The 573,383-nt window shown below is 33.2% G+C and overlaps 3 protein-coding genes, 4 long non-coding RNA genes, 17 other non-coding genes and 1 pseudogene across 34 annotated transcripts; 3 read left to right on the top strand and 22 right to left on the bottom strand.

The window, feature by feature from the left end:
- Nucleotides 1-36,926: 36,926 nt before the first annotated feature.
- LOC143254395 (serine/threonine-protein kinase Pak-like) lies at nucleotides 36,927-40,521 on the bottom strand. Its single transcript, XM_076509539.1, has 2 exons — nucleotides 39,483-40,521; nucleotides 36,927-37,653 (listed from the first exon to the last, which is right to left on the bottom strand). Exons 1-2 carry the CDS (start codon nucleotides 39,551-39,553, stop codon nucleotides 37,518-37,520), a joined length of 207 nt encoding a protein of 68 aa, XP_076365654.1. The 5' UTR covers nucleotides 39,554-40,521; the 3' UTR covers nucleotides 36,927-37,517.
- Nucleotides 40,522-62,274: 21,753 nt separating this feature from the next.
- Nucleotides 62,275-90,336, top strand: LOC143222726 (T-box transcription factor TBX3-like). 4 transcript variants are annotated; one of them, XR_013012442.1, is made up of 8 exons: nucleotides 62,275-62,876; nucleotides 75,295-75,562; nucleotides 78,481-78,627; nucleotides 82,776-82,852; nucleotides 84,491-84,657; nucleotides 85,686-85,742; nucleotides 86,238-88,167; nucleotides 90,073-90,336. XR_013012442.1 is itself a non-coding variant. In XM_076449632.1 (7 exons), the coding sequence occupies exons 1-7, from the start codon at nucleotides 62,551-62,553 to the stop codon at nucleotides 86,882-86,884; spliced, it is 1,689 nt and encodes a 562-aa protein (XP_076305747.1). In that variant the 5' UTR covers nucleotides 62,275-62,550; the 3' UTR covers nucleotides 86,885-90,336. The 4 variants fall into 4 exon arrangements, 2 of the variants coding, with proteins under 2 accessions (XP_076305747.1, XP_076305767.1); XR_013012441.1 differs by having other exon boundaries at nucleotides 86,238-89,265; XM_076449632.1 differs by having other exon boundaries at nucleotides 86,238-90,336.
- A 53,139-nt stretch (nucleotides 90,337-143,475) lies between these two features.
- Nucleotides 143,476-231,314, bottom strand: LOC143222720 (uncharacterized). 2 transcript variants are annotated; one of them, XR_013012436.1, is made up of 4 exons: nucleotides 230,775-231,314; nucleotides 155,365-155,461; nucleotides 151,401-151,491; nucleotides 143,476-144,336 (listed from the first exon to the last, which is right to left on the bottom strand). It is a non-coding gene; the product is annotated as an uncharacterized LOC143222720 (long non-coding RNA). The 2 variants fall into 2 exon arrangements; XR_013012438.1 differs by having other exon boundaries at nucleotides 230,848-231,314.
- Nucleotides 222,667-291,999, top strand: LOC143222711 (T-box transcription factor TBX3-like). 2 transcript variants are annotated; one of them, XM_076449602.1, is made up of 6 exons: nucleotides 222,667-224,158; nucleotides 251,686-251,953; nucleotides 274,797-274,943; nucleotides 283,308-283,384; nucleotides 287,741-287,964; nucleotides 288,843-291,999. In XM_076449602.1, the coding sequence occupies exons 1-6, from the start codon at nucleotides 223,791-223,793 to the stop codon at nucleotides 289,589-289,591; spliced, it is 1,833 nt and encodes a 610-aa protein (XP_076305717.1). In that variant the 5' UTR covers nucleotides 222,667-223,790; the 3' UTR covers nucleotides 289,592-291,999. The 2 variants fall into 2 exon arrangements, with proteins under 2 accessions (XP_076305717.1, XP_076305726.1); XM_076449611.1 differs by having other exon boundaries at nucleotides 222,668-224,158; nucleotides 287,765-287,964.
- Nucleotides 292,000-305,072: 13,073 nt separating this feature from the next.
- LOC143222705 (uncharacterized) lies at nucleotides 305,073-348,780 on the bottom strand. Of its 2 annotated transcripts, none has more exons than XR_013012426.1 (5): nucleotides 348,536-348,780; nucleotides 346,978-347,101; nucleotides 322,272-322,477; nucleotides 307,158-309,813; nucleotides 305,073-306,681 (listed from the first exon to the last, which is right to left on the bottom strand). It is a non-coding gene; the product is annotated as an uncharacterized LOC143222705 (long non-coding RNA). The 2 variants fall into 2 exon arrangements; XR_013012425.1 differs by having other exon boundaries at nucleotides 322,272-322,444.
- A 19-nt stretch (nucleotides 348,781-348,799) lies between these two features.
- LOC143222708 (uncharacterized) lies at nucleotides 348,800-441,912 on the top strand. 2 transcript variants are annotated; one of them, XR_013012427.1, is made up of 3 exons: nucleotides 348,800-349,073; nucleotides 372,275-372,556; nucleotides 437,447-441,912. It is a non-coding gene; the product is annotated as an uncharacterized LOC143222708 (long non-coding RNA). The 2 variants fall into 2 exon arrangements; XR_013012428.1 differs by lacking the exon at nucleotides 437,447-441,912 and adding an exon at nucleotides 376,380-376,517.
- An 11,461-nt stretch (nucleotides 441,913-453,373) lies between these two features.
- LOC143222697 (uncharacterized) lies at nucleotides 453,374-475,367 on the bottom strand. Of its 3 annotated transcripts, none has more exons than XR_013012424.1 (5): nucleotides 474,650-475,367; nucleotides 469,320-469,429; nucleotides 466,483-466,550; nucleotides 463,902-463,980; nucleotides 453,374-455,095 (listed from the first exon to the last, which is right to left on the bottom strand). It is a non-coding gene; the product is annotated as an uncharacterized LOC143222697 (long non-coding RNA). The 3 variants fall into 3 exon arrangements; XR_013012422.1 differs by lacking the exon at nucleotides 453,374-455,095 and adding an exon at nucleotides 455,109-462,776; XR_013012421.1 differs by lacking the exon at nucleotides 453,374-455,095 and having other exon boundaries at nucleotides 463,791-463,980; nucleotides 474,650-475,356.
- A 4,661-nt stretch (nucleotides 475,368-480,028) lies between these two features.
- Nucleotides 480,029-483,144, bottom strand: LOC143222694 (2,3-bisphosphoglycerate-independent phosphoglycerate mutase pseudogene; annotated as a pseudogene). Its single transcript, XR_013012420.1, has one exon. The product of XR_013012420.1 is annotated as a 2,3-bisphosphoglycerate-independent phosphoglycerate mutase pseudogene (transcript).
- Nucleotides 483,145-526,264: 43,120 nt separating this feature from the next.
- Nucleotides 526,265-526,347, bottom strand: TRNAL-UAA (transfer RNA leucine (anticodon UAA)). The gene has a single exon. It is a non-coding gene; the product is annotated as a tRNA-Leu (tRNA).
- A 1,994-nt stretch (nucleotides 526,348-528,341) lies between these two features.
- Nucleotides 528,342-528,424, bottom strand: TRNAL-UAA (transfer RNA leucine (anticodon UAA)). Its single transcript has one exon. It is a non-coding gene; the product is annotated as a tRNA-Leu (tRNA).
- A 1,993-nt stretch (nucleotides 528,425-530,417) lies between these two features.
- TRNAL-UAA (transfer RNA leucine (anticodon UAA)) lies at nucleotides 530,418-530,500 on the bottom strand. The gene has a single exon. It is a non-coding gene; the product is annotated as a tRNA-Leu (tRNA).
- A 1,995-nt stretch (nucleotides 530,501-532,495) lies between these two features.
- TRNAL-UAA (transfer RNA leucine (anticodon UAA)) lies at nucleotides 532,496-532,578 on the bottom strand. The gene has a single exon. It is a non-coding gene; the product is annotated as a tRNA-Leu (tRNA).
- Nucleotides 532,579-534,575: 1,997 nt separating this feature from the next.
- On the bottom strand, nucleotides 534,576-534,658 carry TRNAL-UAA (transfer RNA leucine (anticodon UAA)). The gene has a single exon. It is a non-coding gene; the product is annotated as a tRNA-Leu (tRNA).
- A 1,993-nt stretch (nucleotides 534,659-536,651) lies between these two features.
- TRNAL-UAA (transfer RNA leucine (anticodon UAA)) lies at nucleotides 536,652-536,734 on the bottom strand. The gene has a single exon. It is a non-coding gene; the product is annotated as a tRNA-Leu (tRNA).
- A 1,993-nt stretch (nucleotides 536,735-538,727) lies between these two features.
- TRNAL-UAA (transfer RNA leucine (anticodon UAA)) lies at nucleotides 538,728-538,810 on the bottom strand. The gene has a single exon. It is a non-coding gene; the product is annotated as a tRNA-Leu (tRNA).
- Nucleotides 538,811-540,800: 1,990 nt separating this feature from the next.
- Nucleotides 540,801-540,883, bottom strand: TRNAL-UAA (transfer RNA leucine (anticodon UAA)). Its single transcript has one exon. It is a non-coding gene; the product is annotated as a tRNA-Leu (tRNA).
- Nucleotides 540,884-542,879: 1,996 nt separating this feature from the next.
- Nucleotides 542,880-542,962, bottom strand: TRNAL-UAA (transfer RNA leucine (anticodon UAA)). Its single transcript has one exon. It is a non-coding gene; the product is annotated as a tRNA-Leu (tRNA).
- A 1,995-nt stretch (nucleotides 542,963-544,957) lies between these two features.
- Nucleotides 544,958-545,040, bottom strand: TRNAL-UAA (transfer RNA leucine (anticodon UAA)). Its single transcript has one exon. It is a non-coding gene; the product is annotated as a tRNA-Leu (tRNA).
- Nucleotides 545,041-547,031: 1,991 nt separating this feature from the next.
- Nucleotides 547,032-547,114, bottom strand: TRNAL-UAA (transfer RNA leucine (anticodon UAA)). Its single transcript has one exon. It is a non-coding gene; the product is annotated as a tRNA-Leu (tRNA).
- A 1,995-nt stretch (nucleotides 547,115-549,109) lies between these two features.
- Nucleotides 549,110-549,192, bottom strand: TRNAL-UAA (transfer RNA leucine (anticodon UAA)). The gene has a single exon. It is a non-coding gene; the product is annotated as a tRNA-Leu (tRNA).
- A 1,999-nt stretch (nucleotides 549,193-551,191) lies between these two features.
- TRNAL-UAA (transfer RNA leucine (anticodon UAA)) lies at nucleotides 551,192-551,274 on the bottom strand. The gene has a single exon. It is a non-coding gene; the product is annotated as a tRNA-Leu (tRNA).
- Nucleotides 551,275-553,268: 1,994 nt separating this feature from the next.
- TRNAL-UAA (transfer RNA leucine (anticodon UAA)) lies at nucleotides 553,269-553,351 on the bottom strand. The gene has a single exon. It is a non-coding gene; the product is annotated as a tRNA-Leu (tRNA).
- Nucleotides 553,352-555,347: 1,996 nt separating this feature from the next.
- Nucleotides 555,348-555,430, bottom strand: TRNAL-UAA (transfer RNA leucine (anticodon UAA)). Its single transcript has one exon. It is a non-coding gene; the product is annotated as a tRNA-Leu (tRNA).
- A 1,998-nt stretch (nucleotides 555,431-557,428) lies between these two features.
- Nucleotides 557,429-557,511, bottom strand: TRNAL-UAA (transfer RNA leucine (anticodon UAA)). The gene has a single exon. It is a non-coding gene; the product is annotated as a tRNA-Leu (tRNA).
- A 1,988-nt stretch (nucleotides 557,512-559,499) lies between these two features.
- Nucleotides 559,500-559,582, bottom strand: TRNAL-UAA (transfer RNA leucine (anticodon UAA)). The gene has a single exon. It is a non-coding gene; the product is annotated as a tRNA-Leu (tRNA).
- Between the last annotated feature and the right edge of the window lie 13,801 nt (nucleotides 559,583-573,383).

Raw genomic sequence — 573,383 nt, 5'->3', positions numbered from 1 at the left:
AAACAGTACAGTCATTTATTAGGAGTTCCTGTCTGATTCGAAAACTGGTAAGGATTCGGAAGCTCGAAAAACATTGGTGTTTCTTGCATCAGAAGTTTACCCATTCTTTACGTATAAAATGTTTGGTTTATCAATCTATATTTGTAGCGTACAACAAGCATATATCTTCTAATAGAAAATAGAATAAATTTCCAAAAATAAACTTCAACACGAAAAAACTGAAAAAAAAAATCAAACATTATCTGTATTTTACGGTTTATAGTACTACTGAAAATTTAAGATATAGGCAAAGTTACAGTATATTTACCTAAATACATAATTTTAATTCTAAATAAATCTGCTTAATTTTACAGTGACCGGGAAGTATAATATACAGTTACGACAGAAAGTGTTCGTACCCCTGTGTCGTGAGTAGTTTTTCCTCATAACTTAAAAAGTATCACGATTAGGATAATGAAAGTACAGTATATTATAAATATTATGCTAACACACATCTACATAAATTTTTTATGCAAATTGAACGACAAATAAACTGTTTATAAACAAATAACCAAACATAGGAGGGGCAGAAAGTGTTCGTGCGTCTACTTTAATGGTCAGTTGTGTAGCCTTTCAGGTGAATTACTCGGTGCAATCTCTCCTCATAGCCCTACATGATCGTTTGACAGTACTTGACTGGTATTTTCTTCCATTCTTCTTTACAGAAGGCCTCCAACTCTTGCAAGGTTTTCGGATGACGCTGATGAACCTTGGTCTTCAACTCATGCCAAACGTTTTCAACTGGGTGACTGCGATAGCCACTCCAGAACGCTTATACATTTCCTCTGCAACACTGGATTGCACATAAATCGATGTGTGCTAAGGGTCATTGTCGTGCTGGAAGATCCAACGACGCTCAAGTCGCAAGTTCCGAGCACCATTCTTGATATAAGTGCCTAATATATCAACGAAATCTTCTTTTTTCGTGATTTCGTTGACGCGGTGAAGGCTGCCTACACCATAAGAGCTGAAGGAACCCTATAGCATGATCGAGTCAGCTATGTGTTTAACTGTAGGGACGGTGTTCCTTGGAAGATTTCGTTCCCCCTTCTTACGGAAAATATTGCGAGCATCACTGTGGCCGAAAAGCTCGATTTTAGTCTCGTCTGACCAAAGAATACTCTTCCAATGGGTAAAGGGTTTATCTACATACTTTCTTGCATACCTCAATCGTGCTTCTAAATGAACAGGCTTTACATATGGAGTTCTACGAGGACGGCATGCATTGAACCCAGAAGAGAGTAACATGTACATAACTGCAGAGGTGCTTACTTCAACCCTGGTTTCCCTTACCAGTTTTTGTATGTCATTACGTGTTAAACGAGGATTTCTACTAACTTCTCTGAGAACCTTCCTCTTGGTTCTCTCTGGAATTTTGGTGGGGCGTCCGGAACAAGGGAGGTTAGCAGTTGATCCTGTGAGCTTAAACTTGGCAATTATGCTTTGAACAGTAGATTTCGGCACATTAAGTTGTGTAGCAATACCGGAAAGAGATACACGAGACATATATTTTACAATTCGGTTTTTTAACTCATTGGACAGTTGTTTCCTGTTCGCCATGATGACAAAGCAGATAATGACGGAGACGGGCGCTAAATTGCCGGAAGTACATTTTTTGCTGGCTAAATTCCAATAATTATGAACCAAGTGTCTAGTTCTGGAATGGTATAATGTAGTTTATTCGCCAAACTAAACACAATTTTTATGGGAATATCAGTTTTTTCACACGTTCTGAAATGTATGAACACTTTCTGCTCCTCCTATTTTTGGTTATTTGTTTATAAACAGTTTATTTTTCGTTTAATTTACATAAAAATTAGGTAGATGTGTGTTAGTATAGTATTTATAATATACTATACTTCTATTAGCCTACTCGTGATACTTTTTAAGTTATGAGCAAAAAAACCACTCGGGACGCAGGGGTACAAACACTTTCTGTCGTAACAGTATGTATAGATACCACTGACATATTAATAATATCCTTTAAAAAGTCTGACAAAGAAATACGGCCCGCCATGGCCAGGTGGTTAAGGCACTAGACTCGTAATCCAAGGGGCGTTATAATGTTATGGTCAATCCCACTATTCATTGGTAAAAGAGTAGCCTAAGAGTTAGCGGTGGGTGATGATGACTAGCTGTCTTCCCTCTAGTTTTACACTGATAAGTTAAGGATGGCTACAGCAAGTAGTTCTCGTGTAGCTTTGCGCGAAATTCAAAACAAACCAAACCAAAGTAGCACAATTTATCCAAACAAAAACCATCTCTTTTGGAGCGGCCTTAATGTTGATTCTTGTTACAATTTAATTTTACACAAAGCAGGATTTTCTACATTCCAAAAGTACGATCTTAAGTGTGTAATTATAGAACATTGTTGTATTTATACAGTTTAGTATATTAAAAGTGGTCTAAATGAGCACTAACTTTCTAATTATTCATAATGAGTAATACAGCAACACATTTTGTCTTTGTAACATATATACCACAACCCACGTGAAAGTTTACGTTTTTCACTACTCCAGCTAAATATTGCATTATGACTGTTAAAAACTTTATTTAGCTAAAAACATTCATTTAAATTTGTTGACCTTTTATAAGGCACATATTATTCGAAATATGGAATTCATAACAATATGAATGTCTTATTTCTTTTTTATTCTAAACCTGATTGTCCGTACTCAGAACCTTATGCTATTGTATGGCCTTTGATATAAACTAAAACAAACAGCTTTATTGAAGCGTATTTCATTGTATAATTTTCATATTTGTCTCTTTTGTAATGTATGTGATAATGAGGTCTCCTATGGGGAATTCTTCAATAAACAACACCAAAAAAGGTGACTAGTTATGAAATAACAGATTTGTCATTGTAATTATGTTTTAGAAATTTAAAAATAATCTCTTCCAAGTATGATTTTCTCGATCTTGACACTTTAAAGAAGACAAGTACTGGAGCTTGTTGTAACACTCGCTATTCTAATCGATGTGATATGTGATAATGTTAAGTACCACATTATCTTAATATAAATATATCCACTGTATATCTCGATATATTCGATAAGTTTGTCCATTTAACATAAGCAGTAGTTGAGCCACGAGAAGATTGTTTGTTTTGAATTTCGCGCAAAGCTACACGACGGCTATCTTCGCTAGCCGTCCCTAATTTAGCAGACTAGAGGGAAGGCAAATAGTCATCGCCTACTCTTGGGTTACTCTATTTAACAACGAATAGTGAGGTTAACCGTCACGTTATAATTTCCTACGGTTGAAAAGGAGAGCATATTTGATGTAATGGGGATTCGAACCCGCGACCCTCAGGTTACGAAAATAAACACAAAAATATCACTAACAATCGTTTAAACAAAGGCTATTTATACAGAACTTTTAGAAGTATGTGTGGCTATGTTATTTCAGTGGTTTATATCCTATTTAAAATAAATAAAAACAAAATATAATTTTTATTTTTCGATTAACTAAAAATTATTTTCGATTCCTCTCGGTGGACTCAGCAGATAGGCCTGATGTGGCTGTGCTATAAGAAACCACACGCACACACACACTAAAAGCCCCCCAGTGGCTAGCGGTATGTCTGCGGACTTGCAACGCTAAAAGTAGGGTTTCGATAGCCGTGGTGAGCAGAGCACACATAACTCATTGTGTAGCTTTGCCCTTAATTCAAAACAACAACACACAGTAAAAATTCTACAGCATTATTTTACCCAAATTATTTTATTCTTACGTTTTGTTTCGCTAACATCTATTATCATACCTTTACCCTTTCGGTGAAAACAATGACGTTTTCATTTTAACGTAAACAGACGTCTCATCAAATTTCTAAAATGTTTGATTTATACATCAAATAGACAAGTTTAGTACTGGTTTAAGATGATACAACACTAATTATTCGTAACTAGTACATTGATACTATGTCAAAATAACTGTTTGAGCTTATACACTGGGGACTTAGACTAAAGAAAATTGTTTGTTTTTTAATTTCGCACAAAGCTTCACAATAGCTATCTGCGATAGTCGTTCCTAATATAGTAGTGTAAGACTGGAAGTAAGACAGCTGGCCATCGTCATCTCATGGGCTACTCTTTTATCAATGAATAGGGAGATTAACCGTCATGGGTATGTTTGGGATTCGGACCCGCGACCATCACATTAGGAGTCGAGTGCCTTGACCACCTGGCCATGTCGGGCCACCCCGAAGAAAATAATCAAAAGAGTGCATTTTTATGTAAGAATGATATGTGATACTGAATTTCAAAATGAAATTTGACAGAAATACTTACCAATCTCAATTTCCCCTCTCTGTTTGCGTTTGTTATAGGATTTTACTGTTTCGCATTATTTAAGTAACTCAGCTACTTAAATCATTTCAGTCTGTTTGAATTAATATTTGATCTGTTATAAAAAGCTTTTGTTACGGAATTACCTAATTGATATTGCTGTTTTGAATTAAGCACTAAGCTACTCAATGGGCTGTCTGTGCTCTGCCCACCACAGGTATCGAAACCCGGTTTTTAGCGTTGTAAGTCCGCAGACATACCGCTGCGCCTCTGGGGGGCTACCTAATTGAACCAATACTAATTGCTGAAAAACATCGCTTTGGAACTGACATCGTAAAACCTAAAATGACTGATTTGTTTATATACTACCCATGGCACCTAGTGTAAAGAACTGATACTCTGGTGAATTTACTTATTATCCATATAAAATACACAGGAAATCACACTTGCCATTTGTGAAATTCATTGTAATATTATTCAATTTTTTTGTGTGATTCATAATTTATTATTGACTATAACAAAGAATGCTATGGAGATTCAAAATATCGGCTGCCTAAATAATTTAGGGTAATATTTTTAAAAAGCGGATTGATCTCAACTCTATCGACACTTCTAAGGTTAATATACAATGTACAACTTTTTTATGTTTTCTTATTATCTTTACTTTATATAGCTTATTCAGAGTTGTTTTTGTTACCGCTGTTTAGTCAAAATGTGTTTTTAAATAGTTTCCTTCGCCTTATTTCTTCAAATATTACTGAAAAACAGTACCAGAATCGTGGAAAAAAAAATGAAAGTGTTTGTAATTACATGCGAAGTTCTTGCGTGATTTATCCTCATCAATTTTTCCGTTTGTTTTGTAGTGCTAAAAGTGTTCATAGAACACGCTTAGTTATTATTGTTTAACCTCGTTGTCAACATTCGTTTCATACAAGAATAGGTGACGACGTACGAAACCGTGATTAATCAAGCACATTGATCTTTCTATATGCTCGTGATTGAGCATACAGTGAATGTTGTTGGGAGAGTCTCGTACATCAAACGTTTCATGCTGTAGTTATTACACCATATTCAGCCTTAGAGATGTGTCTGCGTTTACGGGTAATTGAGTGGCATTATTTCACTCAGGATTGTTGTTGTGTTAGTTTTTTATGATAAAAGTAAGTGTTAACCGATTGAGGAAACCTGCTTCGCTAAGCATACTAATAATCATGCAATTCATGACTTTTTCACGTATCCCAGTAGGACTGCGGAACTTTCCTCTAAAACAAATAAACATAAGTTTTCTATAGAGCAAGATTCATGCATGACGTTCACACAAGACTCGAAACAATTTATTTTCGAGATTATTTCTTTTATAGCAACGCAATGTATGTTTAAACTTTAATAAAATAGTGCCCATAGTTCTTTTGATAATTCTTCAATTACGTATTCTAGGATTTTAGAAAAAAAAGTGCGCAATAAGCTACCTGCACTGTGTCCACTGCGGGGATCGAATCCCAAGTTTTAGCGATATCTGTTAAAAACGAGTTCATGTCATATAGACGTTTTTGCTTATATTTAAGATTTCATACTTGAGGAATGTTACATGGATGGCAGGTTCTTAGACACAAAGTTTGCTCAAGTTCGACTATAACACACATTGCATGGTATGTTCTTTTTGTAAAATCTAAAAGCTGTACAATGGACCATCTACGCTGGTTAAGAACTGAGCCACGAAATTTATTACTGTAAAGCATTAAGTCTGCCGCTTAGTCGCTGGGGTGTATTGTTGGAAAGCATCCTCTTTATACTTGATGGTGAAATTCTATAAGTTTTTCAATGGGATAATCGTTATCAAACTCGTGATGCCACTAGTTATTAACTCTTTCCATGAAAGTGATTTTTTTTTCTGGATTTTAATTGTTTGTAGCTTAAACTCTTCCTCTAATTTTCCTTGAGGAATACCTGTTTCTGTAATATGTCATCATATCAGAACCTTCCACCAGTTTCTTTATCATTTAACTTTGATGATAAAGTGAATAATTTCCATGGCAACTCTGAGTGCCAAGTGAATGATTTCCATGGTAACATTAACAACGTAACCATGACGTCCTTATAATCTAATGGTGCAAACCGAATCCCCTCTCCAGACAACAGACGCGAACAGGATTGGACACCACCAAGTACAACGCCCACTGACGGACTATTCCCAAGAGGTATCAACAACTGATGATACTGCAAGCGACACTTCAGACAATTCAAATACAAGTGAGAATAGTAATAGTAACACGTTGAACACTAATCCCCTTTCTTCTAGAGAAAACCAGATACATAACATGTAACAAACAAGAACGTAATGAAAGCCCAGGTAAAATAAACAATTGTGAATAAATCAAAAGTGATTAAAAAACAACCTATGCTTATAGTTTAAAAACTAACCACTTGTTTTTTTTGTTATACCAAAGACACGTTGGGCTATTTCCTTTGTCCACTGTGAGAAATCGCACCCCAGAATTTAGTCCGTAGGTTTTACTGCTGCTCCACCGGTAGAATTATTTATACTTCCCAAGAGATGACGTACCCTTGATGACATTCGAAAGTGTTCATAGGGTAGGTAGCAAATACATAAAATACAAAATATTATTAAAGTACCTATAAACGCATCAGTCAGATTGAGGAATGTTGTGTGTGTGGGGAAGAACCTCGAGAATAGAATGTTCAGGAGCATCTGTGTTATTCAACAACGTTTCCTTCAAACATAAATTCTTCTTGTCGCGTCATCTAGCGATAATTTTAAGCATACTGTGATTTACGACAGTTAAACATTTGCCAAGCGCGTGATCACGTATATATTCCTTTATTATTATTATACACTGAATTTGCTATTTGTGTGTATTTTTAATCATGATAGTCGAACCAATACACCAAGAATTATTTCTAAGACATTTGTTCCACTTAGGCACAAAATTCTATCTTTATATTCGGAAGAAGAAGAAAAAAAAAAGAATATTATATTCTTAGGTTTACAAACTACCAGTAAATTAACTTAATGATCTTTTGTTCCAAATAGCTAGTGCGATTGCTTTTTTGTTATTGTTGTTTCACTTCTGACGATTCCGAAAAGCTGTTCGTTTTAGAACATAAGTTTTACTTATTTCATACTATTAACAATATGCAAATAATTAAGTATAATATTTTCAGCGATTCTATTTGGGAAAACTTTTGTTTTTTTTTAGGAACACTAAATCTTATCCCTCATTAAAATACGTATCATTATTATATTTCATCACGATAAATCGAGCTAGATTTGCTTTAAACGACATCTTGTGTTAAATTTCGTTACGTACCATGTGTCAAGGAAGGAAGTTGATGTTCCTATGATATTCATTACACTCACACGTATTGTTCAACTCTTGATTTTGCAACAAGATTATTATTAATAATATAAGGATTATTATTACATTTGTTGTTTTTTCTGATTATGTTATAAGATATACAGTATCTCAAATATTTAAAACTGCCTGATGATAAACTGTCGTAGTCCGAAAGTTTGCATATGTATATATATATTTATTATATTAATATATGAATTACAGCGATCATTTGAATAGCTCATTTCAAACAGTACATGTATTTACTATATACACACTAACCGTAATATGCAACTTCCTTTATACAATGTAGGCTAACTTATTTTATAAGCTTTATATTTCGGAGGAGATTGCTTTAACTGTGGTGTTTAACTGCTGAACTTCAACTATCCTAAAATATTTGACTATTTCAAGTCCTTTTAGATTCTATTATATTATAAGGTTTATTTTTCACACTAATTAGTCCTCATGTGACATCCAGGCATATCATATGTTTTCTATTTTCTTTAGTTACATAGATTTTTTTTTTATTTTTACATTTACTTACTTGTATGTAGTTTTAGCACATCCTCGTCATCCAAAAAGTTACTGAGGTTGACCTGCTCTAGTTGCTTTGTTTCCTTGTTCTCTGTAATAGATAGTGTCTAATTTGCCCAAGAGATTATTACAGAACATATAGCATTCAGATTGAAAGGATTATTAGCACTGATATCCTTTGCTAGCCAAATTGATGATGTCTGAATGTCAAAGCCAACCAAACTAATGCTTTAAGAGAAAAAAATATCATGAAGTGATGCTCTCAACTGGAGGAAAAAAGTGAGTTTACCTGTTGAATTCAAGCTTAGTTCAGTTCTACTTGGTTCTCACTGAAGCTATTTCAGCAAAGATTCATATTGAAGGATGGAAAACTGTTGAGTTATTCACTGATATGGTAAAAACAATCGTCAACTCACCTGTGCAGGTGCACATACCAATTTTATTTGTCTAAATAAAGACTGTTTATATAGTCCTTCAAACTTGTTTAGTCTGTTTCTTTTCTTACTCAACATTAATCTTAATCATTATCAAACACAGATAACTCTCCTTATTTCGTGATCAAATATGCAGTTATAACCAGGTCTAACTATCTGATTTTTGTAGGAAAATCAGATCACCTGAAAATACCACACTCTTAAACCATTGAAATAGACCATTAGTCAAGTAAAATGTTTCGATCATGTCAGATCGAAACTGAGTCAGAAAACTGATTACATATGTAAGAAACCTAAAGAAAGGCTTAATGTACACTCATATAAATTAGGTAAAAACAAACTTCTGTGATTTTCTCATTTTATATGTATAAATATTAACAGGCCTCAAACCAATTACTTACAGAGACAAACATTGACAAATAAATAAAAACAATAACCTCAGCATATTAACAATTTATATATGTATATTAAAGTTGTTTTAGTATATTTCCTATCAATCAATGTGATATACAAGTACTATGACAAATTTATGTTATTAGATTTCTTTATATTGTTTACTAACTTATGTGCCATGAAGAGGTAGTGCTAGAGAAATATGTTAAAATGTTGAATCAAATGACAATAAATGTGTAGATAAAGCTGACTATTAAAGGAAAATGAATGTGTTTAGAATTTCATTTTTCTTCATTACAAACATCACAATTTTTTAAAAACACAAAAAACATACTAGAATTATGTCAAATTATTATTCATTTTCCAAGCTACTAAAGCAAAAGTACTAATTGTTTTAAGACTTTAAAATGATGTGTATCAATTTCAAGGTTTCAAAAATATTTTATGTCACATATGAGATGTGGTAACCAATGTTCAGAATCTTTTGATATATAAAAAACAGTTAAATTATTTTTGAATATTAATGTCCAATATACTAAGCCTTATATAGGCACAAAACACATAAAAATAAGACAAAAATTAAATTAAAATTCTGGTCTACTTGGCAAGATAGTATGTCTTCTTATGATAAATAACATCTAATACATAAACAAATTTTGCACTCTTTAATCTTCTGCCCAAAACTTAAAATAACCTAGGGATTTCTTGCCCAATAAGTGCAATTATTTTATGTAGAAAAAACTTTAGATTTAAAACATTAATAATTTTCTCCTCATTAATAAGAGGATTATGCAAAGTTTGTATATATATATTTTTTGTGAAACACAGTTTAACAGTTTCTTAGTTAAACTTTGTGCATAGCTATTCGAGGGCTATCTTTCTTAGGTGTCTCTAATTTTAAAATAATGGATTAGAGGGTATGTAGCTAGTAAGAACAAAAAGTAGGATTTCATCATCACTCTTATAATGCACACATAGCCCCAAAGTATGGTGCCATTTTTTGGGAGTTGTAAGAGGGTACAAACCACAAAACCTTGGGTCAGATTAAGAGAAGTTAATTGGTACATAAGAAAGTTAAATCGTGATACTGAGTTTAGAAGTTCCCATTCAATAGCTGTTGTTCAGAATCTAGTAAATGTTTATTTTACATCACAGATTGTGGCTACATTGATAATAGATACTATTTAAGAAGCTTGACTCAAAATGGCATAGCTATATTCTTTTTCAAAACAAATCTATTCCTTATCAGATCAGAATCAGCCTACTTCAACTATAATAATAAACAGTACAGCATGTGTATTTGTCATGACAAGTGTTGGGTGGTTGTAGCCCAACAAACCACCCAGAGAGAAGAAGTTTTCCTGAGTAAAGGAAATGACCTCTATAAGTTGAATGATTTATGTTGACTTACTTGCTGTTATTACCATAAAATTCTCTAGGTCAAAGACGTGAACTTTGTTTAACAAAGTTACTGTGAACCTAACAAGTGTAGTGAAAAAAATTCCAACTTTATTAAGTGTTTAAAAATAAATTTGTTTCAATGTAAGCAAAATATACATTTTAAATCTACAACTATACCATTTGATGTTGTTGCACTTTTTTAAAATGAATTATTTAACAATAACATTCAAAACGCCTACTTAGATATTCACTTGATTTTTAATAGCTGTTGTGATGTAGTGTTAGTTTCAGGAGAAATTGTTGTGTTGCTGAAACCATAAGCTCTTCACAGTATTTCACTGTGAAGCAAATTATTAACAATAGACACTCAAATTGAATATCAGTACTGTAACATAGCAACATTCAAAAGAAAACTAAAATACACAACACATTTAAAAGAGTGAACTTAAGATAACGGATAAACTGTTGAGTAATATACCTTCAAACAGACATTTTTATAAGTGTTCACATTTTTATATAATTTCTAACTCCATACTATTCAAATATGATTGTTTCACATTCATGCAAATAATTTTTAAAAATACCAGTTTATTGAGAGTTAAAACATTCATGTTTTTACAGTAAGAAATACAAAATAAATATGCACTGTAAACCAGAAGATATGCCATAAATTTTCCAAAGAGTTGAAATGCTTTTCTTTTATTTTTTGGTATGTGATAACACTGTTATTCTAGACAATTAGAGAATCAACAGCTTCTTCCAGTATTGTGGGTTGAGGTTTTGTTTCATGTACACTACATTTAAGATGTAGCTGCTGAAAAGGCCACACACAGATTCGACGTTTACGGAGTTATAAAGCGATGAATAGCGTCAGAAACAGTTCTGTATTATGAGTCTTTCAAGTATCTATTGAGTATTCAAGCGAAAATCTGTCATTTGTAGCCAGAAATTGAAAAAAACTTGAAAGATTTTCTCGAAGCGGTGCTATTTCTTTACAAACACGCGGGGTGGAGGTATGACGTCATGAAACGTCACACGCGGATCTAATGTATTGGTGCCATGAGCAGTCGGCTAGTGTTTCTAATTTCGTATTTTGGTAAGTTGGTAAAATTGTATGTCTACTATATTACACAACAATTAGAATGTTATACATAATTAAATGTTTGTTATTGTATAAATGCTACGCTAAAATATTGATGAAAAATAAATGGTAGGTTATATTCAATCAAGTAAACATCACAATTTCAACTTACATGAGTAAGCAGCGCTCCTTCTAATTACATTAATAACCATATGGAAGTGTGTTCTGCTGTTATGTTCAAGATGTATCCATAATATGATGTTAGTTTTGAAACTTTGATATTATAGTTCAGTTTAGCCTATATGCATGAAGGTATGCATTTAAGTATAAGAATGTTAATGACATTATAGATTATTTCACTGTGTAAATGTTGTAATCTTGTATGTGATCAAAAGTACTTGAAAGTTCCCATGGCAGTGATGTTTTTCTACATTGTAATTTTAATCTTCATAATTTGCCAATTCTTCCCTTTAAATCAAAATGTCCAGTTATTTACTTTCACAGTTATAACACTTTCTGAACTATGCAGCTATTTTTGTTAGGAATATAATAGTTATTTTTGAATGCAAAGTTTTGTTAGTGTAAAGTGAACAAGCTGTATTTGGATGAGATGAATCAGACTGCACACTTGGAACTGTAATTTTTTTCTTGATAGGTCAGAAAAGAACAAGATGTTTTTAATGTTGAACATTTGTATATTTTCAGGTTTAAATCATATTAACAATACTTGAAGAATGTGATTCTACATACTAGTTAACCAGCTTATACCTTTCTCCTGTGCGTCACATATAGTATGATAACACTATAAAAGAAGTCTTTACAATAAATGAAGATATGCGTAAGTTTCCAGTCTGTAAAACTTAATTCAGTTTGGGCTAGTACATTTTTCCAATGTACTAACATGTTTACAAACCTGGTAATTTTTTTATTCTGCAGAAAAGGAAGTGAAATGTTGTCAAAGTTGGAAGTATTGCGAAGAAAGAGTCAAAACATCCTGCTTCGTATCTGAGTAGCAGTTATATAACGTTTAATTAGCCCTTTCTTTAAATTTCAGCAGAATAATGATCCAAAGCTTAGTGTCCTGTGGTATAAATGTATTTAAAGAATAAAAAAGCATAACATAAAATATTCATTCACTATAACAAAAATTCAAATGTCATTACATAGTATTAAAAATTAAGTGGTCGATTGATTACATTTTTAGCTCTAGTAAAATAATACCAGCAAATTAACTATTAATTAATTTTATGTTCCAAAAATGAAATATTTTAAGACTGAGTACAAATTTAATTTTAAATCCCATTGCTATTCTTTTGCAATCTTTTAGAAAATTTAAAGTGTTTATACTTTGGTCTCAGACATCTGATCAATTCATATGCAGAACCTCAAACCTTTCAAGTACTCAAAGAGAAGGTTTGTAAAACCGGGTACTGAATATAGAGAAAAACATTTTTTCTGTTTTTCTCATTAATATCTATAAGATAAATCTATAAAAAATATATAAACAGAATATATATGTAAAAACAGCTGGTTTGGGTTGAGAAAGGTTTTTATTTAGAAGAGCGAACAACGTTTCGACCTTCTTCGATCATCGTCAGGTTTACAAAGAAAGAAAGAAGTAACTGACCGATAGCTGACCACACATTTGAATGGGTTGTGTAACTGAGTGTAGGAATGTAGAGGGCGTGCTTAGATGTTGGATTATATTTATTAATATAGGTATAAAGGTGTTCCTTTGTATTTAGGGGATCAGGGCGTCATTTGAATAATGAATATGTACAATAATTTTTTTAAAGATTACACTAGTTGTTTTCATTTCATTGATTTTTTTCCTCCATTTTTGGACGAATCAGTTTTTACCTTTTTTTTTTGTTCTAGGTCTTTATTGTAAATAAGTACAAAGATTCTGGGAAAAAGACATTCAAGTGATCATCACAATGTCAAATGCTTAGAATGTGAAAAAGTCATGGACAATGACTATAGAAACAGACATATTCAAAACTGCTACAGTGATATGTTGAAGACTGGTAGAAATCCAAAGTTTTTCAAAATCGTATCAGAACCACAAAAGGGGATATCAAAGTTTTTGTTCTACTCCATCTACATCATCAATCACGATAGAAATCAAAATTAATGAATAATCAGTAGAAGTAGAGACTGATTCAAACTTTCAAGAAATCAGTTTGACTGACCCAGTTTCGACAAAAGTTGAAAGCACTATTTCAAAAGAGGCACACGATTTTCGAGAATAAACTCTTTTTCCTGGAAGGGATGGAACCTTTCATAGTAAAATACGGTTCGTCCAGAGACGATTCAGAAGATGATCAAAATGAAACTATTAGGAATTAGCAGTCGGCAGAAAAAGTTAATGGTTTTGAATTTGCTGGTCCACAACAACCACAACTTTCCGAATTTCTATCTCGGAGTACGTACGCGGATTCGCCCATCATTTCAAGCTAAGTGGTATAATAAATCCCTTTGGGTATCTTATGATCAAGATTCTAATTCTGCAACTTGTTACCCTTGAGAAAAGTTTGCTCCAAAATCTTATAAGACATTCACCTTTGTTAAGTGGTCAAAACCAGAAAGATTGGAAAAACACGCTGAAAGTGTAAGCCATCAAAATTCATTGATAGCATGGATTCGTTCAAAAGCAACAGAAATTCTTCAGAGCTCTGCACTAGTTTGAGAAAAAAACGCAAAAAACAAAGGGAAAATAAAGTACAACTGAACAGACTTTGTTTTTCAAAAATGATAGAAATACTTGTTTTTCTTGCTTAGTAAAGCATTGCTATTTGGGGTGACCATGAAAACTGTCTTAATGTATGTGATACTTCTGATGTAAATCGAGTGAATTTTCTTGAACTTTTGCACCTGCGGAGTAAGGATCTTCCATGGTTTAAGGAAAAGCTCACAGAAGTTCTTAGCCGACATAAACAATGGTCGATTTAGATATTAAAAATAAAATTTTGAATCTGGTTGCGATGAACGTGAGAAAATTAATAATCGATGAATTAATGTCTAGTAATTTTTATTTCGTTGTCACATGGATGTCAGTCGCAATGAGCAACTTTCTCTCTGCCTTCGCTACGTTTCAGAAGGTGTCATTAAAGAAAAGTTTTTAGATTTCTTCTTGGCGGAATCAATGAAATCCCAAAACATTTTTCAATTTATTACAGAAATTTTAGTGCAACAGAGTCTCAATCTTTTTTTGATAGTTGGCCAAGGATACGACGGCGCCAGTACCATGAAACGTTAACATACTGGGCTTCAAAGTCTAATCCAAAATGTGGTTTCAAAATTAACTTATGTTCACTGTTTTAGCCACTTGGTTAATCTTGCCATTTAAACCCCCCTAAAGAAAGCTCAATCACTAAGAAACACTCTAGGAACAATACAATCAATTTATTCTTTTGTTGGTGGAAGTTCCAAACGTCACCAAATTTCAGGAAATTCAAAAAAGTCGGCGAAAGAAAGTTGTTGCACTTTAGTCTCAGAGTGAGACCCGCTGGGCCTTATGACATGCCGCAGCAGCGGCCTTGAAGAAACGCATTGAAGCTACAATTCTTGCCCTACTTAAAATTGTTTCAAACGATCCCAGCACTTCGACCACGGGTAAAAGCCTTTCAGTTTCAATTTGTGATTTAGAATTCCCCTTCACTCTCCTAGTCTTAGAAAAAACTATAAGTGAAACTTCATCTTTGTCAACCCTCCTTCAATCAGAAAAAATGGATGTCTTTTTGACGAGAAAATCTGTTGATGCGACAATCTACAACCTGAAATCACTAGAGACAAGAGAAAAAATTGTGAAGCTATGGGACGAAACCACAAATTTGATGAAAGATATAAAAGAAATAATTAAGAAAACCAAAATATCATTTTAAAAAACTGGCCCTTCCTTGCCCAAAGGATACCAACAGAATGTACCTTAAAAGCTGGATTTGCATCTGCTACTGCAGAATTTGATAGTCCAGCCTCTTATGCAAGAGACGCTATCTTCTTTACCACTGTTTAATCTTTTAAATAACAAGTTCAATCTCGTTTCGATGAAAATGATCAGAATATTATTTGCGGTCTCTCTTCTTTCATAATGCAACCAGAAAAAGAAGATGCTACAGTTGATGTCTTATTACTTTGTGACTTTTATGGACTAAATGAAAATTAATTATCTTCAGAAAGAAAGATTGTTGTTGGTCTTCTCGATCAAGAAAATCACAATCCGCATTTGTCTACGGTATATAAACTATCAAAATGGATTTATGAGAATAGCATCTTTCAACTTCTTCCAACTTATTCTCAGTTGGTGTAAATATTCAGCACTGTTCCAGCCACATCCTGTTCTGCTGAAATATCATTTTCTGCTTTACGTCGAATCAAAACTTACTTACATTCTACCATTGGACGAGAAAGACTGTCTCATGTCACAATTTTTAATATTGAACACGAAATAACAACTTTCTGTTTCTGCTCATCAAACGAATCGTGAAAACCTATTGCTTATTTGAATTTTATTTGGTCTTACGATATATGCGTTAGAAAAGTAAAAACACTAGCTGCAATGAAAAATTTATGTTTATGGTTTTTGATTTTTAAAAGCAAATATATGCTGTTACTTTTTCGGAGAAATCAGGGTACTGACCCTCCAGTTGGGAAATCTCCCCTGCGGGCCTGTTTTAAATTATACCATTAAAGCTATAAACAAAGTTAAATCTCCAATTTAGAGAAAAAAATCAGTCTCTCGAATTTTTATTATAAATAACACTTACGTACTGTATCGTTCTCTGCTGTTGATCTGTTGGTACAGCATTATCAGATATTAAAAACTGTTTAATATAGGTAATATAAATTAATTTATTTTGAGTTAATATTTTATTATTGTTTAGTTTTTTCACAATACGGGAAATAAAAGCAGACGATAGTTGTAAGTTACGTTTGTAAGTTACTGATGTAGAGGATATGCAGGTTTTTAGAACGCCTCATTGAGAAGTATGAAAACGCGACGACAATGTAGAGAGCTTAGTATAGAAGTTCGGTAATGGGAAGGCGAGAAAGTTAATCTTTAAAGGTTGAGATGTTAAAGTGAGATTAACAGTTTTCTGACATATTAGGAGAATAATTTGTCTTGACAAAGGGTGTTCTAAAGCAATTGAACCTACTGGCATGAATTGGCAAAAGCAGACGTTTATTGGAAGTAGGCCCAAATACGTAAATGCAGACGAGTATCGATGTATAGGATACAGCTGCGGTAACTCAACGACAGTGTGAGTGAATTATACACAAATACTGTTGTGATAAAAGATAAAAGAGGCGAGAAGCAAAAGGAATAAGTGCATTATACACTGATACTGTTTAAGATAAGTTTAGAGCTAGGTCGTTCGGCTTGTTAACTGAATTATTAAACAGTTAAATTGGCCTAAGTGGGCATTCTTAAAAAGAACTAGTTCATAGTATATTAAGATACAATTATGCTATATATAGTGTAAATAACTTTTGTACATACGTTTAACTTGTTTTAAAATTTAAGTATATATTACTTTAAAATAAGCGGTGTGTGCTGTTTCTTTATCACCAACAAGTCAAAAGCACCTATTGTAGAAGAATTAGCTCAACACCCAAATATATAGTAAATATATTTCTAGACAAAAAGAAAATTGCCTAACAAGCAAAATTTCATTTAATCTATTAAAAATCAGATTTTACAAAAGTAATCCTGACATTTATTTAGTTCCCTAATCACCAATAAATAATTCAACATATCACGTAATTGTGCTCAAATGAATTTTTTTTTGTTTTGTTTGCAAAGGATTTACCGTTGTAAATTTTGGATCCTACGCTTGTTTATGTATAGTTCTCCCTTTTTGCACGTGACATGTATTGTTGACTGTATTACGCAAGTCCTGTTTGTACCCAAAATTTGTGAGTAAGAATCAACAATATACTAAATTTGCATGTAATACTTGTGGTTGACAGTATTGTCGCGACTTTTGATAAAAAGTTCTAGAGTCTCGCGTGATTTGTATAAAATGCAGCCATCCGAGAGAAAGAATTAGAATATTATTGTACAGCTACAGTTAGTGTGATAAAGGCCTAGAAAGCTATGATTGTGATTAACATTTATTAATCGGAAAACCACAGAATTTGACCAGGAACCTTATAGATTTCGAACGACCCGTTCAACTTCAGTGACTTACTTCGGACATTACTTTTCTACGAGGGCATTAGATATTTTCGGTAAGAAATGCGCTTCTAACCGTTGTGAGGCTAATAAAAAAACACACCAAAAAAACGTTATTAGCTTAAGTGAGGTGCAACAGTTATTAACTGGGAATTAAATTTGCTCATTAAGTGTTGTCTGTAAGTTTATAAAACTGTCATATATAAACCATCATTTATAATAACTATATTAGTATTGACCGTTATTGTAAATTGTATTGTTTTGTTTGTATATTAAAATATATTTATGTTGAAATGGGAAATTGTGTGTATCAATCTTCTTGGTAAATAACATAAAGTTAATACATACATATTGACATTTAATTAATTACTAAGCTCAAATTTCTGGTCATTTTAAATAGTAGTATGTAACGTACGTAGCATAATAAATAGGAAACTCGTCCTAAATAAATTACAGTAAGTAACATGATAAATTTGGGGCTAGTGTCCGAGATCTGAATGAAAGACAAAATTCGAAATAAATCATAATACGATTTATTTATCAGTGCCAATAATGCTGGATCATGTCTATTTATCAAGGTGTTATTGAATTACTCCCACCTCGAACAACTAAAAAAATATAACAAAAGTGAATTGCTTGAAGTTGTCTAAATTTTAGAATTAGAGGTTAAAAGGTCAATGAGAAAAACTGAGCTAAAAAGCGAATTGTTGAAATGTTAGTCGATGATGATCTGTTGTCTGAGTAAACATAAAGGGAATACTCTAGTGTCTCCACTAGCTAGTCAGAGTTGAGTGGTAAACACAAGTTAGAAATCCAGTTAAGACTCAGACAAATTGAACTTGAAGCCTGCATCGAAACGGAGAGAGAAGGTAAACACCTCGAAGCCGAACAAGCCCATATTGATGCTCAGAAAGAACAAGTCTGCATCGAGGCCAAGAAAGAGGAAATCCATATCGAAGCTGAAAGCGAGAGTAAAAGTATCGAGGCCGAACCAGATCGTATTGAATTCGAGAAATTAGGCTGAAAGAAATGGAAATTAGACTCAACTCCGATCGACCAAGGCAAAATGAGAATTTTTAACTCAATAGATGCATTAAGGTACCGTCATTTAACAAAAATAAAGTTGATAAATATTTCCGTCTTTTTGAGAAAGTTGTCCAGACCATGGAATGACCCATAGAACAGTGGTCATTATCATTAGAGTATTTTGGCTGGTAAAGCCCAAGAAGTTTATGCTGCTCTGTCTCTAGAAGATTGTACAGGTTATGAAAAGCTAAAGCAACTATCCTCAAAGCATAGGAATTAGTGCCGGAGGCTTATCGCTTAAAGATTCAAAATAACCAAACTTATATGGAATTCGCCCACGAAAAAGAGGTTTATTTAGATCAGTGGTGTAATTCTATGTAAATTGGCAACATTTGCGACACATTAAAACAATTATGTCTAATTGAAAAAATCAAATGCTGTACAAGTGATGACCTCAAAACATAGTTGGATGAAAAGAAAGTTAAAACACTACAGAAAGCAGCTTCTCCTTCTGATGACTACACTTTAACATAAAATCATTTTTCATAAGAAGTTCTTGCCGTCCTAGCAAAAACAAATATCTATCCAATCCATTCCAGTTGAGGATTCTTCTAAAAAAATCATCTCCTATGGTTCAAAATCTTCAGACGGTCCTAATAAGCAATTATTAAAGGCTGTCTGTTATTTTCTTGTAAAAATCATGGTCATGTTATGTTCGATTGTTGGAGTTTCAAAAAGAAAAGGAGGCAACACCCAGTGCGTTCGTGTTCACATACGGACATAGTTTCACCAGATCACCCAATGTTGTTGATTTGGCCACAGATAAAAAGGCTGATGTAGTAATGGAAAAATTTTGTTGGTTCTGTGTTTTGGAAAAATGACACTGCTAAGCTCATACCCATACATATTTTACGTGATACGGAAGCAACTTAACCCTTGTTGTTAGAAGGTATATTGGCTTTAATTTCGAGTTCTACCACCGGTGAGTCTGGTGTTGAGGGTGATTTTATTAATGTTCCTCTACATAACATTTGTTTAACATCAGACCTAGTTTCGGGACCAGTTTTGATTGGAGTAAGACCTAGTCTGCCAGTTCAAGGTGTATCATTATTGTTGGCAAAAGATTTGGCTGGGAGAAAGTTGTTTCATTTAAGGATGATGATATTGAGGAGAATCCAGAAGTGTTTCTCTCATGTGCTGTGACTCGAGCTCAGACTAAGAAATGAAGCCGAAAAGAAATAGTAAAGACATGTTCAGAGGACGAAATTATAAATTTGTCATATACATTTTTTTGGGTCCGACATGGATCTTGCGAATGATTGCCCTTCTGATAAGTCTTTGATAAATGACAATGATGGATGTGAGGGATCTGAGGCACCTGGTGAAGTTCTGTTTTCTGAAAGCAAACTGATCCATAAGTAAGAAAATGATCTATACATTTCTCCACCATTTAAATACGCACTCTCGAAAGATGAACTGGAGAAAGTTCCAAATGGTTACTTCTTCAAAGATGGTATGTTCATGACTAAATGGAGACCTCCAAAGGTGCAAGCTTCAGATTACGGAACTGTAATTTATCAAATTGTTGTATCAGAAGCATATCAATTGGAAATATTGAAAGTTATCCATGAACTTCCCATAAAGGGTGTTTTGTGTTTTTCTTATAGCAAAGCCACAAAGAGTTATCTGCGCAGCCCACCGAGGGGAATCGAACCCCTGATTTTAGCGTTGTAAATCCGGAGACATACCGCTGTACTAGCGGGAGCTCCCATAGAAGGTCACATAGGTGTCAACAAGACATGTAACAAAATTATGAGACATTTCTTTTTGGCCAAAAATTAGACAAGATGTGTGTCACTTTTGTAAAGCTTGTATTACATGTCAGTTGGCTAGAAAGATTAATAAGAAAATTTGTTACTCCTTTAAAACATATTCCACCTTTAGAAGAATACCTAAGTATTGTAATCAAAATTACAGGTAAAAAAATTACGTGTCAGGTCAAAAAAGAATAGCATTTGTTTAAGCACTTTTAAGCGCTGTGTAATTTTATTATTATAAGATTATTTGTATAGTGTTACATGTCATTAGTTTTGAATTGTACAATCCTTTGACACCGAATTGCATTTTTATCATTGTATATACGTGTACATAATATCTTAGTTTAAAATTGTCTAACGCCAATTTTTCTTTTGTTTTGTTTGTTTGTTTTTGGAATTTCGCACAAAGCTACTCGAGGGCTATCTGTGCTAGCCGTCCCTAATTTTGCAGTGTAAGACTAGAGGGAAGGCAGCTAGTCATCACCACCCACCGCCAACTCTTGGGCTACTCTTTTACCAACGAATAGTGGGATTGACCGTAACATTATACACCCCCACGGCTGGGAGGGCGAGCACGTTTAGCGCGACGCGGGCGCGAACCCGCGACCCTCGGATTACGAGTCGCACGCCTTACGCGCTTGGCCATGCCGGGCCTACCAATTTTTTTTTTAATTTTTTTTCTCTAAGAAAGGAGGTGTAACGGATTTACGGCTTTAAATTTTAATGTCTACGCTTGCTTCTGTATAGTTTTCTTTTACGGATGTGATGTATTATGTTGACTGTGTGTTGCAAAAATCCAGCTTGTTCTCGAAATTTGTGGATTACAATCAACAATGTACTAGATTTGTCGCGAACTTTGATAAATAGTTGTAGTCTTGCGTGATTTGTACAAAATGCAGCCAGCCGAGAAAAAGGAGAATATTATTGTACAGCTACTGTTAATGTGCTATAGGTGTAGGAAACTATAATTGTGATTAACGTCTGTTAATCGGAAAATTACAGAATTTGACCAGGAACGTTATAGATTTCAACCGTTACAAACTGTTCATCATCAGCGAAATACTTCGGACATTGTTTATACGAGGATATTAAACGTTATTCGGTAAGAACTGCACTTTTAACCGGTGTAAAGCCAGTCAAAAAAGAAGTTATTCCCTTAAGCGAGGTGCAACAATATCAACTCAGAATTAATTTGCTCGTGGTGGACCTGAAGCGTCGATAAAATATTCAGCTCTAGACCGGATATAAAACTCAGTATTGTTTGTAAAACTGTTATATATAAACTATCATTTGTAATAAGTATTGGTATTGACCGTCATTATAAATTGTATTTTTATGTTCGTATATTGAAATATATTTGTGTCACAAAAAGGAAATTGTGTGTAACAATCTTGTTGTTATTTAAAATGAAGTTAATACATATTAAAATAAAAAAACTACTAAGCTAAAATTTAAATTTCCGATTATTTTAAATAGCAGTACGTAACATAATAAATCGGAGACTCTTCCGAAATAAATTTATAAAGTAATATGTTTAATTCTCAGAAAGAAGACTACATCAGATGATTTGAGTTAAAATCTCGTATCTAATCACTGATGTAGTAAATCCAAGACGTACGAATATTATAAATTCCCCATAATAGATAATAAAATTTCTTAGGTTGTGTAAATTATCTGGAGTACCCGTACCCTTGACAGAAGTTATGTACTGAAAGGTTATCTTACGACATTAAAAGTTGTTTCTTTTATATATAAATTTTTAAAAAACCAAAAAGCCGATAAAATCGGCAAAATACAAAATGTGAAACCGTAAATCTGCATGTATCTCCTCATGGCCCCAATAAACCTTTACACCAAATGTGGTGAAGATTTGGGATTCGAACTCGCAAGCCTCAGGTTACGAGTCGAGCGCTTTAATCACCTGACCATGCTGTATCGTATCATATAGAATCCTGAGAATGGAGTAAAATAATTCACTGTGACGAGAAACGGAGGCAAAACGGAAAAAAACCGTGACCCGCTGTTGTAAATTTACATGCACACAGGATAAAAATTTCGCGAAGTTGGGGTTACACATAGTGTAATAAAACGTTTTCCCAGTGTCATATAAGCAACAGTTCCGTTATAATATGATACGTATCTCCTACTGAGCAACCATGATAATTGACAACAGAAAGCAGAGTCAAAGGTTTTAAGTAGTCAAATTTATAATTTTTTTGTAACAAGGTGATTTAATTATTATTCTTGTATACCTGCTGATAACAGAATCCGTAGGACTAACAACTGCAATTAAATCAGTATAAGTATACAGTAATTGTGAAAATTAACAGATCTGTTTAATTAATTATTGATTCCACAAGATGTTTAAGGATATAGCTAAATAATGACGGATTCAGTCCAATAAAGACAGTATCATGTTTGTTGCTTTAATTTCACGTTTTTCGCAAATACTGTTAACATGAGCTAATCAAGCTAATTTTGTTTTATTTAGAAAAATATAAAAAGAAGCTTCATCAAATCTCGTGACTTGCCCATACATGAGTGAGGTGAGAATTTTTTCAATTTCCAACTGTTTTTTTTTGTAGGTTATTTTTCGTACGTAAGTCAAACACAGTATTTTAAACATAATTGTAGTGATAATAAGTGCGATTATTGCAGACTGAAGAAAAATTGGGCACTTCGTGGCCCTTGGCAAATGTTTTAAGCAGTTAGATTTATTTTACTTTTGGATATATTGAAACAAACAAGTTTGATAGGCCACAAACACAAAGTATTGATTTTATTACAATTTACAGATTTTACAGTGAGATTAGTTTAGTTTTTAGAACAGGTACTAAGTTTAGTTCACTGGTACGATCATTAACAAGTATAAAAGTTTTTATAATAAAGAACATTTGAGTATTTAAATCAATATTACACAGTATAACAATGTATTTAAATTATAGAATTGATTGTAGTTACTTATTCATATACTTATCAGTCCGCGTGAATTTCACATTTATGTGTGGCTAAATGATAAACAGTACAAATATGAATAACTGTAAAATAAAAAAATAAAAACTCTGGAACATTTAATACAAAATATATGTATAATCTTAGGAATGTGTGGGGAATTAACGATAAATAATATACAGAAATATGCCTGGGCGTTTGATAATTGTAGGATTGTTTGGCTTTAGTAATAAAACTCTAATTTTTCCTTTGTGTCAGGCTCATGTTTTAGTACAGTGATGTTATGTCAAGATAATGTTTGTTTCTACTCATATGCTCATGGTCTTAGGAAGGGATTTTATGTGTGTTCTTTTAAGTTGAACCTGGTCTTCAAATTATGTCCTGTTTTTCTTATGTAAAAGGCTGGACAACCGTTACAATGTATTTTATAAATGTTTTCTTGTGAGGTTGTTCATTATATAATTTTCTTAACGTGTTTAATTTTTATTCTAGGGTTGAAAATGAATCTAGGTGTTATATTAAGGTTATATATGTGTTAGTCTCTTCAAACTTGTTGAGAGAATTACGCTAATATTTTCTATATATGGAATGGTGCAAGTAATTAGGTGTGTTTCCTTTTCGAGGAGTAACGATTTTTCCATCTACTGAGGATAAAAGAAAATTATACCGATAATGTTTCAAATGTTATAACAACTATCTTTATGACTGCAGTAATCATAGCTTTTTATTAATATAAGGTGGCATTAGGCATTTGAAAAGCGAAACCATTTTTTTTCCAAAAGATTATTTTATAATCTGTTTAATACTGGTTTTGTAGTTAAGACCGATTAAGGTTATTTGTTCTAGTTTCTAAGGTTTAACCCTTAGTAACGTGGCGTGGCTACAATATCAGAAAGATAATTGTTTTATTTTTCTATTTTAATGGTGGTGTAATTGTGCACCAAACTTATGAAAGTATAGTCGAAAACAGGAAAGAAAGTCTTAAAGGTTGAAAAACGTATGTAAAAAAACATTCATTCAATAAACTTACTAAATAGAGTAATAGCTAACCTCTGATTCCTTACGCTATCACACTAACATTTTTAATAAACAGAACCTGTCGAAAACTAACATGCTGTCTCGATATGCCTGCTAGTTTTCATAACTTATTTTATAAACAATGATTTTACTAAAGTCTTACAGTGAAGAAATTTCTTAAGATTAAGAAATCGTTCTATGAAAGAATAGGAAGTAAATCCTGGAAAGTGCAGACATTTTAGTTTGGATTTTATTATTCCTGACAATTAATAGAATTACATAAAATAATGAAATTGAATTTTAATCAACGTGACTTTGGGAAGATATTACCATGCTTCACAAACTTGCTATCGCTCTTAATGTTTTGAATTTTTACGTAACTTAAATCTCGGAAGCGATTGTTTTATTTTAACTAGCATAAAATACCCATGCGGGATTTTAAAGTCCCCTCGTGATTTACAGAAGTCTCAATGTGCTAGTTAAGTGTCTCCTTAAGTGTCATCAGTTATTTGATTTCTGTTGTCGTTTCCTGAATTTAATTCAGTTCAACTTTTTTTTAAGCAAATAGTTGTAATTTGGTTTCTTTGATTCTTTTTTTTTTCTACGTTTTTACTTGAATTCTTTTCACTCTTCTAATTGTCATATATTGTGTTGTTTTCCAAATTTTGTTCAACTCTTTTAATTCCCCAGCAGGGTTGCCAGATGATTTTCTTGGATTTAACCAAATTTTCTAAAATTTACTGAAAATTCTTAATTTTACCAAGTTAAATAAAAAGACAATCTTATTTTATTAAAAATTTGGTGTTTTTTCTTCATTGGTATACAATTTAGTTTCCTTCATTTTTTTTGCACAATATTTCAGACGGTTGCTATTCTTTAAATGTTGTGTTTTCTAAAAGATTTTTGCCATATAATAAGGCATTTAGTGTTTCCGTACTTAGCCGGGAACGATATTTTACCTTTTATATTGCTTACCAAAGAGAACAACCTATCTGCTGCAGCTGAAGAATGAGGCAGTGATAGAAAGTTTATCATTAATTTGGAGATAATTGGGAAACTAAATACATCTCCACATTTTTCTTGAGAAATATAATACCAGTATTTCTCTGGTTCTGAAATTTCATGTTCTTTCAAAGTTAACTCTTGCCATTTTCTGTTGATATCTTCATACTCATTTTTTTCCTCAATAATATTAGGAAATTTCATGGCCAATGGGATAATTTAATGTGGCTGTCTTTGAGACACATTTTCTGAATCTAAAGCTTCAAATAGCTGTAAATACATGAGCATACCAGATGATACAAACCATTTGTGCATTTCTTTACTTAGTTTGACATAAAATTTCAATGTCTTAAGCTGAAATTCTTCGAGCTGTTTGGTTTGGATTTTGTAAGAATATTCTCTAAAGATACTTTCATTTCTTGCTCCATGATATATTTCACTTAAGGGAAGGTAAACTGAAGGATCATTGATGTTAACCTTCAATATATCTGCATCTTGTAATACTTCTCTTTTAATAAAATTACCAAGGATACCTTTCATACTACTGTTGGAGGCACGTAGCCTATGAATTCTGAATCTCTTAGCTTGAAACTAAATTTATTTTATTTAAGTATGGCAGAATAAAAGTTAGAAATGCAAAGTACATTTTTATAATTGGATTTTGTAAATCTGGTATTGTAGATGCTAAAGTCATCCAATCTTCTAATGCTGCTGAAGTAAAAAAAAAAGAAAAAAGACAAGGGCTGGCTATTGATTCAGTAGTCTTTCTACCACTTGCTGAAGTGATAACTATCGAGTACAACTATGATGTAAAATCTTTTTAGGGTCAGTCTGGGAAAATTCTTGAAATTCTGCATATTCAGATAATCTCTTTGGGCTGTTTGGCAAATATGAATAAATATTTCTAGTCAGTTCCTCTAAGGAAGTTGGAAATTCAGAACATGCATAGGATGCACATAAATGCATTGAATGACATACACAATATTGTACAAAGAAATATGGCACTTTCTGCTTTAGAAGACTTTGAACACTGCTTTTTGACCCCATCATTACATTTGCATAGCCTATCAGGTTTTTAAATGGGATTCCATGTTTTTCAGAAAATTTACTATAGATTTGTAAATGCCTTGGGTAGTATAGCAGTTGATTTCCAAAAGAACTAAACTTTTCAACTTTTTTTTAATATGGCTATCATAAAATTTAGCTATTAGAAGTTGCTTTTTGTAGATACATCTGTATTTTCATTAGTAATTAATGAAAATTTAATATTCTTTAATTGTGCTATAATAATTTCCAAGTATTCCTTACCAATGACTTTACAAAAAATTGCTGTTCCTTTTGTTCTTGCACATTTAATTCCCTTAAGAATTTTATAATCGGGGCATACATTAAATAGAAAGCCTGGAAGATGATCTAGTGTTGAAGTGGAGAGACTGTTCTGCCACAAACCACGTTTTTACTTCAGTGGAAGCCAAATGAGACGTGGTATATGAAGAAGTAGGCCATAAGAAATCGGTTACTTTAGAAGTCTGGGCACTTGTTTCAATATTTTTTAAATGTTTTTCACTGTCAAGATGTTTCTCAAGTATGGTAACACTCCCAAAAATGTCACAAGTGCATGTTTTACAAAATGATTTAAGTTTTTCAAACTTCAACTATAACAACTAAACTTAAGATTAGTAAGCCATTTTTGTGGCAACTGACATTTCTGTTTGTAACTAGGCTATGCAGGCTTACTTTCTTGCATGGTCTTTCTACTAAATCACTATCCTTATCACTCCTTTTTTTAGTCATTATGATCTGTAGGTTAGGTTAAATGTAAATTGAATAAAATTATAAAAATCAAGCAAAACAAGTTTAAAATTAAACAATGTATTACACTGTAAACGCATACTGACACTTGTGAGTCACAACTCACGAAATCATAACAATAGCTACAGTATATGAAAACGAGATTAAAAGAGCAACTGGTGGATCATCATTGTCTGAAATTATCTTGTGCCTGAGCAGTGAGCCCTTATAAAGCATATTCAAACATATAGACATAAAACTTGCACTTATAAAGAGAACCTGACCCTCCAGGGTACGAACATATCATACCCAAACACCAAGAGGGAGGGAGAGAGAACTTATAAAGCATTATCATAAGGTAAAATTTCACGTAAAGGAGACAATAAATTTGAAAATCTTTTGTTGGCCATGCGAGAGGTAAATAATTTAATAAATTTGGTAAAAAAAATTAGCAAATTCGGCAACTGGGGAATCCCTAGTTTGTGTAAAAAAGTATTTGGTAGAAAATATCTACATTATTGTTCATTTACTAAGTAAGAATTAGGAAAAAGTGATACTTTTCTATAGACCTTGCGGAAGCAGAATAATTAGGCTTAAGGGTTATAGGGCAAGCAATTGGTCATTCTTTAAAGCCAAATCTAAAATAATACTGAAGTGCACCCCTATAGAAACTTCTCACTATGCGTGAAACGTTTCAAGCCTCTAAGTTCTTTTCACTTAGTTCTATGATGGTCATACATATACAAATGGGCTATTTTATTATTATTATTTAAAAAATCTAAATGGTACCCAGATGCTCACCCTCACAATCTCTTTAGTTTCAGATCTTCAGGTTTTTTCCTCTTGATGATCCCTTTCTATCTCTTACACACACAAACAGGCTGGTCTATTATTATAGATACAGTTATTCCTGATCTGAAAATCACTTTTGATCTTAGTTACAAAGTTATACTCTAACCAAATGCTAAGTTCTTAAAGTGAAAATAAAAATATATTTGTCTTGACTTTTTCCACAAAGTGATTGAAGTCATTCTATATTAATTGGATTTGTAGCTTTTTTGTATGTATACATCTTTGTCCAGCTTGCTTCTCCCACAGTTTTAAAACTAGCATCACCAAACTTTGGCAGGTGGACTTTGGACGACTTAGAGGGGTGTCTGTCCAGTGGCATTTCCAGGCACTGGCACATCTCCAGTTATATTTGACAACACCCAAATACCCAGTGAGTGTTTTATAAAATTATAAGAGTAGTAGAATAGATATATGAAAACACTGAAAATTCCTGCATCTGTGGCCTTGAACCCAGAATCTTTCAATTATCTAGCAGTGCCATTGTCTTTATCTATATGGCATAGCTCCCCTTTCAAGGAAGAGTGAAATGTGAACCTGGAAGTTCTCCCAGGCCAGATAGGGGTCTGAGAGAAAAACTTTCAGTGACAAAGAATCTAATTTTGGCATTGAAATTTATGATCCTGGCCTGTCTTAGTGTGCCATGTTTGAAACTGTGTTAATACCCCATCTCTCAAGTTAATGGGACTAAATGTGTTTAAGTGATTGAGGGATTAAAATAAATTAATAATGCCAATGTTCCTTTTTCACAGTTCATGTTTCAAAATAACTTGATACCTTATAAGCTACAATATATTGTGATCAGATTCCTCAGATACAGATAAATAATGCTTTTTTAGGTCAATACCTGAACTGCATCCAGACAAACTCCTAACTCAAATATTTCATTAAAAATGTACTCAATATACAAAGAGATTATAAAATATACTCACTCACAGTTGATTAAAATTAGATCAAAATCATTTCAAGTTAAATATATATATATATATATATATATACATAAAATATATGCTTATTATCAGAAAAAATCCACATATAACAATTGGAACTTCAAAACTGAAATATATGAAAATATTGGAAAATATTCATGCCAAGATCTCCATGACTAGAAAGTAATGAGATCGCAGTGTGCTTGTTATTGTGTCAGTTTCTTTTTATATGACACTAGGATAGTTTAGAGTGGAATAAATAATAAAGTTCATGAAGGATTCTATACCATAAATTTTCAATGGGAAGTGCTGATATGCATGTTCTTCCGTAAACTGTTCTTTAAATAAATAGCAAACATATAGTGACCAAAAAATGCCTTGTCAAACAAAGCAGATTTTATAAAGAGGCATAGTTAACATTAATGTTGCATATCTTCAGTGAAAATTAAGGTGCCTGGCTTATAACTGATTCATATGACTTTTCCATTTTGCCATCACCACTAGATTATATAGTGTCCTTATGGTGAACTTATACTGTAAATAATAATAGTATAGTCTGTTGCACTGCTTAATATCTATCCTTCTGTACTTATTTACTTTAAGTATATAAGACAGCATAAATTGAGTATCTCCCTAAACTTTGTTCTTCAAGTAAAGCCTACAATATTCTCCTTTTACCCACAAAATATACATGCATCAGCATTATTTCTTTTTTTTTAAATTGGTGTAAAAGCCTCAGCTATTCAATTAGTTTTCAAGTGTCACTTTCAACCACTAAGTAAAGCCTCACACTATTCAATAATTTATTTTGAAGTTGGCAGCTACTGAATAACATTAAATTCTGCAAAGGTTATACACATTATACTGAAAAACAAACTGCTTCTACAATAAAACAAGCTTCTTCTCAAATAGTCACTGGATTTGTGTATAAAACCATGCCATTTTGATATACTGATGGTTTTTGTTTTGATATAACTGACATGTGTCAGTGCTTGTAAAATTGACTACAGACACAATTTTGCATTTACAATAATAAAATGAAATTTCTAACAATTACCAGCAAGAGCAAGTAATCGAGCCAAGTGTATATGTTACTGTCCAAACATTAATAGTGTTAAAATGAAAAACTCAATTTTTAAAAGGCTACAAGTATACATTTATTTAATGAGACTTACCCAATAAACTTCATATTATAATAAAATAGTATACCTAACAATGCTGCTTTAAGTCTACATTTTACGCCTTAGCTACCTTCTATTGTTCCTTTTTTTATTAAGTTCCATCAAAAAAGAAATTTCTCATGAACATGTTAAATAAAGTACTATGGTAATATTATACTTTAGGTTTATTATATAATCTTTAACTTTGTTGTCGTTTTCCACAATGCATTCAAGCAAAATCATGGTAATAAGAACAAAAGCTTAAAACAGAGTTAAATTACTTAATACTCCTAGTTCTTATGGCAGTATAAAGCACCACAACCTACATGTTTTAGTGATAATCAGTGTATAACATGTTTAACATCAACACATGTAAAATGTGAGCACTTATGCTACAAAATATTTTTCTTGGTTGTAAATTATTACCACACTGTTGAAGTTTGTTCATGGTACACCTTTATAAGCAAAATAGAAAAAAAAACTGTTTGTAACCTTGCACTTCACAGATGTTACCAATCTTTAGTAAGATAGAAAATATTTGTTAATGCAGCTTCACTTTGCTTGTGGTATAAGTATTTAACAAAGCATTAAATATTTATTTCCCTTTGTTGATTTATTGTGTACAACATAGTACTTGCTCTTGGAGAAATATGGCAAACACACTCTTCTGATATTTGTTTCCTAGAGTGATGCTTACTTTCCTAAACTGCTTATGTATATTAGAATATCTGATTTTTTGAGCTCTTAATGATTTTGGACTGCATCTTTGCCTATCACTGAAAGAGGCTATAAGTTTTCATAGGTCTTCTGGCTTGAGGAAAGGATGCTGTGTGAAAAATAAACATTTTTTTAATGAAGGTACTTATTCTACATCATACTCATTTTGTTAAATTAGTCTCTGTATATTACAAATGTAATATTTTCTATGGTGTACAGTATTCTAATAACATGCTGATAAATGATGAATAAATAATTCTATATGTTAAACTACAAATGGTATAGTAAGTGTACTGATACAGGACTAAACCATTCGAATAAATAATAATCTAAGATGTCTGAAAAACTATTTTACAAGCCTTTAAATCCAACAAGCATTGTAAAAGAATCTATAACAATTCATATTCAACCATTCCATAAACAAATGTCTTCAAGTAGTGCTATAATGTTATATGTTTGCTTTATCATAAGTATCAGAAAAAGTTACACAAAATTAAACTCACTACACAGTAGGAGTTCTATAATTTCTTGAACAATTCCGAGTTGTATAGTAATATAATATATGATAAAATTTTCCTTACTTTGAATGGAGCTTAAAGAACTTAAAGCAGATATCAAAATCACATAAAAGAAAAACAAATGACAAGGTGCTTCTAATATTTTCTAAAACCATCAATGAGATGAAATTCTCCATGAATTTTTAGGAGACACTTAAAATAAATATTTGTTTTCCATTGTAAGTTAACAATGTTGATAAGGAGATGACCTACATTGTTAATGTACGTTTTCATTTAATAGATTTGTTTACTTCTCTCTCTCATGAATCTAAGAAAGAATCAGTCAGTAGATAGAATAATGTTATTCTTTAGCATATGGAAATTTGTCACAATTTGAATTAATTGTCCAACTACAAGCCTTGGCCATGTGCTTGGTTTTTCTCATTTAATAGCTTCTTCAGGATTAGTTTTCTTAAGTCATTTTGATGGATTATATACAAAGAAAGAAAATAATAATCATGTAATAACTGTATGTAATCATAAATGGTCTTTTTATGATGAATTACATAAATGAATATTGAAGTCATCATATGAAGTGACAGACTAATTGGTAAGGCTCTAGTATAACTTCCTTCTCAAGACACTTTTGATAGATTTCATAACATGGATTGACAAGTGGTTTTTGATATGCAAGTCATTACAATTTATTTATTCTATAAATATGAAATATTTGAGATTATAATGCAATGAACTGCTACAATGGTAAAAACTTGAAACATTTGCTAGTGCAAAAATTTATGTAATACGATAAGTAAGTAATTTTACTAAAAAAAACAAATTGTACTTCAATATATAAGTTACTATTATTCTATTTGCATGGTGTATTTTTTTTCTATACATTGTTTACATGTGTACTTCATGTGTGTGTATATGAATGATGTCAAGTAAAAATGTGAACATTGAACAACTTTTCGTTATGAAAAATATAAACAGAAACTACCTCTTAGGTGAACAATGTAAAATATAGAACAAAATCAAGTTATTTTGTCAATGGTAAATGCATGAAAATTTAAAGTATCTGAAAATGATCTCCAATAAATTAACATTTTATAATCTGAGCAATTTTATCAAAGGAACATTGCTTTCAAGTTTAAAAACTTTTCCCAGTTATATTAACTGAAGCAAATAGGAAGGGATATATTTAAATATAACTGAAAAGGTTTTACAAATTAAAAATAAACAGTCAAGCACACCAATGAACTCTTACATGTAATATTGCTTTTTGGTGTGTATCAGAATAGCCTATTAAAATATTAGTAAACCATACCTTTTAAAAATTCACAGGCTGTGTAGTGTTTGTCTACATCTACTTCTAAACACTTGTCTGGAGAAGACTGGAGACAGATTATTTTTTTCTTTAATGTCTGTCTTATCATTTGCTGCTATTAGATACAACACCTGAGAAAAGAATGTAACTAAATCAATAACCTTAACTTTACCACACAAAATAATTATGATAATAATAAAAATATATATAATATATAAATATTAAACACTTCACCTAATGCTATTAACAGCACTAGCATTGCAGAGATAATAGAATATACTTTATGTACACAGTTTTTGCTGTCCTGGCTTATTTGGCAAAAGTGAATAACAACATGGTGAGGATTAGTTTTCAGCCAAATGTTACTCTCCTGTCACTTATCAGCTCAGGTTTAAGGAATTAAAGAGCAAACAACTGTAAACTCTAATTAAATTTGAAACATACAAGCTTAATAAGATACAAGAAATACCACTAAGAATTACAGAATTGACAAAAATGATAAATACAACAGTGCAATAGAAATTAATGTACTAAATAAGGATCTGTTAAATAGATTGTTTTCACTGTAATAAAAACTTAATAACAGGTAAAAACTGACGATGGTGGTCATATTACATTTACTGATTTTTACATTAAAATTGAAGGTGTAAATATGATAGATTTGAAAAGGTCATAAAAATAATTAATCCCATAACTTAAAGCAAGAAGACTGTTGAAGTTACAGCAAATTTGAACAAACAGTTTTCAAAATGTGTTGGGAGAAACCTAATTTCTTAGAAAAATGACACTTTACAAGCTTTGTCCACAAAATCTTGTAATGATGCTCAAATTCAAATTTATCTAATAAGCTGAATATAGTAAACATTGTAATATAGCTTATTTCTAAATGGAAATTTTATCACTTAATTAAGTGTTCTATTGAAGAATATGAGCTTGAACATTTGAGCATTGATTATTTCATGTATGTAAAATAATGTGCTTTATTAAGACTATTTTATTTTAGTGTGTCCTAGTGGATAAATCTGATCTGTTGCATCAAGAAAGCTTTCACAATTTTACAGAAAAATATCTTCAGTATAAGCAACAAATTCATATGACAGGAGTCATATTTAATGATGAATAGTAGAATAATGGCAGTAACAGAAAACATTTGACATTCATGTGCACAGTAAAGAAATATTTGTTTCCTTTGTACCTTATGTATTGTTCAGTAGAGTATGCTGGAGATGGAATATGTATATTCCAAAAAGTTCAAGAATTAAATGTTTGTTGCTGTATGCACACTTGTGAAACATTTGTTGTTGCTACCATTGTTCTACTGTTCATCATTATCTTCAGCATATCTATATGTATGCATAATATGCCAAGCCTTGTTTTGTTTTTATTTGGAACAAATTCTAGCCAAGTGTTTGTGTGTTTTTCTTATAGCAAAGCCACATCGGGCTATCTACTCAGCCCACCGAGGGGAATCCAACCCCTGATTTTAGCGTTGCAAATCCGGAGACATACCACTGTACTAGCGGGGGGCCAAATTCTAGCCAAAGCTTATAAGTATGTTTTCAAGTAAAAAATATTTCGCTTTTAAGAGTTTGGGTATTGTAATAATAATGATAGTGTTTATAAGTAACATTATTATAGACACATTTGTGTTTACTACAGCAAGGCATTAGTGCACCAAAATTTTAAAAGGTCTTGAAATTACTGGAGAAAGACTTTAATTTTATCCACAGGAAAACTCCTTTAGGTCTATGAAATCGATTTTGCACTATTGTTGCATCAAAATCTCTCTAAATTAATGGATTTATAACCTAAAAGTTTACAAAAAAGAAAATGGGAAGACATCCAAATAAGGAAAAAATTGAAATTCAATCTGCTCTTATTCCTTGGCTGTTAGTACTGGTTGGCAACACTTACCATGGTAAGGGCTTTCATTAAAATAAGGAGGTTTAAAGTCAATCATCTCAAAGACTGTAATCTCAAGTAACCAGATATCCATTTTGGGTTCATATTGTTTCCATGTTACTACTCTTGGACCCATCCAGTAAGGAGTGCAAACTTATAAAACAGTATTTATGTGTGTAATATAATACTTTAAATGTTGTAAGCCACTGAAATATTGTATAAGCTAAACATTATTATAAAACAAGTTAACTGCAACGTTTTTTTCTTTTCCATTTTTCTTTTAATTTATCCTTTGTAGCTCAAAATCAAAGACATGTAAGAGACAGACATGAAGTTTTTTTATTTACCTATGATTTTCTTTCTCAATGGAGGAATGTGGAAAAGAGAGAACATCTGCAGTTAATCTGTTTTTTTAATAACCAAAACTGGAAAAATTAAACTCCAAATAGATTTTGAGCTCAATATTTACATTTGTTTTGAATTTGCTACTTGTATATTACTGGCTTATACTTTGAAACAAGTGTTGCTTTTCATTAATATATATATATATATATAATGCAACCACTAATGCAACCTTGTTTTAATAAAACTACAAGACTAATGTGTAGTCACTCCCTTGGGGTCAATTTAGTATGGTTGTGCAAAATTTCAGGTTTTAAGGTTCTTTTCTCTTGAAACTATGGCACGTAACATATCCAGGCAAACATGTACACCCTTTTATCATAGGCAAACAACATTATTAGTATAATATTGCTTGCAAAACATATACAGAAGATTTTCATATTTCCACTTAATCCTGATAGACTAGCCCATCACCTGCAGTAGTTTCTAAATGTGTGTTATTCATAACTTTGACTACTTTTGTGATTTTGGGTAAAATCAATTCTAAAATTGTAAAATATTGAAGTATTTTCAGGCGTAACCACTTGTTAAAAGTTTCTGTTACGTATTTCATTTGAAATATCAGTCCTTTCTTAATGTAATTCCATTTACAAACATATGATGGAAATTTAAAAATATGCTGTACATTCAACACCAATGGTGTAAGTTTTAACATGGTTCATACTAATATATAGTAGAGTTAAATGGGCCTATTATAAATTAATAAGCGTTTTTGTACACTTGTTGAAGATGTGTCTCCATACAATGCGCACTGGAGGTGAATATACTTTTATTTGTAGAAATAACTACACATAGTTTACATGATGATAACCTGATGAATTTTAGACTGAACTTCATTATTACTTGCTGAAATGTTATTTAACATTTTTGTTATCATAATAGAAATGAAAGTTCATGGAATTTATGTATGTCTTTGCTACTAATTGATAGAGTTTTGACAAGAAACTGAAATAATCATTGAAGAACCAATCTAACATACTTATCTACAAACTAGTGACATATCACTATCATCCATACAGATTTTGGAGACTGCATCAAAGACCTAGCTACTAAATATTCTATTACTACCTGGACAAACAAAGCTTAAAATTTCAATTACATTTTGTTCTTTAGTAAAATTATACCTACTAATGAAACAGAATAACTGTTTTCTTCCTAATTTATTATTCTCTCAGTTAGCATATAACTAATAAAAAAAAAACTCCTAAAGTTCTTCAGACAGTTTCTCTCTGAGGTAGGAACTAAAGTAAAAACAGTTCTCTAGCATACTATAAGAGTTATATTTTTATCATCTGGAAATATGTGTGGTTCATAAGAAAAAAAATTACAAATTCAATTTCCATGGTGATAAGGAAGAACTAATTAGCAAAGAAGACTTATAAATCTTAGTTACTTCGTTAACTTATAACTTTCATTTTTCTACCTCAAAAGATTTTTTTGAAGTACACTTTTCTATACTTGGTTACTAAAGCTGTAATCTTGTTCCAATATTTATAAAAAAATTAAGTTGGATTGTATTTTGTATAAGAAATTGAATTTAATACTTATTGTATTACACACAAATCAAAGTTTACAATTTTTCAAAAAATTCTGCATTTAAGCATATCATATAAGCTGCTAATAATGTAACAAACTCAATTTTTCACGTGTAAAATAAAGTTAACAACTATATATATATATATATATATATATATATAAAAATCTATATGAGCCGCACATACAAGGAAGATGAAAAAATCAATGATATATCTTGTACTGATAAAAAAATTGTGTACCAGCTGGAGAAAATATACTGCTAGTAGGACAGTATGTAAGTATAAGGTCACATATATGAAATGTATTAAAAATTACTGTATCAGGAGCAAATATAGCTGTAATTCACAGTCTCTTAAACTAAAACTTTTATAATTTATCATTACAATTAAAAAATAGGTCTGTGAGAATAATAAAATTATTCTTAAACTTGTAATGTTGCTTGAAATTAATCTACTTAGTTAAATTAAGACAGTTTGTTTGTTTGTTTGTTTTGAATTTTCGCACAAGGCTACTCGAGGGCTATCTGTGCTAGCCGTCCCTAATTTTGCAGTGTAAGACTAGAGGGAAGGCAGCTAGTCATCACCACCCAGCGCCAACTCTTGGGCTACTCTTTTACCAACGAAAAGTGGGATTGACCGTCACATTATAACGCCCCCACAGCTGGGAGGGCGAGCATGTTTAGCTCAACTCGGATGCGAACCCGCGACCCTCAGATTACGAGCGCATGCCTTAACGCGCTCGGCCATGCCGGGCCCTAAATTAAGACAGAATGTTAATATATGCTCCATAACAGGTAAAATGAAATATAAAATAGAATAAATTATTATGAAACACTTTGAATGCTTGATTAGGGTTTGTGATCTACAAGCTATTTAATTAATTTGCTTTGTTTTAATGTTTGTTTTTCCACAGTCCTGAAATTTCAATGATGAGTTCCTCTTCAGGTTGCTTGGTTAGATTCATCTGCTTAATAGCAACTTTCAATGCATTCCCTGTTTCTATAGTTTTATACACATTTCCTGAAACACTGAAACAATAAAAGAAAATGTCATTAGAATCTGTGATGTGCTGGTTACATGATATGAAAACCTTACAACATTCTGGCAATATTATTATTGTGCCTTTTAAAAAATATTGGGTTACCATATGTTTCTAATCTTATGTATTTGCAAGGTAGTAAAATTGTATGTTTACTATAAATCATTTAAAAAAAAACATAATTAAATGTTTGTTATTATATGAATGCTACTCTAAAATATTGAAGAAAAATAAATGGTAGATTATATTCACACAAGTTAGCAGCACAACTTCAACTTACATGAGGTAAGCACCATTCCATTTTAGAAGTGTGTTCTGCTGTTACATTCAAGATGTATCCCTAACATGATGTTAGTTTCAAAACTTTAATGTTATAGTTCAACTAAACCTACATGCATGAACTAATTAATTGTAGTGAATGTATGCTTTCAAGCATAACAACATTAATGACACTAAGTTATTTGAATTTATAAATCTTGTAACCCTGTGTGTAATCAAATTTTAAATATTCTGATGGCAATATTGTATTTCTATATTGCAAGTTTTTTTTTATAATTTGCCAGTTCATTCCTTTAAATCAAAATTACAATTATTTAGTTTCATTGTTCTAACACTTTATTAACTATTCATTTATATTTGCTGTGAGCAGAAAAGTTATTTTTATACCTAAATCTCTGTATTTGGGTAAGGTGAATCAGAATGCCCACTTGTAACTGCATTTTTTTCTTTACGTCTAAAAATAGCAAAATGTTTCTAATATTGGGCCTTTGCACATTTTCCAATTTAAATAAATTTTAGTACATTAGAAATATCATTTTACAGACTGTTTAACCAGCCCATACATTTTTCCTCTGCATCACATATACTATAATAATGCTGTGAAAGAAATTATTGCAATGAATGAAGATGTGTATACATTTGCAGTTTATAATAACTAAGTCATTATACCAATAAAACTGAAACTAGTCGCTTTCAGTTTGGGGTAGTACATTTCTCATGCATATTAACGTTTACAAATGTGATATTTTTTTCTTTTGCAGAAGAAAGAAATGTGGTATTGATATAGTCAGAAGATTCTTGCTTTGTATTTGAGTAGCAGTTATATAACATTTAATTAACCCTTGCTTTGTATTTCAGCAGAATAATGATCTGAAACTTAGTGCCCTGTATTTAAAGGATTAGATAAGAAATTGTGATGTAAAATTTACAAAATAATCAGCTTAATGTGTCATAATCATTCACTTCAAATGTTTTAGAAAAAAAACCAGGGACCTGTAACAAAAATTAAACAAAATATCAATCTATAGCCAGAAGAAAATGGATAACTGATTGCTGAGATGATACAACTAATATAATAATGTAAAGTATTATAAAACAACAATTATTATACCACCCAATTCTAAATATGGGTTTGTTAACAAAGATATGTTATAACTGAACTATAAAATGTTTTAAATTACACTATTAAAGTTATGAACAAATTTAAATCTTCTATTTAGAGATGGAATAAATTCCATATTTTTGTTATAAATAACACTTGTATGGTTCTCTGTTGTTGGTCTCTTGACACAGTTGTCAGATATAAGAGACAATTTGACAAAGGTAGTATAAATAATTTTTTCATGCATAGAATACCAGTAACAAAAAACAAACCCATACTTTAGGAATGATCCCTTACTGAGAATGTTGAGTTTAATTATGCCTTTTCATTTAATAGTTATGGATAATTTAGGTCCATTGCTTACATCCTATGCAAAAACAAATATGTGTTGGTAGTTGCAGGCTAACTTTCTAAGTTACTAGAGACAATATGCTTACCTCATCAGAAAGCAGAAGTGATCACCAAAGCCTTTATGAATAACATAGTAGCTAGATAGAGTATACCCCATTATTTATTAACAGGTAAAGGCAGAAAATTCACCTCTTAAGTTAATGAAGGAAGTTTGTAAGTTACTATATGTTAAGAAAATTGAAACTACTGCTTATCACCCAACTGCTATTAGTCTTGTGGAAATATTCAGTAGAATTTTGTTAGACGTGATCTCTCAATTCTTTGAGAAAGATCAGAAGATTTGGGATGAGCAAGCTCGTTTACTATTGTTAGCATATTTAAGTACTGAAAATGTGTCTACTTAAAGAAGTTCATTCTTACTACTACATGGTAGAGATGTTATATTGCCTATGCAGGAGATTATTAGCTCCTAGAAAAGTGAATTAAGCAGTAGATTATGATTATAAAGCAGAGTTGTTACAATGGATGTTGAGTTAGCTAATGAACATTTAACTCAAACTGCTGAACACATAGAAAAGCAAGCAAATAAAAAGGCACAAACTAGCAAGATAAGCTTAAGGGGCAATGCATTGTTATACATCTCCAGTTAATCTGAGATTCAAGAGATATATGGAAAGGGTAAATAGTTAACATTTGTTAATAGATCATACAAAGTAAAAAGTTATAAGCCTTATCAGTATGAAGGTTTGACTGATGATCAAAAGGAGAACCTAGCAGTAGAAACAGATAACTAAATTGAGCTTGACTTATCTTTTGATGAGAAAGAAATCATGGAGACTGAGATAGAAACTCCAGAGTTAGAGGATTATAATGTTGTATTAGATGGTGAGTGTAGGATGACAGAGGATGTTTCAGTTAGTAGTATTGATAGCAAAGGTACTCTCCTAATAACTGAAAATTAAATATCAAGTACTCCAGTAATGACACAACCTGATATAGTGACCAATTACTATAACCTAAAATCACGCAATCCTATATTGATTAAACTGAGAGGTGGCCCTTACAACTAGGAGACAAGTGAAACTCGATCCTCAAGTATTTGTGCACAAACCTAAGAATGATGTGAACATAGTTAATTCTAATTAAGGGATAGTGTATTAGAACCCTTCAATAACATGATAAAATATTCATGAAGTTATAATTAGGCTAAGTAAGTTAAGTAGAATAAATCGCATGTCAATACAGTGTTGTACGTTATATATGTTTTATTAGGTATTTTTTATGCATACTAGTAGTAGATATGTCTAAAAGTTCACCAGGATCCCTGTACTACTGATTGTCAGAATTGTAGCTGAAGAGAATGTAAGTATTGTTCTGGTAGAGAATAAGATGGATATGGTATTTGTTGAGGAAGGAAATTTCATATTATCTGGAAGTGGATAAATATTGAAGACATCACGTTTCCACAGTAAGTTTGGTTGTTAATCCATTTACCAAAAGAGCTAATAACATTGTAGGATTTATTTGATGTTGACACCCTTTTTAGTTTTGATTTCGGAGGTTTAGAAAATATAGCGTTACATCACTTGACAAATCAGGAAACAATTATCTTAGAGTTAATAAAAAATGCTAGCTACATGATATCATTATGAGATAGGTAAATTTTGTTAGAATTAAAATACATTAAATATAGTGTATCAATATCAGACCGAAATCGACAAAAACGTAGTTTGATAAAAGTAAGTGGAAGTGTTTTGAAATTTATGTTCGGAACTGCGATCACCATCTATTTACGAACATTAAATAAGAAGGTAGAGAAACAAAGACAGGTATCTAGAAAATGATTCATTTTATAGGTAAATGGGCAACTAAGGTAAGAACTGAACTTATCAGTGGTATGTTCTTGATCAAATATGCATCAATTCCACTATCAGACTAGAGTAGTTACACTAAGAGGCGCGCGTGTGAGTGTGTGTGTATGTGTTTTATAACAAAGCCACGTTGGGCTATCTGCTGAACCCACCGAGGGGAATCGAACGCCTGATTTTAGCGTTGTAAACCCGTAAACTTACCGCTGTACTAGCGGGGGCACTCTAAGAGGCAGTGGATACTTTAAACTTCAAAATTGTTCCACAATATAGTTAAGAAATAACGTTACCATCAAGCTTTAGAAGTAAAATTAAATATACAAGAACCCAGTTAAATATAAAAACCATTAATAAAGAATTAATCACAGTTAATTCAAGGTATAAATGTACATTCAGACGTTAAGTAGCAGACAAGTAAACAGAGGAAACTTGAAACTTGCCTGCAAAGAGGTCAGGATTAAGTATTAAGGAATTTCAACAAGTAAACCGCTTGAGATCGAAAGCAGGGAGAAATATTATGTCAGGTAAGTGGAAGCTGACTAATTCAGTGATGATAACATTATGCTTAGTAGTGATGCTAAGTATAGAATTACATAATGCAAGTGAGAAGTTGGCTTTTATAAAATTGTTGAAATTAGATGAGCTGTGAAAATTCAAAAAGAAACCCAGAACTGGGCTAAGCAACAATAAGAAATATTGTCTTATTGACCGTTAAAGTGGTTGAACTAAAGGACGGTGACCCATATAAATAAGACGTAGACCGATTGTATAGATTGATGACAAAATTAAGTTAGTATGATGGATTGATGAGGTAGGTTTATTATAAAGTGAATTCTATAAATCAGAATTAGTAGGTAAAATTAATAGGTTTAGAAAAAAAAATGCGACAATCCAAACACTACCAGAACGAGATTTAGTTAATCGATGAAGAAAAAAAAAAAGGTTCGAGAATCAAACACAGACGTTTAGTTTAATCAATGACGAAAGAGGACGGAAAATTAACGTTACGAGAGCGAAAGAAATGGTATTCAAAGAGAATAAAATTAAAAACGTGTGTTTGAGATGCAAATTAACGTGTACGAGCTGAAGTAGTGTCAATCTAGATTTTAGAGCATGAAAAATGAATGAATGTACCAGAAAAACCGGAACGACTCAGTCTCGACCCTGAGCGTATCGCAACAGTGAAGAAAAATATGGCGTGACCAAAATCGTGTCGCAAAGTGATGTTGATGATGCCTTGACCTGTGCTAATCAGATGCATTGTTATTACAGCCAAAGGAAATAGAAAGATTCCCGGTGGATGTTGTGTATATTGTGAAAGAAATGGTGGTAAAGGGTTGTTTTAACAATTTGGAGGACGATTATAATTTTAGGCTCCAATTTCATAAGTATATGCTGAGCGAAGAAGACCTTCAACATGGTGAGTGGTGCACCACTTACCTACCACCTTACAATGAAGGCGAGTATGACTTCTGTAACTTGATATATTACTGCATAGAACTCAGGCGGCATTATACCAATGGATTTGAAAAGACTCAACCTATCACCAGGATGGCTGTATTGCATTGTGAAGATTTAGAAAGTTTCGACTGTCCAGTGTGCACCGATCGATGACTCATACTGACCATATTATTTGTGACTATTTCGTGACACCGTTTGAAAATCTCACCAAATGAAAAGATTGTATGTTACATAAATGGATCACTAATATTTCAGTTTTGACAATTTCCATGGAGAGTTCTAACGAAAAGGGTGTCCAGATCCATAAGAAGACAATCATGAAGTTAAGAGAAGAAATAAGACATCAGTTGATTGTATACTCGATGGCCTGTAATTTGCTGTTTTGTTTATATCGGGGATTTCCAACAGGCGGGCCGCATGCCGCCCACGGCATGGTTTTGTGTGGCCCGAGAAGGCCTTTTGAAAAATAACCTACTTTTGTAATATTGTTTTCGTAGTGAAGAAATGAAAAATTCTGACTTGCGAGGTAAAAATGCATGAAAGCTCTAACTGGCATTCACTAATGAAATTTTAATATTTATTTTGTGAGAACCTGTATGTTTATTATTTATGCCTCTATAATTTTACAGTAATAACTTGATAGTAATAGCTTTTAAATTGTATCACATACATCTCTTGGCCAAGCGTGTTAAGGCGTGCGACTCGTCATCTGAGGGCCGCGGGTTCGTGGGGGCGTTATAATATGACGGTCAATCCCACTATTCGTTGGTAAAAGAGTAGCCCAAGAATTGGCCGTGGGTGGTGATGACTAGCTGTCTTCCCTCTAGTCTTACACTGCAAAATTAGGGACGGCTAGCACAGATAGCCTCGAGTAGCTTTGTGCAAAATTCAAAAACAAACAAACAAAACAAACACATACACCTCGGCGTATTATACCATTTCCCCTGCTAGACAAAGTGGACTCGCTCAGCTATATTTTCCCTACCCTCTGCTAGACAAAGTGAACTCGCCCGGCTGGTGGCTGTTGCCAGTCTGTCAGTTTGCTGTTGTGGAGGTTTACTTGTTGTAAATTATCACTGTTCAGTTCCATGGTAAATATAAACATGAGCAAAGTTTTTAAGAAACGTCACACAGTGAAAATTGTGTGTGAGGAACGTTGGTAACTTGATTATTAAATTACTAATAATAACGGCAAGCGGCAGTGTTTAGTTTGTATGCAAATTATATCAGTGCCCAAAAAATGTTAATGTGAAAAGGCATTATTCAGCGATACATGAAGAAAAGTATATAAAATATGAAGGAGAAACTCGAAAAGTTCAGATTGCAGATTTCAGCAAGAAATTAGAACAAACGAGTATGTTTAGCAAGTTGTCAGAAAGCCAGACTTAATGCTTCATACATCGTTTCTCTTGAACTTGCAAGAGCAAAGAAACCTTTTATTTGTGGCAGTTTAGTAAAGAAATGTGCTTTTGAAATGGCAAAGACGTTTGAGGATGATTCATGAAGATTTTTCAACCAAAGAGGAATTATTGAATGTATGTGCTCTTCATGGGGCCACAAAGGAAATGATATCTTCGAAGCAGTGAAAAATTCAGTTGACAAAACCGGGGGTTTCAATAAGTGTTCAGCAGTAGTGACAAATGACGCACCTGCGATGATTGGAAAAAAAAATTAGGCTTTGTTGTTTTCTTACGAAAAGTGAAGTAACTTTTCCAACATTTCATTGTATTATTCATCAAGGAGCTTAGTGTGGGAAATCAGTGAAACAAAACGAAGATTTTGAACTTGTTTTTATAGTTATTAACATAATAATAAGAGGAAACAAAGCTCTCTTACACTGGCAGCTGAAGCAGTTTCTGGAGGATATGGAGGCAGAATATGGGGATTTTGCTCTTTACAACCAAGTAAGTTGGCTCAGTGCCGGAAAGTGCTTTGAACGATTCTTTGGAATAAGGAAAGAAATCCCTGCATTCTTCGATCAGTTCATTTCATCGGATACAACACAATTGGAAGAAGAGCTCAAAAGTAAGAATTTTCTAAAAAAACTGGCTTTTCTCACAAACATCACCACTCACCTTAACAATCTCAACCTGAAGCATCAGGGGCGGAACCAGATGGTATCAGATTTAATGGAAACACAAATGGGTTTCGAAATAAATTAAGAATTTTCAAGGTTTGTTTAGAAAACAACGACTTAGCCCACTTTCCGAGTTGTCAGCAATTAACAGAACATTTCAAAGATGATGAGCCACTTAATATTTTAGAATTTTATGTAAATATTGAAGATATCATGGATGAGTTTGACGCAAGGTTCGAAGAATTTGAAATGCTGAAAAGCATGATAGAGCTGTTCAATTATCCTCTTTGTGTTGACATAGAAAATCAACAAGCTGACGTTCAACTTGAATTATGTGATTTGCAAGCTGATCCATTTCTGCAAACCAGACAAGAAAAAGGACCAGATTTCTTTAAACTACTTTCAAAAAATCGATTTCCAAATCTGCGTGCTTTTGGACAGAAAATGACGACAGTGTTTGGTAGAACATACATATGTAAAAATGTATTCTCCATGATGAAATTCATTAAGAATCATAACAGAAGTCGCTTCACGGATTCTTCTATGCTTCACTCTCCTGAGACTAGCACCGACAGAACTCCATGTTGACGTACCCGCTTTGCTCAGTGCTGCTGAGCGACCTCAAAGTTCACTTTGAAAATTTTGTGTACTTACTACGTTAAATATCATAGATACGTTTGCTATTTTAGTTTCTTTAATATGCAGCATTTTGCACTAAATTTATTCATTACGTAATTGATCATGTTTAAATTACATTTTTCATTTATTTTCACTATGAAATACATCTTTTTTTCACAAATATGCCCGTCTAAATGTCATGTAACGTAAAGTCACATTCAGATTAACTCCTTCCCCAATCGTAACTCATTTTACCAAGTCGAAAGGGCATAAATTAACCCTACCATGGATCTATTTACTTTTTATTTTGCATTACGTAATAACCAATAAGCCCTAATGTAACAAAAATATAATGCCGCCCGCCACTAGACTCATTAATATAGTTGTGGCCCTCGGGCACTCTTAAGTTGGAAATTCCTGGTTTATATTGATAACCTTTTTTATGATAGTAATCAATCTAATCAACTTGTGCTTATAGCTTATTTGGTACTTACATGTAATCATAATTTTTTGAAGTGTAATCTATATCAGATATATACTTATTCAGTGTTGGTATTACCAGTTGAGATCTATAATTTTGAAATAAGTTTAATACCTAACGTGTAAGGTTATTACAATAAGTATTAAAAGAATTTGGAGATATGAGTTATATTGAAAAAGGAATTGTAAATGTTTTTCGATCTAGTGAGAGAGAGCAGGAACATGAAATTCTAGTGATGAAAATTTTACCCTCCTAATAAAAAAAATTCTTGAAAGGAAATGAGAATGAAGCATTGTGAAATTTAAGGCATTTCTTCTTGTTTACAAAGTTTCAAGAAGAAACATATGACAGGAATAGATGTGTAGTCTCAGTATGATGAAATATTATGCAAGAACGAGCCAATATATTGATAATGCTTGACCAATTAGAAAGTAGATCGAGGTTAAACCAAGGCTGTTTCAAAGTCGACAATAAGAAATAGGAGTTTATATTATTTTCAGACTGACGCTAGCATAACGGAAAAGAAGTCATAAGATTGTGTATGCAAACTTCATTAGAGACTGGACAAGAGAATCGTATGGACAGACTGTCGCTGATATAGTACAGAAAAACTACGAGAAATGTTTACATTTACGTGGAAAAACTTCCACATAAGGCGTTAATTAGAACTTTTGGTGTAGGATGGATTGCCAGAAGGAAAGGACAGATACCTGTAAACAGGCACGTGAGTTAATGGTTTTGGTTCCGAGAATTATGATGAGTTACAAAAAGTCAACCAATTAAGTGATAGGTGTACTTACGGGTGGATATGTAAACTAACTGAGAAGTTGCAAGAATACTAAAGATAATTGGTATATGAATCCCTGTTTTTGGCCAGAAAGTGAATTGAAGAGTGATTAGAGTATTTTATGGAGTGGTCAGAGTCAGAAGCCACATGTTTAGCTGTAAAAGTTGCACCAGCCTCTTGAAGGAAGTTGCCAACCTTAGTTTTGATGTATGAGACGGCTGTGTCATCGTCTTCCCAGCGATGTCTTGATAATATGTATCACTCGAGCTTTATGTAAGTAATCAGTGCTGCCTTTTGAATCGAAGAACGTAACTAAAAGTTCTTTTGAAACATATAGTAACTCAAAAGTATTGTTCTTTGAGATCAGAGTAGTAACATTTGAATAGTTTCTGAAGTGAGTAAGAAATTGGAAAGTGTTGTAAGCTTATTCAGAAGTTGTTATATTAAACATTGGAATGTATTTTAAATCTCAATCTAAGAATCAAATTATTTATTCTAACTGTAAACTTCCTTGAGTTAGTGATTTGTGTGTTCATGTGCTCAACTGCATAACTCAGTTTAATATAAATCAGTAGTAACTGGCAGTAAAGTCGAAGCTCCAGTGACTCGCCCGCATGACTCGCCTGTTACATTATTATAACACAAATTAATAATAAATTGTTCACTTATAAATTAAACTAATCAATAATATATAAACTAAACAGTTTTTTTATATTATGACATAAACCACTTTTAAAGAGGAATATTTAAAATGTTTTTATTCTGTTCAAAAACTGTTCTTACTTCATCACAAAGTCGTTTCATATCTCTAATGTTCGCAGTTCATTTGTTTACCTAGCATGTAACTCCAATAGGGTTTCTCCTGAACAGGATCCCTCATCTTTATCTTGACCTTGTGCTGCCTGATGTTTATATTTTCCAATCCATCTGTATGCTGACACAGTAAATTTTGTTTCTCTTCCCTCTTCCTGTCAGTCAGTTTGACACTTATCCTTGTATATACCATCTCTACTGAGTTCCCTTAGGCTTAGCAGGTTCCTATCTTCTATAATGAAGTCACTGCCTTAGAATTCTGTATCTCTGATAGCCACACCTGCCTTGTCCAGTTTTACATCAATAACTGCATCTTCTTGTTCGTCTTCCCTCTTGAAGTCCTTATTCAACAGGTTGATATGGTAGATCTTGTTCATCTCATTTACTTTCACCTTACAATGCATCCTTTTGACCACTTTGTATATTTTAAAAGTTATCCACTGAACTAAAAGTTAGCAGAACTAAAACATTTTGTTCAACACTGAAATGTCGACTCTTAACCTTGTTTTTCTGACTGTCGTTTGGTTTGGCTTTCCCAATAAAACAGTTTTGATATGTATGGTTTAATACTCCTTTCTGGTTCTTTGTTTTGTAATTTTTTTTTCCATTTTTGTATTGTGCTTGAATTTCTCTCGAGAACTATCCGAAAGTTTCTGCAGTGAAGTATATTTCTTTTGAATTTTCTTCTGCTTCCAGGAAACTACATTTGAGTTATTACTCTTAAAGCTTTTAAGAGATTTGATATATTGCTTGATTCTTTTCCTTTGAGTACTTCTGTTGATAGCAGATGCTTCATCAATCTTCTTTTTTCTCTCTCTCTAGTTCCTCCAAATTCTCACTACCTAGTATGCTTCATGTCACCAAGTGGTATAGTGATTTCTCGATACGCATGACCTCAAGGTCTCTTACATAAGATGGAAAACCTTCTCACTCAGTAAGAACACACACATGTACTTTGTCTATGATCTGATCATCAGATACTTGACTGGTTCTCACTACTGCACCTCTTAGCATTTCTTTGTCGTATGCTTCCATCAGTAGTGGCACTGTTGATTTATTTGCTAACTTGATTAGTCGTGCAGTGATCAATTGTGCTTTTTTCATATATTGAATCTGAAAAGTTGTCTTGATTCTCTTTCTTTTCTGGTAGCAGCATCCATAGTGCTAGTAACCATTTTTTTGTTTCTTATCAGCGCTAACTATATAAATATCTTATATATAAATAGCCGCTTTATGTTGAGATTTCAGCTGTTTGCTGGCAACGGGCATGCAATCCTTTGCAATGTAACCCATTTTATAGCAAACGTAGCATCTTCTCTCACTTCTGTCTAGTAACTTCCTGTCACCTTCGGTAGACTCTTTAACTATTGGTTTCAAATTTAACTGGAGTTTTTTAGATTTACCTATTATATTACCTCCGTGAACTTCCATATACTATTCTGCTATACACGTATCTATGTATCGATCTTTAATTCCATCATTCTCGCCATCATTAAAATCAATATAAACAAAATAGCTTGCCTCGTCTTTTATCTACATGGACGATGTCGAATGATTTCTCTTAGCTTCACCATTATAACTTAATAAGGTTTCTATGTTGGTGTTATATGCATAAAGGTTGTGAGATGGAGAAAGGAGTTTTGTCATTAAGGAGAATATCTACTTGAGAAAACAGAATGAAGTAACAAGTTTACAGGTGCTGAATTATCTTCATCCTTTTTTTATATGTGTACCATCAGGCCTGACTGTCTTCGCCTTTACATGAAGATATGATTGGACTGGATCTAAATATTCATCTTCTGATCTTGATATAGATCCTCTGTCTGTCACTGAAAGATAGAGGATAATATTCAGTTCACTGACTCTCCATAATCACTGTTTGTATCGAAGGGAGAGAGAATAAGTGTACCTCAAATTTTGTATACTGACAGGACTTTTCATGTAGTAGGAGAGTCATGATTATTGTTAAAAGCGTCTGGAATCGATATTATACATAACATTTTACGAAGGCAGACGATTCATACTTGTTTGAGGAATCCGGCTATTAAACTTATTAGAATATCCTTTCCATTTTACAAAGTATTTTGTTTTTGCCCTTTTCTCGTTCACCCAATATTTCTTCAACAGCATAGACATCATCAGGAGACTTTATGCCTCTTTGTAGTTCAGAATCATAAAATGTTCCACTTAATTTTTCTCATAAATAGTCTTAGAGTTTATGAACTGGTGGATTTCTTTTTCTATTGTATGGTAAATCATATTTATTTCATCTGCCCACCTAGGAATATAACCTTTCTTTAACTGACGCTTCAATTTACTAATACGTAATTGATTACCTACTTTGAAATGAATTTTTACTTTTGAAGGGTGGTTTTTAAAGCGTTTTCCACACCGCAGATTAATTCGTGTGATTAATATCTATTGGTCTCACTTTACTGCTATAATGATATGACTGATTATAGACACTGACCAGATGTTTCAATACAGTGTTATATACTCGTATTTATAAGTTCCACGATGAGTAAAGCGACACCACATTTTAGTTTTAAGAGTGCGATTAAATCTTTCTACTATAGATGCTTTTGTTTCGTTATGTTTAGTGAAGAAGTGAATGTCATCTCTCTTGAGATATTCTTGAAAAAAAACTATTAGTAAACTCTGGCTTTGCATCAGTTTTACGTTTAAAGGTTTCCAACCCTATTTTAAAATTTGTTTGAAAGATTTTACAAGTATTGCACTTTTCTTGCCCTTGAGTGTAGTCCTCCGCTGATACGGCGGTAAGTCTACGGATTTATAACGCTAAAATCAGGAGTTCGATTCCCCTCTGTAGACTCAGCATATGGCCCAATGTTGCTTTGCTATAAGAAACAAACACTCCTTGAGTGTAAAAACCCATGTATATTTAGAAAACACGTCGATACACGTGAGTAAATACTTGAAATGGGTATTATATTGATTAATCAGCCTGCTATTGTTCATCGATCCCTGAATCAATAACTTATTTCTTGAAAATTTATTTTACTGGTTTGTGTAAAATGTATGTTTTTTGTCGACTTAACCAGTCTTTAACCTGATTTAGACTTGTGGGCATATCTAGCGCCTTTACAGATCTAAATAATGATGGCTGTACACCACCAAAACTATCAGGATGAAAGGGTTATAATAGGTAGATTGTAGAATTTTATTATACATTATTTTCTACGCTGTCTGCTTTTATTTAAATATTTACCATCAAATTTGTCTTCAACAGTAGTAGTAATTAGACCTGTGCAACATTGATGTTAATTCGTAGACGACTCAGGATATGACAAAGCTTAAAAGGCTGACAACCATCAAGACACAACTGAATGAATAATACAGTACTACTTTATTGAAAATGATCCCATTTATGTACAGTACATTTAGGTCATTTATCATGTTTCATATACTTTAATCTGTCTACATTTCCAACAACCAGTGGCGGCACCAAGGGGGGCTTGAACCCCCAAAAAAAAAATGAGCCCCCACCAGTCCCCTCCAATATTGTTACCTACATATATTCATAAAATATGAAAAACACAATCGTCGTTGTTGCTTAACAATTAACATCAAAGAGACATAGATCTATAGAACTCAACGTTTCTGCTATGTAAACTATGTCTTTGTTATATATTTTTTTTATTTGTAGCTTTACTCTTAATGGTATATTAAATGTTCAATCTGAGCTAATATTGATTTTCTTTATTATTATGTATTACCTTTGGTGGAATTTAGATGAGCTTCCTCATTTACATATTTGCATATTTTCATAAACAGATTATTTCTAATTTGTAATAATGAATTATTAATCAGAGTATGAGTTTCCAATGCAAACTGCATTGAAAACGCAGTTCAAAATAGCACACCTTTCTGAAATGTACCTTATTATTTACATTATTATAATTTACCATCTATACTTCATATTGATGGCATTTTGGGAAGCCCCTCCACAGTTTACCTCAGCCCCAACGAAAATATCCTGGCGCCGCCACTACCAACAACTTCTTGAAAAATATTCATGTTTGATAATCGTTCAACAAATGCTTTCCAGCCTGTAGTTATCTTCCTTAGTTTTCTTAGAACATCGTTGATTCGGCCAGTCATGTTACTGTTTGGAATGTATCTTCCACTAATCGCTAATTTTTCACGATCATTCCACGTTGGATTATTACTGGAACAAAGAAGTTTAGTAGAATTTCAGCTTTCTTGTTCAGCATCTCAGCCTTCTTTCTTCCCTTTGTATAAACGATTTAACGTTCTCTATTAACAGTTTAGTCAAATTCAATATTACAAGATTTCCATGGGATGTTATCTTCTTGCCGCATCTTCCAATTACACTACCGACGATCAGCATCTGAAAGATGTTTACTTGAAAACTGTTGTTTAAACAAAAATACGTTTATACATCCAGTAACTAGACATTTGAATGCAAGTATTTTACTTACGTATGGCTTATTCTTCAGATAAGTCCCTTCTACTGTAGTTGCTATTACTAAATGAGTATTTATTCCGTTAAACAATATTTTAAATTTTGGTATGCACAGAAAAAAGTCCAGTCCTCGGACGGATCCATTCAGGTGTTTGAGGTATCAGATCAATGAGTAAGTAATCATATGGTTTTCTCTTTGCATCTTGATAAGCTTCTTCAAAATATTTGGTACGTGATGGAAACGTTAGATTGTCTTTGACATTTTTTTAACAAAATAATATATTGAGAATTTAAACTAATATTACACTTTTCTCTACCCTGATGAAATAGATTCTGTACAATATAATATATAGATAAATTCAAATGGTAACTTCCACGTGTAAAAAGTTGAAACAATCGTTTATTTTCTCCACTTTCACTCATAAGATATTTAAGAAAAAGAGCTTGGTTTATCAGAATGTAAATAATCATGAAAAATTTCAGGTAATACTTCGACACACTGAATGCTGGGAACGTTTTGCATTATTTTTGTTTACAATGGTTGAAAGTCACTGTAAAACTATACAATGTTTTCAGGTACAAGATAAATTACTTCACAATAATAATTTACAAGTTTGCTTACGAACTATGATTTACCTATTTTTTCTGTTGAACCAGACACTAAACATATAAAAGAATATGATAGCTGATTATCCATCTCAAACTTTAATCAGAAAAATTGTAATATGGCTCATCTTGTATAAATGATGTTTGAGTGTACTTGGGAACCAATCCTAAGGCTCTGCATATGCTCTCTTTTTGGTCCACAACGTCCATGGGATGCAAAAAAATTCAGTATTTATACGGAAGGGCGTTAAAGCCTGGAAGGATGTGTCGTTTTGTGTAAACTGGTCGATAATTTTTCTTTGTTGTAAATGGTCTGCATCTTTAAATTTTTGCAAATCTTCTTATGATTAGTCACTGTTATAAGAGGCCAAAATGGACTGAATATATTGGTTATCATACATACACTTTATTGATATAAAGTTTATTTTTTCACTGTTGATAAAATTAAGGGTAAACCCTCTGATTTTACAACATGACTTTCCATCATTACATAAAATAACCGTGGTTTGTTTTTTTACTGTGTTATATAGTGTCCGTCTGTCTAGCCTGTTTGTAAAGTCTAAGATAATCTCCTAGAGTTGGATTGTTAAATCCGTCTGAAATGTAAACAAGTACTGTCTGTATTACTTGTCGTAATACCAAACAGATTAACCTAACTTCTCTAATGTATCATATAATTTCATACGAGCATGTGCTGTTGTGAACCATGCCAGAAAGATTTTGGTTTGATCTTTCTTGGGCAGGTATTAATGTTTCCCGTGAGGAGCTATAACTTCTTTAAGTAAAGTAACATCTGTTATAACTTTGGTGTTGTCGTTCATTAACGAATGATATTCTTTAACATAAGTAACATAGACTAATTATGATTTGTCCTCAGACATACCCCAATGACCACTGAAAGAGTTAAGACAAAGTTTTGTAACTGATTTTCTGCCTGGATTTAATTATATATCTTCAGGGGACAGTTTCACTCCTTCATTTTCAGCATACCGTTCAATATATTCCTATTTTGCCTCTATTGTAATACAATAAGAGGGCCAGCCTGAACCTTCATGTTTTATTTTTTTTTAAATGTGTCTCTATAATTGTTAAATAATTGTATAGGTCTTTCATGCAAGTAGTAAATTTCATAAATCTATTTTATAGTTACACTCGACTGTTTTTTCACCTCTTCTGTAATCCATGTGCCAATAAAACTCATCATTCGAGTGATTACACGGTGGTGATATTCTTAAATCGACACTCGTTTTACACAGAAGGAAAGTAAATTTCTGTTACTTCTAAAGAGACAACACTGAATGATAAAGTTTCCGCGTGAATAAAACTTTCATTTAATGAATCGAAAATAGTTATTTAAAGTCAAAAATTTTGTCGTCGTAATCGTTGGGTATCCAACAGGGTATTCACAATATTTATTAGCCCACGGATACAAAGATGTGAAATCTACATTTTTTATTTTTTCTCCTTTTACGTTGTACAAAAGTTTTGTAGCATTAATTCTCCCTCCATAAAAGGGCCTTGCATTTGGTTACTTATGTTAAGTCCTCTGGTACTGGTTTGAGTTATTAAACAATAATACGTTTCGTATTTTCATAATTTTCTCAACTCATAACAACACCAATAGCCGAATATTAAATGTTAAACTACAAGTACTTTCCTGTAAAAAGGGGAATCTGTCGTATTTAACACTATATTAATATTATTAAGAAAATGCATGTTTACCAGTGTATTTATATCAGCTAGTTTTTGGTTTTGATTTGAAATATTGTGACACTGGTGAAATCAAATAGAACTGTTGTGTGTTGTATTGTAGCGTCTTGTAGTAGATTAAAACCTCAACAGATGTCGCAACATCTATGCAAAGCTTTGGTACTGTACTGAAAGTGTGATATACACAGTTTTATTCTTTCACATATTATTTTGTTGTTTATTTATTTTTACTTCAGAAAAGAAAGAATAATGATAAAATTCTTTTTCGTTCTTTGAAATTGTAAACATAATATAATATGTTTTAAACTTAAATTCATTCTTTCTAATGTGCGTTCGTGAAAATTCCCTCCAAAAGTGCTTATATATTTTACGATTTAAAATAAATTCAATTTTATAAGCGTTTTAAACGTAAGTTCATTTCATAATAGCAAAGACTTTAGTTACGATTTCGCATTTACTCTACCTTTAAATATTAATTGGGGATTTTTGTAACGTAAGCTGTCAATTTTACAAAACATTCTTTAAATGACAACTCTTCAAATTTTTGTATTTGTGAAACAGTGCCTGCTTTTGAATTACTGACCAGAGAAAAAGAAACCAGTCAGTAGGGCCATCCACGCCAAGGGATTGACTGTCATTATTATAGCGCACTTATAACTTGAAGTACAGCTAATATTTGATAGTATAGAAAAAAATCGATCTTGACTCACCAGATCCAAAATTTTGAGCTTTACCACAGAGGCCATCCGATTCATAGTAATGTTTACCATATATCGTACATCAATCTTCATAGTAGAGATATCATATGAGAGGCGACTGGGGTGCTCTCTCTCTCAAGATCGGAAAAGTCTCCAAATGGTAGTTTCTAATAAATATTTCTGTTACTCATATTATACAAACGATTTAAAAACTTATTATAAGAATAGATAGCTGAATATGATTCCATAAAATCTGTAATGTATTTCATATTTAAATTTTTCTTTATTCATTTACTACTTCAGAGTCTGGAGTTCATTTGGTTAAATGTAAATCGAGTTTTAATAGTTTTGTTGTTGTTGCAACTAGCCTTAACCTAATATTTGATCTTACTAATTGTTGACTACAAGTACATAAATGCATTCTGTTGAATATCTCATGTTTCGAGAATATACCATTTTAGCTATACTGAGAAACAGGTTAACAAGATTGGGTGCTGGTTCTTTACAAAATAGTTAATGTGCTTTATAGCACTAAACAATTGGGCTTGATACCCGTAGCGAGCACAGCGCATATAGCCCACTGTGTAGCTTTGCGGTTAAAAACGAACAAGCAAACAAACACAGCCACTAGTGGCCCTCTTCCGATTTAGATTTAGCAGGTTGTTTGCTATTCAATTATAAATCAGTCGATTGTTACCCCCTGAAAAGTTGGCTAGTGAACTCTGGTAGTAAAGGCTCTCAACCTGCAATACTTCAGCTATTAGGCCTTATTGAAAGTCTAGTGGGTCAACTGTTTTTCAAATCTTGACAGGAAATGATTAATAGTAAGGTAATTACACCTTTATATACTATTAAGTATGTCACATGAAACACATCTCCATCGCAACTTATTTAGTAACAACAGCCCACTTAAATCGCGGATAACATAGCTATTATGATCACGTGTTTCTTTTCTTTTTCTATACCCATGTATATGCTTACAATGTAAGATCTTATTTATGCTGGTTAAACGATCAACAGCTTTAAATGCTGCAAATTTGTAGTTATCTCTTCAATATTTACATTTTAATTGTAGTATCTTAACACACGAACTATAACCACCGTTCTATTTCATCTTTTCCACTCAGTGTCCAATACTTTCAATTTTTAACTTTTTCTTTGTCACGTTTGGTTTGAATTTCGCCCCAAAATACAGATAGCTAGTATCTAAGAACGGCTGGCATGGGTATTAACACTTTTATTGATAAAATACATTCTGAGATACATTTTTATTTCAAGTGAGTTTCTCGTCATCAAGATAACCCTCGTGTAGCTTTGCGCGAAATTAAAAACAAACCAAACCATTCTTATTCCATTGTTTTTTCCCTGAAAAAATGGGAAGTGTTGTTTTTTCTAGCACACAGCTACGCAGTTGGTTATTTACATTCTATCCACCGTGGGAGATCGAAACCCAGATTTTAGCATTCCAAATATGTATACTTACCTCTGACTTACCATGGAAATTTAAGAAGAAAAATATTATTTCTTGAAACATTTTTATTGGTATTTATGGAACTAGTGTAAAAACTAAACATATATTTTTAAATGAATATTGTCTCAATATTTTTAAAGTTATATGGGTTATATTGTGTCCTATGAATATCATCATGCTTTATTAACTGTTTCAAACTTTATTCGTTAATATAATATATTCAGTTAAGGAGATAATTTCTTGTTCAGAGGCCCGGACATGCACAACGTAAGTAAATGACCGCTGTCTGTTGATCCTGTTACGCCAAAATCGTAAAGTATCTGTTCTGAGACTGAATAAGCTGTCCGTAGCCGTAGCAGAATTCTAACTCTCAAGGCTTGTCTGTACGCCAAGCATCCAATTGGATACATTTCGCTCACGACAACGCAAGAAATAACTCGCCATCTAGATTACTCTGGTGATCAGTGACACGCTGAACAATGTTCTTTGTACACTCTGTATCCAAATAATAGTAGTAGTAAACTCATTTAAAGAAAACGTGTTAATATCCCATTTTGTAGAGATTATGTCGTTCGACTCTTTGTACTGCGATGTATTAAAGAAATTGTTCGACTTCGGTCCAACGTTTAATAACGCCTGCTCTTACTATGCTAAGTTAGTTGGGCCTTTTTCTTAAATTAGTTGGTAATTGGTCCGTATGCTCACTGAACTTCAGTTTCATCAAACTCGTGTAGAATGCTCTTAGGAGTGGCGCCGCATCACATTAAGTGACTTGAAACATTTAAAGTGCCTCGAAAACAGCTCTTTTAGACAGGTAATCGAAAGTGGCCAGTGAACTTAACTGGTTTTAAACATCAATTCCAGATTGCTCATATTGAGATATATCAATTGTAAAGATGTAAAAGGACTACTTTGCTAAGTGTTCATTGACGAGCGTGTGATGAACCCCCATTCATTTGCTTTTCTGACCTGGCCCGGCATAGTGAACGACTCGCAATCTGAGGGTCGCGGGTTCGAGTCCCCGTCACACCAAACATTCTCTCCCTCCAAGCTGTGGAGGCGTTATAAAGTATCGGTCAACCCCACTATTTGTTGGTAAAAGAGTAGCCCAATAGTGATGACTAGCTGGATTCCCTCTAGTCTTACACTGCTAATTTAGGGACGGCTAGGGCAGATGGCGCACATAAAACTGCGTGAAATTAAAAATACAAACAAACAATTAGGGTTTCCTATTACATAACGGATCTTTAGATGATTAACTTGTATACAAGTGAATGGGGAGGTGCACATTATTTCACATCAACGGATTGCTTTGTTAAAGCTGAAATATTACAATGACAACTGCTCATATATTTTGTTGTGGATAATAAATTAATTATATTAATATATCATTCTTTTAGATAAATCAAATTTTGAAATAAAAACGTTTGTGTGAATCTGGTTTCTTCACTGTAAATTCGATTTTTCTTGAGGTCACCACACTTACGCACATAAGTAACACAAATTCTGCAGTTAAATATTTCATAATATTTGTCTTTCCTTTTTCTTGTCAGTACTCTACGTTGTTAGTATTGTCGAATAACACAGGCATTGTTATGATTTAAAAAATATGTTTTGTTGACACAGGTAATCTTGTTTGCAGGAGTAATTTGTGCTGCAAATGGATTTTGCAAAGATTAAGTAACATATCTAAATATGTCCAAGAGATGGCGCTAGTATCTTAATATTTTTATTCTGCTTGGTATATATTAAATAGAGCTGACAACACAGTTAAAATATTAAAGCCAATTATAATGAAAATTATGTTTTGCTGTGAAGTAAATGATTTAAGTTTACTAATGATTCAGGTTTCACAAATGGTAATCTAAATTTTACAAAATTATTAAAATCCTCTACTAAAGTGGAAGGGAGGAGCTAAAATGCATCCTGGAAAACATCACGAATGGTGTAGGTTTAGGAACAGATTGTGAGGGTCACTGAAACAGAATCTGTCATCGGATTTTATGTTTCTTAACCCGTCGAGATAACGAGAGCGCTACGTTTGAAACGTAGCATACGTGTTCTGATATCACGGGCGGGTATCCCAACAAGGTAGGACTGTTTTCGTGAACAGACCCTCCCGTCAGGTAGCTATAGAAATAATTAAAAGTAATTGGAGGAGATTGATCCTTGCACTGGAGTATTTGTGTGAATGGTAAGGAGACCTATAATTTCTCTCACAACAGAGAAACAATAAAACATTTTATAAGATTTCAGTTTAAACAGTTTGTGTACAGTTCTGAAGATGGCAGCACAGTTTCAAATCATAGTATGGTGTTCGGGTTGTCAGTATCTATTTTTCGGAATAGTTCATAGTTCATTTAAAATTCTTAACTCCCCCACCACTTTCGCCAGAAAAATAAAGTAACTAAATAAAAACAAATTAGCAGTTAAATCCGAATTTTAGTGACTTATTTGTAAAATAACTGAATGTACTAAGGCGAACACGATAACCAAAAATATTTTAGTCCTTTGTTATATATATATATATATATGTACGAACACACATAAAATGAAATAGCAAAGAAATATTTTTGTTAACATAAAGACTTAAATACATTTTCAACAGATATATACATAACAAAGTGCACAGCGGCCAACCGAAAAAAAAAAAATTTAAAACAAGCATTTCTGAGCGTATAAAAAAAGAACTGGTTAAGTAATTAGTTCGTGACCTATGCGTAATGTTATAATTGTTATTCAAAATAACCGTAACTTTGAAATGAATAATACACTTTATCTATAGATTGAAAAAAAAATTAATTAATTGCAATGTCCATCCTATCTTCTTAGATATAGCTAACACTTAGCAATCAATCATAGTATATTTAAGACAATTTAACTAACACTAATGACTTGTGATAAATATCATATCTTTACCATATAGATAAGAAAAAAGATGGCTTTCATCGTTTTTTGTTTTTGTTTCCTTGACGTTTAAACTACACGTAGAATATTCTTGGATCGTACCAAAGATACGTTTTTTTGTATCATTTCACTGATAGAATTGATAAACTAATAAAGACAGGCTGCCCTGGTTTCTCAGAGAGACTTCATAGTCTCGTTAAAATGCACGCCCATACTCCTTCACTAGAAGCGTCTCCAACCCTCCCAGTTTGAAGGAAGACACGTAGGCTTTAAGAGTATGTAATAAATCATGGTTTCATTGACGAGTGGTTGTCTAACAGCCGTTAACTGGATATCGTCTTGCGGCTCCGACATACCATCAACCGTCGTACTGCACGATAAAGAAAAGAGGTTACCTTAATAATTGCGATGCTTTTAGTTGTAATGCCATGTAAGAGTGACCGGATGTTAGTGACCTGTTATCAACAAAGCTAATAGATACGTGTCTGCGCACGTAGCGACACAAAGTTTAATACGCGTTTGTACGTGTGCGTCTATATCGTATCTGTATATTCCACCAGCCATTTGAACAACCTATCCACAGACCGGCACGATAGTTTTAATGAGTTTAAAATATCAGTTTATGTACATCGACAGCACATATTTGATTAATACATCTCTTTTTCATTCATAACCTACAATGAACATAAAAAAGTCGAAACATTAATTTAAAATCTCATAAAACATGAGAATACATCTATTTTCGATGTGTTTTTAATCACGTGCATTGGTACTGAATTGGCTTTATTTGTTTACGAAATATTATAATATTGCTTTAAACTCAGGGGCATTATGTAAACAAAATTGAAAGTTTTGCTATCAAAGCTGATAAGAATTAATAAGGCTAGAAATCGTTCTTCCTAGCTTATCATAAGTTTTGTATCCTTGCTTTTTTTAAAGGTTTATTGTTAGAATAACGAATTCATAAAAGCAACTTTAAAGAATTATTTGTGAACCCTCAGAATAAAATTAAAGTAAAATTATCGGGTTATAGATCTTCGTGATAACATGTTTTCTTCAGACCACGATTCGGACATTTCTTCAGATCTGTGAACGTATGTTACATAAAAGAGAGAAAAATCCTAATTGTGCATCCCCCTCTGTGGACTCGAAAGCTAATAATGCTAGATTTGCTGGGTTTGACCTCCGCGACTGGACCACTGCAGATAGCCCAGTGTGTAACTAGTTACACGCTTGTTTCGAACGTGTGTAGATGTGTTTTTTCAGTAAAAAGATTCGATTTAAGATAAGGTGAGAATGCATAGACGAAAGTCGTTAAACAAATATTTTCATTTCCATTCTAAAATATCACAACTCCGAGACAAGATATTTTCAAACTATAAGTTTGTTTGTTTTGGAATTTCGCACAAAGCTACTCAAGGGCTATCTGTGCTAGCCGTCCCTAATTTAGCAGTGTAAGACTAGAGGGAAGGCAGCTAGTCATCACCACCCACCGCCAACTCTCGGGCTACTCTTTTACCAACGAATAGTGGGATTGACCGTAACATTATAACGCCCCCACGGCTGGGAGGGCGAGCATGTTTAGCGCGACGAGGGCGCGAACCCGCGACCCTCGGATTACGAGTCGCACGCCTTACGCGCTAGGCCATGCTGGGCCATTTTCAAACTAACCAATGGAATTCCAAATTAAAGTTTTCCATTCACGCCTATAGAGAAATAAATATATATTTATTCGTATTTTATTCTTTTCTCTCCGTTAATACAATTTTGAGGTGTTATTCAAAAAAGCAATGCAATACTCAATTTTATTTTCATAACAAAACGTTTTTCGGTTACTGAAATACTTAACAAATTAATCTTTAAGAGATAATAATGCAAGGATAAAACATGACAATATGTTTAACAATTAGTAGGTTAACTTAGATATACTTTCACTTTTAACTGCAAATATTGTTTTCCAGGAGGACGAAATTTAATTAAAATAAAATGGAAAATATTGTTTTAAATAACATATTCAATTCAGATTGTACTACCGAATCTGATATTAATAACCTCCAATTAATATCCAGGGATATGATTGTATTTGTACCCGACATTTGCTATTAATAACGCTTTTAGTTAATGTAAGGTCTTTCATTGAATCGACGGCAAGTCTTAAGGAGGGAGTCACAATGTTAAAATCCAGTTCGATTCCTCACGGTGGATAGGGCGCGGATATGACATTGTCTGACTTTGCACTGAAACAAACACACAAAAAGTTAGTGTAAAATTAATAACATAAACATTTCTTGGCGCACTTACAATTGGATTAAAAATACCAACAATAAAAAATAGTACATTTATAACTTAACGAAGATGCATGTATAAAAAACATATTAAGTTATTTATTGCTGAAGAGTTAAAGTAAGCTAAGGTTAATGTCCCACCATGAGTATCGAAACTCACATTTTATCGTTAAAAAAGAAAAAAAAGAGTAAGAGGGACTTACCGCTGAGTCATTGGGGATCACGTTAAAAAATGGAATTTCACCAAGGAGTTTATTTTTTATTTTGTTTAAAAGTACTGTTTGAGACCTTATTATGCTCTATTTATTTAACTTGTATCGTCTTGAAATGCAGTACGTTTGTGATTTAAGCACAAATTATGTTAGGCATACTCTGTGTAATCAATCTTTTTCCTTCATTCTTTTTTTCGTACTCTAGTTGACGAATCGATTGCAGCTCTTACAACGAATACTATATTTTAAACACTCCTTGCACCAGACAGGTCGTTTATCTGGAGAAGAGGCGTAAGCCTTATGCACATCTTATTATGCCTTTTCCGGGGCCAGCTTGGTGTCACATTGTTGTGAGAGAAGTAAGTGGCGTTATGTTCTCAAGTTTGGTAACGCCCTTGGCGCCAGGGCGGATATCTCTCGCCCCGAGAGTTCAGCCATACACCTACAAACGTGCACAAGGATTCACAACTCGCTGTCATAAAACCACTTGCAGTGTATCTGAGCTGCTGTACAGGTCTTAAGCTGAGCTACGGCGAATAAAGCTGACAGGTACCGCCCCCTGGAGGAGAATACGGAATAAACTGAAGTCTTATTTTCACGGGGAATTAAGGGGACAAAAACAAACAAATGGAATAGTCTATATTTGAACGTATTTTTCATTCATTACGATTTCATTAAATTTGGACCTACGACCTGAAAAACAACAAGAAAGGATGGCCTTCAACCCGTTTCTTCTGCCCTCTTTCCGACGACCTGACTTTGGCGTGTGCTCATTTTTACCTCAACCATTCCACTTCTCTCTACCATTATCAGAATCACACCCGTCACACTTTTTCAAACTGCCGTCGCCGTTGTCGATGCCACCGTATTTTGCCGATAAAAGCAGCTTGGAACACGAACGACAGTTTGAGCTTTTAGGATCGTTCAACGATCACAACAATGGCGTACAGGACGACCCGAAAGTTACGTTAGAATCTAAGGAACTGTGGGAACAATTCCACTCACTTAACACTGAAATGGTGATTACGAAGCTCGGCCGGTAGGAATTACAAGGATCTTTACTATTAAGGTTTATATTATTACTTGTGTATGAGAAGAGTAGCAAATACCTTCATTCCAGAGAAACGCTTTGTGCTTTATAGCTGTTTTAATTTGTTAATTATTGTTCAATTACTAACATTATTATGTAGAGCTCTAACGAAAACATTTGGTGTAGATATGATGGTTTGGTACTGATGAATAAGCGGGAATAATAAAATCTAGCTAAATGTGCGTTATTAATACCTCTAATACGTAAATGACTGGATGTTTCATCGTTTCGATCTTAAGTGCACGTCGTCGGTTGAGGGGTAAAATGCTAAAATTAAAAACGTAAGATAGTTTTACCACAGAGTCTTATGATGAAAATAAAATTTTAAATCGAAACAACAAGTGTTTTCTATTGATAACAAACTCTAAATAAATAAATCGAACAGATATAAATGTTGCGATACAGTATGAGAAAAACTAGTACAAATAGCGTTTATGTATGCATTTGGAACATGAAAATGATATACTTAAAGAATATTGATGCCTGTTATATGCTAACCAGTAGCTATTTTCAACCGAACTATAACTTGAAGAGGTTATTACACTGTCTACGAATACTCCTGTGTATTTAAATATTTTTAAGTTAACGTCAAAAGGTAATTCTGTGTGTTCTTGCAATAAAAACGTAATTCTTGCACAGTGAATCTAACCGGTTCAACAATATCATTACGTACTTGTAGGCGACAATATGTTAATATGTACAATAGCAAGAAGTAAAGGTAATACTTGAATGTTGCTCCTGTTCGAAACTGGTAAATGTATATAGTTACAATCCGTTACATCGTTACTTTTGGTACTTTATGATAGTGAAATATTGAGAAAATTCTAGTTATTCCACACCTTGATTAAGCCGAGTTATTTTCATTTATTTAATTATTTATGTTTTGTAAATGAACATAATATTTGAACTTATGTATGGAAATCCTAAATTGTTCAAATCAGAATGTAAAACATGAATATATGATACTTTGTTCTGTTGTACCGATATTCTGGTGATTTTTGTACAATCAGGACTACGTGTGAATTAAACCTTGCTATCTGATCTGGATCTTCCTCCGTGTGTGTGCTTTTTGTTTTGTGGTAAATATAATAACTGTTTTTTAAAGTTACCATCTCTGCATACCTTGCTGTATTTTTCAGTAACTTCTATGATCATTTCATTTTCACTTTTTGATTGCCGTTTTTAACGGCACCTTTTTTAAATTTCATGTATTTTGTTGTTCCTACAGAAGTTAATATCAAATAACAGTAAGTTACATGACAACGTTAGTGGTGTTCCAAGAAATTTCTGGTTTAGCTCATTAGAAGCCGTCGGTAACATAATAAAAGGGTTATAAACGTTTATGAATGGATTGAAACGAACTCAATCTGCTAGATTTATTTAGTTTCATGTAACTATTTCTGTCTTGCATGCTTTTAGGTAATTTTGTAAACGGCCTTGTCATTACTGGCGAGGTAAGGAGCATTGCTATTTATGTATATCTGCAATAATAATTTTACGTCTCTGATATCTATGGAGTAGTTATAACTTTCCTAACACGTGTCTTGTGTAAGAATTAATCGAGAATTGTCTGGTTAAACACGAACTTTGACAGCAGAGGTTTTAGAAGAACCTTAAGCTCTCTGTAATTTCACACATATTATGCAAATATTTTGCCCACAGGTTTTCCTGGCTACTATGATTTCTTGGCTGAGTCATCGGACTAGAAAGTTTCACAGTCTAACCATGTAACCAACGTTTTAGACAATCAGAAGTATTGTGATTTCTTGACTAAGTTGTAATTCTAGAATTTTCTCTGATTAATCAAGTGAACGATATTTTAGACAATGTGTAGTATAATGAGTTCTTGGTTGAGTTATAATTTTAGAATGTTTAACAGTCTAACCATTTGACCAGTGTTACAACCAGCAATAATTCAGTTTGATAGAATATTTAGTAGTGAGTAAGACGTAATTCTAACATATTCTCTGTCTTCACATGTTTAGGTTAAGGCACCTTCCGGCTTCTTAAACAGATGCTTCTGTGATACAGACACTTGTGTATATTTGCATACTTGAAATATCAAAGTAGTTTAGTTTCGGCAGGATAACTCCGTAATTTCTTACTATGTTTCTTCTCTTCAAGTTGTTTACCCGAGATAAAGTTTTTGTTTGTTTTCTTTTACCCAGGATAACGCTGTATTTTTATCTGACATACTTTTCATTAATTATTTAATCAATATGTACACTGTTAGATATATAATAGTGTTCATTTTAAGTGATATTATTTGATAATAATTTAGTTTTAACAAGAGGAGTGTTCAAAGTTAATTATTTTAACCTATTAAGTGCCGTAGACGAGATAACTCGTCCAAGCCGATTGGTAACACAGAGCCACGGACGAGTTAATTCGTTCTCAATACTGTGTTCTCGATGTGTTTTTAAAAACATGCATTTGATCTACTTACAAATTGTTTCACTTTCGATCCAAAATGGCGTCACGAAAAAAGTTACAAAATGAAGAAGCATTAGAGTTGTAATTTGAACTTGGTTCGGAGTTGCTGTAGCAGCTGAAATACTTGGCAGTCAACAGATTAAAAGCGGTAGTTACGACAAACTTTGTTAACGTAATTTTATACAAATCGTACTTTTGTAATATTGTTGCTGTCATGTTACTCGAACCTCCTGAGTTTTTCTCGTTATGTTTCATATTGTTGTAACTAGAAGGCTAGATATTTTTAGATTTTTCTGTTGCGTGTTATAGATACGTTCAAATGCAAAGATCAGATAAGTTACGTTAGTGAAAGTATATGTGAAGTTCGACCGCATATCATTTTAGCCATGATGGGCGATTTCTAAAGTGAGTTTCACAGCAACTATTGTAATAACAAAGATATGGGAAAGAATTTATATTGTCAATGGTTGTTTTAAGACAATTGACTCCTCCTATGTAGAATTTGACGAAAAATAGACAAGTATTTAAAACTTTGGATACAACTGTGATTATCAATAGTGTAATGAAGTTTTCTACATACGTTTGGCTTCTTTTGAATATATTATTTTAAAACAAGTACGTCTTGTGTTGTCCGTTTATTGTAAATAATCTGTCCCAATAAAAAAAATAAAAACTTACACACACTAATTTTAATTATCTCTTGATATCTTACCCTTGATGTCAACACAATTCTTAACGAAGAAATAATTCTAATTATTTACCCTACATAAATTCCGCGACTGTTATGTTTACATATTACAATGTTTTATTTATCTTCAAGTTATTTTCATAAGTGCTTCTTTAGTATATGTCGTACTTGCTCTGTTGTTTTTTGCAGTAATATAATTTTGTACATGCTTGGAAATCAACTGCTCATAGCTGCAAACCAGTTTCTAGACCGTGCTAATTCTTTCAGTTCGTGTTACCATCATGTTTTTTCTTCAGCTGAAATTTAGTATTATGAAAAGATTTGTAGCAGTGTACAGGGTGGCCCGTATGTCCCTACCTATCCATATATCTTATGTATCCAGTGTATCTGTGTGCTGTACCTCATTCTCGCTGCATAATATTATGCGACGCCATGTTCTGTGAGACATTTTCCTCAACATGGGCTGACATCGGCCATATTTCTCTGAAAAAAAGAAAAATTTATAATACATGCGTAATTGAATATAACATAATAACATATGGATGGGTAGGGACTTACAGGCCACCCTGTATATAAACGCATGTTAATAAAGCCTAATAATATTTATTCAAGACATACAGAAATGTTTCCTAGCACTGTTCCACACACGGCTTTCAAAACTTTCTCATTGTTCAGGTGCGTATTAAGCCTAAAGCTAGCTGTCTCGGTGAATAACTTGATCCTTATTTACAATACAGTAGTGAACAGACGCAAAATATATCCAATTTCTGTAGTGCATATTGGTGTATTAAAGATATTTTACTATTAGTAATAAACGATCTTATAATACCAAACGTATTATTTTTATTTAATTGGAAACTCAACGTTTCACTTTACAGCTTCTTCAGGAGCTTTCCACCAAGTACACTGACAGATAATTTAAATAAACTTTTTCATATAACAACTACAACAACAGAAGAATAGGAACAAACGATAGCACCTATAGTTATAATTACTTTATTTTTCATCTTAATTTATGTCATTTAAAAACTTAACTTAGACAGAACTAATAGTTGCTACAGGTAACCGTTAATTTTTTCAATAATACAGTTCTTTGAACAATATATTTTACTACCCGCTATTCAAACAGACGCTGTAGAAATGCGCGAATCGAATTTATTATTTGCAATAAATGAAGTTTTTTTACTATCAGTTACGGTTTTTGTTACAGTGGACCGCTCCTGTTTGCTTGTTTTGAATTTCGCGCAAAGCTACACAATGACTATCTGCGCTAGCCGTCCCTAATTTGGCAGTGTAAGACTAGAGGCAAAGGAGTTAGTAATCACCACCCACCGCCAACTCTTGGGCTACTCTTTTACCAATGAATAGTGGAATTGACCATTTAACGCCACATGGCTGAAAGGGCGAGCAAGTTTGGTGTGACGGAGATTCGAACCTGCGACCCTCAAATTACGAGCCGACCGCTATAACCGCGTTGGCGGTGGGTAGTGATGACTAGCTATCTTCCTTTTAGCCTTATACTGCTAAATTACGGACAGCTAACGCAGATAGCTCTCGAGTAGTTTTGCACGAAATTCAAAACAAACCAAACCCATCACGAGTATCTTACACCGGCTTTTTAGGACTATAAATCTTCATATTTACTGCTGAACTCCTGGAAGGTCATTAAGCGGCGCTCATTTAATTTTAGGAACTACAACGAAATTTATTAAATTTAATTCTTAATGTATTGAGAAGACCCATTGTGGAAAAAAATCAAATTTTAGGATTCGCTGTGAGCAGTAAAAAAACAAAACACTTATTATTAATGTTTAAATTTGCTTAACAAATCAATGTACGAGTCAAATAGTCAGTGACCTACTTGTTACATCTCATTTAAGAAAAAGAAACTGATATAATCCTATTTGACAAGTGAACCTGTTTTCAACAGGAAATCCCTTACAGTGGCTCAGTGTTAAGTCTAAAGGCTCATAACGCTATAAAACGGATTTCGATACCTGCAGTAAGCAAAGCACTGATTCCCCGTTTTGTAGATTGCTAAGCAACAAACAAATTAGTTAGGAAAGGCTTGTTTAATACAGCTTTACTGAATTTTTTCTTTCATATAATAAGAGTCTAACGCGACCCAAACTCCTAAAATTATGGTTTCAGTAACCGCAGTGGACAGAGCACAGATACCCTATTATATGGTTTTTTGCTCAGTAACAAACTAACTAACGTGACCATAACATCTTGTAAAATAAACTAGAAAAAGACAAAAAAAAGCGTAAATGTAAGTTTAAAACTGGTTGATCAGATCGTATTTTTTCCATCGTATTTTGTTTTAAATCAAGTACAGTTTAAGTACTTTCTTAATTAATATTTGAGACATACATGACGATCCAAGGTATATACTTTTTGAAAACATATATACCCAACCACATTCTTTCGTGTAAGAGAGGATGCACCATTCTTTTATTATTTAGCAGTAATTTAGTCGACAGTGTTAATTGGCGCCACAATGATCCTCATTGCGAAACAACGCACGAACGAAAATATTATGCGTTAATGAAGAAATATATTATGTAGAACAAACAACAAATGTGGCAGTTATAGAAGCATAAAGGAAATGGATAATTTATTATGCAGTAAGTGAGATAAGTGGAATAGACTTCTAAAATTGTTTCAGCAGTGTTTTACAATCCAAATAGATGAAATTCGTTATAATACAATTTGCCGGATAAGATCAAATTAATAAGATTTGAATAAATCCAAGACGATTATGAGCTCAGTAGTCAAGTATAGTGACGACGTTTGTAGATTGTTTTACAGCAGTCAAGTATAGTGAAGACGTTTGTAGATTGTTTTACAGCAGTCAGGTATAGTGACGACGTTTGTAGATTGTTTTACAGCAGTCAAGTATAGTGACGACGTTTGTAGATTGTTTTACAGCAGTCAAGTATAGTGACGACGTTTGTAGATTGTTTTACAGCAGTCAAGTATAGTAACGACGTTTGTAGATTGTTTTACAGCAGTCAAGTATAGTAACGACGTTTGTAGATTGTTTTACATCAGTCAAGTATAGTGACGACGTTTGTAGATTGTTTTACAGCAAGCAAGTATAGTGACGACGTTTGTAGATTGTTTTACAGCAAGCAAGTATAGTGACGACGTTTGTAGATTGTTTTACAGCAGTCAAGTATAGTGACGACGTTTGTAGATTGTTTTACAGCAGTCAAGTATAGTGACGACGTTTGTAGATTGTTTTACAGCAGTCAAGTATAGTGACGACGTTTGTAGATTGTTTTACAGCAGTCAAGTATAGTGACGACGTTTGTAGATTGTTTCACAGCAGTCAAGTATAGTGACGACGTTTGTAGATTGTTTTACAGCAGTCATGTATAGTGACGACGTTTGTAGATTGTTTTACAGCAGTCAAGTATAGTGACGACGTTTGTAGATTGTTTTACAGCAAGCAAGTATAGTGACGACGTTTGTAGATTGTTTTACAGCAGTCATGTATAGTGACGACGTTTGTAGATTGTTTTACAGCAGTCAAGTATAGTGACGACGTTTGTAGATTGTTTTACAGCAGTCAAGTATAGTAACGACGTTTGTAGATTGTTTTACAGCAGTCAAGTATAGTAACGACGTTTGTAGATTGTTTTACATCAGTCAAGTATAGTGACGACGTTTGTAGATTGTTTTACAGCAGTCAAGTATAGTGACGACGTTTGTAGATTGTTTTACAGCAGTCAAGTATAGTGACGACGTTTGTAGATTGTTTTACAGCAGTCAAGTATAGTGACGACGTTTGTAGATTGTTTTACAGCAGTCAAGTATAGTGACGACGTTTGTAGATTGTTTCACAGCAGTCAAGTATAGTGACGACGTTTGTAGATTGTTTCACAGCAGTCAAGTATAGTGACGACGTTTGTAGATTGTTTTACAGCAGTCATGTATAGTGACGACGTTTGTAGATTGTTTTACAGCAAGCAAGTATAGTGACGACGTTTGTAGATTGTTTTACAGCAGTCATGTATAGTGACGACGTTTGTAGATTGTTTTACAGCAGTCAAGTATAGTGACGACGTTTGTAGATTTTAAGCTTTGTGTTTTAAAGGGATAAGGTGTATTTCATAGTTCGTCATTAAATCAAGTATGCATGCTAAATGGACAATAAAATCTGGTAGTGTATCAGGTAATGGCTTAGCCACTGCTATGTCATTATGAGCTGTTGTTTTTAAATCACGTTGTGAATGTTAAATTTGTGAAGTGCTGAATACCATTGTGAAGTAATCGGATTACGTACAAATGAAAAGATAGAGGAAACTATTAAGATTATGTTATTGTTCTTTGTTGAATTTCGCGCAAAGCTACACGTGGGCTGTCTGCGCTAGCTTTCTTTCATTTAGCAGTGTAAGACCCACCGCCAACTCTTGGACTACTCTTTTACTAACGAGTAATGAGATTGATCGTTACTTATAATGCCCCTCACAGCTGAAAGGGGTGAGCATGTTTGGTGTGACGGGGATTCAAACCCACCACCCTCGGATTACAAGTCGAGCGCCCTAACCGCCTGGCCTCATTCTAGTGTTAATTATACTTACTCAATGTGAAAAATTCTTTATAAACGAGAGTTTTGACTTATTAAAGTAAGTTTGTTCTTTTCGCAAAAGTAGTATGAAAATAAATGCACTTTAAGAAAGTCAAGCCGAGGAAATGGGCATCACTTACGATGATAATAAATCAATTTAGTATCTATTATAAAATTATAGTATACGAGTACGATGAACATTGAAGATAAATGTTGAACAATGTCCTTGAAATATAGTATACATGATAGTTTGTTTGTTTTTTGAATTTCGCGCAAAGCTACTCGAGGGCTATCTACGCTAGCCGTCCCTAATTTAGCAGTGTAAGACTAGAGGGAAGGCAGCTAGTCATTACCACTCACCACCAACTCTTGGGCTACTCTTTTACCGACGACTAGTGGGATTGACTGTCACAATGTAACGCCCCCACGGCTGAAAGGGCGAACATGTTTGGTGCGACCGGGATTCGAACCCGCGACCCTCCGATTACGAGTCGAACGCCTTAACATGCTTGGCCATGCCGGGCCATACATGATAGAAAACGTTATTTGTAAAACTACTTTAGAGAAAGAAGCCTAGTAAATATTCAGGATTTTGAGTACAATAATGATCAAAGAATAAAACCAGAGCCATTTATATTATTATCTGAAGAATAAAGCTTTTTTCTTCCGTGAGATTGTGATGGACCAACTTTCAATGCCCAATAAGGGGACTTTGGGAAAGTAATAAATAATATGACTTTAAAGTTAAGCGTGTTACAATACATTTCAAGCATAAAAAATATATGATTTATTTCAAATGGAACAAATCCTGGAGAAAATAGTGAACATTATCATAGGGTCCATTAAGAAAACTTTTTTTATTAAAACGGAGTTTTCTCTGCTTAATCTTGGGTGGAATCGCCTTATTTTGATTTTGTTCAAGTGCCACTCCACCCATCCACCCACTAATAGTAGAACCTGTGCACATGAACTGACCTTCTCAGTTCCGTAACTGATGACTTAGAACTAATCTGGTAGTCCTTGCAAATTATTCCCAAGCCAACCAAAACAGCGTTGTTTTATGATTCATAACCAGTGTATTGGAAGAACAGTAAACGTTTGCTTCGTTTGTATATAGCTTTCATGATACATATTTATATGCAAATTTATGTATGTGATTACAGCGCGATGCTAGATAAGGACAATATAATAGAATACGAAGTTTCATAATGACTACGAAGTAATATAAGAATTTATTTACTTGAATAGACACAGATGTAGGTAACTATCAACTACTGTAAGTTCTGTTATACGTTAAATCAATCATCTTGGCGTTCACATTTGTTCTTTTACCGGAAAGTATAATTAACATTCCCCGCAAAAAAACAACAAAAAAAAACTTTAAGTTACTTTCTCTAGTAAAAAAAATTACCTTAAAATTACCTTCAATTGCTTAAATCACAAATAATAGATAGTGTTTATCAAGAAATCGACCTTTATATGTATATATGTATATAAACGCATTAAGAATATAGACTAAGTAATTAATAACAGTCATCTGTTGAGATAAAGTGTGCTCCCGTCCCCTCTAACGACTTAACGGCGAGGTTGGAGTTTATAACGCTAAAATTCAAGCTGGAATCATACTGTGGATTTCCGCTTTAAACAAACAACATATAATGGAATAGTCCTAGCTTCTTTACTATACCACACTACATAGCAAGATGTTAGCCACGTGAATAAAACATATTTATTTTTTAGAATATTCCTGTTAACCTGAATTTATGAAAATCTCTCTTACTTGTTGGACCATCATAGCTTGGGAGCATGAAAGTGATTCTATGTGTAACCCGTTATTCAGAAGTTCCACTCTGTAGGGTTACATACCCCTGAGAATACATTTCAACATTCGTATACATTCATGGGCTTTGTCTCCCAGTGGTACTTGTTCTATAAAAGCTTATTTTGCTCAGGGATTCTAGTTCTTCACGAAATATAATATGGAAAGAAAAACAGTTTATAAGTAAAAGCATAATCTTCTTATAGGGGAGTAAGATCAGAGAGTTTATCGGCTGAGAATGTAAGACCTATAGAAAAGAAAATATCTCAAATGAAAGCTTGCCTGTTTAGGGTCTGTTTCCGAGAAAGTAAAGTCCACTTATGTGCTTCAGGAAGTAGAGTATACTCTGAAAACGTTAATAAGTACTTGCCATTAAAGAAGTACATCGCTCCAAAAACAATATGTTTGGTCTAATAAGAATTGTTCAGTTAGTGTCTTTCCAACTAGTCTGAGCGTTTCTTTTCTGAAGCGATAACTTCCTCAGTGACTGCAACTTTAAGGAAATGTAACTGCTCAGAAGTTGTAACTTTATAAAATGTAACTCGCTCAGGATCTCTTCGTATCCTGTAGCTAGAATTTCGCACTCGGGGACTCTAGGTATTTAAAAAAACAGACATTATGCACTTGGAAATTATAGTTGTCCTAAACATAGAAATCACATACTTAGAGACTCTAGCTATCCTGTATACTCATGAACTCTAGATCTCATGAAGATAGACACCACGCTCTCAGGCAAAGTCTCTTTAATACTACAGACGAAGCTAATTTTTACGCTGTTAAAAAGAACTTTCTGTCACGAAAGTTGGAAATCTTCAGTGTCTACCTGTGTTGATACTTCTATACATTTAAACTATAACTCATTTTGAGACTATATCTCTATCGAAATGATTGTATATGAAGAATATGTGTAAACTTTACTGAAATTTCGTATATAGGAGAGGCTGTATATTATTTAAAAACTAGCAGAGACCAACAAAACATTTGCGACCAAATTATTATCGTTACTATAAATGCAGGATTTCTAGAATAATACAAAAGAATTCTAATCGCAGACACCGAAATCTTCAAGTCCACTTGTCTTACGCCTAACATTAATTAAGCCTTTATTACGTATGGCTTATATTTAGATAAAATAATACATTAACACTCTAACTTATGCACTTTTTTTTTGCTTTACTTTAGTTAGAGCTAAATTTGACCATACTGAATATTATGAATAAATAAACTATCAATGTTATTTTATGAACCAACGTTAGATCTTTTTAAAAACCTTTATAAGCTTTCAATACGTTAATGAATAAAATGTACCTTTAAGTACATTAACTTCTCCCTTTTGTTTACATTTGTTGATAAATGCATGTGCATTTAAAAAGTAGGGTGCATGCGCATTTTCATGAGAGTAAAGTTGAGTGTTATAATAAATCGTAAGAAGTACACTTAATTGAAACATTTATCTGGATCAGTAACAGTATTATTTTGAAAGTGCAATCTCCTCAGAGTTTGACCTTTGCTAAAAAGTACGAACCGCTCAAAGACTTCTCTCTGAGCTGAAAATTATAAGTCAGTTCAGAGTGTTACACCTTTATTAAAGTAAGAGCCATTACAAGCTAACGTAAGTACAAGCTGAGAGTATAATGAAACTATATAACATCTTTACCTTGAACATACACTAAAAATAGAAAGAAAGATAGAGTTAGCGTTACGATTCGTTTTTCTTCTTTAAAAGTGATTTATTTTGTAAAATTCAAGGACGAGCGTAACTTATGGCTAAAGTACATGTACAGTCAATCCAAAGATTCATAGTTTATGCTGTGAAAAAGTGCTCTGATTTTTATGGTCGTGGGTGAACTGAACGAAGTGGGGGGGAGTAAAATTTCACTTTTCGGACAGACAAAAAAATCCAGGATTGATGGTAGGTGGCGTTGATTAGCCTGCTTTTCTTTATCCTATCAGTTCAAAAATAGGGACTTACATGCGCAGGTAACCTTTCTATAGACTCTTAAAAATTATATAATCTTCAGAACTGCTGTAATACTTTACTTGTAAAACATACTCTAGAAGCGAATTTCCATGTCTTACGTAAAGGATGTTTACCTGCTATGTAATTTTCAAGAGATGTATCTTTAATAGGCGGACGAAGTAAACAACGTTTGGATTCAAATTTAATGGTTTACAAGCTATTCTTCTATAATCTTATTATACTGAGAGGAGAGATTTCATTGTTTTCATCTACGTATAAATAGAAGTGGTAGGTTAGAACACTAATTTTCACAGCACAGAATGTTTTAAATTGTGTTAAGTTTCTGAAATACAAGTAAAAACATTTTGTGAATATAATTTCAGGATACCTTGTATACATAAAATAAAAAGTCACTTTAATTCGCTTTGTAACATTTTATATGATTTAACTTATACGCTTCTGGTTAAAGAAATACACCCTTCAGGAAACGTCGATTATTTATATAACATTTTGTATTTACTTATGATTTTTCTTTTTATTATCAGTGTAACAAAATCTCAAGTAAAATGAATGACTTTTGGACAAACTCTATCTACTCGGTGGCTCAGCGACAAATATGATGATTTACGATGCTAAAATTCGAGTTTCGATACCCGTGGTGATAAGTTCACATATATACGTGTAACTTTGTGCTTTACAACAAATAAGTTATAGCGTAGGGTAGTATGTCGATAAAAGTCGAGTTGAAAAGAGCAGTTGTAATAAATTGATCAACAGATTCTACGATAACACTTTCTTGCATGCTCGAACGACGTAAACTAGTTATTATTCCAAGTGTTGTATCGTGTTTGTACATCATTAAACAACTGAACACATTCTTATTGTTGCTAGGAGGATGTTCCCCGCCTTCAAAGTCCGAGTGTCCGGTCTGGACAAGAAGGCAAAGTACATTATGTTGATGGACATTGTAGCAGTGGACGACTGCAGGTACAAGTTCCACAATAGCCGTTGGATGGTGGCCGGTAAAGCTGACCCAGAAATACCCAAGCGAATGTACATCCACCCAGACTCACCTAGCACAGGGGAACAGTGGATGCAGAAGGTGGTATCATTCCACAAGCTGAAACTCACCAACAACGTATGTGGACAACACGGATCGGTAAGCAGAGATGAAGAGGCAAAACTTATTTTCCTAAATTCTAATTAATTAAACTTACTATTCCTAAATACAAATCTGACACTTGTTAAAAACTTGTTTACATTCCTAAATGATATAGTTTGAAATATACTGACAGCCCTTTAGTTGAATCAGAATGAATGTTATAGTGGCCATAGCGCTAGGCCATCAGACGTTGCCGTACCATACAAAAATTGCTTTGTATAAAGAATCAGTCTGCTTTGGTTAACGTAATATCATGAGATATGATAATTTTATTTACTGGGTGGTTAATTATGATGAAAAACAAACATTCAAATTCACGAAAACATGACATGACACATTAGTACGCGTAGGACACAAATCTTTCTAAATTTCCCAAAACTATATCCACCAAGGTTTCGCGCAACTGAGAACTGAAACATGAAAGATACTTCTCCGTCAGTCATTTAATCTCGAAACTAAAAAATTAACTTTAAAATACTGAATTTTTTCATACACTTTTGCATTTTTTCACATTCATGTACATATATTGTTCTAATTAACATTTTTCGTATGATTTAACAATACAATCTAAAGAATAATTGATTGATTCCAGATTGGGATAATAAAAGCGTCCTCAGCTGTACGAAATATATTACTCACGGATCACAAGACTATTTTCACTTTTATTTAGTTATATGACAAAAAGTATCTAGAATAGAGAATTGTTTATGTTACGTTTGTTAATTTAGAAGTTACAAGTTCTTTTAATGTTATCCCTTAGTTCAAAGCTTAAGTGTCAATAAATAATTGTATTCTTTCTGACTCGATTACGCACTTAAAATCACTTGGGATTCCTTTCTTTAAAAAAAAAACACAACAAATTCAAACTCAATCACTATTTATCAATTTCAACTTCAAAATCCAGTGTTTAATAAAAAAATGTATGTTTTTCTTTTAAGCATCCTCAACTTATGATGAAATTTTAATCATCTCCTCGAGTTATAAAATAAGGTGTTGCAGATACGTCGCTAAGCACTGGCACGGAGGCCCGTGCCCCGATTTTATATGACAGATCTCTGAATCTCCAATTGGTGTCTTGAAAAACAAGAACAGAAAATCGTGATCGGTATCATATTGGAACGCCAAAAATTTCCACGTTCGAACCTCGAATCTTTTAAACACCTAGCGACGTCTCTAAAGTGTTGATAAAATTAACTGATAGGATTTTCTTATAGAAATAGTGTAAGTATAGTTCCTAACCGAGAACTGAAAAAATCATGAATACAAAGTTTGTGCGTGAAAAGTGAGTCTCAGACCCTCGATCACTGTGATCTATAACCTTTGGAGCACTTGTAAAAAATCGAGTTCTGTTGAGCTAATCTGGAAACAATAATTTTATTGACATTCTTTAATGCTTATTTTTTGATATGCGAATAGCACGTGATATTTATTTATAATGGTAAAAGTACTATCATTAATTATATATTCTATCAAAGTATCGTTCTTAAAACAGCGACAAACAGCTTAGAATTAATATATCCAGTTGTTGATACATTTTTGTTGCAAACTTTCGGGTTAAAGTTTTTCTAATTTGGGTGACTGCTAAACTTCGCCCTGTTTTTGTATTTCGTTCATAAGGGACGAGCGGCTATTCCCCTTAGTTGAAAGAGCAACGTCTGTAATGTTCAGTCTTTACGGATGCCACAAAATACACCCATCTGTTTGCTATAGTACTGGTAATAAAACAGGGCGAAGTTGTCTTTTAGTACCTTGTTGGTCTGTATAATATTCTAAGAGACTTAGTTTATTCAGATGTATGAATTCCTTGTGAGAGTTTGAAGATAAAATAAAAGTACAAGTTAAACTTTACAGAAACAGGATATATTACCATAACAAAACTATCACATAGATATTTTAGAAGACTGACAATACACCATGGAAAAAGTTCTACAACTTTTTCTCTAATTTTTTACGTAGTTTTATGTTTGACTTCACCCAATTATTGCACTTTTTTAATTTACTGTTATTCGAAGCTTCTCTGTATGAATGTTTCTATTCGAAAACATTATAGTTAACTCCTACAAAGAATTTTTGCAAAATGTTTCGTCAAACGTTGTATTTATGTAGAATACGCGATAAAATTTCAAATACGTGATATTTGGTTTGTTTGTTTTTTGAATTTCGCGCAGAGTTACAGGACTGCTATCTGCGCTAGCAGTCCCTCATTTAGCAGCGAAAGACTAGAGAAAAAGCAGCTAGTCATCAGCACCCACCGCCAACTATTGGGCTCCTCTTTTACCAACAAATATTGAGATTAACCGTAACATTCTAACGCCCCCACGACTCAAAGGGCGAGCATGTCTGATGTGACGGGGATTCGAACCCGTGACTCTTAGATTAGGAGTCGAGCGACCTAACTACTTGGCCATTCCAACCCTTATTCGCTTTGAAAAATAATATCCTGAAGAAATAAACTAACAATAATCACTATACAATATATATACATATATCACTATAAAATTTTTATAAATATATCACTTATATATCACTATAAAATATGTATTAGTATATCACGTATGTGACTATAAATATATATATATATTACCTGTATATCACATATATCACTATAAAATTTATCACATATACCACTATAAAATATATATATACATATATCACCTAAGAGCAGATTAATTTAAATGCTCTCTGGTTTCTTTTTCGAGTTTTGGTTTTGATTTGTTTTACGTATAGTTCATCTACAGCTCATTTCTTTTCAATTATTTCTTCATTTTCTCAATTTCCTTGCCTACTAAATCTGCAAACTTATATAACTTATATCCAGAAAATATGTTTTGCTAACTTTCTAAATGCTAGAAACGTTGATCTGGTAGTAGAATGTTAATCTCCATTATAGATATTTTGTAACGTTTTTCTCGTAGACGATCTTGAACTCTATGCACAAATACCAGCCAAGATTTCATCTGGTACAGACCAACGACATTCTGAAACTCCCCTATAGTACGTTTCGTACGTACGCCTTCAAGGAAACGGAGTTCATTGCTGTCACTGCCTATCAGAATAAAGAGGTAGAGTAATTATTGGTATTTATAATTCACAAAATACATGAAGTGTTGATTTTTGATAATCGAAATGTGATATTACACAAAACTTACTGGGCCAGTTTGTAATAATGCAGTGTAAAAGTTAGGGACTTTAGCTAAGTGATCACCTATGAAAGTTTTATAGAATACAATGTTTCATTTCCAGATCAGTGTCATAAGTGTAGTCGCCTGAGTAGTTTTTTTAAAAAAAGTGCCTTATTAACAACCGCTAGGGAGTTAGCTAGGCCTTTAATCAGTTGATATAGAGCTCTCGTCTGATGTATGCAAAATATTGCGCTCATATTTAATATACTTATATTTGATTGAGGAAAAACATACATAAAAGTACCGTTGAGCGAAACATTTGAATTAATAATTACTTAAGTTTTTTTTATTTTTCTTAATTTCGCGCAAAGCTACACGAGGGTTATCTGCGCTAGCTGTCCCTAATTTAACAGTGTAAGACAAGAGGGAAGGCAGCTAATCTTATCTAGTTATCTGCGCTAGCTGTCCCTAATTTAACAGTGTAAGACAAGAGGGAAGGCAGCTACTCTTTTACCAACGAATAGTGGAATTGACCGTTACATTGTAACGGTTCTACTGCTGAAAAGGCGAGCATGTTTGGTGTGACGAGGATTCGAACCCGCGACCTCAGATTACGAGAACCCTAACCACCTGTCCATGCTGGGCCGGTTACTTATTTCATTTGAAAAAAATGTGTCCTAATAATGCTGAAGCTCAAACGAATTTATATTTTTTTATGTGTTCCCTTTTGTTGATTACAAATTTCACGTTAATGGTAGTAAAATACTGTTTATTTGTTTTTCAGTTTTACTTCCTTAATAATGTAAAAAAAATTGTGTTGTAATACTAAATGTACGTATAGGTGGGACCAACAAAACTGAGTATAAAATATGTGATGTAGTTCAGCAAAAATGTATTAAAAACTGAATATATTATTTGTATAACTATCTTTGAAACAATCTTTTTTCAATAACTATTTTAACCATAAAGCTACATCTAGAGCCCATGGAAACATTATTGTTTTTCAAACACGTTTTTCTAAACTTCTTAAGTGCCAAATATTTTATGGATATGTGACTGTTGGTTATATGTGTCTTAATAGCAAGTACGTGAAATAAAAATAACATCAGTATTGGAACTAATTCCATTAATTGCTATGGGGGATTTCATTCAATTTTTTGTACCATTTCTTTCTACTGAGAGTTGTAATAGGCAAAAAAAAAATGTATATATATTACACACTCTGATGTAATATATGGATTCTCACCAGTAGTAAATGGTAAAAGCACGTAAAAATGTGAGCGTTAAAGTAAAATTCGGACATATTATCTTGTCTATGCTCATGCGCAAAAACTCTCAGAAATGAAAGGGAGAAGCCATGTCGAACTTGACATCTTCAGACGTTGTTTACAGGTTGTTGAATGGTATACCATACATAGCAGTTGATACCGAACATCCGGTTTATATATAGTTCAGGATATTAGGGAGAAACGTTGTTTAACCTACAATACTAATTTCAAATCTTATGGAAAGTTTGGCTCTTTTATCTAAGAACAGTTTTGGGGAAAGGGAAAATATTCTTGTATTCATTTGCTTATGACAATTTTTGTTATTCAATTAGAAAAAAAAGGGAGGACAAACAATTTCTTGTTTAACCTAACAATAATTCGGGGTACTTGTGACAAGAGTTGTTTAGTCTATAGTGCTAATTTCAGGACTTGTGCATTTTAGTTGATTTATTGCAAATTCAGTTGTTCGCGTTTTTTTTCTTCTTCTAAGTGTACTATAGATTAAGCCTACTATCTATCCGATTTCCAGATCTGTTTACCTGTATGTATTAAAGAAGTTTCTAACTAGTCCATTATTCAAGCTTGATATAGTATTATAGTCAGGTACTGAGAATAACTAAATATTTGGGTATCGTCTGTGGAGTAATGCTAGTAGAGACCGCCCCTTTACTTTCTTTTTTGAATGCCATAAATCACCAACTTGCAATCCCCAAATAATGTCTGTAGCAGCTGTAGGTGTTCCCATAAGCTTCTGTTACAGTTTAGTAAGCATTACTGTACGCTAGCGAATCCGATCGAAGACAATCCTTTGTATATTTTAACGTGTTTCAGGGCGGACCTTAGCACCACATTATCTCGAAAATGTATGTATGTATGTCTTTCAAGTAGAGTTTGTATATGACCGATTATAACTTAGATGTTTGCCGTAACCCCTGTTTATTGACAAATGCAGATAGTGAATGCGCCATAATTCAGTATTGATGCTTTCAGCTGATCGGAAACCTCGTTATTTGATACTGTTTTTTGTGATCACGTACAATTTGGTTGTTGAAAATGTGATTTTAAAGTATTCGTTTTCAATGGGGATCAATATCAAACGTACATTATTCAGTTATTATTAACTGTACCCTGTGAGGTTACAATAATAAATAATATCGGGATTTCTAATGTATTTTGTAGCTGACGGATTACATTGTGCAATAATACCGGGATTTTTATGTATTTCGTAGCTAATGAATTACATTTAGGCTTTTAAAAACCCAAAACTAATTTACGTGATTTTATTATAACAACAGTGATTCAAAAATCATTTTTAAATATTATAGCGAACCCTAATATATTAACGAAAATAACATAAATAGGACTATTTCTAGGCCATCTCACATATGAAGGTCACCCAAAGGTCATAATGGACTTATCTTCGACGATTGTGTCTAACGTATCCATTGTTTCTCATTTCATACAGCTTGGCGTTGCTAGGTGAAAATTTATTTGGTTTAGTTAAGAAAGCCACCGCTTATTTTTAGTATTTCTAGCTGGTACTGAAGAGAAAATTCAGGAGCTTTTCTAGTCAATATAATTTGTTGAGATCAAGGTGGAAAATGGTCGACTTTAAAACTTATGGGACTCCAATGACCCAAATGAAATAAACACATTCAAACAGAGATTTTTTTAAGTATACCTTTTAATGGAAGTTAAAGACTAATGCTCAAATGGATATTGCACATAGTGTGGACTTTTCTTTAAATTGAAAAACATAGTATTTACATACTGACAGGTGACATGATAGAGGTAGTTCTGCTAAGCATTGTGCAGGGATGTTTCCTGACGTATGAAATGATCGAAATTGAGTTAATACGTCCAAGTAGATATCCCATTTAAAAGTTAGGTAAACACAAGGCACGTACAAAAAAAGAAAACGTATTATAAATTGTTAGAACAAAACCGAAAAGTTTGTTTACAATACGTGCAGTACATATATATAGACACCTGTAATAGTAATGATACATATTCTAGTAATGAAGGTTTAATAATGCTGTGCTAATGGGAATTTATACTTAATCCTGTAGTAATAGAAGTTTGTTAATGTTTTACTTGTAGAGATTTACCATTTACACTAAAATAATGAACGTTTTTTAACGTTAAGATAATGGGGGTTTAAAGTAAATTTATAGGGTTGACAATATTCTGTTAATAGAGATATAGCGTTAATCTCGTCGTAATACTGTGTTAATGGTGGATTAAATACTGTAATTGTGTTTGTTTGTTTGTTTGGAATTTCGCACAAAGCTACTCGAGGGCTATCTGTGCTAGCCGTCCCTAATTTTGCAGTGTAAGACTAGAGGGAAGGCAGCTAGTCATCACCACCCACCGCCAACTCTTGGGCTACTCTTTTACCAACGAATAGTGGGATTGACCGTCACATTATACGCCCCCACGGCTGGGAGGGCGAGCATGTTTAGCGCGACGCGGGCGCGAACACGCGACCCTCAGATTACGAGTCGTACGCCTTACGCGCTTGGCCATGCCAGGCCCTCTGTAATTGTGAATATTACACAAGTGTCTGTTTGTTTGTTTTAGATCTATGTCCACAGTGAGGAATCGAATCCCTGATTTTAGTAATATAAGCCCTTAGACTTACCGCTGTCCCACCGGGGGAAACAAAAGTGTCATACCATTTTACTTTACTTGACAAGCAGTTTAATTTTTATTTATGATAGTGTTTCACAATAACTTTTAAGTTTTTATTTACAGTTTATTACTTTGAAAAATTTGGCTTCGAAGGTTTTTAAGTTATTTCCCGTTATGAATTCCCCACAGATAACCAAACTGAAGATTGATAATAATCCGTTTGCCAAAGGATTTCGAGAAGTCCGTAATGCAAAACAAGACATGAAGTATGTATAATCTAACGTTACCTTTGGTATGTACTGAACATTAGGAACACTGAACAAAGATACTAACAAATCACTTTAAAACAATAGTTATCTCATAATAACAATGTTAAATTTAATGAGCTAAACCAGTTCTGGCTTTACAACATAACAACCTTCGTTAATTAGCTCTCTAAACTCACACATAGTTATTATTTAGTTTTTATTCTTGACTGTCATTAAATCGTTCAGTTACTCGAGAAAATCCAGCAGAAAAGAAGTTAAAAAAAATTAGAATTTCAGCTGAACAATTGATAAAGAAATTTACTCTAAACAGGCTTATGACCTATTTTTTTACTTTCTCATTCAAAAACGCCACAATTGTACATATTTAAAGAAACAATTCCCGTAACTTTAACTTTTAACACCACTCCATGAATATTAAATATTACAATACGCACTAGAATGTTTGCTTTTGTATGTCTTCAGTATTACTTAGTTTCGTAAATGAAAACTTAACAGGTAAAATAACGTGTCAAAATCCATGAGGAATATCTCTTTCTCAACTCCGATTTTAGTAATTAAACCTAAAAAGTACATATAATTGTAATAATATATTATTTTATGGTGTATCATGTTTACGTTTGGTTCGTTTAATGAGAATGGCCAAGCAACACTTTGGCTAAACGGCCAAGTTAGGGTCTCGTAAGGGTCAAATGTAATTTTAGAAATATTTTCCAATCGAAGGCCATACATACGACAGAAGCTCACTTATTCATCTATTCTAAATCGAAAAGCATGATTAACTGTCACTGCTATAACGGCTTTATAGATGAAAATATAGAGCGTGTTCAGTGGTAAACCACAGCCCTTTTAGGGTTCCAATGACATTGGTCCTTCTGAATCACTACCCAGCCATATTGTTTTCGCAAAAAATTTGGTTTCGTTTCACAACAACAATGCATGCATATCTACTTCATTTTTGATGTACATCACTAAGCCTTTTTATTATCAACTTTCTAACAGTGTTTGCAGAAACCTAGATTGTTTGTTTTTCATCTCTAAATAATCGCAGTTTCAACAGCTTCTGAGTTCGTACAAAATAAACTTTAATTCAATTCAGTTTTAATGGAGATATTTATTTATTTATCACTATAGGTTTTCTAAAAGAATTACGTTTCATTTCTGAATCCCTTTTCAGTGGAGCTTTAAAAAAATCAAAATCCGCATGTACCTCACAAAAATCATGGCTATGTGTGTGTTACTTTAGACGTACTGAACAATAAAGATTTCATATTGTGATTGATGTAATGATAGGGGAAGGGGTCACTCTCTCTCGCTCTTTCTTTTTCTTTATATATCAAATGAAAAACTAATGAATTTAAAAAGAAAAATTAATTATAGAAAAGATCCAGTAATTATCATTATTTTACATATACATTCCTTTTTTATAGTCATTCCAGAGATTGTAAGAACCCAAATTAATACGTGTCATAAAAGTAACTCGTTTAATACTCAATCAATCTGCCACAAACACATATTATTTTCTAATATTAGCTTCATTAGCTCACTATTAATCATATGTTTGTTATACTAAATATGCATTAGATATTTTACTCATTGTTCGTGATCTCATACAGCTCTCAATCAAATTTTTATTAGGTCAGAAGTCGCCTTTTTGTCAATTAAAGATTCTCCAACAGATCACCAGATGACACTTAAATCAAGCGCCAATATCCCTTATGGTGCCGGAGAAGGAAAAGACTATAACAACTGTGATAAAATCAACACGAATGAAACTAACCTGAAAAAGTTTCCTTCAGTTTCGCGTAAGTAAAAAATTATTATGAACCTTATAGAGTTATTGACTGGATCCAAAATAGTCCTCAACAGCTTTTCAGGGATTTATTTTTACTAGTTATATATGCAACATGTTACCTGTGGATCCACAGTTGTTTTTTGGGGAAGAGGGGTTAAGGCCTTTAGTAACAAATGCTTCACACACACACACACACAAATTATACGTAAATAACACCAACATTACAATTAACCCCATCGGTACAACAACAAGTTGATATTTTTAGGGGTCAAACCTTTAAAGTAAACAAAAAGTACAACAACAAAAATGTTTAGGCTCACATTTTGGATAGATCTCATCAATTTGCTTGTAATATTATGTATAGTGTATTTAATAGTACATTTGTATTCATGAATATTTATGATATGCATAAATAATGAGCACATACATTAATGAACGACTATTACAAAAAACCATCAATGTTTCGAATATACATTTCCCGCTAATACTATCAATAGGTGAAACATAATTGGGGATAGATGTGGCTAGATACACTATTTCTCTGTTAATTGTTTCACAATCAGTAAATTATTAAGTGCATGTATATGTATATATATTTCCGTAGTTCATATATTATTTCGTATGTCTTCATTCTGTATCTGGTATTTTAAAACTTGTGTTACGACTTTTTCTGGTTCATACTACTTTTCTCAGATTATGTTTTCCGTCATTATGGTCATCATTATTCATAAATTCACAATCTGGATTACACTATACTCTTATGCCTTTACTAAAACCCGTAATTATAAAGGCGACCGCCGTATTTTGCTAGAGCGTTCTTACCAAATCGTTTAATGGCCCCGCTGGCGCAGCGATAAACTTTGTAAGGTTCAGAGCTTCTCTGTTCCTGCAGTGAACAAAGTACAGAGAGCTCATTGTGTAGTTTTCTGATTAACAAATTTTTGGTTCAATTTGAAATTTCTCAATATTTCTTAAGTTTTATCTGTCTGAATTTATCTAATTATAATTTTGTCAGATCAATATTTCTTTTACTTAAAGGCGAACCACATGGCCATGTTTCAACGAAGAAGTCTGGGTGTGTAAGGTCTATATCAGGTATTTCAGTATTTTTGTACTATGTCTTATTTACTTGTCCTTCTGTGTTTCTTTTGGTTGTTGTTGCTGCTATTTTGTTTTTGTTTTTCTTCCTTGGTTGGTGAGCAGTAAATTTACTAACTTATAAAGCTATGTATATGTGGTTTGATGCCTCGCGGTTGACACAGTTCAGATTTCCTGTAGTATAGCTTGGCATTAAATTTCTTCCTTTTTATTTAGTTTTAGAGGAAAAATGTTCATATGACGTTTTATTTTGTATCCAAAGACAAAACTGGAAAAATTGTATATTCTTTTTTTTTTTCTATCATCGTTCAGATACGTTTCGTTTTCATCCTTAACATTTCTTATTAGACAAGTCGTGTTCAAAAATAAAACCGTATAATTACCTACACAGTATAAAGTGCTATATCTAGTGACAAAAATTGTTTGGATTAATCTACAAAATCTTCAATTTCCAATGTTTGTATTGTTCTCTCTCTCTTTTTTTTTCTGCAGATCTGCCGCCCAAGGACTTCAGTAAATTAAAAACTGAGAAAGCATCGACTAAGGAACTGAAAGACATGTTCTCTGAACCTATAAATCTGGAAAGACCTAAAAACAAAAGTCCGAAAAATTATCATGATAACTTTTCATCAACAGAATCTCGCGGTCAGTCCGAGTTGGGGAATTCTCCTGTTCTCTGTCAATCGCTATTCAGTTCACACGTTAGTAATTACAATATTTTACCGTGTATGGATCCAAAAATGCTGTGGTCGAGAGTATATTTTCCTTCTTTTCCTCCCCAGTCTGCAACTCTTGATCATCGGTTTTTGTTCCCCACACCGACGGAAAGGGTGGGGTATGACGGCCATAACCTGAGTAAAGAATTCCGCTATTCTCCCTACGTGGTTCCTCACGCAACCATAGGATTGTCAGATACGGCACTGCCTTGTCACTCAGGTAGCACTCGTGTCATTTCACCAGTTTTCAAGTTTACACCAACGCCATCAGCAATTTCCACTAGCCTCTCTTCGTTATCCTCCGCCACATGTAGTTGTTCTTCAAGTAACTGTCCAATCCAGTTTTCCTCACCACCGGCCAAAGAATCTTTAACGTCTAGAAGGCTGACAACGTCTTCTTTTTCAAAACAACTAGATATTTGAGTTTAAATGCTGAACAACCCCAAGGCAAATCAGGATAACCCACGTTTCTCTATCATAGCTGTGATTTCCTGTATCATAATGAACTAACAGCCAGATAGTCTGTTCTTATTGCAAACTAACTCCAATATCTCCTTCGAGAATATGTATTGTTCTGAGTAAATAAATAATTAAAAAGGAGTTGTTGCGGTATCAACAATGTTCCTTTCAATAGAAAGACCAGGCAGTGGAGCTCTACAACTCGTGTTGTTTGTTTTTGTACGAAACATTAGTGTATTAAAGTACAGGCAAAATGACTAGATCTACGTGAACATAAATTTATGTTCTGGAATATTCCTTCGAGATTGTTTGGTTAGATAACCACAAATTGAGAAGTGTAATGCTATTGGATATGTGAGATATGTGAACAATCGTCACTTTTTCTGTTTTAGATCTATGAATTTTCTAATAATCTGTAGAATTGTATGCAACAAACAATCGCACGTTTTGCGTCAAAAAGTTTGAACGAAATAGAGCAATTATTGGAATTTGTCTAAAATGTGTATGATTACCTTCACGTAACATAATAATGGTTATGTAAATTTTTCTATGTTCGTATTATTTTCTCATTAACATAAACAAATTACTGCAGTTGACAGATATTTGTATTTTACTGCCTAACTGTTCATTAGTAAATAGTTTTACACACACACACACACACACACATATATATATATAACAAGTTTTCTCCTTTATTTCGAGCGCTTGTCTGTACAGAAATCCTGAGAAGGACTGTTTCTGTGTTGGCGAAGTCAGGATTCGATTCTGACCTCCTTGATGGAAATCTGGTGCGTTATCCACTCGTTTATAATTTTAATGAACAATAACTGTTTGATCGTGTAGACTATTAGGAGTGATTTCCAGTCGTATCAACCTTGCCATAAGTACCTACGTCCTGCATATCCACAGGAGTTTGGACTTTCAATAATCTCAGAAAAAAAACAACTATTACCTTTTTCTCCAGTAAAACTGCGCATGCGTAATGAAATGTGGTAACTGATTTGAAATACTCTGTTTCTTTCGTATACCTTCACAGTACTTTCTGAAATAACAAATATATGTGTGTAATATTACTATTCAAGCCAAGACAGGAGACTGCAGGACTTTTAACGAAGACGCTTTTTCAAGAGAGTATATCATAAGTGATATACTCTTCTCAAGAAATTACGCTATTAGCTTTTTAAAAGAAAACACCTGTGTTATAAACGATTCATTGGATTTAATGACGGTTATGAGTTACGACGTTCGTAAGTATTATACTCCACTAACTCCTTATTTCATAATACTCTATATACTTATATCAAATAGATGCTTCATGAAATACCCTTATAGCATGAAAAGGTAAATTTCGCAGGGAATCATTGTGAATTGGAAAATAAAACGAATAAAAATATTCGAAACAAACACATAATTAGATATGTATAGAATTTGTAATTGATGGAACCGAAAATGCTTATATTCTATTATTATAAATAACTTCAAGATCAGTCACTGTATGTAATTGATGGAACCGAAAGTGCTTATATTCTTTATTATAAATAACTTCAAGATCAGTCACTGTATGTAACTGATGGAACCGAAAGTGCTTATATTTTATTATTATAAAGATCAGTCACTGTTTTCATGTATGCTCACCTACTTGATTCTAGTCATTTCATTTAATTTGTTGAGAAAGGAATTGTTATACAAATTAAATAAGAATTCGTTATTCAAGTTTTATTTTGCGAAGGTTTTGTCTGTTTGTAGTTGAGCACAAAGCTACACAGTAGACTACCTGTGCACTGACCACCACGAGTATCGAAACCCAGTGTCTAGCGTAAGTCCCCTAGCTGTGCCACTGTGCAGCATATAAGAAACTTAAAAAAAGTGTTATAAATGTACATTTTTTACTCTTTAATTTTTTAGATCAGGAATTTAAAAAAAAACACTTTTGAATAGGCTTTTAACAAAATCAGTCGTGTTTGATTTGTTTAAAATGTAAGAAAGGCTTAAACCACAATTTACAAGAAAGTGTAAAACAAAATTATATATAACAGATTTTATGTATTAGAAGATATTTGCTGGATTGATATTTTCAGCCTGAGTTACGCTTTATGCGCTTACGTGTTAAACTACTAGACAAGATATCCCCCCAACTCCTTCTTAATTCAGGTATAACTGTCCACTGACGATAGGGACAGATAACCTATGAGCAACAGCTGCCACCACGAAGGCTTTTTACAGATTTGCACCGAATAGTGAAATCAATTATATCATTTTTATAACGAATGGACCTACAGCTGAAAGTGCTAGACGTGTTCCGAAGGAACCCTGCACAATCACTGAACCCTCCGATACACAGCCCGGTACGTTAACCTATCACTTTCATGATTCATCCTTTACTATCTAATCATTTATAAAGTAATTATCAGTATTTTTGTAATAATTAAAAATATGTACGACAGTGCAATTGATTAAAAATGATTAAAGATGCTATCCCGAAAAAGCTCATTTAGATGCGTTATGTTTTTAATTAGACTCGCTATTTTTGAGCTACAAAATGTCTTTCTTTTAAATGCCTTTGTGTTGAGAAAAAAAACGATAATACAAAAATGTTGAATAAATTAAACTTAAAAGGATAGATTTCATTACGACATTTAATTTAAGTTTGTTTTAGGTTTAAAATTTTCGTTTGTTTTATTTACTGGGTTTTGCGCAAATGTACACGAGGGTTGACTGTACCTGATTTGTGAACTGATAGAGTATGGGGGAAAACAATGAGTGAATATTATTCAATGCCACTTTTGGGATGGATTTGGCAGACCGAACAGTTGGATTTGACTGTCACTCTTGACCTCTTTCATACGGCCCCAAAACGCCAAGTATAATTTTTGTTTTTGGCGTTAATGAGTCGTGTTCGTCCCTAATTTACAATGAACTCTCAAAAATTTTCTGTATTAATTAACCTACATCAAATTCTAATATAACTGACCGTTTTGAAAGCATTTTAATTAGAAAACTGAATACAATAGGTTTTATGAATACCGATGAGATATATATCATTTTTTTCATAACAAAGAAGGTTAAATGTCTCTTGCTGTAGTAGGAAAGGGTTATTTTGTTATGCAAACTGTTAATGGGTTGTCTTTTTAACAGTTTCTTTGTTTTTAAAGCAAAGCCACACTGGACTATCTGCGGCGTCCATCACGTGGAACCGAACACCAGATTTTAGCATTGTAAGTTTGTGAACTTATCGCTGTTCCGCCACGGGACTTTTTTAAGAGTTAGATGTTTAAAAGCTGTTACAGTACGTACTTCAATAGCACTGTTATATAATTAAATATAGATGAAGTCAGTCATTGAAAGAAAAGTTTCGAATCCTCACTTTTGTCATTGTTGTGTTACTTTGATAAAATAAAACGTTGTGATGTTTGTTACTCTCGCCTGAAGTATCAGTTTCTTGGTCTAAAAAATTAAACGTAACCGTTTTGTTAGACGTTACGTTAATACGACAGAAGTAAATTTCCTTACTGAATATAACACAAAGAATGCTAAAGTTGTATTTCATTATAGAACAGTACAACTTTCACTTACAAATCATTTTATGACTTAAAGAAAAAATATTCTAATCAATTACGTTTTATTTGCTTTAAAACAAATACGTTTTCTTAAAATACACAAATGTTTTGTTGGTTTGTTACGTTTCTATAAATGATTATGATTTGTATTTTCAAAGTCTTTCTTTTTTAAATATATATATTATTAACCCATGGATATTTCTCACTTTGTCTGGTAATCATACTTTAGATGAATGTTGGGCTGTCTTGGACCACTGGTTACAATGTCAGGCTTTGCATCTGAAGTACCAGAGAAAACAATAATATCGAGCTCTTATTTGGGCCCACCGCTAGTACAGCGGTATGTTTCCGGATTTACAACGCTAAAATCAGGGGTTTTATTCCCCTCGGTGGACTGAGCAGATAGCCCTACGTGGCTTTACTATAAGAAACACACACTCTTATTTAGAGCCAAGAGTACTTTAAGTGTCGTAGGTGCCTTATGAGAGTAACTGTAAAAGCCCAATAATAGATCTTACTAAACTTGGCCATTGTTAGATCTTTACTTTTAATTTACCGTTTCCGAACTAAGGATGATTAGTTTAGATATCTTTCGTGTGGCGTGAAATCCAACGAACAAATAAGTAAAATGTCATGGAAGAATGAATAAATAACCAATACTATGTCTGTTGTATCCCAGTCGGTCTCAAAAGCTTGATATTGTGCAATAGACCTCGGCTCATTGGATACAACAGATATAGGGCAATTGACATATAATTATACTGCACGGATATAACAGAAATAAGGCAGTTGACATATTATTATACAGTATATATAGGGCAGTTAACATATTATTATACAGCAGAAGTAAAACAGCTGACATATTATTATACAATATGAATACAACAAAAATAAGGCAGTTGACATATTATTATACAGTATATATAGGGCAGTTGACATATTATTATACAATATTAATACAACAAAAATAAGGCAGTTGATATATTATACAGTATGAATACAACAGATATACAAAGGTAGTTGACATATAATTTACGGTATGAATATAACAGATATATAAGGCAGTTGATATACTATTATACAGTATGAATACAATAGATATAAGGCAGTTGACATAATATTATAAATTATTTTTCACATTCATCGGGAATTATTGTTAATAACCGCAAATATAGTCTAATCGCTATAACGCTGTGGTCGTTTGATCCGCCCCGGGATATTGAAGGTTAGCTTACTGGTTCGCCGGTTTTTGTGAATAATAAATAGGTTAATTAAAAAAAAGGATAATTAATAATATATTATGTTCTAATAAATTAACAAATAAATAACACGGTGTTATATTACTAACACTTATGAAAAATTATACCTCACCAACGTAATCTAACTCATACCGTAACAAATGTCAGTCAGTTTGTTAATACAGATAGCAAGCGTCTCAGTTACTACTGTTTTCTGTTATATCTCAGCCGGACACCAGTTTAATGGTTTGAAGTGAAGTCTTCGTCGGCACTGGGTATAGGAGATGTAGCGTAGTTTACATATTATTATTATTATCCGCTTTTGGATTTCTTAATTTCTCTCACAAGTTCTACGTGATAATAAACATGCAAACTTGAAGTTAGATAGTTCTTACTATAGTACAATGATATTTTCCTAACTGACACGCAGATTTAAAACATAATTGCAGTTAAGCTATTCAGCTTTCATGTTTCATCCTGCATATATCAGGATTTAGTTTATACCTTATGAGAATAAAACTGCTATTCACGTATAAAATCTTACGACTTCATTACAATACTAGATGGACACTTTGTAAAGGGCATATTTGCGCCATACAGCTTTGATCATATATGACTCTGAAACAAATGCGAAGAATGTTTCCGTATATCCGTATATTTTAACGATCATGAACCATTTTTGGCAAGACAATGAGGAATAATATTTTTCATGTTTCCTCCCAAAACATTTTTATCAAAATCCAATTATTTCTGACTGAGATACAGAGCAAACACAGTGTGAAAATTCGGTTCCCATGTTGACAAATTGAATTATTTTTTTGAGTTCTCTTCATCATGACCTTTGATCGTGATCTTCCAAAACTAATTACTTCTAATTTGAGTAATATTTCAAATTATATCATCTTTCGTCCAAATCCATTCAATCGTTTTCGAGACATTTTGCTGACAAACACACACACACACAGGCGAAAACGTAACTTACATGCTCGTCCTATTGGCAACTCTGATCTAATCACAAATTAGATTTACACAAATCAGAACTAAAAAAATTATCTATAAAATTTAATGTTCTCTCGGTTTGGTGCTCTACTGAAGTACTTCTCCATCGTTGACCACATTCAATCTCACAGCTTCGAACGTTATACAAACTGATTACTGAAAAGTGCTAAAGTACATATGTTAATGCAGTATAAACAGTTTGTATTATACCGAGTTGCTGTGAAGAGTTCTGAAGTTAAATGAATTTGCCAAATAGTAATATAAGAGACTTTGAAACCTTATAGGTTAGTACCATTTAAGTCGATTTGTAACGGTTTCTCAAAGTCACAGAAGTTCACGAATTTGTTATCGGGTGACCTCACAGACACGTCGGAAAAGAGAATAGTACAAACAACGATTTTATCCTCAATGTCTCTCAGTCAACATTAAGGACGAAAATACTGCATTTAAAAATGAAACAAAAACCTGAACACCGAGAAAAGATACGAATAGCTCGAAGACTAATTTGAATACAGAATTAGAATTTAGAGTTCGTGCGTAAAATTTGAAGAACCTTCGAGGAAAAACTAACATTGGAAAGCGAAATGAGTTTGATAGAATGTCGGCAGTTAATGATTAGGAAATATGTACATCAGGTAAATTGAGAAATAAAAGAACATAGACGTAAATATCCATATATTTCTTAGATTAGTTCATAGTATGATAAATAGACAAATAACAATATGTGTCATTACTAGGTTAATCGTTAGGATAGGTCAAATTAGAATCTTGAAATAAAGAGAATATTTTTTATGTAAATTTTTGTAAACATTATAGCAAAAAACATTTTAATGAATCTTATACGATGCTTATCAGACAGCGATATGTTGGCTTTCAGTTGGCATTTGGTATTTTCACCCTGAACGACGACCTATTGGACGTATAGGACCCAAGAATCAGATTAGCCTCCCCTGCTGAAAACCACAATGATTTTTTTCTCTTTTTGCTAGTATAATATCCATTATGTTTATGTTTATTGTTGAGCACAAAGGTATTAAAACTCGGTTTCTAGCGTTATAAGTCTTCTGACCTACTGCTAAGCTAATAGGAAACTATCTTTTATGCAAGAGATATATAACAAGTGAAAGAAAATGAAAGAATTAAACATGTAATCACATAAAATTATATGGCCCAAAAGTTTCCAATGCAAAAATGTTTTGTTCATGCAAATTTGATGACGACATATCCACGAATGTTATGCTTTGGCATATCCCATGTACTTATCAAATGTAAAAAAATGAAACTTTGGGGCAAAATATTACTCTTCTCTTACAGCCACCTTAGTAATTCTCAGATTTTAATTCTTTTTGTAAAAAGGTAGTTGTTAATAAAAGATAAATTTATCCGCTTAAAGACAATAATTGAAAAATGTGTGAAGTGAGCAACTATTTTTAAATGTGGGAAAACTAAATAATTAGAAACATGCGCAAAACTACACAACAGACAAACATGAACTGTCCACCTATGTTTTAGAACATCAAGTTTTTAAACGTATCGCTGCCCTACCGGATGACAGAATTATAAAAATTGTTTACAGATATTATGATTTCCCCGCAATATAAATAGGTATATCTGACAGTGTGGGAAGTAAAACATTATTCAATATATAGAAATAAAAAATATATGTTTTGATGGTTTTAAGATAGCCTTTTATTTATTGGCTAAAGGATTTTTGGCTCTATCACCAACATATATTTTTAAACTATTTTATTGAAAATGTAAGGAAATAGGTAATTTAATAAATTCGTAAGTGTAATAAGCTTAGAAACATTTGTTTCTAAAACCGCATTTGTTTTGAATGTGGTTTACAAAATACAATATTCTTATTAAAGTGAAAAATAATAGAAAATTATTATTCTATTCAGCCCCTGGAATGAAAGGCGGGTTTATCTGTTTGATGGTTATATTAGCTACAGCCCTCTTAAAACGATGCCCTAACATTAACCTGGGTCAGAGAATTCGTTACAATTTGTTCACATTTTATACTTTGGGTAGTGACCATTGGAAAATTTGGGTTTTGTATTTATGACAAAACTAGTAAGACAATATATAGTCTCTCTGGCGTCTTTAATTCTGAACTAGTGACCAAAAAGATTGTCTGACTATTTGAATTTCGTGCAGAGCTATTAGAGAGATGTGTGTGCTAACCGTCCCTACTTTTGAGTTTACAGACTACAAGGAAAATAGCAACAACACCCAACACCAGCTCTTGGGCTACTCTAATCGAATAGTTGGAGTTGACTCTTACACTTATAACACACCCACGGCTACAATGTACCGATCACTATCTTTTATGTCATTATACTTTTTTTTCTTTTGGTAATGAGGCGAGAACCACAGAATCTCAAAGCTACAATCTATTACACTAACCAGAGTAAAGGCAACCAGTCAGTGCACTCTGCACTCTAATACTTATTATCCACGCTAAAAGATCGACTGCTGCCGTTATAACGTACTCACCGTTTAATGTGTGGGAAATAAATATCTTGTGGCATTGCACGGATTCGAGTTCGGCTTGCTAGCTCTGACGTCCGAAGCTGCCAACCACTGAAAAAACAAATTTCGTATTAAAATGCGTAAGTGGCTCAACTGAATGCTTGGAGGTTTGCAAGGATAAAATCAGGCTTTGATACCCGTGGTGGGAATAACACAGATAGCCCATTTTGTTGCTTGATGCTTAACAAAAACCATACCAAACTGTGCGAAATAAGAGTTTAGAATATGATATTGTGTTAGTGCTTAAGGGTGCCAATTCTCTTCTGCACTGGTTCTGTCGAACTTATAAAAGTCACAATCAACCAAAATGTAAATGATATAAGTCGATATAAATAAAAATATTTATTCACAAGGTAACCCATAATGATCTCCATAATTAAGAAAACTAGGCTACAGATATCTTAAGAAATCGTTCACTCATGATGTTTGATTAACACCTAGGTGGAAAAATTCAGTTAAATCAGATACAATACCCTATAACCCGAGCGCTTTCATAAGACAGAACTTTTTTATCAGAAAAAATTAAGCAGTTTGTTCCTAATGGAAAAACGTCCACCTTTCGAAAGCATTTGGGTTATAGGGCCCTGCACTACTTGTCTTCACGATAAACTTTTCTTCGTGACTTGTATGGTCACTAATATCCAAATTGGATGGCTTAGTTTCGTACACTAAACATGTTAACATCCCCACATGAAAATGTTGTATGAAATTGTACAGAATTAATATTTTTTGATGTGGCCCGTGGTGAGTAAATGTATATTAGACTGGTGTACAGGGAAATATGATAATTCTATGCGTATAATTAAGACACAACCCTATTTCTGTTTACAATGTTTTACAACAGATTCCTGTACAAAGTAACCGTGTGGCAAAATCTGACGTGGAAACATGAACTGTGTCACAGTTTCACCGCACGAGGAGGGAAGAAATCATGCATAAAAGGATATGTTCGTTTCTTGATTCAATACAAGTGTACATTTTTAACGATAAAGTTAAAACAGAGGATCCCGCTCAATATTGTCTCAAGAGTTAAGAACTTACTCCCACTCATTCGAGCGTTAAATATATAAACATATATTTTTAAAGCAACAGATATAGCTAGAAATATCCTTGGATGTATATAGCTGTGCTCTGCACGTTTATTTGTATGTAGTTAAGCTTTGATTTGCGGTTATTACCTTGATGCATAAAGGCAAAACCGTGTGAAACATCTAACTGAAGTGCAGCGGAACGACATCCAAACACTTGTCGCATGACGAATGTGAATACTGCCACCTTGATACTGACACACTCATATAACCAGACAATAGTATAAAACGATTGGGCCAGACTTCCTTTTTCCTCTGTTATTACCTTATCAGGTCTGAGTGTTTCACGCTTCTCTGTAATCGAAACGAGGCGTGAAAGGTGTGGAACGACACTCACACGAACAATGGACGTTCGTATTACTCCTGCTGTAGAAACTGACTTCAAACACTGGGAAAACATACACGTTATCTTTGAAGTCGCCAATTATTTGGCGGAAATGAATTAAAAATTAAGTTGTATATTTCACGAAGGCGTTTAAAATGGGAACCAATAATGTCATTTGTCGTTCCGGTTAGTTTATATTCAATATTTTCGTGCATATAATAAGGTCTGATCTTGAGAGGATTTTGAATTATAGAGGGCGCTGACGCAATAAAATAAGCATACGGAAAAGGTGTGTGGTGCGGTTCATGCGTATAATTTATTGGGAATAAAAACGAAGTCAAACCCACTTCTACGTTGCCAGACACGTAAAAGTTCAGTCATGTAACAATTTATATCTATTGTGAGTTTTCTTATTCCTTCAAATATTTGGATTTTAAAAAAGAACGATATTAAAAAAAAACTAATATTGAAAACGAAAGCTTCTAACTCGTTGCCCAATAGAAGAGAGTGTTATACTGATATAAATATCACTGCTAGTTAGATGTATTTTAAATAAAGCTGACTGGGACCCACTTCAGGCCTGGCCCCAATTTACTGTTGCTTGACGTATAGTATTGGTATGAACAGAACCTAACGGATTCCTTCTTTTTCTTTAGCTGACAAGATATTTAGGTTCAAATTCTACCTTGCTGCACCAACTGTGTCATGTGTTTTTCTTTCAGCACATAACTAAACAATGGGCTTCTGTTTGCTTTTGTGTACATCTAAGAGAATCCAACCACGTATTTTCACATTGTAATACAAATAAGAAATTGAAGAAGTAACATGACTAGAAAGAAGTGCAATCAAAGCAGTATCTATTTAGTTGCTGAAAAAAGAAACAAAGAAATATCTACGCAATTTTTTAACTATTGATGTCTTTACAATAATTTCAATAGTGTAAAAAATTCTTGGAAGTATATGATATAATTTATAAATAAAAAGTTACTTCAGTATATCTTCTTACAGTTTCTTATGTGTCTGTGGATTTAGACAGAACTGAAAATAAAATTTATATATGACAGTTATATTAATCTTTGAATACCATGTTATTAGTGAAAGTTAGTTATGTTATATCTATTTTAATTGAAAATATAATCGTTTGTTTATTTTGTTTAAGCGTAAGGCTTCACAATGATATCTATACTTCGTACCTACACCAGTGATCAAACTCAGAGTTTAGGCGTTATACGTCCTCGAACTTGTCGCTCATCCACCAAAGAGCGATTTCTACAACTACGACAAAATTCTCTTTCGGACACATTTTTGGATTGCGATGGAAGCTCAAACTTACTTATAGGTTGTTAAAACATTAACAAAAAAGGCTATTTTAAGTCCCGGTTTTTCTTCTTCTGCTAGGTTGGTCTTGGCCAGGTGGTTAAGGCACTCGTAATATGAGGGTCGTAGGTTCGAATCCTCACTGCGCGAAACATGCTCGCTCTTTCAGCCATAGGGGCGTTATAATGTGATGGTGAATCCGTCTATTCGTTGATGAAAGAGTAGCCCAAGAGTTGGCCCTCTAGTCTTACGCTGCGTCGCTAATTTGGCCAAAGTCTTTGAAAGTGAAAATACTGTTTTATACAGATTTGACTATTTCATCAATGTATAAGTGAAACATTGCAGAGTATAAGCGTCATTATTTTTCGATGAAAGCTTTCACACATTTTAAGAAAATTAGGACCCATTGGCACAGCGTATTATATGGCGGGCAGAGCACTGATAGCCCATTGTGTAACATTATGGTTCAACTACACAAAGATGCAATCAATAAAATGGGGCAAATTAAGAATCCTTTCTTGGACCAAATAATGTTAAGACATATTTTAAAATATCAGTTTAAAAATAATGAACTAGAGTTATGTTTAAACCACCATGTGACAAAAAATGGCCTCTTGTCTGAACTGTGAATTCATTAAAATGAACTCCGCCAGCTTTTGCGTAGTTCTACAAAATAAGTCTAAACAAGAAACAACAGAATAAAATTTATTTAGCATTTTTCAATTTTTGTTACTACTGTGCTAATGCAATTCAACGTCGTATTGTATTTTCCTTTATTTATAGCATGGTTCTTATAAGTGTCTTGAATTTGTTCATAAAATCTTAAATATTAACCTATTATTTGACATTAGTTATTTCAGCACTTGCAATAAACAACTACAATTTCATTTTATTTAAAATTTGAGAATTAAAACTTGTTTTCTGTGGATCTAAATGTTGGACAACGGTTATTATCTTTTAACCATTAAGTCCATTAAAAAGAAGAAGAAGAAAAACACCGATCCCTAAGAGCAGAGAATAAGTAGAAATTAGTAAACTGTTTTTTCTTTATCGTTTATGTATATAAATATATATACGTGTGGGGGGGTAGGTAAAATAGATTATATGAAAAGGTCTGTTTAACCTCATCAGATTTATTAACACGTTGTGTTTTGGTATTTTGTTGAATAAACAAAGAAATTTAGTTTAACAACACACAATTTATATGTAGAATTAAATTCGTAAAAAATAAGCAGTTTTTAAAGTACCTTCTAGGTCAGTTGACTAGCATTGTTTCCTTTTTATTAGACCTGTAAATCTAATGCACGTGATACAAGTTTTGTGTCACAATACATTTATCCTGAGTTCGTTTTTTTTCTTAGCAGTTAAATCTACAACAATAACAAAAATAAAAGTTGAATTTGTAATTATCTTAACCTTCAGATCCAGTTCTGTTAGATTTGGATCTCTAAAAGGTTTTCTGTGGCTTGAGAATTTGTTTTACGTGAAAAATAAAATGCCAACTGTCCAAACTACTAATTGATAAAGATTTGATTTCATTGCATAAAATAACATTTTGTTTCCATCTTTTAAACAATTTTACCGACTTGAACGCAATAAGTAAACGTAGTAATTGTTTTGTTTTGTAAATTCTTATAATCTTTTCTGATGCGGAAGAAAAACATATAAAACGAGATTTACTGAAAAAGTACCAAGTACACTTCGTGTTTGATTGTTTTTGTTGTTGTTTTTTGGTACATTCTGTCAGTAAAGCATCGAAGAATGTATTTTAAAATGTTAAAAACAGAATAATATTTTGCTGTTTAAAATAAACCCACGGATGTAAGAAAGTACATAAAAGTTCTCTTTTATTTAAAAAAATGAATATTATGTGTCTAATTTCCTTCAAACGAGTATTTATGTTGTCTATGTGTTTAAATAAAATAATTATCATTATAAAGTCATGATTAAAACACCCCTCTCTCTGGTGGCTCGTCATTAAAATTGATGACTGGAAAAGCTAAACTTATAATCCGATACTCTCGACTACATTCTATAAATTGTACTCTGGAGAACAAACACACTTATTGAATGTAAGATACACGTACGTGTTATACAAATGAATAATTAAAATGACATCGGTCTTGTTTTCACTGTGTTCCGTTAGAAACTCGCACCTATCAAGTTATCTATTACACCAAGCTTCGAACAGAGAGTTCTACCCAAAGTTACTGTTAACACAGGAGCTGTCGACTTGTGTATTTGTCATCACGTTTGGGTTCATGTATTAACTAGTTTCATGTTGTTTGATTTCTGTTTAAACATCTGTCGTAAAAAACGAAGCAAAAAAACTGTGTGAAATCAGTCACGTTTCTAAACAAAACTCATTGAATATCACATTAGTAATTACAAGGAGCAAGTACAATATTTTCTAAAAAAGCACATAGAGCAGTAAAACAGTAATTACTGGGGTTAACTACGATATTCAAGGTATTTTGCGTTGACCCATATGTCATATGGTTCAGACCAATAATATCATGAATCCAACAAGTGGGCTCGAATCTCTATCACACCAAACATCCTCGCCCTTTCAGCTGTGAGGGCGTTATAATGTGACGGTCAATCCCACTATTCGTTGTTAAAAGAGTAGCCCAAGAGTTGGCGGTGGGTAGTGATGACTAGCTGCCTTCCCTCTAGTCTTACACTGCTAAATTAGGGACAGCTAGCCCAGATAATCCTTTTGTAGCTTTGTGCAAAATTCATAACAAACTAAACCAAACCCAATAAGCGATTTCCTGGATAAACTGTTTAGTAAATGCGTATGAAAAACAGTTGGATTTAAATAAAACTATTTTTTTCTTTTCAGTGTACTTACTGACATAGTATATTTTATTAGAATTTACAGATTTTACAGTAAGTAAGATTAGTTTTTAGAACAGGTACGACGTTTAGTTCACTGGTACGATCATTACTTACAAGTTATCAAAGAAATAAAGAATAAAAGATATATTTCTAGCTAAACAACATAAATATTCAGCACTCAACATAAACACAATAGTTGGCTTAAGAACAATCATGTGATAATTTTGTTGCTAAGCGACGACGTATATTGTTGAGCATGACGAAAAAAATAGGGTGAAATTGTTCTCGACAGAGAAACAAAGGGAATTAGCCTTGTATAGTTGGTGATAGTTCATTTAGTTTAATTTTGTATTGAGGAGATGGCAACGTGGTTAAAATGTAAGTACCGTGTGAATACTGGGTAGATTCAGAATAAATAACAAGGAATGTGTTATCAAAAATTACATGTATGTGTATAGTTTTTTTATGAACATTTTTGTCACAGATTCATTTATTGCATTATCAGTGATTTGAGAACACATGTAAAATAATATTTGAAATTTACTTTGTCTGTTTAGATTCATAAATTTTGAAGTTGATTGTCTTTGAATTAGACAAGGATAAATTAATATGTTTGTTTAATATCGCTCAAAGCTACTAGAAGGCTATCTGCGCTATCCATTCATGGTTTTTGGGTAATAGACTACTTTAGGAAAGGCAGATACTCAACACTCCCATCGTCAATTGTTTTTACTATTCTTTACCAACGAACAATAGAATTGATCGTCACATTCCAAAAATAATTTTTAATTCCTTTTTTCTCCAAAGTTATTATACCATACCTTGAAATCAACAATGAATAAACAGACTCACATTATTCGGAAAGTTAATTATTCATACCAACCATTTTGCACAAAAACACCAATTCATCGTCGTAATGACAGTTTATTTATAGAGATTAACAGACAGTTTACAACATTCGAGCTGCTATAGTATTAAGGTTCCAGTATTTATGATTGTTAAAAAAAAAACATTCATTCGTATTTGTGTTCAATAGTTTACGTACATAAATATGTGGTTCACAATCTTTGAAAATAACAAAAATTTTCATTTCTTTCCGTTTTTTTTCCACCCTCTTTGGTTTTGTACAAACTTACGATTTAATAACAGTTATTTTAGGAAGAACGTTTCCTTCCTAGTCATTCATTCATCATGTTAGGGGAGGTTTTTCCAGGCTTTGAGGTTGTTATTTATATGCGATTAACAGTCATTTGTTACTGTAAATCTCATGTTCTGCTGTGTTCGTGTGGGAAATTGTGGTTTACTGCTTATTTAGAGAATTGTAATTACAAAAAAAAAGAAAGAAATAGAAAATACTAGTTACATGTACGCTGTTGCAGAGACGTATCATTTTTAGACACGTTCATGAGTGTCGCATTCACGATCGCGTTCAAGCTGCACGTGAAATGTATAAAACTCTCGTGGAGTATTTGCATTATTGCATATTGTAATTTTACTCATAGGTATCCATCCCTCTAGTTTAATTTTGTCCAATATTTTCTTTCAGTGAGTTTTTAACATTTTGTATTTTATTTTAAACAGGGCATCCGAAAATTCCTTTTATTTATTTATTTATCGTTTGACGCTAAGCTACACAATGGAATATCTTTGTCCTGTTTTTGACACTGTAAACCCAAAAACTTGCCACTGACTGATCGGGGAACCCGAACTTTAAGACAAGAAATCGGTGAAGATTTAATCCTGAAGTTGTTGAAACTTCTATCAGACTAGAATTGTGTTGTCGAGGCCTGCTATTGTTGATTCAGTATATTGTATGATGAATTTTTAGCGGCTAATGTAGCAACGGTTCGAGGCTCGTTTTATTAATTTTTTTTGAAACACAAATAAAATCCTTTTTAAACACAATTCTCTTAAACCATGCATAATTGATTATTCTACGTGGCATGAAAAATATGTTGTTTGAAATAGTTTAAATTTGAGAATTATGTGAATTACTTACAGCTATAGAAACCGATTAAGGCAATTTTATTTGAAGCTAAGAATGCATCGGTGTCTATTTAGCTATTCTATCTATAAGAAATGATAAATTGTTTAGCTTCCACAAACTTGGGTGGAAATACAACTAGAGATTTCAAAACCCTTCTGTTTTAAATCCCCAGAAATACCAATACTTACCACTAAATTTCGCTTTTCATTTGTTGAGGTAAAAATTTTATGTTTTTTGAGTAACTTTGTTTGTTTATTTGTTGAATTTCGCTTAAAATTATTCGAAGAGTATCTACGTTAGCTGTCCCTAATTTTATATTATATATTATAGAGAAGGTAGCTAGTAAACACCACCCCCTGCAAAATCTCGGCTATTCTTTACCAACGAACAGTGGAATAAACTGTTATCATCATAATGTCCCCACCGCTGAAAGGGCTAGCATATTTGATCACTAGGTACAAACACAAAAATCGCGATTCGAGTACACTAACCACTAGGCCATGCTGGGTCATTCGGACAAATATATGACCATTAAATGTTTGTTGTTCTGTTTTTTTTAACACAGTTATGAGTGAAGAATGTGTAAAGTTTTCGGTATTCCAGTGTATTACATATGTCCTGGAATCAACATTTGCAATACTCTAAGCTGAAGACCTCAGTTTTGTTTTCATAATTTTGCTAAAAGTTGAATATAAGTAGCCTGCCATGAAATGCCAACCTGACTTGACTCTCATCTTGTAGGCCACGGAATTGAAACCCGTCACTGAACATGCTCGCTATTCCATTCATGGGGTCTTTAAAATGTAATAGTTAATCCAAATATTCTTTGGTAAAAAGTAGTTTAAGAACTGGCGGTGGGTTGTATTGGTTAGCTTCCTTCACTACATTCTATTAATTGAAAATTAGAAACGTTTGATTATTTGAAGTTAAGCACAAAGATATACAACAGGATATCTGTGTTCTGTCCACCACGGCTATAATAAATAGCTTTTGAGTAACTTTGCGTGAAATTCAACAAATAAACAATGCTTTTGAACAGAGCATATAAGATGTCATCAGTTACCAACATCCACTGTCATCTCTTAGGCTACTCTTGTGTGATCAGATAGTAGGATTTGACCATCACTTTCTACAATGGACCTACGGCTATAAAGAACAGATTGAGATTTTGGTACTGGACTGCGAACCATGAACCATATGATTTACATATTTGGGAATCCACACAGAAGAAAAGTTGGCATACTACACATTGTAGCCAACACTAGTCACCTGATGAAATGATTTTATTTCCAACGCTTTGCTGCTTTTGGATTATGGAGAGAGATTTAAAATGGTTAATGGTTACCTTTCGTTTTGGAGTTAACTCTCATAATGATACAAGTAATCAGTTGATGGTTTACCGAATAATGGACACAAAATAACTTCGTCTCATGATAGGTTACACTAATAGTTACTTTCATTAATCGGAAGAGATTTTGTGTTTCAACAAGGTTTTGTAAAACACATACAAATGGTAGAAGCAAGAGAAGAAGTTACTGGTAAATGTCACTGAAGCACTGTTGTTGTTGTTGTTGTTTTGTTTACATTTGAAAAATAAAATCAATGTTGATAATGTGCCACAAACCTTCCTTGAAAACAATTAGCGGCCTGTGATTTCTACAGTTATGAAATTACAGCTTAGCTCCAAGAATTACAAATACACGAAGTTTATTGGGGTTTTAAGTCTTTTTCAATCACTAAATATAACCTAATATAATTTAGGTATTTAAGTAATGTTAGAATTCGTACCTAAATCATTATTTCACATAACTTTTCGGACCAAGTATTTAATGACATATTTTAAAGTCATATATAGCTAACAGATTTCCTTTAAATTTTGCCTTTGGCAAAATTGAAATGACAATCTGTGACACAGTTGCTTAATGTTTTCTTTGATTGGCTATACCCTCTGCTGTGAAAGGCCGTTTTGCCTATTGAAAACTCATCAGCACAGACAGCTTGGGCTAACAAATCAAAGAAATACAGTAAGGCCTCTTATAATGGTGGTTTGTACCCAACGTTAATGGAGTTTTTAAGTCTTTTTCTGTCACAAATAAAGTAACGTAGAATAGTTTAGTTATTTGAATGATGTTAAAGCTCGTGCATAAACCATTACTTCACATTATATATCGGACCAACTATTTTACCTTTGATGAAACGGAAAGGAGACCTGTATCATATATATGTATTTATTGTGTTCTTAGTTCTCGTGGGGGTCTGGCATGGCCGGATGGTTAAGGCACTCAGCTGGTAATCCGAGGGTCGTGGGTTCGAATCTCCGTCACATCAAACATGTTCGCCCTTTCAGTCGTGGGGGCGTTATAATGTTACGATCAATTCCACTATTTGTTGGTAAAAGAGTAGCCCAGGAGTTGGCGGTGAGTGGTGATGACTAGCTGCCTTTCCTCTAGTCTTACACTGCTAAAGTAGGGACTGCTAGCACAGATAACCCTTGTGTAGCTTTGAGCAATATTCAAAAGAAACCAAACCAGTTCTTGTGGGATTATAATAAAAACGGAATATGATGATAGCGATATTAATAAAAGTAAAATAAGCGTCTCCAGCACCTTATAACCAGTTAAGCAAAAATACAAAAGCAAAGAAAGAGGTGTTTGTTTTGAAGAAGGAGTGTGAACATCTGGTCCGATTGATTTACTCCTTTATAATTGTTAAGCATCAGATGGTTGTTACATACTTTTACGTCTATGCAAAACATCCAAGTTTAGAGACTGAGATGAAATACGTTTTAAAATGTTAAAGTTAAATAATATCAGATGAACTTGCCATTAAACTGAAGCGATTTCTCTGACTTACGGAGCTTATAAAATCGCGAAAATTATTTTGGAAGAAATGTTTCGACATTCGATAATTCTGTTAGCAATGAAGAGACGTAACGTAGCGTGAACTCAACACGTTTCTGGTTGTGACATAAGTTTCTGATATCCCACACAGCAAGCCATTTGCCATTTAACTCCTGAACGAGTGAGGGTAAAAGGCGGAAAATTGGACGTCGTGTTGAAAAAGGCGACACGTGTTGTCTCATGGCGAATACTTTCGCGCGATTAAGTGAGAAACGGCAAATTTTGTTCACCCATCTTGTCAAGAGTTTTGTTTCACATCTGCATGTGACGAGCAAAGCATGGGTAATTTGTTTTCCCATAACAATAATCAATAATCATCTTATTACAAGTTACATCTTTTACAGTAAGGAAAAAATATTTTAAAAACAGGTAGTGTAATTCAATCGCTGAAGCGATCATTCTCAAGTACGCACGTTTTAACGGTAATGAATATATTGATAATTAAATTATAAGCTAAAAACTTGTGCTCTTTATAAAGTGATCAAGCCAGTGATTTTAAAGCTGTACCTGTTTTATAAATACTCTTCCTTACTGTAAAAGCTGTAAGTTGTAACAAAAAATACTTAAATCAGAAAACAAATCCAAAAGGAAATTAATAACCAATAATGTATAATTTAGCGAAATAGACTTGCTTTTTATGATATGTAGTTATATGAAATAAACTTATTGTTAGGTTAAGTTCACCAAAAAAATAATAATATTTTCACTTCAAGTTCACTTACTAATTAATTATATTTTATTACAAGTTATATTTTATTACAAGTTATAGCTTTCACAGTAGGTAAAATTTGTATTTAGAACAGGTTCGACGTTTCAGTCTGGTACTTGAGAATGTTCACACTGGTGATCGTAACTATGTTTTTTGTTAAATTATCCTAAAAATTTCGAATGTGAATTAGAAGCCTCATTTTTTTTTCTTCATATCATATATCAAGCTATTGCTTAATGCCTTCATAATAAATAATTCAACTATTGATGTGGTATTCTGGATAAGAACACCTAAGTCGACCCACTAAATTAAGTATTTGATGGGTGAAAGATTTAAGGAACTGACATCGCCTGAAGAATAAAAGAAACAAGACAAAATATTTAATTGCTAACAACATAAACCTTTTTAAACTACACTAAAATTAAGCTGACCTGTTTATAATTGAAAAAATCTAAATTCAAATAGAATAGGTCTCTGATGTGACTTAAAAATTAAATAAGAGTGGAATTTAAGTTGCAGGTGAAATATGAATAAAAATGCAACACTAGTTGGCTCTTTGGATACAAAAGGAAAGCTTAACAAAGGACGAGCACAATAAGCTATTAACAATTTCTTAATTTCACCGAACAACCAAAGTAAACTTTACAGGCAGTATGACTAGTGATGACTTATTCTATCATAATCAGTATGATCTGGTCCAAGAGGTCTTCAACTGACATGATTGTTGGTCAGATAGTCTCAAACCGATATTGGCCATCAATGTCCAACAGCCGATGATATGTGTGAGAGGTCCAGATTGGTACCTGCTGTACAGGCTAGACAGCTAGCACCAGGTTTTTTTTATGTAATATCCAACTGAATTCTGTTTTTTTAACTAGATCATAGAATATATATATATATTTAAACGTATTTCTGTCTCAGAATTAATATATATTTTACGTATGTTTTTTATACTTATGTTTCACATAGGCTTTATTTTTTACCCATACCAATCTGGAGTCCAAGAAAAATAAGCACTTTGTGAAACATTTGCCTGTACTGCTTATTTGGAATAGAATTTTCATTTTACGTTTATAACAAGTTTCAATGACAACTACATTAAATCAGTCATTTTTAAGATATATAATTGGGGAAATTTGACGAGTTAACTGCTTTCTCTAACTAACGTGAAAGCTTTACCATATTCAAAATATTGCATTTAAAACCAAAAGGATGTTGTTATATTTCTTTAAAATATATAGTTATGTAAATGAAGGGTCTAACGTTCCATTGTGAAAGGAAAACGTGTATCCTTTCATTAAAACAGCTGCAATACATTGTTTTGGTTTAATTATTTCGCGTGTGTGAGCGTGTGTTAAAATTCATAAAGTTAGGCCTTGTTAGCCTCCAGTTACAAAAAATACTTGTTTCGAATATAAATAAAATCGCCTTAGAACTCCTGAAATAATTTTATTAATACCAGATATTTTTCCCTAACAGCTTTGTCAAGGGCTCAGTTTCTCTATATCTACAACTGAGAACAGAACAGTTTGGGGTAGAAAGGTGTCTCTAATGCTTAACATATCCATCCTCAGAAAGACCAGACATTTATGTAATACATGAATCTGTGTTAATTTAATACATGCGCAGCAATGAAAGAAACTCGAATTGTTAAAATTAAAAGGTAGAAAATGATAAACAGCACTGTGTATGCACATTATTACTTATGATTTTGAAAAATGCTTTTTTCGTATCATAGGACTTCTTCAGAAATGTTAAATCTGCAATACTATTTACATGTTAATATGTAAACAGTGCTTGGTATATTACATAGGAAGAGCATTAAGACATTTATTTACAGAGAGATGAGTATAAGTTATATTAACATGTTTTTGAAGATGTAATAAAAATTCACTGACATTAGTATCAGAACTATATTTTGACATTGGCTTAGCATTGATAGTGCTATATCACCGAAAAAGTATCGATTTTGGGAACATACTTAATAGTGCCTTCTGACTCAAAATATTTATATACTCAGATCATAACAACGCGCTCAGATCGGGGATTTGTTTATCAAAATAAGATTTTCCAGTCATACTTCCCGTTTTACTGTTTCATATCTCAACCATCTAGGTAATGAGGCAGTTATCCATGCTATTCCACACGACGTCACGCAAGAAATTAAGTGTTCACAGTGCTATATAATTATAGCCAAATGTTAGTAAATATAATTAGAACAAAACTAGAAAATAAAAAAGGAAAACTCAAACTCACTGATAGAGACTGTTTCTCTGGGGTCGGGTTGTTTGAAAGTGCAACCTTAAAGGGAAGTAGGTTAAGGATTGGATATGTGAGCCATTTGCTTGTCAGTCTTTTGTTACTTTTTGAAGATATTACAACTTATTCGAATATAGTCTATCTGGATTTTTAGGAAACATTTAACAAAATGCCATATAAAAGACCTATTATATAAAGGCCTATAGGTGTGAAAGATAAGTTGTCTCATTGGACCAAATATGGTTGAACGGAGGAAAGCAGGAGGTTTTTATAAATGGAGTTCAGACATAGTGGATTAACGTCAAAAGTGGGACACCTTGTGGCTTAGCGTTAGGACATTTACTCTTTCTGATTCACGTCAATGACAGACATGAAGGAATGTTCAATAAATGTCTTAAATGTACTGATATTAATTAATGATATTAATGTCTTGGAAATTTTTGGCTGTGAGAATGCCGTTAGGTCGCAAATGGATTTATATTATTTGATGAGTTGAGCGAACAAATGTCAGTCGGCCTTTAATTCTAATGAATGCAGACAATATATATAAGTTATTATAATTTGTATAATAAGTATAATTGAGATGGGAATAACTTAACAGTAATATGGAAGAAAAAGATATTGATGTTTTGGTTGTGCAGTCTCTTAAGCCATTTTAGGTTTATCTACAGAAATATTTAATACAATTTTAAATAAGCTATAATATCGTTATATAGGCCACTGGTTAGGTGTTATATAGAGTAACACGTTCAATCTTTAGCTTCTTACCTTAGGAATAATATTGAATTCTTGGAAAGGGTTTAAAGGCGAGTTACTGGGATGAATCAATGGATGAAAACATTTGTTGTACAAGGACAGATTAAAATATTCAAACTGGTTTTCTTGGAAAAAGGGCAGTTATAGGGGATCTGGTTGAGTTAAGATTGTTCAATAAATTGATAGTGTCGATTGTTTTTGTATTTAATGATGAGAATGACAGGACCAGGTTGCACATTTATGAATTCTATCAAACTAGACACCACCTTCAGCTGAGGCAGTTTTATTTTCTAATAGGGTGGTTGGCCTTTAGTATGGATTGGCTCCAGATGTGGTGGAAACAGTAACTTTAAGAGTTTGATATAAGACTTGATAAATATTTAAATTATAAAGCCAGGCTCTTAGGTCTTAATTTTATTGTTTAGTGGATGGAACAGTCTCGCTGGGTCAACAGGTCGCTTACTATTCTTAAATATCATAACATAATAGAAAAGGAAACAATCATTGGAGTCAAAAACTAAAAACATTACAATATTGGCAAGAGAAAAAATGACCTTTTTAATAGAAACAAAATGCATAAAAATCAAAACAGTATTTTCTCTTAAATTTTCTATTATCGTGTGATGACGTATTTTTTAACCAAATTTCTTATTTTATTTTTAGTAGTAATTATCTAATTCTTCACTATTATTATTCGTTACATCGTGAATTTAATTAGTAGCTAGTTACTTATTTACAGTTGTTTTATTTTTCCTTTGTTTTTGTTCGGTTTACATCTTTCAAAAAAATTTTAAATTGTTGTGAAACTAAGCCAGTTCATTTGATTCAAAGCCTCTAAAGAAGCTAAAGATGGACAGTGAGTGATTTCACAAAACAAGATAATTATACAGTTACGTCCAAGCTTTTAAGTGTTACGATTCCGAATCCATATCACCCTAAAACAGGATTAATTATAACAAGAAGTTCTAATCAGGTTAACCTCTCAGCGGCACAACAGAATGCGGATTCACACTGCTAAAAGCAACTTTGGATAGCCGTGGTTAGCAGAGAACGGGTAACCCACTGTGTAGCGTTTTGCTTAATTACAAATTATTTGTTTTTGTATTAAGCACAAAGCTACACAATGGGCTATCTGTGCTCTGCCCACCACGGGTATCGAAACCCGGTTTTTAGCATTGTAAGTCCGCAGACATACCGCTGAGCCACTGGGGGGCAATTATAAATTAATAATCAATCAATCAACAATCAGGGTAACTAAAAAACAAATTCGATACATGTATTGTGCATGTTTTTTATGAGACGCAGAACAAAATATTAAAAAAACTTAATACCCAGCTATAACAACACATTCTGTAGTTAATCGATAAAACCTAAAAATTATATCAGGTGTTACACGAACTTCAACTTTAAATTTCTTCGAATCTTTCTTCTTTTTTTTTGAAAACAGATAAAGATTTTATGACGTGAGATTCAATTTTTCTTAAGCACAAAGCTACGCAATGGGCTATCTGTGCTCTCGCCATCATGAGTATCGCAATCCGAATTTTAGCGAAGTAAACCTGTAGACTTACCCGTTAAATCATTGACATGATCAGGTGATTAAGGTTCAACTCGTAATCCGAGAGTCGCGGGTTCGAATCCCCGTCACAACAAACATCCTTGTCCTTTCAGCCGTGGGGACGTTATGATGTGACGGTCAATCCACTATTCGTTGGTAAAAGAGTACCCGAAGAGTTAGCGGTGGGTGGCGATGATTAGCTGCCTTTCCTCTAGTCTTACATTGCTAAATTAGAGATGGCTAGCGCAGGTAGCCCTGGTGTAGCTTTGCGCGAACTCAAAAACAAACAAGCTTATTAGGTGAGAGATATGTAAAACAAGGAAACGAGACAATTGGTTATAAGCTACTGAATGCTTTCCACATTATTCGAAAACCAAAATTAATTCCATTAACTGTGTATACGTTTTATTGTATGATACTGAAAATTAACTATAATCAGTGATGACGAGAAACCCACTTGTTGAGAAATTTATATGCAAAAACGGCTCGTTTGGGCTGAGAAAACACTTTACATAGAAGAGCGAACAACGTTTCGACCTTCTTCGGTCATCGTCAGGTTCACAAAGAAAGAGGTAACTGACCGGAAGCTGACCACATGTTTGAAAGGGGGTTGTGTAACTGTGTGTCGAAATGTAGAGGGCGGTATTAGATGTTTGAATATATAATTTTATTTATTATATTAATATAGGTATAAAGGCGTTCCTTTATATTGGTTTATTTTGGGTTTAAGTTGTTGTATAAGTAAGGCTTCTTTAATTTTACGTTTGTTTATGTTTGTTTCTTTATTTAGTATTTGAGTGTTTTCTATGGTTATGTTGTGTTTATTTGACTTGCAGTGTTCGAAAACGTGTGAAGGTGACTTTTATGTTCTTTGAATCTGGTTTCCATTTTCTACTTGTTTCTCAATATAGAAGTCGTGGCAGTTATCACATTGTATTTTATAAATAATGTTGGTGTGGTGTTTGTCAGTGTAGTTTTACATAGTATAGACCTCAGTTTTGTGCCGGGTTTTTGAATAAATTTGGTATTAATTGGAATGTCATATTTTGTGACTAATTTTTGCCAAATGTTGGTTATTTGTTTGCTGATGTCGGGAATATATGGTATACAGCAGTATATGGTTTCGTGGTTTTTGATTCGTGAGCTGTATTTACTTTAGTTGGTTGATTTTGCTTTCTGTCTAGGTGTGTGCGTATAATGTTTTCTACGGTTTGTGGAGGAAACTTATTGATGTTGGTGAAGTATTGTTTTATTTTGTCTAATTCATCGTTAATTTTATCTGGTGAGCATAGTTTTATGGCTGTGTTTATTTGGTTTCTTAGTATGTTGAGTTTTTGTTTTGTTTCATGTGCTGAGTCCCAAGGAATGTATAGTCCAGTATGGGTGATTTTCGGTGGATTTCTGTTTGAAATTGTGTATCAGTTCTTGTAATTTTGAGGTTAAGAAATGATATTTGATTGTTTTCTTCCTGTTCACATGTGAAGTTGATGTTGGGATGTATAGAGTTAATGTGATTGAAAAAATTAGGTATGTGTTCTGTAGATTTGAATCCCGCTACCGTGTCATCTACATATCTATACCAGTATAGTGGTGGATGTAATGCTGTGTTAATTGCTTGTGTTTCAACTTGTGTCATAAAATATTGGCTAGAACTGGTGATACTGGGTTGCCCATGCTTAGGCCGTTTGTTTGTATATAGTTTTGGTCGTTGAACATGAAGTTTGTCTTTATCATGGTGAATTCTATGAGGGTTGCTAACTGGTTACTGGGAATTTCTATAGTTGGGTTAGGGTCTCGGATATAGAGTTCTAAGGCTATCTTGCAGGCTTCAGTGGTTGGAACTTCTGTAAAGAGGGATATAACATCGAAACTGGCCATTAAGGCTTTATGATTAAGTTGATTTAGATTAGACTTGAAATTAAAAGAGTCTTTGATAAATGAGCTGGCTGATGTTACATATTTGGAGAATGCCCATGCTATGTATTTACCAAGGTTGTAATTAAACGATTCATATGTGGACATTATTGGTCGTAATGGACAATCTGGTTTATGAGGTTTGGGGATGCCGTATATTTGCGGTGTGCGTGAGTCGGTTTTACGTAGGTAGGAATAAAGTGTTTGTGAAATTGTGTTGGCTTTTTCATTTGTAGTAGTAATTTGTTCAGTTGCGTCTCGTGTGTCTTTGTTGGATTTGTGTGTATTGGTTTAAATTTGTTCGTGTCTGATAGGATGTTATTCATTTTTTGATGTATTCATTCGTGTTCATTATGACTATAGCGTTACCTTTATCTGCTTTTAGAATTTTTATGTTTTGTGTCTTGTTTTAGGTTTTTTATGCAATTAATGTCTCTTTTGTAAGGTTGTTTTCAGTTTTCTGTTTTGTGAAATTATGTTGATGGTTTTGTGAGAAAATTCTTTGAAAAAATCGTTTAAGATGTTGTTTTAGGTGTTTCTGGAAAATATAAATTTGTAATTTTACCTGGGAAGGTTGGCTGTTGGATGTCAATAAAATTATCTAAGTTGTCTTCTTTCTGTTGGTTGTTTTGGTTGTTTCCTTGTTTTTGTTCTCTGTAGAAAGTATCACAAGTCTCCTGGCTAGGTCTTCTAAACATGTTTTGATTTCTATGGTTGGAATGTACCTAGGTGCTATAGCGAAGTTGAGTCCTTTGTTAAGTAGATGTATCTCGTCTGTGTTTAATTGACGGTCGGATCTGTTAATTATGAGGTTAGTCAACGGTTTGTCGTTTTGGTGTCTTTTCTGTTGTTTGCATCTTAGTTTTTCTAGTTTTTTTGTTGTGGCAGATCTTTTTTGTCTCTGTCGTTTTAGTATTGATTTGGTTTATGTTTCGTTGTATAAGTCCGTAAATCTCTGGTTTAATGCAGCATGCCAGTTGATGGTCTAGATTCATTTTTTTTTTTGTAAGTCATGTAGTTCTTTGTATTTTGTGTTCAACATGGCTTTCAGTAGTTTTTCTGTAAATTTTGGATAATGTTTGTGTATGTATTAAAATTTTTTGAAAGTTTTACCTTTACAAAATTAGGGGTTAGTTGTTCTTTTCTACATTGTTGAATAAAATAAATGTCATTTCTTCTATTAATAATTCGTTGGTTTAAATTCCTTAGTTTCTTAACGATCGTGTGAGCGTGTACTGTTAATAGTGGTGTACGGTATGCTAGTTCAGACATAATGGTAACAGGTAACAGGTAAGTACAAATACACTGAGAAAAACACAAAAACTTACACTTCTCGTACAGTCGCCGTGATGAAATAATAATCAGTGATGACGAGAAACCCACTTGTTGAGAAATTTATATGCAAAAACGGCTCGTTTGGGCTGAGAAAACACTTTACATAGAAGAGCGAACAACGTTTCGACCTTCTTCGGTCATCGTCAGGTTCACAAAGAAAGAGGTAACTGACCGGAAGCTGACCACATGTTTGAAAGGGGTTGTGTAACTGTGTGTCGAAATGTAGAGGGCGGTATTAGATGTTTGAATATATAATTTTATTTATTATATTAATATAGGTATAAAGGCGTTCCTTTATATTGGTTTATTTTGGGTTTAAGTTGGAGAAACAAGTAGAAAAATGGAAACCAGATTCAAAGAACATAAAAAGTCACCTTCACACGTTTTCGAACACTGCAAGTCAAATAAACACAACATAACCATAGAAAACACTCAAATACTAAATAAAGAAACAAACATAAACAAACGTAAAATTAAAGAAGCCTTACTTATACAACAACTTAAACCCAAAATAAACCAATATAAAGGAACGCCTTTATACCTATATTAATATAATAAATAAAATTATATATTCAAACATCTAATACCGCCCTCTACATTTCGACACACAGTTACACAACCCCTTTCAAACATGTGGTCAGCTTCCGGTCAGTTACCTCTTTCTTTGTGAACCTGACGATGACCGAAGAAGGTCGAAACGTTGTTCGCTCTTCTATGTAAAGTGTTTTCTCAGCCCAAACGAGCCGTTTTTGCATATAAATTTCTCAACAAGTGGGTTTCTCGTCATCACTGATTATTATTTCATCACGGCGACTGTACGAGAAGTGTAAGTTTTTGTGTTTTTCTCAGTGTATTTGTACTTACCTGTTACCTGTTACCATTATGTCTGAACTAGCATACCGTACACCACTATTAACAGTACACGCTCACACGATCGTTAAGAAACTAAGGAATTTAAACCAACGAATTATTAATAGAAGAAATGACATTTATTTTATTCAACAATGTAGAAAAGAACAACTAACCCCTAATTTTGTAAAGGTAAAACTTTCAAAAATTTTAATACATACACAAACATTATCCAAAATTTACAGAAAAACTACTGAAAGCCATGTTGAACACAAAATACAAAGAACTACATGACTTACAAAAACATCAACTGGCATGCTGCATTAAACCAGAGATTTACGGACTTATACAACGAAACATAAACCAAATCAATACTAAAACGACAGAGACAAAAGATCTGCCACAACAAAAAAACTAGAAAACTAAGATGCAAACAACAGAAAAGACACCAAAACGACAAACCGTTGACTAACCTCATAATTAACAGATCCGACCGTCAATTAAACACAGACGAGATACATCTACTTAACAAAGGACTCAACTTCGCTATAGCACCTAGGTACATTCCAACCATAGAAATCAAAACATGTTTAGAAGACCTAGCCAGGAGACTTGTGATACTTTCTACAGAGAACAAAAACAAGGAAACAACCAAAAACAACCAACAGAAAGAAGACAACTTAGATAATTTTATTGACATCCAACAGCCAACCTTCCCAGGTAAAATTACAAATTTATATTTTCCAGAAACACCTAAAAACAACATCTTAAACGATTTTTTCAAAGAATTTTCTCACAAAACCATCAACATAATTTCACAAAACAGAAAACTGAAAAACAACCTTACAAAAAGAGACATTAATTGCATAAAAACCTAAAACAAGACAAAAACATAAAAATTCTAAAAGCAGATAAAGGTAACGCTATAGTCATAATGAACACAAATGAATACATCCAAAAAATGAATAACATCCTATCAGACACGAACAAATTTAAACCAATACACACAAATCCAACAAAGACACACGAGACGCAACTGAACAAATTACTACTACAAATGAAAAAAGCCAACACAATTTCACAAACACTTTATTCCTACCTACGTAAAACCGACTCACGCACACCGCAAATATACGGCATCCCCAAACCTCATAAACCAGATTGTCCATTACGACCAATAATGTCCACATATGAATCGTTTAATTACAACCTTGGTAAATACATAGCATGGGCATTCTCCAAATATGTAACATCAGCCAGCTCATTTATCAAAGACTCTTTTAATTTCAAGTCTAATCTAAATCAACTTAATCATAAAGCCTTAATGGCCAGTTTCGATGTTATATCCCTCTTTACAGAAGTTCCAACCACTGAAGCCTGCAAGATAGCCTTAGAACTCTATATCCGAGACCCTAACCCAACTATAGAAATTCCCAGTAACCAGTTAGCAACCCTCATAGAATTCACCACGATAAGACAAACTTCATGTTCAACGACCAAAACTATATACAAACAAACGGCCTAAGCATGGGCAACCCAGTATCACCAGTTCTAGCCAATATTTTTATGACACAAGTTGAAACACAAGCAATTAACACAGCATTACAACCACCACTATACTGGTATAGATATGTAGATGACACGGTGGCGGATTCAAATCTACAGAACACATACCTAATTTTTTCAATCACATTAACTCTATACATCCCAACATCAACTTCACATGTGAACAGGAAGAAAACAATCAAATATCATTTCTTAACCTCAAAATTACAAGAACTGATACACAATTTCAAACAGAAATCCACCGAAAAATCACCCATACTGGACTATACATTCCTTGGGACTCAGCACATGAAACAAAACAAAACTCAACATACTAAGAAACCAAATAAACACAGCCATAAAACTATGCTCACCAGATAAAATTAACGATGAATTAGACAAAATAAAACAATACTTCACCAACATCAATAAGTTTCCTCCACAAACCGTAGAAAACATTATACGCACACACCTAGACAGAAAGCAAAATCAACCAACTAAAGTAAATACAGCTCACGAATCAAAAAACCACGAAACCATATACTGCTGTATACCATATATTCCCGACATCAGCAAACAAATAACCAACATTTGGCAAAATTAGTCACAAAATATGACATTCCAATTAATACCAAATTTATTCAAAAACCCGGCACAAAACTGAGGTCTATACTATGTAAAAACTACACTGACAAACACCACACCAACATTATTTATAAAATACAATGTGATAACTGCCACGACTTCTATATTGGAGAAACAAGTAGAAAAATGGAAACCAGATTCAAAGAACATAAAAAGTCACCTTCACACGTTTTCGAACACTGCAAGTCAAATAAACACAACATAACCATAGAAAACACTCAAATACTAAATAAAGAAACAAACATAAACAAACGTAAAATTAAAGAAGCCTTACTTATACAACAACTTAAACCCAAAATAAACCAATATAAAGGAACGCCTTTATACCTATATTAATATAATAAATAAAATTATATATTCAAACATCTAATACCGCCCTCTACATTTCGACACACAGTTACACAACCCCTTTCAAACATGTGGTCAGCTTCCGGTCAGTTACCTCTTTCTTTGTGAACCTGACGATGACCGAAGAAGGTCGAAACGTTGTTCGCTCTTCTATGTAAAGTGTTTTCTCAGCCCAAACGAGCCGTTTTTGCATATAAATTTGAAAATTAACTAGTTTTAAGAAAGAAAGTGAATTTTAATAAATTATATCAATCTATACAGTGAAACGTGGTATAATTCACCCCTTTACCCTCTACTGGTAGTCTGGACCACACTGAAGTCCCAACCAGTCTGTTGATAAATGAATTTTTAAAAATAATATATGTATCATTGTATAAAATAATTTCAAATACTTAAATATATTAATGGGACTGAGAATGACCAATAGTACTGGACTGTTGCTTTAAGTACTTGTTACTGCCATAAAATAAGCAAATAAAATCACGCTCCGCCCTTGAAGGCCGTTTGTGTTGTAAGAATGATGTTCAAATCCCACAACTCAATTAGAGTAGCCCATGAGTTGGTTGGAATGTGTTATTAACTAATTGCCTTCTCCCTAGTAGATTTGGGATAAAATTGCCATTGCTATATTGTTATTACTTGTATTTAGAAATACAAATTTGCAATAAATGTTTTATTACAATTTTAATTTTATACACTTACATATTCCTTTGTGTAATATTCATGTATTTTAGGCCTTGTATTTGCTTGACTTTAAAAGTACTAATTTTTATTTTATTTCCATGTGCTTTCACTTTATTAGTAGCTCAGTTCAACTGTATGTTGATTTTAGTTTTTGGCATGTTTTTTCTTCCATTAAAAATTATTATAATATACATATATTTTTTCCTTTCGAAGAGGTTGTGTTGTTTGCTATTTCGCACAACGCTACTTAAGGGGTATCTACGCTAGCTGTCCCTAATTTACCGTAATATTATGACACTCCCACGGTTGAAAGGGAGACCATGTTTTGTGTGACGGGGATTCGAACGCACGACCTTCAGGGTGCGACTCAATCGCCCTAACCACCAAGCCGTACCGTGCTAAAAGGATTGTTCAGCTGTTAATTAAATCAGTAACACAACTAAGGTGATGTACTGATTGAAAAGACAATTTTGGTATAACAATTTTTTTAAAATACTGCTTTCCGAACATGCTGTTGTTTTTATAAAATAATATTTTCTGTTTAGATGGAACTTGGGTTGAACAGAAGTGATTTAACGTTGTTCTGTTTTGATTAATGAACCTTCATAAGATCTCTTTATAAGAATTTAATGTCATCCAGGTGATTATTTAAATATATTCTTATACACACACACTCTAACTTCTAAATACTTAAAAACTGTATTATGAAACCTCACAATAAATAAACAAATAAAGTAAATGAAGAATAAAAAATTGAAATTATTTTCGATAAATAATTGTGAATAACTTTTATTCAAACCCACATCGGCGAATTGTAAAATCGTCTTATTAAACCTAATTTTTTTTGCATTTTGACTGCATGGTAAGGAGTAAACTGCTCTTAGAAACATATAATACCCATAGAATTTTTTCGCACCTTTTCATAATACTAGCATGATGATAGCACGTAATGTTATGAAGACTTGGTTGGTTTTAATTAATCACAAGTAAACACTGTAGGCATCTGTTCTGTGCTCATTACGAGTCTCTAAATTCAGTTTCTTGCGTTATAAGTCCACAGAAGGAATATGAAAGACAGAGAATCGGTGACAGTACACAAAAACAGTAACTAGTTTTCATATTATTTATAAGTAAATTACATTGTACTCTTTCGTTAATGTTGATTTTATTAACAGATAGAGGGGTAAAAATAGGACTTACAACTCCAAAAATTAAGCTTAGACACCCAATACGGGCAGAATATAGATAACTCTTTGTGTAGTTCTGTGCTTAGCCACAACAATGTAAATGTTTAATTAATTTATTTATTTTATTGTTTTGTTTTATTTATATTTTGATTGTGTATTATTATGTTTACTTTTCATTGTTAACTTATTCTATGGATATAGTACCAACCTAAATCTCCTTTTATTTGAACGTCGTGAAATATTATTAGAATTATGACCGAAATATCGCTAACAGTAACTAAATTACGATTAGTGTAAGTTTTGCATACACCTTGTTACAATTTTAGAATGAATTATCTTTTTAAAGTAATGGATACCTTTTCTCCTTTTGATCTATATAGGTATCTTGCTTTGATCGGAAGTTGATGATAATGAACTGCAATCTTACTGATATTTGATTATTTAAACTCTTGCATTTTAGTTAGTTTTCTGTATCTTTGGTTTATACATTTGGAAAATATGCGTATTTAATTTAGTTACTTCTAGATGGAAAATAGTATTTGAATATTCCCCCGCTAGTACAGCGGTATATTTCCGGATTTACAACGCTAAAATCAGGGGTTTGATTCCCCTCGGTGGACTGAGCAGATAGCCCTATGTGGCTTTGCTATAAGATAAAACACAAGTATTTAAATACGTTTGTTGTAGATTTTCTACAATTATATATTGAAATCACAAAACCGATTGAAGAAGCCAATAAATAAAAGAAAAAGTACAATAATCTGATATTTACAGTATTTACGTGCATAAACTATTTTGACACTCATGTAACACATTGTTTTAAATGTTAAAATATGTAGGGTGCTTCTAGTGGTTTGATCTCAATAAAAATGTTTCAATTTGTATAAAGTAATACGTTTCCTACATTATTTATTCGTTTTAAAGACTTTGTAAGGGTCCTCAAAATGTCTGAATGTGATGAATGTGAAGTATAATAATACATTTTCGTAATAGAGACTTCACTCGTGCAGTCCCACTATGCTCAACTAGAAAGTAAATTACAAATATTAGTTCATTATGTATATGGAGATTGCAAATGATTTTTGTAATATAAACATATAACAGATGCATTGAATTTAGTAGAAATAGAATAGGAGAAAAACAAACTGTCTGATCTAAAAAAGCTACCCAACGCCATCTGAGCTAACAACGAACTCTAAGGAAAGAATTAATCTATAGCAATTTGCATATGAGTATATTAAGTGGGTTGCAATGCAAGTTAAATTTCTTTATCAGTTCAAATCCAAATACTTGACTGTCATGCAAGCTTCGGTTGTTGCGTGTTGAAACAGGTTTCGTTAATGTCAGAAATATAATTTACCAGCTGCAATAAGTCCGAGAAGAGCTATGATTCGATTTTTTTTAATCCTATATTTACATGCGAGTTGAAAAACGAGTTTGTTCCAAATCGCCCAGGCGTGTGTACTTTTAGAGCGTATCACCAAAACGTACGAGGGTATTCTGGGGTAGTGTAAAGTTGTCTAGCAAACGTTTTGAGAAATAAAAAAGGTGCAACTTCATTGGAACGGAAGGAACTATTAACACTAATATAACATAAAGGGGTGAAGACTCATCATACTTTCAAATAATCAAAGAATCAAATAGCGTGCGTAAAAGAAAGATCACATTATTAGGAAATATATTTATAACTATTTAGAAATTTAATCATAAAATCTCGTCTAAAGAAACGACAATAGCGTTATCCCTTAGGGAGCTAGGAACAAAAAAAAACGACGCTGTTTGTTAATATGTATCTGTTGCCTTAAAAAAAACATTAAAGTGGTGTCGTACTCTTTTGTGATGTTAGATTATGTTGTTTTTATAAAATATACGTTACATGAAATATGATCTAGTATCTTTATGAAATTGAGCCGTTGTTGTTATAAACAGTAAATGGTTCTCTTTATGACGCTAAAACGACGTTGTTTAATGAACTAGATCTGCTATTGTGGCTTGTTTACATGTACACGTTTATGCAATAATATACATATCTTTAATGCCACTTTGTACCACTATAAACTTTGTTGTTAATGACACTTTACATCGATGGAAACTTATTTTATGTTTAATGACACTTTGCATTGATAGAAAAGTTAAGGCTATTTGCTCTTTCCACTGACGGAAACTCACCTTTTAGTTAATGACATTTCATATCAATAGAAACTTATTTTATAGCTAATGGCATTTTACACTGGCAGAAACTTTTTTATGGTTATTGTCATTTTGATACAACAGAACCTCACTTTATGGTTATGACACTTTTCACTGATATAAATTCACTTCATTATTAATGGCATTTTGCACCGAAGGAAACTTACTTCAGAGTTAATGGCACTTTCTACTAATAGCAACTGGATTTACGGCTAATGGCACTTTGCATCGATAGAAAGTAGTTTTATGAATTTTAACCCGAAAGAAACTCTGTTCATAGTTAATGACACTTTTCATTGATGTAAATTCACTTCTTGGTTAAGGACACTTTTTACTGATAGAAATTCGTTTTATAGCTACCGTATTTTACGCCTTGTAAGACGCACCTTTTCTCTAAATACCTTGAAAAATCCACATGCATCTTCCAAGAGAAAAGTGATGGGTTAAGGCAAGAAGTTAGCTTAGGATGTACTCAAAACAGCCTCTCATACAGATTAATCTCATAATTTACCATTTACATTCAATTTAACTAATATTCTCGATATTATGTGAAGAATATGATGTAGGTTGAAAAACGTCAAGGCTGCATGAAGGTGTTGGTTGCTGAGTCAAAATATTTTTTTCTTAGAATTGCCTTACCAAAATTAGTGTGCGTCTTCTACGATGTAGCGTCTTACAAGGCGTAAAAACAGAGTAATTGCAGTTTATGTTAATAGAGGGTGAATAATCGTTAAAGACACTACACTAATAGAACCTCGTTTCTTGGCTAATAACACTTTGTACCAGTAAAAACATACTTTATGGCTAATGAATAACACTTTGAGCAAATACAAACGTTCTTTACGACTAATGGCATTTTGTACCAATGAAAAGTCCTTTTACTGATAGTGACATTTTTCACTAATTGAAACTCATGATTACAGGCACTAGGCACTAATAGAAGCTCATTTATATGCAAAAACGGCTCGTTTGGGTTGAGAAAATATTTTACATAGAAGGTCGAAACATTGTTCGCTCTTCTATGTAAAATATTTTCTCAACCCAAACGAGCCGTTTTTGCATATAAATTTTCTCAACAAGTGGGTTTCTCGACATCACTAATAGAAGCTCACTTTAAGGTTAATGGCACCTTGCCGCGATGTAAATTCATTTTATGGCTAATGGCACTTTACTATGATAACTCAGTTTATAACTAGAGGCATTTTGTTACAGTAGAAACTCACTTTATGGTTGAATGTTCCATATCAGCTATTAAAATTTTAAAAATATATCATATATTGAAACTTTACGAAAATAATCAAAGCCTACTTCTAATAAAACTCTGAAAGTAATTAGTTTCAGTTAAATTAAATTAGATAATTAATTTACGTAACAGCGAATACTCAATATAAATTGGTACCTCACTGCGTGTCAAAGGTCCTGTAGATTAAACATATTTAAAAAAGTATTCATAGAATACTGCCAAGACTGTGTGCTCAAGTATGTGTTTTCTTTTCTATTCGGCCGGCATAGCCAGGTGGTTAAGGCGCTTAACTCGCAGTACGAGGGTCGCGGGTTTGAATTCCCGTCACACCATACATGCTCACCCTTTGAGCCGTAGAGTTTCATAACGTGGCGCTCAATCCCTCTATTCGTTGGCGAGTGGTGATTTCTAGTTGTCTTCCCTTTATTAATATACCGTTAACTTAGGGATGGGTAACGCAGATAGTCCTCGTGTAGTTTTGCGCGAAATTAAAAACAACAGCACATCTCTTCTATCCTTTTTCGTAGGGACGCATTCTCAGGCTTTAAAACATTAGTTATCACTTGTTATCGTTTAGAACCGTTATGGTAGTTTTAAGTTGTTAAAAAATTCTTTACTACAAACCATTTGTAGATTAACTCTTTAGTCCTGTTGGTTGTTCATTCACGTGTTCATATCCCACTCGTGGAAGTTTCTAAAACCGAAATTACCACACCATTATCTACTTGGATCGGGATTTGTTATCTTAGTAACACCAAATGTTGGCAAACAAGACTAAAAACAATGCTAAACCCAACAATATAAACACATAAATTATGAGAGACCGCCAAGTGACGTCATGCCAGATTCACACAGCTAAGAAATAACTGTCAAACAGAGTTTAAAACGTAGCCCTATTTACATTTATAGAAAGTCATTGTATGGTTATTGGCACTTTACTACGCTAGAAATTCAGTAATACAATGCTAGTTATCAATATACGCGTAAAGTCATACAATTATCGTGGTTTAAGTAAACACTCCAATTTACGTGTGAAAAATAATTCTTTGTTAAAAATTCTGAAATCGCCACCTTGTGATTGGTTTCATATATGTAGTTTCAGCCATTTACTTTCACTTATAGAAGGCCTTTTAAAAGTATGACCACTAATTACTGAGAAGTTAGACAGGTATATATATATATATTCATTTGTTGTATAGTACTCTTGTTACTGTACTTTATATACTTATTTTATTTACTTCTAATACATCAAGCTACCAACACATATCAGAAGTAAAACGTAGCTCAGTGAATATTTTCATCAACCAGTTTTACTAATATGCACTCTTATATAACAGAAACGTTATAAGTCTAGAATGTACTGATTCATCATTTGAGTGCTCTAGCTTTTATCGATATTTTCGGCCATAATGCCAATATTATCTTTCGAGAATCGGCTGGCTTTAGAAATCTATGGTATTCTTATACTAAGCTAACAATAACAGATAGTCCTAATGGTAAAAAAGTAGAACGAATAAATAATATTGGAATATATATTTAACATGTTATTCAACAATTTTAATGACACTAAAATTAATGAAAAAGATATGTTATTTTAGAATTTAGATACAAAACAAAATTGCGTCATTTATGAACTATCACTGACTCCTCATCGTTTGAAATGGAATTTAAAATATACATTTTTGAGTATTTTGTTTTCATAAATATTATATGTTCAGTTATATGAAAGTAATGTTGATCAGTTTTATATTCTAAATATAAATTATTTCGATAATGAAATATTCTTGAAATGATCTATGGAAATAATCTTATATATACACGAGTTCAAGCATAAAGAGTGGAAACAATTCTGTAAGGAAAAACAAACTCTATACTTTTAAGCTAATTATAGCGAATATTAACAAACCATCAATTATCCGTTTCCTTTGTTTGTATAATAACATTATTCTTCCATCTACATCAACCTGTCATAACAGGATGAGTCACAGACATCATGGGTTTCATCATCGTCATGTCAACACGCCATAAGATAACGACATTAAGACAACATTACGCAGACAGTTAGGTTGCGTCACATTATACGTATGGCATGTGGCGTTATTAATGCTCCATAAGGGTTAGACACATAAGCTAAAGCTGTAATAACTCATTTTGCTCGTAAGCTTTTGCTCTATATTACAGGGTTTTGTTTGGAAGTATATGCCAGAAAATGACACCTGTTGTTTGTCACTTGAGCCATGCGTCCTGGATTCTTGGTTACCATGCATTGTGATTAAAGAGTTGAAATATGCGTTATTAATAATATCACTTGATATAATAGTATGATACCGACATCTGGTGTATTTCGTTGTAGGTCATCAACTAAAACATTGTAAACATTTTTGTCTTTTCTTTTGAAGTGTTGTACCTGCTTTAATTATGGTGAAAAAAACTGTTATTTGATATTTTCATTAGCAGATAATGTTTGTGTAATTAGCAATTTATTATAATAAAAATATATACATTATTTACAACAAGGAGCTACACGTTTGTTGGGAAATAGATGAAACATGAAACGACAATGTTAAACTGGCCATTGTTTAAACTCTTCTACACATATTTATATGTTAAAAACATGGAAAGTTGTTCAACCCCAACTGCTCACAGTTCTTATTAGTTTAAACAAATAAATATGGTTTTTGAATTACTTCGTGAACAAATAAACGCTGTTTTCTAAATAATTAAACAATTGGAAGAAATAATGGAAGATTATCACATAAAAAAGGCATGGCCAAGTGGTTAAGGTGCAAATGAATATATATATATATTCATTTGTTGTATAGTACCCTTGTTACTGTATTTTATATACAATATATATAAATACTGTATATTTATATTAGATGGTTGCAGGTTCGAATCCCGGTCACACCAAACATGTTCGCACTTTCAGCCGTGAGAGCGTTATAATGTGACGGTCAATCCCACTATTCATTAGTAAAAGAGTAGCCCAACAGTTGGCGGTGGGTGGTGATGACAAGCTGCCTTCTCTCTGATCTTACACTGCTAAATTACGGACGGCTAGCGCAGATAGCTGTCGAGAAGCTTTGCGCGAAATTAAAAAAAGTTTATAATTTTGTTTCACAGAACAATTTTCAGTGGTTTCTGTGTTGAGCTGTTTTCTAACGTATTTACACTATGTATCTGTAACCTTCCGCACAGCTTGCAATAATGTTCGAATACAGAAAATAATTATAACTGCCTTTAGATACTTATTTCTTACTTATGTATTATTTCCTTTAATGAGTTAAACAAGCACGTGTTGAACTATATTTTTATCGATTATTTTATTATTTTTGATATAACGTTTAATGCCATCAACTTACAATTATTTAATTCCCCCCTCCAATGTATAGATTATATTTCAGTTGGTCGTTTTTGTGTATATTTTTACCTTCGGCTATTCTCTCTATTCATAAGTAAGACTCAATCAATTCTTAAATCTGCACTGCTTATTCTCTATTACAAAACCATAGCCACATATTCCAAAGTTAATAGCTTATTAATAATTCATAGGTTGTGATCGTATTTTTAATTAAATAAAATAAACATTTCTTATAGCATCAAAATAATCTTCAGCTTGCAGAGTAATAATCAATTTTAATATTTTGTTTATAGAAATATAGTTTTTAAAACTAGGTTTCTAATAAATATATGTGCATCGTTTTTCTCAATACAACTTAGTAACCAATAAAAGATTAATTTATTCGGGAATTTAAGTTTTAGATACAAACAACAACCAAAGGTAAAGAAACAAACCTGAATTAGTCTAACTTTAAAAAATGTCATATGTGCAATTGAACTAAAATCCATCAACAATTGTTATATAACAGAATTAATATCTTAAGTATCTTTCGTTAAGGCCAATCATTATTTGCAATTTAAAACTCCATTCTGTTAGAGAATAAGAAATGTGCAATTAAGAGACTTCTAAACAAATATAAGGTGCTTTACCTTGATATATCAGATTCTTTAAAAAATATTTCAGGCATGGCTTAGTAGTTATCGTTCAAGGCTATAGGCCTAAGTATCAATCGTTCGAGTTATTTTTCTGTAAAAATGGCCTCCAGATGTTTAACAGTGGTGATTAACTTTTCTATTAAAGTAGCCTCAAAATTAGTGGTGAGCCGTGTTTACCAACTGCCATTTTTATTAGTTTATATCAATTCATAATTAGGAAGAACAAGCGTAAATAGGATTTGGGTAGTTTTGCGCGAATATCCTAAAAAAACAAACAAAAATCAGGGTTTATTACGCGTAAGATATCTGGCTAGCCGTCCCTAATTAAGCAGTTAAACACCAGAGACGAGGCAGGCAACACAACTCTTGGACTACTGTTTTACTAACGAATAGTGGGGTAAACCGTCGCATTATAACACTCCCACGGCTGAAAGTGCTTGCTTGGTGGGATGGAACTCAAAGTTGCGACGCTCAATTTGGAATCAAGCGCCCTAATTACTAGGCCATCCCAGACTAATTTATAAATGCTTTATGGTAGCATTGAAAACTTGTGATTTATTAGACAGTATGCTTTATTATCGATAAAAACTCAAGTAAACACGTTTGTGTGTGTGTGTATTTGAGTGCTTTCGAACCTAAAAGTGGAACGGGTGTTTGTACAAATTAGTATGAGCCTCGAGCTAATTAATATCTGCTTTCATAAGTGTAATGAGAGTGATCATTAATATTTTTACCCTGTGATTGTGGAACACTGCACTAAAACTTTGGTGTAACTTGAAAGTGCAGTATAGACAATTTTGTAGTATCGTATTCTGTGAAGACTTATTCTTTCCGAGTGTCAGAAACCAGAGTTAGCTTTGGTCAAAGAATACCAATCGCCTGGTATCATACAAAAGATCTCAGAACGTCGAGACACTTCAAGTACATGAGGCATAAAGATTCTTGTTCTTTATCTTACACTTGTGTTTGAGTCTCTATTTTGCTGTTCCTGTTTAATTTAGCCTCAGTTACAGATTGTTACAAACCTGCGGTATTATTGACTTGATACTTGTCTTTTAGTTCCAGTTTTACTAAGAATATGAAGTTCACTTCTAGGAAAGATGAATATTATTATTTCCATTATTAATTTGCAAGTTTTAGGTCATCGTCGGGATGACCGAGTAGCTGAAGCGTCGGCCTTAAAATCTGGTCTTCGTAAGAAAACATGGGCTCAATACCCACTCCTGGAAAGAAAATACTAGTTTTTCCCTTGGTGGGACAGAGGTAAGTCTTCAGATTTATAACGTTAAAATCAGGGGTTCAGTCTCCCTTGATGGACACAGCAGATAGCCTGATGTGCTTTTGTTATTAGAAAAACACAAAGCTGACAAGTCAGAAAAGGCCACTTAAAACTATATAATTTACACCACAGTTCTTTCACTTGGCAATTTGTATTTCTTTCTTCCCAACTATCTCACCGAACTTTCAGTTGAAAGTTAAGTTTCAACATTGCAGTAACACTACAGTACTCTCATATTAATGGTTATAGGATTAAGCAAACATATTACACACGGTAAATATAACCAGATTGTTGGTAGCATATGTTATAAGTATGATAGGTGACCTGTCATACACAGCAAAAAATCCATATCAAGCCATTATATTCTGCAAATAAACCACCTATATTCTTGTCAGAAACTCAACGTCTACTTACTGAATTGCGATATACATTATAAAATATACGACTGGTGACAAGCGTGGTAACCTTATTAGCATTGACAAGTTTTTTACCTATGAACTTTGATTTACATAAGAAGTAAAACAGTAAACAAGCTCATATGAAATATTTTAAAAGACAGATTTCATACAGCTCTAAATACACTTAAAAGCTGTTTGTTATTAAGCCAAAGCTATACAAAGGGTTATCTGTGCTCTGCCCACCACGGGTATCGAAACCCGGTTTTTAGCAGTATAAGTCCGCGTACACCATCGTACCACTGTGAGGTTCTGTTAGAACAACCAAAGCACGAGGTTGGGATGTAGTGCCTTATATATTTGTTGTTTTGTTGTCATAATTTTGACTAATTGTTAGAAAGTACAATATATATAAAATTAAATGGTCAAAACTGATAGACGATGTATCTCCACCGCAATGTGGATCCTACTTCTTCAGCCGCCTCCCAACTCTAGAGCACATTTTATATCTCACATTCTATATAGCGTGTACCCTGGGATTCCTTTTAATTTATGCAGCATTTTTGGTTTTTGTTTAGGCATGTGTTTGTTTATTAAAACTAAACAAATATACTTAAGTTAATTAGTTTTATGATTTATCACTCAGTGTGACATGTTTGTATGGTTATATTTACAAACCGAGAAAAAAACAATAGACAACATAAACATTAAAAGATACAAATCCTTCAGGATTTTTTATGCACTTGCGTTGCGTGATTCTTTTTTACACATTGTAAGAACAAACACAGCGACATGTGCATACTTTCGAATGTTATTCAAAACCCAGATGTCGTTTGCATTGAATAAAGTAATCCAATGCGTAGTTCAGAAACTTATGGATACTGTATGTTGTGAATACGCGTGTTGTGACGTTGCTGATTTGTAATTTTTGATCACAACGGAAAGTGTATACAGTCCTGTGTTTGCCTGTCTTCTGTCTCTTCATCTGCTTACCTCATTTCATCAGCCAAGGCCTAACGGTCAGTACGTATAGAGTATAGACTATAGATCCTAGGATTTATGGTTTAAAACTGTAAAAATACACTGCAATTCTGATGGTGTGAGTGTATTATAATATTGAAGGTTAAGCTCCACTACTCCATCAGAAAGAGCAGCTTTAAACATGGCGGTGAGTGCTTCTGTCTAGCTGCCTTCCCTATAGTATGTCAGTTTGAAATCAAGGACGATGATAATCAAATAGCTGCTGTGTATTTTTTACGACAAAATTCTGAAAGAGAAAAAATCACCTGTCTCTCTAGCCCTCAAAATCAATTGTTTCATTTAATTGGAAAACACAAATATCCAAATTCTGACGGCGAAAAAATGGATACATTATTAAATCATTATTCGAAACATTATTAAATTATTTTAAATAAACTATATCATCTACAGGCTGTTTGAGAAGAACTTATATCACGTGCACTGAAAACACTGGATTATCCAGTGATGGATGCAAGTGCATGAATTTCCATCACATAATTAGAAATTGGGTTATCTTTAAAGCTTACGTACAGAATACAAAATATGTCTATTCCCCCCCAAAAAAATCACCATTTGTTTGTTTATTTTGAATTTCGCGCAAAGCTATACAAGGGCTATCTTCGCTAGCCGTCTCCAATTTGACAGTGTAAGACTAGAGTGAAGGCAACTAATCATCACCACCCACCGCCAAATCTTGAGCTACTCTTTCACTAACGAATAATGGGATTGACTATAACATTATAACACCCCACGGCTGAAAGAGCGAGCATGTTTTGTGTGACTGGGATTCGAACCCGCGACCTTCAGATTACGAGTCGAGCGTCTTAACCACCTGGCCATGCAGGGCTTGATGTGGATTTAAGCGAAGACATTTTATTTTAATGAGCTGCAGACTCTGGTAATAAATTTCTGGAGAGTGTTTTTCTGAAAGATAAGCGTGTCATAGCGTGGTGGTTAGGGCACCCGAAACCTAATATGAAGATCGCGGCTTCGAATCCCTGTTATTGCACTTGCTCGTCCTATCATCCGTTGGGGTTTTATAAGGTGACGGTCAATCCAGCTATTCGGTAATAAAATAGAAGCTCAAGAATTGGTGGTAGATGGTGTTGACTAGCTGCCTTCCAGTTGTTGGTGGTAGATGGTGTTGACTAGCTGCTTTCCAATTCTTTCCAAGTTGGATGTCGTCATGTTTTCGGAAATTGCACATATGTGTTTAAGTTTTATTTTTATTTATAGCTGCAATAACATTCATAATATAAAGCATTTCTAAATTTGCTTGCCGATGTCTGATGCAAAAAAAACAAACTAATGTTTCGCATTTCTTTTCGAGCACGCGACATAATAGAAAGGTTCACAAACACAGCCTTGTGTAATGACAGGTAAAATGGGGGAGCTTCAGTTCGCCAATTTTTGGTACTCTTCTATACGCATCTCTGCGTATTGGTATGTACTTAATGTGTCGCCATCAAGAAAGTTTGGAAAGCACTGCCATCTAGTCTATCACCACTAAATTACGGACAGATAATCTTCTTGTTGCTTTTCTCGAAATTCAAAGCGTCCAAAATACTTTAAATGTTGCAGAAATTGCTTTTTTTCTTTCTTAAGTAGTGCGATTTGTATTTTTTATTGTAAATTTTGTTGGTTTATATGCATGCCGTATACGAAATCGTGATTTTGTTCTTAAACTTATGTATTTCATTAGCGAGGAAGTGACATTCCTTGCTCTTCTCTATCACATGAACGACAGAGAAAATTAGATTTAGCTGAAGTTCGGCCATGACACTTGTAACCCCAGATCGTTTGTGCTTTGTTGAAAATAGGAACCATGCGAACTGGCATTGTTAAAAGCCTCACGGGTCCGATATAACAGGCTACCAAACACTGGCGGTCATCGCTCCTCGACGCCTGGCCAGTGTTTAATTTTTGCTAACACTGCTGAGAAGCCTCTGTACTAATCATTTTAGTTTGCCAGATATTTTATGGGTAGCCTGGTTAATCATTCCGCCAAACATTCAAGGAGGTCACCCATAAAGTAGACCCAGAAGACTGATGAGAGCCATCTCACGGATGATTACAGAAAGCGTTTGTGTTTATTACAGCATAAAAAATTCAAACAAGAATCACACAATATTTAACCAATCCCTTTTCTTTTTCCTGATTTTATGCAATGATCCCTGATTTGCTGTCGTAGTTTATAATTACTGTTTTTTGTTTTTTTTAATTTCCTAAACATCAAAAAAGTCCACGAATAGACAGACAGTAACATTAAAAATAGCCTCATGGTAAATGTATACACGAAAACGCTGAGAAGAAAAACTTGACTTTTGACGTAGAGTTAAGAAATATACATCTTTACATGTAAGTGTGTTTACACACACAAAAAAAAGAAATACAGTCACTTTAAGTGAATATATTAATAACAGATTAATAGCCGTGAAGGTATACGAGAATTAATTAATCAGAAGAGGAATACTTTCCTGTCATATTATACTTGGTGAATATTTTGCAGAGGAAAAAAAGTGTTTTATATTGTAGATGTTCTGCAGCGAAATGATTAATGTACGTTATGTAACAAATGGTTTGATATCGATTACTGAATGTCCTTTAAGGTTAATAACTTATAAACGTCAAAATGTCAAGCTGTTATGTAATATTAACACTGAATAAGTTTAAATTTGCAAGTTCCATGTTAGTCAAAAACGTAATAAGTTAGAAACGTTAATGATTAGGTTCAGATTGAGAAACATGAATTTATATTGGTAGCCTTTAGTATTTATTTATTATTACTTTCTACAAAATCCTTTTGAATTTTTCAAGTATTTAGCTTACCTTAAAAATTTCTTGCCTTGAGCAAGTTACAAGAACCCAAGTCAAAAAGCAAAATTTAATACGTCAGTTACACTACTCATCTGTTGACAAGGTTTCACGATCAATATCAGGGCTCGTGAGGGCCAAATAAACTGTAGTGTTAGATTCATGTGTCCACTGTTTAAAAGCTGCAACAAAGGATTCATCCAGCCTAGTTAAATGGAATATTAAAACACGAATATGCTATATCCTGGTTGAAAAAGTGCTTTAAAACTGTTCGATCCCAGAGTGCTCTACTGGAAATGACTGAGAATCTTACGTGTTCTGTTCTGTTAAAGTGGTTACATGTCTTTTCGAGCAAACGATATATTTTCTCTTATTCTTGGAACGGAGTAATTTTTCTTGAAACTCAATTTGAGACGATAAGAATGCACAATGCTTGTTGTTCACATTAGTTTGAGGTTAAAAAAGTCTAGGTAACTAATATATGCCGTTGTTTATCGTTGTAATTATTAGTTATTCTTGTTGTTCTACGTAAAGTTACGCAATGGGCTATCTGCGTTTTATCTACCACAGGGAATCGAGTATGGAATTTTAGCCATCTGAGTCTGTAAACTAACTGCTGACCTTTTTTATTTGTAATATATATAATGGGGAAAGTTACAGCACGAATAATTTGATATAAGGAAGAGAACAATTCCACGTGATATCTGAAAAATGGGGAATAACAGAAAATTGCGGAGTCCTGTGAGATGTAGACTTATAGATGTAAAGAAAAAGTATTAGTTTTTGCGGTTTTCTCTTTTATCAAACCTGTTTTAATGTGTATATATTTCTTGCCCTCCATTATAAACGAGCCGTCCTGACATTGTTATTGAATCTCCACAATATACTGCCTATATAGCTAGCTAGAGAAAAATCTTTAATCTAACTCTCTTCCTTTTAAAAGACCACCCATATCAAGCGAATATCTTCATATCAACCACAAATTACATAGGTTAATCCCCTCTCCCCTTCCACCCTCCTTGTTGTCATCCCTGAACACGGTTGATACACAGTACTGAACATGGTTGATACACAGTAATTACTATCATCAATTTCCGGACCTCGTCCCCCCCCCTCCTTTCCAATTTTCAGCGTTCCAAAGCAAAAAGTCATCGACTCTAGTAGCACGTGCATTCATGGCGCTTCTTCTCCCTATAACTCATTCGCTGTGTACGATTTGTTATTGTTCGGTGCAAAGAAAGGGAAACATTCATAACGAGAATGAATGAAATTGTAAGAAAATATGTCGCAGCTTGTTATTAAGTTATATTCTGCACAGACACGAGGCAAGGTATATAGTAATTAAAGCTAATGTCTTATGCACCACTGAAGATAATTTAGCAAATAAAAATAAATTCACAAGTAGGATTCGTGATATATACATATGTATATGGTCGTGAAGCGTTTGTTTACGCTCCCTATACAATACCGACCTGCAAGTACGTTATAACTCTAAATGCTGCTTAATAAGTTAATATAAAATTTGTTTCTTGAAACATAAACAACCCTACTTTATTTTCTTGGTTTTACTCTACAGTTTTCTTTATATATTCTTGTTACCAGGTCCTAGTATAGCCAGGTAGTTAAGGCGCTCGACTAGCAATCTGAGGTTACCAAGATCGAATTACTGTCGCAACAAACATGCTCGCCCTTTCAGCCGTGTGGGCATTATAATATAACGGTCAAGCCCACTATTCCTTTGTAAAAGAGTAACTTAAGAGTTGCTGCGGGAACTCTATAACGTTACAGTCAATCACACTATTCGTTGTTAAAAGAGTAGCCTAAGAGTTGGTGGCGTTGACTAGCTGCTTTCTCTCTAGTCTATTGTACTAAATTAAGGACGGCTGGGGCTCAGATAGCCCTCAAATAGATTTCTGCAAATTTCAAAATAAATAAAGAAACCGTAATTTTGAAGTGATGGCGGGACAGCAACACCAAACATTTCCCATTACCAACTCTTAGGTTATTTTTGTCTACTGAATAGTCGAATTTAACCGTCATTCGTATTACGGGTGGCGGTATTAATTTAAAAAGTCTTGAGATATATTTGGTCTGCATCCTATCACAAACATATAGTTGGTTGTTCCAGTGATGATAATATAAAAGATTGTGATCATAAGTAGGGATTAAGTCCCATTTACATCCCCCTGAAAATTGCTATTTTTGAGCGGTTGTGTGTCATTTTAGACAATATTGTCATGTTCTTGACCATATTTTATCTTTAAAACAACTTTTATTTCTGTGAATGTTCATAAAACTGATTATTAAATACATTTCATTGTAATTTACTTTATATAATGTATAAAATATATATTATTATTTTTGTAAGATACCATACTACAGAACCTGGAGGCCAGTTACAGTTAGCGACAGCTAATTTTTCTGATGTAATTGTGTTCTAGGTAGTTGTATTTAAGTCCCCCGCTTGTACAGTGTTAAATCTACGGACTTACAACACTAAAATCGTGGGTTAGATTTTTCTCGGTGGACTCAGCAGATAACCCGATATGTCTTTGGTATAAGAAAAACATACATACACACACAGTTATATTTTATGAAAATATAAACCTTTTCTCAAAATAGTATATACAAAAGCTATAGAAATATAAGCTTTTGGAAATATCTAATTGCGTAACTTTAGCTTGTGAGTATGTTATAAATAGTTTTAGTCTTATCTTCATAAAATTACGCGATATTAGTGCAGCACATAAATATTGGCAGTGTTAAATATCTTTTTATATTTACATGTTATGAACAAGTATTTAATATGGTTCAAATATTAGATAAACCACAGTTTGTGACACGATCAAGATCCAAAAATACATTATTGTCAACTGACGAAGTTGATGAGACAGTTTCCACATGGCAGGCTTCCAGCATTGTTCTAAATTAACTCTACCTTCTTAGGTCAAAACGAGTAGGCCAGGCACAACGTTCTAAAGAAGTTACAGCTTTACTTTCACCTGAGATTTTATAACAGTACTAGTTATTTTGCAACAATGAAAACCAAGTATGTGAAAAAACACCTTTGAACTTTACAAAGAGTTTAAGAGTTTAGTGCAGACAAGTAAGCAAAGGCATATTGACAGTTATAGGAAACAAAATTGGTGACTTAAGTACAAGTGTATGTACTCTATTCGATTATAGTGATGACTATGAATAGAAACTTGAACAATCACACGAAATAATATAACAAAGATATAATGGAGGTTTTGAGAAGACCAGAAAGCTGCGAGAAGAATGTATGATGAAGATTTCGTTGATCGAAAGTGGATGAATTTTATGGAACAGAAAAATGGGTCTTCATTCTCTTGAAAACAAGAATATGAGGCAAGGAGAAAAAATTCTCTACACGAGATAGTTTAAGAAATAATGGACTCTGAAGGACAAGTGACAGCAACCTACTTTGATGATGGTTCTAAGAAAAAAGGTTTTAAAACTTTCTCTGTTCAAGAAATTAACATTATGCCAGTCAGTTTAAGATCCCATAAACACCTGGCAGAACCTAAATGTTGCTGTATTCAGTATCTTGCGTTCTATTTGAGCAGCTCTTCAAAAATTAATTGAATTTTTAATGACAGATCAATCTGCATATAATGTAGGCGTGGATGATATTGTTGTTGAGCAACTTGAAACTGACCAGATCACTTGTTTTGCAATGCGAACACTTCAACATAATCATCACAAAACAATGGAGTGAATAGAAAACAGCTCGGTAGAGAGACGATTTACTCAATTGTTTAGTCTTCATCACAACCAATGCATGAAATTTAACTTAAGCAGTGGATGGTATGACCGTCCTAATAAATCATGTCTTTGGCCACGAGCCATGGCACAAAGCGATTGAGTGTGACACCTCCGCATTAACTACACTCAGCTTTTATTTGCATTTCAACAGCTGTACTACGATTTGACAATATTAAATCTTGAGAAACTACTGACGTCACAGACCCAGCTTTTAATTCGGGGTCAAATGAAATCTTCAGTTACACAAGGTATGATGACGTTAACTGCTGAGTTACATCTAAATTTGTCGCTTTTAAAACCATAAATTGTAAACTTACTACGTACTCTTCTCCCAGCACTTTCCTGTGGATTCCAGAAACAGGAGATGTAATCCGCTTCGGATGCTATGATGATGTGGATTCCAGAAACAGAAGGGGGATGTAATCCGCTTCGGGTGCTATGATGATATGGATTCCAGAAAAAGAAGAGGGATGTAATCCGCTTCGGGTGCTATAATTATGTGAATTCCAGAAACAGAAGGGGGATGTAATCCGCTTCGGATGCTATGATGATGTGGATTCCAGAAATATAAGGGGGTGTAATCAGCTTCGGGTACTATGATGATGTGGACTACAGAAACAGAAGGGGGATGTAATCCGCTTCGGGTACTATGATGATATGGATTACAGAAACAGAAGGGGGATGTAATCCGCTTCGGGTACTATGATGATGTGAATTCCAGAAACAGAAGGGGGATGTAATCCGCTTCGGGTGCTATAATGATGTGGATTCCAGAAACAGAGGGGGGATGTAATCCGCTTCGGGTACTATGATGATGTGGATTCCAGAAACAGAAGAGGGATGTAATCCGCTTCGGGTGCTATAATGATGTGAATTCCAAAAACAGAAGGGGGATGTAATCCGCTTCGGGTGCTATGATGATATGGATTCCAGAAAAAGAAGGAGGATGTAATCAGCTTCGGATACTATGACAAAGATTAATCTCACTCTCTCTCCACAAGTGTAGCAAGTGGTAGGTTAGGTAACGCTCCAGTAGATGATAGAAGAGTTGGCTTCATATATTATGAAGTGTCAAGAAGAGGTTCTTCACAGTTAGCTGTTGCTTCATCGTCACACGTGAAGTCTAAGTCTCTCGACCTTATAGAAAAGAGGCATTACGGGTTTTAAGAGCCTATAATAGTGGAGAAAGGTGGCAGAATTTACAGAGATCATGATTTCATTAGATGCCAACCATAAACAGCTGAAACTACATGGTTTACAGGACAAGGAGATTGTCAGTCATGCCGTTAACAAGAGACAAAACAAAGATCTGGTCACTTTGAAAAGTAGGAGAGGACCTTTTTCCTCTTCAGAAGAAGTTGATGAGTTTATGAAAAACAATGTGGACGACAAGACAAAGAAGAAAAGACTGTATTTGAAAGCTCATTATACGCCCTTCTTTGTACCTAAAGTTAGTGAGTGACATCTTCAGGCTGATAAAGGATGCCAAAAAGCTTCCGGACGTCATATACGCTGTAAATATTAAAACCTATCTTTCAAATATCTCCTCAGAGGCAGCCTTCGAGGACGTCAATAATGCCATTGATGTTATGTTCTTTTAAGTAACTGACACGACACTACGTGTAAAACTTAATTTGATTTTATTACACGTTTCAATAGCCTTTATTTTCTGTTGTTGTGTAGGTCACATTCTGAACATTGTAATTCGTGAACAAATAGTCTTTGAGTTTTTTTAGAAAATCATGTTGATAAGGTATTTTGAACTTAGCATGTATTTATGCTTTCATTTTATGAAAAAAAAACCTGAATATAGGGGATACCCAACTGCAAGAGGTACGTACAGGGTGTGTGTGTGTGTATATGTTTGCTTATAGCAAAGTCACCTTGGGCAATCTGCTGTGTCCACCTAGGGGAATCGAACCCCTGATTTCAGCATTGTAAGCCCGAAAACTTATAGCTGTCCCACCGGCGGGCATGCACAGGGGAAGTTGCACGTAATATATCATCATTTCTTTTTTTTATATTTTCTTAATCAAATATACCAAATACACCTTCTTAGTGAGGCCCCTAAGATTCTAAATTTAACACCACTCCCTACATAGCACACCAATGGTCCGAACCTGGTGAGCATTATCTCTATTTTTGTTTTTGAAGGTAATGGGACGTGAACCATGGAACTTCCGTTCCACAGTCCAAATGATAGCCTTCAAACCATTTAACCTAGATAAATGTTAATACTACATTTTGGTATTTTAATTTGGTTCTTCTGTATAACAAGGAAAAGTCAACATGTTTCTTGTGTTTCAACTAAATAAATGAATAATATTTATTGTAAGTTGATTGCGGATAGAAACAAGTCAAAAGTGATAAAACAAAAATGTTCCCAGTTTCCTTTGTGCGTCCCATTAAGTCCTTTTATCTTGACAAAACACACAAACCAAAAAAAAAAAAAAACACCCATGCAACTTCACTGAAACAGATAACGTGTCACTGCTACACTACAAATCCGTCTATTTCAATTCAACTGAATCAATAAATTATTTTTAAATATTCAGCTCTAGTTCTCTTATAGATTTAGAAGCATGTCATACAATAATGTGTTTGCTTTGTTATATGACATCAAATCATTAAAAAGAGATGATGAGGAAATCACGAAATTAAAATGTAGTTTCGATTCAGTGTCGAACAGACTCGCATAGCTTTAACTTCATTTCGAAATTGAAAAGGTTGAGAAAGCCTCATGATTGTTTACATATAATCTTTTGCAGATATATCTATTCTGTACTGTGTACAGAAATTGCTTGACTAAGCACTTACCTGGTATTGATAGTGACCTAAGTCGCTTCAAAAGTAGTAAACGTAACAGCAATCTTTTAGTACACTTCACAACTGATTAAGTATATACAGTAAACAAGCCTGAAATGTAATGAAATGAACATATAATGGCTTCAAGCAACGTCTATAATACTGTCTAACGATTAAAGCATCGCAATAGTTTGGTTTTCGTTAGCTATACATTTCCTATTATTTCGAATTCTGCTTCGATAAAAGTAACATATCTTGTTCACTCTCTCTCTGCTTTACTTGTTGTTTTCGTTATTAAATCTGAAAATTGGAGACTTATGACAGTATTAGCACACATATCTATTTTACATATTTCCTTAAGCCTGCGGAGTTTTGACCCTCATCTAAGCCTAGCTAATCAAAATTAAATTACAAATTTGCCAAACACTGTTTTCTATTCGATTTCATTTTTTTACTAAAAATAACATGTTTTATCATTTTTCTCAGACATATATGTTCTGAGTGTGTTGCCACTAAATATTTTATGTCTATAAAATACTAACCTTTGTTTTTGCACACGATTGCTTTAATTCAGTTGTTGTGCGTCGGCAATAGCAGAAATTTGTTACTCTACATACACATTCATGTCAACATTCTGGAATATTTTCATTGGAGGGCTCACACTGGATTCACTAAAAGTGACCATCTTTTCTAAACATTAACAACAAACTGTTGTCCTTCATGTCGTAGCAACATAGGGTCGATAATCGTTCCAATCAGTTCACATGCTGGGTTAACAGACTCTATTTAACAATTTGTTCCACTCGCCTAGCCAAACTTTCCTAGTACTTAGGACCACTCAATGAACAACAAGGTGCTACGATTCACTCCTTGAATAGTTCTTGTATGTCTACAGGTGCAGGGTGCACTGCTCATCTAACCTATTAGTCGTGAGTTGTAACGAAGATCTAGGTCTTTGAACCCCATTAGTAAAATAATTAATTGTGACTAGTTTTATTCAATACCTTTATTTGCTTCAAGAATAGGTCTGACAACATCCATGGATATCATTTGCAATGAAGAGCCGACGACTCTGTCACAGTTTATGTGTTGTTGTTGTTTTTCTGGAACAACACACGGTAAAGTATTTACAACATGTTTTCCACAACCTAGTGAGAATGCAGCATGTAAATCTACATCAGAAGTTTGTTCATAAGGTATGAGTTTTTCAGCAACTCTTCCCAGGAATCTTTAGCCTCAGAAATTACCGATTATTTGTACCTATAAGTCGTAAAGTCTTTCCACATCTGAGCCCTGGTCACTAAATGTGCCCCCGCAAATATGTTTTGTAATATGCATAAGGTGAACTTGAAGCTTTCTGGTGTTCACGAACTTTACACAGCAAATTATTTCGGGAAATTACCCAAGCATTCTCTCGTGGCACCTTTGAATGATAATGAATTAATATTTTTCATGTCACTGTAAGGTCTGGCATGATCTGATGGTTAAGGCGCTTAGCTCGTAATCTGAGAGTTGATAGTTCGAATCCCCTTTGCCAAACATGTTCGCCTTCTCAGCTGTAGGAGCTTTATAATATTATAATCATTCTCACTATTTGTTGGTAGAAAAGTAGTCCAAAAATGTGGTAATGACTAGCTTCCTTCCCTTTCCCTCCAGTTTATCATTGCTAAATTAGAAACGGCGAAGATAGCCATCGTGTAGATTTGCACGAAATTCATAGCAAACCAAACTATTTCAATATTCAGGCCTAGCTCAATGTGAGCATTAACCTAGAATTAGCTCTCAGAAAGGCAACACTAACTGAGGTGAAATACAAACAAGTAAGAGCGTTGGGCCATCACTTGCCATTTCAACGTTCGTGTGATTGCGAGCAAAATTCACGTGTTGAAACATCTAAGTAATTACTATATCATTATAGCTGGGTACATAACATTCTGATAGGCCCAAAAATTTCACCTTGTGGCTACTCCTTAGAAGAAAAATTACCACCTGATACAAGCTTACCTATGCCTACGATCACATTTCTCATCTAATATTTCACCTACCAGTGCATCCACCCACTGCATCTCCTCTACTAGCGTAACAAATACCTTAACATAGTGAAAGTGAATAGGTTTGCTGTAAGTTATTAGATAACACATCATAGAGCCTCAGTACAGCCGTCTTGATTTCTTCCTTGCGAAAACTTGAATAAGCTGACTTATCTTACCAGCAACATTACTGGTCACCACAGATCGCAGTTGATACACTTACCTATAGAAACTGGGGAGTAAAGTAGCTGACCTTATCAAAGGCACAACTAAAAATATTAGTTTTATTATTAAACTAATAAAAGTTTAATTATAGAGAGCTAATTAAGTAAAAAAAACAAGAAAACTATCAAAACATCACTGATTAATATGGGACTTAGTCTAGTCCTAGTTTGTGTCCTCTTATTTGGAGTTAAGAAACACAGTTTCTCTTTGCTTGCAATGAAGTAAGAAAGTATGATAAAAAACAACAGTAGTTTCAAATACACGAGTATGAAATGAGTTTGAGATTGTTTATATTACTATTGTACAAATTCTATATTGTACAGCTTCTATATGCGTGAATAAAAAGTTTTTAACGTCTTAGGAAATAATGGCTAAGTAAAACAGAAACATAAAAAACTCATAGAAACAAAGTAATTAATTTAATTTTGTATGATTTCATGACAAATGGATCCTACTAAATAAGTTGGATTCAGGAGCCTTAATTACTAAATAATTGATTAAACAAATAATTTCGTTCCCAATCAACGAAAACTTGCATTGTTTAATGATGAATAAATGTATTTAAATCTGTTTTAACTTCTACTTAATAATATAAAAACAATCAACCACTTTTGAAGCATTAACGTGTGATTTAAGTTGATGTAAATACGAAGGTCTGAAGTCTTATTACTTTTCATTTAGATTTATGTCTAGTTACAAGTACGTGTATAATATGGTTGAAAGAATTGTATACATATATATATATGTTTATTTGACATTATTTTCTAACCTCAGGAACACTTGCTCTTAAGGGAATTAAAATCTTGGGAGAATCAGATTAAGTCTGTTTACCATGTCATTTATAAATGTTTATATTAATCTTCCAGAAACAAAAAAAAATCTAATCTAAGATTAATCATCAATGATTCTAATAATCTTTAGAAAAACAGCTCCTATTCGTTTCACGTATTGTACGTCCACGTTCAAGCAGATTTACAGTTCTTTTTGGTTTACACTTCGATGTTAGAAAACAATAAAATAGATAAAGAACATGACTTGTAGATTTATAAAATTATATTTTTGTCACATAAAACACATCAAATCTGTATAAATAAACGTCGGTATATGTTTATGTGCATCTTTTTCCTATACATTTCAACATATCTTGATCAATCAGTACTACACTTGACACAGTGATACAAGATGACATGAGTAAGGTAATGGCGGTTGAACCACAATTTATATAAATAAACGTCAATATGTATGTTTTTCTGTCTGTTTCCTATACGTTTGTACATTTCTTGATTACTCAGCACCAAACTTGACTTATTGATAAAGGATGACACTAGGTCAAAAGAGGGTTAGACTAACATTTATTTTCATATCTAATTAAGTAAAAAAAACAAGAAAACTATCAAAGCATCACTGATTAATATTGATAGAATTCTTGAAAACGGTATGCATTTCTTTTCAGTATTGGTACCTTTATGTATTTTATTACAATTTTAGTCTCTATTATGTTAAGAAAGAAGTAGAGGCACAACCTCCTATCCTTTGTTACAAACAAGGTGTTATTTCACCTGTCTAATGAAAGGGCACTCCGGCTACCGTAAAATAAATGTAGAAATAATGGATTATATATTTTAAAATGAACGATTGCAGCATCTTGAAAGTTAATTTGATATAATATTTTGTGCTTCTAACGAATGGTAATAAAATAATGGTGTTCAATTTTACAGAATTGTTAATTTTGAGTTTAAAGTACTAAGTACTGCACAGAGATAGATCACGACTTCTTACATGATATTATATACATACCCAATATGGTTGCCATTTTCAAAATAAACGCCAATGATTTTGAATAATTAAGACATTTCACAACTAATATGTATACGTTCTCTAACTTTCTGAATAATATCAATTATTTTTTCACAGAGATTAGCTCTTTAAAGTATCATTTTAAGCCATATTATACGATTTCAAAATGTCTGCTTATATAATTACGCATTTTGATGTTTACAAACGTAGTCGACGGAAGTTTATACAACTAGTTTCTTTTTGAAAAAAAAATGATGTGCCAATTTCTACGTATCGGAAAGAAATACAATTTAATTATTATTTTAGAACTCGTGTTTTGAAATTCAACTTTTTCACACTTTACTTCTTTAACTAATCTGTTTTACGGATACTACGCTAATACAAGTAGATAGCATTTAAAATCTTTATCAGGAAAGCCTATATAAGCTACAGGATAAAAAGAACATCTTATTGCAGTTTCTTTTCATGTTTTGTTAACGCTTCTAATTACCTTCACAGTATCTTCGAAATTTGCACAGTAAAGCTCACAGTGTTTCCATTCCCACACATCTGCATCATCCTTTATATTACACTATGTAACACAAATTTCGTTCCTGGATAGTACGTGTTATTTTTTAATTGTTTATGTTGTAAAAGTACAGAAAATGGCTATTATTCCCTTCAAACTTTGCTTTTGTGACCTGGATAATGAAATTCAGAAATTAACCTATTTTCTATGTAAAAACAGGCAAATTTGCACATTTTTATTTACGTAAGGTCTGAATAAAACAACATATGAATCACGATTTCCATGTATTTATACTAAAGTTATACAAAAATGTTTAGAAGTGAGTAGTTTTTTGAGATTTTCGACTGTAATGTAAATCACTTTCACGTATCACCTCCAAGTATAGTCTTGGCATTCGACTTTGTTAGACCAAGATCTCTGATCAAGTTATTGAGGTCTCTTTGATTGGGGTAGTATGGGTTTCTCTCACCAGATACACCTCTGAAATTGTAATTTGGATCTTTAACATCTACTTCCTCTTCTGATTTGCTGCTCTCTTCTGAGGATGGCTGCTTTCTCTCTGGCAGAGTGGGTACAGGGAGCTCAGGGTAGTGTGACACTGGGGCGGATACATGATAGCAGATGCATTCTTGCCAGCCCGATGTTTGAAAGAGTCAACCATGCAGAAGTAGGAATTGCTTGAGTGGTCAGTGGGTTCACGCAAATTTTTGGAATAGCGAACTTCATGGCTCTCTTTCCCCCTCTGTACCATCCTGCAAAAGATCAAAATAAAATTGTTATTATGAAGAATAAATTTATTTCATCCACAACTAATGTGTAAGAGGTTCATGTAAAATGCTTTCTATGCGAGATTTTTCTATAATATTAAAAATTAAAAAGAAAATATATTTAAATTTTAAAAGTTCTAAAATTTGTATAACATAAAATCTTGCTATTCAAGCAAGCAAAAATTGTCCGTCTTGCCTTCTAGAGTTTTTTTGTTGCAGTGCTCACAGGTAAAATGAGGTGCCCAAGGTTTGTCTTGATCCCCGACAGGCATGCTGAAATATGCCTTGTAGGTTTCACACATTTTAGCAGATGCTGTTATAGAGTACTTTTTCGCTCTTGTCCAGAATGCGTCTGGAGAATGCTTTCAGCTTCTTGATGCCATCTGTAATAAAATCAGATAGGTCTATGTATTCACTTAGGCAGCGAGAACTAAACTTAAGTAGTGAGTGGTAGCCCCTGTATATATATATATGTATTACTATGGAAAGTTCCAGAAACCTCTAAAGGGTTCTTGAAAATTATCGTAAATTCTACAACATTCTTGAAAATTCTTGTATGTTCGAGAACATTCTCTATCAGCTACTCAACGCTGAATCTACTTGGAATGTTCTGGAAAACGGGTAACTTTAAAAATTTGATTACCCAGGTCACAAAACCAAAATTTGAAAGTAAAATAGAAGACTTATTTTACTTTAGGCATAAGCAATTGGGAAATAACACTTTCTGCCCAGGAACAATAAAAAGTAAAAATGTTGTTACATAGTGTTACTTAATCACTCTGCATCTTGTTCTAAGAAGCTCTTGACAATTCTCTGAAATTTGTGGTAATGCACTCCAAAATAATTACCAATTTATGTTGCACACCTTACTCAACCCTGTATAACCATCAACAAAAGATAGCTAAGGTTGGTACTATAGACTGTCCTCAATAACCCCCAGCCTGTAATGCTACTATCGTAGCGTGTTGAAGTAGAAGTCCAGCCTTCCTTTTGTGTGTGTGTGTGTGTGAATTTGATTGTAAAAGGCATCAAGTTGTTTTGTGAATTTAAACATAGCTCAGAACTTCAAAAAGTGACATTACCTTATCAAATGCTTCCTTGTTTCTCGTTTACAGCTTGAAATGCAATTAATAGCTCATCAAGGTTCATCTACTATATTATTTCCACTTCTAATACAATTACATTTGTGTAAGTTGCACATGTTACCATTTTGGTGTTGTTTTGCTTTGCAACATTTGTCTTATACAACAGAATCCTGAATCAGATTCTTCTTTTAGATGTAGAAATTTACGAAAGTTATTACTCTTGGTTCCCTGAACTGACACGCTAATGATTATATGTTCACGTTGCTGGTTACGTTCAATAGTGATAGATTGCTCTTCTAAGTAAATAAAGACTGTAGACTTATTTTTTATGCACTCAAAGGAATGATTTCAAGTTTCATAACCCACCCATGGAATAGAGGTATATCTGAGGACTTATGACGCTAGAAACACGGTTTCAATATTCACTGTGGGCAGAGCAAAGATAACCCATTGAGCAACTTTGTGCTAAGCTACAAATAAATAGTTTGGTTGTACACGCCTATTAACAGTAGTTCCTTATTAATTCTTAATTATTGCTATGAAACTCTTACGTACTATATTCATTGCAGATAATAATCTACTTGGTAACATTTTTAACCTTTTACCTATTGACAAAAGACTTGATGAAAACAACCTGCAAATGTCTCCTTAAAGAATCATACGCGTTAATATGTAGTAGTACCATCTAGAAGCACAATGACAACAACTGGAGTTTTCTCTTATATAGAGGCGTGTGTGTTTTATTATAGCAAAACCACATTGAGCAATAGCTGAGTCTCATATAGAGGTAGTGGTTCTTAACAGACAACAAGACACCAAAAGTGTAGCTTTCCAAATTGAAAAAGTAAGGATGGAAAACTTTGATTTTTTTGTAATGAAAGAATTACTGTTAATATTCATCACGCACATGGCAGGACACATACAGTAGCAAAAGAAAAAAAGTCTCAGCTACTTACCCTTAAGTACTGTTCGAGACAGTGAACACCTAGTTAGGTTATTCCTACTATCAAACTGCCAGTATATGGTAATACGTGTGGCCTGATAGTCTGTATACAGACTGCCAACAGCTACAGAATATAAGCACTTACCCATGGCAGTGGAAACACTGTTAAAAAACATATTATGGTAAGTCAAATTGGGCTCTTCAGCATTTGTCGGTTAAAAGTGGAGCCCTGAAAGGCAGGCATGTGAAAGATTTTCTCTGTTCTAGTAACTCCTATAGCTAAGCTGGCTTAAACGTACTGATAATTGTTTTTCCTTTGGAATAAACCAGTTTTGTTTGTTTTTTGGAATTTCGCACAAAGGTACTCGAGGGCTATCTGTGCTAGCCGTTCCTAATTTAGTAGTGTAAGACTAGAGGGAAGGCAGCTAGTCATCACCACCCACCGCCAACTCTTGGGCTACTCTTTTACCAACGAATAGTGGGATTGACCGTAACATTATAACGCCCCCACGGCTGGGAGGGCGAGCATGTTTGGCGCGAGTCGGGTGCGAACCCGCGACCCTCAGATTACGAAGTGCACGCCTTAACGCGCTAGGCCATGCCGGGCCCAAATGAAAGGTTATTGGTACAGTCCATTTAAAGGGAGTAACTCAGCAGCATGTTTTCGGACACTTAATATAAGGTTGATGGACACAGCACGGATATCCCACTCTGTAGCTTTGTGTTTAACTACAAATCAACAATTTATTATTTTTTTTTTTTTAGAATTTCGCACAAAGCTACTCGAGGGCTATGTGCGCACGCCTTAACGCGCTAGGTCATGCTGGGCCCGAATAAACAAGTAAAGCGAAGCGAAGAACATTGACACATGGGCAACACTGTGTCTCAATATTTACTGTCCAAGCTATTGCAGTTAACAAATGGAGAGGACATGACACGAAAATTAGTAGTCCTATTATAAGCTCATACTCAGGTACTATAAAGGAGATTTACACAGGCTACCATCAACAGTCGAAGAGAAACCTTGTATTCCATTACCTGGAAAACCCCCTTCCAATAAGGTGATGGCTCATCATAGTTTTTCTGCCTCTTTAGATGAGGGAGGCTGGGCCAAAAAGCAAAATCCAGGTAGGAGTGAGTTGCCAGGCGAAACGAAGAGAAACTATATAATCCTTTAGCTGAATGTCAGGATTTTGTGTTCATGCATGACAAACGATGACAAACAGACAACAGACAGTAAATGGAAGTCATCCTCGATAGACAAAGAACTGCAGAAACATAGCATCAATATTACAACTGTACATGTAACAAGGTTGTCAGGTACTGGCTCCATCAACTACACCTTTTATTGGAAAGGCAAAGGTCTTGAAGAAAACTGACTCTATCATGTTGGCTTTGCAATGAGCAACAAACTAGTGAAACAAGTTAGAGCATCCATTGGAACATCTGAAGACATCATCTCACTGTGGTTACAGTCAACACGTGAACCTGTTACCTACATTGCAACAAGAACAAATTTAATGATTTATTGCTTTAGGTAACTCGATGAATAGCATTAAGTGAAACATTATTCCTCCTTAAAGACTTTAATTCTCTACTAGAATAGGGAAAGACTATAGCTTTTGTGAAGCTTTCCTAGGACACCAGGATTGGCAAAGTCAACGAAAATGAACTACAACACCTTGAATTGTGAGTCCCAAATCCCCTCTACATTACTAACTCATAGTTTTCTGCCCCGAACAAAGCATCACAAGGTATCATGGAAATATCTGCGATAATACCATTAGTATCATAATGGAGCTTGCAATAATCATAAGAAAAGATATAATCAACGTGGATAATACCCATACATATCATAGCATAAATTGTGATGGAGATAATTTGTTGGCAATCAGTAAAGTGAAACTTATTACTGAGAAAACACATGGATCTAAGTTAAAGGGTATTTCAAAAGTTAGTATGATGAACACAAAGAACCAGGGTAAGAATAAGAACTTCAAAAGGATGTTTGAATTTGCAAGGCTTACAAAATAAACGTCAAGAAATGCAGAGGAAACTGAAAATGCATTACTAATACTAATTCGCAAAATGACAATAGACACGTTTGGAAGGAAACAATAATCTAATAAAAGATAGTTTAAAAATTACAAAGAGCTCCTACGTGTAAAACAAGTAAAGACAAAACTTCCTTTAATCAGAAAGGGAACCCATCATAAAGCATTAGCAATACTCAAGAATGTAAAGAAGATGGTACAAAAACTATCTTTATTGACTTATCTTTGCCAAGAGATACAAGCAGCCTCAGACACATGAAGTCATGTACTATAGACTAAAGAAAGTCCTAGGTCTTCCTGTCAACAGAATAGCACTCCTAAAATTACAAAATGGCGAAGTCTTATCTTAAAAAAAAACAAGCAGATGCCACACTGGGTCAAACACTACTTGAAACTGTATTCCCAAGAAACTGATATTTTAGAAGAAATATTGGGTGGAACAGTTTATAATTTGTCAAGTACTGACTGAGTTAGAAGTCAATCCCAATGAAGAAGGAAGACTTCCAAATCGTTAATGATAGGTAAAACATTAGAAAAATATAACATCTCAAAATAGATTCTCAAGTTTAGAAATACGTATCTTCTATCACATTTTCATTAACTTCTACCAATTATTTAAGAAATAAAAAGTTTCAACATTCAAGCTCGATGCAAGAATTATCATGCTCTACTGGAACAAAGGAGACAAGTATGACTGCAATAGCTATAGAGGAATCTTGCAACTAAGAAATACAAGAAAATCATTGACAGTGTCATTCTGACACTACTACAACAACTTCCCAGTTGTGTATGTGTATTCAGAGCTAGAAGGCCAACAGTGGGTGTGGTATTTTCATTATGCTGGCTACAAGAAAAGTATATGAAGCAGAACAAATCGCTCGCTGTATATACCTTTTGCCAATGTGACCAAGGCATTTGGCAATATCAACAAGGTAGGCTTTTTCAAAGTTCAAGAGAATTTTGGATACCCCAGCACTGATTAGCTTAATATGCTTACCACAAAAAGCAGGATGCTGGTATATGAATTTTGCGTACCAAGCATCCTCATGTTAAGATATGGAACATGGACAATTTATTCGCATCAAGAGAAAAAGCTAAACAGTTTCTGTCTATGCTGCCTATATCGTATTCTGAATATCAGGTGGCAAAATAAAGTCACAAACACAGAGGTCTTTCACAGAGCAGGACTACCAAGCATCACGCCATTCCTCAAACAAGGATATTTATGCTGTATGCAGAACTATGAGATGGAAGAAAACCCACTGGTTGCCTAAATCTCCACTTCCAAGACACATGCAAAAAACCCATCATGAACGCCTTTGAAACTGATCAGTAGGAAAACTTGGTGAGTGACCAAATGAAGTAGCACACTCTTCTCTATTGTAGTGTCAAGGAACATGAAAAGGAGTGACTTTCTCAGCTAGGGAAAAAGAGAGGCAGAATTAAATATACTGACTTAGAACCACATTGCAAGTCCTCTTCGGCCACATAAGAAATTGCATCAATGCAACATAAGTGAACTACACTTTACACTCTTTCGCAACTGAACGGATGCCAACAACACCAGTGGGCAGTATGAAGGGTGGAGCTGCTTACTTATTAAGGAATCATACAAAGACTTGTTCCTCTTGTCAAGATATTCAACCAAAACGTTTGTATACTGTGGCTGACCAACCTTATCTTTATTACAGAACTGAAGAAAAACAAAGATAATTGTACATTTTGCAAACATTTCATTTATTAACGCTAGCAGAGACATCATCAGATACTCTCTATATTTCAAGTAATTTCAGAAGCCACCTGAGAGTCTATTATGTCTCATGTATCCAACACCCAGCGATTCTCGCTCTGTTCTATAGAAGAATTGCTTATTTATTGCAGGGTTTCAGGGAGGGTTACTTCTTACCTCTTGACATTTTTTCGTATTATTTCGCATGTTCGTGATGAAAATGGACTTGACTCAATTTGATGAGTTATATGTAATCCTCAAACTCACTAACATAGTCAACCCTAACATTATTTATCATAGCACTGTGATGTGGTTTTAGTGAGGCCTGTTGCCTCTCCATCTTCCTTTTCCCGCCTGTTTTCCTTATTTTTTCTTCATACGGGTATCTTACAAAAATAAGGTTGGTCAACTGGAATTCAATTATGTTTGGTTGACAAGAGCTGGAACTGATGATTATTTACTGCCTTTTGCTTTTATCAGATTTCAAATGCAAGTCTATCTGTATTTTTTAAAGCCTTCTCAACAGTCTTTATATGTCCTTTTTTATAACAATGTGAAGAGAACTGGCAATCACCTGGTTGGCGACCTGGATCGTGACGTAATTTATGCCTTAAGGAACAATTCTGCCGTACTTACTAATGTTATCCTGGATTGTATGAGATCACAGGTCTATTCATTGATGATCAGTGATGTCGAGAAACCCACTTGTGAACCTGACGATGACCGAAGAAGGTCGAAACGTTGTTCGCTCTTCTATGTAAAATATTTTCTCAACCCAAAAGCCGTTTTTGCATATAAAAAAGGTCTATTCATTGTTTTCTAACCAGTCTTCAATAGTTTTCAAAGCTGCCATCACGATCTGTAAGTTTTCAAATATTACAAATTGGGTTTGCCTTCATGGGTAGTTGGGCAATTGTATCAAGATAGTGGTGGCAGATTATAACAAAAAGTTGCCCAGGATGTTTAAAGATTCCATATCATGTCTCTCCATAGCCATTAAATACCTTATCATGTTTGTGGACTTGATTTGTTCAATGAACGGTGGAATCGTGAGCTGTGTCGATTCTCGTCGTGTTTTCCTGACCTACGTGAAAACATTGCCCATAAAGTACACATGTGTTGTGAAGCATATAAGTAAACTTGAGTTTCACGTGGTCAAACCAGCTGAAAAAAGGCAACAATTGTTTGTTTTATGTTAAACACAAAGTTATAAAATGAATTATTTATGCTTTACTTACCACAAGTATCGAAACACAGTTTTTAGCTGCGCAAGTGCCACCCATGGTACACAGTAAACAAACTCATATTTCTATTGGCTGGAGTATCCATCTGTAAAACGAAAGAAACAAAAACTTGTTTCTAACTAAGGATGGAAAATTGTAATTCTATATTTTTAATACAATAAACATTAAAAGTTTAATAAAAATGCATAAATGCACAATTAATGAAAAAAAGACATGAAAGACAATATGAAATTCTATTTCACATTATTACTGTACTTGTTTTATATTAATATAATAATTATAGAGATAATACAATCACCAATATGAAAACTACATGCAAAATGCTGTGTATAACTTACTATTAAAAGCCCTTGGTAGCCATAATGAAACCATTTGAAATTAACACGTATCATATATCCTTAAGTAGTTCAATTTCTATATCAGTGCAAATACTGTTGGTTTTTCCCTAAACTTCAGAAATTTTTCACCATTCTGCTGACCTAGAGTATTGTCCAATAGTATTATAACAAAGTCCAACATTAAATTTCAGATTGCTTAACAAATAACAATGGAGGGCGAATCACAGGTGAAACATTAACATGTTATTAACCTTCGTATTTAGTACAACAGAAGTACCTTTTGATTTGTCAAGTTTTTGATCTTTCAAATCCAAGATCTGCTCAAATGAGTTGAGATCAAGGCTCTGTGGGGCCATTGCCTCATTATAATAATACCAACAACTTCTTTCTTAGCTAAGTAGTTTCTGCATCGATTGGATAAGTGTTTGGGGTAATTATTTTCTTGATAGTAGAATCCTGTACCAATAATACACAAACCACTGGGTATACCATGATGGATCAGTATCCGATGGTATTTGAGCTGTTCCATTATTCCTATCTACTTTGCAAACATCTCCTATCGCCTCAGCAGTGAAAACAGTTCATCACTCTGCTTCCCCTATTTTTCATGGTAAGTGAAATGCGTTGAAGTAAGTATATCCTTTCTTTAACCGAACGTACAACCTACCCATTGAACCAAATATTTCAAACTTGGACTTATCCGTCCATAACAATCATCAACAGTCCAGTTTTGTACTTTTAGCAGATTTCAGTCTCTTGACAATATTTGAAGATTAAAGTAAAGGTTTGTTTGACTGTTACACAACCAAATATTTCATTCTCTTTGAGTCTTCTTGATACTGTAGATCTGCACACTTTTCTGTCATTTGGTACATGGTTGTTTATATCTCGTTCAGTATCAGCGGCAGTCTTCATTCTGTCGCAAAGGCTGCATAAACTGAAATACTTAACATCAATATCATTGCGTTTAGGTGTTCTGTCTCTTCCATTAGTATATGCAAACGTACCTGCGACAGTGTTTAGGGAGCATGTCAAGTTTACAGCAATTTGTTAGAGTTCAACCAGCATTACGTAAAACTTTTATGCGAACTCTCAGCTCTTCTGTCATTTCTCTAACTTTTTGGGCAGTGGCGTGACAATAAAACTTAATAAATAGTGTTAAATACTGTTTACATCAAGTTTTACTTGTGGAGTGCTTATTAAACTGATTTATTCTAGCATATACCGGTGTCATATGCTATCTCCTTGCTAGGGCCCGGCATGGCAAAGTATGTTAAGGCGTTCGACTCGTAATCCGAGGGTCGCGGGTTCGAATCCCGGTCGCATCAAACATGCTCACCCTTTCAGCCGTGGGGGCGTTATAATGTGACGGTAAACCCCACTATTCGTTGGTAAAAGAATAGCCCAAGAGTTGGCGGTGTGTGGTGATGACTAGCTGTCTTCCCTCTAGTTTTACACTGCCAAATTAGGGACGGCTAGCGTAGATAGCCCTCGAGTAGCTTTGCGCGAAATTCAAAACAAACAATCTCCTTGCTAACTGTTAACAAAGAGAAATACCGAAAAGAACATTATTTGTTTTCTGGTGACGAGCTATTACAGACAATGTTGTGCTGAACCGGTGTCGTTTCACTTGTGGTTGTACCGGTTCCATCAAATTGCGATTCAGTCTATTTAAAATAACCATTTCAGGCAATGTGAGGCAAACTTGCTTTCTCGTGCGTACTTACAAATACATAATCAGTAAAATTCATATTAACAATTCAAAGTTGTCTCAAAATTCAACTCCATATGATCATTTTTTTCATTTCAAAAGTCACATAAAACTTCATGTAAAATACAACCTTTTAAGAGCAAAATGTGCATATTATGTAACCTTTTATATATGTGTTTCGGTATCCAAAACACTTTTGGAAAATACAAACAATTGAAATGCTAATCTAAATAACAAACTAAAATTTAATCTTCGCAGCTAACGATGGTATTAATCGATTAGTAATATAACCACGGAGCTAATAGTTTACTGACCAATTAAAATGCTCTGTTATTGAATATTTAATTATTGTTTAGTAAAATAGAAATATTCGCTAGCCTTACTGGTTTAATTGCGTTTTTGAAATCTAACGTGTGATATTATCCATTTATAATTTTAAAATCGAAATATTACTTTATTTCGGAAATAATTATTAATTTTGAATTGAGGTTTGAAAAAAATTAAACTATTGTTTTTTTCCCCTTAATTATAAAACACTTTTTTCACCCAGAATTTAGTTGTTCAACGAAAAATGTTTTAAACAGCAAATTCTTCATGATTATATAAATTGGACTATTCATTGTAAAACTTTAGTTAAAGAGATGCAAATGGTATTTCTTCCTTGCATTCAGTGCAAAGGTAGCACAATGACGTAACTGTGCACAATATTACGTTGGAATATGCTTTAGAATTGAAAAATAAATAAAAATTTGAGCATCGACAAGTGTCGTGTAATGAGGGTTGCTATAATAATTAATCAATTATCGACTACTGTATTTAATATCCAACAGATGTTGCCACGTCTAATAAAGTATTTTAAACTCATTATTACAAATAAATAAAATAAAATAATCTGTAATAAACAAAGAGGAAAAAATGTCTTTCTTTGGAGAGAATATTGATTATGAGTTATATTTCAACACTGAAAGGGTATTGAGAGGACACTACTTGGAACCCATTTACATAGAAGATATGATGATGTTGACTACTTATTTTGCCGCTTGGCTATCATTTCAGAATTATGGATGAATATATGTAAATAATTCTTGTGTAATTTCGCGAGAAATTCTGAAAGAAATAACTTATTATCAATATTTAAATACACTTCTTAAAAATTTTCAATATACTGACAGAAGAAATGGTGTTAATCAATCAAGCTTTAACGACAAAGATGTTGTTGTGTTTTTTCTGAAATATAAATTAGTAAATTTACAAATTGCTATAATGGGTCAAAATAGGCTTAGTATTACCTGATGGTTCAAACGTTTGGTTTGGGTTTCGAATTCCATCACCAAACATGATTCCTCTGTAAGCTGTGGAGGTTTTATAATGTGACGGTTAATCCCACTTTTCCTTGATAAAATAGTAGTTCTCAAGAATTCCCCTTATAGTTTATTACTTCACAATTAGGGACGTTTAGAGCAGATAACCATTGAGTAGTTGTGCGCGAAATTCGACGAAACAAACAAATGTCAAAATATTGAAGAAATCATCAGTAAACAATATTGCATGAGTAAGAAACAAAGTATACATTATCGCGATTAAATAATAACGTTTTTACAAGTAATATAGTATTATGAAATGCCAATTACTTTCAGAAGCTCAACTAAGAAATCATGCTTCGAATGCTCAATATTATAGGATGTTTAAAATGTTCCTTTTTTTAATGATATAAAATTTATTTTCCCAAATTTCTCTGTACATACTTTTTACACATATTATGAAGGCGTGTTAAGAGACGTCATAGTAGAGCTGTTGGAAAGGTTGTTTTTTTTCTTTTTAACAGTTTTTTTTTATACTTATATAGTGTTCCACACATAATAAGAAGGACTTAACAAGATAAAATTATAGTTTTGAAAGTTATACTTACTATTCTAAGGGCTGTAGAGTGAAGGTAAGGACCATACGTTAGTCACTTTTTATCTACTACAACCAGTGGAAACAAGGTTTTTCGGCCAATGGATTAACTGAGATATAACAGAGGTAGCACTTGAAGAAACACTATTCACATTATCAAAGTGTGTGAAAAACAACCATTATTGTTTAAAATGGATTAAACTGTATAAATATAAATTTTATCACTTTTTATATTTAATTCATTGATAAATCAGAATTATTACTTATTTGTTTATTTTAACACCAATTATTTATCATTATTTATTTTTACTTCAATTAATCGTATCAATCATTAAGAGGAACTGGATAACCATAAAGTTAGGCACGTAAAAAACGAATCACTTTAATTCCTTACCGAAAACAAATACAAAAAGCTAAGACAGTAATACAACTAGATTTTCCTTTGATTTAGAAATTATAATATAATTAATTTGATTAAATAAAGAGTTAAGTTTTAGGAATTTATTCTCAAATACTGCAACTATAAATGCACAATAATAACAGTTCTTAACGAAATTGAATATTTAATATTCTAGCTACAAAAGGGATATTTATCTGAGCCATCAATCAAGTATGATACACTGCTGGCCAAAATCTTAAGGCCAATGAATATAAAGAAAAAATATGCATTTTGCGTTTTAGACTCAATCACTTATTTGAGTAGAACTTCGAAAGATGAAAATAAGAAAAAGAAAAAAAAAAACTTTTTTAGCATTTAATAGGGAAAATGTGAACACTATGAAATTAGCCTAAATACTAGCTGGTCAAAAGTTTAAGACCATACTGAAACGAAGTGTTAATCGGTAAACACGTAACGAAATTTAGTCATTTGTGTTCAAGCATTAGCGTTGTCAACATCTCCCACTGACATTTCCTATGTTACATTGGATGAAAACATGGCAAAGGCTAAAAAGTTGACAGAGTTTGAACGTGACATTTTATTTCGATTTGTCACATTGGACTATCTACTGTGTCCATCGCAGGAAATAAAGCCCCACATTTTAACATTGAAAGTCTGTAAGTTTACCGCTGTTCCATCGAGGGACATAAATTTCAATCAAATAGGCCCAGCATGGTCAGGTGGTTAAGGCTCTCAACTCGTAATCTGAGGGTCGCGGATTCGAATTCCCGTCACACCAAACATGCTTTCCCTTTCAGCCGTGGGGGGCATTATAATTTTGCGGTCAATCTCACTATTTGTTGGTAAAAGACGAGCCCAAGAGTTGGCGGTGGGCACTGATGACTAGCTACTTTCCTTCTAGTCTTTTACTGCTAAATGAGGGACTGCTAGCGCAAATAGCCCTCATGTAGCTTTGCGCGAAATTAAAAAAAACAAACGAACAATCAACTATGATGAGTAGTCAAAGCTGTTAAATAATTGTACGTTCGTTAAATAGATGTTGTGCGAAGCTACATGAGGAACATCTACACCAGGCGTAATTAATTAAAGAGAAGGTCGATATCCCTCGCCGCCAACTCTTGGGCTACTGTAATCAGACCAAAGTACAAATCTGGATATTATTATTATTATTATAATTTCTATTATATATTTATTATTATTCATTATTATATTTATTTTGTGTGTGTGTGGTAATTGGACAAGAGAAGAATCAGTAAACTGTTTAGAGATGATTTAGAAAAGTTAGTAACTAAACGCAAAATTATTTCAGAAATCCAATGAAGAAAGTAAAATGTTGATATTTATAATTACAAGACACTAGAATGGAGAGTTGGATCCTTTGCGATGACTAAGCGGTAAATTTGAAGGCTTTAATGCAAAAATCCGAATTTCTATCATCACAGTGGGTACAGCTCGGGTTGCCAATTTTCTAGGTTTTTCTTAATAACTAAGGATAGTAACTAAGATAATACAGTAATCTATTTTCTGGTATCTAAAATTGTTATTTAACTGTGCACCAGAATTCCCACGAATAATCTCCTAACATTGTCTGGATGAGAGTGCTTTGAAGCTACTGATATTAGAAAACCAATTATACCATAATGGTTGGTGTTGGGAGGGGATAAGAGCTGTGGATCGAACATTGTGGGATTAGGAACGTGATGCCACTAAACACGGGTCACTCTTTCCGCTGTGGATACGTTATAAAAGTAACAGTCTGTATCGTTCAGACTAAAATTTCATTTTCTACTTGATGTTAGAAAATACCATAAAAAAAGTACAAAAAAAAAGCATAAAGGTTTTTAGTTACTAATAAGACGATAGATGAGAGTTAAAACCAATGGACTGGGATGAACTAACTTCAGATAAATTTCTATATAAGAAAGGTTTGATTGTAATCAATTGATCAGGAAAAAAATTGAAAAAAATAAAATTTAATGTCACAAGTAGAACGATTTATTAAAGTTCGCAAAATAATCTATAGGAGCATTTCCTTGGGGTGGTACTTAATTTTCTGTTTCCGAAATAACTGTAACTTTCAGGTAATGATGGACATTCTCTCATCGCAAAGTTTGCCAGAGTTAAATTAATACATCATAATTAAACAATTAGAAGATATAAGCTTTAACCGAGAAACAGTCTTTGTCTGTAATAAAACTTAAATCTACACTAACTCTACAACATCACATTTATATAGACATAGGCCCGGCATGGCCATGTGGTTAGAGTGCTTGACTTGTAAACTGAGTGTCACAGTTTCAAGTCTTCAGTGCACCACAACATGCTCCTCTTTTCAGTTGTGGGGACACTGTAATGTTACGATCAATCCCACTACTCATTAGTAAAAGAGTAGCCTAAGGGTTCTAGTCATACACTGCTAACTTAGAGACGGCTTGCGCAGTTACCCATCGTATGGATTTGTGCGAAATTTAATAAACAAATAATTATACGTCCATCAGTTTCGACATATAAAATTACTTCGCGCAGTATTGTGCATTTACCTATTATTGGTCTACATTTGTTTTTATAGAATATTAAGCAAAGCTATCCGTGATAGACTAGAGGAAAAACAACTAGAAGAGAGCCCGTCAACTCTTGGGCTACACTTAACAATAAATGGTCGGATTGGCCATAACATTATAACATTCCCACAGCTGAAAGGGCGAGCATGTTCGGCGAAAGGTTTTGCGAGTCGAGCGCCCTGACAATAGAGCAAAATAATTTCAGATAAGGTTAAAAACACATGAATAAAAAGTATTATAGACTGAATGTTCTAAATGTTTACATTCATTTTCCAAACATTTGTTGTCAGTTGTTACATTCAATACGAACAACGGGAAACATTCAATGACTAATCACATAAAAGAGAAATAATCTTTATTCTAATAACTATTGCGTTTCGAAACTGTGATCTAGAACTAAGTTTACTGGTTATTATAAAGACAAATATATATTATATGTATAGAATAAGCAATGTATTGATTAATTATAAAGGAAAATAAATAATGTGAGTTTTGAAAAACTGTAAAATTATCAACCCTAAAGGAAAGTTGTCTTTAGGTGCATCTTAGAAAAGCTGTGCAATGATTGATTATAAGGAAAAAGCACATCAGGTGCATTTTAGAAAAATCTACGTCTTAGTGAATTATGGAGAAAAATAGATTGTGTGCCTCTGAAAACGATAATAATCTTATTCACAATAATTGAAAGTGGGATTAGGTGCATATTTAAAAATGATTAATAGTAACTATGACATATGTTCTAGGAGACTAAAATTAAAACCTGAAGATAAAAGACAAACATCTTGAAATCGATGCCAGATAGAAGACCAGTTAGTACTGATTAAAAAAAAACCGGCAAGTCACCAATAGTTTTTAATAAAAATTAAGATTAGGTTTATTTTAGAAAAGGCTATGAAATTAATGATTATAAAAGAAAGTAGGGTTAAGTGCACTTTATAAAAAGCTATTCGTCGAATAATTATAAAGAAAAGTAATGTTAAACAGACTTTATAAACTGTACTAATTAAGCACAATGCAAGTTTGGGTTAAGCAAGTAACAAAAGTGAATTAATAGTAAATGTGATTTTTGAGGAAAAGGAGGCCTTGAAATCAATGATATAATGGTGGAAGTCTATACAAGTTGTAAGACCAGCTGATAATAATTTGAAAACTAGATGTTTACATAAGTATGGAATAAATGTGTATTTTCTTATACAGTTATAAAGGAAAGTGTGTATCAAGAAAAGCTACGAAATGATTAATTATAAATGGATGTTCGATTACGTGCGTTTTAAAAATTCTATGCACTCATAAATTATAAAGGAAACTAGGTTCAAGTTTATATTATAAGTGAATTAACATTAACTGTAATTTAAGTTCAAGGAAAAAGAGTGTATATTTCAGATAGAGAGATATTGTAGCTATTCGTAAGCTATGTTTAAGCGTTTCTTAGACTTAAATTAATACTCAAACATAAAACCATTCGACTTTAATGGTAATATCGAAACATGTGATTTTTCTTTCTTCCTCATAAGTGTAATGATAAAGAATTTCTTTGTTTTCGTAGTTTTATTTTCTGTATAATACAGATGTTGTTTATAAACGGTTATTCATAGAAAAATCGAAACATTTTTAATCGTGCCTTTTAATATATTTACTTTAAAGGGCGTTTAGCCTGTTTTTCAGTAAGGAATTAACCGAGCTTTTATTTTATCAGGTAAGCAGACGTGAAGCAGTAACCTAACTACAAGGTGCTTTCTTAATATATAGTTGATTTGATTTTATTCTTCTAAGAAACACGACGATTAATATTAACATTGCCTTATTCAGACAAGATATAAAATAAAAAAAGATTAATATGCACTTAACTCTGTCTTATTCAGAAAATGATTAATATGTACTTGATTTTACCTTATTCAGCCAAGATAGAAAATTACTAGTGTATATTTGATTTTGCCTTATTCATCCAACATAGAAAATTATTAATATATACCTGATTTTGCCTTATTCAGCCAAGATATAAAATTATAATATATACTTGATTTTTCCATATTCAGCCAAGATAAAAAATTATTAATATAGACTTGATTTTTGTCATATTAAGATAAGATAGAAAATTATTAATATAGACTTGATTTTGCTTTATTCAGTCAAGGTGAAAAATTAATAATATACACTGAACCTTGTCTTATTCAGCCAAGAAGGAAAGGATTAATGTAAATTTAACTTTCGTGATGTCGATACTTTATTTTAGTAAAAGTTTTAATACTCATACCAGATGTCTTAAGATATATAAATTTAACTTTGCTTTATCCAACCAATATAAAAAAATATTAACATACATTTGGCCTTGCCTCATTTAGACAAGGTTCACACTGATATTTTATGTTGTTTTATTATTATTGTTTTCGTTTCGTCATCATAAGCTCTTTTTTTTCTTCATCATAAACGGTAGGCTTTTTAGCCTTTTTTTCATTTTCCCAACATTATCTTGTATTGGTTAGAGAAAAATAAACGTTATGGTTAACGTTGTTTTCAAGACAACTTCTTTTCTCAAGTTAAACAGTTTCTAATGGAATGCTTGATAGAGGTTAACCAGCTGGTGTTCAGAAGTCAGAGGGGAATAGATGGATCGAGAGCAGGTGGCTCTAATCGTCCAACAAAGAGAGAAGTGATATGAAGAAGTAAATTAACCTTCAAAAGGTAATTATTTTAGTAACTCCCGAAGGCGGTTGGCGCCAGCGGATGGGGCGGTACATGGTTTGGTAAGGTAAACTGCATGATAGCTCAAGATGGGTTTTCAAGTTAGGCAATTTGGAAAAACCTCCTGGTGGGGTATCGTCCGCCCCTGTAATGCTATATAGCGTTATTATTAGGAAGTTATGGACAGTAGGAAAAGCATTTATCATCAGTCTTGTTTGTCCTGTCCTAATCAAATTGGTGTCAACACACTTAATAAAACAAACTCAGGGCTAATGATGTCCGCGAAAACCAGCTTTATTCAGTACGTTGCAAACAAAAACTGAAAGCTTCATACAATAGCCAATCTATTACTGTATTTCTGATGTTTCAACAGAGAAAGTTGATTGTTAGATAGATATCGGGGTGATTCATGGCCTCTGCCGCTGCCATTTTTAGATTTAAATTAAATTGCTAAAGAGAAGTATTTCAACTTTAAAAATTCATCATATTTGCAGTTCTTAAATGTTCAGGTTAAGGTTAAGGCGTTCGACTCGTAATCTGAGGGTCGCGGGTTCAAATCCCCGTCGCACCAAACATGTTCGCGGTTTCAGCCGTGGGGGTGTTATAACGTTACGATCAGTCCCACTATTCGTTGGTAAAAAAGTAGCCTAAGAGTTGGCGGTGGGTGGTGATGACTAGCTGCCTTCCCTCTAGTCTTACACTGCTAAATTAGGAACGGCTAGCACAGATAGCCCTCGAGTAGCTTTGAGCAAAATTCAAAAGAAACAAACAAAACAATCTTAAATGCTCACCCAGCCAGCCCTGTATGGTTTTACAGAACTCAGACAACCAAAATAATCTGACGAAAGACACCAGCGTATAATAGATCAAACAGAGTAACATAGAATTTTGTATGTGACCTACAGTCTGGAAATCCTTCAAAACAAATCATAAAAAGATTAAGCAAGGTCCGTTATAATGGAGTTACTTGTTTCTGGGACAGGGGGCGTTATCACTGGATGATAAGTGGTATAATAATAATAAAATACAAAATAAAACATCCTGTTGAATACAAATCTGAGCTCTAGAGCAAACACAAGTTTTCAGTTAAGGTACAGGAACTTATATTGCTAAAGTAAGTAATTTTTTTCATTCAGAAAATACAAAATTAACTCGTTGCCAACCGGTGCATTTCGAAAAATTCCAGTACGATATAAGAGCGGGTGTGGCCTAAAAGTTAGTTTGCCGGGCTGCGGATCTTAAGATCCAAGGTTCTATTCGAGATACTGCGCTGAACATGCACTAAATTTTACATCCCAAAAGGCGTAATACCAATGACAGTCGCTACTTCTGTTGCTTGTTAATTCCTGCTGTTCAAGTTAAAAATACCAGTTTTTCTTCCTACCTTTCAATAACAAATATTGGCCACTAATGTGAGCTTATAAAATGACGCACTTTTTTAAAGATATTTGTTTAAAACAATGTGTTCGGAATTTGGGATGAGACTGGATGTGCATTAGTTAAAACAATAAATCCCAAACTACAGCAAATATTCTATTTTCATGGTATCTATTGATTAGCTTGTTTTCTAATGTCCCTTACTTTCCTCAGTTTGCAATTTTTGAATGTTACTTTAGTCTTTATTATCTATATCAACCATTTCTCACATGGTAACCAATACTTCAACCTATGTCTACCCCCAACAGTGTCTGTGGTTCACTGCTCCATCGGCCATGATCGACAAGCTGGTGGGGTTAAATACATAAGAATTTACCGGCACGATGCTCGGCCCGCCCCGCTGTTAAGTGGCTCCACGCAGACGGCAGTTGGTCGTCTATCGTGAATGTTTCACTTGGTGATCGTGAGAAGAACGTGAGTAACGCGAAAAAGATTTCGGAAGGAGAACAACTAAAGTCTAGCGTTGCGTATAAGCCCAGGAGATCCATGGACGTTAGAAATATCATGACGGCTGCCGAGGAAGAGTGTATTGTAGAAGTATTACCTCGGACTTGTTGCTTCACTTTAACACTTCAAGTAACAATACATTTTCGTGCGGAAGCACAATTACAAAAAATAAATATATGAGGTATGGAGAGTCGTTTTATCCACACACTGTAGCTTATCGACAAGCATCTACAAGCGTCTTTACATGTGCGTACAATATCGTACAGGATGGCACCTAAAGTACAATTTTTATTACGAGGTTCTTTGTAAATCCAGGCTTTCTTACATAGATACTGCGAATAGTTCTTCCTCTCTAAACTTCTAATTTTTGCTTTGCTAAAACTGCATTTGAAACGTTTAAAAATCATTTCTAAATCCATGAAACTATAGCTAATTTTCTGAGTATTTTTATATTTAAAACAAATACTCTTTTTCATGAGAAAAAAATAACATAGAGAACACAAGTGAAGTTTAGTTTGAAAGTTACCACACGTGTATAGATTAAAATACTCTAAGTAATTAGATCATACGGGTAAAATATAATCAGATCAGTCACTCTGATTAAATGTAATTATTTAATTAAAGAAAAAGCCCGCCATGGCCAGGTGGTTAAGGCACTCGACTCGTAATCCGAGAGTCGCGGGTTCGAAGCCCTGTGATACTAAACATGCTCGCTCTTTCAGCTGTGGGGGTATTATAATGTGACGGTCAATCCCACTATTCGGTGGTTAAAATAATAGCCGAAGAGTTGGCGATGGGTGGTGATGACTAACTGCCTTCCCTCTAGTCTTACACTGCTAAATTAGGGACGGCTAGCACAGATAGTCCTCGAGTAGCTTTGTGTGAAATTCAAAACAAACAAACAAATATATCAAACAAATAATCATATCATCGAATAAAAAAAATCTCAAATGCATTAAAGCAAATGACCTACCAATTTCTGTGTTGTTAACTTAAACTTTGAAATTTGTTTATTTTCTTTTTGTATTTTCTTCTGACTTGTGTAGCTTTGCGCGAAATTCAAAACAAACATGTATCTAACTTTGAGAATTATCTAATTAAAGAACAATTTCAGTGACGAATACTTAACATGTTAATATACAGAGCCTAACATACATTTATTTCCTGAAAAATAAAACGCGGGATCAGAAATATATAACAAAATAGGAAATGTATTATTAAAAAAGTAATTAAAGTATTCCTTACAAAATATGTTTTTCAAGGCCTACTGAAAGTACACTTTCCAAGTTCACACTATAAGAATGAATTATTTCTTTCTTTTAGCACAAAGCTACACAAGTGGTTATGTGTCGTTTTAATCGCTGGATTGCATCTCTTATTCTATTGCCATATGTATCAAAGTTGATTACTGATTTACGGTGGGACGCAGAAGACCCAGAGAGAGGTTTTATTGGGCTGTTTCTTGTTAAGAGTAATGCTACATATATTAAAAAAAAATATTAATCTGGTACTTCTTTAATTGGTTAAAAATTTCGTGCAACGTTTTTTGCTCATAAATTGGTGATAATCAATATAAGGTGGATGATATTTACCACTTAGATACAAGAAATAGCAGTTTGTACTCATCTTATCATTTATCCTATTAAGGTGTAAGTTAATACAACTAATTTCCACACCAGCAAATAAATACAGTTCTAATTAATATTGTAATCTAATGGTATTAAAAGCTGTTTTGTTTCTTTGTTTCAGAATTTCCTCGTAAAGCTATGCAAAGGGTTTACTGTCTGCAAGTACATGACCGTCTATAATTTTAGGTCCGGCATGGCCAGGTGATTAAGACACTCCACTCGTAATCTGATGGTGACAGGATCGAATCCCCGTTACACCAAACATACTCGCCTTTACAAACGTGGGGGCGTTATAATGTGACGGTCAATCCCACTATTAGTTGATAAAAGAGTAGCCTAATAGTTGGCAGTGGGTTGTGATGACTAGCTGCCTTCCATCTATCTTACACTGCTAAATTAGGGACGGTTAGCGCAGGTATCCCTCCTGTAGCTTTGCGCGAAATTAAAAAAAAACCAACAAAAACACATAATTTTGAGTTAATACGTGAAAGAAGGCAGCTAGTAAGCAACGTCTACCGTCAGTCAACTCTTTGTTTACTCTTGTCCTACTGAATAATCAAATTTGTTTGTTTGTTCAGTTTCGCGCAAAACTACTAATAGAACCATTCTTAATTTTGAAGTGAAAGTCTAAATGAAAAATAGTTAGTCAACATCGCCCATTGCCAGCTTCTGAACTTCTTTTTTACGAATGAAAACTGGAACTTAGTGTCACATTATAACGCACCAGCAACTCAAATAGCGAACATGTTCAGTGACGGGTTTTGATCCCGTAGGTTGCGAGCACTTTAACCACCACGCCTCTTGGCCCGTTACTCTTATAATGAACTAATGATCCCACAGTGCGGAGCTGGGTTTTGTGGCAGTGGGTCGCGAACCAATAACCCTAGGTTCACATTTTATACATGATAATCTCTAGTTCATACCCATTAAGCATCAAAAGGGGTTATAGAAATAAAATTAGTTTTATATCGAATATGTACCTTCAACAGAAGCAGTGGTTTGACAGTGAACTACCAAATCTGTTTCGAATCTTCGTCACACCAAACATGCCAGCCCTTTCAGCCGTGGGGGCGTTATAAATATTCAGTCAATCCCACTATTCGTTGGTAAAAGAGTGACCCAAGAGTTGGCGGTGGGTGTTGATGACTAGCTGTCGTGCGCATTCCTCTATTCTTTCACTGCTATATTAGATATGGTTAGTGCAGATAGCCCTTTTGTAGCTTTGCCTGAAATTCAAACCAAACATGTATCTAACTTTGAGAATTATCTTCGGATTCATTTAACGTTGCATTTATAACATCGTGAATGAAAAGTGCCATAAACAGCGTTCTTTTACCACAATTATTTACATCGAAGTAATCTGTTTTATCGAGTGAATGTTTTAATAGCTTATGCAATTTGCTTAAAGTCATTTTATGAAAGTTTGGAGATCGTAACATTCCCCGCCTCCTTTCCTGTCATCAACGAATCACAAACTGTGAAATTATATCAGCCATTATCTCATCTCTAGAGCAACGAGTTTACAGCAAGAATTCACTGCCGTTTAAGGATGGAAAATACAGATTTTCAGTACTATACATAACTAAAACAGAGAGAGAACATCATAATATCATTACATTCAAAAATCATTGCTACATTGGTTTTAGAAAATAAAGATAGATGATAGAAAACTATTTAACTAAAAGGAAATTCCATCAACTCATAATTAATTTTAATTTATTATTTGCAGTGCTACATGTATTCTGGTGTTAAAATATAGCTTATCAACAAACTTGAAATGTGAGAATGTTCGACAGCTCTTTGTAGATGATTGACTAATGTTTTTAAATAGTTTCCAAACACATCAATTTGCTTATTTTTTAATATCTTACACTGATACTACTTTGCCCAAAATTTTTGAAACTCTTATTTGTAACGCAATATAAAACGTAAAGTGAGAAATGGCTTTAAAAAACACTATATTTTATATTTTTTCCTTTAAAAGTTTACTTCAACGGAACATAGAAAATAAAAATAAAAGTATTACAACTAGAAATAAACGATTTATAGTTTAATTAAAAAGCAATGGAATGAAAGTAATCATATGTATGAAAAGCGCCCCCATCTCAGTTAATCAGCGGCAACTTTACGGAACTACAAAGCTAAAATCCAGAGTTTGATTTTACCATGGCGAACGGAGCTCAGATAACCTTATTGTGTAGTTTGCGCTAAAAAACAAACAAACAAGCATAAAAAATATCAAGCAGTGGCGCCACCTGTGATATGTTTATTCTTAATAACCACACAATTAATCAATATTAAAGGATCCAGAATACAGCGCATGTCACGATATCCTCCAAAGTCTCCCTCTTTGTGTATCATCATGATTGATAGATAGGCGGTGTTACCTACCACTCCCATCTCATCGGTCGATAATAGTCACTGTCCGAAGAAGCCCAAGTAAACTCATTAACGTTGCTCGTTCTTCTTCAGGGAAGGTCGTTAGATGTGGTTGAGTTCTTTGTCACGTGAGGGCGCTATGTCAAACCAATTGGATTTGCTAAACCTTTTGAATTTGTCACATAAATGTCGCAGTTATCGTATAAGGTGTACATAAAATGGAAAACTCTAATAAATATTATTTGATAGTGTAGTGAATGCTCACATCTCCCATTTTTTTTATAGATTTTACTCAAGAATATACTCTATAATTTTCTGATTATAGCTATATGTAATTTTTAACCTAAACGTAAAATTCTTGCTCTGATCGGAAATTAGTATTAATTATTATTTTTTAGCGCTGTCTAGAAGACAAATTTGCTGTTCGTGCAGAAGCCATAGCTTCTGAGTCAGTAATCGAAATAAGCGATTTGCTGTCACAGGAAGTTAAAACTAATTTACTTATTATTTATTGCTTGAAGATTTGCTGCTGACTTCCTGTGATGTATCTTAATCATTTGAAAAGTTGCACATACCCGGATTGGTCAAGCATGGCCTGGTAGTCACCATGACTGTACTGTCAATTATAGGGTTTATGGTTTGCGTCCCGTTGCATAAAACACACTTTACATTTTTTGGTTTTGTGCGCTATAAAGTTACTGTCAAATCCCGCTATTTGGTCAAACAAATTATCCCAAGAGAAGGAGCTGTTAAGATAGTTTTATTCCCTCTAAAAATATCTCCAAAATTAGAGTTGAAGCGGGTATGTGATATCATAAACTAGTTACACTTTTTAATGTGTCAATGTAGTTACAAATTAGGGAGAGCTGTAGATAGTTTCGGTAGCTTTGTCATAAAAGTACAAATACAAACAATCAAATTGAGGAGAGTTATGTACATATATCACTTGCATATCATCAGACCATTTTTTTTTTGTAATATAATGCGAAATATACATATAAATGTGTAAATAATTTTACAATCGTGAAATATGTTTAAACAGTTTCATTGAATTTATTAATATTACGCCCTGAACCTTAATTTTTCTATCCCCACTCCCCTAGCGGCACAGCGGAACGATTGGGGACTTAAATCGCTGGAAACTGGGTTTCAATACCCAGGATGGGCGGGGCATACATATCCCATTTTGTAACTTTGTGCTTAACTACAAGTAATTTTTTTATTCTTTTAATATTGTTATTCCCGCATTGAGCCCAACACTAAATGAGTTAACAATATCTTCATGTTAAACACTGTTATTATTATTGTCACTGTCTTCAACCTAACACTAAAACGTCTAAAAATATACTTCAAAATTGAACATTATGTGAATCAATACTTTTACTAATAAAACTCTATTAATAAAAGTGTTAATGCTCATACCAGCCATTCTGAGATACATTTTTATTTCAAGTTGGTTTATCGTCATCAAGGACATTGTGCGAATCATCAGAATCCTGAACAAAACTATTTGGTCAACTCAATTACACTTGATGTAAGACATTCGTATTTTTAACATTACGTTTTTCATTCCTTCCTAAGGGGCTTTCAAGAAGTAGAATATACAAAAGTATTTAAGTCACACTATGTCTACCACGTCCACTGCCGATTACGCGTTTCGCTCAATTCAAAGTTCATCCTTTGACAGTGTCATTTTTAAAAACAGATTTGATATTAAACTTGCTAGATGTAAAAGCCGTCCACTGTCAGGATCCACATTTACGATACATCCTTCAGTTACTTTACTTTGCAATTATCGATATGCCCTGGTAAACAAAACTTTAATAAACCTAATACTTTTCCTTCTTCAATTTTCGGCCAATGATTGACAATTTTCAAGAAAACTGTGGTTACATTTTTTTAAAAAATAAGAACAACTATTTAACCACGATCTCAAAATAATTAAAATAAAATAATAAAATCAATTTTTGTTTGTTGTTGAGCGCAAACCTAAACAATAACCTATGTAGGTTGTACCCACCATGAGTGTCGAAACCTGTTTTTGGCTGTGTGAGTATACAGGCTGCTTACCATTGAACTACTAGGGGTAGTAGAATCGAAGATTCTGTTTCTTTAAACGCATTTGTTTGTCTGTTTTATAAATAAGCACAAAAACTAACACAACTAGCTAGCTGTGGTCTGCCCACCACGGGTATCGAAACACGGTTTCTAGGAGTGTGAGTCCGCAGACATACCGTTGTGCCATTGGAGGGGTAATGCGTTCATAAATACCCAATATAAAACTGTACAAACACTATAAAGTATTTGTTTTTGTGTGTGAGCGTAAGAGTATAAATAGTTGCAAACATAAACTACCATTTTGAACACAACCGAATGTCAATTAAAGATAAATCAACAGATAATATTATTATAAACTCCAATTAAACTCCTAAAGTCCAAACCATTATTTTACAAAGCTTCTATTCAAAATTCTTAGGCATGTCACATTTTATATCTTCTCTTATTTTAATAATATAATAGTGTTGTACGTTAAGAAATGCATGTTACACTGCGAATTTCTTTCTAATTAATGTACACTATGATATGATAGTTTTCATGAATTGCAAAGCTTAAGTAAGCAGCTCATTTACACAAATCGCCTGATAACAAAATCTGAGAAGTTGCATTGTAATTAGCTTAAACTTCTTTAAGTTAGAGAAACAAACAAGCATAGAATAGATGTTTGAAAATAATTATAGCATGTCAATTGGAAAAGTTGACATTAGTTTAAACTGTCTCGTAGACCCATCTAAACGACAAAAAAACATAGAATAGATACTTGAAAATAATTATAGCATGTCAGTTTGAACGATGGACATTAACGTAAACTGTCTCTTAGACTCGTCTAGAACAAACAGCAAAAATAACTTCGGGGCAAGATTTCTGAGTCCAGTACAATCGATGAGCTATTTTCGAGTTTCCAAATTCTGATGTCTGTCATGAAAGATACTTTACATCATTTCTCTCTTCAATCATTATTTCAAATACACCAAGTCACAACTACGTTTATAATATCATAAGGTTAAATAACTATGTTTTTAACGTCATCGATTTATAACTACGTTTTCAAAGTCATCAAGCAACAACTACGTTTTTAAGGTTATAAAGTAACAACTACGTGTTTAACACCATCAAGTTATACAACTATGTTTTAACATCATCAAATTACAACTATTCTTTCAACGCCAATGTCTGGGTTAACATTGGCAATAACTAAAAGTAACAGGAAACCTTCATTCAGTACAAATTATCCATTTGTAACTTAAAATTTAAACTAAAATTGAAAGGTACAAAGTGGAACCTGTCTAAAGTTGATTTTTGAATCAAAATCTAATGATTGTTCTTTTTTAATTTCTTTTTTTTGTAGTTAAGCAGCAAGTTACACAATGGGCTATCTCTGCTCTGCCCACCATGGTATCGAAACCCGGTTTCTAGCCTTGTAAATCCGCAGACATTCTGCTGTGCCACTGGGGACATTTTAAACGTTTCAAGAACTTGTTACGATAACGCAAAAATTCCATGGAGAAGAATAGATTCCATCAGTATAAACTAAGCCCTTAAAGTTCCTCCAGAGTAGGATAAGTTTACAGCGCCTAAGAATATAATCATAAATTGATAAAATATGTCTAGACTAGATAAACATAAACTTATCTTAGTTTATGAGAAACCCGTATAAAAATATTTAAACAAATACCTCCAGTGTGCATAAAACTAATTCAAACTATAATATTTTTGGGAGTCTAGGAAGAATTATCTCTTTTTTTTATAAGTTCAGTGATTGAATATATTATATTAAAATGTGTCGTTACAACATATGTTTTCATGTCAAGTCATGTTCTTTCGTGAAAATGGTCTTGTAACATATTTTCCATTGCGACAAGCTCTATCGCAAGTCTGTAATGTTCAAAACACTGTCTCCGTGTTTTCTTTCACTAATCCACCTAGTAGATTCCCATCTAGTGGTTTCCTAGCACCAGCTTCCACTGTCTGATGTCGCAGAAACCGTAAGCGATGCGTCTGGCAATGTGACTGGTATAATATTCGTATCTCTGTGTGTGTTTTTTCTTATAGCAAAGCCACATCGGGCGATCTGCTGACCCCATCGAAGGGAATCGAACCCCCTGATTTTAGCGTTGTAATTCCGTAGACTTAACGCTGTACTAGCGGGGGGGGGGGCAATTTTCGTATGTGAAAATATCCATTTCATTCTCTAGCTGTTTGAGGCATGCGACAGTTGAACAAATAAGTTTGTTTATTTTGTTTGTTTGTTTTTTGAATTTCGCACAAAGCTACTCGAGGGCTATCTGTGCTAGCCGTCCCTTATTTAGCAGTGTAAGACTAGTCATCACCACCCACAGTCAACTCTTGCGCTACTCTTTTACCAATGAATAGGGGGATTGACCGTCACATTACAACACCCTTATGGCTGAAAGGGTGAGCATGTTTGGTGTGACCGGGATTCGAACTCGCGACCTTCAGATTACGAGTCGAACGCTTTAACCCATCTGCCATGCCGGGCCGAACAAATAAGTCATAAAAGCAGCATGTGTACACTTGACTTTTGTCACTTATCCAGATAGAAATCTTCTTGATTATAGTGCTTATTGTAGCATGCTATACGTGGACAGTCTTTCTCCTTATCTTTATTTCTTGGATATTCTTGCATTGCAAGATACTGCACTTTGCTTACCACGGCTGAACTTGTAGCAAGTCTCTTTATGGATGGTGTTGAGTCCCCAAGATTATCAATATTCCTTATTTTCTGATGAAATAAAAGTGAAATGAATATCCTCATTTTTGGGAGCTCTAAATTTCCGATATAAATTCATCTTTATAATCTGAATGTACGAATATTTCCATTAACAATGACTATCATACCTGTATCCCTATGGTATAACTGTAAGTCTACGGATTTACAACGCTAAAATCAGGGGTTCGATTCCCAACAATGCCAAAATGTAGTTATACTTTACGTTCTACCACGGTTTTATATTGACTGTGGTTGTCGAGTGATTTGCTGATTTGCATGTTGAAGGTCATTTAAACATAACGTGCTCAACCCTCTTTACACACATGCATAAAGTTCGTCCATATCACTAGAAACTACTAACACACATACATAAAAAGGGGTCTAAGGTTAAGTTACACCAGATTTCATCTTCGTATAATTATAAGTGTTCTAGATCGCTTCATATTTTTTGCTAGTAATTCGTTATAAATTGGATGTAGATTGAAAACTAAAACAATAGAAATTAACATCATAATAATAATCATGTCTAGGTGTATATATTCAACAAATATAATAAGATATAACTAGCTGATCTTGCCTATGTATACAGTGACTTATAGCCCATAAAATATAATAAAGTGTGACTAACCAGGTGATCATGCTGCCTGTGCATGTAGTGACCTATAGTCCAATAAAATATAATAAAGTATAAGTAACCACGTGATCATGCCTGTGCATATAGTGACTTATAGTCCATAACATATAATAAAGTATAAGTAACCAGGTGATCATGCCTGTGCATGTAGTGACTTATAGTCCAATAAAATATAATAAAGTATAAGTAACCAAGTGATCGTGCCTGTGCATGTTGTGACTTATCTTTGATCTTATTCAAATTTGCCATGTTTCATTAAATAGCTATTTATTTCGCTTTGTGCTTCCACCCCTAAAAAAACGAACTGGCTTCCTCCTTGATCAGTGCAACAAGACACAATATCGTTAAACGTTCAGTACAGAGATGCATGTGAAAATGAAGTTTCTAATTAACTTAGTTAAAGCATATCTTTTATACCTAAAATATATATAAGTATAAACTCAATGATGAGTAGTGCCTTGATTTGACAGTGACTTTAAATTAAAGTTCACGAATTAATTTATTTCAATTAATTTCTTTAGCACGTTGTACGGATACCCTGAGATAACTTACATCAAAGTAATTAGTATTTTACTAATTTTCAGTATTATTTTCCTTGATTTCTAGTGTATCTGTTACTCTAGTCATCAAAGGGAAATTATTAATATAGCTTAATATTACGTTATATTATTGGTTAAACATTACCATTAAATACGTATAGTCATAGGTTAAATACTTAAATACATGTAGCCATACAATAACACTATTTACTGTTTAGTAAACACGTGCTTAGTAATTAACAAATAATTTCTGAAGTACATTAGAACTTCCTTTATTCTATGGTAAATTTTCGTGAATACTAATAATATCTTTGGTTACATAAATGTATTGTAACTTAATATGAATGTATTTCATTATATCAATTCGGTTTTAAAGAAAACTTTTTCCTCTATATGTGAAAAGCTTGATTTTTTGTATTTATTTTATATTTTGCTATTCGTAGGAATTTCTTTTCATAATACTTAAGGGCCCATGATGTAGTGGTTAAAATCTCAAGCTTCGGGGTCAAAGGATCCAAGGTTCGAATTGTGATTAAGTTAAACACGCTTTACATCTTCAACTGTAAGCGTGATATAAAAGTGACAGTCAGTACCGTTATTCGGTTCAAAAATCTGCACAAAGCCATTGTGGCGGAGGCTACTGTATACAGGCTTCAAACTCTTTACTCAGTTACTTAAATTGTGGACGGCTGTACATAAATTATAGGTGTATCTGAGCTGGTCATTCACATAACATTCTTTTGCAATTTAAATTTCTAATTATATTATAATTAAATATGTCTTAATTAATCTATCAGGTCATCCTATAAGTAATGTCCGAAAATTTAATATAGAAAGTGCATCATCATTTCTGTCTTTGTAGAAGGCTTTAATGACTAAAATATACAGTAGGACATGCATAAAAATGTTCAGACAAATAAAAGAAACTAACGCAACTTCATTTTTCAGATCATTAATCAAATAAATCCTTAAGAAGATGGATGTGTCCGAGGAACACATTAGGCATATAATGCTTTATGAGTTTGAAAAAGGCAATAGTGCAGTAGAAACTACACGAAACATTCAAGGTGTTTATGATGCGGAGTCTCTCAATGAAAGAAGATGTTGAAAGTGGTTTCAGAAGTTCAGATCAGGTGACTACAGCTTAAGTGACGCGCCAAATTCAGGTCGTTCTGTTGAGTTTAACGATGACTTGCTGTTGGCTGCACTTGATGAAGATTGTGTTGTAACAGTTGAAGAACTAGCACAGAAGCTTAATTCAACCCATTCAACAGTTCACCACCATCTGCCACAGATTGAAATAGTGTCAAAGCTTAGAAAATGGGCTCTCCATGATTTGACAGAAGCGAACCTTATAGCAAGAGTGGACATTTGCACTTCCCTGCACTCTCATGAACGTAACTCACCTTTTATGTACAGGTTAGTGACTGGAGATGAAAAATGGATATATTATAAGAATCTTAAGCGCCGCAGACAATGGCTCAGTGCAGGTAAACTGGCTAAAGCACAGCCCACAATGAACCTCCAACCTAGGAAAATTTTGTTAAGCATTTGGTGGGATGTTGTTAGTGTGATCCATTTTGAGTTGCTATCACTCAATGTAACAGTTAATCAGACTTCTACTGTCAACAGTGAGAGCACTTGAATGTTGCACTGAAAGAAAAAAAGGCCTGCTTTAATCAATCGTAAAGGTGTTGTGTTACACAAGGACAATACACGGCCCTATACAGCAAGGATCACATCTGCAAAGATTGAAGAGCTAGACTGGGAAAAACTTTCATACCCACTTTATTTTCCAGACCTTGCCCCATATGATTATCATCTATTCCGAAACTTGCAGAACTATCATGATGGAAAAGAGCTTGGAACAGATGAAGATATCAAAACTACCTCTCTACATTCTTTTCCTCCAAACCCCAAGAATTTTATAGAAGTGACATTCAAAAGCTTGTGATTTGTTGGCAGGAAGCAATTAATAATAATGGAACATTCATTATTGATTCAATAACATTAAAAGCGTTTGAAATCCTTTTTTTTATTTTTCTGAATCTAAAGGCGGACATTACTTAAAGGATGACCTGATACATGAATTTACTTTTGTTTTGACTTTGTTTTGTTTAAGCGCAAAACTGCACCATTTGTACTGTGCCAGCATAAGGACTGTGTTTGTTTGTGTTTTCTTACAGTAAAGCCATTTTATAGAAGTGACATTCAAAAGCTTGTGATTTGTTGGCAGGAAGCAATTAATAATAATGGAACATTCATTATTGATTCAATAACATTAAAAGCGTTTGAAATCCTTTTTTTTTTTTTCTGAACCTAAAGGCGGACATTACTTAAAGGATGACCTGATACATGAATTTACTCTTGTTTTGACTTTGTTTTGTTTAAGCGCAAAACTGCACCATTTGTACTGTGCCAGCATAAGGACTGTGTTTGTTTGTGTTTTCCTACAGTAAAGTCATATCGGGCTATCTGCTGAGCCCACCGAGGGGAATCAAACCCCTGATTTTAGCGTTATAAATCCATAGACTTACCGCTGTACTAGAAGGGGGCCATAGGGACTGACTTTCAACTTTACGCACTATGGAATGTTTCTTCTAGGAAGTTATTTGTTTTGTTTTAAATTTTGCGCAAAGCTACTTCAGGGCCATCTGCGCTAGGATGTTATTTAATTTAATGTCTGTAATAACTAACAAGTAATATAATTAATATAATCAGATATTTCATTTTATAACCTTAAATACAAAATTAATAAAGGAAATTAAACAGTTAAAACCAGTTATAAGTTTATTGAATTATATTGTGTCATGAAACGTTAAAAACGACGAAATAAGTAGAAATAGTAGTTAATGGTCTTATTAATTTGTGCTACAGAAGAAACTTAAGGATCCAGTTTACAAAATTATCGATTAAAGTTAGGAATACTTTGCTCATCTTTTGTATAATACTTCGATATCTAATATGTCTTACATAGAAATGTATACTATAGAATATATATATATATATATATATATATATTGCCGGAAATTGGATGGGTTTTGGGTGGGATTTAACGCACGATCGTTTCAACGTCGTTTTGTCGGCAGTTTTCTGTCCAGTTCACTATAAGGGCTATCTTACTTCTTTAAACAAAACGTTCCTTCTCAACAAACATCCGCTGATGGTCTATTGATGTTAGGCCACGGATCAGTAAAAATCATTCATTGCTTTTGTATTGTATCTATACAACTAGTATCTATAGGCTACTCCTACTTCATATTTTCTTCTTTTTAATCTTTTATATCTGTGTCTATGTATGTGTGTGTGTGAGAGAAACATTATTATAGGAGTATTTAGATTTACTTCTCTAAGTATCCATGAAATGAATTGACAAACTTTTCAAACCACAATGTTGTAACGATTTAATCACATCTTGTCATGGAGTTCTAAGAAAAATCGTTGATTTGCGTGACCATCCTAAGACATAATATTAACATATTACACAATCCACAGCGCAATAGCTGGTTATTTTATAACTTCAATATCAATGTACCTCAAACGTTCGGCTTAATTTAAACCAGATTGTTATAATAATCAACTGATTTGACGGTCTTTCAAAAATATACTTTTTTATTCCAATCAGTACTTCTTTTCTCTCTAATCAGTTTTGCCTTCATTGGTTATTATTCACTTTGTAATGAGTGGTGTTTAAAACCGTATTTTACCTTTTATCTTTCGTACGTGCTGTTCATCTCCTTGAAAGAAATAATGTGGTTAAAATGATGGCATTTACCAGCAATAAAACAATCACGTGAGTTTGACGTAAATGAAAGTGAATATATCTTTAACATTAATATCTGTCGTAGCTTCCAGTGGAAGCTGTACTAAGATGGTAAACTGGTCTATATCCATCTACACACATTTATCTAAGCTGCCAGGATTTATATTATTGCTTTGGTTTCATAACACACAAAGTTTGGAGTGGCATATAAATTTTGTGTGGGTGTGTTTATTCGTCATACATAGTGTCAATATCTTGTCAACAGTGTATAAAAGACAAACGTGTTTCTAATAGTTGATAAACTTAGTTTTGCTGTATAATCCAAACTTCTTACTGGTAATCACGACAATAAGATAAAATGATGGCTGAGTGAATTCGAAAGACGTATAAATGGATTTGAAAAATAAACAAATAGACATATGCGTGAATTCTTACTAGATAGATAGGTGGACAGATAGAATTAAAGAACGTTATGGATTAAAATCCATGATTTTATTGTGGGGTAAAAAAGAGTTTGACTTAGACAAATAGAAGTGATCAAAGGTATTGAACAACGTTTAATAGACACAAAGACTCACCATATAATATATATATATATCCAATCGGGCAATAAAGCCCCATTTATGTCTGCTTCTTCTCAAATGACCACTGAAGGAGACTGGAAATTGACCATGAAGCTCACTGTTGTTGTCTATTCAGTGGTTAAAGCTTGGCCGTCAGGGTGGCGTCACTGTATATCTGTACATGTGTACAATTTGCAGCAGCGTCCAAACTGCATGGGATCAAATAGCCAATTTCCAAACCAGACATTACGGGTGTGTCCGGCTCCGGACCGACTAACCGAATTAACTCAGAGCACAATTTAACCGACGGTCCAGTTTAATATCTTGATCCTCAGTTGCCCAACTCTCCTGATCTTGAAGATGAATCTAATATCTGAAGCAATGTGTATTGTTGTTGCTGTGCTCAAGTTTACATGAGCCAGGGGGAATCCTGGAATACATATTTCTAGTTATATTTGCACACGTGTACGGTAAAGTGTGAGTGGTATGGTATGTATGAATATATATGGTTAGTTGTTTTACACACTAATCATGTATACTGCCGATTCACTGCTTCATGGCATAAATCACAAAATAAAACAATATTTCAAAAGAGAATCTTAACGTGAAACATTATAAGAAAACTTAATGGAAATAAACTGACCAGATTAATGTTAAAATTGATGTTTTAACGAAGTTTATGTAGCATTAAAATATATGTAAAAGTTTTAACAATCTACGAATGAGCAAGAAAAAAAAAGTCTTAAAATATGACGCAAAGAGAATTTATTATATTTCTCCGTTTTTGTTTTGTTTTGTTTTTTTATTGCGAAATCGCCCTGGGCTATTTGCTGTGTCCGCCCTGAAAAATCTGACTCCAAAGTTTAGCATTCTTAGTCCGTTAACTTACTGCTGTCTTACCAAGAGACTATCACTCTATGTAAAGTGTTTACCTGTAGCATTGTGTAAAAAAGCAAGTAACTATAATTTAAGCGTATATTAGTAGGGTAAGGAAAACTATCACATTTACCATATTTGACATGCATGCATTTTCAGGAATTGTTTAGCTGTACACGCTTTTATGAAATAGAGTGGTCAACAAGAAACAATAGAAGAAATATTTCGGGATTATGAGATTGTTTTGTTGGTGGTAGGTGGGCTAGTCAGCATCTTTGAGGGATTAAATGTTTATTTCATAATATCATGATACATGGATCAGTGGTCGAATATAATTTAAAACAAAAACAGTACTTTGGTTAAATTGATAAATATATTAATTTCAATTTGATTCCTTCAGGGTTGAATTTTACACTTTGAAGTTACAGCAATCAGTTAATTAAATAAAATGGTTAAAGAAATAATAACAGATTTGGTTTGTTTTAAATTTTGCACAAAGTTACACGAGGGATATGTATGTTAACCATTTCTAATTTAAAGTGAGCAAAAGACTAGAGGGAAGGCAGCTAGTAATCACCACCCGCCGCCAACTTTTGATTTACTCTTTTACCAACGAACAGTCGAATTGACAGTAACATTATAACGTCTTTACGGCTGAAAGGACGAGCGTGTTTGGTGTGACAGGGATTCGAACCCGTGACCCTCATATAACGAGTCGAGTGCCCTAATCACCGAGCTATACCGTGCTGGTCGAATATAATAAATAAGAGGCTTGAATGGCTAATGGTAATGCTGACGAGAGATTAAAAGTCATATAAACACTAATGTTTTATACATCTTAAATCTGTGCCAAAAACATCAATTTTGCAGTTGATTTTGAGCTGAGTCAAAGTACCCGTGGTTACAATATGCATAAATAAAATAAAAGTTTTACACAGTCATTACACAAACACAACATAGACAAAAAGTATATAACTCTACCTAAATGCACCAGTTTTAGTTAGTTTTATAACTATAGGAAAGTCATTGCAACAGCTTGAGAAAATCAGTCTTCATGTTGCAGTGGGACCAATGAAAATAGAGATAATTTAAAATACAACAAACTACGCATGCGTGAAATCCCTAAGGTACTGGTCACTGGCGATTAGTTAAAAATGGATTTTTATGGAAAAGCAAAGTCTAGTTATGAGAGTTTGAAAATACAGAATGTAAGTTGTAGACGGATAAATTTATAAATTTACATCATCCGACATCTATTCTTAGCAAGCCGAATTTTGAACAGAATTGTAGACTGTTTGTTTTTGAATTTCGTGCAAAGCTACTCGAGGGATATCTGCGCTAGCTGTCTCTAATTTAATAGTGTAAGATTAAAGGGAAGGCAGCTAGTCATCACCACCCACCGCCAATTCTTGGGCTACTCTTTTTACCAACGAATAGTGGGATTGACCTTAACATTATAACGCCCTCACGGCTGAAAGGGCGAGCATGTTTGGTGCGACTGGGAATCGAACCCGTGACCCTCGGATTACTAGTTGAACGCCTTAAAACGCTTGGCCAATTGTTGACTGGCACAACTTCAAAAATGTTCAAAATGTAGAAAATTGGAAAATCCCAAAGACTAATGACAATTTCTTTTTGGTGTATCTTTAACACATATCAGGCTGTTGTCCTGTAGACTAGACACCAGAACAAGGTCATGGATGGTTAACTGTGATACGTAAAGACCGCTTTATGCACAAATAATGCGCTAGTATATTGCCCTTTAAACGCAGTATGTACTTTAGGACCGCTGAACCCAGAATGCGCAAATGCCATCTACTTTACAAAAAGAAGTCGATAACGTAAATCACTTGATTGCTATTTATATGTAGCTTTATTAGAAATAATACGAATTAATATATACGTATATATTTTCTGAAAGAAACATATACCCAACTTCAGCAATTAATTTATTACCTTTATCACAGTAAGTACTTTTCGTTATGTCTGCGGATCTACAGCGCTAAAAACTGGATTTCGATATTCATGATGGACTGAGCACAGATTGCTCATTGTGTATATTTTGCTAAATTTCAAATCAATTGGGGTCAAACAAAATTAGCCTTTTTTCGTATTTCGTATACCGCTAATCTCCTTTTCCTTTTAACATGTTTCAAAAATCTTCTTTAACAAGCTAAAATGGCAAGCAAACAAATTATTTCATAGTTTTAAATCTTTTCTTCCACAGTTAGTCACAACAATTAATGTTTATCTGAACTAGTCCTTTCCGCATAGAAAATGTCCTTCTTGAATTTCCGGCCAACCTCTTTAACACTGCAAGAGAAGACAGATGACCATGGCCAGGTGGGTTAAGACATTCGACTCGTAATCAGAGGGTCGCGGGTTCGAATCCCCGTCGCATCAAACATGCTCTCCCTTTCAGGTGTGGGGGCGTTACAATGTTACGGTCAATACCACTATTCGTTGGTAAAAGAGTAGCCCAAGAGTTGGTGGTTGGTGATGATGACTAGCTGCTTTTCCTTTAGTCTTAAACTGCTAAATTAGGGACAGCTAACGCAGATAGCCCTTGTGTAGCTTTGCGCAAAATTAAAAAAAAAACAACGAAAAAAAAGAGAGGTGACATCAGTCCACGAGTTGAGAAGACTCAGTTCTGCAGTTTACCGCACAATTCATTTGTATTTTCGTCGAGGTCACTAACATCAAGAGTGACAACATTGAGCTGCCTGAAATCTTCACAGATGGCCTGAGGTGTCACACCTCTGTATATAAGAAAAGAAAAACGGAAAATACCACCTTAATACAACATAGCACACCAAAAATATATATAATTTTACCCAGTTGTACCAGGGGACTAATTTAGAGTTGCTAACTAACCCCTTTGCGTCTCCGTGGCAATGTTGTTCTAATAACTAAGGTCAAACTGAGATGAACATACTTTGCTCAGTTCACCAACATTAATACGACAGCTTGGGTTGTAGTTCAGCTATGGAAGTATCGATATAAAGGGACGAACATATCCTACTGTACATGTAAGAAGTTGAGTTCCTGCTCAGACTTGTGTTACATAGTACTGAAACTATATGCTCAACGCTGTATGAACGTTGTATTGAAACTAGATACTCAATCTTGCATTAACGTGATACTTAAACTAAAAACTTAACCTTATATTAACGTGGTATTAAACTAGATGTTCAACCTTGTATGAATGTGATATCGAATCTAGATGCTCAGCCTTATATTAATGTGGTATTGAAACCAGATATTCAACCTTGTATGAACGTGGTATTGAACCTAGATACTCAACCATGTATTAATATAGTATTGAAACTCGATATTCAACCGTTCCCTAGTGTCACTGGGCTAGTTAGTGTATTTAGTGTCATTCATGATAACTCCTTGTGTCGTATGCCAGGATCGCGTTGGATGATATTGAAGAAGAAACAATATAGGCTATGAAGTAACCAGCAAGGTGCTCGATCAGTCAGAATCAGAAGCACACGTCAGCGCTTTAACCCACTACATGCTCTTAGAAACTTGATATTATAGTGACCGAGGACTGGGTCAGAATTCCTTCATAACATCATCTGCTCGTTGATCACAAGTATGCTCAGAAAATGCGAAAAATATGTCATTTCTTAAAGAACTTATGCTAATTTCTGGGTTTCTCATTTTATAAACGCGACAATCTCTGGTGACCTATTCCAAATAGGCTCTAATTCTGACCATCTGAAATTGGAGGGAACTTACGTTCTATGAGTTGTAACCAGCAATATATTGTCAACGTAACTGATCACTCATGGTAAATGATACTTTTAAAATATACTTTAATTTCTTAACTATAAAATTCCCCCTTTGATTTGTTCTTAATTAAGCACAAAGTTATCTGTACTCTGACCATCATAAGTAATAAAACCTGGATTCTAGCGTTGTAAGTCCGCAGACGTACCGCTGTGTCACTTGGGGCTTCCCCTTCGAATTGTTTCAAGAAGTTAATTTGAAGAAGGTGTTTGTTGAAAACAAACGCAATTTCACATTTTACCCAACTCATTTAAATAACCTTTGACGTAACTAAAGTTATTACCTTTCTGTGGAAATACCCTAAAAAACCATAAATCTGTAATTTACTTGGACGTAATTTATAAAATAAGATTATTTAGATAGATTCTGCAAAACATGACACTATCCTGTTATAAAAGGAGTTATTTTTCATTCTTGAAATATATTTTTCTTAGTTAAATAAGGTTAATATGGATCTTTTTGTTTCCATATAGTCCCAAAATTAAACACTCAAAAGCAGCTATTCAAAACAAGGTTACAATAAAGTAGCTTCTTGGAACGGTATGTAACTTGTCAGTCGATTTATGATCATGTTCGTTTGAAGTTGAAGTATATTGCAGCCTAAGGATGCAAGCCTTGAACATCAGTAGCAGCAAATATAACGTATATTTATACTGTATATCCTTACTTGGCTTTAACGATCTTCATATTCCCCACTATATCATTTGGATCTAGTTATGTAATCGATCTCCTTCCATCGGCATTGTTTCTAGCATCGATCAGATGTGGAGCTCAACCACGCATGGTTAGATCCACGGGAATCGTTTTCTCTGTATTTCCTCTTAGCTGCTATGACCTCTGTGTAAACGGTTATTCGATGATAAGCCTGCACAGAGCACGCACGTGGTTTTGAAAACCCATTAAGCTTTGGCTGAATCATACATATATACAATACGGTTGTAAGGAAGCAAGATTGATATGTGTTATTATACATCCAAGGCCAATAGTAGTTATTTAAAGAAAATGTGTATAAGAATTCAGAACGTTCAAATATAAATCGTCTTCGATTGTCGCTTACTTTCGCTTGAAATACCTGAAATGAGTTCACTTGCAAAATTTGCCTCAATTCATTTTGGAAGTTTTGGGATAAAGATATACTAAAATTTTCCCAAACAAAAATAAAACTCCAATGATAATATAATGTCTTGAGATTGTTTTATGTGTGCCTCAGCATACCAAAACAAATATAAAAAAAATAAGCTTATATTGGATTGGGCTTTCCACAAATACGATTGAGACATTTTATCCATATAAAGTTACAGCAATAAATGGGATAAAAACTGAATTCCTATAAAGAAAAAAAATAGTTGTGTTGCAACCAGAATGTATTTTCTACATAGTTTTAAAGTTGTAGACATTCTAAAGTACGTTCACATTGACTACCGAGCACTTGGTATCTGTATATCTATACGTATCTATTAATTCTGGATGCAGGAGCTTCTAGCTGAGCAGCAGAACAAACAGACCAGTTCATCATCCAGTTGTTAGCTCTCGGATATATGCGTCTTTGTGCGGTCTGTTTCGGTATTCAGATAAATGATTTTATATGTAGATTTACGTTTGCTCGTTTAGTTGGATGAAATACTGAAACTTGATTTAATATATATCTTTAGTAGATAGGCAGTTGTAGCTAAGAGAATTCCTATTAAACTAGCAAATGTGAGCTTACGTTTCAGAACGGTTCATTATGTCTAAGCCTAGTGGGAGGTCAGCATATACGGACAACATGCTGCCGAATTTCTTTAATTTTGGAAAAACCGTAACTTGGTTAGGCTTCTCGACCCTCGTGGTTGACTGACTTGTCACTATGATATCTAGTGAGTTCTAAAGACAAGCTATCATTAGCCTAGCCAAGCATACATCTACCAGAGCCCGCTTTATCCACACAACAGAACTGCCGCCACCAGCCTCGCCCTAATGTTTGTAACTACGTAACCAGAAAGACGAAATTGTGTTCTATTAATCCACCAATTCTGGCAAAATAATGGGACACTGGGAACACGGTTCATTTGAGTAGGAAAATTACAATATTGTTTGAGGAATAAATGTGAATGCACATTCTTCAAAAGGCTCTAAAATAAGTTCAGAATTACACGGCGTGTTATATATACACAGCTATAACTTCTTGTATATCATAACAGCATGTGAACAGAACGATTACAGCTCGAAAACAACCTTGCACTTGTATTACGCCTGATTGTTTTGCCTTAATAATTATTTCATTACATATTGTTTCTTATTATCATATTTCGTTGCTACAGCTTAGTGTAAACAATCAACTTAGGTCTGGATTTATGCAGTCGGACACTCAAAATATTGTCTTAAACTTTTATTAGAGCACGTGGTTAGCTCCAAAATCAATCTTCAAATTCGTTGTTGGAGCTTGTTGTGAATACTCAAAATATGGTCTTAAACTAAGTTTTCAAATAACATATATATTGATAGTAAGAATTGTTTTCAAACAATTGTTTCTAATTTTTTTATTTTCCAATTATAACTAGTAATCACATATTAAATATTATTAATAGAATGGACATTACAAAGACACCTGGTATAGGTAAAATATCTCTGAGACACATTAACTATTATAATAATTCTTCTTCTGGCAAAATGGTTAAATCGTAATGTAAAATTTATAAATTGGTAATTATACTTTATCAATTAAAATATCCGTAATAAGACTTATCTATAAAACTGGTTAAAAATTATCGAAATCGTCAGTGAAAGAGAAAATTGTGGAAATAAAATCCAAGACTTTTCACTTCATAATATCTCATTGTTTTGAGCATCTTTATTAAATTTACAACTTGTATTATTGTATTTCAAATTTCATCCTATGACAGTCTTGCCAAACATAATCATAGACCTAACACATGTTAAGGTAACTTAAGCACAGTAAGTTATGTAATAAATTCTGCTACAATCGCCATTGATTTGTTTTGGTATAAAAATTTAAATTTTCCAATGTACTGCTATTTCAATAGCTCTAAATACATCTTTGTATGAGCGTTTGTTTCGGCGACTGTTTTGTTTCTTTTTTGCAACGCATCATGGTTGGTGGTAAGCAAGGCCACTCAATTATTTGCACTGATTCAGTTGTTTATGTAAGTTTATTACCAAGAGTTATTTTTTATGTTAGCTGGACGAGTAACTGGCACTCCTGCGGGGCCATCTAATGATTCTTGTCAGTCTTATGTATACCCAAATAAATACGTGAATTCGAGGAATTACAAAGTTTCATAAGATCGACGTAAGCATGAGTGATTGCACAAGTTGAAAAAAATATGAAAGATATTGTAATAATAATACCGCGTTAAGGCAGTAATTATTCCATGATTTCTGCAACAACGACAAATAGTTCTTTGTATATAGAATTGTGGAAATACAGAATTTCTTTCTACCTCCAATGACTTCTCCCTCTTTCTTTAGAACGATTTGTTTGTTTGTTTTGAATTTCGCGCAAAGCTACTCGAGCGCTATCTGCGCTAGCCGTCCCTAATTTAGCAGTGTAAGACTAGAGGGAAGGCAGCTAGTCATCACCACCCACCGCCAACTTTTGGGCTACTCTTTTACTAACGAATAGTGGGATTGACCGTCACATTATAACGCCCCCACGGCTGAACGGGCGAGCATGTTTGGTGCGACCGGGATTCGAACCCGCGACCCTCGGATTACGAGTCGAACGCCTTAACACGCTGGCTATGCCGGGCCCTTTAAAACGACTCAGATATCTGAACATTTGTAAAATCTATATGAATGGCATCAGTCTCATTGAGTAAAAATACATCATTTATCCAATGTTGATTTAAAAAAACAAAAAACAAGTCGAGCTTGTTCACTTACAAATTATGTGCTTGCTGCTTCACCTGAAACATTTGATTGCAACGCATGATAAGAAAGACCCAAAGTTGCGACGTCGCATTTTGGCATTCCTTAGCTGTTTTCGCCCTCAGAGTCATTATAGATCGTGTTGTCTTTGCATTATACATTGCCTATCAATGTTCTTAAGGACGAATTTATCTTCTATCCTGAGGAATGCGTCAAGGAATTCTACGGTTGAGGCTGAAGGGGAGTTCTTTGTCGGAAGTCTTAAGCGTAACCTAAGGCTCAGTGTTTGTTTGTAGGATATCAAGTGTCCTTCAAAAAAGATCGTTGTCTGTCTGCTTGTCCTTCAGAATTAGAGTTTATGCTGCTGGTAAATAGCGCCTAGAAATCTTCTTAAGCAAGCCCTCTGGCGGCTTCTTTATTTTACGGTATTCTAATCAATCAGGTTAATTTCGTCTGTTAAGAACAAAGGAAAAACTTGTTTAACGGGGGAAAAAATCGGTATCTATAACATCTTAAAGCGCTTTAGAAACGGGCCCTGTTAACATAAACAGTGGAAAATGTTTCTGTGAAAAGTCAAGCTACCTACATACACTCTGCTCTTAAGTCAATCAAACCGTAGATACAGCATTTGTCCTAAGTGCACACAAATAAATTATATAAAAAAACAACAAAATTACGACAGTTATACCAGTGCCGACTTTTTCAGTGCAAGCCACATATAATAGAGTTCTTTTTTGTTTGTTTGTTGTTAAGTGCAAAGTTTCACAATAGGTTTTTGTGTCGCACTCATTTCAGGTATCAAAACCTGATTTTCAGCTTTATACACTCAGAGACCTATCGATGAGTAATGTAATTGCTTAATGGACTTTCCCCCCACCTACTGGTACAAAATTTTGGACTTATAACACTAACTATCGGGTTTCGATACTTATGGTTGGTACAGCACAGTTAGTCCATTTAGTTGCTTTGCGTTTAACTACAAACAAACACACAAGCGCAATGAACTTATTTTTCCAGGTGAATTATTCCTCCACTCCAAAGAATGACATGAGATAGTTGCCAAGATAAAAAACCCAACAAAAACAGATAGTACAATACAGTTTATTGACAACCCCAGGCTTTTGAGTATTTGGATGATAAGTAATGTAATTTAAACATACTTTTGATACAATATTAAGAACGTCACCATCAATCAATACAACACAGATTTTTTTCACAAAAGCACACGCTGCAATTATAAGTGTCAAACTATGATCGCTGTTTGGCTACCATCTCGGAAGGATATTTATTTTAAGCCGCGACAGTGGCTCATAAAACGGCTCTCTTATAGTTTTGACCTCAGAAGGTCAAATTCCTTCGACTGATATACAATCATGTGAAAAGTTAGAACACCCTTTGAAAGCCTATGTATTTTTGTAACATTTTTGGACATATAAATATTTAATCTCAATTATAATAATACTGAGAGATTATAGGAATATAACTAAACAATTAAAACTGAAGAAAAGACTTTTCAAGATCTTCTGTAAATGTAATTCTACAAAAATGCATATTCTAACTGAGGAAAAAAGTTAGGACACCCCCACATTTGTGTCCACTTAAAATGGCTTAACTCACACACAGGTGTATCACACCAGGTGCACATGATTAGAAGAAGATCGTTACTCAGCATTTTGAATGAGGCTAGCCCTAGTTAAACCTCAGACATTTAGTTTGGTGTGCTCCTGACTGTTGAAGTGAGAGTGAGCACCATGGTGAGAGCAAAAAAACTGTCTGAGGCCTTCAGAAAGAAAATTGTAGCAGCTTATGAGTCTGGTAAGGGATATAAAAATATCCCAAAAGATTTTGAAATCAGCCATTCCACTGTCCGGAAAATAGTCAACAAGTGGAGGGCTTTCAAAACAACTGCCAACATGCCCAGGTCTGGTCGTCGAAGCAAGTTCACCTCGAGAGCAGACCGCAAGATGCTAAAAGAGGTCTCCAAACACCCTAACATGTCATCACGGGACCTACAGCAGGCACTGGCTACTGTTGATGTGAGAGTGCATACCTCTACAATCATAAAGAGATTGCACAAATTTAACTTGCATGGGAGGTGTGCAAGGAGGAAACTTTTTGCTCTTTAAGAGAAACATCAAGGCCAGACTGAAGTTTGCCAGAGAGAATGTTGACAAAGACTAGGACTACTGGGATAATGTTCTTTGGACAGATGAGTCCAAAATTGAATTATTTGGACACGAAAACAGAGGGCATGTTTGGCGTAAACCAAATACAGCATTTCAGGAAAAGAGCCTCATACCAACTGTGAAGCATGGAGGTAAAAGTGTCATGGTTTGGGGCTGCTTTGCTGCAGCAGGACCTGGACAGCTCACAATCACAGAATCCAGCATGAATCTTACTGTGTATCAGAGGGTGCTTGAGGATCATGTGAAACCATCTGTATGAAAATTAAACCTGAAGCGGAACTGGACCCTGCAACACGACAATGACCCAAAACATACTAGTAAATCCACCAAGGACTGGCTGAAAACTAAGAAATGGAGAGTCCTGGAATGGCCGAGTCAAAGCCCAGATCTTAATCCCATTGAGATGCTGTGGGGTGACTTGAAACGGGCTGTACATGCAAGAAACCCGTCAAACATCTCACAGCTGAAAGAATTCTGAATTGAGTAGTGGGGCAAACTTTCTTCAGACCGATGTCAGAGACTGGTAGATGGCTACAAGAAGCGTCTCATTGCAGTTATTTCAACCAAAGGGGGTAACACTAGCTATTAGGAGGTAGGGTGTCCTAACTTTTCCTCAGTTAGAATATGCAATTTTGTAGAATTACATTCACAGAAGATCTTGAAAAGTCTTTTCTTCAGTTTTAATTGTTTAGTTATATTCCTATAATCTCTCAGTATTGTTGAAATTGAGATTAAATATCTATATATCCAAAAATGTTACAAAAATACATAGGCTTTCAAAGGGTGTCCTAACGTTTTCACATGACTGTATATTTGATCACGCTGGTCGAGATTCTAAATTGTCCTTCCAGCCGTGGGGGAGTTATTATGTGATGGTCAATCCCGCTATTCGTTGTTAAAAGAATAGCCCAAGAGTTGGCAATGGGTGGTGATGACTAGCTGCCTTCCCTCTAGTCTACACTGCTAAATTAGGGACGGCTAGGGCAGATAGCCCCCGAGTAGCTTTGTGCGAAATTAAAACAAACTTCATAGATTAATTTATTCTAACCTTGCCTAAAAATTCAAGTATCACATATTGATGATTATCTCTTGTTTTCTACTTATCAAAGGTTGTTCAAAAACAGCCGTTATCTCCAGGAATAGAATGGTATGACGTATTACCAAACTTATGTTTAGTTTTGATTTGTTTGTTTTTGTTTTAACGCAAAGTTTCACGAGGGACTATGTTTGCGCTATTACTCCTGTGAGGATTCAAAGCTTGGATCGTAGCGTTGTAAGTCTATAAACTTACTGATGACTCACCGAGGGGACCATATGTTTAGTTAGGTCTGCTTAATCATATTTGTTTACATTTTTCCACTCTACAAAACATGAACAAAATATTTCTAATTATTTAAAAGCAAATTTTAGATGTATAAAAACACACAGTAGACATACATTAACTATTAATTTCACGGAATAAAATATAAGAAACGCTATTAAGTCAACATTAATTTTCCACACATAAAGGCTTCGATATTATTCATATCGAGGGTATACTGACAGTTAAGCAGTATTACTTCACGAATAGATAATTTAAATTACAATATCCTGTTCATCTGTGTTAATATTAATGCTCAACTAAGAGGATTATGGATGATGTTATTGTCTAAATATTCTGGTTAACTTGCAGGTTTACAGAACTTGTCATGATAATCTCGTCCTTCAGGAATGATCTTCAGTTAAAAAATGTACATATGCTGACCAATTGTAACCCAACACGACCTGAACTCTAGTGAACGCAAATGCTTAAGCTATTAACTTGACGAATAAATCTTCCCCTTGTCGTAAAAATGCGTTTCGATCTTTGAGACCGTGGGTGTATTATTAAATTGACGGTCAATGGTCAGACAAGAATTAGCAACGGGTTTTACTGGCTGTCTGCCATCACCTTAGGGATGGCTATATATGCAAATAAGTGTTAGTTTAGAATTAGTGGAAGGAGCAACCAATGGAATAAATCTGTTTGGCAACTGTGTAGTTACGTGATTTTTTTCCCAATATATGATAAATCTGTTGCATTCTCGCAGGGATTATGAAATACTTGGTTGGTTTGTTTTTAGAGCAAAGCCAAAATAAACTAGATGCTATGTCTACCGCGGAGAATCGAACCCCGGAAAATACGTTGAAAATACGTAAACTTACCGTTGTTCCATCGATAGAAAAGCACCTGGTTTAGCAGTGTTCTTGTGCTGTTACTGAAAAAAGAAACGTAAGGCTCTCTGTATGGTTAGATATGGTTTATGGTTAACACAGCGTACTTGAAAGTCAGTTACGTGATTTGTAACATGAATGCTATAATAAAAAAAAAAAAAAATACGCAGGCTATTCCTCAAAATTTGCTTCATATAACTGCTATGTGGAAATTTGTTTCCCACTTTCAAACTTAGTACATTTGAACCTATAATTTTATTTACTGTATAGAAACTACATCGTAGGATCGCTATAAAGTGGATTTAACATGTTATGGAGACATAAATCACTAACTATAAAAGGCTTATTCCCTTTGTCGTTTTGTAGAGAACGCTTTCACTGGTAACATTCAATCACATACTTCGTCGCTTAGCAACAAAGCTATCACCTGATTGTTCTTAGACTACCTTTAGTGTTCATGTTGAATGCTCAATATCCATGTAGATTTGTTACAAAAATGTGTATTTTTATTTTTTACAACTTCGGTGATATAACAGCAAAATAGTTTAATTCAGACGTTCCACGACACTGAACTGCAGCCAAAAGAAAAAAGATATTTACCAAGTAGTGTTTCAGCTAAGGCTTACGTTACGTTTATGTATTAAATTAAAGTACAAATTGACCTACTATTATTAACGTTATACAATCAGTGTTTTAAAAGCTTTAAATGATGAATAAATGTTAATTGATAAATATTCTTTGGTATATTTACACATATATTATCTACGTGGCCTCAGAACATAAAGAAAAATAAACGTTTATTACTACCAAATATTTTTTATTCTTTATACAGCCGAAAAAGTTGAAAATTTGTGTCAGAATGTCCGCACTACATTTTCTACTTCCTGATCAAGAATACAGTGAAAATCTCACACGTGCTCTACAAGTATCTTTCATGCTGCGCAAGTACTTTTGTTCACTATAACATATTATTTTTCTGCGTAGTTTTTACTAAATATTTGGTTATTTAAGAATTACTTCGAGACTGACAAAATAAGTAGAAAGTACAGATACATTTTGGAGGTACAAGTAAATTCATTTTTGTTAAATTCTATAATTTTAATTAATCATTAAATAAGTTTGACGGACGTTTATACTAGTAATATACTAATATTTCATGTATTAACAAATTGAAGCATTACAAAATAGTGTAGAACTTTTTTATGATATTTCTTCGCATTCTTTCGTTAAAAGAAGAGAAAAAAAGATAATTTATAGTAATTTTTTCGATTTCTAAAACATGTTTTACATTAATTAATTGAAGTGTTTTATTTAATTTCTTGAATGTTTGGAAATGTTTTCCAGTTGATTGTCTCAGTTGTACTCCTTTAGATCACTTAGTGGAACACTCGCTTAGTGTATGTAGTTTCTTGCGTTCAAATCAAATGCGAGAAAATATGTATATATATTACTTTGCTGGTGGTTAGAACACTCGACTCGCAACTTGAGGAGTGCCAGTCACTCCTTTCAGCCACGGGAGCGTTGTTCGTTGGTAAAAGAGTATTTGTTTATTTTGAATTTCGCGCAAAGGTACTCGAGGGCTATCTGTGCTAGCCGTCCCTAATTTAGCAGTGTAAGACTAGAAGGAAGGCAGCTAGTCATCACCACCCACCGCCAACTTCTGGGCTACTATTTTACCAACGAATAGTGAGATTGACTGTCACATTTTAATGCCCCCACGACTGAAAGGGCGAGCATGTTTGGTGCGACCGGGATTCGAACCCGCAACCCTCGGATTACGTGTCGAACGCCTTAACACGCTTGGCCATGCCGGGCCCAGGTAAAAGATTAGCCCAAACGTTGACGGTGGGTGGTTTTGACCAGCTGCTTTTCCTCTAGTTTATCACTCCTAAATTAAGGACATCCTGCGCAGATTCAGCCCTGGTGTAATTTTGCGCGAAATTCAAAACAAACTGTAAGATGCTAAAGCTTTACGCTAGTATAACTTTCTAACGTGATCCCCATCATTCTATTTTGAGACAAAAACAGAATAATGATATTAAATGTTTATTGTTCACGTCCATTATAAATGTTGTATTAGCAACATTTAAATTTTGGTTTTACAGTGTTTGGGTGAATTTAGTATTTTTAATTCACTTTTGGTGGGTAACAATAACAAAACAGAAATTTGAAATTAACATAGTCCTTCAAATAAAAAAAATTGGAAAGTATTTTGTTTGTTTGCAGTTAAGCAACAAACTGCACAATGGGCTATCTGCGCTCTTCCCGCAACTGGTATCGAAACTCGGTTTCTATCGTTTTAAGTCCGCAGATATACCACTGTGCCATTGGGGGTCAGGAAAGAAATATACATATAAATCAATCTACCAAACTCATCAAAATACATTAAATCATTACGAGGGGAGTAACTACTTACAAGCAACTAATGAGCTAATATGTATGTAATAACTTATGGAACGATATGTTCGGAATATTGGAAACATTAATTACCAAACCATTGACTTTATGCAATTGTTTTCTTATATGTACTGATAGCAGGTGTTATCTATATTAATCACTGCTCTGACACATGTTTTCAAAGAAATTTTAAGTGCGTGTTTCAGAAACCTCAGGTTGTTTGTAATCTGTCGAAAATGAATTACATGGCTGAGAGAATGATATTCGAATGCTTCCCCCCATATGACTCTCTCCGATGGGGGAGTGTTAAGGATGCATGACAAGTTTCTCTTAAATGTTAAGACAAAATCTAGATGCAAACAGTGGACCTATAGACAACATTGTATATTCCCCTTGCAGTTCTATTAACATTTACGAAACTTCAATGGTAGCTACAGAGCTCCCCAGGGGTGACATATTCCGGTCAATGTTCGGATCTGATTTCCCATTATCACTCCATGCAGTCCGTGCGCTGAACCGGTACGTCAGTTGTAACATTCAATATTTAAAACAATATATTATTGTTGCCCTTACTACATAGTAGATAATTAAATGAATTTAACAGAGTCATTGATAACAAGAAAAATTTATAAAAATTTGTTAGTGTCACGAAAAATTATGTTGGGGAGACATTTTCATATGAACAGAAGAAATGTGTTTTATCATATTATATTAAAAAGTATTCTAGAAATAAGGAACAAAAGGGTAAATTTGGATCTGAAGTTTAGTTACTTTGATGTTAAAAAATGTCAACATCTGATCTTCGGCTTCTTTGTAGTAGAATGTACAGTTAAACTTTTGACTTTTCTGATCTGGGATCAGCTTTTCTATCTATTTTGTTGTTCGAACCACTCTTTACGCGATTAAAAGTTGTAAATGTTTTATTTATCCCAAAATTCTCCTTGTGTTGTGGGTATCGAAACCCTCAGTCTAACTATTGAGCCATCTCGACCTAAACATTGTTATCAGCATAGTTGGGGAGCTGTCTGAGTGATCCAGAGTTCTCAAATGTTAAGGTAAGGCTGTATCTTGTTCCTTTTCAATTTGCAGACAAAATGCATCATTAAGGAGACTGTTGGTAATTTTAAATTGAGTGTATCCTTTGAAGACAAGTGAAATACGGTGAATTTGCCGTTTGTTCATGATATTAGGTGTATTGTTGGCTAACTCTGAAGTAAATCTCAAATAACGAATGGATGAAGTAGAACGAACCAATGAGAGCTTGGACTTCTTCCAAAATAGTAGAAAGAATAAGATTATGATGGTTGCAAATAACCTTATTCTTGACATAATTATGATAAAATTTAAAATCTAACCATACCATTGTCATAATTATGATAAAAGTAAAAATCTAACCATAGCATTGTCATAATTATGATAAAAGTAAAAAACTAATCATATCATTGGCATAATTATGATAAAAGTAAACATCTAACCGCATCTTTGACAAAATTATGATAAAAAAATCTTTAACATTTTTATGTACCTAGAGTCCAGTTTTGTAACATAGTGTAGCTGCAGCTAACAACCTAGAAGCAGAATAATTTGCTAGCAGATGACTCAACACTTCAAGCCAGCCAATCAATCCAACAGGAGTCATATAAGCAATGGCTATTTGTTTTTCGCAGATTCTAGTCCAGCGTCCTTCCACTTTACAAAAGGCAAGACCAAAAATATAAAAGGGCTTGTCATATTTTAAAACAAAAATAGAACAACAGGAAATATAATCGTGGGTGTTTGGTCCCTAGGAAATAGAAAACCCAGTAGAAATAATTTACTATGGTTATGGCTACCAAAAAGGACTAAAGGTTAAGATAATCGGTCTTGTACTTTTCATGTTCCCCCACCCACACGTCCACCCCTCCTCCCACCCATAAGTTTACATCTTTTATAGTTCCTTGTTATTTTAAAGTTCCCTCCTACCACCCTTGTTATTTTAAAGCCCTCCTACCACCCGCACATCTATCCTTGTTATTTTAATGTAATACCATTCAAACCCCACCCACGCCTACAGCTTTATAAAGATTTATCTAATACTCTGATGAGAGCTATCTTTCTCGAAGCTGCTTTTCTTGGACGTGAACTATATTCACATTACAGTATATGTGGTTCATAATCTTCAATGAATAATTTCTTGATTTTGAAGTGAATTAAATCTTTTAGATTTAAGGCAAATTTTTCTCGACATATCATCACAACGTGATTACTGTTGATTTTTGTCACTCAAAAATAAAAACTTATCGCCAAGAGTAACATCTTTCTCACATTAGCCACAAGAAACTATCAACTATCGAGGTTTAATACTCAGTGTAAAGCCATATAAAATCCACAAGAAGCAAATCTAATAAGGAAATCAGTATACTTTATTTAATAAGTAAATATTGCATTTAACACTTTTAATCACAAGTTTAGCACACCGTGTTTTGCAAGTCCCAAATACTCTTTAGTGTTGGCATAACAAAATAAAACTATTTCTTGATAAAAATTATAAATTATACTAAATATTGCAACCTAGGAGAAGAACGTAAACGAAAGAACAACAGACAATAAATGTTGATGGAATATTTCTTTAGGTTATAAAGAGTTTTCCAGACTAACTTGTAAAGAATATATTTTATCAATATAACGTATATAATTCTGCAGACTTATAACGCTAAAAACCGGGTTTACGTGCACGTGGTGAGCAGAGTACATACAGCCAATTGTGTAGCTTTGTGCTCAATTACGGACAAGTATAACGTGTATAACAAAAATATTCGAAGTAACAAATTTCAGCTTTAAATTCAAGCACTGACTAGTCATACACATAAACTTCCACTTGTTAAGATATTTTAATTTTCTCTCTCTTAATACATACGTAGATACATATGTACTTCAAACGTTTTGGCTTTAGTAATGTTTAAACCCTCAGGCTTGTTACATATTTCAGTACGTTAACGCTACTCAACGCATGTTAAAAACACTTAACAAAATTACAAACCATTTCAATAAAAAAATGAGATAAACAGAGCATATACGTTAATATATTTTGAAATGTGGGGAAATTATTTAGCTGTAAATAAATCAGCCTATAATTTTGATTTCCTTATGCATACCCCAATCCCGCAAGTATATATGATGAATTGCTCCCTAACGTTTCCTATATTAACTGGTGTCTGGTTCTTTGCTTATTCCATTAATATGAAATTATGCAAGCGTAACAGGTATGTCAGATAACATTAATGAGTTGAACTGTTGTCATTAATTAATTATATACTAGTGTCCAATATGGCTTACTCTTTCCTGCTTTTTGTTTCCTTTCTTCCAGCATACATGCAGAATCTTTGGCAGCATTTAGGCTAAAATAAATTAGATTTAACCGGCTTAAACAAAGCACATAATGTTGCCATTTCACGGCAATCTTTAGTAGCGATCTCTCCCATTAGTTTGTACTGGAAGAAGAGGATGACAGTTCTATGTCTTCTACACTGCCAAGACATAGTCAACCCGATACTTATCTCTATATAAGCTTGTCACTGTTTGTGAGAAAATGCCGCTAGCTTGGCATATACAGGCTCAGTTGGATAGTTAGTTAGTGAGGTTCACATTAAACAAAATATCTGCCTTAAAGTCGTTTTGTTTGTATGTGTGTTTCAGATCAAATATTTCTTTGTTACCCTTGATATTATTTTTCTTTCATCTTGGCGTTGAACTTTTTCATTCTATTCAGCAAAAGTTTAGTTCTTAAGAGGTATTTTGATGTCTTTGTCTAGTGGGTATTTTAACATGCACGGCCGATTCATTACCCAAATGAAATTTTGACTCAGTCTTCTATTTAATTTTCATTGTTTTGAATAGCTCTTTCTACCTTTTCAAATAATAATCATTTTATTTTTCCATATGTTGATTGAAATAATAATTTGTAGGCAACGTTAAAGTCTTTTAACGTCTCTTACAGTTTGATTTTATAGACTTTTCAAAAAGTTCTGGATTGATCTATAACGTTTCTTTTTAGTTTAGAGTCTCGAACTTGCACAAGTTATAGATTATTTTAACCGTCCTTCTCACAGACAGCTGTCTATAACTTTAATCTATATTGTTACTGTACATCAGATATCATATATCTGATATTATCGTGCTTTTATGTTTAATTTTCTTTAAGACAATTCTTGTCTCACGGTTGTTGTACTCAGCAATACGAATCACAGAAGTTAGACTACCGTAGTAAACTTGTAGCTTTCCATCAATGTTAAGATACTCTGTTCAGTCAAATTATATTATACGAAGATTTTCAGTTAACTTGCAGGTTCAGTATGGTTAGGGCGCTTGACTCGCAATCTTAGGGTTTCGAGTTCGAATCTTCGTCCCACCATATATGCTCGCCCTTTCAGCCACGAGGGCGTTATAACGTTACAAACAATCCCAAGATTCGTTGGTAAAAAAATAGTCCATATTTTGGCCGTGGGTGATAATGACTATCTGCCTTACCTACAGGCTTAAACTGCTAAAATTAGGGACGGATAGTGCAGAAAGCCCTCGTGTAGATTTTCGTGAATATTCAAAAGAAATTGTTAACTTATCTGCTTTGAAAGACGAATCCTACTAAATATGGAGTTCATTGCGTTCCAAACTTCTTAAAATTCCCGAATGTCGAGAAGCTGTCACTTTCTAGTTCTTTGTTCTTTTATTAATTCATCATTAGTGTCATTATCTTACTTGTACATATATGTTTTTATCTTTTTTATATTAACTGTTATATTTTATTTTATTTTTTGTATGAACAGCGATAAGTTTACGGACATCTAGTGCTACAATCCAGAGTTCGATTCTTCACGGTGGATACAACAGGTCGTCTAATGTGGCTTTGCTCTAAACCAAACAAACAATTATTTGTATGGTTATTTCACTTCGGCTTTTAAGGTCTTGTCAGACAAAATGTCTTCAATAAAATTACTTCTCGTAAATAACCATATTAAGAAAGTTGGAAACAGATAACGGCTCATCCAATAAAAATGTGAGTTAATGTCTCTTTAAATAACTTAGTAGGGTGCAGAATAGTTCTGTGTTGGAGCTCTAGACTTTGCAGCTGGCAAACGTGGCTCGAATCTGTGCGATACCATAAAATATTCCCATACTTTAAGCTCTGGGTGTGTTATAAAAAAGTCTTAATGTGGACAGTGAGTACTAGTGTACTGCTCAGTGACTGTCTTCCCTTTCGTCGATAGTTCAAAATTACATACGTTGGCAAATGTTTCTTGTAGGTTTCGCTAGAAATACAAAATCGTATTGAAATACAACATAATATCTTTGATATGATATTCCAGATGCATAACTACCTAATTCCTGTAGCTCTTTAAAATATAATTTTGAAAACAATGCTAGTATTTAAATAACAATTACCTAGTTAAATAAAAGGCCGGGCGTTGTCTAGTGGCTAGCATGCTCAGAATGCCAATGTTCGTGGCGCACAGCTGTAAAAATACTTTCAGCACATAGGGGTTGTTTATGCAATATAAAAGTGATGATCATATCCCATTATTTGATTAGAGAAGAGTAGTCTAACAGATGGTGGTGGGTGCTACTGACCTATCTGACATCATTTATTCTAATGTTCAGAAGGCCATGAGCAGATAGCTCTTATGTAATTGTGCACAAAATTTTGAAACAAACAAACAAATAAAGTGAAGGAAGATTATAATTGTAAACTGTTCAGACAAAAAACAGTATTAACGAAGATTCAGGATCTTTAAAATGTGCGTTAAAGATAGTCACAAAAATAAAAATCAGGTGAAACAAAGAATATGAGAGTAAAAACATGACTAATTTTATGTCGTGTGTTTTTCAAACTGCAAATTGTTTCCAAGTAACTAGTAATATTATTAAAACGCTTTTTTGTTTTCAAAGCATTTTAGACCAAATTTACTGATAAAAATCACTTTGCCTGGGATCTCCAAAAGTGATGATTTTTCATTATGCAAAGTTGGTGAATCTCTGAGCCCAACTGGCACAGCGATACAACCCCCTAAACATATATAGGGGCTCATGCATGAAATAAGCTTTTCATTATGCTAGATAGAAGTGTGAACACTTCAAGGAATAAACGTTGATAAATCTGTTCACATAGTTTTCGGACACCGTACATTAGGCAGAGAGTTAGAAAAGTGTTCCGTAAAATATGACATAGCAAAGAAGATTTTGTAATTCTATAACAGATCATTTGGTCATATTGTTAGAGATCATTACGGACTACAGTTAAATATATGCGTTGTGTGTAGGAATACCACATAATTACGTGTGTTAAGCATTGAATTAATAGATTCTTAACAGGATGCGATTTATAATATATACGCACAAGGGTTAGATAATTATATCCCTAAGAAATATCAGACTAGTGTTCTATTGCACGAATAGTCGAATATACTCAAGATCTGATTGGTTCGTGACAGTTCAGCGTGTGTGAGGTTTAAAAGACTGCGTTTAGAAATGTAATTAAAATTAAAACAAAATCCTTGAACTCTCCAAATTATCGATCTTCAAGTTAGAAAACATTGTAACTTTACATATATTTACATTAAACAATGTTTATTTTAACGCGGCTAGAGTAATGAGCTTCGTTTACCAGATGAAGGAAGAAGTTCCATGCTGATAAAAATCATACCATTAATAATGGTTTTGGAGGTAAAAACTGTGTCAGTAATAACGGTACTGATGGAAAATTAAATAACACCGAAATAAAATTATGCCCCCTATATCCATTTTTTTACGTATAACTTTCAATAGTCGTCTCATATGAACTGAATATTTCAGAAACATTCACGTACCCCTCAGTAAACGTTCTGCACACTTACAACCAATTGCAGGAAAGAATAAAGGTGGTTAACCATCAACTAGCTTTTTTTTCAGTTTGGGCACAGGTCAGGTAGTCTTTTCACAGGAGTGAAAGTAGGTTTCTCTGGGACCTCCCGTTCTCCCCACCTTCAGCTCCTTCACAATAAATTCTACGGCACTTGGATTTAATTACCCCAGCCATGGCATTGGATTTAAGTATCCATGCCACACTGTTGTCCTAAATAAGGGAAGTTTCTTGAAATATGTTTTGTCGAAAATATATCGCCTTGCTCTTCTTTGTACCGCGGAGACTTCCGGACATTTCTTCTTCATCTCACGGCGTTAAAATCGTTTTAAGATAATACCTGTTTGCTCTCTGTACAAAATGTTAAATCGATTACATTTCTAAGTAATAAATTTCCACGAGATACCAACCCAGTGGTCCAGCGGTATGTCTGCGAACTTGCAACGCTAAAGTCCGGGTTTTGATAACAGTGATGGGCAGAGAAGAGAGAGCCCATTGTGTAGCTTTCTGCTTAATTCAAAACAACATCAACCCATAACGGAGATGAAGAGGGACGCTAACACACTTGTATAGGAAAGTTTTTTCCTTTAAAGAATAAATCTGTCACAGTTTTTTTGTTTGTTTAAATAGTTATCTTAAACAATGGCGCGTGTTAAGTATTAACGAGAAATATACGAGCTTTCCAGAGAATTTACGTATTAAACTGCACATTATAGATATTGGTATTCTTAATTGAACGAACTGGATGTAAGTTTTATTTTTTATTTAGTTTACTTATTAAACTTAAAAAAAAGTCACAGAACGATTCTGTTTCATTAAACACTAATGACTTTAATATTTCATATTTTTCCCCAAATTTTTGGGTGCAGTTGTAATTAATGTATGTGAACTTACAACATTCCAATATAAATAAATATCTTTGAACTTGGAATTCAATCGCAGAAACTGTCAGAATTAAACTTATAACTCAGTTTTTTATCAAAGGTAACGTTGGCTAAAAAAAAAAGAAAGACGAGAGTTGTTTCTATCAGCTAATGCATTACATCATTATTCAGAAATATATACACTGCTGGCCAATGAACATAAAGAAAAATATGCATTTTGCGTTGTTAGACTCAACCACTTATTTGAGTAGAGCTTCGAAAGATGACAATAAGAAAAGGGAAAATAAAAAAAACATTTTTAGCATTTAATAGGGAAAATGTGAACATTATGAAATTAGCTTAAATACTAGCTGGTCAAAAGTTTAAGACCATACTAAAAAGAAGTCTTAAACAGGGAGGTAAATGCCCAAAAAGAGGTCTTAATAGTTAGTTGCACGGCCGTCATTGCGAATAACTTCAAACATTTGCTTAGCATGGTCGATATAAGCGTTTTCAGAAGGCTAACTGAAATGTAATTCCAAGTGGTGAAGATGGCTTCACGAAGATCATGCACTGTTTGAAATTGACGTCCATTTCTATAGACTTCCCTTGCCATCCACCCCAAAAAATTTTCATTGGGGTTCAGTTTGGATAGTCCAAAAGAATCACGTTATTCGCCATGAAAAAGTCCTTTGTCCTGCGGGCATTATGCATTGCAACGTTGTCCTGCTGAAAAATCCAGTCATTTCCACACAAGCGAGGGCCTTCAGTCAATAAGAATGCTCTCTCCAACATGCCAATATAGCCAGCTGCTGTTTGATGCCCCTGTATAATCTGAAGCCCTGTTGTTCCATGGAAGGAAAAAACACCCCAAACCATGATGGAACCTCCTCCACTGTGTCGTGTAGAAAATGTCTCCGGTGGGATATCCTTATCGTGCCAAAAACATTGGAAGTCATTTGGATCATCCAGCTTAAATGTTTTCTCATCAGAGAACAAAATTTTCTTCCTCTTTTCTACGTCCCATGTTTGGTGCTTCTCAGTAAAGTTTACCAGAGCTGTTTCGTGGTGTGGAAGGAGGCGTGGCCTTTGAAGACGTTTACGATTTTTAAAGCCTTTCTCTCGTAGATGCCATTTTATTGTTCTTGAGCTGCATTCTGCGTCCATGAAGGCCTTAATCTGGTTCGACGATCGGCTGGTGTTTTGCCGGACAACCCGTCGCATCCTCCTGCCTAACGCCAGCGAAATTTTCTTGGGCCAACCACTTGAAATTCTCGTTCCGTATCCCTCGGGGTCTTTTAAGAAATTTGCAAGAGCAGTTTTACTTTATTATTCAGAAATGTTTATATCAGCTTATTTCATTATTCAGAAATGTTTATATCAACTTATTTCATTATTCAGAAATGTTTATATCAGCTTGCTTCATTACTCAGACATGCTTATATCAGCTTGCTTCATTACTCTGAAAAGTTTATATCAGCTTGCTTCATTATTCAGAAATGTTTATATCAGCTTACTTTATTATTCAGGAAATGTTTATATTAGCTTATTTCATTATTTAGAAATGTTTATATCAACTTATTTCATTACTCAGGAAATGTTTATATTAGCTTATTTCATTATTCAGACATGTTTATATCAGCTTGCTTCATTACTCAGACATGCTTATATCAGCTTGCTTTATTATTCAGAAATGTTTATATCAGCTGATGCATGTTGGATACAAGTGATTGCATAGTGTGAGAATTATTACCTAATTTATTTTGTGACTTAATATTCAAAGTTTGTTTACATTTTTATAACAAGAGATTTAAAAGCAATTATTATAAGGGCGATAGCTATGACAAGTTTGGTTGTGCAACTTGGTAAGAGATGAACGTCTTGTGTGTGTGGTTAAATTGTTGTAGAATTATTGACGCCAAGTTTGTTTGTTTGTTTGTTGAATTTCGCACAAAGCTAATCGAGGGCTATCTGTGCTAGCTGTCCCTACTTTAGCAGTGTAAGACAAGAGGGAAGGCAGCTAGTCATCACCACCCACCGCTAACTCTTGGGCTACTCTTTTACCAACGAATAGTGGGATTGACCATCACATTATAACGCCCCCACGGCTGAAAGGACGAGCATGTTTGGCGCGACGGGGATGCGAACCCGCGACCCTCAGATTACGAGTCGCACGTCTTAACACGCTTGGCCATGCCGGGCCTTGACGCCAAGTTGTTCGAATAATCGGCATTTTTCCCGTTATTTTAAGTGAGTATTGTTACATTATACGTTTCTTGCGTAGTGTATAGAAAGTTCGAGGCCCCAGTAAATAAAATATGTATATACATGTAGGTGATTAGAGAACGCAAGTTAAGTGGGAGAAAAAGTATAATAAAAGTTCAGTCAGTAAAAAAAGTAGAAAGCGTGATGTTAGCCATAACCGGAGATATTTTAAAGTGAGTGTTATAGTTTAACTCAGATACAAAATAAATTGTTTTCTCAACAGGTGTTCTAAGGTAATTGTATCCATTTGACCAAAAGGAGACAGTTATTTAAAGCCCAAGATATGTGTGGTAACTTACAGAGTATTGTAAGTGAATTTATCGCAGATTTTACAGTAAGAAATAGATAAGATAAAAAATAATTCGTCTTGTCAGTTGGATTATAAAGTAATTGAATCAGTCTGTGTGGACTTTTGACAAGAACGAGAGCTATTAAGAGTTTTAGATACAACTGTGATATCTTACAGTGCAAAATATATTTGTACATACATTTGACGTATTTTGAATATTTTGTTTTAAAACAGGTGTATTGTGTGTTGTCCGTTTATTGTTCGAATTATCACCAACAAGTCACAGACATTTACTGTATAAGAATCCCAGCCCAAACATATTTAAAACCCAAACAATGAATTACTTCATTATTTAAAAATATTCATATGAACTAATGCATTATTTCATTTTTTAGAGATGTTTATATCAGGTTATACATTATTACATTTTTCAGACTGTGAAAGTAATAAAGTCACTAATAACATATCTGATCTTTGTAGTTGACCTTAGAAACGTTTGTATACCGTGAACTTTATTAAAGTAGGTGAAGTAATTTGCAATTCTCAGTGTCTGTCTTTTTCTCTGCTTGTTATGTATGGCCCACACTATAAGTACTTGTTTGAAAATAGTATTCATACAATATATTTAGTTAAGTAGGTCAAGTTTGACGGTGTATCTCAAGACGGCTGGTATAGGTATTAAAACTTTTATTAAAATAAAGTAAAAAATAACGTTAAGATTGACCCGAAGATTATCTAAGAAGGTCGAACCGTCGTTCTCTACTTTATTTTGATAAAAGTTTTAATATCCATACCAACCTTTTTGAGATGCATTTTTATTTCAAATGTTTTTTTGTCATCACAAATTCAACGGTACTGTTGAAGGTCAGCCAACTAAAAATCAAACAATCAGATTTTGGGGAGATACAAGCATAAAGAACCTAAAGAGAAAACGTCATAATAATAACTTGTTGCTTAGTCTAAAGCACAATCGTAACATAACACTCAAGGATAACAAAGAACTCCCTTAACTGCATTTATCGCATCTGAAGACAACCCCTTCCAAAAGCCAACCACCCTCTTATAAAATAAAGCTGTCATAACTGAATGTGAGCCCTTCGCTACCAAAATTTGTACTTGTGTCCCCTAGTCTTACCATTCTCACCATTAAATACGAAAAAAATATGATGCAAAAACATTATCAATTTCCTCTAGCTCTTCTTTTCTCAACAGAAAACAAGTTCAAAGATCTTAACCTATATTCATATGACAACTTTCCATCCCCTTTAAAATCCTATTAGCCCTCTTACGAGTCCCCTGCTCGTACAGCGGTAAGTCTTCGGATTTACAACGCTAAAATCAGGGGTTTGATTCCCCTCGGTGGGCTCAGCAGGTAGCCTGATGTGGCTTTGCTGTAAGAAAACATACACACACAAGCCCTCTTATGATCCTTTTCTAACAATTTAACATTCTTTCTAAGGAAAGAAGCAATAACCTTCAAGAAAGAAAAATATACTAGATGCTAAATATACTGGATATGTTCTGTTTTAAGGGTAAATAAAACCAAAATTTAAAGTAACAAGTCTCTTTATTTCATTCTTGTTTTTCTCGTGATTCATTGTGTGCGCACGTTTTATGACTTCACGATAGTACAAAATGCAAATTTAAACGTTCTTTTTGTGATGTCATTTTAGTGTCAACTGACTGACTGACAAACAGACAACACATAACTGTATATTGGTGAGAGTGGTTAAAATAGGTAACCCCTCCAGACTGTCTTCGGAGTCCGTTTGGGGAAAGAAATGATAAACGCCTTTTTGTTATAGCATGAAAATGTGCATAAACTTTATTTCTGGTGGGAACCTTTAAATCATTTTCAAAGGTACAATTTGACTGTTTAACCAAAAATGACGTATAATGGCGCCCACTTTTGGTGCTGAATATTTAAATGTGTTAAAATTCATCTGCATAAGTTCCAATTTTTCGTAGAAAACATTATAGTACAATATGAAAGCACAGTGGTTTCTATTATAACCAAGCAACCCACATCAAGTTAATACGGAGAGATAGAGCTTTGGAATTCGAATATTGAGAGATGAGATCGAATTCGTGCGATATCGCGAAGTGTTCTCTATCGTTCTAACTGTGGATGCAGTATAACAGAGACATTGAATCGCTTAGCATGAATGTCAGGTGGTATGGTGCCGCTGATTGACTGCCTTTCTTTATGTAGTTGTGTAGTTTAAATTTATGGACGGCAACAGATAGTCTTAGTAACTCTTCCAAAGATATATTTATAGAATATCGTTGTAGCTGTTATACTCTTTCGTAGCCCATATCAATACTTACCAAAAGTCGTACTAAGAAACTGCACTTGTTTTTGTTTGTTTGTTTTTATTTTGAATTTCGCGCAATGCTACACGAGAACCATCTGCGTTAGCCGTCCCTAATTTATCAGTGTAGGATTAGTCAACGAATAGTGGAACTGACTGTAACATTATAATGCCTCACGGCTGAAAGGGTGACCTTCAGATTACTAGTCGAGCAACTTAACCACCTGGTCATACAGGGCTTTTTTTTTTTTCTATTAATAAAAGCGAAATCTGGTATTTCTTGATATACGTGCGTTATTGTTCCCCAGTGGTAAATAGGTGCGTTTGTGAACTTACAACGATAGAAACCAGGTTTAGTTACCCGTAATAGGCAGAGTACAGTCTACTCCAACTGCAGCTTTATTCCAAACAAGACAAACATTTATCATCTATGTTGATCTTCTCTTTATAGTTGCTTGTATAGCTATTGGCTGGTATTTGCAAAAGTCAAAGCAAAAAATACAAAAGCTTTATTTTAATGTGTTACAAATGTATAGGCTAACAATATCCACACAAACACAATGCTGCAACATTTAATTATCTTCACATGGTCTTAACTGATAATACTTCTACTAGTAATGAAAATGAGCTGGACACAGAAGAAAATAATCAAAACAAATTGATTTAATTATTTACACATTATTGAACTTTTGTTGCTAAGCCAAACATAAAATTTTCAGTTTTAAAATAATATCAAACAGTTTTATTCTTTAAGCTACGTTTAAATAATATTCATAAAATGAGATTTCTCTCTGACTTTCTGGGAAAGATCACTATTATTATTTTGAACATGAAATTATGTTGAGTGTTTGTGAATTCTTTTGTCAGTGAACTCCTTCTACAGTTTTGAAGCTAACAGGACCAGACTTGTTAGATAGACTCAAGGTGGGTCAGGTGAGTGTGCTTATGTATTTCGCGTATCTCCTATCATATTTAATTGAGTTTATCAAATGGGATCAAATCCCAGGAGGTCATTCAAGCATACCGGGGTCTAGGAGTTAATTTGAAGGGTCGCTGATTTCGAATCCAGCGTCGGATTTTGTGTTATTGGGTTTTCCTTGGGATGCTGTGGGCACTATTTCTGAGAATTTATTCATAGTCTAATTTTGAGGAAAGATGAACCAACCTCAGTCCATGAGCTCAGTTACTACGGACAAGTGTCTTAACAGGAATCTATGTTCGAGTACGCACACACTTGTCCCTCGTTGGGACAGCGGTAAGTCAACGGATTTACAATGCTAAAATCAGGGGTTCGATTCCCATCGGTGGACACAGCAGATAGCCATTGTAGCTTTGCTGTAAGAAAAAAAAACACACACACACTTGAGGAAGCTCTTATGGTACCAAGGGGAGTAAGGTTAAAATGCTCCTATCATTAACCTCTGAAGAGCTGCTGAACGTGAATCTGGTATCAGATTCTCTGGTGATTTCATGGACGCTATTTTGAAACTATGTTTATAATGCCTCTCATCAGATAGCGAAACTAAATTTGTCACGTGTTTCAAGGTATCTAGGACGGGCCTCACAAACCGTTTTTTTAAGGTTTGTGCATGTGTGTGGTTGAGAGGGTAACACTAACTTCGTAGAGCTATAGAAGAAATTCAATATAGAGCTTGATCGATAAATCAGGGTCACTTTGAATCATATCAGCCTTTCAATCTCGCAATGTGTTAGTAACATTTAAAAAAATCGAACTTTTAGTATCCTTCTCAAGAACGATAGTACCGCCCTCTCTCTCATTAGTTAGTACACCAAGGCAACAGCAAAAACAAATTATTAATCAAACTAAAATTTTACCCTTTCCATTTTATCACTGGGTCGATTAACTGAATTATTTCTAGAGTCATGCGATCGTTGTTATATATACATATCTTGAAATATAATTTAATTATAACAGAATGTCTGAGGGAAACCAATCAGCACTGTAAGATCTCACTAAAGAAAAATACCAGGAAAACTCGATATTTTTTACCTTCGTTGTTGTTGGTTTAGCAACAACTGGTTTGATACTTCTGTTTAATTTAAATTGTAATACACATTATGTACAAGTAGCAGTAATAAAATATTTTGATTTTGACGTTTGTGTCTTTCGGTAACCCGAGCCAGAAATCTTAGCATTAAATGCCCTCAAACAAATACCTACCTCTAAATGGGTGGAGTGGGGGTGGAGGTTATGTCTTTGTAATAATAGTGATATAACTGTGAGTATGACAAAAAATTAAATGTTTTTATACACACATGAATACAAGCGATTTATCCTCACTCGCATTGACCACGGATTGAGAGAAATATCGTTCTTTAAGTGGATAATGAGTAAATTTAAAAGCCACCTAGTGAGATAAATTCCACAAAACTGATAGGTTTCTTTTATTTGAATATAGTTTATGTAGTTAATATTTAAATGCTGAACCAAACTGAGATTAATTCTACAAGACTAACAGTTTGCTTTCGCTTGAATGTAGTTTATGCAGTTAATATTGAAATGCTGAATCAAACTGAGATTAATTCTACAAAACTAACAGTTTACTTTTGCTTGAATGTAGTTTATGCAGTTAATATTGAAATACTGAAACAAACTGAGATTGATTCTACGAAACTAATAGGTTTCTCTTACTTGAATGTACTTTATGTAAGTAACATTTAAATGATTAACCAACGTCATTTAACGATATTTATAGTGATTTATATTTTCATATCAGCATTAAGAACATAAGAAACTTTTAGAAACACCTTATATTTTTCAATGAATTTATTAACAACATTTTGGAATGATAAAAAGTGACTGTTACTTAAAATAAGAAGTATTTCTAATTATTAGATTTTAATTAATTGCCTTAACTGACAAAGTCACATTAAGAAAGAAGAAGCAACTGAGTAGAAGCGAATGACTGAATGAAAAACATTCACTGTTTATTTAGTTATGCTAGTAACACAATGAGTATTTAATCAAAATAACATTAACATCAATCCTTAATTAAGGATGTCCAGGTTTTAGTGTTTTGTCAAAACAAACATATGAATTATAAACTGGGAAAAATTTGGAGAAAAAGGAAACATAGAGCTCAGTCAATCTACGTCACTGTAAGGGGGTTACCCTGTCCTTCAGTAAGCCTGAACTTTGTCTTATTTGACATTAATATCCTTTTATAAAGAATGTTTTTACTGATTTTCCTATGTATATTATTTCGCTGAACGGCAACAATCGTTATGTTAACACGAGAAAGCTTTTAGTGAAGGGAAGAGAAATTTTACGGACACATGTTATGTATGTTAATTCTCAACTTATTGTACTTTAAATATTTCTTATTTAATTTCCTTGCAACGAAAAGAACTGAGATAAAATAATTGATACAAAGAAGCTGAAAATTATGAAACTGATTCAAACTCAAACTCCACTGTCCCACTAGTGCATAATGAATAGTAAGGAACTGAATAAAAACAGAAATTATATCACTTGTCTTTGATATTTCAACCTTTGGCTAATATAAGCTCATACACGCGTGTAAAACTTAATAGGACTCCACTTAGACTGCTGTTAAAGAAGTCTTTATTTCAGAGAACAATATCGATAAATGCGAAAAATTATCGCTTATAACTAATAAGGATTAAGGTAATATCGAGCTAAATCAAAATAATATTGAAGATGATTATTTTAAATAAATCTGAAAGCTTTAACTCTCACTTCATATATGTTTTGGGGGTTACTATCTTATGCTATTGGTTGGTGACAGAACGCTTATTTTATTTCTGTAACGGGCCCGGCATGGCCAAACGTGTTAAGGCGTGCGACTCGTAATCTGAGGGTCGCGGGTTCGCATCCTCGTCGCGCCAAACATGCTCGCCCCTTTCAGCTGTGGGGGCGTTATAATGTGACGGTAAATCCCACTATTCGTTGGTAAAAGAGTAGCCCAAGAGTTGGCGGTGGGTGGTGATGACTAGCTGCCTTCCCTCTAGTCTTACACTGCTAAATTAGGGACGGCTAGCACAGATAGCCCTCGAGTAGCTTTGTGCGAAATTCAAAAACAAACAAACAAACAAAATTTCTGTAACGTAAAACGCAATCATACTACCAGCTAGTAGTCCACGATTTAACGCGTAATCATAAAAACTGCGATGAAACGCGGTATGTATTTTCTCGGAATTACTATTAATGTTACGGCGAACTCTGAAAGAAATACGATAAATTACCGTAATTATAGGAATATATCTTAACCGTAAAAAAATAGTAATTATTATTTTTATTATAAAACCTGCTGGCATTAAAAATTGTCCTGAAATATGTAAGTTCTTCTTTTCATTGTCATAAAATTTCCTGCATTATCGTTCTAATGAGTGGAGCTCAATAACCAATAAAAACGTCTCAGAGCTAGGATAAATGAATTTTTGTTCGCACGTAGAATATTGAACAGCGTCATCGACAGTAGGAACGACGTTTGTGCTTTATCTTGTCTTTGAATCTTTCTCAGAACCTATGTCAATAAGACACCTAAAACAAACAGAAAACAGGTTTTTAGTACAGTAGTCAAATCATTCATAAGTTAATTCAATTAATTCAGGTTATCAAAATAAACTTTGACGTATAAGTTCTGTCGTTGCAAACCCAGGGATGATTGTTGAAAAACGACCGTTAGTGTATTAACGTAACCTTCACAAACAGCTCATTTTCCATAAGTAATTGTCACCTCCAAACTTTCGGTGATCAAAGGCATACTCGAGGCCTTATAACGCTAAAATTCAAGGTTCTGTTTCTGCAAGTAGCCCATCGTAAATCTTAGTGTTTAAGCAATAAAAAATACATAATTTCCATCGCAGGAGAAACTAAATTCAATTTATATTAGATAATAAAAATAGCCTAAATTTTCTTTAAGGCATATCCGACACGCCAATGACCAGGTGGTTAAGGCACTCGACTCCTCATCCGAGGGCTGCGGGTTCGAACCCCCGCCACACCAAACGTGCTCGTCCTTTCAGGCCTGGAGGCGTTATAATGTGATGGTCAATCGTATATTCGTTGGTAAAAAGTAGCCAAGGGGTTGGTGAAGGGTAATAATGACTAGTCTTACACTGCTAAGTTGGGGACGGCTGACGCAGATTACCCTCGTGTAGCCGTGCGCGAATTTCCAAATAGACCAATTTATTTAAAGCATATCCCTCATAAACTGTTAGGTATATATGATTTTATATCTTCACGCAAACTTATATCTATCTGTATTTAACTATTAATAATTCAAACTAATATTGCTCTAGTTGCTTCTTAAAACTTTAGGATTTTATACAGCTAAGCTAAGTTTATTTTTCTAATAGTTGTTATTTTCTGTAAGTAATGCTACAAAATGAGCTATCTGCAGTCTGTTCCCCACGAGGAGCTGAACCTCCAGTTTTAGCACTGTACGTTCGTAAAGTTACACTAACTTACTGGGAGAAAAGTTATTTTGTTCGAGAATTTCTAGAGATATAGCTATATCACAGTTTATAGATATTTATTCCAAAAGGCTGAAAAATATACGTTAAAACGAATATAAATTATTTTCAGATTACCAGATTCTTACGTTCATATTTAAAAAAAATGTATAATTTTAAATTACAAACATAATTGCATATTGATTTGCATTTTAATTTTTTACAACTAACATACAAAGTATTTATGAACATCTTTTAAATTCCTTGGCAGACAGGTGGCACTGTGTTTTACGGTTGATCAACACAGGTTTACTTTATAATATACAGAGCTAAAATCTAAGCTATTTGGATAAATACTACCTGTGTTTTGCGTTTGATAAAAAGTCAAGCTTTAGTATTTAAAGAACACTACATATTTCATTTTTACATTTACAGAAAGAAAGAAAGAAAAATTAACTGGGACAAAGTCTAATGATTGAAACCTTTTCTGTAACCACAGGGATAGAAATATTTAATTTATTTGTATAACTGTAAGTATAAAACCAAATACGAATATTTTTATGCTCCGAATGGAGCTAATTTAACTTAAGCCACATTTACTGAAAACCCTTGCACAGTGTTATATATCTCTGTGTTAAATAAGCAACCTTTTCACTTTTTAAACGCATGTTTCCAAGTAAGTTTATTTAAAATTGAAAGTATTAGAAAAAAATAGAAATAACGATTTGACGGAAAAGAAAGAAAAAATAATACAATGATTATAGATGGAACAACCAACAAGAATAATGCCCTACTTTTTGTAAAATTATATGAAAATTGTGAAAGCATTCTATAAAAGCAACATTTAAATCCTTGCTTATTACTTAAAGTTTTGTATTATCTACTTGCAACAATCTTATTAGACTGTAGATAACCTAGTAAAAAGTAGCTGTACCTTAAGCTATTGAGTTGGCCTTTTCTTCACCGGAAATTCTATGAATACGACTTATCAATAAATAACATGGTTAAAGTAAAATCTGATAGATGATTTTCTTCAAGTCATGTAACAGAAGACAAGTAGGATATGATAAACTTCCATACGTATGATTATAGCTCATTTTCTGAATATTTGCTTACAAAAACTTAGTTCTACTATCGATATTTTCTTTGCCTTTTAAATTACTAATAGTAATTATAGTTTCTGTTACTATTGCAAAATAAAATAAAATGCAAAGAAAAATCTATAAAATTACGGGAAAAAATGCACCAATAGCACATTTTGAGGAACTTTTTAGAGGTTTCGGTATTTAACGGAAAGCAGAACTTCCTTTAAAAAGCGAAATATTTTCCTTAATATTATGGCCATTATTTAAATATTGTACTTTCAACTGAAATACTCGAAACGCTTCCGGTTAAAATATCACTCCTTGCAGAAAGTTTCTGAAAGATGGGCTGTCGATACTTACTCTGCGGTTTTACGTGTTATTTTAGTTTTTACTGTATACTAAAAGAAAAAGTATTTTAAAGACCAAGAAACCTTTAACTCCAGTTGCTTAGAAACAATCATAGGTAACTCTTGATTCCTTTTTCAAAATTACTTTTTCTGTTTTACCGACGCAACCAAAGGAAATAATGCTTTTCGCGTATTATAAACTACTGAATAAAATTGCACAATTAAAATAACAGTAACTGTTAAAGCTCTTTATCTAACGGTATGAAAAATAGTCTTCCTATAATTCACGCGATAAATAAATTATAAAATACATCGACTCTGAAACCAATTAACGTCAATTAAAAATACTTTAAACGTAACGAGTATTGTTTTTATAAATATATACACAAGATATAATGAATATTATATAACTTTCAGTTCAATATTTGTAGTTAAAATGAGTTTAATAGCAATAATTAAACCTCTAATTCGTTTATCCTACTATTGGATAAATTCTCAGCATGTTACATTTATAAGTAGTTTTCAAACAAAGCTACCAGTAGAAACCTGGTATAAGTAATCGGAGAAACGTATCTCAGAAGAGTTGGTACGGGTATTAACACTTTTACTAATAAAGCAGAAAACAACGTTTCGACCTTCTTAGATAACGTGAAAAGTAATGTAGGGATTTAGATCTCCATATAAAGTCGAGAAAGCCTTGTCTGCTATGTGATCATTAACCGGATCAAGTGATGTGTCCACTTCCATCTCTATGTTGTTGTTGTTTTTCTATAAAGTTAAGTAGTTTCTTTTTTATTTAGCTTTTTTCAATGGGATATACTGGCGATTTCTAACTCACCTTTAAAATTCTCACAGTAGCTATACGTGAGCTTCACAAAACACAGGTGTACAGAGAAATATGCTTTCGTTGTACATCTATACATTATTATTTACAATAATGCGATTGTTGGTAAAGGACTAAATCTGCTTGTAATGGTTTACGTTTTAAAACACAGTAATGAATTAAGTGTTTAAACACATACACAGCTTAATAAACACGCATAAAAGTCTGTATTATCGTATAGAAGATTCAGGAAACTGTGACATTTCTGTTTTATTTCGTCAAGCATAAGCTTTGAACTGTAATAGGTAATGAATAGGTATATATACCCTTAGTTACAAGGTATACAAGCCTCCAAAAACAAGAAATGGAGGCCACATGGAAAACATAGTAAACCTTCCCGACCGCTAAAGTGTGTGGGTTCCACAAAGAATTCTGGCACGCAAACGTTGTTAGAGGTCGCTGGCATCATCATAAAGGAGGTTAGAAGGCGCCACTCTGTGGCATTCTCCACACCTGCTTGGTTATACAGAGGGTTGTTACCTAGACTTAAGACAATTACCTACCTCTTTACTGTATTTGATTATTTATGCGTGTATGTCACATTGCCTCCACACGCCAGCTCTTGTATCCAGGAAGTTGAAAGAGACGTATTGTCATGTAAGAGTATGTTCATAACACCGGTGTTGACGTAAGAAAAATAAAACAATTTTCAGTCCTATATAGATCGCTTTTGAGAAGTTTCGAAAGTAAATAACAACATGAGAACTAGCGTGAATTTTGTATATATTCCCTACACAAAGTAAACATTACACACTTTTCAAATAATTGTAGCCTTTAAAAGCGGATAAAGTAACAATATAAGTGTATACTCAGATCGACAGCTCGCACGCTCCTTAAAAGGTTATAAATCTTTAGCAAAAGAGATCGTTATGTGTGGAGAAATGAAATAGTCATATGGAATTCAGTAGAACTCTTATTATTTCGTATAATATATTAAAGTGTAAAAGAGTTTCTCCTTTTTTCACTGAAAAAGGAAAACTAGTCCTGAACAAACGGCAAAGTTCGAAGTCAAGATTATAGCAGTCTTAATGGATCATGTCTGTAAGACTTGCGAACTCATTCTGATGCAGAATAAAATAACTGAATAAAATGGTTTAAACAAATAATATATTTTTATTTTATTAAACAGAAAATTAAATATATCCAATGTCCGAAACTACATTTTTATTATATTTTAAGCACGTTATTGCTAATAACGGCAGTAACTTTGTAATAAATAAATAAATACGTTTTTACTCTGCTTGAAAGGACAAACAAAAACCTAACTACTTTCGAAAAATTTTAATTTTCATACACACATACCAACAGTCGTCTCCAAATTCTTACGTTAAATTATAATTATCGATAAAAATACTTCAATCGGTAAAAGGCAAAGGTTCTGTTATACGAACATTTAATGTTTACAAAGAATGTCGAAAAGATGATCATTTATTACACTTTTCAATTATATAATATTTGAGTATTCCACTTAGATGTCTTCTCAATGAAATGCGCTGGTTTTCTTATATATTAATGACATGTAAAGGGTCACCTTATTACTTGCATTTTCATATTCGAAATTATAATATTTAAAAAGCGTATAACTTGGACAATTTGCCTTTTCTTTTTAAGTCCTTTTATTAACTAATAATGATACAGCTATTTCTATGAAAGCTTTACAGCCTTGAGAGAATTAATTTAATCTGTTAATTTACGCCTCTGTTTCTAACAGACCAACAGAAAATTAATACAACTATTTACTTAATATCAATTCAGAAGTCGCATTAATACAAAGAATAAAGAGTAAAAAAAAAAGGTTACAAGTGACGTTAATAGCAAGAACAAACTGTCAAGAAAGATTACAAGTCACCTTAATAGCAAGAATAAACTGTCAAGAAAGGTTACAAGTCACGTTAATACCAAGAATAAACTGTCAAGAAAGGTTACAAGTAACGTTAATACCAAGAATAAACTGTCAAGAAAGGTTACAAGTAACGTTAATACCAAGAATCAACTGTCAAGAAAGGTTACAAGTAACGTTAATGCAAGAATAAACTGTCAAGAAAGGTTACAAGTCACGTTAATACCAAGAATAAACTGTCAAGAAAGGTTACAAGTCATGTTAATACCAAGAATAAAATGTCAAGAAAGGTTACAAGTCACGTTAATACCAAGAATAAAATGTCAAGAAAGGTTACAAGTCACGTTAATACCAAGAATAAACTGTCAAGAAAGGTTACAAGTCACGTTAATACCAAGAATAAACTGTCAAGAAAGGTTACAAGGCACGTTAATACCAAGAATAAAATGTCAAGAAAGGTTACAAGTCACGTTAATACTAAGAATAAAATGTCAAGAAAGGTTACAAGTAACGTTAATAGCAAGAATAAACTGTCAAGAAAGGTTAGAAGTCACGTTAATACCAAGAATAAACTGTCAAGAAAGGTTACAAGTCATGTTAATACCAAGAATAAAATGTCAAGAAAGGTTACAAGTCACGTTAATACCAAGAATAAAATGTCAAGAAAGGTTACATGTTACGTTAATACCAAGAGTAAACTGTCAAGAAAGGTTACAAGTCACGTTAATACCAAGAATAAACTGTCAAGAAAGGTTACAAGTCACGTTAATACCAAGAATAAACTGCCAAAAAAGTAATCTTCGGATGTTTCAGTTGAGCTATTTCACATATTTTGTATCAGGACTCATATTTCACATACACAAAATAATTTTCATCCTCTCATTATTGAAAACAAAGTAACAGCCACCTCATGTACCGACAATGATGCATGTGATGTAAGTTGAAATGTTTTTTTCATTAACACAAATATTTTGAAATTGAGAATAACACAAATTAACATACCTTTCTGTGATATGCACTCACAAAATAATATTTTTATTAAATACTTGGATGAAATGTGTATTTAAATCAAGCATATCTGTCAAATTATACATATAATATAACAAAGAAGTGACTAGAAATTTCTTATTTTCTTGGTCATTTGTACACACGTCTCAGCTTTCAGACAGTTACGTAATTTTCGACTTACTATAAAAAAAACTAAAGGTACTGGTATCTATAGGAACTAAAATTACCTTAATACATGCCATTTTGACAACGGGTTTTTTTTAGCAACTCGTTTAGTCCCCTTCGTCACGGTTGAATTTCGAGAAATATTTTTGGGTAATTATTTTAAAATTGGTTGGAAGAAGTTAAAACACAAAAAGTATGTTAGATTATACATAGGTTCACTTAAACTTCGCCATGTTAAAATTTGTTTATTTTCAAATTCGAATTTCACCAAAATGCCTTTTTATTATATCTAGTTGTCGAGAAAGTTAATGTTAGAAGTCAGATATATATTTTTTAAAATAAGTTAATTAAAACACACACACATTTAACTTAACCTAATTTTTATCAATAACCATCCAAGACATATGATAAGAGAGAAACATGTCCTTTAGTTTAACCCAAATAATTATTCCTTTTTTTTCAGTAAATGTTATCCAGATGGCGGTATCAACCACAATTCATTTTCATGTCTCATAACGCAGTCTCTAACAGACCAAGCAAGATATATTATTTGTCGTTACCGTGTGTTGTGGAAACACTCATTATCTTGTTGAAACTTATATGGAATTCACACCCACTACAGATCAGAAACTGAAAGAAACCTTCAGAGAAGTTAAAGATTTTAATACTTTTCAACAATTTATAAAATTTAAAGAGACAGTCATGTTTTGCTTATAGTAATGAACATCTGAAAAAAAACAACAACTGGAGTTAGCAAATAAATAAGTTTTAAAAAGTTCCAGCTATGTAGTTACAACAATCTGCTAGAAACTAAAGTTATTTATTGTACTTTTTACTTCACTGTCAAAGTAAAACACAGGAATATTAGGTCGTCTATTGTACCTTATTTTCTACAATCATCCTGCTTCAAGCAACATAAACAAACTTCTTTTCTTACATCCAACCCTAACTTCTAAAATCTCGTCCAGTTCTCAAGTTTCTTCTGTCCTGCAACATATACCGCATATTAAGGTAGACTATTCCATAAGACGATTAACTGTAAGGTTATTAGTTTTTGTGGTTGAGAATAAAGTCGTTTACATTGACATTCAATTAATTTGTATTAAACTATTAACTTGTGAAACAAGTTATAACCACTAAAATAAGAAGAACCTGGCGAGTCCTGATGTAGTGGACAGCAGAATCGTAAAATATTCAATGTTGTTGCTGAATTCGCTCCGAACTTTCAGCTGTTGTTGTTTTGAACTAAACACAAAGCTACACAATGGGCTATCTGTGCTCTGCCCACCACGGATATCGAAATCCAGTTTCTAGCATTGTAAGTCCGCAGAGATGGTGGATGTGTTATAAAAGTAACAGTCATTAATTTCAAAGCCAAACAAAACATTAGCAGGCGAACAGACGTGAAGGTTTGACGTTTCTGATGTAACCGTTAACTCTATGTACTTGTTGAGGTTGAAACTGCTCACGCTCCGAAATATTATTTTTGTGTATATGTTGTATTTCATATTTACAAAAGTAACCACGAGTAATACAACAATATCTAAAAATATTTAGATTTGTCTTACTGCTTTGGTATCAGTTAATAATCTCCTGAGGCTTTTATGTTACAAGTTAATGATTCTATGCGTAGATTTCGTATTTTGGACAAAATATTTACTAATGATATAACATCTTTGCATTTATTCTTTCAATTTGATTTTCACAAAAACGCGGAGTGTATATTTAACGCTAAAACCACGCACTCATAGTTTTAATTAAAAAGTAATTACTTTAAATTCATAATTGCTATGTCTAGTAAGAAACTTTGTATCTTTTATATTTGAAGAATGTGTTTCCTTTTGTTAATGTTTCACAGGATTGTCCGCTTTTTTATTTACAGTCCCAAGTTGAGAAAAATAGCTGAATAATGTTCTATGAAGTTAAAGTAGAAGAGCTCAGATGAACCACCAAAAGATCGAGTTTATGGATAAGCAATCGGAATATCAGTTGGAATTTAGCAATCGTTTAACCCTTACTGCTCGAAACTCACGCCAAACCTAGATGAAGTTATAATAACCCACGCATGCTAAACATTCTCATTCAGCGAACCTTTATGCCGTCCCCTTAAGGCCAACAGAATAAATGCAGCGAAAAACGCGGGAATAGTTATTTGGTAATATACAATAATTTATTAAGCATAATTTAAATGGTTTGAAATAAAACGTCATATAGATGACACTACTACACTTGACTGCAGAGTAATTGATATTAATTCCATTGTCAATTTAGAAATCTTGCTAACTCAAAGCTACACCACGTTCAAAACGTACACCAAATTGTATCGTTTCGTCTGTGAAACAATATGCTCTTTAAAGAACAAAGAATGTTAATAAGATCAGCAAAATGTTTATGTATCAATGATTAAAAACAGGAATTTTTCATTAACGTGCACAGAAAAACAACAATACAAATAGTTTGAATTTTTACCCCCCCCCCCAAATAAAAAACCAAAAAACATTCAACAACACTATCAGGTACCAAGTGATTTAGCATTGTAGAATTACGGTATTTAGCCGTAGTTTTAATGGGTTCAGTCATTTGATACATTGAATAAAACTCACTGAAGTCGGGAGAAAATGAACTAAATATCGTTCAAAATATGGCTTTCCCGCATAACATTGATGTGTGACAAATAAACTACTTTTACCGGAGAAAGGCATTTTTTTCTATTCCTTTAATTCTCTTACAGAACATACGAAACTAGCACTCATCTTAGTGGATGTAATATGTATCTGTCTCTTCTTCAGTAGTATGATAAAATTAAACAAAGTATTAGGTGCAATTAAAACTGGAAGCTTTAGATACTCACAAATTGTTATAGTTTTGTACAGTGTATAAGAACAATCAGCGATAAGTGTTACGTAGTATTAGGTGCGATTAAAACTGGAAGCTTTAGATACTCACAAATTGTTGTAGTTTTGTATAATGTATAAGAACAATCAGCGATAAGTGTTACGTAGTATTAAATGCGATTAAAACTGGAAGCTTTAGATACTCACAAATTGTTGTAGTTTTGTATAATGTATAAGAACAATCAGCGATAAGTGTTACGTAGTATTAGGTGCGATTAAAACTGGAAGCTTTAGATACTCACAAATTGTTGTAGTTTTGTATAATGTATAAGAACAATCAGCGATAAGTGTTACGTAGTATTAAATGCGATTAAAACTGGAAGCTTTAGATACTCACAAATTGTTATAGTTTTGTACAGTGTATAAGAACAATCAGCGATAAGTGTTACGTAGTATAATGATACAATTTAAAATAAGTATATTTTTATTATTATTTTCTAAATTGTTTCGCCAGGTTGCGCGACAAGCGTCAGAAACAAAGATTACTCAGCTCATTTACTCTGGTAGACGCCAATAAGCTTTCCAATTTTTACTTCTACCTGCAACAACATCTATGTAAAAATACTCATCGAAAAGAAATTTTAAAAAGTTCACATCTCAAATTATTAGTATTTATGTAATTTTAGGCACGGTTTGAGAGGGCAATAGCTCCAGTAATATCACCCGAACGAAGGGGAACGTGGAAATTGCAGGTAAACATTTAGTATACGAACAACAGAAAATGGATTACAGGAACTTTAGGATTATATCTGTATCTTTTGTGCTGTCTTCAAAAGTCACTTTTTTTTTCCTTGTTAAAGGGATAACTTGGTTTATACATTCTTCAATTATTTATGGTGTTGATTATTATCATTTGTAGATCTGTTAAATCCAATTGACTTTCTACTCTGTTCGTTGCAAGGAATCGAGCCCCGAATTCTAGCGTTGTAAGCTCTTAAACCTACCGCTTTTTCACGAAGATACAATGAATAATGAATAAAGCATCAGACCTTTATAGCTATACATATATAATATAATAATGTGATATACAGTTTAATTACCAGCTTCTGAAAAAACAGGAAATACCAACAGTAGTCCCGATGATCGGCCACGAAACGTTGTTAAGGGCAAAATATCAAATATCACTCGAGTGAAACTACCAGTAGATGTGGTGCATTAATTAATAATATGGATTAACCAAACCAGGTAAAAAGAAGCTGGTATAATGCGAAAAAAATGAAATTTGAGCTAAAGCCTTTTCAGTTGCGCATTAAAATCTATTTGGAGGTGGAGTGGCTCGTTAGACTCGCTGTGACACCATGCAGCTATTAATCAACGTGACTTTAATAGCATCAACATTAAAACGTGAAGTCAGAGCAATCTGAACTTTATATGAAATGGATTATTATAATCAGTTAGTAAACAGATTCTATGTTTTATTGCTATTTTATAAAATAAAATTGAAATTGGTCATGATAACTTTGAGTACTAAAGGAATGCTGGAGTGATAAAGCATTAGATTCTAGGTATTAAGAAGTGGCTGAAGTGAAAATTTGGAACTATGCAACCTAATGCCTACGTCACGAGATTCCTCCTCTCAAGAAGCTTTCAAAAATATACTTGTTTCAAGTATGTGCGGTATATAAGAAAACATAAAGATACCAAATTGGGATCAAATTTAGATTTTTTCACTGAGACATGCCCAGGCATATCAGGAATATATATGGTTTGTTTGGAAATTCGTGCAAAGCTATGCGAGGGTTAACCGCGCTAGATGTCCCTAATTTAGCAGTAATTTAGAGATAAGGAAGCTAGTCATCACCAGCAACTCTTGGGCTACTCTTTTATCAACAGAAAAGGCAAGTATGTTTGGGATTTGATTCCACGACTAGCAGATTAGGAGTCAAATGCCTTAATCACTATGCAGGTGATTAAGGCATTCAACGAAAACTAGTGATAGTGTTTTTCTTCCTGCACATTTCAGATATTTGTAGTTGCAACACCTTTGTCCAAGACTTCAAACATATGGCAAAGGCTTCTCGTACTCTAGAAATAGCCCATTTTTGGAAAAGAAATTATCCAAATTACTACAATTCTGTATTCTCCATGCTTATAGCTCCCGGATTCGCTATCCGATTTTTGGTCGCAATTTCAATCTTGCCAACTAAAATAAATTTTCACATATGATCGTCTGCTCCTCCTTGTAGTTCATCTGCAAACTTTCAATAATCCTAAGACATTTTGCAACTACTCTTAACTTTATCGCAATTTTCGAAGCTAGAGAGGGGAGTGGTTCTCCAGACCATTCTTCACTTTAACCTTTAATCGCAGGAATTAAATGAGTCCAGATCATTTTCTAATAAAATTATTTATATATGTATATATACATTCACAAACAATTCGCACACGTATCCATGTTAATGACCCCTATTTACTTGACTGATGTTTTACCCCATACTGATAGTAATCGCATCATGATTCTGGCCCGGCATGGCCAAGAGTGTTAAGGCGTGCGACTAATAATCCAAGGATCGTGGGTTCGCATCCCCGTCGCGCCAAACATGCTCGCCCTTTCAGCTGTGGGGGCGTTATAATGTGACGATCAATCCCACTCTTCGTTGGTAAATGAGTAGCCCACGAGTTGGCGGTGGGTGGTGATGACTAACTGCATTCCCTTTAGTCTTACTCTGCTAAATTAGGAACGGCTAGCGCAAATTGCCCGCGAGTAGCTTTGCGCGAAATTAAAAACAACAACAACTCAAAACCAAACTCATCATGATTTGACATTTATCGCTATTGTACGCTTTGTTGTTCAATCCCCAAGACTCAAGGTATTTAATAGCAGCTTAAAAACATCAGCAACGTGAAGAATAAATACATAAAATAGGTCATAAAATAGAGCCTCGAGAAACCAAAGTATTCTATGAAGCGCTATTTTTATACACATTACAATGATTTAAATGTTACAGATTATACGCCGAAAGTTAGCGCAATATTAGAAATGCAATAAACGCAAAATTTGTTATGAAAATCCAATTAAATAAAGTTGTTGTTTTAACAAGAGTAGAATTAATAGTTTAAAAAGTATTCGCTAGATGGTACTACTATAGAATCAACGAATCTTCGCAGTGCTACGAATGTAAAAGCTAGTGTGTGATTTAAATACAAAACGGTATGTCATTTTATTTCTAGGACATTAAAATATACAAAAGAACGCCCTTCTTAGTGCTAGCTGTAGTTTTAAATAATTATGTATAGATAATGTGAAATTAAACAACCAATCAGATCTATTTGAGTGTATCAGTATATTTTTTACGAGCTACAAAGACTAAACTCTTACCTCCCACATATGACAATCAAATTTCTGTCTTATTTGGCTATTTTTAGAAAGCTAGCCACTGTGGCCCCTTTCTTGCCCCACGCCTGTGCACATGTTAAAATCTATTGATTATGAGAACGCCTGACAAGTTTGTTCGTGTTCACGTAGTACCACTAGGTGGAACAGCCATGCTATTGCCTTCGATATGACGGGTCGTTCGTCAGAAAGAAAATTACATATATTTGCTGAAAGCAAAGCGAACAATCTAAGGCTTAATGATAGGTCTGGTATCGCTGAGACCATTTTCACATCAAGCCCTCAAACAAGGGTTAAGATATATTGCTGGGCGTCAATATCCAGTTGAACAAGGCGGCGCTGCTGTTACGTCCAGTTATTACGTCAGTAATACGTGCGAGACGACTTCCGGTTGGGCGCGAACTCGGCAGTGGAGGTGCTAGCTCACGTCACCCACTGAGGCGGGACTTGCTAATCCCACCCATCCGGTGACAGCACTGGCAGCTAATGTGTTGGCTTTCATACGTTTCTTAAAGGCTACCAAATTATTTTTTCTTGAGAAATTAAGTAAAGAAATTGTGTAAATCTATTCAGAAACTTTAAGTTATGATTTTGAGAGGTCTATCTAAACCAGGTGTTGCTATTTCACATATAAATAGGTGGTGACAAAACGCCGATGAAACTGTTAACGAGTCCTCAAGGTGACGATTGGCAGCAAGCCTTGCATTTTATTATACCGTTTTCAGGGCGAACGTGCGATTTATTGAATGAAAGCTGCAAGGGGACACTGTGCCATTGTGCAACGTCACACCGCTGGCGCCAACAGAAGAACCCCTCTCAACGGGTAGGATGAGACGTGAGACTAGGTAATCATTTCCAAAGTTCCAGTCATTTTCTAACGCTGTTTCTGACAGCTTCAGTAGTGAACTAAACAGGTAGACCCACAAGATAAGTAACAGTTATTTAGCTCAAACTACGTAACCAAGTGCTTGAACGCTGTTCCCTGTGGATATGTTAATTCGTATGTAACTCCGATATCTTAACAGATGACAGGAAACTTGGTGTGTTAATTTGAAAACAAAACAAAACATGTTGTTAGTCATAAATAGCAATGTTACAATTTAGTGGTATATTTCAAATAAAGAAAAATAAATACTAGATAATCTGGTGACGATCTTGGACAAGACCTTTGTCTAATAAAACACCACAAAAATCCGGTGTCACGCTTGATCGATTCATTCATCCTGTATCGAGATTAATAAATCCGTCTTGAAGAACTAACTAAACGATTCATTAAAATCCGTAACGGATTTGTGTCAGTAAAGCATTAATGTCTTGAAATGGTATAGCAACAATAAAGTGTCGTTATCGAGCAACTGACTGTTTCGTCATCCGCACCTATAATCGCAGTGGGGGTTCCTCTTAGCAACCTGTAAACGACACCCAGAGACACTAGTGTGATTGGTTCCGGCCAAACAAATAACCAATCATCACGGCACAACCAATACTGTACCGTAGGAGTGTTGGACTACACAGCATAGCTGCTCGCATTTCACACTGTTTTTAGCCGATTCCCTCAGCCTGAGTCGCCCTGGTTTATTCGCTATTGTGTGCAATATCTCGCCAAGGGTGTTCGTGTTGTCAGCGAGGCTCAGGGCTGCATGCGTGTTCGTCTCTTGCTACCCCGACGCCTCACTCCTGGCCCAAGCTGAGCACATCGTACTCCATGAGATTCGAACCCTCGAACCTGGGACCTGGACAAGGAATGGCTTACCACCCGTTCCTTCTGCCCCCTACCCGTCAACCTGACTTCAGCGTAAACTCTCTGTTAACTCAACCCCACTATTTCCCGCTACCCTTTCATCAGGCTTATCCGCCGTCGCCTTTTCCCAAACTCCCCACGCCACTGTCGGGTCCACCGCATCTTACCGCCGAAGACGTCTTAACACATGGTGGACAACTACGGGCCATGCGGACTTTAGAAACTGACGATGACGGTGTACAAGATGATCCTAAAGTGACATTAGAGTTCAAAGATTTGTGGCAACAGTTCCACTCTCTGGGCACGGAGATGGTGATAACAAAGTCCGGCAGGTAAGAAAAAGAACTATTATTAAACCATTGCTTTATCGAGATAGTCAGGCGCAACGTACTCAACGTAGTCAGATACGACAGACCTTAAGTTGCAAATACAATATATGTTTCATTAAAATATTCGCTGAATTTCTTGTGTACATTTAAGTAACTATTGTGAGATTAATATTATCTTTAAAATCCAAATGGAAAACTGCGTCCAAACAGAAATAAAGGTAAAAATGTTTGTACAACTTTCAAGTCATACATATGACAACAACGTAAAAGCGATTTCTGTTGCAGCTTTTAAGTTTAGTATTTAAAACAAGTGTATTCATTCAGTCTGCTTGTATAATTTCCGTATATGTCGTTCCTTACTAATAAAATTACCACATACGTACATGTACAATTTCGGACTGAATCTTAAACGAATGTTCTAAAAAATTAAATTTACTTTCAAAAATTGTATTGCATTCTTATAAGCATTAAGTTACAACAAACAAAAACATTCATTTTGTATTATTTATAGATTACACAGACATTGAGTCTCAAATCGAATAAAATATTATAATAAATTATTATGAGTGTTTTTTCATCACTAGATATATGTAATAACTATATTTACATAAATATGTGAAATACATGATGTTCTGTTCTAAGACTCATCTTGAATTTTGTCATAACATGATATGCCAAGTAATGAGCGTGTGAATGAGCTTTTGTGAATAACATAAACATCCAAAATTTATATAATATTTTAAAACAAATTGTACAATTAGATCTATCTATGATAATCAATCAGTCCATGATTCATTGTAGCAGGTTAGATTATACGTACAAATATGTATATGTAAAAACATTATCCCAATATTTAAGACAATATTGGTATCTAAAGAAAGTACTGCTTTAAAAATAGCAAGCTCAAACCAATCTGTGATGACAAACATTTTAATTATGAGAACAGCTCTTAAAAAAAACGTTGAATAAATTTAAAAAGATATCACAAGAGGGCATTTTATATTCCCAAATTACAGCCTGTTCTCTGGTGATATTGTTAAGTTATGCAGCGTTTCTGTTCTTTGTTAAGGCCTGTTTTGATAATTAAAAGATATGTAGGTGCGTTAAGTACATTTTCTACTGAGTTTTTCCAGTTTTTGAAATACTCGTGCAATGAATTCGGTGCATGTTACTAAGATTTTCCTGATGCTGTATTTGTTCTATGTATAACTAAATGGGCTCATACCTTACAAACTTTTAAGCTGTTCTAAAATTGTTTGTTATTCATATATATGCGCAACAAACATCGTTAGATGTTCACCCCATGCTGCTATAAAATATACAAAGCATGACAAAACGCTACACTGTTTACTTCTAATAATGTCCCAAACTTGTTTATCTTTGTGTAATGATTAATCATTTACTTTTCTTTCTTGGGTTTAATTGGGACATGAATATTTCATTGTACCCAAACATTATAGGTTTAAAGCAGTGTTTTCGTAGAGTAAAAAACGGATTTCGTTAAACAGTATATGCTTATCACGACATATTGATTTTAGGCTATTATGATAGATATGACGTCACACGCACATACACATATATACATATATATATTGAGTAAATATAAAGTAATGTATAGATTTTCAAGAGTCAGAGACACTGTATTTTGTTCTGTTGTGACTGATCCTGCCTGATCAGTAAAAAATAAGTCACTCTGTAATAGTAAGTTATATAATCAAACACATATAAGTAATACTGTAAAGATATTGGGATTACTCGCTGTGATTATGACATAACCATTTTGTCGCGATATGGACTAAAGCATAAGGTTTCTCACAAGTATTGCGCATATATGTTACGTATCGTTTATAGTTACACATTATAATTCAGGTTTAAGTCATTAAAACATTGCACCGAATGTAAATACTCCAGTACGCTGATGACGGTAAATTTACATACGTAAACATCTTGTTAAACTCTGAAAGACGAAAAAAGAACATTTAATCCAGTTGTTTGACAAATAGCTATACCAATTTAATTATTATAAAAATGAAAAGAGAAATATTCGTCTATTTTAAAGAAAGACTTTTATTGAATTCAAAGCTAAAGGCAATTGATGTTAATTAATCTTAAGTCTTTCTAATAACAATATATATATATATATATTGACATAACGTTTCCACAGACGTTTCTCATAATCGAAGCCTTAATAAGCAAATCATTTAAACACATAAAACTCGTGTATTTACACTAAAAGGCTTGGAAAAATAAAATTTAAAAATCCCACTGTTCATTACTGTACAACTTAAATATCATATAAAGTTTTTATTTTGTGAATTTTTATTCAGCTGAGCGTTTGGGTGAAAAACAAAACAAAAAGTTGAGACTTGAATGTGTTATCTATGTGTAACATTTATGGGTAATATTTCTGTTTTTATTTTTAAATTTAGACATTCCGGTATTCTATAAAAAAAAGACATTAACATTTTGGAAGTACTATATAACAATCATTTTCTTACTGTTCTATTTAAGTTTTTTACTTTTTTACATGCTTAAACGTCTGTTTGTTGTCTTTGTAGCAAGTAATAGGTATTCACTTAATTGTTCTAATAATTTCTAAAAAGCCCAGGAAATCACTGTTACTGATTTTGTGAGTTATATATCTTCCGTATATATGACATGCCGTACTTCTTGGTATTAGACGATATACAACACTTAAATAACTTCTTACAACATTGGAGGGGGGAAGCGAAATAGTTTTTTAAACATTTTTATTTATCACTCTTTAGTTTAGAATAAATGTTGGTAACATGTGTAAACACGTGCGTAAATAAATTACGTTGTGCTATCAGAACCTAATTTTAAAATTAAAAACAGCAAAGAAACAGATTTCTCTCGTAATCATCTATGAAATGCTGAAAACAACATGCATATACATAGATTATATATCTCAAAGCTATGGAAAAACCAGAAAGTACTTGTGCAGAAGGAAAACAGTGTAGAGAAACTGATAAAATCCAGTTCGAGGAACGTAACTTATTCTGTCTCGTCACTGATATTACACAGACACATACATACATAATACCCAGTTCGAGGAACGTAGCTTATTCTGTCTCGTCACTGATATTACACAGACACATACATACATAATACCCAGTTCGAGGAACGTAGCTTATTCTGTCTCGTCACTGATATTACACAGACACGTACATACATAATACCCAGTTCGAGGAACGTAGCTTATTCTGTCTCGTCACTGATATTACACATACATACATAATACCCAGTTCGAGGAACGAGGCTTATTCTGTCTCGTCACTGATATTACACATACATACATAATACCCAGTTCGAGGAACGTAGCTTATTCTGTCTCGTCACTGATATTACACAGACACATACATACATAATACCCAGTTCGAGGAACGAGGCTTATTCTGTCTCGTCACTGATATTACACAGACACAGACATACATAATACATTTGTTGACTTTATGTGTTTAACACACACATATATGTATCTATATTTGTATATACATACGTTTGCATAACGTCTGTTTGATTGTGTATTTAACATACGTATATATACATTCATAAGTATCTGTACGACGTTTAATGTACTTTATGTGTGTATATATATACACAATATACATATATATATATGTAAGTATATTTATATATACGTACATACATTCGCACAACGTTCAGTTCATTTTATGTGTTTATCATATCACCCCTGAAATGAACAATTTTCATATAATAATATCTCTTATTACACTAATTTATTACTCATATATACGTGTTTAGACGAGGGGAGTAACACCGCATCACTTGAAAAGTCGTTACTCATACATACAGTTTTAACCGAATTATGTCTACCAGCACATATACGTATTAATCTCATTTAAACATACGGTAATTTGTTAATCGCAAGTGAACTTTGTTGTGACGAGTCATTTTAAAACATCAAACTGTCGACCATGTAATTAGTGTTAGATACGTGTTAATTAAGCTCTAATCAGAGCTTAAGCAGCTTGCTGTGTATGTTATTGCAAAGTCTGTGTACATCATTTCCCAATAATATTCAGAATTTTCAGAGTGATCGCGTGTAAATCAATATTCATGGACGAAAACCGAACGAAATTTAACCTGGGCAGACGATTTCTTGTAATTCTTTCATTATATTTTAAAATGCTTTCCACAGGAACATAAATTCCACTCTGGCAAGAGGCGGAATAGGTAGATTGAGGAATATCAAACTAGGGGAAAAACTTAACTTAAACAATGAGTTCAAGTACGCATGTTCGAAATAGACTACTAACTGGTCTTCTGGGAATACATGCAAATATAACAGACGCAGATAACGTTTTGCCACGGCCTGAATATCATGCTATATACAACTGCATTTTGAAACCGATTAGCTGGGGCCATTTTGATTTGATGTATAGGAAACGTGGGTCATTCGGGAGTCGGGAGTAGAGTACCATTCTGTCCTCATTACACACATTTATTGTCTTAGATATAGAACAGAACCAAAGTACCGATTTCTTCTCAGAGTTACACTTCACCATATTATCACAGTTTTCAATTAATTTCTCTTCAGACCTGTACTTTATCGTAGTAGCAAAGTTTTCAATAAATTTCTCCTCAAAGCTGTATCTTATCATACTATCAGAGTTTTCAGTTATTAAAGCTGTCAGTTATTTCCGAAAATATTTTTGTTTATAGTATTTTTCAAACATGTGTATGTATGTGTATATATAAATATGGAGAGAGAGACTGACGAATTCAAAAGCACATAGTCGTTTATGAAACTAATTTTACGTTTACAAATGTACAAAGTTTTAGCTGAATAAAAGCAAAAAACTAAACAGGACACCAACTTATGTACGAGCGTGAATTTGATGCATTTCTGTAAAGTTCATGTTTTTGTTTTGTTATTGCGAAATCTATTTAACTGGCGTTTCGACAATAATTTTAAACTACTTTGAACAGCTTTAAAAATGACTATTTTTCAATAGCTTGATTGTAGGCGTTACTCTGTGGTGCACAAACACATTGTTATGCAGGTTATCAACTTTTTCTTACTAAAACACACACACACACTTTACTCCAGGGCACAAGTGTTAAATGAACTGTCACATGTTATCCTTGCTAGAACATGCTACTCTGTGTTATTACCTTCTTCTTCTTGTTTTTACATGACAACATAAGTTTTTGTGTTATCACCTAATATCATGTATAAAACATGAGCTTATGGCATGTTATCTTCGATCTAACATGATTTTACTAAGATGGTGCACGTGAAATGCATGAAATTCTATTTAATTTGATAATAATATACGAGTATCATGTAGCTGTTACAACTAAAGCCATCATAATTCGGGTTTCTCTTGCATTAAACTAGTGTATTAAACTTACGCTGACTGGACCTCGCAAAGCGTTACTGGGGTTACGGCCAAAAACGTTGACAGAGAAGATATAACTTACTGACGAAGTAGAAACAACTGCGTTTACTGAACGTTGTTCTTTGCACACACACACACACACATATATATTTTAGCACGTGCATGAAATATATGTATAGAGTAAAGTGTAACAGGTGTTTAAAGATTTTATAGTTTAAATCGTTCTGTTCACTTATTCATGCCATGAATCTTCCGTATAATTTCGATACCACACACACGTGTATAACTCGTCATAAACATATTTACCTTTAATATTCTAATATGAGACTCTAATGGTAACAACTTATATGGTTATGGTCTTGATATTAAAGATAAATATGCACTGTTAAATGTTACTATTAGCAATATGCATAGCACTGTACTGCTACATTATTATTTATATCTTGATATATATGACATTTTGCTGTCACGCTTTACCTCTGCAATTATGAGTACTTCACGGTATCATATTTAGCCTTCACGAGATGCATGAATCTGGGCTATAATATTTATCTCCTTGATAATGCACGCCAACCTAATCTATAACATTTCATCATTCATAACAAACTACACTGTGAGTTGCTCAATACCCTCGGTAATATAGATAATTCTGTGTTTTCACACTTTATCCAATACATAGCACATATTATTTGACAAGAAAACCTTTCTGTACCTTAAACTTTATCCTATGTATAACAAGTTAGCTTTACGTTGCTATACACATATCATTCACAAGATAAACTTATATATGCCTTTGTACTTCATCCCATACACAAATTAGCTTTATGTTACGAGGCACATATATCTTTGACAAAAATAAACTTCAAACTTTATCTTTTACGCAGTAAATTAGCTTTATGTTACTAGACACATACGTTTAACAACATATACGTTTCTGTGTCTTTAAACTTTATTACGTGTATAAGAAATTAGCTTTGCGTTGCTAGAAAAAATACTCATTTACACTTTACCTAATACATGTATATATATATATATACATAAATATATGTAACAAGTAGCTTGTTTTCTTGCTTTGCTAGACAAGTACCCTTTACAATGTAAACCATTCTTTTCTGTTACACGTTAACTTACATAACAGTTTTGTTTGATTAAACACGCATAACCGTTAATAGCACAAACAGTTCAGTAATGACACAATTTACTCCTGATGACATACGTAAATCTGTTTTTACCTTCGTTAAGACCAGTTACTCTGCGTCATTACTCTTCATTTCTGATTATATTTCTATTCATTTTGATGCTTACAATTCTCACTTGAAATGTTTGGTTTTTTCTCTCAAACTCTAATCTCTGATGGCGTACTATACTCTCAGGATAATGGACATAATCTCTTCACGTTACACAGAAGTCAGTATCATTTTGACATTAGTTAAATTACAGAAACGTTCAAAAGTAAATATACGTACAAGATATTCGCGTCTGGTTTGATAGAACTATTAAATGTACACAAGTAAATGGATGGCAGGTCAGAAAATTGGTCGGTATTCACACTGCTCTTGGAAACATAGTTACTTATCCACTCCTGCTGCTGTTGCCATCTTAATTGAAAGTGGTCGAGAACGGATATGTTCATTGCAAACGCTGCGTGGTCACAGTCACGAGCGACGCACGTTCTTCATGCATGTGGGAATGTTGCTGGCCCGGCCAGTGTGATCTAGAACAGTCTACAAGCTGCGTCAGAATTCTTTTTGAGGTTGATTATTTTTATTGAGTCATTCACTCCGTTATTTTTTAGTTTCATGAGCAGTTTGATATTTTTCTCTCTTGTGCTTCTGTAATTATATCTATCTAATACACACAAGGTAGTTACAGTGTGTATTTATACATATATGTATGTGTTTATAGTCCTTAGCTGTTTTATTAAATTGCGAAGGATAAAAATTTTAATGAAATCCTTAATATTACTGTTGTTCCTTTGAGCCAACTAATACTTATAATAAATATATATATTTATGGGGACTGGCTACCTCTATGAGGTGTGCTGAGTCAAATGTTCTCTTATTGACTATATGGCCAGATGGTTAAAGCACTCGACTAGTAATCTGAGGGTCGCGGGTTCGAATCCCGTCGCATCAAATATGCTTGCCCTTTCAGCCGTGGGGGCGTTATAATGTGACGATCAATCTCACTACTCGTTGGTAAAAGAGTAGCGCAACAGTTGGCAATGGGTGGTGATGACTAGCTGCTTTCCCTTTAGCCTTACACTAGGGACGACTAGCGCAGATAGCCCTCGTGTTTCTTTGCGCGAAATTCAAAACAAAACATAAACAAACAAAACCTATTGACTGATTGGTAGGAAAATAAGAAGTTTCTTATTACATGAGTACTTTGTCCTTGTACCTTTATTAGCATATTATGACAAAGCTCAGCACAGAAATCGTTACTATGTACGTATAATTCTATATAACCAATGCATGTTCTCTGGACACTCGTTTCGTTTTTGTGTTTTGTTTGCAGAATATTCCAACGTTATGCGCCTACTGTGTAATTCATGCAGGAACTAAGAATGAACATTGATATTAATAGAGTGACGACATCTCTACCATTTATGTGATAAATTGGAAGACATTTTCTAAATATATTGTTACACACTTTAAAGAATCAATAACTTACGTCACCTCTAGAATTTAAACAGTTTCGCTTATATGTTTAATTGAAAGATCGACAAAGATGGGTACGTGATACGGTGACATGGAAATTGTGCAAGCTTGTCAAGCGGCACTACCAGCTGAATTTGTTACAAAGAGAGGTAAGAAACCCTTTTGTTTGTTGTAAGCTGTGGTAATTTAACTCTGAATTCAAGCGTTATCAGCCGTCATGTTTATCGCGGAGCCAGGTAGAGGTGAAACTACATTTTACAAAGGAATGCGTGTTATGTTTTCCAATACTTATCCATAAATCCATAACTTTGAAAAAAACTTAAGAAATACAAGGTTTACTCTCGAATATTCAGTTCTAAAAATAACGAATGGTTTATCAACATTTCGGTTTACCCTAATTACTCTTCCAATTACTTGGTAATTATAGCGATGGATAGAAAAACTAAAACTAAAAATAAAACAAAATATACGATGAAATGTTTTCTTAGAAGCCATATCACGTTATGCTATATTTATTGTCTTTACAACAAAATACTTAAATAGAACCTTAGAAATTATAAACATTATTGGCTTTCGAATCACAACTACATTAAAGATTGAAATTCTTGTATATGTCTTTATATATATAATAGGTAAACATCTAAACAATTTGTATAGGGTTAAGTACGTTGTATTTAAATACAAAACAGCAACTTACATGTAAAAAAACAGCTAGTGAAACGGTGTGCATCAGAAACACATTTTGACATTGTTTAGTGTTTCGTAGGTATATAATGTGATACCATCAAGAACTGATCGTTTTTACGATGACAAAATATTCATACGCTCATATCATTAAATTATGTTGAGACAAATAATTTAGAATTTTCAAAACATGGATAACTTAATGGAATTGGAAAGCAAAGGAATGTGTATCGTATTGAGATACCGGGACTACCGAAAGAGACACTTGCAACAAGTTGTACCCTGGTCACAGCAATCAATGCGCGGCATCTTGTAACACGTGAGAATCCACGAACACAAAGATTAGTGGCCAAAGCTATTCACATACCAAAGGTGACAGACAATACGCAACGTAATGAAAATGTATCTTCCTTCGAACAATAGGCTAACCGAAGAAATATGGCAGCACTGGTCATTTTCAACGAACTAATGTACTTGTACCTTGATAGCTATAACTAGTCGTAGTTTTTACCGGTCAGTGGGTAGTAAAATTGTATAACCGATACACGGTTTGTTGCAAAACGTTTTTCTTTTAAATAGATTCATTATCACTACTGAATACTGCACCAGGAACAAGTTAAGGGTCAGAAGAGTAGACACGAAGGTCAAGGTGAATTATATTTACAATTAGATCAATATTCTGGAATCTTTGTATCATCTTTATATGGGAAAAGTATCAACAAGTATAGGATAACCAATATAAAGCTTCCAGTCATACCACTTATTTAACTTTCTCATACCTCAAGCATCTGGAGAATGAAATGTGCAATCATGCTATTCCATATGAAGACTTTTAGGTAATGTCGCTGTATATAATGCTTATAGATTTTTGTGTAACTGGTATGTTAAAATAAGCACTGGGTAACCATCATCCTTGTACACTAGGTGGATTATGGAAAGCAAGCAGGAAAAGTGGGCTTGCTTTGCACGTGATAGTCTTATGAGATAGTATTATGCAATAAAAATTATATCGTTGGATTGTTGTCAAGATGCATTTTAATGGAACAGAGCGTAACTGAATATGGAAGTGTGAACTGCAATGGCGTAGTGAAACTTCAAAATCGGTTTAGTATAATGTACCAACCCTCTCTACGTTATGGGAGTAAAAAGTATTATTTCTATCTCTATCATGGGCTTACGCATTTAGTAAGCCTTTACTAATAACATATTATCATCATTGTGCTTGTTTTACATATTGGATTTTTATTGGACGATTGACCTTGAAATCACTCGTTAGATGTAATATTAAATTTGGGTCTCAATGCAATATTGCAGAATGACAGGCTTTTGAAGGAAGTATATACGTATAAGCATCCTAGGATGCCGTATACAACTTAATGACAGAATAAAGAACATCACTTTAGAATGTCTTACTCACCTGGAAAACCTTGTGATGCAAAACAATGAAAGTTTTTTGAAGAAATGAATTTTATTTACATTTGTGATCATATGTGTCCTAAAAGTATATCATTCTGTTTCACAAGCATCAGATACATCTGTTTATTATTTTAATTTTGAAGAACTGCTAGTCCTGTGTATTAGTTAAATTCATGTGTTAATAAAGTTCACTTTATTTAATATGGAAATAGGATGAAGTGTTGCAACAGATGTAGACATTGGGAACATCGATAACATGCTTGGTGCTTGTGTATTTGATTCACAGAGAATTTCTGAACATTCAATAGTGTAACTTCACTACAGATAGACTTATATATATCAGTATATGAATGTTTTTCTTGATAAGAAATATTAAAAACAATGATAATATTATCCAATACAGATCCAAAGGACAGAACATTAAGAATAATGGGTCCTTACTATTCTCTTTGGAAATGGAATAACTCGTAGAACAGAGCTTTGAGGATACTAACAGTCTTCAAAATTACATCGACTCAAAACGGAACATTTCCCTCATCTTAATGTGAAGGCTCTGGTTACAAGAGCTTTTAGTAATGAAGCTAGGCATGTATTCTGTATTATTTACAAAATAATAAATAAGGAGTTAAAATTGATGAAAAACTCGAACACCAAAATTAAAAGCTTCCAGCCACACCTTGAAATAAACTGTTGTTTTCATGAGAAAGATAATAAAAGAAATGTGAATTACAATAGTAACATATGACCATATAGTTGTCAAGTGCCTTGATGCAGCTCGAATGGACATGTGTGTGTTCTGAGATTAGTCTGTTTAAGTAAAAGCAAGTTCCACATGGGTGTATGGAAAAAGGTGTAAAGATGTGTGGTTTCATTTTAACTTCCTTTTTCTTCATAGCATAGAAACTTGTTACAATAGAAATCATATTGTTGGGTATATAGCACATAATAATGGCTTACAGACTGATCATACTTGGAAATAGAAGAATTAGGTCCAATAATGTACTGGGACATGGAAGATCGTTCTTATAAAATAGATGTCCTCTACTGGCTGCTTTCGTTGACATTATTTTGGATTATGGTTGTGTTTTCACTAAAGTGTTTGGCTTTTTCAGTTTAGTGTACTGACATTCATAATAATAAACAATCTATAAATACATTCTGATTGGTGCCGCTTGCTTTATTTCCATCACTAATTGAAGTAGATCACCTTTCTGAGGAATGGCCAAGAAGGGTTCTAACCAGTTCTTTAAGTATTTTTGGTAGCTGGTATTCTAGTATAATAGTCCGAAAAGTGGAAACCAGTATAAATGTTCAGCTGAGGACCTGGTTGAAGTACCTGTCTGCATCAGAGACAACTTAATTTATGGGAGAACTAAATATAATTTACTGGACTTATGTTCAGTCTATGAAGTAAATCTAGTTCATCATGTTCCAAAGAAACAGCCAGAGACAGGTTTTTCTCTCTTGCCCTACCACCCCCAGGTACCTAGTCTAAAACACAGATAGTATTGTGTCTGATTGAACTATAAAAGATTATATCACTGAAGACCGTCTTATCCATATCCAGCATATTCGTAAAGCTGCCTATTTTTTAACTTGCATAAATCCAAACCAGAATCGACAATAAGAAAACTAAAAGCATACAATAGTTACTGTTTCCACCGTATATATAGGGTGTAAAGGTCCTATTTGATATTGGAGCCCTCAAAAATTTACTGAATATTACTGCATATCAGCTAACTAAAGACTAAACGATGAAGCTGAGAAAAGAACAAATAAAGGGCTTGGATAGTGTTGTGCGGGAGAGAACAAGCTCAAACCACTATACATGGTTGATGAACAAAGTAGATATATTCATGATTTCTGACATTTGTATGACTGTGTTACATGTGTGTAGCATTCCCTATGTCGTGTAACAGGAAACTTCTTTAACTTTGGCAACTACATTCATTTTAACTGACATCAAGCAATGTTATACAACATCGCCACCTACTTTCCTTCCCCTATTAGTTTAATTATGCATTAAAGTAGTTTTTGTTTTTGTTGTTCTTGCTTAAACTACAGGATGCAGTCCAGTAGAAAAGTAAAAATAAATTTAGTGGACCATCTAACATATTACCTTGGTCCTTGCGAGGCCACCTGCAGTGACAAGCTGATATCATTTGTTTGAGATTATCAGAACTGATTGTTTTTTTCCAAACAGTCTCAAGCTTACATCTTAGGTGATACCATAGCTCAAACAGGTATAGCAGTTGATTGCATAATTACAAACTACTTAAATAAAAAGATAAGATTAAGTTTGGCCAAATAGTTATGCTTCCTCTGATATCAGGTATAAACCACCACCAAAGGCAGGGGTTTCCTGATGATTATGGGGAAATGTAATGGTCAGCCATAGGTGACGGATATAAGTTGTTGTTTTTTATAACCAATAGGAAAAGGCTTTACTAAAACAAAATAAGAAGAATGATAACAGCAGAAAGTTCAACTGTGTAGATCAGAAGTAGTTATAGCACTTGCATGCTACATGTCATCTGGGTAGAAAAACTCTATTTAATTTTTAGGCCCTTAACCCTGCTCAGCGGCGAGCTTTATGGCCACATGATGAGTTGATGTACGTCAAACACATTTTAAGCTTAAATTATACATTCTAGACAGCCTTCTAACTTTTTGGCAGTAACTGAAAATTACAGTGAACGAAGGTGGGGTATTGGATGAGAACTAAAAGGTTACTCCAGTTAACTCAAGCCAGCTTTGGGATCTGCAATGAGCAAGATAAGATGTAAAAATGTGTAAATTAACCCAACTGTAGACAGCTGTCAGTTTCCCATCACATAAAATATAAATTAAGAATAACGTTAGATTAGAATAGCAGTAACATATAGAAGACAGAGGCGAGAGAGTACAACCCTTATTATACGAGCTATGATGACGAAATTAACTGTCCCACATTTATGAATATATGGAACCTAGTAATCAAGATGTTGCCGGCAGAAGTATTATATGTGAAAATACAAGTATTTTCTTCTGTGCGTATATATATAATTTCTTTCAAAGGCATGTGATCTTTTTGTAATATCAGTTATTCAAGCTTTGAAACCATTCTTTATCATTTTATATTTGTAGGTTGACATATACTAGTTATTTTGTAATTCTATTAAGTGGAAAAACTTTATTAAGTAGGCTAAGAATTTTGGCTTCAGTGCAGTAGTGATGCTTCCATCACCTGCAGCTACGTTATCAAACCAGATTTTGTCGCATACAAACACAGTGGGGAACAATTTGATGAAGTACTAAGTAATCATGGACAAACTAGTCCATTGTAAGTTTTTGTTTACCGAACGGAAATAATTTTCACGCCTACAAATGGGTTCCTGACACAAATAGGTTGGTAATGACCAAAAGAATGAGAATGTATGTAAATACTCTACTTCTGAGCTGTCAACAACCATATAAATTGTGATAACCTTAGCCAAATCTTCAAATTCCCCCCATTAATTCTAATGAGAACAACGATTCAGCAGCCTTGCATAGGTAAGTTCCATGAAAGAGGGTAATGCATAAGTATTTTCTAACCACTATGCCATGTCAACTCTAGTCTACAAAATCTAGTGCCATAAACTCCAAGAATGAAGCTGAATTCCACCACAAACATAGTGATAACCCAGTGGGTGTTGTTGGCTAGTTGGCTTTCCTCTAATGTATCATTTCAAATTTAATTACTGCAATGCGCAGGTAGCTTTTGTGTAACTTTGCGCGAAATTCTGAAACAAACACTAGCTTGCCAGTACATTATATGTCAATTATGTTCTCGAATATCCTGCGTAGGTAATTCATTTATGTGTGCCACAGTGCCAGTTTGTTTACAGTTCGAGTGTTACCATTAATAAATTCTTCCCATTACATAAGCTACTGTAAAAGTATCTTACTTTTTAAATATAGTAAAGGTGGCAATGCTAATGTTACAACCTAAAAGCATTTTATTTTGACAAATGTCATTGTACAAATAACTTACAGTATGATAATCTTCATTTGAGAGCATATCCTTTGATATAACTTTATGTATTGTTTAACTCTTTGAAATAACGTAAACATTTTCGAATTTAATAGCATATTTCCTTAAGATTTATTTTGAAAAAGAACTTCATAATCCACTATGTCTTGTTACAAGATGGTAATTTACAGAACATCCGTTTAGACTTGATTCCTTGCAGTGACTCAGCCATATATCTTATGCTTACAACGCTAAAATTCGGGTTTCGATACCCGTCGCATGCAGAGCACAAATAACTAATTGTGTAACTTTGTGCTAAACGACAACCAGACCAAATTCATTATATAAAACAATGTAAAAATGCTATACATTTATGTCAGGTAAGGACAAAAAGCCAAGAAATATTTATTACTGTGTTGTTAAATAAGTAATAAAGGATATACTTGATATTTTTATAAGCAGAATGAGAAAATTATACAAAGCCTTCCCCCACAGTGGCACAGCAGAATGCCTGTGGACTTACAATTCTAGAATTCGGGTTTCGATACCCGTGGTGGGCGAATCACAGATAACCCATTATGCTGTTTTGGGTTTAACTTCTGGCCCGGCACGGCCAGGTGGTTAGGGCACTCGACTCGTAATTTGAGGTTTGAATCCCCGTCACACCAAATATGCTTCCCCTTTCAGCCATGGGGGCGTTATAAGTGACGGTTAGTCCCACTATTCGTCGGTGAAAGAATAATCCAAGAGTTGGAAGTAGGTGGTAATGACTAGCTGCCTTCCCTCTAGTCTTACACTGCTAAACTAAGGACGGCTAGCGCATATAGTCCTCGTGTAGCTTTGCACGAAATTTAAAACTAACAAACAAGTTTATATAAAATTTGGATTTCTGATTTTAGCGTTTTAAATTGGTAAACTTACCGCTGTACTAGCGGGAAGCAAATTTGAACAGTATAAGCTTGAAATTGTTTGATGAGAAAATTATTACTAGCTGCTACTTTCTGAAAGACGAGCTAGAGCACATCGGTTAAATAATTTAATTAGAAGTACTTTAAAGTCAAAATAGGGATGTGCTTTTCTATTTGTTCAAAGAAAGTCAGAGAAAAATGTTTTAACTTTAAAAAGACATGTGCAAGTCGTCTTAATGACAGTCAGACAGTATAACCACCACATACAGTCCAGCTGCAAGAAAATTGATTTAGAAAGAAGAGTTACAGTATGCTGGAAAAATGAAATATGTTAAACTTACGATAGACTTAAAGAAAGCGTTTCGAAGGAATTTAAAGAGAACATAACTCTTTTATCTGCATAGTTACTGTGGGCGGTTCAATAGAGCGTGAGCTTGATAAACAACTAATCAGCTATATTCTACATGTGAAGTAAGTAGGTGTACAGACATACATGTAGTTCCCATATTATTAAATTCTTATTTTTCTCAGTTTTTTTCCCGAATGCGCAGCTAATCTCTCTTGAAACAACACTTTTGTGAAGATAAAAATAATTGATGTATTTAAAACAATGCTAATTTAACTAATTTTTCATTTGTTTGTTTAGAATTAAGCACAAAGCTTCACAATGGGCTATCTTTTCTCTGCCTATCAAGAGTATCGAAACCCAGTTTTTAGTGATGTGAGTCCGTAGACATATCGCTGTGCCCCTGGGAAGCTCCGTGTAATTACTGCCATTTTTAATCGCGACACAGCAGCTGATAGAGCGACTGTGACCTGTTTTTGCTTTTCTTTAAGTATAAGTATTAGCTAATAGCTCAATTATCTCTTGACCAATTCGAGAGGCACATATTCAGTCGGGGGCGTTATAAGGTTACGATCAATCCCACTATTCGTTGGTAAAAAAAGTAGCCCAAGAGTTGGCGGTGGGTGGTAATGACTAGCTGTCTTCTATCTAGTCTTACACTACTAAATTAAGGACGGCTAGCTCAGATAGCCTCCTGCAGCTTTGGCGAAATTCAAAACAAACCAAAACAAAACGACCAATTTGAGATATAATTATAGTTCTGGACTGAATAGGTCAAATTCTTTCGTTTTATGTATTTGACCACGCCTTATATTTCATAAATTAATTTGGTTTAATCTTGTGTGAAAGGATTTCAATTTGGTGGTAGGCTATTAGACATCCTGACGAGTAATAAAACTGAATCGGATATACGTAAATCCCACGCTTGGTATTGCTGGCGCATAACAATATAAATAATATAAGGGGAAAAAATTAATTTATTGTCATCCAGAAAAAAAGAATTTCAAGTGCGGCGGCTATTTAGGATTCCCTCTTGTTCACGTTTGATATGTGTTAATTCCATGGGTTATTTTCCCAAAATGGGGTCAAAGACAACCCTACAGGGGGTTACCTGTTTTAGACACAGAAATGATATCACATAAGTGACGATTCACGTTGCAATTTGTAATGTCGTGACGTCAGTAAAGCATGTGTATGCCATGAATTACAAGAAGAACTGTGAATTTCATAGGCTACAACACAACACAGCACATGGATTTGAAAAGCAGTGAATAAAAATATTTGTTATTCTTAATTTTGGTTTTAGTTATTCTTGAAAGAGAAACTTTCAGGGACCCTGCAAATGAACATCTAGTATATATATATATATATAAAATGTTTTTTGTGCATCATAATTAAATTATATTGGTCACAGGCTTAGACAATGTAAATAGAAATTAAGATATTTTTAGGCGCGAAGTAAATTAAGTCATCGTTTTAGAAACGCCTATGCAACAGAAGATACCTATAAGAAGAAACATTGCCACCGAGTACGGCTGCAAAGCGTATTGCATGAACAAATTCTTCAATATTGAGATACGACACAATCAACAACCACCTATATCTGAAATCTAACTTGTGTTACGTATCCTCTGTGGCGATAAAAACAGTTTTACCTCCATTGTTTAAAATATATCTAAAGATTAAAAATACTTTGGAGACTAGATTTCACTGTTTAAAAACAGCTTCGAAGGGCAACAATTTAATGAAAAACTCCTAAACAAATGTTTGTTGTTTGAAACATTTTCAAACTAAACTAAACAAATCTTTGAAATATAACCTGCTTTAACAAAAGTTTAAAAGTATACCTGCATTTATTGTGGAAAAAACTACAAAAATGAAACAAGCTTTTATAGAATTGGACTGGAAACAAAACTTTGTGGTTGAAATCAAAGTGCATTACTACATGAAAAAAGACTTTTAAAAGATAAACTGTGGTTTGGATAAATAAGCAAAGCCAGAGATGAGAACTCTGAAGATGACATTAGTTTCAAACTCATATGTTTATTAAAATATCAACCATTTATTTAGCACGATTGATGTCACTCCTTCTTATATATATTATATATATATTATATATATATATGTTCTTCTTTAAGTTGTTACTTATTATCATCTGTAATTTCTCTATCAAAAAACGACATATGTTGTTCTCAGTTCTCCAGTAATGCCTTAAAAATTATCACAGATTATTAGAACGTATAATTGTGTTTCCTTCATATGTGTAATAGTGTTAATTTGCTCCAAATATGGGGTTAATTATAGCTTTACCACCACAGTTAGTATTTTGGTAGCAAGTACAATTCATACTTTCACAAGACCCGCATGTATAAGAAAGAAGAGTGAGTAATTAATCTGAGGTTGTTTTGTATCTATATACATACACTTGTACAGTCAACACGTTATTAAAGTTATCACAGATATTAAAATTACTAAATTACTTTTGAATTAGAACGAAACTAATGACAAATATTTCTTTTTAACCCGCTGAATATAAGTTTTTAGGTACAACGAAACAAAACGTTTCTTACAAATTACTAAAGGAATCATAAAATAGGGATCTCTGGAGTATTCCTGAAATATAACCGATCCTTTTCCTCAATCCAAACAGGCAGTTTCATTGTGTTTGTCTTTAACATGCCATATATAAAATATTTTACGAATTATGGAACTATGAATGATATCATTTTTTTTCCAGCGTCCATTTTTAGAATAGGAACATGAAAACTGGCTGGCGAACGTTTGTTTACACTGACAATAATGTTTGTGAATATATCGTGTTTAATATGTAGTTGTGGATCGTCACATATTTACTCACTGTATTTTTTTTTCCTTTCACCTTAAAGATTACAAACCCTAAGTAACTAGAATTTCAATTTAGTTCAATAACGTAATTTCAAAGATATTTCATTAAAGATTGGCATCTCATTAAACAGAACGCGAAGTTCATACATGGTAAAGTTTCAAACAGTTCATAAGTTTATGTGATCTGTAAGCCGATATATATATATACAGGGTGTTCGGAAAGTCACTGTCCAGTTTATAAATATATAAGTGCACAGTGACTTTCCGAACACCCTGTATTAGTTGAATTGAATATTTTCGTTTATTAATAAAACTGTGCGTGTCTTTGACGTTAGTTCAATCAACGATTGAACTCTTTTTCAGATGTTTCTATACTGGGATTCGCGGGAAAGTTTCAGGAGGGCTTGGCAAATTGCTTGTATGTTTTGAATTTTGCACAAAGCTACACGAGGACTATCTGCACTAACCGTCCCTAACTTAGCAGTGAAAGATTAGAGGAAGACAGCTAGTCATCACCGCCAACTCTTGAGCTACTCTTTCACCAACGAATAGTGGAATTGACCGTAACATTATAACGCCCCTACGCCTGAAAGGGCGAGCATGTTTGGTGTGACAGGGATCGAAACCGCGATCTTCAGAATACGAGAAGAATAACCTAACCGCCTGACCATGCCGAGTCATAGAATGTTTTTATTTTTAAAGAAATGAGGGATTTCTGTAGAAAAGCTAACAACGAAAAGTAATTACATCGTTTCCAATAAAAATATGATTTTTAAAATATTATCACAGAATAATAATAAATTAGGCAGTCAACGATCGTGAAAACTGTTTTACTCTATCGAATCATGATAAAATTATAGTTAGTGCTAGCAATAGGTAGGCACAAAGTCTGTCGAAGAAAGATGATAATGAACGAAAATGAGAAATCTCGGTTTAGGCTATTCGCCTGTTTTTGACTTTGGGACACTCTGGATAACTGAAGAGCGATCTACAGATAGAGCGATAGATTGCTCTTCATATCTAGTTTCTGATGAACTGTGGTGAAAAAATTCATATAAATTTTATATTGTTTTAATACGGGCGTCCGTGCCATCCCTACATAGAGAGGGCTAGTGCACTCTCAGATTACTTATACCAGATTTCTTTACTTAATATAGCTAGCTACTGGTAATTCTGTTTAAAAACTACTTATATTTTTTTTAATTTATAGCATAGCTGGACAATGGCCATATGCGCTAACCGTCCCTTATTTAGCAGTGTAAGACTAGAGGGAAGACAGGTAGTCTTCACTGCTCACAACCAACTCTTAGGCCACTCTTGTACCAACTAATAGTGGGATTGACCGTCATATTATAATGCTCCCACAGATGAAAGGGCGAGCATGTTTGGTGTGACGAGGATTCGAACCCGCGACTCTCAGATTACTAGTCGATTGCTTTAACCACCTGGCCATGCTGGGCCTGTATAAATGTGGTATGTTGAGATTTTATCCAACAGTAGAAGAAGCGAATTAGAGGTTTAATTATTGCTATTAATCTCATTAACCTACGTTCTTGGATATGCATATGTAGTATAACTAACCTCTGAACGAAATGTTTTGTACTCTATTTGTATAACTAAGCTAGAATAAGAAATAATTTTCTGTAAGATTATATGATAAAATCATAGTATTTATCCCAAAGAGATGTATTAACATAAAACTATAACCTTCGTCAGCTGTGATTTTGAACTTAATCCAACAATTGTTGACAGTTGGATTTACTTTTTAAAATTTCATTTTGAAAGTCTTAGCTATTTAAGTTTAAATTCGAGACAAATGTAATAGAGAAACCTTTCATGTATAGAAGGCAAATTCATATGCAAAGCTCGTTTTGAGTGTGTAGGTACTTCACTGACATGGTGAGTTTACGCATGCTCTAAGCTTCAAAAGATGTTATTAAAATACACAACTTGCTAGGGCCACTCCGTATTAGGTTTTACTTGCCTTTAACATCGAAATAATGACATTTGGGTTTAGGGCTTCTTCGAAGGATGAAGAGTTTGCTTGTGAGTTACATATTGCGTTAAGGTACAGAAACATCGATGAGTAGATGGAGTACGTGTGTATTAATCAGTCTAATAGCCTAGGAACTTGTGAAAGTATTGAACATATTTTTTTTAACAATATAGACTTATTTCAACAAACAACGCGCCTCAAAAAACTGGGATGTTGAGAACTATCGTAAAATAAAGCGTGTTTCACGTGAAACAACAGGAGAAATGGTCAACATTTTGCAAGGACACAAAACTCTGTTTTATTTTTCTGATGCATTGTGAAAGCACACTAACATATTATTTTTACACTTCGCAGAGTATACACTGAATACACGTTCCGAATACTTTTCATGTTGTTTAATTTCACTCGTTTCTGGTGGAAATAATTGTGGACAACGAAAAAAAAGCAAATTATAAATATCAGACAGACCGATATGTTAATTCAGTACCATAGCCGTACCTTAGCCTTTGCTTCGTGCCCTCTATCCTGGTGGGCCTGGTCTGGTTATAGCGCTCGATTGAGAGTTGCGGGTCGTGGGTTTGAATCTCCGTCCCACTAAATATGCTCACCCTTTTAGTTATGGGGTTTCATGATGTAGTAACCAATTCCGCTAGTCGATTAGAGTAGTGGGTAGTGTTGACTAACTGTCTTCCCTTTATTCTATCACTTCAAAATTAGGAAAGCATAGCGCAAGTAGCCCGGGATTAGTTTTGCGCGATATTCAACAAGCAAACAGACTATCCGGGTGTCACGGTATGCGTCGTTGTTAAAACTTTTAAAATGTTAGCTTGAACAACAACTTATTCGTTTAGTTTGGTGTGTTCGGTCTGTAGCCTGCAAGGTTAGTTACATTTCTTATGATAGTATTAAAAGTATATGAATATAATGAAAAAATCAAACAGTTTGTAAAGTTCAAAAGGTATTCTGTTATTGTAGGATAGTTTATGAAATTTATAATACAGTTCGTTGTTGTGTTAAAATCTTTGATAATCAAACATTTTAAGAATTATAAAAAGGCACAGACGTATTAATGTCACTTCTGTAACAAAGTGCATCTTTGTTAGAAAGAGTCCGTGAAAGTTTTTTGTTCGTGTTAAGCCTAGAATATACGCATATATATAGGAACTATAAAGACTGAACAGTAAGCGCAAACGAAAATGTATTACGAAAACAGTACCCTCATAATGATAGTAGATGATATAGATACGCCACTATATATGTAAACATTTTGCTTTGAGAGAGTATAGGTGTGAAACATAAAAAAACATTTAGTTTTTCTTCAATATATTATGAGAAATTCTTCTTTTCAATTTTATGAAATTTGTATTTCTTGTTGGCACCATCGCCCGGTAACATAAAAGTGGTCTAGAATATCTCTCCCAGTGAAGATAGTTGCCATTAGCATGAAGTATATTTATGGTTAATTAAAGTTTCAAGCTTTATTATAAATTAAAAAAAAAACTCATTATATGCATACTGAATAAAAAGGGGAAAACAGAAGACTGATTTATAGATAACATTTCATTTATCAGGATGGAAATCTTAAGATATTGAAAATGTATACATTGGTAAAATCGGTTTATATAAGTATATGTTATTAAGTTTTAATAATATATTTATGAAGTGATTAGCCCTGTTTGTTTTTGTTTTTTTATATATATCCACAACGAGGATATATATTTTATATATGAGTCTTTATTGAGTAATTAATATTGTCATGTGCAAGAAGCATCACATTTACTGATGTATTTATCCATACACAGAATTTTATTTACTGATTCAGAGAGAATACTATGAAATAAGTCGTTTTAGATTAAGCTCTTTTAAAACAGGAAATTATCTACAAAAGTTAAAATAGTCAGGGCTTTGAAACTAATTGGAAGTTGTTGAAGCTTTGGAATATTTCAGTGTATCATCATAATAACCTTGCTTCGCTTTTATTTGGTCAACATTTGTCTATTTCATCTTTTATAGTTGTATCGATAAGTTTCAGAATTGTTCAAGTTTTCAACAGAATCTGTGAGTTTTTTTTATTAACTTTAAGAACACTGAATGTAAGCTTTAGCTTTTTAAACGTTTCAGAAGTGCACCTAGTATTAAAGTGTAATTGCATAACTATCCAATAAAGCTCATTTCATGGCTTGATGTTATTCTATCATTACATTTCACAGAACCATGCCTTTTTTTCTGTAGGTGTAAATAATTTTGAAACTTCCTGGACAGTTCGATGGAAACATTAGTAAAAAGGTCTTTAAGTTTTTTATATCACTTCCGTGTATTTTGGCTTGTATTCGAGTATTGTACTATCTTTCACGTACAGATTAAAATTCACCAATTAGCTCAAAAAGAACTTACATGTGCTTTAGAGTGACACATACATTGCATAAGTTGATAGTATAACACCGGTTATTATCGCAGCTAATATTAAAAACAGAAGTAGATCTATATCTATGTTTTTCTGATCATGTCTGATATGACGGTGATTCGAACCCGTGACCCGCAAATTACTAGTCAAGCGCTCTCACCACCTGGTTATTTAGGGCCCAGCTGTTAAAGAGTTAGAGTGCCACACGAGAGATCTCCTACCTAGACTGTAACTTGTGAGAGACAAAATACATATTTAAAATATTATTTTTAAGTACATTATGAGTTAACATCTGCAGTGGATAAATCAAGAAGTGTTTGAAAAACTAACAACAAAAAAATTTGCAATTTAACCGTGATTTTTATAACAAGCAAATTATTCAAAGTCAGTACAGATGATATTACATAATAGTGTTTTAAAGAAACTATTATGGTTTTCATAAACTCTTGACTCTTTTTAATTGTCCAAACTAAAAAATAACACACTTTAAAACGTTTAAGCTATTACAGTTAGTACGGTTTGTAGCTCTTTGTAATATCTAAGCCATACCCCGATGTGTTGGCAGTAAATTTCCAGACTTATGTTGTAAAATTCGGGGCTTTGATTTTCCCCAGTGGACGGAGTACAGTTAGCCCACTGTGTGGTCTTACACTGGAAAAAATAACAAGAAACAAAAGCTAATATTGTTTAATGTTACCGCCCCCCAGTGACTCAGCGGTATGTCTGCGGACTTACAAGGCTAAAAACCGGGTTTTAATACCCGTGGTAGGCAGAGCACAGATAGCCCCTTGTGTAGCTTTGTGCTTAATTCACAACAACATTTAATGTTACTTTTTCACGTTTACATTGAAAATAATGTTATTTTAATAAATATACAACTTATGCATATAAATATCCTGTACTATTATAAAACGATTTAATAAATTCACATTTGAATAAATATAAAAGCATTTAAACTGAAGTGATTGCGTGATAATTGAGTCCTCTGAAATGGTAATCATATACCGAGTTCGTTTTGTACAAGAACTGCGGCAGGTTTATTTTTACCAGTCTGATGTGAATGTCTACGAACTGCACGTGTAAAGCATAAAAAACATGTAGCCGTGCATCAGTGTTGATGCATGTTAGCGGTGTAATTTGTACTAAATTTCGTTCCGAACTATGGGAATCTCACACCCACCTGCTAGTAATAAAAATTTATTTATTTTTTGTAACATCCTCCATTAGATATCGTTTCCTACTCTGTAAATGGTGTTCTGGCAATTTTTTGAAATTATATTGTGTCTGTGTGCGCCGTTAAACGTGAAGAAAGTATCTTAACGGTGGTATAGTTTGCATACTGTGTATCAACTTGACGCCTTCATTATTTGGAGCAAAAATAATCCAACGGATGCGCAATCGCGCATTTGCAAACGATTGCATTTTATAACCGATTTCGTTACGTGTTGATGTGTTTAACCTACTGTAGGTCGTCTTATTGCTTTTAGTCACAAGAGACAATTTATGCACTTTTTCATTTTTATTTATTTATTAATTTTTTTACTGTTCTACCAGTTATCTGGAATAAACTGCTATCGCTTATGATTTAGAACTACAACGACTGTGTGACTGATTATCTGGAATAAACTGTTATCGATTATGATTTAGAACTACAATGACTGTGTGACTGCTTATCTGGAATAAACTGCTATCGCTTTTGATTTAGAACTGCAACGACTGTGTGACTGATTATGAAAAGAACGTTGTTTGCATGTATAGATCATTGTTCACTTGAGGTTAACTGGAGGGCAAGATGTAATCAATATGGTATCAAAGTCTGTAATTATATGTTCATGATTCTTTATGTAAGTTTTCGTAAAAGCTAATAAACTAATACATATTATTACACGGTTACACAAAATGTGCTTTAGGTTTAGATTAAAAATGTGAATTTGTTGTATAACGGTTGCAGAAAACCAAGAAGTTTAACAAGTATTCGTAGATTTGTCTTTCGCATTTTGATTACGCGTATTTTTTCATCCATTATCATCATCCAGTTAATGCGAATGATAGATGATATTAAGCAAGACGATTAGAAAAAGACTTTAAAGTAATGGAGCAATCGAACTGTTCAAAGTCCAAGTTGCTTCTGAAAAAGACGTTAAGAGTTCTCCAATACACTCGTTTGTTCCGCCGGTAATCTTAAAGAGAGCGTAAACAGATGTCAACAGTCAAGTGGTAACGTTTACTTTTCATTTAACACTCTGGTCACTGTAGTGACATTTCAGACGATCTTAGCTTCGCTCTTTGCAAAGTTTCTGACCAACACTGCTCAACACGGAGGGGGGAAGGAGAGCAAAGAAGGAGAAGCGCCCTCTACAAGAGATCAAACAATGACCCATTTCCTCCTTAATAAGTGATGGTGATTGTTAGTAGGCACAAAGCTACATAAAGAGCTATCTGTGCTGCGTCCGCCACGAGTATTGAAACCCAGTTTCTAGCGGTATAAGCTCGCAGACGTACCACTGAGGAACTTTTAATAAGTGATAAAGCCAACAGGTGGATCTAGGAGTTCTTCGAGTCTAAAAATAAATTTTATTTTAGAGCTTTGTATACTTAGTAAAACTAAACAGTTCTTTAAAGTTCGCAAGGCGAATTCGCTTTTTATATAGAAAATTAGTGAATATTTAAAGTAATGTGTGTTCTCTGTAAAGGTTTACTCTTACTTGTATAAGTATTTAAATTTTGCAGAGTAAACAGGAATTGTTTTGTTTTTTTATAATGTTACATGCTTGTTTACGTTTAATACGAATAAACCAAAATATTGAACTAGTTAAATCTAGGCAATTCCACATCGATGTCATTAGATCGCTTACCTGATTGTAGGTTAGATTACTGTGTAAAGCAGTAACTTTAATACATTCAGTTTAATTATTCACAATTACCTACGTCTGTCTCTAAATGGCTTAGCTTGAGTAAATCGCGAAAATTTTTCCAAGGTGTTTAATACAGTTTTAAGTATTGAAGTTGTACCCAAAAAGCAATTACTAAAAAAAGTATGGTTTAATTTATACCAAAAGTGTGAAGCGCTTCATTTTTTCTTCTTTTACTGAAATTCAAGGGGAGTTTCTGTGAAACCACCAGATAATTATTTACTCCTGTTTTAATGCTTGCGGTTAAGAACTACGTGGTAATCTCTAACGGAGAGATAGCTGTTTGTATTTTTTTCCACGTGTTGTTTAAAGACTCATTATGTTCCAAAGTACTATTTTCTGGATACTCTTACATCATCTATTTTATTTTTAAACATGCTTGCATCGCACAATTTTTAGTCCTAGGCTTATAAAACTAAGCATACATATTTTAATGTAAAATACGTAAATAATCCAACACAAGAAAGAACGCATTCCCTTCTGTGGAATTATAATTTCTTAATAACCATGAATGTGATCAGAATGATACTTGTGGCCTTCCTATTTATTCCTTTGAAAGTGTGAGGGGGTTCAGTGATATAAGAGGAAGCCTTGTACCAGGACGGAGCTCTGATAAGACAAGCAGTTGAAGTCACGTGAACGAGCTCGTGCACAATTGTGAGTTCGACGAAATGGAGCACAAGAAGAAGGATGTGGGTTTTAAAGCTGGACATTTTCTCATAGATTTGAATGTACTGTGGGTTATTTGCATCATTGTGCAAGTGTACATACAACTGTACACCATTTTCCTTGGTTAGTTAGGGAGGATCACAGCCATCTAGGACTGCTGAGTAACAAGTCATAAGCGTGAGAAATCTTCGGAGTGTGTTATTTGTTACGCCTTATTTTAAGGCAGATAGACAATAAAATATATTTTCATTCTGAAGATGCATACCGTCCATTTATGCGCCAAGTATTGTAAATGTGGAATTTCTGTGAAGATCAGATATTCTCTGTTGGACCGTAATGAACAGAGTTAATGTTTTGATTAAAAGACACAGTAAAATATTAAAATCGTGCTATATTTATTGTTTTGAGATGTATATTATTAACAAACGAGATTTGTTTGGTATAGTTGACCTAACAGAAAGGGTAGTCTATTTGAAGAGCCGATAAACAGGGTGGCGTTAGACTCGAAATAAGTACGTTACCCTTAACGTTCTCGCGCTACGCACACATAAGCGTCCGTCTTTTTAAGTAGATGCTTTTCTAAAGTAAAACATATTTTTTTGTGTTGTTTGACATTTTACTTACCCACAGAACCTCATTTCTCTAATATGGCATTACTGTTTGTATGTATATACATTACAGATAGTTTTTTTAATTCGAGATTAGAACCACTTTAATTGACATTTGAGAATTTACGCTCAGAACTATAAAAAGGCTTTGTGCTAGATGGTAGATATCTCACATTTTAAAAAGCGACTAGTCAACAGTACCCATCAACAGTTCTTGGGGTATACTTATCTGACCGAATAGCGGGATTTGACTGTCACTCTTATAGCACACCCATAGCCACAAAGTGTGAAGCGCGTACTTTCTGGAACTAACCGGTAAGTGTAAATCCGAGAACTTACAGTTCGAGCACTTTAACCATTAGGCTATGACCGGCTCGAAGAAATAAAAAATATACAATACGTAATATTCAGAGTTTCTCCACTCTACTTTGACAAACATTTACTATAACTGTTATTTTTTCCTTGTGTTAATTATGTTTTTTAAAGTTTGTTTGTGCGATTGAGCTATGCGAATATGACCCGTAGTTTAACAAATATGGATTTTTTTTATAACATATACAAATTACAAATGAGTAACCTTTTTATCAGAGATCTAAACACCGAAAAATAGCGCAAAACTTACTCAAGTATTTAACGACTGATGTATGAACTGTAAAATTATAAGTTTCTCTCTCACACTCTCTTTTTTTTTTATGTGTCCAGGAGGATGTTCCCTGCCTTCAAAGTCCGAGTGTCCGGTCTTGACAAGAAGGCAAAGTACATTATGTTGATGGACATTGTAGTGGATGACGACTGCAGGTACAAGTTCCACAACAGCCGTTGGATGGTGGCCGGTAAAGCTGACCCGGAAATGCCCAAGCGAATGTACATCCACCCAGACTCACCCAGCACAGGGGAACAGTGGATGCAGAAGGTGGTGTCCTTCCACAAGCTGAAACTCACCAACAACATCTCGGACAAACACGGCTTTGTAAGTACATCTACGCATCTCTCACTTCTTTGTTTAAGATCTAACTCGGTGTTCGTTAAGTAGCCTAACTAGCCTATTGACACGCCAAATTGTACTCGGCTCGTTTTGTTTGCTGATTGTGGCTTTGAAGCCGCGCATTAAATATATCCCTCTCTGAGAAGCTGAAGTGGTTTTGGCGGGCTTTAGGAGCTTACCTTTCTGTTAGCGCCGGACTAACTCTACGTGTATGTACGTGTTTGTACGCTTTTGGCTAGAACAACATTTGTTAACACTTTTCTAGGGCTGCGCATGCGTCGGTAGCATCGTGGCGAGTCTGGCGGCAACAGTCTTGACGATCGCCGTGTATGATTCACTCGTAAGCCCCTAAGTGCTTGAGGGGTCGTTAGTATTTGTTTTTGTCAATTTCAGAGGCGACTGCGGCAGCTTTTCGGGTGTCTAGCACCGGTCTTGGATGAGTTCGTATGTTATTTGCCGGTTGCAATCCTAACGTGTCCGACAACGAGGCTTGTCAGCCCCCGAACATTTAGCCTCCAGCTATGCTTAAGTGTACCTATATATTTATCTCTATCTTTCCCCTCATTGCAGTGAATATACCAAGGCCATTACCAAAAACAATGACCCAGCTAAGTACCTCCCAGTGTTCGGTAGGCATAATCTCGTACTTGCCATTGTGCTGCTCTAATAGGCTCTTTTCAGGTATATCATTTTACGTTGGGTACGGTCGGCAAGCTGTTTACTGCTGCTAGAAAGAACGGAAGCCACCGACCGGGGTAAGCGGGTGTGCTGCGGGCGCACTGTTTGCTTGTATTGAGGTTCTGAGAAGACAGTTGACATGGGAGAAGAAAAACCTGTCTGGATACAACTTTTATTCGTGGTATACTTCGGTAATGTAAATCTCGTGGAAGAGACATTCTTTTATTAGATTTACGTTGTATGTGGGTTATTAAACACATCAGAACCATTAAAGTATTCAAATTTATCTTTCTTAACAAGACCTTAGTAAATTTTGTTCTGGTGTGTCTGTGTGTTTTGTTATTTTTTTAAATAGGAGTTTGTAAACATTCTGTGGTTATAAAAGTCAGTGCCTTAAGCGTTGATAGTAAATTAATATTTGTATCGGATAAAGCTAGTAAATCTGGGATAACAATAAAGTAACAAAATACTGATAAATTACAGTTTCTATAAGCTAAAATCATGCGATGAAACACGAAACTGAGAGCTAATTGTGGTTGGAGCAGTGAAATGTGTAAAATATCAAATTTGTAATGAGAAAATAAAAGCTTGTATTAAATGAAAAAGTTAAACCAAGTACAAGTTTCCCTGCTATATGAAAATATATATTCATGAAAAAAGTTTTGGTATACGGCCATCCATTTCGTAGTTTGAACTAAAATAATAACTTAGTTTTAGGTTAGCTTGAATAGAGTTAGAATAGCGTGTTTTTTAGTTTATCATTATTGAAGATTTACAGCGGTTGTTTCACAGATCTCATACAAAGAGTTATATAGTGGAAATTACGTGATGCACTGTTCAATTTATAGTCAAGAAAAATATGATTAAAAAAGGCGTTGCTCAGAATAAATAAAAAATAGAATTGATAATACATGAAAATAAAGATTAGCAAAAATTACTGATTTCAAGGCTAACTGCATCACCATACTCTTACTATTTTACAGAAAAACCCAAATACAAAAAAACTGTAATTGAAGTCATGTAATGCATTGTTTAATTTACGGTAAATAAAGATATAAAAAATGTTGCTTTGAATAAAGAAAAAATGGAATTTATAATGCATAAAAATAAAGATTAGAAAAAATGACTGATTTCAAGGCTAACTACATCAACCCTTCACCACTTTATAAAAATAACCAAATGAGAAAAAAGAGTATAGTTGAAATTTTGTGACGCTTTGTTTAATTTACTGTCAATAAAGATGTAATTTAAAAAAGTGTTTGCTTAGAATAAAGAAAAATGGAACTTATTTTTTCTAATTTTTTATTTTCATGTATTATACTAATTTTAAGGCTATCTGCTTTACTTTAGAGAAATAACTAAATAAAAAAATAAACACACACAAAAGTGTTTCCGAATAATTTTATTTTGTTTTCTTATTACACTGCGGATAATCGTGATTGATACTAAAATGGAGTGGTTAAAATGCTACAAGCAGTATTAACCCTTAAACAGCAGGAATATTGTAGGTAGCAGCATCATTTGCTAATGGCCGCCGTCTAAGGGTTAAGAGGTCTTACAAGCGCCATTTGTGATTTGTCAGGTTGAGTCATTACGTTGAGTTTTGCAAGGAACTTATTTTATTTCTTAAAACCATCTGTATTTCATAAATAAAACCTTTTTCATAAAACAAAATGTACATAGTGTTCATGTTTCAATGTGTAATTCTTGTCTTTACTAATATTCCCTGACACGGAATATCTGGATTTAATGTTTGATCGGATAAACAGGAACCAGAAATGATTTTTTTTGTTTCCCTTACGCGTCATAATTAAGCAAATGTTTATTAGCTTTCTGAAGGCTTATAATGCCAAAAATCGTTTTTCGACACTTGCAGTGGGCAGAGCACGGTCAATCCGTTGGGTAGCTTTATGTTTAATAACAAACATTATTATTGCTTACCGTCATCATACCGTCAAGGGCCTCTAGCGGCAAATGAAAGAAAAGCAGGTACTATATAACAAAAAAATAAAAATAAACAGTAGTACAGAAAATGTTTCATAACTTCAAGAAAGTTTTGATTCTTTCTGTCCTAATTTCTTAAAGTATTTCCCTTATAACTGGCAAACTTTCTTGACGCTCTCCTGGTGATCATTTAATGAATTAAGATGGAAATATTTTACATCTACATGTGCATTGTACTGATGTAAAAAAAAAAGTTAACTAAATCTTTTTAGCTACTTACTGGAGAAATACACACACATATACAGGGTGTTCGGAAAGTCACTGTGCAGTTCTGTAATCATATTGTATTCAGTCTATTTCAAGCCAGCAACTTATAGCGGTGATTAGAAACCAAATAAGAAGGATCCAGGCCTATATTAATGCCAACGGGGGCCATTTTCAACATTGTTTATAATTGTCATTCATATTTACCTCCTGTATTCTATACTGAAACATGTCTGTTAATAAATATATAAGTGCACAGTGACTTTCCGAACACCCTGTATATATATATATTTGAAATTCATGTTTTACAGCGCGTCCTGAGGAACATATTTAATTCTGCATGCCACATTTCTGTTTCATTTTAATGCAACCTAAGAACTTATTTTGTTTTTGTGGGCCAACTGAAATGACTGAATAAATAAAACTTTAACACAAGCATAATTTCCATTTCCACATTTTTTTACTTATGTAACATATTTCACTTAACTCTTAATTCATGTGTTTAAGAGACAGACACAATATTCCGCTATTGCAAACAATTTGGTTTCTGTTTCCCCCTCGTGGCAATAACTCATTACGAGAGAACCATATTTTACTTTTTCCGTGTTATATTTGTAAACATAGTCTCCAAAAAGTTTGATGAGACATTGAAACAAAATTATTCACCCGTAATTCCGTATTTCCATTCATATTTAAAGAATATAACAGCTTGTAGGAAACTTGATCTATATTTGGCATGGGAAAAAAAGAAGGATACATAAAAATACGTATTACACTTACACAGATACAGTCATATGAAAAAGTTAGGACACCCTATGAAAGTCTGTGTATTTATGTAACATTTTTGGATATATAGATACTTAATCTCAATTTCAACAATACTGAGAGATTATAGGAATATAACTAAACAATTAAAACTGAAGAAAAGACTTTTCAAGATTTCTGTAAATGTAATTCTACAAAAATGCATATTCTAACTGAGGAAAAAGTTAGGGCACCCTACCCCCTAATAGCTAGTGTTACCCCCTTTGGCTGAAATAACTGCAGTGAGACGCTTCTTGTAGCCATCTACCAGTCTCTGACATCGATCTGAAGAAAGTTTGCCCCACTCCTCAATGCAGAATTCCTTTAGCTGTGAGATGTTTGAGGGCTTTCTTGCATGTACAGCCCGTTTCAAGTTACCCCACAGCATCTCATCTATATATCCAAAAATGTTACACAAATACACAGGCTTTCATAGGGTGTCTTAACTTTTTCACATGACTGTATGTACGTATATTATAGTATATATGATGATGTTTGATTGCGTAGTAAAATTTCATTATACGTTTGCGCTTTCCTGAAAAAAGAGTTAACAAATAGATACAATATAGTCCGTGTCGTTTTACACATTTATTGGGTGTTCATGTTTTTATGTTTGTTAAATACCAAAGTATACTGTGAACAATAATATTCAAGTTTATCACGATCAGTAGTTCGGTGCACATTTATTTCAGATAAAAGAAATATATATATTTATAACAAACAAACGTATTAATAAAAGTTCTTCGTTCATTTGGTTCGCCATTAAACACAAGAATTGATAACATTCACAGAGTCACCTTCCTGGAAGCTACATCGCAGGTGTCGCTAACGTCGTCTAATAATCGAACTTGCATATCCGAACAGAAACATACCGTTCAGTGGCCATAAACGTTAAATGGTCAAAAATGTTTTCAGTTTTCAATGTGTCTAAATGGATATGTTTAGGTAGCTCAATAACATCCAGTGGCTGATTAACTAACTTCTATATTAAGATTTAATAAATTAGAGAAGAAATGTAATGGCCAAAATTAATACCTTAATATAAATAACGTAAACTAGTTTGTACAATAGTATGAAAAGAAAATTGAATAATACAACATTCGATGTGAATATGGCCCACTGTCATATTTTTTACGTAATAAAGTTGACATTGTCCAATATTTATGATTAAATATGGAAATTTAAAAGTATTCTCAACATTCGAGGTAAATGTGGCCCATTTTCATATTTATCATGTAATAATGTTGACATTTTCCAGTATTTATTATTAAATTTGAAACCTAAAGGTATTCTTACGCACAATCAGTGATGTCGAGAAAACCCACTTGTAGAGAGAAGTATATATGTAAAAACGGCTCGTTTAGGTTGAGAAAATATTTTACGTAGAGGAGCGACGATGATTGAAGAAGGTCGAAACGTTGTTCAATTCTCTACGTAAAAAATTTTCTCAACCCAAACGAGCCGTTTTTACATATATATTCTTACACACAATTTATTGATGGTCTATTTTCGTTCCGAGATTTTTTGGGTGAAGTAGTGTTGTTAAAATGAATTTTTCTTCCATGTAATAGTTTGGGTTCCTAAATGTTAGTAGAAAAGTGTAGTTAGCGAATACCGACTGATACATCCAACGATGTGCATCAGAGACGGAACAGTCTTGTCACATGAGTGTTCTTAAACGGAACAATGTTACTATATTAGTATTATTAAATAGAATAATGTTATTATATTAGTATTCTTAAATGGAATAATGTTATTATATTAGCATTTTTAAGTGGAATAATGTTACTATCTTGGTATTATTAAATGGAATAATGTTATTATATTAGTATTCTGAAATGGAATAATGTTCTTATGTGAGTATTCTAAAATTAATATGTGAGCATTCTTGAATGAAACATATAGTGATGTTAGTTGAACTGAAATAGTAATGTTATGTGAATTACCTGAGAACGTTTATTTTGGAATATTCCCTCAAAGATGTCGGATGGTTATCTGTATTTGTCGTCCCTAATTTTGAACTGACAACTAGAAGGAAGGCAGTTACTCAACAGCACCCGCCGTCAATCCTTGGGCTACTCTTATTGAATAGTGAGATTTTACCCGTTACTTTTAAAGCGAACACACTACTTTAAAATGCGGAACGCGATTTTGTGCCAATGGGACGCGAACCCTTGGATCAAGGGTCAGACATGTTAAGCAGTAGGCTCCACCAGGTCTATCTGTAGAAGGAATGATGCTATCACTGAATACCATGGGAAAATTAAGAGGTCTTGTTTTTTTCTACTTAATACTGTTATATTCTTAACACCCAGAAAATGGCGCAGTTCATCATATAATCTGAGAGAAAACAATATGATGTACTAAATACTATAATTAAAATAATGTAGAGAAGCCATTATTTGTAGATAGAACATAACAGTGTAAGTCAATGTATCTTTATTAGTAGCAATCATATAATATGACTTATTCAGTATTCCTATATATGCCAGTATAGTTTAATGTGTATTATTAAATAAAACAGTGCAAACCGAATGATTACGGGCCCGGCAGGGCCATGTAGGTAGTGTGTTCGTTGGGGCATTATTATGCAAAGTGCCATTCCACTATTCGTTGCACCCCGTTAGTACAGCGGTAAGTCTACGGATTTACAACGCTAAAATCAGTGGTTCGAGTCCCCTCGGTGGGCTCAGCAGATAGCCCAATGTGGCTTTGCTATAAGAAAACACACATACACACTCACTGCTAAATTAGGGAGGGCTAGCGCAGATAGCCTTCGTGCAGCTTTGCGTATAAGTCAAAAACCAAACTGAATGATTTTATGAAAAAAGGCAAATAAAGTTACGGAGTTTGGTGATGAACAAGCTTCCGATACATATGTATGTCTTTAATACTTGCTTCTCACTATGTCAGGTGCACTGTTGTCGTCACACCAGGAAGACCTAATACTTTGAAGATATTTTAACACGATATAAAGTAGTTCGAGAAATTTATAACAAATGGTACAAGCTGTACATACATTTAAAAATATCAACAGAAAAATAAAGCAACTGAACCTATTGTGAAAAAAACAACAACTATTGAATATATTATTGTTTTGTTTGAAATTCGGGCAAAGTTGCTCGAGGGATTTCTGTGTTAACCGTTCCTAATTTAACACTGAAGGCAGCTAGTCATAGTTCCCCAGTCACGTCTTCTATCTATGAACAGTGGAATTAACCGTCACATTTTAACGCACCCACGCCTGAAAAAGCAAATATGCTTGGTTGAAAGGGGATTTGAACCTGGACCATCCGATTGCAAATGAAGCGCCCTGTCGGACCCTTGTTGTTTTGTAAATGAACAGAAGAAGAATTTAATTTAAAGAAACGAGTGGATAAAACTCTACATAATGCACTAACAAATAAAATAATGTACTCGTGTAGATTAACTGTTTATGTGGTGTGATAACATTAATTATTATACGATTATTTCTGGAAATATGAACCTCTTAAATACATCGCATCCTCCCCGTTAGGAAAGAGACAAGTCTACGGATTTACAACGCTAAAATCGGGGGCTGGATTCTCCGAGATGGACACAGAAGATAGTCTAATGTGGTTTTGCTATAAGAAAAAATACGCATACACACATTTAAATACCAGGATAAACATAAACCTATATATAGTACCATCGACATTTAAAAAACGTAAATTTGCATAAGGTGTTATAAATATATCGATAAACGTTCCAACTACGTGAAACAATTAAGACTGATATTTAGACTTCAAGCACGATGGTATACAAAGGCGTAGGAATGATTATTTTATAGACATGATAAGATATATTTTTAGACAGCCTACATCAGTTAAGTCTAAATATGATGAGAATGAATATGGACGTCTTGCGAATACAAATGAAAAAAAAAACTACTATTGTTTAATACGCGTGTTTCCCATGGGTACAAATGGGCAGCCAATTCACCCAACGCAGACCTGCGGGGTAAATGTTGTCACACTAAACGATGCAGTGTTGAGGCAGCTCTAAGAGAACGTAATAAAATGAGTGCACAATACTTATAGAGGATCTACAGTTCCCTGGTTGTATTTATGATAAGCACGGGCAGGCAGACACCTACTGAAGCTGTCATCGTCGTCCGTAGTGCCATAGCAGAACAAGCTGGCACACGGGTGCACCATTTCGAGAAGCACGTTGTGTTGTTCAATATCTGGATTTGCCAGTTTCTGCTGTCGGTGATTCTGTCTCGGTTAAATTTGCAGATGTTTCCTTATGGGCACTGAAGGAGACAGGCTTAACCCTATGTGGTTACTTTGCGTTGCAGTTCTTGGGAAGGCAAAAAATCGAATCGACTGATGGCCTACTGATATCTTAAAAACTAATAAAGCATACTTCTCATTTTATGGAAGTTTCGACACGCGCAACAGCATTATCTGATCTGAAACTAATCCGCATGTAACATTTCCTACATACCCACATGAAAGTAAGGTAATATTGTGGTCTCACAGATAACTTTGCTGTTGGGCCGCAATTTTCTGAAGAACCACCAGCAAATGGACTGCAAAACATATGCAGTCACTTTTGCAATATGGTCCTCGTGCTACAACGACAACAACTACAATGTCCAGACATGATGATGCCCTTTCCAAATTTTGGTAATCAAGTGAAATCGTTTTGTGGGAGAATTTTCGGAACATAATAATTTCGCGCTACTTTTCTGGTTAATAACCACTTAACATCATCCGATTTCTTGTTGGGAGAGAGGGGTTTCCTGAAATCACGCGTGTACCGTGGGAAACGTTGCGCCAATTCCAGACTTCCAGTTATTCGGGAAGTGGCCAGCGTACACAATAAGATGCGTGTTGTTTTTATAATATCCACTGTCACAATGATGCAGTTAATTCATTGTGAAGGCTGGAGGATTACATTTTGTACAGATGTTATGACTGATCTAACATCAGATCGCAGTGGCACTCCTGGTGGCAACATGTAACAATTAAGCCATTGACATCTAAATGATACACTTACCATCCCTTTGCAATTTCACTCTCCTGAGCGATACCATTTGGGAAATGTGACGCGATGAACTGCGAAACGTTCTTTACGGTCACGTCGTAGATGCAAGCATCTGCTTAAAGTGCATCGATCTCCTACTGCCAGTACAAGAAAGGTTAATGTATCAGAGTCAGATTCACTGATATTGTTAAAAACATGATATTTGAAATGATTTTTGTCATGGGTTTTGAATACCTTAGAACAGTTTACCTATAGGCGAGAACTATACCTGTAAATATTCTATTATTTCACAGGCATTCAAAATTAACGATTGTTTGATACCTGCAATATTTACTTTGTGTACTGCAATATTAGGTCAGAAGTAAAAAATTACCAGGATACGCAAATAAAAAAATATTCACGATGAGTGACAGTATGCATATATTTTAGCGAAGAATTAAAACTGCTCAAACAATATCGAATATTAAAATAATAAGATATTAAGTGAAACAAATTGGCTTTCTGACCAAAATTTAAAAAAAAGAACTGTAAACGATGAAAACATTGCGACTTAGATGAACAAGTAAAGAGAGCTGTAAGCGTATAGGTATTTCACATTAAGAAATCTAAATAAGATAAAGATAAAACAGAAGATATTAGAACTTGTATATCACTGATTTTATTTCTGCATACAATACGTAATCAAATTTAGTATAATAAAAAACAGATTATTTACAATATAAACCTTTGGGTATAAAAGTTATAAACATAAGAACACCATTTTAGCAAACGTTTTGTTTGTTGTCGAGCACAAAGCTGGATAGTGGGATGTCTGTGGTGTACTTAATGCATGTTTCAAACAGCGAATTTTAGGATTATCAGCCATCAAGTCTATTGCTGAGCTATAAAGAATAATATAAATAAGGTGTATGTTTAATCCTGAGACCCATACAAATTTAAAATACATTTTACCAAAAATAACAAAAAATATGGTGAACATCATAGTTCTGTCTAATGCTACTAGAATAAAGATGTCCAAATGATAGAACGAACGGTGACAAACATGACACTGTCATAAATAAAAACATGCTCAGCTATTGTGCTGTTAGAATTGTGGACTAAAAAATAATAAAAACAAGGAAGAATAATTTCTGATATTAAAACGCATGATACTAAAACACCAATATAATTTATAGTTCATTTAAGATGTAAGAAGAAACAATACATTCCTAATAATTTTATTAACATCTGGATGGGATAAACAAAGATTACTGTCTTTTTATTTTAATTCACGCATGAAAGGCCCGGCATGGCCAAGCGTGTTAAGGCGTGCGACTCGTAATCTGAGGGTCGCGGGTTCGCAGCCCCGTTGCGCCAAACATGCTCGTCCTTTCAGCCGTGGGGGGCGTTATAATGTTACAGTCAATCCTACTATTCGTTGGTAAAAGAGTAACCTAAGAGTTGGCGGTGGTTGGTGATGACTAGCTGCTTTCCCTCTAGTCTTACACTACTAAATTAGGGACGGCTAGCACAGATAGCTTTCGAATAGCTTTGTGCGAAATTAAAAAAAAAAACAAAAACACACACACACACATGAAAAAGAGAGAACATGAGAGTAATATTTGAAAAGGCGAACTGAAGCTAATCAGATGAACGTTTAAAATAATATTCAGATCTTGTAAATGTGAGAAGACGATCTGAATAAGGGTTAAAATAGCTTAGTAACATTTACATAATAAAGTTTAGTATAACATGAATTCTAAAAATAGAAGCTTTTTGATTAAAACAAATGTACACGAAGTAGTTTACGAAATCATAATAGGTCAAACTTGGATAGCTTTTTCTTTAATACTTTGAGATATGATTCAACAGTCATATGCAAAGAAATGGATTAAATAATATGATAAAATGTGTAGGTTTTGGTAGAAAGTCCTTTGGTAATCGTTAACAAAGTAATATAACCCATATAATAAGGGTTATATAATATTAATATTAGGAAAAGAACAAATAAATTACTAAGGAAGAAACGAGGAATTTTACTTAGGGGATTATTTAATAAATATTTAACGAAAAAGAAAGTTTTTAATGCTTCTGGCAACAAAACATATTAACCGGTATAGTGTGGTATCTTTTGTTTGTGATTTTAAAAAATAGTAAGGTTTATTGTAGAGTTCGTTGCATGTTGTTTGTGCATTCCATCAAAAACGAAACAATATAAGCTTGGAAAATAGGTCTCAGTTTAAATAACAACACTAAAAGGATGGTCGTTTGAGACATTTTGTGATTACCTATAGTTAACTCTTCTCTTACGTTCTTCGAATACTGAAAAGTATATGAAATACTTCACTATCAACTTCAAACTTGTGTGACTCTAGACATTCAGAAGTATTTGAAAATTTTGTATTAAGGTAACGAAATGCTAGACGACATAAAATTAAAGTGACGAAATCTCTGTTGTAGCTAATGAAACAGACTGTTGAAGGACGTCTTATCTGATAGCCATTTTATGAAGTAGAATACTTGAAATTCATAAAACAATCAGGTAACTTATTAATAATAAATAAAATTCAACTGTAATTTGTTTCGAAAAATAAAGAACAAGAATTAAACCAATCTTTTCTTATAACATGCTTATTACTGGAAATTGTAAACAAAACTAGTTTTTTTTTAATAACATACTTATCATTGCAAATTGTAAACAAAACCATCGTTTCTAATAACATACTTATTATTATAAATTATAACTAAAACCAATCTTTGCTACTAACTTACTTATTACTGGAAATTGTAACCCAAACCAGTCTTTTCTACTACATTACTTACTGCAAAATTGTAATCAGCAAGTGGTTAGATAACTTTAGGGTCCGATGCTGATAGTCCCAGCATGGCCAAGTGTGTTATAGCGTTCGACTCGTAATCCGAGGGTGGCGGGTTCGAATCCCGGTCGAACCAAACATGCTGGCCCTTTCAGCCGTGGAGGCGTTATAACGTTGTAGTCAATCCCACTATCCGTTGGTAAAATAGTAGCCTAAGAGTTGACGGTGGTGGTGATGACTAGCTGCCTTCCCTCTACTCTTACACTGCTAAATTAGGGATGGCTATCGCAGATAGCTCCCGTGTAGCTTTGCGCGAAATTTAAAATAACTAACTAACTAAACGGTACTGATGATCCTGAATCTCCTTTTTCTATTATAATTTTTATAAAACTGGCGTAGAGCCCGTTAAAAATTGACAGGGCAAGTACTACCATCCCCATCTCATGGCTAATGGAAATAAATACATTTTGCAAAATTGAGTTTAATCGGAAAAGAGGTAGAAAAGTGCAGTCGAGGCAGTCAGATATCGGTAAAGTTCTTTGTGAGCCAATTGAAATTAAAATCATTCATGAAATGAATTCGTGACATATTCATTGAATAATTATTAGTAAAAGTAAGATAGAGTAAAAACTTGTATTATATTGAAAAGCCAGAGAGTTTTTTTTTGGTAACGCTGTGTACGTTCCAACAACGACTTTTATTTCATGTTGCTCAGCAACAAAGTATTGTCTAGTATATTTTAGTTTATGTAATGAAAGTATAAAACAAAATGTATAGAAAATAAAAGTGGAACAATATTTGTTGATTTCTTAATTTAAAGTCTTCATTGATTAAATAGGTTTGTTTTGATTAAGAAATGTTAGTGATATAGCAGAAAATCGGTAAATTCAGAGCGATGTAAGTTTAACATTGAATCAATATGTTTACTTTCATGATAAATTTTATGAACTTGGCTCTAGGCAAGGTGATCCTACACTACGTTTTTACTTTACGCTTATTATACCAACATTCACTACACTAATTAGGTTTCACGATACACACACCCTCACGGCTCACTTGCACCTCTGTCTCTAAAATGGGCAGACAGTAATCGAACTATTCTATCTGAATAAATGCATTTTGGCTTTCATGACTCTTTTTATTTCGAGAATCAGGTTTGATGCTTGTTATGAGGTCTAAAACTGATGGCCAGTGAATTTATAGCATTAGAATCCAGTTTAGTTTTTCCTAGAAAAACTAAATATATTAATATATTTTGTCATTCAGTTAGTGTTCTTTTAGATAACTCATTTTTAGGTCAAGTACTATTTTAAACAATGGGTTTAATACTCTTGTCAAGTGAGGTCGTTTGTTTGAATTTCTCTCAAAGACAAACGAGGACAGTCTACGCTAGCCGTCCTTAATTTAGAACTGAAAGACAAGTCAACACTACCAACTGCTAATGTATTGTAGGATTGACCATCACATTATAACGCTCTCACAGATGAAAGGCTTGTTTGGTGTAACGGGGATTCTAACCCGTGGCCCTCATCTTGCCAGTCCAGCGCCCTAACCACCGGGCCAATAATAACTACTACGTGCAATAAAATATCAAATACAAATGGACATGTTGATTTTCAGAGAGAGAAATGAGTTAATGAATATGCATTGAATGGATCGTAATTACGTATTTCAACACAAGTTTTTCTAATCACTAAGTGTTAGTTTCAAGACCAAGTCATTTTAGCAATAACGTCATACTTTTAAGTACACTTGAAAACAGTCACCAAGTAGCAGCGTTATTAATTTATTTGGTCCTACAGATTTTAGCCCAGTAGTAAGGAATTACAACCTTTAGTCACCAATGGAAATGACTGTTGAGTATATGTATATATATATGTGTATATACTTATATGTCTATATTTGAATCTAATGATTACGTACACTGAAAAGTATCATGAACCGATACAAACGGCGAATTAAAGATAATACAGAAGAAATTATATATATATATTTAGATACCGGATTTCTCTGTTATCTTTTAATGCTTCCAGAGCTAACTGAGGTATAAAATATCATATATGACATTACCAAGAAGTCGCCATTCTTATTTCTGTTCTCAGCTTGACAATTTGTTCGGAAACTTACATTATGAAGTTGCACACGAACTCGTTACACTGTACTTGTAACGAAACAAACTATACTTATGATAAGTTCACTGGAAAACAACTCAGCCTTGAAATTGTTATACTTCGTGCTATGTTATATAATAATAATAATATTAATTCAAACACACAAAATTGGGGGAATCATACAAAAAAAAGCATTATAGATACGAATGAAACGACGTTTGTCTTTAGAATACAATCGCAAAGAAGCAGCAGTTGGTTGAGCATATAATAAAAATACGTTTTTATGTAAAGTTCAGCCGTTATTCCGATAATTTGACATTTGTTTTCGTCAGCTTATTGCATACAGTTTTCAAGAGCGGCTGTGCTTCGTCATATTTAAAGTTGGTTTTGCTCAGTGATCCGGTTTGTGTACTTGGGTTAATTATGAATATTGTTCCAGGAGGGAGTAACAAATGACATTATGTTCCAAGATACACCAATACATTTAATTTGATTTAAATAACGAATTTTTGTCTCTAAACGTACAAAACTAGAGCTAAATAGGGATTGTATATTCTTAAATATAACATATGTTTTCGGTAGAGTGATTTGATTACTAACTTATACAGACAAAACATATATAACCACTGTAAACTCGTTGCAGGCTCATCATAGGAAATCTACTTCAGTAATTGAATTATTAATTTATATAGACGAAACATGTAACCACTTGAAATTCATTATAAGTTTCTGCATAGAAAATATTGTTTAGTGGGTCAGTTATTAACTTATATAAACAAAACATGGCCATAGCAAACTCATTACAATTTTCTGTATAAGACATATAGTCCAGTGAATCAGTTATTAATTTTTTGAACAAAACATGTATCTTACGAATATGCTTGTCTTTTATTTCAAGTCAAAACCAAATAATTTTATTGTCGTATAATGCACAACTTAAATAAATTTGTTATAATGCCTCCACTAAATTTAACTTAGGATACGAATCCTATTCATTATTTGAGGAAAGACAAACAAACAATAAATAATTGCTGATTCTATCTCATGTGAGACTTCTATTAATTTTCAAAACTCCATTAGATTTCGACGTTTCAACCGCAACGTTAAAGTAAATGCTAGTTTATATAGAAATATATTTAGTCATAGTGAACCAATCACTAGTTTACGTAAAACAAATATAATCCAGTGAAATTGTAACTTGTTTATTTATAATATTAATACAGTCAAATGAAACAGTTACCAGTTTATACGAAAAAAAAATGGTCACATTAAGCAAATCACTCTTTTATGCACAATATATATATAATCCAGTGAAACAATTACTTGTTGTACAATATAAGTATAGTGCTGTAAAACAGTTACTGGTTTATGTATGATATAAATACAATCCAATGAATGAATTGCTATTTTATCTACAGTACAGATATATGGAAGTACTTATTCTGACTGAATGCTAATCTACCTGTCTAAGAATAGTCTTTCAGTTATGTTTATGTTTTCCTTAAATTCAATAGTTTTTAAACTGCTGTGGGGTAGATACACAGGTAATTTTCCTTTGCTAAATTTTTCATGTCAGCGTACGATGATGATAAGCATCTTAGAAAAATAGAATACAAAATCGCCTCAAAAGATTAACTTAAAATATTACTTGCACTAGGCCTGATGAAGATACAATAGTGAAACGTTGGCACAATTTTTTTATAATTGGTTTTTGGAGAGTAAAAATAGTTTTTCCAACTTTATGGCCAAAATGTCTAAAATCCCTCCAATATCCACTACAGATTTTGAAAAACAAAATATCGACTTGTAATCGTTATCAAAAAACACACTCGCTTTTATTTAGTTACAAAAATCAGGTAACGAGATCCCAGTCCTGTTGTCAGGAAACGGGACACTTGTAGAACGAAACGAATTATTCTCCTCTAATGAACTTCTTATTTATTGAAATGGAAATAAGGATGTATATGGATACACGAGACATCTGGACATTTGAGATTATGTCACAATAATGCGGTTAGGTGTTCCAGGTGGCACAAAAGGAGACTTCTGCTTTCCGTTGCCTCTCGGGCCGGATGTTTCAGCGCGATAAGGCGGTTATTACATGCAATGCAACCCCTTGTTGGACAAACATGATGGAATGCCGTTTCCTTTGTTTCTACGACGGCTTACTTTCAAAAGTTATAGGTTAGAACAGAGAACTGGCTCGGTCCTTCACGATGTTCGTTAATATTGTTTTTCTTTAGAGACTTGTTTTCCTGGATTATTGCTTGCTGGGTTCAGATGTAAGCTAACTTCATGACATGAGGAGCGACATTTTATGATCGTCGTGCCGACAGGTTTAGGCTGTAAGTCAATGCTAATAGTATTGTAGTATATCTGCAGGCCGAAAGTGTGATAAGTTGTCCGTTATAGAACACACCAAAAACAACGGATTTGAATGTTTTATTAGACTGTGGAGCTGCTGCGCTTCATAATTCATGTGATTGTTAGAGACTTCAGTTTGAATAATCTCGTAAACATTTGAATGTTAAGAACACGAAACTTATGGTAAACCTTAAGTAATGTGTGATTGTGATGCATATATATAATAAGACCTGTAAAATGTGCGTGTATGGAGCGGAGCGTTCATAGCGGAAGCTCCAGGAATAAGTGCCTTATCGAAGTAAAAAAAAAGTATTCTAAATCTATATACGGTAAAGTTTATGACTTATTTAACTCTCGAAAGACTTATATGTGGCGTAATGCATATAGAACTTCTTGAAACTGAAGTATTTATAATACATGTGCTTATTTTATTTCTGTAAGAAGTCACGATAAAGTTGAAATAACCTTTGATAAGTGATAGCTCAATTCAGTTTACAAACATTCAATATAATACATTTAGCTAGATGCTGGAATCGTTATTCTTGTTGACTCTGACTTTCGTTAAACATTTGTTCAACGGAAGGTTTGTTTTTCTTTGTTTGTTGTAGCACTAAGCTGCTTAAAAAGCTGTGCATACCACGAGTATCGCAACTTGGTTTTCAAAGGTATAAGTCCTCAGACTTAATGCTGAGCCACCAGGGGTCACGTTTGTGTATTTATTTTTTGTTAAGCACAAAGCTACTCAATGGACTACCTGTGTTTTGCTCTCTGCAAATATCGAAACCAGATTTTTAGAGTTACAAACTTTCAGACTTTCTGCTGAGCCACTTGGGGGTCTCAAATGAAGGAATGTGTTTAATGCAACTGGTATTTATACTTTTTATAACATACATCTTATACTAATAACTGGTATTTATAATGCTCATAACATATATAGATATGTAGGATAAACATAATTAACAATAAATATTTATTCCACGTTATTCAGTGGATGTACAATAAAAGGAATGGTACCCTTTTTAAATTCATCACCCATACTATCTAGCTTTGATAGTTTCAAATTCTTAGTATACGAGGAGTCGTGCGTTTGAAGCAGATTATCTGTATTTCAACCCCAAATAGCCAAAGGTACGCCCTCACCATTAAGCATTCACTTTCAGTATAGTGTTTAAGAGATTCAAAGTTATTGGTGAAAATCTTACTCAGGCCTTGCAGCAATCACTCCACCGTATTAAACAAGCTTTTTTATCTAGGTAGGCCTGTGATAACATATAACAATATGTAATTTCTGAGTTGCAGGAAAGTCAGTAATAAAACTGTGGCACATAAGTTCCAGGTGACGCAAGTCATGTGACTTTTTAGACCGATTAGATGGATACATGGTAGATCTAAGAATAATTTATTATTTTTTCAAGAATATAGTAAGCCCTCCACTGCAATTCACAGCGATAAAGCAGTGTCCTATATATATATATATATTGTATTATGCCTCGAAACAATGATAAATGTATAAATGCTTGTTGGAAAGTCCGCCCCCAAAAAAAAAAAAGGACACAGAAAGTAACTTTTCAAAAATAGCAGTCGTACTGTAAGATTTTGATATTTAAAGCTAGTAGTTATTAAAAACGTGTGTGTTTTCTTATTGGAAAAACCACGTCGAGCATCTGTTGTGTCTACCGCGGGTAATCGAGACCCTGATTTTAGACTTGTAAATTCATAGACTTTCCGCTGTCTCAGCAGGGGACGTTATTAAACTTAGATCGTTCTATGTTGAATGTATGATATAGTTAGGGTTAGCAATCGGTGTTATAATAAATTTAGACTTATTTGAATTTGTGATAGAATTAAGTTAGATATTTTACTAACAGAAAATAATACTGAAGTAAAACAGTACGTTAATTTGAGGTGTGTTTCATTTATAATAAAATTAGGATAACGTAAGTTCTGTAATAAATAAAGTACTGAAACTATACAAAGATATCCTGGCAGCATATAAACTATTTATATTATGAATATAACTTAGGCTTCGCAAATAGTGTAATAACAGTACCAGTTCCACCGAACGAACACGTCTACTTCGTTCTTTATACGTATCAATTTTTTTTTTATTCAATTTAATGCAAGGTCACTCAAAAACTGTCTACGCTAGTTTTGAATTTTTGAAACAACTAGTCAACACCACTCACCGTTAACGTCACTCGAGAACTGTTTATGCTAGTTTCGTAGCAACAAGTCAACACCACTCACCGCTAATGTTTAGGATAAGCTTTTACCAACGAATAATGAGATTAATCTTTACATCATGAACACCCCAGGGCTGAAAGAGCGAGCATGTTCGATGATGGAATTCGAACCCACTATCGTAGATTGTGTGTTGAGCACCTCTAAACCTAGGTCATCAAATTTTTTTATCGTTTCTAACAAAGTATATATTTATTTTGTATTAGGTACACAAACTGAAATAACTTGTAAACCATATTTTATTCGCTGTCAAATTACCACTTTTATCCTTTCAAACTAGTGTACTAAATAATATTCTACTTAAAATGTCGCAAAAACGAAACAAACTAGTTTTGGTAATACAAATTTTTTGGTTTTTCGTTTTTTCAAAGAAGTCAGTTCCACACAACAGTCTTATCTTCGTAGTTACGGAAATATTTTTGCGATACGTATTCAGTAGATTGGAATCAAAATTTATTGAAATATTTGATACCATAGCCATGAACCATTTGATTAACTGTTGCTAATGGTAGTTGAAAGATGCGCTTTACCCTCAAGTGGATTTCGGTATTACTGCTAATTACACCCTCAAGTGGATTTCGGTATTACTGCTAATTACACCCTCAAGTGGATTTCGGTATTACTGCTAATTACACCCTCAGGTGGATTTCGATATTACTGCTAATTAATGGCACTTTCAAATGGTCTTTGCCTTCAAGGACGGAGAGGAAATTTCAGTATATTACATACTTTTGAATGGAGGCTAAGATAATGTGAAATTTTGTCATCATACGATAATAGATAGTCTTTGAAGTTTAAAAGCTTTTAAGAATATAATAGTTAAAATTTATATTATTTAGTAATTAAATACAGAAAAAAAAAGTTACAAAGCTACATTTCTCGGTATGAGGAACCATGAATAGCTATGTAACTAGTTTTTGAACTATGGTGGCCTTGTTTATATCTATTTTTATGTTTCACTCGTCTCTTGAGCCTTCAGATTCCGAACGAGATTTTAAGGATAAACGATTTGCTTATAGTTAAGGACAAAGCTACACAATGAGCTACTGTGCTAAGCATACCACAAGTATCAAAACTCAGTTTCTAACGTTGTAAGTTCGCAGACTTACCGTTGTGCAATAAGATAAATAAAAACTCATATACTTAAAAATATTACGAAGATAATCTTTCTTTAGTAAAAAGAACCACCAGTTTTGAATTATTTAAAAAAGTTATAAATAAAACGTAGTTCTTTCTGTTGTTCAATTCTATTATCATAATACATTGTTTGTTTACTTTTTTAATTTAAGCCGTAGTAATCTTTGTGGAATAAAAATGTATTTTCAACCAGGTTTAGTAGTTGAAAAGACTGGAAAGAGCCTAGAAAAGCTTACACATAATTATATCAAAATAATGTTTTCCAAACTTGGGGGGCGGGGAAAGCGGACGGAAGAACCGGAAACGACAACAAAACTATCACTTTGCTATCAAAGTTTCTTTTTCTCTCGGATTTACTCACTCGTTAGAAGCATTTTTTCGTTTAAAAATGATTATAAACAGCTAAAAACAAAGTAATGATGTTGCTGTTATCACTTGCGAAAATTATTTTCATGTGAAGAGGGAACGCAACGGAACTTTCCTGAGTTAGGGGAGCTGCTGTTTTAAACTTGGAAAACACTGTGTTTATGTATTTAACAATACAGACCCTAGCTGCCCAAGCCTAATGAGAAAATTAGTCATTTTTTGAAATTACCAAAAGTTCATAAATGTTCTGATTTAAAACGAAGAAGAAACTTGAGAATATACAGAGAACTCCTCCTGAAAGATCGACCCGACCGATAATTTAACATAACATTATCGGAAGGTAAAGGGTCACACTCTACTTACTGAAACCTTTATCCACAGCTTAATCATCGAAGTGGAAATATATGTTTTAGAGAAAATTATAATCATACAATTTGTACAAAACTCAGCTATACGGCTAACCCTTTTGAAGTCTTCATTGTGTGTGATATGTATACATCGAGAAACTAATAACTGTTGGAGAAAACTGTTTCTGTTGAATATTTTATTAAAACCCTTTACGCTATTAGTAGACACTAATGTAAAATGTGATTGTGGTGGTTTTAATAATTATCAATAAATTTACAGAAAAGAGTGGACGTTTATACATTTCTGAGTTTCCCTTGATAGAATATCACTCTTTCAAAATTATTGATCGTGGTTTTAATACTAGTGCTTTTTTCTTGTCTAGAAATTTTAACCTTTTACTCTCCTTGTTTGGCAAGGACTTACTTCTGGAAGGTTTAAATTGAGTCTTAAAATAGTTATTTTGATTTTTCATAATTATATTTTCCCTCGGTTTTGAGTGCTGATATCAGAGCTAAAACTGTACTCACGTATGCCTGCTTAATTATGAACTATTTTAAAAGTCAAATGTTTGATTTAGCTCTCTCTATTTTGAAAATTATAATATATAAATAAATAATTTAAAATTTCTCGTGGAAAGTTTTAGATGACGATTTCGTAATTTGGGATTCTCGTTTTGATAATAAAATTTTTTCGAGTATTAACCAACCGATTTTTAAATTTATATACGAATCCAATAAAAAATGTATGTTTTAAGTGTTTTGACTTTAAGTAAAGAAAACTGAGATTTGAAAACTTGATTATGTTTTAGAAACCATCATTTCTCATAGTTAGTTTTACTCTTTTTAGTAACCATCAGTAAGCTGTAAAATGAAACATTCCATTCACTTTAAATAAAATATTCCACTTTCCAGTATGATACTGAAAAAAGTCAGTGTTTATTACAGCTTAAACATTTTTGTATTGAGGTGTCACTATATAATTAAAGTATAGAAAGAGTTTTTGATGTTGTGAATGTTCGGCGCCCATACATTTTTTAGGTGTCAGTGAAATGGTATTCTGCTATTTGATAATCACTGTTTGGGATTTCGTTTTGATATCAGTAACATTGAAAATTAAACTGATCACATTACTAACAACACAATAAAAATGTTTCGTTTAACTGTAAAAAAAGTATTTCAAGAAGGTAACCAATAAAACATTTATTTAGACTAGTTTCTGGTTGTCTCGGTAAAGCCTGATAACCATTAGTGTTTAGTTTGCCACTGTGTGTATATACAATTAGATAAACGGATGTTATATATCTTTGATCTTGTATTGAATGTATTGAACTTTGTATTAGTGAAACTGATTACTTTAATTTAAGGGTAAATCTGAAGATAGAAATCTCGATTTGAGCCTGATTCCCTTAAGCTCTCATTTTTACAATTATTTAATGACTACTTTGTCTTATATAAACAACAATAAGAGACTGTTTTTGAAAAAAAAAAGACTTGCAGAAAACTCTAAAACTTCTATTATTTACTAGAATTCTATGAATACATACGGATATCAGATTTCAGTTATTTATTTCTGTTTTTTTTTGTCATACATTTTCAATGGAGGAATGCAATGGAATGTTAAAACATGTATGGTGTGTTTATTATAATTTTGTATATTTTTATATATTGATAGGTTTATTTGTATAGATGTAATTATTAAGTACTGGGATTTTTAAATATTGATTTTAAAGTTTTTACTTTTTGCTCCTTCCCCCTCTGTGGCTCAGCGGCAAGTCTACGGGTATGTATAATATTAAAAATCAGGGCTCGATACCCATGGTGTGCAAATCACATATACCCCATTGTGAATCTTTTTGCTCAACCAGAACAAATATTTTAAAAATTTATTTTGCTGGATTTTCTTTCACCAATTTCTATTTTATAAATATTCAGAAAGTTGAAACACAACTCACTAGTCATGATATTGGTCTGAACAGATTGTAATGAATTCTTTATCTAAGGATAACAAAGATGTTTTTTATATAGATGTGTATCTATACAAGATAACTGTAATAAAAACAAACTCTACATTTAAGATTATTACGTTTTAGGTAATGTTTAATAGAAAAATCACCAAAACCACAAAGTGGTTCACGAGCTTTGTTCATGAAAATTTGAATGTAGTAAAAGTTATTTTCAATATCATATTCTGCTTCAAACCTAAACGGCTTTTCTCGCAAATTAGCATTGCTTCTAAATTACTTCTCCTTCCCCCATTTTAAATTCAACAATACGAGTGTGTGTATGTAGAAAACATAACGAGGATCAGTTATTATTGTCTAGAATAGCTAATGCTTGCTGCAGCTTCATATAGAAATAGGATTCATATACTTCATATAGAAATAGGTTTTATATATTTGTTGAAAATGATGGAAATCACACTCAACATCATTTGTGGCAACATTTGAAAATGGATTATGTTCGAGCTTTTGCGTGTAAGCACTTGTGATTTTTAATTGTTATTTTGGTAGACTTTAGCTCTCCTAGGAGAAGTGATTTGTAATATATTACACTATGAAACAAAATTTTTACTTTTTCATGTTCCTGGGCAGAAAGTGTTATTTCCCAATTGCGTATGCTTAAAGTAAATGGAAAAAGACCTATTTTTCCCTTCAAACTTTGCTATCTTTTTGTCATCTTTTAAATGGTGGCTGTGTATAGCAACGTACCTGTTTATCTATACGTTGTTCTAAACCGCTTACATCTGACTTTCTTTACTTCATAGACCATTCTTAACTCCATGCACAAGTACCAACCCAGATTTCATCTAGTACGAGCCAACGACATTCTCAAGCTTCCGTACAGTACGTTTCGTACTTACGTATTTAAGGAGACTGAGTTTATTGCTGTCACTGCTTATCAGAATGAAAAGGTAAGTCGAATTTAGACCTACGCTCACGAGATATTGAATTAGCGTTTAAACACATACATATGAAATATTAGACTCTATTGTTTAAACATAGACTCCTGTGATATAAATATCTACTATTCAGATATAGATCTTTGTGCTATCAGAATCTATTATTGAAACATAGATGTGATGTTATAATCTGATATTTACGTATAAACTTCTGGGATATTAGCGTATAACATTTCAATATAGACATCTGTGATATTATAATATGCTATTTAAATATAAACCTCTGTGATAATAGAATCTACTATTTAGATAGAACGTCTATGATACTCTACGATTTAAACAGATCTAGTTTTAATTGTTTAGTTATATTCCTATAATCTCTCAGTATTGTTAAAATTGAGATTAAATATCTTTATATCCAAAAATGTTACAAAAATGCACAGGATTTCATAGGGTGTCCTAACTTTTTCACATGACTGTATTTGTAGGTTCATTTCCTCCAACTAAATCTCCTTAATATAACACAAAGTTGGTTCTGCAGTACTAGAAATAAGTATTTGATTTTACTTGTAGGAAAACACTGAAAAGATTTTAGTATTTATAAACGGCCAATGATCAAATTATGTCAAATGTTCTAAAAAAGCGCCTAAAAACATTTTATTATGAGTCTACGTTCATCTTCTATTTAAATGAGTTTTATAGTATTTTATATTTGTTCGCAGTTTCTCAAAACCATAATTTCCCTGGTGTGAATTACAAAACGAATCAATGTAATTTATTGTCTTTATTTATAACATAATAACATGAAAGCGGAAACTTATTTTTAATTTATTGGATGTTAATATCCTTTATTTAATAAACAATATTTTTAAGCCATCTTAAAATAAAAGGTTTATGATGTGTCTAAGATGTCCAATGTTACTTGATATGAACCTTGATGAAGATCATTCGCAGTCTGTTGAATGAATAAGCAAAAATGAAATATGAAACGAATATGTTACTGGAAAGGTTTGAACTCAATCATTGTAAACACCATAAACATATTGTTGCTGAAGCTTAATAAAAAATTATGCTCAGTTGAATTTTGTTTCAAGTAAATCCAGAAACAGGAAGTGTCGTGTTTGAAAAAAAAAAACACCGGCAATAGAACTTTATAATCAGTTTCTTATAACAGGAGTGAAATGAGTTGGTTTTTCAAAATGTATTTTCAATTCAACACAGAAATATCCACATGTTCGCAAAAAAAAAAAATTATTAAAAACGTTTATATTATAATTATCCAATAACTGTATAATCGCTAATTATTTATATTGCTGTTTTGCAGTTGTTGTTTTGAATTAAGCAAAAAGCTACACAATGGGCTATCTGTGCTATGCCCACACGGGTATCGAAACCCGGTTTTTAGCGAGGTAAGTCTACAGACATACCGCTGAGCCACTGGCGGGGGCAATTATTTATATTGGCACGGTATAGCTGCAATAAACATGGCTGTAAAGCAAGAATCTTTAATGTTATATAACTTTTAGGATAATTAATCATGTTGTAATTTATCTGAACATTTTATCATTTGTGTGTATTTTGATGAATTCATTTTTTTTATGTACACAAACAGACCACTTCTACCGAATTGATTGGATACCTATATGTTTCAATATTAACTTGTTTTTTCACAGATTATAAGGCTTAATTCGAACAAAGAAAGTAAGACTAAATGTACACTAGATATACGTTAGTCATCGAGCACTTCTTGGGTTATACATGATCTATCGAAGTTTTAATTTTTTTATATATTATTCATGCAAGTTCTTGATTACGACTGTTGAACGATATGGAGACATTATGTCTTCTTGAAACCTAATCCATATCATGTATAACCAAGTTTTAAACGTTGCACGAATTATAGCCTTTTTTCTTTCTGATATATCTCTATTGTATATTTGATTCCTTTTCCGGAGTTGAACAGTGTTTATTTTTTATCCAAAAAATGTTAAATACAATTTAATATAATTCGTATTTACACATACATATGCAGAGTTAAAAATAGTGCTGGTGGATTAGGTTCTTACTTCTAAAGTTAACTGTTTTATAAGTATCGTTATATAAACAACAGCATAGAAGCAGCTCACATAATCCCCCTTTTTATTGATGGGGATATAGGAGTCACTGTGATAACGCATGACTCCTAGAACATATCGATTATCACTAAAGGAACATTAAACGTAATCACAGTCCAGTGTCAAAGAGAATCTTTTTACTTGTTGTCTCGAGAGGTAGAAAACATATTCAAGTGGTTATTTTTTTACAGTCGTGGACAAGTGTTTCTCATCTTTTCTAACAAGGATTTAATGCTTATATCCTGTTGTTGTTGTTGTCTGGGTAATTTCTTCGGCGTCATACGCACATTTCAATATAACAAAATTATATCGAAAGAACACTGTTAACACTGCGTTAAGTTTTCCATTGGCCCCAAGGTTGCACAGTTTTGTATATAATTTCCCATAATGCACTGAGGTCTGGAGCTAGAGTTGGATCGTTTGTAGAGCTCTGGATTTCGGAGCTGACAAGTCTGGTTATACCGCAAAATGTTTCCCCACTTTAAGTTATGGGTATGTTATAAGAGTGAAAGTCAATCCCATAGCGTGACTGGTGGGTCGCAGGATTTTGCTGGATGTCTTCCCACTGGCCAATAGTTCAAAATTAAGGAAGGCTGTAGATGTCCTCAGTAGTTTTACTATGAATACACACATTAGCGTCTATTTATATACCTAGCACATACAAGAAGAAGAAATCTTAATTGATGCCGTGAGTTGTTACTATAGCACGTATCATTGATAAATAAAGCTTAAATTTAGGGCTTCGCTCATTGTATAACTATGTGCTAAAAACAAAACAAATGAATCTTGGTCAAGATATTTTACCATATGTTTTCAGTTGTAATAGGAACTGTGATAGAATTACTTATCTAGATAGAAGGTGTTTCCTATGTTAAAACATATCTTTCCAAGAGACCCTTAAGATATTTAAATCTATAAACACGAGGTTGTTGCACAAAACATTGGTTAGTATACACGTAGACGATATTCAGTTCCTCAGTGTAATAATAATTTCGTAAAGAAACAAATATAATTATAGCTACCCCCCTCCCAATAACTATATATATATATATATATATGAGGAAGATCGGTAAAACGTAGCTTGAGTTTTTCAATTTGGAAAGTATCACAAAATATAAGTACGAGAAATAAAGAAAATTATTTAATTGCTTTCTAAAGACTTGCAATGGTGTATTTGTAGATAACGTCATGATGTCATAATTTATCATTGTTATTATATAATAGATTGATTTATGAACATTGCAACGGTAAAATTTACAATTATACATTTTAGCTTGGCCCGGCATGGCCAGGTGGGTTAAGACGTTCGACTCGTAATCCGAGGGTCGCGGGTTCGAATCCCAATCGCACCAAACCCTTTCAGCTGTGGGGGCGTTATAAAGTTACGAACAGTCCCACTATTCGCTGGTGATGACTAGCTGCCTTCCTTCTAGTCTTACACTGCAAAATTAGGGGCGGCTAGCTTTGCGCGAAATTCAAAACAAACAAACAATACACTTTAGCTATTTGTAATCTGTCATATGCAGTTTTCTACATCGGTGGCAAAGATTTACTTCTATGAAATGTACTCGAATTTAACGGCCTGAATCGGTATATTTGGAGGCTCATAACGTTAAGAACCGGATTTGTGATATCCATGATAAGCATAGTAGAGATAGTCTATTGTGTAGTTTTATGTTTAACTAGAAACAAAAAAACACACTAAATTACAGTTGAGTTTATATACAACCAATGTAAGTCTATTATGTTTAATACGATTATATAAAAATTCACGAAGAATAGTTAGTGATACTATGAAGGCTTCAAAGTATATGCATATGTAATCATATATTCACATTTTCATTATATATATTTTTTCATTTAAGTGTTCTACATTTTGAAGCATTTTCAGTGGCTTCTAAATATGTGTTGTGATTTGACAAACTTATGCTCAAAATACTACAGTGAATGTATGCGTCTTTCGAGTTATATGTGTGGCTTTTGAATCAGCATCTTTACAGATAATAATGCTTTCTTCTTACGCTTCATATATGTATGCGTGTGTATTTATCAGTTGCAAGACCTGCTGTATCAGATTAGACATGGTGAAGCTATAAGAAACGTTTGAAGCTTGAGTGTTCTATTTTTGAATGTGTTTGAAATACTAAACCCAATTTTGGTTTGAAAGAGCTCTTACACGGGAATTCCCAAAGTGCAAACCCTGAAATATAATGTTATCTAGATAATTTTTCAATCAATCTAAAGACACACGTGACTTTGAATCAAACAAATTATCCATGAGTTATTTACCATCAGAATATGTCAGCTTCTAAGGATTTATTTTGTGTCGGATCCTGTATCCAGTTACATGAGTAACTGATTTTACTTGAGGACGATCGGCTTTAAAAGGTGCCTATAGACACGTACTCTGACACGCTTTTGCTATATTTACCATATTAAATTATCATTGTTTACCATATTGAATAATTATTGCATCCATGAGCACTGATCTATAGGGCAATTATTGTAATACATATGAGTTAAACGTAATAAAATAACGATGAACCTTTTCGTTATGGTTTGCCAGTTACTGCCAAGAATGTGTTGGGTGTTGATATAATATAAAGAGAAAAAAATGTTTTTAAAACAATCACCTAGTTGAGTGTGTGTGTGTTTTCTTATAGCAAAATCACAGGGGGCTATCTGCTAAGCCCACCGAGGAGAATCGAACCCCGGATTGTAGCGTTGTAAATTCGTAGACTTACCGTTGCACTAGCTGGAGGCTCACCTAGTTTAAGGTTTGTCTTCTTGCTCCATATAAATAGTAGTTAGAATTCTAAAACAGTTGCTGAACCACCTCATTTTATCAAAGTAATGTTATTACGTCCATTAATTAGAGAGTCTATTTGCCAGACATTCAAAACGTATTCAAAGTACTCATCCTTGTTCTAAGCCTACGTAATTGCGTTTTTGTATTGTTTATGTCAACGTCCATCAGTTAGAAACTGTATTTGTCAGAAATTCGAAGCATATTTAAAGTATTTATCGGTGCTCTAAACCGACGTAATGTCTTTTTGTATTGCTGACTAACCTCGGGACTCCTAAAAATGTAAGATCTTACACATTTCATACTTGTAGAAAACAACGGAGAGACAACCAACTGTTGCACTGGAAGTCCCTATTTTAAAGTTTATCAAACATGAGTTATTGTATGTATTATTAGTCTGGGAACAAAATGTATGGTTGGAGGGATATTCTAACGTTAATTTCTTGTTGGTAAAGTGAAGAGAACTGATGATGGAAAAGACGTATGAACTGAGGTGAACGTGCTTCGCGTTAGATGTATTACCACTTTATGCAACCTCAAAGTGTCACTTCTTTACGCAGAATTTTACGTGAAGTATCTTAATGTATTGTGTTCTTAATTTCTCGCAAATTACAACTCAGGCAAAAGTAAAGAAACTGTAGGTTTGGTTGTAAGTGACTAAGCAGTTTACGAAATATATTTAAACTTGTGAATAAGTATCTAAATCCTTCAAAGATAGCTGAAAATGATCTGAAAGCCTTTCGAAGTCTGATATAGTTAATTTCTGCCAAATTTGGTGATCCTTATATATTATTTCTACGTTCATTACAGATTACTTTAATGGCATTTCATCTCATATTTTCCTGTTTTAGTTTCTCTCTTTTTATTTCTTTAGAGCTTTACGACCTACATTACATCGTTTGCTCTTCTTTCTCTATACTTTTATTTTATTCAAAAATTTGCTTCATTCTTGTATTTGTGTAAAACATTCCTTCTTCATATACGTTTTCTCTTATACTCAATACACTTTCATTTTTTCCGGCATCGTTATTTTCCTTCTCTTTATTTCCACGACATGTTTTATTTTCATGCCACATGTTTTCTTAGTTCTTGGTCTTTCCTTTCTCTACACTTCTTATATCTAACTCAAAAAATCTACAAGAGGGAACAGCACGCTCATATGCTCACGTTAGCAAACAAAAGAGCGAATTTTACATAGACAACTAATTAGCCTTTCTACTGATGTGCTACAAACATTCGTTTGACTAACCCCTGGAGGATCAGGTTAGGAATGCGTAATTCCTTTCTTTCCACGCTTATAGAACAACAGTCATCACTAGATAAACGCCACATGTAGATAGTGTCCCATCTTGTCTCTGTACTTCGCGGCTCGTTAACAACGCAGGAAAGAATAACCGAATTATTCTGTCGCGCCAACTTGTCCAGTGGCTTCAGTAAAGGTTTTTTAGGGAAAGAAATACACCAGAAAATGTGAAGAGAGTTCATGATCATCATCGAATTACACTTCCTCATATTTCTTGTTTTTGCATACAATGTGAGCACAATTTCCTCACACTACTTAGTTTATTCGATATAAGGTTTCAGTACAGCAGTTCCTTTCATGATGTTTGATATACATTAATAATTTTTTGATGCTCGTATACCATTGTCTACTCTCATTTTGGGTTTACTTTTACTGACTACTTACTGCTCAGTAGAAGAGGTCCATAAGGCAGACATTTAGTGAGAGTTAACTATTACCAAACTAAGTTTCCGAGCATATAACGTAGATCTAAGAGCAAGAGGTCTTTCTTCACTAAAACTAGCCAACTATTATTTTTCTACATCAGAGTAGTAGCGTCTATAAGACTTTACAAATGAAACGAAAAGGAAAGCTTTTGCCGTTATCTTTGGTGTGGCTACTAGGCGTGCTGGCGGACACGGGTGGTCGCCGCTCCACACATCTCAGCAGCCCGACGCCAATGTTTCTCACACTTGGGTGCTCCCAAAAGTTCCGACGAGGGTGTCCCACTCTCCGCATCAGAGCTCGCGCCAAAGAAATCCTTGTGGAATTTTATTCCGATTATGTGCTAGAAAGAGAAGCCCCCCCTCCCCTCTCTGTCCAAACTCGGGTAACGAGATACATTTTACGGATAATGCTGCTCTTTGTTAGAAGTGTGTACATCAAGAAGTGTGTACATCAGTGAAAACTTCTCATTTTTCCTATCTTTTCAGTTCGCTTGCTTCTTTCTCTATTTTTCGCTGCTAAATATCGCGCATTAACTACTTCGTATTATTTTATAATATTTTCCGTTATTATTTTCCATGGTTTTTCAGTTGGCTTCTTTACTTTGTTGCTATGTTTCTCTTGCTTACTGATCCATTGCTTATATCTCTCAGACACTTCTATTGATTACTAACGTTTCGTATTATTGGAAAGAAAAACGTACACACATAAAGTATTCCTTTCATATTGACTTTTACTATTATTACTTACATATATTTAAGTACTTGCTGCTTTTATCCATCTGCGTTTTATAAATCGCCTTATTCACCTCAATATCTATTACCTTGAATATGCTGTAATTTTTTTTATCTATTCCTACTATCGAAAGGGCATTTCAATTTCGTCTGCCTTTAATATGAGCTCTTTTTATGCGGTATTTTTCCAAAGCATATGTCATTGTTTGTTTATTTTTTTACTGTTCCCAATGAGACATATTCCAGATATGTTGACGTAATGGGTCCTATTATATTTAAATGCTGTATTTCATTCCACGTGAAAATATTCTCTCTTCTTGTGATATTAAGTCTGAATGAAGCTTTGCATGTCTAACGATATCATTTTTCTAACTCAGATTTTCTTGTCATACAAACTTTTCTTAGCTATAATAAAGAGTGCCTGTGCAGTTAGAAACGTCAGTAAAGGTTAAAATGCTTTTAAACTCAAATTCTGAAGGAAAATGTAAATACAAGAAAAAGAACCAAACACGTAGTCAGTCCTACCTAACGCAGTTCTCTATCCAATCTCAAAGTAAAACTGAGTCCTACTTCTTTCTTCGAGAGAATGTTCACATTTTTATCTTTTAAGAAATGAGACAACTGTGAAGAAATATGGAGAAAGTATATATTTATATATTAGCGTTAGTGCTTTACGTTAGGGTAAGATACTACATTGTATGTTGCTGACAAGGTATCTAACCCTAACTTTGGTGTAAATCGGTTCAACCAGTATCAACTTTATATCATAACAGACAGACAGATAGACACATATACACACCCACGATCGCTAAAACAAATAAAAGAAATAGATATTTGTAGCCTCGTTTCCGGCTTCAGCCAGTTCACTTAGAAACGAAATAAGCTGAAAGTTATATTTTATATTTTTGATTATGCGTGATTTGTATGCATGTTTATAAACATTTTAAACCACTTAAACCATACTGTTTTCTGATTTTTTTTCTTATCATTGTACAGATAACTCAACTGAAGATTGACAACAACCCTTTTGCTAAGGGATTTCGTGATACTGGAGCGGGAAAACGAGAAAAAAAGTAAGAAAACATTTTGTATACGTAAGAAAAGTCATGAATCTATCTACACAAACTGATATTTGTTGTAATGAAGGTTCAAATGGTCTCATATTCCAGCAAAAACTTGTTTTACATTATTAGTAATGTTGTTTTAGGTACAAAATTGTTATAAATTACCCCACAGTGGCACCGCTGTTTGTCTAAGGTCTCATACTGCAAAAAACCGGGTTTCGATACCAGTGGTGGGCAGAACACAGATAGTCCATTGTGCAGCTTTTTGAGTAATTCCAATCACTTACTTACTCAAATACAGTCCTTAGGCCCCTCCCAGTGGTACAGCGATATGTCTTCGGACTTACAACGCTACAAACCAAGTTTCGATACCCCTGGTCGGCCGAGCACAGGTAGCCCCTTGTGTAACTTTGTGCTTAATTACAAGCAAACAAATTTATAAATTAGAACTTTTTAATAAAAGAAATTATAAAGTTGGTGTATCATATTTTTATATTTATTTTTTATTTAAGGGACTTACAAGATACTCTCCAGTAATTGTGTGTATATATGCATTTATATGTCTATGTTAGTGTGTATGTCTAATGTGGGCTGTAATACTGAGAAAAAAACAACTTCTATTGCTATTATAGACGGTACCAGTCGAATACAGTTTACATTCCTCTAAAATTATCCCTAAATATAAACAATAACAAAGACGTTCTTTAGATATTACGTGGAACATCCTCATGGTGATTACACGTAGTCCTGTTGTAATAAATGAAATAATTTTTTTCACTTGATATTCAAAAAGGAGGGAAGAAATAGGCCTACAGGACAGCGCATGTCTTTTAACAGCAAACTGTTTGTTCGTTTGTTTTTGAATTTCGCTCAAAGCTACTCGAGGGCTATCTGTGCTAGCCGTCCCTAATTTAGCAGTGTAAGACCAGAGGGAAGGCAGCTAGTCATCACCACCCGCCGCCAACTCTTGGGCTACTCTTTTACCAACGAATAGTGGGATTGACCGTAACATTATAACGCCCCCACGGCTAAAAGGGGCGAGCATGTTTGGCGCGACCGGGATACAAACCCGCGACCCTCAGATTACGAGTTGCACGCCTTAACACGCTTGACCATGCCGGGCCGAAAAACAAGCTGAACAGCAAAGACGTTAACGTGTTAAACTGAATAATATTTGTGACGAAAAAAATATAATTTAATTGAAGATCTTTCCTATATTTTGTTTCCTAATTTATTAAATATTATAATCTAATGTACATACTGTATACTTGTCTTTAAGAATTGTTTTCATGTCAATAACATTAAATACAGTAAATAATAAGAATATAATTTAATTGAAGATCTTTCCTGTATTTTGTTTCCTAATTTATGAAATATTATAATCTAATGTACATACTGTATACTTGTCTTTAAGAATTGTTTTCATGTCAATAACATTAAATACAGTAAATAATAAGAATACATTTAATGGCATATTCATTTAAAATTAAGATTTTTTTTTAGTTGTTCAATGAATGATTTATTTTCAATAGGTTTTCACGACGCAGCCCTTTAAAATTAAGTTCTTTTAATTGTTCAGTGAATTAATGTATTTTTAATCGTTTGTCACGATACATCCATTTAAAATCAAGTTCTTTTAACTGTTCAATGAAGAATTTATAATCAATAATTTGGCCACAACATTAGCTGTTACTTCTGTTTGTTTACCACACAACGAAAGAAGCTTTAAATCTACTATAAAATGTAAAATTTGTTCTGTGTAATTTAATTCACTATAAAAATTACTTCTATATCGAGCATATATTGTACAACAGGTTGTGGTGGGTCTTTTTCTCTGATCATCGTTTTATAGTAATTACCAAATTAAAAATAGTAACAATAATAATATACTATGACTTTGTCCGTTACTTTAGTCTAGAAAAGTCACTTGTAACGAGAGTTTTGAAGCAAAATTTCTTTATAATTTACAAGTGTAAACTAGTTTACAAATGAAGAGTTACATTAAAAGTTACTTAAAGTAACAAAAAGGTTCACATAATAAGTATTTAATTTTAAAATACATATGTTTATTATAGCACTTTTTTTTTACAATGGAAGGTTGGTTTTTAGTTACTAGGTTTTGTTTCCTAGTTATGATAGGATCACTTTCAACTACTATTCAAATGTATTACTTAAATTGAATAGTGTGTACATTTTAAGTTGTCATATCCAAATCTATCAATATGTTCGAAGAGACAGTTACTTCACATAGCTTTTTACATATCCTAATATATTTATTATTTTGTAACATATAATTGAAATTCTGTTTTACTTACCTCATACTTAAGAGGACTAAACTGTCATTTATAATCGTCTATATTCGTTTAATTATAACTTTGAAATAAATATTTTGTATTATAATGAATAACTGGGCAGAATGTATTTTAACTAGTTCAGTGCAGCAAAGAACCGTTTCGTTTAAAGTGTAAAGAATGAACAAAACTGTTTAAAGTTTTTAAAACATTAGAACCGAAAACAGACTGATGTGTAGATAGATACTTTACTCTTAATTCTTTTCTGCAGTCACGTTACACTCGCGATCTCACGTGTACTTGTGTCGCGTGACTTGAGTATTAAGGTTTGATTATCAGGATATACTTCAGTTACCGAAATTCATCAACTTTGCAACCAATCCACTAATTCTGCCTTTACGGTTCACACGATATCAGCTTTATTTTGTAATGGTGAAATACATATTAATTCATCAAATCAACAATTCGACCACTACTTGTGACTTCATAGTTCGTATAGTTTCAGTTCTGTTTTAAAACGATGAAATTCACCTTATTCATATATCCTAACTATATGGTGCACACAGTGTTAAGTCTCTTTTATAAAGGTGATTTTCCTTTACCTTTTTACCAGTTATTCGGGACAGGGAATCGGTTTAATAAAGTTTTCTATAATTTAGACCTCTGTACATTTTTTATCATAACGTTTAGTGTAAACCATTTTCGGGCACGAAACCTGCTTTAAACTATTAAATTATTACATGATTACAACACGTTGTGAAAAACTGGAAATATTTGTTTACTTTTTTAATTAACAATTTCACAATTACAAATTTCTTTTTTCTCTGAAATATAAACTTTTTTTCGTCCAAACAAATTGCCTGACTGTTCGCGTACCCCAACTGCTGGCTCAGCGGCAAATGTGTAGGCTTATAACGTTAAAAATCGGGTATACATACCCTTAACGGGCAGAGCATAGATTGTGTACTTGTGCGCTTAACAAAGAAATGCTCGCATTATAATGTTCGAGTCAGTCGTCACAGAATAGGCAATGAAGCAGAAGCACTGACTTAGTCCATCAACAATACCATCTGCAATAAAGGTCAGAGACCTTTATTATAACATTTACACTCTCACTAAAGGTTGAATAAATAGCCTCAAGACTGTCTACATTTAATGTTTCTGTCAAAATAGGTTTTAAAATTGCTTCGCTTTTTTTTTTTTATTACATTTTGCAAGAGGCCTGATGGTTATAGCACTTTGCTCGGAATTTGTCATTCGTAGGATCGTGACACAGCGTTATAATGGTACGATCGATTCCACTATTTATTGGTAAATAAGGTGCAAGTGAACGCAGGCAGTCGACTGATTGCTCCCCCTCTACTGGGCAGCTCAAAATTAGTGACAGCGCCAGATAGCCTTACTAGTTTTACCTTAAATAAACAAACCTTTTTGAAGGTTTTTAAAAGATTTTTTACACTGTATTACTGCAGATAAATTAGGCTTAACGATTACCTTTGTGACAAACATAAATTTACTTTAAAAATTTATGATTATTCAAATTAGATGTTAGGTTCAAGGTTTGTACTTTATTTATCACATTTTTATGTGAAGTATTTAGAATTTTACGTAGTACTTATAAGTCTGAGAACATATAACTCTAAAATTCTCATTTCGAAATCCCCCATTGCATAATTTTGTATTTAACAATAAAAAAACAAAAATCACTTATAAATGTATATTTCTCGAAAGTATAAACCCCTTTATCATTTGTCATTTTTCATTATTTATTTTTTTCGTGTTTTGCTAACGCATCGTGAAAGAATTTGAATAATTAACCAGCGTATTTATTTATTCATTATAAATAGCTTTGAATTATCCAGTCATATTAACTGGTTGTATTAACAGGTAATTTAATTTATTTAGTGGTTTATTCTCATATCGTATTATATATATATCTGCATACATACTTATAGCATAACATTTTCCCCAGTGCAGCTTAAACTTTCAAATTTATCTATTATTTCAACAATTGTACCTTATGGGGCGAGAATTATCTATAAACAGACGATATGGAAGCATTTATTTATTTCAGTCCCAACTCCTCTCCCCTCTACAGACGTCAAGTGATGTTGATGAACCAACAACAACCTCAGCTGCCCACAGTAGAAAATACTGTCCAGAACAAGGAGAGTCCTGAACCCATTGATGACACAAGTGATGAAGAGGAGCGTCTGGACGTAGGGGGCGCTGCAGATTTGAAGCCACAGTTGCCGAGTTTTTCTTCACCCACTATAAGCACCGAAGGCAACAAAGAGGGTTAGTTTGATTTTTTTTTATTGTGTAGCTCCTGAGTGCTGTTCAAAACCATGTACGAGACGAAAAAGAAATCTAGCCGTGATACGTTAGCAGGCTTTTGACTTCATTGTTTATTTCTTTATATAAATAAAGAATTTTGTATTTTATAAAGCTACAGAAATCTTTTGAACAATACTTTGAGGAAATGAGGAATTTCAAGCTCAGAATTAATACTAGTTGTTGTTGTTTTTTTGTAGTTTATACTTCTTTGGATTTTACTGCTACTAACAACAAGATTTTATTGTTTAATTTGTATTAATTTTTGCGAGAACTAACTTTGATATTTTGTCAGTTTTTGTCATCCAATTGTTTTAGCTGCTTCCAAATTTTCTAATTAAATTTTGGTTTTTACTGTCAATGGTGGAAAAAATAATATATCTATGTAAATGCATTATCAACAAAGAAATAACTTTATCTGATTTAATAGAACGGTACCGAATAATGTAAAAAAATAATAAAACTTTGCGAGCATTTCTGAAAGTGTACGTAAATAGTATGAAAAATTTAATAAGCAATTCTATGTAAATAAAATAGCGAAAAACAGAATAAACGAGGTTATGTACAATACATTGGTAAAATAAATGGTTGTAAAATATGTTTGTAAACAACGTCGGTCTTCGTCTTTTGACATTTTAGTACGAGAAAATAGAACTATTAATTATGTATTTATCTTACTCTTTACCGAACAACTTCATCAATTATGGATAATAATTTTAGACTTAACGGCAGAACTCCGGTAGTATAAATGAGTCAGATATATGACAGGTCATAAGTATTTGACTGACCCCTGAAATCTTTGTATTTGGAATTGACCAGCAAATATTGGTGTTTCGGAACAGAATGCTGCCCAGAAATTGATGTTAACAAGGAAGATCATGCCAGTTCTGCTGTTGAAACCAGGCGACCATCATCTACTCCTAAGCCTGAAGACCATCGACATAGCGACAGTAGATATCCTAGCATATCCTCATCACCAGCCAAGTCCATGGGCCTTGTTCATCATTTACAGCCCAAGTCCAGCGAAGAAACTAACTCCCTCCTTCATAGCCCTCAAATTGTTACTCAAACAGGACCAAACATGACTATGGGTCCGGGCTTGCCCCACCCACACCTTTTACCCTACTTATACTCACCTACTCTCTATCCCCAGCTATTCTTTCCGCCCAACTCTACTGCAGCTGCCCAGCTCTATCCACTGCTAGTCAACAGTTATCAAGGACTAGCCGAACTCAATTCCCGCATTCGACAGCAACATCGATTCTCCCCCTATCCCATTTCCTTTTCCACCCACACCAGCACATCACCTCTCGGTGTCCCTTCTTTGAGAGAAACTAGCCCTCCCCATCACAGGTCACTCTTGCATCTAAAATCGAAGACTACTACGACCACGACCCCTTCCTCACCTACATCGCAAAGTTCACCAACCTTGCTACATGATACGTCTACTCATTCCAACTCTGATGGAAGCGGCACTGCTGCTGTGTCGTGCGAACTGAAAAACATTGAGAACATGGTTAACGGCTTAGAGCGTCGACAAGATCAACTGGCAGTGGAAACTTTGACAAAGCTGCCGGATAAACGGCACTAATCATATAACAAATACTGGCTTTAAAGGTTATTGCCCAACGGGTAGACCTGGTTAGTGTACCATTCTCTAGTATACGATTGTAATTCAGACCAACCCTGATTCGGATTTTGTATGATCGTTTTCCTTAAAAATTGTCCACCTCTTCACAGATTAGGCTAGATGTCAAGATATTTAAATGTTTGTTGTGCTCGTCTACGTGTAATTCAAACAGTGGATCTGCGAAGAAATGTATTACTCTCAATCGATGCTCGCTTGGGATCTAAATTTCAAATGTGGTGTAGCGAAGATGTTACAGTTCTATAGCTAGCTCAAACCAAAGATTACAGAAAAGAAAAAGAAAAAATTAATGTATATCAGAAAATGACAATTAATCAGCTGTCTAGTGTGATGCTTATGAGTGAACAGGGCGTTTTCTTTATGGGGAAAACCCAGCTATTACGTGGTAGTTATATAATCAGTTGCCACTCTTCCCAAAATGAATGAACACAGTGGAAACAACAGAAGCAGTCTGTTAGCCAACATAGCCATCCTGCAGTCTGTTAACCAACATAGCCATCCTGCTTTCTACTTCCATACAACCTCCTCTTTCTTTATCCCTTTCGTATTGCAATACCACTGCTTGCTCACTTGCTATATTTCACCCTTTTTATATACTCCTTTAATTTTAGCTCACCTAATGAATTTATAGTGATGTACTTGATTGTCATTTCAAGGTGCAAAGTGTGTATCAGTCGTTATGCCTTTTTTGGTTCTGCATTTGAATTACAAAGGCCTTACGTGAATTCTTCATTTGGTTCACATTGAGAATGTATATATTGTTACATGCTAAACTGCTCAGCTGTGCTGTATCTGAAAGGCTAACAATATCTTCCTCAGTAAAATGGTTTGAAATATTTACCAACGTAGGCGGAAGTGAGATCAGTCGCCTCAATGTGCATATAACTTTATCAAAAACTTCAAATGCCTTTTTGTTCAAAGCGATTTTGTAAAATTAATATAAATATTTTGTTTTCTTTTCTTTAAAAAAACATTATTCAAAAGTGAAGCTAGAAAATTATGGAAAATAAAATTTAAAATCACTAAAATTCGTAAGACAGTGAGGTAAAAATATGAATTCCAGATTTAACAGCCATAGTCTTTTTGAATTGTAACAAAGAGTGTCTTTATATAAGTGTTTGCAATCTAGTGAAGCTTCTTATATCTACAGAACTGTGACAGATAATATATACTGTTCTCGTCACTGCTATTATGACCCATTCTTAAAAGTAAAAACATCGGGAGGTGTCGTTGTGATCATTTTGTTATCTTGGTGCTCTAGAGGAAAAATTAAGAAATAGCCATACGGTATGATAAATATTGACTTTCCGTAAAGTGATCGCGGACGTGAAAATCAAGGACAAGAAATACTTTGTATCCTTTGTACGCCGTCATCAAGCTGCTGTAACAGAGAATAAAAGTGTGTGTATTTCGAGTGGAACATTACTTCTGGCAGATAAGAACACAACTTCCATCTGCTGGTGATGGGGAAAAAGAGCGGTTGGCACGCGCACGTGCTTAATGGTCGCTTCTCTAGCAAATCTACTATCTCTCCCAAGCTCACCTTTTCGATGTAAGAATTTAATGCTGAAAGGTGAGGAACGTTTTAGTGGGAGGGTGGGTGATAGGAGGGGCAGAATGTCAACACGAATTTAGTCGTCTTATCTCCTGCTCTGAGAAACACATTAACGGTGTGATGACAAGAGAACAAGGCATGCATGTCAATAAGGGTCCCAGTATTTTTTAGTCCATTAGCTAACAACCTGTAGAAAGAAAATCGTGGGTTTACCGACATCTTGTCGTGGATTTACGCCAGAGTAAGATCACAATGTGTGTAATCTGAACACAACCTTTACTGAAACACGTCTACACACTCACTTAGTGTTGACTGGTCTTTCCACATTTAAAACAAAGATTAATGTAAAATGGTCGAATCGTCAGTCTGGGAAAACTTCTAATGTTCAAATTGATTTACAAAGCTCTAGTTCGATATGAAATTCTTTTTACGAAGTGTGTATGTGTGTGTTTTTTTTTTTGTTGAGGTTTTTTTTTTTCCAACAAATGTTGTCATTTTTCTAAGGCTTCTGTGACTTGTTCTGAAAAGAAGGAACGATACGTCAGCGGATTGCGAATGCGTTGCGGTTGGAGACAGTTCTTTAAGTTTTATCCTCTGTAACTGACAGACAGCGCTGCTATGTGTCACTGCTATTAACGATAACTACTTTATAATCCCGCAACCCTTTGTCTTAAGCAACAGTGTCACTGTCGAAACTGAGTGGAACTGAAGAAAGTATTATTAATGTGTTATAATTATTTGTTATGACAAGTAAAGCAAAAATATTCGAAACTCTAACCACGCTCCGAAATACGACTGTAGTGGATTATTCAAACAAAAGCAAAAATTGTGTTTCGACAATGAATTTTAAGTGACTGGAAATAGATCACCTTGATTCCACAGTCCATTAAAGCGTAAAAATATCAACATTTTGTTTTAAAAATTGCAAGGGGTGTATCTAAATGAGGGTGATTTTCTAAATGTAAGCGTGCATGCACCGACTGGAAGACATGAAGCCAGCACCATTCTCTATTTTACACCCCCATTTAGGTCAGCCATAAAATGTGACGTCTTGGGCGTTAACATTAAACTATAAAGGGGTCTGATAAGTAGAATTCCATTTTCAACTGTATATCTTGTTTTAACTATCCCACCCCCACAAATTATGTGACCCTAAAAAATACTGTTTATCCGTTAGCAGAGTTGGGTGGAAAGAAAAGGTGGTAAAAACGGCAAAACTCTTTACTAGGCCGGTCCCAGAAACCAACGAATTGACGTGAACTTTGAAGGTTTACAACACCAATGTAGAAAGATGTTCGCGTTCAGGCAGTATAGACTTTATTCTGTCTTTTTGTTCTAGGAATAAATGTGTTGTACAGATAAACCCCATTAGCTATTTATTGAGAACATGTAAGTTGTTTAATGTATGATAGTTGTTTGTGTCGTGTGTTTTTGTTTCTTGTGCTTCATTAAACAATTGGAATATTCTCAACAACAACTGTCTCTTTGTACTTGAATTCATTAAAAATATAACCATAAGAAGAGGTATTATTAAAAAGAAATCCATTTCAGGGCATATAATTAAGTCCATAAAAAATGTTGTCTAGTTTGCTAATGTTCTGATTATAATATCAATGTGACGTTATGCTATCAAACTAACCCCATTTTATTGAATACCTGGTCTAGAATTATTAATTTTTCCAAAAAAAATGTCAGACATTTAGTTTACAGCCACGACCATTAAAGTACCTTGATTTATCTTAAAGCTATCAAAAATGCAAAATGTATATGTAATATAAAGTGTAAGTAGAGCATTAGAGGCTGGACTATATAGATTCTTCTTTCTGAAAAGAAAATTAAATTAGGATAATATTTTACACAAATATTATGGTACTATCAACCTCACAAAATAAAGGTTTTTCAAGTAGACTTGATAGATTATTTGAGTAGTTTAAAATGTTAGTTACAGTACGGAAGGTCTGAACTTCTTTATATACAATTATTAATAATGCCATTTTTTTCTGTTGGTTTTCTTAGCCTTAATAGTTTTCAGGGGGTTTATTTATTAATACAACTTAATTAAACAGAGTTGCTTATTTTATTAAGTTGTTTATGAAAAGAGAAGCCGTTGTTGATCTAAGGAGAAAATGAACCCAATTTTTTTACAATAAGTAAAGTACCAACCGAAGCGCCAACATTGCTACATAAAGGAAGAAAATAATGGTCATCATTTCAAATTAATCTTTTGTTAAATTATTCTGCTCATTTGTCATATACATTAAACTATACGAGTCAGATATTAATAAGGAATGAGCTCATATAATGACCACGCATTAATTACAACAAGTCCAATTAGATTAGATACGACTCAATTCTTTTTAATAAACGTCACCAGCACGCCTACATTTGAAACAGTACATTGTACGTATTAATTGATTAACAATACTGTTTTGGAAGCGTTGTAATAAGCGTGGGTCGAAAGTAGTAACATTGTAGTGAAGAAAACATTTTCAAATTACTTCTGATTCTGATACACGTGGGCTACACGTCGACAAAAACAAATAAAAAGGTGTGTTTAATGGTTTTTATTTGATAATATTACGTATACAATTATAAGCTGAGCATAATTTATCATTTCAATTATGAAATTTACTTCTTTTGAAGCTGTCAAGTTAAAAAACGTACTCAACATTCTTATTTAACTTTTTATTGTATGCAATGAATTATTAAAATAACATTGTCATACACAATACATTAACCGATACATACAATCGAAAGTAATATAAACATTGAAAAACCAACAGTTGACAACTTGGATTTCAAAACTTTCAAGTATTTATACGAAAATAATAATAATTCTTCTATTATTTTTTATTTTCACTTGTTTATTTTTTGACACAGTAGAAGTCATTTTCCTGAAAGTTTAACTTGAGAAAGTGCGCCTAATTTAATTCTAACATTGTCAACAAACTCAATTCGATTATTTCCCTGCTTTTACGAGGGGTCGTTTGTCCTCAAATGACGTCATTTCCCAACGGAAATGACGTATATCCAAGTACTTTCATGGCAGCTACCAGTGGTGGTAAATGACATGTGGAATCTCTGGGGGTAACTGAATGCCCTTTTGTAGCCTAATATTTCTTTATTAGGACAAGGTTTGCCAACGAGTGACGTCATGAAAGAGAGTGATAATGGAGTTAACGCACCATATTCAAGACACGAGACAAACCGATGAGAATTCCATTAGCCAATGAGGGACCTGTTTACTTTAGTGCTTATATGGTGAACGATCACGGAATGTAATTTTCTGCTTTAATAATAGAACAATCTAAATTCTTATCTTAGCACATCGTAAAATGCATGTAGAGAGAAAGACAGCTGAAGCAGAATAACAAAAGAAATTATCACAATTGAAACAGACGTGTTAGACTTGTAAGATGAAGAGCTATGCTTTGCAAAATTCCCATCCTTCTAATTTGTCATGTAAGATATATTTTAGAATGACAAAATCTCGGTTGAAATATTAGCTTGACTCAAATAGCTAGTATATTGGAGTATATTAACCCTTAAAAAGCGGGAATTTTGTAGGTAGGAGCATTAATTGATCATGGTCGCCGTTCAAGGGTTTAGTGGTATAAAATATTTAATTTTAAAAGTCATGCTGTTATAAGTCCAAACTGTTGGCATTTTCGTATGATACATACAACTTAAGGATTGTGAAACCTACCCCCTAAAAGCGACAACAACGATAAACAAACAAGTTTCATAACCATTTCCTTCTAAACGCGTGAGGTTGTGCATAGGATTACAACCTGCACTGCCATCAAATAATGCAAAACAATTGTCTTTAGGATTATTCTATCAATAGCTTTTAAAAACGAATACTAATTAAAATTTGTTGTTTCTAGGTCGGTATAAAATAAGCTTTATATTCTAAATTATGTGTGACATAGAGAATACATTCATTGTATTCGAAAAATTAAATTTGAATACATAAAGAAACTGTTAAAATAACTGAAGTACGTGGTCGACGATTTGGCTAAACGAGATTTAGTTGAAATGGCGCTTACAATTTTTTCTTACCGTTTCGGAAATTCTAATCGTTTTACTAAGAAAAATTTGATTGATTATAAATTATATTATCTAGTGATTATACATCAAGGTCATAAACATTTAAAGTTAATTTGAGGCAACAAAAAATATTAGGACACTGAAAGCATATGAAAAGAGACATATTAATTATGCTTGCGTAAAGAGCGAAATACAACTGAATGTTTAAATCCCTAAAGAAAAATAAGAGTAAATCTGCAACAATTCTAATGCAATAATGTTTTAGTGAATAGCGCCTCGGCGGCTCAACTGTAAGTCTGAGAACTTCTAATGCTAAAAATCAGGTTTCGATACCTGTGGTTGACAAGGGCATGAAATTAAATGTATACTGAATAGTTTAGATTTTTAGCTTAATTTTGTCGCTTACCCCTAGATTTCTACTATTAACCAATTAAGAATGTCTAAAGTTTTTAAGAATCTTTTAAACTGTATTTTTCTTATCGTTGATTAAGCAAATAATTTTCAATTATCTTTCATGAGTCGTCATTTCTGACCATTAAATAATATCCAAGATAAGTTTTAAACATAAATATGTTTAAGTCGATTATGTTATTGTATTTAATTTTTAAAGAAAATTAATGTTTGAATTTCGACTTTTATAAAATGTGAACCCGGTATTTTTTGTGGGTCGAAACTAATGAAACTGCTTCGTTAAGCAACAAATCGAATTTTATAAAATTCGTCATGACACTTGACTTTCCATTGCAACGAGCACTTGTTCGGATGCATCATGTTATGTGGGCCTATACTTACTGTTAATGTGAATAATATATGAGTTTACTGAAGCTTGAATAGCATTCAGTTTGATAGATGAATATAAAAAAATTCAATAATAGAATAAGGATATGAATAATGTTCATCTACTGGTGATAATAGCTTACCACTAAATTCTTTGCACTATTTAAATCCTCATGTTGGATGTTTTATACAATAATCGTGAAAAATATATAAGAAAGTTAGAAACTCTATTGATTTTCTTTATGTGTTAATTTGCTAACCTTTTTCTTTAAGCAATATGTTTTATATCTTTATTATTGTACACATCTCTCGTGGATCTTAATAATACTCTCTAGTGGTTCAGCGGAAATCTACTCGCTTACGACACTAAAAATGGTTTCGAAACCCGGGGTGGGAAATGGATAGATAGTCAATCCATTGTATAACTTCGTTCTGAACAAAAACAATAAATCTTAAAAATTGAAATTTCTTGAAACGGTAACTGAAACATTAGTTATCACGTAACCATTTGCGGTCGCTGTAATTCACTTCGTGTTCAGCGTATTAACCACATTATTATTATTGAAAATCCACACTTCAGACAATTATTCAGATTTGTTCAATAAACTTTCAGATCTGACTGGCAGTAAACTATGAACAAAGAAAACAATTTTACTATTCCTCACGTCTTAAAACATGAAAACTGCATTTAACATTGTAGACATGAGTTCGCTTTATAGAATAACTATACTTTACATATTTGCTTTATTTTTAAATAGTTAGTTGTGTTTCTAGAAAACAATGGGTTTAAACACAAATGTTAATGTATCTGTATTGAACAAAATTAAAAACTATTTACGTAGAAGTAAAACATTAATTAAGTCCAGTCTTATCGCTCGCTTTAAAATGCGCTAGCATCAAAAACTCCAAATTAACTTCTCCAAACGTCAAAGCCAGTAAGTTCGAAATTTCACACTAAAAATAGGAAACTACACAGAAATAAAGTTGCCATTTGTATCTAAATACCCAATCACTAAGATTGTAACCAGTTTATCATTCTACCTCCGATGGCTCAGCAGTAAGTTAACAGACGTACAACACCAAAATATGTAGTTTGATTCCCAGTGGCGGATAGATAGCTCATTGTGTAGCTTTGCAATAAAAACAAGATTAACCCAACATAGTATCCGTACAGTGGATTTTTCTACTGAAAAAGCCGTACCACATGATAGGCACAAACAACATTTACCGTACTGTCAACACTATCTTTCTGAAAATCTCAAACCTAAACTTGATTCATGTACACATACTACATACATAGTGGTAGGACTTATGGCATATTTATCTAACAAGTGAGTTGGCCTCTAAAACGGAAAATTCAAAGGATGTGATGTATGGATCTGACCGTAGTAAACTGGAAAAGGAAGACGCACACAGATTACAATAAAATTAACGCATAAATCATTATTCCACTTTAGAAAAACAGGAGACAAAATAGAATGCAAAATAAATCGCTAAGAAAGGAACACATTGAATAAAAGTCAATTGAAACAATAAAAATAAAAGGAACTTGAAATAGTAACACGATTTTGTCACTTCAGAGATCAAAGAGAAATTTTACATCAAAAAAGGAAGATATCATATCAGAAAGATGATTAACGACATTGAAACAAACATCCACCCACTGAAACATATATATATATATATATCCACCGAAACATATATATATATATATATATATATATATATATATAGCCACCGAAACATATATATATATATATAGCCACCGAAACATATATATATATATATAGCCACCGAAACATATATATATATATATAGCCATCGAAACATATATATATATATATATGCCGAAACATATATATCCACCCACTCTGTTTGGGTTTGATTTTAATTTCGCGCAAAGCTACTTCAGGGCTATCTGCGCTAGCCGTTCTTAATTTAACAGTGTAAGACTAGAGGAAAGGCAGCTAGTCATCATCACCCACCGCCAAATCTTGGGCTACTCTTTTACCAACGAATAGTGGGATTGACTATCACATTATATCACCTCAACGGCTGAAAGGGCAAGCATGTTTGTTGTTACTGAAGATTCAAACCCGCGACAGTCGGATTACGAGTCAAGCGCCTTAACCACCTGGCCATGCCGGGCCCCCACTCTGTTGCAAATCGGTAATCTCACACTTGTACCTCAACCGGCTTTTGATATTTACAGACCAATGAAAAATTACATTTCTTAGACTAGAGTCACTTTAGAGGCGACACACTCAAAAGTTATGTATTCAAATAAGTTGATGGTCCAAACAACCAAAACATTTAGATTCTAAATTATAATTATCTGTAATTATACTATTAATATATTACCATTGTTCTTTTCTTTAGCTTTCATTCAAGATAAATTAGCATAAAAACTTACATATCAGGATACATTATGGATGTTTTTAATTAAAACGTTGTTCATGGCTTATACGTTCTCTAAAAGTAGAACAGTTAAGTTGCTTCCGTTATCATTGATATATTTTCTCTTCTCAGTCAGAGTCTGTTTAAATCTTAATAGGGTCATTCTATATATCAAATGGTCAATATTTTAGGACCACAACCTATCACTGTGTTGTAGTGGTACTTGCATCAGTAATAACTTGATTAAGTGGTAATAAACTCCGAAGTACGCAGAATGTAGTTTTGTCCATTTGTTGCTTTTCTAGCAAGGAGTGTAGACTGCAATTGCTTCACACTTGTTTTATACCAATGATTCGCAGCCATAATGTTTCCTTGTGGCCCACGTATTCCTTTCGAACTGCCGTTGTAGGTATATTTTGACGACAGATGTCTCTAAATAGCTAGTTAAATGATATTCTTCCTAGACAGACGCCAACTATATGACCCCTTTTAAAATCTTAAATATCTTTACTCTTACCATTTGCCTTACTAACGAACAATGAAATAACTACATCTCATTCATAAGGCTAAAAAAATCTCCAACATATTATCAATATAGCTTTAGCGTGCAGTTAATATACAAAACATTACAAAATTACTACATAAGTAGCCAAATCTTACAAATAATAACTTTTATCTACAACTAAGTGTTCAATTATTTTCAGTTGCAGGAATTCAGTTTTGAATAAAAACATCTAAACTGAAAAGTGCTATACAGTGATTAATAACCATAAGCTTATAAGACTGACTCAACACTTATTGGCTACTTGTACAGGGATTTTTGTACTTTGTTTTTTGTAAATTTTGACGTTGCCATCTCTACATCTTACTAATTTTTGCAAAAAAAAAATACTTATACACAACTTGCTTTCACGACATGTGGTCAAATGTTGCATTCTTGAACCAGTTGGAGAATGAAACAGGTATTCAAGATATTTCGTTGGAAGACATACCAATCAAAGAGCTGATGGATTTCTGTGCAATTTAAGTTTGTAACGATAGCTGGGAAACCATCGTCCTCATATCCTATATAGATTATGGAAAGCATGCAGGAAGTAGTGAAGCGTTCTTTACGATGAAGTATTTCAACATTCAAACTGTTCTGCAGAACTTTACTCGAGATGGAATATGACTGGACATGACAATATGGATGGTAAGGATTTGGTGAGGACCCAAAACCTCTTTAATATAATATACTCAATCTTTGTACAAATCATTAACTGCAGTGTTATAATATGGTTTATGCAAAATATTGTCTATTTATTCAAAAACTACAAAGAAGGATTACAACAGTTAATAAGTGAGACTAAATTGTATTACATATGTGTGTTTGTGTGTCTGTCTGTTCCTTATACATGCTGATGATATTTCTTGATCAATCAGCACCTAACTTGATACACGATAACATGAGGAAAGCCGTGAGGAAGGGGTTTGAGCCCCCCTCATCTAAACTCGGAAAAAAACAACTACCAAATTAGCACAACTTGACAAGAGATAACGAATGACACAAGGAGGGTCATGATGAAGGGGCTGAACCCCATCTAAATTAATACTGATATAATTCTTGAAAACAGTAAGTTTTTATTTTCAGTATTGGTACATTTATCTATATATGTGTGTTATACTTTTAATGTTTATAATGTTAAGGAAAAAACAGAGGCACAATTTCCTATCCTTTTTTACAGACCAATTTTTATTTCCCGAGTCCAACGGACAGGTGCTCTAGCTAATACCTCAATAAAACACTAAGAACAGCGTACTTATGCGAGATATTACAAGAAAATTGTCATTTAAATGGACTAGAAGGCTAGGCCAATAATAGGACAGTTGAAATCGGCACTACTATCGAAATGTACAAAATGTTTAAAATATGACTTTTTGGACTCATTTACAGGCACTTTATTTCGAACGATATTTCAGCTAATGTTGTAGCTGTTTCAGTTACGTCAAAACGACTTTATGAAGATAAAAAAATGCATATATTTGTCAGTATGTTTGCACTACTCTTTATACATTATTAAAATTCTCTTGACCATGTTTTCACTTTACGTTATTTGCAGTCAGACTATGTTTTGACTTCCTATGATGAAACTATGTACTTACAAAGCTATTTAAGGAAATGACCAAATCAAAAGTATATTAAAGATGGTGTAATGGGCATAGAACGTAGAGTATGTGTGTTTTATAGTTAGTTTACACATGTATTTACAGTGCTGTGATTCACACTTACATATGCTTACCACTATAAAGGAACTGAAGGATCTGAGTACATGAAATGCAAATACATTTCGTTGAACCCACTGGATAAATATAGCAGTTTTAAGCGTTTGCATTTCTGCTGATCCGATAACATTGTAATGGAACGTTAGGCATCAGTGTCTTACTCTCTAAAGTCTCGGCATGTCCAGATGGTTAGGGCACCGGAGTTGCGGTCTGAGAATTGAAGGTTCGAATCTCCGACCCACCAAACATGTTCGCCCTTTCAGCCGTGTGGTGTTATAAAGTTACGATCAATCCTACTATTAATTGGTAAAATAGTAACTCAAGAATTAGCAGTAAGTGATGAAGACTAGTTACCTTCCCTCTAGTCTTTCACTGTTAATTAGTGACAGCTTGCGCAGATAATCCTTATGTAGCTTTGCTCGAACTTCAAAACAAAGCAAATCAAACATATTCCCTAAAAGGGCCAACCCTGCGTATCATCAGTTAGGGTATTCTGCTATTCAAATTAGTTTACTTGACCACGCATGTGCATATGCACTATGGTGAACTTAATATAAATGATATAAATATGACATTAACTTTTGCTTGTAACAATTCTGATTTAAGGTAAACACTTTGAAGTTTTATGGCTGGCTACTAAGTAACTATTTCAAAAAACTTCGCTTTGTTGATTTCAAACAATTTGAAATTGTACATAGTTGAATATGCTGTAATAGAAACACAGTTCAGGCTCAATGATTTTTGAAATGTGTGATTGCATTACGTTCAGTAGTTGGGGGTAACATATCCCCTCACTGCGCCATATTATCCCATCCTAGTATTCACGTTCCTTTTTACCATTTGGCTGAATAACGTGCAACTTATAAAGAGCACACAGCCACCCCGATCTCTGCCTGGAGCATTTAAATAACCAGTTAAGTGATTTAAATGCAACTGTTGAATAGAATACTGAATTTAAATTGTAGTTATAAATTATATCGGTATAATTTCTCCCCATCTTAGGGGGTCTATTTGATTTAACGTTATAAATAAAACCACTTCCAACCACACAAAGCGGATTTTATCAATTAATGTGTGTTTTTATTATAGCGCTGTGACACCAGGCTATCTGCTGTATTCAGAGAGAGTAATCAAACCCCCAATTTCATTGTTGCAAATCCGTAGATTTTACGCTGTCCCAACGTGGGAACTATTACTTAATATAGAAAGCTACACATAGTCTTTGTTTTATATATAAATGACCTTTTTTTAAAAAAACAAAAACCCATTATAGTCTGGAAGCTGAGACACTCGACTAGCAAGTTGTGGGTTCGAATTCCTTCACCGAAGAAGCTCGCCCTTTCAACCATGAAAGCGTTATAATTTGACGATCCATCTCATTCAATCGGTTTTCATGTGCTTAATAGATTAGGGGCGCAAGTACATATATCTCTCAAAGGACTTTGCCCAAAAGTTAATGTGCAAACAAACAATAAACAATGGTTCATTGTAAAAGAAATATTTTCCCACTTACATTTTAATTGGTGAAAATCACATTCAAACCCAAGATAGCTGTTTAATCTAATTTCCCATATTTGTATCAACTGGGCTCCGTGAAATGGCCCGACATGGCCAAGCGCATTAAGGCGTGCGACTCGTAATCTGAGGGTCGCGGGTTCGCATCCCCGTCGCGCTAAACATGCTCACCCTTTAAGCCGTGGGGACGTTATAATGTGACGGTCAATCTCACTATTCGTTGGCAAAAAAGTAGCCCAAGAGTTGGCGGTGGGCGGTGATGACAAGCTGCCTTCCTTCTAGTCTTACACTGCTAAATTAGGGATGGCTAGCACAGATAGCCCTCGAGTAGCTTTGTGCGAAATTCAAAAAACAAACAAACAAACAAGCTTCGTGAAATTTCTTCTTTCCTGAAATATAAAATGAATTTGGGTTAATTGCTTTAAGAAAAACTTCAATAAATACGGTATCCCTTTATAAATGTTTGGTATAACTGACTGACAACACCTCTTATGGAGTTGAATAATGGCGTTTGTCTAAGTTTATGTTTTGAGATGTTATTGATAATGCAGACTATATTTTGAAGTTGAGTTTGGGCTCAGTCGAAAATCCTTTACGACGTCGAACATACTACCACAAACAGACTATTGAAAATAACTTGTGTAAATACGTTTAATTAACATTTTCATAAATAATTTTAAACGAATTAATGTGAGAACCTTATGTGGAAATAAGTGACATTTAATTGAAGCTAAACACTTAAATTTTTTATGCCTACCATAAATATCAAAACCTTATTCTTACATCGTAAGCTTTCTGACTTATCGTTGAGAAATTGAGGTGGGGTTTTAAGTAATAGCCTAATTAAAAAAAAATTAAATTGTATAACGTGAGTTACTAGAGAAGCTAGTAAGCTTCAGGGTTTATAGTGCTAGAATTGAGAATTCGGTTCCCTCTAAAGACAAATAGTCTAATGTGCGTGCAACTTTGCACCGAAACAGAAACAATAGTTCTGTAATGAACTATTACAGTTTTTGTCTGTCTTGAAAACGCGCATGCACTTTGTTTCAATGGATGTAAATAAAAGGAAGAAGTAAATGTACAGTACTGTGCAAAAGCATTAGGACTATAGAATATTTTTTCATTCTTTCCATTTTAAGGGGCTAATTCTTCCATGCTATTATAGAATGTAAATTTCAACTCTGATACCTATTGACAAATTTTATTAGAATCCTAATATATTTGTATCAAGGGCATGTCATAAGAATTCTGCTTGAATAAAGATAGAACATATTGATGAAATTAGGGTCCGAAATAACTGTCATGTAGTGTCTTAATTATGTAGTGTCATGTAGTGTCTAGAAAGAAGCTAGCAAGGAGCTAGCATATAGCATCGGTATATGCTAGAAGAAATCAATTTAATAACATTCCACGAATAAAACTTGATAAAATCAGTGTTTAACACTAGGTATTAAGTTCGGTTGTCAATCTACGTCCCAAAAAAGCGTATAGAATTGTCAGTAAAGCAGAGAGTTTGCGTAAAAGATTTACGTGATGCTAGTTGGACTCTCCGAGAAATTATTGTGAACGTGAAATACTCCTCAAACGCTGTAAAGTACACCGTAAATCATGAGAACAAGACATGCAAATTTGAAAATCGGAAAGGAAGAGGCAGAACACCTAAACACAGTGATACTGGTGTTAGATATTTTCGTTTATGGAGCTTTAGGGACAGAAGAAAAACTGTCACTGATCTCAAGCATTAGATAAACAATCATGTACCAAATGACAGAAGAGTGTCTAGATCAACAGTATCAAGAAGACTCAACGAGAAGTATTTGGTAACATAGCTGTTAAACATATCTTTACTTTGATCTCCAAATGTACCCAAGAGACTGAAATTTGCTAAAAGGTACGAAAACTGGACTGTTGATGATTGGAAAAGGGTGTTATGGACAGATGAGTCCAAGTTTGAAATATTTTGTTCAAAGCGTATGTTGTACGTCCGGCGCAAGAAAAATTCTTATCTCAATGCATAGCACCTACCATGAAGCATGGGGGAAGCGGTGTGATGGTTTGAGGGTGTTTTCCTGCTGAGGTGACAGGAAATATTGGCAAAATAGATGGAACAATGGACTAGGACAAGTACTGTCAGACAGTCATCAGTCATGGTATATCCAGCTGTATTATTAGTAAAGGATTCTCCTACCAAGAAGAAGATAACTCCAAACACTCATCCAAACTATCTAAATCCTATAGTTTGTGGTATGCATTCCGTTGCTGTAAAAGTGGGACCCCCGCATGGACAGGTAGGTAGTTAGGGCACTTGACTCGCAGTCTAAGGAAAGCTGGTTTAAATCCCCATCTCACCAAATACGTCCGCTCTTTTTGTGGAAGCGTTTTAATGTTACAGATAATTGCACTATTTGTTGGTAAAATAGTTGGTGGTGGATGGTTAATGACTAGCTGCCTTTCATCTAGTATTTTACTGCTAAATTAGAAAAGACTAGCGCAGATAGTTCAAATAAAAAAACACCAAGCGACAAAATTAAGCTCAGAACTTTTTTTCGGGGAGGGGGTGCACTATAAGAATAACGGCTATATTCCATTATTTTCTAGCTGCTTTGCCTCTAGTCTGCACCCCAGTAGCAGAGCGGTATGTCTACGGACTCACACTCCTATAAACCTGGTTTCCATACCCGTGATGGGCAGAGCACTGATATCCCATTGCGTAGCTTTAATTCTAAATGATGAATCAATCAAACAAACAAACCTCTTGTCTATGAGTTCTACAATAAAGGATGGTTAGCGTGAAGATCTCTTGTGTAATTTTGCACGAATATTAAAAAACGAAGACGAATGAAAAGAAAACAATGCAAAATATTTAATTAAATATTTTTATATGAGGTCAGTTCTTCGTTACAACACAACTTGCAATCTTTGAATCTTCGAACTTACGTAACTAACAAGAAAATTCGTTTCTTTTAATAGTTTGAGATACATCAGCTGTGAACTTGAGACCAACACGTGTTTAATAAAAAACAAGATTTAAGTTGAAAGGAATCTCTTTATTGACAACGAATAAATTTATTTGTCAAAAGGAATTTGAATTGTTTTATTATTTTGGGAGACGTTTAATAATGTTTAATAGCGAATAAGATACTAGTATTAAATATTACTACACTCGAACTGTCACGTAAATACCAATAACCTTTTGCGACGACAGCCAAATAATTGATTGTTTACATTTTGAAAATGAATTTAATTTTAAAAGGAATTGTTATCAGTTACCTAAAATTATATAGAAAGTTAAGTGTTTTAAAAATAACCTTCATTTCATTTACATGTTTATTGGTTCAGCAGTGAGTCAGCGAGTTTAAGACGCTAAATTTCGTGTTTTGATACCAGTGGTGGGTAGAGCCTTGTATAGTTTTGCGCTTGGTAAAATCTTTACTGCTTACAAGTAGTGTTATATTTAATTACAAAACAATTAGTTTGTTTTAATGGTGTTTTAATTGGTGAGAGCGTGAAAGATAACTTTAACGACGTACTTTAGTCACAAAAAAAACACTTTTTTAATTTTTCGCAAATGTTTAAGCAATTTATGTTCTGAAAATCAAAATTCTCAGGAAAGGCTAACTTTCAACAAAGTTAAATATAGTTCTCCATAGCAGTATAGTGGACCAATAAACCCAGTTGATGTCATAATTATGTATGTATACATATATATCATGCGGATGTTTAATTGACATCATTTAAAATATCGTAACAACAATATTATAGATCTTATAAACCCACATTATTAAGATAGTGTGTTATCTCTACCTTACACAGGAATATTCTTGGTCAGTTTTCTCTATCACATTTCCTTTGTTAACACTCTGACAGTAGGAAAGGAATTATAGCTTTTTACACTAAGTTTTCCTTATTAAAAATATGATACTACAAATGGTAGTTCTGAAATTCGTCAGTTAGCTATTATTTTAATAAATATACAAATACAGGAATTATATCTCCAAGGATCACATCCTCTTTTAAGGATAGGGATTTTGTGTCCACAAATGATTCTCGTCAGGGAGAGATCTGGTGATTGAAGTAGGCTTTAACTGGCATCCTTTGCCGCAACTCGTAAAAAGTTATATTTTCTAGGCTCACTCCATTGCCACAGGGTGGGAGTAATGGAAGTAGGAGAGTAGGGGAAGAAGAAAATAGGGAGGCAGACTAATTAATTCCCCTTGTTTCCCTTTGTGCGTTCCGTTTCTTGATGGTGCTAATTCCAAACTGCAGAGAAAATTGAACTTTCAGCCAAGTTTGCACGTAGTTTCTTTTTCCGTAAAAGCTGGCTCTGATTTAGACCTCGTTGTTTCGCGAAGAACGTGACGAAAATGACGGCCTCGAGGCCGCATGTAAAAATTGGCGTAATCAGTGTCACACGATCCTTTCACCATGCTTTTGTGACCATGTCGTTCTGATAAGGTAACCCGGCTACTCCAGCACGCTGCGAGATTAGAAAATTTCAGAAAAAAAAAGGTGCCGCCGTTTCCGCTTCATAAGCTAAGCCTAATTATAATGAAGTATCTGAAACTTTCTCGTTTACGAAAACGTTATAAGTAAAACAAAATTTCACCTGCCGGTAAATGATAACAAACATGGAAAACCTAAACTTAAGGGAACCAAACTATAGAAGTTTTATTATTTTGGGAAAAGACAGAATCAACAAGAATAGCGTCAGACTTCAATCCTTTTCTGTTCAATTTTGATGAAACAGCCGACAGAACATATGGGATTAAATAGCCCAGTTTTAAAATAAAAAAAACATATAGTGAGCAAAGTACCATAGTTTCTTGATCATTACTAATCATCGTTCATATCCTCTTGTTTTTCATCATTACTACTTTCTAACTTAATTTGTAATTTGCAATAATAACTAAGTTGCTTTAAGTGTTTGCAAAACTTAACACCTAAGATACTTACTAGATCGCTGTGTCCTTGGGAAAACAGTGGCTCCCTCTAACAATGGGTAGTTGTGGTTTAATGCATTTTTATTATGGAACCTGTTTAACTAGAGAACCAATTTCTTAAATACTCTGAATTAATTATCTTGTTAATTAAACGTATTCGAGTATTCTTATAATTATACTCTTTAAATTGTTATATCGAACTGAGTGCTGTAAATGGATGAACGAGTTTACAGTGTTACAGATTACAATTTTAGACGAATTATACTGAAAAAGATTACGTATTCATAGATATAATACTAGTTCATCGAAACTTCTCTGGCAAATATTGCTACCTAAAGACGGATTCCCGACAAAAGTAATTAAACTAAGCTTAAAATAAAATATTTAACACATTATCGAATTGAAAATAATTTTTATATTTTATACTTTTCAAAATAGCTTGCATTCTGATGGTTTGAAGGTTTACGAGATTTTTTAAAGATTGTGCGAGGCAAGGAGTCATTAGTGAATACTAAAGACCACTATGGTCTGGCATGGCCGAGCGCGTAAGGCGTGCGACTCGTAATCCGAGGGTCGCGGGTTCGCGCCCGCATCGCGCCAAACATGCTCGCCCTCCCAGCCGTGGAGGCGTTATAATGTGACGGTCAATCTCACTATTCGTTGGTACAAGAGTAGCCCAAGAGTTGGCGGTGAGTGGTGATGACTAGCTCCCTTCCCTCTAGTCTTATACTACTAAATTAGGGACGGCTCGGTGCAGTGGGCTGACAACCCACTCACTTAAATACCTGTTGAAGAATCCGCAAGCGATTGCGGCCCTATGTTCCTTGATTGAATCTAATGGTGATAACTAAAACTACTAAAGACCAGTATGAATGAGCCATAGGGTTTGGTTAATAACTGTTGGTGATATGTAACGTTTTGCTCCAAATTATTGAAAGTCAAACCAACGATAAATTTTGATAAGTCAAAGCTAGTGATCGACAAATAATTATTAATAACAACCTCAGAATAAAATGATAGGAGACTGTACGATAACAATATATTAGTCATACTGTATCTATCATATATTCATAAATAAAACGTACACTCGACGAATATCACATGAATTATGAAGTTCCACTCGATAAAATTTGTCAGCAAAACTGACATTATTTTTTTAATGTTGTGTGATATTTTATTTTATTCGTTTTAATTTCATTCAAATATACTAGTGTGTTTAACCGTTTCACTATAATGCCCACACAGATGGAATGGAAAGAATGTTTAATAAGAGGATTCGAAACTGGCTCTCAAAAATCGCTATTTAAGGAAAGACCTCCAAGAAAAGTGCTTTAAATAAGCTTACAATCAAGTCTTTTATGAAAGTCCTCCCTCCGCTGGGACAGGTGTAAATCTTCGAATTTACAATGCTAAAATCAGAGATTCGATTCTCCTCTTGTGAACGCAGCAGATAGCACGTTGTGGCTTTGTTATGAGGAAATACATGACACTATGTAAATGAAGATAGTTCGTATTTATCATACTTTCAAGCAATACCAGGACTTTTATTATTATTATCGTCATAAACTTTTATAATTAAATTTCACTATGTGAGATCACATGGGGAGTAAGGAACATGTAAACATAGTCCTTAAGTCACAAATATGAAAACTATCAAACATAGGTCATGATGACTGTAACAGTTTTACGAAGTTAAGGACACATTGACAGCTCACAGCAGAACATAAGGTGACTTTTAACTATCTGATGAGTTCTTATGCAGAATTACCGACGAAAAATAATATAAATAATGAGATAAGTTTTGGTATAGGAAGAGTGACATCGAAATTAAACATTACCTTTGATATCATAAGAAAATGCATTCTCCGAATATAAGCTATGTGACAACACAATCGGGTTAGTTCACTCAGCAATATAAAACATCTGTAACCTGAAGCACCACCGACCAATTAAGATGAAATATAACAATCTTCAAAAGTTTCGTTATCATTTCATCTTAACTGGTCGTTATTTTCAAAAATAAATTATCTGGTCGAACAATTTTACTTTCTTATAGGAAGACAGAGCAGCATGCACTGACTCAATTAATATTACGTGTGTAGCTACGATAAACATTTAAACAGTCGCCTATAAAATTGAATAACAGCGGAAGCTTTTGATACGAAATAAGCAACATAATAAGCATTTTAATTACAACTTGAGTTCATTTCTTTATTTATAAAACGTTTAAAAATATTTTAGGATTCCTGATTTTGTAAGTCACCTTGTCAAAAATTGTTGTTGTTGTTGAATCGTCAACGTGAATGTACAAAAGTATTAGAATATTTGAACTAACTTGTAGCATATCATTTCCGTTGAGTGTCAGCAACCATATAGTTCAGTCATGGTGTCAGTTTCATGATAGACCGTGCACTATGCATCAAACTGTTGTGACGAACCGAAAGCCACTTTGAGGAAAGGCGACTACACCACAGACACATTGATGGCGGCCGTGGGATAGGCTTATTCGACGAAACCAGAACAAAGTAGCTTTCAATGTGATAGACTGAACGGTGACACCAGAGCTCCGAGACAGAACTCTTGCTGTCGCTTCTTGGCACAGATCCTTCTAGAGATAAAAAGCTCCCAGTTAAGTCGGTTTGGGTAATAACGTTCAGCGGCAGGAGTGTCTGAGGCAAAAAAAGAAAACAAAAACAGGGCGTGAGAAATATCTGGTACATATATATATATATATATTAAATGACTAGTGCATCATGATTCCATATCGATGCATCACCAAATATCGTCACTTAATAAGTTAATAATAATTTATAAGTTGAAAAAACCGGCGATCTTTAAACACGATTCTTCCCAGCATTAGGTTAATGAAAGAAACTGTTATTACTAATACCTTCAAGCATCTTTGATAACAAAGTAAAACAGTTGTATATAATATTTTTGCAAACTACTATCTTTCTCAGGGCTTTTTACAGTCAACGTGTGCACGAAGTTAATTAATACACACACACATATATATACATATATAAATTACATCATCAGACGTGATATACATTATTTCGCGAGAAAAGCGCACATCAAGATGTCATGTTTCGTCACTGAACTTAATTCCAACCATAGTCTAACAAACCTTTGATGGAAAAGAAATCGAACTTCCAGAATGTTGTGGAACGAGTTAGTTGAATTCAGGTTAAAACTCTGGGATGGCCTGAGGCCATGGCTGGAAGATATTTGTTGTTGTTTTTTTCTTAGATAATTCTCTTAAGGCATGCATTGATCTTTTCCAAAAACATCAAGATATGATAAAACACTGATTTTTCTCTTAAGTGCTGCTAATGTTCCAAACCACATTAGTCAAAACAAGGCTAACCATGATACAACGTTAACTACTTTCCACCCCTGAAATGACACAGTTGTATAGAAAGTTTTCTCTGTGTTACCATTAAACCTGAATCCATCCATCCAAAGCACCTAATAGATGTCATGATTTATCATATACTGTTTCTCACTATGATGAAGACACGATTGTTACGATGGTCTGCAATACATCCATTAACTTCAGTAGCACTTTCTTCCTTCCAAACGATAAATATGAGGACCTGCATTTCTGTACTTCTACTGAAACCTAAAATGACGGATTTAATGCCAATAAGCTATTTTTAACGTGTTGTAAGATTAGTATGAACCAAGATGTAAATAATTTTGTACAGCAAAAATGTCACATTAAATATCTGTTGTTCTTCCAGTTCTTCATTTAGATGTGAATAGTTGGGCTAAAGTATACAGAACACTGTGTTTAAAATAATAATTCCTTGACCAAATTACAAAATATTCCTTCTTAAAGCATTTTAACTGCAACATTCTTAACTGTGGCAGCTGGTGACCTTTATAAGCCCTGTGCAGCCTGAAACACATGGAATTTATGTGTAAGCTCAGCGAGAACAGGCTCACTGCTAGCTGAGATTGTGTTGTTCCAATACTTCTCGTAATGTGATATATATATGTACAGACACAAACTATATATTAACTGTTTGAACTGATTTGAACTTTAAAATTCATTTATTGCTTACACGTAATTTATCTCTCAACTCTCTTACTTCTGTATTCCAACAGTCTGAACGAGTCTGTCAGATAATCCTGAACTATGACTGCTAAAACTATGTTGTTGTTTTTTACTGATATTTAATTTGGTTAAAACAATTTCCTTTATAAAAAACATACCTTTTTTAGCTTACAGACTAAAGCATGACGAAATACGCACATTTAACTTATATTCAAGATGTGTTTAATCAGTTCCAGAAAAAACATACAATGAAAATTTCCGTTTAGTGAAACACACACAGCCTCACCTGCCGGTAGTGAGAGCAGGTGATAAATATCCAATTTTAACATCTGAGTTTTACGAGATTGTTTTATCGATACTAAGTCACATGTGCTAAAGTCGTTTGTCATAAAAATCGTAGTTTTCAGTGCCTATATAACTTATATGGAAAATTGCAAAACATAACAACTCAAAAACAACGTTCGCGTTTGTTTTTCTCTCCACGAAACAATGTGAAATAACCTTCAGAAGCGATAGTTCGCTATGATTTTCAACCTATACAAATCCATAGAAAGGTACTACATTCTACCATACCTAAAAAAAGAAACTGAATATCAAAATTCGATTAAATATCTTGTAGCTATACAGTTGTTAATAATGTCACGTGCTAGGAAAATAATAACCAATTAACATAAACGAAATCTGGAAGACCTTTCTCTGAGAGTTTTCACCATTATTATTTCTTTTTTTTTTTGTATAAAGTGATTTGATTTGTTTTCACTAAAATATAAGGTGTTTCTATTCTTTGCTTGAATGTTATATTTATAACAATATTTCAGACCGGATAGATTTCGTTGCTATCGAAATTGTTCCGTAAACTTAAATAAAAACTGCATTAATATTTGCTGCTTATTGGACGTAATAGCGTATATATGTAAAAAAAAAAGTTCAGTACTATTTACTAAATCTAATTTGAATATGCAATTTTGAGTGCGTTTGAGTGTTTTTTTTTATAGCAAAGACACTTCGGGTTATCTGCTGAGTCCACCCACGGGAATTGAGTCGCTGATTTTAGCGTTGTAAATCCGTAACTTACCGCTTTACTACCGGGGGACTTGCAATTTTGTAAGACATGTAACAAACACAGACAATACAAATTCGCAGTGAAACGGAATGTACTAAAGTACGTTTTGGCATTGTTTGATTTTGCAGAGGTAGATTGATCTCTTTTGGAAAGAGTATTTACCAGCCATTTCCAATACAAAATATCCATACACTTAGATCATAAACGATGTGTCCATATCGGGGATTTAGAAATTCTAAAATAACCAATGATGTTTCTTGTATTTAGTGGCATTCAGAAACAGAAAAATATGGATCAACTTGGGGTTTCAGAACTATCCAAAGAGAGACCTGCAACAAGTCGCATCCAGTTGTGGTAAACATACTATGGAACATTTTAATGCAAAATACATCTTTTGAAAAAATCGTCTACGTGTCTTATATAACAGTACGCAACACAATCAATGAAGAATTTCATCTGGATAAGGGACACAAATCACGTGCAGGAAAGTTGTTTGTATGACTTATCTATTCAACTGTTGCATACCTCAATTAACTGGAGGATGAAATTGGTATTCAAGCTATTCTATACGAAATCATACCATGGATTTTTGTACAATTGGACTATTGAAAGGAAGCCGGAAATATCGTCCTCGTACACTAGATGGATTGTGTAGTAAAGCCCACATAGAGAATGACATGGTGTGGACATTACAACCTCACGAAGATACAAGATTGTCAGACAAATTACAAGCAAACGTGGCGACATGGACTGTATTAATGTAGTGAGGCCCCAAAATAGTTTTAATATAACGTATTCGCCTTTATATTTTCTCTTTCTTTCTATATATATGTAATATATCTTACTATTTTCAAATTAAAATGAGAAACTACTGTACTATCTCTATGTGATTCGTATTAGCAACCCTTATTATTAAGTCATAAGCATAGTATTGATATGCTACATAGTACTTGAGTTAAATATTATTTCTTTTCTGTGACTTAGCCATATTTATAATAAATATAAAGTCAACTTTAATATCAGATAAGCCTAATACCGAATGTCTTATAATTTAACAAGTTTTACTTTCTCACTGATTCTACTTTAACAGATGCTGTTCAACTGTTAAGATTCTCTTCAATTTATTACTATTAAGAAGTAAAGGGGAACAATTCTATAAAACTTGGATTAAACACAGCTAGCTACCCTTAATGGAAGTTTTCATGTATGTAACTAACTCAGTTCCATCAGATTCATACAGATTACTGTGATGAAACCTTAATAGGCGACTAAGCACTTGTGTATTTTAATTTGTCAGTAATTGTCTTTTCATGTATGTACTGTGAAACATGTGTTTGTGCTTCCTAACTTTAAAAAAACGTATGGATAATCATATATTGAATTGCATGCATTGCAAGTAAAAATCGTTTTAAGTTTATTTGACTCAAACCTACATAATGAAATATCAGTGCGGGGAATCAAATCACGGATTTTAAGTGGCGTAAGTTCGTAAACTTATTGATGACTCCTTAGAAAATGTACGTTTAAGATTAATTTCTGCGCAAAAATAAGGTTTATCTGCTACCACAAACGAAGAACCGCATCAGGGTTTAGAAAAGAGTGGAAATCATTTTATAGGGTTTTATATACCCACATTAAATGCCTTTAAAACAGTATTTGTTTGCACTGCCGTTTTTGAGTGAAGAGAATGAGCAAATTTGAGAAATCCAAACAATTAGTTAGTAAATACAAACAAGTTCTGATATATTTTGAAGTTGGGCCTCGCAAAAGTAGCTTACAGAATTTTGGATTCATAGAAATAAATTTATTAGATTCTTTGAAACTTCAGAACGTTAAGACCTGCACATTTAAATAAGTGTGCTGCTTTAATTCCTTTTTTAGTTGCATTATAAGTGTTAGTAAAGTAATTTTATGATAATTTGCAATTAAATATTAAAATAACATTAGAAATTTTTGAGAAAATAGCTTCTTGTTAAAAGCTTTTATAATATTTACATGTATTTGGCCTTATATCGTTAGTCTGTATTTTAAATACATGCAATGCTACTCGAGGCCTACTTGGGACACAATAATGTGTTCCCTTTGGTCTCACGTTGTAAGAAAATATTGCTACACGCGATACTGTGCTATTTTATTACTCGAAGGCTATCTACGCTAATTGTTCTTAATTTAGAAGTGACAAACTAAAAGGAAGGTAACTTGTTATGATCACCCACCACCAACTTTTAGGATGTTCTAACCAAGCAGTGAGATTCATCATAATTTAATGGTAGCACGGATAAAAAAATGTTGAGCATGTTCGGTGTTGGGATTCGAACCCGTGACCAAAAATTAATTATCAAACGCCTTTTCAACTAAACTCTGTAAGTTCTGAATTATTAAATTATACAAGCAAAATATAATGGAACAAATAAGTTAGGATTGGACGAGATAGTACTATAAGATTTAGTTATTTTTAAACAGTTCAATCTCAGATTACGTATAGCCATCGTTCCGCCCATTTCTATTTCGTGTGATTCTTCTAACTTTGTTATTGTTCAAACTAAATTTTCTGTTGTAAATTTCATTTCAGCAGCCAAGTACAGATATATGTATGTAATCAGATTATGAGATCCTAACGAAATGCATGACATCACGATGGAGAGTTTGATGTCGTAAGTCAAAAGTAAACGTAATTAGTCATACGTTGCTGATAGGAGGCATTGTAGCTATCCGACTGCTAAGAGGTGGGCCAAAAGAATAATATCAAAACCGTTACATTTTGAAAAATGTAAATTTATTGGGTATTTAGAAAGGATTAGCAAATAATAAAACACAATTTAAGTCTATTAGTGGACCAAAATTCAAAATAAAAAGGTAACAATGGGTGGAACGATGGCCACACTTACTATGAGGTAGCACCATGTCAAAAACCACATTGTATTGTAATGTTTCTCGTCCATTCCTATCTTGTTTCCTTGCGTTTGGTGCTCTCATTCCCACTTGTTATTTTTTCCTTTAAAACTATTTTACACTTGTCTGATAGCGTATTTTTGGCACTAAGTCTTGAGATTGATTGAGCTCTAGGCTCATCCTTCTCATAGTTTTTCTTAGAGTTAACTCTCGACATTTCCTGCCTCTTGCTTATTGTTAGATGTGCACGACTGTTTTAATTTAAGTATCGCGCGAGTGTTAAATTTAGTTAGTTTTACAAATGACAGTTTGTCACATGTTTGCGCAAAACATACATGTATAGTTTAATTCTGCGCATTGGCACTTGTTGTATTACTGAGTCGTGTTACTAGAACCTTCTAAGTTCTTCTCGGATATGATTACATTAAATATTTCTTACTGCATGGAAAATTCTGAACCTCAGTTGAGCTGTTTATAAATTTGCATCCAAAGTGTATTTCAAGCAAGTTAAGTTAGATAAAGTTAATATATATATCTAGCCTGAATTATTGTAAGTTTAGCCATAAAGAGCGTATAGTGGTGAGTTTAAGTGAAATTATCATTGAGTGTATTGTAATAACAAAGCAGAGAAGAATAATTCGTCTTACCAAATTGTGTTCTAAAGTAAATAAGTCATCCTGCACGGACTTTGATCAAAGAATTTCAATTATATAAAACTCTGGATACAACTGTGATAACCAACATTTTGAAGCATTTAAGTATATATCTATATATATATTATTATAAAACAAGTGAGTTGTGTTCTTTTGTTTATTTTTGAAATTTATCAACAACAAGTAAGATTTACTGTGAAAAATCCTGCCAATTCGTATATAAAAGCTCACATTTATATCGTTTCTATAGTTTTTCTTTAGTTTAGCCTGGGTGGCAACCTTTTCGTTGGCTTTATTAATGGCTAAGGTTTGTTTCGCGTATTTACCATTACTGTTTATAGTCTTATCTCGGTTTTTGCAGTATTGTTTTCTTCCTGGGATAAGGTTATCAGCATGAGATTTTCTCCTTTTGTCCAGTTTTCTTTCCTTGACAGTTGTATTTTAAAAATCGCATTGTTTCAAGTGCGGCCTTAAATTTCAGTAGGTGACACTTAGTTTGAAAACAATGCAACGGTAAATTACATAACTTACCATTCTTACTATAAGTCTAAAGTGATTGAGCAAAGTCGTGTTAGACTTTGATAAGGATAGCTAGCGTTTGTCCTCACGTATGAGACTCACGTCTTTGGCGCTGACTTATTTCATAGATTTGCTTTGTTCAACACAGAACTCTTGAGTCAGATGTATAGAACTGAAAATTTCGCTTTCAGAGGTTGAATTATACTTCGAACCTAGAGCTTGTAAACAGAGTGTACTTATTACCATAGAATACGACTACTAGTGTATTGTTAGCTCGTTAATAGTATTGTAAAGTTAAGAAAAAACCCGTCATGGCCAAGCGTGTTAAGGCGTTCGACTCATAATCCGAGGGTCACGGGTTCGAATCCCGGTCACACCAAACATGCTCGTCCTACCAGCCGTGTTGGCGCTATAATGTGACAGTCAATCCCACTATTCGTTGGGAGAAGAGTAGCCCAAGAGTTGGTAGTGATGACTAGCTATCTTCCCTCCAGTCTTAAACTACTAAATTAGGGACGGCTAGTGCAGATAGCCCTCGAGTAGCTTTGCGTGTAAAAAAGAAACAACAAAAGTTAAGAAAAATGTTTTTAGCCAAGGTAGCGTAATTTAGTCATGTGCATTTATGTTTGCATAAGGTTAAAGAAAGAGAGAGCTGTGCCTTTCCAAAAACGTTACTCAGTCCATTATTTATTCAAATAACCAGATTAACAAGTTTGCGGTTTTATGAATTTTCTTTTTATTTTGGTGGCTTGTTACTCTGTTACTTTGTTGGTTTGTTTACAGCGTGTGTTATGTGCTCATGAAGTTTTGTTTGCATGCAGTTTGCAGTGTGTTTGAGATTTTAATATTCCTACTATATGTACTACTGTACTCATGATCAACAAGTACAGAAAGGAAAGAGCATTCTGCTGATTTAAGTGTAAATAATACACTTTTATTTTATATTTTAGCTGCTCTTATTAGTATTTATAGTATTAATATATACATAATTTCATCCTTCTAAATTACAAAGAGTCATTGTACCACATAGATAAAATCGGCACACAGTTACTGATGTGTAAACGTTGAAAGATATAAGTGAACTAGTGTCTAAATGTTTAACAATATAATAAAAGAGGGTAAACATCTATTTATGTAGGTGTATATATATACATAATTGTACTTCAAGTACTTCTTGTTTCTAGAGATTGTTGCGTTGCATAAAAGTATGTAATATATAAAAGGTTTGCTACAAAATGTATAGCTAAGATAACATTGTTTCTCCTTGTTGAGTTGTTTCATAGTTGTAGCTGAAATTCCTTATAGAAAGACTAAAATTACGCATCTAAAATCATGTGAACATGATAAAAGCACGTATTTCCATAAAAATAAAGGTGCACATTTAGAGAGATACTGAAATACATAACATCCAAATAAAAAGATATATAGTTCAACTTCAGGGAGTAGTTAGAATTGTTCGGACAAAATAAAAGGTTAAGATATTAATCACCGATTAAAGAACAAGATGTGGCAAGATTTTCATTCAGAAAACTAGTGTTAACTTGAAAATTAACTCACTTTTACTGTTCGTTTACGAAGGCAACAGCATTAGTACGTATTTTTCTACCTGTTTCTGCTTCAAACTATATGTATTCACCCAACTGCCACACCAACTAACGAATGGTAATTGTGAATATCGAACGTCAGCATAATAGATTGTTTTATATGGTACAATACAGGACATAGACTTAACTTTTATTTTTCTCAGTATGAATAGTTTTATCTCTGTAAAGGGTGAAGATTTCTTCCATCCAATGTTAGCAATGAAAATATCAAAAACATTTTACTTCGTTATACTTTTCTCGTTTTAATTCAGCTAAGAAGAAACTGGGTATTTATTAATGTACTTGGTTCTTGCTACTATGACAGAATTAGTGTAACTTGCGTTCTTTAATTATCATACCTCAACAACCATAGCGATTAACGTGCCGGATTACGTAACGGAAGATGCAAGCTCGCGTCGCTCCACAACATCACCTCTGAATGCGTTATAAGAGTTATAACCAATTATTTTATTTTATTTTACACCGGAGAATGATCATGTGACGGTAGATGCTGCTAGATAGTTGCCTCTATTCTTGTCAATGAAGATACCACTACCAATCAAGTGCTAAACCTACGCCTAGGATTTTTAACATATTTTTATAATAACGCTGAGCGGGTCTTTTGTTGTTGTTTTTCTGATGCAACCAACTGTTCATCCTAAGACATTTTTATATGAAATCATCTATCTTCCGTTTAGCAAGCAGATTCAACGTTTGGTGTTCCTTGCAGCAAACCTTATTACAAACGACAGCCACCACAATAATACATAAATTCCATTTATCAAATACTTTGATATCTACACATAAGAATACCATCATTTCAAGCCATTTTCATGAAGCGTGGACAGTTTCATAGATAGTTCGACCCAATGTGTCACGTCCATGGACTTTCGGAAAGGACAGATTAACAATATAGCATGAATAATATTAATTCAATGAAAGTAATATGATGAAGAAGTGGAAACTGACGAGGCCTCTTGAAATGAAATATTTAAGGAGTTACCCAAAATTAATAGTTAATCATTTAACAAGGGTTCTTTAATGAAGGCTATTAGGATTACTATGAGTAGAGAGCACCGTATTGTTGTTTTTTTATTTCACGGAAGAACTGTAACTTAAAGGCCTTCCATCACATCATAAATGAGATATTGTCTTTCCACAGTATTTTAAACATGTCTACGTATTTCTGACTTCGAAAAGATTAGTTTGGGGATGACGGTAGCCTGGAGAATGGTTTGAATATGATTGTGTCGCCTCATCCTTCAAGAATAGTAATATATATATATATATACTATGTTAAAAGTTAGTTCAAACTGATTTAGACTTAGTAAACTAGAAATAACTAATTTAACCGTGAATGTTTAATGGCATTATGACATACACAAAAATATCACACTGTCTATATTGATGGAAGTTCCTGGAGAAGAACCATATCTATTTCAATACGATATTATATGTCATACGATATAACCAAGTCATACATTTGTTTGAAACAAATAACATTTAAAAATTGCCTGGTTATCTGAAAACTCCGAATAAATCCCAGTAAATCACTTTAGAACGTTTGAAAATAATATATATATATATATTATATACACTGGCTGACCAAAATCTTAAGGCCAATAAACATAAAGAAAAAATATGCATTTTGCGTTGTTAGACTCAACCACTTATTTGAGTAGAGCTTCGAAAGATGAAAACAAGAAAAGCGAAAATAAAAGTAAAAACCTTTTTCGCATTTAATAGGAAAAATGTGAACACTATGTAATTAGTCTTAATACTAGCTGGACAAAAAATGTTTTCATGGCGAATAACATCTCCTGTGTTACATTCGGTAAAAAGATGGCAAAGGCTAAAAAGTTGACAGAGTTTGAACGTGGCAGAATTGTCGAGCTGCAAAAGCAAGGTCTCTCTCAACGTGCCATCGCTGGTGAGATTGGGGGTAGTAAAACCCAAAACGAAAATTTCAAGTGGTTGGCCCAAGAAAATTTCGCCGGCGTTGAGCAGGAGGATTCCATGGGTTATCCGGCAAGACACCAGCCGATCGTAGAACCAGATTAAGGTCCTTACGGACGCAGAATGCAGCTCAAGAACCATAAGGAGGCATCTACGAGAAAAAGGCTTTAAAAACCGTAAACGTCTTCAAAGGCGACGCTTCCTTCCACGCCACGAAACAGCTCGATTAAACTTTGCTGATAAGCATCAAACACGGAACGTAGAAAAGTGGAAGAAGGTTTTGTTCACTGATGAGAAAAAATTTAACCTGGATGGTCCAGATGGCTTCCAATGTTACTGGCACGATAAGGATATCTCACCGAAGACATTTTCTACACGACACAGTGGAGAAGTTTCCATCTTGATCGGAGTGCTTTCTCCTTCCATGGAATAATGGAACTTTAAGTTGTATAGGGGCGTCAAACAGCAGCTTGCTACATTGACATGTTTGAGAGAGCATCCTTATTGACTGAAGGCCCTCGCTTGTGTGAAAATTACTGGATCTTTTAGAACGACAACGCTGCAATCCACAATGCCCGCAGGACAAAAAATGTTTTCATGGCGAATAACATGATTCTTTTGGACCATCCAGCGTGTTCGCCCGAACTGAACCCCATTGAAAATGTTTGGGGGTGGATGGCAAGGGAAGTCTATAGAAATGGACATCAATTTCAAACAGTGCATGATCTTCGTGAAGCCATCTTCACCACTTGGAATAACATTCCAGCCAGTCTTCTGCAAATGCTTATATCGACCATGCTAAGCGAATGTTTCAAGTTATTCGCAATGACGACCGTGCAACTCACTACAGAGACCTCTTGTTGGGCATTTCCTATCCTGTTTAGGACTTCTTTCTGGTATGATCTTACACTTTTGACCAGCTATTATTTAGGCTAATTTCATAGTGTTCACATTTTCATTATTAAATGCTAAAAAAGTTTTTATTTTTATTTTCCCTTTTCTTATTTTCATCTTTCGAAGCTCCACTCAAATAATGGTTGAGTCTAACAACGTAAAATGCATATTTTTTTCTTTATGTTCATTGGCCTCGAGATTTTGGCCAACAGTGTATATATATGAAAAAAACATTCCAAAAAATAACTACATTTAGAGTTACTTTGCATGAGGAGTGGCGGTGTATTCCACCAGAAATGTACACGTAATTGACAATCAATGTTTGTAACAGAGAACAGACTGTTATTAACAAGAAAATTAGGCTTGTGTTTATTACGATGGAGCGTCAGTCGCAAAACACGGTCTTCCTCCTTTTCAACATGTGCAAAAGTGCCATAAGCTGTTATTGTAATTCAAAAATTAGTAACATAGGGAGTTGATTTCAAACACACTTTTGGAATATAATTATACATTATGACGCTGTACTTCACTCATGAAAAATTAAAATTTCAAACTTCTTTACTTTATTTTACATTCTGTATACGACGGTTTTTTTGGGTGCTACTAAATAATTGTCGCCATCCTCATGAACAGCTCTCGATTAAAGATGGCTGAGTGGATTTTATGGTCTTTGACCTGATATTTCAGTCCATGAAATTTCGTCCAGGTTAAAATTATTAATTGATGCTAAAGAATACGTTCTAGTGACCCAACTGAATAACTGTTACGTAATACGGATGAATGATTCTGTTTTATCTAAGATTATCTTTCTTTGTGGCACTAGTTTCAAATAAACTATGTCACGTGTTTTTCAGTTTTTCTAATTAACTCACATTGACAATGATGTTCAGAGTCGATACGTTTTTTTCAGTATTATATATCAGCAATACTCGAAAGCAAGTTTGTAGAAAAGACTTTAATTGTTGTCTGTCTGTCTATTTTTTCGTCATCTAAAACGTTACACAAAACTTACTCGTGATGTTTCTTCTGTAAGATCTAAAGACAAATTAAAAAAAAACAACAGACATTACTTAACAGATCTGAAACGGACTAACCATACTGATCTAGTGTCATCTAGCTAGTTTTATCATGCTTTACAATGGCAGCTTGCATGAAAAAGAAAACGTAAACCTATAAAAATCACGTGAAATAAGATAAAGAGGCCTCCCAGCGGCATAGTGGTATGTCTGCGGATTTACAAAGCTAGAATCCATGTTTCAATACCTGTGGTGGGCAGAACACAGGTAGCCAGCCTATTGTGTAGCTTTGTGCTTAATAACAAACAAACAAAATATAAAGAAAATAAATGCTAGCTCATAAGTGTACTTAGAATTATAAAATAATAAGCATACCACTAAAAAGTGTTATCTTTATAAGTGAATTATTTCAAATATCACAATGAATATATTTACAAACTTATATGTTGTGAAGGCATATAATACTCGCTCTGAAGGCATATAATACTTACATGTGATTAAATATATATATTCTTCTCTTGGTACAGAATAATCTTCTTTATCGTATTTTGTTACTATGTAGTTTTCTCTGTTGTACTTTATCACCTGTGGTCTTCTCTATTGTGTTTTATTACTCTGAATCCGAATGGAATTCCTTTATGCCTCCGAGTTTTGGTTTTGTAAACTGCCGACAAAGAGTGAATTTATTGTTTTCATTCTGAAAATAATAACAATTTCAAAACACACTGGAGAAGAGTTAAAAATAATTTCTAAAGTCGCGATATTTTACACACTGTATTTATGCGTATTATCCGTTGTCTAATCTTCTAAATTATCACCAAGAAAAACTAAGTCCTTCAGAATTTCCAATAATTTTAAATAACTCTTTTTTTTTTTTTCTTCTTAGTTTCTCTGTCAGCTGAATGTGGAAACAAACACTAGTTACTTTACTTGAAACTACTATTAGCGACAGGATGTAAAATTAATTTGTCCAAACACAAGTCTAATATCAAATAAAAAAGAAACTTTAAAATATTTACAAATTACAAATACAAAAAACTACACACTCAGTACATATATATATATCAAACAATTGTAAATGCATGAAAAAGAAATAAGAATAATTAACTTCTTTCCCTCCACCTTTTTTTTTAGGTAACAAAGATGGTTATGGCAATGATATCAGCTCATATTTTACTTGCCGCAGTCTATTCTAATTTCTTGGAAAGTTTAAAGCCATGTAAAACCAAACACGCTTAATAATGTAGAAATTAGCAATACTTTAAGCATAATTTTGAACGAAGTTCTACAATCTAAAACCTAGTTACGCTGCTTAGCCAGCCATTAAGAGTTGACGTACATCTAATGCAAGAAAAAGAATATCATGGCCAACCGCTGCAAGCTTAATTAAAGTGCTCAAAGGGTTGCCGGCCTTATGGTTACCGACTGCTGGTGATTTATGGTTATTCATAAACTTTTATTATCATATTAGTACTGATATCCTCTGGTAGACGCATAGATGGTTATTAGTTATTAGATTTCCTGTTTTGAAAATTTAAGAGCGGCCTCACACTAAAGATCTTTTAAAGTTATTCCGTATACAGTGTTTCTGTTTTTACCTGTACATGTCTAACATATGAATAAGAAAGAAAAAGTGTTGGATTCTCAATTAATTTTGTTCATAAATATCTAGAACTAGTTTTATATAGTCATAAGAAGCTATGAGTGAATGTAAAGGAGAATGTATAACAATATGTTAACCACAATCCATATCCACAGTTGGTTATTACACTACGTGTAGAAATAAGACACAATATTCGGGAGAACAAGTAGTTTGTTAGTATTGATTTTGTGCAAGCAACATGATAATAAGATGTTTTTCTTATCCGAACGTAAACAACCTTTGATCTTAAAAGTACAAATCCAAACCATATTACTTCTTCTAAAGTGGAAGGATTTCATGGTAGTTCTGTATCTTAACTACATAAATGAATACTGTTCGCACAACCAGATTCTAAGTTGGAAATTTATCTGAAATAAAAGCAAGCTTGTGCGTAACAAATACAACATATTTTACTGACGCATTACGATAATGAATAGCTAAAAATAAAAAGAAGTTAAAGTGCTAGATTAATCATGAAGATGAAGTAGATGAAAGGTAGTTAAAGACAGTAATAAGGAAATCACTTATTGAATATGAAGACAACTGAAGAAACGCTACAGAAAATAAATAATGAAAGCAATACACACCAACTGTTCATGTAATGAGTTATGTTCGACAAAACTTGGTCATTACAATCCATAACATCTCACTATGTGTATTAACTTGTATGGTACCTTACTCACAGTACACAAAGTTCACAGTACCCAGATCAACATTCTTAACATTTACACATAAACACACAAATATGGAAGCACTAACTGATAGACTGTTGCATAGTTCACTAAATTCTTTCGCGAAACGTTGACAAAAGAATGATTTACTATGTGAACTCGACCTTTTCTGCATATATGATGAAAATAGTCTTAAAATCCTCTCCGCTATTAATATTTATGTTAGAAATAAAAATTAATTAAGTCTACCTGAAACTAGACACAGATATCAATAATTTTAATTTATTGTGAAAGCAATTCAAAGTGTTTTGTGTGTAAGTACTCCTGCCGAAATTTAAAATTATTGAAAAATGTGAAAAATATAACTGAAACTGTTCGTGTAGTGTGGACTTTAACACAGTCGAATAAAGTGAAAGTGTATTTAACACAGCAATATTAATTAATATAACTGCATAAGTGGACATGATCCTGAAAAGGGTCGGAGTAAAATCGTGGACTAGCTAAACTCTGACCTTCGTGTAGTAATTAAACAGATATTGATCAGATATTATTCAAGTGCTGGAAGGAGGAAAAACTCTTTTGAACGTGATCTTCTCCCCCAGATCTACAAGACATAAATACCGATACCTGGAACAACAACGCTAAGCTTCACCAAACGTTATGTTTTCTTGCTCTTAATACCCACGTGTATGAGGAAAAATCACATTCTCAAAGGTACTCACAACATTATAGAAAACAATAAACATGTTTGAACTAATTTAACAAAGCTGTTTGATCACTGTAACGTAGACAAATGAACATAGTAAATGAAAATAAAAACATAGATAACTAAATTTATAGAAATATATTCATCACGTGAAAACATAATTCGATACAAGATTAATAAAGCAAATTATTATTATTTTTATTATACACACTTGACTGAATGAGTCAAGAGGGCTTAAAAGCAAAGTTTTACCAATTTTATATTAAAAGTTAAACATAAATATGTTATTGATTATTAAGTATAAAACCCCTGAAAATAAAATAAATAGACGGAGCTTTTAGTAATTCACAGAGTAAATAAACCATTTGTTGTTTCAAATTACAGTACAATAAATCTTTCAAAACGATATTATCCACTTTTTGAAACAAAATTAATTCTTTAGTGTACAAAATCTATCCATGTTAGTCATGTAAATTATTATCACAAAAATAAAACTCTAGGCATTAAAACTTTATGTTACCAAGGGCTAGCCTGAGAGAAAACATAAAATTGGAATGATGATCAAATATTTCCATAGTTGCACATATAATACAATACTAATCTCTAGTGCGGGTCTTCTGACGTTCTTGTATCCATAGCAGTGGATGGTGCTGATATTGGTGGTTAACAGGAAGGAGCTGCAGCTGCCGTTGGCAGTGCCCCCTCCTCCAATCCACCGAAGGAGAATTGCGATAGTTGGTCATTTCCTCTTTACATAGGTACTGATACCGAGTTACTGGGAACTTGTGCAATTGTATATCAAGGCTGATGTGGTATGCCACCTTTCAATTATACAAACAAACAAACCTCTCTTCATTTTTCTATATTTTCGACTTATTTTTTCAAGCAACACGAAAATATCTATCTCATGAAAATATTGCAAAGAAACAAGTATTTGTATAAAAGCTTTTATCTTCCTGCTAAATCAACGTAGATGCATTTTTGACTGGGGTAGGCTCGAAGCTTAGTAAGATGAAGTATTCTTACATCACATAGTTGTAGACTGATAACTGGTTAACCCTGGGGCAATTATATTGCATTCCAGAAATCAAAACATAAATTAATAAGTTTGAGTCACTCTTCAGTGCATCAGTAAAGAATGTTTTGAACTAGTAACAAGTTTGGGGCTGAGGTACTCATTTGCAAACAGTATGGTTCCGACCAGATGGAAATGAGCTACATATCATTCTAAGTTGTCCAGCTGGCAGGTGTTCTTCAATTCAACCTTCTTAAAGATTCATCCGTGCTGTGTTCACTTATTACGTGAACCTTTCATAAAACAGCTACAATATAGCTGAGTATATCAGTTTCTAACTTATTTTTTGATAGGTTGTTTAGGCAGATTATTCATGATGAAACTTTGTAGAATGGATGGCAACTGCCTGTTGTGGAGACACAAGTATAGAGGACGACGTTTCGAAAGTCTTTCGCCTTTTGTCTTCAGGCAGAAGACTTTCGAAACGTCGTCCTCCACACCTGAGGCTCCACAACAGGCAGTTGTCGTCCATTCTACAAAATTTCATCAGTTTCTAGATTGTTGGAGACAAAATATCATGAACAATAGCCATCAACATCCTCTAGTTATAGCTTTGATTAATGTAATAAATTTTTCTGCTTACAGTTTGTTTGTTTTTGTTTGAAGTTAAGCTATCTGTGTTCTGTTTACCATGAGTATCAAAACCAGGTTTCTAGCAGTATAAGTTGTTTAGGCAGATTATTCATGATGAAACTTTGTAGAATGGATGGCAACTGCCTGTTGTGGAGACACAAGTATAGAGGACGACGTTTCGAAAGTCTTTCGCCTTTTGTCTTCAGGCAGAAGACTTTCGAAACGTCGTCCTCCACACCTGAGGCTCCACAACAGGCAGTTGTCGTCCATTCTACAAAATTTCATCAGTTTCTAGATTGTTGGAGACAAAATATCATGAACAATAGCCATCAACATCCTCTAGTTATAGCTTTGATTAATGTAATAAATTTTTCTGCTTACAGTTTGTTTGTTTTTGTTTGAAGTTAAGCTATCTGTGTTCTGTTTACCATGAGTATCAAAACCAGGTTTCTAGCAGTATAAGTCCACAGACATACCGTTGTGCTACTGGGATGGAGTGGCTGCTTACAGCAATTAACGACTATTTACCAGCACAGTAAAGATGTTTTGAAATTTCGAATAAGCGCTATACCACATATTCTACCTTTACTCTTATATTATTTTAGGCTTACCTACCAAAAGTAAAACAAAAATCAAAGATTATTTAATTTCACTAGTGCACATAGAGGAATTATTAATACTAGAAATAAAAGACCTTATAACATCAAAATATTTTTATTTAACTAAATACTCAACGTTCCGTTTTACAGCTTCGTCGGGAGCTAAAACCCAATTCGAAACAGGCAATACAAAGCTTGAAAAATTTTAAACAATAAATTATATTCAAATTTGTAACCTGCATTTATATAAGAGTGCTTTTAACTCATTAAGTAGTAAAGATTATTGCTGAAAGAAAACTATTGTAGAAATAATAAGCTGCTAACTGTAGTGAGCAAAACTTATAATGTGTTTTGATTAATTTTGCCTAAAGCTACACAAGGACTATCTGTCCCTAATCTACTATATATCCCTAATCTAGCAGTGTAAGACTGGAGGAAAGACAGCTAGTCATTACCGCCCACCGCAAATGCTTGGGCTAATCTTTTTCCACCAGATTGTAGGATAAACCATTACACTATAACGTCGGCACGGTTAAAAGGGCGAGAATGTTTGGTGTGACAGGAATTCGAACCCGCGACTCTCAGATTACCACTCGAACGCTCTATCCACCTGGTCATGTCGAGTCGTAGAATGTGTTTTTATTTTTACACAAAAAATGTGCAAACAATTGGCATTAACAGGATATTTCATATCAGCGCAGTGTTTGTTTTTTTGTTTTATACAAGGCGTGAATTAAAGCTAAAGCTACTTTAAAAAATTAAATATTTTGACTGAAACTAAATCTGTAACAATGTATACAATATATAACTGAAAAGGTATTTGGTTACAATGTGCTACACTTTCTTTCTCTCTTTCTAGTGTCCTTTTGCACACATACGGTGTAATTTGATAAACAATATTCTCTCCATGCGCTTAGAACTTTACCATTCTTTTGTTTTAATTACAGTTATTGACGATGAGCAGGCGGCTTCTAATACTCGTAGTTACTTAATCCTGCTTTTGGGAACTGATCTATTGGGGTGGTGCGAAACACTAAAACGTTTTCCACCAACCCAATAGATCAGAACTGCTTCATTTCTGGATTTTTTTATGATACATTTTCATTTTTGTTCTCACTAAGTCATCTCTTTACCAGGTCTTTTCAACTGATTTCCATCAAGATGTTAACACCACCTCCCACTCGCTTCTAACCAGTTGCAGTTCTATACAACAGCGCAGGAGTTTACTAAACAATATGTATGATATACTGCAAGTTCAAGCAGAACTCTGGTAAATCTTTTACTCAGCAAGAGCTTCGCCTTGCTTCACCAAATCTTAAGGGGAACTTATCAATCTGTATTTAAGCCAGTGTATGCTTAATGGACCATCACCCTTTATACTGTCTCCCAGATTCATAGACACAGCTACACTGGAACCAGTTAGTTATTAGTGTTTTAGCAGTTTAAACAGTTTTTATCTAACCCTCTTGTTGTTAAAATATATCCAAGAAAAGTGTCTGTCGTCAATTCGCACATCTGAGCAGCGAGAATCATTGGACAGTCTTGTGTCTAGTGCCAGTGTTGTTTGCATTGATAATAACATCAAAATAACTTATGATTATAGTTGGATTCAATGTCCAGCCACATCTTTGTCCCAGGTTGTGCATAATAATGACTAAATATTTATTTTTGGTGTATTAGCTATCTTGATTAACTTGAAACTTCTTACCGTACATGTAGCTAAATTAGCTAAAGTCTTCTTACATTTTCTGAAATGCAAACTTCTCTTAAGATCATATTGGTTGCAGAGCTACAGCTAGTTTTGATGTCTGTTATTCCTTTTAATAGGTCAAGTTATTACTTTGAATCTTAAATATGCAGACACTGCTTTTGTTAGACGGAGAATATCTCTTAACCTCAAGCGATACTGCAAAAGTTCTTTTGGTAGACATGCATCACCCAAGCCTACAAAAATATTCTCATGATCTAACGAACTCGTGCCAAGATAATATTTTTCGTTAAGTCAGTACAGCTCATCAAAATTGGTAATATCGTTTTAATTTGTCCAACATTGGATGATACAATCGCAGATCTTCAACTAGTCCTCACTGACATGTTCTACAGCAATGAAAGGTGGACTATTTATGGTTAGCAATACATACTTCATCTTATTTTGTGACAAAGTACTCTAAACGGATATCTAGTGGAACGTTTAGTCATATTTGCCCCATTCCCTTTTACTGCAATTTTAAAACTTAAACGTTTTTCTCACGACACCCTTAACGAAAACAAGGACTTCTACCAAATTACATCAACCTTTCGTAAATCTGAAACTTATTTGTAAATATTTAGTAGTGCAATGGGAGAAAATGCTTGCTGATACAATTATAAAAACAAAGAAACAAATTATTTATTTTATGTCACGCCATTTGTACAGGCTGGCTGGCTTCTGAGCTTCTTTTACGTTTTTACATAGATTTCTGCACAAATAGTTCGTTGGTTAATATATTCCTAAACATACGTCAGTTTATACACTGACTATGGAAAAATATAATCAGAAAGATTTTGACTACTATATCTAGAACAATCAGGGTAGCGAGTGAGTACATACACATAGGAATACAGCTCTTTATCTTACCTATGAATGTGAAGTCTGTGTTAAGGCTTTGACATGCTGTACACTGCATGAAATATCTATTACATTTTAGACCCTAATCATCTTGAGATTGTTTGTAATTTTGAGAATCCTTGTTCCCTAAGTGTTTGTTCTCTAATTGGAAATAAGCCAGATGATTCTTGTTCATCCTCCTCCACACTTCCTCCCAACCTGCTAGTAAAAGGAGATTATTTGGTAATTACACTGGCGGGCAAAACATCGTTTAGCCGTAGCTCAGCCATGTCAATTTATTGGTGGGGATAATATAAACAAGATGCTAAATCTTCTCTGTGAAATATTAGCTTGCCTTGACCTTGTATGTGTAGGTGTGTGTAAGTGAAGTCCCATCACTGTATTTTCCAGCTTGATGAATACATCGGAGACTAGGGACAATATCTATGGTTGTGTTTTGGTGTTTTTGGTCAGCGGATAAATAGAAAACCTAAAGAGTTGCTGAAAGAGCGTTAGAGAAAGCGAGGTAGAAACTCTAGTGAGGATGATTTGCCTTCTTTAAACACAGCATCAAATAACTGTGTGTTGACTCTACCTCGCTAGATGTTTTCAGGAGAGACAGAAACATAGTTCATTATACTTTACAACAGGATAGAAAAATAAATTAAAATGAATTAGAGAAGTTTATACGATCTCCTACTTTAATGAACAGAGTTGTTATTATAGCGTTAACGATGTCGTCCGTCTGTGGTTGTGATATTTACACGTAATATTTAAAAAAATTAAATGTATGTGTGACATCCAAGAAATCGAAAATTCAAGGATTCTGATGGAATGTCAGATTACTTTTTCTGAGTAATGAAGAACATTCCGGGTAAAAAAAAGCAAATATGATTTACTAACACGCTACAACAGTAAATAATTTAAAATGATACTGAACTAAGCTGGTAGAAATAATAACTGATAAGTACTTGAAGTTAGCAATGAGTTAAACTAATCATAGTTTTTTCTATGATATAAGCATTGAGTAAGTTATGTGAAAATGATTTACAATATGCAAATCAGCCGATATAAAGTCGTGATGAAACGGCGCGTATCAGAACTACATTTTTACAGTGTTTGGTGTTTCGTAAGTTGTGTGCTGCCACTTGAAATTGATCACTTTTTGGAAGGATTTCTACTTTTAGGTTACCCTAACACAGAATATTCATACGCTCAAAAAAAAAGATGTATTTAAATCTAGAAATAAGAATTTTTAAGTAGGAAATATATTCTTACTTAACGACATTGGTAGTGGGTGGTGATGACTAGGTGCCTTCTCTCCATTCTTACATTGTTAAATTAGTGACGGCTAGCACAGATAACCCTCATGTAGCTTTGTGCGAAATTCGAAAACAAAACAAACTTAACGGCATTAAGAAAAAACGAATATGAGTCAACTTGGGGTACCAAGACCAATCGGAAAAAATACCTAGTCGTATCTTAATTGAGGTAAGCAAAGTGTGGTGTCTTTTAAAAGGTGAGAACCCATAACACAAAGGGCAATGATAAAAGCTGTTAACGAGTTTCGTGCAATAGCAACAATACACGACATAATCAAGATGGATTTCTGTATGGAAAAACTAGAAAAGCGAGACAATTCAAATGTAAACAAGTTGTTTTCAATTCACACCTGAAACAGCTGGTAAAAAAATGGATATTATCGCTATTTTATGCAAAGACATACAAGTCAAGTAATAACACAGTGTCTATGAATTTCTTAACTGTTGAAGTGGTCGCTAGAAAACCGTCATTTTAAACACTAGTTAGATTACAGAAAGGAATCTAGGCGGAAGGGAGGGGGAAGGATATGTTTCTAACATGACAGCCTTACTACAAAACGTTTTGCAATAAAAAACTACTTTTTAGAGTTATTGCCAAGATACACTATTGTAAAACAGAGAATGACCAAACATGACAAAATAGAGTATAAAAACAATTTAATATAAAGCTTTCAGCCTCTGCAGTTTGGTATTTATAGTATCGTATATTTTCCTGCTATGGCTTAAATTATTTGGAATAAATCTTTAATTCTTTTATACTTCGATATCCAAAAGTGTACAATGTTTGCACTGTGAAGATAAGTTTTTGAGAATTAACTCTCGGATTAAGATCAGCAAACTTTTCTCTACCGTGTGATAAACTGGTTAATAAACAGTAGTTTCCCTTATATAATGGTTGGTATAGAATATACTTTTTGACAAGAACTGCTGAGAAATAACGACTGAATTACCCTGACATTTATAATGTATATAATCAATTCTGTGACAGAAACAGTTAAATATCGTTGATTGAACTAGCTTGGCATAGCTGAGTACATACGATTCACCCTATGACAGTAAATACTATGGACTATTGAATTAAATTTCCTTGGCATAGTTGAGTATATACGATTCACCCTATGACAGTAACTACTAAGTACTATTGAATTAAATTACCCATACATAGGAGATGTACTTCAGTTATGATAAAATATTTGAGAACAAATAAGCAAGTTACACTGGGCTTACAGTCGAATGTAATCATCACACTATCATATAAGTATCCGCAGTACCTCAAAAGTATCATAATCAAATAATGTACATAAATGTATTTTGATCCAAACGTTAGTCGTTCATTGGCTTTCAACACGCGTAACACAAATCACTGCTAAGTAATTGTCAACATGTCTGTTGCTATAAGCTTACGTCTTGTTTTAGTTTATTTCAGAGATGAAAACACACAACATAAACCCAATTTGCAACAAATTTAAATTTTAAAAAACTGAACAAATTCTTCTGACATATTTTTATTAACAAGTATTGCTTTTTAATTAGTTTGGATTAATATTGTATTTTCCTTTTGGTTTGTTTTTGAATTTCGCGCAAATCTACTCGAGAACTAATTTAGCAGTGTAAGACTAGAGGGAAGGCAGCTAGTCATCACCACCCACCACCAACTCTTGGGCTACTCTTTTACCAACGAATAGTGGGATTGACTATCACATTATATGACCTCAACGGCTGAAAGGACGAGCATGTTTGGTGCGACGGGGATTCGAATCCGCGACCCTCGGATTATCGATACAAGATTGTTATCTGTTTGTTTGTTGTTAAGCACAAAACTACACAATGGGCTATTTGTGACCTCCCCATTACGTGCATTCTCACCTAAGATTGTTAAATTACAGATTATTGTTCAGAGTTTAAAACGTATAAGTACACTGAACAATTTTAACACAGGACTGTTATCTAGGTGTAACGCCCACACGATATGCCAACAGTAATATATATGTAAATGATAAAATTACTCATAATAAACACTAACTATTTTTCTTCCTTCTTCCTTTTTGATGATGTCTGATGTCAGAGCGGGACAAGACTATTTATATTTTTATGGTAATAAAAATGTATAAAAAGCTATAAAAATATGCTCCAAAGAAGTCCTCATATAGCTTTTTCTAAACGTATTCTATGACTCCTTTTGTTTGTTTTCCCGGTTACCTTGAATGTATGGTTTTAAACTATCATTTTATGTTGTTTTTCTCCTTACTTACGTAAGTACTGTAAGTATAAAGAGCGTTTATATGACACTATATGATATAAAAATATGACCTTAACTTATTTAAAAAAAAACACTTTATATCCCATTTCCATTTATATGAAGAGAGATAAGAAAAACTGATGATGAGCAATCCACTTTGGAAAAGTAAAGTTTGGAGAGAACTTAAAAGGATGATAAAAGAAACTTTATTAGTGAAATGTTTTACTTTGTTTGACAGAAATATAAACTGTAATTGTAGACATATCAGAGGAATTTCTTTTTTTAAGACGTTTGTTTTGGAATTTCGCACAAAGCTACTCGAGGGCTATCTGTGCTAGCCGTCCCCAATTTAGCAGTGTAAGATTAGAGGGAAGGCAGCTAGTCATCACCACCCACCGCCAACTCTTGGGCTACTCTTTTACCAATGAATAGTGGGATTGACCGTCACATTATACGCCCCCACGGCTGGGAGGGCGAGCATGTTTTAGCGCGACGCGGGCGCGAACCCGCGAACGTCGGATTATGAGTCGCACGCCTTACGCGCTTGGCCATGCCAAGCCATTTTTTTAAGACGTAAATTTACTATCTGGAGCATTTGCACATATTATATCAGGGAAATGTATCAAATATAGTTGGCCTTTCATTCGTAGCTCTAGTTCTCGTTTTATACTCTCTCACATGATGACAAGTTAAGTGAATTTTGTTATGTTTCTTGGTGATCTCGGTGAATTCGAGAAGATGAGAATCGGTTGAATACCTGAAATCGTGGGTGAATCTTTAAAGTGACTTGAAAAGAGAAACAACTGTTTGAACTCTTTCCATCACGTAAAAACAATAAGAGTCCTCTTTTTCTGAAATAAACATTTCAAATCAGTGTCAAATCGTCATGATTTTGATGACACGATTGACAAACTAATCCCTCTATACATGCGGACCACAAAGTACATGACCCGTTTGGCTGCACGCGATCTAAACATTCAGTAGACGTGTTGTGGTTGAACACGCGGCTCGTGCCATCTGATACGATTTATTTCGAACGTAACCCCTGTCCTTTCTTCAGAGCATTAGACTTATGTAAACCCTGAGTTTTATTGTCCACGTTCACGGTGTAATTGCTTGACACGCCCCTTTGCGTTTCTTTCCTTACTGCGGATCTAAATCTTCTTCAGTTGGGTACAAAAGAGCTTCAAACTTATGTCCCTTTCAGCTAGTTTCTATAAACTGTCTTGGTTGAACACAATAAGCTTTAAATTTTCGTAGAAGTGGTCGACATTTAGTACTTACTCAACAAGACTAGTTGTCATCAAAAGGTACCCTTTTTGTTTTTCCAACGATATCAAATCATTCGTAGAAAAGACAAAAACTTATAAAATTTTTATGATCATTATTTCTTCCAAAGATTAAGATATATCAAAATATCATATGATTATAATTTCTTTCAAACATCGTGATATACGACACTGTCATATGATTCCTACTTCATAAAGTAAAGAAATAGTAAGGATATAAATAGGAAGGGTTTACCTAAACTACAAGTCAGTGGAGAGTTGACCCGAATTACAAGTTAGTGCAGAGTTAACCCGAAATACATGTTATTGCAGAGTTTAAACGAGCTACCAGTAAAATTGCCTAAGTTATTTAACAATTGCAACAACAACAACAACAAAAAGAGATACATGAGTTACGTAAAACCTTTTTAAACAGTCTCAAAAATAATGTTGAAACGAATTATTTTCAAATCGGTGCAGTAATAATGGATTACACGTCTTTAAAATGTAACAAAATAAAACCATTTAAAAAGTAAGAATCTAGAGAGACAGTGATGGATGGATATACAGGTTTGTAAGAGCGTGCAAGGACCGCAAATTACACGTGTCACCGGGTTGTTTTTTAACGTTTATTCCCAAAGGGAAAGGAAACCTTAATTTTATAGAAGATTGAAATTAAGCAGCGCAGAGCCTGTCAATTTTCTGATATTTCCCGTTTCATGATTACAACAAGAAGTTTAAATTAAACACGAGTATGTGATTTTATTTTTGCTATATGGAATTATTCAGCTGTTTTTGTTGTTTCTTTTGGTTCGAATTAAAATCTTGTAAGTAATGTTTTCGGAGGCCTGAGGATTTTTTAATTTTTTATTCACAACTCAATATCTATATTATATTTATATACACTCACAAATATATATATATAACACGATTTTAAACTATTATCTATTTATTTATTATTTGAGTTTTTTTAAAACCAAACATATTTGTTGGCTCCTTGGACTGCTTATTTTTTAAATATAGCTTAGCAACGATTTAAACATTCTGTTTTAAGATTATACTTTAAATAACGTTTCGTGAAGTTCATAACCGTAAATATGTTACTCTGTCTTTTAGATATTTCATTGTCACTAACCTGTCTCATCCATATTCTTTCAAAAATGAAACGTTGCTTTACAAATGCGTGGTAAATAATTATTTTCGAAGCTTATTGGTCTTCACAAATCATGGAGTTGAAGCCTTACTGTATAATTATTACTAGTATTGCGTCGACTGATAAATGTACACGACGTCTGAATCTTATTACATGTGTGTAACATATTTGATTAATGACTAAACTGTAAGGTTTGGCAGCGTGTACATGTTTAACACAGAAGATCGACATTAAAGTCAATCTGGTCAATTTCTGTCTGGTCGTCTATCCATCTGCCTGTTTGTCTTTGAACTTAGAACGTTCACAGAATTTTGATACATAAACACACACTGATGACATTATGGCTCCTCAGGGTATGTCACCAGAAGTCACGTTCTTTTATGCACCGCCTGGTCTCACGACAAGGTCCGTGGTTTCGCATGGACACTGGCGCGGACTATCCGGCATCAAAGGCGGGAAACTTAACGAGCATATAATGCTCATCAGCCTGTACGCCACATCCGGGCGGCGATACAGAAATCTAAAGGAATCTTTCTATACCAATTAAACATCCATGGCCCGTTAACAACTTCATTAACTAGTCGCTTGGGATAAACACAAAACTGTTTAGTTAAAATATGGTTTTCGTTTCAGTTTTTAGGCCTAATCTTTTCTAACAGCGTTGTGTCCAGATTTTATTAGAGTTCAACAGCACTCTAAGTAAAACTTCATTGTCTTCTAGTTCGGGTTAATAAAACTAAAGACTTCAAAATGAATTCCTTAAACTTGGGTGTAATGTAAAATTAGAATATCTGAGCTTAATAAGCGTAAAAAGATGAAAAATAATTTGAGATTGCTTGTTTGGTTTGTTATTATGCACTATACAAAGTACTATCAGTGTTCTACAACCACGGGTATCGAAACCCGTTTTCTAGAAGTAAAAGTCCGCAGACATACCACTGTGCCACTGAAGGGCATAATTTGAAATAATGACTTCTAACGCAATACTTTCTGTCTACGCCACGGACCTGTACATTTTCAGTAAAACTACGCAAAATATCTGCGCATTACAGTCCCTAGTTTAGAAATGGAAGACTACACAGATGATAACCAGTCGAAACACCCCTAATCATCCGTTGGGTTACTGTTCTTTAATCTAATAAGAAGATTCGACTGTCAAATTTACAAAGCACCACGTTACCAAATTAATGAGCGATTTTTGCTATAACGAGACACGAACTGGAATCTTTGGAGTAGGAGTCGAAGTACCTTAACCACTAAACAACGCCTAACCCGTCATAAACCGATTTTTTTGGTAAAAGCCAAATATTTTTTTATTTTTTCAAAACAAGGAACCAGAAACTGATAAGTTATTTGAGTATATGTGTGTATGTTTTTTTAAAACCAACTGATTTTGTTGGAAACATAGATTATAAAGAATTTGGTCTTTCATTTTTTTGCCTATTTTCATTTTATTATATTCCAATTTCATGAAAAATCTATAAACATCATTGTGCTGGAACCAGAAAAAAACATATAGGTTGTTTAAATCTTATTATAAACAATTGAATTAGATGAACAAGTTTTTTTATGACAAAACAGTAGGGTGAAACAATACTTATAATTTTCTTTCACATGAAAGACCCTCAATAGCACAACGATATGTTTGCGAGCTTATAACTCTATAAACCGGTTTCGATACCTGTGGTGTAGCTTTGTGCTTAATTTCAAACAAACATCCACATAAAAACAATAAACCAACTACCAGCAAACTTTGAATATTCTACTGGAATGGCACAATATGTGCACGTGGACCAAATAGTTAGGTCAGTGACCCCTTGGATCCAGCCCAATATAACCGTCCCTAATATTGAAGGGATTAACGAGGGATAAAACAGCCAGCCGCCAGTAGTACCCGCTGCTACGAAAGTTTTGTGCAGCTCCTTAAACTGAGATTGACTGTCACATTTATAACGCACTCACAACTGTAAGTGTGGAATGTATTCAGTGGCATTGTGTCTTTAAGCTTGAATACTTCGAACATCATTAGGACACGTCTTGGCTGGAGAAACTGAGAAAGTAAAAGTGTCCATTTTTTCTTCCAAATGATTCTATTGTTTGTAACATTGTAAATAGAAAGATTCATAAAAATTGGTCATATATGAAATTTACTGTGAAACAGCAGTAACTCATTGACCATTCATAATATTTTAAATCACCCCTGAAAACCAATAAACACGTGTGTTATGTTAGTAAAAAGTAGCTACTAATGAAAAAAAAAACAACTAAACAAAACGAAAACACCTACTATTTTCAAAGAGTTCCAGAAGTGCATGCAATATATTTTGATTTCGGATGAACCATAACCGAATACAAAAGAGTCAGCTAAAAACAGTAAAACGTGGATTGATATGATGCTTGGCATATTTCACAATGAGGTTTGATTACAAAAGCTCTTAATGCGTATATTCATAAATATATATATACATACCGTTTTCAAGACACTTCCTCTTTCTTTCCTTCACCCTGAGCACGTAATTTAGCCATTTAGATAATGTGGCATTTATCTTTATCAGAATGAGCAAACCACACAAAAAATAACTACATTTTGCTGGTATGGCCAGAATAAAACTACTATTAAATGAAAGAGTGTTGCTTTCTTATCGTTCTGAGGCTTGTATAAAGATTCATAACACAAACTAAGCGGCAACTGATTGAACTAGGCTCGTTGGGATTTTTTATGTTATAATCAGTATAAGATTTCAATCACTACGTTTTCTTTTATACCAAAATCGCTATTATTATATTCTTATTCTTAATGCTTCGTTTAAGGCAAATTCTCAGAACGAGGTAAGTTCAACTTTCACTGGAACTATAGAACTATGTTCATGCTTTTTTAATAATAATTAAGAAAAGTGATTCCATCCACAAAACGTTTATATCAACGATCTTTGTCTGAACAGATTATATTTTGTTGTGACAGCACCTGTTAAGGAAAATAAATTGATTACTTTCCAAGAACTATTTAATTAAAATCAACATTTTAGTTTCTAAAAGTTTGTTATTAAGCACACAACTACAATAAGGTATTTGTGCTGTACCTACCATGAGTATCGAAACTCAAATTTTAGCATTTCTGAGAAATTTACTGTTGCGCCACTGCAGGCGTTTTTAAAAGAATACAGACTTAAGAAGTAGAATGAAAATAAAAACATTTTAACATATGTTTAAAAATCACTTTAAAGAGGAAATAAGGCAAAATCGTAAGGCAAAATCCGGTGACAACAAATAAATTATTTGTCCATGTAACAAGATCGTTTGTTTATTTGTTTTTTTCAATTTCGCACATAGCTAAACGAGGGCTATCTGTGCTAGCCGTCCCTAACTTAGCTGTGTAAGATTAGAGGGAAAGCAGCTAGTCATCACCACCCCCCCACCAACTCTTGGTATACTATTTTACCAACAAAGCTAAAAAGGCAAGCATGTTTAGTATGGCGGGAATTCGAACCTGCGACCCTCAGATTACGAGTCGAGTTCCTTAACCACCTGACCATGCTGGGCCTCATATGACAAGATGATGAATTAAAAAGTAAGCATATTGAACCATTGCCATATGATTTGTTTCTTAAGTTATCGTGTGTGTGTTTTCTTGTAGCAAAGCCATATCGGGCTGTTTGCTGTATCCGCGGAAGGGAATCGAACCCTTGATTTTAGCATCGTAAATTCAACGGTGGACCGCAATTTATTGTACTAAATTTTTGTTTCTTATGCCCTTTTCGAAAAAAAAATATCGGATTTGAAAACTACAGGGAATTCTTAACATATATTTACAGAATTCAAATATTATTAGAACTGAAACTATGCATAAAATTAAACACTTGTAATAAAGGACTCACTATGCCACAATCTATGATGCAAGGTATTTTATTTACACCCCACACCCAGTGGCATAGCGGTATATCAACGGACTGACACCGCTAGAAACCGGGTTTCGATACCTGTGGTGGGCAGAGCACAGATAATCCATTAATCTACGAACTAACTAACTAATTTATGTATTTTAAATATTTATCAAATTCAAATAATATATATGTAAAAACGGCTGGTATAGATAGAAAAAAGTTCTATGTAGAGGAGCGAGCAATGTTTCGACCTTCTTCGGTCATCGTCAGGTTCACAAAGAAAGAAAGAGGAATACCTATATTAATAAATATAATCCAACATCTAAGCATGCCCTCTACATTCCTAAACTCAATTACACAACCGCCTTTAAACATCGGTCAGTTTACCTCTTTCTTTTTTTGTGAACCTGACGATAACCGAAGAAGGTCGAAACGTTGTTTGCTCCTCTACATAGTGCTTTCTCTATCCATACCAACCGTTTTTACACATATATTTTTCTCTACAAGTGGGTTTCTCGTCATCACGGATTATAAAATCAAACAAATAAGTTTTGTGGTTCAGGACAAGTTCCTTATTTTTTTAGTAGAAATATGTATTCATTAGGTGACGTACTGATTCAGTGCATGGACAAAATATACGGGTTCCATGGGCTTACAGAGAGAGGTGAAACCCAAACTATGAATCCCGAATATCACTCTCAGGGGAGCTTAAGGGTATATGGCAGGTTTGGTAGCAACCGGTTCTGCAGTTGCTAGTTATAAGCGGAAACAGTTCACGGGAAAACATAGGTGATGTTAGATTCGAACACTAGCCATCCCTTTTTATCTCACTCCGCACGTGATCTTAAGAGTATAAACCAGTTTTAGTGACAATCGGTCCAGGTACTCGCTAGTTATGAGCAGACAGAAAAAAACAACAACCAAACAAACAATGATTTAGATTATGTTGAAACTAATTTGCAAGTTTCAAGTGCTTATTAAAATTGAAGACCAGTATAGTTCTTAAATAGGTTTTGTGTAATAAAGAGTACTTAACATTAGATAGGAGTATTTTAGGCTGTTTAAAAATCAACGTATTTTTCCTTAAAATAAAGCTAGGTGTAATTCACTTTCAAGATAAATACTTGTGACATAACCGGTCCAACATTTATATCACAACTAAAATGTTTTTTGAACAACTAAATGGAAGTGATTGAAACGTGTAAAACTGGACGGCAAAATGAATTGTGGAATCATAACAAAGTTCGTCTATGTTTGAAGAAACCATTATCTAGTTGTGTTATTCTTTTATTTATTTTTTTTGTAAATCAAGATTTCAAGTCTAATTATTTTAACCACATATCTCTACCACAGCATCATACCTTTAAAATTTTATCACGTTTCGGTTTGCACTGTGTAATGTATTCCTTTGTGCGAGCTGTGTTTGTGCTTGAATAAGTATGTGCAAAACTATTGTATCGAATAGTAATACTGATACACCTTACCCCTGATTGAACTGCTATTCATTATACTTATCTGACTGCAGTCTTTTTAAAAATACATCTACACCTGTAGGTTTTGGTGACTTTCACCTGCTGAGCCGTTTGAGTTGAAAAATATGAAACTATATATATGTGTGTGTGCCGGGCTTCATTTAGAACTGTTTATGACTGTCATTTTGAAAACCACTGTAAATAAATGCTGTCACAAGGCGGATTTACATGGATGTGTTTGATTGAATGTATTTTATCACGCTAAGCACATAGAAAACGAAAAAAAAACCGTCGGTAAAATACCCACGTCGCTTGTTTTTTATCTAGGTCCACAATACTTTTTAAGTTTCAGCCGCCATGACGCTATCTTCAGTCAGTTATCCTCTAATTAGCTGACATTTGATTATTGTCAAACTCCCCTGACATTTGATTCACATTATGATCCCTCTGGTGAAAAAATGTCGTTTAATATCTGGTGAATGGACGAAAGAAACCTGGTTATTTGATGCTAAAAGTTTTTAGTTTTCTTTGGCCATATTCTGTTGGTTGTGGAAAGATTAAGTTTCTTACTTTTATCCCAAGCGTGGAAAAACACACACCTTTCATGTGGTTCATGTGGTGTCGTTTACCTATTATAACATATTATTCATGCAGCTAATGAAAACGTATTTTACTAGAATTGGACAAAAAATAAAAATGTTTTAAAATAAATTTATTTTAACATTTCAACCAGAATAAGTATTGGAATATAAACAACAACATATAATTGTTCTGCAGCATATCATAATCTGTTCGTCTTAGAATATTAAATAAATATATATGTTAAGTTTTCCACACGTCTACGAAGTTTTAAGTGTTAATAACTAAGAAGTGGCTTACTAGCAGTTATGGAAATAATCACATGTAGATTAGAATACAGGAAGTATCTTTATCCAATATATTAATATCCCAACTGAATTTGACTAAAATGTATTAATGATGATATTGTCAAATTCATATCAGTTGATAGAACGTTGTTCTGAACAATACAACTGGGTGTATAATATAAAACTAAAGTGTCACGTTTCACATTTATTTCTTATGCATTACTCGTAAGTGTTGTTGTCCCCCGTTGGTACAACCGTAAATCTTCGAATTTACAACGCTATAATCAGGGGTTCGGTGGACTCAGCAGATAGCCCGATGTGGCTTTGCTATAAGCAAACACACACACAACACTAAAGTCAGGGGTTCGATTCCCCTCAGTGGATTCAGCGGATAGCCCAATGTGGCTTTGCTATAAGAAAACACACACTCGTAAGTGTTGACATTGAATATATGGTTCCATTTCGCTTGAAATATATTCTTAGACAAGATATACCACACATTTTTCATTTCATGTCAAAATATGATGAAATACAGTATTACCTCATCGTGGTCTTGGAAAGGAAAGACTTAGTTTTAAAAGCATAGTAACGTAGTAAGCATAACAGTAGTAGTACTATGTAGGGATGTGGAAAAGAAACATTGGAGCTTGATAATTAAAACCTAAATAGACTTATGCATATACGGCCTAAGTGTCTAGATTAGAGGTCTTTACGTGATTCAGGTCAATGATTCTCGACTACTGGCAGTAGGAAGTGCAAAAATCAGAAGTACCCAAATTATCTGACTCCTAACCGACTAACGGGACTGACTGTTACTTTTATAACGAGGCCAAAGATGAGTGGCCAATATCATTATATCTAAATCCTTGGAACTTTTGGTCCGCATCCTGAGACATATCTATTATATTACTCCTGGACTAAGATTACGGTTTAATATTATTTTCTTGGCATTTTGAACCATTTCATCATAGCATGTATTCTTTTCAGCCGCAAGCAGTTTCTAATAAATCAAGAAAACACTGGTGTATTAAGTATGTAATTTATGTACTTTTATATACATCTCTTGTTTATAAATAGCACATGGTTTATCCATTGTATTTTAGTATTCGGAGATGAATATTTATATATATATATATATATATAGGACCTATTAACATCTTTAAAGTGGAGTTGGGAGATTTAATTTTTAGTTATTTGTAAAGTAATATCTAAGGAACTGTTGTATCCATTAAATGATAAACGTATTATTCATAAATAATTTGAAGTAGCTGTTAAGTAGAACATAGCATAATGAGGAAGAAATTCCATCGAAAGGTTTTTTTCTTATCTGTTTCTTTATTATTAATTTTCTGAATTTCGCGCAAAGCTTCACGAGAGCTATCTGCGCTAGCCATCCCTAATTTAGCAGTATAAGACTAGAAGGAAGGCAGCTAGTTACCTCCACCCACCGCAAACTCTTGGGCTAAACGTTTACCAATGAATAGTGGGATTGACCGTAACATTATAACGCTCCCACGACTGAAAGAGCGAGATGTTTAGTATGACTGGGATTCGAATTCTCGACCCTCAGATTACGTGTTGAGTGTCCTAACTACCTGGCAGTTGTATATAAATATATTTTTTTTGTTTTTATATACGTTGTTTCTGCATTCGAGGTTTAAAACTTTTTTTGAAGAATTGGTTAGCCAATGAATAAATTGAACCCAAGTGCTAATTCTTGACTTCTTGGTTTGATACCCATTTCAGAAGAGACTTTTAACATACACAGAGTTAATCACACTATATAAAGCTACTTGCTTCTGCTAATGTAGTGGTCTCTAGCTCTACGTTTGCAGAAAATTCCTAATCATTGGACAGTATAATTCTGCTGTGGGTAGACCTTCTAACTGGAGGTTTTTGTCAAGGCAAAGTGACATAAGACTATCTGCTGGGTCCAACAAGGGAAATCAAACCTAGGATTTTAGCGTTGTAAGTCTGCAAACTTACCGCTGTCCACAATTTCCGGGACACAGTATTTTAAATAGGGCTATCTATCTATATAATATAGTGAATAATACTTCCAAGCTTTGTGTGACGACGTAAAATAGCCCACATCACATCCCACCGCATAGGAAACCACCGTTAGCGCCATGTGACGATGTGAAATTGTCCATATAACAACCCAACTCATACAGCACTACCGTTATTTTCCAAACTTCATAAAGTGAGCTAAAGAAGTATGTTGTTATGTTGGGCGAGACCTTGTTATATTTAAGTGACTGCGATAAGACATGAGCAATTCGTTACTTGTCGTGAGATAATAAGAACGTTTCAACATGGTGCAGAGAATGTAAAGAATACTTTGTATAATTCTTGAAATCTTCCCATATAATGAAAAATTTAAACTTTGTAAAATGTTCAATAAACTAATGATAAACTGTTGTTACATTAAGTCCTTATGGTATGGATGGCATATTATAACACACTTTTTTTCTTGCTTTCATTTAAGAATCCTTACAATTTTAGAAGAAGTACTAACATCAATAATCAGAGAGAAAATTTACTGTGCTATAGGACAATGATACCAAGAAATTATATGGTTACATTATAAAAAAGTGGCACACTGAAATTTACATTAGTGTTTCTATGACTCGTGGAGAATGATACCAATGTTATATCTTATTCTGACATAACTACGAAGTAAAATAACTTCTCACCCACAGACCTCCGGGTATTTACTTTAATCAAAATTTGTTTTAAAAGCCGACGTTCACGAGCAGTGGAAGGTCCGTTCTTGGAACATTTGCCGAAGTGTGAGGTCTAAGATTAGTGTGGTCATCTTTTCAAGACTTTGATAGAATGTAAACTGTGGTATTGGGCAATAATACCAATTGCGATCATAGGACTGTGCAACATTAACAATTCGGGGAATGGTTTCAGGAGACGTACTTTTGTTACTAACCCTAGTTTGTTATATTGTCTTATATATTTCTTCTTTGTATGAATTTCATTGCACATTTTAATATACTGTCACGTACCATGATGAATCTTGGACGAGTCTCCGATTTATTATGTTACGTACGTCACGTATTACAATTTCAGATAAACGAAACCTGCAATTTAAGTTTAGAAGTTAACTGAAAGTCAGTATATATCAAATTTATGATATTTGCCAACAAGATTGATACACAGAATTTTTTTTCTTAACACAAATATATTTTAACCTACAAACAACAATACAATTTATAATAAAGTTTTACAAATTTACAAACAATACTGAGTATTCTATATGTTCTGGAACTGAATATTTTATCGACGGTCCACGGAGAGAGAATTAATTATAATTTATATGCAAAATTTTACAAACTTAGAAACAATCTTAAGTTCTCTACCTAGTCTGCAACTGAATACTTTGTCGATAGTTCACGAGGCATAAATCACTTTCATGTTGATACAGAGATACACTTCACTTGTTGGGAATGCTAACTAGCTCTATTCTTCGCACATGAGTTTCTACCGACGAAAATATCTAATATCGTCATAGAAATACTAACGAACGAAGTTAATTCAGTGAATTTGTAATATTCGAAATATATAAACGTTTGTGGCCAAATATCTGTAATTTTCCCATTAATAAGTGTTCGTCACAATTATATTTTCCGAGACTTCGAGTACACTGACTATAGCAACCCAACAATATTAAACTGCCTCTTCACGCGTGTATTTATAAACTTTTAAGGTAAGGTTCTCGAAAGTTCAGTTGGCAACAATATTAGAAGATACTTTAGTGCCTTCGTAAAACATATATTGTTGATTCTTACACTCGAGAACCTCCTACAAATCTAGAGAAGAGGAGAGACTTGCGCAATACACAATAACGATATAAGTTACATACATTTGTAAATGCGTATTAAACTGAAACAAACATAGGTATCAAAATAATATTAAATCTATTACAATACCAGCTAAGAAAAAATAAGATATTTCGTACTTAAATTTCGCGCTCCGCGCTAGTACAGCGGTAAGTCTCCGAATTTACAATGCTAAAATCAGGGATTCAATTCCCCTTAGTGAGCTCAGAAGATAGCCCGATGTGGTTTTGCTATAAGAAAAAAATGCACATACATTTTGCGTTAGCAATGTCATCTGGTATTTTATAGGTAATTGCAAAATTCGGAGACGAAAATTCAACACATGATTTAGTTTATCTTAGATCTGTTCTTATAACATTTAACTTTTAGATTAACACGTTTGTTATTCTGACGACATTTACTAATGAGGAATTTAATAATTATTTTCTTAGAGTAATATTTATAAATTATAAGTTATAAATTAAACTATGTAAATGGTGCATGCGTTTTCTCAAGAAAATACCTTGTCTTGGATATTTACGAAAAACTAGGGAAGGAATATATACATTAGCCATTCCTAATTTTGATTAGGCTAAAGGAAAGGGGTCACCTAGGTAACAACATCCATCGCTAACTCTTGTGCTACTGTGATCAAATAATGGGATTTTACCTTCACTCTTATAACGCCCCCAAAAGTAAGGACTATAATTTTGCGACAACAGAACACAAATTTTAAATCCGACACACTAATCACTACACCATGGTCAATAGAGGGCGAAATTTCACTGTACTCTTGACCCTTATTTCTCTTTCTGTTTTATAGCAATACGGAAGTTGTATGAAAAATAATCTATTAAATGACAGTTTTATCTGATTAAGGCACTCGACTCGTAATCTGAGGGTCGCGGTTTCGAATCCCGTCACACCAAACATGCTCGCCCTTTCATCCGTGGGAGCGTTATAATGTGACGGTCAATCCCACTATTCGTTGGTAAAAGAGTAGCCCAAGAGTTAGCGGGGTTGGTGATGACTAGCTGCCTCCCCTCTAGTCTTACACTGCTAAATTAGGGAGGGCTAGCGCAGATAGCCCTCGTGTTACTTTGTGCGAAATTCAAAACAAACAAAAACCCTTCATATAACAGAATAATTTTGTAGTTATTTCGGAGATTACCCGAATTTTGACTTAACATGCTATGACAGTGTTCGTTAAATAACTTTTACCAAAACTGAACAACACTTATTGGTAAAACACAATCCAACTTAAAAACTAATTTCGTCGCTATACGGTACAGAATGTATCGAAATTCGGTTACTGTGGGTGAAGGTCTATATACGTTCTCAGAACCTGCTAAAATGTCCATCCATAAAACTGATTCACTACTGAGGAGAACATCCACTCCAGGTCTCGTGAATATTCAGTGCCATCAGCATAGACATCTGTAAAGGAACATGAACAATTGTGTTAATTTTGTTAGTGTTATAATGATGACCAACTTTTGCGGAAAATGTATAGTTTGTATAAAACTTTATTTACACAAACAGTCCAGCTTACTTAAAGATATATTATTTTTCAAACATATAAAAAATAATTTTATTTCCCCTTCTCTTACAATAATTGAGTAACATACCGGACAGTTAAAAAGTTTCAAATTTTACTGGAACTCCCTCACTGGCAATTTTTATTTTATTTAAATTATTCCAAGTCTATGTTGTATTTCTCATTTGTGTGCATTATTCGGCTGAAAAAAAAAATGTATGTAGATAAATCCCTAGACATCATATGACATGTTCCCACACAGATTTAAAACGCTAGAAACCAGTTTCGATATCCGTCTTCCTGTATTTTTGTGCTTAACTACAAAGAAGACAAATTCATAGATCATCAGTTTCCTTCTTGAAGAAGTCTTTATTTCTTATTGTATTTACGTCATACATGTTTTTAGCTAACATTTTATAACGTCAGCATTCTTTGTACTCAGTGAACAAAATTAAAGAAATATTTTCTACCACCATTATCGTAAGTATGTGGTCACTTTGTTATTACGTAATTTCGTTCGTTCACTCTATGGTTTTGAGCACTATCGAAATGTCAGTCCAACAGTTACAGGATAGAGATATGACATTTATGTTCCCAGCGTGCGCGCACCAGAACTATATGGTGAATGGGACGCGTTCGAAACGACACCGACATAGACGGACCGGACCCAATTCCCTTGTACATGTTGTCACGCCGCCAGTTTTCATACTTTATTGCATGGTTGCGATTGTTATCACATCCAATACTAAATGTCGGCATAAATGTCGTACCCTTGGGAAGACCAGAGAAGCGGAGGTTGGGGTGGGGGATGGAAACCAAGGAATTAATGTGTTCTGCACAGAGTACACGTAACAAAATAACCATGTTTGTGTACTATACACACCGGGGAGGTATAGGCAGTAAATGGCGGGAAACGCCACGAGGTATTCCACGAATGTATGAAGAACAAGATATTTGATTATGGCGCGAGCTGCTTTCTGCGTGACTCTCTCGTGACAAAGCCAAAGCCACAGAGAGAGAGAAAGAGAGACAATGGTCATAAATATAGATGACGTCACGAGTCATTCCAGGCTAGGCCAACGGCAAAGCAGTTTCGGCTTATGCCAAAGAAAAGGACAGTCAGGTACAACCAACAAAATTATTTACAACCCCCTATTTTTCAATTATGTACATCCCAAACCAGGCATGCACTTAGTGCACATAAAGAATGAATTGTTATAGTTCATACGTCGCTATATGTAACCCACCATCTCTTACAAACCTTACTTAGTAAAGCTCTGCTTGATACAGCGAGATTTCTCATACTGACACCAAGCATTTTGTTAAATACTCACACTTGAATCCTGTACCACGTAGAAGTATAGATATGTATAATCGGCATATCAAACATCAAAAGCCTAGTCTTTCATCTTCATGTACTTTCTTGGGAGTTAGTAAAAACTTTCACCTCCCATCTTCGTAAGGAACGTACCGCGTCTGTGCTTTCGTGAAGACCAGCCAATCATGTACAAGTATACAATTCTCGAGTTTAACAAGGAGACGATCCAAAAAAGAAGAAGAAGAAATAAAATCCAGCTTAAATATACGTCACGAGAGGACTCTGAAAATTGATTTGGAATTCGGCTGAACAAATTCACAAGGATGGAATGGTAATCTGTACGAAACGAAAAATAACCGCCATATACGCACACATGCGAACGTGATTCAGCGAGCTCTTTGGTTAAGGGCTCAGACAAAGCTTATGCTCCAACACGTCTGATACAATTTATAGTATTATATGAAGGGCATTGTGTTAATTGGTTCGTCTTCACTGAGATTCTGGTATACATATATACTTAGGCGTAAAATGAATAAGATTTCAATAAATTCAAGGTAAGTTTTGTTTTGATGATAACAAAAAGTGCTATTCAAAGTCCTAAAACTCGAAACTAATATAAAGTAATATCTTAAACTTTCTCTCATGTGGTTTTAAATTTAATTTTCTCAGAAAAATCTTGACAAAGTAATGAATACTGTACCATTGAAGTTTAAATTGTAACGCTTTCAGCTTGTTTGAACTTAAAAATCTAATTCCAATCTCTACTTTTCTTATTTTCATAATTGTTTTTTCTTTCTCTAATAGAATCACAATGCACGATTTTTCACTCTTTTTATAATTAATTAATTTTGTTCACTACCTTTTCGTTAAAAACAACGTTAGCGTTGAAATAAAACCCTGTGACTGAGAACTTAGGTCGAGTATAGTCCTTTGATCAAAGTGGATGACTGTAGGTTTGCTGGTCTAATGTTTGCGTTCCTTTACCACAAAACAATCTCGCTCCGCACTGTGAGGACGGCGTGAATGCATTATAAGTGTGACGGTCAAATCCCAGAATTCGATAAGACAAGAGTAGCTCAACGGTTGAAGTGGGTGCTGTTGATTAGCTGCTGTTATCCCTTTACTCTATCAGCTTAAAATTAGGGAAGGCTGAGTAGCTTTGCTCGAATATCGTATAAACAAATAAACAGTCGACTGACACTTGTGTAGGATTGCACGTCTGTACCATAAATTAAGCGTTTGTCCTGTTAATTATTCCTCGTTATCCTACTGCTGTATGCATGTTCTCGAATTTTTTTAGTGTTTACTGTGAGAAGAGACCTAAAGGAGTTGCAAGGTTTTACAGTTTTACATGCAAGGAGAAACAGAAAATATTGTTGAATTTTACATTATTACTTTATCACTACAACATTATTTTCCACTATATACACCCTGAACTCTAGAAAACAGTGATTTTTCAAGCATGTTAATTGAACTCCTGCAATTACTGAGATATGTACATTAACTGATATTATCGGTCCATACACACTATTCAAGGGATTACTGTACTCTAGCCGAGTAACAGGAATAATATTTATTTATCTATTCGTGTAACAAATTCTTGCGTTACTTTCCTTTAACATTCTAATAATCAATTTTATAACAAACTCTTAGCCCCAAACTACGAAACAAGAGTATTTTATGTATCACAACGGAACATGAATCGTGGACAATCCACGTTTCGACACTCTGACCATATTAGCGCACAGCCAAGCTGATCTTAAAAAGAGACCAGAAAGTAAACACTGACGTGATTGAGACTAGTCCTAACTTTGAGATGTCTAAATTTTCTTCTTTTATGCATTCAAGAAAAATTTTACGATTTAGAAAACAGAAAAAAACTTAATTTTGCGAAGCGTAAGAGCTAATCGTATCTGCCACATAATTTATTAAATATTATTCATAGAGTTATTATTGGCCTTAAACCATACAAACCTTTAAAGCCTTCATTCGTTCGTAAGCCAAGTTTCGTAATGTTGGAGGAAGCAAGTGTTACGCCTTGGCCTAAATTAATATTTTAATTATGTCTCAAAAGCAAATATATATCCCACAAGTCAAATAGTGATCATAAATAAAGTTAAGGTTATTAAAAATCACCTTTAGTTTTTGTTTTATTTTTAGCCAGCTGCTTATGATGAAAGGTCTTTGGAGTTTAAAGATGCTTTAAATAGTTTTTATAAACTAACCATACATTTCTAAAAGCAGAAATTTTAATATGAGGCATAACTGTCTGTGTAGACATTTAAGATACTGGATGTCTGTTTTGTTTTACGCAAGACATTGAAGAAGAAATAGTTCTTAGATTTTTATATAATTAATTATTTTTACGGCAAACGAGTAGGTGCTAATAAGTGGTTTAAAAGATAAAGTTTCACTCAATAAAATAATTGTTCATGAAATTTTTCATTACGACATACCGCAGAGCGAAACTGTTTTTGTAATGGCTTTCATTATAGATAAAAAAGTAGCTAAGACAGAGGTTATTTCAGTTATTTCAAAGTACACAGAAGTTAATTTAGCTACCTTACCTTCCCAATAACCATTGTTTTTGTTACGCAGATTTGTATGCATATATGCACATATACGTATCTTTACACATAATAAATCAATGGTGTCTTCATTTGTATTTGATATAAATAAGCCATTAACATGAGTATTATGTGACTGCATAATGACAAACCTTTTATGCGCTTTACAGTTTGACTCATTAGCAGTGTTTCTGAACAATACACAATGGTATTACTAAAGGTAGTTTTTATAATTAATTATTGGTTTCCAATGCTCTTGATAATGCACATTATTAACAACGTAAATAAAATAAATAGTAATAATTCAATTGTATATATACACACACATAATTAATTGAATTGCTTTAAAATAGAATAATGAAAATTCAAATTCTAAATGACAAAAAAGAACTAAAAATATTTCAAACGTTCTACACAGCTTTCTGTAACAAGCAGTAAACACTCTTATAAACATTTAATGAATAACACAGATAATTATGAATAATATATATATTTATACGAAAAACTTAATACAACATGATTACTTCTGGTAAATATATATATATATATGTAAATTAAATTAATTTCATACTTTCTGGATAAAGAAAGTTTAGTTATTTTTTCGATAATTTTGCTTACTATTTAGAAACTTCAGTCATTTAACACATAAGATCATTTACAAGAAACAGTACTACGTGAAGCGATGTAATGTAAACAGTTAAATATGCAAACAAGTACAACATATGAAATCTACTGAATGGACAAAAACGATATATCGTGTGAAATCATATAGAATATATGAAACTGTATGCGCAAGATGATCATCATTGTAGATGTATTGAAAGCAATTAGGATGAAACAAATATTCTATTATTGTATGAATAAATTAACAAATAGTATTGTATATACTATAAAAATGTGAAAAGAACTGCCAAAAAAACACAGTACCTTAAAAACTAAAACCAAAATTGAAAGAATGCCTTTGAAGAACGAGAATTTAAAACTTGTTGTAACTTGAAAGCGTGAAACTATAAAAAGTTTAAAAAAATCCAGTTACTGACAATTTTGTTCTGGTAGAAAATCAATAGTTGAAGATAACTCTTGAGTAAATAACAAGATGAATATTAGATTGTTGTAACTAGAAATTCACTAGCTGAAGATGGTGGTTACAGCTAAAAACCAGTAACTGAAGACTGAAAAGTAAACAAAGTTTTTCAAGATCTGTTGTAAGCAGAAATAAAAATTCTGGGGATTGTTGTATATGATGTTGTAAGAAGAAAAATCATAATTATTTTTTTCTTGTGAATACAATGTTGCAGATAAAATGTTTTATTCAATAAAAATCGATCAGTTAAATTGTGTTGTAAATAGAAGCTACCATCTAAAGCTTGTCGTAAGTCGAAAACGATTTGCTGAATACGACAGTGTTCAGTTTGAGACTGATGTAAGAAGAACATCATTCGTTGAAAATGATTCTAAATATAAAACGAGCAGTTTCATATTGTTTACTTAGAGAACCAGTGGTTGAAATATGTTTTTGATATAAAACTATTAGTTTATAACTGTTTAATGTAAAAAAATATATATTATAGTTTAAGACTGTTGCAAATTGAAAACCAGAACCTGAATCTCTTTGGAGGTATATAACGAATAGTTGAAGACTGTAATAACTAGAAGAAAAAAGTTGTTGAGTATTGCTGTTTGGTAAAAAAGTCATTTAAAATTGTTATAAGCAGGAAACGTGTAATTAAAGATTGTTGTAAATAGAAAATAAATGGTAAAACTTCATTCTAAGTATAAAATGAATAGCTGAGGACTATATTAAATAAAAATATTGCGGAATAGTGGTGTAAGTAAAAAACGAGAAGTTTAATATCGTTCTGAGCAGAATAGTGAGTAGTTTAAATATTAATATTTTCTGCAAAAATACGTTATGCTTACAAATACTTTCTTTCATCGCAAACAAAAAAGTTCTTAATGGGTCTTGCGTTTCCACCTTTGCCCTACATCCGACATTAGACACTTTCCTTCTTTTTCAGGATGAAAGAAGACACTTATATGGTATAACCTATTTTTACAAAAAGTAGTAAAAATAGCTTAATAGCTTAATAATGTGTTTAGTAGTAAACACATAGCTTAAAAGAGCGCTATCCACTTTAAGCAGTAGCTTAAATATGGCTTTAATAGAAAAAAAACAGTAGATGAACATTCTCATAAGTAAGAAATACGTGATGAAATTTTAATCAATAAAACCAGTAGGCGAAGATTCTCATATGTAAAAAGTAAGTGACTGAATATTACGTAATATATAAAACCAGTAAATGAAGATTCTTACCCACGAATAGTAAGGGACTGGATATTAATTTACGTACACAACCATATTTGGTTGTGTTTGAATTTGGCACAAAGCTACACCCCCATTAAGCGGTGAAAAACTAGGGTGAAGGCAGCTAGTAATCACCACCCTCCGTCAACTTTTGATCCACTCTTTTACCAACAAATAGTAGGATTGACTGTCACCTTATAATGTCCTCAAGGCTAAAAGAGCAAGCATTTGTAGTTGGACGGAGGCTGACACCCGCGACTCTCAGATTCCGAGTCAAGCACCCTAACCACAGGGCTATACTGTTTCACAAAGCCGGAACTTGTTTTCGGAATTTCGTGCAAAGCTACACAAGGGCTATTTGCGCAAGCCGTTCCTAATTTAGCAGAATAAGACTAGAGGGAAGGCAGCTAGTCCTCACCACCCACCGTCAACACTTGGGCTACTCTTTTATTAACGAATAGTGAGATTGACCAATACATTATAACGGCCCCATAGCTGAAAGGGTGAACATATGTGGTTTGATGGAGATTTGAATCCACGACCCTTAGATCAGAGACGAGCGCCCTAAGCACCTGACTATGCCTGGCCTTCAGACATTAGTGATTGAATATTAATTTATGTGTTAAACCAGTAGATGAAATGAGAGATTAACTACTAATTTAAGTACAAAATTAGTAGCTGAAGACGGGTTTACATATGAAATTGCTGAAGTATTTTATAAATTAGAAAACTAAACCAACACAATGGCGGTGGTTGTTATAAGAACGTAAATAGTAGATGAAACCTTTTGTAGCTGGAAGAATAACACACTCAAAATCCTTCCAACTCAAAAATCCACAGTTCAAGACTGATGAAAGTAGAAGGCCAGACACTAAAGATCACTTAACGTATACAAAATATGATATTTCTTTTAAACCGGATAACGAATAGCTGAAGATTCGAAAACCAAAAGTTTAAGTTGATTTAAGTAAAGCATAAATGTCAAGTTGAATATTTTTGTTCTTGTAAAACTGGTTGTTGAAAGTGTTCAAGTTAGATAACTATATAAAGACTGTTGCAATGCTTCCCGGTGACAAATGTCTTTAAACTTACAACGCTAGAAACCCGGTTTCAATACCTGTAGTGGTTAAAGCACAGAGAGCCCATTGTGTAGCTTTGTGCTTAATTGCAAACAAACATAATTTGAAAAACAAACGGTAGTAGAATCTATAATGTAAAAAAAAAAAACTGATACAGAGGAGATACTAAACACGTACGTGTACATCACACTATGCTTCTTCAATAGAAGTAAAACAGTAATGAAGTATTTTATAAAGGAGAAGACTGATTAAATAACCAAGCTATGGCGTATCAGTAAATGATGAAGTATTTTTATAAATTGGGAAATCTACTCAATAATGCGATGATGTATCAATAAATGACTACAGCTTTTATAAGTTAGTTTTATAAAGCTGAAAATTAACCCAATAATCTTGTAAAATATTAATAAATAATTAAGTATTTTACAAATTAGAAAACTAACTCAATAATGCTTTGAATTATTTTATAAATTAGAAAATTTACTCAACAATGATATGAAAATATGAAGTATTTTATAAATTAGAAAACTAACTAAAAATGATATGAATTATTTTAAAAATTAGAAAATTTACTCAACAATGATATGAAAATATGAAGTATTTTATAAATTAGAAAACTAACTAAAATGATATGAATTATTTTAAAAATTAGAAAACGAACTCAACAATACTTTGAAATATTTTATAAGTTAGAAAACTAACTCAACCATGATATGAATTATCTTATAAATTAGAAAAGTAACTCAAAATGATATGAATTATTTTATAAGTTAGTAAACTAATTCAACAATGCTTTAAATTATTTTATAAATTAGCAAATTAACTCAACAACACTAAAGTATTTTGTAAATTAGAAAACTAAACCAAAAATCTTGTCAAGTATTAATAAAGGCTTATTTCTTGTATTTCTGCGATAACAAAATTCAAAAAAGATTGTTTGTTTGTTTTTTTATTTTAAGTAACCAAAACAGACAAGATCAAAACTCATACGCTATTTGTAACAAGCAATCACAGCAAAATATTCGGAAAATATTTGTGTAGCTACATATTTTATCTTGAAAGGGCTAAATAGTCAGGCGCTGAACAATCAAACCTTTTTTTGGGGAGGACAATGTTTATGTGCAAGGGGGCGAGTTCCACATATTTACTACATTCAGACATGCAACTACATGAAAGAACGTTTCTTTTTATTTTGTTTTTCTCTGTGTGTGTGTATACTATCTAGTCGTATGAATTTTTAACGCGTGAAATTTCTACATTATAGCGATGCCAGGCGAAAACGTGTTATTGGTTGGGTTAGGGTAGGGCACACGTGAGGTTAAATATCACGGGTTCTCTTCAAACCAAAAGCTACATTATACGCAGAGCTGAAATGTTCTACACTGACATACAGATGAGAACATTATATGACTACGCTTCATGTCATTTGACCCTTTTTTAAAAATTGTTTCCCAAATAAAAAGGAAAAAAATATGTGCGTGTTTGGCTGCACCTAGAGCGGACTCTGTCGACTGATACTCGATTTCTTCTACTGAAAACAAATTTTTTAAATTATTTATTGACATCAAAATAAGATATTAATACCTTACTGATTTCAAAAATTCGTGAGTTTTACATGTAATCAAAGAATACTTGGCAGGAAACCAGGGTAATTTTAAATTTTTATTTAAGTGTTATTTGTAATATTTATATTTTTCGGCATGCTTTTTAAGTAGATTAATTGTTAGTATAAAGACAACAGAAAACGTATGTACACTTGGTAGATGATTATGTTATTTAAACTTGTTACTTTCAGGTTATTTGATGTGAGAAAGTAGGCGCACTCAGCCGATAATTATATTATTTGATACGTTTAAATAACATAATCGTCGGCTGAGTGCATCCACTTTTTTTACATAGAAAAGCCTGAAAGTAATATGTTCCTAGAATAAAATAGCCCGAAAAAGAGTGTTTGTTTGTTTGTTTGTTTTGGAATTTCGCACAAAGCTATTCAAGGGCTATCTGTACTAGCCATCCCTAATTTAGCAGTGTAAGACTAGAGGGAAGGCAGCTAGTCATCACCACCCATTGCCAACTCTTGGGCTACTCTTTTACCAACGAATAGTGGGATTGACCGTCACATTATAACATCCCCAGGGCTGAAAGGGCGAGCATGTTTGGCGCATCGAAAAAGAGTGAACTCATTCGATGATTATATCATTTGAACGTGTTACATTAAGGGTATTTTATCTAAAGAAGTGGATACATTCAACCGATCATTATGTTATTTAAACGTGTTGCTTTCAGGATATTTTATTTTACAAAGTGAATGTACTTAATAGATGATTATTTTAACATATTTTACTTTTAAGGTGTTTTATGGACTACTTACGATATATTAAGACTGCTTGAAATAATGGTAATGTCACAATTCACCCATAACCAAATGAAAAGTGTCTGTTTGTTTGTTTTCGAATTTCGCGCAAAGCTACTCAAGGGCTATCTGCGATAGTCGTCCCTAATTTAACAGTGTAAGACTAGAGGGAAGGCAGCTAGTCATTACCACCTACCGCCAACTACAAAACTGACTCAACAGTGGTTTAGTGGGATTGACCGTAACATTATAACGTCCTCACGGCTGAAAGGGCGAACATGTTTGGTGCGACAGGGATTCGAATACGCGACCCTCAGATTACTAGTCGAAAACTTTAACCAACCTGGCCATGCCGGGCCAAAGAAAAGTGACCTTTGCAATGTATAATAAATTTTGAGCAATGTATTTTTCACATTTAATTATATCTGAATAATATTATAGTTGCTTCCGACTCTGCAAGCGATAGTGACTCATACAACGGCTCCGAGTACAAACGTTTAACTCTTAACTCCATCTTTTGACTTGTTTAAGATATAATTACAGCCGTGGCTATTGAGGATTCCTTCTTGTTTTATAAACATACAATCAAAAGAAGAAGGACTGGACGTGTCTAAGTGGTTTAGCGTACTTGGACTGTGAATCTAAGAGCTCATGGTTCGCAGCTTATTCGAAAAGAAAGAATAAATAGCTCCAAAATTTGAGGTTATTAGTTCATTAGAATAGCTTTCAGCGAAATTCCTTAAACATACAAACTATCAAACCTAAGTAATTTAACAAACTACAGACAAGGAGCAGAACTGAAGTACAACGTTCGATTTCGTATTATAGAAGGTTTGACTGAAGACCCGCAGTTCTATAAGCAATGAAACTCAACTTCAGCACAGAAAATCGCTAGTTATTAAATTGAATAATTTGTTCATTTGCGTTTCTAAAATTAACATAATCTACACTGTAAGCTAAAGTTTTCACTTGACCAGGACAAATAATGAAACTAGTGAGCTCGCTAGCTTCTTCTGTAGCGTTTGTTTTAAGCCCTTCCCTTAGAAAACAGTGTTACTGACAATGCATATCATTCTACAACCAATCACACTTTGATAACCTGGATACCATACTGGTTTGTTGACGTTCCTCTTGCGCCATCTAGTAGCAAATTGTTTCAAATAGACTCTCCTGGAAGCAGATAATGATGGATAGAGTATTCTGGGAAATAACTTGAATTTTCAGTGTATTTATTTTCCCTTTACGTTAAGACTGCATATTAACATTCATGCTTTTAACTTTTCAATAATTCTCTTACTTTAGCGCGACGTTAAGTACATTCATTCATTCATCACTATAGACAAAACTCTTCAAAACACAATCGCCTTTGTCCTAAATTAGTTAAAAGTAAAATTGTTTTGGTTTATATAAAATGAAGATTAAATAAATTTGAAATAATTTTATCAAAAATATCCTCTTTCTGTTGGACATTACTGCTGTGTTTAGTTTTTAATTCAGACATCTTCTAATATTAAGAGGGATTATTTTTGCTATTCACTAGTTTTCAATTACTTAATTTTTATTTCAGCTATTTCATTATTACTGTTATTATGTTTTTTTTAAATCAAAGAATTATTATCTTAGTGGTTAAGTAAAAACTCAGCCAAAATATCGTTATTTTGGGACAGTTAATTAAAAATATATACATTTTAACGTCAACTTATAGGTCATATGCATTCAATTATAGGCTTCCTTTTTAAATAAGGAAGTTATGCAATTATAAGGTAATAAATAAAAAATTAAGCTTTCCATATATAAACATCTATCAAGCAAAACGTCTTTATATTTGTCAAACGTTTATCATATAATAACTTAAAAATACTTTGTTTTAGTTATGAATGTTGTATTTACACCAAAATACGCAACTTGTATTTGTTTGTTTGTAAAGTACAAAGCTATACAATGGGCTATCTGCGGTCTACCCTCCACGAGTATTGAACCCAGGTTTGTAGTGTTGTATGTCTACAGATATACCGCTAAGTCACTGGAGGAAATGTTTTTATACTACCGTAAGCTAACCCTTTCAGAATTTTCAAGACTACATTCATAATGCATTGTCAAATCAAGTTTATACCTTCCAAAGTTGCATTGTTTGTTTATCTTTGGATTACATTTGGATATTCCAAGGCTACATTATGTATTACGTTTAGGCCCTTCGAGGCTGAAATTTATAATACGTTCTTCGATTAGGTTTGAATCTTCGAAGGCTGCAGTTTTGGTACAGAGCATTTTAAGTTTTAACTTGTGTCATTTAAACAGTTAATTAAATGATTATCAAAAAATGTGTGGCTATTTTTTCATGTGTGTGTTTATACCTTTTTATGATGTGTTTCTAACGAACAATTTTCAATTGAAATATTCAACTTCTGCACAAAAATTAAAGTTATCACAAACAGTGCGAGTTCTCGTACAATAATAACATAAATAATTGGTCTAAGCAATTTGTTAACAAGCACTCTGAAACAAAATATAATTTTTGGATCTATATTCATTTCATCAATTTCAATGAAGTCATAAAACCTTATTTTTCTGCTGCAATACAGACACATTACCAGGTATTATTTTCCCACCCGTTAGCTTCTTAATGACTTGGATGTAAAACTATTCCAATGTGTGTGAAGGTTTGTGATATTATTTTTCAAAGAGATCGCCCAGCATGGCCAGTTGGTTTAGGCGCTCGACTAGTAATCTCAAGATCGCAGGTTCGAATCCCCGTCCCACCAAACATGCTCGCCCTTTCAGCCGTAGGGGCGTTATAATGTTACGGTCAATCCCACTATTCGTTGGTAAAAGAGTAGTTCAAGAGTTGGCGGTGGGTGGTGATAATTTACTGCCTTACCTCTAGTCTCACACTGTTAAATTAGGAACTAAAGTAATAGAGAAAAAAAAAGCGCATTTATAGTGTTTAGTGTTGTCTTCTATTTTATTTCCATAACTTTGTTTCGCTTTGAACTTTCATTTGAAAACTTTCCAACAGAAAAGAAAATTTCATCTTATGCTCAAAACCTTCTTAACATGGTTTTACTGATATCTAAACCTGTGTCATATGTTACTTCGCTTCACATTCTCCATACATTTATCAGTCTAATCTTCCTTATAGTAATGGCTGCATTCAACGAAGGAAATCCATCGTTCATTTTTGCATATTTGTTTGTCTATATGCATGATTAACCTGAAAAACTGGTTACATGAGCAGAACTTAAATTTGAGCGATAGGTTTTCCTTTGTACCTTCATTAACAAAGGCACCAACTGATGACTTAAATGTGTTTAATTTACAAAGCTACTTATTATCTTTACACTTTCGTTTAAAGTTATAATGGTATTTTCGATAAATTTAATTAGATTCTGCCACGGGACTGTGTTTTACGTTGAACTATAATTGCTGCTTTTACACTATAATTTACATATAGACCACACCTGATGTGAATAGATTAGGTTTAGACAAACTCTTGTTTAATTTTGTTTGTTTGAATACAATAATAGTGGGAAGTTAAAGCAAAGGTATCTTCGCTAGAAAGAGAACAGCTAGTTAGCAGCACCCATCGCCAACTCATAGGGATCTGTAGTGGGATCTGACTGTTACTCGTATTGTGAGGACAGAATTTTTTTTTTCAGCAATGAGTCACGAATCATGAACCTTCGGATTCACAGTCAAGATACAAAGTTATAACATGGGCAATCTGTTCTGTCTCCACCATGAGTATCAAGCTTATTCTTAATGGTTTAAGTCCTCAAACTAATGCTTCTCCAAAACTAGCCATACTGTAACTCCGAGGCTCAGTTATTCAGGTCTTATTACTGTACATTCACGCTACCCTTTTTAGAGCCGTGGATGTGTTAAAATAGTGACAGTAAAATTTCACTATTTGATTACATTAGCTTAAGAATTATCGGTAGGTGCTTTGACTAGTTTTCTTCCACCTAGTTAATAAACTCAGAATTAGGGACGGTTTGCACAAATATCCGTTGCGTAGCTTTGCACAAACATCCAAAACAAACCCATAATACAAGTTCAAGAAATAAATAGTGACACACACAAATACAATAAACAAATAAAGCTTTGACCACAAATTAAAACGTAGGTGTGTTTAAAAGATATTCTAGTGAGAGAGATATCTAAGAATGTAGAACCAACACGATGGTAGGGATATTTTGTCTGTAAAACAATAATTAGGAGCTGAAATTGACACTAGAATCCATAATGTCCCACATCTAAAACTATAATTAAGAGGCTGAAGTCAAATAATAGACTGCGTAGTCAGATGTTTAAGACGGTCGACCCACAATCTGAGGATGGCGGGTTGGATTCCCCTTTATATCAAACATATTAATCCTATTATTCCTTGGTAGAAGAGTAGCACAAGAGTTGGCGATAGGTGGTGGTGGTGATGAGAAGTGCCTTTCCTCTAGTCTTTTACTGCTAAATTAAAAATGGCTTGCGCACATAGCTCTCGTGTAGCTTTGAAGGAAATACGAAACATACAATGAAGTCAGAAACGATTAGATAAATTCTACTAGCGGTGCGGCAACGGTTAGTTTAAAGATTAACTTTCAATACTAAAATCCGGGGTTTGATTCGCCCCATTGGACATACGAGATAGCCAAATGTGGCTTTATGCTAAAACAAACAAATTTCTCAGAGTTGCACAGAACAGTAATGAGATAGAAAGCACAGAAATATTAAATGAAACATATTATTAGAAATTAACGAGTAAAACACACCTCCCATAGTTGATGAGGACCGGCATGGCCAGGTGGGTTAAGGCGTTCGACTCGTAATCCGAGGGTCGCGGGTTCGAATCCCCGTCGCACCAAACATGTTTGCCCTTTCAGCCGTGAGGACGTTATATAGTGACGGTCAATCCCACTATTCATTGGTAAAAGAGTAGCCCAAGAGTTGGCGGTGACAAGCTGCATTCCCTCCAGTCTTACACTGCTAAATTCGGGACGGCTAGCGCAGATAGCCCTTGAGTAGCTTTGCGCAAAATTCAAAACAAACAAACAAACCCATAGTTGACACTTCGACCCCCAATTATTTAAAATAGCATAATGAAACATGTGTCAATAACATCCTATTCCAAGACGTGTTAAAATAAAATAACATGACAGTGACTCTTCCTTCGTCGTTCATTGTTAACATATGTTTATAACCGTAGCCTTCTCTGTCCTTTCTAAAGTAAGTTTTACCTAATATAGTTTATAGATATTTAAAAACGATGGAATGGATGATTTAGTCCTTACTATTCTATCATATGCAACAAAACACAGGTTAGTGAAATACTTCCCCTATTCTATATATTATGTAGCATGTTACAAAGTAACCTAAGGACTCGAATAAAACTATAGATAAAATTTCTGATGCACAGTGCTTCTTACAGTATATATACACACATTTATTTTAATATGCTTAAAGTAAATATCTATATATATAGAATTGAAATAAAAATGCCCTTCAATATACTTGTATTTTGCCTCAGTCTGAAACAATATCTATGTTTAAAAATGTCTTTTTATAGCTGTTAAAAATATCGTGAAAGGGTGAAAATATGAAAAACAGTGTGTTCAGTATCGATCGTTGTGGCTTTTTATTGTTCCTTATGTTACAACAGCTCATAATATGATGGTTGACTAGAAGAAGAAATAAGTGAAGTATATTTCTATCTAATAGTCTTTCTAAACTTATCTGATGCAATCTGCATTATGCTAAGGTTGTCATTGCTTTAACCATATAGATATTAGTAAGTTGTTTAATACATTAAACTGAAGAGAACTGTAGAATCGTCTGTTATATTGTGTAGTGCATTTTAAATAACTTTGGTTTTAATAGGAAGGTTAGCTGACATTTGTCCAGAGGCTAATAAGATTTGATAAATTTCAAATCAATTAAGTTTTGGTTTGAAGGTTAGCTGACGTTTGTCCAGACGTTATTAATATTTTATTAATTTCAAATCAGTTTCGTTTTAGCTAAAAGGTTAGCTGACATTTCTCCAGAGGCTAATAAAATTTTATTATTTTCAAATGGGATAAGTTTCGGTTGGGATGTTAGCTAACATTTGTCCAGAGGCTAATAGCATTTGACTAATTTCAAATCAGGTTGATTTTAATATGAAGAATAGGTAACGTTTGTCCAGAGGCTAATAACGTTTGATTAATTTCAAGTCAGACTGATTTTAACAGAAAGGTTAGGTAACTTTTGTGCAGAGACGAATAAGAATCACCTATTGTTATAGTCGTGCGTGCTTGTGTGTGTTAGAAAATAAATAGTATTGCAACGCCAAATCAGCACATCCTATACAGAATCATTAAACTCTGCCTTAGTGTATGTAATCCATAAGCCAAAGCAGATCACTGGTGCGGTGCTTGGAGAATCCTGACAAATCCTGACAGGCTTATTTTAGTCCTTCCTAATGCCTTTTAGTTTGATGTTTTTCCTCTTCAGCTAGTGTATTTCTAGTGATACTTAACTGCTGCGATAGGCTGGTATATATAAAAAGAAATCTTACTAATTTACTGCGGACAAATAAAGAGAAGAAAAACCAGATAAAATGAGTGATAGATAAAAAAACAAACTAGGTGGATTAAAAGATAGTAGGAGGAGTAAATGCTTATTAATTAAATAAAAGTATTTAATAAACATGCCTTAGAAAATATTTAGTTTCCTGTTGTACAATGAAAATATTTCAGATGTAAATTATTATCCTGAATTTGCGAAAGAGACCATCTATCTCTTAAATACGCGAATCTTTATTTCATTAAAAACATAACATAATGAAATGTATATACGTTACTAATAATAAACACATATGTACAGTTTAGCAAAACATGTTTCCATAAACTCGTAATTGACCAGTATGACCGGTACGTAAAACATCACAACATGGGATCCAGTTCTTGTAGGTTATCTTACCAAAATTAACATAATCTCATGAATGCTGCGATACATTTTGAATTTTATTTTTTTCGTCGTGAGAAAGCTATAATTCAAGGTAACTGTACCAGATCTCAGAAATAACCTTTTAAACACTTTGTTGTTCCAAAATAAATTGAATTCCGAAGAAGGCAATAAATATAAGAAATCAAACATTGAACTTGCTAATTTAAATTCACTCGTCTAAATGTTTGTAAAATGCAGACTTTATTTTAGTTCCACTGTTTTTCAAGTAACTGTAATTTATGTATTTACGAAAACAGTTATAATATTTATAACAGTTATATTGATCACTGTTCTTTTAGTTGTAAGCGAAGATGGTTTTTATTTGTTTTTTTTTACAAAACGTAAGTCTTTAACACATATTTGCAATTCATCTTTTTGAAAATAAGGAGGATATCATATATCACACAAGTTCACATTTTTCAATATTCATAATAAATATTGCTCTGTTTGTTGTTTATGGTTAAACACAATACTACACAAAGAGCTATCTATGCTCTGCCCTCCACGTGTATCGAAATCCAGGTGGGGGTGCGACAATATTGCTAATTTATATGATATGCTTGTTTTAAAATATATATTATATGAGCACATATATGTTAGATATCGTTTGTTTGACCATATGTTGTTAACACAGAAGAAATAGAGTTCAAACATGTTGCCCAGAAAGATACAGTAGAAAATGGTAACTACCATATTCGCCACCAGGCGGTGCTATAAGCGTTCAGAGAAATATTGTTTCTTTGCTAGGTCTTTCCCTTCTCAGAATCTTGCTAGCTACAAACATAATGCAAAAGCTTCTAATAAGACTGTTCGTGGAAAGTAATTTTTTTTCACCTGCCATTACAAACGCAAATCACAGCGCCACCTTCATTGAGTTGCACACTAAAAAATTCCAAGAAAAGGTCACGTTACAGAGAACGTTTTCGAAGAATCTAAATCATACAAATCATTATGTAGAGGAAATCCATAACCTACAGTAAATGATACCTGTGTTTAAAAACTCGGAAACCTCAACCCTTCATCACTCTTCACAACAACTGTAGTACACATTGTCAGTTCGTATTATAATAATTACTAATCTTCTGAGCATTGCTCTAATAAGTTCTTCAGAACACTCCACATAGAAAACCTTCAAATTATATCAAAGGATTGTTTAAACATTTCATAGTTCTACATAGTTATTTCTTTCACTTTACTTTGAACTTGTATTTAAGAAAATCGAAAAAAAAAGGTACAAATATATAGTAATAATAACATACGTGTAATTTCTGAATACATTGATATTATCTATAACCCATATCTTCCCTCAACCTCACACACAGAGTATTACCTCTTCTAAGTTAAGAGAATCATATTAAATAAATTTCTCTTGTACTAATGTATCTCTAAAGCAGGACTGTTTTTCTATCGGGCTGGTGTTACAAGTTATGAGAAACTGAAGCAATTTTGATTATGTCTGCTGTGGAGTAATACAAGAACTAGTTTAAATAATAGCCACTAGGGCGAAGAGTTTTAAAGGCTACCAACTTAATGCCCAAACTAGGGTTCAGCTGAGAAAGTAATCGCAGGTAAAAGGTGTGAAGCCAACAGCAAACGAAATTACGTCAAATGCCGCACGTAGCACGAGCATCTTTGCATTGGGCCAATGGATCATGTGCTACTGCTGAAGAAAACTAACGGGGTTGGCAAAATACGAATTCTTTTATAACATTTACTTTTTTAAGCCCGGTGTAGACAATGACCTTCGCTAGTTCATTGATATACTTATTGTCGGTAACAAAGTTTATAGGTTAGAACGTAAAAAGAAAAGGAAGACGTATTGAGATTCCATTTAGGAAGTCTACGAGGAAAATTATCATCTGAGAACTGGTTTGTGTGTCTCTGTAGATAAAAGTAAAGTCTTTGTTGCGGATAAGATTACTTATGTATAAACATCTGCTCTGTCACCAGTTTGCTGATGGGGATAAGTAAACTGAGACTTCTATTGTTTCGCGTACTAAATCGTGTGCAATAGCCATGAAATGACAAAACAATCTGAGATTTATCATGTGAGTGAACTAAAAAAACATAGGTGCATCAAAAGTACAGAAAATTGTTTTCTTTCAAACGTAAAAAATTAGGACCCAATATAATTAAGGTGTTAAAATGGTTAAGAAGTTACTTTCGTCAGATATCACATCTTTGTGTAAGCTTTAACATAAATATCAGATGAATCTATTTGTGATTATAAATTTTGGAAACTTTTGTTTATACGTGTTCATATGTCGCTTGTTGGAATATAGGTATACTTCGTTAGGTTGTTTCAATAAGACGAATGGTTCCATCCTTATCTCATGTGCTACTTCATGTATAGGTAAATCTTGAAAAGCGTCTCCGTTTTTTGTTCTAGTTTAATGACAATGGAGCTCATTACAACTAAAAGAAATAAGTACCCGACACGACATCTGATCGTTAACTTTTCCCTGAGAATCGCCAAATGTTTGTGTATGTAAACGTTTTATCAGTTGGTTCAAAGAGATTTTTTTAGCGAAATTAATGTTTACTTACTATTCAACCTACAAGTAGCCATTACTCGGCGAAAGATAAAAATTAGTTATATGTTATCTAAGGAATTACTTTTTCTAACTAGCAATATGTAATTAGCTCGGAAAGTAACATGATTACTATAAAGCTAAACTAGAATAATTCATATGTTTCAAAATCATCTGCAATATAATTTAAGTTGTATGATTTGTAGAATGTCTACCATGATATAAAAGTACAGCCGGTGAAATATTTACTTGCTACCAAATCCATTAAAACTTGCATATAAGAAAAAGTAATTTTTTTTTTTTTTTTACGTGGCTTTGATAAACAGCTGCTAATCTTAAACCGCAAAACACTTGTACTTGTTAATAAACAGAGACCTTGCTACTGATTGGTATTTGCAAACAGAGTGGCGAGTTGCATTTTGCATTGATCATTAAGGTCTAAACAAAAAAAGCGCTTAATAGAAAAACAATGATAATTTTGCTTGCAATGTCCATGTTAATTAAGTTAGTTTTCGCTATGCAACTTTACACAGAAAGGCCTTTGTACTCTTTCTGCGCATTCATGACCCGTTCTCCAGGAGTCGATATTAGTTTATCAAAAGTGTATCGTCTACTAATGGGCTTTAATATATTCTAAATTAAGTAAATACTTAAAATACTTCGTAGTTTTCAGTTGATGTTTTGGTTTTTGTGGTAAAACAAAGGCAGGGGAAAGTTTAAACTTTAAAAAGTCCAAAACATTATGTTTCACCTTTGATAGCATAAAGGTGATTAAAGAGACGCATTTATGATGTGGTTAAGAATCTCTAATCTCTGACATTAAAGTTTGAAGTTAACAGAATTTATCAATGGGAACTTGCAATATCTTCAAACCTTAACAGAAACACGAACCGTAAAATGTTTCTCCTGAATTTCTAGTTTCAATTCTCGAATGTGTGATAACCTTCTATTCCCCCCTTTTTTCGGCTTAATATATAATTTACTCATTCGTGTGTAAGCATGAAGTACGGAAAGTCAGTAGTTAACTCGATATTCCTGTCAATATAAATTTGTCGTGTTAAGTATACTGACTTACTAAAATATATCAGGTGATTTAATTATGTTAAAGAAAGGTTGGTTTTTATACACTTCCAAGATGATACGAAGTACTGTCAGAGTTCCTTAAGGTTCTTTTATGTTAATAATTCTCGAAGTTTCACTAACGTTCCATTACAAAGGAACTCGTTGTAAAGAAGATGGAGAAAAAAATGCTAACCTTAAACTTTCAAGGGGTATAGTGACGTCGACTTTCATTAGAAGTTATCAAATGAAACTGGTTTATTTACGTTTTGCACAATAACAAAGGAATAATTGTTCCAAGATGTTTAATTTTGACCCTCAAAATCGTTTAATGATCAGTCAAATGGCTCTTCATAAAATTAGAACTTTCTACATAAAAATTCAAAACATCTATATTCCACGAAGGAGGGCTCTCAGATTGTAGGATGAATAGATCCCTTTCATGATTATACGTTTTAAATCACTGCATTCAGGGTTTGGAATATACATTAATCTTTTTTTTTTTTGTTATATAACTATGTTAGCACCTACAATATTTCATCGTGCATAAGAGAAAGTTTTTTTTTAATTGTGTTTTATTTATTTTCTTCATTCTACGTTTTTTTCCTTCTAAATATTACGTATATATTTATTGATGCAAGTAGGCGTGTGGCAGGATTACACATAATAATATAATGAGCATTATTAGTGGAACATCGATGTCCAATGACTAAGTCGGCAATAAAATAGTATTATTTTGTTTGTTTTTTGAATTTCACGCAAAGCTATTCAAGGCTATCTGTGATAGCCGTCCCTAATTTAGCAGTGTAAAACTAGGGGAAAGGCAGCTAGTCATCACCACCCACCGCCAACTCTTAGGCTACTCTTTTACCAACAAATAGGGGGATTAACTGTAACATTATAACGCCCCCATGGCTGAAAGGGCGAGCATGTTGATGCGACGAGGATTCGAACCCGCGACCCTCAGATCACGAGTCGGACGTCTTAACCCACCTGGCCACGCCGGGCCCAATAAAATAGTAAAAGTCATTGTTTACAGATTTGTTGTCAGCATGTTGGATCATAAATCTGGGCTTCGAGTCTCTTAAATGCCAAAAAAAAAAAAAAAAGAAATCACGCTATACACTTTAGGCAATCTGCACGAGCGATATTAACTGGTCAAACTCCACAATTCGATTAAAGTAGCCTATGTGTTGTCGGCGGACGGTGTTGACTAGCTGCCTTCTCTAAAAATCCCCTCCAAAATTAGGGACGAGTTACAAAGATAGCTCCCGAGTAGCTATGCACGAAACTGAGCAAATAACAACCAGATTTTATTGAAAGTAAATTTATCGCAAGGATATGTTCTTGTAAGTGAAAAATAACACTCAAAACACCATAACCTTTTTATTCAAGGTAAGCTTAAAGTTTTACGTACATGAGTATACCTATAGACGTAACTTTGTGTTCTTTGCAGGCATTTTTTAATTATTTTGTATTATAATACATTATAGGGATCGGTCAATAGACATTTATATCGTTGCTAGTTAATTATCGTTACGTACTGTTCACCTGCTGTTAACAATTCATAAAGAAGGCTTAGACAAAGAAGAAAGTTTTGTTATTCTTACATTAAAGCACTAGAGAACTTACTTCTGAACATATGCATTAAAGATATACTTTGAAGGTATATTTATCACGTCCTTGTAATGTAGCATAAAATATATTTCAAGCAGAGATCACGAAATAATAGTCTTATGTTTATTAACGTTTATTAGCTACTGAATGTAGTGATACTTAATGTCATATCAGTACTGAAATCTTACTTTAAGTTTTGAAACTTTACTATAAGCCAGTTTAGTCTCGGAAATAGTAATTCCTTTTTTGCTCACTACACTCAAACAACATTTAAGCACTTCAGTCATAAAATGGCTCAAGAGTTGTGAGAAATTATTTTAAATATTTTGAAAAATAAATGATATAATTTAATAAACCTTGAAAAATATAAAAACGTCAAAAATTGTATCTTTGAAAAAATGAGCCTCAGTACCATTCGAACGTCTGCGAAGCTTGCAGTACCGTGGTTCTGACTTGGCAGCCAAGTTTCTGTAGAACACTTTAAGCTCAAATAGTATATACGTGTCACTTGAAAACGACATGTACTAAGACGTCACCTTTAACTCTGAGATACCGCATGAATCTGCAGTAACAGCTTTATGGTTCTGTCTTCAAGGTGCAAGGCCTAGGCAGCGACTTTGACATGTAAACTTTATTTTATGGACTTTCTTACATGGTTTGTTTTTCAGGCGGCGTTTCGTGCTTTATACTCAGCGAAAGTCTCAGCATGAATCCCGAAATGTCATCTCAAGATCAAAACAAACCAGGAGTAGTCAGTAAAAACATAATAAAATAAATAAATTATATATTCAAACATCTAACACCGCCCTCTACGTTCCGACACTCAGTTACACAACCCCTTTCAAACATGTGGTCAGCTTCCGGTCAGTTACCACTTTCTTTGTGAACCTGACGTAAACCGAAGAAGGTCGAAACGTTGTTCGCTCTTCTATGTAAAATATTTTCTCAACCCAAACGAGCCGTTTTTGCATATAAATTTCCCAACAAGTGGGTTTCTCGACATCACTGATCCCGCAAATGAATTCGTGTTTGTTGTTATTATTACAGCCACATATGATAAAGACAATTGGAGTTAGGGTGTTTCTTCAGTGCGATTTCTTGTGCTTTGTGTAATTTTTCTAATAGACTATTTCATTAGAATAGATGGGAAATATAAGCCTTTCGTTTCATTAACCTGGAACGAGTTTCGCAGAAGTGCAGATTCTGGGAAAGTTCTGTACAAGGTATCTGACTTTATTTTTAAACAAACTACCTACCGTTCATTATTACCCAAAGAAACTCTCGTGTAAATTGAAGTGAATTATAAATCTATCGCAGCTAGCAATTAAAATATAACAATCAAAGGGATCCGTAGAAATGAAATGTCGGTATAACTGAAACATATAATCGGCATAATTGAAACGTAACTTCAAAGTACATGTTTTCCAACATAACAAGCAGCCTGTGTTCTGAGGCGGCGAGGTAGGCGGCCTCTAGGGAATTCAGAGCACGACAAGGAGAACACGGCAAGGGCATGATTGGAATAGCGTGCAACGTAAGACACAGGGGGAGATCTACTCCGATTGGTGTACCGCCGTAGGGTATTCTCCCCCCAGAGATTGGATTTTATCTTTATGTTTTCTTTTCTTTCATTAACGTCTTCAAAGTCGGACAGGTCCTGAGTTCTTTTTCTCTACTATAACTCCTCGTACTAAGTGATAGAACTGTTGACTCGTTCTGATAAACACTTACAGCTTCCACTGCACGCTAAAATGGGAGGGGGGATAATTAAGAAAGAAAAGACAAGTCGTCTTAAAAGTACTAGAGGTATCTAGTTGTTATAGTTTATATAGAATTTCTCCACTATTATTATCTGCAGAGATAGAGATAAAAATTAGGTTTAATTGCTCCTTCATGGTACTGAATTACAAGGTGGTTTTAATGAATTCAAAACTTTCGTTAAGTTAGTTTAGTGTTAGTTTATTGTCATGATGTTGAAAAGATGATCTATGGCCAATGTTACAGCTTAGAAAAGCTATTTTACAGCGTCTATTAGACAGCTTTGTTTATACCATGCATATTTAATGTAAAACGACAGCACGAGCCATGAATCGTGTTTACAGAAGCTAGATAATATTTACGATGTCCACAACTTCCAGAAAACGATATAACTGACGCTTATTTTTATAATAAGCTGCACGAACATTTTCTGTTGATGATTTATATAAATTATAATTAATATATTTACAGTAGGCTTGTCTCAAATCATTCGTTGTCTGTGTTTCTGGCAGTTGGGAACGGAACGCATAATATTAGCTCACTGACTTTAAAAACTCATAACCACTACACGAAGATGAATTGTTTTAACATTATAGCATGTTTGTTCAACAAAAATGTTTCAGGTATTCGTAAACATACATAATACATGTAGATATTTTCGAATGGTTAAATTAGATCTTAAACGTCCCGTAAAAGTAATATTCGCTTATGATAAAAACACGATTGCATCAAGTAAAATTAGTCGTTCGTCTGGTGATCCTGTCTGGCTCTTCAAAATTATAATATTAGTACATAGACATAATTTCACTCTTAAGGACATTTCGACTTCAGGCTTAACCTTGTTTGGTGCAATGAAATGATATGTCTTAGCGAAGTGGAAAGTACAAAATTCGTCATTTTTAACATTTGTACGACAATATTCACATCACGGTTTTCATTCTTTCTTTCTTCTCTATAAAGTATCTTACCAATTTAATAATTGCTTCTGTTCGCCAATTTAAAATATTACTATTCCTTGTCTGTTGAAAGTAAATCACTTAAAACAAAGAGTCGTAGCCGGAACTGGCATACGTTACACCAATTCACCTCTGCAGAAACAAACTCAACCTTCAAGGTTTTATTAGTTATGTTCTAGAAATGGTGTATTATTAGTGTTCTCTTGCCCAAAAGATGTAAACATAACCCCTGGAACTGGTTTAGAACTGCTGTTGATTGGACTCTTTTTACGGTACTAAGTAGAAGTTATTTCGTATTTCAATAACGTGTAAAGTCTCTTAATGTTTCATGAACAGAACAATAGCAAACATTTCTACAATTAAACTTTGTAGAACGGACTTCATGACTTCTGTATATGGAGAGGATAGTACGTTATATTAGTGATATAAATGGTTAATTAATCATCACCATATCTGTTTATTCTGTTTTTCACGCCATTGAGTCCTTGAATAGAAATATATATACATATTGGTATTTCGCAGTAGTTTGTAATTATTAGAAAAGTTTTTTTCTAGGCTGTAGTGCTATATGGAGTTGACTGGACACATCGGGTGATTGTGACACGTTAGCACGATCTCAGGGAATGAGTTATCAGAGACCTGAACTGTTTGATAGGCGCCGCCGATAGGCCTATCTCCTAAACCCCGGCCACGAGGATGAGAAGATATCCAATAGCTAGCACGACAGCTGACGGTTGAGATAGACTTTTCGCCGACCGGAACCTGTGTGTAGACCGAAAACGAGTTCCCACCCTCCCTACTTCTCTTTCTGTCGTAAGCATAGACATTGTCGCTCAGGTTTGTCAATATAAAATATAATGTCATTATTAGGCCTAATAATAACTGTTTCTGTCTTTCTAAGAATGCCATGCTGCTAACGGATAGCAAGTTAGAAACAACAGGAAAGAGCGATTAAATGACTTCATTCTAAATCTCTTGATTCTGAGCTTTAAAATACTAGCCCTAAAGTTAACATGTTATCACGGAAAGCTGACAGAGATGAGTTACGGCCTGTAATAAGTCTGCAACTTAGACACACGCGTATTACTCACCCGTTTATCTTCGATAATTTCTTGTTATTAAAATAAATATCTAAGTTGTGAAATTTTGCTCAGAAATTTTCTACGAAGAATCTTTTGTGGGTAAGTCGAGATTCGTCAAGAAGTTTCTAGAATAACGCCGTCATTTGCTCTAATTATTGACTGTATTTGTTTGTCGGGATTTGTACACAAGTGCTTATATATTGCAAATTTTGTAAGTTTGGATAATTGAAACCATTCCATGAGTTAGAACTGTTACGTGTCGGATCAGAAAGCTAAAAGACGAGAAGGAATCCTTTAAACTTTGTAAAACTTCCATTATATTATCTCATCTCAAAATACTGCTACGACCACGCTTAAACACTAATTTATCAATGTATTTTAGGATTTATGAGTAGCAAAGTTTGATTTCTTTATTTTAACAGCGTTAACTAACCTGCTCTCGAAACACTACTTTATATTTAAAGTTAAAAAAAAATGCGTATGTTTAACTTTTACTACTCGTCTCATATGCAAGTGCAGGAGTTTACCCAAGTAAATGTGTTGGAAAACTTACGCTAATTTAGACACTCCAACAAGAGGTATGCTCTGTAAAAAAATATCATAAACTGAAAACGTCTATTTTTGTTCTTTTTTAAGTATTTTTTGCATGAAAAAACATCGCACCTACTCAGAGTTTATTCACTTTAATCATGGTTGATTTTTCAGATATAACAATGTCTGCGTAGTTAGTGTTGTATATCAGACGTACTGGCAGACGAACGAGAGTCTACAAAATTAGTTATGCGTGTGTTTTTCTTATAACAAAGCCACATAGGGCTATCTGCTCAGCCCACCGAGGGGAATCGAACCCCTGATTTTAGCGTTGTAAATCCATTTGTTATGCGAGTTACTGTTAGTTTGAACTAGCGTGGACTGCAGAAAACAATCGAAATTTCTCATTTTTCATTGTTATCTCTGCAGTTAAGGGTAATCGTAACAGTCTGTGTAACTTTTTAAAATTAATCTACGTAATAGACCAACTCAATATTATAAGCAATGCGCTTACAGAAACATATATATATTTATTTATAGCACCTTATAAAACCATTTTTAAACTATTATTATTTATTTACATATTTCCTTGAAATTATTCTTCCCAGTGACTCAGTGGTAAGTGTGAAAAGTTTACAATTTAGGATTCGATCGTTGTGGTTAGCAAAACACATATAATATATTATGTAGTTGTGTTCTTAATAGCAAACTTTGATATTATTTTATTCCTTTGCTTTTATATCATTATATGTAAAATTTAGTCAGAAATTAAAAAATTTGAGAAAAAATAAAGAAAAAGTATTCACTTTTATTTTCTAATGCAACCATTTTCTTTAAAAAAATAATATCTTATAAAAAGTCGCAGTTACAGTGATTTAATTACTCGACAAATTACCAACTAAACTTATATTAACTTCTTTTTTATTTTCTCTCTATCGAAACTATAATCTAACTTCATTAACATTTATTTATTTTTTAGATATGACCCCTCTTTATCTAAGTAATAGGTAATATAGAAATAACAATAGGCAACAGAAATTTTTAAAAACATTTGTCGTCAGCCACTTCGAGGAAATCCGCTATCAAAATAAACAATGCTTTAAAGTATAAAAAGCAACTTGACTATATATCTAAAGGTAATGGATTTCTTACCATATTCCTTTTAATTAAAGCTATCGAAGCTAAATCATATAATACATCGTATATAAAGACACCCTATTTTAGGGCGAGTATAATACGTTAACATAGTTTGAACGTAGTTATCATTACAACATGTAAAGTCATCAATCGGATCTGGTATTTAGTAATGTATTTAAGTAAGTAATAAGTTTATCTTACTTTATAACTCCGACTCTGAATGGGTATATTTTTTCACATTTAATAAACAGATATACATAACTAAACTAAATTGGTGATAATAGATATTAAACCTATGCATAACGAGAAACAAAACTGGATGCTTAACGCTTGTTTCACATACAAATTTACCTGTTGAAATATTAGTTAAAATCCATGATGGTTGCACAAAGAAAAAATTATTTGATAAATTTAGCATTAAACGTGTTTTAGAAGTGTCATTTACGTCATTAATGAACAATATTAGTGAAATTTTTATATAAATTCGATGAGAACCACTAATAAGAACTTGTGAAGAAATAGTTGGTGATCGAATAAACATTACTACTCAATAAATATTCCGTCACGATTAATTTTAGTCTTGATTCTCAGTTCAAGATAAAGATATATTACGACTGGTCGTCCTGTTCTTGCTATATTGCTTTTTTCGTGTAGAAGTAATAAACATGATTGACAATTTTCGCCTTTTTTATGACGACTGAAGTGAAATTCATGAATTATTTGAAAATTATTTTTAATTTTATCAAACACTCGTACTTGTGTAACTAGAGGGCATTGTCTACAGTTAATTCTTTGTACTCTATACTGATTTATTTCTATTTCATTTTGAAGCTTAATACGTATCAGGTAGATCAGACTAATTTAGCACGTGTAAGTTCATGATATCATAATGATCCTGATATGTAATTAACTGATATATCGAAAAAATAAATGTTTACTAAAATACGTAATCTTCTGTTTATAGGCTCATAAAAACACAAAATTATAACAACTAGTCCTTAAAGTGCTTTCAATTTATGCGTTATTCCCGTATATACGTTAACTTACCATGTGAAAAATAATACAGCAAATAGATAGATAAATTATGTGCATGAAAATAGGAACATCTAGAGATATATGAATTTAACTTTGAACTATATCTCAACGCATAACTTGTACACTAGTTCCATTCAAACACATTTCTTGTATTTGAGTGTCTTGTTCACGACATAGAGTTTTACGCATTAAGCTAACTAAATGTAAAATCTATGCAAAAATTAAATATTTGTTGATAGTTTGGAATTCATAATGTTGATATCAATGTTTATATGTTTAATCGTGAAGTTAGTGGTTTGTGAACTTGTCTTGTTTCATTGCCTTCTGTAGAAATGACAGTATGCAGTGTAGAATTTCAAGTTTCTCCCTAAAAGCAACCCGAAGCGGCCTTTTTCTTTTGCGAATTAATTCTAATCATTCCAAACAACAAATATTGAACAACTACTTGAATAATGGTTTTGTAAATTATTTTATTCCAGTGACTGGAACTAAATAGAAATTAGAAATAAATAAATACAGATATACAATATTAACTTTTTTTCGAAATATCAACTCTTCGTATGTGTGTTTTATTGTAATAAATCTTTGCTATTTAGTGTCTCTTAACAGCAATTGAATGTGCTTTTGACATAATCACAGCATAAGATCCAACTCCCAAAGGCTTTTAGTACATATAATGTGAAATTCTTCTATTGTATGTTTTTAGAAGTAAAATGTATTACATATTGTCTGTTTGTTCAGGTAGTGTGCATAGAAATAGATACATATTACGTTTATAATGTTACAATGATTTTCATGTAGAATGAATGTTTCTAGCTTACTTGATCATCTGTTCAATCAAATATGACCATTTCTTTTTTTGTCTTTCTTCATAGGCTTAAGGAAGAACAACATTGTTTTGATCACAATTTGAAATATGAACTTGTTTTCATGATTTTAACTAAAATGTATTTTATTTTCAATGAAAAAATGTATGTGTGTACTAAAAATAAATAACAATAAAAAAATCATTATCAAACGAAGTGTATCATAAAATAAGTGTCTTAAAACCAGTATAACTTATGGTACTTAACTACACATACTCCATGTTAGTATCTGATAAGTCATGTTACAGAGGAATGACTTTGGCTTATATTGGTTAGTATGTCAGGCTGTGAATCCGAGGGTCATAGCTCGGTCCCGTTACCGTAAAATTGCACTTTTCATTTCGAACCTTGGGTGCGTTATAAAAGTGACGATCAAATCCCAGTATTCGATTACAGTAGCCAAAGAGTCGGCGATAAATGCTGTTGACTTTCCTCTCCATGAGTCTATCAGATCCAGATTAAAGAAATTTACTACCCTACGTAACTCTCAAGTAGTTTTGAAAGAATATCAAAAACAAACAAAAAATATACTATACACATTTTTTTCGATTGTAGCCCGACATGGCCAAGCGTGTTAAGGCGTGCGACTCGTAATCTAAGGGTCGCGTGTTCGCATCCCCGTCGCGCCAAACATGCTCGACCTTTCAACCGTGGGGGCGTTATAATTTGACGGTCAATCCAACTATTCGTTGGTAAAAGAGTAGCCCAAGAGTTGGCGGTGGATGGTGATGACTAGCTGCCTTCCCTCTAGTCTTGCACTACTAAATTAGGGACGGCTAGCACAGATAGCCCTCGAGTAGCTTTGTGCGAAATTCAAAAAACAAACAAACAAACTTTTGACTATATAATAAGGTGGAAATGCTTATTGGTATTTCTAAAGCAGGAAAGTACTTTTTCTGTATATATACACATATAAATACATATATAATTAAAATTCTTTTTTGTTTTCTACGAAACCTTATAGACTTCAGGAAATGCCAATGATTGAGAAGATATACCTTAATATATCAGATGATATCATAAATTGAAGCCTCGTTTCAGTTACGATTATTAATAACCAGATAAGATTAATTAACAAATTTGTGTTAACATTATATTCATAGCAGGACCCGTTCTTCTCCTAAAATGTAAAACTAAAATAACAAAAAAATCTAAATGTTTCGATAGATTTCGTTGCTGAAGTATCTAATATGTTCAAAACAGGAGTATTTTGCCCATGATATAGGATTGTGTGTGTGTGTGTATATATATAAACTAAATTTTTAGTTCGAAGAGGAAATAACCTACTTTACACAATTATTATATAAAATTTGTTTTAAATTACTTTAAGGCTAGAGTTAATAACTTTTATACATCTCTCAACTGGCATACTCTTTTAATGCCTTTAAGGAAAGAAAACCGCTATTATTAAAGCATTATGAAAATAAGATGTTTTGTGGTTATTTACGTTAAAAATATCAACATTAGGCTAACCTTTGTTGTTTAAGTTGTAAGGAAACAGATATTTAAAAAACCAATTTTCACATTTTAAGTATTTGACGGTAGCTATGTTTCGCTCTGATGTTGATTCTCCTTATTTGTTGAAAAAACCCAATTTTATTTTAGCTTTATCGGAGAGTACGCTAGTACTCTCTATGTAGGAATGGCGCGGATGCCCGTATTAAAGCTGTGTAAAAGCCATCTAGATTTTTTTCTTTATTCGTCATCAAAAGCTAGATATGAAGAGATCTATCTTTGGTGTATATGTCGCTTTTCAGCCATCCCGAGCGTCCTAAAGTCTAAAACCGAAGAATAGCCAAACAAAAACAACTTAGATTTTTTATTTTCATTCATCATTATCTTTCTTCATGTGGCCTACCACATACCTACTTCCAACAGGCCTAGCGCCTACCTAATTCAAGCAGTAACTATAATTTTGTCGTCATTTGATATAGCAAAACAGTATTCACGAACTTGATAACCTCTTTTATTATTATTATATGCAAAATGGTAGTAAGCTTTAGAGTGCAGTCACTCTATAACCTAGTAACCCATGTACGCCATCTTATAAATAAACAAATAGATATGAAGAAAACAAGATGGAATCCTCAATAGTAGCGGCACTTGAAATTCTTTTAGACAGGAGCAGAATAAATTAATATTTTATTTATATTTTTATTAACAATGTTTTGTTTGTGTGTATGTGCATGTGTGCGCGCCAGAAATACTAATCATGGGGCGCGCTTGTACTCGATTTAATTTTATAACTCATCATAATTTCTGTTCATGAAATAACTGAAATTATTATAAGCATGATTAGAGTACATTCATCTATGAAACCTTGGGCGTGGTCAAATAAATCATTTTAAAATGTGTGGACTTCTGAGACCAAAACTGTAATTAGATCAAAATGGTTAGAAGCTACACAATAGAGTACCCATGCTCTGCTTACCATGGGTATCGAAACCCGGTTTTCAGCGGTGCGAGCCCACAAACATTTCCCTGAGCCACGTGAGTGAGGGCTAAAATGACGGAGCTGTAAGCTGAAAATTTGTATTTGAAAAAATAAAATAAAATCAGAGCCGCGGCTAAAAATGTAGATAAATAAAAGCGCTATGTATGGTTGACTACTGAGCTTGAAAAAAAAAAGATCCGAACAAGGTAGGGATGGGAGTGAGCATAATATTTAATCCGGCTAATGATCACATAGCAGACTGAGCTGTATCGACTGTACATGGAGTATAAGAATCCCTGTATTACCTGCTTCCTGACTGACAAAGCAGAACTAGAATTTCCAATCGTAAAATGTTACAATATTATGAAATAGTCATAAAAGCAGTATTCTAAAGTTAACTAAGATATATAATGACGAAAGCTGATATTCTATTCACACGCCAAGCTTTTGATGGATAATGTGAGGAAGCCAATAATGTAGAGGTTTTATATTTCATTTAAAGTCAAGACAGCTGTGTTATATTAACGAATCATGTGATATGTCCACTTCCATCTCTGTCTTGTTTGATTCCTTCTTTTCAAATTCAGAAGTCACAACTTTTTTCTTTAATGGTAATTTTTCCATACACTTTTTATGTGACACCTACTATACTTAACATTAAAATTATGTCTACGCAGAAATAAAGAACCAACTATATCGTACATGTTTATTTCAGTTTTATTATATGACTTACTATACTTAATATTAAAATTAGGCCTAAATTGGGATAAAGAATCAGCTATACTGTACGTGTTTATATTAGATTTAATATATAACTGTTACTATAGTTGGCATTAAAACTGGGCCTAAACTAAATTTAATAAAAAAAAACAGTTTTGATCTACATGTTTATTTTAGCTTTATTATATGACTGTTACTATATTTAACATATATTTAGCTTACATTATTCTATGGAACTAGCGTTACTATAAATTTTTATTTTAGTTTTATTACATAAGTGCTACTAAACTAAACATTAAAATGAGGTCTACACTGATTTAAGGAACCAGTTTGACTTGATTAAGTGAGTGCTTTTAGAATTCATTATCAAGTTGATAAAGTTGTAAAGCTGGTTGTTATATATAAACCTAAATATATATATTACACTTTTACTTCTTAAGATGTAAAATAAGCTCGAAATACACAGCATAATAAGGCATAATAAAATTCAATAAGAAAACAATTTAATAAATCACGTATTTTAATAAGCCGAACTCTCTATAAAACTGTACACTACATTTTACACACATACACAAATAAAACTAGTTTTATTATTACATACATGCTTATACCTCTGGTTATTAAACTCTTCGGATAACTAAAAAACAAGCTATTAAACTGCGTTTCGAAGCTCTTAGAATTGGGCTTATCTCTCAACTGACCTCCTGGAATTAGCTTGTTACAAATAAGAAGTGTTTTATGTAGTTAGCTTTGCGTTTGTGCGGAGAAAAAAAAAACATAAAAAGTAAATTTGCAGTTACGAATGAGGCTTCTGTTTCGCACGTACAATGTCAATTTGAAATGATTAATTATTCATGTTGACTATAAATTGCTATTATTATAGATATTCCTCTCAAGTGATCATAGGCACATTTTAAAATGTTAATGGTGTTTCAAAAGAAAGATGGAGGTTGTGTTATTTTTTTGTTATTTTGCTAGTTTTCCTTGCTGTTATTATAGCTTTAAATTAGGTTTCCTATGGTGTTAAGAAGAGAAACATTTACATTAGGTAACACATATTAAAGCCTCATTAAATTGTAATTATTAATGACAAATGGAAAATTAAATTATATATCTTTATTAAAGTGATTTTTATTGCAGAAGCCGTTCTTCCATAAAATTTGTACATAAAATTTGTAACGAAATTTACATAAAATTTGTAACGAATTTTACATAAAATTCGAGTTTGTTTTTACGAAAAATTTCTTTGTTGAAAATTAAAATTGGAATTTATCTTCTAAACGTAAAATATCATGTGTACAATCTGCCGAAATATTATTTCAGCTTCAAAAGCGATAGAAAATATGGATACTATCTAAAACTTAAGTTTTAAAAATATATTAACAATACTTAGGTGTAGCATGTCACATTATTTTACAACAAAAATAAGAATAATATTTCCGGTTTTATACATTTTATACGTTAAATTCATTGAACAACGTTATAAGAAATAATCGATGTCCTCTTTAAGAATATATAGTAAAACCAAGTACAGATCATTAAGAAACTTTATTCCAAAACAAATTGCTTCAGGTTTGTTTTAAAAAAAGACACTTTCACTTCAGTTGTGTTCATGTGAGATCCATTTCAAAGTGGTTTAAAATTCACTTTTGTGGTTCTTCGAAGTAAATGAATAAAAAACAACGACTTTTTCATAAGTTACATTTGCTTGAATTATGTACTCAAAAATATTGCTCTTTATAGATTAAAAAAATCGTTTATGAATTTTTTTTTCGATTGTTTTGTGGTTTTCTTCTAGGTTTCATTACACCCGATTTCTTAGACAGAACCTGGATGTGCTTAAGTATAAGATTTCAAACTTTCCACGATCCATTACATGAAATTATTGTCACTATCTCAAAATTTATGGAAGCAATTTAATTATTCGGTTCATTCTTATATGGCACCATCTTTGACTAAATGCTGGCACCCAAGTGTCTCAAAACTCCCCTTTTGTCAGCCTTTTCTTGATATCGGCATATCTCATAAATCTTGAATACTCATTAACATGTTCATCCACATCCTTTCTGGACTTTCTCTTGATATCTGCATATCTCATAGATTTTGACCACTCATTAACATGTCCATTCACATCCTTTCTAGATTTTTTCTTGATATCATTTTTTCTCATAGATCTTTACCATTCATTACTAATCTCCATCCATGCCCTTCCTGGCCCTTTCCTTGCCTTCTTTCCGTGGATCTAGCCATCAACTATATTTAATAAAGTGCTAACGCTTGAGCTGTCCAACACATGCCTGCCAAACTACCAAGTTCTTTTTACAACTAAAAATGTTGTTTCCATCTAACTTTTTGTCCTTTATTTTACATTTGAAGCGTATTTCAACCTTTATTCAATAACAGCAAAGTTTAAACACCTTATAATACGGTTCCTACATCCTGGATTACAGTCTAGCCTTCACATCTATAAAGCACAATGTAGCATCTCAGAACATTATATATGTAAAAACGGCTGGTATGGAAGGAGAAAGCACTATGTAAAGGAGCGAACAACGTTTCGGCTTTCTTCGGTCATCGTCATGTTCACAAAGAAAGAAAGAGGTAACTGACCGATAACTGACCACATGTTTGAAGGCGGTTGTGTAATTGACTGTAGGAATGTAGAGGGCGTGCTTAGATATATATATTTATTAATATAGGTATAAAAGTGTTCCTTTGTATTAGTTTGTTTTGGGCTTCAGTTTGTTTATGTTTGTAAACGCAAAACTAAAGAAGCCTTACTTATACAACAATTATTCTACACTCAATTACACAACCACCTTTGAATATATGGTCAGCTATCGGTTAGTTACCTCTTTCTTTCTTTGTGAACCTGACGATGAGCGAAGAAGGTTGAAACGTTGTTCGCTCCTCTACATAGTGCTTTCTCTAACCATACCAGCCGTTTTTACATATATATTTTTCTCTACAAGTGGGTTTTCCCGTCATCACGGATTATTATCACAGAACTCTCTTTTAATGTGAATATTTACGCTACATGTTTAAGCATCTTATTTCCTCTGTTACCCAAGTTCTTACGTATCCAGATGTTCTAATTCCACATTAAAAATTTACATGTATTATTCATAGAGGGTTTACAACATGTAAATCTTTTTACAATTTACAAATAGTGTGGCATCATCTGTACACTTCAAGTTGTTTGTCTTCATTGTAATAAATATTTGTTCTATTAAAGATTCATTGTATAAGTAGAGAAAGAATGGATACAAGATACAGCCCCTGCATTATTACTTTCCAATCATTTCATCCCTATAAAATTTGAATCGAATTTCTGGTGGAGGTATATTAGCATTTGTCGTTATTTTAATGAATTATCAAATAGCTTATTTTATTTCGAGAAAACTGATAAGTACGTTTATAAAATGAAAGCAGTGTAATTCCAACATGACAAATGGAAAAGTCAATAGCAAAATTCTGCCGCATGAGTGAGGGACCTCACCCAATGAACTTTCAATTTGGACGAAACTTATCATTATCCTTCATTTTAAATAATTTTTTGTTTGTTTGGGAATTTCGCACAAAGCTACTCGAGGGCTATCTGTGCTAGCCGTCCCTAATTTAGCAGTGTAAGACTAGAGGGAAGGCAGCTAGTCATCACCACCCACCGCCAACTCTTGGGCTACTCTTTTACCAACGAATAGTGGGATTGACCGTCACATTATACACCCCCACGGCTGGGAGGGCGAGCATGTTTAGCGCGACGCGGGCGCGAACCCGCGACCCTCGGATTACGAGTCGCACGCCTTACGCGCTAGGCCATGCCGGGCCCTCATTTTAAATAAAACACAAGAAACAAATTTCATTAAGTCCGACTTTTTGATACGTGTGATTGTCTTGACGATTATGAAAAGTTTCGGAAAAGTTTTTGATACGAAAACTTTTTTTTAACAGTGGAAGTTTAAGGACCTCATTACAGTTTTTTTTCTCAGCTCACCAAAGGAGCCCTGACACTAGTTTTACAACTTTAGCTAGCCTAGACGGATTTCATAGAATTTATTTTCTTAATTTTCTGTTCAGAGATGGCTGGGCGTGGCATAATGTTAATGTACTTTGAACACGGGTGCGCGAAAAGAATGTTGAAAAAGATTGGCAGACACCATTTTTTGTAATTACTGATTTTCTTTTTTTTGTTATCAAATTGTCAACGTAATACTCGTTTGTAAAAGTCTTTATGCAAAATATCTGCCTTTTAGAACGCTTTGATAATTATTTTGGTGATAATCATATAATAATAATAATATCAAATAATTTATTCATTTATTTTTATCATTCCTCATAACTTTTCCATCAAACTATATACCAAATTGCAATATAAAAATGAACGAAACCATACAATGAATAAAGTAAATCGTGTAGCAAAACCAAAATCAAATGTAAGATATCTAGAAAAAAACAATCACGAGCGATTCGAGAGCACGTAGGAATGAATGTCTAGCCACGTGAATAGAATAAAAGAACAAATAAACATAAATTTCTATCATAGCAAGATGGATGTAAGATTCACCAGAGGGATGCAATTACAATGGCTATTGTTTAGTTTTAGTACACACTAAACATCGCTATAAGACACGGCGAGATAAGAAAACTACATCCTAATTAAAATCACCCTTTCTTTCAATATTTTGCTGAGGTAATAATACAGTAGTTGTGTACCTAAGCACATAGGTATGACATGAAAGGTATGCAGTTTTACACTAAAGAAACAAAGAGGAAAAACAAACAACTTAACAAACAACAAGCTATAAAAGGTTTTGCGCTAATAATATATACGAGTATCATTTATTTTACATCTTTTGATTCAGTAACGAAAGGTAGTCAAAGCAACTTAAGTTATTAGATATATATATAAAAGTGTTGAAATATTACTGTATATAACAGTAAGAGGCAGTTTATGTAAAATTATGTCACAATAAAAGTGGAAGATTTTTTAACACTGTCAATAGTCGTACTGAGTTGATTTTTTTTTACAAGATAAATACGTATCATCAGAGGAAAAATAAAACAAGCTGTGTATTCAGAACTTAGGCAGATTTAAATTTTTATAGTAACTTTAACATTTATTATACGGATTTTAGTTATATATATTTTTCAATAATTGGTCGACTCATAAGATCTCCTATAATGATATTAGATGACTCCTGAAGAATAAACTATAGAAAAATATGTACATGTAAATTAAGCTTTTACCAATGAACGTAATGTACTTAAAATTCTAAGAATGTTTGGAGCATATGTGTACCGAAGAATTTATTTAAATATAAATATTACTTTATTCTTGCGCTAGCAACAAGACCATATAATATATTTTTTGTTCTTTTTGTGACAAACCTTTAAAAGTGCCTTTGGTTTCTTTTCATATATTTTAAATCAAAGTTTAATATGCATATCTATGTTTTGTGGTTGATTATCCACTGTTGGGCATGAAGCCTTTGTAAAAATACTCAGTATTTTTAATATTTTTCACAATGATGACAGTGTGTTTTTAAAGCTTATTTACATTTTATCTTGGTTCAGTAATCAAATTACATAAATTAAATTTGATGACTTTTCGTTAGCTGTTTTTAAATTGCTGTTTTTTTTAAAAGATAACATCGAAATCTGTGTTAATCCAGAAACTATTTTATTTCCATTTTAAGTATAAATTGTAATTATTAAATTACAAAAAGACACAACTGGGTGATCGTATGAAATTAATTAAAATATAATTACGTCATCATATTTTAATAGTAGTCATTTTTATCAATTTTCAAATAAAAATATACATTTGTTCGAGCAAGTAAAAGTTTATTGTGTAATATTTTTTTTCCAAATCATAGGAACAAAAACTCTTTATAGTGAATCCCATCTGGTTTCGGAATAAAACGTTAAGTATATCAGATTGGTTCCATTAAGAACTATTCCCTTTTAAAGACTTCTCCTAATTAACTTAATTTGTTTGTTTGTTTTGAATTTCGCGGAAAGCTACTCTAGGGTTGTCTGCGCTAGCCGTACCTAATTTAGCAGTGTAAGACTAGAGGGAAGGCAGCTAGTCATCGCCACCCACCGTCAACTCTTGGGCTACTCTTTTACCAACGAATAGTGGGATTGAACGTAACATTACAACGCCCCCACGGCTGAAAGGGCGAGCATGTTTGGAGCGACCGGGATTCAAACCCGCGACCCTCGGATTACGAGTCAAACGCCTTAACACGTTTGGCCATGCTGGGCCGTAATTAACTTAATTCGTGCAAATATACATATTCCATTTAAGATATGTAGCGATAGATTATTTCTTTCTTACGTGAATGATTTTCGTCTTTATCTTTCTAACGACTATTGTAAAGAAGACAGGGGTTACTTGAGGTTTATTCTATCGACTTTCATGGGAATTTGTGTGTGTGCATTATTTCTATAAACTAGTTTTTAATTATTTGGGAATACAGAAAAGAAATATTCTAAAGTGTCTCCTTTAATTTCAATGTTTTAAACAGCCAAACATTTCTATACGTATGTAAAGTGTTCCAACTATACTAATTACATAGGTAATTTTCAAGTCGTTTATGGATATTTTTTTATTTACTCTGTCCTGTACGTTTCTGATCGTGTGTAATAAAAGACAAGCAGGACCGATACGTGAAAGTAAAACAAAAAACAGATAGTTAAAATCAGTGGAAAATATAAGGTCGTTTCTTCTGAGCCTTTTATCAGCAATGAGAACTAAAACAAAATTTCTTGATTAGTACTTTAATAACACCAAGGATTAGCGCACTGCTACTGATGAGCTTTTAGAAAACGGTGAAGATTTAAAACGCCACTGAAGATAAGCCATCTGCCAGCACTAAGGACTGGAGCATCATTCCTGATGAGCAACATCTAAGCACTGAACATTAGAACACCACTGTTGACCAACTCCTTAGTCATTACTAGGTAATGGAGTTTTCTAGCTTTTGTTCTGTATGTTCCCATTCATATGTCCTTACAGGTGTTAAAAGAAATGCTTGTGTATCGTATTCATAAGTCTAACAGATCACACATTATAGTTAGTGAAAACTATGAAGTATATTAATGCATTTAACTTACAGCAAAATATGTTAAGCTGCTGTTAAATGCATTAACGTACTTCATAGTTAGGGGTTTATCCATCATTTTGGACATGTCATTGTATTAAGATTTCATTTCCTTTTTACAATATGTCATTTATTAGAGAATAAAATACTTACATTTGAAGTAAGTAAACAATTATGTGAATAGAAACTAGGAAAATCTCTTACAAGAGTACACCTAGAATACTTGTGATAAAAATTACTTCAGGTTACACGTTTTTCCTGCATTCCCCTTAATTTGTCTCTTATGGATTTCAATTCAGAGATGTGGTGAGCAAAAGACAGATATCAAACGCTATATATAGACACATCTCTGATTTAGAATTCGTAATGAACGCTTTGAGAAAAATCTGTAGTGTGGTGTAATTTTAAGCACCAATATTAAGCCTATTGTTTTTTATCAGAAGTTTTACGTGTTACATTCAAAGTGCTCAGCTAGCTGTGCAAGTAACGATCGCCATAGACTATTTGTTATAGTTCAGTCATGATATTGGATCAGGGGCCTACAAGAAGTGACTTGTGGCGAAAAAAAGCAACAACATATAACATTAGGCTTTTAGGCTTATTATTTTCTCTATGAAGTGTCAACTTTCTGTGTTCGCATCAGATTTTTTTTTTGTATATTTTTCTTGCTTAAATAAATGTAATATTTGTGAGTTAGAAAACTTTAATTCACGCTACGATCTTGGAAACATTAGGTTGTAGTTGAATTTGAAATCAGTAGACTCCTTGTTTTTAGTTGTTTCTTTACGAAATTTTAAAAAAGGAACATTTATATATAGACTGTAAAATAATTAAGGCGCATATAAACAATTGTTTCTGAATGGAAATTAAATTTCTTCTCATTCAATAAAAAGATTAAATTTATAAGACATATATTTTACATGAAATTCTAAACTACTAAGATATTGAAACATCTATCCGGACCAGAAAGGAGTCGGATCAAAGCTGATATATTTCCTCAAATGTTAAACATTCGAATTGCCTGTTGGAGAAGGTTTAGCTTTGTTTTGTATGCACCACCAGTATTAGTATTTAACTTTAAAAACGTAGATAAACAGACTGAGTACATAACGTTTACACTATAAAATTAAATGACTTGGCAAGTAAAGGTAATCTGTTAAAACAATGTAAATTCATCTGATTTGAATTTGTAATGCTACCAAAACATTTTAAGATCTGGTTCCTGAAATCGTGTTTAGTACAATAATACAATAGTCTAATACAAATTAATAATGTAATTCTTATGCTTTTTTACAAAAACATTTTAAAAGTATCTATACGTGCTTCCACGGAACATTTAGCAGCGTAAGACTAGAGGTAAGGCAGCTAGTCATCACCACCAACCGCCAACTCTTGGGCTACTCAATACATGGTGAGATTCACCGTCACTTACAGCGTCCCCACTGTTGAAATGGCGACCACGTTTGGTGTGACGGGAATTCGAGCCCGTGATCCTCAGATTACGAGACGAGCGATGTCATGCCGATGTCGACTAAAATACGTTCCGTTGCGCCAGCACTCACATACAGTGGCTTGTACTTAAACACTTAAGGAGATTTTTAAACATATCATCTTAAGTGAAACGTTCATTAAAAACAATAAAAAAGAAAAAAGGAGGGAGAAGTGTATATGAATAAGAAACAAGTTAAGTAATTAATTTACTTTAGGTGGAAGAAAGATTCATCAAATATTATAATTAATATAAAACAAAAAATGATGAAAGAGCATTTTTAATGTACAAAAGCATTAAAGTTTAGCTTATCTGGAAATGAGCTGCAGTTTATATAAGACCAGAACTAGGAATTAAGTCATATTTTGGAAATTTGACCGCTGTATCTTTTATTCGAAAATGTATTAAGAAATACAAAATATAAAACATAAATAGGGCAACATTTTGTAATAAATGTTATTAAAAATATATACAAAACAACATTTACATGATGATAGTGGAAGCTGCTGAAACATATAGAGGTAATCAGTGGGTCGCGGGTTCGAATCACCAAACATGCTCTCCTTTTCAACCGTGTGGGCGTTATAATGTGACGGTTAATCCCACTATTCGTTTGTAAAAGTGTAGACCAAGAGTTGACGGTGGGTGGTGATGACTAATTGCCTTTCCTCTAGTGTTACACTGCTAAATTAGGAACAACTAACGCATATAGCTCTCGAGTAGCTTTGCGAGAAATTCAAAACAAAACAAACATATAAACTCATCTTCGATTTTTTGTAAAATTTTATTGTGGAAAATAAACATTGTTTTGCCTATATTTTTAAACGAACACGTTTGTGAACATGTTACTATTACAAGAATATTTTACTACTTTTCTGAACATATGTCTGATCTTTGTATCAACCAAAAGTCGCAGGCTTACTGCCAGTGAAAGATTATTTTATTTCAGATCAGCAGAGCTCTTGTCGCCATTGTTAACTCAAGTTGCGTGATGATTCATCAGTCGTGAGAGTTGTCAATCATGATTTCGAATCAGGCGTCTCCTAGCCAATGAACGAAATTCTTTTCACTTTTGCACCAATCAAGTGACATCGTGGAGAGAAATATTGCCGAATGATTTGTAATTCTCACCAGTCATGGCAACGAGATTTGATTCCGTTCTTGTGTTAACCCATCACATTGCGCACAATAAATCAATTTTGCTTCTTGGAGCCCGTGGCTCTCCTTCCTGATCAAAGTCACGTGATCTAGAGCTTCCTGGTAAAAAATGTAACAGCAGCAACCTAGTTGGAGGAAGCATAATTTAGTTTCTAAAGAAATAACGAAGGTATACCTGATATCAAAATATTACTTATTTTAAATACTGAAGAGCTGGAAATCATGTTTACATACATTTTATATACGTACTTTATACCATAAAAAGTTCACTTCCTAAAATTAGATACCTTACAAGCTGCTAGGAAGTATTTTGTACATTTCGGTTTTAGAACGTGTATTTCGAGTCCTTAACCGTATGTCCTCATGAATTGATATAAATTTTCTCAGTAACAGTGGTTCATGCTGTTTTGTCCGAAAAAAAAATATTTTCATTTGTTTTTTGTTTGTTTCCGGGATCTCAGACACTTTCACTGTTATGATTTCCTGTAACAAATCATGGATTCGTGTATTCACACAAGCACACATATAAATGCATGTATATTTAAATTCCAATACAAAAATAGTTCACCCGAAACAAATCCATCATCTATAGCTGATCGCACACGTATGCTTTTCTTACTATGACATGACTGCAATTCCACGCAGCATAAATACAAAAGTCATTTAGTTAATTTGCTAGGGCTACGTTTAACCTAACCTGTACAACCGGATGCCAGATCTATTTGACTGTAATCACCCTCACTCTACCACCAAAAGTGCTTAGTATTAGTGCTTTCTGATTCATTTCGGATTCATTGGCTCAGAAAATTATATAGATGTAATTCATCAATTTAATAATAGACCAAAGAGTTAGCACACGGTAATGAGATGTAATTTTATCTCGTCAATCATATTTTTTTCCTACTTTCTTTATACGTTTTACCTTTTCAAATCCGGATCCTTCCTGTACTGATGCAGATTTGTATTTATTTATTGCAAAAGGCATGCGAAATTTATCATGTAAAGCGTTTACTTAGATATGGCAATATATTTTTACTTAAAGGATTAAAGAACTATTATGTAAAATATATTGTAACGAATTTGACATTCTTTTTAAAAAATCATCTGCATGAAACGTATAAATAGATGGCGTGTTTTGTTATTTGCGTTGCGACCGAAACGTCGTCCACTCTTCGATGTTTCAGACAAATTCAGTTCATGAAAGTTTTGAATACTGTAAGTTATCTTGCTTATATAAAAATAAAACGAAAATTTTAAACGAATGTGATATCCAAAGAGAATATAATTCTATAGCTTAGAAAACGACCAACAGTATATCATACCTTTAGCTTGTTCAACGTACGTAAATAAGATATGTTAGTAACAGCTTTAAATTAATTATTACAGTTTCTTATATTTTATACTTGCTCACTAAACGCTACGTTTTTAATGTTTTATCTAACGAATGCATGAGACAAATTCAAGAAGAACACGTTGGTGTCATGCATATATGATTAAACTAAACTATCTACTAGAATAAACTGACCGTTATATTAATGATGGCTAACACATGAACCTTAACACAACACTATTAATTCTACCATCTATACTTTAGATGAACAACTACATAAGAAATTCGCTACGTTCATCACATTTGAAGGCAGACTTTGATACACATTGACCACTGAAGTTTTGAAAGCGTCCAGGTTGTCGTTTTCATCGACTAAGCCATCTGATTTTTTTGGATCCTGTGTGATTTCTGAGCATCTAAGTGCTTCAGATCAGCTTAATCGGAGATGTATATGTTCTACATGTACGGTTGACAGATAAACAGTTTCGTTTGTTGTTGTTGTTTTGTCATTTTACGTCCAAGATAGAAAATTTTAATGCGACACCAAGAGTGATCACTAACTTTAAAAATAAGAGAATTCAAAAAAAAGAAGAAAGGATAATTAAACCAAAATCTGAACATCAAAATTGTGTTTTTATATTCTTTTTATTCCACAAGCTGCACGTGTCTGCAAACCATAATCAAAATCATTCACCACATTCCTATATGTTGTTTCTTCAAAATTCATATATTATTCAATCTGGTATTGATTATCTAATTCAATATATCTAATGATAGGCTAGATTAAGCATTCATTTATAAATGCTAACACACCACCTTATTGTCAATAATCAGTTTATAAAATCCTTATCTGAACATATGATTTACGCTAGTTTGAAGCGTGTTCAGATTACAGGCTAAAGTGGTGTTAATTACTACAGAATTATAAAGAATGTTGAAATATCAAAGTGTCGCACTCGTGCACTTGCAGATGAAAGTCTGGAATGGTTTTCTGGAAAGTCAGGAGAAATCATTAGGAGAGAGTGTATCTAATACATATATGTGCGTGTTTATATTGTCTTGAAAGACAAACTGGTTGAGACGACAAAAATTCTTTGGCTGTCAAAATGAGAATGTACAAAATCCGAAAAGCTGAGTATCATATAACAGGAATATCTTAGATGGGTAGAATACACTTTGTTGCCATACTTATGAGTTTATAGAAAATAGAAAATACAGAGCTATTGTTACACTCCAAAGATCGTATGGTCAGTTCAGTATCGTCAATAAAGACAAGCATCAAGTTACGTTACAAAAATTTAGAAATTACATGAAAAACAATAGACTTATTATAGAGATGTACTCACAAAGATGAGATGGAGATGAACACAGTGTTTTCTATGCGTATGTGCATATAAATAAATTACCTCAAATTGTTACATATCAGAGACGTCACCACGTACCTAAAAAGATTCGGGATTCGAGCCGGTAGGTGTGAGTGTTTTCGGTATGATATTGATCATGGTTTTCTATTCTGGTTTTTAAAGTCACCAAATAAGGATTTGGGGCACTGTCAAATTGGATCAGGGCATGAGCTCCGTGTCCTAGTATCTAGCGAAGCGAATTCACAGACAAAACATTTTTTGACAGAATTAATCTAAGAATTCCAGCCAGATTTTTTATTACTCAGTAATTTTGAATAACCTTAAAAATGCTAAGAAATATCTTAATGCTAAATCTAGAAGTATTATTTAAACTGATAGAAGCTTGCTTTAACTATTTTGTTAGATTTCTATCAAACACGTGTGTGTGAAGTACTGATAGCACTGCGCTAGTCAAGATGTTAATTACAACATGCAACTCAGCCCATACCATTATTTAAAAAACAAAACAAGCTGGAGGTTTCAGATATAATTATTTGAATATATTTTTACAAGTGTCTGTAATTGATTTCATTCTTTAAAAAAAAAGTGAGAACAAAGGCGTTTGTGTTGTCTCGTGCAGTAATTTTATTACGAATTCGATATCTAGAACGAGCACTAAAAATTTGTTTGGAAAAAAAACCAACAGAAATGACAAGCATGGCTGTATCCGTCTCTATAAAGCAGCTTGACAGATGAGTAAACAGCACCGCCTGCACGTTCTATGCCTCCAAGCACCATTCAGTAACTGATAGGAAAAAGAGAGTCATCAGCCAATCACCACCTATTTAGGGTACGTCATCTATCTCCATTGGTGGGCCAAATAATTCATCATACTGCAGTGTTGCAGCAAGCCACGTGCTAACTCAAGCGTGTCAATGATCTGCTGCAGAAAGCAAGCCTTTACAACACTAGCAGTGATTAATAAAATGGCGGGAAAGGCTCCCGGCAACAATAATGGCCTCCCTGTTTTCTCCTCGCGGCAGGAAGGCAGCTCCAATAAGAAATCAATTTTCATCTGCAGCGTCTCATGACGTTGCTTACCGTGGCATCACTGCAGTTGGTATACTTGCCAAAGGGGCTAGGAGATTAATATCAAATTGTGCAGTCTAGCGGAAAGTAAAAAGAAATCAAACACACATACACTTTCAGAAAAAAAAAAGTTCTGTCCGGTGCATTTGAAAATAATGACATCTCATTATAGGTAGCGATATCTTTTAATATTTGTGCAGGTTAATAACGACATAACAACGACTACGAAATGTTAATAAATGTCCAGTTAATGTTGACATTACTATGAATTATAACAAGTCCGCATTGGTTTGAAGATTTCCGCCATGAAATCCTCACCTGTCTATCTTGTCATGCTGGATATGAATTTGATGTCTATATTTTCACTGTTTTTCGGAAAGTAGCTTGCTAAAATGAAATATATTTAAAATACAAGACGACAGAATACAACGCACGTTTTTTGAAACTTTGTAGCAGTCACACTGTTGAATTTTATTGTCGCAGCTTCATCAAAGTGTCCCTCAAGCTAGACGCCATTATAGTGATCCATTAGAATGTTTAAATTCTGATTTTATCCAAAGGTAACCAGAAACCATACCACATTTTATCTGGGATTGCATGATTTGTTTAGAAACACGCAAAGAGAAAGTTCTAGCACTCAGAGACTGTATAATCTCACATGACAAATTAACTGTACTATATATCTCTCCCTATCTATTCACTAGAAACGTTTCTATCTATATAAAATTGAATTTTTGTAATTAATTATATTTGCATTTTCATAACTCTGGGATATGAAGAGTCATTTTTTTCATTTCCGCACGCGGTATTTGTTGTAAGATGTTTGTATCATTATATAGATAAGAAACATACGTATTTTATCATAAATATTCTGCTCCTACCGTATCTGTTTTAAACCAATGAATTATCCTAGTAGAAAATTTTAACAGTGGATTTTGGGATTTAGTTATGCATAAAATTTTTTGTTAATTTTTCAAGAATATAGATACAGTTTCGAGTTATTTATGTCGCAGTAAAAAAAGTAAAAATATATATCATGTGTTTTTTATTTATTTTTACCGAAAATACTATCTCAATTTTATATCTTGATATATATCGATATATTTTATATCAATTTAGCAATGTAAGACTAGAGGGAAGGTAGCTAGTCATCACCACCCATCGCCAACTATTAGGCTACTAGTTTACCAACGGATAGTTGGATTGACCGTCACTTATAACACCCTCACGGTTGAAATGGAGAGCATGTTTGGTGCGACGAGGATTTGAACCAGCTACCTTCAGATTACGATTCGAGTGCCTTAATCACCTAGCCATGCCGGGCCCATCCACTCGATAATCTTGTATAAAAAGAAAACAGAATTAGTGCAACGAGAAGCACAAAAACAAAGAACTATGCAGCCATTATGTATGTAATAAATAACCTCGGTAAAGAAAAAAGAACAAAACTCAAACTATGGAAAGAAGCCAAACATTATTGTGCTTTTTTGTCAATTATCGTAAAATTTCAACATTTCGTTTCATTGTTTGACTCAGCACTTCCTTACGGAAAATAATCGCAAAGTGTAATATGCTATAAGGGGCTGAAAGTGAATTTATGAAATTACTGTTTCGTATGTAAGAAAACAACGCAGTAGATTTCTGTAACGACGATTCGTCGCATTATTTCCATTAAGAACAAAACAAGACGATGAAAACGAGATAAAAGTAATATAGGGATATATTAAGTTGTATACTAGAAATGTATACTTTACTTGAAAATAATGTCTTATCTGTTTAACTTCAATGTTTTAAATTCATATACATGCAACAATAGTTAAAAAAAGTGAACGCACGTGTGTATACACACACACACACACACACACACACACACATATATATATATGGAATGTTGTGAAATACAAAAATAGAATGTGCGAGAAAAAAGAACTATCCAGAAACGTATTCATGTTCGATGTCTTGAAAATTGAGTTCAAAAATGGCAGAGTAAAAAATGATAATAAGTTAAAGGTGGCTGAATAAATAAGCCTGTCCAATACAAATTGTTTGGTGACTTTAATATTTTTAACCACTTTAAAATATTTAGAATAATAAATTTCTTTCAAGAGTTCGATAGAAAGAATAACGATGCTATTATCTAAGTTTGTTTGTTTGGAATTAAGCAAAGAGCTGCATAATGGATAATATGTGCTCTGCCCACCAGTGGTATCGAAACTCGCTTGCTAGTGTTGTAAGTCCGCAGACATACCGCTGTGTTACTGGAGGGCACTAATAAGTAAGACTGCGTTGTATATTATACTGTTTTTCTTACAGCGTACCATCATTAAAAGTGTCAATGCTAACGACATTATAACGAAATAGCTCACGATATTTATTAATATTATAAAGTATATTATTTTGCATTGCTAATACGTAAAAAATACTCTTTAGGAAAATACAAGTATTTTATAAGATAGACGCTAAACATAATTCAGGTAAGCTAACCCTCGAATGAAGCGCATGATAAATAATTAATTAAGAATAAGCTTTTAGCCTATCGAAAGACCATTTCAAACTGACAAGAAACTGAAGTGGACTTGTAAAACTACAAATAGATCACTAGGACTAGAGCCTAGTTGAAAAACTTTATTGTACGCATTTAATTTCGGTAAGCTTCTCAAATATAAAGTACTCATTGTATTATAACCTTACCTAGCGTTTCATTTGGCAAAACTCTTGAAAGAACGAAAATATAATCTGTCGTTGATTTTTATCTGTGCACAAATATTCTTGTGTATGTTTTTACCTGTATTACAGATGTCTATTTAAAGATTACACGTCACACGACTAGGCAACAACAACGTGATTCAATGCAGACCAGTACATCTCTATAATTCTATCCTCAAATTTTAAAAGGCAATGGAATATTTACATAATAATAACCTAAAAAAGAGGCTGAATAGACCTATATATATATATACATTGACTTGCAGTTTTCTCAACACACCAAAAGGACGAATTTTTTCTCAATTTGCATAATGAGCAGCACTGTATTACTCGAAACTATAATATAGTAGAGCTTTGAAGAATTGGTATCTGTGTGTGAGAGACGATTATTTTGTTTGCAAATGTATCAAAGTCTCGGAATTTCGCCAAGTAAGGCGTAAAGATATCTGCAAAACATGTTTTCATTTATAATTCATTACTGATACTCATGTGTTTTCTGGTCCGTTCCTGGTACAAAGTTATGTAAAGGCGAATAACAGTCGCTTACATATAATGTTTTCATTGTCTGTAAAATTAGTTTGCAAATGTATCAAAGTCTCGGAATTTCGCCAAGTAAGGCGTAAAGATATCTGCAAAACATGTTTTTCATTTATAATTCATTACTGATACTCATGTGTTTTCTGGTCCGTTCCTGGTACAAAGTTATGTGAAGGCGAATAACAGTCGCTTACATATAATGTTTTCATTGTCTGTAAAATTAGTTTGGGAATTAAAATAAACGTATTTGTTACATAAGTATTTTTAAAAATTATTTTTCTGTAATGTTTAATCTAATTTTATTTTGTTTCAACTATTTTGCGTCTGTAGTGCAGTATACACACGTCGTACGATAAAGCTCGAAACTTATAGTAGTAAAGAAAACAATTTCAACCGTGATCGTAAACATTTTCAGTATAATTTTAATCGTTATCATTTATTGCTAGAACAAAATATCTTACGTTTTTTATGTATATTTCTTTTGTAAATGGTATTTTGATATCTGTAGATTAAAGTTTCTTTTTCGAAACGGATTTTTGAATAATCATTACACGCGCTTTGTTAGTGCTCTGAAGAGACAGAGCTTTTTCAGCCATTGTTGAAAGACTGAATAGAGATTATATTATAAGCTCTGTGTAATTACTTTTTAGTAGGTTTGAAATCCTTTACTGTCTTATCACTCATTATTCAAATACTGTCCATCTACAAGAAAGCCCAAGAATATAAGGTAGGTTTTCTGCTTCTGATAAATTGTTTGGTGCAACATTTATTCTTTCCTGCTTCTAATAAATTGTTGTTGCGCTAATTATTCTCTCAAGTTTCAAAATACGCGTCATTTTTAAAAACTGATTTAACACATAAATCAACGAACAAAACGTTTTGAATAAACACTAAAATAAATATATATTAGTAGTTTAGATACATACGTATATACATGCGACACATCTATCAGGAATATGTCTATCATGATGAAACATCTGAAAATAACTGAATATAGTTACGTACACATGATAGCACTCACCATACTATAACATTTAAAAGCTCTGGTCACACCAAACATGCTCGCCCATGTTTCACCCATAGGGCGTTATAATGTTGCGGTCAATCCTACTACTCGTTGGTAAAATAATTGGCGGTGGGTGGTGATGACTAGCTGACATACCTTACATTGCTAAATTAGGGACGGCTAGCGCAGATAGCCTTCGTGCTGCTGTGCGCGAACTTCATAAACAAACAAACAAGAACTGTGGTATCTCTTCCATTAAAAACAAACGTCGGTGACCTGAGTCTGCGTTTCTTTTTGTATCGTAGAACTTCGTTTAAAACAATTCATAAACATTATATAACTCTTTTCTTCGAGAGCTCGAATAATTGGTTTTATTACTCATAATGTATCTTTTTTTATTTTGTCTACGTCTTATCAGGAACATTTAAAAATACTTTTCGTACCAATAAAATACTTTCAGCTGTTAAAAATATATTAAAGTAATATGGGTCAATGTTCCTTTCTACAAGGCTAGACTATATAGATCAGGTTTATTCTATGCAGGGCAAATAAATTGGTATCATAATTCCTTTTGTACTAATTTATATGTGTTTCATTTCGAGCTTGTTTGTGTCAAACATAAGCATTTAGTAATTTGAACCTCACTATTATTAAGACTTGTTGTTTTTGTAACTAGTCATTTGACATATATAGTACACAACAAATGCTGTAAAGTATTTTTATAAAAGGAAATAGAGCTACAGTAATGTTTAATCAACAAAGATAATTTAAAGTTAGGGTTTTGCAAAATAATGATTGGTCTTGTACATGCATAATAATAGTCGTAGTTATTATATGTAGTAATAAATTATACAGTCGGCCAGCTGAAACAGGAAGTTCTCTGTGTACTTAACAATTTGGTCTGCTGTAGTTATATGAGCTGCATAGAAGATCTGGTAAGTGCTATAACGGCTTTTGTATTTGTGTATAGAATAAAACATCGCAAACTGTGGTCATGAGGCCGGGTTTAAAAAGTTTAATAAAGGAGAACATAAGCAAGAAACATCGAAAATCGATGTGTTGTGCTCAGATTTAATGTGTTTTAGGGGGACATACCCAGAAACTTAAACAATTGCACGTTGATTTCAGGCACTGACGTTTAAAACGTTCTAGGATGATATACTCAGAAACTTTAAACATTAGAAGTCAAAACTACAACCCCATCTCCGTAACACTAGAAAGAGGGCTTAGTTATCCGTGATGGGCAGAGCACAATGGCCCATTGCGTAGCTTTTACTTAACTGCAAAAAACAACGGCATATCCAAAAACTTAAAAGATTGAAAGTTCATGTTATGTTTTCAGACTTAAGATATTCTAGGAGGACACATACAGAAACTTATACCGTTGAATGTTGGTATCGCATAAAGAGATTACAGATGATCAAGTCGGACGTATTATAAAACATAACAAAGGGAAATAAACGGATCTAGATTCGAGATTTGTCATATATGGAGACAAGAAGTGTTGAATTTTGATGTGGTGTATACATCCTGAGAATTATGAGGACGAACGTATCTGGAGTTATTTTCAAATTAATTTAAATATCAAGACTGAAGAAAAATAAAACATCGAATTTTGCAATAATGTTTAAGCACATAAATTCTGTATTGTCAAGAGAAACAAGTAGGAAAACATAAAAACAACAAAATAAATATTTTAGAGTCAATATTTAAAATGGTAAATACGGGTGTACAAATAGTAACAACCAAAAATGTTGATTTTCTGCATTCAGATTCAAAAATGTTCGTATGCTAAGTCAAAAAATTGAAACCTTATCCTTGTTGGACGATAAGGTAGCTACCATGTATGTAATAATTCCTTGTTAGACGATAAGGTAGCTATCATATATGTAGCAATTCCTTGTTAGGAGATAAAGTAGCTACCATATATGTAGTAATCCCTTATTAGGTGATAAGGTAGCTACCATTTTTGTAGTAATTCGTTGTTAGAAGATAAAGTAGCTACCATATATGTAGTAATTCCTTGTCAGAAGATAATATAGCTATCACATGTATAATGTTGTTTCTATTTTATCGAAATAAATCACATTAAAAGAAAAATTCTAAAAGTCGTCGAAATACAATTAATTAATAGAAGTACCAATCTGATAAAAAATATCGTAATTTTGTGCAATAGATCGTATAAAACAACAACGATAATAAATTTGGCAGGTAAACGGATAGTTGTTCTTCACTCAAGCGTTGATATTCGATAAACAGGGAAAACTGTTATTATAGTGATTTTTTTAATTTTATTTTCAACCCTTTGTTTGACCACAAAGCTTTAAACATGTAACATTCCTGTAACATTGACATGTTTTCGAAAAGTTATGCATACTTTGCATAATAATACCTCATTTTTTCAATTTGTAAAAAACAACAACCCATAGTGACTGTATGATATGCAGTAGTATATTTATAAATAACATGTTAAAGATAGCATAAGTAGTTTTGATAACATTTCATTTTAATAAATTCACCTTACAAACACCACAGTTCTCAGAAACGTAGTAAAGTAACCGAATCTTGCTCTAATAAGGAGACTGATATCGGTCTAACGTACTGTTAGCCTATATTTTGTTTTAAATATTAAATTAATTACTTGCATACTAAGCTTTGTATTAAAATTATACTTTATTTTACTACAAGCCTAAGTTGGAGTGATTATTATATTTTATTGTAACATTTCATTTAATCTCCGAATGATCTTATTCGGTAAATCACCTTAAACCTTATTGTAGGTTGAAACATACGTATTAATACGTTGTTGAGCATGGCGTCTATCAAAGATTCACCTTCGTTTATACATTGGTGTTTATAAAGCCGCCGCATTATAGGACAGGTAAAGTTGAACAGTTTTAAAACAGTTATGGTGTTTTCTCCTACTCACAGATATAAGGTCTTTCAAAATTATTTTTATTTGAGAAACAGATTTCAGTGTCACGCCTTCGTTTTTCATACCACAATGTGAAAGTTTCATTTCTCAAACGTAAAACGAAATAAAGGAGCATATTCAATCTCTCCTAAATCCAATAAATTGAAAGGGATTATACTGGTTTGGTTTGTTTCGAATTTCGCGCAGAGCTACACGAGGGTTATTTGAGCTAGTCGTTCCTATTTTAACAGTATAAAACAGAGGGGAAGCTAGTCATCAACCACCCATTTCCAACTCGTGAGCTACTCTTTTACCAACGAATAGTGGGACTGATCGTCATATGATAACGCCCTCACAGGTGAAAGGGCGAGCATGTTTGGTGTGACAGGGATTCGAACCTGCGACCCTCGGATTAGGAGTCGAATGCCTTAATCACCTGGCCATGTCGGGCCTCGGATTATGCTGACTTCAGATTATTGGTTCGTCAAGTTAAGTTTTTTAGATAATATCATCGGTGATTATTATCTCTACAAAGAAATTCTAGTATTTTCAGGAAAGCGATAGTGTTAATAGGCGTAGCAGAACTTCGAATTTCGCGAAACGTTTGCCATTTGTAACAAGTTTTTATCGGATTATTTCCCAAATTGATATAGAAAATAAGATGCCCTGATTAATAAAATAACAAAATATGCTCAGTCCAAAAGAAATCGCTTGATAGTTTGAAAGAAATTTATAGATTATACTTCCACGGTGGGTTGTAGTTTCCCTAACAACTCATATATATTGCTGATGTAAAACATTGTTGCGAATGATCTAGATCATCATGTTTTTTTATATGTTTCTGTAAGTTAAATTAAAGACTCTCTATGTAACATCCCGTGTAAGAATATGACTAATTGCGTACCACATACTCTTTTACCACAAGTAGAATTCAAATTTCATAAACTGGCTATAAATACGATCTTCATGGAGTAATATTTTATCAACAAGCCCTTTCGTTTGTTTTTAATACTTATTAATAAATTAAAAACAATGCGATTGTTTGTTATTAAGCATGAATGAAATTATCTGTGTTCTGTTTGTAGTTCAACACTGTTTGTTTTGAATTTCGCGCAAAGCTACTCGAGGGCTATCTGCGCTAGCCGTCCCTAATTTAGCAGTGTAAGACTAGAGGGAAGGCAGCTAGTCATCACCACCAACCGCCAGCTCTTGGGCTACTCTTTTATCAATGAATAGTGGGATTGACCGTCACAACATTATAACGCCCCCACGGCTAAAAGGGCGAGCATATTTGGGGCGACAGGGATGCGAACCCGCATAGTTCAACACAAAACAGTACAATGGGTTATCTGTGCTCTGTTCACCACGGGTATCGAAACGCGGAGTTAATCATTGTAAGTCTACAGACTTATCAATGAGTCACCGAGGAGCGCAAAAATAACATTTCTTGACGGAATTAATCATCAGGCAACAGTAAATAAATAATATAATCTTGGAGAGAAATAAGACTAAAACATAAACACAGTATATGAAAAATAAAATCAAGAAATAAAAAAATGTTAAGAAACGAACGCTTTATTTTCTGTGTTTTCTATATATTCAAGCACTTAAAATAAGGTGTGTTTTCTGTATATTCAAGCATTTGAAATAACGTGTGTTTTCTTACCAAAGATGTGAGTGATGATGGTGGTAAGTAATACCGTTTACTTGTTGCTCATGTTGTAGGGTGATAAAAACAATCAAGTATTCAAAGTGCTGACACAGTTCGTAACTTGTTAGAATGACTCGTTACTTGCATGCATTATGTACAACAAGGAAATTACCCATAATCTGGACATTTCTCATACAGCTAAGATCTACAGTGACGTGATGTTTATTAGCATAAATGTTGTACGGGGCTCAAGACTGATAACTTTAAGAAGTAGCCACAAATTGGCCAATTTTGTCGTTACGAGTCAGAACTCAGCAAACCATTAATCACATAAGTAGGAAACAGTAGAAATTCACTACAAAACTCATATTCATATACAGAACATATTTTTTTTCCTTCCGTGTTTATATGCAAAAATTCTGAATGTATTGTTCTGGAAACATGCCTATTTCGTGATATAATAGGCAGGATATTGTATTTCTTTGCAAGATTAACGTCTTTGACATAAAGAATTAGTCTTAGCAAACTCTTTAATAACTGACCTTCCCAGATTTACATTTTCACGTTTAAAAAACAAACCAGAACAGGAAACATTGTTTCATAGGCATATCTTTCAAAATGTCTCTCCAAACAAACTAAAAACATAAGTACTTCTAATTGGTTCAACATTCGTTAGCACTAAAATTGTCGATCTATGTAGTCAGAAATCACCACAGCCTGAAAGTTTGAACTTTTATATGAATAAAAGATCTTACTGGAACTGAAGAAAACGAAGGAAGTTGTACGCTTCATGAATACTTCATTTATTGCAAACATGATTTCTCCAGTAAAAACAATGTCTTTTTTTTTTTTCCCTCGAAACCATGATGATAATAAGCGAAATATTTGTGAAACGGATAGTTTATTTTTCACATACCTCTAACTTTTGGTTTGTTTGTTATGTTACGCATAAATCTACACAAAGGGCTATCTGTGCTCTGCTTACCACGGGTATCAAAATCCGGTTTATAGCAGACATTCCACTGCGCCGTTAGGAGAACTAATTTATGGAGTTTCACCAAATACCAATGATTTCAAGTAGTTTAAAATTTTTCTTCCCTTTGCATTTCATGACTAAATGTTAAATTTTACCTAATTTTGTACTTCTATACTGCAATTTGTTTTATAGATATCATGATGTAACACAATATGCTTGACAGATATCATACGTAATACAATTTAAATAAACATTTGTAATGTAAAAATTACATAACGCTCTTGTTTCAGCAACGAAAATATCTTATTTTTATGAGTATAGGCTGACACGTTAACATTACATGAATGATACAATATTATTCACGTTGATTGGAGAAGTAAACTATTTAGATTTACTAATATTTAATAATTTTACTTTCTTAACTTGTTCTCTCAATCTTATAATTGATTGAATTTTCGAAGCTCTAAATTTATATGCATTAAAATCATAAAAGGTCAAGTTGGCCTTGATTTACGAAGTTGTTTTTTAAATAATGTCTATTTTTTATGATTTCCCTAAAAATTGTGTTTTGTTCTTTTCTCAATAAATTCCCTATTCTGTTGTTTATCAGTTGTACCCGTTTTGTCTGTGTTTCATTGTTGGGTTTTGTTGTTCGCCAACGATGTCTATGTCATTTTGTTGAATTTTTGTGTTCTGCTGTTTCTTCAAACTTGTCCATTTGCTACTTTGTCTCAGTTATGTTTGTGTTCTGTTGCTCCTAAACAAATGGTTATGTTATTTTTTCCCAGTAATGTTTGTATTCTGTTATTTCTTCAAAACGTTTGTATTCTGCTATTTTACAGCAATGACTGTATTCTGTTGTTTCCTCAGAAATACTGGCGCTATGGTTTTTTTGTCAGTAATGTTTGTGTCATTTTTCTTTCTATTAACGTCTGTATTCTGTTGCTTATACACAAAAAAATTGTATTATGGTGTTTCTTTACAAATATCTGCATCCAGTTGTTTCTCAACAATATGATGTTATATTTCTCCCGGAGAAATGGCCATGTTCTATTGTTTCTCAGTAATTTTTGTGTTCTGTTGTTTTTTACAGTGGAAGTTTAAGTTTTTATCTGTTAACGTTATTGATGTTCTGCAAAATTATCATAGTTTACGATTTCGATTCTAAGTTGATTCTTCCTGTATTAGGGATACGAATTTTTTCCTTTAGTCTAGTGTTTAATTACAATATCTAAAATCCAAAATTCTTGAAATTATTAAACATATAGAGAGTTTTCATCTTTCTCTCTATGAGTAAATTAACATTCAAATCAGTAATGTCTATCAGCTATTATATAATGGTAACATTACAGAAGTTTGAATTATGAAGCATTGAGAATACAAATAGAACAGTTACGAACGCTTAAAAGAACAACGAAGTTTGTTTCTTGCTTTTTAACAACAAAGAATGTTTTTTTAAATCGAAGCTTCGATTATAAAATTTATCAGTTTTTGTCTTCCCTCCGTTGTTTCATGACACTTTCGGAATCTGACCATCTTGTTATTAATATCTCCAAAGAAGATAGAACATTAGAACATTGGTTATTGAGGATTTAAGGGTATTGTAAAGAAACTCAACGAGTGTTCATCTTCTTCGTCGTCCTTCTATTCTGAAGATATATGAAGGGAATAGGGGGTGGGGAGTGAACTGTACCTATGCTTGTTAATACTATATCTCAGTGTCATTTACCAGAATCCCTGCATCCTTTGCCGTATCTTAAGCTTGTAGCAATCCGATATTGTGGACGAACCTGACTCTTCGCTGTTTTTTCTTTTCTTTTTATCTGTGATTGGATAAAAGAACATGTGCAGCCATGCAGCTTAAGAATTCGGTCGCATGGAGACGTGATCACCTACTCAACAAAGTGCGAGTACGTCATGAGCTTGTTTCTATATGTACAGATTACCATTAATGTAACATGCAGAATCACTATGGTGACCGTTGCTAGGTTTTAAATAAATTTATTGTTCAGATCTATCAGGTGTGTTCTCGTGTGCCTTGCAGTGCTTGTCATGAGCTTGTCTGAACACTTTTGTTTTTATGAGTTGTGTCTGCCACCAAAAGGTACAAAATAAAGATGGTATCACATCTTCATTATAAATTTGTAAGAGAAACGCCATTTCTCCTGAATTATAATACTTGAATTATATATTCAGAAGAATATTCATTGTGTTAATAAGTACAGGCGGTGTGAAAGCCACCTATGCTGTAGCTAAAGATCTTCATTACACTGAGAAAATATATTAACATTTAAATTTAAAAAATACTTTTTACTAGCATATCTTTACTTAGCTACACATGAATTATTAAATTTCCTATGAATGTACGGACTATTGGATTTTCTGCCTGGTTTATTTCTGCATGGAGTTGTACTCAAATAAGTAAATATTCGTGTTTTTCTGAGAGTACGAAGAAACAAGTAGACACTTATAAAACTTTTATTACCTTTAATAATCTTAGGTCATTAGAGACTTTAAGGTTATATAACTAAGGTTTCGAAAAAGCTTGACACTAGTCGTAACACTCTTAAAAACATATAAATGTGTCTATAAATATAAGTATCTGTATATAAAAATATAACTGTAATCATAACAGAATTATTTATTACTTTTTGTGTTACTTCTCATTTCATTCTCTATTACGTGTCACATATGCAACACCCACCAACACACAAATCCACCAAACTTGTCTTTTCTCTACATCTTTGAACGTTCCTTTTTCTTTTACTCTCTGAGAAACTAACTTCCATGACACCAATACATTGCTAATTCCCAAATTTTTTATCCCTTACCTTATACGTAACATTTAAAGTCCACCTATATTTTTCAAAAAAGGAGTAAATTCTATATTTCAAAATTAAAACTCAGCTTAAAGAAGATTATAGCAAGTACTAATAAAATCATTTGGTTTAAGGTGATTTCGAACACGGAAATAAATGAAGCGGAAACTCCTAACATTCAGGCATAATCGACCGACTAATTTTGAACCACTGATCACAAAACAAAAATCCAGACAATCTGCGGTATCCACTACCATAAAAACTTTGTCAAAGTCTTTAAGCTTAAGAACGCGGCGTTTGTTCAATAATACTACATCTTGAACCCCGGACCCTTAGATCTGCAGCGTGACATATTAAAAGTATGAAAAGAACGATAACTTTGTGCTTGAAAGTGACAAGCTCTTATTGAAGGACTACACGCGCTTAAAACATTTTCACCTATTTTGTTAGATTCCAGACATCTGACGTATAACAAATAATACAAATAATACAGATAATACAAATTATCTGACGTATAATAAACATTCTATGTTTATTTTCATATGCCCTTATTAAGCACTGAATGTTTCCTATTTCACAAACAATGTTTTCAAAGTAGCAAATAAATGAAACGTACTTAATGATAGCTATCTATTAACATTACTTCTAGATGTTAATGAAATATTAACTTCATTTTGAATATGGTCCGATATGGTAGAGCACGTGCAAGTACATAAGTTTAAACTATTTATCTAAACCACAGACTCTTCAGTCGCTGTATAAATACACAACGAATCAGAGGTTCATCTTGTTATTAACGAAACAGCAGCGACAGTTTACAAATAATCAGATAAATTACGTGAGAGCTTTTCTTGTATTTACATCATTATGAACTCATAGTTTCTATACCCATGGTTTCAATAGCAACATCTAGTAAGATAAAATGCATTTAACCATTAGCGTATTTTTGTCCAGTAACTAAAATATAATATAGTTAACCCGGAGTGAGTAATACATGTCTAGAAAATGCTATGTTTTATGCATTATAAAGCAACAACTAAAAAAAATAAATACATAAAAAAGGCAGATATGTGAGAATGCATCAGTATACCAGCTTTCTAAAGATATACAGATATATACATGATTTTTTAGTTTATTGAAGTGTAAAAACATTTTTTGTCAATTTAAACAAATAGTTTTGTTGCGATACCTTTAAAGGTGTTTTTATAGCTTGTTTCGTGTTATTAGAAACTCGTTTTTCTGCGTTAAAAACACGAGTTAGCATATTTCTTAACTGTTATCTCGACTTTGATAGTTTGTTTCTCTCTCTTCTTTTTTTTTTTTTATGTGATTCGTTCGTTAGCCGAATACTAAATAAGAATCATTACCAGGAGCTACTGAAAAACGGGCTTAACCGTTGGCCTTAAATTATCAACTAGTTCTTATCCCGTTCAATTCGGGTGTGGTTCTCATATATATCGTAAACAGTAATTTTATGTTTTTTACCTGTTCTAACACGTAGCGTAAAGGAGTGCCAAAATCTCCATTTCTTTTTTAACCTGATATTGACAGTTTTATTAAAAAAATTTAAAAGATTCTTTATTAGAGAGTGTTACCATTAAGTTCATCGAACTAAAGACAATTTAATGAACAAATAGCTAAAACAAAGTGTCTGAGAAGAAAATGTAGCCCAGTAAATGTGTGTTTCTAAACGTCTTGTTATCTTCAATCACTGTTTACATCGTCCTGTTCAAAATGGAACAGTAACAATAGTTTACAAATCAACATCAAAGTTACGTGAAAAATATTGTCTTTTGAACTTATCTCATTCTTACGTCACCACAAAACTAAAACAATAGCGATAGATCCAGCTATAGAAAATACGCTATCTTAAATATTATTAAACAATAACAACAACACGTAACAGCTACGACTCTAGAAAATACGTTGTCTTGGACATTATAAAACAATAACAGTAATACGTAAGAGCTACAGCTCCATAAAATACGTTCTCAACTATTATAAAAACAATAACATCAATACGTAACAGCCAAAGCTCTAGAAAATACGTAACAGTTACAGCTCTAGTTATACGCTCTTAAATATCAAATCAAACTGTAATTTCATACATATTTTTTGTACACTCATCAAGCTAGATATGAACAACTTTTGTAATTCTTTTTAAACACATCATAATCGTTCAACTTACTGAATCTCTGCTTCAGATAAGTTGGCGAATACTCTTATAAGATACAACTCTTACGTTTCTTTGGAAATACCAGACCGTTTTAAAACATTTTAGGACATTTATGAATTAATTTTCATGTATTTTTATTCTTCATGGACTTTTTTACGTATCACTATAGTCAGCTGCGCCCTCAAATGAACTCTATTTAATTACTCAAAACTATAACAGTAACCTTTTCGGTTTGTTACACCAACATTAATTCATGACATGGAGAATAATCTTCAATACAGTATTTTTTCACAATGTTGAATTTTCTGTGCAAGATAAGAAAAAGTATTTATATTTGTTATAACCGACTGCAGCCATCCAGTGACTCAGCGGTAAGTCCAAGAGCTCACCTCTCTAAAAATACGGTTTTGATGCTTGTGGTGAACACAACACATATACCCAAGGTGTAGTTCTATGTTTAGCGAGAAATAAACAAATACCAACTGTAGCATTGTCAGAAGTAAATATAACTTCATATTTTACTTCGTATTGTAATGCTGTAAATAGAATGTAAACAAATTTTCATATTTTATCACGCATTGTAACACCGTAGAAGTAGATAAGAAACTAAGAATCATGTACAATAATAATATGATGGAAATGAAAAACATACTTGGTCACTACGCACTGTTTGATTGTGATCAAAGTTACATAACACGCTACCTGTTCTGTGCTTACCACAAGTATCGAAATCCGGTTTTAGCGTAATAAGTCTACAAACTTATCGCTAAGCCACTGGAAGTCACTGTTACATTGAAACAGTTTGGAAATATCAGGTTCTGCAATTTTGTCAGGTGTAAAATTTATTCACATATATATATATATATCACTAAGAATCATAACAATATGGAAGATGAGGAATCTCTACATATTTCATCGTGATTACGACAAAACTGTCGAAGGATAATTAATTGTATATCATCACGTCTCTAACACTTTCAGTGGAAAAAGTAATATTATAACACTCACGTTCTATAACACTGTCAAAGGAAAAAAGTCACCACATAGAACTATGTAAAACTTCTTCATATATCAACACATATCGCAATATTAGCAAATGTGAGGCTTTTCACATATCTTGTCACGAAGACCTTAATTTATATAAGATAATTAAAACTGTTAATTTAAAAACGGATTGGGGTTGTAAAAAAGTTGAATAAATAAAGCAAAAAATTATATCCTCAAACCCACCACTAGGGTTATTTGTTTGTCTGTTTTTGAATTTGACGCAAAGCAACACGAGAGCTATCTGCGCTAGCCGTCCCTAATTTAGCAGTGTAAGACTAAAAGTAAGGTAGCTAGCCATCACCACCACCGTCAACTCTTGGGCTACTCTTTTACCATCGAATAGTGGGATTGTTGTTGTTTCGAATTGAGCACAAAGCTACTCAATGGGCTATCTGTGCTCTGCCCATCACAGGTATCGAAACCCGGTTTTTAGCGTTGTAAGTCCGCAGACATACCGCTGAGCCACTGGGAGGCAATAGTGAAATTGACCGTCATAATTAGAACGCCCCAACGGCTGAGAGGGCGCGCATGTTGGGTGTGACGGAGATTCTAACTCGCGACCCTCACATTACGAGTCGAGCGCCTTAACTACCTGGCAATGTCGGGCCCCCACGACTAGGGGCTCTAAAAGAACGTAAACAAGAGTATACTGTAAATAGTTTCTACTTTATTTTCTCAGACTAAAAATACCTATTTAGCTCCACTAAAATTGATAAGTACTGTAAACAAGAGGTCAAAACAGAAATTTGTAGCTTAAAAAAAATATGTTTTATGTCCATTATAGAAAATAAATTTTAAGTTATACATTTTTTGTGTTTTTGTAGATAAGTACAAAGCTACACAGTGGATTATTTGTGCTCTAATTACCACAGGTATCAAAACTCAGTTTATAGCGTTTTAAGTCCGCAGCCATACCGTTGAACCACTGAGAGGGCTTTAAATTACATACAAGTTTGTATGTTACATGTTTTTAAACAATTTACTGCTGCACTGACATTCTTCCCCACCCAACCATTATTTACTGATCCAAGCGGTTTTGTGCCTGAGGTTTCGCGTAAACATGTGTTTAACAAGCGTCGAGTATACAAAAGGCACTCATAGCAACATCGCACGTATTATGTATTTATAACCACGTAAATCAACTTCTTAAATAGGTTATGGACATTTCTAGCTTTTCATATAATATATTTGTGTAGGTTTTGGTGCAAAATACGCAACAAATGTTGCTATAAGCCTGTGAAACAAAAATATGAATAATAATTATACAATAATACTAAAATACACACTCACAGTTTCAAAGATGTACGAAAATCAGTACAACTGGTAACCACTCACAAAAGTATAGAAACTTACTGTTAGAAGATTCATGAAATACTCGCAGAAAACTACGTAGTGACAAAGTACAGCAAAGAACTCGAGAAATGATGAATCATCAAAGTAGCCGTTTCTCATTAATGTGCTATAAATTTCATAACTTATTTTTCAATTATTTCACATTAAAAAATACTAGATTTTGATAATGGCTGAATGTGAAGGACTTAGAGAAATTCTTCAGGGAGAAAAAACAAAGACGCTTGAATTATTTCAAAACTACTATGTGACATACTCAATACCGCATTCATTAGTATTGTCCAGCTTTCAGTAAAACATTCGTAGCCGTTTTTTCTGTAGCGGCTCGTATAACTATAATCAACAATAATAAGTTTTGTGAAGTTAAGCACAAAACCTCACAATGGGCTATTTGTGCTGTGCCCACCACAAGTATCAAGACCCGGTTTTTAGCGGTGTGAGTTCCCAGACTTGCCGCCGAACTACTGGGAGGCGATGGGGAGAGGTAACCCTTTGTGCCATGATGCAACAACAGTGTTTTTGGTATAAATAAACAACTAGACAAAACTACACAGAATAAGAAATTACTGGTAAAGCACGACGTTCATAAATAGTCTTAAAAACATTTATAAAATAAAATGAGTTTTTCAAATCACTCTGATAATTAGATAATGGCACAACTTAGCCATATATCATATATATATGAAGAGATCGATATAATAGCACCACAATCTCAGTCATATCCTTCTGTATTTCAATATGCAATTCAAATAGTTTTTTTCTTTACCAGCGTATTAGAGACACGTAGTTCTATATGTAATACAGCCAGTTGTTATATATTTATTCTTCTTGTCGAATATCTAATACATTCGGCAACCTTTGTATTTCTCATAAATACTTTTCAGGGATGCATTATTTTCGTAATGCTTGTTTTTCTGCTTCCTACAATTGAATAATGTTTTTCTATTCTCGTTTCGTAAACAATTTTGAAGTTGTATTGTTGTCGAGTTAACAATGCTAAGACTAGAGTTAATTATAGAAAATCTGCACGAAAATTGGGCACTTATTGGTTACAATTACCGACATCAATTAAGTTTCACATTCATCAAAATTCACTGATTTGTTGGAAAAGTGGAAAGCCAACAAAGTCAGCAGGTATCGCGACGGCTCTGGCGCCTCTCTTGAGACAAGTGAACAAGACACTATCTTATCTACTACACATTTATTTACAGTCAACTTTCATAGCTGGAAGGCCTAGAACTGGAACAAAATATTTATGAGTTTCCCGTTCTCACTACACCAGGGGTTTTCAAGGGGCTACTTTTATTTATTATGGCTGTATAATGGAGAAGAAAAACATACTAAAACGTACCCCAAGTGATTTTTCTTCAGTAAGAAAAACGTTATATATCGCGCGCGCACACACGTATATTTTTAGACGGGTAATTTTGTGTCTAACAAATATTAATTCCAAATGGCTTCCAACATTACGAAAACACCAATATTCATATTATGGTACCATTGAACAGCTTAGAGTCGACAACTTACAGAGCTTTAAATTACCGAAAATGCCCTGTCGTCAAGAAGATATCTCTCCCTCTCTTTTAGATTCAAAGTAAAGAACTTTCGGACGCAAGAAGATTATCTTGCAAAGATATGTAACTTGTTGTTTCTTAATAGTATTTTAAAATGTTCTCAATGTAAAAAAAATATTCGAATGCAAAACTAACTAATTATTTACTACTGATTTCATGTTTATCCCCGTTTTGCTCTTGGCAAGAACGAAAGATTTATCTGCACAATCATAAAGTAATATTACAATGAACTGTTTCAATTAAAATGAAAACACAGAATAAGATAGCGTAATTATTTTTAAAGTTATTTGGGTATCACAAGGTAATGAAAAAATCAAATTATAGACGTTTTTTGTTTAACTAAATAAGAAATATCTTTTCAAAAGGTAAATACTTAATTCTACAATGTTCAGATAATGTTTAGAAAAGTGTTATACCTCTGCCAGGTCCAGCCTTCGAAACTTGGTATGCTACTGTGTTTTCATGATGCACTATAATTTTTGTCACACAGAGTATTTGCACTAAATATGAATGAGCTGATTATATCCCACTCATTTTTAAGAATGGTAAAAAAATCTTATATAAAAGTCCATCAAACTTCGAGAAGCGTGAGTTTTTGTTGCTCTTTCGTGATAGATGTGAACCAAAAATAAAATAAAAGTCTGGTAAGGTGTGCTCGGAAATTATCATAAGCGCTGAGTCTTTTGATACGATGGATGAAATACAGGCTTTACTTTTCACTTAGTTTTGAAGTTGTAGTTTCTTTGTGTTGCTCTAAAATGCAAAATTGCATGATGAATTACCTGTATGTATCCTTATAATAGGAATCGAACTCAAAATTTTAGTATTATAAATATTATAAGTTTACCGCTGAGACACCACGAAGGTAAAGAATTAGACTGCAACTTCAGAATTCAAACAAGATGGTAAGTGTATACAAGAAATCACTGTGATTAACTAGGATTCAACATTTTCTATGTTGTGTGTTGCTGTTAGTCAGTAGGAAGACAGTAAAAGAACATTGGACTTAGCGTGAGCTACGTTACCCGCTGAATGACGTTAAATCCTTTGTGACGATATTTTATTTAACATTTAGATATTATAGGTTTAAGGTTTGTTATTTTACTATGCACTGCCAAATTTTGTCATACATAGGTTTTGGTTAGTATGATAAAACACTTCTTCACGTTTAATTCTCAATTTTTCACATCCATAGTCGAAAATGATTTTCTATTAGAAGAAGGCCAACTATACAGATTTAATGCAGTTCCATGTAACATAATAATAAAATTACACTTGTAATAGACTTAATCGTATCGTATCTAGTTGTACAGATACATACCAAAAAAGTACATTACAAAATTATTTTGATTTTGAATTTGAGGACAGGTTGATCATGATTAAACTTTGAAGTTTTATTAGTTGTATCAACATAACTTCTACTAGTTTTTCAGTTGGATTGGTTTAAATTTTAATATACGTTTTACACATAACCAATATCCGCATAATATTACGAGCAGCAGTTGGAATATTACACCTCTTTGACGAACTAGGAACACATAGCAAAGAGTAGTTAATAAGTGTATCTACGTTGAGATATTTTTACCATTCACAGGCCCATATTCAACTGGCGTTTCCATATAGTATCGGCCACCCAACGTACAATTAATTAGCCTGGAGGTTAGTTGTGACAAGCCGTTGGGAAGAGAGCAAGGACGGCTTCCATAAACCCCGCACCATCACCTGCCCGTTATACAAGATCGCGTTTCTGGTATGCCATTCATCATCTCTCCGCTTACCGACGGGGAGAGCTGGGGCGTTTCACGATAGTTACACCGACAAGGCAATTGCATGAGCCCTATCACATGTATAGAGTCACGTTAGTCCTCTTGGTAGTGCACATATCGAACACACGCATATATGACGCTTTACTTTTTAATACAGACAGAAAATCTTGAAATAACAAGTGATGCATTGTCTTTAATTTTAATGTAACTACCAAACTTTGGCGACTGGTTAAGATATAATGGTTCCTGCTTATTTATCAACAAACGTATGAAAACTACAAAAAGATATGTTGGTACAAATACAACTTACTTTTCTTTGTACTGAAATAGATGTTATCTTAGACACAAATACAAATTGTAACAAGTAAAGTTCGTACAAAGTCAACTGTGCTTAGATATAGATACGGATAGTAAAAAGTACAGCTGAAACAGAGTTAACAATGTTTAGATGTAGATACGGATAGTAATAAGTATAGTTGAAACAGAGTTAACAATGTTTAGATGTAGATACGCATAGTAACAAGTACAGGTAACTTCTCTCTAAACTGAACGAGCTAGAGCAATAGTCAGTTTACTGTACAAACGTGAATAAAATGGTTTATTTCTCTCTGATTAGATCTCAAACTAGCTTAATAGTTCAAAATACAAACAGTTTCTTAGTTTTCGTGTTTTATTAACATTCAAAATATCCGAGTTTTTCTTGAAACAAAAGACTTTTAAGAAACTTTATCACATTAAAATATTTGTTATAAAGTTACGTGAGATACAAAAATCTTCTTTACAAACATGAAGGTTATTCTCACATAATAAACAGTTTATCTGAAATATCTGCTGTGTCAGATTGTTATGCCTAATATTATTTTTAGTGAGTGAAAAGAATAGACTTTTCACATGTCTCCATATAAAATTACAAACCTAGTTACATCTGGTTAGCGTAAAATTTCAACGATGAATAATTCGATTCCAGAATAATAAGGGTTTTACCGTAGTAAGGTTGACTCACAATGTGAGTAATATACGGGGACATTAATTAAGCATAAGTCTTAGATGGAGATTATTTCTCCTACGTTGGTGAAATTTGACCGAAAATTTGTGATTGTTCCCTCTTCCCACAATGGAAAACAAGTAGAAAATAAACCATTGTGTTTTAGTACTCAATAGTTGCAGTTCGAACAATGCTTTGAAAAACAAAAGTTAACCTTTGGATCTTATAGGGTTTGTATTTAGAGTAATCACTTTTCTAAAGGAATCCTTTCCATATTTTGCATATACTACAAATATCTTGTAAGATTTTAAAGACATATTTACCGCTTTATTGAAGTTCATTTCAAAATCACTTGCCAGGTGCTCATGCATGGCCTAATCCATGGGCTATGTAAGGCGTTCTTTATAAGTGGATGTTTCCTATATTGTGTTGTGAGAAACTGATGTGTCTACCAAGTTATTGTGTTGGATGTGTATTTTACCTTCTCGTATAGATGGATGTTTCCCATATTGTGATGTTAAAAACTGACGAGTCTACCAAGCTATTACAGTTGGATATGTACTTTACTTCCTGGTATTTCCTCTATTGTGTTGTGAAAAACTGATGTATTTACTAAGTTATTGTGGTGGATGTGTACTTTACCTTTTCATAAAGATGGATGTTTTGTTTTTTCCTGCATTTTTATAAAATGTGACACGTCTACCAAATTATTACAGCTGGATATGTCCTATTTTAAGTCTTACGTAAAGCTGGATGATTCATAGATGTGTAAACATTGGCTTGTATGCCAAATTCTTCTAGCTGGATGTTTAACATGCTTGCATGTATAGTTCGATATAGATTAATTTTGTATGTGAAGCTTCAAGGATAACATATTATCAGATGTAGAGGTTGATGTATACTTAGCACATGCGTGTAATATTTTCAGTTGCGTATACATCACGTAAAGGATGTATGTATGTCATGTTCTCGTCTAAATCAGAACATTTATCACAAATAACATATTCAAGCAGAATGAAGTTTGCAACATATTTTCTTATAGAAATGAATGTGTTATTTGGGTCAATGTGTAACTTGATGTGTATTACAAACTTATTTGGAGCAGAATGTGTATTATGTATTATACATTCATTTGTATTACATTCTCAAGTAAAACTGACTACATAGACTGTATTTTATTGTAAAAGAGACCATGTAAAATGTTTTCGTGTAAAAGTAAATTAATTTATATTCTCGAGCAAAGTTGATATGTTTTGGCGGTACTTACAACATTGTGTAAAAGTGTTAGGACATAGACAAACATTAGATTTCAGGCTACTTTCAAAGTACAGTTGAAGGTAAATCACAGACAAAACATCAAAATTTTATTAACGTTCATATGTAGTGTACCAAAAACTCAGTAGAAGTGCTTGAGTTCAGTAAACAGTTATATTTGTGTCCCCTTTCTGTTTTAATAACTGCAGACAGTCTTTCAGTCATTGTTGCAATGTATTTAAACAAAGTTTGATTTTACTCTAAGTGTCTTTTAATACACTCCAGTTAAGTTTTTTTTGGAAGTAACTTTTGATTTGTTAAGTTTTTAATTTATCAAATCCCAAATCTGCTCAATTGGGTTCAGAGTTGGGCTGTGTGAGGGACATTGCGTCATTTGAGTGATTCCAGCAGAGTTTTTCTTAGCTAAGTAATTTCTGCATAAGTTGGATGAATGTTTGGGGTCATTATTTTCTTAGCAGTAGAATCCCTTACCAACAATACACAGTCAACTGCGTATAACAGGACAGATCAATATCTGATAGTGTTTTCACTGGTCCATTATTTAATCTATTTTCCAAATATCTTCTGTCGCCTCAGCAGAAAAAAAACCATCCCCAAAACATAAAATTGCTTGTTTCGTGGTAAGTGCTTCGCGCTGAACGTACAGCATACGTTTTGAACCAAATATTTCCATAACACCCTTTTTCATTTATAAGTACAGTTTTGTACCTTTTAGTAAATTTCAGTCTCTTGCCCCTAGTTGTAGATCAAAGTAAAGGATTTTTTTTCAAAGACATCTACACAACCAAATATTCCATTTTCGTTGAGTCTTCTTGATACTGTAGTTCTGGACACTTTTCTGTCATTTGGTACATGGTTGTTTATATCAAGATCAGTGACAGTCTTCCTTCTGTTTCGAAGGCTGCATAAACGAATATATTTAACATCAGTATCATTGAGTTTAGGTGTTCTGCCTCTTCCTTTACTATTTTCAAATTTACATGTCTTGGTTCCATGATCTAATGTGTACTTGACAGTGTTTGGGGAGCATTTCAAGTCTACAACAATTTCTACAACCAGCATCACATAAAGCTTTTATGCAAACTCTCTGCTTTACTGACAATTCTCTACGCTTTTTGGGCCGTAGCATGACAATAAAACCTAATATCTAATGTTAAACACTGTTTTTATCAAGTTGTTTTTGTGGAATGTTATTAAATTGATTTCTTCTAGCATATACCAGTATCATATTATAGTTCCTTGCTAAATTCTTTTTATACAGTTAAAACACTGCATTGGGTACCATGACAGTCATTTCAGACCCTAAATTTGATCAGTATGTACATTTAAGCAGAACCCTTATGAGATGCTCTTGGTACAAGCATATGGGAATTCTAAAGAACGACAATTATTCTCACCCTGGTTCATTTAGTTAATAGGAATCAGTGAACCATTATCACATTCGTAATTTACGTTCTTCGTGATGACGAGTAACCCCCTTGAAGTAAAAATGTATCTCAAGACGGCTGGTATGGGTATTAAAACCTTTATTAAAATAAAGTAGAAGGTCGAAATGTTGTTCTCTACTTTATTTTAATACACATGCCAGCCGTATTGATATACAAATTTACGTTCTGTAATGGGATGGAATAATGAGTCCCATAAAATGGAAAGAATGAAAAAAAATTCTCTTCTCTTAACACTTGTGAGCAGTACTGTAAGTCTGGATGCAATATATTTTCTTTTACGGATACAAATCAGATTCTCATGCATAGTATTCATATATTATCTTTTGGAACAGGAATAGGGTGGCTATTGTTGTATGTAAAAGTAAAATGGATAGTTTTTTATTGCCTTATCGGTGACGAATTTAGGTGTATCATAAAATAAAGTATAAATATGTATATAAACGCTATTCTACTGTATTGTTATATATACAGTCACGGCATTCCTTAATAATACTGAGTGCCCTGTAAAACTGTTAATATTTTGGGTCAGTAACATACAGTTTGCACTTTTTTAATTAGGTTTCACCTCTGGCGTTACATTATTTATTATTTGTAATTAAAAAAATTATTAAAAGCAGTAAGATTTATAAAATTGTCGCTTGGTTTTTTTACTAGAAGAAAATTGTACCTTTATCGATGATATTACATGGCCTTGAAGTTAGGGCACCCTATCAGCAATCTTCGGGTCGCAAGTTTGAATCCAAGTCCCAATAAACATGTTTGTCCTTTCACTTGTAGGGGCGTCATACAGTAACAATTAATCCCACTATTCTTTAGTAAAAGATTAGCCCATCAGTTGATGGTAGGTGGTGATTATTAGCTGCTTTCCCTCGGGTCTTTCACTGATACATTAAGGACGACTTGCACAGATAACCTTTGTGTATTTTGCCGCGAAATTCAAACCAAACCAAAATCTCTATTAATTTTCCACTCATTTGGTTTGAAAACTAAAGTTATGGGTAACTTTTCTGTAAGGAGTTGTGCGTGTAATCATTTGACAAGTGAAAGTACACGCTATCTATACCACAATTCTTTTTCGCCCATTTATAAAAAGCAATAATCATGTATGTCTATTGAAAATTTACGATAAGATGTTATGTATCATACAACAACTCTGTATTAGCTATAGTTTTTCACTGGTACAGCGGTAAGTCTACGGAGTTACAACACTAAAATTAACGGTTCGATTACCTCAGTTAACTCATGTGGCTTTGCAATTACAAACATACGTTGTTATCTACCTAAAATATGAAACAAATATAAACAATTTTTCTTGTTATAATTGTATATATCAATGTTTGTTTGTGAAGATGTTTTATTATGTTTTACTGTCTGCAAAACGATGTATGTAGGGAAGTATATATGCATAAAATAATTAAAATACGTAATAGGAATTTGTAATAGTATATCTATGACTAGGCAAAAATTTATGTAATAAGTTATTATCTGGCACCTCCTCAATTCTTATGCAAATAAGACAAATTATTGGTTGCTTGGTCTATGCTGTATATTTGTATGTATGTATACATAGTTATATACAATGGTTTCACAGTCTTTTCTCAGTTGTCACTTAGAAAGGAATTACAAATTTCAAATTGCTCTAAATTGTTCAGGATCGTGATGAGACCTTACAGAGGACACTTGTATGTCTTTCTCAGGATTGTGAAGAGCCATCAAACATGAAAAATGCTTAATCGAGCTCTTGTGAATTTTCTATACAAAGTGCCTGAAAGTGTTGTAAGCAGAATGTAGAAACATTTTTATTCTACATTAAGGGTACATTTGTTAAGAAATCTGGAAACCGCTACTTCATCCTTAGCAAAAGTAGACAATCGATCTCTGCCAACTCTGGCCAACAGCATTCGTGAGGTACCTGTTTTGAGACTGACTCATATGTGCATAGCCACTATTGGACAGCGGGCTAGTGTACAGACGTCAGAAAGCCAGCATGTATGCCAGACACTCAGCGAGAAGCATTTTGCTCACAGTAAGACATAAATCAACTCGTTTGCAATAGTGTCAAAAGTACGTCTAGAAAAATAGCGACACGTTGACAGTTTATTTTACTCTTCTGTGAGACAACAATCTCAGACTCATAAAAAATGATGCGAGAACTTCGATCTCATTGAACACATGTGGGATGCTCTTAAGAGACACACGATGTTCTATCTAATGAGCCCAACTTCTGTAGATGCTTTGAAAGCAACTTTTTCAGAGAAATGCTCTATGTACTAAAGGATCTTGATAATACTGGTTTAATCACACAATACTGATGACAGCTTACTTGCTCTCGTTATTCGTGGTAGCCATATTTTATAATGAAAAGAATGTTTGTAAGCTGTAAAGTTATAACGTCTACGAAATTATCATTTTAAAGCTCAAAGTGAATGACCAACAATTTGCATAACACTTCAAGTGATGCATCACCAGACGTCTAACTGGCATACCAATGGACTGAAGAGACGGCTAATATTATTTACAACAATGGTTTGGCTATACAATAACTAGAGTATTAAAAATACCAATTATTCTTTAATCATTATATGCAGTGTAAACGCCCTTGTTAAACTGATGCTGCTATATAGGAATCTTTTTTTTTTCTTGTGTTGTTGGCGAGGGAAAGAGGTGCCCGAATTGTGCAGAAAGAAAGGTATGCATGTGTTACAAAAGGAGCACGCGTGAGTTAGGGTAGTCAGTTTGCTCATACTGTGATTCCAATGATTAATGGTTCGAAGACCTAGCTTTTGATGCTAAAGAAAATATGTGCACATTGTGAACACGAATGAATTATAAAAATGACATTCAGTTCCATTATCCACTGAAACAAGATCAGCCTAAGTGTTCGCTACAGCTGCCAATTTTAATCCATCAATTCCATCTCAGGAACGGCTAGCATAGATTGCCCGTGTGTAGCTTTGCACAAAAACTTTAAGACCCTAACAAAAAGAGAAAGAATAGTAGTACTTTATTTTATTAAGTAGTGAGGGATGATTGTGGTAATATTCAGATTGTTAGAGAAAAGATCAGTCCTTCAGTAGTGTAGTAAATGAAGAAATTGGTAACTTGTTCGTTACACGTTTTCCCCCTTGTACGTTTGTATGTTGATAGCTCTCTCAATGATACTTTATATATACCCATTACAAATTAAGTGCACTTTCTTATTCCACTTCCCAATCAGTTAATTTTACGCAACAAACATTAAAATTATTTGTATTAAGCACAAAACTAAAGCTATCTTTCAACCATGGATATCGAAATCTGGTTTCTAGAAGTATAAGTCCACAGACACGTCACTGTGCCAGTGGAGCTCTTTATAATGGAGCAACGATTTTAAACAACACATCTAAAATGATTGAAAGTAGTTCGAATAAGCATATTAATAATAAGTTAATCATATGTTTTTAACTAAATAAAAACAAGATGCCCATGATAGCAAAAATCCCATTTAGAAATGTTATTTTACTTTTGCTTCAGTTTTTCCAGAATTAGGATGAAAGTCACGTAACCAGTTGAAGATAAACATAAAACAGATTTAACGCAGAAGAATGTAAGTTTTTTTTATTAAAAAACTTGAAATTTTTCAAATCATGAAAGACATAATTTTTATATCACTATATTTTTTAAAGAGTCATCCCACGTATAGTCTCGGATACATAGTTAAACAGAGGTAAGAGTTCCTATGTAAAGATGTATTTTGGTGTTGGTATATCGCTGTTAGCTCGGGCTTTTGTTTTGTCACAGTATAATGTCGTGTTATGTGCCGCATGAATAATATATATTTTAATCGGAACTTATTCGAAATTTCCTAACTTCTAGTGCTCGAATCAAATAATAACTATTTGTGCATTCTTCTAGATGTCAGTTTTGTCATCATAAACTTTCAAACATTGAAATATCTTCTATTTCCGACACCTTTGGCGTAGAAAAGCACGTGAAAATAAACTGAACTAGCGCTTGGGAGGAAAAGAATATTTTATCGTCCAAATGCATATCTCCAGCTGAAGCGTGACGCCAATGTCGCACAAGACGAGCTCTGGACGCACGCACACCCGAGGTGACATGGTCCTTGGTTTCATGGCCTTTCTGCGTGTCCTCAGGAGTGTCACGCGGCGCCTGGAGCAAGCGATACGGTCTCCTCCTGCGACAGGTAACCTCTATGTGTACGTCATAGAAGTACGACACTATTAATCAGTCCCTAATGTCTTGCTAATGCGACAGTTCACGTGTATTATTTATTCCAGACCTTTGCGTTCCCAGGACATGTCGCCATAGTAACTGGTCGTTTCAAACAACAAACAAAAGGTGCTGTAGCACAAAGAGACGATAGAGTGAAAAAAAAAACTCTTGCTTTTACAGACAAAAACAAAACTTTCAAAAAACATTTTAATTTCACTGTGAAGGAACACACGATAAGACAAGTTGAAACAGCTAGATATTATGTTAAATGTGGTCGTATTGGATTGTGATCACTATTTTTTCTCCTCAGGAAATCTGTCTTGTCTGATTACCAGAACGATCAATTTGCGAGGAAACAAGGAGAGAAGTTAATGTTCATCTCACGATATAATCTTATTTTAGGCAGAATTATATTGTTGGCCTGATGACCATCCATAACATATGATTTGGAAATAAATGCCTTACCATAATCTTATTATTATTATAATACCTTCATATTTTAAAATTAATACTGTTTGTTTTGAATTTCGCGCAAATCTACACAAGGGCTATATGCTCTAGCCGACTCTAATTTAGCAGTTATTCATCAGGAACCCTTGGAATACTCTTTTACCAAGAAGTGGGATTGACCATCACATTATAACGCTCCTACGGCGGAAAGGGCGAGCATGTTTGGTGCGGCGGGAATTCGAACCCCTAACCCTCAGATTAGGAGTCGATCGCCCTAACCACCTGGCCATGCTGGGCCTAAGTTAATACTAATATAATGCTTGTTAGTTTATAAATCTACAATCTGATGTTCACTGACGACTATAAAAAAAGCAAACACTTTCTCATCATATGATAATCTCTCTTTGACTTAATGTAACATTTCTATCTTTCAAACTTACTATACGCTTACTCTGAAGTCGTACCATCAATTCATATCAGCAACTTTACCATAATAAACCTGCACTAAATTTGTAGTAGCAACATGATGTAGGTTCTTTCAAATCGTATCAGCATCAAGACATCTCATACAACATATTAGCAGCATAGCATAACGTACCTAAACTCAGTTGTCAGCAACCTAACATAACGTAAACAATTCAAATTTGTAAGAGTAACAGAAACTAATGTAACTACACAGAATTTGTAATAGCGTAAAGTGCCAACTCCATAATAGTATCAACCAAACACTGTAAAGCACTTAAGTTCAATTTTTATCAGAGGTATTACATTACATACAAACACTTATTTTTAGTTTCATCCAGTTTCGTGTCAGTATCATCACACAGCATATCCAAACACATTTCTTTTCAGTATCATCACATATCACACCACCACTCAGTTCATTTCGGTACCATCATATGGTACACTCAAACACGTTTCTTTCAGTGTTGTCATATGAGCATCCAAACACAGTTCGTTTCAGTATCATCACACGGTACGTCCAAACACAGTTCGTTTTAGTACCATCACATGGAATATCCAAACACAGTTTTTATCAGCTTCATCAGCATACGTGGCACACCCGAAGAGTTCTTTACTGTATCATAACATGTTACTCCTAAAGAGTTATTTACAGTATTATGATATGGCACACACAAACACAGCTCTTTTCAGTTACATGACATGGCACACTCAAACACAGCTCTTTTCAGTGAAAAACATGGAAATTTGGGTCTTTCAAGCCTGACTTTTTCATAGTGGTCCATCCACATGCTGTTTTTATACAATAATCCAAACAATACACAATATATTAAATTCATAATAGACATAAGTTTGATCACTTGAAAATAATTTAATTTATCTTTATTATTTCTCGAGGCCCTCCTAATCAAAACAAAGAGACTTCTTTACAAAAATATAAATATAATGAGCCAGCAGGTCACATCTAAGGTTTCAGTGTAAGCCCATACTAATAATGGCATTTAACATCAATCTAATAAACTTAAAATATCTCACAATTTAGTTCCCCCCAAACCTAAGTTTCAATTCCTTGCAGTGGACAGAGGACAAACGCCACATCATGTAACTTTGTTCTTAAAAATAAACAAACAAACGATCGAACACAAAGATAATCTAAACTCAAGTTAATGAATTTAAGCGGCACTAACATATAACACCAAACGACATCTCTATCTTTAACACTTCAAGTTAAAGTAGCATCTGTAACCTCACCATCTAATACCACAGAAATATCTTTACTTTTACCTTCCAAACTACACATAATACTTCTATTCTTAATGCGTAACATCTTTCAATCGAATATCAAATTCGCACATGACATCGCACATCCTACCGTTTCTCATCCAAAATAACACGTGTAGTTTTAATAAATATTACATAGCACAAAAGCACAATGCTTATCTACAATCGTAGATCAAAATAACATTTTAACATATTTACTAACCAATATTAAAGAAACGTCTTTAATTTTATTCTTTCTCACCAAATTGATAAAATACTACATCGTTTAGTCTGTAATTTTACTCCTATTTAACTTCTTTTGTTTTATGATTTCCACAAAATCCTTATATACCTTATAATTTATAAGATTTCCTTATATACCTATCATCAAAGTATCATTAATTGCTAACTTAACTGCTAGTACCAGAACAAATTTACCCGTTATAACTTTTAATATTAATCAACAACAAAGTAATGTTCTTAATATTAAGGTAATCCTAAATGATTTAACTCTAATATGTAATAAAATCAAAACTGCATTTTTTTAAGTTAGCAATTTTCAATCCAAGGTTATACGCAAACGTACAACTATTAATTTTAGAGTTTAGGTTCAATGATTAATATTTATATAATTCTTATACCAAGGACCAATGTATCAAAATATAGAAAGAGCATACAATTTTTATTCTCAAGAAATAATAATGGTAATTCATTTCCTGAGGTCAAACATTAGTATAACAGCTGATTTCATAAGTGTGAGGACTAGGTCCATATGTATAAGAATTGAATCCATCGTATAAGAACAGAGTCCATCACTTTATATATCATCTTAAACTCTAGCATTAGTATAAGGACTAAGTCCGTAACCTTAAATACAATCTATAGGGTCTAGCGCTAACATATAATCTTTAACTTCGGGGTTTAGCGTCAATATATCGTCTCACCTACAAATACATTATACGAGTAACAGCGTATCATTTATAATCTTAAAACAAAGCAACAGCAAATCACTTCTCAGAATTTAGCATCAATGTAATCTTTACTTATGTATTACGAGTTCAGCTAAGCCTTATCATCTTCAGACACAGTAGCGTAATGTTAAGATTTAGCTTCGTAAACATCACCACCGAAGTTTAAAATCCAGTACCATCAAAAATCGTATTACCTTAATATCTAAAATGAAAAAATTCAACATTAATGCACAAAATGTCATCTTTAATAAAGGGATTATACGATAATATGTCATCCAAATATTTAAAAATGCGATCGATAGCTCTTCTTAGACAACCAAAATATGTATGTTTTGTGTGTGTGTTTTTTACCAGTAACAACTTATCTTTATAATGAGCTTTCGACTGCTCATTTTTTGGCTTAACTGACTATTTAATTAAATTAAAATTAAAACAAAAGTCAGTTAAACCTGAAGGTAGCCACAGCAACAATAGAAATAATATTACAAAATAAAATTATATCACAAAAATCTTGTGTACCTCGTTATTCCCAGTATGTAATTTTTATTTTTGCGATCCATAAGATCTCAAGCGATTTAGAATTAGTAAAAATTATCTAAATTTGTAAAATATAAAACCAGTATAAGAGCTCTTGTACCAGAATATAATAAGTTATCATAGGATTATTCACCAACATACTATGTTTAACATTAAGATTTACTATCAACATTGTATAAAATCCAGTACCAATGTACTACATCTAATAGTGAGATCTGTACAATTACAAACTAACATAAGATCGATCCACTGTACTGCTATGATTTAGCATTACCGTCTTAATATTTATCCATTATATAAAATGACCTTCTGAGCTTGAAACTAATATTATCATTACATGATGAGACATAATTCTACAGGTTTGGTAGGATGTAAGACATGCATTATTTTTAACATAAAAATATGCTTTAAGGCTTATTACATAAAATTACAAGCGAAAGCGAGAAGCTCTTATTTGTGTGTTTTCATATAGCAAAGCCACATCAGGCTATCTACTTAGTCCAACGAAGGGGATCGAACCTCTGATTTTAGTGTTGTAAATCCGTAGACTTACCGCTGTACTCGAGAGGGACCCCATTTTTCTCTTATGACATTAACGTACCTAAAATCCAGCGTTAATTTCTAATGGAATTTTGAAAGTTGAAAGTATATGACCAATGCTTTAGTAACATAGTTTGCAGGTATTATCTGTTGAAGTACAATAATTATCAGTATATTAAGAAGCATAAAAACAAGAAAAAAAAACTAGCACATGCAGTATATATATCTGTAGCGGCAGCGACAGAGAATAATTTGTTTTTTATACTCCCTGAAAATCATTAGATCCTGTTGAGCAGCCACACATACACACAAACAAGTTATTATTATTATTTTAGTTTTTGCTTTAGCAAAGCCACTTCTATATACACAAATCTTCTTCCGGTACCCTCTTACATTGTAAGCCTATTTACGAGGGCGTTTCCTGTTTCACCATTTATTATTCAGCTATAAATATCAGTCTGTTGATTTTTAATTCACAGTGGAAGATTCCTGCTGATTATCTTTTGAAAGAGACTGTATCTTGTTAAAGTTAAAACCTCTCATTTTGCAGACGATGTACAAAAAAACACAGACACGTAAATCATAATTCAACCGAAAGGTTCAAGTTTTTCAACAGAAACGTCAGAACTGATTCCTCAATGCTTCCTGTTCCAGTGGACAGTAAAATACAGGCTGTAATTACAAGCAATTGAATTCACAGAGATGCTATAGCACACACCTCTACAAACCATCGCTGACATCTTTTGTATGGTTGGGTGTGTTCCATTACCATGGTTCTTTGAAAGTAGGCTTAGGTTAAATATACTGTTTAGGTATATATGTACATTCATCAACACTTGTTTTATTCGCAATAGTTTTAATGTCCTTCAGTCGAATAATTAATTCCGTGTTAGAAAGATAGACGGATATACATATGGTTGAAGCCAAACAGATATATAGTTACCAATAATACATACATATGTATATATGTGTATGTGTGTGAACTTTTAAAAACCTTTAACTGAAAAAACAATACCGCGTTATTCAGGATTATGGACTTCATATCTATATCAGATTAAAAATTATAATAAAAATGCTCCAGTTTTATTGTTAACAAACAATTATATTATTTGTGGTTTGGGTACTTCCCGACTCCCATGTATATACAATATTGGCTTAAAACTGAAGCACATCGAGCAGAAACGTAAGTCGCACAAGTTGCGTAAGTTTTAAGCAAATAAATATATTAAAATGTATATTTCTATAATTCTATATATGTGTGTGTATGTGGGGCTTACAAACAAGTTGATCAAGGGACAATAGTACTAAAAATAAAATATGTTGTTATAAGTGAGTTTGCTTTAATACAGAAATAAGTGCAAAGTGTTGTACGTGTATTGTTGGGGGAAAAAAAGCAAAGAGTTGTTTTCAGTGCATAACAAGAGTGTTACGCAGAAAAACATAAACACTTCGGTATATCTTTAAATAATACAATAACTATTTCCACTCATATGTTGTAATATGAATCAAGTACCCTATCAAGTTACGGATTTATTGTGATTAGTATTAAACAGGCATATAATATATTTGTTTTCCTTTTTTCACAAGTAACAACATTGTTCTATAATATAATTTCTTATATATTAATAAAAACCTGTTAGTATACTAGTAAGAGGACACAAAACTGCTGGTTTTACACAGTTATCTATTGTTATTAAAGTAATCACTCACTACAAAACGTCTGAAATGACATATAGATAAGATGAAATTCAGTTTAAAACCTTGCTTTGTAACAATAACATTTGTGTTTTAAGAACACTTCAATTTTTTCCACAGACAGTTTTACGTTACATTTAAAAACAGAAGGAAACCTACTTCATGCAAGAGAAATATTCGTTCCATATAATTTTGAAAACCACTTAAGAAACTTATAATCTAAAAAAAATTGTAAATTATTTTACTGATATAAAACCGAACTCGATTTGAATTTTTGAAACAAATCATTAAAAAAACTGAGAAAACTTTGCATTTTTTAGCCAAATGTTTCATTTTTTCACTGAAACAAACTCATTTTTCACTTTTAAAAAACTACGTAGAATGACTAATAACTGATACCGGCTTGTTTTCACTTTTAAACAAACTACGTTGATTAATAATGTATACCGGCTTGTTTTCACTTTTATAACAAACTGTAGAATGACAATAATGTATACCGGCTTGTTTTTCACTTTTATAACAAACTACGTAGAATGATTAATAATGTATACCGGCTTGTTTTTCACTTTTATAACAAACTACGTAGAATGATTAATAATGTATACCGGCTTGTTTTTCACTTTTATAACAAACTACGTAGAATGATTAATAATGTATACCGGCTTGTTTTTCACTTTTATCACCGTAGAATGATTAATAATGTATACCGGCTTGTTTTTCACTTTTATCACCAATTTCTAATTAATGTGCATTTTTAAATGAAATTCAAGCTCTAATGGTTTGATGAAAACAATTATTGTTCTTTTACAGATAATAGACCAGAAAAGTTTAATATTGCACTAAGAAGATGTATAACTGATCCACTGCATTTCATTTTTGAAAGGCTGTCCCTACATGTTATCCCTTGAAGAAAAGTAAAAGTTAAATCTAACCTTTTTTTATTTTCAGAAAATTATCAATTCTTCAACTTAAACATGCTTATGACGTAATACCTAAGCCCTGTATCCCCAAATAATGCAACTTTTGTAATGAGAGTCTTTTGCACAACACACTGATATGTCCTTATTATACGTTTGCTTAAATTTCAAGCTACGTTAGAAACGCATTGAATAACAAGTAACCACATTCCTTCATAAAATCTAAGTATCAGTAACCTGTTTAAATAAGACTTCGTCTCACTTGCTCTAATACAAATATTATCTCATTTACCACTTGTAAATAAAAATAACAATTAGTTACTTTACTTACACTTTTTTTTTCTGTCTCCCAACTTTATGGAAATTGTTTTGTGTTTTATCCACTTTTGATCTTGTTCGTTAAGGGAAGCAACTTGCTATATACAATATAATTTATTAATTTTTTTATAAACAAGTAGTAATTTATCCAAACAGCATTTTTTGAAATGCAAAATGTGTTCATGGCTTTAGAACAGTAGATAGTCTAGTACAGAAACCGAAAGAAGCACTGTTGCCCGCCATTTTCGCTAAAAGTAAAAATTACGCACTTGAAGGAAACGTGTAGAGCCATCTATTGGTTGTAAAACGCAAGAACATGTACTCGTTCCTTGTTGATTAAATTAAAAGTGTGTTATATTTTGAATCGTCACTAAATTATGAACCACAGTATATACCTTAGATTGTTTTGGAATTTCGCACAAAGCTACTCGAGGGCTATCTGTGCTAGCCGTCCCTAATTTAGCAGTGTAAGACTAGAGGGAAGGCAGCTAGTCATCACCACCCACCGCCAACTCTTGGGCTACTCTTTTACCAACGAATAGTGGGATTGACCGTCACATTATACGTCCCCACGGCTGTATATACCAAAATATGCATTTACTTTTAAAATACTTGAAATAAACTCGTTATATACGTCTGAAAGAAAGTGTTTTTCTAAAAAAACGATATATTCTTACAAGCGATGATTTTTAAAAATGAAAGCAGCCAATCTTGAAAACAAAAATCTCTCGTTTGTACTAGGTTGTTCACTAAAGTCACATTCAATTTCTACCTGTATTTTAATTTTATTTGCATAATAGAAAAACGCAATTTGTAATTCTTAAGATATTGGCAGTCCCCTTTAGTTACGTTTGTTTTAAGCAGAACACAAAATAAGGGTTGTCAACTTGCCTTAGTTCAGATAAATATCTTTATTAAACGACATGAAACAAATATTATAAGCTGTTTTTTTTGGAATCGAAGTAAATTGGGAAGTGAATTATCAGATAATGTTATAGAAGTAGTAATATTAACAATTTCAGACAACACTACCTTCTTTCCCTTTAATTTTTGACTGATCAAGTTATGGTCTGGAAGTACGTGTATGCCATTGTCTTTGTGTGTGTCTGTATGAGTGTCTGTGTACAGCGTCCTGTCATTTCTTTCATCAACGTGTATGTCTCTGTGATGCACCCATGGTCACAGCTGCCCTGGGGGTAATAAAGCTCGCGTGGCTCAAGATAGTTACCTCCATGGTTGGGTTAAAGTCCGTGCTGCGAAACAGAATATAATAGTTGCTCGCAAGCTGCAACTGTGGTCGATAAGTAAGGAAAGTAGGACAATAAGACGACAAGATAATTGGCAGCCTAGTATTAGGTTACAGGTGCCTGCTTGACAACAGCCGCTCATCAGAAGCCTGAAACAATGGAGGGCCGCCTCAGGTTTCTAAGGGCTTCCTTCCTGTGTGTATGGATCATTAGAAAGACCTCAAGATAAAGAAAAGATGGTGTATATTCCAATTCTGTTTTCAAGATCTAAGGCTATTACTAACACCAGTGTTACTTTTATTTTCAGAAAAGTCACTTAAAGTCGTTTATTGAGTTCTTAAATAACTTTAAGTGTTCTTCTTAGAAACGCAAACACATATTTATATATCGACATGTCAATTTTCTATAGCATCATTAAAAAATGAAAAATTAAGGAACGTGTTTCATAGTTTTCGTGTTAGAGATTCACACATCTATTTCGATTTAATACAAGGTGCTTCATACTGTTAGAGTTTTGTAGTATGGAAACCTTAATACTTCAATATCTATTACCATTTCATTTCACGATACTGTATGTTCGGATGTTATTATCCAAGGGTCGTGTATGTACAGCTATTGTTATCCAGAGGAATTATATATACAGGCATTGTTATTTAAAAGACTGTACATTATTCTCCAGAAGACATTATAGAGAGATATTGTTATCCAGGAACTTGTACGTGCAGATACTGGTAGTGTTCTCAAGAATACTGTGTGAACATATATTGCTATCCAAGGGACCTGTACATACAGAGATTGCTATCCAGAAGACATTATATACTGTCATTGTTATCCAAATAACTTATATGTACAGTCATTGTTATCCAAGGAACCTCTATTTACAGTCATTGTTATCCACGGGAACTGTATATATAGACATTGTTATCCAAGGGACCTGTATATAGAAACATTATTATCCAAGGAACTTGTATATACAGGTCATGTTCTCCAGGAGACTACATATACAGACGCTGTTGTCCAAATATTCCATAATATGCTGCTGCATTAGATAAGGCCTACTGGAACCGACATACAATGAAACTGTCGTTTGGTATAATTTTTGTATAATTCACCATGCTCAAAAGCAGAAATAAATCTCAACTTATTGCGGGATATACTCTGCTACAAACATTGTTTTTCCTTTTAATGGAACTGTGTAGTGCATTGCTGCCGGTCGTGGTCTAGTAGTTAATGTGCCCGAACTATAAATCCAAGTTTTCATTATTCGTGGAGTCTGCGGTAAAAACAAGCAATACATTATGAAATTTATACATGTGTTACAAGAGTAACGATCAAATCCCACAAGAGTTGACAGTGGGTGGTTCTGACTAGCTTCTCTTTCTCTAACCTGGCGGTTCAAAATCAAAACCGGACATGCGCAAATACCTCTTTATGTAGCTTTAATAAAAAACAAACAAACTGAAACAAAGTGTTTAACTAATATGAATTTATTTACTTTTGGTTGTAATCATAGCTTAATAACAAACATTAACTTTTTTTCTGAAGTATCGGGTAGTTCATATTGCTTACCAAAAATAGTTTTTCATTTGCAATAGGTCAGTGTTAGGTTGTGCGTAATACGCCTAATAATACGAAAGCCCTTCTTTCTTTTGTTATTGAGCCTAGTGCATTAAATCGTTCTCTCGTTACAACAATGAAAATAAATGTAGAAGGGGAAGGAAAAACACTTTATTTAGTCAAAAGTATAACTACGTCACAATTATGGTTTAACGTTTCTACAGTAATCGTGTTACCATATTTGGTGTATTTTTACTATAAGCTATTACTATATTACTTTTTCAGAATCTGTGTTATTTGAATATTTTTGTGAATATTTAAAGCATTCAGCTCAGTAACATCTTTATGCACTCATGGTTATTTCACAGGATGTATTATTTTTTTCAAATCTAAAGAAAAATGCTTCGCTTATTGAAATTATTTCAAAATGAAACGGCACCCAGTTTCTAACTGAAAACAACAACGTTGTTTGAATTTATAATATTTCTTAAAAGCTTAAATTTTTTAACATAAACCCAACTCAAAATCCATAATCTTATGAAATAATTAGATTTTTTTATCATTAACTCGGCTCTTTATTCCATTTCTACTGTGTTTTATTGTAAACGTTTGGCAACTTAAAAATAACTGATTTTGTATATGATGTTCAAGTATACAAAACGTTAGATTAGTATATATATTAATATATATTCGTTGAATATTTTTTTTCAAATCTTTATCGTGTGTTATAAGTAAAAGTGTATGAAATTCCTAATTGTCTACTTTTCAAGGTAAATCTTAAGTGATGATAGAGTGTTTAATTCAAATGTTTATAGACGTACACATTAAAACTGAAAGCCTCAAATTAAACTGCACCACAGATATTTTCATAAAGATAAGAGATTTCTATGCAGTTTGATTCACTACAGTAATATTATTACAGAATATTTTGTGAAAAACAAAAAAACTTAAATTGGTTAATAAAGTAAATCAAGTTGAGACAATTACGCAAAATTTACGTCTTCTTTACCGAAAAAACTTAACATTGGTTAAAACCAAGTTTCTTTCCTATATTTTTGTGGGAGATCTTGTTTGTATATATTGATGCAAGACAGACAAGATTTTCTCATGTTTAATCATACAGTTTTATTAGTTTAAACTTTAATCAGTGATGTCGAGAAAACCCACTTGTAGAGAAATATATACATAAAAACGGCGCGTTTGGGTTGAGAAAATATTTTACGTAGAGGAGTGAACAACGTTTCGACCTTTTTCGGTCATCGTCAGGTTCAAAAAGAAAGAAAGAGGTAGCTGACCGGAAGCTGAAAACATGTTTGAAAGAGATTGTGTAACTGAGTGTCGGAATGTAGAGGGCGGTGTTTGATGCTTGAATACACAATTTTATATTATTTATTTTATTATTTATTAATATAGGAATAAAGGTGTTCCTTTGTATTGGTCTATTTTGGGTTTAAGTTGTTGTATAAATTTTGTGTTTGTTTATCTTTGTTTCTTTATCTAGTATTTGGGTGTTTTCTATAGTTATGTTGTGTTTATTTGACACTTGCAGTGTTCGAAAACGTGTGAAGGTGACTTTTTATGTTCTTTGAATCTGGTTTCCTTTTTCCTACTTGTTTCTCCAATATAGAAGTCATGGCAGTTATCACATTGTATTTTATAAATAATGTTAGTGTGGTGTTTGTTAGTGTAGTTTTTACATAGTATAGACCTCAGTTTTGTGCCGGGTTTTTGAATAAATTTGGTATTAACTGGAATGTCATATTTTGTTACTAGTTTTTGCCAAATGTTGGTTATTTTTCTGCTGATGTCGGGAATATATGTTATGCAGCAATATATGGTTTCGTGATTTTTTGATTTGTGAGATATATTTACTTTTGTTGGTTGATTTTGCTTTATGTCTAGGTGTTTGCGTATAATGGTTTCTACGGTTTGTGAAGGAAACTTATTGATGTTGATGAAGTATTGTTTTATTTTGTCTAATTCATCGTTAATTTTATCTAGTGAGCATAGTTTTATGGCTGTGTTTATTTGGTTTCTTAGTATGCCGAGTTTTTGTTTTGTTTCTTGTGCTGAGTCCCAAGGAATGTATAGTCCAGTATGGGTGATTTTTCGGTGGATTTCTGTTTTAAACTGTGTGTCGGTTCTTGTAATTTTGAGGTTAAGAAATGATATTTGATTGCTTTCTTCCTGTTCACATGTGAAGTTAATGTTGGGATGTATAGAGTTAATGTAATTGAAAAAATTAAGTGTGTGTTCTGTAGATGTGAAAAGAAACAAACATAAACAAACGCAAAATTAAAGAAGCCTTACTTATACAACCACTTAAACCCAAAATAAACCAATACAAAGGAACACCTTTATACCTATATTAAAAATAATAAAATAAATAATATAAAATTATATATTCAAACATCTAATCACGCCCTCTACATTCTGACACTCAGCTACACAACCCCTTTCAAACACGTGGTCAACTTCCGGTCAGTTATCTCTTTCTTTCTTTGTGAACCTGACGATGACCGAAGAGTGTGTGTGTGTTTTTCGTATAGCAAAGCCACAAAGGGCTATCTGCTTAGCCCACCGAGGGGAATCGAACCCCTGATTTTAGCGTTGTAAATTCGGAGACATACTAGCGGGGGGCGATGACCGAAGAAGGTCGAAACGTTGTTCGCTCCTCTACGTAAAATATTTTATCAACCCAAACGAACCGTTTTTACATATATAGTTTAAACTTTATTTTTTTCTCTAGACTAGCTCCCCAGCCGCCCGGAGAATAGCTGCGGACTCACACCGCTATAAACTGGGATTCGATACCCGTGGTGTGCAGAGCACAGACAACCTATCGCGTAGCTTTGTGCTTAATTTTAAACAAGCAAAAAGTCTCTAAGACTAGATTTTTTTGCAGATCTCGGTTAATTCATAACAGATAGTAACTGATAGTTTAATATAATTGTTGTTTTTACTTTTCCGGAATTTTCAATGCAATACAGTCGCGAATATTCATTAAATTTACATGTAAGTTTGTGTGTGTGTGTGTGATAAATATTAAACGTATTTCATTAAAATATTGAAAGTGACAAACTATTTTGTATAAATTTCTTTGATGGCTAATATCTGCACATTTATATAAAATAAACCAGTTCATCGAAATTTGCTAGATATCAAGCTCCAATAAGAAACTAAGAGGCAAGAGTATTTCTTAAAGCAACATCGACTGGTATAATAGAAACTTATTTCCTATTAAGAAACGTTTAAAAACTTACTTGACCACAAAGAACCAAATAAAAAGAATACGTATTGGATGATCCCAGCTGCAGTTGCAAAAAAGACGTCCCTTGTCATACAACAACATTGTGACTCTTATTTCAAAGCTCTGCATAAATTTCATAGACGTTAAGTGCTTTATGCATGAAGTATAATACACATAATTTAGGGAAGATAAAAATATTATCTCATCTTACATACAAATTATTGAGCAATTTCTAATTAGTTTTATTGGAGCACCATTTAGCTTATATACAACAGTGAGAAGGTAAAAAACCGTAAGCGTTTTTCTTATTTGCCTACTGAAACGTTTGTCTTGATTCTATATAAAGTATTATTAAACAGAGGTATGTAATGGAGAGAATAACGTTTCACTTTTTGCTTTCTTTATCTAATGACGATTACATAAAGAGTGGTATTTCGTTTAATTTCGTATTCAATCATATATGTTTCTTCGGTTTCCGCTGTTTATAACTGAGTAAAGGATTTAATTTCTAGCATTATAACTGAATAAAATAAACATTTTAAATTATTTACTAGTCAAAGCTTTTATTCTTGATGTCTGATATATTTCAAAATTCAAATTCATTGTGCGTTGTTTATAAAGTAGTAATTTGCAGTTTAAGCATCTTCCGTTTACACTTTCGTGTCTTACACAACGCCATATAGAAACAATAAAACCATACGATTTTTTATTAAAACCGTATTCCGTATAGTGCTTTCTATTCATGTCAACTTTGAAATACTCTGTCCAAAAGAAATTATAAGTTACTGCACTGTCGAAGTTTTCGCTTGTTATCTTAATTTTGTGTTTTTATAATTGGGATTGAAATAATATGTGCTTGTGGCAATGTCAGAGTCCATTTTGTAATGTTTTCAGTCAATTAAATTATGTTTCTTATATGTAAATAATGGCTATTTTCATGTCATGTTTTATGCCAGTATAATTCACGTTTCTACCTAATATAGTTTATTAGCTTCGGTTAAGTTGACTTTTCATGCAAATCATTGCTTTTATGTTTAACAACAAAACGAAATACGAATACTTAACGACAACGAATTGAAATTACAATACAAAGGACAAGGAAGTTAGCTTATTATTAAAATTAGGTGAGCTACTTAGTTGTATGATAACTTCCTACACAAAGTATGTTGAAAAAATGCTCATTTTATCCTCGAGTTGGCCTAACATAGTGAGTTTTTAATGTTAAGTATTATTGTTTAAATAACTACAAGTACAATTGGATATACTCCTAGTATTTGGCTAATCACAGCTTGTATGTGTGGGTGTGTGTTTATAGAATGTTAGTCAACTTGCACATTGTCAAATGTGAAAACACTTAAGATAAATTTATATGCAATTTTGATATCTTTCTTCATACAATGTGCAGATTCGTACCTCAGTGTTTGTCAAAAAATCGCCTTTAAATAAAACTGTGTTAAAATGGCTATCAGTTACTTAGGTTAAATATGTATATATATCCACCAGGGTTGAATATGTTCTCACGAAGACAACATGTTGATAACAAGCATATTTCACGATAAGTTTCGCTACCTTATTAATTCTTTTGGCAATTCAAAAGGTATCATACTGTTAACAGTTCCCTCATAACTCTCTGTAAAAATGTACCCCAATAAGGATAACACAGCGGTAAATTTACGAAGTTACAACGCTAAAATCTGACGTTTGATTTCTCGTAATGGGCACAGCAAATAGCCCGATGTGACTTTACTCTGAAAGAAACATTCAAACAATTTGTTTCAAAATAAACCATGACTTGCACATATCATTTCAGGGCCATCGGTGACCTTACAGTTAGAGTGTAAAACATTGTATTCGTGGATTCAAAGTTCTCGATCAGCTGAAAAAACAACAACAACAAAAAACGTAATCCACACTTTGTGGCTCTGACTGCGTTATAAGAGTGACTGTGACATACTGATTTTCAGTCAGACAAAATTAGGGACTGCTATCCACAGATAATCCCTTATGCCACTCTCTCTATATAAATATATATATGTGCGTGTGTGTACGAAACGAACATATTACAAAATTAAGACATATTACTAGTAGTTTATTTTATTTTATACAGAAAGAAATGCTCCTTTTCCAATAAGTGACTCTCAAATTGCTATCTGTTGATATTTGTGCATTTTGTTTTCATAAAGGTTTATGAGGCTTCACTGAAACTTTCATCATGATTTAAGGACAAATGCTTGAAAATTATAAATTCTTCGTGGTTTTCTTCGAGAAGAACCTTAATTTGGGAATTATTAATATTTGGTTTTCACAGTAGCTATTAATGTATAACTACTGCTACCAAATTAACAAGAAACAAACATAATGACGTGTGTGCGTATTTTCTTATAGCAAAGCAACATCGGGCTATCTGCTGTGTTTACTAAGGGGAATCGAACCTCTGATTTTATAATTGTTAATCCGAAACCTTTCGGCTGTCTCACAGGGGGAAGGACATATGATGATTTATAAGCACGTTAGACAAAATTGAAACAGTTATTATGAATAATTCGAGATGTCTTTAATGTATTATTACTGAACTGTATGAAAAATAAAAAAATTCCAATTACTTTAAAAAACAAAACAAAAATGCTTTAAATATTGTATTTAAATATTGTATTGTATTAAATATTATATTGTATTAAATATTATATTGTATTAAATATTATATTGTATTCTATTAAATATTGTATTGTATTAAATATTGTATTTTTTCTGATGATAGGAAACTTTTGAAAAAGAAACAAAAACAGTCTCTATTTGTCTCTTCAAGCTGAGATGTACACTACACAAGAACCAGACTTTCGCTTATACTTAATAGCCTGTTTGAATATGTTGACATACTGTAGGTCTTAACAACCGGATAATAATCTTCTTTAGACAAGGGTCTTGTATGGACCCTCTCTACGTAGAGTCTTTGGTTTCCTCTTGCCGGCCTCTTTGTCTGGCTTGTATGTAGCATATGATCTAGTGTCTTACAAAGAAGTCTACCAAGCAGAAAACTACAGGTAAGATAGAAGTGACAGTATGTATAACAACGAACGACAACGGCCAGACAGCCTGACAACCTCAATCCACTGGTTTGAAGCCATTTATCATTTAGCTTAATATGAGGCAGTGCTTCAAGAGATTCGGAAATTAGCCTAGCGTACTTTTCTTTAGAAAATTGTTGACAGAATACAGAAAATTGCTCGCCACACACATGCCACACCGAGAAAATAATATACCAGAACCAATATTTTATGCAGCCCTATATAGGCAGTCATTCATCCTTCTAATCATGTATGAAGCTAGCTCCATCAATACCTCCCGCTCTCTGTACAGATATCTGGTCCACAGTTTTCATGCAGGTGGTAGAACAGATAAGTACTTATATTTCCACATAAACAGGATGGTGAATCACGGACTCGACTGTCGGCGAACAAAATAAAAATGGGAAGGAAGAACAATGTTTTCCATAATAGAGGGGATATAGAAAGTAACCCATGTAGAAGTTATAAGAACTGGCATTTCCGAACAAGTTTTCATGTACAAAAAAAGATATAATTATAGTAAAGCCTAATGTCGTGTTTTGCTTGTTATTGGTAGAAGTTTTTAGTTATTATTTAAACTTTTCCAAAGATTTGAGTAAAAAAACAAAAAAAAACAACTAATTAGAGACTCTAAGTATGTTTACAATATTTGTGCTAGAGCCAAACCTATATTTATAATTACCCTTAAAAATGGTAGTTTGATGTATATGGGAAACTGTACCTATTAAATGACGGATAGGAAAAAAGAGACACCGCTTTTTTTTTTTATAGAAATTTCTATATTTTCCGGTTATATTATACATGAAGTTTATGCCATTCTTTAAAATCAAGTAAATTTCTAGAAATATACTTTCAGTTACTGTAGTACCCCACAGTTCATGCCAGATGTTTGATGTCAAAAAACTGTTCTCAACTCATTAAATAACAAAGAATTATTACTGTCATCTTGTGTTTTGAGGACTAGGGAATATCAGAGATTACCATTTCTAAAAGAAGGTTCCAGAAGGACTTTGTGGATATTATTTTTATAAGCATCCAATCTAATTTTCTCATTCAGTAGCATTCCATAATGTAACCGACTCATTTAACTTTCATTTTCTCTTCCAGAGGTGTGTGGTTCGATTACCATTATTTTTGATATGGTAATTGAAAACTGTATAGCGATGTTTTGTTTTGTTTAAGATTTTTACACAAGAAAAGGAATAAAAAAATACCCTTAAACAGAGCACACTTCCATTTTTAATGGACTTTTGGCTATATATCTGAAGGCACAAGTACTTAATCAGTTAAATTAGTCGGTTATTATCATTGTTGGGATTCAACACGAAAACAATGAAGATTTATTTGCTTGTTTTTTAACTTCGTGCAGTTAACCGCACTAGTCGGCCATAATGTTGAATTGATACACTAGAAGGAAGACAACTGGTGAATACCTTCCACCGCTAACTCTTGGACTACCTTTTACCTAGGAATAGTGAGATTGATCGTCACATTATAACACCTTCACAGCTGAAATGGCGAGCTTGTTCTGGTTCGAGCTCGCGACCCTTATATTGTTAGTCGAGTAACCTAACAACCAGGCTGTCGAAGAAGGAAGAAATGGGAGCATTATGGACAGTATGAGTTATACAGTTCTTTACTTTCCGAACGACTACCCTCTGCTAGTATATACGATATAAAGATTTTTGTTAACACAGATAAAGGAAGATTTTCTGTTTTTAAACGCCATGACCACGCGTGCACAGTTATACACTTAGAATCTTGAAACAAAATTTTTCCTGGATTAACAACAGTTTTTTATTAGTAGAGGTATCATTTTTGATTCAGTAATGTAACTATTTTTAGATTGTATCAATGAAGTTATCAACTATTTAATGTAATACATTTTATACTTGATACTATATAATAAAGTTGTAGATTAGGCCCGATATGGGCAGGTGATCAGGGCTCTTAACTCGTAATATTAGGGTTAAGGGTTAGAATCCTCGTTACACTAAATATACTCGCCCCTTTCAGCCGTTGGGAGCGTTATAATGTGACGGTCAACCCCACTAATCATTATTAAAAAAAAGTAGCTCAAGAGTTGGCGGTGGATGGTGTTGACTAGCTGCCTTTCCTCTAGTCTTAAACTGCTAACGCAGGTAACCCTCAAGTAACTTTGCGCGAAATTCAAAAAACAAACAAAGTTTTAGATTACTACTAGAAAACTCTGATATAATTACTCAGTGATTAGTTATAAATGTGAGCTTGCGAGCGCAATCATTGCCAAAATAAATTCAACAATAATTCATACTTTTGAAAAAAAATGGAAATGAATGAATGAAATAATATTGGAAGCAGAAAACGAATAAATGTGCATTTGAATGCAATAAAAATTAAATATTTTTTCCGTTAACAATATTTTCCACTTATTCTAACGTTTAAGAGACACATATTAGTTAATAATTTAATTAAACTCTAATATCACTTTATTATTTTCTATTTTTATCTGACAGATTTATCAACTTGAAACTTGGACAATAAAACGTCTGCCCAATTTTGTTCTATCTTTCTTTCTGATATACTTTTGCCTTAACAACAGTAACCGATATCTCTGCTTACATTTTAACATAAAACAACACTATGTGTATGTGGTTTTCTCACAGCAAAGCCTCATCGGGTCATCTGCTGTGTTCACCGACGGGAATCGAATCCCTGATTTTAGCATTGTAAATGCATATACTTACTGTTGTATCAGCGCGAGACAACAACACAATGAGATACTTACACTCTGTCCATCGAAAAGAATCGATCTCTAATATTTTAGCATTATAATTCACCCACCTGGTGACTCTTAAATATGTGGTGAAAGAAAAATTGTGTAAAAATGTTCAACAAGTGTCGGATTTAAATGAATTTAAAAAATAAAATATGAATATCACAAAACGATGGAATATCAGATTTATCAGAAAAAAGTAAACAAGGATAGGTGTCCAAATTTCACAGCAGTTAAAAAAAAGTTATAAAATAAAAAATTCCCGCTACTAAGTTATACGCTTCGCAGCCCTGTAACGTATTAATCGTAGTATTACTATTCATATAATGTAAGAAACTTGATGCTATTTTGCATAATAAGTACTCAAAACACTCATAGTAAAAAACAGAAATATTACGTATGTTAATGAATTAGCCACTGTCCACTACAAGGAATTGAACCCTAGATGTAACCTTATAAGTCTTAAGCTTACTGTTAATCCACTGGGAGAAAAATCATTTTTGTTATTTGTTGCTATTGTTCAAAGCGGTAAGTCTTTGGATTTATTACGCTAAAATCAGGGGTTCGATTCTATCCCTTGGATACAGCAGATAATTCTCTGTGGCTTTGCTATAAAAACACTGTTATTTGTTTTCAAGTTATTTTAATACTAGCTTTACAGAAAGAAGCCTTGCCCAAGTAAAGTGAAATGCAATGGGGCGCTTTCTCTCTTGTATAGATAGGCCCAGCATGGCCAAGTGTGTTAAGGCGTTCGACTGGTAATCCGAGGGCCGCGAGTTCGAATCCCGGTCGCACCAAACATGCTCGCCCTTTCAGCTGTGGGTGCGTTATAATGTGCTGGTGAATCCCACTATTCGTTGGTAAAAGAGTAGGCCAAGAGTTGGCGGTGGGTGGTGATGGCTAGCTGCCTTCCCTCTAGCTCTAAATTAGGTACGGCTAGCGCAGATAGCCCTCGAATAGCTTTGCGCAAAATTCAAAATAACAAACATTAACAAATATCTCTTGTATAAATATGTTATACTTTATAAACAACCTTTTCACATGATAACGAAAATCTCCACTTTTATTATGAATTCAAATTTTTGACTGGTGATTTGAAATAAGGCATTCGATTTCAATTTAGAAGAACTGGCATGGAACCTGCAATTAAAAAGTATTTGAACACTATTAAAATGCATGATTAAAAATCTTCTGAAAAGGGTGTTTGATCGATTTTTTTTTTGATCGACAGCTAGGTACTATGTAATATGGATGTAACGGCTTTCTAAAGGCGTTCAGAGAAGCAAACATTTAAGTGTTAAGAACTGTTTCATGAAATCTTTGATAAACTGTTTTTGTGCTTTATGGTGCTGAAAATTTTATGAAGTGGAGAAAATCTTTTTTGTTGTTCTTTTGATCACTGAAAAAAATCTCAAAAGCAAAAAACATACCAACATATATTGATTTTTAACAAAAGAGTTCGACAATGAGAAATTACACTTTCATTGAAGATTAAGTGGAAAATTAATATTATAAAATGAAATGTTACGATCTATTTGTTTGCAGTTAAGCACAGAGCTACACAATATGCTATCTGTGCTCTGCCCATCACGGGTATCGAACGCTTGTTTCTAGTGTTGTAAGTTGGCAGATATACCGCTGTACCAATGTTGTTGTTTTTTTCTCTCTTAAAATAAGCTAATGGCTGCTGAGCCTTGAAAAATATCAAATTCCCTTAAAAGTGTGCACATGCCTACGGTTAGATCTGTAAGACGAAGCCGAGCAAATGCGTCTTTAATTTCGTCGTATTGACAGGTAACTCAATATATTTAAAAAACTTAATAACGCACAAAGACAACAGATTTATGTTTTGTACAGCATTGTTATTCTATTAATACCATGATGTCACATTTTTAATTGGTATTCACTGCTAGAACAATGAAAATCGTCTCTCAAGATCGTTCTAAAAAGAGTTTGAAATATCAGTCGTGTAGTTTCTACATAATGAGTTGTATCTTGATTTCTGTTCAATCATTCTAACTTCCAGTAATTGTAATCAAACATAAAGAAATGAATTAAAAAGGACTATATACTCCATTCATCTTCTCTGAGATGTGAAATTTCCTTTGAATATGTGTTATCCAAAATCTTCTCATAAAAACTTGAAGAATTATATTTTGATCATAATTTACTTCGCTGTTTTATGTGTCAAACTGAAAACAACAAACAGTAACCCATTAATAACTAAATGTGTGCAACCAGAGCAGCAAAAGTTGAAGTAAAACAACACACTTTGAGAATGTCAACATCACAGTTTAAAAGTCCGAGTAGTAAAACATTAAGAAAAGAGAATAAGAAGGAATAACACATTATTTACAAATATAAGTTTATTTATGACAAGAAATTCGATAACCTGAAAATTTTATGTTTCTTTCATCTGTACAGCCTGAAACCTGTTGAAATTACAGGAAGAAAGAAATCTTGTAATTTTTTTCTTTTAGTTATTTTGTGCGAAGAACATGCATTACTCAAAGTATAGACAGACAACTTATAACAATATAGAAGAAAAATCTTAATACATCACTACGATAATAACATTATTCTACAAAACATAGAGACATTTCTAGCTTTTATATACATCAATCTAATTCCAAAGTTTTATTTATAAGCTCAAAAGTTCATCCAAGTCGACCTGTTAATGTTAATACTGCCATCTATTAGCAAATATTTAAATTTTTTCTCCTGTCTAAAATTATTTCGTTTTACTAGTATCTTTCCGATTATAAATCCCACCTCCAAGTTTCAATTCATTTAAATGAATTTAAGTCGTGAAGGCGTTATAATATGAAGGCCAATCCCACTATTCGTTGGTTAAAGAGTAGCCCGCGAGTTAGCGGTGGGTGGTTATTTATTTGTTTACCACCTTAAACTATAAATAAAAAATATCGTTTTTACTTGACGAATAATTGAAACACTTTGAGGAAAGATGAATTGGTTAGTATGTGACATTAAAAGAAATATTCTTTTGAACTAGTTTCGAAGAAAACCAAAAATTCTCATTGTGTTTTATATATAACGAATTTATAATGCAATTATCTTTCTCTATATAATATAACTACTCCCATTAAAGCAAGAGTATGTTATATGCTCATCCATTTTCACAAATAACAAGAAATTACTTGTTTATTTTGTAACTTCCTGGCAGATTTTGTTCTAAAACGAAAATAACACAGATTTGTTTATTTTTGTAGTTAAGTACACATTTCATAATTATCTATCTGTGCTCAGCCCACCACGGTATCGAGTTGCTAATGTTTTAAGTTTACAAACATACCGCTGTGCCACTGGCGGTTGAAAACATAGAAGCATAAATCATTAGCTCATCAGTCAAAATATACTCTTCAAAAAAAGAAACGCAAAAAGAAAAATTTGAGACATATTGTTAACAAGTTTATTCCGGATAGTTCTGTATGACATGTGTGAAACTTTGCACATTCACTGCTGAACATCCAAAGTCTGCAAAGGCGAAGTCCACGCTCACTAGTTGAAGTTTAACGTCACTCAACGTCAATAACGAGTATGCCCCCCGTGAGCATCAATAACTGCTCAGCATCTCCTCCCCATGGAAGCGATGAGATGACGAATCACATTCTGTGGAATGGCTGTCCACTCAGCCTGCAAAGCTGCTGCAAGCTGAGGTAGAGTCTGCGGTTGAGGTTGTCGCCGTCGCAGACGTCGGTCCAACTCGTCCCAAAGATGTTCGATGGGGTTTATCTGGTGATCTGGAGGGCCAGGGAAGAACGTTGATGTTGTGGTGTCTCAAGAAGACAGTGGTGAGTCGGGCTGTGTGAGGACGGGCGTTGTCATATTGAGAAACGTAGTTGACATTCACCATGATGGATTGCACATGGGGCCTAAGAAACTCGTCGATGGTTGCGTACGGTCTGATCGGAAATCCTACGCAGCCCTGGTATGGTTGAGGCAGTAGACGTCGCAGTGGTGGTCCTATCCCGAAGGTGACGTAACCGGATGTAGCGATCTTGTGCGGGCGTGGTCACACGAGGTCTGCCAGATCGTGGACGGTCACAAGTTGTTCCATGTTGTTGGTGACGATTCCATAGCCTTGTAATGGTGCTTGGGTGGACATTCACAGCTCTGGCAACATCTGATCGAGATTCGCCTGCTTCCAAGCGACCAATGGCTTTGTTGCGTTGTGCTTCAGTCAGTCTTGGCGTAACTGTATTGCGTGTCGGTGGCTTAACACTGAGCTACGGAAACCGAGAACCTTTTATAGGGATTTTGCACATGTTGCACTTGCAGAACATGCAGATCTCTCAAACAAATTTATTGGACACGAATGCGTTTTGGCGAAAAATCCGATGTTTTCCTCCGTTTTCAAAGTGCACTACTTTTATTGTCATTTTGGTCTGACAATCAGTGCCTTAACACGTGTAACATCACATACTCTGAGCTTGTAACGTTAATACATATATTTCTCTTTAAAATAACAAAAATATCCCTTTTGCGTTTCTTTTTTTGAAGAGTATATAAGTCTTAATTTTTTCTTGTTTTCAAAGGCTTGGATTGTTCTGAAACAAAAATGTAGTTTTTAACGATGTTTTGGCTTCGGATTTAAATTATATCTGACTCGACTGTTTGAGATATTCCGAGTTCAACTTCATCTAAGCATCAATAAGAGTCGTCTACTTTGGCGTTTGAGTATATTATTGATACTTCTATCTCTTTTCCTAATCTTTGTCTAATCTTTATCTATTTTGTATCCCTCTATAGCTAGAGGTTTTATCAAATTTGACAGGGTCTCTAATAGATTCGCACCTTAGTTTCGTTTTCAGTTCCAGTTGAAGATAACATTGCTCTCACTCTCATTTCGTATCTCAAGGAAAAGGTAGGCAACGAGCTTGGAGAAAACAAACCTGCAAATCCATAGCCACCTGGTGTTAGTTAGTTTGTTTTTGAATTTTGCACAAAGATACTAGAGGGCTATCTCTGCTAGCCGTCCCTAATTTAGCAGTGTAAGACTAGAGGGAAAGCAGCTAGTCATCACCACCCACCGTCAACTCTTGGACTACTCTTTTACCAACGAATAGTGTGATTGACCATCCCATTATAATGCCCCCACGGCTGAAAGGGTCGAGTATGTTTGATGCGACAGGGATTCGAACCCGCGACCCTCAGATTACGAGTCGAACGCTTTAACCCACCTGGCCATGCCGGGCCACCTGGTGTTAGAAGGTGACATGGCAAGCGTCTTATAGCGATGCTCGATGGAATGAACTTAACTCGTGTTCCTTTAACACGTGTTTCCCGCTGTGTTGCCAAGAGAAGTAATTCTTCTTTTTACTTTTGTTGACAGTTGGTTAAGAAGAGATAACTATAACTGTTGATAGGAGAAAAGAAACAGAAATTGAAAAATTAAGAAACGTCATGCATTTAAAATTAGTCCTAGTGGAAACAGTTCTACCCTGTAACCTTTATTAGTTTCAAGTCGAATTAAATGAAATACATGCTTTTGGATTAACTAATTAACTAATATTTTTCTGTTGGCACAGCAGATATAGTCTATTGTGTAGCTTTGCGCTTAACAACAAACAAACCTTATTTCGATTACTAAGAAATGTATGTCATTTCTAAAGTTGGTAAGCATTTAAATTCGTTCTATATCACCAGAAGAAACTATCACTTAATAGTACAAATTTTCTGCACTTATAAGAACACACACATATACACAAAATGTACACGTCAGGATACTTCTATTCCGCACCAAACATGCCCGCCCTTTCAGCCGTGGGGGCGTTATAATGTGACGTTCAATCCCACTATTCGTTGGTAAAAGAGTAGCCCAAGATTTAGCGGTGAGTGGTGATGATTAGCTGCCTTCCCTCTAGTCTTACACTGCAGATACTCCTCATGTAGCTTTGCGCGAAATTAAAAAAAACAAAACAAACAAATACTTCAATTTACTATTTCGTATTTTAATATTTTACGTATCTCAAGTTAAAAACTTATATTCTATAATTCAATTAAAATTAGACAGGGACAAACAATATTTTTATCGGATTACATAACGTTTCTAGAATACTATGAAAATGTCGATAAACCAAATTATTTCTCAGATTCGAGATCGACGAACAACTATCGAGGCGGTGGCTGAGGAACGTACGTACTAGCAGGCCAGCTTTCATATTTAATAATCTGCACTACGATGTTACACGCCCTGCATATTACGGGTACTTTTAGTCATTCAAAAAGTATAAAGGTGGTATGTGATTCAGGAACTGAGACGGGTAAAGATGAGCCTATAGTTGCTGTGGTGCTTCCTGTCCACTCTGATCTTTCACTATAACAAAATGTAATTACCCCTGCTTGTGACATATTATCCCCGAGAGAATATGGCTAACAAGTCAACTTCGTGCCATTCCAAAAAAACACAATAGACGTACAAGCGCCACACCACATCACGTTGTCACTGGATGTCCTGCTACAAGTTATTGATAGGACGCTTTTCATTTTTCTTGTTATAGAATCCGCTTTACTAGTTCTCAGCATTAATTATTTTATGTCCCATGTCATTATAACATGCCTTATAACAAAAGCGGTTTTTGTAGGGTAACAAAAGAGAACAGAACTTGCTTTCAACCAAATAAAAAATCCAAAAAAATTAACTATTTTCTAAAGTTCGAGTCTTGGTAAGTGAAGTGGTGAAGCGCCGTCAGATTTGAGCCTTAATGAAATTTACGTTTTATTTCAAAGCTTCGGCAGGCAGATCGATATTTGATTTAAAATATCAATGAATGATGTAGCTTTTCGTTTTGTGTTTTACTATCTTGTACCAGTGCTTGTTGTTAGAATTAAAGATAATTTCCTTTATTGTCACTTTTTGTGTTTGACAACTGTGAACTACTTTCGTGAAAAAGAAGATAAATTATTATAATATGACGAACAATAAAGTGAAGTCACATTTAGTTGTGCTACACGAGTTTGCTCCCCAATGATTCAGCGGGAAGGCTTATAACGCTAAAAACTTGGCTTCGATACAGATGGTGGTCAAGTCACAGATAGCTTATTGTGAACCTTTGTGCTTAAAAGCGAATATGAGTTCAAAATATTTCATTTTTTTTCTATTTATTTATTTTGTTTGGATATTTTTTTACTTATCACAGTCAGCTCGATATGAGTATCAAATTATATTCTTGTTGTGCTCAGAGAAAAACAAACAAACAATACTTGACGCAATAATAAAGATTTTATTTAATTTCTTTATCACCTCCAAATGTTTAGTAGGACTTTGTGAGCACAAAAATTACATAATCTAAATCATAGCAACTACGCTCAATACTGTTTTACTTGAAGTTGTGTTATTGTTCACAAATATCAAACTTCAATTTCTAAAATTATAAAAAACAAAATTATGCTTCGCAACACAGGATTTTTTTCTTTTTCACTATTTCAAATGTAGGATTTATTCAAGTTGCGCTATTACAAATCACTGTGTCTATAGTTTTCACTATTAGCCAACATTTAGAACACACTTCATAAACAAGTATTACATTTAATTATACTATTTAGACTAATCAGTTAAATATGTAGAAATATATTTTGCGATATAATTTTAAATTCCTTATGTTTTAGCTCCAACATACATCAGCACCTGGGATTATACTTCTAGGAGGTAAAGTTCACAGCTGCGCTTATTCATAAGCCTAGATTGTTTATTAGATAAAACATTGTAAACATTGTTGTTTGCTTTGTTTGTTTGTTTAGGAATTTCGCACAAAGCTACTCGAGGGCTATCTGTGTTAGCCGTCCCTAATTTATCAGTGTAAGACTAGAGGAAAAGCAGCTGGTCATCACCACTCACCGCCAACTCTTGGGCTACTCTTTTACCAACGAATAGTGGGATTGACCGTCACATTATACACCCCCACGGCTGGGAGGGTGAGTATGTTTAGCGCGACGCGGGCTCGAACCCGCGACCCTCGGATTACGAGTCGCACGCCTTACGCGCTTGGCCATGCCGCGCCTTTGTTGTTTGCACTCTCTGAAATCAAAAACATTTTTTTTTCTTGTGTAACGCGTATGTGAATATTATCAAATATGCAATAAAATTTGACCACTATCGTATTAAAAATGAGCTCCGAATACATAAAAGTATGAAAAAAACCATGTCAATCTTTTTGCTTGGTTTTTTTACCTTCCTAAAAATCGTTGACTATTTAAACTTGTCTTTATAACCCATTCGTTTCAAACCATTTTTATTTTGAAAGTTTGCTTGTTGTTAAAAAGCAGAGACCTATACTAGTGGGCTATCTGTACTGTGCACACCACGAATATCGAAACTTGGTTTATAGCTACGTGACTCTTTAGACTTACCGCTGAGCCAGTGAGAAGATTTTATATGAAAGATTTATATTTATAGTAAATAGCAGGTAGAATACTTAAATACTTTTTGTAGCTAGGTAGATATGTTTCACTCTCAATGTTAACAATTTTTATTCAATTTAGTAAAAGATTCATATGCATAGATTTTCAATTATTTTTAAATCATACCATTTTTCTGTTGCTTGAACAAATTATCCACATTGTAAACCGACATTAAAAACAAAAAAAGAGATGGAATCTTTAGAACAGGCAATCTACACTAATCAAAGAAATGAGTTATATGAGTAAGGATATTTTTATGTCCACCAAACACACGTCACTTAATTTTTGTCTGATTGTGTATAATGTTATCGGATGGTTAACGGTCTAATGAAGTTATGAAATAACTGGCAGGCAAACAAAGTGATTATTTGGGTTTTATAGGGGAGTGATCCTGAAGAAGGGGAGGCAACCTAAAAACCACGTGCAGTTGGGCGTGTAACAGGATAACCTGGCTGTTGTCAGTATTCGGGTTGTACGCAGTTGGACGCGACCACATGGAGTCTTTTCGAATCAATGGATGTTTTTATGTTGTAATTTGACTGAATACGTTTCTCATCAATATTTCAAATGAGGCCACATTTAAGTTCTGCTTACAACAAACTGTACCTAATTTATACTGCTTCCCTTACTTATTTACTCAAATAAAAACCTATTCGCTGTACTTTTGGTTTGATTGATGTCATCAGTGAAATTTTATAATGATATTTATATAAATAAATTAAAAAGTTCTTAAGCAAATTATAGACAGAAAAAAACACATTTAAACATGTAAATGACTTCTCGTTTTCTAAAACTCGGGTTTTTAATTACTGTTTGAGCAATCAGTAACAGTGAGATAAAACATATTGAAAGTCATTCCAACAATTGAGTTGTTTCAAGTGCGTTTGATATTAAGTATTAAGCTACACAACGGGCTATCTGTTCTCCACCTACCATGAGTATCGAACACCTGTTGTTAGGGTTTTAAGTATGCAGATTTACCGCTAAGCTAATACTCACCTCCGACAATTCGAAGCTACTTTGTATTTCAGTAATTAAAAAAAACATACTTTTATTTTTTAAGGCAAAGGACAAAAATATAGAATTTAGAAACTAAAGCACGAATTCACTGTTTTTGGCAACTGTCAAAGTTAGCTTTTAATGAAATTAGATACGCTATACTTATCTTAATGAGGACAAGGTCCAAATAATTTTGAACAGCAAACTCGATGAACCAAAGGTTTTCTCATACGCAGGACGAACGAAACCAGACAAAGGTCCTACGCAGTTATATCTTTATCTCTGTTTGGTTTCCCATTAATGTATTGATTAGTTGATAATTGGCTTTTCCCAAGTTTGAGAATCTCATCAAATGTTGGAGAAAAGGAAAAAATCGATTAGACGAGAAGGAAAAGAATAGTTGATGTTCTCTCTAACTAGCTGGTAAACAATCTTTATTGTGTACATAATTCACTATTTGATTTGGTGTATTGCATAATTACTAGCCAGAAGAACTTTTCGTTTGTTAGTTCGGAGCATCGAAACGTGCTTTCTTGTTTTTCCAGTCAGTTAATGAATTATTCCGTACATAGTACCACCTGCCGGTTTTCCAGCGATGTTTGCCAGCCATTCTGCTTGTAAAATTTTATGTTGTTTGTTAAAGACTGATAAAGCCGGGAATTAGTGTTTTCTATGTATTGATCATACATCAAAATGATCATTGATTGCCATTAAAGCTCAACTTTATTTTTTAGCCCCGCTACGTTTCTTTAAATGTATGCATCATTGTTCTGGCATACAGCAAAATTAAAGTCAGAGTTTGAAATATTGAGGTGAAATAAAACTTTTTATTACATTCCGGAATAAATAGTTATTAAAAATCTATATTAACGTTATTTTTGCCTGTTTGAAGATAAAACAAAGGGCTATCTGTACTATGCCCACCAGGTTTGTCGAAATCCAGTTTCTAGCGTTGTAAGTCTACAGAAATATCGCCATACCCACAGAAAGAATTAAAGTTACTACTTCCTACAGTGGGTTAAAAGAATTAAAGTTACTACTTCCTACAGTGGGTTAAAATAATAGCTTTATTTTTTGTACAATGTTTCGATCGTTTGCGCGACCATTATCAAATATTTTGATATTTTTCATGATTTCAAAATTTAGCTATTGCGGTTTGTTTTTGAATTTCGCACAAAGCTACACAAGAGCTATCTGGGCTAGCCGTTCTTAATTTAGCAGTGTAAGAATAGAGGGAAGGCAGCTAGTCATTACCATTCACCGCCAACTCTTGGGCTAATCTTTTACCAACGTATTGTGGAACTGACCGTCACCTTATAACGCGCCCACGGCTGAAAGGGCGAACATGTTTAGTGTCACAGGGATTAGAAACCGCGACCCTCGGATTACGCATCAAGTGCTTTAACCACCTGGCCATGCCGGGCCAGCTATTAGAGTGAAATAATGTTTTACAAGTTCTGTTTTGTTTATTTTATCTTAAATAGCAGCTTCTATCGTCGGAAGATTTGATGAAAAATGTTTTTTTCTTTATTTTAATTAGAGGTTTTTACCTCCAAAAAAAATTTCTATAAAAATATCGTGAGATATTTACACCCTTTGAGATAATAATGTGTGTACTTTACTTATAGCAAAACCATATCGAGCCGTTTGCTGTGTCCACCGAGGAGAATCGAACCCCTGATTTTAGCGTTGTAAATCTGAAGACAAGAGATTATAAGAAGTATTAGCAATATTTTCAATCAAGATTTGAAGAATGAAAAAGAAAACTGTCAAACAAATCCAAAATACAAAAAATGTTTATTAATTAATTTATATTTCTAATCATTTTAGCATAAGTCTAAGAAGAGATTTTCCAGAGCTAGGAGTAGAAGGAAAGCTTCTCTTAATTATGCTAGTGAACGTAATATGAAATTCAACATTTCCATTGAAAAGCAATTGTCACTTGTCTCTTCTTGGTACTCAATTTACACTAAATTTCATAAAATGCATAAAAATTATTCTACAATAAAACATTTAAAATGATTGCTGTTCGTACATAACATAAGAGTTGTTGATTGTTATTAAGCATACAGCTGCATAAAGGGCTATCTCTGTTCTGTTCACCACTGGTATCAAAACCCACTTTCTAGCAGTATAAGTCCATAAAGCAAAAACCCAATATGAAACTACTAGAGAAATTATTCTTATAGATACATGCACAGAGAAGTAATTGAACTTTATGTGTACAAATATAAAGGGGAAATAATCTCTTAAGTATATCTTAATAAAACAAATACAGAATGTGAACTGATAAGACTACATTTTATATTCATTTACACCATAGCTACCATACCCTAATATTTTAATAATGAATTATTTTTCATCGACAAAACAATTTTCTTCTTTCCTTCATAATTTTCACTTTCAGATAAATTAGTCCAATTACAGTCGTTTCCACAAACTACAAACTTAAGTTTCATCACTTATATTTCTGGGCTGCGTTTTTTAACTGCCTCATATTTTCTACTGCTAGATGACATTCTTTGTTCATCATTTTCATTTCTTCAAATGCTTTATCGTTTCAACATTTCCACTATCAGCTCATCTTTTTGTTCTATAAATTTTGCTATATAACTAAACTTTATATCATAAGCACTTTATTTATTTGTATTTATTGCAACAGCACTAATCATAAAATTATGGTTACTGAAACTTTAAAGGCTTTACCTAAAATGTTTTAAAAGCAATTAAAGAATTTAAAAAAATAAATTATTGGTAATATGAAATATAGATTATTTATTTAAATCACATAAGCACAAAATGTTGTTGTAGTCAATCAGTGTGATGCTAGAATTGTGCATTACAGCAATGTTTACTTAAGATAACATTCTTAAAGATGAACAATATGTGTTAAAATATAAAATGTTAAAGAAGATCCAGTTGAAGCAGCCAAGAACATTATTGAATTAAAGTTAAGGCAAAAGAAACAGAAATAAATGGTGCAGGAAATACTTGAACTCATGGAAGAAAGAAGGACAATAAAAATGTGTAGCACAGAATAGTACAAGAAACTCTTTAAAAGAATTTAATCAATGTTCAATGAAAAAAAAGGGAAAAATGGCTTAATGAAAGATGAAAAGAAATAGTGAAATTAAAGGATACAGATGTTACATCAATGTACAGGAATATCAAAGACATCACAGGTAAGAGAAGATGCAGTGCTAGTGGATGTATGAGAGCTAAGAATATTGATATAATTATGGAACAAGAAATAAGTATTGTAAAAAATGGACAAGAGTACATTGACAATTTATTCACAACAGTCATGAAGAAAATACATCTATTAAGAAGAACATGGACAAATCAAAAACTCTTAATTCAGGAGTACCAACAGTTATCAACAAAATGAAACCAATTAAAGTTACAGAACCAAATGAAATTACAGTATAATGTATAAAATGTTTGGAAGAATTTGGTATAGAAAAATTAACAACTGTTATCAATGAAAATTATGAAGCTTATGAAATAGCTGGAGATTTCAATAAATCAGTTTTTTATTGTGGTCTCCAAAAGACCTGAGTACACAAATGTGAACCTCACTGAACCATCAGTTTAATAAGACAAGTGACAAAGATCCTATTAAAAGTGTTGATGATGACAGCTAAAAGTAGAGTATGACTGAAGATTTCAAAAAGTTTAATGTGGTTTTATTGAAGACTGTGGTAAAAAAAATGCTATCCTCATGGTTAAAATTGCTTTGGATAGGGCAACAAAAATGATAGACCTTTTCCAGTGTTTTATTGATAATATTGAGGCTTTTGATAGACTCAAGCAGATAGAGTTGATGAAAATTCTGATAGAATGGACACTGATGGTAAAAACTGGAAAATTTTAAGAAACCTCTACCAGGACCAAACTTCAGCAGTGACAATAGAAAAAGAATTAAGTGATTTCATACAAATTAAGAAAGGCATAAGACAAAGGCTATGTCTTTTTATTTGACTCGTCTAATTTTTAAAGTGAGGAAATCATGAGGGACATTAAGGATTTAACAGAGCTGATCACCGGTGAACAGAATTTGAACAACAAGCATTGTGTTGATGACATAATTTCAATGGCTAATCCAGAAGAGAATATGCAAACAATTTTAAATGAAGTTGTTAATGAAAGTTAGAAGAAGGGTTTAAGGATCAACTGTAGAAAAACAGAATGTATTGTATTTATAAAGATTATTTTTGTATGTAATATCAAAGTAGATAAGGAACATATAAGTTGGGTAATAAATTCAACTACCTGGGAAGCTGGATAACATAAGATGATAAATGTGATCATGAAATAAAATGGAAAACATGGACGGCAAAAGATACATTTCTTAAAATGCAAAATATGATGACAAACAGTAACATTTCTATGGAGACAATGTTAAGAGTTTTGGATTGTTATGTTATACCAGTTCTCTTCTCATGTATGCAGCAGAATATTGGACAATAACCCCAAATATGAAAAGAGAGGAATGAAACAACTGAGTTGTAATCTTATGGTACATCGTGAAGGTAAGTTGGACAAGTCATACCTCAAATGAAGATATTTTCCTGAGAGAAGGTTGCATGAAGCAGTTACTGACTAACATAAAAAAAAGGACAGTTGAAGTTTCTGGAACATGTTATTATGGAAAGAAGAAATTGAAAGCCTAGTGTAACTGGAAAGACTGAAGGAAGAGAGATATTTACATGATGAATGTATAAACAGTGGAAATTCTTTGTGCCTCAAGAAAATGATATCTGTGGAAGATGATACTGTGGTATCAAAGTATTGCTTGAATATGATACCTAGAGGGAGAGAGAGTAATACTAGAATTCTATGTTGCATCAATTTTCACTTTAATAAAATTCTTAATTCCTAATGTTAGGAAAGTTCAAGCCTTAATTTAGATACATTTCTTTCTTCTACTCTATCTTAGCTTTTCTCTCCTTTATCCAGTGTTCACAGAAAACAAAGTTCATTACAACCCAGTGATGTATAATGCAGTTAATACTTTGAAGGTTCCCCCATTATCCAGTTTGCCTGAGTTAAAAACCCACCAGTTCCATTGATAATAACTTCTTACCCCAGATCAGCTGAAAGAAATTGAGAGACTATCTACATCCATCAGTAAGATGTTTACAGAGAGCATTTTTGAAATGAGTATCTGTAAAAACAAAATTAAACAAATTATCCAACAGTTATATGATTATTAGGCTAAACAGAACTTTCTTTGATGGTTGAAATATATCCACCACAAAATAATCTGAAATAAAAGCATACAAATTGTGTTTGGTTCACTATTTTGTTTTCCAATTAAGAGTTGTTAAGTTGAATTTACATTTTGGATATTTTTCAGCCATTAGTAAAATAACATTTATTTCATAATCAGTAAAACGATACATTTACTGATTTTTTAAAGATGATTTTAGGTAATGAAACTGTTAAACTACATGTTATCACCTGAATAACATAAAGCTTAGTCACTTTCAAACTATCTTATATGGGTAAGAGTACTAAGAAAAATGGATATAAAAGAATTATTTAATACAAAAATGACAACTATGATTATAAGCTATTTTGTTTGGAAATATGGCAAGATGAAAAGATAGTCATAAATATCAATTACTTGTGAAAAACAAAAGGTTAAGAATAAATATACATGTGAGAGAAAACACTAACAGAGAAAGAATTAAAATATTTTTTTAACTGGAAAGATCAAAGTATCCCCATATTAGGTTTGATTTTACTGATCAAATAAAGCTACTCAAGAGCTATCTTCACTAACTATCTCTAATTTTAAAATGATGGAAGGCAGCTAGTCACGTCAACACAACCCTCTACCAACTCTTGGGCTACCTTTTATTGAAAATATTGGGACTGACTACCACATTATAAGAATTTTGCTATTGGTGATGGTAACAGAAATGAAGGACTTTTTTGTGTCTTACTGATTGTACTAAAACTTATGATAGAGTCAAGCTGGTAGAGTTAATGAAAATAATGGAAGAACTGATGGTAAAGACTTGATAATTTTAAGAAATCTCTACTCTTCTAACAGTGAAGCTAGAAAAAGATTTACTTGATTTCATATAAATTAAGGAGCATGAGGTTTTAATCTCATGATCTACAAATTATAAATCAAGTATCCTAGCCAACAGGCTTATAATTTTACGAAAATATTTTTGTTATGCAGTAAAACTATCCAGTGACTTGTAACGTATTTACACATTTTAATATCGATCTTTCTTTTAGTTAAATATATATTTAGAAACACATGTAACTTATACTGTTAAAAGTGAATTGTGAAATTCCCACCTATTCATTAAATTTGTATAAGATTTTTGAGCGTAAAAATCAACATCGTATTATACATGTATGCAAATACCCCCATTGCTACCTTAGCTGAAATTTCTGGGAACTCTCCTCTCAAACTTGTAAATCAACATGATGGGGCAAGAGACAGTTTATATTGTTCATTTGCTATAGTTGGTATACTTTAAACCTCAAAAGCTATAACTGTGATTAATGCTTATTAATCGGGTAGCCACAGATATTTGACCAGGAACATTTGTAGATTTCAAACACTACAAACTGTTTAGTTTCAGCAGATTACTACCAGACATTGGTATTTATACAAAGACAACAAATAACTTTGGCTGTGAAAAACTCACCTGTGATCAGGGAGAGACAGCTAGCTAGCCATCAAGAGAGCTATACTGATATCAACTCTAAATTAATTATCTCATTCTGAACCTTTGATAAAATATTCAGTTCCAGACTTGATAGAAGACTCAGCATTGTTTGTAAGTTTTTATAACTTTTGTATATAAATCATAATTTGTAATAACCATTATAATAAATTGTATTATTGGTTGTATATTAAAATATATTTCTGTTAAGAAAGAAAACAGTGTGTATTAATCTTGTTGGCAAATATTGCAAATTTGATACATATTGACATTTAATTAATTTTTAAATCTAAATTAAAATTAGCTCAGTTTCACGCTACTTCAAATTGTAATACATAGTATAGTAAATTGGAGGCTCTTTTGAGATAAATCATAATACATAACACACTAAATTAGAAGAATTTTCAACTTCTATTCTTTAATTCCTTGCTTAATGTATGATATATTTGGCATGCCTGCCATTTCTATTTTGAGGGGTGATATGAATATACTTTGATAAGGATTTTTCATACTAAACTCCCTTTATATATATCTGTACTTTATTCAATAAAATATACACTAATAAAACTTCTTAGATTTTAGCAAATTTTCTCAGGATTCTGGGAATATAACTGAACACAAATGATTATAATTTTTTTTCACAAGTAAAAACATTAACCAAAGTAACAAAAATAGTAGTGTAATAAAGTACCTATAACAATCCATTAAAAAAAAACATGGTGTGATTTGCAATATATTCAATTAATTTATAAACTTAGTGGAAAGTGTATTTCACATTAACCAATGACTGGAATATTTATTTGGAAGTTTAGTGAATATCAATGTTAAAATCTATGATTACATAGCTTACATTTTCTAGAAGCCAATACAATCTTTTGATCATCCACTACCCCAGTGACAAGTGGCCAGAACAAACTGTGCAATAAACTGAACTGGTTCTAACTAAACTATACAGTACACAACTGTAATGTTAACAGAACAATCAATTTGAAATTAAGATGTCATTCACCTTAAAAGTTTCTCAAAATACATTTACTCTTTTTCACAAACACACTACATACAATAAAAAGATGAACTAAATCACGGGCCTAAACAACAAATACAAGTTATGGCAATTACAAGTTTGGAACAAAGCAGCAAAACAACCTTTAAAACCAAACTGCTGTTATACATATTCAAAATTTATTATATATTTATTACTTGATACAGGTTAATGATTACCTACTTCAGTTGAACATGTTATATAAGTATTAGAGGTTACCAAATTTTGAATATCGTAAACAATCTTTAGAAACTAATTATTATAATCTATTTTCTTGACTTATTATGGATAATTTTTTAAATTTTAATTAAAAAAAAAGCCAGTGATTTGATGGTTTAATCCAGTTCTTAAAAACATACTCGAGATTGCAAAGTTTCAAATACGGGATTTCTAAGGTAAATAAGTTCCAAGACTTTAAAAACAAAATTATCTCTGTGGTAAGACCCAAAATTACTTCAACCTTACTGTCTGATTTACAAGAAGTGCAAGTAATCACCCAAACTTAAAAAATTTGTTTCATAATTACTAAATGCAAGCAAAATGGCAAGCTAAAGCATAGATTCCCAACTGTTAATCTGTAGACTGCTGCTGGTCTATGAGGAGACTTTAGATGGTCCCCAACACAAATAAAACAAAAAAATTGTTTCAAAACATATCTAATAAGTGTACTATTTTACAATGTAATGTAAAAGTAGTTTAAAAAGTTAATATAGTATCATGCAATCAAGAAAGTTTTTGCTTCAGAGATAATTAGTCCTAAACTGGAAAAAAAATGAGGAACCAATAAGATAAAGTACCTTTAAATTAGAAATTCTAGAACTAATAAATAGACAAAGGTCTCCATCATAAAGTTCTGAGAACTTACATTAAAAAATTAATAGGCTGTGCTTGTATAAAACATTCAAACAGATAAATAAAAGCTGTAACAATCAGGAAATTAAAAGAGGAAATCAGGATTCTATAAGTCTACACTCACATGTATCAAAAGCAAGTGAAAACATTTTGCTGTATAAATACACCAGAAACAGTGATTGCACCCCTTTACTTTGGCCTTAAGACTTTACAGTGGCTGCTTTAACCTCAGATGTCATTTAACTAATCTTCCATAATGTTGCTAATATGTAACCTTGCTAATCATAACACATACAAACACAGGGATTGTCCTATACATCACACTGAAATACAATGCTATGGTGCAAGTATTTATATTACTTTGAAGCTCATTTAGGCTATGTTTGTAATATCTGATAGGTGTTCATCAAGAAATACTGCAGTAAGTAAGGAAATGCAATATACATCACAATGAAATTAACACAGTATTACTCTAAAAGTCATTTCGACTAATGTCAGTACCAGCAGATAAGTATACATTCAAAACATTAATACTGAAGGAAAGGAATGTTCCACACTTCAGAGTGAAATACAGCACTGTGGTGCAATTATTTATATCATGAACTACTACTGTGGTTCATGATGGAACTGCACAGAAACTTGCTCAAAACTCTGACAGACCTTTAGGGTAAAACCACCTTAAAAAATAAACTTACTCTTGACACAAAACTCAAAACCTTCCTCTTCACCTAAACATTGACAATAAGCAAAATAAGTGATTTTATGATTCTAGACAAAATCAAAATGTTCCCATTTGTTCATATTATTATTAATATTATTGTTTCATAAGCTTACAGCTGTGTATTTTTGCACCAAAACCTAGACAGATATACTATATGGAATGCTGCAAATGTTCGTGACTTATTTAAAAGTTGACTTTTTTTCATTGAAAGCTGATTTATGTGTTTGTAAATACATAACAGATGTGATGTTATTTTAAGTGGCTGCTTTGATACAGACTAGATTTTATGTGTGCTTACTGGGGATTGCATGTCTTACTATAGGCTTATATTTGCCCATTGTTGGGCAGTAACAAGCCAACAAACAAGATGGTTAAACATAATCTATAAACACAGATTGCAAAAGTAGTTAACATAGAAATCTACTGCCAACAATTTGCTCAAGCTACAAAACCTTACTAATGACCACTATAAAATTATTGCAAGTGATATCTTCTGTAGTATCACACAGACATTTTGCAAAAAACACTAAGAGTATTTTAAAACTCAATTCAACATCCTTAATTTCATTATACTGTAAAATTTTCTAAGTTCTTCACTTTATAGCACAAAAAATCTGTTTTTTTCTAGTGTGCTCATTAGTTATAATCCAAAATTGCGCATTAACTGGAAACTACCACATGAAAGGTTTCTAATTTTGCTATTGCATATTGTTATTGTTCATCTCTACTCAAATTTGGGTTTTTATGTGGATTTATATGACTATTTCAACAAGTTTTCAACAGTGGCCAATTATCATAGCAGATCTTCCTACTCAGATGATGGTGGTGATTCTTTATACTGTTTCTTGTAGTTAGACGAAATTGTAAGTGCCTATTCATTATTTATTACCATTCCATATAACATTATTTCATATAGCTATTGTTAGTTTCAAATATCTGGTGTTAAGATAACAGTTGTAAATGTTGTCGATGATCGACAACTTGCACTGTGTCACTGTTGTCTGTTTTACATGCATTATTTGTGAGACCTTATTCCAGCAAGCACTTGTGCAAAGCATGTTGCTGAAGAACATATATATATGCCATGTAGACCAAGGTAAGTATGTTACTGCATTTCTTTAAATTGCATTAATGTATGTTGTATTACTTTAGAAGACACATTATTCAATTCTGATGAGACTGCTTTGTTGGTGCTCATCTTTTGTGACATCACACTGAAACTCTGATGGAAGATGGTCATTAAATCTGTGATAAATACAATGTTTGCCTTGAAAATGGTACTATAAGAATATTTTATGTTGTAGTTTCATATCAGTAACTGTTTATTCTTTGTTGTACATTTACTTATTTTGAATAAATTTGGCATGGTGGTTGTTGGGTGAGTAAAAAGGCAAAGCAGAAGTAAACTGTTGAAAAGTATGTAACATTAATTGAATGCATACACACATATGTAACTTAAAATTTATTCTCATAAATGGACATAAAAACTAATATATATATGTTTGTTATTTGAATTTCGTGCAAAGCTACACAAGGGATTTCTGCACTAGCCATTCCTAATTTAGCAGTGGAAGACTAGAGGGAAGGCAGCTAGTTATTACCACCTACCACCAATGCTTGGGCTACCCCGTTACTAATGAATAGTTAGATTGATAATCACATTGTAACATCCTCAAGGCTGAAAGGGCAAGCATGTTTGGTGTGATGATGGGGATTCAAACCCACAACCCTCAGATTACGAGTCAAGCACCCTAACTACGTGGCCATACCAGGCCCATGTAAAGTATAAGAAATATTACTTTGTGTATACTTGTAACTCACTAGAAATATATAATGGTCCCTCAAAGAAAAAGAAAAAACAGTACTCTATACATAGAATACTATTTCTCTACACAAAAAACTGTCATCATTGACACTAAAACAAACATTCTATGCAATGTAAAAGAAAATACATAATATTTTTCTGTCAACATCAGACAACTTAAATGAGTGTTTTCTTTGATAAGAGTCTATGTCTCTGCTCAAATTCATGAAGAGCAAGTGTAGCTGTTTTGCCATATTTATTATAAATTGAAAATGATGACTTCATCCCTCATGCTGTAAGTAAACCTTAAAATATATAGTGATCAGATTTCAAAATTAAATGAATGACAAGGTAAAAGGGTTTTGATATTTAACATTAGTCAAAAAGATTTGACAGCATGTATAAATAAATAAAAATTAAAGGAAGTACCTTGTTATTTAAAACCTCAAACTTGTTTACTGTTGGATATACAGGATAAAATATTTATTGTTTCAACATTTCAACAAGTTAGCCTGGTGAAGCATCATAACAATAAATATTTTACCCCATATATTTGACAATAAATGTGTTTTAAGTTAAACTCAGTGCCATATTTAGGTAGGAAATAGAGGGGCCTCAGCCCCAGAAACCAGGGTCTTAATGAAACCCACTCCTAATTTTATTCTATTTAAAATTACAGGGATTTAGGGTCCACAAGAATTATTAGCTCCTGGGCCTACACAACTTTAAACATGCCACTTGTTAAACTGCATATATAAATCAATTCACATACAAAGCAAAATTTAGTCATTTATGTCTGATAATTATCAAATGAGGTCAAGCTCCTTTAACTTAAAAAAAGATCAAAATTAATGAGCAAAGAAAGCCTTTTACAAAAGTAGTAGGAAGAGGCAGACAAAAATAAACACCATGCAAAATTTAAGGTTTGGTAATATATATATATTATTAGACTACATTTATGATGTTAATAAAACATGTAGTTTCAAGAAGTCTTGATAGAAATTAATAAAAACCCTATAACCCAAGCACTTTTGAAAAGTGGACTTTTCTTCTGCAGGGCCAAATTGGACCACTTCATTTCTGAATGTGATTTACAAATATCAGTACTGAATTTCACTGGCACATTCAACAAAATATAATTGTTCACATATTACTTGTTGAAGACTAAGAAAAAAACAACAGTTATTTTAAACACCAATGCTACACATAACATGAGGATTTCAAAATATTCCAGAAGTTTTAATACTTTTATTTTTCATTTCATTTCAATTGTAATAATAATTAGAGACTAAAATTTGATGATATATCATTTCAAGAAACCCTGCTTAATACACAATCACTTCATCATTGTCTTCACATAAAACTAATTATAAAAATATTAAGCAAATGGGACCACAGAGAAAACTGAATTTTCTATATATTTATACTGATTTCAACATTTTGTTCTTTATTGTCTAAACAACTAAAGCTTTAGTTACTTGTATTATAATTGATAGGTATATTTTATATAGAAAATAGTAATTTTGTGCAAAGGTACGTTTATGTTATGAACAGAATTCTTGAAATACTTTAAGACAGCAGAACGAATTTTAGCTAAATATCCAAGTTTTCAGATACAACAGTTTACCTGTGAGAACATCAATTGTATGACGGTGTTAATTTTCCAGTAAAGTTGAGTCAGCACGTGATCTCATTAAGCTTACATTATTTCAGCCACACTGAAGATTTGCACATCAACTGTCAAGAAAGAGCCTGAGTGCACTCAACATATATTTTAAACTTACACTTGTCAGGAGTCAAATGTAATCATCTCATGCCACAGATTAGAAAAATATTAAACTAATGAACCAGGTTGAGTTTAAATGGGAACTAAATATTAGAGAACCAACAGAAACTGAGATAAACAAAAATGCTATTTGTGATAAAGATGGTAGTCAAATTGTAGAGAAACAAATTAATGAAAAATCTGTTTCAGAAGTTCTTTGGGGAGAGTTGTGTTCAAAATTGAAATGGTGTTGAAGGTGTAATAGAAAATTATGTAAATTAAACATGATGTAGCTATAAAAGTCAGTATCTAACTTTAAATAACTATTTATTACTTACAATGATGGTGTCATAGCTGTGTATTGTTTTTAATAAATGTCATCTATTGTGAAGCTGAAATTTGTTTGTATCTTTAATATCTTGCAATTAACTGTGACTCAGGTACACAAAAATAAAATTACTACATCAAGTTAACATACAGATTTTATGAAAGCTTACAGGATTCTCAATTTTGTTTTTTGAATGTCCATGATACCATGAAAATCATTATCTATGTGAAAGTTGGAGTAATTATTTCCATATTTTGTTTTTAATTTTTGGAACTTTTTAAACTATTAAAACATGTGAAAGATGTAATTCTTTTTATAAAGAAAAAAAAACTGATTCCTAAAGGCAATCAAAGTTTTGAACAAAATCACACAAATGTTAAAAACAACATGTAATCTTAAGTTCAAGAAGCTAATAATCATTTACAAGAAACAAGAGCGACACATCCAGCAAACACGCCAAATAAGTCACAAAAAACAATCACCAAAAAAAATTATTTTCTTCAGAGAATTACTTGAATAAAGTAACTGACAGCAATTCAAAGAGAGCAAGTCTTTCATTATTGAAATGTAATAATTATATGACAACTTAAAAATAACAACAGCATACAAACAAACTTAGAAGGTGACCCAATGAACAGAAACCTCACTACAGACAAAATTTAAAAAAACAAACTTTTAATGAACCAGTAAATAATCATAAAAAAGTTCTTGTGAGTTACATTTTCAAAAGGTAACATTCACACTGAAGATTTATTTGTCCAAAAAGTACCTTTTCTGTTCCACTGCTATCTGGGATTTCACATAAGTTTTTAGCTGAATTTTGTTTCAATTATTTTCTGGGTCCTAACCTAAATGAATAAAAAAACTCAAGATTTAACAATTATAAGGAACAGAATGTGTTAAAATACTGATGAATATCACATCACAATAAACTCATCCAAAATCATATTCAAAAAGAAGAAGAAGAAAGACAGAGAGAATAGGTTTATATTCTGTCAGCCAACACTACAAATAACCACAGTATAAAAAAAAAACAACCTTATTTCTAAATGGAATGTATAACTTTCACTTACTCTTGTTGCAATTACTATTTAAATACTGTAGACTATAAATTTATTGCATTGATTTATACTTAGTGTCCTCAAATTCAGATAATGTATACCTGTGTGTGTAGATAAAGTCACTTGATTCAGACATACATACACACACACACACATATCCACACATTCATAAAGTTTTTCTCTAAAACATATATTCCAACCTTAAACATTTGGAATGATAGCTTCCTTGAAATGCTGCAGTTTACAGGAAAAATTGAAATTTATAAAAGATGGAACATCAGTCAAAGAAACCACGAAGTATGAATAAAAAAGTAAAGTAAAAAATACATGTTTATATTAGTGAGCACCCATTTATAAACAAACTTTCATATAATATAACCAAAAATATATAAAATGATAAATTCTGATGTACAACTAAATAAAACTGGGAAAATAAAGTATGTTGCAAATTCATACGATTCTTCCTACACCCACAATAATAGAAAAACATTCACTTTTTTTTAAAACTAAAATTAATTTCAAACAGGTACTTACCTCGAAGATACTGATCTTTCCTTGTTGAGTTTGAACTCATGCTGTCAACAACCACATGACTCAAAGTTCCAAATGTCCTTATTACAATACATAGAAAAAGAAACCTGAACAACCTAAAGTGGAGGAGGATGAAACTGGATAAACAACCAAACTGAACAATTTGATAAACTCAAGGGTTCCATGGGAAACAAAATATTCTAAACACTTATAAAGAACTGAAAGGAAGGTCATCTAAAAGAAGATCAATTTCACTTGCTTCTATGTTTCACAAACTTAAAGGTACAAAAGTAATAACAATAAGCAGCAGAAGTAGATGGCTGAGAACTAGTACAAAAATAAGTTGGTAATGCAGGAAGGCAATTATTACTAAATGGTCATCTAAAAGTAGCACAACGGCAAGAAGTGATGCATGAAGCCAAAACCCTAATTAGATCTTGATGAGTTTCTAGTGATCCAGAAAAACTTTCACAAAAAAAACTAGCAAAAATAAAAAGGTGCAAGAAGGGGGCCCTTTGAATGTCAGCAAAAAGGTAGGAAGGAAGCAAATCCTCCAACAGTAGTTCAACAAGTTAAAAGATAAACAAAAAAAATCAATCAAGCCATGTGGTAACTAAGACCAAGTCAGTAACAGCTGTAGAAGGAGAAAGATGAAATCAAAAGGAATCAGGAGATTGACAATAGCTCACAGCTACATTACTTTGTTGATTCTTAAAATCAGCATAATAATAGAACATAGGAGGTAGGTGACAGAAGATTGGAAGATGGCTAACATTACTCCTCTCTTTACACAGATGATAAAAACAGCACACTGTTTCCCTGCACATTAGGGGAAAATGGTAGGAACAAAGCTTTAAAAAGCAGCAAATGGATTTTCATCCGTGATAGAAGCATTAAGTAAAGTATTAATTGCAGTATTAAACTCAGAATTGACATGAACTTCAGAATTTACAAAGATTAAAATAGCACATGACTGCCAAAAAAACAGACTGAATTATGGTGGGAAAGTACAACTGATGCAAGATCTCTCAATGCATGTGCAATAAATCATGTGAGGTTAGAGAGTGGAAAATTATCAGTAAGTTATGAATTCTATGTATTGTGTAAAGGATCATGTGGTTGTTAACAGCATAAGGGTTAATTCAAAGAGAAAATGCTTTCAGTATTTAAGAGATAAGCCTACATGTTTTGAATAACCTACTTAAATATGAAGAAAGATTATTCTTATGAAATACATAAGATGATGACAGCTGTCCATTTTGATCTTTTTTTATTAACAATGATGCAATACAGAAATATAACTATGTATATCTTGATACAAAATTTCACAAATAAATAGTAACAATTATTTATAGAGTTATGTCTTTTATGCACTTTTCAATTCTGAAGATAAAAAAAGAGAAACATCTTATGGTAAAATAACCTTTTTCACAATTTTCACAAAACATATCAACACATTACTCTTAGAATTGTTAAAATAACAATTTCATCAATGGAATTTTGGTATAGGAATGATTTCAAGATTGTATAACAAGACAAAAGTTTAATTTCATTATAGAATACTATGATGTCCATACTTCTCAAGAGCATATAGAAACAGAGTATAATGGTTGGATCATCTAGTTTTGTTACAGAATACATAAACGTTCACACTTCTCAAGACAATATACAAACAGTGCACTTTCTCTTCAAAATTCATACACAATATGATTATTATTTTATCTCCTATGTTTTGAAAATGTAAATTTTCTCTCTTACCACCCATCTCTATTCCCTGACTGTTAAGTTGCAACAACCTCAATATAGGCTGGAATCTTATATTCTTTCTGGGTAATATATGAAAGAAAAATAAAACATTTTTTTCTTATTAAAACAATTATAACCACATAGTTTTGAAAAATTTCAATTATAGCTCTTAGTGACTTGAGAAATATAATTAAGTCATCAGGCCCATTATTTGACTACTTTTAATGAACACATTCTTTTCATGATGCTTCGATAATCAAAATATCAGTTTTGATTACCTGATTATTTTCATAACAGTAATTGTAATTTTGATTAATTAATTATCTTATGTCACATTAATTGGTGCTTATAGATAACTGAATAATCACCCACCTATCAAATTAATAATTATTTTTCAAGTTTAAAAACTGAAAACCTTTTTTGATATCAATTCTTATAGATAATAGTAATAACATTAAAATGCTAATTACATGTTAATATTATCACATTTTATTTCAAGTGATTAAAAGAATCAATTTTCATCTGTGCCTTAACTCATTCTGTAGAATCAGGTGAAACTGTACATCATGCACTTAAAATTTAATTAAACAACTTTTTAAATGTATGTCAATAAACCTGGCATGAAAATAAACTTCAAAATACATACTTTTATACTAGGTTTAACTTCTTAGTTAAAAAATAAATAAATCTAAAAACCTCAATCATCATTCTTTTGCATCTTGACTGTATCAAAGCTCCAAGTTTCTTCACTTCCTAATTTATTAACTTGTAACTAGTGCAATTTTCAACCAATAAGGAACACAAACTACACATTACTACAAGTAAGAATTTAAAATATGAGTGGGTTGGTTTGAATTTTGTGCAAAGCATGAGAGCCATCTGTACCAGCTATCCCTAATTTAGTAGTGAAAGACTAGAGGGAAGACAGGTAATGATCACCTCCCACCACTAATTCTTGAACTACTCTTTTACCAAGGAATAGTGGGATTGACCAATGCATTATAATGCACCCACATACTCTGAAATTTAAGCCTCTTATAATTTTCAATTGCAGAGATATCAATAAGTTTGTCAAAGCAATCAAAAAATAAAAAATAAATATAATTTTACCAAAAACACTTCTGATATTCATTTTAAAAGGTTCTAGGGTTATGTACATAAAATATGAAAATTGCATGATGAAAATAAAAATTTTATTATTATTATTAGCAAGAAAACCTTTCAATCATACTGACTCAGTAAAGGCTTAGGAAATTCACTGACAAATCTTTAGTAAAAATTCTTTAACAAAAAATGTGTTATTTTGTGTACAACAGACTCTTAGAAGTCACTAAAATATTGACAAATTTTGTGAAAATATGCACAACTACATTCAGAGTTATAGTATGTACAGTTCAAAAACTGGCCAAATTGACCAATTTTGTTCTGATAAAGATACACAACTGCAACAGAAAAAATCTTTCCATTAGGAAAAACATTGCCAATTACAATTACTATTATTTTACCAGTCACCACATAAAATGAAACACTCATTGCCTGACAACTGTAAACTCTTAATAAACTCATATCAATGGAAAAAACAATTAAAAGTGATAAAAAAACACTTTAACACCCAAAGTGGAAGGTGCTGTTTGTGTAAAGAATAAAAATACTTTTGTGCATTGTACTGCATTTGATTAACAATTAGGACCTTCACAAAGTATATCTATGTTGTTTATTTAGGATCCCTGTAAACTGTATCTGGTATTTACTGTCCTCTGCTATGAAGTGTTGCTAAAGCTGCAATGTCAAGCACAACGAATAGTTGACAACTGCCATTAAAAACATTATACCATGTTGATTAGCACTCTTTGAAAGGTTGTGACATGCACATTTTGATCCAAACCAGTATACACAAGACTAAAAATTTAAAAAAATTAGAAAAATAAGGATCTGTACTACTTACTGCCCACTTCAGCTCTTTCCACTCAAGTTTTTCCATAAGTCCCATATCAGAAATTTGAGTGTGAAAAAAACAAATTCATGTAGTTTTAAGACATACATTATAGACCACAAAAATATAGGCCACTGGAACAGAATGTTGCAAAAGTACTTTAATTTATACAGCTTTCTAAGTAGGCTATGAATGACTTACAAAATTCTTTTAATATTTAGAGCACCAAAACATAATCACCAAATACCAAGTAATTCCACTGCCTAAATTTCTGAGGCAGACAAATTAAACATGGACTCATAAAAATGTATGCAAGAAAGATCTGCTCTTTGTTTTGGTTACATACATGTCCATCAGCCATGTAAAGTTGATTAGCAAAGTTGATTATGAAGGTAATGTCAAAGTTCTAAATCTATTTCCCCAATTCTGGTTACATGTCAAATAATTCTTAGGTTTTGTATGTGTTGAAGCATTTAACAAAATGTGTCACTGTCTCCTGATGAATGGGTTACAGTTCAGATTAAAACTAGAATTAAAAGAGTAACATGTTATTACCAAAATGTTAATACAGAAAAATATATTTTAATAGATCATTAATATGATTTATGGGAGCAAAATGTAATTTTCAACAGAATGCTTAGTTCATAGTCTGAATGCAGAATTTGTTTATAAATAGTTTAATAATGATTATTTGATCATTGGAGAGTTCACAAGTTATAAGCATTACACTTAGTATACATGTTTGGATACTTCTGATATGAAGTTTCAAATGTTTAATAACTAGTCTTGTGAAATACTTTAAATAACCATTAATATAAAATAATAATAGTTACTTTATACTTTCATTATTAGCCTTATTCCTTTGATACAGTAATTTCTAAACAATTTTTCAATAATGACACCCTAACCTACTTACCTATATATGCATGACACCTCTGCTGTCACAATTTTATTTCTTTAGATTTTCTTTATTTTTCTTAATAATTCTTCATTTTGTGAAACTCTTGCAACTCTCCTAGCAATCTGCTGTGGTACATAGTTTTGGAAATAATTATCTTTATGATACTTGAGATGAAATTCATTGGCTTTTATTTTTTTTATCAAGGTACTTAATAAATCAGATTATCCAGTATCAAGTTTGCTTTCCTGTCAAAATTACTTGTAAGATTTCAACTTAAGAGTTTCCAACCTAGATGCAATTAATTTAGCTATAAATTTTTAAGATAATCAAAAAAGGTTTGTATGAAATAGGGCACTGTACACAGTAATCACAGTCTATACTATACATTTAAAGCTAGCACGTTTCTCAAGCACAATATCATTAACAATAAATGTAACACCTACCTATTATTATTTCTTTATCTTTTAAGCTTAGACAGTGGAAGAAATGTTGTCATTTTGATAGACATAGGCAATAAAATTGGAAATATATTTACTACAAGTTCTATAGATTAGGTGAATTTATTTGACAGCAAGAAGTTCTCTCTTCTAATTCAATAAGCATGTGTGAATAACTTGTAACTACTAGCTTGAGGTTGATATGACTAATATAATAACTGTTAATATTTAAATGAAAACATGGCATATCATTAGCCTGAATATATTGTAACAACTTACTGTATTATACATAATAGCATTTTGTTTGTACTATAACCCTAGATATATACTATTACTTCATGAAGTGAAACTGTAGCTACCGTGTTTCTCCGATAATAAGACCTACCCATAAAATAAGACCTAGTGTGATTTTTGGGGATAGTTTTAATATAAGCCCTACCCTTAAAATAAGCCCTAGTTAAGAGTGGCAGGAAGAGGAAAGAAATAAAAAAAAATAATTTATTAATTAGTTTAATAGTTAGTTAATTAGTTTGTTTAAGTATTAATCAGTTAGTTTAATAGTTTATTTTAAATGGTTAGTTTAATAGTTTTACTTTGTAACTTCATTTTTTTAATATATCAAAATAAGACATCCCCCGAAAATAAGCCCTAGTGTCATATTTTGGAGTAAAAATTAATATAAGCCCTGTCTTATTTTCGGAGAAACACGGTAACTTGAGTATCTTGTTAGTTTTCTAATGAGATGGAACAAAAATGTTAGCCTTCATTACAGTCATTGGAAAATTACACCAAAGAGCAATCCTATCTGTAAAATAAAACTGCATATAAGCAGATTAACAAAAGTTAGTTAAATACATTTAAACTAAGACCACAATTTCTATTGCTGGTGTTACAATAAAACATACAGTGGAAGGTATTTTGTGACTGCACTGTAATATTTCAGAAATGTATAAAATAACACCAATCATTCCCATGTTGTAAAACAAAATGCAATGTATCTGCAATACAGTATAATGTAACAAGTTACAAAAAAATATTAAAATAAAACAAATAGTCATGTTCATTCAATAATCATAAGTAAGAAGAAAGGAGTTTGATGATGAAATAATGGCATAATAAAAATGGTCCTGACAATAACGATACTGATAAAATAATAAATCATTCCCAGATTGCCCCTGAAGAAGAAAGGTCCACGTTTTGAAAGCACTTGGGTTATAAGGGTTTCTATTTAATGTTTTTACAATAAATCAGTAATAATAGAAAGTTGTTTCCATTCACTTGAACATGTAGTTCTTTGACATATTTTAACAGTTGCCAAGAGGAGACTGTTAATTACTCTCAGGACCTAAAATGAAAATTTTAAATTTTAATTAAATATCTTGTAGTTCCCTAATTTACTGAAACATAAAAATCATGTTTAATCTTATTTCATTACTACCAGTTTAGCTGGTCACTTGCTAATTGCAATAAAAAATTATATATGACATTTTAACACTATTCATAACAACCTTTCCCCTTTAATCAGCAACAGTAACAAACTTTATTTACATACACTGTTGTCTTAGACTTCATAAAAATGTTCAAATTAACATAAATAAGAAAGTGTTATAATTAGTGAATATTAAAATCAAAACAAAAACCTAGCATTTTAAAACATTAACATTTTTATACAAATGATGCCTGCAAAACACTTTTGAATGTATCTGAAAAGGAAACTCAAGTACTATCCAAAGTTGTTCTTGAATACCTATTCTTGCGAAATTAAAACTTTAAATCCACCATTACTTTCCTAGAAACACCAGCTTTGCTCTCAAATTCTTGTAAAGTGCTCACTTCCACTACTACCAACAGCAAATCAATCTATAATCCAATAACATAATAATTTTAGATAAAAAAAACTCTTAAAGCCTAACCTAGACGTCTTTTCAAATCTCCAAATTTTACACATTCTTAATCTCTTGTTTTTTGAAAATACCACAAGTTAATGAAAGGCATTTAACCTTTATGGTCTGTATATTATCTTGTAAACTTCAATAAAATGATTTCCTTTCAGTTTCAACACTAACAGGATGTTCTTAATATATATAAAAAAATGTAAACTGATGAGATTTGCACAAAACATAATCAATACAGTATCATTTTATGAATCCTAAAATACTTTACCATAAACTTAAGGTACTTGTATCTGTAACATAACCCTTCTGTCACCAAATTCATCCTAACAGTCCCTCTCTGAACCCTTTCCAGTAAGTCAATATCCTTTCTTTGATAGAGATACCAACACTGTACACATTTTTCCAAGTAAAGGATTTGTATAATTACTTCTTCTGTCTAAAATGTTATTAATTTTACTACTAACTAAACCCAGAAGTTTAAATTGAAAGTTTAAATGAACTATCCACTTGAGGTTTAAAAGTTTCATTTAATTAAATGTTCTCAGAAGCAAATTTTACTAATAAAATATCTTAACTCATGATACCATATTAAAATAAAATTTCTGAAGTACTTAATGTAATTTTGCCCTTCTGATAGAAAATACCTTAACTGCTTTTGAATTATATTTCCTGCAAATATGGAACTTAGTAAATGTAAATAAACCTAAGTTCATTGTAGTTACTCATTTATTAATAAGATTTTATTTATTTTTTTCTCCAAATATGGGAAGATTAAAACTTGAAGAAATGAAATCAGTTTTTAACTTTAAGCCCAAGATATCAAGCTTTCAGAAAAATAAATCAGGTATTTCCCATCATCCTAATGCCCAAAATCATAAAGTCCAGATAGCTTTTGTTTAAACTGTAGTTTAAGGGCCTGTATCTTAGAATATTTAAAATATTGTTCTTGTTCTTTACTTTTTTTAACATGCTTTTCGATACAATTATATAAGGCATTAAAACAAAAAAGAACTGTATAAATTTTGTACACAAAACTGGTGATAAAAACACAAAACCTGTATGTAGTAATAACAATAGGAAAATATCCAACTCTAAAAGTGACAATATTCAAGGGAACATATTCAAGTTGTCAGTTTAGTTGTGAATATTTCAACTACGTGGAGATAATCCTTCATATGATATATCAAAGACAATTTCAAAACCTTGATCCACTAGTTTGGAAACAAGCAATTTTGTTAACCCTTAAACAGCAGGAATGTTGTTGGTAGCAGCATCAGTTGATAATGGATGCCATTTAAGGGTGAATGAATATGTTACTTGAACGTTGAAGTTGTAATTGAAACTGTGGTGAGAGACAGGGATATATGAGTGTATGTGCTTGTGTTCAACAAGCAGTTAATATTTTGTGTTCCTCTTTTGCTTTAGTAACTGCATACAGTCTCTCATGCATTATTACAAAATATTTAAAGTGTCCTTTGGGATTTTACTCCAGATGTCTCTAATACACCCCTACAAAATTTCCTTGAAAGTAGCTTTTAATTTATCAAGTTTTTAATCTATCAAATCCAAGATCTGCTGAATTGGGTTGCAATCAGAGCTCTGTGGGGGCCATTGAATCATGTGAATGACTCAGAAGCTTCTTTCTTAGCTATATAATTTCTGCATAGGTTGGATAACTGTTTGTGGTCATTATTTTCTTGGTAGTAGAATTCTTTAAATAAACCACTGACCGATTGATATCCAACAGTACTGGTGCTGGCTCATTATTTCATCTATTTTATAAATATCTTCTGTCACTTCAGCAGAATAACAACCTTCAGACTATCATGCTGCATACTTCATGTTAGGTGCTATGCATTGAGGTATCTTTCACCAAACATACAATCTACACTTTGAACCAAATAATTCCAACTTGGACTCGTTTGTTTATAACACCCTTTTAAAATCATCAACAGTCCAGTTTGGTACTTTTTAAAGCAATTTCAGTTATTGACAATATTTGGAGATTAAAGTAAAGATTTTTAACTACTACATGACCAAATATTTCATGCTCTTTGAGTCTTCTCGATACTGTAGATCTGGACACTTTTCTGTCATTTGGTACATGGTTGTTTATGTCAAGATCAGTGGCAGCCTTCCTTCTGTACCAAATGCTGCATAAACAAAGATACTTAATATCAATATCATCAAGTTTAAGTGTTCTGCTCCTTCCTTTCCTATTTTCAAATTTACCATCTCAGTCTCACAATCTATGGTATACTTAATAGCTTCTAGGAAGTATTTGAAATCTGCAGCAATTTGTTAGAAAGTCCAACCAGCATCATATGAAGTTTTTATGCAAGCTATCTGCTCTACTGAGAATTCTCAATGTTTTTTGGTATGATAAATGCTGTTTTTATCCAGATTTGTTTCTGGTGTGCTATTAAATTGATTTCTTCTAGCATATACCGGTACCATATGCTAGCTCTTTGCATGGGGTACCATGACACTTATTTCAGACCCTAAATTTGTTCAATATGTTCATTCAAGCAGAACCATTATGAGATGCCATTGGTACAAGTATATGTAAATTCTGAAGAATGACAATTATTCTCACCCTGGCTCATTGAGTTGTTAAGAGGGATCAGTGAACCATTATCATATTGTTGAAATTTACCTTCTGTAATGGCATGGAAGAAAGAGTCCCTTAAAATGGAATGACAAAGTATTCTATTGAATTCAAAACTTTTGTACAGCACTATATGTGTGTGTGTATATATATATATATATACACACATATATATCTATAGTAAGACAAATACAGATATATACGTACATACATAATTTAACATTGTGGTCCATCTAGGCCACCACACTAGGTATAAAATACTAAAAGGTAGTCCTGATCAATATCATTGACATATTTAGTACGCTCTTCTCCAACTCCCTTTAAATATAAATTTTAACAGCATCTACTATGTTTTTCAAGAGAAAATCTAAAAGGTTTTTGTCTATACTCATATGGTAAACTTACCATTCCAATATCTTCTTACTTCTATTACTACTATTACTGAACCCTTCAAAATTTGACTCTTACTGTAACTGTGATAGAACTGATGCCATATACCAATCTTAAACGCGAGTGTCATATGAGCCTACAACTACATAAGGCTTCCAAGTTCTTGTATAATCTCTCAACTCCAGAAAAAAAGACATAACAATACTAATACGTATGTTAAATTGTCCAGTTGTAATTTTATTTATAGAAACAAATAAAGTAAAACTGTTCCAAACGCATACTAATTGTAGTTTGTGTTGAATTTGAATTAACAACAAATACACCCATCCCAAAAAACAAATGAATATTTTAACATATTTATTAGAATTATCATATAATTTTAATGCAACTGAAAAATGTCACAAGAAATCGCCAAGTCCAGTGCACTCGTATAACGCCAAGCAACGGAACCAGTACAGATCGTCATGAAAAAAAATAGCGGCCATAAAAATCATCCGCTTAAAACCAATTTTAAAATGTCTGAATATTAACAATAACTTTCTCAGAGTACTGATTGTGCAAAGATAAAGTTTATTGTACTTATAAAGCCACTTAAATCGCTATATACGTTTTATGGAGGTTATGGAGGTGAATCACATTTATTCTCTTTCAACGAGTTTTCCTCTACGTAAGTAACTTTTCCGATAAAGCGCACAGAAAAAAATGACAAGCCTTATCCTTTAATTCTCTGACAGAACTCTTCTGTATGAGAACTCAAAGATTCCTTTCTTGTGCCGAAAAGGATACTAGTATACGTATAAAAAACGAATGATATTAAAACCTTAGGCATATAATTAGATTTGAGGGTAGGATAGTACACATCCTGATGAGTAATAAAATAAAATTAGATGTTTGGTATTGCCGGTGCACAAAAATGTAACCGACAGAAATGAAACAAATAAGTATAATAAAACTTTTCTACATTTTATAGACAAATAAAGATCGGTATGTATGTAACCTAGCTAGCTATTGTAGCACAGAACATTTTAATGCTACAAAATATATTGAATCAAGAAAGTAAAAACTACAAAAACTGAGTTACTTGACATTTAAATACATTTATTCATATTTTGAAATTACTGTTATTATGTTAGTCTCTGGTAAAAGCAGGTAGCTGAAGGTCAAATATTAATCGGTAAGCCTGGCATCCTAGAATTAGTGAAAAGAAATAAATAGAAAAGGGGAAGAAATACAAGTCAAATGAAAGCTTTGTATGAGTAAAGGTGGAATTAAATCCAAAAATATACCGAATAGACAGGAATGGAACTTAAGTTAAGAGGCAAATTTGTTAATCAAAGACACCAGGTGCAATTTCCGGGTAAGGTGTTTATCAAAAGTGTTGTTGTTTTGAATTAAGCACAAAGCTACACAATGGGCTATCTGTGCTCTGCCCACCACAGGTATCGAAACCCGTTTTTTTTTTAGCGTTGTAAGTCCACAGACATACTGCTGAGCTACTGGGAGCTTATCAAAAGTGACTACAATATATTTCACAGTGTCAGAGATTTGGAACATAATATTTTCAGTATTAACATTTAGTCACGAATCACGACATTGACGATATTTATGTCACTTAGGGCCAAATAGAATAGCTTTGGTCTTATGGGCATTAGCAACAAGATGTCAACTAATAATTAATATTGCGACAGTTTGTAGGATCTTGTTGAGAGTTGCCACCGTTTTGCACATGATCAACAGAACAGAATCATCAGCATGTTAATAGAAGTAAACGGAAAGAGAGAAGTGGCATATCAGAGAAAAACATACAGTACATAAAACAAGGCCATTAAACTGCTTCTTGGGGAACTACATCAACCAAGAAAGAAAAAATGACTTGGTGTGAGTGTTCTCGATACAGGTTGTGGCAGAAAAAGAGTGAATAATTCGAGCATACTGTAATTACAGTTGCAGATGTTTAAGTTTACTAACTAATTATTGATGTCTAACTGGTTTGAGGGCATTTTAAAGTGAAAAAGAAGAATACAAAACGTTTAAAAGTGTGAAAATGTTTAATAGTTGCATCAGATTTCTTTATGTGCTTCTCCATTGTGGAAGGACACAAAAACAATTATTTTGACCTTCCTCCTAGGGATCTAAGAGTACTAAATTTTTCGAGGAACAGTTGATGAATCATGCCATCATAACACATACAGTTTGTTGCAAATGATTGAACTCATCTCTTAACTTGATAGTGTTATATAACATTTTGGTCGTAAATAATAAAAAGAAGTACAAACTATTCACTTCAACAAAACTATCCATGTAATTTTGCCTTACAGACCATAGAAACTCGTTTTGTCTCATGTGCAACTGTCTAGAAAGTTAAAATCCATAAAAATTTCTTAAGTTTGTTCAAGTAACTGATTTTCATGGATCGAGACTTACAGAAATATACTGGATCAGTAAAATGAATGGTTTTGCTGTTAAATGACATGGAATTATAAGCTGAGATAATAGTTTTATGTGAAGAGCAAGCATACAGTAATTCAAAAGGGAATCAGTGTGCTGTATAGTTGCCACTCGCTTTATTAGTTTTCAAAGTCACGGCTGTGCTCTCCAAATATATTGTCTCTTTCTTCAGATTTTTGGATTACATATATGTGCTTCTTTTATATCCATACACTACCAAACAGTTCTGGAAGAACATTTAGTAATTTGACACTGAAGCATCCTGGTACTGTAAGATGGAAGAGTAGAGTTATGCTGTATCAGGTATTATATAGACAGAGAGCTACGTGTTCTTCTGGCTATAACCCAAACAGCATTGAAAGACCCCGTGTTTGGGCGCAAAGCCGGAGCATTGTTAAAAACATACTGGGATACTGTGTACATTCCTATTTAATTAATACTGCCAAAAAGCTGCTTCTCTTGGTAACTATTAAAGCAGTCAGTGATACAGGGACATTTCTAGAAAAAGTATCATTCTGATGAAGGGTTTTTCAAGCGCCATTGAAGAAGCAAAAGAATTAGATTAGTTAATAAGCAACTATTTCCTCAAGGGTGCATGGCCATACAATAACCAATCAAATAACGCCCACTTTATTATTCCAGCTGTGCACATCTTCATTACTAGTGAGGAGTCTCAACTCATTGATGTCATTAATGGTACCGGTAGTTGATAGGCCTAAAGTACAAACAACTAACTGGTAACAAAACAAAGTGGCCTAATGAACCAATAGGGTTGATGGTCTAAAAATATTCACCTTTCCTGAAGAAAAGGAGTAGCACACATTGCCTTGATGCTGGTGCACATAAAAAAAAAATCAATCCACACATGGATTGAAATAAATAAAGGGAATATTGATGATAACGAAATACACCGAGTACGAAGCTGAAATCATTTAAGATCTGAACTTTATTATTCTCTCACTTTTTTTTTTTTTTTTTTTTTACACTATCTACCAACTTGTTTATTTTCAGAAATCATCAATATTATGCCATCAGCACGCTGTAGCGGTTGGCCAAACTCCTACTTCAGATAGGAATATATAAATTGAAGTTAGCTATGGGCTTCTTTTTGGGGGCCTTAAAAGTAACAGAAAGACAATTTAAATTAAGAATTATGTAATACATAAACCATGTTCTTTATTCGTTCCAGATTTATCATCGTTTTAAAAATATTCACATGTATACTCTGCCAATGAGTGTAGTTGCGATGCAATAATCTAATTTTTCACCTTAACGCTCCTTCTGCGTCATCAGTTACACACACATTGCATAAAAAAGATTCATAGCATTATCTCTATGTAACGAATTTTTTGCACATTTCAATTCTGCAGCATGTGATATCAACCACACAGAAAGCAAGAAAAATTGAGTTTTAATCTTTGGATATAATGATTTCGTTCCATAAATTTTGTAACATGCCCCATCACGGAACACTATACTTTATGCGCCATTATATGCACTATAAACCACCTTTGTGATTCTGTTCTGTCAGCTACCTAAACTCATTATTATTTTGTTTCAAATATAATTTCAACCTTCATTAGTTCACATAGTTCGTGGATTCTAAGGGAGTACATTCATTCATAATTGACCACCCTTTTTCCAGCAGAGTGCAGTTCCCGCTTTAACTTTAGGTCTTTGTTAAATATTTCATGAATAGACGCGTTACTATTTGTAGAAATGTGCATTACTAAAAGTGTTCGTTGAAAAGTTTGTACGTTACGTTCTACAAATCTAGAATGAAGAACAATATTCCAGATTTAAAGATTACGGAATTGTTTGTTTCTGAATTTCGCGCAAAGCCACACGAGGGCTATCTATGTTAGTCGTCCCTAATTTAGCAGTGTATGACTAGAGGAAAGGCAGCTAGTTATCACCACCTCTTTTACCAATGAATTGTGGGATAGGCCATAACTTATAAAGTACACATTAATACTGCCGACAAGCTTCTTCAAACTAACTAACACGGAGGAGTATGTTTGGTGTGACGGAGATTCGAGCCCGTGACCCTCAGATTACAAGTCGAGCACCCTAACCACGTGGCTGATTATGGAAATAAAATATTTGAAATTAAACACAAAGCTCAGCAATGTGCTCTGTTCACCATGGGTATTGAAACCTGGTTTCTATAGTTTTAAGTCTTGAAATAAACGTTTTTACAATGCATTAGTTATTTCTACATACATAAATACTTGCGCGCACGCACATTAAGTCACAAATGTTAATTTCTTTTTACGTATGTGTTTTCTTATACCAAAACCACATTGGGCTATCTGCTGAGTCCACAGAGGGGAATCAAACCCCTGATTTTAGAGTTGTAAATCCATAGACTCACTGATGTACCAGCAGGGGGTCTATTTTTTTTATATTCGTGACAAAAATTGAATCAGAACTTTCAGATTATTAAAAGACATTATGCAAAGTTGCTCAATTTAGAAAATAAATATAAAACAATTAAATACGCTTTAGAAAATTTCAAATAAAATTTCATAACTACGAATGGTTGCATTCAACCCCAAAATGCAGTAATTGTGGGACATGTTTTTTGAAGAATTAGATGAAATTTTGTATATTTAAATTTTTAAGGATTTGAAGAGAACAAAGCAAGAATGAAAAAACTGGAAATACAATTATAAAATTCAAAGCATTAGATTTAAGTTGTGAAAGCAAACATGCATACTTGCTTCTATACAAAAGAATTTTTGAGATAGTGTTATCAAAATGTGGATAATTAGCCTGAGAGTTTGTACACTGTCAGTCTGAATATGTTTACCTTAGAAAGCAACATTAAAAACATGTGCCCTCAAAGATTTTCTTTTTCTCAAAATGATTATCTTATTTCAAAGACAAAAGTTTGGTTAAATAGCAGCAGTCATTTCATATGGTGCAACAACCTTTCACAAAAACTTCTCAGATACAATGATTCTTTAATACTTTCATAATCAAAGAACAAGTCAAAATACAAGGTCACTTCATATATAAATTGGTCTTTTTTTGTCCATGATGTTAGTATTTAGTTAACAATAAGCCACCTAAACAATATATTTGAAAAAAAACAGACATTATTTTGTTTATCCATAGAAGTTCACAAAATCCAGATTTAAATGGATAAAACTGGAATGATTCTTTACTGTATACAGCTATTTCTATTCTTAGCACCACAAAATACTACAAAGGAATGTAACTTGTTTTACATCTTTATCCTTTGTCTAAAAACTTCATTTATGCATAACTATAATAGAAAACAATTACCTCTAATAAGCGCAAAGAAAAAAGTTTCTTTCAATACTTTTAATGAATAATCTTTTAAGCCTTTCTTTCCAACAGATATATGTATTGAAATTCAGTTGTAATATCTTGTGCAATGGTTTAACAAGTAAAGATAAACAGCCCAGAAGCCTAATTTCTATATAAAAAGAATTCAGTAAATCTCCAGTAATAAACCTAACACTATAAATAGTCCTAATTAATCCTTGGTCACTGTATGTCACATGTATTTGATGTTTAAAGTATGAGAGGCCATATTTTATGGAGTATAGTTTTATTTACTACACAGCATTAAAATTGTGGCCACTAATCTAGATTACACACACTGAAAGGTTAAAATATTAAGTGACATTCTGTGATTAAAAAAACACGTTCTATAGAACATTTAATATAATTAAGCTGAAATAAGAAAACTAAAATGCTACAAAAAATCTATATAATTCATTATCATCAACTTCTAAGTCGTGAAAAAATAAGTTATATAATCCCAATTTTTCTTTCCCTTCAATTAAAGCGAGAAAAGTAACACAGATTTCTAAAAATACTTAGTTTTTACAAACTAACACTCTTAAAAACAATTTAATTTCTTTCTTAAGTCATCAATTACTTAACACAAAATTGACCTCAGCTTTGTTTCAGACCAGAACTGAAAGAACACAAATGAAAAGTTATTATTCATGGGATAAAATATGAACAAATTTAAAATGTACACCTGGCCAATTTACAAAATATTTTTTAAAGAAAAAATAATTGATTTCTACAATTAATAAAAAAGAATATGAAAAAATGATCAATTACTTGTAAATTAACATGGAATGTATAAACACTCTCAAAAGTTAATACATCTTGTAATCACTGCGTACAGGGCAAATACAGTTAATACACTAAACTATAAAATACTTAACAGAATATGTTAATATGATTACTAATCAATGGGACCTATATTCTATTTGGTTACCAGCAAAACAAATATCCTATAAAAGCTAAATGTCCTAATCAATATAGCATTTCTAAAGCTAGTCCTTTCGCTAAGCTAGAAGAGACTGTCCAGTCATTTCAGGAGGAATATCAAGTCCCATTAAATGAAGTACTGTTGGAGCCACATCACAAAGTGCAGCATTGTGCTCTATTTTCTTGAACTTCTGGTACCCTGTTATACAAAAAGGAACTCTATTGGTTGTGTGTGCAGTAACTGGAGCACCTTTCTCATCAATCATTTTCTCTGCATTCCCATGATCAGCTGTAACAAGCATCACGTATCCATGCTTTTCACAGGCATGCTGGATCTTTCCTATAGCTCGATCAGTAACTTCTACTGCTTTTAAAGCAGCTTCATAAACACCAGTATGGCCTACCATGTCAGGAGGAGCAAAATTACACATAATGAACAGATATTTACCACTTTCTATAGCTTTAACCATTTCTTGAGCTACCCCTTCACAGCTCATTTCAGGTTGCAGGTCATACGTCGCAACCTTGGGAGATGGAACCATTAGTCGATCTTCAAGTGCAAACGGTTTTTCCTGACCTCCATTGAAGAAAAACGTAACATGGGCATACTTCTCTGTTTCTGCACAGTGAAACTGAGGTAGTTGCTTACATGAGATCCACTCTGATAATACATTTTTTGGTACTTCTGGAGGATAGAGATTGGAAAATGGAAATTCCTTCTTGTATTTGGTCATTGTAAAAATATTTAGATTCTGAGCTATTTTGTTAGTTTCAAAATGTCTCTCTAGACCAAACGCTTCAACAATTTGTCTCATGCGATCAGAACGAAAATCAATAAAAATCAAGGTATCATTATCTTGGATTAATCCAGATTGATCCAGAATAATAGGTTTAAGAAATTCATCAGTTTGTTTATCTCCTTGCGATTCGTATCGTTTCTTAATTACTTCAATGACTTCTTCTGGTGATATTTTCTCTCCAATACCCTGCACCAAACCTTCATAAGCAATCTTGTTACGCTCATAACGCTTATCCCGATCCATTGCGTAGTAGCGACCCATTATGGTGGCCAGAGAACCATACTCAAGTTCTTTGATTTTATCCAAAACCTGCTGAACATAAGTTACACCACTCGTTGGGCTTGTGTCTCTGCCATCGGAAAAAAACTGAATATACGTGTTTGGAACTCGATGTAATTTGGTAGCTTCAAGTAGGGCAAACAAATGGTTAATATGAGAGTGAACTCCCCCATCACTTACTAAACCCAGCAAATGAAGTCGACCATTGCTGGACTTTGCATAATTACATGCTTCCAAAACGTACTTATTGTTACAAATCTTCTTATTTTCTACATCCATATTGATTCTTACAATGTCCTGATACATAACTCTACCTGCTCCAATGTTCATATGCCCTACTTCGCTGTTACCCATCAAGCCAGCAGGTAAGCCTACTGCTAGCCCAGATGCATCTAAAGTGCAGGATTGGTCAGCAGCAGCCATAAGTTTATCCATTACCGGTGTTCTTGCATTGAGAATTGCGTTCCCTATTTTCTGATCGGAAATTCCCCAGCCGTCAATAACGATTAGGCACACGCTCATTTTGTCCTATTATTATTATTAAACAATAACAAAATGTTAATACTTAACGAAAACTTTGAACAAGTTTTTCGAAAGTTAGAAAATTAGTGAAGCTTTGTTAAATTATAAGTAAATTACTTTCTAAATTTAAGACTAACGTCCTTTGTTCACCTTCACACCACATAAATCAACTATACACCGGTTTGCCTTGTGATTGGTTGTCTTGAAGAACGCAGCGCCACCTGAACAGGATATAGGCAGAGTATTTCCACAAAAGAAAAGTCAAGGGTAAATATTTTTGTTTTTAACTTTTTTTTTTTTTTTTTTACAGTTGAAGCAAACAGTTAAAAATTTATGAAATTTTGAGAAAAGAAACGTAATTGTTTTTAACTTTTGTCTACAGTTGAAGCAAACAATTAAAATTGATAAAAAATTGAAAAATATCAAGACTTTTATATCAAATAGAGTTATTAATATTTTAATTTTGATTTAGATCCTTTCTTTGTTTCAAGTACACTGTACAGAATTACAAATTACAAATAAAATTAAAAATAATTAGGTTATATTCACCTAATAATTTACATGCACAGGTTTATAGTAATTGATGTTTAAAAAGATATTTAATATTTTCCATGTGTGAACTCATTCAAACCATAATTTTCTAGGAAAACTTATTACGTCATATTCTATTGCACCATATATGACGTAGGTTTGAACTATTATTATAAATGAATGATTCATATTTAAGGTGTGAAATTCTTTTGCATATAATAGAAAGAGGACTTTTGTAGTTAAAGTGTGTTTGATAACTACAAGAATTTTCAAGACGGTCATTTATAAAGTGGCCACGTTACCGTTAAAGCTTAGAAATTATACGCATGACAAATATTTTTGTTTACGTCACTGGTTTGTGTCTCTTATTGTACATTTGTGTCATGTAAGTGAGTTATTTAGCTAAAATTAAACTATAGTGAGAAATCTTTGGACCAAAACCAAAGTTGGTTAGCCATTTAAATTGTCTATTGTTTCTTTTATAACAGGAAATGACCCGTTTTTTTTTTCCTTTCTAGTTATTCTACTATCCGAAAATAACAAAAGAACAGAAACAGGTAAAGCAAATTTAATAAAATGCTTCGACATTTATATACTATTTGGGGATAGAGTATTGACTAATTTTTTTTTGGTGAAAAATAGATATGATTAAAATTGTTTGAGAAACATATCTACAGAGAGCGCTTGAATATCCTCCCCAATTAATCATCAATGCAATAAAATATTTTTCACTGAAACGAGCTGTAAAGCTAGCAACAGCAGTGCAATTAAATAACTTATACTAGTGCAAATTTTATCGTTTTTTGCAACTTCCGTAATAGTAATGAAGGTTGACCAGTTACAGATTTGTTGTTGTTAAGCTCAAAGGTACGCAATGAGTTATTTCTGCCCATCGGAGTATCTCAACTCAATCTTTCAGCATTACAAGTTCCTAGACTTGCTGCTGAGCTGCTGAAGGCTGGTTGGAAATAAATACTGTTTTCTCGAATATCGTAAGCATCGCCGTCTCTTCGGCTGAAATTCATAATATAAGTATATTATTGATGAACTATAACTTCTTCGGGAATTTTTCGTGTTCATTGAGATAGCTTTCACTTTGTTATTTCAAAACTATCTTGTCTTTATGCAGTATTGTAAATGAGAATTGTTTGTTTGTTTTTGAATTTCGTGCAAAGCTACACGAGGGCTATCTGCGCTTGCCGTCCGTAATTTAGCAGTGTAAACTAGAAGAAAGGAATCTAGTCATCACCACCTATTGTCAACTCTTGAGCAACCAACGTACAGTGGAATTGTCTGTAATTTAACAACACCCCACGGCTGAAAAGGCAAACGTTTTTAGTGAGAGGGGGATTTCAACCCGCAACCTTCAAATTAAGAGTCAATTACTCTAACCATCTGGCCATGTTGGCCTGTGAGTGAAAATTGCTATAAATGCTTCTCACTTGTTGCAATCCTGTTGTAATTAGTGTAGATTTAGCTAATAAGATCTAAAACTTACATCATGTACATGACACTTTTTATAATTAAATGTAACTAAAATCATATAAAAAATATTTAGGTATCGACGAAATCTAGTGTTAAAATTAGAATATGATATCATATTTGAAGAAAATTTGTCGAATACTTTTTAAAAACATTTAGTTTCACATATTTTTCTGTTATCCGATAAAAGATATAACAAATTAACAATATTTTCAAGGGAGCCACTTTTATTTTATCCACCCCATGTAATATATGGGATGTGATTTATCAAACGTACACAAGGAGATGAACTACATAAACAAGAAAACATATTGGCTGGCTGTGACGGCAGATGATGAAAAAGTTATTCATTTATACTTGATCGACTATTACAATAATACATATTTAACACACACATGTGTATATTGTTTTATACGGAATAAAGAGTCAATTATATAAACTACTTACACTACACATCTACTAAATATAACTTAAATATCACTCTTAACAAGTGCTTGTTCTGTTACGTGGTAAAATGTTAAAAAGTGAAAGGACAATAACAGAAAGATCGTACACATGTTTATAGGGTGTGTCAATTATTTTTTTTTTATTTTAGAGATAAATTATTCCTTTAAGGGATGATAAATGAACGTGTATTTCCAGGGATGAAAAAAAAGTATAGCCAGGGAAATCACCCATTCATCCAACAATTCTCTGGAAAGTCAATGGAAACAAATGTGACTTTAAATTATGTGACTTTAGTGATGAGATATTTTGAAATTGAAATGCTTAGTAGCTTATAAATGATTTCGAAGGTTATCATATTTTCTTATGTTATTAAGCATAAAACTACACAATCAGTTACTTGTATTCTGCCCACTATTGGTATGGAAACCCAATTTTCGACATATGAAATCCAATACGTCCTGCTGAGATACTGGGGAACATTTTGGTATTCATAGTAATTATTAATTTATGGTAAAAACTAAAAAAAATTTTTTATTACTTTTTATTATGAAGCATAGACTTTTATTTTTATTTTTTAAAAATGTGGATCAAATGAAGCCTAATATAAAGTTTGCTTTTAAATTAATAACGTAGACTCATTGTCTATAATATTTTCCTTTACCATTCCACTTTTCTTAATAAACAAGTAAACTAGTGATTCGATATTACAGTTTTAGTTAATAAATATCTTTGTAACACGATTTTCAAATTTCGATGAAGATGGAGTCAATGCATTCTGAAACGTTAGAAACTTATAAATTAAATGTTTCGTGTTTAATAAACCGTCTTTATCTTCATATAACCTACTAATCCAAAAAAGTATTTGTATTTTTATAGCAATCACCCTTTGCGTACTAAATCAGATATTTCACTTTGTCTTGCTCAAAGGATTTTTTTTCTGTTGTTTCCAACAGGAAAGATCAACAATAAAAAGCAATATAATTAAGTGTCATTAGGAATTTCATTATCCAGAAAATGCAAACTAGAAAGGTTTTGAATTAGCTAAGATTTAAAATAAAAGGAAACTAACAATGACCGTGAAGATAATATAAAATAAAAGCAAATTACCCATTTCATAATGAGACATTACATTGGAATTAATATTAATAATATCGAAATAGATATGGAAAGAACTTCGGATACAACCCCAAAACCTACGTTTGAAATTAAGCAAATCACATTATCACGAAGACAAACAAAAACTTATATAGTGTTTTAAATAAGAGAGTAAATAAATATTTATAGGAAAGGATATATTAAATACTATTAGTACTTTACAGCCCCTATTGGGTAGGAAATATTTTTAATAAACTCTAGATTTAGGTGTAATTTATATAATGTTATTTATTTATTACCTTGTATTTATTACAAGCACAAATATGTTGGAGAAATAAGAAACTTAATCATAAGGATAAATTTATATAAATCTCATGTCAAAAATATAAATAATTGCCAATTACTTCTTATCAAAGTTTAATAAGTGCATTATGGAAATAAATCATACTTCAAAATAACATTTTTTAAAGTATTTCAATTTTGATAGGAAAGAATACTATTTAATGAATATACTAATACATTTAAAAATAGATTACATATTGCGTAATTTAACATGTAGAAAGTGCTTAAAACGTATTTTAGAAACTGTGTGTGTGTTTTCTTATAGCAAAGCCACATCGGGTTATCTGCTGAGTCCACCGAGGAGAATCGAACCCCTGTTTAGAAACTGAAGAGTATCTTTGAAGAAACTTAACCCGTTATGAATGTAAGAGAATAGTATGTAAATTTATGATAACATGAGGTTGTAGTCTCATTTCCTACTCTCTGAATAAATACCCTCCCGGAGGCTTCACTCAGAGAGGGTTAATTAGGTATGGAAGGGTATATTAGTATTATTTGTCATTTAATATTGTTATCGATATTAAAAATATTGTTTGAATATTGTATTTGTTATATTTTTATTTGGAATTGAGTTTTTTTCTCTCTCTAATACTTTTTCCCAATTCCTTTATTATCGATTGGTTAATATTTGCCATAAATAAATAAATTATTAATATTGGTGTGAATACCTGGTCAGGCATTTGTTTATTAGCTGTGTTGAGTTCATTTAGAAGAATGTTATTATTAAGAATAAATTGTGTTTTTCTTGTTGAACCGTGGTCGTAGAGGAGTGTTCATTTTAGACCGTTACATGTTTTATCATTTGTTTGCTTGTTTTTTTATTAATGCAATGCTTCAATATATATAGGTTTTATTTCTAACCAAATTTTAAATTAAATGAGATCCAACTGTATCATTTATTTTTCACCTATCATTGCCTGGTAATTGCTGTTTCATTCCGTACTATTTAAAGGAACATCAAATTTCTATAAGAAAGCTGTCTTCAAGGAGTAATAGCATTATTTACCCTAGAATTATGATTTGTTAAAATTGCTACTAGTTATTAATAATATTTATAAAAGTCGGATATTTCGTTTTGAAACTACGCCACCTTGGTGAAATTGGTTGATATCATTATTTATATAATAATAAAAAAATAAAATAAAAGGACAAGATATTTAACCTTTTTGTTATAATATTTACAGACATTCCCAGAACTTCTAACTCAGTCATTATATAGATATTGTTATGAAAAGAAATGCTTTACAGTGTTGTAAAGTTCTGATGGCTTATTACGGAGATACTTAAAATACCATTTTGATGAACAATCCATTCCTACATAGATAGTACTACAGCCTTCCATAATGACGAGAAACCCACTTGAAGTAAAAATGTATTCTGAAGACGGCTGGTATGGGTATCAAAAGTTTAATTGAAATAAAGCTTGTCTAAATTTATTTATTTGTTTTAAACATTTTAATTTTTTTCACTTATGAATTTCTTCCCTGAGGAAAACGCATTTGGTTTCTAGCATTCCCGTTAATCTTGTAAGGGAATTTGGTTTCCAAAGAAGAAATAAGAGTTATAAAATTATGAGAACTGAACGAAATTTCTAGTTCAGTTTGTTTTGTTTTTGTTTGTTTTTTGAACTTCGCGCAAAGCTACTCGAGGGCTATCTGCGCTTCTAGTTCAGTGTCACTATCATGAAAGTATTATGTTAAGAAGTCTGAAAATTGATAAGAATAAATTTTAATAATTAAAAAACAGTTAAACGGAGAAATTAGCAACCACACAAAAAATATCATAACTTCTGGAGCGACTCTTTGTCCACATATACATATTGATATTTCGTTTATTAATACACAGCTAAAACAAATAATAGATAATAGGACTGAAAGATGTTTTCAAAGATGATAAAATTATTTTGTCAAGAGAACAACCGGAAAATCAGTATACTCGAATAAAACATTTTCAGTTGTGAAAAAGAAAAAAAGAAGAAGCGTGTTTTATGTAATTTAGGCTACAAAATTTACATAAACAATAAATTATAATAATGATATTTTGTTTTTCATTCATAACTCACTGTATTGTAATTCTAAGAATGTGATATATATTTTAGTATGTGTAATTGTGATGAATTCTATGTTGCTTAAACAAATAAAAAAATACGGATACATTTACGTAAGTTTCGTGCTAAATATCCCGAAGAAAGCCCACCGTATGACAACAAACATTTTAATAAATGTACTTTGAGAAAATTAAAAAAAATTAGTAACCCAATTTTCACGTTTTTTGTTTTACATAAAATATTATTTTTCGATAAATAGTTTGTAATTTCATTTACGCCACTTTAAGTAGATAGGGGTAGAGGGGCAGAAGTAGCAATGGTTGTGTAAAGTTAGTTTGTTAGAATTGGGTTGGTTGGTTGTTTTGGTGTTTTATGGCACAAAGCAGCTTGGCTATCTGCGCCAAAGTAGAATTGGGAAATAATAAAAAAATATTGAAAAAGTACAAAAATGTTAATAAAGTAGGTAAAAAGTATTAAACCTAATATTATGGAATAAATCACATTTCTACAATAATAAGAGAAAATATAGTTTGAATAGGAGCTTAAGTGAAAAGGAAGATAAAGAAAGAAAATATATTGGTTAAGTATTAATTCATTTTATTTATTTTTGAGCATATTTTGATATACTTATCTGTTTATACATTTGTTAAACATATGTAATCAATTTAGAGTACTTATATTCAGTTGAAATGTGGTATTTGAATGTTTTTATTATAGAGTGAGTTTGAAATTACAAAAGCGATCGAAGAAATTAATAACAGAAAATAAAACAGTTCAGTCTAATATTTTCGTGTTTTGATATACGTACCCACAGGTGAAAAATGATCTGATATATATGTTTTTAAATGATTATTTATTATCAATCTATAAAAATCAACATATCCTTAAAGGTAATAAGACACGACGTAGTAACATTGTATGCAACACGATACGACTATGCCTACTTAGAGATATGTAGGTTAGTAATAAACGTTATTAACAGATGGCAGGCAAAGCGTTAAAATTGATGGATTATTCATATATATATATATATATATGAGTTGATTCGCTGTTATAGTCATAAATATTAACACTAATTTATTCAGACATGTTTAATTTAAGGAAATATATGATGTGTATAATTAAATTTTGTTTCTTGTAATAGAAAAGCTGCGCTCTATGCTATCTGTACCACAGGTATAGAACCCCAAGAATAGAGTGATAAACATAAATAAAGCTTTAAGCTAATACACCTGGGAAACAATCACCTACTGTTAAAATGTTAAATATAATCTATACTAGCACATAAACTTGCTAAAAATCACGGAAAACCATTGTTGCATGATTAACGAAAATTGTAGAATTTAACTAAAACGAATTTGAATATACTTTAAAAATGCACCTACATTTCATTTATTTCCTTAGTCTCAAACGAATTTTTTAAATTACCACATTTTAAATAATAATTACGCAGAAAAACAAAACGTTGCCGTAAACAAAAAGTAGTGCGCAATGTGAAAGGAGCTTAAATAGCCATTTTGCTCTATTTTTTGTCAGGAAATAGAAAATATAATGTGGATATTTCGATACAAATTTTCAACTTTTTCCACTGTATAAAGGATAAAGGATTGTTTAATTTTTAGTCCATATTGGTGTATAGAGGACATATTAATACTAGAAATAAGCGACATGATAACATAAAAATGTTGTTGCTATTTAATTAGACACCTAATGTTTTGTTTTACAGTTTATTCAGGAACTATTTGGAGGTCTACCGCTGATACAGAGGTAAGTCTACGGACTCACAACACTAAAATCAAGGGTTAGATTACCCTCGGTGGACTCAGCAGATAGCCCAATGTGACTTTGCTATACGAAAAAACACACACACATACAAAAAACTATCTGGAGATATTTGATTCTAATAAACGTTTATTTTCTTTATGTTTTAAGGCGAACTAGTGTTAAAATAACAAAAGAATATTTATTAATCAACATTTATTGAGCACTTAAAACTTTTTAAGCACCGACAAAAAATTAACTCTTTCAATTGTAGAATAGATAAAATATGTTTGATAGTAATAAACGTTTATTCTTTATGTTTTAAGGCCTAGTAGGTGATATATATGTGTTAAAATGCCAAAAGCATATTTATTGTCTACTTAACATTTTTTAACCCTACTGAGACGAGTTTACCTGTCTCAGCATGGCCTGGTGGTTAAGGCTCTCGATTCGTAATTTGAGGGTTGCGGGTTCGAATCCCCGTTACACCAAACATGTTCGTCCTTTCAGCCGTGGTGGCGTTATAATGTAACGGTCAATCCCACTATTTGTTGGTAAAAGAGTAACCCAAGAGTTGGCAGTGGGTGGTGATGACTAGCTGCCTTCCCTCTAGTCTTACTCTGCTATATTCCAGAAGGCTAGCGCAGATAGCCCTCGTGTAGCTTTGCGCGAAATTTAAAAACAAAACATACGTCATCCTAATATTAGTGCAGTATCATAGCGGTCAGTTATAAGTCATTCTGAAGTTTATAAATTGATGTGCCAAGAGACAGTTTTCAGAATATTGTTGGTTTGTTACAGTTAATATCTGATATTATAAATCTCGGAAGCTATAACTGTGATAAAAGCTTGTCAATAGGGAAACTATAAATAATTGACCAGGAACTTTTACACATTTCAAACATTATATTTAAAATCAGAGAATTATCTTCGGACGTTAATATTTTTACGAGGACATTAGATAAGTAAACGTCATGAGGCCAACGAAGAATAGTATGTTTGTTTTTGAATTTCGCGCAAAGCTACACGAGAGGTATGTGCGCTAGCCGTCCCTAATTTATCAGTGTAAGACTAAAGGGAAGGCAGCTAGTCAACATCACCCACTGCCAACTCTTGGGTTACTCTTTCACCAACGAATAGTGAGATTGACTGTTACATTATAATACCACACCGGCTGAAAGGACGAGCATGTGTTTTGTGACGGGGATCCGAACCCGCGACCCTCGGATTACGAGTCCGGCGCCTTAACCACCTGGCGATGCAAGGCCTACCGAGAATAGAGCTAGCTAGTTTATCAACTCAGAATTAATTCGCTCATCTTGAGCATTCGAGAAAATATTCAGTTCCAGGTCAGATAGAAGACTTGATACTGTTTGTAAGTTTGTAAAACTTTTTTATATGAACTAATATTCGTAATAACCATATTATAAATAGTATTATTGTTTGTATATTAAAATATATTTGGGTTAAGAAAGAAAATTTGTGCAAACACCATAAATTTAACACACATCGATATTAAATTAACTTCTAAGTTCAAATTAAATTTCAGGCTCTTTGAAATCGTTACACATAACATAGTAAATCGGAAACTCGTCCGTCCGAGATAAATTGTAATATATAACAGTGATACACTAGAACACAACCAAGACTGATCACTTTATAAAGAATACGAGAACATAAGTGCACCTGCGCCATATCATTGTAACTTTTATAATGTTAGCTAGGTGTGGCTGAAAGATTAATGAAATAAAAATAATAAATATATATATATAAGTGTATAAACTTATGAGATTTAAGTTATTTAGAATAAACATTTGAGCTTTCTTGTTATAATCTGTAGTGGTTCTGGGGCAAAAAACAATATATATTTCCTACTTAATATGATAATTACGAGGTTATTCAAATCGATGAAATCCGTACCGAGACAAGTTATTTAATAATAAAAAAAGTTTGATAATTATCTGAGAGTTAAAAAGATTTTACGTGTAAAATATGAAAAATTTCTGATTTATAAAAGTTTTATTTTATCTCATAATCAAAATTACTTTATACGTTGGATGGTCAACATCCGAAAAAAATGCACGAGAAAAACATTAATTTAAAAATCCTGAAACTTTTAAAAGTGAACACACAACTTATATCCGGTAAACATTAATTAAATCATCATCAAAACCGAAACAAGCAAGATAAGAACAGAAAAGGAAACCTACACATTTTTCCGATTTCCCTGTTGACCCATTTGATTTTCCTTTTCGGCTTTTATTAATGTGGTTTCACTTCAAGTTCTTCTTTTGTTTGGGTTTTGATTCCTGACAAAGTGGCGAATCCCACTTTTGACACTACTGTTGTGATCGCTTTGGCACCACTTTGTTACGATCGTGCTACACTTGCACTTCGCTTTTTCTTCTTATATGCATTAGCTTTGTTTAGGTTGTAATTATACATACTGATATATATTATTGGAAGCCTAACAAATTGATATATATTATTGTAATCAGTGACAAATAGGCTTAAAATTACGTTTTGTTTCTTACGGCAGTATATTACTTCCTATCTTTTACTCTCTCAGTTTTTCGTTTTCCTAATGCTTTGGAGTGTCGTGACCCGTTATCCTTAAACACTGGTCAAAACTATCAATTTTATTACGTATCTCAACCCCAGTCAATGTGTCTTACACCTAACTTCATAACAGCTAGCAACACCTATCTCATCATTATTTACATCTAGATGTTTTTGTTTTTGATCAACTGTGAAAAAGTATATTTAACGTTTTTACCACCACTCTTTTATTTTTTGTAACTTAATAAAAAATTACCAGCTTTTTAAATACGTGTTAAAAGAGATATAGCGCTTTCAAATCTATACATCTTTTTATAATTAGCGTGTAATATATTTCTTTTGGTTTCGAATATATCTGTCGTAATGCTACGTAATAATTTTATGTACTTTTTTCACAAACTATAGGTAACTTCTCTTTTCAGAAAGTCTACGTATGTCTATGTACTTGCCTCACTAAAATCCGGGGTTCGACTCCTTGCTGTAGAAACAGCAGATAGGCTGAGGATGGGTTTGCAAAAACCCAGCACCTTTCAACCAACAACAACAAACAAAATGAAACACACATGAATTATACAATTTTTATTAACATAGATTACTTGTGGACGACATTGTAAATATAACACGTAAACGCATTCAACTCTATTACGTTTCGTTGTATTTTAACGAAGAATACATGTTCATATGCACGTGAACCGTCTACTGCTGCATTTCATTAACTACTGAAAACGCAATATCGTACTGCTGGATATAAGAAACAAAATAATGGTATTCTAAGCTAAATTTATATGAAATCACCCAGACGTCTTTCATTTCTCTCTAAAGTAATGACGGGAATTCCGACGTATCAAACGTGTAAATGTTTTGTTCATTCATTAAGCTTTTTCATACGAGTGAACATTAATAAAGGGAAACTTCTCAGATATTTAAGACGCTAGAAACTACATACTTTCTCAACTATATATATCATTTTTTATTTTCGTCTTCAAAAGAAACTTTCGTTTATCTATGCCGTTAATTTGAAAGTTAGAGGTTTGTCTTAGATCAGACAATAAGGAATTTAATGAACATCGAAGCTTGCTTCAGGAACGTAGAAACGAGAACTGCCATGATAAAATAACGAAACGAAAAAATAGATCGACTCACTAGAATTGATAGTTGGTTTAATGGGTACATAAACACATTTTTAGAATAAGTAAACCAGTAGCACTGTATTTCAATGAAACCATAGTGCGATGAATAGAATGTATATATATATATATATCCTGTCTAAGAGTTATACGAGACTATCATATTGAACCACGAGGTGGTATCGTGGGCCAAATAAAGGATTACACACCCTCAGTCGAACTGCGAATGTAATATTCGCTAGCGCGAGCGCACACACACACACAAAAGAAAGTTTAAAAAAATACATTGAAGTATCTGATGTTACAGCAAGTGAGATTGTTGCCAGTAACACAGGAGTGGAGGACAAATAAGAAGTTTATAAATGTGTGAACTTTGCATAACCTCGAGATGGACTCGGGAAGTTTTATGTGAACATCATTGCGACGATGGTGCACAGATGTTTATGGTGATGTTAGGTTCAGCAAGGATTCATTCGCTGTAAAAAGAGGAGAGCACGTGCTGCAATCTTCTTCCTGAAGTGTTCAAGAAATTGCAACAATCTTTTACATTGATTCGTGATGAGTATTGATTTATACATCACTTACCAGTCACAATTTAGATATTAGAATAAAACACCCACATCAGGTTTTACAATACAAACGCTTACACATATGGCAGATATTTCTTAATTCTACTTACACTGTACACAATAAGAACGTCAAGACTTTGAAGATCAAGGTGGATAGAATATTCCTTCTTACACCAACTAACAGTTGCAAAAAATAAAATAAAAATGGAGGCTGTAACAAGTATATTTGTTACTGAGAAAGACCTCACAGTTATATCAATATATGTTGCACTGGTAAATTTCTGATCACCGAAGATGTTCTTCTTATTGGTAAACCATACGTTATGAGGTTGAAGTTGAAAGTGACGAGAAAATGTTTTCATCAGAACATGACTTGGAGAAAACGTTTTAAATATATTGATTTTAGTAGAACATCTTTGTCACATTTTCATATCATTTTATTTATTTATTTTTTGCGTCTGGTATCAGTTTTTCGGTTTTGGAAAAAAAAAATCTTAATCAATATGCGATAGTTTCAAGTTTTCTCAATCTGTGATATTTTTATAATGGCTTATTAAATGTAACCAAATGTTCGTTATTGCACAAACTTTCAAACTTAGCTACCCCTATGGCACATTAGGGAATTCATTTTATGGGTGCTGTGTAATGCTAATTTTCTAGGTTTGTATTAACAATTAAAATTCATATGTGATATTAATAGACATATTTGGAATATCTGGAATACGTAAATATCATTGATTAAGCAAATAAATATATTTCGTTGTTAAGTTTGATTTTATTTTAGTGCAAAGCCATGTTCCTATGTTCACTACAGGGAATCGAATCTCAGAGTGGTACACTGTAAGCCCATAAACTTATTTCTAACCCCACGTGAAATCGTTCTTGAGATCTTAAATAAGTATTTTGTCTGTAATGGATTTATTTAATTATTCAGTCTAATTTTAAATATGTTTGTCGTATAACGAGGGCACATATAGTTTAGTTGCCTTGCGCCATAAAATGCCCAACCAACCAACCACGTAAAGAGAAGGAGAGCAATGACAACAATTGTAAATATCTTTAACGAAAAGTTCGGAATTACACGAATTTCATATTCAACAAATCTATAAAAATGATAAACTAAACAATCTTAAAAACAATTTAATATAATAATACAATAAATAGTGTTAAAAATGTTGTAAAACATTAAAAAGAGAGAGAGGTGTTAATAAAACAAGAGAGAATAAGTTTGAATTTTGTTACGTATTATAATTTATCTTGAATGAGTTTCCAATTTACTGTCTTACATACGTTACGTATTACAATTTAAGATAGCCAGAAATTGTAAGTTAGAAGTTAATTGAATGTCATTATGTGTCAAATTTATGATATTTTCCAGCAAGATTGATGCACACAATTTTCTTTCTTAACACGAATATATTTTAATATGCAAACAATAATAGAATTTATAATAACGGTTATTACAAATAATGATTTATATATAAAAGTTCTAGAATCTTACAGACAGTATTAAGTCTTCTATTTGATCTGGAACGGAATACTTTATCGACGGTTCACGAGGAACAAATTACTTTCATGTTGATACGCAGATATACTTCACTTGAGAGGAACGCTAGCTAGCTCTATTCTTGTCTGGCCTAATGCGATTTACAAGCTTACTTTTAACAGAGGAAGAGAGATATTTAACGTCCTCGTAGAAATACTAACGTCCGAAGTTAATTCACCGAAATGAAACAGTTTCTAATGTTCGAAATCTTTAAACGTTTCTGGTCAAATATCTGTAGTTTACCGATTAATAAGCGTTTAATCAGAATTATAGCTAACGAGGTTTATAGTATACCGACTGCAACCGACCAACAATATTAAACAGTTAGTTATTAGGCAAGATTTTCGAAAATTCAGTTGGCAACAATACTGGCATTCACTAATGTTTTATATATACTGTACGTTGTTGGTTCTCACCCTCGAGATTATTTTACAAATTTAGAGAACAGGGGGGACTTTCGCAATACACATTTAAGAACAGAAGTCACGGGAATTTCTAAATAGGTATTAAATTGAAACAAACATAGATGGTAAAATACACTAAATCTGTTACAATTTCTATTGAAGTCGGATATAAATATGCGCCTCCTCAGTGGCACAGCAGTGTGTTTGCGAATTTAAACGTTTCTATCAGGTTTCGATACTCATGGTGGGCATATCAAAGACATTCCATTGTGTATCTTCGTGCTTAACGTCAAACAAACTGTATGAATATATACATATGTGGTAGCTGTAAAGACATTCCATTGTGTATCTTCGTGCTTAACGTCAAACAAACTGTATGAATATATACATATGTGGTAGCTGTAAAGACATTCCATTGTGTATCTTCGTGCTTAACGTCAAACAAACTGTATGAATATATACATATGTGGTAGCTGTAAAGACACATTCATAGGCACAACTTCTCCTTACGTGCCTTGAAACACATGGGAGTTTCTAACAGAATCAGATATAACATTCAAACTCCAGCTAACTTTTCTATATTTTCGTACAGTGAAACGTCATCATATCTGATTTATTTAGAAAAGTTTTCAATTCTAACTTAGAGATATAGTTTTGTCTGTTTGTTAGTTTGGAATTAAGCACAAAACTGCACAAGGGGCTATCTGTGTTCCATTCACCATGGGTGTCGAAATCCGGTTTTTTGCGGTTCGAGTACGCAGACATATCGTCGTACCATTTACCACTGGGTGGCGTACAGATGTGGTGATCACGAGCTGTTGACTAAAAAAAAGTCTACATGTGAATGTAGTGATGTAGTCTACATATTATGAAGCTTGTTTGTTTGTTTTTTGAATTTCGCGCAAAGCCACTCGAGGGCTATCTGCGCTAGCTGTCCCTAATTTAGCAGTGTAAGAAAACAGCTAGTCATCACCTTTCATCGCCACCTCTTCGGCTACTCTTTTAGCCACGAATAGTGGGACTGACCGTCACATTATAACACCCCCCCACGGCTGAAAAGGCGAGCATGTTTTGTGCGCCAGGGATGCGAACCCGCGACCCTGAGATTACGAGTCCCACGCCTTAACCCACTTGGCCATGCCGGGCCTTTGAAGGTAGTGATCATGTACTGTTGATTAAAGAAAGTCTTCATATTATGAGTGTAGTGATCATGAACTGTTATATAAGAAAGTCTTCATATTATGAGTGTAGTGATCATGAACTGTTAATTAAAGAATGTCCACATAGAAATTCAACCTCGTTCCACCTTGCTTTATTCAGATAGCTCTCTCTTTCTTTAATTGAATTTTTTATACTTTTTTCTAATATTATTCATTGTATTTTTTATATTAACAATTGTTCTAAAGAATGCCCAGTTTGTCATTTCATGCACCTGCTGAAGAATTTAGGTGTAATTCCGACACGTTTATTGAAGGTGTTTACAACTGTTGCCGTTGCTCTACTATTCATTATTACACTTCGTTTTCTTTCCACTAAACACGTTTTTTCGATACATGAGTGTGTGTATATTTTTAAATTTCTTTTTGTAATTTAGGTATTGAGAGTTTTGTGGTGTAACAGAAAACCCGGATATATCGAACTCTCCAAAAGAGCAAATTATGTTTACAATATTTTTGAATTTATTTTATTTTTAAAAGAAAGAGAGGATTGGAGAAAAGTTATTCTATAAGAGACGTTTTCTAATCTTTACTTACCTTGATATAAGCAAAAATTACTGAGATTACCAGTATCTTACCAGTGTCTAAGCTCGAATTAAAATACAAAGACATATACATCTTAAGAATTAATTATCTGATTGCTGGAAGAAATATAACAACGGACACGGACCATTCTGAAAAACAAAACAAACAATGTACACAATCTACACATGTACACAAAGTTTCATTAAAATCCAATCATTTTTACTGTCTTATAGAACAAAAAATACTTTGAAAAACCGGTCCACGTTTTAACAGATGGGTACTTTTTGGATTTCCGTTATCTTGGTGTGTTCTTGTACTGATCTTTGACCTAGACCCTTCAAAAGTAGATTGATTTTAAGTTCGATCATAGTACAATTGTATACCAACTTTCGTTAATATCTATTCAGTCGTTTTCGAGAAATCTTGCTATCAAATATACATACAGTAATAGTTTATACGCTTTAAACTGGCATGCAGTAATATAAGTAAACTTAACGATAAAGATGTGAGTAGAAGAACAAGCAAATGTCAGAGTTTTTTTTAACATGTATTTTTGATATTACGTTTGAACACAAAATAATTCTCTTTCCTAACACCAGGGCGAAGAGTTCTTTGAGTACTCACTTATTATAAATTTATGCACGCAAACAAGTAAACATGATTTAAAACGGAAATATTTTGAACATACGTATGCGATATCACGATACTTCTAAGAGATAATTACTTAAAAAAAGAAAAAACACTATGGATTAAAAGAAAGTTAAATTATGAGTCCCGAGTACTGTAAATTTTACGATATTTTGGTTTGTTCTCGATTTGTAAAGGGTGAAAACCGCGAGTGGTGTTTATACATAGCTTAACTTAAAACTGTTTCACCAAAGGTGACTAATCGGAATTTGCTCAGAATATAACGCCTTCTACTTCGTGAACGTGAAACTAGTCACGCTTCGTATATTCGGAGTGACGCATGAACTTTGGTTTGGTTTTGGTTTTTTTTTACTAGCGTAAAAGCTAGTCAGAAACGAAAGGATACCAGTGGAAAACAAATTAATTCCGTATAAAACTGGCAACAAACAAATGAAGTAAATAACATAACTATAAAATTTCCTTTCCCAGACATGACTCGTACGCAATCTGCGGGTCGTCTAGAGAGGGCCGTGTTTTGTAGGGTGGGAAAACGATTTCTGTGTAACTCAATGTTATTAACAAAGATACGTTTTCAAATTACGATTTTTTTTCTACACTTTAGTCCAAATATACCTTCAGTTTTCAACCAGTCGTAGATTACTCTCTTCTAAATGACAGAAAGTTAAACAAATTAAATTGCGTAAAAGGTTGCTATGACATCAGTGCGTGACCTCGAGACAGACAGATAAATACACTCTGTGTTCTATAGTATTAGATGACAAAGAAAATGTGATATATATTCTTGTAAGAAAACAAAGCCGAGTACCGATAGAACGAAAGTGTGACTCGCATATGTTTCAACTCAGTTTCATTTCCTGAACAGAAATACTTTGCCATTCTCTAAATTCTCTCTTCTTTGGCAGTACCAATGGTAGCTTCGAGTTGAATGGAGTCGTTGTTTCTTTATTAAATACTCGCCTGAAAGTTTTTGTGTTCTGCGGATTACCTCACGAGACGTTAGAACTGCAAATTGGGTTTGAACGTCGTGCAAGCGATTTTTACAAGAGACTTGTGCTTGAATTTTTACTTTGAGTGATAAAATAAATAAAGGTACTATTCTTACGACGATAGATGCTAAATGTTGTGTTCCTAATATTATTTTATGTCATCTAATGAACGATGAAAGATTGTATAGTCTATTTTAAATATATATACACACCATACAAAACTATTGCATTTCAAACATAGAAAGATTATTCACGTAATTACCAGATTTAAGCCTTAAAAAGTCTTAATTTTATCAAACCCATAGTCTTGCAGCCTCGCATACAGAACTTAATTGTTAGTTTGTGAGCAGGTGAAACTTTTTACTTGTTTGGAAATCGCTCGTTAACGGGATTAGGGAAGAATAAAGATCGAAAAACATTTAAAATGTGTCCGAAGTTGAGTTTACCGTCTTTAAGAAGTACTTAGTTTTCTGTTGAATGATTGACTTGTATACTGATTGTATTATACGAAAGCAATATTCGCATGCAATATATAACAATATTTATTGCTCTCGAATACCTCTACATTTGTCAGTATAGGGGTAGTGGGTGTTTTGTTTGCAGATATTCATCTATCACTCATATATAATTTAACGATTCTTCTATTAACTTACACATGTCCCCCTCAAGTGGCATAGCGGTATGTCTGTGTGAACTCTTGCCACTAGAAACTGGGTTTCGATACCCGTGGTGGGCAGAGCACAGATAGCCCGTTGTGTAGTTTTGTACTAAATTCCAAAACACACACTATCACACACGACGGTTTTAAATAAATCGGTTAAGACAGTGTATTTACGCAGAGATATGACGTTCGTGAACGATTTAATCTTTTTCAACGGATCATTACAGTGAATCATGACAGTTGAGTTAAACTCCTATTGGTGTGGTTTGGTTTATTTTGAATTTCGCGCAAAGCTACACGAGGGCTATCTGCTCTGGCCGTCCCTAATTTAACAGTGTAAGACTAGAGGAAAGGCAGGTAGTCATCACCACCCACCGCCAACTCTTGGGCTACTCTTTTACCAACGAATAGTGGGATTGACCGTCACATTATAACGCCCCCACGGCTGAAAGGGCGAGCATGTTTGGTGTGACGGGGATTCGAACCCACTACCCTCAAGTTACGAGTCAAGTGCCTTAACCACTTAGCCATGCCGGGCCGAGTCACGTTGGAACAAAGTATTTTGATTTACCCAAACAAACTATGCATACCACCAAACATGCTCGTCTTTTTAGCCTTTGTAGCATTACAATGTTATGATCAATTCCACTATTAGTTGGTACAAAAGTAGCCCAAGAGTTGACAGTGGGTTATGATGGCTTGCTGTCTTCCCGTTGGCCTTTCACTACTGACTTAGGGACGGCTATCTGCGCTAGCCGTTGTTTAGCTTTGGGCAAAAAATAAAAACAAACCACGTGGCAGAAGTAATAAGCCTAAAAAAAAATCAGTAAATGATTAAAAAAGTCTCGAATCCGGTACTATAATAACTCTGGAATTTCCAACTCATTTCTACACACAGAATCCACACAATAATAAGTATTATATTTACAATAATAACAATTAATGATTGTAGTAGCGTAATTATTATCATCAGTATTTTTATTATACTTTTTTTTACAAAACTTCTAAATTTAAATATATTAAACATGTTTTAAACATATATGCGCAATATTAAACATATCATATGATACCGAAGTCACTTAAAAATATGTAAACGCTAAGGCTACTTTGACAATACTTATGGTTTACATTTTGGGAAAATAACAAGAGATTGTAGTTGTTTGTTGTTGTTTTTTGAGTTAAGCACAAAGCTACACAATAGGCTATTTGTGCTCTGCTCACCACGGGTATCGAAACGCGGATTTTAGCGTTGAAATTCGGCAGACACACCGCTGAGCCACTGGGGCAACAAGAGATGCTTTCATATTATAAAACTGAAATAAAAATGAGAGAAAAAAACTGTCAACGGTGACAAAAATTTCAACAGTTTCATTATGCTTTCAAATATTATATGGGAACCTTTGGTATATTCCGTTCAAAATGAAAAGTCTGAATTGTAAAATAAGTCATTAATAAAATATGTGTAGCTGGTTTTTAATCTACGAAATAACATCAACATGGAAACGTTTTGAAACAGTTTCTTCGTAAGTTTTCTTTATATTATACTCGATATAAATCTTCCCACTAAACTAGTTTTGACGTGTTTCACGTGTACAAGGTTTATTCTTCACTATCATCGTAATTACAAAGTAGTAACATTGTACTCCAATACTGCATCCTTGTTAATTGCCATTCTATATATTATAAGAGCTATTGTTGGGAGGCCCGGCATGGCCAAGTGGGTTAAGGCGTTCGACTCGTAATCTGAGGGTCGCGGGTTCGAATCCCCTTCGCACTAAATATGCTCGCCCTTTCAGCCGTGGGGGCGTTACAATGTGACGGTCAATCCCATTATTCGTTGGTAAAAGAGTAGCCCAAGAGGCAGTGGGTGGTGCAGTGGGTATCGAAACCCGGTTTTTGAATATTAATAGTTGCTTCAATTAGGCGTTGTCGAGTTAAAACACTTCTTTGATGCTTTAGGCTGTAAAATAGATAATACTAAAACAAGGTAAATATTGCCTTTCAAGTTTTTTCGAATGTTTCAGTACCATTTATGTGAGATAGGAAAGTTAGTAAATACTGCATAGAGTTTAAGTTGAATAAAGCATTTCAATATGTGGTACTTAGAACTCTTCAGAAAACTTTAGGTGGCCCAACTTTACGGTAAAATTATTTGATGCTAAATAATATAATTTTTTGTTTTTAGCCGCGGCATAGCGGCTCATACAACGGTTCTGAGGTTTTTCTTTCAAGTACAAAATTTTAGCTCATAGCTCCGTCATCTCTTGACCGATCTGAGAACTTATTACAGTTTTAGACTCAGGAGGTCAAACCCTTGCTGTTGATGTATTTGACAATGCCAAACGTCTCATAGATTAGTTTCTTTTAACCCTGCCTAAAATAATTTCAATTTGATGGTAGGCTGGTAGAGATCCTAATGAGTAATAAAATCGAAACGCGTATATGCGACCCACGATTGGTATTGCTGTCACATAAAAATACAAATAATAAAGAGGGAAACAAAGGTATCATAGATTAACTTACCGTAATTCTTCCAAATGAATTTCAAGTGGCGCGGCTATTGAGGATTCTCTCTTGTTTTAACTTGAATAAGAGTTTGCAGTGCATTCCATTAGGCCCGGCATGGCCAGGTGATCAGGGCGATCGACTCGTAATCTGAGGATCGCGGGTTCGAATTCCCTTCAAACCAAACATGTTCTCCCTTTCAGCCGTGGGGTGTTATAATGTGACGGTCAATTCATCTATTCGTTGGTAAAATAACAGCCCAAGAGTTGGCGGTGGGTGATAATGACTAAATTACGAATGGCTAGCGCAGAAAGCCTTCCTGTAGCTTTGCGCGAAATTCAAAAACAAAATAAACATTGCATTGTCGAGTTGCTATTTATTATTTTGTAAACAGTTAGCCACAGTTTTGGTACAAGTATTCGGACATATTTTTTAATTCAATTTATAAGAGTTAAGGGATAAAACGAAGTGTAGCGGGCCTCATATAAAAGCAAACAAAGAAATGTAGGTTTACATTTCATGTACACTAAAATGTGAAAAAGAAGTCCAGTGACAGATATATCTAAGTATCACGTGTTTTTGTTCGTTTAGTTCGTTTCATTTAGAATTAAACACAAAGCTACACAATGGGCTATTTTTGTACTGCTCACCACGGGTATCAAAATCCGATTTTTAGCGGTGTGAGTCCCCAGACATACCGCTGGGTCACTGGGGAATACGTGCTTTTGTGAAATTCTAACGGTGTATTTCTGACTGTATTTTGTAAAGGTTAAAAGGTAAAACCGACCTTCATTAGGTCTCGCAAAATTAATAAGAAATGGAAAATAATGTTGTGTAAATATCGATGGAAGATTACAAGAGAAACAAGTACAGGAGTCACTAAACAGCGACTATTGACAACTCCACTGTGGATCTATTAATTGTATAAAATATTATCACAGAAAATATAAAGGTAAAGATTTACAGTACATTACTACTTTGCTTCACAAATAGTAATTCAAAACCTTATTTCTATATTGCGATATAATTGGGTTTGTTTTGAATTTCACACAAAACTACAAAACGGCTATCTGCGCTAGCCGTCCCTAATTTAATGGTAAAAGAGAAGGCAACTAGTCATCATCACCCACTACCAACATTTGAGCTACTCTTTTACTACCGACTAATGGAATTGAGTGAAATATTATAACGTCTCCACGACTCTCACATTGCGAGTAGAGCCCATTAATTACCTCTCTACTCCGGGCTTAAAAATTTTATTCTCACACGGTTCTCGTAAATCTTTTGTTTCTATACACTTTCTTTGTAATGTTTTGTTTGTTTTGAAATTTCGCACAAAGCCACTCGAGGGCTATCTGTGCTAGCCGTCCCTAATTTAGCAGTGTAAGACTAGAGGGAATGCAGCTAGTCATTACCACCCACAGCCAACTCTTGGGCTACTCTTTTACCAACGAATAGTGGGATTGACCGTCACATTATAACGCCCCACAGCTGAAAGGGCGAGCATTTCTCATACCAGCCATGACTAGCCTTGAATGAAATACCACTATTTCCTGCACATTATTTTGCTTTTAACATTAAGACTTCTATCGTTACAGGCTGTCCTTTATTTCGTAACTCTTTTAAATACATCAAAACTGCAGTATCAATTTTAGGGTGTCTTCCTTTTCTTGGGCCAGAAAATGACTCTGTACTTTTCTTGCAAGAAAACAACTTGGTTTTCATACCACTCCAACATTTGCCCTACTCACTGTATATTTTTTACCGGCTGCACGATTCCCGATCTGTTCAGCGCACAAAATAACTTTTATTTTAAATTCGGCATTGTACGTAAAACGCTTTTACATGGGTAAGAAAAACACGCAATGAAAAACACAATATAATAGCGTCTGGACAACAGGAAAGTCAAACAAAGACTGAGGACGGTACTATACCGCTAGAGGCACTGACATCGGCAAATTTGACGTTTTATATGTGTTTTCTAGTCTTTCTAAGCTAAGTTATTTTTAAAATATAGTACAATCTGTTTTTTAATGCAGGAATTTTCGAAAATCTTTGTTGTTTGAAAAAAATGATGTTTTCGAGGCTTTCAAAGAGTCAAGTATAATACTTCGAATTTAAGACGTACCCTAATTTTCAGTTCAGAAAAATGTGAAAAAAGGTGCTTCTTAAATTCGAAGTAATACAGTATTACTATTGAGCATGTTCTTATAAGCTTTATTCTGGTGTGACACATTTCAGTTGATAGACTTTAAAGAATTTGACAGCTTTGACTTATTATATTTGAAGTGACCCTGATGAGAGAAAGCCGTTTCAAAATCTGTTCATTGTAAAAAAAAAAGCATGAATCACATAATTAAGATTTGATGTACGGGTCATATTTTAATATTTAACGTTTTAATACACATAAAAATTAAATAAAAATACATCTTATGTCAACTGTTTATTGTGTGATTAAAAAACAACAAGAAACGTTATTTTTTCTAATAGCAAAACTACATCGTGCTATCTGCTATGTTCACCATGGGGAATCGAACCCCTAACTTAAGAGTTGTAAATAAAATAAATAATTACGATATTTAAATAAACATTTAGGATAATAAAATTATATCATAATTTCAGAATCCCAATAACGCGAATACTTTGGAAGTTAGACTTTCTTTCTTTATCAAGTTCTAGTGGATAACGGGTTTACGTTGTAAATCCTGGCTATGGATGCGCTATAAGAAAGAAAATAAGCAAACAGATATGACTAGCCCAAGCGTTTGTCTATTTTGGATTTCGCACACAGTTACTCAAGGGGTATCTACGCTAGCCATTTCTAATTTAGCACCGATAGACTAGAGGAATGGCAGCTAGTCAGTACCACTCACCGCCAACTCTTAGGCTACTCTTTTATCAACGAATAGTTGAATTGCTTGTCACATTATAACATTCCTAAGACTAAACGGGAGAGCATGTTCAGTGATGGGTATTCAAACTCGTGACATGACCCACAGATTGCGTGCGAGATCTAGCCCGAGATTTTAAGTTAATCCGTCATTATAAACATGCCATTTGTGTAGCTTTGCAAGTAAATTCTGAAAAAAATCAGTCAATCCATTTTTCTTCAACAGTAAATCTGAAATCAGTTGAAGTGCAACGAGCCAAAGAAAACCATGTTGTCTTTATAAACAATGGCATTGGAGTTTTTTAACATATTTGTTATGATTGAGTAAAGTTAAATGTATGCAATCAGAATTGGTCAAAACTGTTTGAGCTGAATCGAAACCGTTCCCTCTTTCTAGATGTCTGGTCAGTTTTAACTATGATACAGCTTCTGGAGAAAATAATATAGAAATGTACAAGAATGGTCAATCGGTTAGAAGCCAGACATAAGATCTGGTGTTGATAAGAGGACCCGGGATCGAAAACCAGTTTTAACAATAAAAAAAAAAAGGTATAAAGTGTACAGGTTACGCAATGTGGTCATCAAATAAATTGTTTAATAAAGAAATAACCGAAATCTATATCACTTATTCCTGTCAATTTATTTAGTTACTTACTTTTTATCATTTATTTAATTCATTAGGTTATGTAAGGGGCGGGGGTTGGACTGTGTTATAATTATGTACTTAGGAGCTGGCGATTCGCATTCTAATTCGTGCGATTCATTCTACAAAATACTCTCCGCACTTTAAGTTGTCGGTGTCTGATAATAAGTGACAGTCAACCGCTTAGCATGGTCGTCGGCACATTGCCCTAGTAGCTTGGCCATAAATACATGTACAAGTTAATTACACAGTGGTAATTCTACGAAATTATTTGCTTAACGGGAACAATAAACATTTTAGGGGTATATAAACCTCCCCCTGGTGCTTCAGTGGTACTTCTGATGGCTTATAGTGCAACAAACCGTGCACATGTCCAGGTATCACACTGTCAAATAAACATATATATATATATATATAACATAAATAAATCCAAGCCTTTTCGGACACATATTCTGATGTAGTTTTACTAATTTTTGAAATTTATTGTTCTAACACCAATATTCATTAATTGTTTGAACTGTCTGTGACATTGAAATGATTTACTGATATGTGTCGTTATGTAATTGATTGAGTGTCCAAGAAACGTGTAAAGCGTTTCGTTTATAATTGCTCACCAGTTGAAATGAAAGCACTCTCAAATGATTTAATATTTGATATTTATTTATTTATTTGCTGTTGGGCATAAAGCTACTCCACGGGCTATTTGTGTTGTGCCGAATATCGAAGCTCGAGTTTTACCGTTATAAGCTGTAAGACATTTTGCTGAGTTACCGGAGGACATAAAGTTTTGGACAATAATGATAAAAAAGCCTTGTATCTTGTAACCATTATAAAACCATTGTTAAAAACACCTGATGAGCCGGTACTAAACTCGTTGATGGACAATTCTTTCATATACGACAGTTAAGAAGTAATTAATTATACTTATATATGTACTTCTTGCTGTTGAAACGTCGTCACTCAGCTGTCCATATAAAGAAAAAAACATTTTAATTACTTGTAATAAGTGTGTGATATCTTTGTTTTAAGATGTAATCAAGACATTCAGAAGGAAACACCTTAGCAGTGCATTTAATACGACTGACTGCTACAAGACTGAAATAACTTTAGGATGGCTTATGACTGGCTGCTACATACTGCACTAACAATGAGGATGTCCAACGAATTACTGCTATGATATTGCACTAATATTAGGATGACTTATGACTGGCTGCTATGATACTGCACTAATACTAGGATGAAGTATGAGTGACTGATATGATACTGCACGAGTATTAGGATGATTTTTGACTGACTGGTATGATAGTGCACTGTCATCAAGATGAATTACGACTGACCGCCATAATACTGCACTAATATTAGGATGATGTAAGTTTTGTTTTTGAATTTCGCGCAAGACTACACGAAGACTACCTGTGCTAGCCGTTCTTAATTTAGCAGTGTAAGACAAGAGGGATGGCAGCTATTCATCATCACCCACCGCTAACTCTTGGGCTACTCTGTCACCAACGAATAGTGGGATTGACTGAAACATTATAACGCCCTCACAACTGAAAGGGCGAACATGTTTGGTGTGACGGGGATTCGAACCAGCGACCCTCAGATTATGAGTTGAGTGCTTTAACCACCTGGCCATGTTGGGTCTGAATGACGTATGACTGACCGCTATGATACTGCACTAATATTAGGATGGTTTGTGACTGACTGTTATGCTATTGCACTAAAATTAGGATGACTTATGATTTCCTTCTGGAATTCTCGTGTGTTAGACACAAAGCTACACAACGACCTCTCTATGCTGTGCCCACAACGGATATCGAAATTCGGTTTTTCTGAGTAATATGTTCGCAAATTTACGGGTGTGTCAGTAGTGACTGGGGAGACATTGCTGTTAATAAAAACCAATCGTGAAGGTGAAAAAACTGTAAAACTTCTTCGTATTGGAAGGTTTGAATAACGGATCACACGATTTTGTTGATGATTCCAAGTGTTACATATTTTAAATTTATTTTTCAAACCTTTTTTACAGTAAACTGTTATGCGTCTATTTTTATTTTTTTCTCTTTTGGTTGCCGTTAAATACAGCATTGTGTTCTGCATTTCATTATCTATTAAAGCTTTCTTATCGTTTGGGCAATCTGCCAGTTACGCTGATTAATGGATTCACCGTTAGGTATTAAAAAATTAAAGTGTACTTAGCGTTAGTCCTAATGTATTACATAAATTCATAAATATATCGTAAGATAGCTTTAAGAAGACATTACTTAAAAAGTTTTGTTTTTTACTAAGTAATTCATAAAAAGAATATTCGTATTAGTGAGAAGACCAGGCGATTAAGCTACCGTATTTAACGATCCTCGTAAGATTGCATGGTTTGAAATGTGTTTGGTATTTTGTGTAGATAAAACATTATCTAAACATAGCCGTTGCTTCAGATGGGGAATTTAATGTTAAGGAAATTAAGTTTTTTTTGTGTGGTTTTAATAAATTGATCGTGAAAATGGAAACTATAAAAATAATAACGATGAATATTACTGATTCACAAAGAAGCGAGATATAACCAAAAGGCAGAACTAATATCATACATTTGTAATGGCGTTGCTTTATGTGTACCTGAGAATCCGAACTGACGTAACTGGTTATAAAGATTATAATTATACACGTTTTTTACCAAAGTGTAAGACAAGCTTAATTGTGATTGTAATGATGCGGTTTTACCATCTCTTATCAAGAGGCAGAACTGCTATCATTCTGATTATAATGATGTATTTTACACCTTTTCTGAACAGCAGGACGAATATTATTGTAATTATAATGCAGTTCCTTCGTTTGACCATTTACCTTTCAAAATCATACTATAAATGGTTTAAGTTGAATCAGAACTTTAAGTTCCCTAACGTTATAAAATTTATAAATACTTTTCAAACTTTAACTGGTTACTAGCAGAGGTACAGTTATAATGTATAGATGACACACCTAGATTTTATATAGATTGATCTGAAAACTAGAAGAACCAGTTTGTGTGCCTGTAGATGTTATACAAAATGTTACCGATTTAATAATAATTCCTTTAGTTGTAAGTTGTACTATACCATTTGAAATCAGGTAAGAAATATTTTTCTGAAGTAGTAAATGGATTTCCTTCTTCTCATTATGAACGTAATATCAAGAATATTTAAAAGAAACTATTGATTTTTATTTAAAACCTCGTAACGGAAAAGAATGAATGATAAAATAGAATCAATAGAAGAATATCGAACCTGGTTAGGGATTACTGCCTTCTTGGACAAGGTGCCTAAATTGGTGATTGATAAAAGAAATATTTTAATTAGTTTCCTAGACTTATATCGAGCATCTGGCAAAGCAAACCGTCTTATATTGTAGAATGAAGTTAGAAGATACGGGAATACAAAGCTTTCCTTTTTTTTCTTTTAAGCAGTTTTTTCTCCCTAAAAGTCAGTATGGATTTACAGAAGAACTAAATACTAATGAAGCATGCTTAAACGTCACATAAAATATTTATGAGTTCTTGTATACCGATAGAAAGAAATTGAATGTATTTCTAGTTCCAGGGAAGGCAGTAGAAAATGGAAAATCTAGGGGTAAGAGGCAGTGCATTAAAATGGTTTAAATCGGACTTATGTAAAATAACACAGATTATAAAGATAAAAAAAATGACTTTGTGGTGCGAGTATAATAAAATATACTTTTTCACAGGGAATCTATACTTTATCCCCCATTTTTATTTAATATATATCAATGATTTATATGATCTAAGTTTAAAATGTAAAATTATCATGTTCGCTGATGACAGAGCATTGATATTTAGCTCTGATAATGCAGAAAAAATTTAAATCAGAAATGACTTTCACGGAGTAGGAGGTTATTTTTTTAAATAAATTATATTTTAATGTAACTAAAACAGTTATTTTATATAATTATATATACTTCTTTATTAATTCAAAAAATTGTCGGTGTTTTGAATTACGCACAAAGCTACACAAATGGTTATTTGTGCTCTGCTCACGACGAGTATCAAAATTCTGTTTTGAATTTTTCCAAAATTCAAAATTGGAAAAGAAAATTATCATAGATAAATATAATTTTGAATTCTGTATTCATATGAATGGATGTACAAATAATATTAATCTTAAATGTTTACTGAAAACAGCATTTAATATATTTGGCAAAAACACCAAAATATATTATTTGAAAATACTGCCAAGTTTCAGATGGTAAGGAGACTCTATTTATAATTCATACAGTCAGCAGTTCACCATGGAACAGTGATGTGGGGAATAATTACACTAAATCCAGTTATTTGATTACAGAATAGTATTATAAAAATATGCTCTCATATGATGAGAAAAATTAAACAAATTATAAAATAACATATAACTTTTTGAGACAACATGGGATCTGTTTGTCTTTCTCGGCTATTCCACCCTTTAAATTAAACTAAAGCTATTAGTAAATTAATTATTTTAAAGCAAACCGCTGACGGATTTGCTTTTATATATCTGTTTTAATACCGATGTTTGTTTCGGCTAAGTTTATATTTGGAAGTACACATGGCTTTTGTTGATGGATCTGTATTGCGAAATTCCCGCCTGTCCACTAGAATTGTAGAGGATTCTCCAGGTTGGGAATCAACAATATTTGTGTGTACATAAACATTGGTGTATAGTCTATATTTTTGTGTGTGTTAAAATTTTTGGAAACTCTGTAAGTGTAACCAGCGCAGCACACCAGGGGACAGTATATATATATATATATATAATTGTTTTACTGTATTTGACATATTATGATATAAACTTTTGAAGCTATAACTGTAATTAATGCCTATTAATCAGGAACTTTAGACATTTGCCCAGAACGTTTATATATTTCGAACATTACAAAATTTGGACGTTAGTATTTCTACGAGGACATTAGATATTTTCTTCGGAAAAACAACAACTCCCGTGTGAAAAATAGATTGTTTTTTTTTTTTTAAATTTCGCGCAAACCTTAACGAGGGTTATCTGCGCTGGCCTTTCCTAATTTAGCAGTGTAAGACTAGAGGAACGGCAGCTAGTCATCACCGCCAACTCTTAGACTACTCGTTTAACCGACGAATAGTAGGACTGACTGTCACAATATAACGCCCCCACTGTTGAAAGGACGAGCATGGTTGGTGTGACGGGGATTCGAACCCGCGACCCTGCGATTAGGAGTCGAACGCCTTAACCCACCTAGCCATGCCGAGCCGTGAAAAACAGAGCTAACTAGCATTGCAGTAAAGTGAAATGTATCTGTGTATCAACGTAAAAGTAATTTGCGTCTCGTGAACGGTCGACAAAGTATTTAATTCCATACCGAATAGAGGACTTAATATTATTTGTAAGTTTGTAAAACCTTTGTATATAAATTATTATTTGTAATACCTGTTACTGTTATTTGTATATTAAAATTTTTTGTGTTAAAAAATAAAATTGTGTGTATCAGCCTTTTGGCAAATATCATAAATTTCATATATATCGATATTTAGATAACTTTTGAACTAAAATTTTGGCGAATTGAAATCGTAATACGTTAACATACGTAACATAATAAATCGAAAACTCGTCTAATATAAATTATAATACGCAACAGTGTTAAATAATTTCAACATGCTATTAACCCAAATCAGATAAAAGCTCTTCAGTTAATTATAACTTCGATTGTATGGTATTATTATTATGATTGTATTTGTAACTATCGAAAGTACCCGGCTTCGTACGAGTAATTAGGTCGATAATGTATTATAAGGTCGATATCTTTGGACAAGTGCATAAAATGTATCATGAAAGTAAAAATATCGATTCAATTTTAAACTTAAAGTTTCTCTTACACCATAAACATTTTAAATAAAATACAAATCTTTTTAATCAACGGGTACTCTAAATTAAGAAATCAACCAATATTTTTTCCAGTTTTGTTTCTCTACATTTCGTTTTATACTTTCAATATTAGATTTTACTTTTGTTGCAAAGCAACATGACAAAAAGGCCATTATTGAAGCGCATTGCTATGAAAACACTTGTTTTTCTGTATATTAGAAGTTGTTAGTTTAACTGATATACTACAAGGACGCGCATGCACGCATTTACGTAGATATAAGAAATAATTATATCCAGGTGTACACCCTGAGGATCCACTTAGTATGGGTACAAAATTTCAGGTTTCGAGGTTCTTTCCTCTTAGTGTTATGACATTAACACACAGAGATAAATTGTATGGGTATTTAGCTGAATTCTAAACAGTATCATGCTTAGTTCAATAATACTACATTTTCAATGAAACAGATGTGTCACATGGGTAACTGTTTGAGACATTTCTTTTATTTATCTGTTTATTTTGTGCCAGGAATGACTTAATGGTTAGCATCTCGGTTGATTCTCGAAGGTATAAGTCCGCCCAATAATGTTGTTGAACAAGCTTACACTTTTACCTGCAGAGGTATTAAAAGTCTATATTATTGTCTGTCCTTCAACCTGAGCATCACATGTGATAAACAAGTATATCAGAAAACCACAATTTGCTCTTGAAGAAGAAAGGCGCACCTTTCAAAAGCGTTTAGGTTACAGGGTTTTCATCATCATGTATCAGAAAACCACAGGGTATGAGCATTGTCATCCCAAATTTTAAACAATCTCATGAGTGAAAAAACAGCTAAACACTAGCACCCGCCGCCAAAAGGTGCACCTTTCTCCTTCAAGAGCAAACTGTGGTTTTCTGATATATTCGTTCATCCCATGTGATGCTAAGGTTGACAAATATAAATAAATTAATTTTCTATACTCTCCTGCTGTAGCTGGAATCTGTCTCTGATTGTTCTTTGTTATGTGTTACCTGGAGGATCAGGCGCCCAAGGATCTGGGCTGTTGTTATAATACTTGAATGTATTTGACGAAGCCCATAGTTGTTGACCGATATTTTTCGGTCTCGTAGATAGAAAAATCCGTTTCAACATCATGTGCACTGCAACTGATCGTAGGTTATCGCACACGCGATTAGCTCTTTTTAGGCCATGTCCTTCGATGCAAAAATGTAATTTTCGTTCTAACATACAGTCTTGTTCTCACAAACATTATTATAGATACCAATAGAAAAATATGTAGCACAAATATTACACAGAATTTCTTTTAAAATAAAATTAACACTACATCTAGCTACTGGTGTTCTCAGTATTAGGTAGCCATAGGTTAGATAAGGAGTTTACTAGGTTCAGTGGTGAGAGCCACATTGGGTTATCTGTTAAGTCCACCGAGGGGAACCGAACCCCTGATGGAGAGGTACTTATGGATGATAAATTTTTTCCGTATTTTTTGTGGTGTATTTCTATCTTTTTTTCTGAAAGTAGTTTATTAATCTATTCAGAAGTCTGTCTGATGACATAAGGATGTTTGTGTAGTTGTGCAGAAAGATTGTGTTTGTGGATCTGGGAATCTTTGTGTTTTAATAATTACTGATTTATGGATTGTCTGTAGTTTGTTTAAGTAATTTGGTTAAATACATCAATGCTGGACGAATATAGGCTTTAGGCATGTTTCCAGTTGTTGCCAGTCAAACGTCGTACTTAATTCACCCTTTACCATATTTTATTTCTATCATAATTTAATTTACATATTTGTTACAATTTAGCATCGGATCGTTAGTTAGGCACAGGAATTTGGCTGATGCGGCTACGAGGAGAATAGTTTGATTGAAATATAATTTTGGGAGCTATTTACTTGTCTTGGTTGATTTTGAAAATAATAAGATCTATGTTTTGGGTGAATTTATCCCAATCTTCATCAGTTGCAGTATTTTTCGATTTAGTTTAGTCGCGGTTGTATATTTATGGTTGTTACAATACTCTCAGTTGTAAGATTGAAGACGTATGATTCAAAGTTTTTTTCTGTGGTGGGCATAGCGCAGTTGATCCACTGTGTAGCTTTGTAACTGAAACAAGAAAAACTTTTAGTTTCATTTTAAGACGAGAAATGGCTTGTTATACACACATAAAACAAACTAAAATTGTTTATCAGAATTTTTAGAATGTGTGTTTATAGTCAGAAAACGTATAAGCTGCACTTCACAGTTATCTAAGCTAATTGATTGATTTGTTTGTTTATTTGAAGTGAAGTATTAAGTTGCACAATGAGCTATCTGTGCTTTATCCACTTCGGATATCAAAATTGGTGTGTAGAGTTGTAATTCCGCAGACATTCCTCTGTGCCACTTGAGGGGCTAATTGACTGAGAATGTTGCATTATACGCTTTCGAGAGAATATAAGATATTCGTATACTTATAAAGGAAAACGCGATAAAACTACACGTTAATTGTATAATAGTACATACATTTTTTTGTTTCCAATTATCTTTTATATTATTATACCTTTCTAGCTGTTACCTGTTTAGATAACCCTTGTTCTATTTGTTCGCTGGATCTTGGTGGTAAATACACGTGTGTTGGTAAGGCATATGCTGACTTCTAGTTTATTTTTTTACTGGATCGGCTGTGGCAGCTGGAGTTAACGTTGTTACCTTCTGTAATAACCACATTATTGAAGTATATTAGTGTAGGATTTTTCACGATGGTTTTTACTTTTATATCTTATGGACAAGATATAGTCAGCTTTCTATTAACCTCTGCTTTTGTTCTATTGCACCCTACAAGGTCATTATGCATGTTTGCTCCAACTACCGTATTATTCTGGTTGGTATACGGGCAATGTTTAAAACTAGGATGATGTAGAGATCTCTACTGGCCGATGATATGATCTCCCATGGACTTTGAAATTAGTATGATAGCTGAGAATTATTGGACATCGACCTGAAGATTTTTCTAATCTTTATCAGGTGAAAGTGTTATTTCTCAAAGTTTAAAATAACAGTGGAAATCAACAAGTTGTAAACACTAAGGGTGCGTATTTCATCATAGAAGTCGATACGACAGCTATCTAGACATTAATGCCGCAATACTATACGTATCTGGATACGTATTTATTATCTATATTACCAACACTGTCTTAAATACTTTACAGTGTTGTTGTTGTTTTCCAAATTCACAGATCTGATCAACTAAATGGTAGCTGGCAAGAGAAGTTTATATCTGCTTAGGTAAAGAAAACATTATTAACATCGTATACTATTTCAGTTTGCCTTACTACAAAAATATGATAATTATCAATGCTATGTATTTGTTTAACACATATTATCTACACACGAACTCGTGTTACAGATCTGTCCTTCTTATCTCTTGTGTGTAAATTCTCAGTTATTATCTATGGATATCACAAACATGCTTGAAATACGAGATGAACCTAAAGTTAGACTACTGTGTATGACAGAACAATCAATCATAAGATTGAACAACAACAACAAAAATCCAAAATGTCTTCATTAAAGATTTCTCTGTTTTTGTCTAGAAATACGTATATGGACTCTTAAAGAACATTCTACAGTTTTCAGTAGAAACGATCAAAAATGATAATTAGAAGAATTTCACCTTTAATGTGAGTGTTTATAGAGGGCCATTCTTTGGTTTAACGTCTTTAATTGTTGTTAATTAATGTATTTTATATAATAAACAGCATGAGACCACTTCTATATCATAAATAACACGAAGACACCTTTATATAATAAATAGCATTAAGCCACCTTCATGTAATTTTGTTTCTTTGGAATTTCGCGTAAAGCTGCACGAGGGTTATCTGTGCTAGCCGTCCCTAATTTAGCAGTGTAATACTAGAGGGAAGGCAGCAAATCATCACCACCCACCGCCAACTCTTGGGCTACTCTTTTACCAACGAATAGTGGGATTGATCGTAACATTATAACGCTCCCACAGCTGAAAAGGGGGAGCACGTTTAGTGCGACGAGAATTCGAACTCGCGACCCTCGGATTACGAGTCGAATGCCTTAACTCACCTGGTCATGCCGGGCCCCTTCATGTAATAAACAGTTTGAGACCACCTTTAGGCAGTAAACTCCTTCTGCATTTTTCAACGGAACTTCACAAAATTTTGGTAGTATTGAAAGAACGTTGTGAAAAACAACCTTTATACTCCATATATATATATATATTATTTTAACGAATGTTTTATCTTTACGTCTTCATCAGGTTGAATATACACAACTGTTAGATATCAGAATACTCATTAAATATTGAAATAAAAACTAATTTCCATATTTTGTGTTTTTAAGTAAACTAAATTCTAAAATTTAAATTCATTCTAGTGGTTTACAGGGCCCAAGTACTCTCATAAAACTGTATAAAAATGCTGACTGGGCAGTGCACATGATCTGCAGAGAATGTACAATAGTTTCGTATAAGGTGCCTTGATGTCTAAGAAAATCAAATACATGAATTTTAGTTTTATAGATGTTACTTCAGAAATGAACAAGAAAATTGAGGCTATCGTGATTCTTTGGATGTTTATGTACGTATAGAAGTACTTCGATTTTATGATTTCATGTAGTGGTATATGTGATTTTAATTAGTTTTATCTAGTGTATGACGTATTCAGTTTATAGACTATTAGTACTAAATATTAATAAATATCATGCTTCACTATTTATAACAGGCATTTAATTTAATGTGTTTTAAGTTAAGCACAAAGCTTAACCTGGTTTCTAGCATTGTAAGTCGGCACACTGCTTATTCGTAATTAATGATAATTTTGAGTACCACTTGTTTCTCCAAAACAGGTCCAAAGCAGCCTGGACGGATCACGTGTTTTAACCACTCACACCAATATACAGTAGTGTGTTATTTGTCAGTCAGTGAGTTGAAACTAAATGACGTCACATAAGAGATGCTTAACGTTGCAACTTGTACTATTACGTCGATGAAATGTGCGCATGCCATGAATCATGAGAAGAATTATGCCATCTATTGTCTACAACACAGCATCATGTATGACCTTGAAAAGGAAGAAATGTTACTCTTACTTTTTGGTTTTATTTACTCTTGAAACTGAACTTTCTGAGACCTCATAGGTAAAAGTTACACAAAGCGATAAGTATTTTTACTTGTAGATTTCACCAAATTACATATTAATGATTGTGAAACTTATTATCGTGAACAAATTCTTAATTCAATGAACACTTTATATGTAGAGTAATGAGGTTATACATTAAATGAATTATCATGCTAAAACTTTGATGAAAACAATCTTGTTTAATCAGAAAAAAATGTTTATTATCCAATGTATTTGTAATTAAGGCATAATTACAACAGATACAAATTCACATTTTAATTTAATTTCATATTTCAGTTTAGAATAATATAAGATTGTGAAATAATAAAATAAGATTTTTTTGGAAATAATTACGAAACGAGACTAGAATTAACATTTTAGTACAATGAAATGATATATTTAAATAACAACAAAAACAACCTTAACAAATATACCCTAGCCCCTTTAGGAAGAAACAGCCTAACACCAAAATAAAAACTCTTTATTGTATAATTTAAAAAATATATATATGTAATGAAATAATTAATAAATGTAAATGTTCCTCATTGGAACAGCAGTAAGTCTATGGATTTACAACGCTAAAATTATGGCTTCGATTCTCCTCGGTGGACATAGTAGATAGTCCGATGCGGCTAAATTATAAGTAATACACAAAAAGCACATAAATTTAAACTCTAAAATCAAAATACAAACAGAAACCTTCATGATAAGCAACTAACAAATTTATAATAAAAATCAAATGAACTTAAAGTAAAACTTTTATAGAATTATTATACAAATAATAATCAAAATAACTAAACATAAATATTTACACTAGAACTATATTGAGAGACTTGAAATCAAATAAACAGATATGTATAATTCCAATCATACACATATTTATACAATTCAACATGGTTGGATCTGCAGCTTCCTGATGATAATGGGCACTTGTTACAACCATTTCAATATAGCTCGACGCACACCATCTGCTTCCCTGACTGAGTGATAGAAACGTTGACGTTCAACTAGATTGTCATAGCTGATTTCTCCAGCCAAGCGGCGTTTTTCACCATAATATTCAGCTATTCTGATGATCTACTGAACAGTGGTAAATGCTTTGGAAATTCTCAGCAACAAATCCACTGACTGAAGCTGTCTGAAAACGGCAATTTACACAAGTTCAAATTCCAGTGCAAGATCAGATACATGTTATTAGTCTAAATTCAGACAAATTTGTCTGTTGTAGAAGATCGAATTATGTGTTCACACCCATAACAACTATGGCAAGCAATAGTCAAGCGACGTGTTTTCGGCTTTCGTGGGAACTCACACTTTATATCACTCATAGATCAGATAGCTGTGGCTGTGCTGCTATAAGCTCTTTCTACTAGACAGCTGGAACACTCATAAAACTATACAACAAATCTTCATTATTCTTCCAACTGTATGGTTGTCACAAAGACAGTGTCTAAACATAGTTGAAAGGAATAAGGAAACTGCAAATAATTTCAACATAATTACACGAGTCAAATAATGCCAACTATGTGTTTGACCACTAGCCTTTAATAAAATCTTCGTTTTCAGGAACGTTCTTCAACATACAAGTTGTATATTAGTATTTTTCAGAAATTACAAAGTTTTAACCACGAGGGTGTCACTTTTTGCAACCCCCCAGTACTCATATAGCCTGCTCTTTCGTATCTTAAAACTGCATGTTACAATGAGTCAGTGGGCCTGGCATGGCCAAGCGCGTAAGGCGTGCGACTCGTAATCCGAGGGTTGCGGGTTCGCGCCCGCGTCGCGCTAAACATGCTCGCCCTCCCAGCCGTGGGGGCATATAATGTTACGGTCAATCCCACTATTCGTTGGTAAAAGAGTAGCCCAAGAGTTGGCGGTGGGTGGTGATGACTAGCTGCCTTCCCTCTAGTCTTACACTGCTAAATTAGGGACGGCTAGCAAAGATAGCCCTCGAGTAGCTTTGTGCGAAATTCCAAAAAAACAAACAAACAAAACAAACAATGAGTCAGTTAATAAAACATTTAGCAAATCTGTTTGATTATTCAACATTTTCACTGAAATAATTCTATCGCAATCACATAAAACACCAGGTATATTACATGCACATATTTGTTATGATAGCTAAACTACAATCTGCGAATTTCATTTACCAGCGCTAATTTTATCTGCTTATGAATATTTCAACTCTTTATGACAAATAACAGGCGAACCTGTGTTACTTGAGCTATCACTCAAAATCTCGTCCTTTAAAACCTGTACAGCGGTAAGTATACGGATTTAGAACGCTAAAGTCGGGGGTTCGATTCTTCTCGGTGGACTCAGTAGATAGTCCAATGTGGCTTTGATATAAGAAAATACACATGCTTAGATGAAAACGTTTTCCTTTCGCTTAACCATAAAACGTTTTTAAACGTCTGTAATGAAAGTTCACCACCTGCTAAATATTTCAGTATCAAAATTGAAATATTTTATTTATACTATTAATGGAAATAATAGATGCCCTACATTTTCCAATAATAAATTACCTTCCTATTTATAAATTTGTAATGTCTCGAATAAATCTTTTGTCAATGTGCGTTTTTGTTTTGCACAACGCTCTTGTAGCTCATAGATCAAATATACTTTCCTGGTGAATCAATGAAAAAGTTTTGAATACAAGACATCACGAAATGTATTCAGTGGTTCATAAAGTATTGTTCATGTTGCTTCTTCAGTCTCTTGTGTCTTAAACAATTTACTGTTCTAATTTTCTGAGATTAAGAAGCCATCACTTGCTAACTATGAAGGCTGAGGAAACGTGCAGATAAGTTTTTGTTCTCATTAATCTCAAAATCAACAAATCACCATAGTTGGATAAGCAAGTGAAAATCGCACAATGTAAGTTTGTTGGAAGTACAAGATAACTTAGTTTAATTGGTATTATTTAGTTTATTTTGGAACTTAATATTTAATTATTTTTTTAATTTTTAAGACAGGAGTGTGGAAGATGGATTGTTTTAAAAGTGTTATTTTTGACAAAATGCGTTACGTAACTCTTTACAAGTCATACTTACTGTTTGAAATTACATTGTTGTCTAGGCAATATTGTTGAGATCACGTTACTCGAATCGTTACCTAAAAGTGATTATTGTTACCATACAACACTGCTCGCATATTTTAGAGAAACTTCGGTTGGTCAATGTAGACAACCAAACGAACACAAGTAAAATGATTGCTTATTTGTTTTTTAATTTCGCGCACAGCTACACGAGGGCTATCTGCGCTAGCCGTCCCTAATTTAGCAGTATAATGTTAGAGAGAAGGCAGCTAGTCATCACCACCTACCGCCAACTCTTGGGCTACTCTTTTACCAACGAATAGTGGGATTGACTGTGACATTATAACGCCCTCACGGATGAAAAATTTCTGATTACAAAGTGTTTTTATGGTTCTTTTACACTTAAGAGCTTGCAGTACATAAACACACTACTGACATCAAATATGCAACTAATTTTATTTTTATATATATTAATTGTAGCTAAGATTTTTATTTAATATTCTTCGAAACAAAAATATCAAACACAGAAATTTGTATCATGCACATCTATCAAGGTATACTTATGTGTAATTTGATTTACTTTGTTGTGAATTTCGCGCAATGTTATACCTGAGCTATCTGTACTAGCCCAACCAAATTTAGCAGTGTAAGACTAGAGATAAAGCAGTTACTCATTACCACTCATCGCCAACTCTTGAGCTACTCTTTTACCAACGAACAGTGGGAGTGACCGTCAGTTTATACCGTCCTCAGGCTGAAATGACGAGCATGTTCGGTGTGACAGGAATTCGAATCAGCGATCTCTAGATTGTATGTCCAACAACGTAGCCATCTGGCCATGCCAGGCCTCAAAAAATGAAAATTTCCATTAGAAAAACAAAGTAACTCCCCAACTAATTTTAAAAGTGTCAGCTTTTAGAACTTCACACTAATATCACATTTGTGAAGCTAGAATAAATGCTAATATAATTTTTCTTAAAGTAAAATGTTATTTGAACACTGCCCATTCTTATAAATATGCGAATATTTTATTTCTCATTGACATGCTGGCTAGGGCATTCGACTCACACTTAGGTGCTTCTTATCTTAAAACCGAATGTGGTCGTTTTTTCAGCCGCAGGAGCGTTATAATGGTATTATCTATTCCAGTATTTGATTAAAGTAGCCCATTAGTTCTTACGCTTCCAAATTAGAAACAGCAAATACAGATATCCGTGGAGCAGCTGGTTAACTAGTAAGTGATTAATCTCTCTATGTAAATTAATGTTAATCACTGAACTTTTTTTCTTGATATGTGAACCGTTCGAGCAAAAACGTATTGTGCTGGCTTAGCCACTAGTACTCACACCTGCTTTTGAATTATCGATGTTTGAAATAAAAACTTCCTTCACAAAAGCGTTTAAGCCTCTTAAGAAATTTCGAATAACAAAATACGCTTATATTTCTGCTCTTTAGTCAGTGATATTACTAAATACGGCAAATTAGGCAATACATTACAAACGTTCATGATTTATTCTGTATTTTCTAAAGTTTCACAATATTTGCAGATTCTAGCACAACGTTCAATTATATGATTTCCTTTGTAGAAAACGTTTACAAATTATTAATAAGATTAATTTCAAAGATATTTACTATAATTAACAGTCAATCGTATTAAACACATATTTCAAAAGTAAGGTTAAACATATATGTTTATATTCCAGAAGTGGGACTCAACCCCACGTATTTTTCTCAGACTTAATCTTAAGCCTGGCGCTTAAACCACTCAGCGGTCCTGAAATTCGCATAAAATTTTATTTGTAATTTTTATTGCGGCTTTAATAAAATTTAATATGCAATAATTGACATAATTTTGTTTCTTTCATTTCCTTCTCTTATGCTATAACAAATATGGTGTTCATTTTCATGTAGGCGATATTTATTTGGGAATTAAATATTTTTAAACTAAATACTTAGACTGTATCTCAGGACTTCTGTTATTGGTATTAATACTTTTACTGATAAAGCAGAGAACAACGTTTCGACCTTCTTACGTCATCTCTAGGTTAACAAAGAGGCACTTTGCAAGTGACCGTTGCTGGATACACGTCTTAGGGTTTGTTTGTTTTTGAATTTCGCACAAAGCTACTCGAGGGCTATCTGTGCTAGCCGTCCCTAATTTAGCGGTGTAAGACAAGAGGAAAGGCAGCTAGTCATCACCACCCATCGCCAACTCTTGGGCTACTCATTTACCAACGAATATTTTTCTACCAAGAAATCGTAATCATTTGTGATCCATATTAAGTGATTGAATATAAATATTTTTTCAGTTTTCATTTTTGTCTTACGAAAGGTGAGGCTTCGTACAACATGATTGTCGTTACAATTTTTCTTTCAACTTTTTTTTATTACTAGCATATAGTACACATTTTGAAAAATAATAGTAAGAATAAAACATTTTGATCAAGTGATTCAACGTGGTATTGATTTTAGAACAATGTAGCTAACATGAAATAATTTATAGGTGGGGCTCGAATTAGTATTTTTTAGCTAAAGAAATGTCAAAAGCATGCTACTATAACCACGGACACTTCCAAAATATATTAATTCAACGTAATCATCTAACGTGTTTCAGGTATATTTAATTTATATAATTTTTTAGGCTACATGAAGTATAAAGTGTCGTACTCGTAACGAAATTAAATTTCTTGTTTGGGTGTGTTTGGTTACTGACAAAATAATTTGATATGGTTGTGTATTCTTTTTTGCACAAGAGTAAAGAATTTCGAGGATGGTACTCAATGTCGTACCAAAAGAAATGAAACAATTTATTTTGTTGTTAAATTTCTATTCATAGTTTTATGATTATAGATTCTTAACAAGAAATTATACCATTGAAGTATTTAAGCATCTTAAGAAATTTTTTAACTAACTCCATACGCTTGCTGAATGAAAGAGAAACTTCTTTTGGAAATGTTAACTAGAAAGGTGGCATAATAAGGAAAGAAACATAAACATAGTCTGGATTTTTATTTTATTTTCAGAAACGTTATAAAGTAAACATTATTCTCTTGCATAGGTAATTTAATATATTCACACCATATCTCATAATTTTAAATCATTCATATCCACTAACGAGAAACTGCGTGTAGCGTATTTTATTTTATTCTGTAGGGTTTTGTACCATCACATGTACATTTTAAATTTTTGCTCGATAGAATTATTTTAAGAAAAGGTATTAAAATTGTAAATGTAATGCCAGGAGTAGGGTTCAAACCCACCTCTTCTTACGAAGACCCAATCTTAAGGCTGGCGCCTTAACCACTCGGCCATACTGGCGGTGAGATAACGTTTTTCTTAAAGGAAAATCGTCGCTATAACTTTATTATTTGGTCATGGCGATATTGTTTACAATTCGTAAAGCAAATTTTTATAATATTTATATTCCCTAGACGTTGTACTGATATTGTGTAATGTGTTTTATTATACTATCATCATGTGTATTGTTTATTTGTTCAGACACGATATCATCTAGGATATATACATCTTTACAACAAACACTTAGGCCAGTAGAGTGAAAATGGGAGATAAAACTGATGTTGAACTTGAATTATGCGACTTGCAAGCTGATCCATTTCTAGAAAAGTGACAAGGAAAAGGATCAGATTTCTTTAAACTACTTTCAGAATTCGATTTCGAAAGATGCGTGCTTTATAGAGAAAATTACATCAATCTTTGGTGCCAAAAAGGTATGTGAAAGTGTGTTCTCCACGATGAAATTCATTAAAAACCAAAATGGAAGTCGCCTCACGGATTCTTCTCTGCTTCACCTACTGAGATAAGCGTCGACAGAAATCCCTGTCGACGTACACGCTTTGCTCAGTGCTGCTTAGCGACCTCAAAGTTCACATTGAAAATTTTATGTCCTTACCACGTTAAATATCGTATATACGTTTGCTATTCTAGTTTCCTTAATATACATCATTTTGCACTAAATTTATTTATTACGTAATTGATCATGTTTAAAATACATTTTCCATTTATTTTTACAAGGAAATACATCTTTTTTCACAAATATGCCCGTCTAAATGTCATGTAACGTAAAGTAAGTCACATTCAGATTAATTCCTCCCCCAATCGTAACTCATTTTACCATCTTGAACGGACATAAATTAACCCTACCATGAATTTATATACTCTTTTTTTTAGAATTACGTAAGATACGAATAAGCCCAAATTTGACAAAAATATAATGCCGCCTGCCACTAAACTCGTGAATATAATTTTAGTCCTTGGGCACTCTTAAGTTGGAAATACTTGCTCCAGCTGGTAGTATTTTCTCTCCATCTACCAAGAAATCGTAATCATTTGTGATCCATACTAAGCGATTGAATATAAATATTTTTTCAGTTTTCATTTTTGTTTTACGATAGGTGAGGCTTCCTACAACATGATTGTCGTTACAATTTTTCTTTCAACTTTTTTTTATTACTAGCATATAGTACACATTTTGAAAAATAATAGTAAGAATAAAACATTTTGATCAAGTGATTCAACGTGGTATTGATTTTAGAACAATGTAGCTAACATGAAAAAACTTATAGGTGGGGCTCGAATTAGTATTTTTTAGCTAAAGAAATGTCAAAAGCATGCTACTATAACCACGGACACTTCCAAAATATATTAATTCAACGTAATCATCTAACGTGTTTCAGGTATATTTAATTTATATAATTTTTTAGGCTACATGAAGTATAAAGTGTCGTACTCGTAACGAAATTAAATTTCTTGTTTGGGTGTGTTTGGTTACTGACAAAATAATTTGATATGGTAGTGTATTCTTTTTTGCACAAGAGTAAAGAATTTCGAGGATGGCACTCAATGTCGTACCAAAAGAAATGAAACAATTTATTTTGTTGTTAATTTTCTATTCATAGTTTTATGATTATAGTTTCTTAACTAGAAATTATACCATTGAAGTAGTTAAGCATCTTAAGAAATTGTTAACTAACTCCATACGCTTGCTGAATGAAAGAGAAACTTCTTTTGAAAATGTTAACTAGAAAGGTGGCATAATAAGGAAAGAAACATAAACATAGTCTGGATTTTTATTTTATTTTCAGAAACGTTATAAAGTAAACATTATTCTCTTGCATAGGTAATTTAATATATTCACACCATATCTCATAATTTTAAATCACTCATATCCACTTACGAGAAACTGCGTGAAGCGTATTTTATTTTATTTTGTAGGGTTTTGTACTATAACATGTACATTTTTAATTTTTGCTCGATGTAATTATTTTAAGAAAAGGTATTAAAATTGTAAATGTAATGTCAGAAGTGGGGTTCCAACCCACGTCTTCTTACGAAGACCAGATCTTAAGTCTGGCGCCTTAACCACTCGGCCATCCTGGCGATGAGATGGCGTTTTTCTTAAAGAAAAATCGTCGCTATAACTTTATTATTTGGTCATGGCGATATTGTTTACAATTCGTAAAGCAAATTTTTATAATATTTATATTCCCTAGACGTTGTACTGATATTGTGTAATGTGTTTTATTATACTATCATCATGTGTATTGTTTATTTGTTCAGACACGATATCATCTAGGATATATACATCTTTACAACAAACACTTAGGCCAGTGGAGTGAAAATGGGAGATAAAACTAATGTTCAACTTGAATTATGCCAGATGCAAGCTGAACCATTTCTAGAAAAGTGACAAGGAAAAGGAGCAGATTTCTTTAAACTTCTTTCAGAATTCGATTTCGAAAGATGCGTGCTTTATACAGAAAATTACATCAATCTTTGGTGCCAATAAGGTATATGAAAGTGTGTCCTCCACGATGAAATTCATTAAAAACCACAATGGAAGTCGCCTCACGGATTCTTCTCTGCTTCACCTCCTGAGATAAGCGTCGACAGAAATCCCTGTCGACGTACACGCTTTGCTCAGTGCTGCTGAGCGACCTCAAAGTTCACATTGAAAATTTTATGTCCTTACCACGTTAAATATCGTATATACGTTTGCTATTCTAGTTTCCTTAATATACATCATTTTGCACTAAATTTATTTATTACGTAATTGATCATGTTTAAAATACATTTTCCATTTATTTTTACAATGAAATACATCTTTTTTCACAAATATGCCCGTCTAAATATCATGTAACGTAAAGTAAGTCACATTCAGATTAATTCCTCCCCCAATCGTAACTCATTTTACCATCTTGAACGGACATAAATTAACCCTACCATGGATTTATATACTGTTTTTTTTTAGAATTACGTAAGATACGAATAAGCCCAAATTTGACAAAAATATAATGTGTGCAGCCACTGAACTCGTGAATATAATTATAGTCCTTGGGCACTCTTAAGTTGGAAATACTTGCTCCAGCTGGTAGTATTTTCTCTCCATCTACCAAGAAATGGTAATCTTTTGTGATCCATATTAAGAGATTGAATATAAATATTTTTCAGTTTTCATTTTGTCTTACGAAAGGTAAGGCTTCGTACAACATGATGGTCGTTACAATTTTTCTTTCAACTTTTATTTATTACTAGCATATAGTACACATTTTGAAAAATAATAAGAAGAATAAACCATTTTGATCAAGTGATTCAACGTGGTATTGATTTTAGAACAATGTAACTAACATGTAATAATTTATAGGTGGGGCTAGAATTAGTATTTTTTAGCTAACGAAATGTCAAAAGCATGCTACTATAACCACGGACAATACCAAAATATACTAATTCGACGTAATCATCTAACGTGTTTCAGGTATATTTAATTTATATAATTTTTTAGGCTACATGAAGTATAAAGTGTCGTACTCGTAACGAAATTAAATTTCTTGTTTGGGTGTGTTTGGTTACTGGCAAAATAATTTGATATGGTAGTGTATTCTTTTTTTGCACAAGAGTAAAGAATTTCGAGGATGGCACTCAATGTCGTACCAAAAGAAATGAAACAATTTATTTTGTTGTTAATTTTCTATTCATAGTTTTATGATTATAGATTCTTAACTAGAAATTATACCATTGAAGTATTTAAGCATCTTAAGAAATTTTTAACTAACTCTATACGCTTGCTGAATGAAAGAGAAACTACTTTTGAGAATGTTAACTAGAAATGTGGCATAATAAGGAAAGAAACATAAACATCGTCTGGGTTTCCTTTTATTTTCAGAAACGTTAAAAGTAAACATTATTATCTTGCATAGGTAATTTAATATATTCACACCATATCTCATAATTTTAAATCACTCATATCCACTTACGAGAAACTGCGAGAAGCGTATTTTATTTTATTCCGTAGGGTTTTGTACCATCACATGTACATTTTTAATTTTTGCTCGATATAATTATTTTAAGAAAAGGGATTAAAATTGTAAATGTAATGCCAGGAGTGGGGTTCGAACCCACGTCTTCTTACGAAGACCAGATCTTAAGTCTGGCGCCTTAACCACTCGGCCATCCTGGCGGTGTGATGTCGTTTTTCTTAAAGGAAAATCGTCGCTATAACTTTATTATTTGGTCATGGCGATATTGTTTACAATTCGTATAGCAAATGTTTATGATATTTATATTGCTTAAACGTTGTACTGATATCGTGTAATGTGTTTTATTATACTATCATCATGTGTATTGTTTATTTGTTCAGACACGATATCATCTAGGATATATACATCTTTACAACAAACACTTAGGCCAGTGGAGTGAAAATGGGAGATAAAACTAATGTTCAACTTGAATTATGCCAGATGCAAGCTGATCCATTTCTAGAAAAGTGACAAGGAAAAGGAGCAGATTTCTTTAAACTTCTTTCAGAATTCGATTTCGAAAGATGCGTGCTTTATACAGAAAATTACATCAATCTTTGGTGCCAATAAGGTATATGAAAGTGTGTCCTCCACGATGAAATTCATTAAAAACCACAATGGAAGTCGCTTCACGGATTCTTCTCTGCTCACCTCCTGAGACTAGCGTCGACAGAATTCCCTGTCGACGTACACGCTTTGCTAAGTGCTGCTGAGCGACCTCAAAGTTCACATTGAAAATTTTATGTCCTTACCACGTTAAATATCGTATATACGTTTGCTATTCTAGTTTCCTTAATATACATCATTTTGCACTAAATTTATTTATTACGTAATTGATCATGTTTAAAATACATTTTCCATTTATTTTTACAATGAAATACATCTTTTTTCACAAATATGCCCGTCTAAATATCATGTAACGTAAAGTAAGTCACATTCAGATTAATTCCTCCCCCAATCGTAACTCATTTTACCATCTTGAACGGACATAAATTAACCCTACCATGGATTTATATACTGTTTTTTTTAGAATTACGTAAGATACGAATAAGCCCAAATTTGACAAAAATATAATGTGTGCAGCCACTGAACTCGTGAATATAATTATAGTCCTTGGGCACTCTTAAGTTGGAAATACTTGCTCCAGCTGGTAGTATTTTCTCTCCATCTACCAAGAAATGGTAATCTTTTGTGATCCATATTAAGAGATTGAATATAAATATTTTTCAGTTTTCATTTTGTCTTACGAAAGGTAAGGCTTCGTACAACATGATGGTCGTTACAATTTTTCTTTCAACTTTTATTTATTACTAGCATATAGTACACATTTTGAAAAATAATAAGAAGAATAAACCATTTTGATCAAGTGATTCAACGTGGTATTGATTTTAGAACAATGTAAATAACATGTAATAATTTATAGGTGGGGCTAGAATTAGTATTTTTTAGCTAACGAAATGTCAAAAGCATGCTACTATAACCACGGACAATACCACAATATACTAATTCGACGTAATCATCTAACGTGTTTCAGGTATATTTAATTTATATAATTTTTTAGGCTACATGAAGTATAAAGTGTCGTACTGGTATCGAAATTAAATTTCTTGTTTGGGTGTGTTTGGTTACTGGCAAAATAATTTGATATGGTAGTGTATTCTTTTTTGCACAAGAGTAAAGAATTTCGAGGATGGCACTCAATGTCGTACCAAAAGAAATGAAACAATTTATTTTGTTGTTAATTTTCTATTCATAGTTTTATGATTATAGATTCTTAACTAGAAATTATACCATTGAAGTATTTAAGCATCTTAAGAAATTTTTAACTAACTCTATACGCTTGCTGAATGAAAGAGAAACTACTTTTGAGAATGTTAACTAGAAATGTGGCATAATAAGGAAAGAAACATAAACATCGTCTGGAGTTTCCTTTTATTTTCAGAAACGTTAAAAAGTAAACATTATTATCTTGCATAGGTAATTTAATATATTCACACCATATCTCATAATTTTAAATCACTCATATCCACTTACGAGAAACTGCGAGAAGCGTATTTTATTTTATTCCGTAGGGTTTTGTACCATCACATGTACATTTTTAATTTTTGCTCGATATAATTATTTTAAGAAAAGGGATTAAAATTGTAAATGTAATGCCAGGAGTGGGGTTCAAACCCACGTCTTTTTACGAAGACCAGATCTTAAATGTGGCGCCTTAACCACTCGGCCATCCTGGCGGTGTGATGTCGTTTTTCTTAAAGGAAAATCGTCGCTATAACTTTATTATTTGGTCATGGCGATATTGTTTACAATTCGTATAGCAAATGTTTATGATATTTATATTGCTTAAACGTTGTACTGATATCGTGTAATGTGTTTTATTATACTATCATCATGTGTATTGTTTATTTGTTCAGACACGATATCATCTAGGATATATACATCTTTACAACAAACACTTAGGCCAGTGGAGTGAAAATGGGAGATAAAACTAATGTTCAACTTGAATTATGCCAGATGCAAGCTGATCCATTTCTAGAAAAGTGACAAGGAAAAGGAGCAGATTTCTTTAAACTTCTTTCAGAATTCGATTTCGAAAGATGCGTGCTTTATACAGAAAATTACATCAATCTTTGGTGCCAATAAGGTATATGAAAGTGTGTCCTCCACGATGAAATTCATTAAAAAACCACAATGGAAGTCGCTTCACGGATTCTTCTCTGCTCACCTCCTGAGACTAGCGTCGACAGAATTCCCTGTCGACGTACACGCTTTGCTAAGTGCTGCTGAGCGACCTCAAAGTTCACATTGAAAATTTTATGTCCTTACCACGTTAAATATCGTATATACGTTTGCTATTCTAGTTTCCTTAATATACATCATTTTGCACTAAATTTATTTATTACGTAATTGATCATGTTTAAAATACATTTTCCATTTATTTTTACAATGAAATACATCTTTTTTCACAAATATGCCCGTCTAAATATCATGTAACGTAAAGTAAGTCACATTCAGATTAATTCCTCCCCCAATCGTAACTCATTTTACCATCTTGAACGGACATAAATTAACCCCACCATGGATTTATATACTGTTTTTTTAGAATTACGTAAGATACTAATAAGCCCAAATTTGACAAAAATATAATGTGTGCAGCCACTGAACTCGTGAATATAATTATAGTCCTTGGGCACTCTTAAGTTGGAAATACTTGCTCCAGCTGGTAGTATTTTCTCTCCATCTACCAAGAAATGGTAATCTTTTGTGATCCATATTAAGAGATTGAATATAAATATTTTTCAGTTTTCATTTTTTGTCTTACGAAAGGTAAGGCTTCGTACAACATGATGGTCGTTACAATTTTTCTTTCAACTTTTATTTATTACTAGCATATAGTACACATTTTGAAAAATAATAAGAAGAATAAACCATTTTGATCAAGTGATTCAACGTGGTATTGATTTTAGAACAATGTAACTAACATGTAATAATTTATAGGTGGGGCTAGAATTAGTATTTTTTAGCTAACGAAATGTCAAAAGCATGCTACTATAACCACGGACAATACCACAATATACTAATTCGACGTAATCATCTAACGTGTTTCAGGTATATTTAATTTATATAATTTTTTAGGCTACATGAAGTATAAAGTGTCGTACTGGTATCGAAATTAAATTTCTTGTTTGGGTGTGTTTGGTTACTGGCAAAATAATTTGATATGGTAGTGTATTCTTTTTTGCACAAGAGTAAAGAATTTCGAGGATGGCACTCAATGTCGTACCAAAAGAAATGAAACAATTTATTTTGTTGTTAATTTTCTATTCATAGTTTTATGATTATAGATTCTTAACTAGAAATTATACCATTGAAGTATTTAAGCATCTTAAGAAATTTTTAACTAACTCTATACGCTTGCTGAATGAAAGAGAAACTACTTTTGAGAATGTTAACTAGAAATGTGGCATAATAAGGAAAGAAACATAAACATCGTCTGGAGTTTCCTTTTATTTTCAGAAACGTTAAAAAGTAAACATTATTATCTTGCATAGGTAATTTAATATATTCACACCATATCTCATAATTTTAAATCACTCATATCCACTTACGAGAAACTGCGAGAAGCGTATTTTATTTTATTCCGCAGGGTTTTGTAACATCACATGTACATTTTTAATTTTTGCTCGATATAATTATTTTAAGAAAAGGGATTAAAATTGTAAATGTAATGCCAGGAGTGGGGTTCGAACCCACGTCTTCTTACGAAGACCAGATCTTAAGTCTGGCGCCTTAACCACTCGGCCATCCTGGCGGTGTGATGTCGTTTTTCTTAAAGGAAAATCGTCGCTATAACTTTATTATTTGGTCATGGCGATATTGTTTACAATTCGTATAGCAAATGTTTATGATATTTATATTGCTTAAACGTTGTACTGATATCGTGTAATGTGTTTTATTATACTATCATCATGTGTATTGTTTATTTGTTCAGACACGATATCATCTAGGATATATACATCTTTACAACAAACACTTAGGCCAGTGGAGTGAAAATGGGAGACAAAACTAATTTTCAACTTGAATTATGCCAGATGCAAGCTGATCCATTTCTAGAAAAGTGACAAGGAAAAGGAGCAGATTTCTTTAAACTTCTTTCAGAATTCGATTTCGAAAGATGCGTGCTTTATACAGAAAATTACATCAATCTTTGGTGCCAATAAGGTATATGAAAGTGTGTCCTCCACGATGAAATTCATTAAAAAAACCACAATGGAAGTCGCTTCACGGATTCTTCTCTGCTCACCTCCTGAGACTAGCGTCGACAGAATTCCCTGTCGACGTACACGCTTTGCTAAGTGCTGCTGAGCGACCTCAAAGTTCACATTGAAAATTTTATGTCCTTACCACGTTAAATATCGTATATACGTTTGCTATTCTAGTTTCCTTAATATACATCATTTTGCACTAAATTTATTTATTACGTAATTGATCATGTTTAAAATACATTTTCCATTTATTTTTACAATGAAATACATCTTTTTTCACAAATATGCCCGTCTAAATATCATGTAACGTAAAGTAAGTCACATTCAGATTAATTCCTCCCCCAATCGTAACTCATTTTACCATCTTGAACGGACATAAATTAACCCCACCATGGATTTATATACTGTTTTTTTAGAATTACGTAAGATACTAATAAGCCCAAATTTGACAAAAATATAATGTGTGCAGCCACTGAACTCGTGAATATAATTATAGTCCTTGGGCACTCTTAAGTTGGAAATACTTGCTCCAGCTGGTAGTATTTTCTCTCCATCTACCAAGAAATGGTAATCTTTTGTGATCCATATTAAGAGATTGAATATAAATATTTTTCAGTTTTCATTTTTGTCTTACGAAAGGTAAGGCTTCGTACAACATGATGGTCGTTACAATTTTTCTTTCAACTTTTATTTATTACTAGCATATAGTACACATTTTGAAAAATAATAAGAAGAATAAACCATTTTGATCAAGTGATTCAACGTGGTATTGATTTTAGAACAATGTAACTAACATGTAATAATTTATAGGTGGGGCTAGAATTAGTATTTTTTTAGCTAACGAAATGTCAAAAGCATGCTACTATAACCACGGACAATACCACAATATACTAATTCGACGTAATCATCTAACGTGTTTCAGGTATATTTAATTTATATAATTTTTTAGGCTACATGAAGTATAAAGTGTCGTACTGGTATCGAAATTAAATTTCTTGTTTGGGTGTGTTTGGTTACTGGCAAAATAATTTGATATGGTAGTGTATTCTTTTTTTGCACAAGAGTAAAGAATTTCGAGGATGGCACTCAATGTCGTACCAAAAGAAATGAAACAATTTATTTTGTTGTTAATTTTCTATTCATAGTTTTATGATTATAGATTCTTAACTAGAAATTATACCATTGAAGTATTTAAGCATCTTAAAAATTTTTTAACTAACTCTATACGCTTGCTGAATGAAAGAGAAACTACTTTTGAGAATGTTAACTAGAAATGTGGCATAATAAGGAAAGAAACATAAACATCGTCTGGAGTTTCCTTTTATTTTCAGAAACGTTAAAAAGTAAACATTATTATCTTGCATAGGTAATTTAATATATTCACACCATATCTCATAATTTTAAATCACTCATATCCACTTACGAGAAACTGCGAGAAGCGTATTTTATTTTATTCCGTAGGGTTTTGTACCATCACATGTACATTTTTAATTTTTGCTCGATATAATTATTTTAAGAAAAGGGATTAAAATTGTAAATGTAATGCCAGGAGTGGGGTTCGAACCCACGTCTTCTTACGAAGACCAGATCTTAAGTCTGGCGCCTTAACCACTCGGCCATCCTGGCGGTGTGATGTCGTTTTTCTTAAAGGAAAATCGTCGCTATAACTTTATTATTTGGTCATGGCGATATTGTTTACAATTCGTATAGCAAATGTTTATGATATTTATATTGCTTAAACGTTGTACTGATATCGTGTAATGTGTTTTATTATACTATCATCATGTGTATTGTTTATTTGTTCAGACACGATATCATCTAGGATATATACATCTTTACAACAAACACTTAGGCCAGTGGAGTGAAAATGGGAGACAAAACTAATTTTCAACTTGAATTATGCCAGATGCAAGCTGATCCATTTCTAGAAAAGTGACAAGGAAAAGGAGCAGATTTCTTTAAACTTCTTTCAGAATTCGATTTCGAAAGATGCGTGCTTTATACAGAAAATTACATCAATCTTTGGTGCCAATAAGGTATATGAAAGTGTGTCCTCCACGATGAAATTCATTAAAAAACCACAATGGAAGTCGCTTCACGGATTCTTCTCTGCTCACCTCCTGAGACTAGCGTCGACAGAATTCCCTGTCGACGTACACGCTTTGCTAAGTGCTGCTGAGCGACCTCAAAGTTCACATTGAAAATTTTATGTCCTTACCACGTTAAATATCGTATATACGTTTGCTATTCTAGTTTCCTTAATATACATCATTTTGCACTAAATTTATTTATTACGTAATTGATCATGTTTAAAATACATTTTCCATTTATTTCTACAATGAAATACATCTTTTTTCACAAATATGCCCGTCTAAATATCATGTAACGTAAAGTAAGTCACATTCAGATTAATTCCTCCCCCAATCGTAACTCATTTTACCATCTTGAACGGACATAAATTAACCCCACCATGGATTTATATACTGTTTTTTTAGAATTACGTAAGATACGAATAAGCCCAAATTTGACAAAAATATAATGTGTGCAGCCACTAAACTCGTGAATATAATTATAGTCCTTGGGCACTCTTAAGTTGGAAATACTTGCTCCAGCTGGTAGTATTTTCTCTCCATCTACCAAGAAATGGTAATCTTTTGTGATCCATATTAAGAGATTGAATATAAATATTTTTCAGTTTTCATTTTTGTCTTACGAAAGGTAAGGCTTCGTACAACATGATGGTCGTTACAATTTTTCTTTCAACTTTTATTTATTACTAGCATATAGTACACATTTTGAAAAATAATAAGAAGAATAAACCATTTTGATCAAGTGATTCAACGTGGTATTGATTTTAGAACAATGTAATTAACATGTAATAATTTATAGGTGGGGCTAGAATTAGTATTTTTTAGCTAACGAAATGTCAAAAGCATGCTACTATAACCACGGACAATACCACAATATACTAATTCGACGTAATCATCTAACGTGTTTCAGGTATAATTAATTTATATAATTTTTTAGGCTACATGAAGTATAAAGTGTCGTACTGGTATCGAAATTAAATTTCTTGTTTGGGTGTGTTTGGTTACTGGCAAAATAATTTGATATGGTAGTGTATTCTTTTTTGCACAAGAGTAAAGAATTTCGAGGATGGCACTCAATGTCGTACCAAAAGAAATGAAACAATTTATTTTGTTGTTAATTTTCTATTCATAGTTTTATGATTATAGATTCTTAACTAGAAATTATACCATTGAAGTATTTAAGCATCTTAAGAAATTTTAACTAACTCTATACGCTTGCTGAATGAAAGAGAAACTTCTTTTGAGAATGTTAACTAGAAATGTGGCATAATAAGGAAAGAAACATAAACATCGTCTGGAGTTTCCTTTTATTTTCAGAAACGTTAAAAAGTAAACATTATTATCTTGCATAGGTAATTTAATATATTCACACCATATCTCATAATTTTAAATCACTCATATCCACTTACGAGAAACTGCGAGAAGCGTATTTTATTTTATTCCGTAGGGTTTTGTACCATCACATGTACATTTTTAATTTTTGCTCGATATAATTATTTTAAGAAAAGGGATTAAAATTGTAAATGTAATGCCAGGAGTGGGGTTCGAACCCACGTCTTCTTACGAAGACCAGATCTTAAGTCTGGCGCCTTAACCACTCGGCCATCCTGGCGGTGTGATGTCGTTTTTCTTAAAGGAAAATCGTCGCTATAACTTTATTATTTGGTCATGGCGATATTGTTTACAATTCGTATAGCAAATGTTTATGATATTTATATTGCTTAAACGTTGTACTGATATCGTGTAATGTGTTTTATTATACTATCATCATGTGTATTGTTTATTTGTTCAGACACGATATCATCTAGGATATATACATCTTTACAACAAACACTTAGGCCAGTGGAGTGAAAATGGGAGATAAAACTAATGTTCAACTTGAATTATGCCAGATGCAAGCTGATCCATTTCTAGAAAAGTGACAAGGAAAAGGAGCAGATTTCTTTAAACTTCTTTCAGAATTCGATTTCGAAAGATGCGTGCTTTATACAGAAAATTACATCAATCTTTGGTGCCAATAAGGTATATGAAAGTGTGTCCTCCACGATGAAATTCATTAAAAAACCACAATGGAAGTCGCTTCACGGATTCTTCTCTGCTCACCTCCTGAGACTAGCGTCGACAGAAATCCCTGTCGACGTACACGCTTTGCTCAGTGCTGCTTAGCGACCTCAAAGTTCACATTGAAAATTTTATGTCCTTACCACGTTAAATATCGTATATACGTTTGCTATTCTAGTTTCCTTAATATACATCATTTTGCACTAAATTTATTTATTACGTAATTGATCATGTTTAAAATACATTTTCCATTTATTTTTACAATGAAATACATTTTTTTTCACAAATATGCCCGTCTAGATATCATGTAACGTAAAGTAAGTCACATTCAGATTAATTCCTCCCCCAATCGTAACTCATTTTACCATCTTGAACGGACATAAATTAACCCCACCATGGATTTATATACTGTTTTTTTAGAATTACGTAAGATACTAATAAGCCCAAATTTGACAAAAATATAATGTGTTCAGCCACTAAAATAGTGAATATAATTATAGTCCTTGGGCACTCTTAAGTTGGAAATACTTGCTCCAGCTGGTAGTATTTTCTCTCCATCTACCAAGAAATGGTAATCTTTTGTGATCCATATTAAGAGATTGAATATAAATATTTTTCAGTTTTCATTTTTGTCTTACGAAAGGTAAGGCTTCGTACAACATGATGGTCGTTACAATTTTTCTTTCAACTTTTATTTATTACTAGCATATAGTACACATTTTGAAAAATAATAAGAAGAATAAACCATTTTGATCAAGTGATTCAACGTGGTATTGATTTTAGAACAATGTAACTAACATGTAATAATTTATAGGTGGGGCTAGAATTAGTATTTTTTAGCTAACGAAATGTCAAAAGCATGCTACTATAACCACGGACAATACCACAATATACTAATTCGACGTAATCATCTAACGTGTTTCAGGTATATTTAATTTATATAATTTTTTAGGCTACATGAAGTATAAAGTGTCGTACTGGTATCGAAATTAAATTTCTTGTTTGGGTGTGTTTGGTTACTGGCAAAATAATTTGATATGGTAGTGTATTCTTTTTTGCACAAGAGTAAAGAATTTCGAGGATGGCACTCAATGTCGTACCAAAAGAAATGAAACAATTTATTTTGTTGTTAATTTTCTATTCATAGTTTTATGATTATAGATTCTTAACTAGAAATTATACCATTGAAGTATTTAAGCATCTTAAGAAATTTTTAACTAACTCTATACGCTTGCTGAATGAAAGAGAAACTTCTTTTGAGAATGTTAACTAGAAATGTGGCATAATAAGGAAAGAAACATAAACATCGTCTGGAGTTTCCTTTTATTTTCAGAAACGTTAAAAAGTAAACATTATTATCTTGCATAGGTAATTTAATATATTCACACCATATCTCATAATTTTAAATCACTCATATCCACTTACGAGAAACTGCGAGAAGCGTATTTTATTTTATTCCGTAGGGTTTTGTACCATCACATGTACATTTTAATTTTTGCTCGATATAATTATTTTAAGAAAAGGGATTAAAATTGTAAATGTAATGCCAGGAGTGGGGTTCGAACCCACGTCTTCTTACGAAGACCAGATCTTAAGTCTGGCGCCTTAACCACTCGGCCATCCTGGCGGTGTGATGTCGTTTTTCTTAAAGGAAAATCGTCGCTATAACTTTATTATTTGGTCATGGCGATATTGTTTACAATTCGTATAGCAAATGTTTATGATATTTATATTGCTTAAACGTTGTACTGATATCGTGTAATGTGTTTTATTATACTATCATCATGTGTATTGTTTATTTGTTCAGACACGATATCATCTAGGATATATACATCTTTACAACAAACACTTAGGCCAGTGGAGTGAAAATGGGAGATAAAACTAATGTTCAACTTGAATTATGCCAGATGCAAGCTGATCCATTTCTAGAAAAGTGACAAGGAAAAGGAGCAGATTTCTTTAAACTTCTTTCAGAATTCGATTTCGAAAGATGCGTGCTTTATACAGAAAATTACATCAATCTTTGGTGCCAATAAGGTATATGAAAGTGTGTCCTCCACGATGAAATTCATTAAAAAACCACAATGGAAGTCGCTTCACGGATTCTTCTCTGCTCACCTCCTGAGACTAGCGTCGACAGAAATCCCTGTCGACGTACACGCTTTGCTCAGTGCTGCTTAGCGACCTCAAAGTTCACATTGAAAATTTTATGTCCTTACCACGTTAAATATCGTATATACGTTTGCTATTCTAGTTTCCTTAATATACATCATTTTGCACTAAATTTATTTATTACGTAATTGATCATGTTTAAAATACATTTTCCATTTATTTTTACAAGGAAATACATCTTTTTTCACAAATATGCCCGTCTAAATGTCATGTAACGTAAAGTAAGTCACATTCAGATTAATTCCTCCCCCAATCGTAACTCATTTTACCATCTTGAACGGACATAAATTAACCCTACCATGAATTTATATACTTTTTTTTAGAATTACGTAAGATACTAATAAGCCCAAATTTGACAAAAATATAATGTGTGCAGCCACTGAACTCGTGAATATAATTATAGTCCTTGGGCACTCTTAAGTTGGAAATACTTGCTCCAGCTGGTAGTATTTTCTCTCCATCTACCAAGAAATGGTAATCTTTTGTGATCCATATTAAGAGATTGAATATAAATATTTTTCAGTTTTCATTTTTGTCTTACGAAAGGTAAGGCTTCGTACAACATGATGGTCGTTACAATTTTTCTTTCAACTTTTATTTATTACTAGCATATAGTACACATTTTGAAAAATAATAAGAAGAATAAACCATTTTGATCAAGTGATTCAACGTGGTATTGATTTTAGAACAATGTAAATAACATGTAATAATTTATAGGTGGGGCTAGAATTAGTATTTTTTAGCTAACGAAATGTCAAAAGCATGCTACTATAACCACGGACAATACCACAATATACTAATTCGACGTAATCATCTAACGTGTTTCAGGTATATTTAATTTATATAATTTTTTAGGCTACATGAAGTATAAAGTGTCGTACTCGTAACGAAATTAAATTTCTTGTTTGGGTGTGTTTGGTTACTCGCAAAATAATTTGATATGGTAGTGTATTCTTTTTTGCACAAGAGTAAAGAATTTCGAGGATGGCACTCAATGTCGTACCAAAAGAAATGAAACAATTTATTTTGTTGTTAATTTTCTACTCATAGTTTTATGATTATAGATTCTTAACTAGAAATTATACTATTGAAGCATTTAAGGATGTTAAGAAATTTTTAACTAACTCCATACGCTTGCTGAATGAAAGAGAAACTTCTTTTGAGAATGTTAACTAGAAATGTGGCATAATAAGGAAAGAAACATAAACATCGTCTGGAGTTTCCTTTTATTTTCAGAAACGTTAAAAGTAAACATTATTATCTTGCATAGGTAATTTAATATATTCACACCATATCTCATAATTTTAAATCACTCATATCCACTTACGAGAAACTGCGAGAAGCGTATTTTATTTTATTCCGTAGGGTTTTGTACCATCACATGTACATTTTAATTTTGCTCGATATAATTATTTTAAGAAAAGGGATTAAAATTGTAAATGTAATGCCAGGAGTGGGGTTCGAACCCACGTCTTCTTACGAAGACCAGATCTTAAGTCTGGCGCCTTAACCACTCGGCCATCCTGGCGGTGTGATGTCGTTTTTCTTAAAGGAAAATCGTCGCTATAACTTTATTATTTGGTCATGGCGATATTGTTTACAATTCGTATAGCAAATGTTTATGATATTTATATTGCTTAAACGTTGTACTGATATCGTGTAATGTGTTTTATTATACTATCATCATGTGTATTGTTTATTTGTTCAGACACGATATCATCTAGGATATATACATCTTTACAACAAACACTTAGGCCAGTGGAGTGAAAATGGGAGATAAAACTAATGTTCAACTTGAATTATGCCAGATGCAAGCTGATCCATTTCTAGAAAAGTGACAAGGAAAAGGAGCAGATTTCTTTAAACTTCTTTCAGAATTCGATTTCGAAAGATGCGTGCTTTATACAGAAAATTACATCAATCTTTGGTGCCAATAAGGTATATGAAAGTGTGTCCTCCACGATGAAATTCATTAAAAAACCACAATGGAAGTCGCTTCACGGATTCTTCTCTGCTCACCTCCTGAGACTAGCGTCGACAGAATTCCCTGTCGACGTACACGCTTTGCTAAGTGCTGCTGAGCGACCTCAAAGTTCACATTGAAAATTTTATGTCCTTACCACGTTAAATATCGTATATACGTTTGCTATTCTAGTTTCCTTAATATACATCATTTTGCACTAAATTTATTTATTACGTAATTGATCATGTTTAAAATACATTTTCCATTTATTTTTACAAGGAAATACATCTTTTTTCACAAATATGCCCGTCTAAATGTCATGTAACGTAAAGTAAGTCACATTCAGATTAATTCCTCCCCCCAATCGTAACTCATTTTACCATCTTGAACGGACATAAATTAACCCTACCATGAATTTATATACTTTTTTTTTAGAATTACGTAAGATACGAATAAGCCCAAATTTGACAAAAATATAATGTGTGCAGCCACTAAACTCGTGAATATAATTATAGTCCTTGGGCACTCTTAAGTTGGAAATACTTGCTCCAGCTGGTAGTATTTTCTCTCCATCTACCAAGAAATGGTAATCTTTTGTGATCCATATTAAGAGATTGAATATAAATATTTTTCAGTTTTCATTTTTGTCTTACGAAAGGTAAGGCTTCGTACAACATGATGGTCGTTACAATTTTTCTTTCAACTTTTATTTATTACTAGCATATAGTACACATTTTGAAAAATAATAAGAAGAATAAACCATTTTGATCAAGTGATTCAACGTGGTATTGATTTTAGAACAATGTAACTAACATGTAATAATTTATAGGTGGGGCTAGAATTAGTATTTTTTAGCTAACGAAATGTCAAAAGCATGCTACTATAACCACGGACAATACCAAAATATACTAATTCGACGTAATCATCTAACGTGTTTCAGGTATATTTAATTTATATAATTTTTTAGGCTACATGAAGTATAAAGTGTCGTACTCGTAACGAAATTAAATTTCTTGTTTGGGTGTGTTTGGTTACTGGCAAAATAATTTGATATGGTAGTGTATTCTTTTTTGCACAAGAGTAAAGAATTTCGAGGATGGCACTCAATGTCGTACCAAAAGAAATGAAACAATTTATTTTGTTGTTAATTTTCTATTCATAGTTTTATGATTATAGATTCTTAACTAGAAATTATACCATTGAAGTATTTAAGCATCTTAAGAAATTGTTTAACTAACTCTATACGCTTGCTGAATGAAAGAGAAACTTCTTTTGAGAATGTTAACTAGAAATGTGGCATAATAAGGAAAGAAACATAAACATCGTCTGGAGTTTCCTTTTATTTTCAGAAACGTTATAAAGTAAACATTATTATCTTGCATAGGTAATTTAATATATTCACACCATATCTCATAATTTTAAATCACTCATATCCACTTACGAGAAACTGCGAGAAGCGTATTTTATTTTATTCCGTAGGGTTTTGTACCATCACATGTACATTTTTAATTTTTGCTCGATATAATTATTTTAAGAAAAGGGATTAAAATTGTAAATGTAATGCCAGGAGTGGGGTTCGAACCCACGTCTTCTTACGAAGACCAGATCTTAAGTCTGGCGCCTTAACCACTCGGCCATCCTGGCGGTGTGATGTCGTTTTTCTTAAAGGAAAATCGTCGCTATAACTTTATTATTTGGTCATGGCGATATTGTTTACAATTCGTATAGCAAATGTTTATGATATTTATATTGCTTAAACGTTGTACTGATATCGTGTAATGTGTTTTATTATACTATCATCATGTGTATTGTTTATTTGTTCAGACACGATATCATCTAGGATATATACATCTTTACAACAAACACTTAGGCCAGTGGAGAGTGAAAATGGGAGATAAAACTAATGTTCAACTTGAATTATGCCAGATGCAAGCTGATCCATTTCTAGAAAAGTGACAAGGAAAAGGAGCAGATTTCTTTAAACTTCTTTCAGAATTCGATTTCGAAAGATGCGTGCTTTATACAGAAAATTACATCAATCTTTGGTGCCAATAAGGTATATGAAAGTGTGTCCTCCACGATGAAATTCATTAAAAACCACAATGGAAGTCGCCTCACGGATTCTTCTCTGCTCACCTCCTGAGACTAGCGTCGACAGAATTCCCTGTCGACGTACACGCTTTGCTCAGTGCTGCTGAGCGACCTCAAAGTTCACATTGAAAATTTTATGTCCTTACCACGTTAAATATCGTATATACGTTTGCTATTCTAGTTTCCTTAATATACATCATTTTGCACTAAATTTATTTATTACGTAATTGATCATGTTTAAAATACATTTTCCATTTATTTTTACAATGAAATACATCTTTTTTCACAAATATGCCCGTCTAAATATCATGTAACGTAAAGTAAGTCACATTCAGATTAATTCCTCCCCCAATCGTAACTCATTTTACCATCTTGAACGGACATAAATTAACCCTACCATGAATTTATATACTCTTTTTTTTAGAATTACGTAAGATACGAATAAGCCCAAATTTGACAAAAATATAATGTGTGCAGCCACTGAACTCGTGAATATAATTATAGTCCTTGGGCACTCTTAAGTTGGAAATACTTGCTCCAGCTGGTAGTATTTTCTCTCCATCTACCAAGAAATGGTAATCTTTTGTGATCCATATTAAGAGATTGAATATAAATATTTTTCAGTTTTCATTTTTGTCTTACGAAAGGTAAGGCTTCGTACAACATGATGGTCGTTACAATTTTTCTTTCAACTTTTATTTATTACTAGCATATAGTACACATTTTGAAAAATAATAAGAAGAATAAACCATTTTGATCAAGTGATTCAACGTGGTATTGATTTTAGAACAATGTAACTAACATGTAATAATTTATAGGTGGGGCTAGAATTAGTATTTTTTAGCTAACGAAATGTCAAAAGCATGCTACTATAACCACGGACAATACCAAAATATACTAATTCGACGTAATCATCTAACGTGTTTCAGGTATATTTAATTTATATAATTTTTTAGGCTACATGAAGTATAAAGTGTCGTACTCGTAACGAAATTAAATTTCTTGTTTGGGTGTGTTTGGTTACTGGCAAAATAATTTGATATGGTAGTGTATTCTTTTTTGCACAAGAGTAAAGAATTTCGAGGATGGCACTCAATGTCGTACCAAAAGAAATGAAACAATTTATTTTGTTGTTAATTTTCTATTCATAGTTTTATGATTATAGATTCTTAACTAGAAATTATACCATTGAAGTATTTAAGCATCTTAAGAAATTTTTAACTAACTCTATACGCTTGCTGAATGAAAGAGAAACTTCTTTTGAGAATGTTAACTAGAAATGTGGCATAATAAGGAAAGAAACATAAACATCGTCTGGAGTTTCCTTTTATTTTCAGAAACGTTAAAAGTAAACATTATTATCTTGCATAGGTAATTTAATATATTCACACCATATCTCATAATTTTAAATCACTCATATCCACTTACGAGAAACTGCGAGAAGCGTATTTTATTTTATTCCGTAGGGTTTTGTACCATCACATGTACATTTTTAATTTTTGCTCGATATAATTATTTTAAGAAAAGGGATTAAAATTGTAAATGTAATGCCAGGAGTGGGGTTCGAACCCACGTCTTCTTACGAAGACCAGATCTTAAGTCTGGCGCCTTAACCACTCGGCCATCCTGGCGGTGTGATGTCGTTTTTCTTAAAGGAAAATCGTCGCTATAACTTTATTATTTGGTCATGGCGATATTGTTTACAATTCGTATAGCAAATGTTTATGATATTTATATTGCTTAAACGTTGTACTGATATCGTGTAATGTGTTTTATTATACTATCATCATGTGTATTGTTTATTTGTTCAGACACGATATCATCTAGGATATATACATCTTTACAACAAACACTTAGGCCAGTGGAGTGAAAATGGGAGATAAAACTAATGTTCAACTTGAATTATGCCAGATGCAAGCTGATCCATTTCTAGAAAAGTGACAAGGAAAAGGATCAGATTTCTTTAAACTTCTTTCAGAATTCGATTTCGAAAGATGCGTGCTTTATACAGAAAATTACATCAATCTTTGGTGCCAATAAGGTATGTGAAAGTGTGTCCTCCACGATGAAATTCATTAAAACCACAATGGAAGTCGCCTCACGGATGCTTCTCTGCTTCACCTCCTGAGACAAGCGTCGACAGAAATCCCTGTCGACGTACACGCTTTGCTCAGTGCTGCTGAGCGACCTCAAAGTTCACATTGAAAATTTTATGTCCTTACCACGTTAAATATCGTATATACGTTTGCTATTCTAGTTTCCTTAATATACATCATTTTGCACTAAATTTATTTATTACGTAATTGATCATGTTTAAAATACATTTTCCATTTATTTTTACAATGAAATACATCTTTTTTCACAAAAATGCCCGTCTAAATGTCATGTAACGTAAAGTAAGTCACATTCAGATTAATTCCTCCCCCAATCGTAACTCATTTTACCATCTTGAACGGACATAAATTAACCCTACCATGAATTTATATACTTTTTTTTTAGAATTACGTAAGATACGAATAAGCCCAAATTTGACAAAAATATAATGTGTGCAGCCACTAAACTCGTGAATATAATTATAGTCCTTGGGCACTCTTAAGTTGGAAATACTTGCTCCAGCTGGTAGTATTTTCTCTCCATCTACCAAGAAATGGTAATCTTTTGTGATCCATATTAAGAGATTGAATATAAATATTTTTCAGTTTTCATTTTGTCTTACGAAAGGTAAGGCTTCGTACAACATGATGGTCGTTACAATTTTTCTTTCAACTTTTTTTTTATTACTAGCATATAGTACACATTTTGAAAAATAATAAGAAGAATAAACCATTTTGATCAAGTGATTCAACGTGGTATTGATTTTAGAACAATGTAACTAACATGTAATAATTTATAGGTGGGGCTAGAATTAGTATTTTTAGCTAACGAAATGTCAAAAGCATGCTACTATAACCACGGACAATACCAAAATATACTAATTCGACGTAATCATCTAACGTGTTTCAGGTATATTTAATTTATATAATTTTTTAGGCTACATGAAGTATAAAGTGTCGTACTCGTAACGAAATTAAATTTCTTGTTTGGGTGTGTTTGGTTACTGGCAAAATAATTTGATATGGTAGTGTATTCTTTTTTGCACAAGAGTAAAGAATTTCGAGGATGGCACTCAATGTCGTACCAAAAGAAATGAAACAATTTATTTTGTTGTTAATTTTCTATTCATAGTTTTATGATTATAGATTCTTAACTAGAAATTATACCATTGAAGTATTTAAGCATCTTAAGAAATTTTAACTAACTCTATACGCTTGCTGAATGAAAGAGAAACTTCTTTTGAGAATGTTAACTAGAAAGGTGGCATAATAAGAAAAGAAAAATAAACATAGTCTGGATTTTTCTTTTATTTTCAGAAACGTTATAAAGTAAACATTATTCTCTTGTATAGGAAGTTTAATATATTCACATCATATCTCATAATTTTAAATCACTCATATCCACTTAAGACAAACTGCGAGAAGCGTATTTTATTTTATTCCGTAGGGTTTTGTACCATCACATGTACATTTTTAATTTTTGCTCGATATAATTATTTTAAGAAAAGGGATTAAAATTGTAAATGTAATGCCAGGAGTGGGGTTCCAACCCACGTCTTCTTACGAAGACCAGATCTTAAGTCTGGCGCCTTAACCACTCAGCCATCCTGGCGGTGAGATGGCGTTTTTCTTAAAGGAAAATCGTCGCTATAACTTTATTATTTGGTCATGGCGATATTGTTTACAATTCGTATAGCAAATGTTTATGATATTTATATTGCTTAAACATTGTACTGATATCGTGTAATGTGTTTTATTATACTATCATCATGTGTATTGTTTATTTGTTCAGACACGATATCATCTAGGATATATACATCTTTACAACAAACACTTAGGCCAGTGGAGTGAAAATGGGAGACAAAACTAATGTTCAACTTGAATTATGCCAGATGCAAGCTGATCCATTTCTAGAAAAGTGACAAGGAAAAGGATCAGATTTCTTTAAACTTCTTTCAGAATTCGATTTCGAAAGATGCGTGCTTTATACAGAAAATTACATCAATCTTTGGTGCCAATAAGGTATATGAAAGTGTGTCCTCCACGATGAAATTCATTAAAAACCACAATGGAAGTCGCCTCACGGATTCTTCTCTGCTTCACCTACTGAGATAAGCGTCGACAGAAATCCCTGTCGACGTACACGCTTTGCTCAGTGCTGCTGAGCGACCTCAAAGTTCACATTGAAAATTTTATGTCCTTACCACGTTAAATATCGTATATACGTTTGCTATTCTAGTTTCCTTAATATACATCATTTTGCACTAAATTTATTTATTACGTAATTGATCATGTTTAAAATACATTTTCCATTTATTTTACAATGAAATACATCTTTTTCACAAATATGCCCGTCTAAATATCATGTAACGTAAAGTAAGTCACATTCAGATTAATTCCTCCCCCAATCGTAACTCCTTTTACCATCTTGAACGGACATAAATTAACCCTACCATGAATTTATATACTCTTTTTTTTTAGAATTACGTAAGATACGAATAAGCCCAAATTTGACAAAAATATAATGTGTGCAGCCACTAAACTCGTGAATATAATTATAGTCCTTGGGCACTCTTAAGTTGGAAATACTTGCTCCAGCTGGTAGTATTTTCTCTCCATCTACCAAGAAATGGTAATCATTTGTGATCCATATTAAGAGATTGAATATAAATATTTTTCAGTTTTCATTTTTGTCTTACGAAAGGTAAGGCTTCGTACAACATGATGGTCGTTACAATTTTTCTTTCAACTTTTTTTTTATTACTAGCATATAGTACACATTTTGAAAAATAATAAGAAGAATAAAACATTTTGATCAAGTGATTCAACGTGGTATTGATTTTAGAACAATGTAACTAACATGTAATAATTTATAGGTGGGGCTAGAATTAGTATTTTTTAGCTAACGAAATGTCAAAAGCATGCTACTATAACCACGGACAATACCAAAATATACTAATTCGACGTAATCATCTAACGTGTTTCAGGTATATTTAATTTATATAATTTTTTAGGCTACATGAAGTATAAAGTGTCGTACTCGTAACGAAATTAAATTTCTTCTTTGGGTGTGTTTGGTTACTCGCAAAATAATTTGATATGGTAGTGTATTCTTTTTTGCACAAGAGTAAAGAATTTCGAGGATGGCACTCAATGTCGTACCAAAAGAAATGAAACAATTTATTTTGTTGTTAATTTTCTATTCATAGTTTTATGATTATAGATTCTTAACTAGAAATTATACCATTGAAGTATTTAAGCATCTTAAGAAATTTTTAACTATCTTCATACGCTTGTTGAATGAAAGAGAAACTTCTGTTGGGAATGTTAACTGGAAATGTGGCATAATAAAGAAAGAAACATAAACATAGTCTGGATTTTCCTTTTATTTTCAGAAACGTTAAAAAGTAAACATTATTCTCTTGCATAGGTAATTTAATATATTCACACCATATCTCATAATTTTAAATCACTTATATCCACTTACGAGAAACTGCGTGAAGCGTATTTTATATTATTCTGTAGGGTTTTGTACCATCACATGTACATTTTTAATTTTTGCTCGATATAATTATTTTAAGAAAAGGAATTAAAATTGTACATGTAATGCCAGGAGTGGGGTTCGAACCCACGTCTTCTTACGAAGACCAGATCTTAAGTCTGGCGCCTTAACCACTCGGTCATCCTGGCGGTGATATGGCGTTTTTCTAAAAGGAAAATCGTCGCTATAACTTTATTATTTGGTCATGGCGATATTGTTTACAATTCGTATAGCAAATGTTTATGATATTTATATTGCTTAAACATTGTACTGATATCGTGTAATGTGTTTTATTATACTATCATCATGTGTATTGTTTATTTGTTCAGACACGATATCATCTAGGATATATACATCTTTACAACAAACACTTAGGCCAGTGGAGTGAAAATGGGAGATAAAACTAATGTTCAACTTGAATTATGCCAGATGCAAGCTGATCCATTTCTAGAAAAGTGACAAGGAAAAGGATAAGATTTCTTTTAACTACTTTCAGAATTAGATTTCGAAAGATGCGTGCTTTATACAGAAATTTACATCAATCATTGGTGCCAAAAAGGTATATGAAAGTGTGTTCTCCACGATGAAATTCATTAAAAACCACAATGGAATTCGCCTCACGGATTCTTCTCTGCTTCACCTCCTGAGACAAGCGTCGACAGAAATCCCTGTCGACGTACACGCTTTGCTCAGTGCTGCTGAGCGACCTCAAAGTTCACATTGAAAATTTTATGTCCTTACCACGTTAAATATCGTATATACGTTTGCTATTCTAGTTTCCTTAATATACATCATTTTGCACTAAATTTATTTATTACGTAATTGATCATGTTTAAAATACATTTTCCATTTATTTTTACAATGAAATACATCTTTTTTCACAAAAATGCCCGTCTAAATGTCATGTAACGTAAAGTAAGTCACATTCAGATTAATTCCTCCCCCAATCGTAACTCATTTTACCATCTTGAACGGACATAAATTAACCCTACCATGAATTTATATACTTTTTTTTTTTTTAGAATTACGTAAGATACGAATAAGCCCAAATTTGACAAAAATATAATGCCGCCTGCCACTAAACTCGTGAATATAATTATAGTCCTTGGGCACTCTTAAGTTGGAAATACTTGCTCCAGCTGGTAGTATTTTCTCTCCATCTACCAAGAAATGGTAATCATTTGTGATCCATATTAAGAGATTGAATATAAATATTTTTTCAGTTTTCATTTTTGTCTTACGAAAGGTAAGGCTTCGTACAACATGATGGTCGTTACAATTTTTCTTTCAACTTTTTTTTATTACTAGCATATAGTACACATTTTGAAAAATAATAAGAAGAATAAACCATTTTGATCAAGTGATTCAACGTGGTATTGATTTTAGACCAATGTAACTAACATGTAATAATTTATAGGTGGGGCTAGAATTAGTATTTTTTAGCTAACGAAATGTCAAAAGCATGCTACTATAACCACGGACAATACCAAAATATACTAATTCGACGTAATCATCTAACGTGTTTCAGGTATATTTAATTTATATAATTTTTTAGGCTACATGAAGTATAAAGTGTCGTACTCGTAACGAAATTAAATTTCTTGTTTGGGTGTGTTTGGTTACTCGCAAAATAATTTGATATGGTAGTGTATTCTTTTTTGCACAAGAGTAAAGAATTTCGAGGATGGCACTCAATGTCGTACCAAAAGAAATGAAACAATTTATTTTGTTGTTAATTTTCTATTCATAGTTTTATGATTATAGATTCTTAACTAGAAATTATAGCATTGAAGTATTTAAGCATCTTAAGAAATTTTTAACTAACTCTATACGCTTGCTGAATGAAAGAGAAACTTCTTTTGAGAATGTTAACTAGAAATGTGGCATAATAAGGAAAGAAACATAAACATAGTCTGGATTTTCCTTTTATTTTTAGAAACGTTAAAAAGTAAACATTATTCTCTTGCATAGGTAATTTAATATATTCACACCATATCTCATAATTTTAAATCACTTATATCCACTTACGAGAAACTGCGTGAAGCGTATTTTATATTATTCTGTAGGGTTTTGTACCATCACATGTACATTTTTAATTTTTGCTCGATATAATTATTTTAAGAAAAAGGAATAAAATTGTAAATGTAATGCCAGGAGTGGGGTTCTAACCAACGTCTTCTTACGAAGACCAGATCTTAAGTCTGGCGCCTTAACCACTCGGTCATCCTGGCGGTGATATGGCGTTTTTCTAAAAGGAAAATCGTCGCTATAACTTTATTATTTGGTCATGGCGATATTGTTTACAATTCGTACAGCAAATTTTTATAATATTTATATTCCTTAGACGTTGTACTGATATTGTGGAACGTGTTTTATTATACTATCATCATGTGTATTGTTTATTTGTTCAGACACGATATCATCTAGGATATATACATCTTTACAACAAACACTTAGGCCAGTGGAGTGAAAATGGGAGATAAAACTAATGTTCAACTTGAATTATGCGAGTTGCAAGCTGATCCATTTCTAGAAAAGTGACAAGGAAAAGGATCAGATTTCTTTAAACTACTTTCAGAATTCGATTTCGAAAGATGCGTGCTTTATACAGAAAATTACATCAATCTTTGGTGCCAAAAAGGTATGTGAAAGTGTGTTCTCCACGATGAAATTCATTAAAAACCACAATGGAAGTCGCCTCACGGATTCTTCTCTGCTTCACCTCCTGAGACAAGCGTCGACAAAAATACCTGTCGACGTACACGCTTTGCTCAGTGCTGCTGAGCGACCTCAAAGTTCACATTGAAAATTTTATGTCCTTACCACGTTAAATATCGTATATACGTTTGCTATTCTAGTTTCCTTAATATACATCATTTTGCACTAAATTTATTTATTACGTAATTGATCATGTTTAAAATACATTTTCCATTTATTTTACAATGAAATACATCTTTTATCACAAATATGCCCGTCTAAATGTCATGTAACGTAAAGTAAGTCACATTCAGATTAATTCCTCCCCAATCGTAACTCATTTTACCATCTTGAACGGACATAAATTAACCCTACCATGAATTTATATACTATTTTTTTTAGAATTACGTAAGATACGAATAAGCCCAAATTTGACAAAAATATAATGCCGGCAGCCACTAAACTCGTGAATATAATTATAGTCCTTGGGCACTCTTAAGTTGGAAATACTTGCTCCAGCTGGTAGTATTTTCTCTCCATCTACCAAGAAATGGTAATCATTTGTGATCCATATTAAGAGATTGAATATAAATATTTTTTCAGTTTTCATTTTGTCTTACGAAAGGTAAGGCTTCGTACAACATGATGGTCGTTACAATTTTTCTTTCAACTTTTTTTTTATTACTAGCATATAGTACACATTTTGAAAAATAATAAGAAAAATAAAACATTTTGAGCAAGTGATTCAACGTGGTATTAACTTTAAAAGAATGTAGCTAAGATGGAATAACTTATAGGTGGGGCTCGAATTAGTATTTTTTAGCTAAGGAAATGTCAAAAGCATTCTACTATAACCACGGACACTTCCAAAATATATTAATTCAACGTAATCATCTAACGTGTTTCAGGTATATTTAATTTATATAATTTTTTAGGCTACATGAAGTATAAAGTGTTGTACTCGTAACGAAATTAAATTTCTTGTTTGGGTGTGTTTGGTTACTCGCAAAATAATTTGATATGGTAGTGTATTCTTCTTCACACAAGTGTAAAGAATTTCGAGGATGGCACTCAATGTCGTACCAAAAGAAATGAAACAATTTATTTTGTTGTTAATTTTCTATTCATAGTTTTATGATTATAGATTCTTAACTAGAAATTATACCATTGAAGTATTTAAGCATCTTAAGAAATTTTTAACTATCTTCATACGCTTGTTGAATGAAAGAGAAACTTCTGTTGGGAATGTTAACTGGAAATGTGGCATAATAAAGAAAGAAACATAAACATAGTCTGGATTTTCCTTTTATTTTCAGAAACGTTAAAAAGTAAACATTATTCTCTTGCATAGGTAATTTAATATATTCACACCATATCTCATAATTTTAAATCACTTATATCCACTTACGAGAAACTGCGTGAAGCGTATTTTATATTATTCTGTAGGGTTTTGTACCATCACATGTACATTTTTAATTTTTGCTCGATATAATTATTTTAAGAAAAAGGAATAAAATTGTAAATGTAATGCCAGGAGTGGGGTTCTAACCAACGTCTTCTTACGAAGACCAGATCTTAAGTCTGGCGCCTTAACCACTCGGTCATCCTGGCGGTGATATGGCGTTTTTCTAAAAGGAAAATCGTCGCTATAACTTTATTATTTGGTCATGGCGATATTGTTTACAATTCGTATAGCAAATTTTTATGATATTTATATTCCTTAGACGTTGTACTGATATTGTGTAATGTGTTTTATTATACTATCATCATGTGTATTGTTTATTTGTTCAGACACGATATCATCTAGGATATATACATCTTTACAACAAACACTTAGGCCAGTGGAGTGAAAATGGGAGATAAAACTAATGTACAACTTGAATTATGCGAGTTGCAAGCTGATCCATTTCTAGAAAAGTGACAAGGAAAAGGATCAGATTTCTTTAAACTACTTTCAGAATTCGATTTCGAAAGATGCGTGCTTTATACAGAAAATTACATCAATCTTTGGTGCCAAAAAGGTATGTGAAAGTGTGTTCTCCACGATGAAATTCATTAAAAACCACAATGGAAGTCGCCTCACGGATGCTTCTCTGCTTCACCTCCTGAGACAAGCGTCGACAGAAATCCCTGTCGACGTACACGCTTTGCTCAGTGCTGCTGAGCGACCTCAAAGTTCACATTGAAAATTTTATGTCCTTACCACGTTAAATATCGTATATACGTTTGCTATTCTAGTTTCCTTAATATACATCATTTTGCACTAAATTTATTTATTACGTAATTGATCATGTTTAAAATACATTTTCCATTTATTTTTACAATGAAATACATCTTTTTTCACAAATATGCCCGTCTAAATATCATGTAACGTAAAGTAAGTCACATTCAGATTAATTCCTACCCCAATCGTAACTCATTTTACCATCTTGAACGGACATAAATTAACCCTACCATGAATTTATATACTCTTTTTTTTAGAATTACGTAAGATACGAATAAGCCCAAATTTGACAAAAATATAATGTGTGCAGCCACTAAACTCGTGAATATAATTATAGTCCTTGGGCACTCTTAAGTTGGAAATACTTGCTCCAGCTGGTAGTATTTTCTCTCCATCTACCAAGAAATGGTAATCTTTTGTGATCCATATTAAGAGATTGAATATAAATATTTTTCAATTTTCATTTTTGTCTTACGAAAGGTAAGGCTTCGTACAACATGATGGTCGTTACAATTTTTCTTTCAACTTTTTTTTTATTACTAGCATATAGTACACATTTTGAAAAATAATAAGAAGAATAAAACATTTTGAGCAAGTGATTCAACGTGGTATTGATTTTAGAACAATGTAGCTAACATGGAATAACTTATAGGTGGGGCTCGAATTAGTATTTTTTAGCTAACGAAATGTCAAAAGCATGCTACTATAACCACGGACAATACCAAAATATATTAATTCAACGTAATCATCTAACGTGTTTCAGGTATATTTAATTTATATAATTTTTTAGGCTACATGAAGTATAAAGTGTCGTACTCGTAACGAAATTAAATTTTTTGTTTGGGTGTGTTTGGTTACTCGCAAAATAATTTGATATGGTAGTGTATTCTTTTTTGCACAAGAGTAAAGAATTTCGAGGATGGCACTCAATGTCGTACCAAAAGAAATGAAACAATTTATTTTGTTGTTAATTTTCTATTCATAGTTTTATGATTATAGATTCTTAACTAGAAATTATACCATTGAAGTATTTAAGCATCTTAAGAAATTTTTAACTAACTTCATACGCTTGTTGAATGAAAGAGAAACTTCTGTTGGGAATGTTAACTAGAAATGTGGCATAATAAGGAAAGAAACATAAACATAGTCTGGATTTTACTTTTATTTTTAGAAACGTTAAAAAGTAAACATTATTCTCTTGCATAGGTAATTTAACATATTCACACCATATCTCATAATTTTAAATCACTCATATCCACTTACGAGAAACTGCGTGAAGCGTATTTTATTTTATTCTGTAGGGTTTTGTACCATCACATGTACATTTTTAATTTTTGCTCGATATACTTATTTTAAGAAAAGGGATTAAAATTGTAAATGTAATGCCAAGAGTGGGGTTCGAACCCACGTCTTCTTACGAAGACCAGATCTTAAGTCTGGCGCCTTAACCACTCGGCCATCCTGGCGGTCAAATTGTGTTTTTCTTAAAGGAAAATCGTCGCTATAACTTAATTATTTGGTCATGGCGATATTGTTTACAATTCGTATAGCAAATTTTTATGATATTTATATTTCTTAAACGTTGTACTGATATTGTGTAATGTGTTTTATTATACTATCATCATGTGTATTGTTTATTTGTTCAGACACGATATCTTCTCGGATATATACATCTTTACAACAAACACTTAGGCCAGTGGAGTGAAAATGGGAGATAAAACTATTGTACAACTTGAATTATGCGAGTTGCAAGCTGATCCATTTCTAGAAAAGTGACAAGGAAAAGGATCAGATTTCTTTAAACTACTTTCAGAATTCGATTTCGAAAGATGCGTGCTTTATACAGAAAATTACATCAATCTTTGGTGCCAAAAAGGTATGTGAAAGTGTGTTCTCCACGATGAAATTCATTAAAAACCACAATGGAAGTCGCCTCACGGATTCTTCTCTGCTTCACCTATTGAGACAAGCGTCGATAAAAATACCTGTCGACGTACACGCTTTTCTCAGTGCTGCTGAGCGACCTCAAAGTTCACATTGAAAATTTTATTTCCTTACCACGTTAAATATCGTATATACGTTTGCTATTCTAGTTTCCTTAATATACATCATTTTGCACTAAATTTATTTATTACGTAATTGATCATGTTTAAAATACATTTTCCATTTATTTTTACAATGAAATACATCTTTTATCATATATATGCCCGTCTAAATGTCATGTAACGTAAAGTAAGTCACATTCAGATTAATTCATCCCCCAATCGTAACTCATTTTACCATCTTGAACGGACATAAATAAACCCTACCATGAATTTATATACTATTTTTTTTAGAAATACGTAAGATACGAATAAGCCCAAATTTGACACAAATATAATGCCGGCAGCCACTAAACTCTTGAATATAATTATAGTCCTTAGGCACTTTTAAGTTGGAAATACTTGCTCCAGCTGGTAGTATTTTCTCTCCATCTACCAAGAAATGGTAATCATTTGTGATCCATATTAAGCGATTGAATATAAATATTTTTTCAGTTTTCATTTTTGTCTTACGAAAGGTAAGGCTTCGTATAACATGATGGTCGTTACAATTTTTCTTTCAACTTTTTTTTATTACTAGCATATAGTACACATTTTGAAAAATAATAAGAAGAATAAACCATTTTGAGCAAGTGATTCAACGTGGTATTGATTTTAGAACAATGTAGCTAACATGCAATAATTTATATGTGGGGCTGGAATTAGTATTTTTTTAGCTAACGAAATGTCAAAAGCATGCTACTATAACCACGGACAATACCAAAATATATTAATTCGACGTAATCATCTAACGTGTTTCAGGTATATTTAATTTATATAGTTTTTTAGGCTACATGAAGTATAAAGTGTCGTACTCGTAACGAAATTAAATTTCTTGTTTGGGTGTGTTTGGTTACTCGCAAAATAATTTGATATGGTAGTGTATTCTTTTTCGCACAAGTGTAATGAATTTCGAGGATGGCACTCAATGTCGTACCAAAAGAAATGAAACAATTTATTTTGTTGTTAATTTTCTATTCATAGTTTTATGATTATAGATTCTTAACTAGAAATTATACCATTGAAGTATTTAAGCATCTTAAGAAATTTTTAACTATCTTCATACGCTTGTTGAATGAAAGAGAAACTTCTGTTGGGAATGTTAACTGGAAATGTGGCATAATAAAGAAAGAAACATAAACATAGTCTGGATTTTCCTTTTATTTTCAGAAACGTTAAAAAGTAAACATTATTCTCTTGCATAGGTAATTTAATATATTCACACCATATCTCATAATTTTAAATCACTTATATCCACTTACGAGAAACTGCGTGAAGCGTATTTTATATTATTCTGTAGGGTTTTGTACCATCACATGTACATTTTTTAATTTTTGCTCGATATACTTATTTTAAGAAAAGGGATTAAAATTGTAAATGTAATGCCAAGAGTGGGGTTCGAACCCACGTCTTCTTACGAAGACCAGATCTTAAGTCTGGCGCCTTAACCACTCGGCCATCCTGGCGGTCAGATGGCGTTTTTCTTAAAGGAAAATCGTCGCTATAACTTTATTATTTGGTCATGGCGATATTGTTTACAATTCGTATAGCAAATTTTTATGATATTTATATTTCTTAAACGTTGTACTGATATTGTGTAATGTGTTTTATTATACTATCATCATGTGTATTGTTTATTTGTTCAGACACGATATCTTCTCGGATATATACATCTTTACAACAAACACTTAGGCCAGTGAGTGAAAATGGGAGATAAAACTATTGTACAACTTGAATTATGCGAGTTGCAAGCTGATCCATTTCTAGAAAAGTGACAAGGAAAAGGATCAGATTTCTTTAAACTACTTTCAGAATTCGATTTCGAAAGATGCGTGCTTTATACAGAAAATTACATCAATCTTTGGTACCAAAAAGGTATGTGAAAGTGTGTTCTCCACGATGAAATTCATTAAAAACCACAATGGAAGTCGCCTCACGGATTCTTCTCTGCTTCACCTCCTGAGACAAGCGTCGATAAAAATACCTGTCGACGTACACGCTTTTCTCAGTGCTGCTGAGCGACCTCAAAGTTCACATTGAAAATTTTATTTCCTTACCACGTTAAATATCGTATATACGTTTGCTATTCTAGTTTCCTTAATATACATCATTTTGCACTAAATTTATTTATTACGTAATTGATCATGTTTAAAATACATTTTCCATTTATTTTTACAATGAAATACATCTTTTTTCACAAATATGCCCGTCTAAATGTCATGTAACGCAAAGTAAGTCACATTCAGATTAATTCCTCCCCCAATCGTAACTCATTTTACCATCTAACGGACATAAACTATCCCTACCATGAATTTATATACTCTTTTTTTATAATTACGTAAGATACGAATAAGCCCAAATTTGACAAAAATATAATGCCGGCAGCCATTAAACTCTTGAATATAATTATAGTCCTTGGGCACTCTTTAGTTGGAAATACTTGCTCCAGCTGGTAGTATTTTCTCTCCATCTACCAAGAAATGGTAATCATTTGTGATCCATATTAAGCGATTGAATATAAATATTTTTTCAGTTTTCATTTTTGTCTTACGAAAGGTAAGGCTTCGTACAACATGATGGTTGTTACAATTTTTCTTTCACCTTTTTTTTTTATTACTAGCATATAGTACACATTTTGAAAAATAATAAGAAGAATAAAACATTTTGAGCAAGTGATTCAACGTGGTATTGATTTTAGAACAATGTAGCTAACATGCAATAACTTATAGGTGGGGCTCGAATTAGTATTTTTTAGCTAAGGAAATGTCAAAAGCATTCTACTATAACCACGGACACTTCCAAAATATATTAATTCAACGTAATCATCTAACGTGTTTCACGTATATTCAATTTATATAGTTTTTTAGGCTACATGAAGTATAAAGTGTCGTACTCGTAACGAAATTAAATTTCTTGTTTGGGTGTGTTTGGTTACTCGCAAAATAATTTGATATGGTAGTGTATTCTTTTTCGCACAAGTGTAATGAATTTCGAGGATGGCACTCAATGTCGTACCAAAAGAAATGAAACAATTTATTTTGTTGTTAATTTTCTATTCATAGTTTTATGATTATAGATTCTTAACTAGAAATTATATCATTGAAGTATTTAAGTATGTTAAGAAGTTTTTAACTAACTCCATACGCTTGCTGAATGAAAGAGAAATTTCTTTTGAGAATGTTAACTAGAAAGGTCGCATAATAAGGAAAGAAACATAGTCTGGATTTTCCTTTTTTTTTCAGAAACGTTAAAAAGTATACATTATTCTCTTGCATAGGTAATTTAATATATTCACACCATATCTTATAATTTTAAATGACTCATATCCACTTACGAGAAACTGCGTGAAGCGTATTTTATTTTATTTTGTAGGGTTTTGTACCATCACATATACATTTTTAATATTTGCTCGATATAATTATTTTAAGAAAAGGGATTAAAATTGTAAATGTAATGCCAGGAGTGGGGTTCGAACACACGTTTTCTTACGAAGACCAAATCTTAAGTCTGGCGCCTTAACCACTCGGCCATCCTGGCGTTGAGATGGCGTTTTTCTTAAATGAAAATCGTCGCTATAACTTTATTATTTGGTCATGGCGATATTGTTTACAATTCGTATTGCAAATTTTTATGATATTTATATTCCTTAAACGTTGTACTGATATTATGTAATGTGTTTTATTATACTATCATCATGTGTATTGTTTATTTGTTCAGACACGAAATCATCTAGGGATATGAATAAAAACCTTTGAGCAAGTGATTCAACGTGGTGTTGATTTTAGAACAATTTAGCTGACATGCAATATCTTATAGGTGGGGCTCGAATTCGTATTTTCTAGTTTAGGGAATGTCATAAGCTTACTGCTATATCTACCGAGAATTAAAAGAAAAGATGTGTAATATGAAAAATGAAACCATACACACTTTGAAGAATATAAGTTTATGAGATTTATGTTTCAAATTTTGATGCCGAAAAAGGAATAAATATTTATATGTCGTTGTTTGTGTAAATCATATCTAAACTTTTAGAACAAACATTAATAAAATAAGATAAAACTTTCTTTACGTGGTTTTTCTTAAGTGGAGATGAGTAATTTAATATTATAAGAGATAGTGGAAATAGACAAAAATACATATCTAAGAGAAATATGTTAATTTGTTTTATTTTGTAAATCTTTCAACCTTTTTCAGAATAAAAGGAAAACTCAGATCATGTTTATATTTCCTTTCTTATTATGACACAGAAGTGTACAATTCTTGTTTGAACTTCTGAAAAGAAGTTTCTGTTTTATTCAGCAAGAGTATGGAGCTGTTTAAAATTTCTTAAGAAGCTTAAATACTTCTGTAGTATAATTTTGAGTTGGTTATCTACTTTTATAAAAGTATGAATAATAAATTAACAAGCAAAATAATTTGTTTCGTTTTATTTTCGTGCTACTTTGTTTGCCATCCTTGAAATCCTTTTCTCTTATGCAAAAGAGAATATACTACCACATTAAATTATTTTTTGTGTAACCAATGTGAGTATATTGTTTTGTTGCTCCAGTGAGTATACGATGAATCTTTGGGACTATAGTTGTGATAAACGGTTATATATTGGAAAACTACAGATGTTTGACTAGAAATGTTTATAGGTTTCGAATATTACAGACAGTTTAACTTCAGTGAATTAAATTCGGATGTTCATATTTCTTCGAAGACATTTAATATTTTCTTTTGTAAAACGTGTGCTTTGTAATTGGTGTGAGGCCAGCCGAGAATGGATAGCCAGCTAGCGAAAGTGAAGTGTAACAAAATTAACTTATAATTAATTCGCTGTCGTGGACCAAAACTGTCAATAGAACGGTTTGTTCCAGAACAGGAAGGAGAGTGAATATTGTTTGTGAATTTGTGAAATTTTTGTTTATAAATCATATTTTGTAATAACCGTTATTATAAATTGTATTGTTGTTTGTTTATTGATATGTATTTTATTAAGAAGGAAAATTGTATGTATCTAAGTTACAATTAAAATTTTCGGCTATTTGAAATCGTAATACTTAACGTACATAATATAATAAATCGAAGACTCGTCAGAGATAAATTTTAATACGTAACACTTTGAACTGCTAATAAAGATGAAACACAGTTGTTCAATAGTAACTTTATTATCACCAAAACCTTAATCTACTCTTGTTTATTCGAAAAGATTAATTCAGCTGTAACTGTTTTCGACAAGTAACAGCTTTAAAGTGCAGAGCCCGTTTTACGACCATCGGTCTCCAACCACGAATCTTCAGATTTACAATCCACACTTACTAACTCCAACTACAAACTACATACTAACTAATTACAAAAAAGTCATATTGTGATATGTCAATCACCATATAATAAGATTTTCCAAATCAACTTACAAACTTATCAATTTCTAGCTCACTCCTATTTCGTTATCATAGATAATTAAGCAGTTTATTTAAAGTTGTTACGAAAATACCAAGAATCATATCAGCTGAAATATGAAAATACAATAAACGTGTAGATACATTAAAAATGCTAATTAGTTTATTTTGAAATAACATACTTATAACCTAAAAAACTTCAGTTTCATCATCTTTTTTACCTTTCTGTTGTTTGTCATTCTCATATTATAGAACTTAATGAATTAAGTAGAAGGGTTTGTTTTGAATTTTGTGAAAAGCTACACGGAGGCTATCTGCGCTAGCTGTCCCTAATTTTGCAGTGTAAGACTAGAGGGAAAGCAGCTAGTCATCACCACCCACCGCTAACTCTTGTGCTACACTTTTACCAAAAAATAGTGGGATTGAGTGTCACATTATAACGCCCCTACTGCTGAAAGTAGCGAGCATGTTTGGTGTGACGGGGATTTGAACCTGCGACCCTCAAATTAGGAGTCGAGTGCATTAACCATCTGGCCATGCCTGGCCAAGTAGAAGGGTTTATCTTAATCGTAATGTTATTGATTTACCCAGGAGTCAACAGCAACTTTCTGAAGCCATCTGAGGCGTAGTTGAAAAGGCCACAAAATGGCATTGTGTCACTGATCACCACTTTGTTTTTCAATTTTAAACTAGATTGCTTCTTTCAATAAATACTAATAATTTAAAACTCAACGCATCTTATACGACACATTAGTTCATGTACCAGCTCACAGATCCCTAACGCTTATGGATTATTTGCCCATAATTTTGAAATACCGGATTTGAGCCAGAAAACGGTATTTACTATCACTCTTATAACACAGCCACAGTTGAAAGTTTGCTTGTTTCTGATATTCGCATCAAGCTACATGAGGGCTACATGCGCTTGCTGCCCTTAGTTTTGGACTGATATACTAGACTAACTAGAGAAACGGAAAGTAGTTATTCAGCGCCCTTTGCGCAACTGTTGACTTTATCTATTCGAATTGTAGGATTTCGCTGTCACTCTTGTAACGCAAGCACAGCTCTAGAGCGAGGAGTGCGGTTTTGTAGCAACGAAACGAAAGTATGCCAATTGGAGCTAAAACTGCGTTGTGCTTTCATCGCACTATTTCTCGAACCATGAACTCTTCAACTCACGAAATGACAAGCTAACACTAGGCCATTCCTCTCCACTTAAAATATACATTTTACTTTATGTCCTCATTCCCTCATTTTAATTTTATTTGTATTCTGTGTGTACCACGATTTTGTTTTCTTTTGTTTATTTTTAACGCAGAAAATTCACGTGCCTATCGAATACCAAAAACGTAAAATTATACTGATTATTACAAGATCTCATCAGCCTTAAAAGTTAATTTTTCTGTATTAATCTGCAGAATAAAAAAACCCATAAAATTTACTATTTTTTACTCATTAAAAATACATTTTATTATTTTCCCTTTAAGAAGTCCTCCGCTGGTACAGCGGTAAGTCTACGGATTTACAACGCTAAAATCAGGGGTTTGATTCCCCTCGGTGGACTGAGTAGATAGCCCGATGTGGCTTCGCTTTAAAAAACACACACACACCCTTTAAGAAGTCTTTTTCTGTGTTTTAATTAATTAAAAATTGTCTATCGATTAACTAAATGAAAAACATATCATTTGAAAATAAATATTTTCAGTTTAATATTAAATAGCGATAGAATTTAATATTTAAAACTGGTTTCAACAGTGTAATTTGTTGTAATGTTAAAAATAATTTTGATTATTACTGCTATTATTTCCTACGCTGGAAAAATTATTTTGCAGTGTTAACTAAGTGGATAGATATCCTTAGCCCCACCCCAAATGGCACAGCCAAGGGTGGGCAGAGCACAGATAGCCCATTTTGTAAACAACAAACAATCCTTAGCTAGTTGAACCTCTTGCGATATTATTAATCTTATAGAAATTTATGTACTTCTAGGCACTTTGTTCTACAGAATTGGCTGGACTGATTTATATGTTGCATTATTAGTTTTAACATAAGCAACTTATTTTTGATCAAAAGCTATTAATAACCGTCTATTAGGCCTAGATAGATATAACTCTCTTTGTGGTAGAAGTTTAAAACATTTTATTCAATTTTTCACAGCTAAGAGAAACGGTGAGATAACCAGGTGAAAATAATAATTTAGCTTCTTTAATTCCTCGTCACCGTAGCTGCATTATGATATAAGGTTTTATTATGTTAGTAATGCACTAATCAAAGGCTCGGCATGGCCAGGTGGATAAAGCAATCGACTCATAATCTGAGGGTCGCGGGTTCGAATCCCCGTCAAACCAAACATTCTCACCCTTTCAGCCGTGTGGCATGATAATGTGACGGTCAATCCCACTAATCGTGAGTAAAAGAGTAGCCCAAGAGTTAGCGGTGGATGACGATGAGTATTCGTTTTCACTCTAGTCTTACACTGCTAAATTAGGGACGGCTAATGTAGATAGCCCTCGAGTAGCTTTGCGCGAAATTCAAAACAAACTAATTAAAGATATCTCTGGTGGACAATTTGGTAGTTACGGTAAGATTTTACAAGGAAAGTTTAGATTAACATATGCACATCACTTTCAGGAGAACATGAAGCAAGTTTACTAAAAATAAATGTATGATTACAATGAAAATCATAATAAAAGTGTAATGACATTCAGTATGTCTGTTGAATAATGTAGAATAATACATTAGTAATATCAATATTACATAATCTTCGAATTCTATACAAACCAAGGTGAGTAAAATACAAATAAAAACACCATCAAAAGTCCTGTAACAGTCCAGAAGATATTGAAGTTCGATGTATTTTAACTGTTATTTACTCTTTTGTTGTATATCAGATGGGAATAAACGAAACCTATAAATTTGTTTGTTCTGTTTTAAAGGAAAACCACATTAAACTATCTGCTGTGTCCTTAAACGAATAAAAATAAAGTGCTAACTGCTAGATCTTTAGATTTTGAATTAATGATGTAACATACGATAATACTGTACCCTAGTTTGAGGTGAATTATTGTAAAGATGTAAGAAATAAGTGCAAGATGATTTAAATGACACTTACCACTGTAATATTTATAAACTATTCTTACTATAGCTTTCATAAGTGTTTGTTTCTTTATTAACTCACCGTTTTTTCTTTTGTTACATTAATTGTTTGGGATGTCATTAACTTTTTGTAAAAAAGCGTGAAAGTGATCCTGGTTTCAGCGGAAAGATGGAAAAGAATTTAAGTTGAAACATCTTTGACGAAAAACTCCTTTGTCTCACAAAATTGTTGGTAATTTACTTTACAAGTTTGTGCAACTGGTTCTGTGAACGACCCTAAACAGAGTGAAAGCCTTTTAAAACATCGTAGCTATACACGACAAACTGTCAAATTTCTCAAGCAACAGGAATAATCTAAAGAAGCATGTTTTTGATTCTGAAATACAGTACATGATTTCCATTCTTGAAAGCAACACACATAACAGAAGTTGACAAGAGATGACTCATGCTAGCATGCTAAGGAACAAAAGAGACTGGATGACCACGATGTCCTCCAGGTGTCCTGGAGAGATAAAGTGATCCATAATACTCGCTGTCAAGAAACGTTTCCTTAGTAGTACCAATATATGTATATATATTTATTTATTTATTAGGGTGTGTTGTTATTGGGCTTAGGATTCTTCTGCAGTAGGTATCTATGAATTGTTGGGGAAAAATTCAAAAATTAACGAATAATATTGAGTCTATTTGTTTTCAAAATAATATATATATATAAATTCGGAACCAGTTAAAAGTATATACAAGAGATTCTGTAGATATCATATCTATAGCTATATAGATATCATATGCATATCGTAAACGCTGTATAGTTCTCTTCTTGTTAAAATTCCACTTATGCCCTTCATTTGCTTTAGAATTTCACTTGACAAAACAAAGTATTTGTCTCTATTACTATCGCCAAATTACCCGAACATTTAAGTTTGAATCCTATACTTTTAAATCATCTGCTCCTTTTTCATATTTGGGCTTACTTCCAATAAACGTCTGATTTTTTTTTTACGCATAGGTTTGCTTTCAAATAACAGTTCACGTTTTTTCAAACTCCACACAGTTAGGTTCAATTACTTTAGAACTCTCTTTAACGAAGTAAATTCTTCTTATCTCTTTTAACGCCATTAGTAGTACTGTAATATTGTGTTTCTTTGTTTGTTTTGAATTTCGCACAAAGCTACTTGAGGGATTCAAACCCGCGACCCTCAGATTACGAGTCGAATGCCTTAACACCCTTGGTTATGCTGGGCGAGGTAACTTTGCGTAATATATAACGAAATGCAGTTTGAACATTTTAAATGCATACTTCCACACACTCTGTGAGAACTTGAGCTTATCTAGAACATGAACATGTCTACACATTGAGTGATAACCACAGTTTATCTCAAACTACGACAGTTTTTCCATGCATTTTTAGAAAATACTGGCACCTCATTTCTGTACGAAAACCAGCAGCAGATAGCCCAGTGTGCAGCTTTACGCTGAAACAAACAAAGCAAATAAAAATCGTGTCGCCACGTTAGACTAACCTTTAACAGCAAAAAAATAAATTTGATTACAAGTTTTGTTGCTGCGTCTTTCAGTGTACACATGGTGTTCGTACAGGTAGAAACTTATCCTAATATGTTGTGTGTATTTGTAAATGTATTTATTCAAAATTATGGTGCTTGTTGGTGCAAATGTAAATTATTCGTACTTTGTGAAAAACGTAAACGAAAATGTATTAAAAAATTAAAAACGATATTTTAAAACCAACAACACGTGTTTTCGTATATGAATGTACGTCAGGTTGTAATGCGCTAAATCTAGTTTTCAAATTAAACTTATATTATTGGTATTCCCCACAAATTGTTCTGCGTTAAAAGGCTTAAAGTAAACCTTCACAAGGCAATGTTTCAGAATTAATCTTCATACTGTTTTGGAACGGATTTTATGAAAGATGTTACCTTAAATAATTGTGATGATAATATATATTATTTTTATTATCTGTAAGTGTGTTTTACTTGTATTTTATTTTGTATCTTGGGGAAAATCATACCTCATTAACATGTATACATTTATGATTTTTCTTTTTTTAAGAATATATCCAGCGAATCGGGATAGATTATTCAATTGTCTGAACATTTACATGGCCCGGCATGGCCAGGTGGGTTAAGGAGTTTGATTCGTAATCTGAAGGTCGTGGGTTCGAATCTCGGTTGCACCACACATGCTTGTCCTTGGTAAATGAGTAGCCCAAGAGTTGGCGGTGGGTGGTGATGACTAGCTGTTTTCCCTCTAGTCTTACACTGCTAAATTAGGGACGGCTAGCGCAGATAGCCCTCGAGTAGCTTTGCGTGAAATTAAAAAAATACAAAGTGAACGTTTACAGATGGTAACTTGTCTCGGGAATGTGTTACTGTACCGTATTCTAGTTCAATACTTGGCCCATATTTGACGTGGAACAAATTAATCATGGACCTTCAGAGTGAACTATGGAATTCCTCTGTATTCCTCCAGCATTGTGACTCACAACTACAGATGTAAGAAGGTTTTCGTTTAAACTTATCTCACAGATTTCTTGTGGAACTAAGGTTGGGTGATTTTGTAAGTCAGAAAAAATGTCAGAAGTGTGCGCCATACATGTGGAACCAATCATGGATGACTGCCTAAGAACTGATAAGTTCCATTTGAGAAAACATGTTCAGCTGATCTCAGCAAAAATAATCGATAAACCTAAGAGATGCGTTTTCCCATTATTGAATTAATGGACTTCATCCGTGGCTCTGAAACATGATCCCCACTTTTCATTGCTGAAACTACATGCGTAAATGCCAGTGCTTCATTCGATATTTTGTGAACAATAACCTTTTATTCAATGCAAAATAAGGATATCGTGATTTTTCAATTTTAAATTGTCAGATCATGTGATTCGTTGGACATGAAGGATCCAATTGCTTATGAGATGACATCTATTAGTTGGCAACATAAAAGGTTTACGAAATGACCATGTTACTTCGATATTTGTAAAGATTTTCCCGGTCAAATTAGCGTTATATCATTTGGGCTATTGTAGCAAATTTTTTCTGCTAATCTCTCTTTAACTGTAATATAGACTTGGCTGTCAGTTTGTAGTTGCAACCCGTAATTTCTTTTAACTGATGCAGTTTTCTCTTCACTTTATCACTGGTGATAAATGTACATCATGAAGAAGCATTAAATTTCAGTTACATCATAAATCTGATTGAGGTTCCTATTAAACTCGTAGCAACAGTCACACTTTTTTGGAAGGCTGTAGACTCTTGCAAATCCTGATGGCTATGTGCAAGAATCCTATCATTACAATTATACATCCACATATGAAGGTAGCTTTTGTTTGTTTGTTTGTTGGTTTGTTTGGGAATTTCGCACAAAGCTACTCGAGGGCTATCTGTGCTAGCCGTCCCTAATTTAGCAGTGTAAGACTAGAGGGAAGGCAGCTAGTCATCACCACCCACCGCCAACTCTTGGGCTACTATTTTACCAACGAATAGTGGGATTGACCGTCACATTATACACCCCAACGGCTGGGAGGGTGAGCATGTTTAGCGCGACTCGGGCGCGAACCCGCGACCCTCGGATTACGAGTCGCACGCCTTACGCGCTAGGCCATGCCAGGCCATGAAGGTAGCACATCACATTTTAGGCACTTTATATAATTCATTCCCACTACTCACTGTTTTTATACAGGAATGGCCCTAATAAAGTGGTCAAGCAGTGTATGTGTAAAATGCATTGCATACCACGCCCATAACAATAAAATTCTGGACCCATTGCAAAATAATTTTTATTTATTTTAGACTTGGTAGTATTTTAGGTTTTAAAGACCTTAAGGGAGACCCTTAAGGCAAACCTGGGGCGCTAAGAAACTTTTGTTTCTCTTCAGCCCTGCAAAATAATTAACCTTAGGCATCTTTAAATAAATAAATTTGGTTTTTATTTATTTTTCTTACTCAAAAACATACTTTTTTACATAGCTTTTAGTATCTAACAATATACCTTTTAATTACTTTTGATATAAAAGTTTCGACAGCTTTCTGGAAATTCAACCTTCTCTCAAAACTCCTTTTGGTGCAAAAGTGGCTAACGATGAGAGTTTATAAGATATTAAGATTTCGGAAATATTCTAGCTGGTTTCAATGTTGGAAATATTCTTTTAGGCAAATGCAACAATCACTGAAGCTGTAAGTAGCAGCACACTGTAAGCAATACACATAATTGAATATATTGCTGTTAAACCATTTTTCTAAATAAAACAATGTTCCAAAAGGAACTAATGTCTCTGGTAAATCATTTCCTTCAACATTTGATTTTGATTTATTGACATCGGATAAGTTAAGTCCATGTACGATTTTACACTTTGAACTGCTTTAAAATTGACACGTAATTATAGGCATCCCAAATTTATCTCCCAATTTTATTGAAGTATAGTTTACATCACTCTCACAAAAATCAGTTTTGAACCATTATTTTTCAGCAATAACTGGCTCATCTTTAGACCTGTAACTACCGAGGTATTTCTTTTATCTGCAGAATACAACTGATAAATCTTCTATCAGTTTTGTTCCTTAATTATTTTGGCACACTTAAAACTGTTGTTTTATATATAGAAAAGGTTTCCTTGTTTGTAATTGACTAAATTACCAGAAAAAATATTCATAGCTGAGCTCTGAATTTTGTTCTTGAGTAGATATATTTAAAGAAGCACATCATATGAAACTACTAACGAAATTAGAAATATCCATAATCTTACCTCATATCTTATTGATCCAGTTTCACAATATGCTGTACTATCTACCGTTGCTTCTTTCAGTTTTATTAACATTGTCAGTATGTATTTTGTTTGGTATTTTTCTACTTTTGTAACCTCATAAGGTGTTGGAAAAAGGCCCGGGAGTGATATTGGGAAAGGAATTCAGAACCACCCACCTGCTTAGTTTGGGACATTTCGTTACACACAGCACTTAAGATGTACTTTTTTCTTATGATATCTAAGTTACCAACATGTAGTTACAAACGTTTTCACTCCAAGTGTTTTTTTTGTGATTGGTAAATCTAGTAACAAAATTCACAAATTGATACATATACTATGTTTGCAAATGTTCAAGAAAAACGTGTTTATAATTCAACTCATGGTATATTAAGGTAATGTATGTTTTTGTAGACCTAACTCGTTTTAACTGCAATTTATTTCTTACTTAACACTGTCCATGACATTTCCAACCCCCTGCAATACATTGTAATAAAAGCTTGCACACCCTTTCACTGTCATAACGTTACGTATGTTTCTAATGGTCCCCAAATGATTGTGTGATGTACAGTCTATTATTATTTTAATTATTGTCACCATTCAAGTTTGAATTCTAAAAAAACTACCCGTCGCAAAATCACTAATCGTTCAACATTGTGTGCTGTACTGTATAAATAATTTTCGACTGAAATTCATATCCTTTCCATTTTATGAAACATTTCCTGTATAAACTGTTTTTCTCGTGAAATTTTACAGTATTTTTAACGTCAGTCAATTTAAAGGAAGCACAAAATAGTTCTAAAGATCATCCAAACGATATTCGTGCTGATACATCATTCATAGACGTGCCAATACATTAACCATAGATATGTTAATACATTAACCATAGACTTACCAATACAACAACCACAGACATGATAATACATTAACTATAAACGTGCCAATACGTCAATACGACATGCTAATATATTAGCTATAGACGTGACACTTCTCCCACATGTTAATTTTCAAAAATAATTATTATCTAAAAATCGTCTTGCATACTGATTTTGTTAGGTACAAAAACTACACCTTTAGGTTGTACCGGTGCATATTTTATTCATGTAAGTTATGTTAGATTGTACGTACTTTGTGATCGTAAAAAAAATCCAAAATTCCCATTTCATGTATCTTATTATTTTCGGTAATTGTTTATTCAGAACGAAACAACAATCCTATTCTGATACTACGATGTCGTTCGCTTTGTGCTGGTGGTTACATTTGATTCTTTAACTAACAACTATTGAATATATTGGTGTACAGGGAATGGAAAAAAAGTATCACTTCCACTTATACGGTTGTTTGGGCTCATTTGATTGCTGTATCTTTTCGTTTTACTGTAACATACGTATTTAGTCACTCAATCGTTTTGCAAAAAAAAAAAGAAAGACTTATTTCAACAAATGATTAATCAGTTTAAATTATTAATTAAGATAATATTTGTTTTACTTCTCTTTTCAAAATTATTTCTTGGTTTGAGTTTCTTATTTCTTTAATTCTCATTTTTTAATTATTTCAATTGTTCTGTTTCTGTATTACGTTCCAGTTGTTTCGCATCCTGTTGGTTTATAGTATATGGTTCTCAAGCTTGCTTTCACTTTTCCGATGTTTGATAAAATTACTTCGGGCTTACAATAAAACATCTTGCACAATGTGTTACAGCTATATTATGCAGGATACATGAGCTGTCAGGCTCATATGCAGGTCACGTTGAATAAAATGTAATGATTATCATGTATCATTTAGATTTATTTAACACATGTTTTAAAATTAATATTTGTTATTAAAATGTTCAGCAACTTGAATAAATTCAAATTAAATAAAAGTGATGATCACTTTTTGTTGTGATAAATTAACGCATTAAGTAATAAGATAACATTTTCATTTAAGTAATTTGTGCGTTCAAACCAAAATGAAATAACACAAAATATTTGGTAGGGTCAAAGTGTCTATTAGATTCCGATGGTTTGGTAGCCGAGCGTTACTTAGTTGTTAGTGTAACGGGGACTGTAGCTCGCTTTTTGTTGCCACAAGAACACGTTCAGACTCCGAGGTCAAGGGTATTGCCGAGTAGTTGTCTTACCTTTACGGTATCAATTCAAAACTAGAGAGGGCTAGTGCTTATGGCCCTTGATTAGCTTTGTCTGAATCTTCAGAACAAGCAAAGCGAACGATGCAAGTGATGATTGTTCTGTGAATTGCTCAAATGCATGGAACTTTCTCCACACTATCTTCCTTTCTGAGATAAAACTCTGGTAAATCGATAGCATTTCTGTTATTTTAAGTCGTGAAGCAAAAAAAGACTGAACACACACACAACCGCTTTTAGAATGAGCGAAGAAGCCGAAGAGAGAAAAGAAACTTGGAGTCTGGAGCTTTTTTGCTAATAATAATGTTGCTTAGAAAGCAAGTCTTCAATAAATCATAATAAACTTCTTAGAGCAATAATAAATATATGTACTTATATGAGCCTAGTTAAAGTAGTATGATTTAGTTGAGTGATAATAAATCAACTCACTAATTACCTTACCACAGCAACACAAAATAATATGAAGTTTCTTACTCAAAGTTATAAAGTCTAATAGTGAAGGGAAAGATGGATAGTTTGTACTCTTTGAGAGAGTATCCCCCACCTTAATCAAAGATCCTGGGTACAATCCATTACCAAAGTTTATTTTACTTAACACTTTTTTTTCGCTTATAATAATGTTTTGGGCCCGGCATGGCCAAGCGCGTTAAGGCGTTCGACTGGTAATCCGAGGGTCTAGGGTTCGAATCCCGATCGCACCAAATATGCTCGCCCTTTCAGCCGTGGGGGCGTTATAATGTAACGGTCAATTCCACTATTCGTTGGTAAAAGAGTAGTTCAAGAGTTGGCGGTGGGTGGTGATGACTAGCTGCCTTCCCTCTAGTCTTACATCCCTAAATTAGGGACGGCAAGCACAGATAGTCCTCGAGTAGCTTTGCGCAAAATTCAAAATAAACAAACAATAATGTTTTTTTTTTCTCCTTGAAAGTGTGCTATTCAGGTACTTTTAGAATAGTTTGATTTTGTTATACGGGTGTTTTTTATAGTTTACGAAATGTGTTTTAATATCTATTGTCCTTTTGAATATATTATTAATTAATTGAGCCAAATCATATAATACTGCAAGTATAAAGTTTCTTGAATTTTAATTACAATTTTCAAATATATTAAGACCGCGGAAACGTTCGATCGTTAATGTAATATAAAATACTTTGTCTTGTGTGTGTGTGTATAAACACACATATATTTACATATATTATTTGGTAGTTTATCTTCATGTACTCAAAAAACACTTTTATCTATAACTTATTTTGCATCATATGAATTTAACAATTTTTTGTTGTGTGTCTAGAATAAAAAATATGCTAATCAACATGACTGAGTTTATTTAAGCATAAATATAGTTTGATAGCGAGCAGTTTGGTTGTCAATAAGTACGAATTACAAATTTCTATTATTACGGAATTGTAATATATTGTGTTTTATTATTCTTGACTTCATTTATTACATAGGATAGATGGTGAAAGTGGATGAACTGTAATGAATTAAAATATATCAAGTGACTTTGATCAAAACATTTTTTTTATCTCTTAAATATATAAACCAATCATTATCTTTGTTATTTCATGCATTACTCGTATCTAACCGCAGGGTGTTGAACAGCTGGGAAAGATTTTACCATACTTTTATCACAGTAATAACAGCATTACGTAATGAAATCTGTACTCAACTACATATTTTTTTTCAGAAACATGAAAGTTGCAGAAGGATTAGAAATATTAATATCTAAGATAACATTAATTCAATATTGCTCCTATTTTGCGAAATTGTATCTTTCTGCTAAACTACAAAGAAATTTTCATAAAATAACGTAGGAAAGCGATTTTAAGGAAAAAATATCTTAATGATACCAGTGTTACAGCTTACTGAATGACAACGTGAAAATTGACGTGTTTTTTTTTTTTTTTTGCGGATAAAATTCAAATTATTTTCAAATACTTTATATTTATTTATTGATTTTTGTGCAAAACTACT

Source organism: Tachypleus tridentatus, chromosome 1 (assembly GCF_004210375.1).
Source record: "Tachypleus tridentatus isolate NWPU-2018 chromosome 1, ASM421037v1, whole genome shotgun sequence".
NCBI lineage: Eukaryota > Metazoa > Arthropoda > Merostomata > Xiphosura > Limulidae > Tachypleus > Tachypleus tridentatus.
Note: the sequence above shows the minus strand (reverse complement) of the source record. Positions and strands in the feature narration are given on the sequence as shown.

Bases quoted from the DNA above. Each gene is read 5' to 3' on its own strand.
- LOC143222711 (XM_076449602.1), top strand. From the start codon at position 223,791: ATGAGATTCGAACCCTCGAACCTGGGACCTGGACAAGGAATGGCTTAC. The intron at 251,954-274,796 runs GTAAGTACATCT...TTTACTTCATAG, and splicing joins TCTCGGACAAACACGGCTTT to ACCATTCTTAACTCCATGCA. The intron at 287,965-288,842 runs GTTAGTTTGATT...GTTTCGGAACAG, and splicing joins CACCGAAGGCAACAAAGAGG to AATGCTGCCCAGAAATTGAT.
- LOC143254395 (XM_076509539.1), bottom strand. From the start codon at position 39,553: ATGGGGTATACTCTATCTAGCTACTATGTTATTCATAAAGGCTTTGGT. The intron at 37,654-39,482 runs GTAAGCATATTG...TTATTGTTTCAG, and splicing joins CACTTCTGCTTTCTGATGAG to TGTTTCAGGAAATGTGTATA.
- LOC143222726 (XM_076449632.1), top strand. From the start codon at position 62,551: ATGGCCTTCAACCCGTTTCTTCTGCCCTCTTTCCGACGACCTGACTTT. The intron at 62,877-75,294 runs GTAGGAATTACA...TATTGTTGCTAG, and splicing joins GTGATTACGAAGCTCGGCCG to GAGGATGTTCCCCGCCTTCA. The intron at 82,853-84,490 runs GTATGTATAATC...AATTTTTATTAG, and splicing joins AATGCAAAACAAGACATGAA to GTCAGAAGTCGCCTTTTTGT.